This window comes from Sorex fumeus, unplaced genomic scaffold (genome assembly GCF_029834395.1).
Source record: "Sorex fumeus unplaced genomic scaffold, SorFum_2.1 ptg000008l, whole genome shotgun sequence".
NCBI classification, from domain to species: Eukaryota; Metazoa; Chordata; class Mammalia; order Eulipotyphla; family Soricidae; genus Sorex; species Sorex fumeus.
Window position 1 is genome coordinate 56404655 of NW_026606065.1, and position 576716 is coordinate 56981370.

Here is a 576716-nt window from a genome sequence, read left to right on the forward strand (position 1 = left end):
ATCCCATGTGGTTCTTAGAGTACTGCCAGGAGCAGCCTTTGAGTATAGTGCTAAGAATAAGCTCTAGTACAGGTAGGTGTCCAGTCAACCCCCTGCCCCCCAAATTAAATATACTAATAATATTTATAATGACAATAACAACCCAGAAGTGTAAACTATTAAATGTCTATCAAAAGCAAAGTTTTATTGAATCAATTTTAATATGTCTGACTGATGAAATACATTAAAGCTATTAACAAATAACAGTGATTCATGTGCAAGAGTTATTCAAGTCATTTATCCAAAACTTATTTATTGAGTTGTATTGTCTATAATGCACTATTAAGTGGAGGCTTAGAACAGGGTACATCAAATGACCTCATGTGAAAATTGAGGATATATATATACATATGTATGTATATATATATATGAATGTATCAGACATTGTGCTCCATGAATTTTTTTATTTAATCATCCAGACATCCTTATCATTATCCCCACTTTACAGATGAGATAGCTGAGGTTTGAATATATTAAGTAATTATAATTAGTTCAGCGTTAATTAACTTGTCCCATGGGGAACAAAGCCAGAAATTAAGCTCAGACACTGTAACCACAGAATGGGAAATTATAATAATTTAGCCTAAAGTCAGTGATAACCTGTACTATTTTTAGGTGTTTAAAGAACATATTACAGACATTAATTTGGATTTTTGATCTTCTGGTAAAATTCTTTATATATCATTTGGAAAATCTGACTTTGCTGTCTTTAGTTTTTATTGAAGTGGCATTGTTTTATAACATGTTTTTTCTGTTAATATAGGCATATTTTTTAGTATTTTCTAATTAGTAATTTTAAAGAAAGTATAAAATTCTAGATTTAAGAATAGCAAATTTCAGATAAGTTTACTCACATCTAGTCTATAAGATCATTTGCTCAAAAAAATGCTAGTAAATATAACACTTGCATCACAAAACTAAATAGTTTTCAAGTAAAGAAAACTCTTAACATAACTATCAAGTGCTTTTTATAAACTATTGCAGTAAAGTATCTTCATGCTTTGATTTTTGAAGTCTAAATTATTTAAAAGAAATATTTTTTAAAATTCTCATTAAAAACACATCAAATTATATTTCAAATCATTTACTTGTGGTTATTTTATAAAACAAATAATTGTGACCTGTCTCGCCCGCATGGCAAAGCCTGGCCAGCTACCTGTGACGTATTTGATATGCCAAACACAGTAACAAGTCTCACAATGTTACTGGGCCCGCTAGAGCAAATGGATGAACAACAGGAGGACAGTGACAGTGACAATGATATAGTTACACTGGAATCAAATGTTTATTTTTCAAAGATCAAACGATGTATAATCTTAGCACATGGATATTTCTTATCAACAAATTGCCAGAGTGACAACTTACTTAGACATAGGAAAGAAGTTTTCCTTTCAAAAAAAAAAGGCAGCATATATTCTTATTTTTTTTCTTTTTGGGTCAGATCTGGCGGTGCACAGGGTTTACTTCTGGCTTTGCACTCAGAAATTACTCCTGGCAGTGCTCAGGGGACCATATGGGATGCTGAGAATCAAACCGGGTTTGCCCTGTGCGAGGCAAAAGTCCTACCCGCTGTATTATTGCTCCAGACACACATATTTGTTTCTTTTTAAATTTTTATTAGTGAGACATGAGGTACAGTTGTAGACTTACAAATTTTTGTGCTTGGGTTTCAATTATGCAACGATCAAATACCCATCCCTCCACCAGTGCCCATTTCCCACCACCATGGATCCCAGTATCCCTCCCACAACCATCCCCCCCATCCCACCCCGCCTCTGTGTCAGGGCATTCCCTTTTGTTCTCTCTCTCCTTTTGGGTATTGACACACACATTTTCTTAAGGCAAGTAGTAGCCCTGCTTTTACAAACATATTCTCTCTGCAAGCTAGGGTGCTTTTATTAGAGCAACTTTGATGTCCTAATTTGTCCCCAGTCTGTGTATTTCTAACTTATATTGAACAAGAGCTTTATTCCTAGAACTGTGGTTACTACAACATGGGATCCAAAATGATAGAAAGCTGCTTTTATCATTTTTTATATATTCTTAAATGTATTAGCATCTAATGTGCAGTATGAACCAATTTTTTTAAGTATGTAAGGAGAGAGGCAAAGTAAGACATGTACTCAAGAGAAAACATGGGCTTCCAAAGTGGAGAGAGCCAAGACACATCCCAGTGTTCAAGTGTAAAAATACACACATCAAGAAGGGAAATGCGGCAGTACCTCCTGGAGCACCCTTCCTCAGCAGCTACGCATGTGCTCCCAGTAAAGCATGGGTACAGGCAGCACACGCAAGCCAGAACGGAACACTTTAATTAATTTTCTTTCTATTTCTACATAGCTCTGAAGAATTTTTCTTAAATTGTATTTACTTCCAGCCTTTGATTTAAAATAAATAAATAAAAATAAAATCTTTTCACTCATCATATCCACTCACCATAAATGTTGTGATATCCAATCAAATATGCCATAAGTTTTATAACACAAATATTTTCATTCTTGAGACTTTTTCCTCCTGAAGTAGAACGGAGTCCATTCAGGTAATATCTCAGGTAAGCTTTCAGCAGAAAAAAATTATTCTCTGCCCACCCTTCTTGTTCTTCTTAACCTGCAACAACTTAATCCTTGCCGTGAGTGATTACTCAATAATTATTTTGTGGGAGGCTGAAAAGATTGCCTGAGGCCCCTCCGCCTGCAAGTCTGGCCCTGATGCTAACCTGGGCTGTGAGGTGAAGGAGGAGATGAGCTGAAGCAGCTCTGGGTGACTCAGGAGTTTAGCTGGCTGAAGGTGTCAGATGTGTGAAACTGTATTTAAAGGTAAGTGTTGGGAAGAGGCATTTCTGAAACAATTAGTAGCGTGTGAAAAATACACCCATCCTTTTTAGCAAGCTGAAGATGAAAGGTGGCTCCCTGGTAGTGAAGAATGACTTAGCTTTCAGGATGGTTCTCAGACACAGATCCAATACCACTTTGTGTCTTGCCTGGGTTATACTCAACATCAGTTGTCTTCTGATTGGCCAACGTTTTTACTGATCAGAAACTTGAAGACATGTAGTTTCTTTGTCAATTGCATCACATCTAATGGAATGCATAAAAGGGACATGAGAAATCCTGTTGTTTTCAAAAACAGGAAGTCCAGAAAGTAAAGCCAATCAAGTTTTAAAAAGAAGTGTACAGCTACACACATATAAACTGGAAGTGTGTTCAGTTAAAACAAAATAGTTCTCAACTCTAATCCTAGGTTACTTTTTAAGTGTGGTACTACATTAATAATTTTGACAAGCAATCCAATAAGATTGCAGCATCAGAAGCCGGGGGCAAAACATAAATCTTACTAAAATGTAATAATATTCTTTTGGATCTAGATTACTTGATGGAGGACATTATCAACAACTGTCTGGTGGTGTAATTTTAGGAAATGGCTTTGTGCAAGAGGATGACTAAAAGACATGAGAAGAGTAAGGAAACTACAGAAAAGTATTAAAAAATAGACCTATTTCATTAAGGTCAGAAGATGGAGAAGATGAATAATGTGATAGTTAATATTTTATAACATAGATTTTAAAATTTCAAATAAAAGTGAATTTCTTTGACCAGAGAAATAGTACAGGAGTAAAGGGCCCTGTGTAGCATGTAATTAACCCCCCACACCACTGCATGTGACCCTATTCCCATCACCACCACCAAATATAGTGATGGCGGCATATAGTAGGGCCACTGCAGTGATACTCAGGGTTCACTCTCTTGACTCTGTATTCACACCTGGTTGGGATCAGGGGACCACATGTGGGATTGAAATCAGGTTAGTGATGTGCAAGACAAGTATCCTACTCTCTGTACTATCACTCAGATCCCCCAGAAAAAGTAAATTTTAGTAGCTTTGGAATATTCCTTCTGATTAAAAGTAAAGCAAATATAAGTAACTTTTCCCCCATCTGTACTTAACTTCTAGACTTGAATAAGTAGATGCTCTAGAATCAAACTTAGTATTATTTTTTAAAAGAGTCTAACTTAACATTAAGAAACCCCAGACTCTGTAATTAACAATCATAAACCATTAGCTTAACTAGTTCTGAATTGGTTTATAGAATTTGAATATCTATAATACTGTCTATACACTTCCGGTACTATAAATTTAGTCTGGAACATAATTGCCTAGCACCCTAAAATTCTATTTCTGTACTTAATTACACATATGGGTTACTTTTTATGGTGTAATTGAACAAAGTAAGCATTGCCATATTAGGAGAGGACATTATATTCCTAAGGATTTTCTACAACTGATGTGAAAATGACACTTCATAAATTTGAAAAGTAAAAAAAAAAATCATCCGGGAAAGGTTTGGAATTAAAAGTTAACTAGAAAACCAAAATAGATAAAAAAATAAAGAAAGTTACATCTTGAAATCTCAAGGATTTTTCCCCTCGTGAAAGTTTCTCTTTGTTTCAAGCTTTCAGCATCATCAACAAGAATAAAGAATAAATACAACATTTCCAATTTTATCTACAACATCCAAATTCAAATGAACTTCAATCCGAATTAAATTTCTCTAATGTAAAACCCTACAAAGCAATTGAACAAGTATGGAAAGTAAAATAGTGATATGGCATAATTATGAAAACTTAGAGTAGAGTTGTGGCAAGTACAAATTGATTATAGCCTTTAATCTTATTTGTTGTGACATTTTAGGAACAAAGATTTAGAAATGAATGTCAGTGACATGTTCACATTATCCTATTCCTGTGGTCCTATTTTTGTTAGTTTCACTGGGGATTTGCGTATATTCTTAAATTTATCTTACAGCTCATTGACAATTTTGAAACAACTCTCTGGGAACTCCACCTGCTTAGAATGAATGCAAAGTAATGAAAGAGGAATGTACAGAGAGGGAATTTTGTTAGCTGAGAACTGCCACCAACTTAGAAAATAGCCTGGGGCCAGTCACAACCTCAATGTGTCAAGTCTCTCACTAGAGGAATGGGGAGAATGATATTTATCTCTATCTGGTTGAAGTGTTAGAAGAATTAATTAATGTTTAGAAAGGGCTTTGAGATCCTTGGATGAAAGGCACTTAGCTAGTGCAAAGTATTATTATGATGACTTTAATAGTTTTTATTACCAAGATATTAAATGTTTGATAGTCCCCTGCCCTGCAAAATGCTAGTCCGAGTGGGTAATACAGATTGCATATCCAATATGTAAAAAGATATAACTTTGATGATTTTTTCCATTTGATTTACTGTATAAAGGTAGACAGGATCAGCCATTCTTTCTCAATTTCTATTCTTCCTTGCTAAATTTCAGTTTTTGTTCTTGAATTCTAGTAATGAAATTCTAAGAAGTAAGAGGTATCAAATAATGTTTTTATCTTGAAGAACATAGTGTTGCAGTCCACAGGTAATAAAACAGTGTGTATCCTCTGATTCAGTTAAGCCTGAAAGAAACATATTTTTTTTGTTTGGACGTCTACACTGGTTTGGAGGATTTAGTGGTCTGTATTCTCTGTATATCTTCACAATCTTAGCTTTTAATCAGAACTCTGAATGACTTGAAAGAGAGAAAGTAAGGTATATGTAATGGAGCACCAGATTGGGAGTTGAACACTATGGGATTAAACTGAAAATCATTATCACTATCACTATCACTATCACCCCATTGTTCATTGGTTTGCTCGAGCGGGCACCAGTAACATCTCCATCCATCCTTATCACTTACTAGTGTAGCCCAATGGCATATTGGGGGCTCTTTCAGGGTTAGGGGAATGAGGACCATCATTGTTACTGTTTTTGGCATATAGAGTACACCACAGATAGCTTGCCAGGAGATATGGAGAATATGAGAATAAGAATTTTAAATCTTCCTTTTTTCAAATAGAGATCAATTTATATAAATTAATGGAAATTAATCCAAAACTTTCTTCTAGGTTTTATTTGTTTGATTTTTGGGCTACACCAGTGTGCTCAGGGTTTACTCTTTCTGGGTTCTGGGCTCAGGGATCACTCCTGGCAGATTCTGGTGTTCATATATGATGTGGAGTATGACCACATATAACCCTGGTTGGCTGTATACAGAAATAACCATGTAAGTCTGACCCCTGACTTATAGGTGTTTTTTTCTTTAATTCAGTAATGAGGAAAGGAGAGAATATAAAGAAATAAAAAGTTAGTGGTTCCAATATAAAATATTTTCCACTTAAAATGAAAAATTAAATAAAGTATTCTCGTTTCAAATCATATAAATTTATTGGTCCTGTTATTGTCAAGTTTATCATGGGCTTATATAAACACAGAGGATGAGAAATACATGTCTAAAGAATATTTATAAGCCAAATTCTGGTTTCAATTTTGTGCTTTGTGAATATGGGTTTGAATAAAAAATTATTTCCTCTAATCTAATGTTTCATCTGTGTACCACAAACAAAATGTAGTTACAAAGCATCTTAGAAATAAAAGGACTGATATTGAATCCCAATTAATAATCATTTTAACATATTTGAAATAGTGAGAAAAAATCATCCCTTACAAGTTAAAAGTCTATTCTAAAGGTAGAAAATTGAGATATTTGTCACAAACAAAACCAGTAATAGAAAAAATATTTCAGGAGATATCAGTAGTTTATTTAGAACAAAAAAGAGAACTTGAGCTCAATATCTGTTGCATCAGGAGAATTTGTGTCAAGAATTGTACATGTTAGTTTCATCTCATTACAGTGTTTCACTGAATAATCATTGCTACCACAGAATCATGTACCCTACTTTTAAGTATTACTGGCACACTTTTTACAGCTTCACATAATGATCACACCCCACTTTTTTGCAGAAAAATAATAGTATAAAAACAGCAATTATTATGCAGTGAAATGTATATTTTGGAAAAATGATAGAGATTATAATGTTTGTTCTTGCTGTGTCCTTAACTGTCATCAGTTTACAGAGTACTTTATTTCATTTATTTTTGAACTGAAGCAGTTTTACTCAAAAATTTTTTGCTTAGAAATTTGCTTAGAGAAAGAGTGAGAGGAATGTCTGTTCAAGAGAACATTGTCTTCTTCAGGGGACTAAAAATCTGAGAGGACATATCTCAAATAGAGATATGGGCCAATCCACAGCATGCTGATTGAGCCTCTCGGGCTTTTACAAAATAGAAATTTAGAGTAGATCCTATTCCAAACTACCTGGGCTTGGAGTTCTCGGCTAACTGAAAAGTTCATCTGGGTGTTGTAACAGGGATCAACAGTACTCCTGATGATCCTTTCATAAGCTTCACCTTTAGAGTCCCCTGAAGCTTCTTTTCTAAGGGGTCCACTCTGAGTGTGGCCTCAGTTTCTGCATCAGTGCCAAGGCTTATTTTGCATCTCAAAGATATTTGGCCTTCATGCCTTTGGGCACTTCAGGGCTAGTCAATTTCTTCTTAGTTTGTCCTTTCTCCTTGCAAGGGAAATTATTTCACTTCCAAGGAGCCCCTATCTGTTTATCTGCAACATACTTCCTCTAGAGATTTTAATTTCTTGAATATTTGTGGGGGGTGTAAGTAAAGGTCTGTCTTCTTTGGTTACCTCTTTTTTTTAAAGGGCCTGGACCTGCCAACATATAAGGGAGTAAAATCTCATTCTAACTTACTATTAATGGGGCCCTGGCAATGGTTTATTGAGTTTCAATGTTGTCCACGTTAAAAAGAGATATCAGATTAGATGGTAGTAAAATATACCTAAATATAGCTCATATTCATATCATTGTATTTATTTACATTTTTTTCTCCTACAGAGACTCTCCCTGGCCCAGGGAGGGTAGAATATTTAAAAAAAAAAAATAGAGGGCTTAAAAGAAGAAAATAAGTATCTAGCTTGCTCACACGCCAGCAGATGCCTGGTCATGGAAACTGTGAAAAGATGTACTCAGCTGCTTTTTTCCCACTAAAGACTATCAATTTCTTGGGACCACAGACATCATAATATAAGGACTCAAACCATGCAGTCCACCTGCTTAGCTCCCAGCACCCTATATGATCTCCAGACACCACCAAGTGACATGTGAGCACAGAGCCAGACATAAGCCCTGAGCACTGCTGGATGTGAAATAGTAATCAATAAACAAACAACAAACAAAACATAAAAGCCATCAATTTTTTTTGAAAATGAGAAAGAAAAAAATTTAGAAATGAAAGCAGAACTTTCTTCCATAGCGTTAAGAAAATGAAATGAAATATTTCAAAAACACTTAGTATGGTGTCCTGGCTGGCTATATTATACTTCATCAAATCTAACATATTATTATGGTATAAAAATTGAATATAAAGAAATGGGGACTTCTGTGTCAGATGTACATTCCACTAAGCCCACCTATATAAATAATGTGCAACTCCAGGAAGCAATATAATCTCTATCACAGAATTTCTAATCTAATCTGGAGTTATCTGGTAGTGCTTTTACGGGAATACCCACATTAAATAAGTAGATGATTGTTCCCACATACAGGTAATCCATTGCTCCTCCTCCAACCACTATCCCTTCCACTCTCCCTCACCACACACCCAAGGAGATCTACTGATGACTAAATTGTCTATAGTGTTTTAAATTCTGGAGAGTTATCTAACAACTTGGTCAGCCAAGCAGTATTCAGAGACCTGGGGGTTGTTCTTATAGAAATTCAGCATATAGGTGAGAGTTCAATGTCAGGGGCCTGGTATAGATGCTTCTTAGACTCTGTGGTAGAAGGGACCACCACATTCACCTGACAGTGTAGGGTTGGGGCTATGGAGGGCCCTCCGGAACTACTATCTGTGATGCTCAGGGCCCCTGTGGTATTAGGGATCCATTTAAAGTAGAGTATGTGCTTTGCTGTCTCACAGTTCTATCTAGCTTGTTTTTTGTTTGGGATGGAGAACACTCAGCAAAGCTCATGGAATATTTCTGGTTCTATACTCAGGAGTGATCTTTGGTGGTACTGGGCAACCATATGTGGGTGTGTATGGTTGCAAGGCAAGCATCCAACCCTGTACTAGCTCTTGAACTCCCTAGAATTTTTTTAATTAATGTAATGTGTTGGGCGCACAGCGGTAGGGTGTTTGCCTTGCATGCAGCCAACATGGCCGACCCGAGTTCGATTCCTCCGCCCCTCTCGGAGAGCCCGGCAAGCTACCGAGAGGATCTCACCCGCACGGCAGAGCCTGGCAAGCTCCCCGTGACGTATTCGATATGCCAAACACAGTAACAACAAAGTCTCTAATGGAGACGTTACTGGGCCTGCTGGAGCAAATCGATGAACAACGGGAGGACAGTGACAGTGACAGTGAATGTCATGTGTTGTTATACAAGTTGGACAGTGACATTAATTTTGTATGCTGATAAAAGAGAATATTTTTTAATGAGATCATCATGTCCTAATCTATGTAAATTTTGCTCCTTAAATTCTCACCATGCTTCAATTCATCCAGCCACTCACCCTGCACAGACTTGCACTGTTATAAAAAAAAAAAAGAAAGAAAAAGAAAACATTTAAAATAGAATTTGTGTATCAAATGTAGAGTCATTGTGGTCAAATATATATATATCAAAGTTTATTATTTAAGCCTTTGTTTAATGTACACAGTAGTAAGAATAAATACATTCTCGATATTCTGCAACAATTTACATTGTCTATTTTAGAACATTTTTATCTTCCAAATAAAAACTCCCTAATCTTTCTTCTTTCTTTTAACTTCTTTCTTATAAACACTATCAAACAGTATCAAAAGTTTTACTCGATTTCCAAATTTGTATTTTCTAGGTCTCGTGTAAGTAGAATCATACAATTTGTCATTGGACCAATGTTATCATCAAGATTTTTATTTCTTTAAATAAAATCGTAGAGTTTAATAATCCTGACTAAATAAAGTCTAGATACAATTCACCTTGACTCTTGAATTTCCTTGAAGACACCTTTAGTATAAAATCAAAAAGAATTTTTTTCTCATCCTGATATACATTAAAATGAATAAAATATTGGACTTCTAAATACATTATTAGTAATGTGATACATTATAGTAATTTGCATATCAAAAACTGATACTAGACTTCTACTCATAAACACCTTGAAAGATAAATTATCCTAGATTGCTCTGGGGTTATTGTTGGGTTTCTTCAAAAGATGTGTTTTTAAAGCCATAAAGTTGTATTTAGCCATTACTCTTTTTGACCACCTATCAATCCCCCCAAAATGTTCTTTAAATGACTTGACCAACTTTTGCAAAGTGTGGATTGACCCTGGCTCTGTTCTTAATTATTCTAAGTTACTATTAAATATTTCTCGTGGTTTCATATTCTTTGCTGGTTTGATTTTCATGTTGCTGTGTTGGGAATTTTTATTTATTTATTTATATTTTGCTGTCAGGATCAAGAACGCATAAAAATCCAGGTAAGTTTATTCCCTCAAATCTTTCCTTCCAACCTATCTGCAGAATACTCACCAGCAGGATACGGTACCACCTTCTCTCATTGCAACCTGCCAAGAAATTAAGACTTAAGCTTCTGTATCAGCATTCCTGACGAAAATGTCATGATTCTCTATTTACCTAAAGTTGATAGCTATCACCCCTGATGCAGGACAGTGATCCAGGAAATGAAAGGATATGGTGAATGCCCCAAGGCATGTAGAAATGACTTGCTAGAGAGCAAAGCAGTCCCAAAAGTGGTCCCCAAAGTACCTTAGTATACCCGAGTCCATTCTATGAAGTAGGCCATGGTAAAGGAGAAGTAATTCAAGATAAAGTTTATATTTACATCCTGTGAATAAAATGTGGGCATACTTTCAAATTAAAAAAAAATTGAATTGGGAGATTTGAAACAATACAGTTCTGATGTAGCTAGTTATCGATGACTGAAATACCCAGAAAACCACAAAAACTCTTAGATTTTGAATTTCAAAAGTTTGAAAAATAAAATGTGTGAAGAAAGAATGCAGTACAAAATGTACTAAATGACTCCCCTCCATTTGTGCCATTGTTAGAGAGTTAGAAGATAAGCTGCCTGAGAAAGTAGTTTGCATCTACAAAGAAACATCATATGGGGCTGGAGTGATAATACAGTGGACAGGGTGTTTGCCTTGCTTATGGCTGACAGGGATTTCCAGCATCCCACATGGTCCCCTGAGCACTGCCAGGAGTAATTCCTGAGTGCAAAGCCAAGAGTAACCCCTGTGCATCACCGGGTGTGACCCAAAAAGCAAGAACAAAAACTTCATATTTTCCAATTAGTGATTTCAATTTCTATTTGTAGCATGGAAATATTTTCTTCTAATAAAGTGAAATAAGGAAAAATGACATACAAACCAAAGGAAGTTACTCCAGATAAACCGAAATAAAACATCCTGAATAATTTCCTATACATTCTTCTAGCAATTACATAATTTTTTTTGCTTAGTTTTACAATTTAAAAGGTAGAACACATAAGTGGAAGTCAAAAGACTGGCAAAAATCTGGATTTTTGAAATTCAAAAATTTTTCAAATTTTGAGTGTTTCTTTCATTTCAAATTTTGAGTGTTTCTTTGGAAGTCTCACTTAATTTAGAATTTTCTTTCCCAATTCCAAAAAAAACAGGCCTTTAGATTGACACAGAAATTAATTTTAATAGGCTAAACTAAGTGAAAAGAACTTTTGTGAGAGAAGAATGGTGATAAAACCTAATTTAACCTGTGGCACTCAAATAACAAGATCAATTTTAATTTCAAATTTTAGAAGCTTGGTGCTCTCTCCTTCTTTTTCTTCCCTTTCGTTCTTCTGGACCAAGGGCAAAGGTGAGAAATAAGAAGTTAGGGAATCAGGAAAACAATAGCATATTTGGAATATCAAGGAGGTATCTGACACCAGTGGGATCAAGAATTCTTATTTTTTAATTTTTATAATATTTTTTGTTGTTGTTATATTTATTGAATCACTGTGGGAAAAGTTACAAAGATTTCAGGTTTAAGTCTCCATCATACAATGATTAAACTCCTTTCCCTTCGCCAGTACTTATTTTCTACCACCAAGAACCCCAATATGCCCCCCACCCCTCCCAATGCCTGTGAGGAAGATGATTTCTACTCAACTCTCTCTCTCTACTTTAATTACATTCAATATTTCGACAAAAGATACACCATTATTGTTGAGAGTTTCCACCCAACAACCCGAACTGCTGAAAAAGCATTGTGAAATAATTTGTTTTCTATAGCTGGTTATGAGAACCAAATGATGTCACAATAGTGGCCGCACGATTTTGGATTTTTGATATTTTACTAATTAAGTCTGGAGGGATTTCTGCCAAGAGGCACATATTTACAAGATTGGTTTCTGTATCTCTGGAGCCATAGCCGTGCCGGAGAGCCGCTCGTGGGGTGGGGGGGGGCAACTCGTGACCTCGGTAGGGCGTGAAGGATGGACCGGTACTGTCCCCCTTCCTATGTGGCTGCAGTTGCCCCGTCACTGCCGGCTCATACCTGGCTTTCCAATAAGCTCTGAGGCGGCAGCCACCTTGCTGCCGGGGGTGGGGAGGCGGGGAAGGCGAGAGGGAGAGACACCCTTTCCCTCCCGGGGAGGCATGGCACTGTAGTTTAACACATAGTCCATTCACTTTTCTGCTGCAAGCTGCCGGGCTCTGGTTTAAGTCCTTGTGCCTCTGGAGCCATGGCCGTGCCAGAGAGCCGCTTGTGGGCGGTAACTGGGATTAAGAATTCTTGAGGGGACAGGAAGGTGGTTCAGGGTCGGGGGCTTGCTCATAGGTATGATACCCCTGGGCTCAATCATTACACAGGAAAAAAAAATAAAAAGAAATAATTTAGTGAGACCTACAGGGGTGGTGGTTGTGTGGAGGGATAAGTTAAGCAGTAAACTGAGGCAACAGTAGCAGAAACATAGGACCGCTGTTTAACTATCTAAGGAGACAGCAGAAAAAACAAAGCCAAGGCAGTAAGTTTGGAATGGAAGACTCTTGGACAAAGGGTAAATACATTGAAGATTTATTACTACGGAAAGCGGGAGGATTTTAAATATTAGAAAGAACTGGATGGCATTATTGGTTTAGAATTGGCAATATGCAAACTGACAGAATTGGTGGATGATAGATAAATATATAGATAGAAATGCAATATAGAAACATTCATCTTGTGACACAAAAATAATTTAATGTATTTATTTATAAATATGTATATAAACTCATGCATTTCCTACTTTGTTTACTGAAAGAGGTTTCACAAATGACCATAATTGGCAACAAACACATTGAGAATCCAGATCTTGGTTTCTATAAATAATCTTCCACAAATAACTAAATCCAGGGCTGCAGCATGAAATTCACAGATACATCTGGATCTGTTGCCAAAATTGAAGAAATTCCCAAAGAACGATAGTAGTACATCAAAATGATATAAGCCAAGCTGTGGTAGGCACCAAGTGGTCAGACATGGGCCGATTTTAATGTGAAAATAAAGAATAGTAAATGAATTTAAATAATTAAAAGAATATAATATAGCTAATTTGGGAAATAGGAAAACTGTCTTCTTACAATCAAATGAAAAATCTGAAGGAATAGGAAATAAATGAGTATGGTTTGATAGCTCAGTCATTGGTTCATTTAATCAATGGGAATTAAAATGCAAAGGAAAATAATATGAAATCAAGAGGGTGATGCAAATAAATCACAAAGTAAGATTATATATACAAATGCATTACTGATTACAATACATGTAAGTGGACTAAATGATCCATTTGAAAAATAAAGAGTATACAAATGATTTATATAAATACGGTCCCTCAGAATAGATTAAACATAAACATAAGCATAAACTTATTGGAGTTTTTCACTTATATCAGATAACTAAACAAGTCAAAATCAGGGGGAAAATGAGTATGTGGTTACCTGAGGCTGTCTGGATGTTATGAATGGGGAAATTTTATTTACAGCCACAGCATTTTAGTTTTGCAAATGAAAAATTTCAAGAAATCTGTTAGATAGCCACGTGTGTAAACTTAACATTAGTGTACTACACACTCCAAAATGGTTCAGGTGATAAAGCTAATTTTACACTGTGCTTCCATAATTGAAAAATATAGAAAAATCTACAACATGAACATAAATAAGTATATAAAATTCAGTTTCATGTATTTACAATGACGGTCTAAAGTGCAAGGTTAATGAAAATAAAGTTATATCAAGCGTTATAACAGACTAGTACTGAACAAATTAAAAGTCAGATGTGTTTATAATAAAACATACAGTGACAAAGTAGATTGAAAACCCCTAGGGAAAATAATAGTATTTAAAAATCACAAATATTTCAATTCAGATAAAGAATTCTGATTTAGTATCACTTAACAGAACCTCAAATTGGTTAATGCAAGAGTTGACAGAACTGTACTATTTATTATGTAAACCATTCTATTCTATTATGTAAACTAGACTAGCCCAAATACACAAAGTTTTTTTTTTTTTTTTGAGGGCAGTGCTCAGAGACTACTCCAGCTTGGTATCGGTCATGCAGCCCAGACCTCCTGCATGCAAAGTATGAACTACATCAATTAAGATATCTCACTAGCCCCATATTCTGGGAGATTTTAGCATCTTAGTCATGGTAGAGCATGTAATAAAAAATTCAGTAAGAATATTTCAGTAAGAAAACTTGAACCACAAAAGTTAAAATATTAAAAAAGTACATAGAGTATAGAAACAAATTACACTCCAAATTGTGAAGAATACTTTTTTAAGCACACACAAACTATTTAAAAACACTAATTAAAGTGGTAATATACAGATCACCACTCCAGGGATTTCTTAACCTTGGCACTATTGACATTTTGGTCCGGATAATTCTGTATTATCTGGCCATCTTGTGCATTGTGGGATAGTTTATTAGCATTCCTAGTCTCTACCTGAAGGTGAAAAGTTACCACTGAAGAGTTTCAACTATATTATACTGATGATAGTGCAGTCCTGTTCCCTTGAGGACCTGGGATTAATGTGGGCGTATGAAGTATAAAGCCTGGAAAGGCAGTCAGTCAGAAGATACTAGCAACACATCATACACACACACATATATACACACACACACACACAAAACCCCACAAACTGAAGACCTGATGATCTTAAATTTCCTGTGTCTATTGGGAATATGGAGCTAGTACATGAAGAGTAGGGAAAGTAATTGAGAAAGTTTTATAATTATTACTTAGGAGAAGGAAAGGTGGAACTCACCCAGGACACTTAAAACTATACTCTCCTCCACTGACATAGTCGATCTTATTTCATTTGGGGAGTGGGTTGGGGGTGGGAGCTTGCTTTCTCTCCAAAACGTGCTCAGGAGACCAGGGGCCATTCTCAGCATCTGGCCAGTGGGGGCAGATGGTTCAAAGCTAGGATCTGAGAATGTGGTGCTGCTTTCATCCCTTTAGTGCCCATCTCTATCAGAGACACCAGCGCTGGTGTTTGGGGGCTCTCAGGGATATGTCTGACTGTTCATGGAGACAAAGGTCAAGCAAATGCATAGCATGAAATGTGTGCTATCTCCTCAAATCTAGATTTTTGTTGTTGTTGTTGGTTAGTTTTGGCTTTTGGGTCACACCAAACAGCTCAAGATTTAACCATGGCTGTGCACTTAGGGATCACTCCTGTTGGGGCCCAGGGGACCATGGGCAGTGTCAGGGATTTAACCTGGGAGGGCACCTTGTATGGGCAGGCTCTCTACCCACTGTACTGTCTCTCTGGACCCAATCATATGTTTTAATGATTAAATAAGGGACTTTAACTGCCTAACACTCCTCAACCTTTCATCTGGAGAAAATTCTCCCCCTTTTCTAGAAAATCTCTCAGTCCTTGATAATGAGCAAAACCTGCAAGTTTTTCCGATCTTAAGTTCTCCAGCTTCATTTCTTCCAGTGATTGATCTGTGAATGGATATATCACAATCTGAACTGATCCCCAGTCCCAAATATTTATTAGCATGTTTAGCATTAGTCACTGTATTCAGTAATTTATACCAAATTATCGTCACAACAATGCAATGAAGTCAGTACAATTATTATCTTCCCTTTTCAGGTGAGGATGCTGAGGCACTGACCACAGAACTGGGGTTGCCAGTGGCTAGTGGGTGGGGAGCAGGTTGAAAAGCTTCAATATACTGGCAACATTGTATTTACCTATAAAATATATAAATGTTTGCACTCAGTAACCAGCATTATTTCAATACAAATTCAGTAATTGTTGAAGAACAGGGATATAGATTAGTCCTAGACCTTACACAGTGAAAGTTTTGAACTTCAGGTTTAAATCCCATGTAACTTTAATCACTGCCTAATGGTCTTGCAAGTCTCTTCACTCATGTCTCTGCATCTATCCCAAGTTGACACAGTCCTATCCATCCATACCCCCTCATGGGTTTCTAAACTTGGATATCAAAAAAGCTAATCTCAGTGCATTTTTGGTGATGAAGTTAGAATAACAGCATGGCTGTTTCTTACCATTACAAATCTAGCTGCTGGGCAGAAGCCAGACAGAGAAACTGAGGAAGACAGGCTGAGCCAAAAAAAAAAAATGTGTCTTCAAAGATCAGAGATGGTATGAAGAAATGTCTGAATCTCTGACTGCGGTCATCGCCGAGACTAACTGGAGCCCTCATCTCCTATTAATGTGATGATGTGAGTTTATTCAACCTCTTTCTGGATAAACTAGCTTAAATTTAAAGCTCTCGCCATGAAGAGTCATGAGTAATTAAGGATACTAATCTGCATAGCTGTGGGAGAGTCTTTAGCAATGCTCAGTCACCCAGAGGGAGAGCAGATTGCTGTGTTAATCCAGGCTAGGGATTCACCAGGCAGTGGAGTTAGGGAGGCTGGGGCACATATATGTTCAGTATGTGAAAGATAGGTGGGAAAGGAAGTGAGATTAGATGGGGGTATAAATAGTAGAAAGGAAAGTAGGCCCAGGAGAGCAGATTGGCAAGTCATTTAACATCTCAAGCCTCGGTTTTCTTAATTTTGTTTTAGGGTAATAATAATTGCCTTGCTCGTGTATTACGAGGATTAAATGAGATAATCTATATAAAAGTATTAAACACAGAGCCTGGAATATAATGATTTCTCCGTAAATGCTGCTTCTGCACTTGGAGTATATACCATAGGAAAGGGATTTTTTAAGCTGATACTGCAGGTCAAATGTGTTCTGGAGGTGAAAGGCACCAGATATTCCCTTATCTTATGCTCCAAGTCCACGTATTCGTCCCCAAACTTGCAGTACAGGTGATGCTAGATTCATTAACCTACATTTCATAGAGGCAAAATCATAGGATGAATAATGTAAACAGATGACTCCAGTAATGAAAGTCTAAGTGACATACAGAGTCAATAAAAAACTAAAATTAAATGCGAAACACTGCTAAGCATTTAAACTTCAGGTTTTTCTTTGCAATCAAAATGCTTAATTATTAAAATATTAATATGCATCTAATTGCATCATCACTGAGGAAATCTCTCTGCCTGCATCAAATGTGATTTCAGCTTGTACGCTTACAATGAGTGATGAAGAAACTTCCAGATGGAGAGGTTTAATTTGTGAGAATTTCCCTAGTCTATTCACATTGGCTTTGACTTCCATTTTAAATTACAGAGAGAATTCCCAAAATTTCAAATAGCCCCATGAGAGCCGGTGAAATAGCTAATCTCCTTCTATGAGCATGCTAACAAAAGCAATTTCTTACCGAACTATATGCTACCCAGTGGGACTGATAATGAATCTGCATTATGGTAACCTTTATAAGAAGGGAAGATAAGAAGACCTTTTGGGGACGTGTATTTATTAGGTGGTGAATGTGTTTTTCTGCCTGTGGATTCTTCTGTTTAGATCCACTTTTCACTCGTCTGCCAAGACCCTCTGTCTTTCTGCTTTCAGCAACTCTTCTGGATTTACAATACTCATCCTATTACATCCCACAATGTCAGTAAATGACAAAACCAATGTGCTCTTCAGCTTTCTCAGTGTTCAGTTGCTTTCATTTTCAAAACGAAATACTTGATTTATCTGCTGTTTGTGAGCTTTTGGCTAATTTTACTGTTGGACTTATCAGGAGTTAAAAACTTGTGCTATTGTGAAGTATTGTGCTGTTTGTTTATAAATAGGAAAGGGGGATGGGGGGTGGGAAACGGTGTGTTTGTCACTAAAATACAAAGCAGCAGCATTTACTGGGAGTCTCCTACAGAGGGCACCTTCACCTTATTGGAAACCCAAGTGAAAGAGAAACTCGGTGGTTACCAGAAATAACTAAATCTTAAATCAGAAGGTCTCGCTTGCTTTTACTAATCAGTTTTACTAATCAGTTTTCATCTCTGTGCTATCTTTGCTAACTTATCTTTAATGGAGAAGAACTGGCACCCTTTGTATAATCATTCATAGATACAGGCCAGTAACACTACCTTATTATTATGTTCAGCTTGCTTGTGGGTGAGCTGGAGACAGCTGTTCATATTACCTAAGAGGCAACAGATCAATGAAAGGAAGGGACGGACAAGTTTTGAGCTGCCTTTTTGCAACAATGTCCTTTATACAACAGAGGATATTTTTAAAGCATTGTATCAGAAAACAAAGGGTGATAATAAAGTTAAATGTTTACAAAACAAACCTTACAGACTTATTATGATTAGTAAGTTCTTTTAGACTAAATTTACTAAAATGGAAACAAAAAATAAATATTTTCTGGGCACCACAAATGCTGGGAGTTATAGACTATAAACTTAAAGAAACTAATTGCTATTTAGAATATTCTGAAGCTAGATAGACATGTGTGAGATATGCGTGTGCACAAAGCAATTCCTCCCTTTCTGTGTAGCTAAACTATAAAAAGATACTTCACTTACAGTATTGAAATAAGATATTACAAACTTGTAAAAATCAAGTACATTGTCATAGAAAATGCTTTTTAAAATTTTCCAGCATAAATACAATGCACAGCTAGAGAACCTCAAAAACAAAACTACTTAGGGTTGATTTATATGTCTTATGTTTTGTGAACATGTAATAACAATATATATACACATATATATATATATATATATAAATCCAATATTGTAGACAATGTTTTGAACATTTGGCTTTGCTGACTCCCGAATGGGAGGTATCTTTAGGCATTCAACAAGTCATAGATTTATTAGGACATATCGCCTGTAAAAATTTATCAAGAAACTGATGATGATAAATTCTAGACATTAGGCTCAAGGCAATTTAGAAGAGACAAGTTTACCTCCTTACATTAGCATATTAAAACTTCATTGCTGGATGTGGAATCAAAAACTATTATATTTACAATGAAGTTTATCAATTATAGATCAATTGTGCATTATCAATTCTGTATTTTTATAGTCTGTGCTGAATATATAATATAGGCATATGGCATTTTTGCCTTTGTTTGACTACAGACTATAATTAAGTGTAAATGTAATTCAGCTATTAAAATTAGTTTGATCTCATGTCATTCCTAATCCTTTAGTAATCTTTAGACCTTTAGTCATGGTCTAAAAATCCCTATTTGAGCAAAAATGTTCAAACTATTGGAAGTTTTCATTCTTTCTTAGATGCAACTATTATCAATTTGTCAATCAAATCACTTACACAGAAAACAACAAAGGACTGCCTGATAAGCAAATACATAAATATATCCACCAGTTATTAATGTGTTCCCAAATCAGTTGAATTTGTTTCTGTGCAGGGAAGAGTCTGGTTCTGCCAAACTGACTGCCATATCCTGGAAATGCCTAGAGGAAGGCCCTAACCCACCTGCCCAGGCTTTCCCGCCTCACTGTTGACATTTCCTGGTGTTCAGTGGTTTCTCCCACTCTGTTGCATTCCAGAGCTCAAGGCGCTTCTTTGAAGCTACAGGGCCATTCAAGCCTTCTCTACTTTGCAGCTTCACTCTAAAGGGAGAGTAAATGAAAACGCCATGCAGTTTAGACCATTTAAATGGGGCAGCAGGAGGGCATGCTATTGCTCTGTTGGGAACAGCTGTGAGTGATCCTTGAATTATCTCTTGGAGAATAAGTGGAGAGTGCACCCTTTCTTGGAATCAGGACTAAAAAAAGAGGGAAAAAGAGGTTGATTAGTGTCCACTATGGGAAAGCAAAAGACGACTTAAAAGACTACAGGAGAGTAATGTGTTTATGCAATCAACTACTAATTTAGTGCATCATTTTGCACAAAAGAAACACAGGTGATTCTCACTGGTGGATGCTGCCACTTTCAAAACAAAGGACACCAGGAATAGTCAAGTACTCAGAGGATTTTACAGTTTCACTGACTTTCTACTATAACATACTGATTAAGTATGGCTCCTGTTCTCAAACACAGAAATAACAAGGTTTCCCCCAACTATTTTTCAGGGTTCTCCATCCTCATCATCATGCTTTGTAGCACGAGAGCACATAGCTCTAAGCACATATGAAGGAATACTAGTAGCTCTACTAGAATATATTGAAATTTACAGTACAGTGGTAGAAACAGAACACAAATCTAGATCCAACAATGCCAACTAATCCTTTCAAGTTCTCATATATAAAATTAACAGAAACTACTTCAATGCTTCTCAAAAAGGTCTTCTTTGAAGGCATTTGGAGAGAAAAAAAGTTCGGTAATGACTTGGAGTTAATGCCTGATTTAAACCTCAATAAGCTGTGAGCACAACATGAAGTTTTTATGTTTTGCTAATCGTCAGTTTCCTTTTGTCCAGCAGGAAGGCCAATGTAATAGATTGGGTGTCAGAGGCTGCCTGGTTCCTGAGAATGCTTCCGGGTTCCAAGGGAAACATGTAAGAGCTGTTGTAATGTCTGGCATGATCATTAGGTGGGAGAAATGGCTGGAGAGCCCAGCAGTAGAAGATCTTCCAGGATCCCCTAATACAAACAGTTTGTGATGCTCATATTCAACTGAGATGATGTATTTGAAAGCCTGACAGTGGTAGGGCGTTCGCCTTACAAGCGGCCAACATGGCCGACCCGAGTTCGATTCCTCCGCCCCTCTCAGAGAGCCCGGCAAGCTACCTAGAGTATGTCGCCCGCAGGGCAGGGCCTGGCAAGCTGCCCGTGACGTATTCGATATGCCAAATACAGTAACAACAACGTCTCCAATGGAGATGTTACTGGGCCCGCTCGAGCAAATCGACGATCAACGGGAGGGCCTTTGCCTTTGCCTTTGAGCAGGATGCAAACTTTCCTTTTGCTTCTTCCCTATATCCTCAGCGTTGTGACATAATCATTACAGAAAATTAACTATATTTTGTGTAAGAAAATTGTTATGCATGTCAGACTAAAGTAAAATAAAGCCTTGTTGTTGTGTTGGGGTTCAGAACCATACTTAGTGGCAACTCCTGGCTCTGCACTCAAGGATCATTCCTAGTGATTCTTGAGGAACCACATGAGTGCCCAAGATTAGACTGTGGGAGCATATACACAACGCAAGTATCTAAACTGTTTTCTTACCTCTCTGGCTTGAAAATAAAAACTTAAAAAATGATAATGCCTTGTAAAAATTAAAATTTGCGAATTGTGGTGCATACTTATATGTGGCTCATTCCTATCTGGAAGGTAGAATTTCATCACACACCTACCTGTTCTCATCCTACATAGCAGTGCTTTAGAGCATATTCTCCCATCTTCTGTTCTGGATGAAGACTTCCCAGTGGCACTGTGAAAGGCTAAAAAATTAAGATTCTTTCTTTTGCAGCCTTTGTTGTAGGTCGAAGTCTCTTCTTTGTGTTTCTTTAAAATGTATTAGCATCTCTGGATTTTTGATTGTGTATTTTCTAATCTAGTATATTAGAACAGAAATGAGTCTGGCTAAAATCTTGTTACTTTTAAATATGCTAGTCTGAATAAAATATGATTTGGGCAATGTGCTGTTTACACAGTTTGAGGATAAGGAAATGGAAGCATAATAGATAAGTTTTAATTACTCTGCTGACATTTATTGAGCACTGAGCCTGTGTTATGCATTATATCGGATATCCAACAGAAATAGAAACAACTTGGAACCACCTGAAGAGAATCATATCAACAAGTATAAAAGCATAAGAGAAATTGCCTAACTTATGCAAAAACATGCTGAAAGTTATTATGACACATAAAGATTCCTCGATGCCCTGGATCTTGAATTAATCAGTAAATAAGAAACTTTGACTTGTTTAGGAAATAGTCCATTCCATTAGTTCTTTCCTAAAAACACAAGTAAGGATGTGCTGGCCACTTAAATGAACACATGTCAAAAGCCAAAAATGACTTTCAATGTACCAGGAAAACATGTACCTGAGGATGGCAGTGGTCTGACATCTTCCCTGTTGCAGGGATAATCAGATCCTATTCTTTATGTTCAATTAAAGTAGTGAGCCCTCTGAAGAATACTTAGAAAGTGGTTTCTTATAGAACACTCTGACGTCATCCATAGTCCCCTGGAATCTAGAGGAATGAGAATAATCAATTTAAGTGAAAAAAAAAAGTCACAACTTACTTAGATCTAAGCATAGACAATATCTTTGAAGGTTGTAAGACTATTTGTACTGACAATTTTTTAAAAGTTGATATTCAGGTTAAAATGGGCTGATTGCATACTAAGTCAATGGTGTTCATTCTTTTCCATTCCACTGCCTGTTGTTGTTGCTGAGTTTTCATGCATCTTTGTTTCAAGATTTAACCTTTTGCTAAGGCACAGGACTTGAGATCATCACAACAAACACCTCCTCCTAAAACTCATACTTCAGGGCCTGTTAAATCAAAAGAAAAATTCTTTCTCTCCTCCCCAGTCCCACGGCCCTCAGGATTTTAAATGGTAATGACCAGTTCATTTGAGAAAATGGCATTTTAGTGCTTCCCTTCACAAGCTCTTAAGGCTGATAAGGTGTCTCCTTCCCACTGATGTGCACCTCCTTTTGTTTTCTGGCATTACTGGAACTGACCTGGCATGGATCACTGGGTGAGCAGGCAATCTTAAACACTTCTCATATAAATTACTGGTTCCTTTCCAAGTGCAATTGCTCACAGGGTAATACACCATTTTACAACTCTGATAGCAAAGTCTCTTCATTCTACTGGGTTCCACACCTCCCCAGGAAATGAACAGACAAAAAGACTGATGGAGATGTGAACCTCAGAAATGTACAATCTGGTTTACCAGGAGTACGTAGAGAGGGGGCAATTTGGGACCCTTCAGTTCTCCGATTTCTTTCTTTTATTCCTCTCAAATCTCTTCCTGCCTTAAAGGTCATCAACAACAACAACAACAAAAAGAAACAAAAGCAAAAAAAAAGTCAAAATATCACAATTCACACATGAGAACCTTAAAAAAAAAGTGCAAAGTAATAATAAATATGGACATTTACGAAAGCTGTGTGCTTTGTCAAAAACCAAAATAATGCACTTTTATCATTTACTTTTAGGTCTAGAAATGACACATATTCCTTCCACGCAAATAAGATAACACTGATTGAGTGTGCCATGATTCACTGGATGCTAATGATGGCCACATTTTCCAAACCAGTCTTTTTTTCCCATGAACTCTAACCACAAGGTGTGTTTTTCCTGACAGTTGACTCGGATCAGAGCCTGCAGTATTGTATTTCAGGTTGTGGCTCTGTAAAACCCTGTAACTTTCTTTGAAGTTAAACAGTGTCAATCTGTTTCCATGTCTGAATAACTCTTAGAGGAGTCTGCCTGACCCAAGTCAACTCATTGAAACATACTATTTCCCCATAATTGATGTTCTAAATGAAAGTCCTTTCATAATAAAATGTGCTGGAAAACAAAACAGCATTGCATCCGGCACAAGTTGCATCATAATTAAATTTTATTTTATCCCATCGAGGCATGCTAAATGTTGAGCAAAATATAATTTTAAGTAATTTGTTTGTATTCTTATCTGTAGGAGTTGGAAATTAACAGCGTTGCTAGTTTGCGTTTACTGTTAAGCCTGGAGAGCAGAGAGATTGCTTTGCAAACATTACAGTTATTATGTCTGCAGTTGGTACTCTTTGTATAAATTATTGATCAGCCAGCTTATTTTTCTTTCTGCTTAATGGATATTATAGCATAGCCGTTTACAACGCTATAGTTAAGGTTGTGTCAGCACTTCCATTATAATAAACCCTCTGTTACAGGGGGTTTATAACTTGTTGTAAAAATTTGCTCTGGGCAGAAACTTGACATACAAGATCTCAGACTAGAAGGTGGCAATTGTTATTCTTTCCACTTTTAAAAAATTTCTTTGTTCTGAAGGGCAGTAAATACATAAAGTTTATTCTTTTCTAACAATCTTGAAAATTTCTGACTTCAAACAGAAGCATCTTAAGAGGCTATTTGCTAGACAATGACTTCTAATTTGTTCAAGCATAGACCAAAAAAAAAAAAAAGACTAAGATGCTAACTTAAAATAACAACACAAAAGCATAGTCAGTCATCAGAAACTTCTATAATCATGTTTAATACATTATTGACGCTACAAAATTATACAATGATGTTTTAATATTAAACATGCATTTACATTACATAAGCCCCCTTTCCCTACCCCCATTCCTACTGTGCATCCTTCAAGCAATTCATGTCTTAACACTTATCTTCCTTAGAGGAAAATGACTTTTTGGTTATTTAAAGAGAAAGGAGTATGACAATTAGACAATGCCACATATGAAAAGGTATAATTAGGGGTACAATGTTTACTAGAAAATGAAGGATTTAAATATCTGCCCGAATATTTGACCTTACTTTATTCAATTCAGTCTGATTCGTCTCAAGTTGGCTGGATTCAACACATAAAGGAAAATCATCTTAATTTATATTATTATGACTTTCTTTAAAAATCCAGTTCCAAACTGGTCCTCTATTTTTATCAAATATTTAGCAGTTCAATTATTGATACTAATCCACAGATGGAATTAAGACACTCACATTGGAAGTAAGTAGTGATGAGCAAGTATAACTAAATTATCACGGAGAATTGACTGCTTGTCATGGAAATGAAGCAGCTTGGAGTCAGAAAAACAATTCCATGATTTTCTTCCTTTGTAAGTGTTCTTTCCTTTGCCTCTCCGCTCTCCACTCTGACATGCATTCAGAGCTTTTTAAAAAATATGCCCCATAGCCAGCAAAGTATTTTCTGCCACCCATCACCTTCATTTGTAACCTAGAGAAAGGAAAGTGAGGGTAGAAGGTGAAAGAGAAGAATGGTGTGCCAAATCATGCCATTTGGCTCTGAGATCTACATAAAGGTAAACACGAATAGTTAATTACTTTAAGCATTCAGCAAACATGGATGGGGTCCATTTCCATGCTGTAAAACAATGCAGTTATGTCTGTTTTAACCACTTCTTTGTCAAGAATGGAAGTTTCTAAGATAAAGTTTGAGGGCTTCAGGTTGGAGCGCCCTCACCTTTATTTCCCCATCTTCCTTCCCTGGGGTAATTTATCACTCACCGGGCTCCGTGCACCTGATTAGAGAATGTATACAGGAGATAAGGTATTATTTCTTGTTCTTCGGGAGAGGCAGGGGATTGGAAAAGAGAGGGAGTCTGTGGAAATGAATGTCACCTAGAGTCCAAAGTGGGAAACCAAAGTGGGGAGGGCTGGGATGGAGAGTGAAAAAGTACAGAAGACTTTGCTTAAGGCAGCAGCAGAGGTTTGTCTGAGGAGCTGACTGGGAGGCAGTGTGTCTGAGTTAAAAAGGCTTGAGAGAGTTACTTGGCATAATTTCTCCATCTTCAATGATTTACTACTGAAGTGCAAACATCAATTTTGGACTCTCCTGAGAAACATTTAACAAAGTCAGTGAACTACTGGTACCCTGATCCCTTTTTAGATTTGCCAAACTTGGATAGCTCTTTAATAAACCTATGCCTGAAGTTTATCTCACCCTTCTTCCTATTTTTTTTATCCTGTTAAGGAAACACGCTAGTAAATATGCAGTTGTAAAAATGATCTTCCTCTTTACTTCTCCGTTGTGATCTATCTTAGAATTGTTCAGAAGTGCACTCTATTGTTGAAGCTATTTGTGCCGGGTGTGCTAATGCACTCTTTGATTGAGTGAATTAGCAGTCATAACAATCTGGCAGTCTGGCCATAGAAGTGTGCTCAAATTGATTTGTGTTATGGCTGGACTGGAAAATCTAGTGTTAGTTGTTTTTTGCCCTGGGGCATTGTTTGTACCAAACTCCACTTTTCATTTAATTTTCCAATACATTTTGAAAGATTGAAATGCTTGTGATCAACATTTGATCCACTTGCATTATTTAAAAAAAAATTCTGAAAGTAATTTCAGATTCCAAAAAACCTTGCTTTCAATTAGAGTAAACATAATTAGAGTGACGTCGTGCTCGGAATGGTAAATCTCCCTTTGAATCTATTAAGCATGTTATCTCCTTGTACTGTCACTGAAGGGAATTCGGTGTATATTTAAAGTATACATCTGTATTTTCCTGTGCATGGTCCTAACAGAACTGGGGTGAGGGTGGGGTGTTAAAACACAAAAAGTACAATAAAGCCCTTCTTGTTGTTTTTTTTCTGTAAATGCTCAAATTGTTTCTATTTCATTTGGTGGTGGTATAAGAAAAGGATGCTCCACTCTTTAAGAAATTTTTGAGAAATTCAAGATGCATATTCAGATAAAATTGCCTTTAAGTTCCTCAATCATTAGAGTTTTTATCCTATGTGAAATATGTATTTTCAATCTGTTCTTTCAAACAACTATATCAATTGCCATATTGAGAATATGTAGATTTAAAGACATGACTTATGCGTGCCCTGTCAATATTTGTATCTTTCTTACAATCTTCTGCTTTGCAGTCATTTACCAGAATTATAATGCAGCATGAATAAACCTAAAAAATGACTATTGATTACAGAGAAAGCTTTGTGAAATCATTTAGTCAGTTTCCCCACTTGAGAAATCAGTAAATAAAATAGGTCAATAGATAAGGATAAATGGATGTAATACGGGGTGGTATACCTCCCTAGGTTACAAAAAAGGGTAAAAAAATAAATTCCAACAGAATTCATGTTTTTATGCTCATAAAATAAAGCAATACTTACCAAATCCCACTTTTATATAGATTTATTCTTCCTTTTGAAAAGACAGGTTTAGAAACATATTTTTAAGTTTTCCTGTTGCAAGAGCAGCATTTCCTTGTCACTGCCCCTTTTAACCAAATAAGATGCCCTCATCAGCGGGGCTAAAGTGCCTGTTGTCATCCAGGTACTCACCCGGACTTTCGCTGCAACAGCTACTCTGTATTTCCTACTATCTCCTGCAACCTTCCAGCGCTACTCTTGACTGCATTTCATACTGCACTGAACTCTATCCTGTGCCGATTTTTTTAAAGTAATAAATGGTGAGACCTGAGACCACTCTATTAGTTCTCATGCATTGGGATATCTTTGGGGACAAGGAGGAGGAGGAGGGGGAGGAGGAGGAGGAAGAGGAGGAGGAGGAGGAGGAGGGGAAGGAGGGTGATAGAGGAGGGAGATAGAGGAGGGAGATAGAGGAGGGGCCAGGAGGGGGCAGAGGGAGGTATGAAAATACCTTCCCTGAACTGGTACAAGCACAGCTTCAAAAGATATCCTAGGAAAGAAATTAAAGACTTCTTAATTAGTGCAGCAATTAAGCTTTCTTGGTAGCATTTTAATCAGCACAGGCCCTATCAAAGGACAAACAGAACGATTTGCAGGTCTTTGAATTTTAAACAGTCTTATTGATTTCTGCACAATACATCTTCACAAAACACAGGGAGAATTTTCTAATATCAGTTACAGTACTTTGAGTTTTGCTTATGCAAATTGAGTGCAGGTTGGAGGAGATGAGATGGCGAGAGGACCCGAAACAACCAGAGATGTAAAACAATAAACAAACAAGACAAAAGCTTTGAAAGCTGCTGATGCAATGGGAAGAGACTTTGAAATCTCCCCAAAGTTGATTTATCTGTTGTTAAATACTGTTTGCCTTGATCATTGTTAACATTTCTTTAAAAAAAATTCTGAATTTTTGGAAGCTTCTCTTTCTATTTTGATTTGCCACAGGCTTCTAATCCTATTGTTTCATCTGAAGTCTAAGTGAGAGTTCTCAGAAACTAGAGTCCTTAAGTAGAGGGGAGGAAAGAATCGGAAGCTCCCATTTGGGGGGGGGTGGGGGTGGGTATGCCCCAAATCCTGCCTCTGAATGGAACTTGTGCTGGGAGGCACAGGGGGCTTGCTTCCAAGCAGGGTGGGCTTATGGCTTCGTCAACTATCATTACTTCCTGTCTGTGGCTTCCGAATGTGGCTGGCACTGGGTAAATGACAGTTTAAAGAAATGCGAGAAATGGGAAGTATAGGGGTAAGGGCAGATTTATAGAATTTTACCTGACTTTAACCATTTGTAGGCCTAGGTTTTAGAATGAAGAAACTAGAGTTTTAAAACTATATAGGACTTGGTGAAAGTTGTGCAGGCAGTTGCAAAATTTAAAAAAAGCTTTCTGGAGTTAGAGGTTCTCTGATATTCACCAACATAGAATTTGGAATTTTCAAAAGAGGCAATATTTTTCAGAATATATGAAAACCCTTAATGAAGTGTGAAGATGAATGTAATGTGTATTGAATCTGCATGTCTAATTGGAGGCAGATATGGGGAGTGAAATGAGTATTAATTATTACGGAACATATTTAAAAATTACATTGGCTAACTAGGCCAAACAATTATGCAAACTTTTAGCTGTCTTAGGCTAGGTTTGTCTACTTTGTGGCAACAATCTGGACTTTAGTATTCTTATTAGTCAGGAAAGTCTCCTGATAAAACTCCTTTGCCCCCCCCCCCAAAGTTTGCCATAAAATTAGACAGATAAGTCAGGAGAGTCATCTTTCTCAGTAGGATATTACCTTTGCCTTCTGACACTACATTTTAACAAATTTAAAAAAATAGTAAAGGGCAAACTGACAATAACTTTAATGCCCTAATGGCTGAAATTTCATCATGTAATTTCCTAACAGAGAGCCTGGTGCTACTGATATTTGGTTTTTTAAAGCTGTCCAATTCTCAAGCATTGTTTCATATCTTGTGAAGGTAATGAACATGTACAGACAGGTTTAAAGCCTAATTATTTAAGATTCCTCGAGATAGATGCTGAGAACAGACCTGACCTACGATCAAATTCTGTTACTAAAAAAAAAAAATCATTGAATACATACCTCCATGCAACAAGTTAGAAAAAAAGGGGAAAAGGAGAGAGGAAGTTGAGGAGGAAGAGAATCAGTCTGAACTCAACCTAATGTTGTTTGTAAGCATAAGCCATCTTTTCTGTATTTACAAGTCGACTAGTGGGGCTTTGTTTTTGTTCTTCTTATTTACAGAACACATTTCCTTGCCGAACTGAAAAGAACTTTCCCAAAATATGCTGATACTTTGCAAATACGAAAAAGGAAAGTGTGTCAATCCCACAACATTAGCCACTAGTCTTGAGCCTCAAAGGGCCTGAGGATGGCTGGTTACTGTGTCAGACAGGTGAATTAATTACGGAGTTTTCTGTAAGAAAAATCAGCGCGTTGTTTCCCACTTTCTGCATCTTCAAGGGCGCCTGATCTAATTCTCTAGGTGGAAGAGTTATTTCTGATTTCCACAGCAAGATCCACATCATGGCTAGCATTTATTCCTTTCCACAATCTTTCTATCAGGAAATAGGGACTTGAATACAGAACAACCCAATTTCCTAAAGCGACTTCAGACCTGACTGCAACCCCCCCACCCCCCCACCCCCCCTAGCCCCTGGGCTTCAACAGTTTGGGAATCTTCCCTATCTTTATGCAAGTCAAGAATGTCTCAGAGACACTAAAACCCATCGGATGCATAAAACATCCTCTTCTTCGATTACGTGTGAATTCCCCCTCACCCCTCATACTTTCTTAATCATCACGAAGTGAAGGGGTCATATTTTCATTCCTATCTCGCAGTTAAAAGCAAAAAGAAAACAAACAACTCCCCCCCCCCCCCAAAAAAAAAAAAACCAAAAAAAAAAAAAAAAACCACCCGGAACGAGCCAGAGATCCATCCCAAAGCCAGGAAGGAGAGCGCTTGGAGCGCTCCGGATCCTCTGCAAGTGAGCAGGCGATCGCTTTGAAGGTTTCAGGGGCAAAAATCACAAGTCGTCGCGGACAAAACGCGATGGGAAACCTGCGATCTAACGGTGGGAAGGAGAAAAGAAGTCGATGAGCTCCCTCTGGGCTCCCGATCGCCACTTCTGTGCCCCTGGCTTTTGCTCTCGGTCCCTCCCATAGGTTTTCCTTTTCTTCTTCTTCTTCTTCTTCTTTCCCCTCTCCTCCCCCTTCCCTTCTTGCCCTCCTCCCCAACCCCCGCCTCCCACCCATCCTCGCTTACTCGCTTTCCCTCTGCGTGTCTCGCGCGCGCTCTCCCTCTCTCCTCCCGGAGTCTCTGCTCCGAGTTCCTGGTTGGATAATTTGGGTTAATACTAGTGAGTGAGTTTTTTTTTTTTTTTTTTTTTTTTTTTTTTTTTTTTTGCGGCTTCAAAGGGTATTTCAAGTTTCCGGAGCTCCTCCCCTCGGCACCGTGTGACAACAACAACGCGTCCAGCCGGCAGCCTGCACTTTCCAGCTCCTTCTCCCTCCGTAGCTCCCCTCCCACCCTCCGATCAATGTCCTTGCCCGCGAGCGCCCGGGTCCTTCCAGCCTCCTCCGTCTCACCTCGTCCTTAACTTTGTGCTAGCGCGGGACCGGCGCCGCGGACCCTCCCCGCCGCCGCGCCCCCCACCCCACCCCTCCTCCTCCTCCTCCTCCTCCTCCTCCTCCTCCTCCTCCTCCTCCTCTTCCTCCTCCCCCCCAAACCAGCCCCCGATCCCAGCCCCCGGAGAGGACTCGCATTGCCACTTGCGGGACACTTTTGCGCGCTCCTCTCCGGGAGCGCCTCTCGCGCCCGCCCCGCCTGCGCTCGCGGCTTCTCCTTCCTTCCTTCCTTCCACCTCCTCTTTCTCTCCCTCCTTCTTTTTTTTCCCCTCGCCCCCTGCTCCCTTCTCTCCTTTCGGGTTCTCTGCGAGAGTTGCGACTGTGCTGCTGGCCGCCCCCAACCCCCAACCGCCCCTCCCCGAGCTTCCTTCTCCCCCCCCTCCCCCAGATTTCCCCCCTTCCCCTCCCGGGAGTGCGGAGTAACTTTTTCTCCCCCCCCCCCAGCTCCTCTTCTCTCTCTCTCTCTCTCTCTCTCTCTCTCTCTCTCCCTCTTTTCTCCCCCCTTCTATGTGACCATGGCAGTGCCGGCGGCTTTGATCCCTCCGACCCAGCTGGTCCCCCCGCAGCCCCCGATCTCCACGTCCGCCGCCTCCTCGGGCACCACCACCTCCACCTCGTCGGCCACCTCGTCTCCGGCTCCGTCCGTCGGGCCCCCCGCGGCGTCCTCCGGGCCCCCGACTCTGTTCCGGCCCGAGCCCATCGCGGCGGCGGCGGCGGCGGCGACAGTCACCTCGAGCGGCGGCAACGGAGGCGGCGGCGGCAGCGCGGGCAACGGAGGAGGCGGCGGCGGCGGCGGCGGCGGCGGCGGCGGCGGCGGCGGCGGCGGCGGCAGCAGCATCAGCAGCAGCAGCAGCAGCAACTGCAACCCCAGCCTGGCGACCTCGAGCAGCGGCGGCGGCGGCAGCATTAACGCAGGCGGCGGCGCCTCCAGCACCCCTCTCAACGCCAGCACCGGCGGCAGCAGCAGCAGTTGCAGCAGCAGCAGCAGCAGTAGCAGCAGCAGCAGTAGCAGCAGCAGCAGCAGCAGCAGCAGCAGCGGCAGCGGCAGCGGCAGCAGCTGCGGCGGCCCCCTCCCCGGGAAACCCGTGTACTCGACCCCGTCCCCAGTGGAAAACACCCCCCAGAATAATGAGTGCAAAATGGTGGATCTGAGGGGGGCCAAAGTGGCCTCCTTCACCGTGGAGGGCTGCGAGCTCATCTGCCTGCCCCAGGCGTTCGACCTGTTTCTCAAGCACTTGGTGGGGGGCTTGCACACGGTCTACACCAAGCTGAAGCGGCTGGAGATCACGCCGGTGGTGTGCAACGTGGAGCAGGTTCGCATCCTGAGGGGACTGGGCGCCATCCAGCCCGGGGTGAACCGCTGCAAACTCATCTCCAGGAAGGACTTCGAGACCCTCTACAATGACTGCACCAACGCCAGGTAAAAGCGATGGGGGGCCGCCCGCGGGCCCGCCCGGACCCTCCCCCTGCCGCCCGCGCTCCCTTCCCCGCGCCCGCGAGCCGCGCGCCCCAGCCCGTGCCGGGTCCTTCCTCCTCCCTGTACTCGGGGCTCGCCCGCCGCTCCGGACCCGCTGCCAAGTTGGCACCTCACCCTCCCCGAGAGCTCGCTCTGCCCGCCCGTTCCGCCTCTGGCCCTCCTGGGCGCCCGAGCTCCGCTACTGAGGGTGTGGGGAAGGGGAGGGTGGGGGTGGCACCCCCAAGCCTCGGGGCGGAGTGGGGTGAGAAGGGAAGAGGAAGGCTCCTTTCCTAGGTGCCACAACCGATACCCCCTACCCCTCCCCGCCCTCCCCCCCATCCATCCTGGTCCGCGATGGGCATCTGGGGACCCCCCCCTTGGCAGGTTGGCCAGTGCGCTGTGCACACTCCCTGGGATCCCGTGGCCCCGCCAGTCGCGGGGGGCAGGGGCCGGTCTGGTCCGTGGCGCCTGAGCTGCGTCCTGTCCTGGGATTGGGGTTGGGGTGGGGGCTTGGAGTGGTTGTAACTCGGCAGTGCCCAGTTGGGGAGGAGAAAGAGGCTTTCGGGGTGCGGGGGACCCGCGAGGTAGGTTAGGAAGTGGTCACTTGGAGGGTGGAAAGGGAACCCCCCCCTTCTTGACCGAGCCCCACCCCCCCCCGGGGGTTGGGTAGCGAGTCGAGCTCAAAAGCCCCTCGGGTAAGCCTGCCAAGGGGAGGGGTCTATGTGTGCGCGTGTCCGTGTGCGCGTGTGCGTGTGCAAAGGAGATAAAGGGGTTTGGTGGTCCCCGGGCAGAAGCGGGGCAAAGCAGGTTTCCTGCTTCATCCAGGAGGTGAAAGGGGCCCGGGACTGTCCTAGAGAGGTGGGGAGGAAAAATCACAAAGCTTCCCCATCCTTCGCGCCCACTCTCTCCAAACTGTCCCTTCCCGCCCCCCCCCCCCCCCCGCACCCTCCGCACCCTTTCGGTTAGTAACTCATGCAGTGAGCAGGTGCAGAATTTGCACTGGAGCCCTCTGCGGACCTCAATACCTTGTGCCACGGTCTCCCCAGCCCGCAAAGCCCGCGAATCCCCGAGGCCAGGGGACCCGGTACCAGGCTAAGTGCAGTTTTATGCTAATGAACGCTCCCCCGCACCCCTTCGGGGGTGGGTTTCGCCCGGAGAATTTACCTAGAGGGGGGCGGGAGTGGGGTGATTTGTCAGTTTCGGGGTAAAAATGATCCTTGCACCCGCTTTCTCAGTTCCTCCTTGTTCCCACCGTTAGCTGCCGAGGGAAAAGTTCCGAGAGACGCCGGATGAAAGCTAGTAGAGAAAAGTTGGAGATGAGAAGCGAGCGCGTGGGAACTGCGCGCAACATTTGCGCGGAGACTGCATGCAGTTCCTTGCAAATAAGTTTGAAGATCGGGGAAGGGACGAAGTTCTTAGCTCCTTTACTGTGTGTGTGTGTGTGTGTGTGTGTACCCCTAGGAGTAGAGCAAGGGAACCTGAGGTGGGAAGGAAACTGGGGTAGTCATTTCCCGCCCCCCCCCCCCCCAGGAACCCCAGGTAAAATGAGGCCAAAAGGAAACCCAGGTAAAACGCCCAGAGGGTTTTCTTCCTTGGCAGTAGACTCCCCTTTCCGCTCACTCCCGCGGGATGTCTGTAAGAAGAGCCTGGAACTCCAACAAAGCAAATGCCCTCTCCTCATCTAATCAGCAGCTCTTCTCTGTATCTGCTTGCCATTGCCATTCTTTGCTTGGGGCAGGAGTGTATGACGATTTTTCAAACCTTCATTTCTACCATTTGGGTTTGGGGTGGGGGTGCAGAGCACGTGCGCTCCTGGGTTTGTGCACGCGCACGCGCGTGCCAAGGCATAGGGACAGGTGGCAGTAAGATTGAGGTGCACCCTTCATCAAGAAATATCATTTATAGAGATAATTGGCATTCTCCGACATCCAGAAAGAAAACAATTCTCAAAGACCCAGTGTTAAAACTATTCAAAGGAGGGCAGAAATCTGTTACCAAGAATGCGAGTTGAAATTGGAAGCCAGTTTAGATATGGTGGTTACAAAATTGTCAGCTGTCCAGTAAATTGCTGAAATTCTACTGTTTGATTTCCTCAAGCAAGAAGACCACTCTGGTCTTGAATCGTCTTTGTGCATTTCTTACAGTACACACCATGCTAGTTAATTAGTGGCCACTTCCAACGTACAGAATAAAGAGAAAGATTGCTAGAGAAAACGTCTTTCAATGACAGCGATGTCATAATCAATCTAAAACAAAAACAGGTACTTACATACTTGACTTCCAACCCCCCCATCCCACCCCCGCGAAATTTTTGAGTACATTTTGTAATTGAAATCCTCAGCATCTGGTTGGAGAATGGTATTAAAAGTTATTCATTAAGAAGTATTTTTAAAGATAGTTGCGTTTTCTGAGGTTACCAATAGTTCTGGATGAAACTTTCAGAGCCAAGATAAGTTAAGCTAATTAGAACTGCTTAGTCTCCAACAATAGTATTGCTGTGTATTTCAGTCGCCCTGTCTTCATAGTTTGTTGCAATTAAATGTGTTGTTTTAAAATCTTATTTCAGATCATTTAAAAGTTAAATATGGTAAGTTGTTGACTTATTATTGTATTTTGGTATTTTATCAGCAATAAGTCTTGATCAAACAAATGCATGCAAAATGCTACAGTCATCAGCCTTAAAAGATATGTAGATGCGGACATCTGTACCTAGGCTTTCGGAAATCTGATAGTGAGAAACAGAGCACAAGCAATTGAATGCTCATAAAGATATGCTGCTTGCTTTGTAATGCATTGCTTTTGCAATTGATAATTAAAAGTGCTGTGGTCTTTTTTCTTAACTTTGAAAGTAATACTTAAAATCTTTTGAACTGAAATCATTTTTCCCCATTCAAATCCAGTATGCATTTGCTTTTTCATTCATCTAGATATGTTGATTTCTTTCACACATGTCCTCAGTCAGTTAACAGATTAAAGCAGCATTCTATCTGAAGGATAAGAGAAATTATGCATAAAAGAACATAATATAAACTGATAGAATGGGCAAGAAACATTCCATCTTAGTACTATCAGTTTCTTTTTCACAACATGTATCTAATTATGTTTATTAATAGTATTTAGATACCAGAGAATGAGAGGTAGCAACTGATGTGTAAGAAAAGAAAGTTCATAAACTTGTTCAGAGTGGTTTAGTAAGTTAGCAACAAAGTTAAAATGGATTTAATTTGCTTGAGGCTATTGCATCAGTATGGTATCTTTTGAAAACAAGAATAAATGTTGAAGCCATCTGTCATTACCACAATGAGATGAAAAAGACTATCACCTGCTTGATAGTAAAGCTAAAAGAAAGGGTCTCAAAACATGAAAGAAAACATAAGCAAATATATTTAAAGGCTGGCAAAGGAAAAAAAAGTCTGACCTTGATCAGTTTCCTCCAATTATTATTTTAAAACTAAACATTAGTTGCATGAACTTGGCTGTTGCCAACAGAGGTCACTTAATTAACTGGTAACCATTAAACAACAGCAACAAAAAGAAAAGTAATTAAGTACATGGTCAAGTCTGTTTGTATGGTCAGTGTCTTGTTTGTAGAATTGGGTTAGGATTCAAATTCCATGAATTCAACTTATAAAGTTTTCCTGTTATTTTGTTATCGTCTTTGTATTCATCTTTGAATGTTGCAGGGAGATTTTTGTCTCAGGTGCTTTGAAACCTGATTGTGATTTGGATCCCATGTAGCCTTTGATTTATGGAGTTTTTAAAACTTGAATAGATTCCTTAGTTTCTTCAGACATTTTATATGCATATTCACAAGCAGTTTTCTTTTATCTTAGAAGTCAGTATTATCCATGGACAATAACTTGAAAGACTTTTTCAAGTCTTCTTTGCGCAGTAATAATACGTAAAGGCCCTTTTAGTATACAAAGTGTAGTATTTTCTAATTCTTGCCTCGATTTTTTTTGACAAGGACTTTTTAATAGAGATGGCAAACATAACAGTGTGTATTTATTTAAACTTTTACCCTATTTTATGCTTTCCTGTGGCACTGACTTATGCATTTATGCATCGCTATAGGAAGTTTCAACACAAATAGAGATTCACTTCTAACAGACAATTATGATACTTGGCACAGAGAAACTTAAAAAATTACTTCAAATGAAGATAAAGTATGCTTTTGAAGTTTTTGTCTTACAGTCAATTAATGACTCCCATAAAGCCTAATATGTCATTTTAAGACATTTCAAAAAGAGTATGGCATAATTAGAAAGACTAAGGCCTAAAATATGAAAGGTTACTTGAATCTGCAAAATATATCTGTGTGCCTTAAAAATGTTAGTAAGTTATATTTAATTAACATATAGCAAAATATAAGAATGTTCTAAACTAGAATTGACTTTGAGCAATCAATCTATATTGAAAAATATTAACTTTTGCCTTATTTGCATAATATCTTACAAACCTGCTGTTTTTCTTGGCATTAATATCCAATAATAGCATAGTTGATTACTGCAAAATATACACATAGTTATGAACATGATTTCCTTTCAATACTTCAAGGATTGTTAATGTTGAGATTTAATTTTATTTGTTCATGTGATATTTTACTTTGTGAAGCTTCAGATATTACGTAGAATGAACTCTGAGCAGGCTAGTAAATTTTATAGTTCCCATAGCTAAAGCTTTTATGTTTACTCCAGAATTTTAAAATCGTCATGTTAGTTCAGATCTTCTCATCTTTTTTTGTCTGATCTACTACAATACACAGAAGTTGCATGAAAATCGCTGAGACCACTATTAGCCTCTCTCTTTTTGCCTTACTACCTCCCCCAACCTTCTGAGATGTGACACCCAATATTGATTAAAGTCTTGGCTGGATTTGAGCATAAATCACTCTTCTCTTTGGTGATTTACTATGTGTGATTCACCAGCATACAAAAACATAATATGCTTTATTGTTTCTCATTTGATGTTTTGTTTTTGGAATGTAAGTAGCATTTGTAAATTAGCTTAATGTGCAACCAAGTAGTTGTTGTTTTAGGAACAATTTGTGCTTTGACTATCAATTAGCATTATTTTATCTTTCTGAGTTATTTTACTAAATTGTTTCATACAATTACCTTTGTTAATCAAGCAAAATAATCATTTAAATTGCATTGTATTAGCAACATAGAACAGATGTATTACATAATATAATAAGGAGTGAAACTCACACAGGTTATTAACTGACTTTCTTTGAATCTTTATTTGAAGAAATTCATTTGGACTATGCTTTCTTAGTTGGTATAGATGAGTCTTAACGATTTTAGTAAATATTTTGCTTTTAAGGTTTTGTTACTAGGTTCTTTTAAGAAGTTAACTTTGCCTGAATTTCATCTTTCATCTTTCAGGAATTTCGTTTTCATATTGGTCACTAGTCACCTCAAAAAGTCATCTCAAATCATAAACCCTTAACAAGACAAAAACCATAAACAGTTGATATTTATTGCTTGAGCATTTACATATGTAATTAAGATAAAGCTTTATAATTTAATGTTTGAATTGTTGTAAGAATAGATTAATCTTAACATGTGGTAGCATGTGCCACTGCTGAGTTATTGCACTGTGATTGGTCAGTTATTTATGTCTACATATATGACTATGTGTATATATGTACATTCTCTTACCTAAATGCTAATGTGAAAATTCTAGCTAGAAATACATTAACATAATTTATATTTAGATTTTCAGGCTTAGAATTGCATTAACAAACCTTTTCTATTCCATTTACATTCAGTAATTTATTTTTTATTGAGGAAAATCCTAAATAAAAAAAATCCTCTTTTCTGCATAGGTAATATATCTCAGACATGTCAGAGATTTTGTGAGCCTACATCATGGTCAAATTCCTTTACTCTCCTCAGTTTCTCAGAAATACTTCTAGTCAAAAGTAATGTTTTTTCCACGTTTCTGTTCTTAAAAGTGCAGAACTTGCTTTTTTAATATATGTTACTGTACATAAATTGTGTCATTTGAAAGTATAGTTTGCTAAAAGCTCTCTTTGGAAAATAAGAACAACACCAAGGATAGTATATTTATATTTGATTTAGTAATCAGTTATTATCAAATTTTCAATTTGATGCACCTGTTTACTTTAAGAAGGCTTCTGTTAATACTTTGAGCACATCTATTACAGGTTGATTAATTTTATATTTAAATGTGCAAATGAGTCTGTTCGGAATTTCAATCCACTATAGTCAAATAGTCAATCAATCAACAGAAGCTCATTGTTTATTGATGGAATTAAAGTTTGATGAATGTAATAGCAGATAAATATCTAATTTGCTTCCACAAATATGTGTATATATATGTATGTATATATCAACACACATGCATATGTAGACATGTTTGAATGTAGTCATATATAAAAAGTGGAAACAAGTCAGTTCATAATTCAACATTAAGGAACATGATTACATGGTTTATGTGTATGTGTCTGTGTGGATGTGTTCTAAATTTCTTTTCCTTTATAAATGGATTCTAATTCAGTCCTTAAAAATTTCTTTTGTAAATTTTTCTAACCTGGAAGTTGAACAACAAATGACAATTTTGTTCGAGGTGTGGCCCTGTTGCTCTGATTAAAATTAGTTAAAAATTGTCCCAGGATATAAACTTGGGATTTTGAGTCCTTTTAAATATATTTTACTTGAATGAAAGTTGTCAAAGACAACTTATTAAACTGGAAAACTCATAATTTAATAGTTCTTAGATGTATATTGAAGTGTCTAAAACTAAGAAACCAGCTGCATTAAGAAGAGTTTGAGTGAATACTGACTTTAAAAATAAGATATTAACTGAAGGATCTAAAACATATAAAGATAAATGCATATATGGACTACATCGTATATTATAGCAGAAAGTCAAAATTATTTAATATGATTTGAAGAACATAAATGCCATGTATTTATGCCCTGCAGTGGGTTTGAAGGTAGTATACATGAATGACCAACATAGGATATACTTTTCAAGAATAATTTTTGCAAAGCAAATATTTCAATAGTAACAACATATTGCTCACTTTGTTTAGTAATATTGAAGAAATATTTTTCATTGTTAATGAGTCATGTTGCTGTGTAACTTTGAATTAAATTTTCTTCAATAACAAAATGTATCAGGAAAAAAGAGTGATAGTTGCAAAGCAATTACTTTATGAAAGCACAAAGAAACATTTGCAATAAAAACTTGCTAATTCAATTTAAGGGGTTCTGGTCACTCTTAAGTAAAGGTAATCAAAATTAATCTCTAGGGTGTTTATTGCAATATTTGTTATAATCACATTTTAAGTAGATAAAGCATTTTAATTCTTAACTGTTTCCTAAAATTTATTAATGATAGTAAATTGATTCTGTCATTAATAATCTTTAAAAATGCTTTATGTATGAACAAAGCAAAGCATTCAAAGAAAACCATATGACAGATCTTTGAATTCATCATAGCAACTAATGCTGCTGAAATACATCAGCGGCATTAGTTCCTATTATTTTGTATTTAAAGTACCTTAGTTTTTATAATGTTATTATTAAAAATGTTGCTCATGTCTTGGGTTGGGCAGTTTCTAGTTTAATAGTGTGTTTGAATTTTAAATTAAAAGTTGGATCACTTCCAGTTGTCCTTTCAGTCATATCATTTTTACTAGGATTTATGTTCCGGTGTGTGCAACAAGTGTAAAATTTTTATTAGTATTTTAGAGATAGGTGGTGGTGAATATTCTTGTTTATATTAATCTTCACCTATCTCTTCTTTATCTATTTCTGCTCCAATATTTACAACATATTTTTAGAAAAAACTTCTACATATCTCTATGTGTGAATTTTACGCGGCTTGCAAGACAAGCAGCCTAAGGAGAAACAACTTGTCAGTAAAATTGGCTTTACATTTGCCTTAGAAAATTATTGAAACATAAAATCACATGTATAAAACAGATCACACTGAGTGCAAAGAGAAAGTATATTCATGGAACTGGAGAGGTAGTTCAGGGGTTAGAGCATTCACTCGAATGCAGTTTATTCAGTTTCCATTACCTGGCACCCCATGTGGTTCCTGAAAGCCCCACCAAAAGTGATCCTTGAATGCATTTCCAAAAGTAAGTGCAGAGCACTGCTGAGTGTGGCCGAAAAACCAAAAATAAGAGTATATTTAAAATTAGTTTTAGAGTACAAGAAGTTACTTAGACTTAATAATTTAAAGTATAATGTTATTGTATGTGTATTAGGACAGTTCCTAAAGACTTATCCTAATTTTCCTAGACCTTAATTTCTATGATACGTAAAGTATACTTTTTAAATTTATAAAAACATGACAATTATTATATTGTAAAATAGATATCAAGCTTATTAGGTAATAGAATCAATACATGACTGAATAGCATTTACTGTGTTTGATGTCATTGCTCCATTTCTTTGTTGGGTTATCTCAGTACTTCTTGCTCTTTAGAGCAAGTACATTCTTTAAAATAAGTGGATAAATGATAGGAAAACAATTTCATAACCTGAAAAAAGTTATTGCTCTTCTAAAAGCTTTACCATCAATGAAATAGGTTAGGAATGAGGTCAATGGGTTAATCTGCAGGTCTACATAAGAAGATGTGTATTACCATTTTTTGCAGTGGACTGTAATTGTCTTTGAAAACACCTGGTAGAGTTCCAGTTAAATTGAAATCAATTACTTTTTCAATCATTCCATGGCATTTGTCAAGTCATTACATCATTGGAAAAACTGCAAGTGTAAGCATGCATGCATTTTTTTCAAAATAAGGGGCTTAAAGCTCAAATTTTAAAGTTTTGCCTCATTTTAAGATTATGTAATATAAGAGAATAATTGTACAGAAAAAAATGTATAGTTTCATATGGTCCAAAGTTCATCTCTGTATTTAATGATATAATTTAAAAGAAACATTGAATATTATGATATGAATCATCTGGCAATTCACTGATATTGAGAGGGAAAAGTATAAAAAAGTGAAATGGTTTCAAATATTTTATTACTTGTGAGCTATGACATCTATATTCCTGCCACTAAGAAATCTCTGACAAGTGCATAGCATAATAAAAACTAAGTGAGGTTTGATTTTCACTACTTTTCCTTCACACCATTGACAGTACATGCAGATTTGAACTTGTAGCCAGGAATAGTGCTTCCATGCTTCAAATTGCCAAAAGACCTCCAGGGATAGAAACTTGACCTGCTTTTATGAAACCATAGAATTACATTTATACAAGTTACCCCATGGGAAAGGAATGAACTGATCCCAATTCAAACCTTAATATTGGAGCCTTCTGGGTCAAATTTGATTTTTCTTTCTGTTAACACCTGTTTGGATACCAAATTTAGTAACTAGATATTCTTAAGAAATCACAAAAATATTATTCATGAATGATATTTCACAGTTAGGTCAACATCTTGTCACTATTCAAGTTTTTATATTTCATTAAGATGTTACTTTAAAAAATAAATATACCTTTCAATTCACATCCTAGATTTAAAGTATCTAAATATGATTTCGTTAATGTTCGATGAACAAGAAGACACTTTTTTATTTCAAAAATTAATTTTTGTACACTAAAGAGTCAAAACATGTAAGGAAGAAACTTTCATTAAGAAAGGTATTCAATGTAATGACACCTAGAATAAGGATTTTTATATGCATGTGCTTAATTCTTTCTGACACAAATTTTAGATGGTTACATTTCTTCCTATATTTTTAGTTGGATGAACTGCAAGTTTTTCCAGAAAGCTGATTTTCCCACTGGTAGTAACAAATGAAGAAGGTCACTGATAAATTGGATAGATGAAAGCTACTATTAATTTTAGTTGGATTCACCCAGATTGTCATATGGACTATGTGTAAATTTGAAAACTGAAGTTAATCCCATATTCAAAATAAAGAGAAATTTACTTACATACAAGTCTCACAATGGAGCCGTTACTGGGCCCACTCGAGCAAATAGATGAACGACGGGAGGACAGTGCTACAGTGCTGCTAATTTGATTAATTTCTGGGATATCAACACTTGATATATTTATACAGATGTATAACTTATATAGTAAGTTAGGATTATTATATCTCTGCTTTTTACTGAAAGACTTCCAGGAGATTCTAGAACCTAATTCAATTCTATGACTCTTAGTCTTATATATGTGAGTAAAATAACACGTACATATGAACATGTACATAAACACAAATCCCCCACAAACAGATCTGCTGTTACATTAAACACTTTATATATGTCATGACTGAGATTTGGAATTGAAATCAAAGACTTCCTTTCCCAATTAAAATCAGAAAGAAAGAATGTTATAGGCTTAACCATCTATTTTTATCATCAAATATTGATTGAAAGACTTTTGGATTCTTTATTATTTCCCTGCTGAACCAAACATACAAGTCCTTGATAAGAATGACTATAGTTGGGCTATAATGGAGGGTTATTGGCCCTTTGTGGTAGGCATGATGTGATAACATATCCCTAAAACACGTTAACCTTATTCTCTTATTAACTATCACCTCAATAAATTAATAATTAAGAAAATGATTCCTATTGTAAACTTGTACTTGACAGTGGGGAAAACATTGAAATTTTCAATGGAATGCGTACCATAATTATCATCATGAAGTATTATTTAGCGTTTGGAACCTATGCTGTTTTTTCTTTTTTCATTGGCTCTTGTGTTGTTAAATCTTACTTTTAATATATGATGTCACTTTTTCTGTTTGATTTGGAACATCATTTGAATGAAGCTGAAAAATGAAATATGTTATGTGGATGTTTCATAATATTACCACGATGTCATGTGTAGAAAATATCAATATTTGATCAGGTATTTTATTTATTTTGAAAGTTTGCTCCAACTACTTGCATACTGATTTTACTGTCTATGATTGTTTTGAAAAGCAAAGAAGCAGATCATATGATTTGGTCACATTATGCTGTTCTTACAAATAATTCAGTTTAGGAAAGCAGCCCATTCTGAGTTTTGTAAGGATGATAATGTGAAGTTTATATGACCCTTTCTGTCTTCCAGTGGCACATGGCTGCGCTTTTTTTCAAAAATGATTGATGGTATACCCATGAACTGGGGAGAAAATTCCATTTTAAAATCTTTCTATATAAAATGCATAAAAGGAGAGCAGAAAATTATATATTTTAGGTAATTATCTATTAATTACTTTTATTATTGCACCCATCTGCACATATCTAATATAGGAAGCCCTTAGATACCACACTAAATTAATTTTTAAATACATTTATCTCACAGTGATCCTCTGTTTTTGTAGAACTATAGTTAAATTGTGATGAAATATAAACAATGTCATGAAACTTACCTATAAACCTCTAGATCAAAACATAATAAACTAGGTCTCTGAGCTGCTGACATTTTGATTTGATCCCCCAATTTCAACAGTGTGAAATTTAATTTTTTTTTATCAAGATATTTTATTCCAACTTTAGGAAATAAAAAGGTATATTTTATAGGAGTAAACTTCTTTGCTCTTTTTTGGGGGAGAGGGTTAAATAAGGGCCCATGACAGGGAAGCTGTTTGTTTTTCACAAAAGTTGTTTGTGATTTCAGGTACTCTTGGGAAATCTCTTGATCAGATTCACATCTGTTCCTGTCAAAGTGGGTGCTAAGATACCGGTCACCCAGCAACCATGTCCAAGAGGGAATTGGGCCGATAATAACTTCAAAAAGGAATGACAGATGCTAGATTAGGATGAAAGACAAAACGCATGAAAAATGAGCTTGTTAGAATCAAAAATTTGTTCAAGCACCTTTATGCAAATTAAATGAATATTGAATATTTGCATGCAGTAATTTCTACTTTTTCATTTGATTGAAATGAAAAGAATAGTGCATTTAAACTCACAAATGTGACTTCTTTCTTTTGTGCTAATCAACATACAAAGCAGAATCTCTTTTTAAAAAATTAGATTAGCCACCTGGGTTCTTATATCGCCACTAAGTATGTTACAATGATTTTCTTTTGCTGTAACAATGGCATTCTTAGGGATGCCTTGGTTTATCTTTTTCTTCATAATCAACAGCCTCATGTGAATAAAGACATTTTAGATGCATATAAATGCAGTTCTTGAGAAAGCATTTCAAAAGTAACCTTATCCCGTTGTCCTTGAAATTGGTTAATGTACATTAATAAAAGATCACGCAAGATGAGTTCACACCAAAAGCACAGGCTTCTCATTGACTGGTTAAATAATAATGCATTAAAATAAAGCATGGTGGTATGCTCAAAATAAAGAGTAGACGGAAATATCTCTTCAAAAGTTAAGTTTCCTTTTGAAACCCTGCTAGTTTTCTATTGAATTGTTCACATACTAATCAGAATTTAGAAAGGTCTGATAAAATGTAGTGATTGAGAGGGTTTGAATCCTGGTTTAGCAATGTCTAATGTGGTCACGTAGAGAAATTGATTTTCTTCAGAAATTAATTAATTTTTCATATCGCCCTAAGCTGCAGTTAAAAAGAGTGCATACTTGTCTGTTTTTTCCAGAAATATTGCCTAATCATATTAATACCATTGCCCCAAGGATGAAAAGATAATTGTACAAATGCATTTGGAAATATGTATCACTGAGTATTTATGATTAAATTATGCAAATGACCCTGCTCTCATCCTTTCCAGACCCAGATTGTCTAATTAGGATTGATATGCTGAATAGATGTTCCAGAATTTGAATACAAGCATGTCCAAAGAGCAGAAAATTGGAAATGACAAGGCTGAAATCCAAAGAAAAGTGTCTTTCGTTTCTATACTTTGTTAATGTGCTGTTAGCAGTTGGATGTTTTCCTCCCTTTGGCTATTTTGGGACTCATATGCCCTTATTAGAAACAAGTACGCAAAATGAATTGAACTTTAGCAAAAAGCATTTCACTTGTATTTTGTGCATATTGAAAAATAATAATCCCCTGCTCATTCAAAGAGACCATCACTGTCAAGTTGCTTCAAACAATGTAAACTTTCTCCTTAATTGAGTGACTTCCAGCAGTCAAACTCCCTGAGTTACCATCATAGCTCTATTTCCAGGCGGGCACTCCAAACTTTAATACCACTACAGTATTTTCTAAGATAAGTTTTCTCGAATGGAGGGTTCACTTAATTATTTACTCATTCATTTATCTAGCTACCTCTCCCTTCATCCTTGGAGGAAACTGTTTGAGCAGTGGTTCTGTTGGGGAGGAGGCAAGAGCACTTTGTTACCGTGTTTGAATTTGAGGTCCTCAGCAGGCTTTGTCCCTCATTGATTACACTCATTCATCTTCGATGGAGGGGTGGTAGTGAGGAGCTCGGAAGGGACTGAACTGTCAGGACTCCAGCCTTTGTGAAGCAGCGGGTAGTCACTGCCTCTGAACTCGCCTGGCTCCTGCTTTCCATCTGCAGGATGATGGATTGCTATGTTTAATACATTTCAGCTTTTGTCTGTCATAGTGTGGACAGACAGTACTATCAGTGATTTCAACAGTGATTAGGGAACCGTTTCAAACTACTCCTATTGGCCAGACAGCTTCCAGGAATGTCTGAGGAAACGTGCTCATTGGCACTCTCACCATGTCAACGTCTAATTTAACCAGGCGGAGACTATACACTCACTGTTTAACCATGGCCGAAGCCCACTGAGGATTTTACTAGCTTGTGTATCTACTCTCTAGAGCAATGTTACAGGATGCCAAACGATAAGATCATTTCGGGTCTTAAGCTGAAATACTCATCCTGAGGGCTTCTAAGTTAGCATTCACTGTCTACTGTAAAAGGAACAACATGCACTTGATGTGAAAGACTGTATTCCATAAACTGTGACGTCAGTTGTTGCCACACTCATCAGTGTCCGATCAGTTTAGCTATATAGGGCAGATAGGATGTGAGGACACTGTTAAAGCAGTAAGACATGACATGGCATGTGCTGTGCTAGGATTTTCTGCACTGTGGATGCATTGTGGTTCACAAGTCCAAAAGAGTGAATGATTCCAACGACCAGAAACCACATATACCCGCTCACTATTCTCCCTGGAGTGTCTTATTCTATTTATAAAACTGGTGTTAATAAATACTTTTAATTATAGGAAAAGAAATATTCTTTTAAGCCACTAATGGCGTAAGTTTAATTTGGAGAATAGGATTTATTTAAATAAATGGATTTTATCAACTATTATCAAGCATCAAGTGTGATGTAAATTATACACAAATTTTAAAGTTTTAACTCTTTTTTATTTTATTTATTTTGGTTTTATTGCTTGTTTGATTTTGGAGACCCTATCATTGGTGCTTACAGGGAGTACTCCCGGCTCTGTGCTTATGGGTTATTCCTGGTGGTGCTCAAGAGACCAGATCTGGTTTGGCCACATGCAATGCAATGCAAGTGTCTTATACTCCAGTACTATTGTACTATATATTTATACCCCAAGATTTAAAAATCTCTTAACACAGTCGTTTAAAGTCAAGCCAAATTTATAAAGTAAAAATATGTATCCAGAGAAGCTACTTTGCTTTCTATTAATCTCATATATAGGGAAGATTAAATAAAAAGTTGAAATGATTAAGACCAGAGGTCAGTTAGAATATTTTTCCTTAGCGAAGTGGTCTTCTCTTTACAAGTATTTTATCTGCTATCTTCAGTTATGGTTTCTAATCTTAAATACGTGGTAACAAATACCCTAATGCAAACATCAAAATAGAAGTACACATATACATACACAAACCATATTTCATTTGAACCAGTTCAATACTTGCATTTTGACGTTTCAGATTCAATGATGAGGATGGGTGAGCTGAACTCTTAAGAGACTTATCCAGACATTAACACATTTTGTAGGTTATCTTTTTCCTTATTTTATTCCAAGATGTGTCTAAATTGGAACAGTTCAGGTTGAAAAATGATACAATCATCAAATATAATTTAAAAGAGTAATTTTTCAGAGTAAATTAAAAGTATAGTTTGCACTACCCTCCTTACAGAAATTATATATCTTGACTTAAGTAAATCTAGATTTTAAAAAAAATAGAGGTATTCACAATTTAAACAGCACCTGTGTAGTGAAATAATTTTATATTACTTAACATCTTTGTATCATGTAGTCATTTTAATGTGCGGTTGTTAAGTTTTTAGTTTTAGTGTATTGTACCTTCATTCCTTGTCTTCATAGTGCTGGTGGGGTGTGTGCAGCAAAGTGGAAGAGTGTTTATTCAATGATAAGGTATTGGGCACAGATGTTGTGGGTCACATTTTATTAAATTATTAATATATCAGGGCCTTCCGTTCAGTCCAGGGGTAATTTATTGTTGAACTTACTTAAATTATTGTTCCTGACTTTGTATCATCAGCAACAGATTGAATGGAAGGGAGAGACTGACTTGAATATTCTCTTAAAGTCGAGTAGATGCACGGATTGACCATACTTTACTCGCTGTGTTCTTTCCCTTACCTATTTGCTAATATATTTAAAGACCATAAGAGACCTTAAAGGAAGTAAAGAATTACTATGTAGTATGAAAGTACTGTATGAAATGTGAAATATCCTCACATTCTCCCAATTCTAAAGAGATCGGATACATGTTTGGAAATTCAAATTTTTTTTTTTGCTTGTTTTGGGGGATCACACCCAGCGATGCTCAGGGATTACTTCTGGCTCTGCACTCAGAAATTACTCCTGGCGGTGCTGGGAGACCATATAGGATGCCGGGGATTAAACCCTGGCTGGTCTGGTGCAAGGCAAACGTCCTACCCACTGTACAATCGCTCCAGCTCCTGGAAATTCAAATCTTTATCTTGCCCATTGGTGAACTTGTTTTGAACTCTACAAAACGGAATCTTATGCAAATTTTGGAGAGTGAACCTCTATATGTATTTCATATGTATATAATACACTGATGTTTCTTCTACACATTGTTGATCTTAGTTTTATTTAAACACCATAATAAAGTAATACACGTTATTTTTCTTCCTGATTACATAAAGAAAATAATAGATGCTTGAAACGAAATGAATGAGTGTCTTATAAAGCTAGATGAGTGAGTTTGTTGTCTGGAAAGGTTTCAAAGTGGGAAATATTAGACTCCCTTTGAATCTACCCCATTCATCTCAAGCACATTGAATGTCCTAGCTCCTCCCGCATGCCTGCACAGCGGCTCTGTTCTTCCTGTCCAGCTATTTACTATTTGGTAAAGCCGTAGATTGGGGGAAGATAAGTAGTCAGAGCAGCAGGTTCAACTTCTCATTTCTTAGTAGCTTCCTATAATGATTCCACCTCTAATGAGGTGAATTACTACTGCATGAAAAAGGAGAAAAAGGGGTTTTGGCCATCTTAGCTAATAAATCACATTGACTGCATGGCTGATCAGATCAATTGTGCATAAATCAGTGCCTTAAAGATTCTTAAACTGAGATTCTATCAAAGACCAATTGATTCAAAGGCTTGTGTCAAGGCATGGTCTCTTGCCCATAGGAAACTGAACAGAAGTCCATAGTATTGAGACTGTTAATATGCTGTCAAAATGTTGAGATGAATGTTATTCAACTCAGAGACACACATGTGGTAAAGCATCTGTAACTGTGTTAAATTGATTAAACGTATTTTGTTATAATATTTTTATCTTTTTCAGTTTACTTTTATTTGTTAGACTAGCAGGAAAATTTACTTCTCCTGATATGAAATTACATTGTTTAGAAGACTTAATGGCTAGGATAATTTTGGGGAATTGTTTATCACAAAAAAATATTGCTATCTCAAGATATACATATTTGGGGCATAGTACAGGAGCTTAGGTTCTTGTTTTGCACGCAGCTGACCCCTCTTCTGATGTGTGGCACCATATGGTCCTCCTAGCATATCTAGGAGTGATCCTTGAGTGCAGAGCCAGGAGTCAACTCTGAGCATTGTCAGGTGTGTTCCCCCAAAACAAACAAAATCAAAAACAAAGAAAAAGGAAATGAAAGAAAAAAATAAAGTTTTCTTAATATCCAAGAAAATATTTTATTCATAGATATTCATAGATATAGATTTTAGATTTTTCTAAACTTTGGGCAACTTGGAGTCTTGAGAACAGGAAATTTGATTTCAGATTCTGATTTTATCAATTGCCAGTTTAGATATGGTGAGCTAATCAGTTGGAGCCTTCATATTATCCATTGTAAAATGGCCATAGTGAAACTAACTTTTCAGTTGATTTCAGGGGTAGATTGTGAAGAGAGTGATGTGGTAATTGCTGTTTGAGAGTACTTAAGGAATGGTATGGTGCATTTTTAGAGGTGTTATCTATTTAGATTTCCCAATTTCTTTTTAAAATTGAGATACCATCTACATATTATATTGTGCAAGTTTAAGGGATACAATTATAAACTTCAAAGCTGCTAATAGACTAAATCTTAAATGTTCTCGCCCAATTATGTTTGAAAACTCCTTTTATCAGAACAGCTTAGAAAATTATGAAGATAAATCCATTTTTGACTAAGTATATTTTTCATCATTCTTGGGAAATGAAATTATTATTAAAATTTGTGAATTTTGAAATATTGCCGACTAGAATTTCAAAATGATTTTTATATTTTAAAACACGTAAGATGATCATTTAGTGAGAATGTATAATCATGTAAGTGAAGAACTGGGATCAGAAAATAGCAAGCAGAACAAAAAGCCAATAAAAAGATTCTAAAGGAGAACTAATTTGGATTTGTTATGGAAGGTCAGCCTTGTTGGTGAGTTTTGAGAAAATAGGAGTGTGTAACTAGGTGTGACATGGGAGGGAGGTAGAAGTAGTCTTTTGTTGTTGTTTTGTTTTTTGCCACATTCAGCCATGCTCAGGGATTACTCCAGGATTTGCTATCAGAAAATATCTGATCGTACACAGGGGACTTATATGGGATACCGGGGGTTGAACATGGGTTGGTCAAGTGCAAGGCAGGTGCTCTACTAATCGTACTTAAGTAGAAGTAGATTCTGACGATCTTATTATCATAAAATCTTACTATATTTTACATCTATTAAAATAAAAGATACAAAAAGGTAAAGAATCTGAAGTCATTGGAGTGTACAGAAATGAGGTAGATTTTGGAAGGATATCCACTTCCAAGTAAGTGGTAAAATGGTGACTTTTCTGTTACACAGTATTAGAGCTAGTTTGCTGGGTACAGATTTCTTGGTTGAAGGATTTTTCTATTCACCACATTGTATGCCTTATACTCACTCCCTTTTGGCTTGGAGAGTTTCTGTGGAGAAATCTGCTAGACTTTTTTGGGAGGGATTCCTTAATATGTGACTTGTTTTTTTTCTGTTGCTCCTTTTTGAATTTTCTCTTTGTCCTTGACTTTTGTTGTTTTAATTATAAAATGTGTCCTGGTGTATGTATGCTGGGTTATATACTTGGGAATCTTTGCACTTCATGAATCTGTGTATTTAGCTCCTTTCTCAATGTGAGGAAAGTACTAAGCAGTTATTACTTTAAAGATTAATTCTGCTCCTTATTACCTCTCTCTTCTGGAATCATTATGATGTGAATATTGTTCTTCATGATGCTTTTAAAGTGTCTTATACTGACTCTGTTGTTTTTAATTTTCGTCTCTTCGTTGCCCTCCCCTTTCTTCTACTTCCCCTTCTCCACATACTTCTTTAATGTTTCTACTCTTTTTGGATGATTTCCATTACTTTCCAGGCTCAATACATTAATTTGGAGCTTCGTCTAAAAATTGTTGCAGTTTTAAGTTCATCTACCCAATTTTTTTTGACCCACACCGGGCTGTCCTCAAAGGATATATCCAGTTCAGCTTAGTGCCCTCGGATAATGTATGTTAGTATGGGGAAGATTAAAGCTGGGTCTTTTTCCTGCATGCAAAGAATGCAGTTAGCTCCTTGAGCTATTTCTCTGGCCTCATAGCTACTGTGCCCTTTAACTATATTATTTACACTTCTACTTTTAATAAACTTACTTTTACAAATTTTCTGTTCTGTAGAAATATTCTTATATTTATTTTTATCATTTCAGCGAACTTCATAAGAACGCTGCTTCAAGTCTTCAGTTAGCTTGCAAAGATCTGTTGTTACAGCAGTTCTTTGCAGGCTGTTGTTTCGATTCATCAATGAGGTGATATCTTCTGCCTCCTGATTATATATAATGTTTTATAAAGACCTGGGTGGGGTACTAGAGGTTTGCATTTGAGCAGGTGGGCAGATGACAGAGGTTTGGGTTCAGAAGCACCCAACAACTAATCAAATAGGTTTGGGCAGTGACTGGGGTCAGCCGTAGTTACACGAACCTGAACAGTGGCTGTGAAACCCACATTGTAGTTGATCTAAGAGGAGGCTGGGTCTCTAGTCCCGCCTGGTGACTGTGTTCATTCTGAGATAACAGGAAAGAGAATCTGTCTAGTCATGTGCCTGTAAGGGATTACTGCAAACTTTAGGGTCCTATACTAACTGCATGGGCTTTGGGATGCCCAGTAGGTACTTCCTCCCTGGAGGGGTGCAGGTTGCCTTTCAGCAGCCAGCTGTACATTGACTGGGAAAGGAACTGTTCGTTTAACCATAAGCATTCTTGATCATCATTTCCCATCCTCCAGCCAGCTTAGCTATTTATCAGGGGCCTTGGGGTGTGTGTGTGTGTGTGGTTGGTTGGGTGGGTGAGTGTTCTCCCTTGGGATTTGCCCCCATGGTCTGTTCCTGTGCAAACTTCCACAGTTTGGTGTCCATCAGGTTTGCCAGCAGCTAGGCTGCTGGAGGTGAGAAAATGGTATTGCCAGCAAATGTACAAATGTAACCCATGTTTATGCCCTATAGTTTTTTTTTTTACCAACATTTCATTGTTATAGCATAGGATCATAGGAACTGTAGCACTGTCCTCCTGTTGTTCATCAATTTGCTCGAGCGGGCCCAGTAACATCCCCATTTTGAGACTTGTTGTTACTGTGTTCGGCATATTGAATACATCACAGGTAGCTTGCCAGGCTTTGCTCTGCACGCGAGATACTCTCGGTAGCTTGCCGGGCTCTCCAAGAGGGACAGAAGAATCGAACCTTGTCCGACTGGGCCGGCTGCATGCAAGGCAAATACCCTACCACTGTGCTATCGCTATCATAGGAACTACCCTGTAATATTTAGCATCCCCTCCCCTTTTTTGTTTTTGTTTTTGGGTCACACCTGGCAGTGCTCAGCGAGGACTCCTGCCTTTGCATTCAGATCACAATCTAGGAGGTGCCAGGGTTGAAATCCAAGTAGGAGCGTAATACAAGTGCCCTAACCACTTGTATTATGGCTCTAGTCCCAAAATCCAGCATTTTAGACATCACTCTTCCTTTTCTTTTTTTTTTTTGGAAGGGGGCACACCTGATACTGCCCATGGTGTAGTCATCACTCTCAATCATCACTCCTGGGGAGCTCAGGGACCATCTGGGTACAAGAGACTGAACGGGGTCGGCCTTGCGCAAGGCAAATGCCTTACCCCCTGTACTATTGCTCCATCTTCCCCGTCTGCCATTTAAAAATCTTGGCCAGGATATCCCTCTGGTTTCAGTTTTTCTGACATTGTCCCTTTGTCTCCTACGAAAGCTTTGTTCTGAGTCAGTTTCTTTGTAGATTACTGCAAGATTAGGTGTAGATTTACTGTGATCATGGAAGTAGGCAAATACAACTTCTAACTATTTGGTCATCTTGCCCCACAATCTCAGTCATTTTATAATATATTCATTAAAATCTTACTGGAATTAACTTTCAGAAGAAGTCTGCAGAAGATGAATGAATAAAGGTTGCATCTTTGAATAGTAATAGCAGACAGAATGCAAAGGAAATAATGCTTTATTTTAGAGACAATTACATTCAACATCTATAGCAAATGCAGCAAAATATTCTAGGAAAGCTTGAGATTCAGTAGAAGTTTACATCATGTTTATAGAATCATTGATCTTTTAAATAGACTAGAGCATTTTCATTATGTTTAAGTCTCTAGGGTTTCTTAAGCTAAATATATGGTTTATTATTATTCTCCACCATGCATCACAAAATTTTCTCAAATGATTATTTTTTGTAGTTTCCTCTATTGAAAATAAATTAGGATAGTCATTCAAGCTTCTTAACATAAAATTTGATGTCTGCCAAATATTTTGTGAAGTCATCAATATAGTATAATGTTCCCTTGTTCAGAATACTATTGTTCTGCCTTTGTCTGTAGATTTATGACAATGTCTTGACATTTTTGTAAATTATGCAACACGCATTGTTTCTCCCTTGTTATATTGTGAAATTTAGTAGGTTGTTGAAATTGGATCTGATTGATTTTCTTCTTGGCATTTGTCTACAGAAAAACCTCATGTCTGAAATACACCAGAGGAGGGCAAATCCAGGTGGATTTCTCTTGCTGCTTTCTTCCTTTGTGTATCTAAAGTTTTGATTTATTTGTGATCTACTGTTAACATTTTTAAATGTAACTATAGGGAAGCTTACTGATATAAGAAGGCCAGGTTATTTCTTGAGTTTATCAATTTTAAAATGTGAATAAATAAAATTTCGGGTGACTAATAATAAACCCCCTGAGATTATTAGCAATGAATATTCTCTTATATCTGATTTTATTAAAAAAACTCTCATTCTTTCTGGTACATTGTCAACATGTATTGAAAGTATAGCAACATGTATTGAAAGTATAACTGAATTTTGTACAGAAAATTTTATTGCATGTTACTGAATGATATGAATGGTTTTTTCTTTTTTGTTTTTGGATCAAACCCAGCAATACTTAGAGGTCACTCTTGGCTTTAGACTGAGGAATCACTGCTGTCAGTGCTTGAGGGCCCATATGGAATGATGGGGATTGAACTCCGGGATAGTGGCCTTTACTCTGTATTATTGCTCCAGCCCCAGAATGATATTATCTTTATAATAGTTTTTACTTGAGCATTTTAATTATGACCAAGAAATTAAAGCATAGGTACAACATTCTTTTAGATCTTTACATAGAATCAAAAACAAGATGATAGTATTTTCAGCATCATTTCTTCTGTATGATGTTTCTTCAATTCTCGAATATTCTATAATCTTGCATCTTAAGATGCACCTGTGAATCTGTTTCTATTCATATAATTTGACAGATTTAATATTTTATTTCAATTATTATCAGTTAAGGTTTTTATATCAGATTAATTAGGAATTTATTGAGAGCCTGAACATTTGAGTTGAGTTCCAAACCATAATACATTGATGATTTAAAAGAAGATTAATGATAGTGAAATAATTGAAATAATGCTTTAAGTGAATATTATTTGCTGGAGGTTAATGTTTAGTTGTTTAAATGTAAATAGCTTATTTTTTTAAAGTTTGAAAAAATTTCATTCAGGAACATGCTTAGGATTTGAACGACATTTTCTCTGTGGGTAAATCTGACAGGAAGCAGTGACTGCAACAAAACTGTCTCGTTTTTCAACTAGCAAGCAGGAAACTTTGGGGTGGTCAGTTTCTCTTCACCTGTTCTTTTGAGTAAGCTTGATCATTCCATCTCAGTGACCCACCTGCATGTTTTCCTCCATCCAGGTAGTTTGCCATTCTTTTGATGTCCTTAGATCCTTTTTTTTTTTTTTGGTTTTAAATTAGTATTTTCATAGAAGAAAAAAGTGCTTTGATATTCGGGCATCCTCACATGCCATGTGAAGAGCTTGTTCTTTATCAGATTGGCACATTTCTGTGATGTGCAAGTTCCTTGGTGTGGTAAGGACACCACTTTTTCATTTTTATTTATTCACTTTTTTTTCTTAGTGTGGGAAATATGCTTGTAACCAGGCAATTATCATGTGTGGGCAAAGCAGTGGTGCCCTGTCTTTTTTCATTTTTTTATTTTTATTTTTTCTTATTTTTTATTAGTGAATCAGCGTGAGGTACAATTACGAACTTAAGAACTTTCATGTTTGCATTACAGTCATACAATGTTCGTTTACCCATGCCTCCACCAGCAGCGGTGCTCTTGTTCCAAGGGATTTATAGTTAGGGGATTAATTGCAGATTTAAATATATTGAGATTTTTCTGTTAAAGTTGGGTGTTTGACCAAGAACTTGTGCAAATGCTGCATTATATAAATCAAGAATAATAGAGCATATCTTCTTATGAATTAAGGAAAATAATATAGTGTTTTATTGTTATAATATATACTGATGATTGCTGTATCTATAATGATAGTTTGTTGAATTGAAACATAGGTTAACATGTAGGATGTATTCTGATATTTATGAAGTTTTATGCTGATTCATGTTTCATCTGACTGGTAGACTAATTACAGTGGTTTATTAATTTACTCCTCCTAATCCTATGTTTATTGCCTCTTCAGGATGATTTGAACTATTTATAAATATATTTCATTTAAAATAGCAGCATTAAGTGAAATAAGGCAGGTTATTGGAAAAATTTAATAGGTTTGTCTTAAAATTATTATTTTAAACCTACCAGAATTATACGGTTTTACAGTTTGTTCGCTTGTTCTCTTGGAACTCTAAAACCTTCTCTTAGCATTTTTCAGTACTAGGATACAGGAGAGGGACTCTTCTATGGAAGAACAGGTTTTCACTGTGCCATTTTCACATCTCTAGAGACCTCTGTACTGAAGCTTGAACTTTGCACGTTTTCTTCTTCAGAATTTGATTATTTGCATTTATGACTTTTTTAGGGCAATAGTCAAACTACTTTGCAAATGGCATGCTTATTTAAATGTTTGTAAGAAACAAATGTCCCAGGTGCGTGCAGTGAAAAAAGCTGTCAGATCTGTCATAATCAATATGTTTTTAAATTACTTTAGCTAAGAGCATGGTCCTTGCACTTTTTCTTTGGGTCAATATATTATATTTTAATTAAAAACTATTTTTATTGATGGACCATAGTTTTCAGTGTTGTTTAAATGCAAGGAAAATAACGTCACAGTTCTGTAAATGTAAATGGTACACTGAACTCACCTCTAGTTCTAGAGATCATTATTCCCCATTCAATGAATACCATTGAATGAATCAATGAGATCAGTGAAAAGGTTCTTGGTATATAGTTTAGCTACTTAAGCTGTGGGATATGCGGTGGTGTAATTAAAAATGGGAACTCATGAACAATTAAAAATATTGCAAAATAAAGTTCTTTATAATTTATTTTCCATAAACATTTGATTTTCTATACCTACTTTGTCTATCAATATGCCTAAAGTCATTATCAAATTCTCTGGTAGAAGAGCTGCACGTAGAAAATTTTTATTTTCTTTTTTTTTCTAGTTGATCTTACAGTTGCACGTAGAAAATTTTAAGAAATCCTGATTTGTGGTATATTTAAAATTATCATTTTTTTTTCAGTTTTGAACCATCTCCAGCAAAACTCAAAGCATATTTCTGGTTCTGCACTCAGGGATCGCTCTTGAAAGTGCACAGGGGACTATATGGGATGCCAGGAATTGAACCTGGGACATCTGCATGCGAGGCAAGCATGCTGTATTATCATTCAGGCCCTTTGGAATGATCTTTTATCTTGATATTCTTGTTCATTAAACAAGGAAACTCCTGAAAAAAATGGATTTTTTTTTAAGAAATGGACTTTTTTTTTAAGGTGGCAAACTTGGAGTTAGTGTTGTTTTTCAAAATTTAGGTTTTAGTTAAGTTAGTGTTGTTTTTCAAAATTTAGTGGAAACTTAGAAGCATACTGATGATACTTTTAACTTTCAGATCAAAAGAAGCAGGGACATTTTTAGAAGCATAGTAATTTTGATATAAATGATAATATAATTCTCATCCACATTGTGAGCTGTTACTGAGAATTAGGATTCCCTGAAAATGAGCTTTGTCGCACCTGAGCAGTCCCCTTGTTATATGATGTTCAAATGAAACACCCAGAAGTCTTTGACAGAATAGACAGAAACCTTTAGATTGAGAAGTCATTTGCTAGCCTGTTATTAACCTTGCTGAGTAGATGTAGGAAAAAAAATAATTTAAGACTTAACTTTGAATTATAGGTGAATAATGAAGCCTTTGCTGTCTTTATTTTCATCCCCATAAAAATTCCTCCTAGTCCTTCATTGTTTGCATTCTTATTTCTAACTCTCCTTTTCATGTTTTCCTCTACTCCTTTTTGTACTCAGCTCAAGGTGTCCTTATGAAACTTATAGGATTAGGATTTTCCTAATTCTGTTATCAGTATAATTTTTGTACACTATTAATTTGTCAACACTAACCTGAGTATGTTTCTCATCTCACTTAATGTTCATTACACCTTCATTTAGCAAGGGAGAACACTGAGTTACAGTAAGTTAAATAAGTTGCCCAGTAGACAGTGGATGTTAAGTGAGGACTTGAGCTCAGGGACTCTAATTCTAGATCTGCACATTTAACTGCTGCAAGGTGCTCCTACCCCAATGAGAGTTACATAAGTCAATTCAAGCTTTGCCATTTTTTCCCCTGCCTTCAATCAGGGAGCCTAACACCTAACAAACAAGACAAGGAAATAAGGAAAGGAGAGCAAAAACTAAAAGTTAAATGCCATTGCAGTCACTAAATACATAAAGGTTGATAGGAATCCAATATATGTTCTTTCTCATTTTTCTTCTCCTTGTTTTCCAAATCATACTTCAGAAACTAGATTCAAGAATGAGTATTTTCAGTTGCTAAGTGGAAAATCATGGTGTCCAGCTTCCTGGTAGCAGTTGTGCTGTGACCTTGGAGGGCTTATAGATTGGTTTGCCCATCCCAGTTAGTCCGTCCTACTCAGTAGCAATACTTATTTTCTTCAGAAACAGAAGCATTTAAGTAAAACAGCCACCATCAAGAACAGACTCCAAACTGGCAGCTGTAACTAAATTTAATTTTCACCTACGTTTCACAGTTTACTCATGGTGAGAAGTGTTTCTGTTCATCATCTTTACACTGGACTCAAACATAAGCAGATCCTGTTACTGATAAAGGGCTTAAACTTTTGGGGGTTTTGCTGAAGATAAAATGGATTTGCTTCCTCATTAGAAAATCAGGTTATTTTTAAAGTTCTATTTTGAGTGGCTGTACCATACATATAAATATTTATGTTAATGCAACTAGAAATCCTGGGAGGGAAAAACTGCAGCCTAAAAGACAAGCTAGAAGATAGATAATTAGGGTTGTTAAAGGTTTTTAATTTTTTTTTTAGTTAAACTTTTGTGATTTAGGGGACCTGAGAGATAGTACAGAGATTAATATGCTTGCTTTCCATGTAGACAGCCCCGTTTGATCCTGCAAATGGTTCCCCTCCCCCTCCCATGCACCCCCACACCCCCTTCTCCTTTTCCCCCACTGGCTGGTATGACTTCTTAAGTACAGAGCCAGGAGTGAGCTCTGAACACTGAGGACAGCTGGGTGTGACTCCCCCACACCCTCCCCAATATACTTTGAAAAATATTACGACTATCAAGAAAATAAGAGTCCTCCTTAAGAAAATTTATTCATAAAAGGGTCTAGAAGATGATATAAAAATACTTCCTTAGATAGTAAAATAATTGTTTCACTGTACTTTTATCGGTAAATTTTCTGTGTGTTCTTCCTTAGTTCTACATGCACTTCGGGTTTTTTAAAACAAAAGCAATGGAAAAATTTTTGTCTGAGTTCATGGATCATATTTCTATTGAAATCCAAGCTTATATATGTGAATATAAAGAGAATTATAATCAAGTTTATCTGCTTGACATTGATACGAACTTTAGGTTCTCACTGAGTTCTTTTTGCATGTTTTATTGTCTTCGCTATTTTAATTTTATCACTTCATTCATTTTGCATTTTTCATTTGTATAAACAAAGGTATATCAACTTTATTGAATTTAAGGTATCTGAAATTAGAAGATAGAACAGGCACCAATACACAAACATCTAGAATTATTCTTCTTAATGCTTAATATTTCGTTCTAGGCATTGTAGTTAGGCCTGACTAGAGATTAGGCTTTAGTCAATAGAGATTTGTCTATTGGGAGCCGAGAATGGGCTGAAATAAATGAAGTGTGCTGACAAACTTAGGAAAGGACTTTTGTGGTATGGATAGGGGATTTTAATATTACTTAGAATGAAGTATCACTGGGAGATAATTTTTCTTATTGCCTGACTTCTAATAACTAACTTTGTGTGTGTGTGTGTGTGTGTGTGTGTGTGTGTGTGTGTGTGTGTATGTGTTATTCAGGTAAAATCCGCAACACCTGAATCTGGGATTCAAGAGAATAATTAGAACAGAAGACAGATGTGGTTTTGAACTTCTACAGAAATTTAGAGATTGATATTAGGATCTGTGCATGTGTTCACAAAATTATAAATGGAAGATTGGATATATTTTAGTATATTTCCTTAAAAAAACTACTGTTTTTCAAATAACTTTGTAAAGTTACACATCACCTTTTACAAGAAAAAAGATTCTTATTGCCAGCGGTCAAATATTATCTTTCCATTATGAATTATTCAAAGTTAAATGGAAGTCAAAGATAGAGACTTGCAGAGAACAGATCTTTCTAAGCTGCTGAATCATGATTGCAACTCTAAGAAATACCGTTATTGTGTTTGAGTCTAAGCTTGTGATAATAACTAGTGTCAAAAGATGAGAACATTCGGTACCGGAATTTGAAAAATACCATTGATTAAAAATGAAAGCTCTGTTCAAAGAGTTCACCTTAAACTCTCAGCTGACCTTTCCTTGGAAAGCTGCTGCAAGCCACATTGGTAGGTAGACGCCATGACAGCCGAAGCACATTCAGATTCAATTTACAGAGGGAGTTTATGGACTGACCCAAGATGACTTAAATCCAACATTAGAAAGTAGGATAAGAGTTAGGATCATGCTTTAAAATCAGCTTTAACAATTAGGGAGAGAATGTGACTATGATGATACTCTTTTAAAAGTGAAAACGTAAGACTGGTTGCAAGTGAATTTTTACATCAACTAAAACTGCTTTAAAATTACCTTTCAACTCAACATTCTCATATCAGATACTTACTAGGCTTGCTAGATTTTGATGAAATGGTTCTTTCAGGGAATTGATAACAGAATTTGATTTTGTTGTATCTCTTTTGGGAGGATCATTTTGTTTAATAGTAGCTACATAATCTAATTTAGGATTTGTATAAACTAAAGGTGACTTTTGTCAATAACTTTGGAGTTTTTAATCGCTGTCACTGTCACTGTCCTCCCGTTGTTCATCTATTTGCTCGAGTGGGCCCAGTAACATTATGAGACTTGTTACTATGTTTGGCATATAAAATATGTCATGGGTAGCTTGCCAGGTTTTGCCATGCAGGCGAGATACTCTCGGTAGCTTGCCAGGCTCTTCAAGAGGGGCCGAGGAATCGAACCTGGGTCAGCCAGGTGGGCTGCATGCAAGGCAAACACCCTACCCTCTGTGCCATGAAATATTTTTATTAAAATGGAGAGCATGGCAATGATGAAAACAATGTAGGGGGTTAGTACAGTTACATGAATGAGGAAAATTCACCCTGCTTTCTACTTTTTATTGTTCCTCCATTTGTGTGACTCTAGCACTGCCCACAAAAATGCAAAGTTCTACTTGCAGGGTTCAAAACATATACCATTCCTTTTTATTATTTTGTTTTGTTTTGTTTTTGGGTCACACCCGGTGATGCACAGGGGTTACTCCTGGCTCATCCACTCAGGAATTACTCCTGGTGGTGCTTGGGGAATCAAATGGGATGCTGGGTATCGAACCCAAGTCAGCTGCGTGCAAGGTAAACGCCTTACCCGCAGTGCTATTGCTCCAGTCCCACCATTCCTTTTTAAACAATTTTTTCTGCCCAGAGTAAGGTTTACCAGTTTATATATAGTGTTGAGTTAATCTTTGTGATATCTAATACTAATTATGCATTGATACACATTATGATAACATTTTAAAATTCAACTTTTGATTTTTTTTAAATTAGTACTTTCGAGACTTTTCAAATTGATATACTTAATGTATCTTACCATCATTCCTGTTCTCTAATAAGGTTATAAGTTATAAGATTGAAGAGGAATAGAACTGGTGTTGGTGTTTGTGTGTGTGTGTGTGTGTGTGTGTGTGTGTGTGTGTGTTTAGTTCATTTTAAGGTTTACTAGTGTTTTACATCTATAAACTTAGATTGTAGGGAGTTGAGTTAACTGACAATATGAATGATCCCTATTTTTATTCTCACCATTTAACAATAATAGAATGTTAAGTGATTTTTGAAATGCTATTTTACAGCTTAACAAGTAACACCTTTCTGAATGTATATATAAAAGTTCTGTCTTTACTCCAGAAACTGGTGAAATCTAATAGCTGTTTCATAGTAGGTCTATCCAAAGATATTCATATAAATATTTATATTTATATTTATATTTAATTTGTAGGTATATTTGTAATTAAATGTACAAAATCACTAAAAGAATAGATAATTAATTTATAATAATTTCTAAAGGATGAAGCTTACATATTACTTTATATCTACCAATAGGTAATGATACGTGTTTATTTTGTTCTTACTATTTTCCCATTATGTTATTCTTCTATTATTGCTCTAACATATATAAAAATAATGAGTATGTATATATGAAGTGACAAAAATAGCTTAACTATCCTACTTATATTGATATACACTTATAATAACAGCTCATTTTCTAGTTCCTTTGAATATACTAATAAATAAAATATGAAAATATCTGCCTTCAGGGATGTACATTTTAATAGTTGAATATGAAAAAATGGCTGATAAATAAGTATGATAAATGAGCAAATTGCATATTTTCCAGGCTATAACCAGCCAAAACATACATTAGGGAGAGGAATGTTTAGCGTATGGGTAAAGGTACAATTGAAATTTTATTTATTGAGTTTTTTGTTGTTTGTATGCTTATTTTTGGGCCACAGTTTGGGTTTCGTTGTTCTTTTTGGGCCACACCTGGGCAATTGAAAATTTAAATAAAGTGTCAGAAAAGGAGTTGAAGTGACAATACAAAGGTTAGTGCTGTTGTCTTATACACGTCGACCCTATTTCAATCTCTGGCACCATAGATTATCTCCTGAGCACCATCAGGAGTCATCTTTGAGCATAGAGCCAGCAATTATCCCTAAGAACCATAAGTGGTGTCACAGCCCTGTCCCTCACTCCCACAAAAGGTGATTAGGATAGGAATCATTGAGAAAGTGCCATCCGAGTTAATACGAAGAAGTTGTGACGAACTCATATTTTACATTTTGGGCCTTACTAGTGTCCTGCTGGCTCAGGGCTTATTCCAGTCTGCCCAGTTCAGTGCTTGAGCTCAAGGCTGAGATGAAGCTTAACCTCCACAGTAGGAATCAACAGAGCCCCTCTTGTGTGCTTGGGAACTCAGAGACATTTTTTTGTTGTTCTTTGGGTTACATCTACTTGTGCTCAAGGCGTCCACCTGGCTTTGCATGCAGAGATCATTCTTAGAGGAACTTGGACCATATGTGTTGCTGGGGATCAAAGATGGGTAGACAAGTGCTTTCCCTGTAGTACTATATTTTTGGCTTTATTACAACAATTTTTATGTAACAGTTTAAGTCTGTTTTGCAAAACTACCAATTGAGCTTTTTATAATATCAGAATATTATATGATTTTTGTTTTTGTTTCCCCCCCTTTTTTGGGAGGGGGTCACATATGTGGTGCTCAGGGGTTACACTGGGTATGCACTCAGGAATCACTTCTGGTGGTGCTCTGGTAACCATATGGGATGCCAGGGTTAAGTCTTTGCATGCAGGGCAAGAGACTTAACCAATGTACTATCTCTCCAGGTTCTAGTGGAATTTTTAAAAGGATTGCTTTGATCAGAAAGACTAAATGTGTGATTTGATTTACCTTGGATATATCTATTTTTATTAGGCAATAACTAATCAAGGCAAGGCAGTAGATTCACCAAGATCCCAAGCTGAATACCTAGGATAAACAGTGTTTTCATGGATTCTGTCTTTGTTTGAAATTTCATAGAAATACTTTGCTTTTTCAAGGTAGTAAATGAACTATGGTGAAGAATTAAAAATGACCTGAATACAACAAGGAATTTCCAGGTCTAAATTATTTTAAAAGGCTCTACATTATTGTTTGTAGAATGTCACAGAGACTATTTTAACAAAATGAACTTTTTTATTTTGAAATTTTATTTGTGTTAGTAGGACAACCAGGACATTTTTAGGGCAACTAGGAAACCTTAAGAGTTGACAGAGGCATTATTAATAATCATGTCAGGCCGAAGCTAGGACCATCCCAGGCAAATAGGATGTAGGATCATGGAGCAATAGGGCGATGAATTGCACCATTGCTTAAAGGTTCTAGCAAGTAACTAAGGGATGAGCAGTTTTTAAAAATTATGAGATAATTGTTACCTCAGGGATAATTTGAGTAGACAAAACAAAATTACCTTACTTGGAAGTTGGCCAAGAGAGCAAAGTTCTTGTATTTTATTTTTATTTTAATAAGGGTTATAGAATTTTTCCATGCATGCCACTGGTTACAAAATTGATTAAAAACTCATTTTCATTTGGGCTTTTTTCTAAGTCATCTTTCCAGTAGACCTTCAAGGCTTTTTGTTCCATTTCTTATATTTATATACATCTCTGTAAACATCAAGGCCTTCATCTGCCTTGGCAAGCTCTAGGTGTCTCATTCACAAAGTGTACCGGCTGGTTTATTTTCAAATAGACTGGTAGTTACTGTTTTCAAATAGCTTCCTTTGGTCTGTTTTGATCTTTCAGTGACCAAAGTTTGCCACAATCTTCACCAGCAGGATTGTTGGGAGAAAATGGGGCTTATGGAGAAAAGGGGAAAACTTGGGCTGGTCTGCATTTTCTGTCTCTTCATGCTCTGTCTGACTAGAAAATTCTTGGGCTGAGGTTCAGCTTTAAATTCCTCAATCATCCACGGACGAAAAAAAAAACCGAAACACCAAATGAAAACCAAAAAACAAACCAACAACCACTGAAAGAAAGAAGAGAGAGAAAAAGAAAAGGAGGCAAAAACAAGGATACAAAACAGTGCTGGCATTTCAGAATGCTCAGAAATGTTTCTGAAGAGCTTCCAGGTCAGCTACTTCTCTGATTCTCTGTAACAAACTAAAAGTCTATGCATTATTTTTGTAATCCCAAATCCCAAACTCTCTTAGTTGAGTTACAGTTTGTGAAATGGCAAAACGCAAACTCACTTTAATTATGCCTCAGAAAAATCCTTCGTCATTGAAATACTTAATGGCTTCTCCTTTCATAAAGTTAGAGAATGAATGGGTCAGAGGGAGGCTGTATAATGTGCTAACAGAGGCATGAAAAAGCTTGTGGAATTATTTGCTGAATTCTTCAAGTTCTGACTTCATTCCTGGGACTACTTTCTGTTATAGGTAATGCTTCCAGAAATGATGTCCCATTATAGTGTTTTTAGAGATGCTCTTGGGCCTAATAGCTCTAGATAGTGGAGATTAGGTGGATGTTCAGGGTCCTGGAGGCTGGTTTACTTTACTCGCTCGTTATATGGGAACCTTACATCATCCATTTTGCCTCTAATCATGCTTTCCATTTCTGGAGTGTGCTTCACTCATAACCTCAGTTTGATATTATAACACTTGCTGTATCAGCACCCGTTCTCTTTCCAGTGCTCAGTTTTAAACAGCCTCATTATGAAAAATATGGTACTTAGAAACATGGCATGAATGTGTATTACTTCAGCACAAGATAAAGAGATTATTGAGAAATGCACTGACTGCTGAACTAACTTTATCCTAAGGGGCATTTCACTATGTTAATTGATTTTTTTCTGTCCATTTTATTAAAAGAGTCCTTGGAGAAGATAAATGTTAGATTACCTCCACAAGCAAAGGAAGACTTATTTGTTATGACTGCCAATGTGTTCATATTTTCATAAAGTTAAACATTTCCTCATCATTTCAAGAAAGCTTATGATGATGAATTAAAAGATGAGAGGGACAGGAGATAGTACAGGGGTAAGGTGCTTATCTTGCATGCAGTCAACTCCACTTTGATCAGTGGCACAGCATTTGCCAGGAGCGATCCCTGAGCACAGAGCCAGAAGTAACCTCTGAGCGCCAAACCAAAAACTGGAAAAAAAAAAAAGAGAGAGAGAACTAGTTAGTTCTAATTCTAGCTAGGATCTACCGAATTTTAGATACCCTATGCTGCTTGAGAAAATGAACAAATTTTATATCAATGTGCTACTTTTAATAACAATAGGGATTCAAATTTTATATCATATAATTACTATGAAAATATTTTACTTGAGTTTCTTAAAACCTGCATAGTTGAAATTTCATGAGACCATTAAAGCGCTTCAGAATGAGTCTCCTACTTTTAGAACTACTTACTGATGTTTAGATGTCCAAATAGTCTTGTAAATTTTAAAGACTCACAGACTTATGACGTCCTCAGTCTTTGTTCCCAAATCCCAAAGTAGGGTCAGTTCTGGGTTTTGATGTTCATAGATGTGCAGATACAGATAATCTCAAATAGCATCCCCGCTCCCTAGATTATCTTAAGACAAAATAGGATTATAATGATTTATTTGTAGATTATTTTCTATTCTATGAACCTTACTTCTACTATCTAGTATAAAAGTGGTTTAGATTAATATTGTTTAAGGAAATCTCCCAATAAAGTTCAGTTAACTAATTTACTTCACATCTATAGGAGGTAAGCCTAGTGAGGGAGGTGAAATAAAATGCATTTGCGTTTGGGACCTTCAGCCTCTCAAATTGCACGGCTCTGCTTGAGAATATGACCCATAAACAGTGTGCCACAGAGGTCTCAGCCCAGTCTTCAGTTTCTGCTTCTCAATCTTCAAGACCAAATACAAGTCGATCCAGTGTTGGGATTCTTAGTCATCAATGTTAGATCTTCCCTACAAAATAGTTTCATTTCCTGTATTCTTGTAAACTTTCTTTTCAAAGGGAGGCGTGTTATTTAAAGGATGGGCTACTTCTCATATATACTGCCTCTTCCCCAAAGAAAACAAAACAGAAAAACAGAGATTAATCAGGATTCTTTTACTTAGATTGCATTTTCTCCCAGAAAAAGTAAAAAAAAACAAAACAAAACAAAACAAAAAAACAAAACCAAAGCCAGTGCATCAACATTTATCACTTCATGTTTTTGAATACAGATATTGCAGCTTAAAAACAAACCAGTGCAATGTTAGCATTATATTTATCTTAACCAAGTGCAACTAAAATAAAAATAAACAAAATGGAGAGCAAGTGAATTCAATTGAACCTAACAAACTGGATACCCTGACTTCTCTAATACTGTAATGCTTTAAATAGTGGAAACTGCCTTGATTTGTAAGTTGAATAGTTTAAGATATATTATTTGAAGAAATTGTTTTTCTATCATAAATGTACCTAGTTCTTTAACGAGGGTCTCCTTAAATTTTAATTATTTACTACTTGGCAAAATTGGACATTGTTTTAATAATTTATTGTAGCTTTTTGACAAGAAAGGTTGTCACAGCTGCTTTTATCTAAAATTACTATTAAACCTTTTCTTTAATTTTTTTATTTCCCACACTACAGCAAAACACACTTTTTAAAATAGTGTTTATGTAAACAAACCTCAGGCACTTGAGTTAACGCTCACTTTTGACAATATCTGAAAACCTTCGAATTGAATTATTTTGCTATTGGGGAGAATGTTGCTCTCATTCTGAAAATGAATTGTTGTCTTATTGTCTGTATTCAATAGCAATGGGATCCATTTAGAAAAATAAATATTCTCTTTTTTCGTCACTAAGAAATCCACTTCATTTATTCCTATTTAGTTGTCTTCTTTTTGTCAGGATTTAGACTAATGAGAAAATCTCAGAAAGATTCTTGACGGTCTAAACACCAAGCACACAAATGCTTCTCAATAGAAATAACACAAGAAATGCGTTCAAAGACAATACATAGCCTGAGAAATTCTTGAGTGCTGACAGGTCTCCAACCGTGTTGTCACAGCAGGAAGACATCAGTTGAAGAAACAGATAGTGACCTCAAAAAAAGTCTGGTCAGCAGTGTGGACAGGGTTTCACAAGATTATAAATCACCCCAGGGTCGCTCTGTTCCCACCATAAAGAGAGCATGGCCGTTTTATTGTAATCTAATAAGAGATGGGAGCAAAGGACAGCTCCAGTGTGTGTTTGCAAAAAAAAATTCTTGATTACAGTTTCAAAACTATACAGTTTCCCTGCTATTGAAGTGCAGATTATAGGGGTTAAGGCCATGTTAGGATTGGATTACCTTTTATAGCTGTGTGTTATCCTCTGTTTCATGAATCAGAAAGTACTTAAATTAAACTGAACATTTGGGAGTAATCCCAGTATGTAGCATGGTGGCAGAAAATTAATCATGATTTTGTGATAGATTATTAAGCCTTTTACTTGAAGGGAGCCTTTCACAGAATCAGAAAAGTAACTCCCTGGTGGGAATATATATTAATATGGTGGGGGGGGGGGCTTTATATAGAGCAAGTTATGCTAGGATTGATTTCAAAGAAGGAATGATTTAATCAAAGAAAACATATCTATATAAAACTGCATGTGGCAAAATTTACAGCCTCTTATGCTGTGTATTCTTGCCAAACTTGTAATTTTTGTTTTAGCCTATGTTTATATACTATTTCAAAACAACTAGGTAGTAAACAGGTATTTTCAGTGGCCTTTTTTGACATAAGAAAAGGGAATCATTTAATGAACAACATTTTTAGAATCAGAAAATTTCCCTAATGATCTTCAGGATCACCATTCTGAAATCAAATGCTAACTTCGATGACATTTTACAATGATAGATGTTACTTCTTCTGCCCAGCACCCCTTCATGTAACGGTGAAAAGAAGGTTTTAACTTTATTCAGTCATTTTATCACTTGCACTTAAGCTTCCTCAGCACCATTTGATCTATATACATTTCTGGGACTATAATCAGGTGTCCTACCATTTAAATGGATTTTATTCCCTAACTTATCGCCCTTGCTTTGTCAGTTTGTTCCTCTGGAACCATGCTGACATCTAGAGATAAGTCCTATCGGTCCGAGGCTATTGACTGAATTTTGATTGTGAAGAAGCCATCACTTAGAGTAGAGAAAAACAGAGGGAGGTGTTATTGCTAAGGAGATATTTTATATTCTACTTCCGAAACCCCAAAGTAAATAAGATGGAGTTTGCAGCTCTACATTTTTTATCAGGCAAAAGAGGGACTTTGCAGGCAGTTTTTGCTGTCTGTTTCCTTGTCCATTTTGGAGTTACAGACCCTGAGGTTTTTACTCGCATTTACTTTCTCGAGCAAAGATGAATGGGAAAGGGAATACTGACTCTCGAAGGATATTAGACTGGTCGGTTAAACATAGTGGGTCTTTAATTCATCTCCGTTTATTTTCCACTTGTCAATTTCCCTTTGTTTCTTCCTCATTTATATATGCTTAAGTAGGTGAGAAGGCAGATTTCAACTGTATCTCTCTGTCTTTTAATTTCTTCAGTGCTGCTAAAAGTGCAACTTTATGAACTGGAAACTGGAAGTGGTGAAAAGGCAGTCATATTCTATTTCGATTTTGGATTTATAAAACACTACTTTTGTTAGTTTCATAGCCTTCATTGACTTAGAGAATAAAAGCTCTGATTTTCATTGTAAATTTAATGCAAGCTGAAAATGACCAGGATAGTACTTGCCTTGATTGTATTCTAGCTTTTCGCTGTCTCTCATTGACTATTATAAGACTTTTGCATATATAAATAAGTTGGTTTTGATCTCAGTTTCTTAGACCTTTTTGGAATCTGAAAATGTAGGTGATCTTCTTAGTCTTACTTTCTCAACAGTGTTGGTAGACTAAAATATAAATAAATATATCAGCTTAAAATACCTGGAAATTTTAGGAGAGTAAGCTATTTTGATTTTGTATAAGCAGAGGACATAATCATCAATCATTTATAGCAGAGATACTCCACAATTTCTACACTTCCCCTAGGTAAAGCTTGCAAATTAATTCACAGCAACCGTCATCTAATACTGAAATTTCTCATGCAACTAAGACTTGCCTACAGACATCTGTTTTACATATGTATTTTTCTTGGTTATCTTTATTATTAGATGGTCTCAAATAGAAAGTACATAAGTGCAAATGCCAACATGTATTTTTGTTAGTGGCACTGAATAGACTGGTTAAGGTAGAAAAACAAATGTACTTACTTTGATTTATCACTTGTGACATTAGCATGTACCATACTGCTCTCTGGGAGACAAAATGGTTGCACCTGAGGACAGTGATATAAACACTACTTTGATTATTTGAAACAAACCATTAGGCTTTGATGAAAGAACTATTACCATGGCGGATCCTGTACAGGGAAATAGTGCTTGGATATAATGGATGAGCAGTCTGCAATTACTTGTTTAGAATTTAAAGAAGTCAAGCTTACTTTTGAAGGAGGAAATAGATATATAAACCAAATTGAATTTTATTTGCATTTATAGTGTGGAATGTTTACTGTTAGTACATACTTTGTTGTAGTGACTTTCTTACTAGATGAAATCAAATTTATTCAAATGAGATAAAGTTTTTCTCATGTCAAATTTTTTTCAAATTAAGACTAAAATCTTTCTATTACATCTTTCAGAAAGAATTTCCAAAGCAGAATTTCACTAATTTTCTAGAGGCTCCTGGAGAAGAATTGGTGTTTTGTTTTCTATGCTCATACACAAACATACACACACAAGTATGCCCCATGCCACAAAGCAACATTTGTTTTACATGATTTGCTTATTTCATGTGCTTTGTTATCGGAGAGTTTTCTTGATTAAACAGTATAGGAAACTATGCCCCCCAATACTAAAAGTAGTTGACTGCGTATAGATTTACTGAAGCAGAGCTGAAGTATTGAGCTGAAGTATTTAAGTTACTGAGAACAACTCTTCTATTAGTAACCTTCTATTAGTACCTGACTGTGAAATGAGTGTCTGGTTAGACAGTGTTGCTTTGAATCGTGAACAAAACTCCCTGGTTTTCAAGGGACAGGAATTAAATAAACTCATGTGAGAGAGACACACACAGAATGAAGAGGCCAGAGGGATTTTAGATATTACAGTCTGTCAGCACTAATAGCTTCTGAGTAATCACTGTAATGCTGAGGGTAGGGGACAGACAGGTCAGCCGAAAGGAGTAAAAGTCCCCACATTGTAGAAGTCAGGCAAGAAGTGAAGGAGACTGGGAATCTTAGGAATGAACCATTGTAAGACAGGGCCTGGCAATGGGAAAGGAAGCACAAAACTGCAGGAGGACCACACTGTGAAGAAAAATAAACCTTTCTTCCAGCTTACCATGAGCCAAGCCTACAGATCCTAAACTGTCTCTGTGAATGATGACATGTCTTACTTTCTTTGCTGTGTGTCCTATGAAAATGGTGTGCACAGTCTCCTTAGGCTAATGTTGTATGGTCGGACGAAAGCATTGGTGCTCAGTACTTTGGTTGTAGTTTAAAAGTATCAAAATTTTTTTTTTATTTTTTTTCCCTTTATTTTATTTTATTTTTTTTAAAGTTGTAGATTTACAATATTTTGTGCTTTGGTTTCAATTATACAATGATCAGATACCCATCCCTCCACCAGTGCCCATTTTCCACCACCATAGATAATATCCCTCCCACCCCCATCCCCCCATCCCCCCTGTCTCTGTGGCAGGGCAATCCCCTGTGTTCTCTCTCTCCTTTTGGGTGTTGTGGTCTGCAAAAGAGGCATTGAGTGGCAAACATGTTCAGTCCATAGTCTACTTTCGACATGCATCTCCCCTCCTGGGAGGATCCTCCAAACATCCTTTATTTGGTGCTCCCTTCTCTATCTGAACTGCCCTTTCCTCTAGGATACCTGGCTGGCCTCTAAATTATGGAGTAATCCTCCTGGTGCTGATCTCAGCTATTCTTGGGTATTAATCTCATACTTTGTTACTTTATATCCCCCAGATGAATGCAATCTTTCTATGTCTATCCCTCTCTTTCTGACTCATTTCGCTTAGCATGAAAAGTATCAAAATTTTTAAGAAAATGGTGCTTCACTTCATTTGGGAGTAAATGAATTCACATTTGGGGGTAGATGGCATAGGTACAGTTGGCTTATACTGTAGGTTACACCACTGAGGTTGAAGAACTTGCCTAAGGTCAAGAGCAGCAAGCCTGGGGGTAGGTGGGGGGAGAAAGAGAGAGAGAGACAGACAGACAGACAGACAGACACAGAGAGAGACAGAGTGCCCAGATCATATCTCTCAGCCCAGTACCTTTCTGTTACTCTGTAATGCCATTCTTCACTTTTGAGAGACTGTGCTTTTGCCATTCAAGTTGTTGCCATTCAAGGCTCAAGTTGTTCATCAAAATGTTTACCATAAGAAGCCAGTACAATGTTTTTTTCGTGTGTAATTTTATTTTCAGTATCTTTCTACCTCCTGATGTCTAAGTTTTGTTTATAGAGGAGAGGGTGGAGGGCACCTATTTTGTGACACGAGAAAAAACCAATTTGTATTGACTTTATTGACATAACACCTGACTTTCCATATCAATATTGCAGAACCTCCTTATTCAGTCAGTCAGAATCTCTCAGAAAGATTATACATTCACAAATAAACTGAGGCAATGACTAAATCATTTTATGAAGTTAATGATGCTGTTCTTTGTAACTGGCCACAGCACAGTGCAAATGCTCTAAACGCCAGTTGCTAGTTTGCAAAAACAGGAGCAGAAACAATTTCTTTGAAGAAGGAATTGCTGTTTAATTTATGCCTTAAAATCAGGGAAGTTGGGAGCCCTAATCAGCTATATATTTATGACTCTCCCCCATTCTTTTCCTCTGCTTCCACTGGCATGCACAGTCTGAAGTTTTATGATCAGTGACATAAATTAAATTGTAAATGTTAAAAGGGCACTGTCCCATTGAAGGTGAATCCAATGTTTTTACAAACTTAATAAGGAGCGTTCTATCAATGACCTTATTCTTCTAGAGTACATTGACAACCCTTTGATGTAGTCATCACTGCTTTGCTCTGTTTCATTCTCTGAGCTTGCTAGTGCTTCTGTTATTATGGAATCATTACCTGGTTGAATGAATGTTTTCTCAAGTTTGGAACTTTGTGCACAACCAAGGCTGCCTTACCAATTAGGTTGTACATTTGTTTTGTTTTTAGCCAGCTTGGCATTGAAGAGTGTATTCTCCAAATTAGTAAAGCCCATGTTGTAATGATTAGTTTTAGTTTCCTGCAGCCAATGTGTAAGGAGGAGATCAAGTTTAGGAAGTGGTAGGGCAGTGGGTTCCTGATCCACCTTTACCCGAATCCTTGAGAACATGAATAGAGCATAGACTTCTTAGATATTTGTAAGTTGAAACTTTCCAAGCTATGATCACAGATAAAATTGGATTTAGGCTAAAAAGATTTGGAATATAATGGTATTCTGATGGTATTTTTCCTTCTTGATTTTATTTTAAATCAAAGATCTTTACAATTTAGATGATAAGAGTTAGCCTAACATATTGAAATCTATTATACGATGGTGGTACTATACTACTGGACGTTCTGAATCATAGTCCTATTGGGATTTGAATGTCTTATGGGACTTGTGGAGCACGGAACTTCAGTTCAAAGTTGCTCATGCTTCTTTACCCCAACCCATAGTTAATTATAGTCCCGGTGATCTACCTTAGATAACTCAACCTGTGAGTACCTTCTTGCAGACACTCTTTTAGATTGCTGGAGATAAGCCGGCAAATATGACACTAGTTGAGTCTGGAGAGAGTACTGGGCAGATGCAGTGCTGCATGTGGCTAATGCGAATTCAGTCCTACCACCATTTATGGCTCTGCAAGCATTGCCAATATTGAACTGAGCACACAAACAGGAGTAATTCCTGATTACTGTTGGATGTGGCTCCCAAGCCAAACTAACAAACGCTAAGATACTAGTTTTTGCCCTTAAAATCTACCATGGAATAAAGATAATATAAACATGTTGGTAAAATAAATGTGTAAGCATACATATTAGGCAAAATTTTATACAAGAAAACATATTTTACCTTAAAAATTAGCATATTTATTTAGGTATAATTAATATTTGAAGAGCTATACATCTAATAGATGATTTGGCCTAATTTTCTTTTTTCTTTTTTTCTTTTATTTTCATTAATGAAACACCATGAGGTGCAGTTGTAGACTTACAAATTTTTGTGTTTGGGTTTCAGTTATACAATGATCCAGTATCCATCCCTCCACCAGTCCCCAATCACCATCATTTACATTTTTTTTAAAATTTTTGTTAGTGAAACACCATGAGGTACAGTTGTAGATTTACAAATTTTTGTGCTTGGGTTTCAATTGTACAATGATCAAACTCCCATCCCTCCACCAGTGCCCATTTTCCATCACTACGGGTCCCAGTATCCCTCCCATCCCCCAACCCCCCATCCCACCCTGCCTCTGTGGCAGGGTATTCCCTTTTGTTCTCTCTCTCTCCTTGGCCTAATTTTCAATTATGAAAATTATTCTAAAGAGATGTTGGACAACATAGTGCCTGTAATTGATAATACTCTGTTGTGCATTTTAAATTTGTTCAGATTAGAGTTTATGCTAGTGACCCAAACATTTTTTATCTTCATGCTCACAAAACCACTGGATGTCGTGGTAGCAGGTGAAAAGTGCTGAAAGAAATCTCAGAGGGAAGCCATAGACAAGTGCAGGGACAGGGACAAAGGCAGGTTATGATACTGGATGGGATTTTAACTAAATCAAGTGTTCAAGGAGTAGTAAGAAAAGGGGCCAGGGGCCAGACAGACAGTAAAGGAGATAAGGCACTTACATGTATGCAGCCCATCCTGGTTTTATCTCAGGCACTACATGAATTTTACCAAGCATCGCCAGGGGTCACTCTTCAGCACAGAGCTAGGAAAAAATCATGGTTCACCAATGAGTATGGCCGCAATTTCCTCCCTTCCAGGCCACAATTTCCTCCCTTTTATCTTTTATAAAAATAAAGAAAAATAAAAACAAACTAGGGGAAAACACACAGGAATTTGGGATGCAAAAGGGCGGCCTTGCAGAAATAGTTTGTATAGACTGCCAATTTCCAAAATAGTCTGAGGTGGAGTTGAACGAGTGGAGGGAGCAACATTTATCAGTGTTGGAAAAGTTTCAGATTAAAGAAAGTACCTTTCTTTTTTTTTTTTTTTTCCTGGATGCTTTGTTTTTTGAAGGTGGGAGGGCCTGATTCTATCCCAGGTGCCCTGTGTTTCTCCAAACACCAAGCACGGTAACCTCTGGGCCAAACTGGGTGTGGCACCAACAAGAAGAGGGAATGCTTATCTATAAAAAGTAACAAGCCATCAACAATCATGCTAAAGAATGGAAAAGAAGTTGACAAATATGATATGCACTGAGAGATGTATATCATAGGCAACCTTATTTTACTGCTTTAAGAATGTTTAGTCAAAGTAGTAGTTCCGTATTTCCATGCAGTTTACTTTCTTGTTTTTAAGATGCAGAATTCAGGATCTAGATTGATATGCCAAAGGCAGTGGACTGAGGGTGTTAATTCTTTTCAATACTTGAGTTTTACATGTGCTTGGATACAGCTGTTTATGCTGTTGCCAGATGTCAGGCTGGGGGCTTAGAAAGCTTTTTCATATATCAGCTATATCCCAAAGGTAAATCATTATAGAGGATAATAATATTTTGAAAAACAAGAGCAAGTTTTTATTTTAGGTGTCAATTAAAAATATATTGGATAAATATATGTCCACATAAAACTTCGACATGAATTCTCATAGTATCTTTATTCACACAACAGCCCCAACAGGGAAGCAACCCAAATGACTACCAAATGATTAATATATAAGTGTAATTAAGTACATCCTACAAATAATATTATTTAGTATTAGATAAACAGAATACAAATACATTTTTACAACATGCATGAGCCTTAAAAATGTTGTGAAGCTCTTAAGCAAAAAAAAAGTTTTTTAATTGAAAATACTTTTTAGATGTTAATTTATCTATTTTGATAAGATCTCAATATTAATACATTATTATGTCACTTGCCTCCCTAAACAATCAGTGATGCATTTTTCATTTCTTTTCCCTAGGAGAGTCACCTTAATTTAAAGATTGATATTTCAAACATTCATTGGATTGGATAGTATGCTTTCATTCAATTACTGAAAGCATTTTGAAGCAACAGTACAACTCAAAATTCCATTTTACAAGGGTAAAATAATGGTTATTTCATCCTTAATTTTATAAATGAACAGATTACGTTTTAACAAAGCTACTAATTTATTGAATTTATAGTAATAAAAAAAAGAGCACAGGCATTTTAGTGCATATTCCCCCATTGTGTAAACTGCTCCCTGGGATTTAGAATGGAATTGTATTAACTCTTTTGATGAAGGTGTAATTGAAATAATACCTTGGTGATTTAGAAAGAGTGATCCTCTAAAGTTTCTGAAGGAAACCAACTGGAGAATTGTGCTTTAACCAAAAGCGGAATGCTAGTTGCTTGCTAAGAAAAGTGTAAATAAAATTAAGCCTGCAATGCTGGAGAGAAAGAGTAGCAGAAGTGCTTGTCTTGCACGGGGCTGACTGACACTGGATCCCTAGCACTTCACTTGGTCCCCAGAGGACTCTAAGAGTGATCCCTAAATACAGAGCCAGGAGTAAGCCTTGAGCACATCCAGGTGTGACCCCCAAAGAGAACAAAACAAACAAAAACATCATCTTGCAAGTCTTATGTTATCCAACTATTGCTTCCCATCTCTGTTTTCTTCTTTACCTGTTAGCCCCTCACGTCCACCCATGCATTCACTTATCCCTTATCCATTATGAACATATTCACTAAGTTGCTACCCCATGATGGGTATGCATTGTTCCCGTTGTGTTTCACTTTACTTACTGTGTTTATGTTGATTACGTAACATTCAGCTGCTGGCAGTTCTGTATATGAGCATCGAAGTCCTCTTAATTTAAGTATGTCAACTAGTCAGAGGAAATGGTTTGCAAGGTTTTACCCCTTTATTTTCTGAGTAATTATTTGATGTTAGATAAACGTTTCTGAGTCTGAGTTGATTTATTGTTAATAACTAAATAACAATAATATAACAATTAAGCAATAAAATTAATAAAACACCATAGTTATTGTATAGATTAATGTCAGGACCTTACATCTTGGCCCACTGTAGAGAATAAATCATGTAGTTATATAATTTCTGTACACATAACAGTGGGTAATAAAATTTTACAAAAGTTATACATTGCATTCTAAGACTAACCTTTAGAACCGTATATTTCCAGTTACTATTTTTATCTAAAAAAATGTAATCTTAATATTAATTTTATCACATGGCATACACAAACCAAATGAGTCATCCTGTGTGCAGATAAATCAATACCATCTCTTTGATATAAAAAGAAATAATGGAATTTGCACTGCATAGTTTTGCAAATTTTTCTTAACGTTTGATATATACAATCAGTATTATTTTTGAATTGAGAAATACATGTCTATAATCATCACTTTTTTGTTAATGTGGGTCGCATAGGCCTTTAGATGAATACCTTTGAAAATTGTCATCAAGTCTTCATCTGTTGATCATTTTGAAAACTTTTATATGATTTCCAGTGGCTATCTTATTTCTATGTAGTCTTAGAGAGCATTTTGTTTGTTCCAAGTTTTATGAGAACTTGACTGCATTGCCCTTTCAAAGAATCAATCTACATATAACTTTCAGGTTTAATTGCCTTCCCCTATCTCTAATTTAATGCCACCTTTAGCTATCTGTGATATAATACAATAAAGGATTTTCTCAGCTGTTTCATATTTTTGATACAGTCTTAACATTGAGGAGTATTTCATTATGTGGTGATTTTGATTATAATACCAGAAATAAAAGAAAATGTATTTCTCAGTGCATCAGTGAAAAAGTTTAAATAAGTTAATCACATGTCTTTATGAGGTCTTTCATTTCATAGCTCAATAGCTCTCTAAAGTTTCATTGTAATTTTTTAGTATCATTACGTGCATGCATCTAGAAACAGGAGGCTTAGCTAAGTGATGAGACCCTCTTAATTTCTGGTTTGCACACACTGGTCCTTTCCTTTGTCTGAAGAAGCAGAATAACTGCTGGATATTTTCAAAAATGGAAATGTGGGATAGAATTTTTTACTGTATTATCTTTAGAGATTGAGAAAGGGACATGTTAAGCAAGTGATGCTTTTGTTTATTACGCCTGTATGTGGAATAGGGGAAATACTACTTCTTTGAATATTTCCTTTTTCTTTTTTGTAAGTAAATTCAGTGATACTGAACATTTAGAAACTATGAAATAAGCCCCATTTCCTCCATTGAGAAGGTGTTATGTTGTCAAAAATTGCTCCCCAAGTGTTATATTTCTGTATATTTTAATAATTATAAATATTTACGTGCAGCTATTTATACATTATTGAGTTTTGTTTTATACGCATAATATATTATTCTAAAGTCATAACTTTCGTCTGTTTTAGAAAACTATCCAAACTATTAATAAAAACAACGTAGTTTATTTTTCACTTTTCTTTTTCTCTTATCCTCTCTTTCATTCCTTTGAAATCACACAAGAATTTAGTATACTATGAGCCGTTATTTCAACATGGAGACTTAAAAAATACATTACATCTTAGCCTCCCTCTTAAATTGTGGCTTCTAAATTGACAGGTTCATTTCAAATTCAGTTTTGATTGAGCATATGCCACTTTTTTACTGCTTTACATAACTAAAATAGAGCTGTCTTTAGAAATACTTGTATTAAGAAAATGAACCCTCATCAAGGAAAGTTTTCTTCAGCAAATGTCTTTCCACATTCATTGTCATTTTTTGGAACCATACAGTATGATATACTAGAAATATACACAAATGTTCAGGGTACGCAGAAAGAGTACATGGATAAGGTATTTTGCCTTGTACTCTGCCCTCCCAGATTTGGTCTCTGCCACCGCTGTGGTCCTCTGAGCCCTGCTAAGAGTGATCCTTGAGCACAGAGCCAGGAGTAATTCCTGAGCACCTCAATGCTATTTTGAGCATTTCTGTGGCTTCAAAATAGTAAAAACCAAGTGTACTTACCCACTTTTCTTTTCTTTTTTTCTTTTTTTTTTTTACTTTTTGGGTCACACCCGGAGATGCATAGGGGTTACTCCTGGATCATGCATTCAGGAATTACTCCTGGCGGTTCTTGGAGGACCATATGGGATGCTGGTAATTGAACCCGAGTCGGCCACAAGCAAGGCAAACACCCTACCCGCTGTACTATCACTTCAGCCCCACACCCACTTTACTTTAAGAAATTCACTGAAAGGAACTAAAAAAAAAGCAACACTAATTTATTTTACTTTTCTCTTTCAAAGGTAGTTTTATAAACAATGGTCATATAATGTTCTGAAGGATAGAATATTGCTCTTTACATATTTATACTGTTTAATATAAATATAGTGAACGTTTTATTTCTGTTCCATTTACAGTATATTAGTTTAATATAGAATTACTTACTAAATGACACTAAAAGAATTCTAAGCTCTTTTGGATTGTATATCATTTAGTGAATTTGTGTGAATCTGTGTAATTTCATTGGCTTTTATTTTGAGAGTGAGAAAAAAAGAATTAGATGATATTTCACCTAACGTGTACCAAAAGAGAGATTTATTATGGCAAAGTGGCTGACGATCTCTTAAATGCTTTAGTTCAAAGGTAGTAGCTGGATAAAGAAGCAAAAAAAAAAATTTGCACCATTTCAAACTAGAGTTTTCAGTTTGATCATTAAGGGTTAACATCTAAAATTCAAATGAAATACCATCATTTATACCCTTTTCAACCTTATGAGCATATCAAGTAGAAACTGAAGGCTGTGCAAATAAACCATATCGCAACATAATTTAGGAAAAACATAAAGTATTAATGGCTATTTGATAGGTAAAATCTCAGAATACGTAAGTTGAGAAGGGGCCTCAGAATCATCCCTACTCAACTTGTCTCAGTTTACAGATGAGGGACCTGAGGCAAACATAGGCTTCATAACACAAAAGGCAAGAGAAATTATATCTCAGTTGAAAATTGTCAATAGAAATAGAAGACAGCAGTAATGGATGGGGGAGCGATAAATACATTTGTAAACATTGCCACACGCGTTTCTTTTTTTAATAGGAGAATTCCATGAGGATAAGGTACTAAATAGAAAGGAATTATTTCTTTGGTACTCTTTAGAAAATTTAAAAATGGATCGCAATTAGGAACAGACAAAGATCAGAGGAAGAAAAGCATAATTGTAGGTGAGCTTATACTCTGCCATGGAAGATTTGAGAGTTGAAAGATTGACTTGAAATTACACTCTGATGCCTTCAAAGGCCTCTTTGCAGACAGTAGCCGATCAGTATTGGATACACCATCTTCTTTTCAAGTAGTTTCTGACCATTTTCTTTGTTCTCTGTCTCACACAAACGGGCACAAGAATTTGAGATGATACACATGGAGTTGTTCAAATTTTAGAGCAAAGAGAATTAGGTAAGTTCCTTGAGTATTGTTTTATCTTTTGAATGACATCACATTTTAACATCTCCATTCCTCATGGTTTAAAATACAATAGTGTCCCTCTTTCAGAATTAAGGGAGAAAACAAGATCATGGCTCTAAAGTATTTTTCTGGGCCTCCCTTTGTCTGGAGTTATGGTTGCCTGCTTGGTTGGTTGGTTCTCATTTAACTTGTATTCTTGTTAAGATGCAGGACACCAGTTTCTCTTTCATTGTTTAACTGAAGCTAAAATATTTCACAAGTACATCTTAATATTATGATAGGTGCTTAATGGGGATCAAGTAGTAGACAGTTTCCTGAAATGAATTTATTATTGATTTATTTGTCTACCTCCCTCCCTTGACCCCCCACCCCCTCCATGGAGAATACTGGCCCCACAAAAGCCACTGGCCCTTTCGAGGATAACCTTTGCCTCGACCCTCACATGGAGATGCTCCAGCTTGATCACTGCCTTGAAAGGTAACTACAACAAAAGAAATCAGTACACAAGGGTGCTCTTCAAAATCACCCCTTAAATAAAAAATAAAGGAAACTAATCAGCGAAATCAGAGGATCCCGCAGTGTGGCTCACCAAGGGTCTAGCTCCTGCTGCCTTGCTGAGGTTCTCGATTTATGGAGCCCAGGGCTTTGCTCTACCCACTTAAAAATAAAGCCCTGGTGCTTCTTTCTCTTCTTCAGATGCTGAGAAGCAGATGTCATTGGAAAGGTATTGTTTCTCTAGTGGTTAAAAGTGAAACTCCTGAGGGTTCCAGGGTAGAAATCTCAGAAGCTTAGTCAAATGGGCTGAGGAATCTGAAATTGCAGCACAGGGAAAAACCCTTTTGTCTCATGATAAAGGCTCCAGTTTTCTTGCTCCAGCTAAAGGAGAATAAAGCTGATGTTCCGCAAAAGTTGTACGCCCTCGTACTAGCTTACTGGCTAGTTCCCTCTTCCAGCCCAGCTGAGATGAATTTTTCATATTAGTACTGAAAAAAATAGGATAGTTTTAAAATTTTCTAATAACCTATTAAATCCTCCTATAAGCACTATAGTTACATATAATATAATAATTTACATATGTAGGGAAAAGTCATTTGTGATTATATAGCCAAGAATGACACATTTTACTAAGTCATTGAATAGAGTAAGTAAATTTTCAAATTCTGGTAAAATATAAAAAATAGTATAACTAATGCTGTCAGTGAAAATCAATGAAAATAAGTCAAATAGCATATGAAAGGCTAAGACTGGGTAGTTTACATTTAGAAACTGGAGAAGGTGGTGAATGCTTTTGAATGCGGTGGCCTCTCTAGATAGTTGAATTTGTGATCTATAGGATACACCTTTTGTTCACATATTATCTTTTCCAAAGGAGATCATGGTTTCATCCAGCTATGTCTTCAGGAACAAAGAGATCTGTCTCCTTAGAAGTATAACTATCAGCCATCAGGACCCTTTTGGTCTCTATTATCATCTAGAACTCTGGAATTAATTAGACTAGGTTAAACTTTTGTTTTGTGAGAGGGTGATGAGATTATTAAGAGCTAAACAGGAAAGATCTCTCTCCACACTTGATTGTCTCTTTGGTTATTTCATTTGAATATATCTGCTAGCTACATGTAGAATAACCTTTATTTATTTATTTATTAATGTAATTCAATGTTTTATTTTACTCTTATTTGTCTATTGTGAATCTTTTTTTTAATTAGGGAAAACCATGAGGTACAGCTGTAGACTTACAAACTTTTGTGCTTGAATTTCAGTTATACAGTGATCGAGTACCCATCCCTCCACCAGTTCCCATTCTCCACCACCAATGATCCCAGTAGCCCTTCCCCCCCCACCCCATCTCCTCCCATCCCACTCTGCCTCTGTGGCACAGCATTCCCTTTTGCTCTCTCTTTCCTTTAGGGTGTTGTGGTTTGCAGTAGAGGTATTGAGTGGCCCTCGTGTTCGGTCTGTAGTCTACGTAGAATAATCTTTAAAGGACAATTGATAGTTTCATCCTTTCATTATAGACTCCTATTAGGAAAATGTTGTACAAAAGAATATTTCTCATGGTCCTTTTCTTTTAGAGTATGAGTTTAAAGTATATGGTGCTCTAATACCTGTATTGGATTTGCATTTTCAAAATACATGTATTGTAATTTGACATATACTATCTCTGTTTTTTTAATCCATGGCTTAATGCATTAGTCCTAAATAAAATCATTAAGAGAATATAATTATATGAAACTTAAACATTTAAACTTCAGGACCTGGGATGATGGCACAAAGGGCTGGTGTGCATGATTTGCATGGCTGTGTCTTGAGTTTCATCTTGCATTGCAGGTCTTCCTCGCATAGCCAGAAGCCATGCCTGGGCAATCAACTGGGGTAGCTCTCAAGCTCCATTGGGTTTAGCCCCAGAATAAAACAAAAATTAAAATTTAAAAAAACCTCAAATGCATTTCTTAGCATTAAAATAGTATACAAGTGTCCTGACATGATGAGAATCTTCTAAACAAAGCTTCAGCTAGACACTGTGGCATCCTGGGGAAACATTGCGTAAAGAATAACATATCTTTGATATGTCTTTTCTCATTTGAAGAAAAGTGTGCCTCTCCTTGGCTGGGTAATAAGGTAAGGGGTTGATGACAGGGTCAGGGACATCAGATACCTAATGGAAGGCCCTGATGGTTCTATAATAGTGTTGTAGATTGGTTGTTTTTTTTTAGATTTCATTTTTATTTTTAATAAAATAGTGATCCAGGGTTACTCCTGCTCTGTACTCAGGGATAACTTCTGACTTAGTTACGGGGATCACATGGGGTGGTAATGAAGAATCTTGTTGGTGACAGTAAAGGCAAGTGCCCCATTGACTTGCACTATTACTTGGATGATATTGCACTTTCTTACATAGACACTTCTTTACTTTTTATATTCTGTGATTATATAGTATTATTTGTTAGGTATCAGTTAAATTGAGCCATTTCTGATCCATTCTAATTAATATTATCCATTTATCCACACTCAGGAATCTCCTTTTATGAAATATTCTATTGCTGTGTTTGTAGCCCTTAAACATCTTGTAAATTACATTTTTCTTAGTTTTTATTTTTCTCATAAGTTTTCTTTTGAACAATCACTATTTTTTTCCACTAGTAGTGTATGGTGCTTATTCTTTGAAGAGAACAAATGAATGTCTATCACGAATGATGAAACAGAACCTTTACATGCTCTAAATTGCTCTAAGTCTATGAAGAATAGAGTATGAGAATTCATATTCTTTCTGATAGATGGAAAAAGTAATACAAAGAGAGAATCAGTTCCTAATGCCTTATATTTTGGGTACCTAATACCCGTGGAAAAGACTCTCAACTCTCGTTTGTCAAACCCAGGCCAGGATCACATAAAATAAAAGGAGAGAGGTTCCACAACAGTCTCTTAAGTTCTATTCTGGATATTTTCCATGTGCCTCCAGAGCATTGTAACATTTTTTTCTCACTTGGCTCAACACTTTTGGAACCAGATTTTTATGGACTGTCTAATTGACCTCCCTTATCCTCTGATTTTGGTATATGCCAGCATAAAGTACCAACTGGAGATCACCAGCAGAGAGTGATAAAAGGTAAAAGGTAAAGGCCCTCCCGTTGATCGTCGATTTGCTCGAGCGGGCCCAGTAACGTCTCCATTGGAGACTTTGTTGTTACTGTGTCTGGCATATCGAATACTCTCGGTAGCTTGCCGGGCTCTCCGAACAGAGAGTGATATCAAAGTTTTATTTCCATATCTCATTTCGACTGCCTTAATAAGGAATAGCTTCATCTCTCCTCCAAAATACACAGTAATTACAGGGTTATCTGTTTTTACATCTGGAGCTACTCTTGATTTTGCAGTAACCAATCCTACTTCTTGTCCTTGTAGTTAGATATGCTTGCTGGTCTTTTGGATGCCATACTGTATACTTTGTATACTTCTATTCTAATAATGCTTTTGAAAATTAATCATCTTTTTAATTATAGTATTTAAGTATGTCACATTGTATTTTATAATCCTCTCAGATACATGCTCCTTCCCTAAAGTCTCATAATTGAAGGAGAGAATTTAGGAAACTAAAATGAGAATCAAAATTGAAGATAGACTTTCAGAACATGGGTTACATAAAAACTATGGATTTTGTATGAGTTATAAGTAGATTTCTTTTTTGTGAAAACTGCGTTGACCTCTAATAAACAAAATCATTTACCTTTTGGACTATTTTTGATGGCTAAGTAAATATATCACACATGGAAATGTGTTAGTAAATACTAGTTAATATATATGCTTGCTCTGGAGGACAAACTAAGGCATTAGACAAGTATAGATGGAATGACTAAATAGAAAGTAATATCACTTAGAAGAGTCAAAAAATGGTGGAGTTCGATGAAAATTAATGCCCCAGGGATGATGACTGATAAAGATAATAATATCCTGAAGTGATCTTATACCATTACAACCAAAGTAAATTCCATCTCCTTACTGGAACTTTCAGCTAGCACATTTAAATAAAAATTCTCCATTATTTTCTCTGACTTATAATTTAGTGTCCATACTATCTTTTTCTCTGATGTCATATTTACTGAGCTAATGTTTTTTTCATTATTTGAACCCCCATCTAAAGAATTTCTAGTACTTAGAGTGGTCTTCGGCTGGAGCTATAGCACAGCAGGTAGGGCGTTTGCCTTGCACGTGGCCTACCTGGCCGACCCAGGTTCTATTCCTCCACCCCTCTCAGAGAGCCTGGCCAGCTACTGAGAGTATCTCACCCGCACGGTAGAGCCTGGCAAGCTACCCGTGGCATATTCGATATGCCAAACACAATAACAATTGCCACAATGGAGACATTACTGGGCGCACTAGAGCAAACTGATGAACAACAGGAGGACAGTGACAGTGACAGAGTGGTCTTCACCAGAAAGTGTAGTGAAAGGACATCATATCCAATAGCTCTCTATTAAACCACTCCCCAACTTTTTTTTTTGTTGATGCCCCAGTTTATTTGTTTACAGGGATCTTTTGTCCAAACTTTTTTACTTGAAGGCAGGACTTTCTTGGAAAAATTTCAGCACTGTTCAATAGAAATACAAAGTGAACCACAAAAGCAATTTAAAATTTCTGAAGTGATAAATTAAAAAAAAGGCCCTCCCGTTGATCGTCGATTTGCTCGAGCGGGCCCAGTAACATCTCCATTGGAGACTTTGTTGTTACTGTGTCTGGCATATCGAATACTCTCGGTAGCTTGCCGGGCTCTCCGAGAGGGGCGGAGGAATCGAACTCGGGTCGGCCATGTTGGCCGCTTGTAAGGCGAACGCCCTACCCGCTATGCGATAAATTAAAAAGATGAATAAAATTAATTTTGTTTTGATGAATACTTAATTTTGTCAAGCTATTTAAATATTTCCATAGGATAGCCTATCTATGGGCTGGAGCAATAGCACAGTGGGTAGGACATTTGCCTTACATGTGACCAACCCCAGTTCAATTCTTCCATTCCTCTCGGAGAGCCCGGCAAGCTACGAGAGTATCCCACCCGCACGGCAGAGCCTGGCAGGCTTCCTGTAGCATATTCAATATGCCAAAAACAGTAACAAGTATCACAATGGAGATGTTACCGGTGCCCACTGGAGCAAATTGATGAACAATGGGAGGACAGTGCTACAGTGCTACCCATAATATTATTTCAACATAGATTCAACAAACCAAGCTATATATATTTTTTCAGTTTTGGTTAGGTTTTTGGGAGTTGGGCCAAACTTGGTTGTGCTCAAGGCTATCCCCTGGCTCTGTGCTCAGGTATCACTGCTGACTGGGCTCAGGGACCAGATGTATTTCTGAGAGTAGTGTCCAGGCTAGCCACATGGTGGAAAAACTCCCTACTCAGTGTAATATCTCTCTGGCTCTATTTTCCATTTTTTTAAAAAGAAAAATATTTTAAATGCGTCATTTCTTTTATATTTAGAGCACATTTTGGTTCAGATTGGCCACATTTCAAGTGTTCAGAAGTGACTGATGTCACTGGTGGTTGCTGCATTGTTTGGTGCATATGTAGTCCTCTGATGTGTTGCTGATGTCACTAACACTTAAGGAATGCTTGGCATTTTAGGAAATCAATAAATATTCAGTAAACGGTTCACCAACTGATAGAATTACAGGGCTTTTAGACCTTTCAGTCTGTTGGAGCATAATAGTGGAAAAGTGATCCAGTGCAGGAAGTGGCACTCAACTTATAATATTGTTTTCCAATATAGAGTCTGTTCATAACTCCATGAATTGGACAGTTCCACCACAAGGTCTGACTGTATAGAGAGTGAAAGATTGGATTGACTAACCCTTCATGTCCTTTCTAGCACTAGTATGAGTTATTTCCTTCTTTCCTAATTTACTCTTTTGTATATTATAAAGTTTCATTTTTGCCCAATAAGTACAATAAGAACACAAATGGGTCTGAGGGTCAGATGCCACTGAATCTTGTAAGAGTATTAGTTATTTCTTTCACTTTAGACTCATATGGGCTGGAGTGATGGCACAGCAGATAGGGTGTTTGCCTTGCATGCGGCCAATCCAGGTTCGATTCCTCTGTCCCTCTCAGAGAGCCCGGCAAGCTACGAGGGTATCCTGCCCACACGGCAGAGTTTGGCAAGCTCCCCGTGACGTATCTGATATGCCAAAAACAGTAACAACAAGTTTCACAATGCAGACATTACTGGTGCCCGCTCCAGCAAATCGATGAACAACGAGAGGACAGTGCAGTACAGTGCAGTGCAGACTCATGTAGTGTAATTTACAAAGGAATTTGCAGTTGTTTTCATGTTGGTAGTACATTATTAACTTATTAATGTAGTTATGTTTTATTGGTTTTATTGATATATTTTCCTCCTGACTTAGCAAGCATTACAATACTTTTTAAACTTAAAACTTTTTGGTTAAATACTTTATTTTAAAACTTGATAATATGTTAATCTTTCTTATGTTGACATAGCCTATAATTCAGTGTTATGCAATTTAGTATGCAGTATTGTAAGTGTAATGTGAAAATTGCTTTTATCATTTGTTGAGTTTTATTCACTTGAGAATATTTCAACATGTTTCTTAAAAGGACTTTAAAAATCACTCAAATTAGTGTTCTACAAGACTGTTTTTCAAAAAAAAATCATTCAACTATTTATACCTTTTCCAATTATTTTTAATTCTAATATGCCGAGTTGTCTTAGTTTTTATAAATGGCAAATAAATGATATTGCCACCTTGTTTGAAAATGTGTTATCTCACAGACTGTGTCTATATGTGAGAAAAAATATTTTACCAGTTCACTAAGTTAAGAAACAGTGTTATTTTAGGCTGTGTTAATACTGAATAACATTGTGCATTGAAGCCTGGCTCTCACTCAGCTACTTTTTTTTTTTATATCCACATGAATACTTTCAAACCCATACTTAGAAAATAGTCTATGGTCGTTTTTACTTGGACAGTCTTGCTCCAAGGAATATTTGGACATTAGCATAAAGGTTGCACATGTTATACAAAGTGTAATTAAAGAAGCTTTGATCCCCAAATGTCAACTAGCTTGCTAAGTGTCATAACAAAGTGTCAAGCATCTGGTATACAGTTAATTTGTAGTCATTAACTCCATATTGTTGATGTGACAGTTTGTTAGCAAAGCAAGCTTGACAGTTGCATTTTGTTCGTGATTGACACCTACAGACCTCCCTACCCGTTTAGTTTACATTCCTGTTGAGGTTTCTTCAGGTTGCATTTTTACTGCTTAATTTCCCCCAACTTATTAGCTGAAGGGCTGGTAAACTTTTAAGAACATATGCTGAGTTAATACAGAATTTCAAATTTCTTCTTTGAAGTGTTCCATATTTTAATGCTGTTTGAAATAAAGAAATACTTGGTGATCTTTATTCTAAATCTAAAGATTTGTCCAAGTAATGTGACAACTTGAGCATTATACTGATGCATGATTATCATAAATAACATATTATAATATGACAATTGCTATGGCAATTAATCTAGTCAGCTCTAATTTCTTGTGCAATTCCATTAATATTTTCACATTTGAAAGGCTCAGGAAAAAGATAACTGGATACTTCATCATATTCTTAATTACATTGATTTAATCTAAGTAGTCCATTACAATCTAATTTCAGTCCTTTAATGTTTTAAAATTTTACTTGTATTGAATTACATGCAACTTGTTTGTTGCCAGATTTTTACCTTTGTTAAAATTCCACTCAGAAATATTCTATCATATACCTTGATTTTTACTGTCATACATCCTCTCATACTACTGGTCTTGTGTTCATATGTGCAGGATATTTCTTTAGTGCCTAATCTGTGGGAATGGTCAAACATCTTTAAAAAATGTAATATATGGTTTGTGAATTTGTGTAAACCATATCCATTGATTTAATCTTTTTGGGTTGGCTTGGTTATGTAGCTAACCTAGGCCAAATGTATAATTTATAAACTTGCACAAGGTTATGGCAAAAAATAGGTTTTTTTAGTAAAGGTAGCTTTCTACTGCTGACTTGTACAAATTAACTTTCTAGACAAGTACATAGGAATTGACTGTTGGAAACTTGTTAGGTTCATATTTAGTTTATTAGCTTATGTTCTGCTGGAAGATAAGGCCACACTCAGTTTATTTGTTGACAGGTTCATAAGTCATTTATCTTATGAACAAGTGCTTCAAGTACAAATTCAAGACTTCATTTTGACTGTTGCTTCCCATATGACATGTAAGGTAAAGGTAAAGGCCCTCCCGTTGATCGTCGATTTGCTCGAGCGGGCCCAGTAACGTCTCCATTGGAGACTTTGTTGTTACTGTGTCTGGCATATCGAATACTCTCGGTAGCTTGCCGGGCTCTCCGAGAGGGGCGGAGGAATCGAACTCGGGTCGGCCATGTTGGCCGCTTGTAAGGCGAACGCCCTACCCGCTGTGCTATGACATGTAAATATATTATCATTTACATAGCCTTCATTATTTCTGGTCTGTAAAATCAAGACATAAGTTCATTTCCTAAACCTCTTCTAATTCCCCAAATTGTAATCTTGCTTGATAGTTTACAGTGTGATTAGGAAATGACTGTCCATTTCAAAATTAATTTGCTTCATAGAAATGATATTTTAGGGCAGGTTTAACCACTGAATCCCTGAGGATATTCCCCAGGGAACACAGGTGAAAATTGCTTGGGGGGGGGGCACAGCATGAGACTAGTAAAGACCAACAGGTAGGATGGAGAGCCACAAGAAGGAAGCAAAGTTGGAAGGAAATCAAGTTGAAAAGATTGAAGAATACTGATTTAGAGTATACCATTGATTAACTTGCCTGAATATTTTGTTAGTATCATGCTTCTATCCATAGAATGACTTTGATGACGACTTCATATTACAGTTTTGCTCTTAAACCTATTTCACATTATGGCTACTTTCCTTCTCCAGTTGTATTATCTTTAAGTGGGAGAAAAAGTGAATACTTCCATAGAATAAAGGAAAAAGTCTCAGTTATGGCAAGATGAGAAGTCTGTACAAGGATATGAGAACATGGGCCAGGATGTTAGAATTATGGGACTGCAGCTTGAATATGAACATTATGGTATGTTGTACTTGTTCTGATCTAGAACTAAGGCCTTAGTTATGGAAATTAACATATAGTGTCCTCTGTTTCTTGTTTTTCTAAATGTAGAATGCCTACCTTGACACTTCTGTGACATTAAATGACATAATGATGTTGGCTATATCATCAAATACTTGCTAGGTACTCAATAAATGATTATTAACTTATGTGAGAGCAAAACAACCTCTATTATTTAGGATTGACAAGCATGTAATAGCTGAGTTCAATGCCCAGAATATAGGTGTTCAGGAAGTATTTTAGTACATGGAGATTGTTATGTTTGCTTGAAAATTCTAAATAATTTAAGGAATTAGGTATATCAGGCAATTCTATTCTAGTAGAAGAAGTTTGACTCTAAGTAGTATATGAAAGTGCACGTTGAGAATTAACATTGAGGTGATGTAAATTCCTCAGTTATAAATTTGATCATGATGGTGCGAAGATATATCTTTCTCTTTTGTTGTCTATAATTTTAGTTTCTTTCTTTCTTCTTTCTTCTTTCTTTCTTTCTTTCTTTCTTTCTTTCTTTCTTCTTTCTTTCTTCTAACTTTCCTTCTTTCTTTCTTTTCCTTTTTTTTTTGCTTTTTTGGTCATAACACCTGGCAATGCTCAGGGGTTACTCCTGGCTCTGTAGTCAGGAATCACTCCTTGGTGCTGCTTGGAAGGGACCAGATGAGATGCTGAGGATTGAACCCAGGTCAGCTCCATTCAAGGAAAACACCCCCCATTGTACTACTATTCTGGCCCCAGACTTCTTGTGAAGAGAAATTTCAAATTAAATATAGCATATATGTCAATAGTTACTATACAATAATATATAAAATGCAACTTGACGGGCATGAGTCAACTGGAAAATGACTACAGGGAACTCTTACCTCATTCATTTTAACTTATGTACATCATGATGCCTTCTTGATATCCCCTAACCACTATTGACCTGTACTCTACTCTAATAACAGTACATTATTTTGGAATGTATATATCTTGTTCAAACTAATCAAAGTAAATGGATACTATTATTTTAGTAATAGAAGTTGATCAAAAAAATTTGCAGAATAATTCCCTTGGCTTGGATTTGGGGGGAGGGTGAACCACTATACCTAGTAGTTCTCAGGGATTACTCATGGTTCTGTGCTCACGTTTCAATCCTGGTGTTGGTTAAGGAATCTTCTGGGGTGCCGGGCATGAACTCAGGTCATCTGGGTGCAAGGTAAATGCTTTACACACTATTTAATAGCTTCAGCCCTTATCCAAGGGTTTTTAAGATTCAAAATAATGTGGCTCCAGGTAGTGCTCAAAGTGCTGGCTCACATACTTTGCATTTATGAGATCCCACTTTATAATACCTGGAATAACATGATTCCTGGAGTACTTCCTAGGTGGCCTTGGTCACCTCCAAAACCACTGGATCCAATTAGTGTTGCACAGCTAGACTTGAGCATCGGAAACTTAGGAAACTAGTTTAAAGTATCACTGAGTTTCCCCTAAACGTGCCTTGAGTCCCTAGTCCTCAAAATAAAACCCACAGATAGAAAATGAAGCATCTGAATTACTGTGCTGATATTGGTATAAGAGAGGCATATATGGATTAAGGATCATGGCCAAGAATCAGCATTCCAGAGAATAAATGTGTGAGGCTCAATGAGTTAGCTCAAAGAACTGAAATACATGTTGCTGTGTACGAACCTCTAGTTGAATCCCTGGAACTGTAGGGTCCCATCAGCACCTCCGAGTGTGACACTCTGAAGGGAATAAAAAGAAAAACCAGGATTTTTTATTATCTAGTAATAAATTCCCAGTTTTATGCCCAGTATTTAAATATATACTCCTTCAGTCGATTCTTCTGTGAAATCTACAAGTATATTGATGATAACAATTCATAATTAAAATATATGGAAGGCCACTATGACCCTTAAAATTATTCCTGGAGAGACAATTATTGGCCAATTTATTTGTGATTATGTTTTTGAAGAGAATTAAATACACACACAAAAATATGTGTAAATTATTAGAGATTTAAGAAGAGAGGAAAAGCTGTTAGTTTTCATTACCTTAAAAGCTACTAATTATCAAAGTGTAACAGGTGAATAGTTCAAAAACCTTTGAAAAAGTTCTAGTTTCCAAAAATATTTCTGAGAGTCAGGGAATTATCACTAATCTTGTTACGTCAAGAAGTCAGGTAAAATAGTGCAGGAATAGTATAGGAGAATATCCCCTGACTGATGAGTTCCACATCAGGTATATTTCATAATGTTTCTCTCCCAACAGTTTGTGGGTCTATGGAGTTTAGTCAGAACCTCTAAAAGATATCAGAAGTTCGACAATAGATTGAATAAGATAGCTCTGTGAGAATTTTATTTTCTATTAGCCTATATGTTTGGATGGAAAAATTAGATGAGTCCTAACTAGTCTTTTGAAGTGATTTTAAGAAAATTTTAAGAAAATTTTATTTTATTATATATAATTTATAACAGACACATACAGATTTTTAATAATTAATGTCTTTGGCATGACATCAGTTATTCATTTGATAATTTCAGATATAACTTTAAATAATTTTACAGCTATTTAAACTATTCTATGATAATTTTGCCCAGATCTTGTGGGGACTGTAGCATCAGTCCTGAATGAAACATTTTGGGCAGGAGTGATAGTGCAGCAAGGAAAGCACTTGCTTTGCTTGTGACCCACCTAGTTTGATCCGTGACACTCCACATATCCTAAATACCATTAGAAGTGATCTCAGAGCAAAAAACCATAAGTAAGCCCTGAGCACCACAGAGAGTAGCTCTAATACCAAATAAAATCAAACTGAAAAAAAAAAAACAAACCGAACACAAAGCAAAATATTGTGTCAGTGGTGGTGGTGGTGGGCACATTGAATGAGTGATCAAACCAAAAGGGCATTTGGTTTGATCACTCATTTGATCATTCACCACATGCCAAATCACGCATCTAGCTGTTTGTACTTTCTCCCAACTCCATACATACAAATTTTAGTATATTATAGAGGTGCAAAATTAATGAATCAGCAACTTCTAAATTTGCTAAATGTAATAGAATTGTTTAAATAGGACTAATAGTGAGTATAGATTTCCATAGGTATTCCTGCTTATTGATTTGTATGCAGAATATAAATAATTGGAATATTCTTGTCTGTATAGAGGAATATCAGTTATTATGGAAGGGAGGATTGCCTTCTGTTATTTCTAGGAAACCAGTATTTCTAAAATATGCACAGGATACTCTTGAAAGATATTCTGATTCAGTAGAATATTTCCCTATATTGTTTTTCCTACTTAGCTGGGAGTTTGGTAATCTATACTAATGAGTAACAGGGCCATTGTAGATTATGGTATTTGGGGAATTAGCAACTAAGCAAAACACACAAATTAAAGAATCAAGGGCATCATAAAATGTACTGCATCATAAAATTTACTTGTTCATTTATTTTGACAAGTATAGTTTAATTTAAATTATTTATAGTACTTGGTACTCCACAAGTAACCAAGACAGCAAATTTTCTTTAAAATAATGAAGTTGAAGCTATATGAGCTTTTGGTTATGATTGTGCTAAAAGATTAGAACAATAAATTTATCTTTTTAATACCATTTCAACAGGTGCATTCATAATATTTTTCTCTTCTTAGAAGAAAAAAGTCACCTGAGTGCACTGTATATCTTTTTAAAGCATCTATAACACAGTTAAATTAGTGATTTCTTTGAGAATTTTCTTTCATAAACAACCAATATAGATAAAATTCCTCACAAATCAGGTGATTTGCTGTATGTTTCTAGTATTCCACCTAATTGCCTTGTTCCCATTTAAGTTTTCACCTTGTTGGTTATATATGACATAAATATTCCTTTGTATGGACCTTCCTTTTGTTGAAAGATGTAGTGACATAGAGAGGACATTGAATTGGGCAATAGATGAACCTGAATTAAAATCATTCATGCCAATGTTACATTTTCTCTTATCTAAAGTGCATTACTTTAAAATAATAATGGTGTTTTTGTGAATGTTAAGCAGCATAGCCAAAGTATTTAATGCAGTCCTTGAGACTTAACCTCTGTAAAACTGTGAAATCAGAAAATTTGGTCATAACTGGTTGGCCTTTCCTTTCAATACCTGTTATTTTTCTTCAGTAATGGTGGTTGTTCTCTATTCCACAACTTTGAACTCAGATACACACACACACACACACACACACACACACACACACACACATACACACACTATTCTCTAACATGGTTTTGAATTGTAGAAAAGTCTAAACTTCACTATTACTTCCTTCTCTGCGGATTCAGTTTTTCATGAGCTGGACCTTTAAAAAGTGGGTGAGGAAACCTGTCTTTCTTCATCATAAGATCCTTTTATTTGGGTTTTGCATATTAATTAACTATAATATGCCTTATAACTTCTCTTTTTGCTGCTATATGTCCCATTAGTTTCAATAAAAATAATAGCATTTGAGCAGATGTTTTATTCCAAAGATTTTAACTAAATTGCCATATAGAAAGTAATATACATTTGTTTATAAAGTCTAATAAATGTATATATCTACATGTTTTTCAATAATAGTACTCATTTTGCCCTTATATCGTTTTCTCCAGAACTTGATTAGAAATTTTTTTCTTTACTCAGAGATTTTTTTATTAATTAATGGTACGATTTGCAATTTAATTTTAAATGCATGTATGTTATGTAGTATTAAAATTTTCTATAAGCTTTAATATAAAATAATATTTTCATATATTTAAGGCACATCTTTACCAGATATTTGATTGTCAGATACTTATTACTAACATCTAAATGATGAAATTTCATAAAAGTGCCATTGTTACCTGTGATGTTCCTCTTTTATGGAAACATTTAAAGCATGTAAATGGTCTGTGCTCTAAACTACCCTTCAGAACTAAGAATATGTTAAGAAACCTAATTTGTATGCATCAGCTTTCATTCCTGTGTTTGTGCTGGCTTTAAGTAGCAGCACAGCTTTTAATTGTGAAGTTTTAAGTTCTGCAATTAAAATTTACCCTTTTTACTAAGAGGGTTGAGTGATAGTTTTTGATTTACTTCAGACAGTTTAGACAAATTATATTTAAAAGAGCATAAAGATGCACGGAGCATTTCCAGATTCAGAGAAGGTCAAAGTGTCTTAGTCACATTTTTTTTAAAGTTTTACCTTGAATAACTAATGATTCTTCATACTGTATTGACTAAACCTCTTAAGACTCACAAGCAGGATGTCAGACGGCTCCAAAACATCAGCTCCTTTGAAATCAGTGACCAAATGACCTTGACAGAATAGAGAACATGATATTTTATATCTCTGTGTGTTCTATTAGAATCACCTCTATGAAGGATGCAGAAACAGATTACATTAGCGTCTCCAAAGATGCTTATATTTCTCTTTTGATTACTTTTGTGTTTATAAAAATAATGAAAGTTCTTTGCAAATACTAGAAAATTTGTTTAGAGCTTTGACGACAGGAAAAGTAGACTAGTAATTCTGCAGACAGATGTTTAACTTTATCATGGGAAATGATACAATGGATAATTCTGGTCAATAATGAAAATTGCAGTTAAGGAAACAGGTTTGTGGAATAATAACCACAAAAATACCTCTGGGGGAAGTTTTAGAAGCACCTCACTAACAAGGGATTACAAATATGATATACCATTTAAGATAAATTTTGAAAAATGGGAGATGTCTGAGTATAGTGAGAAAAGCATTTTTAAAGATGCAGAAATATAAGTGAAAGCAATTTTGAAGTGTTGGTCATAGGTGATACAGTAGGGCCTTTTGTTTAAGGTTGGAGGTGACATCAGATATAGTAATTGTCAGATTGTAAAGGACCTATATGTCAGATATCAGGCAAGTGATTTATGTGATCTAAATTGTAATTTGATACAAATAAAGTTTTCAGGTAAATTAACTAACACTAGGACAATCATTTAAAGAAATAGTAGTGATCATTGGACGTAGAAATTTTTACTTTTTGGGTCTAATTTACTCAGGCAGTGGGAATTGAGATATAGAAACTTCATAAAATAAGAATATTTGAAATTTGGTCTTAGATATGTAACAAAATTATTTAAAAGCAATAAAATGTGAATATGGATTAATTTTTTGTGAATATTTTTAATTTGTTGTATCAGTTAATTTTTTAGAACTTCATGACCAAACGTTGATATTAGCATTCATGTGATGTAGTGACCAAAAGATTATTTGATTCATATTTCCTAAAATATTTACAGGCAACTAGGATATTATCTCAAGATAAAAAGTTAAATTGGTATTTGGCTTGAAAACAAAATATAAATTTACTCTGACCACACACTTGTTTTCTCCGTGAATTTTGTAAAGATTTATGAAGTAGCCCAAATTGTTAATGGCAAATAACAGCTGCTATTTTTACATATTCAGGAATTTTTTTTTCTCTTTTGCAATCTGTGATAAATACTGGCAGAGCATTATAAAATGACAGGGGTGCTGAAAGTGCGAATGAATTGGCAAACATGAGGTTCCACTATTTATTTTAGTCTCACTGAAGTTACAGTTCTGAACTATAAATATGTTAGCAAAAAAATTTTATTGGCATGTTTTTTTGTGTTGTTTTTGGATAGAGACCTACCATTTTAATTGATAATTGTTAAGTTTGCTAAAATACTAAATGTGTCATATGGATACTGTTTTAACTTGTTTATTCTATTCTGTAAAAGCTGGGATTGCCTTCGGCAAAACTGCAAAATGCCAGAAGTTTTACTATTGTGCCTTTCTGCAGCTCTTCCCTGGAACTCAGCTCTTCCCTGGAACTTGCATGATGCTACTATCTACTTCCTTTGGTCTTGGGTACCCATTCTGGTGTTCGACCCGTATTTCCTATGTTACAGTGTAAACTTGGGTTTGAGATTTCCAGATTCATTGTCAATTGTTGAAAGGAATTGACTATTGTGGTATATAAATGAAATATTGTGGTATATAAAAGAAAAGACCGTTACATTTCTAAGAGTTTTTATCTTTTTTGCATCTGACTCAGACAAATTAGTCTTCCTCTTCTTCTTCTTCTTCTTCTTCTTCTTCTTCTTCTTCTTCTTCTTCTTCTTCTTCTTCTTCTTCTTCTTCTTCTTCTTCTTCTTCTTCTTCTTCTTCTTCTTCTTCTTCTTCTTCTTCTTCTTCTTCTTCTTCTTCTTCTTCTTCTTCTTCTTCTTCTTCTTCTTCTTCTTCTTCTTCTTCTTCTTCTTCTTCTTCTTCTTCTTCTTCTTCTTCTTCTTCTTCTTCCACATCTGGTGATGCTTAAGTATTACACCTGGTTCTGCATTCAGGAATTATTTCTGGCAGTACTTGGGAGACCACATGGGATTTCATTCCTGTGTTTCATTCAGGGATTTATCCCAGGTTTACTTCATGCAAGGCAAATGCACTGCCCGCTGTATATTCACTCCAGCCCCCAGACAAACTAGTCTCTTCATAATGATTTTTATACCAAATATAGGAAGATGTGAATACAAATATAGGTTAGTAAGGAAAATATTTGAGAAAAGAAATCAAGAATAGTTGACAATATTGTGAGATAATAGCCAACTTAAAAAAATTCGATGAGTGGTCTCTTCAAAACATCTAAACTTTTTAGGTTTAAATAGATGTATTTTGATTACAATGACATTAAAAAGTACTGATGCGTGGTAGGTAATGCCTACACTTTTATACTTAAGTTTCTGTACCAATCAGGTAATTACAAATGGCTGACAGCTTATAAGGCAAAAATGTTAAAAACTAGAATTTTTGCTAGTTAAAAATAATGGAAAAAATTAAATTGTCGGACAATATTCTCTTACCTTGTAGGTGAATTGTGTGACAAGTGAGTTTTATTATCCCAGTGTGTAACATCAATGCCACAGATCAAAGGGAAACTTTATAATTCTATGCTGTGGTTCTAAAATGTCTCATCAAAACTACTAAGTCTGAGCAAAATACTCTTGACCTTTATAGCTAAACACCTGGTCAATTTTAAATAATCTAGGATGACATTTCTTGAAATGGCCTCAAAATTCTAATAAATGAAAGGATTGAAAATTATATCTCTTTTAAAATGTGTCCTTGATCATCTTTTGATGGAAAGACCCACAAGAAAAGAATATAAAAGTTGCAAAGTATTAAAATGACTTTTATTATAGCATTTCTTTTCCAGAGCTAATATAAGAATTGTGTGCTTTGTATCACTATAAAAAGAAACAAAATCTCTCATGAAAAATTTGTAAAAATATTCATCTTCTTAAAAAATTAAGCATATTCCTAAGACTATAATATTATACCAGACTATTCAGTATACTACAATTCTGTATTTCTGACATTTACAAGGACGATAGACAAAGCAGAAATAAAATGTTATGTGTTTTCCTCAAAAAACAAACCACAGCTGGTGGATTTAATTTTATTCCTACCAGCCGTGACAGCAGCCTTTTTAAATATTGAAAGTGTGAATTAAAGCTTCTGCAAGACAGTTGCCATATAAATTTTCTTAGCCACTATTAATTATATATGAAGTATCAGAAAATTGTCCTGGCCTCATTGGAGGGGTTTCTAATATAATGGTGAAGAAAAATGTTCACCATTGTTTGGTTACCAGAGCCTCCAAGAAGATAGTTGAGTATATGTGACAACCAGTTTGTTCTCCAAAACATAAAAACAAAAAAAAACATAGCTTCCACATTATTTCCATGTTTCCTATGTTTGAGGCACTTTGGTAGTGATTTTATACAAATTTGACTGGGATCGTAATGAACTCCACGATGGTAATGCCCTGTAGAACTTTCAGGTGAGTGCACCATTCTGTGTTCACACTGTATAGTTCAGTGGCCATTCACCACTCATGCTGTTGAGCACTTTAAAGTATCTATCATTGAAAAATGATAGGATTGAAAATTGAAAGGATTGAAAGGATTGAAGGCAAATATCATTGAAAAATCAGTTACTTGAATTTATACAATGTTAATTAAATTTAGAGAGACACATGCAGCTAGGGACTACTGAATTTTACATTGGAGGCGGGGTGAAAGATCCTTGTTTGAATGAAGAAGAGGGGATTTTGAAATCATTAACATTTTAGGCAAGCTTTGGATAGTCACATGAGAGTTGGAACTGTTCGACTTGGTCTTCCCACAGGAGGGAACTTTGTGAGTGCTCTCAGGGCATAGAGAGTTGAAGACATTTCAGGTAGTTAGTGAGTGATAAAGTTTACTTGGACAGTCAAGAAAGAGAACCTTTAATATTTACTAGTGTCAACATTAAATTTAGGAGCCTTAACAGAAAGACGAGTCTTATCATTTTGACAGAAGTCAGTCTGAAGATGTGTGGAGGACAAATTGAAAACTCTGAAGTAACCCACTGAAACATATGTGCCCACAATTAGAGTCGAATTGGTGATTTAAAATTAGAAAGGTGATTGATAGGCATTTTTTTGGTGCGTTTGCCTCCATTAGCTTGTAGGAGCATACTTTTAAAATGATTATTTTAGTATGTATTTATTTATTTGGAGCGATAGCACAGCGGGTAAGGCGTTCGCCTTCAACGTGGCTGACATGGCTGACCTGGGTTTGATTTCTTCACCCCTCTCGGAGAGCCCGGCAAGCTACTGAGAAAATCGCACTCACACGGCAAAGCCTGGCAAGCTACCCGTGACATATTCAATATGCCAAAAACAGTAACAACATGTCTCACAATTTGTTGGAGACATTACTGGTGCCCACTCTAGCAAAGTGATGAACAACGCGAGGACAGTGCTACAGTGCTACAGTTTATTTATTTATTTTGGGCAGGGGTAACTGAGATCTTCAGGAGACCCAGAGTATCTCTCGCCAATCTCACTTAGCCAATCGTGACTGCTGTTTCCCTTAGCCAGTCATGACTGCTGTTCAGTGCATGGGCCTAATGAGGTGAAGCTGGCCTTGTGGTACCACGGATTTCATAGGACATCCCGGAGAGGTAGGGGCTTGCAGAACCACAGCCAGAGTGCTGAGGACCTCCAGGGGTGCAGCCTGTGATACTCAGAGTATTAGAGACAGGGGACATGCTGTCTGCTCTCCTGTCTTCTAACCCGAAGTCCCATATTATTGTGTATATTTATTTTGTTTTAGTTTTGATTTTTTTTGTGTGTGCCACACATGGAAGTGGTACGCGAAGATATACACTTAGCTCTGTGCCCAGGGATAACTCCCAGTAGGTGGAGGTCACCATATACAGTGCCAGGCATTGGACCTGGATCAGTGGCATGCAAAACAAGTGCCTTTACACCTGTACTGTTTCTCTGGCCCTAAATATATATTTTCCCTTTTGTTAACTTCTATACTTATTATTACTTTTATTGAAACACCATAAATTACAAAGCTATTGATATTTTTGTTTTAGACATACTATGTTCCAGCACCAATCTCCTCACCAATTTCACTGTCCCTGAACCAGTGTCCCTAGGTTTCCTCTCGACTCAAGTACTATTTTTACTTTATTTTATTTTTAATTTTTATTAGTGAAACACCAAGGGGTACAGTTGTAGACTTACAATTTTTTGTGCATGGGTTTCAGTTATACAATGATTGAGTATTATCCATCCACTAGTGCCCATTCTCCACTTCCAATGATCCCAGTATCCCTCCCACCCGCTCATCACCCATCCTATCCCGCCTCTGTGGCAGGGCATTCCCCTTTGTTCTCTCTCTCATTTTGGGAGCTGTGGTTTGCAAAAGAGGCATTGAGTGGCAATCATGTTCAGTCTATATTCTACTTTCAGTATGCATCTCCCATCCTGGGAGGATCCTCCTAACACTCTTTATTTGGTGCTCCCTTCTCTATCAGAGCTGCCTTTTCCCCTAGCATGTGTGGCTGGCCTCCAAGACATGAAGGGAACCTCCTGGTACTTATCTCAGCTATTCTTGGGTGTTAGTCTCCTATTTTGTTACTTTATGTTCCCCAGATGAATGCAGTTTTTCTATGTCTGTACCTCTCTTTCTGATTCATTTCACTTAGCATGATACTTTCCATATAGTATCACTTGTACGTAAATTTCATGACTTCATCTTTTCTAACAGCTGCATAGTACTCCATTATGTAGATGTACCAAAGTTTCTTTAACCAGTCATCTGTTCTCGGACACTCAGGTTTTTTCCAGATTTTGGCTATTGTAAATAGTGTAGCAATGAACCTAGAAGGGCAGATGTCATTTCAACTGTGCTTTTTGGTCTCTCCGGGATATATTCCCAGGAGTGGTATCGCTGGGTCAAAAGGGAGCTCAATTTCTGATTTTTTGAGAATCGTCCATACTGTTTTCCAAAAGGGCTGAACCAGTCTGCATTCCCACCAGCAGTGAAGAAGAGTCTCTTTCTTGCCACATCCACGCCAACACCGCTTGCTTTTGCTCTTTTGGATGTGGGCCAGTATCTGTGGTGTGAGATGATATCTCATTGTTGATTTGATCTGTATCTCCCTGGTGATTAATAATGTAGAATATTTTCTCATGTGCCTTTTTGCCATTCAGATTTCTTCTTTGAGAAAGTTTCTGTTCATTTCATCGCCCCGTTTTTTGATGGGGTTGGATTTTTTTTCTTGTGGAGTTCAACCAGTCCTTTGTATATCCGTATATCCTTGATATCAACCCCCTGTCAGTTGGGTATTGGGCAAATATCCTTTCCCATACTGTAGACTCTCTTTGTACTTTGGTCACTGTTTCTTTTGAGGTGAAGACGCTTCTTCTTTTAAGATAATTCCATTTGTCTATCTGTTTTCACTGCTTGGCCAGTGGCATGTCATCTTTGAAGATGACGTTAGCTTCAGTGTCGTGGAGGGTTTTGCCAACCTTATCTTCAATGTACTTTATGGATTCCGGTCTGATGTTGAGGTCTTTAATCCATTTTGATCTTACTTTTGTATATGGTGTTAGGTAGAGATCTGAGCCCATTTTTTGCATGTAGTTGTCCAGTTTTGTCAGCACAATTTGTTAAAGAGGTTTTCCTTGCTCCACTTTACATTCCCTGCTCCCTTATCAAAGATTAGATTATCATATGTTTGGGGGGGGGATGTCAGTATATTCAACCCTGTTCCATTCGTCTGCTGCTCTCCCTTTGTTCCAGTACCATGCTGTTTTAATTATTACTGCTTTGTAGTAGAGTTTGAAGTTAGAGGTTGATTCCTCCCATTTTCTTTTTCCCAAGAAATTGCTTTAGTTTTTCGTGGTTGATTATTGTTCCATATGAATTTCAGGAGTGTTTGCTCCATTTCTTTGAAGAATGTCATGGGTATCCTTATAGGGATCACTTTGAATTTGTACAATGCTTTGGGGAGTATTGCCATTTTGGCAATGTTAATCTCCTGATCCATGAGCAGGGGACATCTTTCCATTTCCTTGTGTCCTCTTTTATTTCCTAAAGTAGTGTTTTGTAGTTTTCTTTGTACAGGTCTTTTTCTTCCTTAGTTAAGCTGAGTCCTAGGTACTTGATTTTCTGGGGTACAATTGTGAATGGGATTGTATTTTTCATGTCACTTTCTTCTCTCTCATTATTTGCGTATAAGAAAGCTTTTAGGTATTGATTTTATAGCCTGCAACTTTACTATGCAAGTCTATTGTTTCTAGGATTTTCTTGATAGAGGTTTTAGGGTTCTCTATGTATAGTATCATATCCTCTGTAAATAGTGAGGGCTTGGTTTCTTCTTTTTGTACTTGAATGCCCTTAATAATTTTTTCTTGCCTAACTGCTATTTTAAGTACTTCCAGTACTATATTGAACAGCAGTGGAGAGAGTGGGCATCCTTTCCTTGTCTCTGATCTCAGAGGGAAGGCTCTCAGTTTTTCCCCATTGAGGATGATGCTTGCCATAGGCTTGTGGTAGATAGCTTTAACTATATTGAGGAAAGTCCCCTCTATCCCCATTTTGGCTAGGGTTTTCATCATTAATGGTGCTGGATGTTGTCAAATGTTTTCTCTGCATCTGTTGATCTGATCATATGGTTTTTATCTTTTCTTTTGTTACATATTGTTTTTAAAGTCAGTCAATTGTTCCAGCACATGCTGTACTCATCTCAGTGTAGCATCTAGGTTTTATTTCCCTTTTAATAGAAATTTGTTTTAAATACACAGTAGGTGGCACAACAGTTAAAATTACAAAATATCTTATGAATTCAGCAGAATTCAGGGCTCTAAGGTTGGAATTAAAAGTTCATTTAATTTTGAGTGACGCTTTTCACTATTAGATTTAATAGTGGTGGATGTATGGGAAGAATAAAAAGGAAATGCAAACTTACTTTTCTTTTAATGCTCATTTGAGTTTGATTCTATCCTTTTAAATGGTTAAAAAACTTTGAAAGTTTCTCGAGCATATTATTATCACGTGTTTTTGATTCTCTTTCTCTAAGTGGCCTTTTGAGTAAGAATTTTCAAATAATGTAGGTTCACATTTCAAAATATAAGGGTAAGAAGTATGTCGAAGAAAATACTATATATCTAGTCTTTTTTTGTATTTGCAAAGGTATGGATTTACAATCATGGAATAGTGCAAAAACTTTGTTATATACAAATTGGCATACTTGACATATTTGAGGTTCTGATTTGTAAATATAAGTTCAAATGTTCAAATGAATAAATTAAAACTAATTTCTTGGTAGCTGTCTTATTTAAAAACATAAAATTTACATGACCACTTGTACTTGATGATTGTATCAAACTGTTGGAAGGATATTTGTTAAGATTCTTGAGTAATGAAAATTGCTAAACAGGATGTTAAAGCATTACTATGAATCTTACAAGTACCCAGCAAAACAGTACCGTATACTTGTTCCACTTTAACTTTTAACTTGTTCAAGAGACTTTCTGATCTTGAACTGTTTTTTTCTCCATAAATACTTCTATGTATGTGCCTGTGTTTAGGGGTATTTTTAAGTTAATATGCAAGAACTTACCATTGACTGCTCATACAATGAAGTTTTACCTCTGAATTATCACAGTCATTTATAAATGAATTAAAAAAATCTATTTTTCATTACCTGTATAAATGTTAGAGGCAGAAAAACTTTGTTTTTGCCAACTGTTTGCTTAAACATACAATTACTACAACTCTCAATATTTTAAAAACATTTTGCTTTCTGTATTCCCTGTCTTGTTATTATATGTATGAGTTCTATATATAAGAAAATTCTTGGCATACCTATAACGACTGCAGCAGTTTTAGTTTCATGAGTATGTCATACTCTGAAAACAATGATAGATTTCATTTCTGATCTTTATTATATTTACAAACAGCAATTTTTTAGTGATCAGGTATTTTTTTAATTTTAATTTAAACATACCTCTCACTAAAAATTTTATATATTCACTACTTTGTATTTATGTAAAGTATAAAATATTTATCCTAGAAACAGCGAAGATTCACACTTACGTCCATCATTTTCTGGTCTTCTGTTTTTGTAGCTCAAATCTTCGAACTGTTTTTTTTCTTTATCTTTTCTTAAGTAACTTTATTTCACCAGAACAGACTGAATATGTCTTATTTATAATTCCACGTAAATTAATAATGAGTCAAACAATTATTGAACATATACTAGAGAAGAATTCATTGAATGAATTCACAAATCCAGTTGGCCATTGCTGCAACTCAGATGCTGATAGCTCTTTTTCTCAAAAGTTATTTTTCTCCTTATGTGCATAGACTAAATTTAAGTCAATCCTTGAATATAAGAAAAATAAAGATGGTGAATATTTGTTAAAAAAGCAGACAATCTTAAAGGATTAAAATGCTTTAATCAGACAGAAAAAAAAAAGGCTTTGGCCACTTGATTAGGGCTGATTTCCACCATCTGCTTATACTTACCGAGGATCTAGCCCTGACTGAACACTAATTTGTGCACTTCCTAGAAATTGAAATCTCTCAGCAAGCAAATTAACAAGAGCAGGGATTCAGCAATAATGGAGCGCCTCGGCTTTTGTTTCCCTCTGACAGATGGACAGGGTGTGCTCAAATTGAATTCAGCTTTAATTGCATTGTGCCATTTAAAATTTTATCTGCTCCACAGATTTTGTTTACAGGTTTCAGGATTCCAAACCTTTGGAAGTTTTTTTTTTCTTTTTCTTTTCCAGTACTGTGCGAGATAAAGAACATTGTAATTCTGTGTGACTGGGAGGTGTTCATTACAACTCCTTGCCCTGAAGGGTGGCACGTTAAGAAAAGAAATTTTTCCCCCTTTTAATCTGGGGCAAATGAAAAACAATTCAAACTTTGCATAAGTTCAAATATTGGCAGCTCATAAATAAAAGCAGTCAGAGTTACTCAGTATTTCGTATCTAAGTAGAAAAGTAATTTGCCTTGCTTCAATTAGAGCAGTTCAAACTTTGCCTAAGAGTCTGTTACTCGGAAGGCACACTCCTGAATTCTAGAAATAAACTTTTTTTGGGGTAAATGAATCATGATACTGTAAAATTACTTTTAGTTTCTGCTTGATTGACAGTCTTCAGATAGGACTGACTTATATGAACTGTTCTTTCTGAGCAGAGGTATAAAATACTAAATCATTTAGGCATGTCCTAAACATTCCTGTGAATCTAAGGCTGAAGATGCATTTGTTACAAAATTGCTTGTCAATCTACAAGCATTTCCTCATAAATCTATGGCTTAGTAGGTACTAAACTCTGACATTTCTGGTGGCAAACAGAGATCCTGAAAGCTTGAATATACCATCATAAGATTTGATTTGCACCCTATTTGTGTGAAGATTGAAGACTTTCAGCTATTGAGCACCTTGCCAGGAATGACCCCATTTGCTTTACATAAGGCAGATAGTTCAGACTGAGAAAGGTGGGAAAGGGAGGAGAAAGAGGTTATAAGACTCTGAAATCTAGAAAATACTATTTTGTGCTTATCCCTAGAGATAGGTCTAAAATGTGCACTGAAAAGCTTCTTAGTTCATCTACCACAAGCACATAGTTATTTTTTTTTACTAACTCTAATTTTTATTTCACCATTTCCTTCTACTTAAGAAAGATTTGTAAGTAGAAGATTAGCAATGCACAAGCTCCTTGCATGTGATACCTGTACATTTGTTTATTATTGCAGAGATCTCCTTTTAAAAGGTCTTTCTTAAATTATTAATAATAATTGAAATGATCCAAGAGCATTATCTGATGACTTTAAATCAGCTGTTAAGCCCTTTTAAAATGCCATATAGGTTTTTGGATAAAACAGAGTTATTTAAAAAAAACAGGTTTGCATTTTATCAGAACATATTTAAAATGTTTTTTCAGAGGTTTCAGCTTAAATGAGATTTCCAAACTCTCATTAAGTCATCAAATGTGGGTGTTGCAGAGAATGTCTTAGTTTTCTAAAGTATAGAAAAACCACGTCTGAGTTTTCTTTAGGCTTGCTGTGACTTTATAGACAGTGAGGAGAAAGGTGTCTCTTGTGAAAGAATCAACGTTATCAGTACTAAACAGTTTACAAATCAAGAAGGGACTCCATTTAAAAATGTTAGCTTTTAGTTTATGTACAACAGGACTTTGTTGCACTAACAGAGAAAGTTGATCTATAAACTGTCTTGTTTTTTCTTACGTTCTGCATGTTGGTTTTCAAATTATATTCCTTTTAAAATTATTTTGAGCACTCTGGTTAAGCCGATTTACATTTCCTAGTTTTTTATACCATATTGTTTCCTTGCTACCATTTGAAGCATCTGTACTTTATTTTCATTTTTTCTTAGATATTACTCATAAAGGGTTGAATTTGTATAAAAATCATAGCATGTGAGACCTAAATGGAGTCTTGGTGATAATCGAGTCTAATTCATTCATTTTACACCAAGACCCAAAGTGTTAAAACAACTCATTCAGAGCTATACTGTGAATTTCTGGAAAGGTTAGCATCGATACTCAGGACTCATAAGACCCCTACCAGTAAAATTTCTGGAAATATCTAAGAGTTCATGATGCTGACCCCTATTACTAATAAATAGTAGTAGCATTTTAGTCACCTTCTTGATAGTGATTCACTATTAATCAAAGAGAAACACATTCATACAGAACACTAATAGAAAAACATACGTATAGTATATGCCTGCCTATAAAGCACGTGCACAGTCCATTCTTATTCTATCAGTAAACATAGAAATAGTGGTTTCACATTGCTGTTCTTTTTCATACTGGATGCAGTTGTAACACATGCCCATATTTTTCTTTTTGGCTCTTTTAATATTCTGTACCTAGAATACAAACATGTATATACAGATTCATACGCTTCAAGTTTTTGGCAGTTTTGAAATCCACATGGCCAGATTTAAAGCCATTTTTCACTTAATTGGGAATTCCATCATAGAGGTGCCAATCAGAGTGCTGAATAAACCTCGTGTTCCATTCTTGCCAACACGGTGTTTGAAAGCTGGTATGTGATATCTGTCTCCAGTTTATAGTCTGGTACAATAATGTCATTGCCCCATGTGGCAAATGGTGTAAGCTATTGTAAAACTGTTTGTCTATGTGATTAAGACATTGCTGCAGTGTGCAGCACCAGCCAATTACTTTTTTAATTTAATTATAGCAGAAAAAAAGAGAATAGCATAATAGAAATTCTTGTCATAGGGAATATGTAAAATGTAAATTGAAGAGCCATGAAAATTTCATGCATTGGCAGCCTGATTTGCTTTTATTTTCAACTTGTTATAGAGACTGCGTTTATTCAATGCCATAAAATAAGACATAGCAGCATTTAGTAATTACTTAGTTCTACATCAAAATAATTATATACAGTATGCACTTGTGATCCCTTCTGCTATATATGAATGTAAAAATAAACACTTCAGGGCCTGTATCCGTTTTTACTTTTAGACAGTGTAAATAAAGCTGAATCTTCAACTTTCAAATTAAAACTGATAACCTTGGGCATTCAAGGCTTTTATAAAGGAAGGGGGAAAACTTTAGCTTGCCTCAAAACAGGTTGTGTCTCTGGAATGCTTCTGGGACTAAAGAGATCAATTAAGTGTGTATAAACAAACAGTTGGAAAAAAGCTACTAAAACAACAGAGGAGAGAGCTCTCTATTGGGCTCCAGGGGCCTGGGGGAGCGAAGTTTCATTAACTGGATCTGAAGTCCTATGGCCTTCTATAAACAGGCATTAATTAAAGAATGTAAAAAATAAAGTTTCAGACCTTGCAATATGTTAATGATCATATGATTCAGGGCCCGGGAAGGAGAAGAGCAGCAGAGGTCATAAAATAAGCATGAAGCATTTAATATGAGTGCTTGGCAGGGATTTCTGCAAATTAGTTGGTTATTTGCTGGTCCAAAGCAAATTAAGGTGATTTTGCTTCACTTGCTAATTTTTTATGTGCATGCTTGGCAAAATGTTTTTCACAAATGGATGAAGGTTATTGTTAATGGCATAATGAGAAATATTAACATATTTAAATAAACCTGCAAATTCTGACACACAACATAAGCATGCCATTTTTATTTAATACAGAGAGTGAAATTCTATTAGGTGCTGAAGATGATTCCAGATGAATTTATTGAATATACACAGGTCAAAGTGTTTAACATTGTGAATGCACCTTAAGAACTTTTTTAATTGTTTACATACGTGTTTTTGAAAAAAAATGTATAGTCAAGAAATGTGGATACAGGTAGATCCTTTTAAATCAACTTTCATAGGTCATGTGCTTGGAAGGAGTAAATGAAACAGATAAAAGTCTTAACTCTAAGTAAGACTCTAAATGTTTGTATCTTCATAACTGTGGATTTAGTAATAGTCTGCTTTTTTCTATTTCTCTTAACCTATTTTTATTTTAATTTTTGATTGAGATTAATTCTTCTGTGCTCACGTCTACTTTTGTTTAGTTTGCCTATATGGCTTCAGTTTGAGAAGTCAGTGGAGTTTAAAAATCGGATCAACTTCCCTGAAAAACTCTTTCAAAATTACAGTGAAACTGTGCAGTCACTTTAATTGCCATGAAGTTTCACAGAAGTACTGAATTTGGCAACCAGAGCCTTATATAGAACAAGGGGCTGGGGTAGGATGGTACTATTGACATTGTTCTGTTGCAGCAATTTTAGATGGACAAATTGCAGTTGAGAAATTTCATGACTCGGTAAAATGAGCAATGATGACATCTGTGGATGCGGGTCTGTTCATATCTTTGCAGAGCCTTTAGGGAAATAAATATCTCAGAACATTCGGTGAAGTGAAGCTCACTCAATAAATCAACCTGACACAATAACACTTCTGGCACATGAGCCTTACTTCTCCCCAGCAACACCTACCCCTCTGTGTTCCTGTGCTACCAAATGGTGTCTCCCCATAGGCTTTTAAATCAAATCACAGCGCACAAATACAGTGAGGATTTATTGGGAATTGGTTTTGTTCGGCAAAAACATTACTTATTAGATGAACTAAAATGATAATAAATTTTGACCCTTTAAGGACTGAGCCAATTCAGACGATGTGCTTGTTTGGTGGAAGACATCTAGAATCATTTTGAGTATCATCACACTATGAAGGTTTTATTGGGATTTGATTCCTAGTTTTTAGCTTATTTTTTTCTTTTCATGTGACACTGATCTCTCAAAATATTATAGCATTGTCCAAATCCTTCTGGGTAATGTTGGGCTGTTTATTAGTAATATTAAGATAGAAAACAAAAATGAAGTGTGCCCATGCACATGTGTACATGTATGTGTGTGAGATACAGCAGCTTAGCATGAACAGAGATAAGTATTTGATGCTTCGGTAATGGCAATAGACAACTTAGTCTTCCAACTATAACAGGTAGAGTGAAAATATCTGAGATAAAGACAATATGTGAAGAGATATTATTACTATCCACTATTTTAAAACAATATATGTGAAAAGGTTGTATTGGATCAGATGTATTTGAATTTTCTGTATTTGAACAAAAATTTTTATATTTGTTTTAGTGGGGAGAGTAATAGGTAATTTCTATTTTCATTATAAGCATTTTCCTTGACATAATAGTTAACAAGGGCAGATCAATAGTCCAATAATATGTCATCCCAGCAAAAGAGAAGAAACCACTTTCATCACCATAAATATTCCAGATCTCCTTGGGAAAATAAATATTTTGCACAGGGCAAAGTTGAGTAGCAAGTATTCTAATTGATATGTTTCCATGAACTGTCCAGCTTATAATTTAGTATAATATAATACTTCTCCTCTATACAAACTGATATGTCTCTAAGTGATTTTCATCTTTATGTGATATTCTAATTTATCATTGTTCTTATAATAACTTTGAAATGCAATATTTCCTGTGTGTTTACCTGGTAAGTGAGTCATTTTTTTACAATAAATATGCCTTAGGAGATGTTGGAAATCTTTCTGGAAGGAATGTTTATAACCTTAAATCATTAGCTTAAACATGTTACGGCATTTCCAGTGGGAATTACTGATACTGAAAATTTGGTAGTTGTTCAAAAGATTTGTCATCTGCCAAATATGTAATAGTAGTATGATATACTATGTTTTTGAAAAGGAAATCCAAGTAAACAATTATTTTTACAATACTCATAGATAATTTTATCTTTGATTAGTTTTCATATTTAAGAAATAATTCTATTATTTTATCAAACTGAAGATATAATTTCCTATTGTTACTTTTCTGTATTCTGATGCATAAAGATAAGCAGAATTATTTGAATTTCTTTACATGAATAAAATAATCATAACTTTAAAAAAGTGAAGTGGCTTTGAAGTCACAAAATTAGAGGTTGATATTATAAAATATTAAAAGGTAAATGAAATTTTCTGAATCATCTTCTCCAATAACATATTATTCCTGAAGACGAGTTTCTTACTCCTGTCTTTAAATACCTGAGAAAAGAAAGCTTTATTTAGCTGCTTACTTCTCATAACATCTTTTAAAAATAGTTCTTAATGTTTATCCAAATATCTTCTTGTTGTAAATTATTTATTCTAATACTTTCACCATGCTAATATAAATCTACTACATACCAATTTTAAGATGCATTACTTCTTTTTTTAAGTGTATTAGTTCTTTAATTCGATCTACCAGTCCTATTAGAAAGATACTATCATCTTCACATCAGAATAGAAAAATTGAAGTTTCAAGAGTTGAAATAACCATATAAAAGTTGTGAAGTCATTGAAGGCAATATATGTTTGCCTAATATCAAAGTATGATTTGTTTTGGTTTTGTGTTTTCTTAGCAGTGAATGCTCTGGATCATTTCTTAAAGTGTTAGACATCAGGTTAAGTTCATGGAAAGGTGCTTGGTATGGTTTCTTTCCTCCATTTACAGGAATCTGACTCATTCAGTAATTTCATTTTAAAAGGAGTTTGTTATGAAATTACAGACAAAGAGTTATTAGCTCTACCTTTGAGAGATGGGAGTCCTTAGAAAGTGGTTGGGATTTGAACTGTGCGTGTTTTTATGTATAAGAAATGGTCAGAGAAGAACAGGGAGTGAAGAAAATAAACATGGTTGAATGTGGGGATATCAAAAATTCTTGGGGAATATATGGATTTGATGGCAACAATTTAAGAATGTGATTTCTACACTAAGCATATGAATTAACTTCTTACAGAATTCTTTAGGTACTTGTGGACCATAAGTGTCACATCTCTTGTATAAAAATCTCCATGTCTCTATATTCTGATGATTTTTCTTGGCAAATGGTGAGACCAATCTAGATATGTGCTTCTAAATATGAATAAACTGTTTAGGAAATAGTGACATTATGATATTATCTCTTTTATGCTCCTTTATATTACTAAGTTAAATATAAAAAAATTATAACTGGGAATTCAAACATGTTTTGATTTCATTAAATGCTTGTTCATGGTTATGATTTGAAAATGCCATATTTTATGTACCTTATTGCTAGTAATTTTGAAATATAGTTCATATTCCTTAGAGAAAAACACATAACAGAATCTGATTCCCATTTAAAGGAGGTCAAATAAGCCAGAGAGATAGAACAGGAATTGTGACTCTTGTTTTGCATGAGGTACACCTCAGTTCCATTACCCAGTACAATGCATGGTGTCCGGAGCACCATCAAATATCACCCCTGAGCACAAGTTGAAAAATAGCTCCGAAGTACCACCAAGTGAGGCCCAAATCCCCTAACTTCAAGAAAATAAATAAATAAATAAGAAAAATGTAGCAATTGACAAAATTAAGAACAGATAAAATAATTTTTAAGATAAAATAAAATTATTTGTGGGGTTTTTTTGGGGGGGTAAGTTTTTCTTAGTATAAATAATGGGAAATTAAATTTGGTACTTGTATGTCAACTTAATATTTTAATAATGATAGCATAAAATATGCCTAAATTTACATTTATATATTAAAAGTAATTGCTCATTACATATTTATTTTGTTTACTAGGAGTGGGGAGTGTGCTTGTGGAGGCCAGTTTTCTGAATCTCTGATATAACCAGGCATTTCATTTTCTGACCTCAGCTGAGTGGACAAAGAAAGGTCTTGAGCTATCTGCATTGCTATTCTGCCTTTGCCATTGATTAATGCTGGGAATTAGGAAGGTTTCCTAATATTTTTTAAATTTTTTTAAAAATTTAATATTAAAATAAAGGTTAATAGGGGGTAGAGTAATAATTCAAAGGTAGGATATTTGCCTTGCATGCCCCCAGCCTGGGTTTGATCCCCGGCATTCCACAGGGTTCTCCAAGCACCACCAAGAGAAATTACTGAGCACAGAGTCAGAAGTGAGCCCCGAGCATTGCTGGATTTGACCCCAAACAACAGGGGCAGCAATAACAACAACAAAAGTAAAGGATAATAACTGTACCAATCACAATTTATGGTGAAGACTAAATTGTGGTTTATATGCTATATGGACTCTGCATTTAGCACAGTGCTTCAGGGTAAATTTAAAGCCATTAAAAAATCATAATTTGTGTAAATAAATAGATTTTAAGCCTAAAACAGTGATTCAGGTTCCAACCCCACCCTCCTACTTATTAGTTTGTGCACTTGGTGTGACCTTGGTCAAATTACTTAAACTTTCAATCTCAACTTTTCTCACTTAAGAGATCTCATGGGATTGAGAAGTAAATGAAAGAGATACTCAGATCATTAATTTGCTTCTCTTTTGCCTTTTAGTCAAGAGCAAGGGATCAGGTTTGGGTAGGTTTCTGAGATGGGAAGTCTCTTGTTCCTCCCAAGTATCTTGGGACACAAATTTAATTTAGTCTCCCTCTCATTTGCAAGATTTTGCAGCATCTTCTATTCCCTTTTTTCTTGAATATTAAAGATTTTGTTAACCAGGTTTTGTGTTAAAATGATAGTTTACTTCGTTGCTCAATGGAGGTTCTAATGTCTTATAAAAATAAAATCCAGATAAAGATAATCGAGAATTTTAGACAATTGAAAAAAAACTACTAATTTAGTCCTCTCTTTCTGTGTATACATAATATATATATTTATGTATGTTTATATATTTATTGCTAAGAGTTCACTTCCTCCCACTTACTCCTCTTAAATAGGGAGCTGGTATATTTTTGTTTATTTTCTTAATTTTTTGTGCCAGGGTTCCTATACAGAGCTTTACATATGTAAGCTGCTTGCTCTAGCACTGAGCTGTCTTAGGCCCTAGTTTAATTCTTTATTCTACGTTTTTTGCTTGACTATAACACCTTGAAAAAGTTTAAGTGTGTTTTCTTAAGCACAACGTCATGTTATTTTCAGTGTTAAAATATTTTTATTAAAATATTTAACATTTTTTTAATTGATGGTGATTACCACAAGTTGTGCTCTAAGAGAAGGACCTTTAGAATAATGCTGGCAGGATTCGTATTTTGTAGCTTTCAGATCATTCTATTTTGTTCTGCTTACTTTTTCTCTTTTATTCTGTTATCCCTACTTTTGTCTAAAATTAAGGGAAATTTTTAAACTTTGAAGCAACTTATATTAATGTGCCCTCCTAGCTGAATAGAGCATGTCGAAGTTGAGAAGTATGAATGTAGCATGTCAAAAATACGAGGGCTATGTGAAGTACATTTATAGACACCTACCACTAGAAATATATGCATTATTATAGTGGAATGCTCATTTATTTCTGTTTAGTAGAAGGTAAATTGAGATGAATGTGTTTTTTTAGTAAAAACATAAGGCATGTCTTAATTCTCAATTTAATATCTCAATTTAAAATTTGTAGGGGTGAGATGCAGAAGAACATATTTTGCTTGTGGAAGCCCTCATTGCAGTCTTTAGCACTGCATGGTCATCTTAATACCATTGAGTTAGTGCCCCAAACAAAACAAATTATATGCAGTAAAGGTAAAGGTAAAGGTAAAGGTCCTCCCGTTGATCGTCGATTTGCTCGAGCGGGCCCAGTAACGTCTCCATTGGAGACTTTGTTGTTACTGTGTCTGGCATATCGAATACTCTCGGTAGCTTGCTGGGCTCTCCGAGAGGGGCGGAGGAATCGAACTCGGGTCGGCCATGTTGGCCGCTTGTAAGGCGAACGCCCTACCCGCTGTGCGATATGCAGCGGGTAATATCCATAATATACTTTAGTTAACAAGTATTGTAATTTTATCATATTTCAAATTTTATTCTCTCACTGTAATCTTTTAGGGGATTAAAAAAATTAGTCACCACTTTTAGAATGAATAAGAACAATTATCAATACATTTCCTCCTGTCTATACGAGGTGTTTATGTATGTGCATATATGTATGTATACATGTGTATATGTCTGTCAAATATTTTAGAACCTACAGTTCTTTCCTTTAGTTACTGTTTTTGTTTTTGGCTGTACTGAGAGTTTACTCCTAGCTCTGTGCTAAAGGATCACTCCTGGTGGGTTCAGAGATGATATCAGATATTGGGGATCAAATCTGGGTCAGCTGCATACAAGGCAAGCATCTTACCTGAAATTCCTTTGATCCCAGAGATTACATTTCTTTTCAATTCAAAATAATCCTTGTTCTGTTTTTTTTTACTTTATTATTTCTATGTACTTCAAAGTTTGGAAAGCAGAACTGAATATAATATGTCACTAAGAGAAATTTACTGGGCATAGAATCTGTAGTAATTGCATTGTGCTGGACTGTATATAAAATACACAGAAATATTAAAGTGGTTCTGATAGTTTAATATCATAATGACATCAAGATATACAGGATAAGAAGATAGGCATAACTTCAATTAAAAGAGAAAATATACAAGAGGAGTTACAAAGACAGACGTAGCCATATGCCGAGTAAGTGGTCTAGTTAAAGAGTATTGCAGAATGGAGGGAAGGGTGAGCTCACCATGGGGTGAAGTAATTTTGGAAAAAGCTGATGCTAGTTAGAATTAAATTTATAATCCCTAGTTAGATTTAATTTTTATAATTGAATTTGTTGTTGAATAGGTGAAAGAAGTTAATTCTCTAGGAATGTTCTGTTTTACTCTTTAGTTGGAAACACTAGTTTTGATAAAACTTTATAGTTCAGTAAACTAGTCATAAATACATTTATGCTTCAATACATATGGAGGGTCAGGATTTTTCAAGAGTAGTTGCATGTTTTTATTGTATAAAAAATGCAAGAATTCAGTATTTGTATAGAGCAATGCTATGCCCTTATTTAATGTAAACCACTATAGCTGTCCAGAATATCAAGTGAGCCAGATTAGGACAGATGCTTGTGCATGGTATGCTTCTCTGTTATAAGCTTTAAGTCAGCCCTGAAGAATAAGGTAGAACAAGGTAGAACACCCAAAGAAGATCACATGCTTGGACTAATTTTGACTTAGTAGATTTGAACATGCATCTATGCTATGTTGGAAAGGTCTGGAATTCATTGCCTTTGTCTATTTCTGGGCCAAAAAAAGGGTCATTTGAAGATTTAACAATATGAGTTTTGTTTGGCAGATTTCATGTTCATATGCTGTTGATGTGGATCATTTAGCCTATACTTCAATTACCAGAGGCTCTATGAACTGTTTTGTAAATTTAGGGAGTTTCTTTGATCCAGCCGTAGAATAAAACAAAAACACCTAACTAGCAACCAAATAGTCTTTCATCTTCCCTTCAAAGTAAGAAATAAAAATAATCATTGCAAAATAATGCTTTCTTATTTCTTAGATTTTGATATTCCTGGTCACTAGAAAGTTACTAATATGAGTTTTATTTTCAAAGTTAATACTTGTAGAACTTTCATTTAAGATATTATGATAAAATACTTTTAAATTTACACCTCTTTCTAATTTTGTTTTAATACTTTTATTGTATAACATTCAGGTTTTACTTTAATTTTGCATACTGCATAATAAGTAACAAGATTTTCCTCAAATACAGTATAATAATAAATCAGGTATATTAAATATGTACACCATGCATTCTACAAAATGTCGACAAGAGAACTTGTAAACTAAGTCAAAATAAGAGTTATGGTCCTCTTTTATTCTTTAAGCTTCAAAAATCATAACTCCTCATCCAAAAATGTTACATTATAATTGACCCCAGTGGTTTTATGGACATTTTCAGAATTATCAGTCAAAGACTTCAATGCATGAACCAGATCTGTTCAGTGAAATAATTAAAAATCCTATATATACACATATATAGATACACAGATATGCATATATCTATATATACATCTATAATATATAGGTGTGTGTATATATATATATATATATATGTATCTATACCTATATAGGTTTTACTAGAACATTCATTTGTTTTTCCTTTGCAGTGTAAGGAAAAAAGTCTGTTTCAAATCCTATTTGTCCCTTATCTCTGTTTGTTCAGTTGTTTTTAATATCACATACTGAAAGAATTTCAATAGCAGTTTCACCATGAAGTCATTTGTTATCCTTCAGCAGGCTTTTGCCTACTGAATTGTAAAGCAGTTCTGACTATTTGCATCCTCCAGATGGAGCGGCATATAAACACTCCCAGATATTTCTGGTAAGTATGAAAAAATATCTTATTTGTCCTTTCTGTGAATAAATAAGAGAATGTCAAATTTTATAGACTAATAAATTTGTATGCTGGCAGTGATATTGAATCTCTCATGGCCTGCAATGTCACAGACCCTGAGGAACATGTTTTTTTTTCTTTCAAATGAATACTAAGTCAAATAGAAGCTCAATAAAAAGCTGGGATTGGTTGCATTGTTAATGTCTGCCCAATATTCTAATTCAGTTGCAATTGGTCAAGAGGAAATGCAATTTACGTTTCCCAGACTTATTGTACGACAAGCAGTCACACAAACATGCTTCTTTCTATATGTCAGAGTTAATTGCGTGGTGGGTTAAAGTACTTGGTGGTCAGAGAGATAGTACATTGGCCAGGCACTTACTTGTGTATAGCTGACTCTGGTGGGTCCCTGGTTCTGGATGTATCTTGAGGACAGTCAGGAGTGATTCCTGTGCATCGAGTCAGGAATAAGCCCTGAGCACAACTGACTGTGGGCCCTAAGCGAAAACAACAACCACATACAACAGAATTTAGACATGTTTGTGTACATATATATATACATATATATATATATACTGACTTATATTCATCATGTGTTTGACTCAGAACCTAGAACTTTACATGGGATAAGTGGAATGACATCAAGCATGCAAATTTTTATGCATTTTTCCAATTTAGGATTAAATCGATTTATTTTATTTAAATTAATATGCATAATGTAAGGTGTCTAATCTTCATATTCAGCTAAATAATGAACCTCTGCAGTATCAGCAGTGATTGACAGTTTAATACTGCTTATGCACTTGACTGTTTACACATTACACCTCTGAGTTTCTTTTGAAATTAAATGCGCTGTGCTCAAAACAGAATTGCATCATATATTTTACAAAGTAAATAGTTATCTTTTACAAAGTAAGAAATTGAATAATTTTCTAGATAAATATGTATATGGAAATTTAACTTTTCATATTTTACCCATGGGAAAAGGGGAAGATTTTCAAAGTGAATACGGCCTGATTATTTTCTGAAGTATAGTTTCCTGAAGAAATAATTTTAAGAATACATACTTCTTTATTTTTTTCTAATAGAGCAATTTAAGAAAAGTTAGTATATTTTTAACACCAATTTAATCTCTAGAGAATAAATTTTCTTAAATGAGTTTTAGGTGAATGGAAGTAAATCTTGAAAGCAAACATTTAAAATCAACTTCAATAATGCTGAAGAATGAATGCTTATAAGGGTTTCTTCTTTTTAAGTTATTACATGCCATTATTTTTTTCTAATTATGTAAAAAATAGAATTCTCATTGGTTAATATTACTACCAGTTATCCAAATATGACCTTGATTTCTTCAAAAGTGACCTTTATGATATTCAAACTAACATTAACTGTTTTATCAACTTACATGGAAGTACAAGATAAGGATTGTTTAGGTGTTTGTGTATGAGTATGTGGTAAAGTATGTTATGACAGAAAGGACTTTAATCTTGTATTTAATTTTTAACTTAAAGTTACCATTTTGATAGTAAGTACTTTAGTTTATTTTGATGTGTGTAAATGCATATACATATATGCATTTAAACACAAAATATTCACACATAATGCCTCAGGTATTAATAGGAGTAGGTAGGAGAATATTCTGTATGGACTATAGCATAAAACTGGGAAAGAACATTAAACACTATTTTGTGCTATTTATTGAGGAATATTATGTATTGATTTTCAAGTTAATTCTCAGAAAAGTTAAAATAATACAGTCTTGATTAGGTTTATATTTATGTAATCTAAGTTCTGTTCTCTTCTACACATTCATTTTATGAATTGTTTTGGAAAGTTTGAGTGGCTTAACATTCAACCTTTACCAAATCATACATCCATAAACTACACAAACAAATGGATATCTATAAAGTAGATTGATATATAATATATGTGTGTACTATATAGCCCAACTTATATAAATACTAATTTAACTAAGTTCACAACATCATGATATCACTGTCTTTCAAAATATAGTTCACAATATCTTATTTGAAGCTCCTTTCAGATATTAACTCTTGCAAAGATTTATCTTTTGTTTATTGACAAGGGCTTCCCAGATTTCCGTTCCTTTTGTTCAACTGTTGTAAATTTGGCATTAAAGGATGATATTTGATCCTAGTTTCCTTTATAGAGTTGTACCAAAGTCAATGAGAATTTCACACAAAGATAATGGATGAACTATGACCCTAGACTAGTTTAAAACTGTGTAACATACTCTCAAGACTTAGAGTTTAGTTAGACATTTGTGCTGCATTTAACATTGCAGAAGAGTTTTTAGCTGTTGGCTTGACGTGAAGAAGGACTGCTGCTTCTATGACTGATTACTATCCTCAGGAGAAACAGAAGTAGAGAGACACACACCATCTTCAATTCATAAAGGCTTTACATAGTTTGTGGTGCTGATTTGAAAAGGCTTACAATCTTAATGGTTCCCTTTATCACTTGCCATTAGTAGGCTTCAAAAACCAAAGATCCTGGCGTGAAAGAGGAAGAATATGTATAGCTTTAGACATAGACATGATTATTAAAAAAATAAAATAAAATTGCTTTTTTTGAAAATTTCACATGGATAAGTCACTTGTGGATCGTCTCTCTAGTTAAAGTAACACAACTAGGCTTTATTTGCCAGCTGTACTTAAAGACCTTGGTTTTATGTTTTGAAAAATGTCATCTATTCCTTCAATCACTTGTAAGTCCCCTGTAATCTCTTTTTAATGTAAGCACACTGGAGCTTTCCCTTTTGTTTGCTGCCCTTGCATTATTTACTTTGATCTGCTGTGAGAAAATCTGAAAGTGTGTTGTCCTAAATGCTAGCATCTCACCAACAAGATTTGAGGCCTTATAGTCTGCACTGAAGAAAAAGGCTCTTGTGTGAAGATGCAGGTTTTGTTTAGTTCTCTCTCCCTGGTGGGAGCCTTAATTGCATTTTCTCTCTCTCACAGTGGCTGGCTAAGGAGTGCCAGCCTTCCCTGCTGATGCTGAAGTTTTCAAGCTCTATTACTCTGTGACGGAGAAAATTCCTTGGTCCAAGAAGAAAAGGGTCAGATTAAAAAAAAGTGTTTAAATAAGTATTGTCAATTTACCATGCACAATAAACAGAAGAAGAAACAATAGAAAAGCTGAATGTTTTCCCCCTGAAATTGTAGAAACACTATTTAACTCAGTTTATAAAATATCAAAGTCTAAATATCAGATAGAAGCACAGGCCCCAGGACAAGGAAATCTCTCTCCCTCTCACTCTCTCTCTCACTCTCTCTCTCCAGCTATCTATTATCTATCTATCTATCTATCTATCTATCTATCTATCTATCTATCTATCTATCTAAATATATATTTAAAGGACTATTTCTGGAATTATTATGGATTGTTATCATATATGCCACATTAAGCTAAGTTATATAGATGACATTTTATTAGCCTTTTCAGATCTGTTTTGACTTTGAAGGCATATAAAAATATGATTGAATCATTAGATCTGAAAAATATATCCAAATTTTCTTCTCATTTCTCAAAATACAGTTTCTCTCAACTGTGGCTATCATTCCTATATATCCTTCTACTTTGTGTATTTTTCATTTGGTTAAGATACAGCATTAGCTCATTTTATAAAATATAAAAGTCTATATATCAGAAAAAAGGACAGGTTTTTACTTAACACCTACTTAACATTTTAAAATTCAGAATATCTTACATCTGGAAACTATATTGGCCTTAGTTCACAATTAATAGTGGTTAGTTTTTGAGACATAAGTTATTTCTTATGTATATATACATAACATAATTGTTTTTAAACAGAGTCATTTTATTATAACTTAAATGGATTACTTAGATATACATTTTATTTTGCCAGGACTTATTTTATCCCTTTAGTTGATTCTAAATCTAGGTGCATTTAGCTTTTTTTACTTCTTAACTTTTTCACTTATATGTAACATTGGTTTTCTTTCCTTCTTTCTTGCCTCCTGTAATCTCCTTTTTTTTCTCACTTTCTCTGTTCCAAATTATCATGCACTATTGCCAGCCACACATGCTACTCCCTGAATGGCTTCAGGATGCAAGTGAACGGAGAGAGGATCATCTTGTTTAGGGAAAGCAGAGATTTTTTTTTGATGGATAGTGAATAGAGGAAACATTTCATAGCTGGAAATAGCAAAGGTTGGTTGGATCAGAAGACAACAGGAAAGAAAATAGATATCTGGACACTGACTTCTGAATAGAAGAAGAAAGATTCTTAGAGGAGAATATGTAGATCACTTTCTAGAGGTTGGATTATGGATTTTAACTCTGACCATGTCCTCCCATTAGTAATCACTGGGCCTTTCAGGCTTTGTGCAATGAGCTGAGGCTAGTCAACAGAGTTCTTTTCAGCTATATTGAAAAGCAGTGATCCAACACATGAAGTGGAAACATCTCCTTGATACAAGAGTACACATGGTTTTAAGAACACATTAACATTATAAGACAGGTATGATTTTCATTAAAAAATGGCATCAAAAATTCTATGTCTACCTTTATTATATTCAAACTGGTTAGCAATGTAAAGATAACTTTCTAAAAATAGTTGAAATGCACAGTGCACATTTGATCAGTGGATACTTTGGAGGCTTGGTTTCAAGAAAGTGATGTTTTAAAATGTTTATTCTAGCCACACTTGAAAGATAACCCGATTTTGTTTCCATTAAATAATTCCTAGCAGAGGACACAAAGTACATATATTCATGATATTGTTCTTAATTAGTGAATAATAAGATAAAATTGAAGTGAGTGACAAAGATATAGCAGAATTTCTTATAATTTTAGTAGTGTATATATTTTAAGTTTGAAATTTCAAGAGCTAGTTGAACTCCTTAATTTAGTGTTTCAGTACTCACTATTTTAGAACTGCCAAAATTGAAAATAAAGAATGAATTCCAGTTTAGATAATTCAGATGACTATTATCATATTTTATTTTTTATCCCATTATATGACTTTATCGATTCTTAGATTTTCTCCTTTTACTATTTATCATTATACAACTTATTTATCTCAGAAGGATAAGCTTGTCAATTAGTGGATAGATAATTTTGAAAACAGAACAGATCAAGATAATACTGCAAGTTACTGTCCTATTTATCTACACCTTATATTATTTTAAAAACTTTTTATGGAGAAGGCTAGAAGCTTGGTTGTTTTTTTTTTTAAATAGGTCAAGAAATAGATCAAAAAATCTGCAGGGGATTTATCTCTATTTCTAAGACTTCATAATGACAAAACTTTCCTTGGCTAATGAGCATGTCTAGGTGAATTCAAAAATATAGAGAAAAGAGTAGAGGACTTCAGTGGACTTCTAAGAGAATTAGTTTAATTGCACTTATTGTAGTCAAAAGATTGGAATAGTTAAGTGAAGAAAAAGATAACAGACCCCACTTTGTTAACCTGCATATGCTAAATTCTCTTATACAAATGGATGTAAATCCCATAAATATAATAGGAAACAATTTTGCATACCAGTTATGAACAAAATTAATGAAATCCTCAGCCCTTTAACCTTAAATTTTCATATTTTTTCTTGCAAATAAAATTTAATTGCACTTTTGTTTTTGTGCTATGATATTAAATATGTATACACTTATTGAAATCATGTTTATTGAACACCTATTTGGAATATATATTGTATTAACTACAAATCTAGTAGTTAGAAATTTCTTAAATACGCAAGACTGAAAGTGCAGATATGCTGTTATGCATCATTATTTATCAGATTATTGTCATTATAATTCTACTGTTTTTCTAAGGCATATGCCAACTTCAAAATTCCAATTTGCTATATTATTGTTTTTAATTGTTTGCTTTCAAATGAATTCTGATTTTTTGGGTTTTATTACTGTCAATTAGGTACTCTGTTCTTTATCTTTATGGTAAGATACAATCTCATGTTCATCAGTAGAAATAGTGATATGACTTTGTTTCTATTTTATGCTTCACAAAAAGAAAAGTAATCTTAAATATTTCCATAGTTATATTTTGCATCTCTTCTTTATATTTTCTTCCACTTGTTCTTTTAATGTTAATTCCCATGAAGAGTTCTTGGTGAAACCTACCCTGTCCAATTACTCTGAACAAGATTTCAGAGCATCTATGAAAACATTTAACTTTCAGTTACTCTTCTTACAGTTTTTAATATAACCGTTCATTCTCCTCTGCTCTTTCTGTTTCTTTATTATCATCACTGTGTTCTAACAGCACAGCATAATATTTGATACAGAACAGCTCATCAGATATTTTTTGCATCACTTATATCCTCAAATAATAACTTTGTAGTTTCTTTATTCTGCCTTTTGTTACCACTGTCTGTTCCTTAAGAAAATAGCACAGCGGTAGGGCGTTTGCCTTGCACTCAGACAACATGGTCGACCCGAGTTCGATTCCTCCGCCCCTCTTGGAGAGCCCGGCAAGCTACCGAGAGTATCTCGCCCGTACGGCAGAGCCTGGCAAGCTACCCATGACGTATTTGACATGCCAAACACAGTAACAACAAAGTCTCCAATGGAGACAGTACTGGGCCCGCTCGAGCAAATCGATGATCAACGGGAGGTCAGTGACAGTGACATATATAATGCATGATCTCTTTTCCTTCTTAAGGGAAATTTCAGATCTTATTTTTAAGTCCTAGTTAGGAAATTAAGATTTCAAATGAAGATTTCAACTTTCAGTGATTAAAGGTAACTTGCATTATTTTCCTGTGGTCTTTTTTTTGTCTTTGTATTTTCATGAAAGCATTGCTGAGAATCAAATTTAGGTATCATCTATGCTTGGATTAAAGATATAAGAATTTTTTCACTCTCAGATAATACATATATAGATACACATATATAGATACTTATTTTAAGCTAGTTATATTTCAAACAGAAAATTTTAATACATACATTAGTCTTTAGTTTCCTAAACATGAGAAACTAAACTATTTTAACTAGGCACTTTGGTTTAGAACTTGCCGTAATCTGCACTATCAGATCAAAGGCATACAGGCATATCTATAAGACAACCCTTCACTCAGTGATTTTAATGGGATGTAGTATATATGCTAGTAATTTTAATACAAAGCAATATTTACTTAATAGTACCAATATTATAAGTAATTCAGCACTGACTCAGAAGGATGAGGAAAAGAACTCTATATTATCTCTCCTCTCCTCTTCTCTCTTCTCTCTCTCTCTCTCTCTTTCTCTCTCTCTCTCCCTCTCTCTCTCTCTCCTGATTTTGTGCCACACTGGGAAGTACTCAGGGATTATTTCTGGCTCTGTGCTTATTCCAGGCAGGGTTAGGGATAGCACACGTAGTGCTAGGTATTAAATCTGGACTGTCCACTTGGAAATGCAACATGTGCTATTGCTCCGACTTCAAGAACTTTAGTTTTCTAATAAAATGACGTGTAAGATGCTTTGTTGGGGATTGGAGAAAGAGTCACAAGCCATGTCCTTTTAGTCTGAAGTTTAAGAATCTGATAATGATGTAAAAATTTAGACTTTGGGGATTTGTTTACTTGAATAATAAAAGTCTGATTGAGAAAATGGTGCATAACCTTATATAATGCATAGCTAATTAAGCATTTTGTAGAGGGTGCAATTTCATGTCGATTTCCATTTAAATATCATAGACAAAGATTCATAAGCTTTTTGTCTTAACTATGAAAAAATAAGAATTATTATAGTAAATTCTAGTGCCAACTTTATATTTTATAGATGTACTTTGCTCAGTTCACAGAGGTTTTTTTTTTAGCTGTGTGAAATAGTTATCATATTTTAAATGGGAATTTATAAAAAAATCATGAGTTGTGAGCCTCCCTAAATACCCAAGATTGCTGATTGTTGGTTCTACCTTTCTGTAGGAACTTTGTACGAGTTCACAGTAATTCACATAGGTTTGGTTATTATCTGGCTCATTCTTGAATCATTGACATTTTCATATTTAGACCATAACAAACAGAAGGTTATGATCAGAGTTTCAGACTTAACCATATAAACATCCTGGATATAATAATTATAATAAACTGTTGGATCTATATTCACTGATAACTATTGAGGACAATTCCATGAAATGTTTTTAATAAGTATTGCCGTATTATTAATAATTTTCACACTATTAAGTTGAAGATTAATCAGATTTTGATAAATCTTTCTACATAAATAATATTTATATATGTAGTTTTTATATAGTTTGTTTTGGAGGGGTTGGGCAATGCTCAGCTATGTTCAAGGCATACTCCTGACTCTTTGTTCAGGGCCTCTTTCCTCCTTGTCTTCGAGAGATAGTGTATGTGGTTCTGTAGATTGAACTAGAGTTGTTCTTGTGTGACTAAATAGCCTTTTCCTGTAATAACTCTTTATCTCTTACATATTTTTTTTTGGCTACATCTTATTCATTGCTTCGGAGACTAGACAGTGCCAGGGATTGACCCCAGGATTCCCAATACTTTATACCAGATCCCTGGAACAATTGTTAATATATTTTTTAATGTTTAATTACTCAGTGGTGAGTACAAGAAATCTAAACAAAAGGAGGGCAAATAATTATTTGACATGGGGCTAGAGTGATAGAATGGCGGGTAGGGTATTTGCCTTGTACACGGCTGACCCAGGGTCAATTCCCAGTATCCTTATGGTCCCCTGAGCACCTGCAGGAATAATTCCTTAGTGCATGAGCCAGGAGTAACTCCTGTGCAATGCCGGGTGTTACCCAAAAAGAAAAAAAAAAGAATTATTTGACTTTTATTATAATATGTTTTTCATTTTATGGGGCTGGAGTGATAGCACAGCGGTAGGGCGTTTGCCTTGCACGCAGCCAACATGGCTGACCCGAGTTCGATTCCTCCGCCCCTCTCGGAGAGCCCGGCAAGCTACCGAGAGGATCTCGCCCGCACAGCAGAGCCTGGCAAGGTCCCCGTGACGTATTCGATATGCCAGACACAGTAACAACAAAGTCTCCAATAGAGACGTTACTGGGCCTGCTCGAGAGCCTTTACCTTTTCATTTTATAGAAGAATTAGTAGAACTAATAAAAGGAAATTATGACCTTTAGAACACTAGCCATATCTTAATGTTGATAATTATATCACAGCGGGTAGGGCGTCTGCCTTGCACGCAGCCAACATGGTCGACCCGAGTTCGATTCCTCCGCCCCTCTCGGAGAGCCCGGCAAGCTACCGAGAGTATTCGATATGCCAGACACAGTAACAACTTTATTATTTATTTTTAATAAATTTTATTATTTAGCTACATTTTATATTACTTAGATAATGTATTTATTCTAAGAATTGAAATACTTTTGAAGCCTTTGAAATATAAATTACACCAGTGTAAGAACTTCTTTAAATATATTTTATCTCTTGGTGTCATATATGCCAATGGTATTGCCACAAAAACTGCTGTGCAGAGTTGTTACCAATTCGGCCACCTTAATTTGCAGAATTTCTGTTCCCTCAACTTGCCAAGCTCTTCTTAACTATCTTAGTAAATTTGGCAACTTTCATCTGGAAGTTTCCCTCTTCATCTCCTTTCTTAGCTAATTCCTATTCATAAATCTGTTTAGCTACATCATCCGTGTATCTTTTCCTCACCCCTCCGTCAGATGGTTATTGATAGAATAGATAATATCTTATGGTTTACAAAGCAGTTTAATATAACATCTTATTAGGACCTAACTTTTCTCATTCATATGTTCAAATTCATTCATAAAACATTTTTGAAGCACCCCCTCAATCCCAGGCACTGAAGTGGAGAAAGATTTCCAAAAATGCAAAAAGGACTGTGTTCTTTGAATACACACCGTTCAGTAGTAGGTAGAAATTACTATTTGAGTTCAAATATCAAAATTTGTACAAGTGGAAATACAAAAGAAGTACTTGCATTTGAAAAAACATTACTAGAGAAGAGAAAAATAAAGATAGGGTAAAAAGGTTTTGTTTGGTTTTAAGACCTCATAGGGGTTATCTGGAAATAGTGGGGAAAGACGTGAGAGGAAAACAGCTACTATCTTGACTCAATTTCAAATATTTATAAAATGGACTTGACAGATATAGGCAATTCTGGGAGGATATTACTCATAATATATATGTGATTTTTATATAAATCTGTAAGGATAACCTTGCAGTTTGCTTTGATTTAATTAAATATGGAATTTTTTTATCATGACATGAATAAATGTTATTATAAAGAGAACATGCCGTGCTTGCTTCAGCAGCACATATACTAAAGTTGGAACGATACAGAGTAGATTAGCATGGCCCCTGCACAAATTCGTGAAGTGTTCCATATTTTTATCATGTTGAGTAAAGTGAGTCAGAGAGAGAGACATACATAGAAAGATTGCACTCATTTGTGAAATGGAAGGTAACAGAATGGGAGACTAACACCGAAAAACAGTAGAGATATGTACCAGGAGGATTAATACACAGCCTAAAAGCCGGCCTCATATGCTGGGGGAAAAGGCAGCTCAGATAGAGAAGGGACCATCAAGTAAAGGATGCTAGGAGTGCCCACTCGGGACGGGAGATGCGGGCTAAACGTGGACTATGGACTGAATATGATAACCACTTAATATCTCATTGCAAACTACAACACCCCAAAGGAGAGAGAGTCCAAAAGGGAATGCCCTGCCACAGAGGTGGGGTGGGGTGGGGGGATTGAATAGGGGTGGTGGGCGGGATACTGAGATCATCGGTGGTGGGGAACGGGCACTGGTGGAGGGATGGGTACTTGATCATTGTGTTACTGGAATGCAAGCACGAAAGTTTGTACCTTATGGTGTTTCACTAATAAAAAAATATTAAAAGAAAGAGAACATGTCTTTTGATATCTAGAATTTTTACTAACACGTACAGCTTAAAAGTATTTTGGGAATCAGGGAGTTAGTACAATACTGAAATGTGTGTATTGCTTGCAGTTGGCCATGATTTGATCTTTAGTTCCACTGATGGGTCTCTGAACACCACCACTGGTGACTCCAGAGCGTGGAGTTGGGAATAAGTGCCAAGCACCTTCAGGGGAGACCCAAATTATTATAATATTCCAAAAATTATATTGGAAGCATTTGTTCAACATTATAGAGCTTATCTTGTGGGATGCTAATTAAAGAACAGGAGAGCACACCGTTGGGCACTGAAGGGAAACATGGAAACTTAAGGAACTTGAGTTTAATCCTTCAGCTTTTCTGGGCTGGAGAGATAACAGATGTAGGGATCTTGATTTGCATGTGGCTGATCTCGGTTCAATCCCTGGCCCCCATATGGCCACTTGACTGACACTAGGAATGATCCCTGAGTGAAGAGTAAAGATGAAGTGCTGCTTTGGTAAGTAAAGCAGAGTACTGCTGCTGCTGGGCCCCAAAATAGCACACGCACAGACATAGACACACAGACACAGAGATACACGCACACACATACACACACACTTGCATATCTATGTATCTTTCTTTCTCCTTTAGCATTTATCCTGGATAAGAAATACGAATAAAGCATTTATGTTTAAGTTATTAGTTATATTTCAGCTATATAAAAATGAAAACAAAAAATTTCGAAAATTTAATTATAAAATTAATGGAGCCTTTCATACTACTACTCTGAATATTCTATTTGAATATGTGTTCTTACTGTTAACTGAGATAATTAACTGATTATAAGTTCTAATTTAATTATAAAACTTATTTTATAATTTGCTAATCAAATAATTTGTATTTCCTGAATACCAATGTTGAATATTATGGGAATATTGTAAACAAATATCAAAGTTTTAAGTGACTGACTAATTTAAATGACATGTAAGCCAGTCTTTGTTTAGGAAAAATAAAATTTAGTAAAACGAAAATTTAGTAAAAAGAAAATTAAGAAAATCAGTAACCAGATCTCACAAATTTAGATTTCTTCAGTTTGAAATTGCCACATATATATAGAGATGTCATTTTATTGTTTAATTATATATACATCCACATTGACCCTGAAAAATCTGTTATTTGGCATCACACCTTTCCCCCCCATCTTTTATAGAGGCCACATCCCAGAAGTCTAGAGGATGCTTGGCTATCCAGGCAATTCTTAGGGGTCAGTAGGACCACAGCAGGCATTTTTTAGTAGGACCATATTACGGTAACAAGTTTCAGTTTCCAAAACTTTCACATATTACACATATATTTGATATCATCCGAGCTATCTTCCAGCCTAGTATGTTCTTTGTTCATACAATGTGGTTTCTGCAAATAGGAGATGCGATTAAATTTGATTAGCACCTAAACGTACCATAAACATTTTGAGCATTGTGTCCATTTAACTTTCCAATAACCTTGTAACATTGATACCATTATTCCCTTTACACCAATGAGGAAAAGCATTGTTTTATAGAAGCTTGGTGGAGACAGGCTAGAATCCCTGAATGTCTGACTCATAAGTTTGTCCCCTTTTCTCTGTGTTCAACCTTGTCCCACGTGATGGTAGAAGTGCTGTGTGAGTTTTTCTTTACTGTATTTGAGAAAATGTACCTGGAAATAGCTGCATGGTGAGGGGGGTGTGATGGTGAAATACGCTTGTTATAGGAGCTGTGAAAGGCATAGTAGTTGGTATTAACAAAAATAATGAGAAGGGCAGGGAACCTTTGAGGATGCTTATCAGACGTTTGCTCTGTAGATCAAAGAGCTTCTGAAATATCTGAGAAAGAGTGAAGTGGGAATAAATGAAGAAAGAACAAGTTTTCTATAGATCATGTCAAGATGAGAATTGTTTAGTGCAACTGAATAAGGACCATAAGACATACCGGTGAGTGGCAGAGTAAAAGCAACAGTAGGGTTTATTGGGAGTTAGTACAGATGTCAATTTTGCATTCTGAGTACATAGAGTCCAAAGATACTTTTAAATTATTACTCAGTAGTACAATGCACTGATAATAAGAAAGTGCTCTCAAAAATTTAAGAACTTTTCAAGAGAGTTTCACGTAGCTTTATGAATTTTTAATGAAAGCTAAAGATCTGGAACTCTTGAAATCCAAAAACTGATACTTTCCTTGCTCTCTTTATTGTAACATCACTCAAATTTGTAACCTTGAACTAACATTAACACATCTAAGTTTTATAGATTTTGTGTTTATAAATATTACATTAAAATGGCTTCTAAATTTATACTACTACTTCATTTGCTTAATTTTTCATAGTGTATTTTCCAGGGGTTGGAGCAATTGTACAGTGGGTAGGAAATTTGACTTGTATGAGGCTGACCTAAGTTTGATTCCTTGCACCCTATCAGGTCTCCTGAGATGCCAGAAACGGTCCCTGAGTGAAGAGCAGATTCAGTCATGAGCACACACCAGCGCATATGATTCAAAAACAGACAAACAAAAAATGTTTATTTTTTATATTAATAGACCGAATTATATGATGGTGACTCCTATCTGTAATCTGTCTGTGATGAAATCTGAAAACCAAAAGTGCATCTAAATATATCTTAAAAACAGAAGGAAAAGGTGGTCTGATGATAATGTGGCCAATCCTTATTGTGAAATTTACTATATACTGTTTTCTTATAGATTGTGCCCATTAAAAAATATTCTGCTAAAGTTTGTAGTGCAATAGTGACTTTGAGAAATACACAGGAAGGAAATGTTTGGTCAAATTACTGCTTAATTATTCCAAAGCGAGAGTGACTGGCTTTGTTTTGCCCTCCTTTACTGAATAACTTCTGATGCAATCAAACTGAAAACTCAGGAAATTAACTTTTATGGAAATTGAGTCATGCATTAAATGCATTTCCAATTCTGATACTGTTTATTAGTAACCAGTAAAACTGAACTGAGTTGTGTTATGAATTGAAGGATCAGGACTTCAAATAATCATTTCTGTTTCCTTCATTATCCTAACACATGGCTGGCCAAAGTCTCTAGGAATGTTCTGGTATTTTTTTTTGTTATTAGAGAATGCAATTTTTCTGTTAATCTGAAATTAGTCTTTTAGTTATGGTTATTTTAAACAATGTCTTAAATTGAATTCTTTCTACATAGCTTTATATTTTCCCTTTTTTAAGTGGCCTTCATATAACCATAATAATACAGAGAGAAATTTGCTACAATAATATTTAGTTTTGACCTCACATTTTATGACTATACCAGTTATAAATAATTTGAAAAGACTTTACTGTGTTGTAGTCAGTATATGTGTTTTTTTAGCATATATGTTCATATGTAAATATATATGTATGTTTTCTGTTTCTCTCTATCCAAAGACTTAAGCACTGCCAAGATATTAAAGTACTCCTTAAAATTGTTGTAGAGGTGCCCTGAGCAATATAGCCCCAAGTCTCAAACTTAGGAAGCATGTGTTATACTCTGAGCTACATTTGTGGTCCCTTACTAATTTTAATGTTTTTTTTTGTGAGACAGTAGAAAATAAAGAGCACATACCATTATATTTTCAAAATTCATATTCTCATTATCTAAGTTGCCTAAATGACCATAGTCCTATAATCAGTATAATTCTCTTTATTTCTTTCAGTTTTTCAGTTTGGAATAGAATATTTGCAGCATCTTTCATACATCATTTTTGATGAAATGTTGACATAGATTTCACATTTTTTTTTTGGCCTAGTAATATGTGGCTAGAGATCTGGGGATATTGGACACTGGTTTCTCTAACTGTAGCCCAATTTTAGCAAATCAGAGACTCAGTTTCATAGACAGAGTAACTTAATTTGTGCTTGACAGCTGTTGTGCTTAGCATGTTTTGTAAAAAGTTCCATCTGTTGAAATGCAGTGTCTTTCAAGTACATTTGAGAACATATATCTAAAAATTTTGTTCTAAAATGAAAAGATTATATCTAAATTCAAGAGGAAACTGACTGGAGTTTGAGGAACCAGTGAAAAGTTAATCGGTTTTAAAACCTCACTTTCTTCATCCTTCTTGAGACATGACATCAGAACTAAATGAATCAATATATATGGTTTCTGCCATGTAATACATATGAGAGATGATTGCTCCTTTCGCCACCCCACTCCGAGTACCCCTCCTGCCATTTTCCATAGAAGTGGGCTGGTAGCACATCACTTTCATGCTGAAGCCTGTAGGGTGTCTTACAAAACTTGTCAGCTTATCCCCAAAGCACTTTTTTGAGACTCTTTATATATTGATGGGCTGGAGCGATAGCACAGTTGTAAGGCATTTGCCTTGCACATAGCCAGCTTGGCTGACCTGAGTTCAATTCCTCCAGCCCTCTTGGAGGCAAGCTACCGAGAGTATCTCACCTGCAGGGCAAAGCCTAGCAAGCTACCCGTGTCATATTCAATATGCCAAACACAGTATCAACAAGTGTCACAATGGAGACGTTACTGGGCCCGCTCGAGCAAATAGATGAGCAACAGGAGGACAGTGCTACAGTTTATATTGATAATATAATCTCTTCATTCTAAGAAGTAGACGTTTTCTGGATTATTGTGTGATGCTTAAAATATGGGAATGATATTAATAATATAGCTGCTAGCTTAGAAGACAATTTCTTGATTCTTGGGGGTAATCAGTTGATTTTTTTAATGGAAGAATATAAACGATCAGAGATAAAGAAATGGGTAAGGCACAAGTATTGCCCTTTGCAGATACCTGGCATTATGATGATCTCTGAACACTTCTAGAGGTCATCTCTGAGCACAGAGCCAGACAAAAGCCTCTACTTCTTCACCCTCTCCCCTCGTTCTCTACCCCAAAATAGAATTGAAGTGGTAGACGTAATATATGAATTATACAATTTGTGGTTGAAGAACGTTATCATTCCACTCATTACATGAACAATTCTCACTGATTAGCAGGAACAAAATTCAGTTTGTTTCTGGGTAATGTTTACCTACTGGATGCTATTTTTTTTATATTTGTCTACAAAAACATTTGATGTTAGAACAGCTTATTCTTGTTGTGGGGTCATTTCTTTCTCTCTCAGTATATATCATATATATTTTTTTCTCTCGTTTAGGACAGATAATAAAGTGTCAGACTGCACCATCACTCTGTTTAAAGGAAATAAACTTAAAGGCTTAGAGATAAATGTGCAGTTTGTGAACAATTGCAAAACAACAAAATAAATGGAGATTATTTGTATGCCATTTCCATTGGTTTACTCCAAAGATATAGTCTCAATGATAATAAAGTAATAAAAGATTGTTTTCACAGCTGTTTGTCTTTGATTACATATTTCTTTGAAGTACTGTAATAAGACAGACTTTGAACCTGGAAAGAGATCAAATAATGAATTGTTCTGCTTTGTGAAGCTTAAGAAGGGATTTTATTGTCGAAACATATAGTGCGACATATTTTTTTCTTCTAACAGTTAAATAATGGTTAGAAGTACTATGAGATCATTACAGATGGACTAGATTAAAGGGCTTGAGGCCAAATGTGAGTGATCATAACCAAAAAATTGGTGCTTTGGTTTAAAAAGTCAGATTTTTAATTACTAAACACTTTATTGGCTTACTTTTAAGTAAAATAATATAAAAATTCTGGAATGTATTTTCATAATTACACTACTTGTAACTGAAGATGGTATAAAACTTAAACGCCCAAATCCCAAGGGACTTACGCAAATTTGTCTACTTCAGGTTTATTCAGGTTACATTAAGGAGATTCTCTGAACTATACTAAATGTCATTAGAGAAAAAAGATATTAGTAAATGTCATATTTTATCTCCTATATAAAATAATTTATACAATGTAGCAAAAATAACAGATTTTCAGATGTGACATTAATATAGCTATAAATATTTTATTTTCTAAAAATTAGTTCATGTAGGTTAATCAGGAGACATATGGTAGGTATTATCAAATGATAAAAATAAGTACAATTTTTGTAGCTTTTGTTTTGGTTGAGTTAAGATGCATCTGCTATTTCAAAAGCATCAAATAGTAATAATATTCTAAAGCATCAAAATGTAATGGAGTATTTAAATGTCGTATATTTTATTTTAAAAGTTATTTTGAAACAATAGCCTGCTTTTGGTAAATATTTGGAAGTTCCTGTTTTAGAGAAAGAATAACATTCATATGCACATTTGGGATTTCATTTACTCTGTTCACTAATTTTTTTCCCAAATAGTTTTTGTTGTATCTAGAAGAAAGTTTTTTCTTTGTTTAAGATCTAAACCTTTCAAATGATAATTTTCATGGAAATACCAGACAAAGGAATATTGTAACTTTAAAGATTTTTATGATGAAGGTGTGTTTAAAAGATGTCACTTTGATATTTTTACATTATGTCCTACATTTGTCAGCTAAAACCAGGATATTGCCTCAATGAGAAAAAGCATGTTCTGCACTTGTCAAAAGGCAGTAAGTAATGATTAAAATAGCAGTGTGAAACGCTAGGAGATTAAAGTGATGCTAATGATAAGTGAGAGAAGAAAAGGGCAAGCTATATTTTAATCCCTGAGAGAATGGTTAATGACTTCTATTGCCTGAGATTAAACTAAACCTGTCTCATCAGCTTTTTCTGCCTGGTGAAAAAAAGCTCTCTGCACTTTAATTTATTAAAGTCTTTTAAGGAAGCACATTGATCTACAGAGGTTAAACTTTTAAAAATTGCGCAAAATACACACAAATGCCTTAACAAAAGTGTGATTTTGTTGCTTTCAGGCATGCTTAAAGATTTATAAAGAATTCACTGTCTATGCTGTAGTGTGTTTAATTAAGGAATATTAATTACTTAAACTAGAAGGTTTGTTCCTTTATAAAGCCAGAATATATTCGTATTACCATGTAGGCAAGGGGCAAGTATACTACAGAGGATATCAGTCTACATGAAGAGATTAAATTACAGTGGTAATTACTGCATGTTTTGTTCAGAATAATACATACACTGTTCTGAAAAATGAAATCTGCTAAAATATACATTTGAAAACTATAGTAAGATAGTATCTTTAAATGGATCTATTTGTTAACTCTAGTTAGGATGTTTTTTTGAATTTAAGTATCTTTGATGATTTAGCTTCTCTTCCAATATTGGCATATTGTAAAAATATTCTATTCCATCTTCTATCATGGCAATGGTGTCCATCCTTTTTCAGGTTACAGTTACTTTTAGGCAACTAATGATACCCAACTAAATGTTTATCTTATGGGACAAGGTAAAGTCTCAGAGTGTAGCAATAGGAAGTTGTAGAATTGCAACATTTTGTCTAAATCTTTCTTACACATTTATCAGCCACATGCTTAATATTTAATAACACTCTATTATAATTTTCTTAGATTATTGGACAGAAACAGAATACTTCCTATCACATCAGTTAATAATAGTTTTCTGATTCAGTGTTACAAAGTGAAATTTGTACTAATTTCTAGAATGAGATATTTTAGTCTTCCATTAATTCTGTTACTATGATTCATATATTATTGCTTTGCTACAAAAGTTGTTAAAGAGGCACTTAAATTGAGTTTCTTGTTTGCATTAAACTACTCAGATGAGAGTTTTAGCTAGAACATTTCATGGCTTGGTATTTTTTAAAATAAATTTATCATTTGCTCCTTCTTACAAAGGTTTTTTATTGTTTTTGTTTAGTTTTATTTGTTTTGTTTAATTTTGTAGTTTTGCTTTTGTTTTGAATGTTCATTTTATTCTCATTAACAATACTTCCCAACTTTCAAAGTATATTTCTTTCTTCCCAAATTAACCAAAAATTGTGAGATCTTTTCTCAAATTTTATTATCTAAACTAACTTTTAAGCTTCATTTTATATGTAACTTTTTAGGCGAGGGAGTTTAAATGCAATACATTCTTTGATGTTAATGAAACACCAATTTTTCTGAAGGCCATGTAACCCTAATGAGCAGCTTCTTATAAAAGAACATTTAATCAAGGTTTATTTTTAACTTGTTTAAACAGATCTAATAGTTTGTGCTGATTTCATTTCAGTATAATAATTGCTAGCAATCCTATTAGTAAGTTCTGGTACAGGGAAGTTAACACAAATTCCAATCTAATGAGAATGGTGTTATAGTAAAAATCATGCACTCAGGAAGGATCTGTATTTTATTGTACAGAAGCACCTGGCCATCCTGTCTTCATGAAATATTTGGCCCTGAATTTCTCATATTACATGAATTTTATGAGTTTTATTTAATACCGATTGATAATAACATTATAAGGGGAGAAAGTGACAATAGCTACTTGAGGGAAGACATTGAAATAAAACAAAGAACAAGGATCATCAAACATTTTAGTATAGTTTATTTCCTTATTACGAACCCTATTATGCAACGTAGTTATAATTGATACCTATGATACATGTAAAATTGATGTACCTTCTTTCTTGAACTTCAGGATGGAGAAAATGAAATGTTACTAGATTATAGAAAATATAAATTATATAATTAGTGGAATTAGTAGATGATTTTACTTGTAGAATATATTGGTAGAATAATAACAAAAGAGTTTAAGAACCAGGTGTTTTAAGAAAGTATTAACTTACTATTAAACTTGGCTTAAAACAACATGATAATTTATGTTGTAAATTAATACATAGATTACTTTGTATTAAAAAAATGAAAACACAAAAAGTCAGAAATAAAACTTTTAGTTGTGAAAATGTAAGAAGGTAAGGATTTGAGGCCTAGTAATGAAAGTGAGAATCTGCCAAGTTCAGGTTATAATCTTTTAAACTTTTTATTACATAATATGACACAGTGACATTTAAAATATGGAGAAATTGAAGATAAATAATATGGAGTGAATGGCAGAATTGATTTAAAATTTTAAAGCTGTACTAAAAGTATTCTAATGCACTGAAGGGCATTTGTAAGTTATACATTGTTTATAGGTTTCTGATTAGAATCCCAAAGTATAATGTATTATAGCTTGCCTGTCCTATGATAGGGAAAGAATATTGTCTGTAGAAAATAGTGTATAATAAAATTTAGCCTCTTTTTCAAGTAAATCATCTGCTTTTTTGTGAAAGGTCTTTATATATAAGATCATGTCACACATTATTCATTTTAATCAATAACTGTTATATTTGGCCTGTCTGGAAAATTTCTTTCTGACGATTATCACTCATTGCTCCAGAGAAGCTAAAATTAAAGTAATCCAGTTTTTATAACTGTAATGTAAGAGCTAATTTTTCCACAGGAGTCCTAAAATCTTGGGATGTTGATGATTTGGTTATTTAAGATCTCTTATACTATATCTGATAAGAGAATTTGCAGTTTTCAGTCTATTTTTCAGTGGAGTAACTTGCACAAAACATACATTAAAATTAGCTAGGGTGCTTGGTAACACGGTGGATTTATTTCTTTTTTCCTAGATATACTAAGTTTCAAAATCTGGAGTTAGAACTGAGAAATTCAGTTGTCAAACTGAATTGCTGTCTGTTACATATAGAGATTGAGAACCGAACTGTTGTTTTAGAGAAAATTCTTGTACCATTCTCAAAATAAATGGTACCCATATTGAGCACTGTACAGCTAGTAAAAATGAGTCAAAAAGTTTTAAGATATTCTGTGTAGACTATATTAACTTTTAAGGCAGTAAAATTTAGAAAGATGTGTGACTTTAAATGTGATATATATATACAGCACATTGCTGTCAAATTTAGGACATTTTTACAGATGAATTATATCATTTGGCTCAAGTCCCTATTCTATCTTAACTCAAACAAACTCACACTATTTGCGCTGAATGCTTATACACATTGCATTCTGAATACTAAGTTGGAATGTATTTGCAAATCTGAAAGAACCTCAATGTTTAATGCACAGGTCTCCATAGAAACTAATTAACTTTTATTTCTTTGTCAAGCTAAAGTGTTCTAATATAAAGGAAAATTGTGGCAAAGGAATTATAGTATCAAAACTAAGAGGGAAAGCACCTAGATTGAGCAAGTGTGCAGTCGAACTTTGTGGTGGCAAATAACTCAACGGTTAACTTTTTAATTCCACTAATTATGATGTAAAAACCTGTCCAGAGAGAGTCCACATTTTCCTTGAGCTGTTTGAGCAATTTAAACGGAATTTGACAAACAGTGGAAGTAGTATAACATCTATCAAACAATGCCAGGAAAGGTTTTCGCTTAAAGATTATTCCATATTTTACTCCAGCTGCTTAATTTTGTTCTAAAATTACCTGTCTTTTTTTTAAATTAGGAAAAAATGGCTTCTTTACAGCTTACTCATTGTACTAAGAAAAAAAAAAAGCCTACCCTAAATCTGTTCTCATAACAAGTTTCAGAGTGAATTGACTAGTAGCATTGAAGTTTTGGTGAGGACAAATTTTATGTTTGTTAGGATTCTTCCCAATCAGATCATCAAAATTTCTTAACTGTTTTCATCTTATAAGAAGGCACACTGAGAAGAAAGAAAAGTGCATTTAAAAAAACTTCATCCTGACATATCTCGAAGTTTTATTCTTCAAGGATATTCTCCCTGACCTGGTCATTAGAGAAAAATACATCCTTTCTGTGACTTAACACTTATTTTAAAACGACAGGATAGAAAAGAGCAATCTATGTCACCTTTGTTTTGATTATGGCATGTCTTATTTCAAGGAGAGTGATGATGTGGGTATGCCTATGATTAAGAATATTAAAAGAGGTCCAGTATTATTATCGAGCCATTAGGGTTTAGGAGGCAATAATGAGGCTTCTATTATTGAAGTGATTTTAATGACAATATATTTAAATTCCAGAATTCTAATTATATGACAGCTCATAACAGTAACAGCGATAGTAGGAATTTCAAGAATCAGACACATAAAATTAAACTATTACTGAAAATACTAGATTTTGTAAATAAGACTCAATGAAAAAATCACTTGCTGCTTGAAACAGTCTTCATTTTAAGAAAGCATATTCTTATCTTCTTAAAACTTATACAGAAGAAAAAGTGTTAAAGGGCTAGAAAAATATTATTTCATCATTCCTGTTCCATTAGAATTCACTTGGGTGGCTGAGAAAATGGTTTATGGATTAGAGAGAGAAGAACAAGCTAAAACATTTCATACCTTCATCTCTGATAAATTCCCCAAACTCATTCTTTGCATCTGAGCCATAAATAACAACCATGCTTTTTTGCTAAAAAGAGCTTTTTTTCCTATACCAGGTCTTTTGTCTTGGAGATGAATGCTATAATAAATTTGAAGTCTTAGGGGGGGCATTGTTTGAACTATAACATTATGGTTTACAACTGTTGCTTCTATTATGAGGAGGATAAAAAGCCACTATGAAGCTTGATCTCTGTCATAGAAATGGATTAATATTTCAGACTTCAATGTGGGTCAAGTGTATGATTCTCCCCAAAGCAATTCACCATGATTAATTTTTATTATGTGGGCATTCAGATTCTCTTTATGTTCTTATGTATTTTATCCCCCACCCAAACACCCCTCGCAATACTATAACTTAGTTTTTTTCCACATACAAAAGAAATACACAATTTTAAGCTTTTCATTAGAGTTTTAATAAAGTCGTATTAAAATAAGTTTCTAAAATTTCTTTTATTCTTAAACTATCATATGAATAAAATTAATAGCAGAAAAAAGTCATTGTGTCAATAATAGTGTTTATGGATAAAACTCGGTTAGCCTGGTATTTTAATTGCTAAATAGTATGCCATTTTAATTTCTTCATGATTAAGCAATTAATCATAGGAAAATGTAGAGTTACCATAAGAAAAATAGGAGTTGCATAAAAATGTAGTATTTAAATCTACTTGATCTGAGGGTAAGATTTTGTTAACTGGAACACAAGATCTCTCCTCTTGACTTTATCTTACTCTATCAGTCAACCTATCATTTTTCATATACATCTGCAAGATAGTAATCACTATAAAACCCCAAGGAAAAAAACTTTTTGTTGCTTATTTGAGAGCTTGTTTTATCATTATTTTCTTTTCTTAGGAGGAAACTGACAATGTGTAAAAGAATTCGTAGATTGACTTGTTTCTGTTCCTACATTTTTTTCTTTCCTAGGTTTAGATAATTTTGGGTCACTTAAAATATTATATTTGGGTATTTACTAATAATTTCTACAAGACATTCATAAAAGCACTTAAGCCTTATTTATGATTTTATTTTAAAAGTTAATGAAGAGGATATATTTTACACTCATTACTATTACCTATTAATTTCAGTGATCTGTGATTTCTACAGGGGAGTTCAAGCATCAGTTGTAGACAGTAACTTGGGAAGAAATAATTGGAGTCACTAAAATAATGGAGAAAAGAGCTTAGTTATATTATGTTTGGTGTAACTCTATATAAGTTTTGCTAGGAAGTGTGGTCTTACATATGACTGTATCTTAGAAAAGTTTAGACTGCTTTAATAGTGAACACTGATGTCAAAAGGCACTGGTCCCCAGGCCAGGACCTACCTACCCCATACAACCACATAAGATTCTCAGGGTGCAGATGAAGCCAGTCCATTGAATTTTCTAATAGAAAATCTTCCTAGGTGGTTGGAAAGTGTGAGGTGTTTTCCAAATTTGAAATCTGCTGAATAAGAAGAGCTAAGGGAAAATAAAGAAGGAGGTGAAGAGAAGAACTATGTGAAAGTAAATTTGGAGAGCATAGGGTAGTGGATATGAGTAAGGATTACAATCCTGGCTCTGTCACTTTAGTTCTGTGATCTTAGACGTTCATTATCTTGGGGAACATTATTTCTAAACTTGAACCTTTTTTGGGGGGGAACACACACATAGATGCTCAGGGGCTCTTCTTGATGGCTCTATCCTCAAAGTATCACATATATTATTGAGGAGCATGCTAGAGTAGTGACCAAAGTAACTGCTTGCAAGGCAAGTGCCTTACTTTTTATACTATCTCTTCAGCCCGTAATTGGAGAGTTAAAACCCACTTCCAAAGGTTCATAGGAATAGTAAATAAGATGGTATGTGAAAGCATGTCACCTATGCTAGGTACATGTAATGAAAAACCATTAATTATAATTGATTTATTATGGGCTGGAGTGATAGATGAAACCAGATCATAAAGGCTCTGACTTACTTTTCTGACTTTTGATTGTATGTATCCTCAATGTAATGAGGAAATATTACCTCTAAGAAATATTTTAAATAGCACATTGTGCAGTTAAATATACATAGCATATAAAATTCTAGTAGTCACGTGAGTACAAATGATGGCAAAAGGTCCAGTTCAGAATCTGTTATTATGATCTATGTGTACAATAATTGGGTCTGAAACTGTAAGATCAGACAAGTAATAGATGCAGTTCTTAAAGAAGTGAAACTAATGAAATTGATACAAATTAGATATTTGTTGTTGAGTGATGATGGAAAGATTAAGTGAAGTCATTTACTTGTGACTTCCAAAACCCTGGCTGATATGACTTAGTTATGTAGCAGAAAAAGAATATTAAAGAGAAACATATTTGGGAACGCTGATATACTTATGAAAATATATTTTTGATGACTTTGGAATAGCCTGGTAGTGGTATATCAAATTAGTTGATCGGGTTGATACCATGGGTAATCATTACTTGAAAAGTGGAAATGGTAATGGGAATTCCTGGATATGATGACTTAGAAAGAGTGAATGGAACTAAGAATAAAACCTTGAGTAGTATTTTCTTTTAAGTATATACAAGATCAGATTCAAGTGAAAAATGAAGTCATGTTTAAAGATGTAAAAAGACAATCAATTACAATATTGTTGCTAAAGTCAAAGGACCAGTATATTTCAATGTGTAAATAGTTGTCAAGATGCCTAAGAAATCAGTCTACAGGGACTGCTAATGGAGATGGAATAGCGTATATTTATTGCTTTGGATATCTTTAAACCTAAAAAGTAAAGAAGTAAAATGAGAGTTGTCATATACTGAGCATATATTTATGGAGGATCTACCATAAATATCTTAGATCAGGCAATTATTAGATGTGAATGAAACCATTCAAAATGATACTCAGGTGAACTCATTCCTCAGGCAAAAACATTGAGACTTATTTGAGAAGGATTTTTTTTAGTCTGATAATTAATACAAGTAGTATAACGTTCAAGATTGTTGTTGTTAGAATAAAAATTAAGATTGGGGGAGAGAGGTAGTATAGCATGTAGGGGAATTTCCTTGCACATGATCATCTGGTTTTGATTATTGGTACCAAATAGTTTCACCTGAGCCTTACCAAGTATGGTCCCTGAGAAGAGCCAGAAGTAAGTGCTGAACACAGCCAGGTGTCACCCCTGACCATACAAAACAAAACAACAACAAAATAAAACACAAAGATTAAGCACACATAAAAGGCAACTGATAATAATAATTATTATTATTTTAATTTTATTTATAGTGGTAATGACATACTTAAATTTTAGTGTTCGTTCCAGAATGATTTGCCTTTATATAATGGTATCTTAGATTGTTTACATAAAGAAGGCATTTAATGGAGGTTTCTTCAATAGAGGTTTGTTAACTGAATGGGAGAGTAAACAGAATATTTTATGATAAAACAAAGAAAGGCATTTTAGTCCTGAATATTATGAAAAAGTTAATTTGCAGTTACAATAAACAAAAAAGCACTGAAGTTTTAAGAGCACATCTACTATTTTATGCTGAGCCGGTACCTTTATAAATGATATTCCTGTTACTTTTATTTTAATCATAGATTGTAAGGTTCACTGTTTTACTATTTGTAAATGTAATCTTCTTTTTGCAAACCTATAATGGTTAAGAATGTAATCTGCAGTTAAGTTTGGAATAAGCTTTCACTGTTTCCAATGGATTGTACTGCCTCCCTCCTCACTGAGGGGAACTGGTGGGCTACTGGGAAGACCCAATAAGGCCGTACTGGTTTCAGCTACAATTTGAGGCTCTTTCTGTTTGTTTAAAGAAAGTAGATTTCCAGAGTGGTAGTGGTGCATGGGGGTGGGGACTTGTTACGCAGATATTTCTTTTCTGAAAGGGACAGTAGGCTAGAGTTTGGGGACCACTGGATTCTATCCAGACTGAAAAACGATCCAACATAGCCTGATTTCTAAAATTCCATGTATTTTTATTTATTTACTCAGAGGGCTCCCAAGAGGTGCTCAGGTGATTCAGAGGCCATTTTTAGAGATTCTCAGGCAACTGTGCTGACAGCTCAATGCCAAGACATGCTTCTGCCCAGTCACTATAGTGCTAGGGATTATTCATTATCTGTGCCTGGATTCAGCACTCTAGTGTTTCACTTCATAATACTGCTTGGGATTGAATTGGGCTGGCTTAAATCCTTCACGACCTCAAAGTCCTTGTCAGTATAAAAGGCCTTTAGTATTTGTGAACAAAAATGGAATTTTGGGCAGGAGAGATGGACCAACGAACATGCTCTTCATGCATGGGTACAGGTTCAATACCAGGACTATATGGTTCCCTGAGACCTGGTAGAAATTGCCTTAGAGCAAAACTACCTGTAGAAAGAACAAATCCACAGGGCAGGAGAGAGAATGCAGGGGTAAGGCTCCTGTCTTGCGCATGTTGATCTCAGTTCAATGGAGTTCACCCTGTGTAATCCCCTGAGCTCTGCCAGGAGTGATCCCTGAGCACAGAGTCAGAAGTTAACCCTGTCTATCACTGACAAAACAAAAAGTGAACCTTAATGACTGAGGATAAAAATATATACTGCTATTGCATTCTAGTAACAGTAAATTTGAAATAAAATTTTTCAGTGTATACGTGTCTTAGCACTTGCACTCCTAGATGATTTTCTCTCGTAATTCTCTTCTTAGTACTCACCATATCTGACATTTTCTTGCTTACTTGACTGTTCAGTTTTCCAGATCTAGTGTAATTACAGGACAGCAAGAACTTGTTGCTGCTCTTTCAATGCAAAGGCCAGATGTTGCATAGGACACAGTCAATGAGTTTGGTCGTTGAATCTATTGCCTTAAATTCTGATTTCAGTGGCTTAGGATAGGAGGGCAGGTGGGATTAAAGTTGATTAAAATTGAACTGAACAGATAGTGCACTTGTAACAACACTTGATTCTAATACCAGGCCTTACCTAGGATCACTTTACCTTTCATGTCATAATTTTCTGTTCTGTGTAACTAATATAATTAACAGGAGAAAGGCCTTTAGGGTTACGGTGATAAAATAAAATGAGTACACGCAAGTGGCCACTTCATTATCAATGTCATTATGCATAGTCAGCACTGTCAGCACTGTCCTCCCATTGTTCATCGATTTGCTCGAGCGGGCACCAGTAACGTCTCCATTGTGAGACTTGTTACTGTTTTTGGCATATCGAATACATCACAGGTAGCTTGCCAGGCTTTGCCCTGCAGGCGAGATACCCTTAGTAGCTTTCCAGGCTCTCCAAGAGGGGCGGAGGAATCGAACCCAGGTTGGCTGCATGAAAGGCACACGCCCTACCCGCTATGCTACAGCTCCGGCCCATTATGCATAGTAGTAACCTAAAATCTTTTATATTTTACATACTTAATAGTATATACATAATCTATTACATCCTCCCTGATTTAGATTTCCTTTGTATATAATGACATATAATAGCACAGGTCTTGGATTCTTACTGTATGCCTCAGGACCACCTGTGACTGCATTCAGAATGCACAGTTGAGGCCAGGATCAAGTGCAGGGTCACAGACCCTGAGTTAAACTTGCAAGCATGGCCTGGCCTGCTGCACATTACCTAATAGAACCTTAGTCACACCCTAAGAACATCTGGGTTCACCCCCGTCCCAACAAATATATGGGAACACCCCTATAGAAATGCAAAATGTCAAGACATTTTAAACCCGCTAAATAAAAATCTCTATTTCAGTGCCCTCCCTTGAGTTTTAAGGGCAGTATTGTTTTTGAAGCTGTATATTTGGGTGGTACATTTAAAAGTGTTATAGGTATTTAAGAATCTCAAAACATAGAAATAAAAAAAGAAAATACAGCTCATTAAGCCAAGATACTTTATCTAGCCTCCTGAAAAAAAACAAACAAGGAAAAATAAGAAAACTAACACAGTAGTAATTATAGAGTTGTTCAAAATAGCATTATTAAATTTAAAGAAAAAAGGAACTTGAATCACCAGTGAGCTGAAATTTTGTGCCATTTTTACAAAATGTGGGACACCTGAGTTAGATCTAAGAGATTCAAAAAATTTTCATAGCTTACACATTGTACTTTCTTTCCTATGGCGTAAATGATCAAAGTGAAATATAATGACTATTATCAGAATATTTAATAAGAGAAATAAAATAATAAAGTAAGAAAAAAAGATTCCTTAAGGGGTTGAAGATTAGGATTAAAATGAGAGAGTAGCATGGAGGTAATTCAACATTTGATTAAGGACTTAATCTACTTATCTGTATTCAATTCAAGCTTTTTAAAATTATTAAACTTTGGTGAAATGTGTGCTATTTTTAGATGTTCCTGCCCCAGAGTGTAAGAGTAGCAGATAAAGGATAAAGGGGCATACAAGATGAAGGGTTTAAGATAATATTGATATGGAGACAATGGATTATGAAACGATCACTTTATATTCTGCAAGTTTCCTGAATTTAAAATGCTACATCAGTAGTCTTTGATAGTTAGGAAAGAATATAAAAGGTAGCATCTAACTTGCCAAGTCTATTGTGTGTGGATGTTTTGGGGAATGAAGATGATAAACTCAGGGAAGAAGCTGAAGGGAAAAATTGAGAGAACTGAAGAGAGAGGGAAAAAGACAAATGGGTTTCTGAGAATTGAACTGTATTTGGAAAGACAAATTGGTCAGTGGCTGGGGGGCGGGGGGGCGTGACGCCCTCCAAACCCCACAGCCTTGAGTTCATAAATATGCCAGTATCCATTTTTTCATTATTAGTAGACAAGGCTATGTCCTTTCCTTTGATGACGGTAACGAGTTCTATGACATTGCCACTTTGAGTTCTTGCTTCATTAGATTGGGTGACTGTTTATTTGAAATTGTAATGAAATATTTACTTTATAGAGCTATAAGGATTAACTGTGATAATTGAGTGAGGCCGATCTGGAGCGTTCAGTGTAATAGGTCCCCCTTGTTTGAATACAGAGCGCAGTGAGAATGAACGAGCAAGTGAGTGTGTTTCTGCCTGTCACTTTCTTTCTGCATGTTGCTTTTTCTTCTGGAGATAAGTGGGCCTAATGCTGAACAAATACTGGAAATCAGAAGCCACTGAGAATCATTCGCCTCTCGCTTTCCCATGGCAGCATGATAGACGCTCAATCAAAGAACCCCCTCCACTCCGCAAAGCAACAATTTTGTCACCACGAGCAAATCCAATTGAAAAGTCCCTTGGACTGAGAGGAGAACTCCAGTTGTCAGAATCAGCAAACAGAATGAAAAGAACTAAGAGGAGTAAATTGGCACCTGGGGCCGCCATGGTAGCCTGTGATAGGCTGTGGCATTGTGTTGGGTAGACATTCAGCCATTTTCAGATATAATGGGAGAAATTAATGCAAATGAGTCAATGGAATGAAATGCATTTTAATGCAGATTTGAGGGACTATCCCGAACTGCTTGATAACAAGTCTCTTTAAGAAAAGGCTTACATTGTGAGGACTCATTTTTTCCCCATTTCTTCTCACTAGTGCTTCATAAGGGCCCTTTGTTCTCTAAGTAAACTCTTTCTAAACTATTGACATTGCTCATTTATGTGAATTTCAGATTTTTTTTCCCTGACAAAGTAGCCTTGGGTGATCTGGGAAAACGTTAATTGCAAGAGGACAAGGAAGCTGGCTGAAACAAGAAATGCAATCATTAAGTGTAATGTTGCAGTTGTCCATGCCTCATTATAACATGCATACAAGGCAATAAAATGCATGTTTCACAAACAAATCTTTTGACAACTATAGTTCAAGAGCCTCCAGCTGTCCTGCTTTTTTACATCTATTTCTCTTGGTTTAGTAATCATTATTGAAGTTTAGCTTTGGATTTCCCAGAACAGTCCTTCATAGATTATGCAAGAAGTAGGGAGATTTTAGAATAAAAAGTGTGTTTGTCTTAAAATTGGAAAATATTTGCTTTCCAGAGTTAACCAGAATTTCTCACTAATGTCTTGTTTTGAAAATGACACTTAATAATAGTGAAGGAGGGGGTGGGAAGAACCAATCCCATACCTACAAAGACCCTCTTTCATATACCAATATTTAAAACATTGAACCCCTTAAGCCCAACTTTCCATGAAGAGAAAGCACTAGTTGAAAAATAAGGCTCCTCTTCTAACTTCAGTTCATTATAGTTTTGCTGGACTATAAATGCCAGATAGATATTTTTTTTGAGGGACAAAAATAGTTAATCAGATGAAAAGGTCATCAAGTGTTAAGTGCAGCTTGAAACTGTTGAACTGTCAGACTACCAGTAAAGCAGCTAGAAAGAGGAGGGAGAGAAAAAAAAAAGGTAACAGATTCAGCATTGTCCAAAAGTTCCAGACCAGTGATTAATGTGTAAGATAATGGACTTGGGAAATGAGTAAACACTCCCCATGCTCCCTGCTTTGTGCTTGAACGACTTGATGACAAGGGCAGAGCAAGGTGAGAATTTAAACAGGACCACAGGAAAAAAAAAAAAAAGACAAAAGACTAGCAACAACATAATGCAAGGGAGGGGTGTTTATTGGTTTGCAGCATGGAAAGGTGCATGCTAACTTTCTCCAAAGCAGGCAGTAACTGTGTACCAAGTTAAAAGTTCAGCATGGATACAACATTAATAGTAGAAAATGCAGAATACCCTGTCATCTTCTAATATTGCAGATAGTAAGCCTTACTTGTTTTTATTTATCTGTGTTTAACTTCAGCAGGCCCATTAAGAATTAAGAACCATAGTCCTGTTCAGATGTACTGTGTTTAGGAAGAGAGGATACTGTCTTTTGATTATATGACACATTTCATGTTATTTCCGGCTATTTCTTAAATAATTATTTGGACTTATTCAGTGGTATTTTTTTCTATAAAAAAATTAAAAGCTCAATACCCTTCTCTGTGTGGCAGGTTGTTTCTCAGAGGTCTATCGGTTGCACTTAAACTTTCTTGATCTCACTGAAAGCCTTTATATGTATATCACATGACTTTTTATTTTTACATTGATGGAAAAAACGCTGTGTTCTGTTTCTTAGTTCTCCCTTCCCGTATTTTCTTAAAGCGTTTATCTGTATCACTGTAGCACGGTCCTCCCGTTGTTCATCGATTTCCTCAAGCGGGCCCAGTAACGTCTCCATTGTGAGACTTGTTACTGTGATTGGCATATCAAATAAGTCACAGGTAGCTTGCCAGGCTTGTTAGGCTGGAGCGATAGCACAGAGGTAAAGTGTTTGCCTTGGCTGCGGCTGGCCTGGCTGAGCCGGGTTTGATTCCTCTGCCCCTCTCAGCCAGGCGAGAAAGCATTTATAGAGATTTTTTTATGATATCTGCTTAAAATGTTAATTTTGTTGGTCATTGACACGAAAATGTAGTTTTGCTTAGGTCCAGTGTCAGTCTATTTCAAATATGCACATCGTATCTCACACATACTGAGCTTTTATTAGTCTCTACAGAAAAACTGGGATTTTCCTTTAAACAGCTCTGGGAAACTGTTACCTAGGACCCTAAGTAGTGAGTGCTTAACAAACTCTGCATTCACCATCAAGAGACAGTGGCTGATCAAAGAACCACGTCTCTTAACTCTTAGTTGATTGTGGTTTTAGTGGTCAGTTGAACAATATTAGTATCATGATCTGGCTTTTGATTCCAATAAGGAGCATTTGAGGATTTCCTCCTATTCGTGAAATAGTGCATCTTACACATATTTCTGTTTTTCTTCCTAGAAACAAATGATTTTTTTCATATTTTAATATTTGTTTTAAATTAAATATTTAACTTAGAACTGCAGATGTTCTCTCTCTAAAAAATGCTTTTGTGATTCAACCCTATAAAGCATATTGATAGAGGAAGTCTGTTGTGATCATCAACTGACTTGTTACCTTCAAGGCCCTTTTAAAAATCACTTTGAGACCCCAGAAATATAGTACAAGGGTTAAAGCACTGGTTTAATCGCCATCATCACTTCTTCTCTAGACCACAGCTGGGAGTGACCCCAGAGCACCACTCGGTGTGGCCCAAATCCCAACTCCTTAGGAAAAGAAATTAACATTTATAGTCTATCTGTGGGTCTGTGTTGTTACACCCATTTCAGTAATTAGGAAAAATGGTCCCTAGAGAGACAGATGTTTTATTTAGGTTGCATACCATGGGTATAACAAAGCCAGAATTTGGCAACTGGTCCATGTTATTTTACTAAAACCCCAAAGAAAATGCTTACAAAAATCAAATTTTTTTCTTATATTGCTCTTGCTCTAGTAAGGCATTTGGACATTAAAGCAGTTTTTTTTTAATTTTCTTTTGATCCAGTCTTGAATTACTATGTATTGATTTAAGTGATATTTTAACATTTAATTGAATGCATGTTTATTATGAGTTACTGAGGCATACTATTAATTATTCAAGCTAAATAAACTATTTTTGCTTTATGTCAATAATGAGCCCTTTCAAAAATCTTCAAACATGTGATACATTTCTAGTGGAACTTTTAATACCTATTTCTCATGTTTTATGCATTGAATTCCACTTAAGTAATCAGACAGTGCTGTATATGAGTTTTATGCTACAATTATGTATAGTCATTATTTCTCCTGATCCTTCAAAATCACTATATCATTCTTAACTGTGGAAAGCAGCCACGCAAACAAATATCACAACTGACATTTCTATGATAACCGGATATTCAGTTCTTCTTAGTTTAAAGCAAACTTTCTAAATATGCCCTGAAAGTTATATCTATATCTATTTCTTTTAAAATAACAGTCACAGGTTTCAGATCTTTACATTGAATGTACCTTGCTTCTGAAGTTCTTCATTTATACTTTCACCCTACAACTTATTTCTTTGTGTTACAATTATATCCTTTTGTATCAAAAGAATATTTTCTCTATCCTGATATTTCTTTTTTTCTTCACTCAAATTCAGGACATAGTGGTTACTCAGCACAATATCTTTTAAAATGAATAATTTTGATTGTTTTTGAAGACAGCCAGCCCTAAATCATAGTCCTTTCTCTATTCAGAGAAAGTTCAGGTTTTTTTTCCTTTTTGGGTCACACCTGGCAATGCTCAGGGGTCACTCCTGGCTCTGCACTCAAGAATCATTCCTGGCAGTGCTCAGGAAACCATATGGGATGCTGGGAATTGAACCAGGGTTGGCCGCATGCAAGGCAAACTCCCTACCCACTGTGCTATCGCTCCAGCCCTGAAAGTTCAGTTTTAAGCGAATGGTAAAAGTAGATGTTCAACTCTGTACTCTGAAGTATTAGGAAATAAAAATGCACCCGTAGGGGCCATGTTAGATTTCTAAAATGCCTAAGATCTCTGTTTAGGTATTTGGGATTATTTATTCTGAACTAATTGAACACGTTAATCTTTTATAGTTTTGTATTGTTTCACTTCATTCTGATTCAACTAACAAATTAGTGGTCTACAGTGAATATTTGATCCCGATTTATTCACTTGTATGATTGTCACTGTCACTGCGCTCCCATGTTCACCGATTTTCTCAAGCAGGCCCAGTAACATCTCCATCTTGAGACTTTGTTGTTACTGAGCTTGGCATATCAAATACATCAAGGAGAGCTTGCCAGGCTTTGCCGAGTGGGCAAGATACTCTCCGTAGCTTGCTGGGCTCTCTGAGAGGGGTGGAGGAATGGAATCCTGCTCGGCCTGGCCGGCTGCGCGCAAGGCAAACGCCCTACCCGCTGTGCTATCGCTTCAGCCCCACTTATATGATACTTAAACATATAGTGTGCTTGTGTTATCTTCCTGATGCTGTAACTCAAATACTTTTGAAATTTCTTTGAAAGGAAGGAAACAAAGGACAGAGTGAACTTGAAACTTGAAGACTGTAAAAAAAAAACAACCAAACTTGTCTTTATTTTTGGACACTGATTTTTTTAATGAAAAAAATTGAATATTTTTGAATTTAGATCTGGGTGTCAACATTATTTCCCCCTTAAATGGCCATATTGGTTGTTAGATGCCGGAATTCTAGTCTCCTCGTCCCAGTTCCTGGAACGTCTCTAAAATACACGTACTGCTTAAAAAATTCTAAAGTTAGTCCTTCCTTAGAGAGTTTCGTAGCTGCTGTCCGGCTACATGATCAAAGTGTGAGCCACTTTCATAACTATATACACTACTAATGCTGGGACTTTGGGCAATCCATGCACACTGTGAAACTGATTTTCCTCCTTCGCATAAGGAGAAAATGAAGAGGCTGTTTAGAGAGTTCAGAGCAACTTTGGTCAGAGCAATAAAATTAACACTCATTTGGTGTGGCCCACTGTTGTAGCAATTTCAAGTTGAAGAAATACAGTTGCTGTGAAATAGCTATTTTAATAGCTTTTCATCAGCTTTGCTATTCTGTTGAGGGGCCTGTGTTTAAGCATCTAACTGTATAACAGCTTTCATGTTTGAAATATCTTTCTATTTTCTCAATTTATGTATGGTGTGTTAATAAATGTCCATAAAATAAACAGATCTTAGTTGTTATGCCATGTTTGATTTATGCCAGCTTTAAAGAAATAAGCTGCATGAACTAGGGAGTTACTAGTGGTAATTCTATTGAACATCCTTATTTAATTTTAGCCAAGTTGAGTGTTTCTAGGCAACATTTCAGTATGTATAATTAACCTGAAGATGATAAAACAAAATTCATAGATCAAGTTAATCATTTTTCTTGCAACTTTTCAGAGATATGGCAGAACACAAATTTCCTTTTTCCCCCTTCTATTGAGTAGAAGTGTATCATATTAAAGGGATGTGAGCAAAGGATAAAATGATATTTAATGAGTGGTTGCATGTTTGTCTTTCTTTTTCATCCCTTTGTTTTTATCTTATTCATAAGACAGCTTCAGTGCAGTGAATTACCAGCTACTGGAGTTTCCCATGTTTTGCTCACTTGCGATGTACTATATATATTTATGAATTTTTCTGGTAATATCCATAAGAGAAGAACAAAAATGGCCTATATTTGTCTTTAATTATGTTTTTGTAATTTTCATGAAATATTTTAGGAAATATGAGACACCCTGGGGTATTTCCAGCAAAAACTTTCCGCTAACATCTTGGCTGGAAACCACTGGCCCAGAGAATGGTTACTAAATTCTGACAGCTGTTGGGTCAGCAGGCTAAGCCATTTAACCTCTATAAACTTCATTTTCCTTATCTGTAAAACAAAACCTTTACTGCTGACCTATTTCATGGTTCAGGTTTGCAGGCCTAGAAAATATTGGGAGTAATCATCCCTTTGCAAAGTATTAACTCCTACATGTCCCAAGATTTTTTCAAGCAAAGTACAGTCAAAGTACAGTGAAGACCCGTGTCAGTGCAGGGATATGGGAGCAAACTAATGCTTCTACTTGCCCAAGAGCTAGGAAGCAGTGTTTAGATTTTCAGAGACATTGAGGATCTCCATGTGAGGTTCTAAGGATGGGCCACCAAGAAAAGAATGGGCATGATTAAAAAGGAGCTTTAAATTGAGCTTGCTGTCAAATTCTTCTTGCTTTCCTATAAAAGGAACATTGATTACATTTTCTTTTCTGTTAAAAAAGCTCAGGTTTGAACTTTGTTTCAACAAGTAGATGTGTATTTTGCTAAAACAGGAAATGGAAAAAATAGAGACTGAGGAAAACAAAAAGTTCTCCAGTAAATAATGAATGGATTAAAGAAGATGCTAAATCAAGTCAGAATTAGGTGACTTCCGAAATATGTTATGGTACCCGCATTTCTTGTGTTTGTGTTCTGAAAAAGTAGGATATTTGAAACAACACGATTAGTTAGTCATTCGTATTTTGACTATTTGTATTTCTTGTACAGTTTTTGAGTGATTTTCATATATACCAATTCTTGTCGGCTTGTCAATCTGTGGGTCTTGCTATATGTGTGTGGGTAGTTGAGTACATTGACTTTGGTTTAAAAACAGAAATATGGAATTATCCAAGAAAGAATTCCTGATCACCAATAACTTAGAATTAATTATGTTTCACTGGCTTCAAATGAGGAAAGTTCTAAAGGTCTCTCCTACCTGTGGAGAGGATAAAGCAGTAGTAAAATATTGAGTACAGTTTCTTTTTAGACTGATGTTATGACAATATCAACCATCAGTGAATGTGTTGTTTTACATTTTTGGATAGTTTTTTTATATCTTTATCTAGATGTAATGACAGAGACATTAAAAATTCTTGCATATTTATTGTTTTGAGATATTATACCTTTCAGCAGATGTTGAAATAAAGATTAGCCCTTTTTTTTGCATGTGGTGGTACAAAAACCTTTTAAGAGATCTATGAATTATTGCTTTGGTTCAGCATGAGTGCAGTAAGAAGAAATGTACCTCATCTGTAATACACTGTGTAGACTAATATCAGCTCCTTTTTTCTTATATTGCAGCGAGATATTGATCTGGTAAAATGGTACCATATTGGAGCTGTCTGTTGTGGTATTCATCATTCTGTCACATCCCGAGTGCCTTGGAGTTATTGGAAAGTGGAATTGAGAGAGTTCTGTCATTTGGTGTGGCAATTCATTCACAGGACAGTCACTGCAATATTTGCAGTGGTCTGCTTATTTTTCTACCTGGGATAGCTGTACCTAGAGTACAAGGTGGCTTTTCTCTTATCCTGTGTATATTATTAATAGATTAATAGATGAGGTTTAACTGCACACTCCTTGGCCTTCCATGGCATTATATGGCTTTTTTCCTTTTTTTTTTTCTTCTGCTCTATATTTTTTAAACATTGCTCACACCTGCTGCCTGTCCATGTACCATACATTGGGTTCATTCCCTTGGGACAAGTCAATCGGAGTCTGGTTTCAAACCTCCTTTGCTTTTATCTGATGTTGTTAAAAAGGTAAAAGATGAACTTTTATATGTGGAAAGCTTTTAGTTTCTTCCCACGCTAAAATATCAGTTACTGTTAAAAGAGCTTTCAAAAATATAAAAAGATAATGTCAATCTCCAGTGACTAGATTAGGCAGACTGAATGAATTATTTTTGTTTTGTATTCTTGCTGGCAACATGATGATCTTAATAGGATGTTATGTCATTGTAGAAAAGCAGGAATAAGAAATTTTATTTGGGGAAATAATTATTACTTACTACGAGGTTTCAATGTAATATGTGTAACATGTTGATCATCTTTAGAAAGATAAGTTCCTGAAACTCCCAGGAACTTAAATTTTACTGTTGTTAAGTTTCTGGGCAAGAAAAGTAATAGAAATGCACTTTTCCAGTTTGTAAGACTTTCAATAAAATTTAAAGCATCATGTAGTGTGAGAGTGGCTAACTCCTTTGATAGACAGATACTAGTGTAGAAAAATATGGCTACCAGTATCCAAGACTGTGGGAAAGAAGGTATATTTTAAAATTGACTATTGAATAAAAACCAAATATGTGAATATATTATGTATTTAACTTAGGGTTGCGCACTATTGTTAATATACATTCGCAGCATGCTTTTTAATAGCTCAAAAGGAGTATTAACAGCCTTTATGAGCTATGACATGAATTTCTATTAAGAGCTCTCCATATGTTTTCTTTGCTATTCATGAAAATGTCCACTTATTAGCCATTGCTTTAGGAAGATTAAAACCTCCCAGAAGATGGCATTTCTGTCACTTGTTCTTCACTTAGCTCATATTTTTATTAATATCTCATAAACATAAGAAAGTTACCAGAAAAAAGTATGAGGTTTTTGAAAATTACTAAAAAGAATAATTTAAATTTGATGATGCATAATGTTATCATTTACTCAAGGTCTCTAAATGTAAGGTAGCAAAGCAGTGCCATGTTCATCTCAACTGCAATAGTTTTGTGTAGAAATATTGATATTTCTCCTAAGAAATATTTTAGCTTAGTTTGCATTATTGTTCAATATGAGACGAAGTGTATCATAACAGGTGGGAAGCAATACTGTTTTATTATTGCTGGCCTATAACCCATTGTTATTAGTTTATACTAGTGTTTATTATTTTACATCCACATTTGCTCCTTTAATTTCTGCATCATTTTAAGGACAGATTTTATTTTATCTGTTCATCTATTCATTTATGTTTTTATATATAATCTATATATAAAATAGCACAGCGGGTAAGGCATTTGCCTTGCATGCGGCCAACATGGCCAACCTGAGTTTGATTGTATCTCACCCACACAGCAAAGCCTGGCAAGCTCCCCGTGATGTATTCGATATGCCAAACACAGTAAAAGTCTCACAGTTTGTTGTGGGATGTTACTGGTGCCCGCTCGAGCAAATCAATGAACAACGGCAGGACAGTGCAGTGCTATAATCTGTATATAAAAACGTACTACCTCTTACAGCAAGGTATACTAAAAGACTTACTTATTTTAAGGGAATCAACATGGTTAGAGATTTACTGTTTGGCTAAGATTATAAGAAACATCATTTAAATAATTTTTTAATCCTGTTGAGGATTGAGATCAACAAGCTCTTCACTTATTAGAAAGGGCAGAATAGTACTGCTTTTGGCAAGGCCGTTATTGTGCTATTGGTATTCACTAGAATGGACAGAAATAGAACATCACTGTCCTCAGTAAACAGTTTCAATTTGATCTGTGTACATGATAAAAATCTTGGCTTCTCAATGCATTTAGGTGCTGTCATAGCTGTTGTTGCCAAATAAGAATGTAGTGTGATGTTATTATAGTAAACAGCACTTAAGCACAGCTGGCAGAATTGATCAGGGCCACATTAGAGTGAACTTCAACAGATGACTGACGCAGCAGAAACAATAACTGAATATGCAAACAGTTCTTGCAGTGAATGCTCTGGGGATCAGGCACCATTATTTTTGACTTTGAACAGGGAAAAGGGGCAGATTTGTAACCTCCTTCCATACAGAAGGGTTCTGGGTATTATGTAAACATCTGACTGCCATTTATAATGGTGGTTAGTTACAATGCAAAACTGTAGCCTCCCCTGACTATTTACATTCCATTAATTATTAAAGGAGAAAAACATAAACATCAGATAACTTTGTTTAATGTTTCACATAGGTGGTTTTTTTTCCTTAGAGCCATCTTTTTTCCTCTTCCCAATTAATGTTAGTCATCAAGAATTTCTGGTTTAACTTACACAGCTTACACAGCAGTGTGTGTTTCATCGATGCCTCCCAACCCTTCCCCTAATTATTACAAGAGCTAATTATGTGCACTACATTTGCTGTTTTCATATTGTAATAATTGAATTCCTAAAAGTAAATAATGTAGAAATATTACATAACATTTATTCATGATATTTCCTTTATCCTTAGTTTTGAGGTTAATTTACATTTTGATAATTACTAAAAATATGAAAAAGCCTTGCAAATAATCCTGAAAACAATTAAGTTAAACAGTACTTTCATTTCCCACTTTAGCATTTAATGATTGAATTCTAAATAAACAATTTGCATTTTAAAGCAAAATTAAACAATTATTGCTATAATGCACTCCAGTTAAGACACATGTTAAATAAAATAGTACATTAAATTGCTATTAAGTGGTCTGTTTCCTTGAAAAGCTAACTTCCCAATTCTTTTTTTGTGTGTGTGAGATCATCAATTTCTTTCATTCCTTTAGTTATGCATGCATTTATTAATCAAACAGGCATAGGTACTGCATTGCTACGATCTGAGGTAGAATTATTCAGCTTAATGATTAGGAAGACAATCAAAGTCAAGTGAGAATTTTAACAAAAAAACATGGTGTTTACTGGCATCCAAAAACAGTGCCAGAAGTCTTGATAGACTAGTAAAGGACGTCTTAGTGGAGATGATGGTAGGAGGCAATTGCTAGGAATAGTGGAGAATGGGGAGAAGAAAGAAAAGAAGGTTGCAGACTGACAAAAAAGCATGAGACAATGCAATAAAAGGAGGTCATGGCATGTCTTCAAATATTTAATTTCATCTTCAGGTTGGCTTTTTTCACTACAGGTGGTGTTCTTTTATCATACTTCTCTACCCCTAACATTATGTGCTACTTTTACTCTGAAAAAGGTATGATCTCAGGTTTAGAAAAAAAAAAAAAGTATACTATAAGATATATAAGCTACATCGTGTGTAAAGCCAAGCACAAAACGCAAATGTGTGACCTTGTCTTAAAGGATTATTAAGAATTCAAGATGGCAGCGGCATAACACTAAGTCAGGTGCCGAAGTCTGAGCCACTGTGGGGAGCCTATCATTTAGAAAGTTCCAGAAATCTCCGCTCTACACTTATTTTTTGTTTTCCCTTTTTTTTTTTTTGAGGGTTTTTTTTTTTCTTTTTTATTAGTGAAACGACATGAGGTACAGTTGTAGATTTACAAATTTTTGTGCTTGGATCTCGGTCATACCCCGATCAAATACCCATCCCTCCACCAGTGCCCATTTTCCACCACCAGGATAATATCCCTCCCCCCCATCCTCCCATCTCCCCATCCCCCCCTGCCACTGTGGCAGGGCATTCCCCCCTGTTCTCTCTCTCCTCCTGGGCGCTGTGATCAGCCAAAGAGGCATTGAGTGGCGAACATGTTCAGTCCAGTCTACTTTCAACCTGCATCTCCCCTCCTGGGAGGATCCTCCAATTTTGTTTTCCCTTTTACCTCAGGATGCTAGGGGGCAATAGAATGGTAATAGTTTTGAGTTATTGCAGGGCTTAGAAATAATATTTATGAACTCCTGAGTCTAGCTGGGTTCAAAGAATCATTTAATGAAATTTGCTTATGGTGTTCCTTTAAGCGTTTATACTATATGTGTACATCATGGTTTAGACCCAGAGAATGACTCCTTAATTGTTACCTGAATAGCCCTTCTTAGGATTTTCTCATCTATAAGAATGGTATTTGAGAAAATTGTTCTAATTAATATTAACTTAGCAAATTATATTTGTTGAGTCCTTAGTCTTTCTGAGATACAAGCTACCAAGAGTATTCGATATGCCAGACACAGTAACAACAAAGTCTCCAATGGAGACGTTACTGGGCCCGCTCGAGCAAATCGATGATCAACGGGAGGGCCATTATTATTATTATTTATTATTACACTAAATGTGGGAATTGAATAAATTTCATTCATTTGATGCATTCACTTGACTTTTATGTGATGCTTCAACATTTTTATCAAATACCCTAATAAAATGTAAAACGTTTTCTTCCATTATACATTAAGTATAAATTAATCATTACATGTTATAAGACAAACTAAAATGTCAGTAATTAACCCAATATGCAGGTTTGAGAACAATTATGGAAAAATAATGCTTAGATATTAAGATATTCTAGTGTGTATAATTTTTTAAATAATCATTTTTTTATGATGGCAGCACTATTATTGTTTCCTACTGGCAGTATATCTACAGTGTGGCCCCCATTCAGACTTTGCTGATCCCCCTACTGTTATTACAAGGTGACCACTTCTAAGTTTTATGCTGTGAGTAAAGTAGATGTGAATTAGTAAAGTCTGATGATGATTGAGGAATTAAACTGTTGACCAGATGTCACCTATGCTATGGAGGTGCTTCAGTATTCACTGTGCTGGTAGAAAGACACGGCTCTTTGAAAATGCGAGAAATAGATTTCCAATTTGTTTTGCATGGGGCAAAGACATCTAGTATTTGCGTGTGATAGATTATAAGGTAGTAGAGGAAATAAAAGTTACTGATCTTTATTTAGTGGTGCTCCCTTATTGATCTCAATGGAAAAGGATATGTCTGGGAGCCAGGAAAATAAGCACCAGGGGTGTCACTTTTATAGGGCAATCAACCCAGCTGGCTGGTATACCCAAGCTTTCCCTTTCTGAAAATAAGGAGCCGAACCTCTATTTCTTATCTGTAAAATGATCCCGGCCATTTATTTATTTATTTATTTATTTTTAATCTCTAATACCTAGTTGCTGCCCACTACTATGATCAATGTTTCACATTACAAATTTCAGTGGATGGACTTGTGGCGAGTATTGTCTCCTGTCCCCCTCCCCCTTTTTTAAGCCAAGCATTGTTACTTGGCTTCATTGTGTTTATTGTTTCCTTCAGTGTGCTATTCCTTCCCACAACATTACTTTATGACTTTTTAAAATTTTAATTATTTGAGTGAGGCAGTGTGACTTTTTAAAGTTATTTATGATTGAGTTTGAGACATACAGTGTTCTAACACCAACTTCTTCAAGAGTGTCTACTTTCCCCAACCTACGATTCATTGCATACAAAGTTGGGCATCAGTCATATGTTTGAACTTGAATTTGGATGGCAATTGTATCTTCGGTTTCATCATTTTCATAATTGAAAGTTGCCAGACTGTCCCTAAAAGATCCCAGAATGACTAGTTTACTTTCCTGTCGGGATCATGCATACACATACTGGGTAAGCTTTTCTGACTCCTGAGGAATGTCAGTTGGCCAGGGTGGTCTCAACATTTTTGCCTGAAATAATTAGGCACTTTTGGTCCTGAGAACATGGCTATAGTTATATACAAGGGCCCATTAGGACATAATTCAATTAGAACCCCCAGGGAAATAATTCTTGGACAGCTAAACTCAAATTTCCTTTCTTCTTCCCATGGACCCAGAGGAGACACTCGTAAGGTATTTGTGGTTCCTGAATTTATCTACAGCAAATACATACTGAAGAAAGTTCTGGAACCCTCTAGTGCATCCCTATATACAGGACAGGCTGAAAATAAGCACTTATTTTTGGCACAAAAGCTTAATTTAATAATTTCTGTTATTAACTCAACACAGTATGCTGACAAAATTGCATAATTTATTTTTAACTCAGTGTTCTAAGTATTCTGATCTATAGGCAATGTTTTTCTATAAAACTAAGCTATTTTTCATACTGAATAAAATGTGTTAGATGCCATATTGCTGCTAATGTACATATAAATGTATTCAAATATAGTAAAGCACAATTTTAAACAGTTACTAACAGATGCACATAGGACATCAAATACATATGTCTTGCTAGATAAATTGAAGCTTTCTCAAACCAAATACATTAAAAATATTTTTTATTAAAAGAACCAATGTTTAGTTTCAAGGGGGATTTTACTGCATTTATTCATGCTGTATCTTAAAATGCTTTTGTTTTGGCTTTGAGACCATTCCAGGTGGTGCCAAGGGGTTACTGATGCTGTGGTGCTTTAGAGCTGCCCCCGTTGGGGAACCAGGAAACTCCAGATCAAATCCAGCACTCCTGCATGTGACACATGCATTTCAGCCATTTGAACAATCTTTTTGTCCCTATATGTGTGCAATATTTAATTTTTTTGTTCCGGCATAGAGGTTTACAGAAATTTTTATAATAGAGTTTTAGGCATAGAACACCTGTCTCAAAAACTTATGTCCACTTCCCTCTATCCCTGTTTCCTTCTACCATTTTACCTTCCTCAATAGGTACAGTTTTAAGTTTGATTCTTGTAGTTTGGGCCCTATGGTTAAAGTATTAATTGCCCTGATAGATATGTATGCTTATATCATACCTCCTACTGGTAAGATTTTGCCAGGGACTTAGATTTCTTATCAAAATTATTGTGCTGTGTGCAATTAATAAATTCATTGTCCAGAAGTAACCCAAATGTCATTAGCATGTATTCTTCAACTCTCAAGGTTTCTTTATCTTATCTTAAAAAAAAATAGTTTCTTCATACCTTTCTCTCCCTACATAGGACTTTTTATTGTATTTAATATGCCAAACACAGTAATAACAAGTCTCAAAATGGAGTTATTACTGGGCCCGCTCGAGCAAATCGATGAACAATGGGAGGACAGTGACAGTGACAGTGATATATTTTACATAACAGTCTCTTGTGAATGAATGAAGCTGCTAAACATGATGTCGCAATTTTAGAGACTTGGCTTTAGTTGTGAATAAGTATGGCAAGCATCCTACTCTCAGTTCTATTTTTCTGGCCCCTGGATTGGGAAGTTTTAAAGCACCACTGTCTTTGTAATCTTGTCTTGGGGCATCACTATACAGACATGTGTGGTTGTTTTATGTTCTTACAGTTGCTTGATGATTGGTTCTCCAGGAAGACTCAGACTGAATTATTTTTAAAGCTGAATGTACTATTTGAATGAAACAGTTTGTTGGTGGAAGCTTAAAATCTTTTTTTAGGGGAAGATTGGTTAGGCTACACACATTGGTATTGAGGGATTACTCCTGGCTCTGTTCCCAAGAGTCACTTTTTTTAATTTTTTTTTTTTTTTGCTTTTTGGGTCACATCCAGTGATGCACAGGGGTTATTCCTGGCTCTGCACTCAGGAGTTACTCCTGGCGGTGGTCAGGGGACCATATGGGATGCTGGGAATCAAACCCGGGTCAGCCGCGTGCCAGGCAAATGCCCTACCCACTGTGCTATCTCTCCATCCCCTCAATAGTCACTCTTAATGGTGCTTAGGGACCATATGCAATGCTGGGTATTGAATTAGGTTTGGCTGCATACAGGAAAGTGGCCTGGCCCCTGTATTATCTGTCCTCCCCAGAAACATGAAATCCTTGGAGTTCCTTCAATCAGCCTTCTCTCCCATCACTTTGATTTATATATCTGTTAGTATTTATATATTGTGGTAGCATAATATGGTTTTGTATATTCACCAAGTAGCAAGAAATTATTATCCCCTTCCCTTTGACACTGTGATGTCACATTTTCTGAATTGCACACTGAAGTTTGTATCACAGTTATCTTCATGAGCTGCCATTACTGCAGAACATTTACTTTTCAAGAAATTTTGTCTGTCAGAGATGTCCTCATAGTAATTTCTAGGAGAAACCAACAAGAATAGAAAAAGTAAGTCGAAGTGGGTAAGTAAGCTGATGAGTTATTTAATAACTAAACGATTTTGGGAAAGAAATGCTGGACAAAAAGGCACCTATTTTGTGAGGAAAAAACATTAAGGGAATCAATCTCTTAAAAGTTCCAATCTCCAGAATGCCAAACGATCTCTAAGTACTGCTAGGAGCAGTTCTTGACTTCAGAGCCTGGAGGAACCCCTCATCATGCTTGGGGGTGACCAAAAGACAAACAAAAATGCTAGTTTCTATATTTTATAAAGATAGATATATATATTTATAACTGTATGAATCTGTTTAAACTGATTTTTAATACAACATAAAATGCAAATTTTGTTTGCCTTACCATTATGTAATGCAACAAGTCTCACAAGGGAGACGTTACTGGGGCCCTCTCGAACAAATTGATGAACAACAATAGGACAATGCTACCATTATGTAGATAAAAATCAGATTAAGAGACGTGATTTGTCTAATGAAATGGACAACTAAAATTAAGCCTCTGTTGCTCACCTTACTACTTTTTTCACACAACCATTTATTTAGTTGCATATATGATTTATGATGGACCTAAGACAAAGTGGTGGAATGTAAAAGAAAAGTTCTGAAATTTAGTGAATTATTCACTTCTTATTTAAAATCAATAAGACTCATTATAGGCACCACTGAGGTACTGGAGCTACTGCATTCCCTTTTCATATATGCAGTTTCATCAATTTAAAACAGTCATGGAAGCACTTTCTTTTGGGCTTGGACACTCGTAAAATTATGTAAGCTTTGATTTATAGTTTTCACAAGGGCTACTAAAATCTGCTCTGACTGGCACCTGTGTGTACAATTGTCTTGAGTGGTAGTCATTAAATATGTGATTGAATATTCTTTGTAGTAGGGTCCTATTATTTGGCCACATGAGTTGAATGGGTTCCTGCTTTCTTGAGTAAACAAGAAATATCTTTTTGTTTTTATTTACATGGCCTATACTATTTTTCTTTAGAACCATGATCTACTCAATAGTTAAACATTGACAAGTAGCTCCCTGTTACATTTTTTTAGTCAAGATGTCACTGGCAGTGTTTTCTCAGTAGCCTTGTTCTTCAGCAAGAACACTTCTGTATAAACACGGGCACTTTAGTAATGGTGTTTGGACCCTCACATTTGTTTGTGGCTTTAGAGAAAGAACTTTGCTTATGCTCCATAAAGATCTTCGGAGATAGAGCATGTAGAGTAAATGGGATAAGAATATATTTGAAGAAGAGAGACTAAGAATGAGAGAAAATTAAAGGCAACTTTGCTTATGTTAGAGTTTTAGACAGTGATGCCTCTTTTTTCATCATTCTTTGGAAAATCCCCTCAGAAAGATGGAAATACTTCCAGCTCATGTTAAGATAAAAAGCACCAAGAAGATAACATTATTGAGACAGTCAACCAAGTTTAAACTAGATTTGTGTTACTAGAGTAAACATAATACCTTTATTATAGTAAAGAGTGGTCTATTAATCATTGTCAGCTTACCTTTTAAATATTTTGTTATTTTTCCCCATGATAGTAAAAGTTTTAAATATAGAATGTCATATTAAAAATAAGTTAATTTTGGGGTTGGAACGATAGCACAGCGGAAAGGGCATTTTCCTTGCACGTGGCAGACCTGGCCGACCCGAGTTCGATTCCTCTGCCCCTCTCGGAGAGCCCGGCAAGCTACCGAGAGTATCTCGCCCACACGGCAGAGCCAGGCAAGCTCCCCATGGCATATTCATTATGCCAAAAACAGTAACAACAAGTCTCATAATGGAGACGCTACTGGTTCCTGCTCGAGCAAATCGATGAACAACAGGATAATAGTGACAGTGACAGTGACAGTGATAGTTATTTGGGAGATACACTTTCTGGTACTTAGGGCTTTCTCCTGGCTGTGCATTCAAGAATCACTGCTGGTGGGCTCGGGGAACCATATGTGGTGTCAGGAATTGAACCTTGATTAGATAAAGCACATTAAATGCCATACTAACTACGCTATAGTTCCTGCACCACAACTAACTTTCTATTCTTTTTAAAGTCATAGATATCAATATTAAAATTTTGTAAAAATCTGTCACTGTCCTCCCGTTGCTCATCGATTTGCTCGAGCTGGCCCAGTAATGTCTCCACTTGTTTCTGTGTTTGGCATATCGAATACGTCACGGGTAGCTTGCCAGGCTTTGCCATGCGGGCAAAATACTCTCAGTAGCTTGCCTGGCTCTCCGAGAAGGGTGGAGGAATCGAACCTGGTACTAATAATCTCACTAGCATTGTATATTGAGAATCTACCACTGCTGTTCTTTTTAGGCTCATTTTGCATCATCATTGGTCATGTGATAATTTGCATCGTCATTGGTCATGTGATAATTTGCATCATCATTGGTCATGTGATAATTTGCATCATTGGTCATGTGATAATTTGCATCATCATTGGTCATGTGAGAAGTTTCATACTTCTCTTACATGTAAAGAAATAGTGTTCTAATGGCTTCCACAGAAAAAAATTATCAATATTGAATGGAATATTTAAATAAATGTTTTACTTTATGTTTTTTAGTGTGAAAAATGATCATACACTATATGGCATTGTCATGTGACCATATGATCAATATTAGGGAGTGTCTAGTAATTTTTCACTTGAAATTATGATATGCTAAAAGTGAATCCTGGGTAATATTAAATATATGTATCTTATCTTACTGTCTTAATCAGTGTCACTTAGCTATTTGAGGGTTGATACACCTATTTGTGTTGTCATAGTGTAAGTACAATATTTCTTTCAAGGACTGTGGATATAAGCAAATCAGTGTTTTAGAGAAATTTTCACTAGGCAGAAGTTTGCTTTTGTTTCTTCACTTTCAAAAAATATTTACATCTTAATGTATCTGATTTTTCATGCAATATATCTATATTATCAATTAGTTTTCAATGTTAACAGAAATGCTAAGTATACATTCTAAGAGGAAATACTTGTCTAAGGAAACATTTTTGAAATAATGTAGTTTTATTTTGATTTACAGTGGATTTTTTTATTAATTTATAAAAGAGTATAGTATCTTGATACATTTTATTTGATGTAGTGGTAAAAAGTGGCTTTAAGAAAATTTGCCAGATGTGTGATTTGGCTGTCTTCATCAGTCTTGAGAAAATAGAGTTGAGCAAAGACTGAATCCAATAGCTGTTGAATTACTTTTGTGTGTGGGATTTTAGTTAATGAGACTATGTCTGGATGCAATTATTTGGAAAGTTCTTGACCTTTTATTTGTACAAGTTGATATAATTATAATTTCATGAGAGACGGGTTTGAAGTTTTTAAACCAATCTTAGTCCTCTGTTTATAATGTGTCTTTTACATCAGAAATCCTGGAAAGTGTTTTCTACCTTTAACTTTATGCTATCTTTAAAAGCACATGAAGTGAATTTCAAAGTATCTTAAAGTCTCATCTCAAATAATTATTCCTGATTAGTTAAAAAGAGAAGCTCTAACAGTATATTTTGATCTTCAGTTAAAATACTTTACTGAAAGAATTAAACTATACCTAATATCTATTATAGGCCAGATAACCAAATAATCATAAAAGGATATCTTTGAAAGCCAGTCCGTATTTGTACGTCTTTATTTTAAAGACTGGTCCAGGGGCTAGGAGATAGTTCAAAGGGCTGGAGAGAATGTTTTCTATGTGAGAACTCCAGATATGATTGACAGCATTACCTGGTCCCCTGTGCAGTCAGGGCTGACCCTTGAACATGAACCATGAACAGCCCCAAGAACCTCTGGGTGTGGCAAAAATAATCAAATAGAAAAATCTTATCCTGTCCATCACAGAGACCACTATCCTCAAATGACTCCTAAGAATTTGAAATAAAGTATAGATGGAGGTATATTGTAAGTTTAATGTATAAACTACTTTAGAGAAAGATAATAAAAGAATAAAAAATAAAATCATTAATTTTCATAGTAATTTCATATTGTGAGAGAATAGCTTGTGTATACTGAGTTAGTAAAATATTATTAATATAATGTCTTTAAATTTTTTATTTAAATTTTTTATTTATTTATATTTGGGGATCCAAGTGGCCATAGGAGGGCTGGAAGCCCTTCCCAGAGATTCTTTGCCAATGGATGCCCAAGGCCACATCTAATATGTTCAGAGGGTCATGTGATGCTGGGCCTCCAAGTGAGTCATTCAAGTAAAGTCCAGTAGTCTCTGTTCCTTCTCTCTAGCTGTCAATGCCTTTCTAAAGATGGTTACTGAAATTGTAAAATGTCATAAGGTCATATTATTTATTTCTATTGTACAATGCAGATACTTTTTATCTTCTTGTACAGTTTATATCACAGGTCATGATTTTACATTTTTCATTGGTGAATTTCTTGTAGTTAATTCACCCTGCTCTTCTGTAGGTAGCATATTCTATTACCTCTTAAATGTTGGCGTTCAAAAACAGTGCACTGAAGTTCTCAGTGTCATGCAGTCAGTAACCTTCTAGTGCCAGAATGCCTCAGTTCTTATCAACTCAATCTTTTTTTGACAACTTTCCTTTTAAAGTTTTCATTCAACACTCTGTCATCTGAACATCTGGAATCCCTTTCTTGAAATTTACCCACTTAATATTATAAGTTTACTTATTGCATTAAGGAACATTCTGTAGTTCTTAAATCAGGTTGTTAAAGACAGGGGTATTGTGGATAAAATCTCCCTTTTCACTCTGCCTCAATACCTGTTCTACATATGACTTTCAAGATGAAGACTCTATCTCTTGTGTGTCATTCTTCCTTGGAGAAACATAACATGGTGTACTAACCCTGTTGAGGAAAATGTATAAAGCCTTGCAAGTAAGTGTGGATAATCAAGAACAACGTTTTGTTATAGTATCAAATAATCAGTGATTGAATTATCTCTGTGGTAGATGATTTTCTAGTGCATGTCTCTCTCTTGATTGGGCACTGGCGTCCAGTTAGTTCATGAGCATTACCTGTAAATGTTTCCACTACCATAATATGTTCAATTATGACCTTTAATTTTTTGTTATTACTTTTTTTATTCAGTCAGATATCAATGTTTTCAGCTACTAATAAAGAGCCTTTTTGTTACTGGGTCCCTATGTATTGTAATCTATTTAGCTTTGTTGATTATAACCTTACTATCTCTACCTAAGATCTCTACCAGCTTCATCATTTCCATTGTATTTTGCCTGTGATATTGCCAATATATCTTAAAATATTGTGGATTTATGGACACGAGTATTTTAAATGATGTCCTTGCCCACAATCTGTCCATTTGTTTGAAAATAGACTAACATTGGCAAAGAAATAAAACAAAAAACAGACTTTTGGAGTTGCTAATTGGTCATGAAAATAAAAATCTGTCTTAAAAATTAGCAATTTTTGTGAATTGTTTGCAGACTCAGATTGGATCCTTCTTGAGTTTAAATGATAACCTTAATTAACATAAACTACTTGCTTACAAATATGCTATATGCTGAGAACTTTATGTGTGGTTGTGTTGGTGCCTGTTCTAGGAAGCTCACCTCTTTGACCTGAGCTTTCCGTACATGTGTTTCAGTTTCACTTTTCTCATTCAGGAGCTCTTTCTTACATGTTTTACTCCAAGAATATTTTCAATACATGTGTAACAAGTCCCTGTTCATCTTTTCTGAACTCCAAAGGATTTTCTTTGTCAACTTTCAAAACATGTTATTCAGCAGATTGTGTGGTGTGATTGTTATTCATAAACCTCCTTTATGTTCTGCTTACTTTCCTAAGAAGTCAGATCCATGTCTGATTAAAATGTGCACTTCTGGGAAGAGTACATATGATGTAATAGTTCATGCATTATAAAAGTTGGTAATAATATATTAAATGAATGAATGTACTCATGTTAAAAAACATGAGGTTATTTATCTAATCCTATTGCTGTCATTAGTTCTGCAATATTTCTAAGCTTTTGAAAAAAGTATTAACATTTTACTCTATAATACTTATTAAATTAAATGAGCACTTTATTTGTGTGAGAATGATCTTCATATTTTATGTTTTCTAACTATCTCTTATTCCTAGAACATATTCTGCTTATTTTTCTGAAATCATAAAGGAACTTCAATGTTTATCTATTTTTCCAATCTATATACATAATTAGGACATTTGCTCAAGTGTCATTATTTTCTTCACGTATTACTTAGGCTTTTTCATTTATTATTCTGTATCAGTAAAATTCCCCAGTGTTCATGGTCTTTTGTGATTTTATTTTTATGCTTAACTGGGGTAAAATTTTCAATAAGTATTCAGTAAAGTTTTTAATAAATTGTATGTGTAATTGGTAAGGGACGTCATCTTTTATTCTTAGCTGAGTAGCAAAGAATGGAGAAACAGTTTTTATTCACCTTTAAGTTTTATTCTTCATAATTGTTCTTTTACCATTGAAACAACCATAGTTATTCACTTGACTAGTTTAAGAATAATGATGCTTTAGGCTGATGTCTAGAAATATATCTAAAAGGGCTGAAGAGATAGTACAGCGAGTGGGGCACTTGTGTTGGATGCAGCCAACCAGGCTTCAATCCCCTTCTTCTTAAACATCCAATATGCTCCCCCCCCAGTACCATCAGGATGAATTTTTGAGAGAAAAGCAAGGAGTTACCCCTGAGCTTTGTTGGGAGTATGGCACAAAACCACTAAATTAAGAAAAAAAACCCTAGAAATACAGCCACACCTCTGCAACGCTCCTGACATTTTCTTTACTCTGTTGACACAACTTAGTGCTTTCTGATGGCTAGGACCACAAAGACAGATTTTTGAAGCATTTTATGTGACCTTTTAATAAAAGGTGAGGTGTAAAATGATCATCAATCATTTACAGTTACTGAAAATGGCACACAGGATGTCTTTATTTTCGTTGACAGCCACAATGTAATTCAAGTAGTTGACATTATTTAAAAAATTCTTGTTATGTTGTGTTATTATCATTCTTTCAGTTGCAGAGCTGGAGAGAGTGCAGGGATTAGGCACTTCTTTTACATTTGGTTGATCCTGGTTTGATTTCTATCATGACAGCTGGTCCCCCATAACCTCCAGAGTGACTCCTTGACATAGAGCGCAGAATAGGCCCTGAGTACTGATGGATGTAGTCTACTACCCTCCTTCAAAAGTTACATTATAATAAAAAGAGTTAAATTTTTGAAGTAGATAATGTAATGGAAATTATAAATAGATGGATTTTCCCTTCCTCCCTCAGAGTCTCAGTTTCTTCTTTAATAAAAGAACAGTCAGACGAAGAACTTTAACTTTTTAAGAACATTGCCCATTTGAGCAACACTTTATGTGGTATTGTGGTGGGGATGAAGGGGCACTACCATCAGTGCTCAGGAGCTAAGTTACTCTTGGTGACTATATGTAGATCTGAGGATTTGAAAAGGGCCTGGCAACAATCATGGCAAACTTACCCCCTTTTATCACCCTGGCCTATTGTAACATTTTTGATACTGGTAAGAAGAGTATATAGTCAAGGGCATGTTATTTAATTTTTTTGGATTTGCGGCCACACCCTACAGAGCTCAGGGCTTATTCATGACTGTGCACTCAGGATTCACTCCCAATGGGTTTGGAGGAAACTTAGGGGTTCCAGGTATCAAACTCAGGCTGTGTGCAAGGCAAGCACCCTACCTGCTATACTGTCTATCCAGTTCACATGAGTATTCCAATTTTTAAAAAATGCATTAACTGTTGTGCTTTAGTTGACTTTCAGAAAGCGTCTTCTGCATTAAGATAATTTATATTACATATTTTTATCTAAGAGAACAATATGAATTATTTTTCATCTCAACTAAACTTTTTCTTTAAGATGTTCATAGTAACACAAGACATCTCAAAAAAAGACAAAACACTGAAGCGACTCATTTACTTTGAAAATATAAGCCACACACCCTTGATACTCTTATTTGGTCATATATTTCATATTTAAATATCTCCTTCTCCATAATTCTGGTGCTAATCAAATAACTTCATGCAGAAAATCATTTTAGTAACCCAGTATGTACTACTCCAGTTTTTAACTTTTCGAAGTAGATCCGAAGAATAATTATTTCAAATAACATTGCCAATTCAAAGTTGACATGGACCTTAATGTTGTATGATACCTTGTGTCCTACTTACTGTACCTGAATGCCATTTTAGTTTAAGATCCCTTGGTCTTTAGTTAGGATTTATTGTGAAAGTGAAATTAGAGAATTGGGTTTCCAGTAGAGAAAATGTTGAAAAATTGTATAGAGGTGGGAAGCATCATTGGAAAAAAGGTAGTAATTGACATAGACGAGGCTAAAATAGGAGTTTGAGATAGAGATTCTAGTTTAGTCAAAGGCATTTGACTGGGAGAAGAGTAGTTGGTAGACTCTGGATAGGTCTACCTGGTAAATGTAATATCTAGGCTTTATGCACCATATGGTCTCTATTGCCGCTATTCAACTTTGCCATTGTAGTGCAAAAGAAGCCCAGACAATATGTAAACAAATGAGCATGGCTATGTTCCAAAAAACACTGCATTTACAAAAATAGGTAGGCAGGATTTGGCCTGCAAACTGTAATTTGCTGACCTCTGCACTAGGGAATAGGAAGCCAATTGATGTCTTTTTAAGCAGAGAGGTAATTAAGCTAAAGGTTGAACTAGGACAGTAAAGGAGATATTGAATGGGAGGGACCAATTAAATAGAATATTTAAAGTAATATGAATAAGATTTTCACAAAATATTTTGCGATATAAGAAAAAAGATTGTTTTCATTTATCGAACCTAACTATAGATGTTGATGCTGATGAAATCAAGATAACTGAAAACTTGCCTGACTAGAATAATAGAGGATACATATTGGGCTCATAGAGGGGAATATAAGATTTCCCACTCAAAGAATTAAAAATGATTTGGTTAGCCAGAGTTGCATGAAATAAGCTGAATATCTTACTGAACTGTAATCTGAATTATTAGTTTGCAGTTCAGGGAGGGCGAGAGTAAAAAGAGATGAGAAAAGAAAAAGAGAGGAAAATACTACAATGATCTCAGAAAAACCGTTAGAATTACAAGGGCTAAACTTAACTTTTCTGGTTGACCTTAATAACTTGTAACAAATGTAAGTTATTTATATGTTTCTTTTTATAGAAAAGAACTATCAGGGAACTCAGGTCTAAATTTCTATAGAGTAGCATTTAATATGGCTGAATAGCTATTGTAATTTTCAACTTTCTTGAATCCAAATAATTTTGATATCAGAATTACTCTAATTCTTGAGTGTTAATTTTACAACTGTGAGACTTAACTAAGATAATTCTGATTAATAAACATATGTATTCTTACCCAATACATAATATGTATATGCATAATGGATTATGGCGGTATTTTTAATTGGAAACATAGTACAAGAGAATAACAGGTCACTTCTCTGCACAGTAGCACTGTCCTCCCATTGTTCATCTATTTGTTCGAGCGGGCACCAGTAATGTCTCACAACAAATTGTGAGACTTGTCATTACTGTTTTTGGCATATCGAATACCTCATGGGTAGCTTGCCAGGTTTTGCCATGCGGGTGAAATACTCTCGGGAACTTGCTGGGCTCTCCGAGAGGGGCGGAGAAATAAAACCCAAATCAATCATGTGCAAGGCAAACGCTTTACCCGCTGAGATATTGCTCCAACCCAGGTCACTTCAAAAATACAATAAAAAATTATAATGAATTCAAGACATTTATTGATCAATATGTTTTTTAACTTTGTATGCATGATCCCTGTGATTATTGCTTGCACGTTTGGTATTATGGAAATTATTTTCCATGTGAATGAGAACATATTTTACATAGTTTTTTTTTATTGCTTCTACATTCTAAACTTTTTTAAAAAAAGAAACATAAATGGTTAAAGTACTGTATTGTTCTTGGAGAACAGGTTTGTACAGAATAGACTAGGCTGGCAGCCTCAAGTTATGACTCTTAACCTTCTTGGAACTTTTCTATCTTTTGGTTGCTTTATTTTTCTTGTCATACAATAAGTAAAGCTCATCAAATTTTATTGTACTGAAAGAAAATAGCTTCTATCTTCTAGATTTCTTTCATTCCAAGATCAGAGCACATTCTATTGCATACCAAATAACACAAAATAATCAAATTAATTTGGTATATTGTTTTTTTGTAGGGGCCGTAATGTTTGTTTAATATGAAACTCAGGATATGTTGCTAAACCAGAAGATTTTTATTTATTTATTTTTTTAATTATTTACTTACTCATTTATTTTTGGTGAAGAAAGAATTTTTATTGAAACTTACTTAGATGTGAGGGAGAAAGGGAGATGGGTGTGTTCAAGAGAGAACATAGGCTTCTTTAGAGTGGAAAAAAGCAATTAAAGAAGGAATCAAGACATGCAAGTGGAATATGTGTTCAAGAGACAAAATGGACTCAAAGAGCATGCTCAACCAGAAGATTTTGAAATAAAATTACTAATTTATGTTTCTGAAATTTAGAAACCTCTCAAGTTTAGTGAGTTTTAAAGCTTAATTGCCAAAAATTTAGTGAGTTCTATCATTTTTGTGTGCAACATAATCATTATTTACTGATTATGATGATAATTATATAATAATAGTAAAATTACTGAAACCTCATCAGCTTACATAAATACACTTTTATGAATGTGGTGTCTATTTTGTTCTCATTTCTTATTGTTAGCATAAATTTATTCGTCCTCAGTAATATGTAAACAATATTAAATGATGCATCCTAATATTATTCTGCTGGCATCAGATTAATTTTAAAATCAGAATAACTTTTATAATATTTCCTATTGATTATCAATTTCAATCACTAGCAATGGAGAATGATCTTCAGAGAAGAGAATGTTTAAGTGAAAGAATCCTTGAAGATTCAAAGTCTTTGCATATTGATACTTTCCTCTCAAAAAATATATATTCTATTTTCTTTAAAAGGAGAAATTTTCTCCTTTTACAGTTACTATTGTGTTTCATTGAAGTAATTGTCTCAAACTTGTATGCATGAAAGGAAATCTTTTAGGAAACATTTTTGTTGTTACTCTCGACATTATAATCTCGCAATATTTTCTGCCATATTGGCATAGAATGTGGGTTTGGTTCAGAAATGCTAGTTCTTGATTGTTAAAACAGAAGTATAGAATTAAAAACATATATATTATGAACAATTTATCTGAATCATATTTGCTTGCTGTGACATGAAGTAATTTGTACACAAACACATCAAATGTATCATGCAAAGTCTTCAATTTCACTGAAGTGCCATAGGTGATTTGGGACTGTCTTTCTTCTTCATGACTCCAAAATTATTTTATGATCTCTTACTTGGTATCCCTTCAGCAACTTGAAATGAATCTTTTCATGGAACTCACTAAAAGAAAATGAATCCTTCCTTCTAATTTTAATTTATTTTCTATTAACTTTTATTTTCTATTAAAGTTTGTAAGGTAGCTAACTATTATACTTAGTTTACATTGTTACAAATCTCAATTATCAGAAAGACTCTGAACAAGTGGTTTGTGGGTTTTTTGTTTGTTTGTTTGTTTGTTTTTGGTGGGTGGGATGGTTTGGGATCATAACCAGATGCTCAGGTGTTACTCCTGGCTCTGCATTCAGAAATTACTGCTGGTGGGCTCAGTGATCATATGAGATGCCAGGGATCCAACCTGGGTTGGTATAATGCAAGGCAAAGACCCTACTAACTGACTTTCACTGTAGTCCCTGAACAGTGGTTTTAAAAGAATAAAATAAACCTTAATGTTACACACTAAAACAATTCTTATATTATACAGTACTTGATAGAATCAAGTAGCTAGCTCATGCTGAGAAACTGAAATGTAGAGAATGTACAAATTATAAGGCAGACAATACACTCAGGAGTGTCTCTGAAAACTGATGAACTATGCAACTTGTATGAATGAAAAACAAGAGTCAGTCTTGTGGTTTTTGAAAATCAGTTTCAGATTTTCAAGTTATTTTATAAATTGAGCATGCTAATGATTGTGTCCTTCTTTTGGTTTATGCAGCTATGTGTTACTCAGTGTTACTCACTTGTAAGAGAGATATTTTTATTGCCACATGTATTTTTCTCTTTTGAATTTGATTTTGTCAAGTGAAATATTTTTGAAATGTTATGCTGGGATACATAGAGTAATTAACTTAATTCTTTAGATTTCTTCCCAGTGATACTAACGTATAGGCACTTTTACCTTATAGTTTAACAATTATCCTGAGATGTTTATATTTTGAGGAATTCTGACTCTTAGGATTTTAAATAGATTTGAACACAATTTGGTTAGGTACTGAACAGTAAGATAAAATCCCATGTGTTAGTAAATAAAATTTTATAAATTATTTTTATACTGGGATGTTTATATACTACATTGTAAGCTAATGCTTTAAGAAAGACATGTATTCCTGCCTTAATTTAATTAGCATGGGATAGTATGTTTTCAAAGCTGTAGTTTTTAGAGAGCTGCTATATTTATATATTTTAATTGCAGAAGTCATAGACATGAGGAGTGTTTTGCATTAAATTCCATACCTGACCACATGCCTGTTGAAAATTTCCAGACTGTGCTCTGGAAGAGACAGTTACTTCCAAGTTGTGCCACTGAAATTAAGATCGACTCCCTAGAGGAGACAAGTGAATTAACACAGTATGCTTTATGCACAATGAAAACAAACTAATCTGAGTTACTACTTTGCTTGTACCTGTAAAAAAGTGCAATAGCATAAACTTATCAAAAGAATTATATTTATCTAACAAAAATTGAATCAGTATTATACTCCTTGGCTTTTTTATATAGTCTTCTAAAGTATTAAGGTGGTCTGAAAAACTGGTGTTTTATTTTAACTACATTCCAGAGCAAGGTTCTCTTGCCTTTTCCCCATTTTCAACATTTTATTAAAGAATAAATAGGATAATCCTTGAGAGAAAAATATTGGCATTATAGATGAACAAACTTGTACCCTATCTCTTTGTATTTTCATTTGTGCATCAAGCACATTTTAATAAAATGAAATAATCAATGCTTTAGAATTAGCAAACAAATAATAATCACTCAGACATGAAGTATTCAAAACTAGAAGATTTTGTGACGAAGACAGGAGAAATAATAGAAATATGCACCAGGGCTGTTGGTGTATCTTGTAGGGACTATCTAGAAAATTAGATTAATCAAGAAGCAGACATTTGGAAGAAAGTTTGTGTGAATGCCTGACAGTCTTGCTCTTTCCCTCATTTCAAATGTTGGCAGGGTAGCAGGCAGCTCCAAGGGAAATGTGCTCCTTTCATACTTGAGTAATTGATGAATTGTATGCAATATGCAAATGAGAATCCATAAATCTTATGAATGACAGCTTAATTTATGTGAGCCTTAATGAATGCAGGATTAGATTTTAATTAAATATCCTCAAAGGCACCCTGAGTAGTAGATTTTTTTAGGCCTTGTTTTTTGAAGACTTGTTTCTCAAGCAATACGTTTTACAAAAGCAGAAAACGAAGCAAAGAACTTAGACTATATTTTAATAATAAGCATTGTTTCATTTTATATGGAAAATGACAGATCAATTGATAATTCCTTAACATAATAAGTGAAGATCTATTTATTTTGTACACATTTCACTAAATTTGATTACTTTTAATTACTGTTGGTCTCTTGTATCATGTTATTTTTAATTACAGAAAAGTTATTAAAACTTTACCAAAATATACACCAGTGCTGAGTCGTTTAATAAAAGATAATATTAGATAGATAAACATTTAAAATAAGCAAATCTAATTTGACTAAAATAAAGTGTTCCTAACTATTTTTTCTCTTTAAAAATTGCCTCTCCAGACAATATCTAATAAGATGATAAATAAATCTATTTCATACATGATATTTAATAAGGACAATTACATAGTAAAATTACGCTGAAGAGATATATACTCCTTTTCAATAACTATCTCTCAATCAACTTTAATACTTTGAACATAAATCCAGATTTTTATTAATACTTTTAAAAAACTATAAAACACCCACTTTTTAAAATTTCCTGACAGAATAATATGCACTTAAAGATTTGTTTTATTTCTTATTTTCAGTTTTAGAACTAAGCATTTAGTTCTTCCATTTTAAGTATTTTCTTGGAAAATACAGTAAGTAAACTGTATTTATTTTTTGATTGTCATCAGTTTTTCTTTTTATGTCACTTTGGGGCTTGCAAGATTGGGCCACACCTGATGGACCTGAGGGTTTAGTCCTGCTTCTGTGCTCAGCAATCACTCTGGCAGTGCTCTGGGGATCATTTGGTGTCGGGGATTCAACCAGTGTTTAGTGTGTACACATCAAGCATCCTACTCACTCTACTATCTCTCTGGCTTCTTTATGGCACTCTAAAACACCTAATATGAAATTATTATTTCAGGGTTTCTCTTAGTCATGTTGTGCCTATATGAATATAGGTGGAAACATATATATAGCACATGCATAACATCATATATGCATAACATATGTGCATATGTATTATCTACTTATATAATATGTGCATATATGTTATCTACTTATATAATATATGTGCATATTTATTTATATATGTATCACTTATATGAAGCAAACTTATGAAGTTCCAAAATTCAGTTTATTAAAGGATTTTTTCTAAAATAAATTAGATCTTGGAATCCAGTGTTCAGCTTTCAGACTATAGTCAGTAGTACAATATTACATGCTTGAAAATTATCAATAAAGGAGTTCGTAGATATAAATGTTTTCAATACACACACGAACACAATCACAAATATGCCTTTGTATTGGGAGGTGTTGGATTTATTAACAAATCCTATTTTGATAATAATTTAATAATATTTATCCATATAAAATCTCAGACTTCTATCACATTTATGCTAGCAGAGCTCAGAAAATGCCATCAACTCACTAAGACTCTGTAGTTGTGCAGGTGGGTGGCTAATGCTTTTAGAAGTCTAGAGTTTTAAACATGGCAGTCAGTGAATGGGACTACAGCAGAGGTTTTGGAGTGGGAGAGATGGAAAGCTCTGGAAATTCCATGTGCGATTTTGGTACAGACTTGCTTTACTGACTAAATAAACTTCAAGAGATTTCTAAATGATTAATCATTCAAATATAAGCCTCTGTATTGTGAAGGAATTATACTTGGATAAATGCAAAGAATAATAGAAATTATTTTGTAGAATAAAGTTTGTCTATATAAAACCAGATGAAAAAGTGCAATTCAGGGCCTTATAAACCGTCTTAACTTTGTACAGGATCAATCTTATATAAATAGCCTTTCCTTAAATATTCATTTCTAATTATTCAGTATTATTTCACTTCGGAGAAACAGTCAATCAAAATATCCTATATTCAAAAAAAATATTCTACATTTTGGTTTTATTTGTAAAGAACGCTGCCATTTAAAACACTGTCATGAAACTGGGATTGTATTTCTATATGCACAAATAATATATTAAAATAGTTCCAAAGAGAACAAATATTTAAAAATATTTTAGAGGTCAGAGGGATAGTTTAATAGTTTAGGTTTTTAGGCTTTGCATGCCAGGGGCCAGGTTTGATCCCTCACACTCCATGGTCCACTGAGCACTGCTATGAACGACTTAGAGCAACATAGATCCTGAATTAACCCCCTAGGAGCACCAGGTGTGTCCCCTAATATTTTTGATGAAATGCCAAGGGTGAACTCACTTTTAATTTGGCATAATGTTTTACGTGTGAAATTTAATGTGTGAATATAGTGTGGCCAGTTTTCACATGCCAGCATTGTATATTTACTTTTTATTTCAGTAAGTCATTTTTACTCGCAATGTGTATATGTTTTATATTTATATTTTGAGCAACAATACTCTGACTGTGTCCTCCTCTTCCTAACAGCAAAAATATTTTATTTCAAAAGTAAAAGTATTATATCTTGGACTCACTGAGCAGGTGGACTGGAATTAGAGCTTTTAAATATGCTAGTTCACAACAATTTTCTCTTTGATCTTTGCTTTTAAAACTGAAATGAAGGTTCTGGAGCCATTGTATGGTGGTTGTGGCACTTGCTGTACTCAGTCCCTGACACCTTAGATGGTCCTATGAGCCTGCCAGGGTCAGGGGGAAGCCTTGAGCACCTCAGGGTGTGGCCCCAAAGAAAAACAAAATCCAGAAACCCAGAAAAATATAAAATAAAACTCAAATGAGTTCATTATTTCATTCCTTTAAATGCGGTATAACTTAAAGCATTTTAAGAAGTGTAACAATGTAGGTGCTTTTGGGTAAACATAATATTTGGAAAGAATTCTTTTATTATGATTTTGATGAGACATTTGATAGAAAAATATTTTCAAGGCTGTTTGTGATATTAATTTCATTTTCAAAGTAGTTATTTACGTAATTTTATTTTGAAGTATTTTTTAGAGGTTCAGTTTGACCATGATTTCTGTGGTGGCAGAATTTGGGCCATATGTAATAAAACTTGGGGAATGTGTGGTGTCTAACAGATCAAACGGGAATTAGCTACATGTGAGGCAAAGTCTTTACCTCTGTGCCTGCCCTTCAGAATACCTTAATTCCAGTCCCTAATTCTGATATTCTGTTTTGTAATTAACACTCTTTATGTATTTATCTCTATAGCATTGGTAATTTACATTATCCCTTGTTTAGTAGTTTTTGCAATTTCAGTTCTAATTGTTGGAGTATCTTTGTAAATCTAGAAATCATAGTGAGTATGAATGACTTTTTTTTTCTTTTTGGGTCACAACTAGCGATGCACAGGGATTACTCCTGGCTCTGCACTCAGGAGTTACTCCTGGCGGTTCTCAGGGGACCATATGGGATGCTGGGAATCGAACCCGGGTCGGCCACGTGCAAGGCAAATGCCCTACCCGCTGCGCTATCTCTCCAGCCCCCTGAATGACTTTTAATGCAACAAAGATTCATTGATGGAAAAAAGTGTTGTATATCATTATTTTAAACTGTCAAATATTTGAAGGTTTGTGTTCCTTAAACGTGATCATCTTCATTGCGGTTTGATGAAAACTTTCTTTTAAAAATTAATATGGCCGTAAATTACAAAGACTTAAGTTGTAGTTTGTTCACATTTTTTCTATGTAAAAATATAGGAATTATGTAGTTTTCTTTTGTTTTTAAGAATAAGAGAACCTTTTCACATTGCTACATAAAATTAATATTTTAATTAACTGAAACATTTAATCTACTCGTGTGTAAAGTAAGAAAAAGCTTTCAGAAAAATGAATTATATAAAAACTGTGCAGCATTTCCAGAATGCTTCCAACTTAATTTGAACAGGTTAAAGAACAGGTTTTATTTAAATTTTGATGATTTCAAGCTTCTGCATTGGCTAATTGGAATAATTTTGGATTTAAATTGGCATATATTTAGTATATTACTTTTAATTACTACAAATGCATTTGTTTACAAAAGTATTTAGTAAAGTTTTGACTAGTTGGGGATCACCAGATTGCATTGATGATATATACATTTTTTATATATTTTGTAAAAAGGTTTTCTAACGTAAAATTACTTTTCATTTAAACTAAAACAGGGTCAAGGCAGTCATAAACTACTTAGATGTGCTCGATTACATAAAACTGTTTTCTGCCTTTATTATGAAAATTAAGTTTGAGATAGTTCCCTTTAGGAATTTATATTTCTGCTTATCTTTGGCTTGAGTGTAACTTGTTTTCATTCTGGGAAGACTTGTTTAATCCAGATGTGTTCCTACCCATAAAAATATCCTAAAAGAAAAGTAAAAACATAAAGGAAAGATAAAATTGACATTTTAACTTTATTCACTTAAAAAAAACTGTGGGAGCATGATTGCAATAGAAACATTTAACTGAAATTGAAGCAATACTTGGAGCAATTAAGCAAGTATTAAATGCAGTTTACTAAATAATCGTTTGTCATTTTAAAAAGAGGAATCAATAATGAAATGCTATTTTCAGTACACATTACAAACAAATTTGGTTATGTGTCAAATGTAATTCAGATAAAAATATCTTGTCAGCATTATTGAAATACTAAGTTTTTTCATTACCTAGACTTTTAAACCTTCTAATACATAACACCAAGTATTTCAGATACTAAATTTATTAAGATATTTTTGTAGTTTTTATTCTTTTTTAGGATAGGAAAACATATAGATCTTCTCTGACGTTGATACTCTTTCTATGCGAAAAGATGAAAACTTCTAACACTTTGCATTTTCCCCAGAATTAAAAATTGGTACTAGGTCACAGATTTTGTTCTAATGATAAATTATTCTAATCCCAGCTTCCATGTGCTGATGAGTATTATGTACCTCATTCCTGATTCAAACCTCAAACTTCATCTTAGTTACTAGAAGAAAACTGAAATAATGTATTTAATCTCCAGTCTATGAAAGTCTCAGAACTTTCAGATTATAGTAATAAGCAAAATCTGTAACCTCCTGGCCGAAAATCTTAAACTTTCATCTTGTAAAATTGAATGATATCATATAACTGGCATTAATTATTTATTAACATATTTGGAAATATTGCTTCCAGGGAGCTGAAATAATGCATGAAAAATGATATACGTCTGATTTAAGATCATTTTAAATTAAGTTTAAATTTATAAATGGGAATATTTCTAAAGTGATGTCAACCCTGCTCAGTCTAATATATTTTTTTCTTTTATCATTATCTGGAAATATACCCTTCTACGTTTTAACCAAATTTTAATTCATTTCTATGAGAAAAACTATTAAGCAATTTCTTTGATGTTCAGTATGATGAAGTCACAAAAGACTGAAGTTGGGAAATCACTGGAATTTCACACATAAGAGACTCCATTTCAAAGTCATTAAAAGGGCATGCCATTATAGGAATCATCTGTTTAAATCTTTTTTTTAAAAAAAACCTACGCATGTATATATTTATATTTAAAGAAGTGAGGGCTATAAATTTGTATGATAAAGAGAAAACAATGAAATATATTGAACTTCTAAAAATTACCCAGTTCTATTACTTGCATATAATAATGAGACTCATTCATAGCAGTTGTCATGTGTTGATTGTATGTTGCAAAAAATATCCATTTTTAGTTTAGGGATTATTTAGAATAATGATTTATTAATTAGAGTAAAATAACTTAAATATATAAGGACATATAATTGCCCAAGAGCATAATTTCTCAATGCATTCTTCTGATAAATATCTGTCTGAAAGATATGCTATTCAAAGAGATTATTAACACACTCAGAAAAGAAAAACAGGTTTTAAATATCTGTGACATTCTTCGCTATATTTTTTATTACACACTTCTGAAGATTTTTTTGAAGTGAATTTTGCATTTGTTCTTCAAAAAATATTTAGGACAGACAAATGTTCTTAGAAATTAAGTTAAGAACAACTACACTACAAATTTGGTGATAGAAAATTAAAATAAGATTTAGTATACTTATATTTGGCTCTTGATATTTTCATTCTTTCAAAATAGTGTTTGGAAATAAAAGAACAAGTTGACCCTTAACTGTAATATAGTTATTAACAGTCTCTAATTCCAAGCTCATTTTAATGTATGCGAAGTCATATAATTATAGAATTTGGAATACCCCTAGCTACTAAATGAGTAAAAGTGACATTTAAGTGTTTAGCCCTTTAATCTAGAGCCCTTAGTAGATGAAAATATGTTCATCTTTTACTTCCCCTAGTGATAATTATAATTGTATTGTTGGATCACATTTCTTGACTCTTGTGTAATTTAGCTCTGTCAGCATTAATCTCTTGGCTGTTCACATCAGTGGAACTAAATGTCTGCTTAATATTATGTAGGTTAGATGGTTGTCATCTTACTTGGGGAAAAACAATGAAAGAATTTACTGTGGAGTTAGGCAAATCTACTATGGGGCACCAGGCCTAACTCTGAACATGTATACTACTGTGAAATTGTTTTTATCACATACATACTTGGAAACTTATTTAACGTTTTTTATGTAGATAATCCATATTGTATTTGTTACCTAAATATTTGTAGTTGATTTTTCTTATGTTTTACAACTAGTATTATTATTATTTCTTATTCACTGTAGATTCATAACAAAAATAGCTGTGATTCATCAAAAGAAATGTTTTTCATTAAGAAAATTTATATTACTTCAGTGTCTGTAAAGTTCCTTTCATCTAGATATCAGAGTAATCTGACAGATATGAAGAAAAATAAATAGACTGCCTTTTTTGCAGGGAAATGAATGTTTTGTTAAAGACATCTTAGAATTGATTAAGTATAAAGAACATAACTGTTCTATTGTATACCATTTTATTATCTTTACGTTGATCTTGATATTTTCCAAGGTAGGAAAGCCTGGACAAAAGAGACCAAATACAGGCATTTGTATAATATACCTTCGATTGCAATGTAATACTTACATCAAGGATTAGTTAACAGGAAAATTACTCAGATTTTATTAAAATACATATAGTGTTCTTTAAGAAATTTGAAAAGTAAAGGTTGTGGAGTTCTTTGAAATTTTAAATGACTGGATTACATTTAATTATATATTGATTTGCTTAGTCAAATACATTTATTAAACATGATTATGAGTTAAGCCTTGAAATAGGGTGGCAAGTTTTGTCTCTTACTTTTAAAAATGAATATATCATCTTTGGAGACTTAAAAAGCTTATGGTGGACTAGAAAAAATGAAAATCTTAATAAGAAAGCATTCAAATAAATATTTTATTGATAGACCTGCTGAAACCCTAACTTGCCACACTGCCAGTGTGTCAGATATGGCTTTCCTTTCTCCTTGCTATACACTGAATTTTGGGCATATCAACTTTCCTTTAATGTTCTGGTCTCTCCAACATTGCTCGAAGTAGGTCTTTTATCTAAACTATGCTTTTGCCTGTGATATTTCCCACTCCTCCCAAATCTCCCATTTCATTGATAGTAGTTTACTAATCGCTACTTCTAGACATATATTTTCTTCCTTTGCCCATAATACATACTGAAACTATGAGTGAACGTCAAAAATAAAGCCAGAAAAAAAGAAGAAAATAGTCAACTTAATTTATATTTTTTTCTTTTTTGGATCACACCCAGCAATGCACAGGGTTTACTCTTGGCTAATGCACTCAGGAATTACTCCTGGCAGTGCTCAGTGGACCATATTGAATGCTGGGAATCAAACCTAGGTTGACCATATGCAAGGAAAACATCCTACCCACTGTGGTGTCGCTTTAGCCCCAATTCATTGAGTTCTTGAGCCAGTCACTTCTTAATCCTCCTTTGATGACAGAAGAGGTAAGAACTCCTTTCATCCTCAAACGGAAAATAGAGATTATAATGACTTGATGCTTATAAAACATGGAAGCGGTGAGACAGTTTGGATTTCTGGGTGAAGCACGTGTAGATTTAGCTTGAATACAGGGGAAATTTTGGATATCTGTTTTATGCATGGAATGGTTAAATAAATTCAGAGGTAGTCAGCTATTGATAAATTGGTGTACGAAATTTGGAAAGGCCCTGGGAGGTACAATAGGAAGACTTAAGAACTTGTGGTTTTCCTTCCACAAGAAATCATATAGTTAAAGTGGACCATTCCACTCTAAGGTTAACCTTTCAAAGGAATCCTTTATTTCTTCTTCTACTTCATTTATTTATTTATTTATTTATTTATTTATTTTTGTTGGTGGTGAGAGGTGGGAAAGGTTTGGTCTGCACCTGGCAATATTTGGGGGATATTCTGTGCTCAGGAGTGACCCCTGGTGGTGTTCAGGGGATCATATTGTAGGGGATTGAAATCAGGTTCCCCACCCCCATACAACTGCAAGCAATGCCAGTACATTACCAACTCCTCTATCTCTTCTGACCCACTTCCTTTTCTTCTTAAGAAAGAGCACTAGGGTCACTGTCACACAGAAGGAGCTTCTTTAAAGTACAAATTATACTTTAATCTTTTAAACCTTGTCAATTAACGTCTTAGAAGAATTAACGTATTTTTGAAAACAAAAAGGAGAAAATGGGTGGAAGGTTGAGTTGATGGGTTTAAATATCAATGGGAAGAGTAAGAGCGTTACTAAGAAAATAAGCTCCACTAAAAGCAGAAATTTCAGTGCTGCTAAATTTTCTGAAGGCTTGCTCTGGCTATTATTCGAAGTCATCTTTTCTGATGATTTTTATTCTAAAAGCAATGGGTAGGGTGGGTAGTACTTTGAAATAGTGACAGGTCAGTTATCAGAATAAAGTAAATAAGTATGTAATTATATATCAAATGAAATATAGAGTGACTATATTTGAATAGTGAATCATCAGAGAATATTGTCATGGTGAGGGGGGTAATAGAATTTCAGATTGAGAAGAGGTATTAACAATGAGCTTAAACCTATGCAGAACACCAGTACCTGTTTTACGGTATTTATTTACATATATACGTATTTATATATATTTTGTGTATATATTTACAGTATGTATGTTGTCCAACATCTGCACAATATCTGAATATCAGGGATATCAGAGGATGATATTCTCGGGTATTTTTGCTTCTAAGTCTTTGCTGATCTTTCCTTATGTTTAAACTAGATATATTTATTATTCTGCATTTATTTGGTGACTCTATACTAAATATTTAACAGTTCCTGTTCTTTTTTTCTCTCAAAACTTTGATTTTCCATGTGAAGTCAGATAATCTCTTTCCTCCTTTTTTTGGTGCTGCAATTTGAAGCCTTAAAATTTACGTTTATTCTTTTCTCATGTATACTAAGATTTTGAACATTAGGACACAGGGTTCACTTGAGGAGCAAATTCAAAATGGCTTTCTGCTCTTTGTCTTTGGTTATCCTGGTTAATTTTATGTTTCTGGATTTATGGAGTTTCTTTTGGCAAATATTTTTAAATAATACTTTAAGATATATGTTTGGCTGAAAGATATATTTGATCTTGATTAGGAATAAGCTTAATGATCATTGTGGATAAGTTTAATTGACAGGCATCAAACAAGGCATATCGAATACTGGCTACATTCGAATTCAAGAATAGGAAGAAAACTGGGTTTCTTACCTTGGACTTTATGTGTCTTTTTTACTAAACATTGTAAAATGCCTCATAAATATTAAGATAAAGAAAACAAATGTTATTTAATGACAAAACGTAGAAAATTAAAAAACAATAAATCTAACAGATGGAATTATACCTGAATATGGTCTAATAGAGGTGAAATATTTATTATACTTGATTCTTATTTTCTTGGAATTTCTTGGAAATCAATGCAAGGCATTAAGCAATAGAATGGATGCAATGGTGTGTATATGTGTGTGTGTGTGTGTGTGTGTGTGTGTGTGTGTATGTGTGTGTGATTACACACTCTAGTTCTTGCAATATGGGAAGACTGTGTTTTCATTTCTGGTCACCACCTTAGCAAACTAATCAATGAGGCATGAACTGCTATCTGCAATGAAAGAAATGAAAAATAAACTGGAGATAATCCCTCAGTTAAAAGGTTATTCTGTGTGATAAAAGCTATTTTGTTAATTTATTTACTTTCTGGTACAGTGAGATAAAGTGAAAGTACAATTAGGGAATTCTTGTTGAAAGGATTTTAAAGGGCAATGATGACTTAATATTTTGTATTATTTGATTGACAATGAGTGTTTTTTAACTTAATTTTTTCTTGCAGCACATAAAATCCTCTCTTGTTTTACTTTATTTTATCATGCATTTTAGATTGTGACATCATTGACACACCATTTATTATTTAAAAATAGTTCCTTAGATCAATCTTTAATATTTTATATTACTCCCTTAATTTCATAAAGGATAATTTTTGAAAAGTGACTCCTGTATTTTAATACTTTCTGGTAATTAAATTTACAATGCATTTTTTGAAAATTAACTATTTGTTCATTAAATAATTCGTTAATTATTTGTTCATTCTTTAGCCGTATCATCTAACAAATATACTTTTAATTTTCAGTAGTTAACATAGTGTTGAAGTCTAGAGAAGTAGAAAAAAAGTAATTGTTACTTCATTTAAATATGCACTTAGCATGAAAAGTATATAAATTATAAGAAGAGTATGATAAATATTGCAGTAATTCACGTTATTATCAAAGTAGATAGGTATTGGTGAGCATATGCACATGAAGAGATTAGCAATCAGTTGATGTGAATTGGCTTATGATTTCTTTCTCACATAACATAAGGAATGGGCAATATTATAGGAGATTAATGTCTGTAAAGTATGGCAAGTATGAAAGCAATTAGATAGTGATTAGACAGTGAAGGTGAGAGTATTTTGAGAAATTCTATTGGAAAGGAATTGAAGCTTCTAGTTTTAAGTTTTGGAAGATTTGCTGAATGTATTGGAGATGCCAAAATGTTCTTTCTAAATGGATTATGTAGGTCACTTTACTTCAGGAACGAAATGGAAAGGACCCAAAATAAGCCAGAATTAATGTGAAAGAAAAGAGTTAAGAAACATCGGTAGTGTCAATAGAAAGCATTCTACCAGTGGTGCCTATTGAGAAATAAAAAAATACAGCAAAAGGGAGGATAGGACTAGAACTATCCCTGGGATCTGACTTTGCGGATTTAATATATATTGTTTATTAATAAATATATGGGGTACAATGAGCTAATGTGAAGCAGATTTAGGGTGATAAGAAGATTACTTTGACACACTGACAAAAATACAGAATTGTTTCTTAATTCTCTCCTAAAATAATGCAATACAACTGCTAAGGAGTCACGTGGAGGGGTGAAAGGTAACCCATGGTCATTGGTGGAGGCATGGGATCACAATGTGGTGAGATTGCAAGTAGGAATATTGTATGCCTGAAACATCATTGTAAATTACTTGGTAAAGCATTGTGACTAAATGAAAATTAAGAGTTAAATTTAATCTAGACATTAATAGATTGGCATCAATTTTATTTATAAACAAATATAGAAATTATTGTGAGGTACTGACTTTTCCATCTGAAGTTTAGAGTTTGTTTTATCTTCTCAGGAAAAAAAAGAAACAAAAGAGAAATTTGATTTCTTTAAAACGCACTAATTATTCCACTAGATGTTAAATTGTCTTTCAACATATAATGTGTTTGTTTATTCCTACCATGATAGACTTCATTTATGTCCTAGTATATGTAAGACTTTAGTAGGTATTAAGGTTCATACCAGTCTAATATATGTCTTAACTCCGTGATATCAGGCAAGGCTTGAGAAAGAACGTAAATCTTATAGAATCAGGATGAGATAATACAGAAATATAAGACATTATATTTTTAGACCAGAAGAATATTCTCAAACATTTTAGAATGTTCTGGGTATCTTTATCCTTTTCTTTCACTGTTCACAGTTTCCTTGCTTCTTAGGATGTTCTTCTTTGAAAATTTTATTTCCTATTTAAAAATGTTGTCTACCGTGGCACCCCTTAAGAATGTTAGAGAAGTAAAAATGTGTCTTCTAAAAGATAAGTGACTTGGTAAGGTCAAACATACAATAGGTGACAGCTACTATATTTTGATCCATGGCCAAGTGATCTATTGTCTCTGTTATTCAGAGGGCACCATGTTATGATGGAATAAGCATAGGCTTTGAAGTCAGAGTTACATGGTTTGACAAAAAAACAGAAATCTTAAGTCATAAAGTTAGATTAGTTATCTCATTTTCTGACCTGGGAGAGAAATTTTAAAAGCTAGCACTGCGGTACTTATTGAATTTAAATGAGATGTGTCACATAGTACATAGTAGGTATTCTGTCTAATTTTCTGTTTTTCATCCATCAAATCAGCCCTTATTTCTTACAGGGAAATCACTGTCAAGACCTTGAATATTAGACCAATGGTTAGACCCATAGATTTTCCCATAAATTTTATTTAATTGTTCTAGTATCTTCATTTCATTCTTTCTTTCTATTTTACAGTACACTTTGAATATTTTTATCTTTCTCATTGATGCCTCTTGGACTTGTTATAAATATTGAAGGCAGGTTTCTGTATAATTTAACTTAGAATTATCCCTGTACTTTAAGTGATGTGATTGATGTTACTAATCGAAAAATATTTTTTTGTACAGACTAATGTTATTGGATCTAGAGAGGTAATGCAGGGATAGGACACTTGCCTTACACACAACCCACCCGGGTTTGATCATGGCATCTTACATGGTATCTGAGTCCCACCGGGAATGATCCCTAAGAAGAGAGCCAGGAGTAATCCCTGAGCACCACTGGGTATGGCCCCCAAATGAAAGCAACAAAAGGAAAATGACAACATGAAAACTTTTAGTTAGATATCCATATACTAAATAAATTGAAATAGACCTTAATTATCCATATTAAATCGGACCATCTCAAAAATATATGTAATGCCATGCAGACATACAAGAAATTAATCTAAAATAATAGTGGACTTGTTTGAATCAGCTATAGTATGGAAATATCATTTCAAAGTTTGAAATCATTTGCAATATCATTTCAAACTTTGCAAAACAGTTACAAAGTTTTGAAAAATTGGGGTTTTTAAAAATTGACATCTTTCGAACAGTTCTTTAAGGTTTTGTTTCTTTAGTTAACATTAAAAAATCCTCTTAGATGGGACACAATATTGATTTTTCTTGTGCTCATTCTCATGCTGTAACACTAGATGTGGTACCTTTTAGTTGTTTTGGGGCAGAAAAGGGTCGACATGCATGGATGCTTAGGACTTATTTCTGGCTCCAGCTCAGGGATTCATTCTACTGGACTTCAGGCAGTACGTGTGGCACTGGGGATCAAAGCTGTTTTGGCTGTGTGCAAGGAAAATACCTTACCTGCTGCATTTGGTTATATATTTGGAGTCTTTGAAATAGTTCCTATGAAACTGTACTGTGAAAAAGTCCAGAGAATATGGTATCCAGGAGGAAATCATATAGGAGAGCTTCTATAAAGCACTGTTGTCTACATCTCAATATAATTAATAGGCTACAATGTAATAGTTATTTAAGAATCTACATGGTCATTTTGGGAAGGCGTGAAAGTGATAGTAGGACACTTTTTTAATTCATTTGTCCTTATTAAAGTTTTGCTGCATTGACATTTGACATTGAAACTTTTATAAATCTAAATTATTTCCACAATACTTGTGGATTCTAGAAATGTTATCTCTTTACTTTTTACTATTTACTGATTATTTGAAAAAAAATTTGTTATGAAATTACAAAGTTTTGAAAACTTGATTTAGGATACATTGTAATACGATTTTTGAATGGAAGAGTTTGAATGGTGCAATAATTCATCCACTTCATTATTTATCACACCATGTCTGCAAGAATAGCAGATAGTATATTAGTGAATTACGTCTTCACGCTTAAAGATGAAAAAATTCGTAAGTAGCATTGCCTTTAAAGTAGTTTACAGCACTTTAGTAAAACAAGGTTGGTAAATGTAAGATAATCTAAAGCTCTAATAATATAAATAATCTTTAATAATGATCTATAAAGGAACCTTTATTTCCTTGTTTCTTATAAACAAGTAATCCAGTAAATAATATATAAAATTGATACAGTTTTAAGGGAACAATGATATATTTCTCCAGCCTACCATTTAGAGTATTTTGTGTGTGTGTTTAGACTATTGAATTAATCTCTGAAACAATAGAAAGACATTCTTTACTAGAAATAGCATGCTTTTGCCTTGGCTCTGTGGCAAAATGACATTAGGGAACATATATGGTTGTTGCTGAACCTGATTGCTTTAGCAGCCCTGGGGTTGATAGTATCAAGTTCCAGCTTGCCCTGCTGGGTCAATGTGGACCCAGGCCTTTAAAGAGAAAAGTTCAGGGAAAGTTCACGTCTATTGTTTTACCATGGTTACAAAACAGAGGGGTAAAAAAAAAAAGGCAAGACGCAATCGTGGGTTTGTGACCTGTTGCTGACTTGAGTTCTTTACTGAGTTATTTTTGCTTTTGTAAGTTAATGTTACCCTACAGAAAAATCTAAACTTCAGTAATCTATAATGAGCACAAGCTAAAGTTAAAATATACTCTTTCATTACCTGTAAGGATTCTTCCAACATACTCAATAATTATTGGTCTTGTTGCATCAAATATTTATATTAGTTCATTTTGTTTTAGAGTGTCTTAAGGTTTTTCCCTAGTAAGAAGTTTAAAAAAAAAGGTAGGCTGATTAAGAAATGAAAGTTTTGTTGATTTGGGAAAGCTAGGAGCGTAACTTACTGAAAATAATTTTAGTATGATTAAATTGATAGAAATAAAGTTATTTTAACTTAAAGAAGGAGATTATATTTATTATTCTGTTCTGGATATAAACTAAAACAACATTTTCTTTAACAAATTTGTGTTTATATAAAATGGTAAGAAGTTGTGATATGAAAGGGTCAGCCTGATCTTAGTTGGAATAACTTCTGAGTGTCTTTGAATATAGGTAAAAATGTGAAAAATGCAGAATATAAGACCATATTTGCAAATTGTGGAATTTTGTTCTAAAAATATTTACCAAGTGTTAGTTCTGAGGAAGGTCAGTGCAACTTAGTTATTGCACGTCCTGGTCCTCTGAGCTTATAAGATCTTATGGTTAATGCAAAACAGTTGAAACAATTAATGTTAAAGTGGTACTTTTAACAATACAAAAACTGTAGAATATGATCTCTGTAACCCAGGGGTAATCACTGCTTGATGATTTGTTAAACTCACTTTTCTCTACATTTTATCTTTAGCATGAGTTATTATTTTTGTTTTTCAAATGGAAGTTTCAAGGAATAAAGTGTTTTAAAAAAACATGACTTATTTAAGAAAATGTACTCAAGCAAATTGAATTAAAATGTACAGCAAATATATAATAGGTGATTCTATAATTATACATTTATGCTGAAAACAATCCCTGCTGAATTTTTGTCACACATACTTCTGTTATTGCCTCAATTATATTATTCAAAAATAATATTTCTGAAAATCTTATAAATTCTTCATATTCTAAGATTGCTCTAAAATGACAAACTTTTATGATATCTTTATGCTACTTATTATCTAACATCTAAGCACTGTAGCACTGTCCTCCCATTTGTTTATCGATTTGCTGGAGCGTGCACCAGTAGAGTCTCACAAACAATTGTGAGACTTCTTGTTACTGTTTTTGGCATATCGAATACGCCACGGGAGCTTTCCAGGTTCTGTCGTGCAGGCGGTATACTCCCAAGCCCTCCAAGAGGGGCAGAGGAATAGAACCCAGGTTGGCTGCATGCAAGGCAAACGCCCTACCCGCTGTGCTATCACTCCAGCCCATTTAATATCTAAAATATTTTAAAAGTAGCCCTGAGCCTCATCAGGAAATTCCCACAAGTATAATCTCTCAGATAAAATAATTTAAAAAGTAAAAGGGAGCACCAAATGGGGGGTATTGGAAGGATCCCCCCAGGATGGGAGAAGCATGCTGAGACTAGACTCTAGACCGAACATGTTGCCATTCGATGCCTCTTTTGCAGGCCACAGCACCCAAAAGGAGAGAGAGGACAAAAGGGAGTGCCATGCCACAGAGGCAGGGTGGGATTGGGGGATAAGGGGGGGTGGAAGGGGTACTGGGATCTGTGGTGGTGGAAAATGGACACTGGTAGAGAGATGGGTACTCAATCATTGTACAACGAAAACCCAAGCACAAAAATTTGTAAGTCTACAACTGTACCTCATGGTGTTTCACTAATAAAAAAAAAGTAATTCTTAATACATTTGCAAATGAAGAGGTTGACCTATGAAACACATTTTTCTAATGGAGACTCTTCTAGTATGTTATGGGTTTGTGGTATCTTTAACATTGTAGATTATTATTTTTGAATAAAAAGACTTCTTGAATAACTAAACCAGAGAGCTAGTAACAAGTAACTTATGACTTAGAAATTCAGAGGTCATCTGGTCCTTCATTTGCTAGCTGATAGTACTTACCTCAAGGATTCAGAATAAATGGCAGCTTCTCATATGCTAAACACCTTGAGGAGAAGAGTCTATGGAGACATTACCTGATAACCTATTTTAACATTTAACTGCTCTAATGAGAGGAAAAAATTTTTTATATCTCATCTACATCCCTCCTGTTGCAGTTTAAGGGCTTATATTCATTTTTAATGTTGTTTTCCTGTTCTTTATTGCTGTGTATTCTGAATTTATTAGTGACTAGAATTTCCCAGAGCATGAACAGTTAGAAATAAATCCCATGCAGTTTCAAGGAACCAGCCTGTATGTAATCTAAATGTATATTGCTTAACTTTAGTGACATTGAAAACATATTTTCTCTCCAAAGTACCATTTTTTATTGATAAAGCATATATTTTTAAGATTTTATCTAGAATAACTGTCCGTGGGAGTTGTTAATCCATTCCTTCTCTAGTAAAATAGAAAGCATTATAATAATATTCTTTATAAATGCTTAATTTTCCTAAAACTTACCCCAAAAGAACACCTTGAAGATTTTTCCAAATTCCAAATTCCTCAAAGACTGTAATATCTAAGTAGAATTGTTTTACAGACATTTGGCTCTATCCATTTATCACTATGTTTTGAATATGGTAACTCATTATTAAGAGGAAAAAGGAAACTTAGAGGTTTTAAGGGACCCCATTATTCTTACAAAAAATAAAAAAAATGATATTTATTTAAAATATGTGTACTTTTTTTTGAGGGGAGAGGGGCTACACCAGTGGGTGCTTTGGGTTCACTTCTGGCTCTGTTTATATTTGGGGGTCGCTGCTGGTGGTGATCAGGGATCAAATGTGGCTCTGGGGATCAAACCCTGGTTGACCACATGCAAGATATGCCCACAGAGTATTGCTCCAGCCACCATCCTTTTAAATAACAATTCTGTTTCTTTCAAGTATTTTAATAATCTAAGACTGTATCTCATCTCAATGTCATCTTTTTTCCTTCTACCAGTTCTTTCCCTCTCATTAAACATATGCACACCAACACAGCTTCATGCTTACACTTCACATTCCGATTCAAGGAAGCTCTACTTCTTTGTCAGTTATCTCGAATCTCTGTCCTGCTATTTTGGTTTTATCCAGTATTTCAGTTTCCAACACATTTCTTTTTGATGCTTGGCAAAGATGACTGAACATTTATATGAGTTTCATAAAGTTCAATGTAAATAAAAAAATTTCATTATCTATGTAGAATTATTTTTAATTCAAGTATTCAAAATCTTTTCAAGGTTCAATTTTTCTTCCTACTTCTCATTACACATATATAAGAACTTAAACTATATTATAGTTTCTGTAGATAGATAATTCATAATCATTTGAAAGATATTCATGTAACTTAAAAACCTGAGATGTTCTGTTTATACAAGGCCAAACTAAATATTTTGGAGGATGAAAAAGTACTAAAACTAGAACACATGTAAATAAAATTTGACTAAGAATATGTTTTTCAAAAAATTTTAAAAGTCTCTAAGAAATTTGAGAAAAATGACTGACAAAATAACAATAACATTAATAATAATAATAATAAAATCAACAATTTAAGAGTTACAGAAAAAAGTCTAATAGAAAGAAATAATTGGGATAGATATTAGCCTTCTTATTTCAACGTCTTGTAAATCCTATTGCAATATGAAAATCACTATGGCTATTTATGTTTTCAATTATTATTTTGTAATTATGCTCACTTAATAATAATATTCTTCATATCATAGCTATGAACATTTTCAAAAAAATGAATATTAGGAAAAACACCATAAAATACAATCTAAATGGCTTTAATTTCCAATGATGTTTTTTTCGTCCACAGTAAAATATGAGATGTTTCTCGTAGATCTGTTATCAGAAAGAGGAGATGAAATGAAAAGTCATTTCCTTAGTTAATAAGATGATATTGTTTTAGATGACTAAGTTGTAAAGTGAAAACATTACTAGATATTATTATTTCTTACTTTCCATTGATTTTGAGGACTATATGTATGTAAGAGTGTACTGTCATACGTTTAAAAAATATTTGTTGCCATGCTATATTCCCCACAAAAGTACAATATGCCTCCACTACTATCCAAGCACTTCCATATTTCCTCCTTCCCTTATCTCTTGGTAACCTCAGTTCTGCAGTCAAAACCCATTTTCATTTGCTTTGGCTTTGTCTGCTCCCTTGCTTTTCTTTACTATGTCAAACTGAGTTTGACAAACTCATACTGCATTTGCCTTTCTCCTAACTGGTTTCGCTGAGTAGAATCTCCTCCAGTTCAATCCATTCTGAGTAGCATTTCATATTTTCTAGTAGCTGGGTACTGTTCACTTGTATATATCTACATTTAATTCTATCTAGCACACTTTCATCCACTTATTTGTCCTTGAACACTTGGGTTATCTCAAATCTTAGCTATTGTAAATAGTACTGAAATGAATGTAATGCTGTGTGTATCTGCAATTTAGTGTTTTTCAATTATTTGTATACATGTCTAGAAGTGATCTTATGGTAGATCTATTTTTAGAATATCTACACAACTTGAGAAACCACATCCGGCTGTGTTCAGCACTACTCCTGCCTCTGTATAGATTACTTCTGTGGGGCTTGAGGGACCAAATGCCGTGTTGGGAATCAAACTCACGGTGTCGAAGTTCAAGTTAAGTGCCTTAACTACTATACTATGTCTCTGGCTCCAGGAGACATGTTTATTCAGAAAGCAGTAGTATTAAAATAAGGTTATAAGGTGGAACAAAATTACTGAACATGATTTGAGAAATCAGTTTTGGCTAGAAAAGCAGTAATTCATATTATAAATAAAAACTAATTTTATTTTTATATCATACCAGCAGTTAAGAGGATGTAAGATTTCCAAGTAGTTCATTGCCTTTTTTGATGAATTTCAGATACTTAAGAGGAGATAGCAAGCAATTTGGTAAATTATGTCTCACTGTTTTGATTATTTCACATCTGAATATTTGCAAATATGCTACCTTGTTGATATTTTAATTAAGATGTTTCAATTTGAAATTACACATTTGTCCTTGTAAAAAGAGCTATTTTTTTTGGTCCAGTAGGTTTCAAACAGTATTAACTTCTTCAGTGCATGTAGAATTAATAAGATGTAACTTGTTTTTTTTTCCAATTTCTATTTCTTATAAAATTTCAATGAAGATTCTTATCAAATAAACTAATAAAATGTCCTACTCAAAAATTCTGAAATTCCACCTGCTTTCATCCTGACATCAGTAATATTTACATTAGAATATATTATAAATATTTTATGACTAGACGTTAGCTGGTTAGGGAACTTTTTTACTGAGAAGATGATGACCAGTAAGTTTTCTGTTGATAAAATAAATCAGGTTATTTATGAAAAAATGATATTAAAAAAGTAGGAAAAAAGAAAGATATAAATTTAAAATTAGTTGTTTAGAAAAGTTGGACAATAGACTCAAGGATAAAGACTGAATTTTACATGAGGAATTTAACTTACATAATTCTTACAAATTATTTACTACTGATTATTTCAATGGAGATTTTATTATGCCATACTGAAGACATTAGACCCGCTAATATACATGGTCACATAAAAGACATTTAATCTGTGGATAAAAATGGTAGGTCCAGATGGCATGCATATCTAGTGATAACAGTAGAAATTACTTTCCCAAGTCTTAACAACTGATGAAATGGAGAAGTAGTAGTTTCTTTAATAGTTAACAAATTACCTATCTACCTATGCATTCATTTATAGGCCTGAGCTATGTGGATTCAATGAAGAATTCAAATGTATAAAAGAGGTTTCGAATAAATTTATTTTTAATGATGCTTAATGATATTTTAATGATGATTTTTAATGTTGTTTAAACTGCTGTGTTCCATACACTGTAGCAACCTCTGTCTATAAACTATACACATATGCTCATTACAAGTATGTTAGTTTCTTCAAATGAACCTCAGTGTGTTAAAAAATGTGGCCAATACAATAGTGCTGTATGACTTTTATTGTGTTAATCTTGAATATTCTCTTAATTCCTAATTTTGCATCATTGGATAAGTTAAGTTATAGGTCAAAATCTCAATAAGGAAAGTCAAGTTCAAGACTTAGGATAATTTTCATTTACAATAATCACTGGATACTTGGTACCTACGTGATAATTTTCAGTCTTATTTTTGTCAAAATTTTCTTTGAATGAAATTGACTGTTCTTTATATATGTTAGCAAAATGTAGGTTAACAATTATCTATTACTATTTTCGAACATAAATGAAATAGGTATTATTTTAATAACGTTATAAATAAAAATTTACATTTTTATTTCATATTCTTGAAAATATTTTAAGAGATATAAAACTATTATATCACTTTTAAAAACAATTACAAGCTATCATTAAGTAGGTTGAAATTGTGTTCTTATTGCTTTCTTCTTAGTACAGTATTTATTTATTTATTTGGATTTTAGCACCTTGAAGGATTGTGTATATCTTCTCTACATATTTGTTAGTTAATCATGAATAAATTGTTAATTAAAGTTAAATCTTTAGTGAAACCAGGTTTAGTGGTTCTTAGATATTTTAATATTTAAGTTCTGTGTAATTGTTGCCATCATTCAAAACTTTCTGCAAACTTCTCTCCACTCCTGTATGAATGTGTTGATGATTATTTGGGAGAAGAAAATTTGTTCTGATTAGGAATCTGCTATATATCCTTTGCAACTCTCTGCACAAGTATTACATTCCCTATTCTATTAAAGACTTCCCCCTCACTTATGGTCACTTCTGAATGCATTTCTCAGCAATTGAGCTATTTCCTATGCATGCTCATATATATGTTAAGATAATACAGGAAATTAATTATGATATATATCAAACATGTTGCCAAGTTCGTAAGTTCTGAGTTTTGTATGTGTCAATTAACAACATCAAAATTGCAGTGACTTAACATTTATATTTACTTAGATCATTTCACTTAAGGATTCTTGTCAGAGAAAAATCTATTGGGCTTCAATTATTTTTGTTGATCTGTGTTTCGTCATGGAAGAGAAAATTAGCTTAGAGAGAGACAGCCATGAAAATGCTTGGCTTTTTTAAAAAAATTTTGTTTAGTATAATGTAGATCATAGCAATTCATGTTTCCTATATCCAAGCTTGAAGTAAATGAAGAGGAAAACTTTCTACATTGAAGCAATTTTTTTTTATATTATCTACAGGAAAGTTTGGCATGTGTTACAAGAGAAAAACTAATTGAAGTCAAGTAATAACATTTATCATCATAGATTTATTAATGCCTACTGTTTAACTACAGCTGACTACCAAAAAAATGAGAAAATTATTCATTTTTATTTGAAAGCATGTTTTTTAAAAGAGAAGATTTTAGAAGCTGGAGAGGTAGTATAAGGGTTAATACACTTACCATGAATGTAGCCAATCTAGATTCAATCCCTGGCACCTGCGAGTTATCCCCTGCGCAACACACAGGGCGGTGGGGTGGGGGTGAATCCTGAGCATAGAGCAAGAGTAGCCCCCCGCCCCTCAGCACTATCATATCTGGATCATTTCCCCGAATCCCCAAGAAATACACAATAGAGAACATTTATAATTTGGCAATTCAGTTGTATCTCCTGTCATCCCATTAATCTTTGATTTGCTCCAGCGGTGCCAGTAACATCTCCATTCATCCCTGTCGTGTGCTAGGGTGGCCCAATGACATCTGCTCGCTCCAGGAACAAGACGAGCCTCAAATCGCTTGTTCAGGCTTTTGACAAAGAAGTCTGATCATGTCATAGGTGGGCATAGGTGACGTCCCGTGGAATCCACTTGGTAACAGCTCTAGTCCAGTGGTCATCTCTAAATCGGTTTACGTGTCTGGCCCATCTGATTTTCGACGCCTCGGCAAACAAGACAGTGTCCCTGATTCTCAATCATTGACAGAGGTTGGAACTCCAGATTCCTTCTCTTAGTGAGTGAAATGTGATATTCCAAGCATAGCTCTTTCAGTTTCTCTTTGGGAGACACGAATAGCGTTCTTGTCCTGTTTTCGTTGGGCCCAGGTCTCTGAGGCATATGTTACAGCAGAAAACTTGGCAATTATTTAATAATATCGTTCAATACATAATAGACAATAATAAATATCTAATAAATAATTATTTTTAAATCTTGATTGTGAAAATTATAAATATATTAGAATATAAGTTCTTAAACATATTTGAAATTCCAGTCAGATATTTTCTAAATTAGTTTCTGGATAAGGATGGTGAGGCTCTTTATTAACTTTCTCATATAATCCCTTGGAATATTATGGTCTAATACTTTCGTGCAAAATTCTTGTAAATTTATTAATTTGACTTTAGAAGGGATCTATTTATTTCTCTCTAATTTTAAAGAAGTAATGTATGATTTAATTCCTTAAAATAAAATTAACTCTCCATTTTGCCACAACATTTATGCTCTTGTCAGAACCACGGTTTCCTAAGAGAATTTGTATGAGTTTTAGGAATGAAAGATGATAAAATATATTTGAATAATTTTAGTTTTTCAGTCAGCATTGTTTCTTTTGTCAATAAATCTCTACAATTATTCTATACTTTTACATGGCAGTATATTTTGCCTCAACATGAAGAAAAAATAAATTTGTAATAATTGCTTTAAGGGGTTTATTTTGAATGGGACTGTTGTAATTCAACAGGTTGAAAAAAAAGTTGTTAATGGCTGCTTGCTAATATTTTGACGGTAGAAGTTTAACTTGGACTAAAATTATTTTTTCACCTTGTTTTGGAGTTCTTTAAGCTAATAAAAGACAAAATTCATCAGTGGCAAACATTTTTAAGACATACTTATTTAAATAATAGTGTGATTCTTATTTTAATTTACTATCATTCAGTGAAATTTTTAAGGAAATGTGCATTTTAAAATACTTAAAGTTGAGAATTTCATGATATTCAAAAGACTTTGCATGTGAATTATTTGAAATACTGCACATTTCTTGTGTTTCATTTTTCTAAATAATGTGCTATAAATAGATTTGGAAGAAAATTTGTTTTGTGTATTTTCATATGCTAAAGATATTGGGCTTTTTTCTAATTATCACTGTTTTATTTTTATCATGCTAGGCATCTAATGCATGACTTCACCTATGTGAGACATTTAGTCTACCTCCAGATGACATACCTGGCCTTAAAATTATTTGTTAAGAAGGTACAGCAGGGTGATTGGACAAAAAGTACAGCAGGTAGGGCATTTACCTGCACATGGCAGAACCTGGTTTGATCCTCAGCACCACTAAGGTCGTCTGAGCACAAACAGGAGTGATTCCTGAGTGCAGAGCTAGATATAAGCATTGAGCACATCCTCCTACTCCCCACCACCCAATGCCAAAGAGAGAGAGAGAGAGAGAGAGAGAGAGAGAGAGAGAGAGAGAGAGAGAGAGAGAATAAGGTAGAGGAGGAAGCTAAATCAGAAGTGAGTAGAAATCATTTAGCCCTAGAGAACATCACTACCTGTGTGTCTGTATAAATACAAATTATTTGAAGATAGCTATGTTTCAATTGGTGCCAAGCCAGAGAAACCAAGGTGTGTTTAGTGTCATTGCACTTAGGTTATCACATAAAAGGTTAAATATTACTGCAAAGTTGTAATAGAAAAATAAACAAGAAGTTTAGGCTCTTGTGTTAAAAATCAATTATGAAGCCAAACAATATGAAAAAGCGTAGAATTAAACAGTCGTACCTCATTATAAAACTTAAACTTTTCTTTTACTGTTGTTTCTTTAAGTAAAACCTTTCTGTTCCCTTTCCTATACTTTACCCAATTTTGAAAATTGAGCTCTTATGAATTTTATATCAATCCTTAAGTAAAATCTTAACTTTTAATTTATTTTTTGTTTCGCTGCTGTAGTGTTTATATTAAATTGCATATCCAAATCCTATTTCCTTAACTTTTTAAATACAAATTTTCTTTAATTTTGTTACTGTTTCTATCACTTACTGCCTTTTGTAGTTGCTTATTTGGTTGCCATCAGAGCTTTGTAATATGATGTTCACTAGCATTTTGGAACAAGGACTTGTCAAATAGAAAACACTTTATATTAGGAGGGGCCCAAAAGAAGGTGGGTAAGAAGCTTGCATTGAATGCACCTGCCTTGATTTTGATCCCAGGAAAACCGTAAGGTCCCAAGCCCTGCCAGGAGTGTTAGAGACAGCCAACTAGCTCCTGAGCACTACTGGGTGTGGCCGATTTCCTAACCTTGAATGTATTTAATAATCCTTATAGATTTACTTTTGTCATTTTTTTACATTTTTTATTTATTTTTTTTACATTTTTAATTTTTATTTTATTTACTTTTTTTTCACTGGTGGTTCTCAGACATTACTCTTGGCTCTGTGCTCAGGGATTACTCCTGAAGATGCTCAGGCAACTCTGTGTGGTGCTGGGATCAAAACTGGGTCAGCGGTGTGCAAGGCAAGTACTTTACCTGTAGTACCATCTCTCAGACCCTCAACCTGAGTTTTTCTTGAAGTTCGAAATGAATTTTCTGTGAAAATTTCATCACCGGATGATACTATAACAAATCCTCAGTTTTTGTTATGTTAAATTAAAATTTAAGTTCTTCTTTGCATATTTAGCACTCTAGTACTGTCTTCACGTTGTTCATCAATTTGCTCGACTGAGCACCGGTAATGTCTCCATCGTGAGAATCGTTGTTACTGTTTTTGGCATATCGAATATGCCACGGAAAGCTTAGCTTGCCAGGTTCTGTCATGCAGGCGGGATTCTCTCGGTAGCTTGCCGGGCTCTACGAGAGGGACAGAGGAATCGCACCCGGGTCAGATGCGTGCAAGGCAAATTCCCTACCTGCTTTAGCCCAAACTCATGAGAACATATGCGTATTGGGGTTAAGCACAATACATAAAGTACTATGATAGCGTACATAATGTTTGATTATATTTTGTTCAAAATCACTAAAAAAATGTAAATGTACCATGGGTGTGTTTGGGTGTCTTTTCCATCTGTGTTTTCAATGTGCATCCTTTTAATGATTGACTAGAATTTCAGTCTAGGGTACACTAATTTATTAATGAAATGACATTTGGGGATTTTATTTCTCCATCTTATTTAACTCTCAATTTAAGGATGAATTTTTATATTTCTCACTATGAAAATGTTGGATTAGAAGTATTATATTTTATAATGTCTACATAAAATTAAATGATCATTGAATTCCTATAAAATATTTATGTAATTTTTCTAATATTGTAGCAATGATTTTTCAGCCCTACCATGGATAAAAATAATGTGCTACTTTTCCTTAATTTTAATTACTAATTTAGTAATCAAATAATAGACTTTATTATTTACAGATTGTTTTTTCTCTTACATATTTCTTTTGAGGTTTTTGGACTACCCTCAATGATGTTCGAGGGTTACTCCTGCTTCTGCACTCAGGAATTACTTCTGGCAGTGCTCGGGTACCATTTGGGGTGATTGGGATGGAATCTGTGTTGACCACATGCAAAGCAAGCACCCTACCTGCTTTATTATTGCACTGGCCCCTTGCTTTAGTATATTTGCCATTTAATGATAGATTGTTTTTTGTTTATGAAGGAAGGATATTATTTATTTTTAACATATAAAGTTCCTCTTTTAGTCATTTGTCTTTCAAAATTAGCATTCTAAAATTATTATTAATTTATATGCAGATAACTTTTATAAATAATTTTTAACCAGTTTCTGGCATTCATGTCATGCTTATAAAGACTTACAATCCTAAAGATAGTTTTCTTTTTGTATTTTAAGAGTTTTAAACATAGCATTACCTAATGTAGTCTTTAAAATGTATACAATGAGAATCAATATCAACTTTCTTAACATCTAGCAGTTATTCTGAATATTTTTGGACAATATAGCTTTGCTGTGGAGTAATATGTGGTAGTTTAGTACTTTTACATATAAACAGGACATTGCGACAAATAATTTGAGTAAAAGTTTAATTGAAAGATGATTTATTTTTGAAATTAGATTTAGTTAGATTAAGTGAAATCATCGGGAATGCATGCATACCTATGAAAGTATTAGTTAAGTTTTCAAATACATGTGTCTAGACTTTCAACGTAAGTTTGAATTTGTATGTATTTGGTCATGGAATACCATGATTGTTGATACAAATCTCCAAGTTTAATCTTAGCTGAAAAATTTATGGAGGATCCCGTTTCAAGGATACTCTCTTTCATATCATATCAAAGAGCTAGATACCACCTAAGTGTTCTGTTAGAGATAACTGAGACCAATGCCAAAAGTGCAATAACTCAGTAACCTCCTACTTTATCATCATTTTAAACTGGCAACATCCAAAATACTCTGACCTCTTAGAGCCCCATATTTTCACATGCTTAAATTTAGCTACTCCGACATGTAGATTTAAATGCCCATAGATCTGCAGTGATAATTCTTTCCTTCCTTTTCTGAAATAAAGAACAATTCATCACATTTTTCCCATTTAGTTGTTATTTATTGAGTCCTTTGTTTCAAACAGATTTCCTATATTTTAGGGACACAGGCGTTAACAAAAGACATTCAAAAACTCTTGCCTGCATGGAGATTATGTGGTCATAGAATTACCAACTAAGTAGTCCATAGCATTTCTAAACAGTGTTTGTAAACAAAGACTATAGATGCATCTGGCTGAGGAAGACCTGTTAGCTAAGTCATATGACATTTTGTCAGGGTGCTCAAAGACACAACACAGAGACTTTTAACTGAAGACCATTCTAGAAAATAGTAGCAAGTGCAAAGTTGAGAAATCAAGAACATTTGATGCTCAAGGTGGAAAATGTATTTCAAAATTGTAGATATATCCAGAATTGTAAAATAAAATGTATTTTTGGAAGTGAATTTTAAGAATCATCTTTATATTTTTTAACTTCTGATATATATTTCCTTAGGATTAAAACATTCATTACAAAATTAGTACACTAATTCAGTATAGACTTTCACTCAGTAAGATCTGAATCTGTTCAACTCAGGTACTCTATCAGAAAACATTGACCTAATCAGATTATTCTTTTTACGAAAACATTTCAGCTATCTGTAAAGTGGTCATATGGAAATGTCTCTCTAATAGCTTTATATACATTAAGTAATAGCATTATGTACAAGTAATGCATGTCAAATTGTTTAGCATACTTACAGACAGTAAATTTATTATTAGAGAGCCTGGCAAGCTACTGACAGTATCTTGCCCGCACATCAAAGCCTGGCAAGCTACCCGTGATGTATTCGATATTCCAAAAACAGTAACAACAAGACTCACAATTTGTTGTGAGGCATTACTGGTGCCCACTCAAGCAAATCCATAAACAATGGGAGGACAGTGCTACAGTACTTCTTAACAATAGCAATGAACTTAATTTTCACTTCTGACTCTTGAAAATCTAGACTGGCTATTATGCTCAATATTATTTTTTATGAAAGAACATTATAATTATATCATTCATTTTTCCTATTGATTCCCTGTACTTGATGCTTAACATTTGTTTTGTTTTTGCAATGTGATCTTTAGTTCTTGAGATCATACACTTGAGTCAGTTAATAGTTGCCTTCTGTTCTGTCAAGTGGGAAGAACATCAGAAGAAGTAGCCTTGGTTATTATCTCAGAGGTCTTCCAATATAGCTTTAACCATAAAACATATAAAAATCACAGAATCTATAAATGTAGCTTTAGAAATCTTGTTCAGAAAAAAAAATTGGCATGAGAGATCAGATATAAAACCACGTTCAGGAGAATCCTTTGAACCAGGGACTAAGGAGAATTTTAAGATCAGAAAATACTTTAGCTTATAAACAGATATAGTAATTGACTGAATTATGAACTTTTTAATTTTAAAAATAAAAATGTACTATTTTTATTGTTCCCTGGTCTTTCCTATAAGGTGAGGCAAAATATTTCATCAAATTTTTTTCCTCTGGATCCAATGAATTAAAGAAAAACTTTTATCATTAGTGAAATGATATTTCAACATAATTATCCATGTTACTAATAGGAATAATGTTTGTATCATACAAGGATATTGAATTAAATGCAATTTATACATAAAGTGTTCAAAATCATCTCTAGCACGTAATAAAATGTGCTAATGCTAAAAATAAGCTATGAATATTTAATCAATATAAATCATATTATTACAGTAATGCATTTCTTGTATTGTAGGTTTTGGTTTAGGAACAAATAAATAAGAGAACATTGAAATTAGCATAATTATTTGAATCTTAAAAACAGCATTTGCCCAATTTTATTAGGTAAAACAGTCCCATGATAAAATCCATGTCTATTCAAGCTTGAAAGGACAATTGCCAGTGTCTTCTCCAACCTTGTTATGCAGGCAATTTATATCATAATTTCTTAAAATATCTAACAGTATTAAAAGGCCATTTATTAATGAAAACACTTTCATGAAGTATTAAATAAAATTTAATTAATATAAATGTTATAGCAATATTTGGTGCTTATGTAACATCCATGTCAGGTAACAAATTAAGCTTGTTATTAAATCTCTGCAGGCTGGAAACAGCATACCTTTTTGTCTGTCTTAATATAATCCTTTCATTAGTTCCTAGGCCTAGAATCCTCCTGTGGTTATGTATATAAAAAAAAGTCAAGAGGTCTCTGAATTCTGGGCTTGGTTTCTCAATCTCTGTGTTTCAAGATTACCTTTCTTGACAGCTCCCCATGTAGATCACACTGGAGGGGAATGGAAACAGCATTTTTAACAAGTTTCTCAAGTAGATTAGTTATGTACATTTTGCCCAGGAGTAACATACGAATAACTTGTCAATGGAGAGTGAAAACAGGCATTTCAGGTTGTGTCAACCACCTTCCTTTCCTTCTGTAATCAAGCAGAGGAAAACACTATTTTCTATTTAATTATATTTCTAATCCACCCTTGAAACTATATATCTCAGCATTAAGAGTATCATATACACATAACTATAGTTTCTGCTTTTAGGATGAATGAATGAGGATGCTTACAGGAAAAATTTCTTGAGTATCCACGTAAATGCAATGCCTTTATCAGAAATTTTTATTCAACTACCTTAGAGCATAAGGACTGCTTCATGCTTACTCTAATTTTTCTTTGCTTATTCTCAGTGATTATTTAAAAATCCTCTTATCAAAGACTATATTCAACAATTGTGATAAACAGATTATAATTACAGGAAATAAAACCTAGTTTTGTTGTCAGTGAATTTTCTTGCTAGAGATATGTAAACCCCTATTAGAGTAAGGTATTGAAAGGGAAATTTGTTATTTACTAGTTAAATTTAGATTTTATAAAACCACAGTATGCTCATTTTTGTTTATTAAAATAAATCATCATAACAAAGATACATTTAAAATAGAAAATGTATCATTTGATGCCTGGCAAAAAAAAATTGCCTACACTTGTCAGACAAATTCCTCAAGGTCATAAATACAGGGACAATATGAATACTGTTGTTATATGTTTTACAAAGTTATTTGAGAATGCTTATGAGCTGGATTGTTTTACACTAACCATTTTAAGGGAAGATGAGCATAGTTTGGGGAGTTTAGGATTTCATTATAGAAGTGTTAGTGTGTCGGGGCAAGAGGGGATTATAATTATGTTTCTTTTGTACCATCTTTTCCCCCATCTTTATTAAGTTATCGTGATTTACAATATAGCCAATGACAGTTTCATACAAATACCATTGTAACATCTCACCACCAGAATGTCTGCTTACCTCCACCAAGTTACCAAAGGACTCACTAGTAGATTCTTCTCTCCTCCCATCCCCTGACCATCCTCCAACCCCCTTCCAGGTACATTTAGTTCTGTTGACCATTCTTTTTAAATTCTATTGCATTGGGTCAGTTGTCTCCCTTATAAGTATCTTAATATTCCACAGATGAGAGAGATCATTCTCTATCTAACCCTTTCATTATGAGTGACTTCAATCAACATGATACCTTCTATTCTATCCATGTAGCAGGAAATTGAATGATTTTATATTTTCTTATAGCTGCATATTATTTCATTGTGTATATATACCACAGTTTCTTAACCCATTCATTTATAGTTGAAAATTTGTGTTGTTTCCAAATCCTGGGGCTGGAGCGATAGCACAGCGGGTAGGGCGTTTGCCTTGCACGCGGCCAACATGGCCTGCCCGAGTTCGATTCCTCCGCCCCTCTCGGAGAGCCCGGCAAGCTACCGAGAGTATTCGATATGCCAGACACAGTAACAACAAAGTCTCCAATGGAGACGTTACTGGGCCCGCTCGAGCAAAATCCAAATCCTAGATATTGTACTGTTTCAGTGAACGTAATTGGACATATATCCTTTTAAGTTAATATTCTTGATGTTTCGTAGCAGATTTAAAAAATTTGTACCTTGTTTTATTCAATGAACTAACTTTTGTTTATTTCTTCATCTTTCCATGGTACCCCTGTGATGATGCTCCTTAAATACTTGTGTGGAAAATTAATTGTAATAATTAAAATGATTCACTGCAATTTTTTAAAAAAATCTATTCTGTAAAATATACTGTGAGCTGGTTTTAAACAGCTATCTTACTGGTATTTCCAGTAAACTTTGTAAGGCTAAGCACAACAGCATTTAATGTTTGTTGTTTCAGTTAGTAAATTCTAGAAGCACATTACGGGTCCTCAGTGCTTAAGTTGTAGACTGTATCACTCGTTCATAATCTGACTCTAGTATATTTGTAGTTCATATTTCATGAGTGAACCCTGAGAGTGCTCAGGAGGACAATCTGCTGTTCCAGGGAATTCAAACCAGAGTAAGTGGGATGCAAGGAAAGTGGCTTGTCCTCTGTAAGTACTCTCCAGCCTCTGCAGAATTTTAACTGTTCTCCAAATCAATGTGCTCTGCTCTATCATCATTTTCTCAGCTTCAATTATTTTTCTCTTATTTTATCTGGGGTATTCAGTAAGCCGTTTAACTATTTTTCATGTCTCAGATTCAATAATCACACTAATAACAAAAGGGTTCTGATAAACATAAAAGATTTATTATAAATACTAAAATTATTTCCAATAGTATTCTTAGCAGTATTCTTAGCACACTTGCAGTTAAACGATGTGATGCAATGGCACCATTTTTAAATATCTACAAATTCAAAATGAAATTCAAGCTTCTGGAAAGAGGGTCTAGTAGCACATCTTACACAGAAGAGTTCATACTGTTTTAAATTTGAAATAATTAGGGTGTATTTAACTGAAGTTAAAGATGACCTGCTATAGTAGTTAAATGATCAACCAAGAAATAATGAATATTTATGAACAAAGTAAAATTAAATAGGGAATGCATTTCTTTTGGTGCAACCCAAAACAAAAGTAATTGCAGAAATCTTATTTAAAATCCAAATGAAAAATATCTGCATTATTCAGATAAAATATATCTTCTTTGTGATTGTACAATAAAGTTTGTATAATTAATTATTTCTATATTAAATGTCTTTGTAGAGTATGTGTTAATACTATGTTTAAAAATTGAAGAATATGTTTTTTGGCATAGACAGGAATTGTAAGAGATCAATAAGATATTAATGTTTCCCTAAACCTCAAGACAGCCATTGTAATTTTGTACTATTTCAGAATCTTCCCTTTAAGAATTTTAGTCAATTTTGAGGATAGCTGTAAAAAATATTGTTCTGTACATAGGTTTGCTTCTTGATTGTAAAACTTGCAAAAGAAAAATAAATTTAGAAGGTTATTAAAAGATTAAATGTATTTATAACTGTAGATAAAATTTTCACTAAATTGATTTTTCTAACATATTCCACTCTGGCAGAAATATTATATATGCATTTTCATATGCAATATGTGTCACAGAAGACAAATACACATTAGATATCATTTATTATTTGTAATTTATAATAACACTGCACTGCACTATGCTGCCCTGTTACTCCCATTGTTCACTGATTTGCTCGAGTGGGAACCGGTAACATTTCACAACAAATTGTGAGGCTTGTTACTGTTTTTGGCATATCGAATAGGCACAAGTAGCTTGCCAGGCCTTGCCATGTGGGCGAGATACTCTCACTAGCTTGCCGGGATCCCCGAGAGGGGTGGGGGGCTCAAACCCGGGTCAGTTGCATGCAAGGCACACAGCCTAGAAATTATGAAGACATCTTATTTGATGAAAGTTAATCTAAAATATAGTCACTAAAATTAAGACTGAGTTTAAAATTTTAAAAATGACTATGACTAACAGATTTCATGAAGTTTAATATTTTAAACTTGGTTTTCAGGTATTGATTCTTAAATAGGGAAAGAATAATTTAAGGTCTAGATTGTCCTAACGATGTTCTTGATGGAATACAGAATATTTTTAGTATTTTATTTTATTATGGTATTAATTATTAATCATTAATATACAAATGCATAGGAGCAGCTCAGTTTTATTCCAGCGTGTTTTAACTATTGCTCTAGGTAATTTTCACTCAGTATTTAGTAGTTCCATCTTCGCAGGACACTTCATATATTTATCCACTGCCCTTTGAAAGAGATTTTACATTAAATAAATTTCTTCTGGTGCTACAGGTCTAGATTTTCTGGGGACTTATAGACAGAAATAGCAATAGTCTTCCAATTAAAGTAGCAAATTTTCATTCTATTTATTTTTTGTTAGTGATGATCAGTTTACCAATATTCACCATGGGTTTTTGAATAGCCATCACCCTTTATTTTTATTTTACTTAAGTAAAAATTCTTTAAGTTGAATGCCGTTCTGCTTCACAAACTTCTTTAGCTTTCCATTTGACTCAGTTTTTTCTCACATTGCTGACTATTCAACTTAAATCCAAAAATGTCACCAAATGGTATGCAGTGATATTTATAGGTAATTGTAACCCAAATCCTTAGGGAATATTACAAATACACTTATGTAAGGGGAAAACCCCCACACTTTCTGATATCCTACATGTGAATTGTCGCTTTTCTAGTCCCTGTAGAGTTGATTGTCATGTGGCAATTGTATTGTGACCTGTGATACAAAGAACATAGTTTATAATACTTAGAGATGAAGAATTTAAATAACTTGAAAATATATTACAGTATTAAGAAAATAGTCCCTTTAGATCAAAATTCCCTAACCAAATTCTCTGGAAATAACTGCATCTAACTGTGTTTAGTGAATTTAACTCGTTCATATTAAATTTTTCCCAGTAGTTATATGTTATATATTTTATGGATGTATTCAATTTATACACTAAAGTGCCTGCTCTTTTATGGAGACGTTACTGGGCCCGCTCGAGCAAATCGACGATCAACGGGAGGGCCTTTACCTTAGACTATTATAACAACGTGATATAGAATTGATGACTTTAACAACAAAAATGTATTTTTTTGATAGTTTGGGAAGGTGAAAGTTTGAGATCGGATAGTTTCTGGGGCGAGTAATCTTCAAGGGTTGGAGATAGCTGTAAGCTGTTTTTAGCTGTGTTCTCGTGTGACTTGGGAACAAATGAGGGTCCTCTCCCCTCCCCTCTATTCCATCTCCCCTCCCCTCCTCTCCTCTTCCCTCCTCTCCTCTCCTCTCCCCTCCCATCCTTTTCTTTTGCACAGGTTCTTAGAGCTTTAGCTTTGTATATTTGTATCTCTTTGTTTCAATTAATGTGGGATTACACATCGCCATCCAGCCGCTGTGATGTGCCAGGGACCCAATCCAGGCTTCTCGCATGCAAAGTATGTGCTCTACCTCTGAGTCACGTTCTGGACCTGGAAAACTCTTTCATCGATGATTTTCTTACTTAATCACTATTTTTTTGGGGGGTCACACCCAGCCATAGTCAGGGGTTACTCCTGGCTCTGGACTCAGGAATCATTCCTGGCAGTGCTCAGGGGACCATGTGGGATGCTGGGAATTGAACCAGAATCCACAGCATGCAAGGCAATCGCCCTACCTGCTGTGCTATTGCTCCAGCCCGTTATATATTTTTTGAGTGACCCATTAAACCCATTTTTTAAAATAAAAAGTTTATTTTTAGCACCATGCAAACTGTTTTTAGTATAACTTAATACATAAACTACACCAATAACCATATCCTCACCTGTGTCCCCTTTCTTCAACTGTTGTCCCTTGGTCTCTTACCCACCCTTCCCAGTTGCCTGGTAAGCTTCCTACTGTGGACAACTTCTCAGTTTCTGCTGCCTTTGTACATTTTTTATTCCTCTAATCTGTTTCTTTCTTCATATCCTGTGTATCAGAGATATGATGAGTATTTTTTATTTAATTTGTCTGAAAAAGTGCCTGAGAACAAACACATACGTAGAGAACGCAGAAATACAAAGAAATGTAAAAATGAGATAGAGCAAATGCCCACACATGTCATCAAGTTAAAACGTAAAGTAACCTACTGAGTAAAAAGCTCCACCTAAAAGGAAAATAATGCTAAACATATAATTCTTGGATTATTTGTGCAGTATGTAAGGCTGGAGCGATAGCACAGTGGTAGGGCGATAGCACAGCGCCTTCCATGCGGCCAACTCAGCCGACCTAGGTTTGATTCTTACGCCCCTCCTGGAGAGCCTGCCAAGCTACCAAGAGTATCTTGCTCGCAATTACCGGTGACATATTCGATATGCCAAAAACAGTATCAACAAGTCTCACAATGGAAACGTTACTGGGCTGGAGCAAATCAATGAACAATGGGAGAACAGTGCTACAGTGCGACATGTAAGGAAAACTGTATTAAGCATAAATCAACCTCTTGTTGAAAAAAAATTATTTTAGGAATTTGTCTTTATTCTTTAATGATCATTTCATTTTTGTTTTTACTCTGGATTATATTAGTAAATCAACTTTCATATTTTATTTATTATTGTTATTTAATTTGGGTTGAGATAGTTTCGGCCCCAAGACCTCTAATCATTTGCTTTACCGGATAAAACTGTGTGGGTGGTCGTGCGAGAGCGCCAGCTATCCTGAAGGGCTGGAGCGATAGCACAGCGGTAGGGCATTTGCCTTGCATGCAGCCAACATGGCCGACCCGAGTTCGATTCCTCCGCCCCTCTCAGAGAGCCGGGCAAGCTACCGAGAGTATCTCGCCTGCACGGCAGAGCCTGGCAAGCTCCCCGTGACATATTCGATATGCCAGACACAGTAACAACAAAGTCTCCAATGGAGACGTTACTGGGCCCGCTCGAGCAAATCGATGATCAACGGGAGGGCCTTTACTTTATATTTAATTTGGGGGGCACACCCAGCAGTTGCTCAGGGTTTACTCCTGGATCACCCCTGGTGATGCTTACCTGGGTGAACATATGGGGAGCCAGGAATCGAACCCGGTTCATCTGTATAAAAGATAATTGCCCTACCACTGTTCAATTCCTCAAGCACTGTACTTCAGCTTTTTAGACACGTTTTGCACTTCTCATAAAGCTAACATATTATATATAACCATACTTTTTATTTAGTATCATCTGTTTAGTACATATTTTAGAAATGAAATGGAAAAAGTCTAAAAGAGTATCTGATTTGTGCTAACTATAGAGATAATCCTTAGTCAACATTCTGGTTTGTTCACAATGAATTCTCTAAAAAAAAAATGATCAGAGCTATTGAAGTGGCAAGCAAATTGATTTCAAAAGTTTGCCTTTATATTTTATCGCGTTTTTGTTTGCTTGCTTGTTTTGTGTTGTCTGGGATTGGTTCCAGGGACTCACACATCTGAGGTAATTGCTTTGCTATTGAACCACATCTTCAGACCAGTGTTGACCTTTAAGCTATATTATGTGCTCAAGATAGAAGAACTAGAACCCCCAAACATAAAAAAGCATGTAACTTTCTATCCAGAAACAATATGTTCTAATAATTAAGTATATTTCTTTCCTACAATTTTTTAAATGGGAGGTTTTCCTCTCCCAAATTTCAAAATATACTCTAAAGCTGGGCTGGAATGATAGCACCACTGGTAGGGCATTTGCCTTGCATGCGGCCGACCCTGTTTCCATTCCTCCATCCATCTCCGAGAGCCCAGGAAGCTACTGAGAGTATTCTGTCCGCATGGCAAAGCCTGGCAAGCTCCCATGCCATATTCAACATGCCAAAACAATAACAACAAGTCTCATTTTGTGTTTCTGGAGCAAGCAGATGCCATTGGGCTACACTAGCATGCGACAGGGGCGAATGGAGACATTACTGGTACCCGCTTGAGCAAATCGATGAACAACGGGACGACAGTGGTACAATGCAGTGCTACAACTTTGTAAAGCCTATTTATTATTTGCTTAATTACTGTTTATCCTACTCTGTCTACATTTGTGGTTCATACCTAGCTTTTTTTTTACTTTACTGAGAAAAAGGCATTTTATTTCATCGACACTAACTCCTTATAATGCATGGTACATGTATATATATATATATATATATATATATATATATATATAATTTTGCCAGCTGTAATTTTCCAGAGATCAGACTGCATTTTTATACACTAGAATAGATAGATAAATTTATATTTTAAGTTTTTACATATACTGACTTGTCTTTGTTAAAGCCATTTACTAGGAAAAGGAATATGATATAAATGTAGAATTCGATCATTTCAGATGGTACATATATTGGAGAGGGCAAGTGAACTCTTGTAGATGAATAGAGTAAGCTGCTTTGCCCCTAAATGCTTGTTTGTTTCCCAGGACTAAAATCGATGCTTACTTGCTGCCATGTATTTTTCTGCAGCAGGGTTATCCCACAGGCTATTTAATTTTATCCTCATCCTCAAAGAAGGGAGTGTGTGTTTGTTCTTGCAACCCTAATGTCTAGCCTATTGCTTGTTGTACAGTAGCTCCTTTCTCTTATATAGAGCAATTAATTGAGTGATTGAATAGAAACCTGTTTTTTCGTAGTTTACTTTTGTTTTCTTTGAGCAACTTGGATTTGGAACCACAATTTCTGCTTGTCTACTTTTCCATTTCCCAATTTATAATCATCAAGATCCCTTTCTGGCTTTCACATGTTTCTCTGTTCTAGCTCTTAGAAAGACTCTTAAACTTAATTTCTAAGACAGAATAAGTAATGAAAAGTTTAGCAGGTGATTTTATCTATGGGGAAGGTTGAAGACTAGGAAATCTGTAATGTACCCTACTTGGAACATTTCATATATCCCTGATAGTTGTTATTCTCTGCGCTTAGCTTCTTACTAATTCATATCACTATTACTCTCTTTTGTTAAATTATTTTTTTATTTCACCCTGAATAAGCACAATCTTGGAATCTGAAGAGTTAGGTAAACATTGTAGAGTTCTAGGAGAATGACTGAAATTAGCATGAGATTTATTTAATGACATAAACGAATGAGAGAAGTTTGTCCTTATCTGTTGGGGAAAAAAATCGCAAACTCCATAGAGGGCGTGCCTGAGTGTGTTGCTAACTAAGTGAAATATTAAGTTGTGGATTTGCAGATGGTCAAAACCTCTGAAGACTACACTGTGGCTTACGTACGTGCAAAATGGACAAAAACAGTTGCCGAACGCATGCTTTTTAATATTTCTCACAAGTTATGTAGACTGACAATTTTTCTTAACTGAACTCTTCTGCTTTGATTGAAAGTAGAAGATTTCATTGCTCTGATCCCTGGAGTAAGACTAGTTGACTGCTCAGTTTATTTGTTTATATTTTTCAGTGCCTAATGAAAAAAAAATAAAACGACTTTAAAGTAAATATTCTTTAATTTCATAGGCGTGTTCATAGGAGTTAGGCCACTTTAATCAAAGACATACATAGTAAATTAGTAGACCCAGTATTTAAAGCTTTCAAGGCAATATAGCCCTTGGTTCTAACCATACAAATACATGTACATTCTACTTAGCCTAAGTTCTATTGAAAGTAATTTCAAAATCCACTTATTTTTCAATTATATTATCTTCTGGAGCATTAGTAGCTGTTAATAACAAATGCTGCCATAGTGGTTATAGTATAAACCTGTCACTAAGAAGACCAAACTCTAGGTCATGGATAAATAGAGGAAGGTCTTGTAATAAATTAATCTTATAAGATATCCTCATCCAAAATGTCTTGTAGAGTCTTGGGAGAGGTTCCCAGTAGTTTGTTCTTATGCACAAGAGTAAGAGGCTTGATTTTCCTTCCAGAAAGGAAAATCTTAGTCTCTGTATAGATAACTTTTACTTAGTCTCTGCATAGATAACTCAAGATAGTGCTCTTCCATATTTGTAAAGTAATCCTCAGTTGGTGTTAATGTCTTTAAGGTGTTACCACCACCTAGTAACATTATAACAATGTATTTGCATTTTAATGGAAGACTTTAAAGCTCTTGTACTAAATAAAAGTAGTAAATCTCTGTTGATATAATTGGAGGCCTGGCCTGAAATAGAATGCACTGGAGGTATGAGAGTTGAGCTAGGTGTCCACTGGGTCTATTCTAATCACAGTATGAAATGAAGTGTTCCCATTTAGTGGCCTGACTTCTGCTTCCAGAGAAAGGAAAGAGAGGGCAGCCTCTTTGGCCTGAGTAATCAAGTAATCTTTAACTGATTCATTTTCTTTGAAGCAAAACAAAATAAAGGAAGGGCCTCGATCTTTCAAACATTAACTTCCTTTCTATCTGTACCCTGCTCCTCCACCCTTCACATACTTTTTCTTTTCTGGCATCTAGTTTGAGATCTTAAAAATGCCTCAGTTTTCTTTCTCTGATTCTAGGGTATACCTGACATTATTTCCACAGTTGAGATGTTAACTTGATGTTACTTTTTTTTCTTTATATTTCCTGGAATTTTGAAGATTACTTGGAATAGATGGACTAGGATATTTGAGTGATTTCAAGGAAACGGCTTAGCATACTTAAGATATATTTGAATGTAAAATGTGAAACAAGACCTTTATATCGTCAACAAAATGACTGTTTTTCACATTTTCTGCCAAATCATCTTGGGGATAAAACAAATAAGAAGATCCCTACATCTTTGCAGAAAGAGCTGTAATAGAGTGGTTCATCATGGGTTATTGTAATGCAAAAAGAAACATTCACTAGACATAGCTAGTAAATAAGGACAATTAAAGTTTAGCCAGGTGAAATGGGAGTGGGCTGCTTGGAGAAATGCTTAAGCAGCAAAGAGGCAGTTTGTGTAACAGTGTCAAAATCGTTCAGAATACTGGCAAGAAATTATGTAGGACTAACAGTAAACCATGATGGAGCAATATAAAGGAGCGACTGGAAAAGTAGGCTGAGGTCAAGTATCAAAAGGGGAATTTTAATGGTGTATTCCAAGAAGAGAGTAGAACTTTATTTCTTTAAGCAGATAAGAAATTTGATCAAATATATTTTTGTTTTAGAAAAACTCTTCAGAGATCAATATAGTGTCTTACAGAGAATAGCAACTAGAGGGTACAAGTCTTGGTAAGTTGTGGAGATAATTGGAAGTACTTGATAGGGGATTATGTAATAAGGGAGGAGTTGATTTGAATGATGAAAGTAGAAATGGAGAAGAGAGGAAAGAAATCATTGGTACCTTCAATGGAAAATATCAAGCACACAAGAGAAGGAACACACACAGCTGAGTCCTAGATTTTGGGCTTAGTCAATTAGGTGATATTTTGCTGAACTACGAAAACTTTTAATGGGAAATATGCTGAGTTCAGGGTTGGATAAGCTGAGTCTTAGATTATTAAAGTATGTCCAAGCAAATATTTCCAGTAGACAGGCATTAATCTGCTTGAATCCCAGGAGAAACTTTTAAGCTATAGATGTATATTTAGCATATAAGTGATGACAATAGAAAAGATCACTCAGGGAGAATGGGAACTAACAAAGGACCATTGATCAATCCTAGACAAGCGACACGATTTAAAGAACCAACCAACTGAGAATGAAAAGAGTAAGAGTAAGAGATAGCTAAAGAGGCTAGAATGACATACTCAGGAGGCACAGCATAAATCTAGTATGTGCAAGGCTTTGAGTTAGATCCCCACCATGAATGATCCCCTTCTCTTCTTTTCTAACATCTATGGATGTGGCCCTGGTATCTCCTCAGCACCAACGTTTGGATTAAATATCATTGACAAATTTCACCAGGAGTCGCCACTGTAAAGTAACACAATAAATAAAAAGTTTCATAAAAGAATTTTTATGAATAAATTTGCCAGGGGCTGGAGCGATAGCACAGCGGGTAGGGTGTTTGCCTTGCAAGCGGCCAATATGGCCAACCCGAGTTCGATTCCTCCGCTCCTCTCAGAGAGCCTGGCAAGCTACCGAGAGTATCTCGCTCGCATGGCAAAGCCTGGCAAGCTACCCGTGACGTATTCGATTTGCCCAACACAGTAACATTTGTCACAGTGGAGATGTTACTGGGCCTGCTCAAGTAAATCAATTAACACTGGGAGGACAGGGACAGTGAAATTTGCCAGGGGCTACTTCCAATAGTATACAGTATATTTTTCATATTCTTTAACAAGATCAGCATTCAATCTTCTTGTCTTGATGCAAGTCTTCCCAGCCTCTGGCTTCAGGTGGTGTCACCTCCTTTCCAATATGTCCATAGATTCCCTTTATTGAAGCAGTTCTGAGCATTCATATGGTTTCATGTTCCACTCCTTTGTTGCTTTTTCCTAATTTTGTCTCATGTCTTTCTTGGCTGTATCTAACTCAGCTTTCAGAGTTCTCTTCTGGTGCTTCTATCACTATTGAGTTTTGTCTTCCTTTTTAAAAGATGTCTATATTGTCACCCGGTCTTCATTTTTCATTTCATTTCATTTCATCATCCTGTTATTCGTAGATTGCCTCGAGCAGGCCCCAGTAACGTCTCTTTCATCCTAGCCCTGAGATTATATTCAAGGCTCTTTAGGAGAATGAGACCCATCATTGTTACTGGTATTTGGCATATTGGGTACGCCATGGGGAGTTTGCCAGACTCTGCCCTGTGGGCAGGCTACATTCGATAGCCTGCAAGTTTGTCCAAAGTAGGAATGAGATAATAAGATATCATAAAAAGATGTCCTGATAAGATGTCGCGCGGCCGTGAATGCGGCCATGCGGTTCCAGGAGCTGGATTTTATAGTCTCTGAGTCTTGGCCGTTGATGGGATTACACGGCGCCAGGGGGCCAGGTGGTGGGTGTGACCCCCGCCTACTGGAATTTGGAGGATCTGGGTGGAGGATGCTCGGTCTTAATTTTGAAAATCTCAGCAGGTTGCAAATCTTCCTTAAAAGGTTTTACCAGTTACTTAGACTCTATATTTACTTCCCTTGGCAAAACGATAAGCTTCTAATGACTATGAACGCATGTGTCCAAATTAACCCTCATAGTATTTGCTTTGAAAAAAGTCAGTGCTTAATAATTATTAATGACCATTTATTAATAATAATTAAGTGACCACATATATTACACATGTTACTTTCACTAAATAGACGTGATATGTAAGACTCTCCTTGTCAGGCACAGGATCTCAGCTGAGCCAACATGAAAATGCAAGCTTATGAAGTATTTAAACGGAGGTTTTGATATATGTTGTGCATGGTGGCTAGAAAAATGATGGGAAAGTATTTTATAAAAGCACATTCATGACAGAGAGACAGAATGTGGGAATGTTAAGTATCTTTGTTTCAAAGATTGTATTATTCTTCATGTTATTCCTATAGATCTTGAGAGATTTTGCCTCTACTTTTGCTTTTATAATTTTAAGTTAATCTTATGAACTACAATGTAAAAGGCAAGCATCACTAAAATACAAAGAATGACATTTTTATTTGTCCTAAAGGCAGATCTAAGCAACTATAATGGGAATTTTGCAATGTTGTTCTACAAAACCCTAAACCTTTCCTTTTTTTTCATTTGTTTGTTTAGTATATTCAGAGTAAAGCAACGTAGTGGGGCTGTTCATTTAAATAGAATAAGGGTTAACTGATAACTTGACTTATCTTTTAAATGACAAAAAATAAAGAAATTGCAAGACCTTTTCACACATTAGATATGTATTGTCATTTATCATCTAGATATCAGGCTAGCGGTGCGAAGTAATAAAACATATCATCGAAAAATGTGCTATAGGTCTGAATCACTCTTTCATTCCACCTCCCAGCTAACTGTAGTATTAAATCAAACAAGCAGAACATTTCCTTAGGCAGCCATTGCCTTTTAATTTCCTGAAGAACCTTAAAATATCATTCATTACAAGTACTACACATATTTGGTTTTTAAAAGTCTCATAAATCAATAGCAGGCTGACTGTAATAATTATTACAAGTTAGTGCATAATTTTCGTGCTGAAGGCTGCATGCAGAACTTTAGCATATGCAAACGAGGCAATTCAAACTGTGTATAGATATTAATATGAAGAAGCAGGTAACGAGGTGCAGGCTATGAATTATGCATCAAGAGTGGCTGATCTTCAATGAGGAAAATGAATTCAGCATGTAATCTAATTAGTGATGGAAGTCTATTACATCTAACTGCAAAAGCAACCGTCCTTGAAACAAATTTATTTACAGTCCATGTTACCACTTGAAACAACTTTGAAATGATGTGTAAGACAACAGCTTAATTGTAAAATTTTTTTTGTTTATTTGTTTCAGTTCTAGACCTGGAAGACCTCCTAAGAGGACTCAAAGTGTCACCTCCCCAGAGAACTCTCATATCATGCCACATTCTGTCCCTGGCCTCATGTCTCCTGGGATAATCCCACCAACAGGTAAGAGTGCTACTTATTTATTCTGAAAATATGAAAAGGAGCCAGTGCCATCGATTTTATGCATGGTTATATTTGCATGGATATTTACACCTATCAGTTGTGTTCTGTGCACACTCAGATGCTACTGACCAGACTTGAAAAAATGTCATGATTATCATTTATTTATTGAAAATAGTAGAAATATAATTAAGCGAAGAGCAAGGATTTGTTTTTATACTCCTCTCAGAAATACCAAACAATAAATCATTATCCTCATTGTTCTCATTAAGGAACCAAACCATAGGGAAAATCAGTGACTTCCTCAGGATCAATCAGGTGGGATAGATAATGGTCTACCAACTAGGATTTTCTCATTCTCTAAAAATACCAAGTAGGTTGAAATAAATCTAAAGAGAGTCAATACAGTCAACATAATTTTTTTCTAACTTTTCTAGAACATATTAATAGTGCTGAACTGGGGGGGCAGGTTGTGATGGTTTATTATTTGGGTTAATACACTAAGTTTGTATACCCTAAGTTTAATACACCAAGTTTGTATTAGTGAGCTAGGTATGTAGCTCATTAGAGCACTTTCCATGCCTATAGAGAGGTACTAGCTTCAATTTATGGTAATATAAAATATGCCATCAAGAAAAGTCTAAAGTCGGTTAATATCGTTTAGAGTTGAAACACCTGTTTTTCGAACAAACAAAACAACCATATAAATCTCAAAAAAGGAAAAGATAAATGTAAACAATCCCAGCTAAGATATTATAATTAATTTTATAATTCATTATTATAACTGGTATTGAATTACTAATATTGAATTACTTCTAAGATTGAAACGAAATATTTCTATGAACACTGACCAGTGCTGCCCTTGTATTCCATTTTAACATGTGAAAAGCATAAAAGACATGAGTTTATCTTTCAACTAGTCAAAATTGGTTCTGTGTAATGATTATTAGTTTTGGAAAATATAAAAATTCGATTATTTTTCATCTATATTCAATAATTTAACATTAAAGTGAGTAACATTTCCTGAGGTTTCTACATTCTCAGAAAAATGATAATTCTTATACTTAAATAATTTTCCTGCCTTTATCATATGGGTAGGTACCTATAGTAAAATAAAAACATATTGAGCTCGCTTATCAAGTTTTTGTTTTTAAGTTTGGCTGCCTGATTGGGCTTTTGTGTAACCTTAGGAGGGGGTGTGGGCAGATGGTGATAATTTCCAAAATTTATGGTTGTCACTGGCTTCCATGACAACCAAAAGTGGAAGTTAATGAAAGAAAGAAGGCTCTTTGTAGAGACTTACAACACAATACCTCCTGTAGTGTTCTCTACATTTATTTGGACTGAGTACATGTCATAAATCATTTTTGATAATAAGTACCAGTTTAGAATAAATTCATCCTAGCAACAGAGTTTCAATCACATCCTACTTTCTGAGAATCATGTACACTTTACAATTAAGAAAAGAGTTATGTAAAAATCCTAAACATTCCCCTCTGTGCCAGGAGTGCAATTTGGATGATGCATTTGCCAACTTCCTCATCTTTAGGGCAGAAATAAAACCACTGATTTTGAAGTGGAATTTTCATATACATATTAAGAAATAACACCGTGAGTTCCAATATGTACAGTTAGCATTAAAAATAGTTATTAGATATCTATCCTTTTCAAATACCCTCATATTCAATGAATGCATGTTTTATAGTTCAGTTTCTTGGAGGTATCTTTTCTCTCATTGTGACCTTATAGGCACATAAATAATCTGCATTCTATACAAAGAAGGCAATTGTATACACATATGAACATACACCCTATGACTGAAGTAAAGAATTTATCATTTTAACATTTTAGTAAACAAGTGTTAGACCAGTGCAATACTAATACAAAATTAATCTCATCTAGGCATGTTTACCTAAAAATATTGTAAGAATGTACTCAATTGAGGATTTGTAACTCAAAACCATGTTTTCAGTGCTTATATTCATTATTTCTTTTTGCTTACTGCTACTCTCTAACCTGCCACCACATCCAAACGACCTCTTTTTGACATAATACCATCTGTAATATTTTAAGCTTATAAAATTTCAAAATCAAAGGAGAAAATTTACGATGTAGAAATATGCCTAGCATGTTGGGAAGTTTATTATAACAAATGCATATTATCTCCTGGGGAAACTCAGAATTAAGGACAACATGAAAATGCACAAGTAAAAGGCCATTAGTAAATCGATCACTTAATATGTTAAATGTAGCAGCCTATTGAATGCCTTATGCAAAGAGTAAGTCTGACATAAACAATTTAGACCTTTTACGTTTGTGTAGTTTGTATACAAATGAATTTTAATGCATTAATTGTAAAGATCGTCTGTGGTGGTTAGTCACTAGGTAGATAAAATGGAACATACGTATATAATGCATATTTCCTTCATATATCTTGAAAAAATGGAGCGTGAAATTATTTTCCTTTGAGCAAGTCTGTCTTGAAATTAGAATTCTCTGTACAACTTATCTAGGATTTTTTTTCCAAGATAAGTTTTTATTTAAAGACGTTTACTTGGAGAGGTGTGAGAATGGGAACCCTATCGCTTTCTGTTGATATTATAACAAATGCCCTCAAACTTGATGACTTAAATAAATGAAAATTTATTCTCAAAGTTTGGGGACGAGTATAAAAAGAGTAACATGAGGTGAAAATCAAGCTGTCAGGTCACAATATTAATTCTTTTTCTCCTTGAACTTTTGGTAACTACTCACCTTCCTCAGTGTGTGGCTGTCTCTAAATTTCTGCACTGGTGTGTGTGTGTGTGTGTGTGTGTGTGTGTGTGTGTGTGTGCGCGCGCGCTTGCGCATGTCTGCACGTGGGCGCACTCATGCACAAAGCATTTCAATGGCAAAGACATATACTATGTCTCTAGGGAAGGTCCTTTCTTGCATGCTGCCAGCAAAGATTTGATCTCTGGCACCACACATGGCCCCTAATGTCTCTGCATCTATGGAGTAGACCCAATAAGCAAAACACCAATAAAATAATAATAGTCATGAATATCTTTATCTGCCTCTCATGTAAGTATACTTAATTGTGTTTTTCGCCCCAACAGATCAATAATGACCATATTTCCGCCATGACGTTTAAAAAACGTAATAATATTCACAAAGAATCTTCCCATATAATAGCTTCCACATTTCTCATTATCACCATACCACTCCCAACAAGCCAGTGGGATTTTGTAAGAAATCCAAGCTTGGGGTTGAAGATATTCATACACATATAGTTGTGGGAGAGATTCTGTTCAATTTGATTCACTATGCTGTCCTATTATGTAGAATATTATCTGGCTCTGAGTAGACATAATAACATAATAATAACATAATAATTTGTTCAATGTATATATCTAATTTAGGTTTAGTAAAGGAATTCTGAGTTAAATAAGTATGCTTCAGAGCTGCAAATTAAAACACTGGTGTTTTACAGATTCTAAAATTGTACTAACATATTTTGCATCCAGGTTTTAAAATTCAATCTAGGGTCAAAAATAAGTGGAGCAAAATTCCTGGTACTAATCTCAGCCATTCCTGGGTGTTAGTCCCATTTTGTTGCTTTATGTTCCCCAGATGAATGCAATTTTTCTGTGTCTATCCCTCTGTTTCTGACTCATTTTGCTTAACATGATACTTTCCATGTAGTACCACTTGTATGTAAATTTCATAACTTCATCTTTTCTAATAGCTACATAGTACTCCACTGTGTAAATGTACCAAAGTTTCTTTAACCAGTCATCTGTTCTCGGGCACTCAGGTTTTTTCCAGATTCTGGCTATTGTAAAGAGTGCGGCAATGAACAAACAATTGCAGATGTCACTTCAACTATACTTTTTTGTCTCTCTGGGATATATTCCCAGGGGTGCTATTGCTGGGTCAAATGGGAGATCGCCATGACTTGGAGGGCAGCCACACGTGCTAGTGGAAAAGGAAGCTCAGATAGAGAAGAGAGCACCAAATAAAGGGTGTTGTGAGGACCTCCCAGGGTAGGAGAAGCATGCTGAAAGTAGACCAAACATGATTGCCACTCAATGCCTCTCTTGCAAAACACAGTACCCAAAAGAAGAGAGAGAGAACAAGGGAGAATGCCCTGCCACAGAGGCAGGGTGGGACGGGGGGATGGGGTGTGGGAGGGATGCTGGGACCCGTGGTGGTGGAGGATGGGCACTGGTAGAGGGATGGGTACTTGATCATTGTATAACTGAAACCCAAGCACAAAAATGTATAAGTCTATAACTGTACCTCGTTGTGTTTCACTAATTAAAAAATAAAATACAAAAAAATAAGAGGAAGGCATTATTTTTTGTCTGCAGGTTGTAATGACTGTGTATAAAGTTATTACAGACTCATTGATTCTTTAATGAAGCAATGTTTGCAAGATGGAAAGGAAAGATAGAATGCTTTAGTCTTTGTTGTTTTGAACACATCCAGCTGTTCTCTGTGTAAATTCTTGGCTCTGTGGTCAGAGGATCATAGATGGCACAAGCATAGATCAGTGAATTCAAAGTTAGTGCCTTACCCACTGTACTATGTTTCTGGCCCTGAATGCTTTAGTACATGCAATTCCTGGATAGACATATCACCATATTTTGCATTATGTAGTATTAAGAATTATATTTCTAATTTTAATTACAGTTGCTTGATATGTAAATCATCTAATACATATGTGGAAATATATACATTTATATTGATTATACTCAAACTCAAGTCAAGTAACAATATATTAAGCCTGTTTCTAATGTGGAGATTCATTTAAACTACTTTTCTTAGATAGTAGAGCAAAGATTTGTTATTTTTTGACTTAATTAAATAACTGCATATTTTTGAGTACTAGAATTCTATACTTCTTTATAAAATAATTATAAATTTTTACTTCCTAATTTATTTCTCTTCTCTAGATTTCTTCAGTAGTCTCATATGACTAAATTGTGCCCCGCTAAAGTTATAATTTATTTATATTACTTCTCAGTAGATTTGCAGTAATGAAGTTACTAATATCCTTGATTGAGTAATTGCTAAGTATTATTTGCTTCATTTTTAGTAATGTGATGCCTCCTTTGACAGAAGAGAAACTTATTTTCAGTAAGAAAAGCAAATCATGTTTTAGGAATCAACTTTTGCTTATTTAGTTGGTGGTGTATAGATTAGATATAATATTGTGGGCTGCCTACCTTTTGGACAATGTTCTAATTCTTTGGTTTATACATTCCATGGCGTTTTCTTTTTTGACTTAGTGATTTTTAAAAAATTTTTCATTAGTGAGACACCATGAGGTACAGTTGTAGACTTACAAATTTTGTGCTTGGGTTTCAATTATACAATGATCAAGTACCCATCCCTCCACCAGTGCCCATTTCCCACCACCACGGATCCCAGTATCCCTCCCACTCCCCATCCCCCCATCCCACCCTGCCTCTGTGGCAGGGCATTCCCTTTTGTTCTCTCTCTCCTATTGGGTGTTGTGGTTTGCAAAAGAGGCATTGAGTGGCAATCATGTTTGGTCTATAGTCTACTTTCAGCAAGCTTCTCCCACCCTGGGAGGATCCTCACAACACCCTTTATTTGGTGCTCTCTTCTCTATCTGAGCTGCCTTTTCCCTTAGCATGCGTAGCTGGCCTCCGAGCCATGGAGCAAAATTCCTGGTACTAATCTCGGCCATTCTTGGGTGTTAGTCTCCTATTTTGTTACTTTATGTTCCCCAGATGAATGCAATCTTTCTGTGTCAATCCCGCTCTTTCTGACTCATTTCACTTAACATGATACTTTCCATGTAGTGAAATTAATATACCAGTATTTGCTATCACTACCCATTTTCATTTTCTAATCAAGAAGAGTCTGAGATGCAAACATTATTCATTCATTCATGGAAAACAACAAACACTGATATGATACATTTTGAAAATCCCTACACATCTTATAAAACAAAAATTGTTCAAGAAATTTTTTAAACAGAATAGCCATCTCAGAGTCCTTGACAAATTTTTCCCTCTTATACTGACTATAATACTTCAAGTCCTCCCCTTACTCATGTTCCAGGTTTGTAATTAAGCATTTAGCCTTACCATGCTCAAGTTTGTTTTATATTTATATTACTTCTCATTTAAGGGGAGGTATGCTTTATCATTTAATCCCCTTTTTAAAGAAGTATAATTACTTATTGAAAATTGTAGAATCAAACATTTTAGAGAAATTGATAAATATCACAAATATAATACTAATAGATATTGATTCTTATGTTCCTAAAGTATCAGTGGCCCTTTTAAGAAGTGTCTTAGCACCAGAAATGAAGTTATTTTGCAAAAAGAAAAGCATGAAAGGATTTCTTTTAGTTGTATTATCTTATTAACCAAATTTGGGATACACTAAAATAAGCCCAGGTTAATAGGTAGGAATATGAAGTTCAGACAATATTACTATATCTTGCATTTCATGCAACATCTGGAATATTGTGCTAAGACATAGCACTATGATTTTTTAGAAGAAAATTGTCAAATTGACAAGAATATCCTAGATGATAGACATTTGTAATCACTGGCAAATTCAAGTCTTAAGTTTATGGATGATTTGAAAGTAGAAGATAGAAAAGAATCTTGTTCTTCTGACACAGAACTCTAACTTATGCATTTGTCAATTATAGAGAGGTCTGAATTGACTTTCATAAGAAGGAAACTTACTCTTAGGAAAATTAAGAATGCAATATATCACTGAAAAAGATTAATTTTTCTTTGGCACAGAGCTGAAAAAGACTGCTAGCATGAAAATCTGCTAACCGTTTTTACTTTTTATATCTATTAAGATTTTTTTGGTGTGAGAGTGGGCCACACTAGGATACTCCTGATTCTGTACTCAAGAGTTACTTTGGTGTTTGGAGGGGACCATATGCAGTGCTGGAGTTCTAAATGGAGTCATTGATTTGCAAGGCAAATGCCTATCTCTTGTACTATCTATTTGGTCCCAGATTTAATTCATTTTTTTGTTTTTTTTTCTTTTGATAAAACCTTTGACATTCTACATGCAAGCATATGCCTTAACTCTGAGCAACATTCCTGACTAAAGGAGTAAAATTTATTAAAATTTTTTTTTCCTGATAGTAATTCTATTTACCTTCCTAATAATGGGAATTTAAAGGAAATATGGTAATATATTTTGAAGATGTGTTGAACTGTCGCCTAAAACATATAGTCATGTAAGCCAATTTTACCTCAGTAAAAAGTTAAGGATACCTTTCAAAGTATTTTTTCAATTGGAAAGATGAGTAAGATCATCCTATCTTTCTCATTGTAAAATATAATTTTATTTTATTTAAACTATTCTTCCAAATTTGAAAGGTAATATATTTTTAAATAGTGTCTATGATTCAGATTTTCATATTTTAATATCATTTCATAATTTTTAGATTTGCTCGAGCGGTCCCAGTAACGTCTCCATTGGAGACTTTGTTGTTACTGTGTCTGGCATATCGAATACTCTCAGTAGCTTGCCGGGCTCTCCGAGAGGGGCGGAGGAATCGAACTCAGGTCGGCCAAGTTGGCCGCGTGTAAGGCGAACGCCCTACCCGCTGTGCTATCCAGACACAGTAACAACAAAATTTTTAGATATTTTTTAAAAATTATTTTTCAGGTAGTAGGAAGATAATACAGGGATGAAGGTATTTGCTTTGCAAAGCAAGTGACCCTGGTTTGATCCTGTGCACCACATATGGTTCCCTAAGCAATGTGAGGGGTCACTCCTGATCACAGAGTCAGGATAGCTCATGAGTACCCAGACCGTGACGCACCTCAAATTATTTTTGAGGTACATACTTCATACTTGTTTGTTGCTATGTTTATAGTAATGGGGTAGTTTACTTGGGGTCAAACTAAGATTATGTTAAACTAAACTCAGAAATCATCTTTGTTTTAATAAATTTTCAAAAGCTCTTTCTTCTTTATTCTCTTTGGCATTCTTCACATTTAACTTTATGAAGAATCCATAGCTGTAGATTCAACAGATAAGAGGACATGATAGTCATTGAGTATAAATGTAAAATTTTTATTACTTAGAGTTGTGGAATTTAAAACTAAGTGTAGGAAAGTTCTATTTTAACCAGTAAACATCATCAGAAGTGACTATAGAAAGATATGAACTCTTTATGTGATGTGTATAAGACCCTGAACTTTACTATAATTACTTTCATTTGACTTTTCAGTTTAAAAAATAAAGCCACTATGATGTGAGTCATTTCCTGAAAGTCATAGAACTCTCCTAACCACAACCACTTTTTAAATGTGCAGTAGCTGTGCCAAACTTTTGATCCTTTATTTTCTTGCCTTGTAAAAATGGATCCTTTCATTCCTATCAAAATTGTTTTTGTCTTAAATTGTTACGATGTCCAGTGACAATTTATAGCATCATTCTGCAACTGACAAATCTAGACAAAGTATTACTTTTGTAGCTGAACAGTCTGATCCAGGTGTTACTGATTGTTTTAGCACCTTTTTAAACTTTCATCAATTTCCATTGGGTTTAAAAAGAAAATAAATGAGTTTTTAAATTGTGTACCTCAAACTTAGAGAGTCTTAGTTTGGCAAACTACTTAAATCATATAAAGTTGTACTACATAAAATGCTATTAGAAGTCAATAGTAACATTTATTTATCAAAAAATAGTACTTTCAGTTTTCAGGACTTAAGGAAAATGAATTCTTTTTATAAATATTTGAGTTAAATAAATTTATGGATATTAAATGCCATACTAATATCATAATTAAAGTTTAAAGTGTCTATAATGCTTTCAGAATGTTTCATACTGCAAATGGTAGTAGATCTTAAAATTGGAGATTGCACTAAATCAGTTACATTTGTAGACTTTTGTATGCTGTTGTGGGAAATTATTTTACCCATATATAATCAATGTATACAGTTTCTCAAGTGATTAAACTTTACCCTATTCAATACATTGAATTTGACTACACAAAAACTTAAAAAAAATTGTGAACCATACCTGCTGGTCTTTATGGCATACTCCTGGTTCTGTGTTCAGGGAATTACTCCTGTTGTGGTTGGAGAACTAAATGGACTTCTGGGGATTGAACCTTAGTCTACTACATGCAAGAACCTTGGTCTACCATTGCACTGTTCCTCCAGCCCATACCAACACTTTTTAACCTCATCAGAAAAAAAAAGAATAATTAATATGAGATTTTTTATCCTGTTTCCTTGTTGATAGGTCTAGAGATACAGAGAGTAGGGTTCATTCTTTTTTTAAATTTTTGATCACATTTATTCTTAATTTCTTCATTTGTAAAACAGACAAAATGTATATAAGGGCTCAATGAGCTAATGTTTCAAAAAATTTTATATCACATTGAATAGCACAATATCTCATTGTTGTTTTGATTTACATCTTCCTGATGATTAGCAATGTGGAGCATTTTTCATGTGCTTTTGGCCATTTGTATTTCTTTTTTGAGCAAGCTTCTGTTAATTTCTTCTCCCTACTTTTTGATGAGGTCTGAGTTTATTCTTGTATAATTCTACAAGTGTCTTGAATATCCTAGATATAAATCCCTTATCAGATGGGTATCGGGTAAATATTCTTTCCCGTTCTGTGGAGTCTCTCTGTATTTTGGTCACTGTTTCTTTTTTTTTAAATTTATTTATTTATTGAATCACTGTGGGAAAAGTTACAAAGCTTTCAGGTTTAGGTCTCGGTCATGCAAATATCAAACACATTTCCCTTTACCAATACTTATTTTTCACCACGAAGGACCCCAATAAACCCCCACCCCCCACCCCTCCCAATGTCTGTGAGGCAGATGAATTCTAGTTAACACTCTATCTACTTTGACTAGATTCATTGTTTCAATAAAAGATGCACCATTATTATTTAGAATTTACACCCCCAAATCAGACATGCTGAAAAAGCATTGTGAAGTGATTTGCTTTCTATAGCTGGGTTCAAGAATTAAATGATGTCCCGTGGCCGTGCGATTTTGGATTTCTGCTATTTTACTTAGTAACCCTGGAAGTATTTCTGCTGAGAGTCAGATAATTAAGAGATTGGTTTCTGTGCTCTGGAGCCATGGCCGTGCAGGAGAGCTGCTCGTGGGGGGCAACTGGTGACCTCAGTAGGGCGTGAAGGACGAGCCGGGAATGCCCCCCTTTCCATGAGGTTTTAGTCGCCCCATCACGACCAGCTCATACCTGGCTTTCCACAAAGTTCCCCAGCGGCTGCCATCTTTCTTTCCAGAGGGAAGAAGGTGGAAGGGACCAACACCCTTTCCCCTCCGGGCAGACATGGTGGCGTGGATTAGTGCATAGTCTGTTCACTTTTCTGCTGCAAGCTGTTGGGACATTCTTTTTAAAGATCTTAAGTTTCATTTTGCATTTTAAGTTGCTTCGATTTCTCATTGACAAGACTGCTATAGATTTATTTTGTCTTTGCTGATTTTAGAATACAATGAGTAGCATTGGAGTAGTTGCTCCTCATTAAAGATACGCATTTTCAAACAAAATGGTGTGGCATGGCTCCTGACTTGCAGATAAAAAGTCTGGCTTTCACTCACTTTCTTCTTCATCACTTGCTTGCTATATTACCTTGAGGAACACAGCCTGGCCTCACTTGTTCATTCATCACAAAATAGGTGAGTACAACTGTACCTCATGGTGTCTCACTAATAAAAATTAAAAAAAAAATAGGTGAGTACAGACACCTAAAACACTAGATAGGAAGTGCCAAGAGACTTGCTCAAAGCTTCCCTTATATGGCTTTCAGTCAGCTCTCAGATTCACATTGTTTTAATAATTTACCAGCTAGTTTTCCACATCAAGCTGTCTTCTCATGTATCGACTTTGTCAAATATAGTCCAAACTCTGTAGGTTCTCCCTCATGTTCTACTTCATAAAACTGTAAAGGAAAAAATGAGGGAAAACAAGACTATGCTTTCCACAGAATTCAATAACAAGATATCACCTGATAATCGGTTTAATATTGTGCTTTTCTTGCCTCTTTTTGCTTTTTCCAGACAGAATATCTGTTATTTGAGCATATCCATTTTGGGAAAGATGGTTATTTTTCCCATATTATCATTTTCCATATCAGCAATGGTGTGATCATTTCCTTTGTTTTTGCCTTCCTTTTATTTCATTTGTTCTTTCAATTGTGGTTTTTGCACACTTGCTCCAGGTCACACATTCTAATTATGATGTTTGTACTTGTAGTTATTAGAGGTTGCAGTGATATAGAAGTGAGGCTTGTTTGTTCTGGCTGAAGGCTCACTGGGGGACACTGTGATGCTCCTTTATGAGCATCACAGCTTCTTGCTAGTAGTTGCACTCCTGACCACAGTGCTAATACTTTTTTTAGTCGCAGTATTTGCAGGGAGTCTCATGGTTTTCTTGAAGTTCTTGCACACACCTGACTCAATAGGCAGGAAATCACATAGTCTATTCTGGTGACCAGGGTGTCAAACAGCAGGGCCTCCAATCTGAGCTCAACACATGGGGGTTAAACCTGGGATTTCACTTGTGGCCTCATATTGCAAAGCATGAGCTCTACCATGTAGCCTTCCTGAATCTCTTTCCTGCATTTTGTAAAAATGGTTTTGTATTTTTTGTTCGTTTGGGTTTTGGGCCACAGGTGGTGGTGTTCTGGGATTTTTCCTCGCTCTGTGCTCAGGGATCACTCTCAAGGGCAGTACAGAACCATATGTGATTTCAAGATTGAACTGGGAGTTGACTGAATGCAAAGCAAACCTCTGAACTCATGTACTTACTCATGCCCTGGCTTCTCAATATTGATATATGTCAAAATTATATCCTTCTGAAACATCTTTTGTTAGTGATACTTTTTTTTATCATGCTATTTAAAATGTTTTGATTTATACTTAATTCACTGAAATATCTCCATTAAAATATTTTCTCTATTACCATTTCTTCATCCTTCAAACATATCCTCCCCATAAATTTTCATTGAGGACATGCAATTATTGTGGAGAAAATATTCTTAAATACATATTTTGTAGTAACCAAAATTTGTTTCCTATTGTATCATGAAGAGGTATTGTAAGAACACAGCATTGAGTATTTAAATATTAAAAAGAATGTTAAAATTATCTCCTCCAAAGGGCTATGAAATGTTAATTGTCAATTTTGTGTCATACTTACAAATGTGATGCCATATCATTTAGTGATGACATAATATTCAACATTAAAGTCAGTCCCTCTAGTAAATTATTACTCTCTTAAAGTCAGATATTCAAGCTTTTCTTTTCACTATGGGAACATCTAGTTCCATACTATTTTCTAAATGTGAAATATAAGTTTCATGATTTTCAAAAGTTGCTCTGAATATCTTTTATGTACCAAAGCATTCAAGGCCCTTTGTATTATCTTTTATCTTACAATGAATGAGAATGAAAATGCAAGTATCTCTAAATTTCAAAAATTGATATCTTAATATTTCAGTATTATAGTATTTTGAAGTTATTGAAGCATCATATCCATCCTATTTTAGCTAACCTTTAAGTTACTTATTAAATAAATTACATTTAAAGGATACCATTCCAATGAGAACCCTTTACCATATGACCTGTCCATATGAGTTGTCTTTTTGATTTATAACAGCAATTGCTTTCTCGGCATGGATTTCATGACATAATAATATTCTATGAATTTTTGAAATTACAGTGAGCTTCACATCAATCATCTATAATAAAGTACTGTATGTATCAAACATAGAGTACTATAGGACCATAGATATTTTAGAAATGTGCATATTTGCCAAATATCATGATTGTTATTTTACTGAAATTAGAGAGTAAATTTTTGATGTTATTCAAATTTATTATAAACATAATCACCTCTTTTAGTGCAGTATCCTGCATTCTCAACAGTAAGCTTCATTTGCCTTTGAACGTGTCAAATGTCCATCCAGATTAATTTTGCTAGACTACTGTTGTTCTTGGACTACATTCAAGGAAATCTATTGTTCCTGGGGTTCCTGGGAATTAATGTCTTAAATTTCGGTATTATAATTAAACACATATGACATGGACAATCATTTTCTATTCATGTTTTTTATCTATAAAATCAGAAATTTAAAAAGTGAGACCTAAGCTATAGACAGAATAACTGTGCTACTGATATTTTCTCAATTTTCTTGTCTAAAAGTATTGAAAATATTTTGAGTTGTAGTCAAGGGATACTCTTTCATAAGCAAATATTTCTTTTCTATATGAAAAACATCCTGCATTGAAAATTTGCTATTATCAGCTACTTTATGCTTTACTTACTCTTTAGTTTTTTTCCTTAAATGACATATTATTTTACGTGATTCTTCATTATTTTGCAACATTTTATGTGATTTATTCATTAATTAATTGTATCTTTGAAAGATTCATGAATTCTTCTAAAATAGTATAAATCTCTTTCAAAATACACATTTATTAAGGATATATTTGAAAACTACGACTATATTAAAAGACAGTTTATTTTTTTGGAAAATATTTTTAAAAGCTTATTCAAAATTATAATCTTAAACCTGCGGCTTAGAAAATCATGTCTTTAGATGTAAAATCATGTACTGTAGATGTAAAAACACAAAGTAATTATTTTTCCAATTGAAATATTTGTATTTGCTTCAAAATTGTAACTTTATTTTATCCAGTTAGCACTTCTTCTCTATTTCAGTCTTCCAGTATTGTCAGATACATTTATTTTTCCTAAAACATTACAGATAAATTTATGTAAAGAATCAATATCTCAATCCATTTTTATCACTTTGTCTTCAGTTGCTTTCATAGCATCTGACTAACACATTGTTAAATTAAAAAAGATTTAATCAATCAATATAATTAATTAGTTAAAATAAGGAATGTGTTACAATAAATTATTGAGTAACTATTACAGGTAGGAAATTTGATAATAGCTGAAGATACAATTTATTTTTCATGTCAAACTGTAGTGAATAAGTTATGTGTTTCCTCTTTATAAACAAATAAACTAAGGCATAAATAATTTTAAAATCTTGCTAATTTGAATAGAAGCACTTACTTGTGCTTGAACTCAGGAATGAATATTTTGACCTCTGTTTTCACCCTACTATCCTTTCTAAGCAATGCATTAACTACTTCAGATGTAATATATATTTTGAGTCAAATTGAAACATCATGAATTAATAAATTCAATTTATTTTTTTGCTCGAGCGGGCCCAGTAACGTCTCCATTGGAGACTTTGTTGTTACTGTGTCTGGCATATCGAATACTCTCGGTAGCTTGCCGGGCTCTCCGAGAGGGGCGGAGGAATCGAACTCGGGTCGGCCATTTTGCTTAAAAAGAGTGTTAGGTTTTACAGGCAAATTCAGAATTTCATCAGAAAGCTTCATCTTAATTTTCACACATTTGGTAGAGAAATCAAATTCTTGTAGGTACACTACAATTCTTTACTAGTTGGAAACTGAATAGTATATAAAAACATTTTGTTTTAGTGAGTTACAGTGTTTATTGTCATAATTTGGAGGTTAATAGAAGAAAAAAATTGATAGAATGAAAGCAGTTAGAAATTTTATTTCAGAATTTACGATAAAGCTTAATTCCTTACACATTTGATTTTGTGACTCAAAATTGACACTTGATTAAGTACCTGTGGGAAGTCTACATAGCCATTTTTTCCACTGTATTTTGCTTGCTAAATTGTGTAATGTTGGTTGACAAGTGCTTAACATTTTAGACTTATTTTTAAACATTGTAAAAATTGAGCACAGCATAGATTTACCTGCAAGTGTTAATCATACTATTATACTCTAAATAATTTAAATAAATATTTCTTTACTTCTGTTAATGTTCATACTGTTGGTCTTTATTTACCTCTTCTTAAAGTGGTACATTTCTATTTGATTACTTTTTTGTGTGAGATTTCTATGTTATTTGGTTGAAACAGTGTAACAGTTGCCAGCCAAATGCCATTTGGTAAGAGACTTTTGGCTACAGAAATTGCAGAAATACTTGGCCTTATACTTTAACAGACATAAAACAGTTGGATATAATTGGTGAAACAGTTAAAGATCTATTCAAATGGTTTCTTCTTAAATTATCATGATATCATTTTGTAAACACATAAAAAACATTCTGGTAATTTAATATGCTACATAATGTGTATTTACCTTCTATTTATACTTTGCTTGCTCATCTATTAATATAGACTAGAATATGCTAGATGTTATTCCTTTACAAATCGTGGAGGGCCAGAGATTTTCAAATATCCTACAATAATAATTATTATTTAAAACAAAATAGTGTGAATTCGTATTTCTATTTTAGTACTTTGCAAATCTCATTATTAAACTTCAGAATCCAGATTTAACATCAATTTTCCTCTTTGCTATGTATCTACTGTAATTGTGAGCGATTGAATTTTTACCATTTTTATTCAGATCTCAATGAAGAAGGAATATAAATAATTTCAAAAATTTATGGCTATTAAGCATTCTAAATTCTACCTTAGTTTTGTTGTTCTGCTTTATCCTCATTACTAAAGGTGAAAAATAGTTCTTTCTGAAAGTCACAGAACTTTAGTCACAATAGGAAAATTAACTTTGTTACTTTTTAAATTTTTCAATGAATCTCAAAATTCAAATAGAAGATTTGAATATTAAGACCTTGGCTTGACTCACCTTTGCTTAATTTTGACAGTTGTCTTAAAGTGAATTTAGTGTTTAATGAAATTTTCTGGACTGATAACTCAAGAGCTGAAGGGAACAATTCTAGTAGTGAGAAAGTAATTTTCTGGCCTAATTACACCTTCGACCTCACTACAAAGTCTGTCAACAAAAGTGCCAGGTTTGATCATGATTTTTTTTGACGTGTTTTCACCAATCTACTTCACACAGGCAACTTTTAACAATAGCTTTTGGTATTTGCAAACTATTTTACATCTGAGAATCAAACCTCAGCATACAGTTGCCAACAAGTGATTTAATTAAACCCCTTTTAGAATTGAGAAATTGTGAGTATTGATAAAATTGGAAATTTGCATGGCTGCATCATTTTAGAAAACTATCAAGTATTAACAAATGACCATAAGTTGAATTTAAATGTTTGACTAATTGAAGCCTCTAGAATCCTGGTTTCTTCTCTACATTCACTCTAAAGGTCTAGCATATCTAATTGGTGAAATTCTGCAAAACTGACCTTTCATTAAGGGATTATGAGTCTTGATTAATCTCACCACTTGATTATATATATATTTAATATAAATATTATATTAACATATAAAAATACATGATATACATAAATACATGTGGCAATTTCTTTAAATTTGTGAGTCTTATAGTTTGTTTAGTTAGTAGTGATTGAATTCTATCTTGAATAACTCTTTGAACTAGGTGGAATTTAACTGCTACTTGGAGATCTCTCTATACTTTATGTAGCCAGGTCATAGGTGCATGTGTTGCCCATGGCACTGAGTACTGTCCCTCAGCACTGCATGGCACTGGTGACCCTAAGTACCACTAATGTTGTTCTGTGACCCCCAGCATTATTGGGCCCAAGCAAAACAATATTTCTGGATCCAAACACTGGACCTTCCAGCTCTGTTCATCAGTATATAGCTAGTAGTAGCCTCTGAGTCCCTGAGTAGCGCTTGGGAGGCCTTCCCCTAGAAATCAAAACAAATCAGAAAAAATAAATAAATAAAAGTGTCATTCATATTTTCATATGAACATAAACTCTGTTCCCCAAACTTGAATTACCTCTCATTTTAGCATAGTTTTCTTCTCCTCTACTTCTCCTTTAGGTTCTTCTTAAATTTAGGAGAATTCAACTAAAACTTGGATTTAGTAACAAAAGATAACTGATATATTTGGATTAATGACTAGTTTTCTGATTTTAATTCCTCTGTCTACTTCAGATCAATAGCACAGCGGTAGGGCATTTGCCTTACAAGTGGCGAACATGGCCAACCCGAGTTCGATTCCTCAGTCCCTCTCGGAGAGCCCGGCAAGCTACCGAGAGTGTCTCGCCCGCACGGCAGAGCCTGGCAAGCTCCCCGTGATGTATTCGATATGCCAAACACAGTAACATCAAGTCTCACGATGGAGACGTTACTAGGCCCACTCGAGCAAATCGATGAACAACGGGAGGACTGTGACTGTGACTGTGACTTCAGATAAGCAAATTTTATTTTAAGATATTTAAAAGTATTTTCTCAGTTTGGGGATACAGACAAACTCAAAACATTAATTTCTAAATGAAATAGGGCTTTTTAGTTTTTAAATACATAATTTAAAACTTAACTGAAACAAGAATGAAACTTGTTACAACAAAATATACTATTAGGTTTTTGAAAAGTCACTTGTGGTATAATAACATTATGCATGGTCATTCACATTCATCTATTCAGCAAATATTTATTGAGTTATGGGAGTTACAGAGATGATTAACATCACCACTTAATGGATAAAATTTAATTGATGATACCTGGTACCAATGACCAGGAGAGCTATAGAAAAGTAATATGAATTTTCAGAAGAAGAAAACAAAGCAAAGAGATGATAATTTTTAAAATGGTGGAAATGGACGCTGCATTAGATAGCTGGCTTGGGTGTGGTTTGGCTCACATCCATTTGTTAAATACATTTATGTCAAAATATATATTTGATAGCAGTCTTTGTGAACAGAAACTCAGTTTTACATTGATTATATCAGAGTGATGTGATTGAAGATGCTAGGAAATTTATAGGCTGTAATTTGACAAGCATTTGATTATAAGCATTGTTATCATTGATTGCGGTATATTAAATTTTATTTATGAAGTCATAGAACATATATTTTAACTCATTTAAGCTGCATGCCATCTCTTTGAGTAGTTATACTGGTTCCCATTTTACAGATGAGTAAATTTTGGCACTGACTTTTGTTTTTAAAATGAGTTCAAGACCTTTAAGATGGCTGTGAGCCTGTTTAGTCAATCACTCTGCAAATGTTTTACAGGCAGCATTGCTCCATTTATGTTTATTGTATTCAGTCATAATTTCTTAAAAATGTGTATTTATGAATTCATTTCACTGTGGCCATTTTAACAATAGAATATGATATTTTTAACTTAAGTACAATTTTTACATCTGTAAATTGTACTATTGCCAGTATGGTGACTCACTCAAGCTCATTTATATTTGATTAATTATGTGGGTGCTAATGAGCTCTACATGTTGTACAGTTTTGGCAGCAGTCTTGCTTGTTAGACCATATCAACAATATTTTGTCCTTTTATGGTTGTTTCGTCTTGAGAGGTCATGATAGAAAACAGTTTGTCCCAATTGGGTAATCAGTACTGGAAGTTATTTTATTAGAAAGGATGAAGGAAATGAGGATATTTAGAGAAGATATGGGTGGAGGGAAGGCATGATTATTGTGTCTAGATATTTTACAAAGGATATAGATTAGTTAATCATTGTTCTGCAAGGTAGGGCTGGAAAAATGCTGTTTGTGAAAGAAGAGTACACAGTGAAGAGAGAAAGTTCTAAATATCAGCTAACTATGAAACTGTGGGCCTACATTACATTGAAACTTCATTTTAAACATCTTGACTATTTTCTCGTGTGCATTGTAAAGAATTTTTTTTCATTTAGGATAACTTACAAGTTTATTATTCTATTATTATTATTTTTTCTAACACCAGTATTACTATTTTAATTACTTTCTAAGATTCAATGTGCTAATGAATAAAGTGTATTTAATTTCAAGATAACATCCTACATAAATTCTTTCTTTTATTTTGTTTTTTGATTTAGGGACCACAGTCAGTGGTGCCCATGTTATATTTCTGCCTTTATGCTCAGGGATCATTCCTGGTGGGCTCTGGGGACCATAAGTGTTTCTGCAATTAAACCTGGGTTACTATGCAAAACAGATGACCCCTGAGCTGTATTATGTCTCTATCCCCTATTTTTTTTATTTGATAGTTCAAGTTCATTTTCCGAGCATATCTAGCCAGTAGCGTGAATATACATTTTAATAGTATAAGGACATAATATATTTGCTTATTTGGATATTTGAAATCTAAAAGGCACATATTTGATTAAAACATATTAGATGTTTTGATCTGGATAATTTTATACAGGATGCCTATTTGTGCAGTACTCATGTTAATCATTCAGTTTGTGCATAAGTAAATGTAACATTCCAAAGCAGATTTTAAATATATATCCTTTTTTTCCTAGCATTTAAATTATTTTTTGACTGCTTCAAGCAATAAAAATATAAAATGTATCTGCGTAAGAAATAAATTTTAAATTAAATAAATTTAAGCTTATGCATTAATAGAAGGTTATTTTAAACAGTTCCAAAAACTTCTGACATTTTTAAAAGTACATTATAATGTCTCACAACAATGATTTGTGGTACACAATTAAATCTCAGCTCACTAATGGGAAAATAGAACCAGTTTTTGCCACTCAAGATAATAACAGCTGGGAAAAAAGGAGAGAGTAAGAATTTGAATCCAGAACTCTGTGCTTCTACTTCTTCCGCTGTATTCTTTTAAGGGACCATTTTGGTTGCATGTCTCAATTATGTTTGTTTACCTTGTTCCTCATGAAAATAGAATGGGTTTCTAATTTATTAATGCTCTGGAGTAAATTGTTAGAAAACACTATCAAATACTTAAACCTAAAATGAAATATGCGTATTTCATAAGCCATATCTGAAATATGGGCATAATATAAGGTCAGAATTTTTGTATATAATTATAACCCTTCTAACATTAAGCAGGTGACTAGACTTAGTATAAGTTAGCGTAAAATAACATGCTTGGAACAACACAATGAATCAAGCAAATTATCAAATGACGAAGCTCATTTTGTGCTCTGGGCAGTGTCGGCTGCCAGCACTTATACATCAAAACTTCACTCAATGTACAATTGATTTTATTTTATTTTGTTTATTTTTAATTCCCTACAGCAAACTCTGTTAGTTTTGTAGAATGCTGTCTGCATCATTAGGTTCCTAAGAAATTATAGTTGTTTCAGTCATGGTTGACCAAGATATTATTCCCTTCTTATAGACCATGGATTATTGGTTCTTGTATTTGTACCACAGTGCTGAAATTGCATAAATTCAATATACAGCACAAATAAATCAGCAGTGACATTAGTATTAGAAATTAATGGAAATATTAGCATCTAAAGAATAATACTTTAAAATCAGGCAGCCAGTGTCATTAAACATATTTTCCAGTTGAAGGAAAGAGGTTCAGATTGAAGTATGAAAGTCCAGTCATAAGGCAAGGAATGAATTCCATTGTAAGATGATACATGTCTTCCTTTCACAGTTGCATTTTATGTTGCTCTAAAACATGTCAAAATAATCCCCAACAGAGGAGCCTAAAAGGAATGTCAGCTCTGTGGTTATGTAAATCGAATTGAGTGCTTTAGAGCAGGTTTAAGATTTTTATAACTCAGAAGTTGTTAACAGCCAGCTGGTTTGTATCTGTTTTTTATGGTTATTCTTGTCATATGCAGCCTCCACAATTTTTAATTATATTTTATGGTATGTGTTTTCCTCCTTTTGAGTCCCTTAGCCACTCTTTGCTTCACACTATTTTTTCCACTGGGAGAGAAGCAAGTACAGCAATGGGACTCCATCATTGAAAATACAGTTATATAATTACTTACCACTAACCGCTCTATAGCGTGAAATTCAAGTAACTTTCCACTGCAAACATAACCTTCTATTAGAGTGCTAGAATTGCTTTAATGAAAAAATATCTGCTTATAAGTTTTTGAGCTGCCCCACCATAGTAAGTATCAAAAAACTTGATTAATAGCACTGCATTCTACTTTTGAAAAAGATAGCACAAATTCTTTTTCCCTCCCTCCCTCCCTCCCTCCCTCCCTCCCTCCCTCCCTCCCTTCCTTCCTTCCTTCCTTCCTTCCTTCCTTCCTTCCTTCCTTCCTTCCTTCCTTCCCTCCCTCCCTCCCTCCCTCCCTCCCTCCCTCCCTCCCTTCCTTCCTTCCTTCCCTCCCTCCCCCCTTTTTTCCTTCCTTCCCTACCTCTCTCCCTCCCTCCCTCCCTCCCTCCCTCCCTCCCTCCCTCCCTTCCTTCCTTCCTCCCTTCCTTCCTTCCTTCCTTCCTTCCTTCCTTCCTTCCTTCCTTCCTTCCTCCCTCCCTCCCTCCCTCCCTCCCTTCCTTCCTTCTGTTTGAATCATACACATCAATTTTCCCTTACAAAAATTACCAGTAACATGATTCTCCTTATTGACCTCCAGTAACAACATCTCAGCTATTTCTAACAAAAAGATCTAGCACTGCAGCATCCTGTTTGAAGACTGTCGGCCAGTTCAGAATTTCAACCACACATCCTAAACTTTTCTAGATCCTCCTCCACATAATCCTAAACCTAGCTTCAGCTCTGACCCTGATTTTACACTCTTTGGGACCACCTTTCATTGGGAATCCACTCATGATTTCTACATGTAAATAAAAGCTGAATTACACCTGGAAAAAATATTTAGGTGCAAGATTTATTTCTAAGTTTATTACAGGGACACTAAATTTTATAATCTTATACTCTAGTTAAAACTATGTCAACATATGTTAACAAACTTTGCCTAGATTTTTCACAACCTAATTAAAATTTTGCACTAATATTGAGACACTTTTTAGAAAGATGAAGAGTCTAACAGAGGCATATTCTTGGAATTTAAAAATAAGTGTCTGAAAAGTCAAGTAGTTGTGTATGTTTGTTTTACTGTGACATATTTAGACATTAACATTAAAACAATATACTCTTCTTTTGGGTATTAGTCTTTTCCAAAAATAATTAGTTTTCCCAATAATACTTATTTATCAAATCACATAGGTTTTGGTTTTTGAATTGTAGTGATGGAATACATTTAAACAATCAAACCAGAATATATGGAGATAATGTTTTGATAAGGTAAAGAATAAAACAGTAAACTTTGATTTGATATATATTGCTTGTGTATTGCTGTTTTGTTATCAAAATCAATTTGATTCTATCATAATAAATGTAAATTTGTTCATAAAGTGCAATGGGAACGAGAACTATATTTTTGTATTACAACATTTGATGGGATTAATGATTATCTCTGCCAAATAATGTTTTCAAAGTTTTGGGACTAGTAATGATTTATAGCATAGGTATATTATTCTACTATTACTGAGTTAAAATATAGAAATGTTTATTTTGTCCCAAAGAGTACAAGAAGTAAGACATTTGCCTTGCATGTTGCATATGAAAGTTTGAAACCTAGCACTGCATATGGTTCCTTGAGCACTTTCAGGAATGGGCCCTAAACACAGAGCCAGAAGAAACTCCGACCACCACCATCCATGGCCCTACTAAAAAATGAAAGTTTATTTTGAGTCAATGAACTCTTCCATTTTATGTTCAAGTATTTAATCACCATCCCCTTGCCCCCAATGCCATTTCTTTGAGACTGGATATCTAAGTGTATTTTAAGTTCATAAGACTTAAGTCTATGAGATACATTGTTTTTCAGTTATTTTCAGACTGAATGCCTAATATAATTTTATATCATGTGCTAGAGGAAAAGAAGGAAAGAGAGAGTGAGGGTCAAATAAGAATCAGCAGAAATCCCAAAGGAAAAAATATAAAGATAGCATTTTTGAAAGCCTGAGATGTACAAAGAATTGGAATAGAAGGTATTTTATAGATCACCTGTCATTCATGTCTCACAAGAATTCTGTGCAGTACATTCAATTAGCCCCATTTTAACATGAAGAATCTAAGTCTCAAGTTAGTTAACTCGCTTTAGAGTCCATAATTAAGAAGTAGTGGAGACAGCATTTGACTTATACATGACTTAAAGTCTCATGTTTTTATGTTGAAGCAAAAATTGACTCTTTAGGTATGTTTAAAGATATGGATATATTATGATTTGGGGAAGGAAACTTAATTTGTCATCATTAATAAATTAGAATATGGTTTATGTAAAGGACCTAACATTATACATTTAAAAACAGTATTTGGAAAGGTTAAGAGAAAGAAGAAATTTTAGAAAGAAGAGAAAAGTCGCCTAGAGAAGAGCCAACAAGATATGTTCAAACTTTTGGTACCTTGAAATCAACAAAAGGTTTAGATTACATTTTTATGAAGAGCCTAAAATCAGTTTAGATAATAACCTTTTTAGTTTGGGGGTCACCCACTAAGAAAGAGAAGTTTCTTCTTGATCTAGTAGGCTGAAGAAAACTTGTGAATGATGATGAAATTAGGAAAATTCGGGCTGAAACAGATACCAATCTATCATCAACAATTTGGGTTGAACAGAAATTTGTTTAGGGAAATTAGTGTGGTAGAATTCATAGAGAAAGGGAATGAAGGGAATGACATAGTTTCGTGAAATCACACTCAAGACTGAAGTAATCTATCATGTGGTCAAAAATAAATATGAAACAGATTGATTTGAATGATAAGAATGAGACAAGAGTTGTTTTCTTTTAAAAATGTCCAGGTCCATTACTTTATGTCCCAAATGGCTTGGTTGAAAAAAAAAGGTTAATGATCAACTTTGAAGTGTGTCATGGAAGTGTCAGATTCATTTTCTTTTTTTATTTTTGTGCTTCATAAAAATCTTCACTCTTCCCCAAATTTTCCTTTAATAACTTTTACTTCTATGACTGATTAATTTAGACAAGAGAGACACTTTATAAAATGTTCTTGGTAGTGTGAATGAAATTCAAATGCTGGAAAATTGCAATAAGTAGAAACGAAATAAAAAAGTATGAAATAACTTTTTTATTTAGGATTAAGTTATGTAGATCTTAAAGGAATATCATTGTTATTTCTAACTTTTGTTTTGATTCCAAAAAAGTTGTGACCAATGTCAAACTGCTACATCTGGTGAAGAGATGGCTGAGGTATATGGTGATTTCTATATTTAAGGGATCAATATTTCATTGAGGGACAAATTTACTTAGAGTAATTGTATCTCTAATAATATAATAACAAAGCAAAACAGTGTGATATATGTGTCATATGAACTGGCCAGGCAATGAGTATACAATTATCACAGCTCTAGCCATCAGGGAAGGCTTGCAGAATGTGAAACAAATTTTATGAGTAATTTCAAAGGAGAAAATAATTGTTGTCTTGCATTTTTACCTTTTCTTTAACCTTGACTAAAAAATGAGCATCACTGATCTCAAACACACATATCACACATATTACATGTCACACACATATCACATACCACAGAAACATCATACAGACACAGACAGTATATAATAAAATAGATTATTCTCAGGAAAAAATAGTTGTTAAAATATTCTTTACAAGAAACAGGTCACCAACTCTTCATCCTTTTTCATTCATTACCAGTCCTTTATGAGATGTTACCATTTCATACCTTTTTAGAATGGTGTTTGTTTTCCTGTTTTATCTGTACACACTATGTAATTGGAATCATTTTGTGACATAATGGCTAGAATATTGACTCAGAAGTCAAAGTGAATTCAGTGTTTGTGAATCTCAACTCATAAAAATTTAAGCTTCCAAACATTTCTACATACTGACAGGACAGGTTACAGTTATATTTGGAGATCAAAAATCAGTTCATTGTGAACCATTAAAAGTACAGGAGTTAACAGTGCAAACTTTGGAAATAAACAAATCCAGTTTGAATTTTCAGCATCATTGGTGAGTTGTATAATTTTTGACAATTACATATTTATGTAATATCTTTACATTTGATTCTTCTCATCCTGAATATTGTGTATGTAATCATATATACAAATATATTATCCATCTTTTAGGTATAGTATGATTACTGAAATAGTACTCAACTATAGTTATGAATACATGATTCCTTCTAAAGGGTTGTTCTTTGGTGTTTTCTGAAAAACCATTGTAATTAATTGATGTTGAAATTAGTTTTATAACAGAAAATAGTGACAAGAATAAATGAAAGTAAATACCTTCGACTTGGGTTTACTTTTCAAGGCAGTAAACCCTCGATATGTATGATAGATAAATAGGAAGTATATATCAAGAGAGAGATATTCACCTAAGTTTTGTTTCACAGCTTTAATGTTCTAATATTTCAAGTGTTTTAGGAAAAGGAGCCTTGATAAGAAAAGGTTTAGAAAGCTATGTCGTTCAAAGTGATGAAATAATGGCAGGTATCAAGTAGTAACCACTCCTGTACACAGATGCCTATGTCACTTAAGTACTGCTGTATCTTCCTTTATTTTATTTTTTGCAAAGTGACCTAGCCATCTGTGATAAGAGAAAATGATAGATTAAAGAGCAATATTGAAACTGAACTTCTTGACATCATACTTCACTCAGATTTAGGTTATTTTTTTTCTGAGACTACTTTTAGTTTTTTGGTAAATGTAGATTGTCTTTAGAATCAGCTGATGTTCATAGATGTTGAAGCATGTGTTGAGTTTTTTTTTCCCTTTTCTTGTAAAGTGTAAGATCTTATATAAGTTTGAATAAAGGGCTGGTTTTATTTGTGCTAGTTTCTTCAGAGGACTTGAACAATGGAAGAAAAATCTGTCATCAAATGAGATGTATTATGCCATTTTGTATCTTCCCCTTGCTCAAATAACAGAAATTTGATACAGTTCAATCAAATATGGATTTTTATTAAGCTAATGAATTTGGTCCTAGGGTTGAAGAGATAGTTTAATGCTCTGAGTGCATATTTTTCTTGCAGGAGAACAAGGTTTAATCATGAGATTTGTCCCCAGAGCACAGCTGGTAGTGACTTAAGCACAGACATAGATATAACCACTAATCACAGATGGTTTTAGTACTTGCCTCCCACCACTACCAAAAAAGAATGTGAACTTAGAAAGTGCAGCATTGTAGAATCTTGTTAATTTGTTGTTGCACTGTAGCACTGTCCTCCTGTTGCTCATCGATTTGTTCAAGCGGGCACCAGTGACGTTTCACAACAAATTGCGAGACTTGTTGTTACTGTTTTGTTGTTACTCTCCAAGACATATTCAATATTGTATATTGAATATGTCTTGGGGAGCTTGCCAGGCGTTACCATGCAGGCGAGATACCCTCAGTAGCTTGCTGGACTCTCCAAGACGGGCAGAGGAATCGAACCCGGGTCGGCCAGGTGGGCCAAGTGCAAGGCAAATGCATTACCCGCTGTTTTATTTCTCCAACTATGTGATCTTAATTTTAGAGGGGGTGGGTTTCTTGTGCAGTGCTCAGGGAGCTCTGGGACAGCATTGACAATGCTCAGTCAACCACCCAGACTACTCAATATATGGCCTCTCACTGCTACATCTAGAATTTTGGGAATCTAACTTGGGGCCTGTCACGCTTTGCACATGACTCTGACTTCTGAGCTAAATCCCTTGCCCCCAAAATATGATCTTTTAGGGAAGGGAGGAAGAATAAGGGGGATGGCATACATAGCAGTGCTCAGAACTTATTCTTGACTCTGTACTCATGGGCCATTTCTGGCTGTGTTTGGGAGACCAAGGCAGTGTCAATGATCAAATGGAGGTTTGGTGACTGCTGGATGGTCTTCCCAGGCTGGTAAGATCTATTTTTAAACCTTACTAATTTAGAAAAAAAACATATATAGGAAGGGGGGTCAATGTTTACTGATGATGGCAAATTGTCAAATAACATTAAGCATTTTAAATCTTTATCTTCATAATTTTAAAACTTGATGCAATTGCATAGTTAAAAGACTATTATTAGCAATTTTTTATAACTTTCACAGGTTTATATCTACATCAGTGCTTCCAAAAGTGGACAATACCACCCCCATGGGAAAGGGGTTGAAATGGTACAGGGAACAATATTAACCTTAGTGTAATAGGGGATGCTTTCTGTTCATTTAAAGAAGAAGGTCTTGAACATTTTTTTTTCTGAAAAGAGTCAAGTTTGGGAACACATTTTTTCAGTCTGAACTACAAAATTCTGTGTTAAACTCATCATTTCATTCAGCTTCTCTACACTTTCTCTTTTCCCCTCTGTTTTTAATTTATTTATTGTGACAAAAAATGTTTGCTTTGTTGGAACCACAAAGAAAATTTAATAATGAATTATTTTCCTTCAATAAATATGCCTTTGAGTACTGCTTTCAAGAAACTTAGAGTAAGGCAGAGCGTTAGTACAGATGGTAAGGTGTTGCCTTGCACGACACTGACCTGGGTTCGACTCCTCCATCCTTCTCGGGAATCCCGGAAAGCTACTGAGAGTATCCTGCCCACACAGCAGAGCCTGGTAAGCTCCTTGTGGCGTGTCCAATAGGCCAAAAACAGTAACAAGAAACCTTATAATGGAGACGTTACTGATGCCTGCTCTAGCAAATCGATGAACAACGGGAGAACAGTGCTACACTGTATTTGGATAAATTGATAAATAATTGTAATATAATTTAACAATAGTTCTAGTCAATATCTTAGTGAGAGGTGAGGTAGAGGAAAACATGATTAAGTTCTTTCTCAATGAATCATTAATTCTTAATTGAAAATTGATATATTAGTTTTTCTAAGTGATACTTCAGCTAGTGTTTGTGTATAGAAGGAACAGAAAGGTTATTTCTGGCAAAGGAAAAGTGTTTATAGAGGATTCGGACACTGAAAGTTGAGGGATCAATCTTTGCAATTTTACATATACTGCGTAGTAATTAGTATAGCTGCAAAGGCAGATGAAGGGTAGGTCATGAAAGCGTTAATACGGCTGTGAATAAGGTCTTGGATCTTGGGCTATGGGCAATGTCAAAAATCCTAATGTAGAGGAATGGAATGACTTTATTTTTTGCTATAGAAAGAAAAACATTCTGAAGTGGGCAGAAGGGAATGAAAGAGGAAGAGAACAACTATTTATCAGAGTACTGACAGAGCTGAAATTCTTCTAGCCTTCAGCCTAGCTTTTTAATCATCTGCATGAAGTAGAAACAGCCGTAGTTCGCTATTTGTGTGGCCTACTTCCTTGCTAGTTTTAAAGTTCAATCAGTGATCTCATATATATTCTTTACAATTGTGTGCATTTATTAGGCACCTATTTCATACGAAACATAAATTGTAATAAAATCTAGCCCAATAAATGCCAATTAAGTAATGACTGAAAACTTCAGGGAAAAACTTAGTAAGAGTTCATTCATTTACTGAATGTTTAGCACATGCCAGAGATAGCTCTAGGAGCTAGTAATAAAATATTGAATACGGCATGTGATTCCTTATGAATATTCATCATCAGTATAACCTTTCTGAACACGTCTGTATATGTGTGTGCACAGTGTGTGTATGTAAGATTCTAGTACAAATACAGATGGGATTTTCATAGAATGCAATTGTAGTATGCAATTCAAAAATTATATTTTTAAAATCAGTACGTTACATTGCTGTCATATCTCAGAACTATAAGAGACATTAATCTATATAGGATTCTTTCATTTACGTTCCAAAAGATGTATTAAAGAATTGACTCAAATCAGTTTAACTTAGACCTTCCCAAACTCTGAAGAATTTAAAATCATGCCAAAAAGACACAGTCTTGCAATTTCTTCACACGGGATACTTCATTTGAAAAGCCTAATTCCTTCACCTAAACTCTTTTGTGATTCCTTTCTAAGTGTCCCCTTGCTTTTGTATCAACTGGACTGTTTTTGGAAACAATCTCTTCCCTTCAGTACAACAAAAGTCTTCATTCTCTAAAGAAATACATACATCAGCAAAGCTTCTGGGTCATCTTTATCTGACTTTTTGAAAGAGTAACACACACTTCTTGCCTCTCTTTTACCACCTCTACCTTTAATTAGTTTTTCTTTAACAGTGTTTTCTCATCTGACCTTCTGTGAAGGATTCCATGTATCTCAAAGAGGTTTCAGATTTGACAGTCTTTTTCCTATGGCCTCTCAGTTTTGGTTCCTGGGGAAGCTTATGAACCTTTTGCAATTACCTAAAGCACATTTCTAAAATCATCTCCTCACTTGCCCTGCCACATACCTTCCACGTGACATTCCAAACATACATGTTCCTCTACTCCAAGCTAAATCTTTTCATTCTATTTGGACCATGTCCAGTGGTGCTCAGAAGCTTCTCTAGCAAAGTATTCAGGAGACTTTGAGGCTTCAGTCATCAAACCTGGGTTCTCTGCACACAAAACACCTGTTGAGTCCTCTCTTCAGACCCTGTCTATTTTAATATTGGAGTCAGTTTATCACATGTTTTTCAATTTGGTTAGCACCAATTATGCTTAATATATTTTTAACTTATGGTCTACTAAAAGATCAAGCTATTTTCTGATGCTATGAAATAACTATAAGAAACACTTATTGAACATATAGTTAACGTGGTATTCATTATGATTCAGGTGTGTAGGAATAAGTACACAGGCATGCATAGGGAAGTGTATCAGTGTTTCTTCTTGTTGCTTTAATATGTCATCACAACTTTAATATTTAAGATTTCAGAGAACATTATTTATTTATTTTAATGTAGGAGTATTGGTATTTATTCAGCCATTGATTAGGCTGATTGAATTGAGCATGAACTACACCTAATGTTTTTTTCTTTTTTATAAATGTATTGAATCACTGTGAGAGCAGTTACATAGCTTTCGGGTTTAAGTCTCAGTCATACAATGAGGAAACACCTGTCCCTTCAACAATGCCTATTTTCCACCACCAAATACCCCAGTATACCCCCATCCCACACTATCCTCCTTCCTGTGGGGTAGATGATTTCTACATTACTCTCTCTCTCTCTACTTTGATTTCATTCAATCTGTCGACACCAGGCCCACCATTATTGTTTGGGATTTTACCCCAACATTCAGATATGCCGAAAAGGCAACCATAGACAATTTGTTTTCTATTGCTGGTTATGAATAACATATGTCACATGGCTGCAGTAGTGGCTGCGCAATTCGGAATTCTGAAATTTTAACAATTAAATATGGAAAGATTTCTGTCAAAACCTGCTGGCTTCTGAGATTTGTTCCTGATCTCGGAATCATGGCCGCTAAGCAGCTTGATCAGGAGCCAGAGAGGCCATTTGTGGGCAGTGAGTCGGGGTCTTTCTGGGGAGGGGATGAAGGGACCTTCTCGACCCCCATCCCGTGAGGCCCCATGTGTCTTGTCACTGTGGGTCTAAACCTAACTATCCAATGGCCTCTAAAGGATGGTGGCACTGAGTTGCCAGGGAGAACAGGCCAAGGCACGAAACCTATTCCCATCTGGGGTGGCCCAGCACCAGTAACCTCTTGCAGGGACCGGACGCATCTCTGTCAAAAGCCTCTGCGTTCCAAGATTTGTTTCTGAGTCTCTGGGATCATGGCCGTTAAGCAGCTTGATCAGGAGTCAGAGAGGCTGTTCATGGGCGGCAACTTGGGGTCTCGTTGGGGAGGGGAGGAAAGGGCTGACTCCACCCCCATCCTGTGAGGCCCCATGTGTCTCATCACTGCGGGCCCAAACCTGACTGTCCAGTGGCCTCTGGAGGATGGCGGTCACTGAGCTTCCAGGGGGGAATAGGTAAAGGGACAGCACCCTTTCCTCCCTGGGGTGGCCTGGCTCCGGTAACCTACTGTGGGAAGCAGACACATTTCTGCCAAAAGCTCCTGGGTTCCAAGATTTGTTTCTGAGTCTCTGGGATCATGGTCATTAAGCAGTTTAGTCAGGAACCAGAGAGGCCATGACTCCAATTATATAGCTGAGCCGGAGGTGGTTTGTGGATGTGTCTCCCACATACCTAACTTTTGGCCGTTTACTTTCTTGACAAACTTGGCCCCAAGTTTTTGGGGTCTGGCCGAAGGCACAGCAGCAATTTTGGGATATCTAGAAGTCTGAAGGCACCATCAACCTGCTGATGCACTCGCCTCACAGGTACAGATTGACCTGCTGGCCGCACCATACCCCCTGGGAGAACAAATTTTAGTATCTTATATTTTGAAGGCTAAAAGTCTGACATGTCGTATGAACTAGTTTTCACAGGATAATTTTCTTTCTTGGGCTGGAGCAATAGCACAGCGGTAGGGCGTTCGCCTTACAAGTGGCCAACATGGCCAACCCGAGTTCGATTCCTCCGCCCCTCTCTGAGAGCCCGGCAAGCTACCGAGAGTATTCGATATGCCAATCACAGTAGCAACAAAGTCTCCAATGGAGATGTTACTGGGCCCGCTCGAGCAATTTTCTTTCTAAAAGCTCTAGCCAACAAGTCTTTAATGATGTCCTTGTATTTCGCACCTTCTACAGCCACCCAAGTTTCCTGACTCACTGACCCTTTCCTCATCATCCCAACAGATACCTCACACTGCTTCTTCCCTCATCATGTTTCGTGTGTCTTCTTTTATTCCTCACGTTGCCTTCTGATACAGATTTCTCTAATTACACTAATATTTAACACTAATATCCTGGGACTGCTTGACTAATTCAGAATAGATCTTCATTCTAAGAACAGTAACATCTTCAAAATCCCAGCTTAGGTGCAAACCTTTAGGCGTGTACCTTTATATAGATTTGGGATAACTTTCTAGGCAGGTAGAGAGGATATTCTGCAACTAAAATATAAGTTTATACCCTCTATCCTTCTTTCTCTTTGATTTGTAGTCTCTCTTCCTTTCCTCTCCCTTCTCTCAAGCCTTTCTTTGCTTTCCTTACCTTTATTAACCTTATGTTTATGTTGATCCCTATTTTTTTTCTAACAATGTATCCATAAACAAGCCCTCATTGTGGTTATACTTTAAATGGTAGGCTTCATGGTCTTCTTATGCTTTTGATTTTTTTAATATTAGATTTTAGTATGTACTTACATTATTTGAATTGAATGTCACATTGAAATAAACCCGAAACTTCCACAAAAAGTAATCTTGTAATCAACTTCTGAAAGTCCAGTAATAGGGTTTTTTATTAAGTCAAGAAATATTTGGATTAATAGCTGTGTTTTCATTACATCTTTCCTCGATTATCTGTATTCCATAGATTGAATATCTTTTATTACAGTAAGAACTAAATTATCATCATGCGTTGAAGAAAAGTATTAAACACATTGTATAACAGACAGTTCATATGATCTAGTAAGATTTTAGTCACAAGAAAAAGTAGTGAGATTGTCAATGGATTTTACTTATTATGAATGACTTTCTAGAGATGGTAAAATTTACCATAAGAATGTCAAATAATTCTACCAAATACAGGGACAAATGGAGACATTACTGGTGTCCGCTCAAGCAAATCGATGAGCAACAGGATGACAAGTGATACAAGTGATAAATTTTAGTTATGTTATTAATAAACATGTGTTTAAAGATAATGCATATTTGTTAACTTTTATCAGAATTCCTTAATAATAAGTAGAATTCAGAAAACCAGTTTAGAGTCCCATACAATTCTAAAGTCACTGATTTCCTATTTTCAAAATTGATTTAATCTTCTGTTATCAAATGGAGATAGTCAGTGGCATTTTTATCTATAAATTTATTTAAACCTGGATAACTTGGCAATTCCTTTGAATGTCATATTAGTTATGTACTTAATGTAAATCTCAGAGTCCATAATTTAATATTTTAACCTCTATTCATTTAATCATATTTATGGATATGAATAATTGAAATCCATGTTAGAAAAGGGAACAAGTTATACTGTTCAGGAAATATACATGTGTCTATTTATGTAGCAGGAAACCACCTTGTGACTTTCACTGCCATATACCAAGTGTTTCATATATACTCTGTTTCTTACAAATACATGTTTTCTTTACAACCAGTCTAGCCACTGGCCATGAAACTAATGTAATGACAGGTCAAACAATGCTGAGTTGAACTTGAAATGTCTTGATTTGTTCTTTATGGAATACAGATAAGGTATATTGTCATTTGGATCTTTTATTTATTGTCCTGTGTTCCTAGATATTTCAAGCTGAATACAGACTAAGTAATAAAAAAACGGCAAATATATTTACACAGATCCACATGTCTTATGGATGGTAATTGTTTTTAAAGCTAAAAATCCTTGGTTTGTCAACAGAAAAATGTTTCTAGCTTAGTTTTGGCCTCTACTCATAATGTGAACCCGGCAGGCTACCAAGAGTATTCCGCCTGCATGGCAGAGCCTGGCAATCCCCTGTGATGTATTCAATACGCCAAAAACTTTAACAACAAGTCTCACAATGGAGACATTGCTGGTGCTCGCTGGAGCAAATCGATGAACAATGGGAGGACAGTGCTATAGTGGAGTGCAGTGATTTTTATTAGCACATTAGTCACGTTTGAATTTTCATCATCATGAAATTATTTCTAAATATAATATCCTTCATTATGAAAAACTGATGCTTTGCCATGTGCAGTTGGAGCCATTATATAATCCACATCATCATTTAATTTTCATAATCTTCAAAATGATATATTTGCACCAGTTCAATTCTTAGGATGGTGGGTTGCATTGCCTGAATTACTTTATATATTGTAAATCCAAGTTGAAGAACATTTTGAATTTGATCTAGAATTTATTGTGCAAATACTTAAAAAGCAAATTTCCTTTGGAGGAACATATTTTACTAAGTTTTTTTTTTATTGTTCCTGATATGCCAAAGTTGAAGGAACAGATTTATAAAAGTGTTGTTGTTATGAGCCTCTCTCTGGTCTTTATTTTGAAAAGCAAATGTTGCAACAGCATTGGTAGATTTAATGTCAACATGAAGAGGAGGTGGAGGGGACTACCTCTTATAATGGGACAATATCAAAACAGGAAGGAAATTCTCATTATAGAATGCGTATATAACAAAATTTCCCATATACCCTTAACCATTAATGTTTTTACCAAATTTTTAACCGAGGAAATATGATGCTCATTATTTTGACTGTTGAAAATCTAACTGAAACTGAGAGTAATTAGTTTTTTAAAACAGATCTTCAACCTACTAATGATAGTGGATTAAGCCTTACTTCTTAAGTATGCAAAGCCTGTATTCTCATTCTCTACCATATTCCTGTCATTGCTCTCAATTTTTGATATTAATAAAAGAATTCATTCTACTGTTTCTTATCGAGAAGAAATTGAAGACAACAACATGGCAACAAAATATATGCTCTTAAAATTATTCTTCAGATTTTTACCCTGTCTTCTTTTTTATCTTCCTTATTTTTCTGTTCTGCAGTTGCTGCTTCAACTGTATTATTTTTATCTATATCCTTAAGAAGACAAATACTTCTAGTTCTGTATCAATGTATTGATGAAAATCATTGCAAGTTTTAGCACTGTCATAGGAAAGGCTTAATTAAAATGTCTATCTGTTGTAGCTCAAAAGTTGTTTGGTTTCATGTTCCTTAACAGGTGTCCTGTAAATATTTGATTGCCAATTTAAGATGAAAATTATATTATTATATAATGTATAGGCACATTTTTATTCATTACTTTGTAGATACTAAAAAATAGAGTTAGGAAAAAAACTCAAAGCAATTTGATACTCTTTCTTGTTTCTGTTCTGGTAACTCAAATATAAAAATAATTGTTTTTATTTTATGAAAACTTGTATAAGAATCAAGATTTTCATTACGGAAAGTAAAATGCTGATTTGAAAAAGAAAACTGATATTATTATACAGATTTAGGTGCTTTTTTTAGCTGTTGAGCAAGCAAGCTTATACCTACTTGATATAAGATTTGCACTACCTTGTAATTGGCTTCTATGTGTGGCTGTAAGTTGTACTCATTAATATTTCCCAATAAATTTGTATTTCACGCCTTATTTGTTGTTATGCTGTAATAATTTAACACTCTATTTATAAGAAAATCAGAGTGTCATTGAGGAATTCCTATTCTTCCTTCAAATATTTGCTTTAAGAACATTCAGCCCCATTTATCTCAGGTGTGAGCTGTAATAGATCCATTCTTTTCTCTTGTGATGGGCCAGGCATTATCCGATGATATTATTATGGCTAATGAATTATGACTTATGAGTCATTAGGATGTAATCTTAGAATGTTTCTTTGGCTAATACAAAGAAACAGAATTGAGTGTTTCTCTTTTTTTGTTGTTGTTGTTTAAATGTATAGAATATTCTCAATTTTCTAGCAGGAAGTTTTTCCCAATATAGTGAGAATAAAAAAAAAAAAAGAAAAGGAGAGAAAAGGAAATAGGCAAAGAATCTGGTCTTAAACATAGTTGATATACTGATGTAAGCAATTTTAGTTGTAATCTCTGAACATCCTTTCAGAAAGACTACCATATTTTTAGCATCATAAACTTAATGATTTTTCTTGTTTGCTCTCTCCTTGCTACCTTGCTTCACTACTCACAGTTTATATTATAATGATAAAACATGTCAAGATTTCACATTTGTTACAGTTTACAGACTTTATCAGTTGACATCCAGCAGTCATTTTATTTGCATGTTTATAAAGTAATTTGGTAGTGTCAAATGAGTCACTTAGTCAAAATAATTTTTATACTTAGTTTTATAAGCGTAATGTCCACATATAAAATCATAACTAGACTATAACCTGAGGTATACTTCATGCTACTTATCTTCTTTCTTTATTCTATTAATCTGCATTTTGCACTATTTTGCGATTCTACTTTTTGTAGCACTGTGTGGCATTTTTTACAAGATGCCTGCATAGTGGTAAAATGTAATGCTGTATTATATTCTTTTTAAACATGCTTATTCATTTATTTATTTTTGGAGAATGAAATTGAGGCCAAGATGAGCGGTCCTTAGGAGGGAGTGTGTGGGAAGGGAATTACAGGATTGTTTCCTTAATTTTTTGTTTGAGTAATCCTTTGTATTGCTCAGGGGAACTCATGGGATGCCATGGTTAGAACCAGGTTTAAACAAGGCATTTCCATGCAAGTGACTTACTTCCTGTATTAACTCTTACCCTTCTTTGCTTTTTGAAATTTATCAGAACAGACAGGTAGATGGAGATATTGCTATTTTTCTTTAGTTTATATAGAGTGCTGTGGTCATGGTCACGGTCCTCCCGTTGTTCATCGATTTGCTCGAGCGGGTCCAGTAATGTCTCCATCGTGAGACTTGTTGTTACTGGGTTTGGCGTATTGAATACATCATGGGTAGCTTGCCAGGCTCTGCTGTGTGGGCGAGATACTCTCGGTAGCTTGCCAGGCTCTCCGAGAGGGGCGGAGGAATCGAACTCGGGTTGGCCATGTTGGCTGCATGCAAGGCAAATGGCCTACCTGCTGTGCTATCACTCGAGCCCACAGAGTGCTATATGTTGTATAAATAAAGGCTAAGGATTTCTTCTTAGTCTAAATATAGTATTTACTAAATGTATGTAGAGTAAATAGATACAATATTTTTAGAGAATTTTGTTTATTAGGAAAAAATGAAGTGTGCCATTTTTATCATCATTATAAGCTGATGTTGAATGAAAAAAATAATAGTTTAAAAATTAAATTATGTACATAAATTCATTTTGAGGTTTATTTTAAACATATTAGAGTTTTCTACATGACAAGACTGGACAAATATCTATATTATATATTATATACATATCTATTTATATTTATTTTTGAACTTCCTCTGAATCAATACTGAAATTTATAAATATTGCCCAGATTTTTTATAATGGACTGAAATTAGGGAAAATGGCTATCCATTAAATACGTAACTATTTTTAGCAATTTCTTAGCAATGATATATATATTTAATTTTCTGTGGATTATCAAAACACTAAACAGAATGTTCTACTAGTTACTTTGTGTGGCAGGGGGAAGAAAAAGATTTTCTTTGCCTTTTGTTTGAAAAAAAATAAAAAAAGCTATTGCAGTAGTTTTGTCTGGTTTTGGTCCTGTTAAAATGGACACAACATATTCTCAGTCTGGAAGGCTTTTCTTGAAGGACTTACACTCAAGAGTGTCTGAGTTTGTTTCCAAACTTGAATTTCTCGAGTTTCAGAGAGACAGACTTCTATTAGGCCACCAAGCTAGCTTAGCAATGTTTAGATATTATTTCAATCAAAGAACTGTGTTCCATTTCTCTGGAATCTATGTCAAGCTGTGGATTAGGTTAAAAAACCAACAAAAGCTCCCTGTGGTTGAAAGATTATAAGTATTTTGCTACATTACTGCATTACAGGCATGAGCACGTTCTTTCAGCATTTTAGAGTTTCACAATGCTACAATTAATTAATTGTGTCTATCTAGCTAAAATGCTAGTCAGAGTTACTGTCTGCACTTTTAATAAATCCTTTGAATTCCCCTTAATCTTTCTTTTTTTCGTTTTCTCTCTGTGTACTGCAGCACAACTTCCCCAAACCCATAAAACTCTGATTAATGGAATGAAGAATTAGATTGAGATACCTGTTTTTGTTTCTCCCCCACGTTTCTCTGACCTTGAGGTTACTTTCCGAATGTACCTCAGCCTTTCTCAAATATGGTAAATGTGAAAATCAAACTTTTCGAGCACATTCATCCTGCTATTACTGAATTACTGATCCACAATTATATAGAATGTGGCATTTACTATACACATGCAAATGCAATTTTTCCTTTAGAGAAAATAATATTTTTTTTTGCCTCCGACTTTGTTTGCGCTTTTAACTGTTTTCCACTCATGTTTCCAGAACTCTATGTAGTCATTGATTCTAGAACTTGCTAATAATAATTGAAAACTTTTAATTTGTGTGATAATAGGGTCAAATTTTGTAAACCTGTGTTTTTATCTTTTATACTCTACACACACAGAATGGTGAATTTTGTTTGTTTGTTTTTCTGTTCATTGTTTGCATCATGAAAGATATATACGATCTGAAGAGAAACCAAGTCTCACAATGGAGACGTTACTGGTGCCCACTTGAGCAAATCGAAAAACAATGGGAGGACCATGCTACAGTGCTATATTTGCATTACAGTCTCCTTAAATTCCCTATATCTCACTTTCTGCTCAGTCTTTCTGGCTCACTCTCAGCAGGCACAGAAAAGAAGCAGAGCTGCTGGCATCAAACTGGCTTCAGCCTGACCCCAGTAGAATTTGTTGCCTCCCAGCTGTGCAGAGTGTATTTCTTAGTAGGGTGCCTGGTATTGCTTTTCACCTGGTGTTGCCCGTGTAAGCAGTTACATGTTCATATTCAAAGGTGGCCAAGATAACCGCTTGGCAACATGTCCCTGGAAGGAAGCACAGTTTACTCCTATTCTTATGCTACCTGATTGGGAGAGGAGTTGGGTACCTTGCTGGGTGAAATCTGGCAGGAGCTGTCTTGTGAAAAGCACAGATCCAGCCCTTTCTCCTTTTCTGTTTGAAAAATACCTCAAGGAAGATTCAGAGGATGGTGCCTTTCATTTCTCAGTTTATGCAAACTCTGTTGGTGACAAGCTGATCTCTTACTTATGCTGTGGAGTGGAAATAAAGGTGTTGAATGGAGACCATGAAAACATTCGTTCTGAGTGCAGTGCCTCCTGAAAAAAAAATGAGTTATTAGTTCAGAAGAATTCAGTCCATTTTCTTTAGAAAAGATTGAATAGGCACTATCCACAAGACATGGTTCTTATCGAATATTCTCCATTAATATTGTTCTTTTCAAAATTGTTGGGAAACATGGAGAAAAATAACTCAAAGAAATTTAAGTTGCATTATAGTAGATGACTTATTTTTACTTTTAGGACTTTTTTACCTTTCGCTTGAACATAAAGTGATTTTTATATTGATATATGTAGATACTGACTTATTTAAAGTATCTTTTCTACACCCCCTCTTTTTTTTCTGGAATTACAGTGAGATGAATTAAAAAAACAATTGACGGTACAGACCTGGTGAAATTAGCAAGCATTACAATTTCAGGGTTAGAGATGTGGAGAAGAGAGAATGTGTTTTTCCTTTTGTAGTTTTACTTTTAGCAGGAGAGATTGTTCTCTGAGATTCACCACCTAAAGAATGCACTTTTTTTATGTTGCTCAGAGCTGACCTCTGCTTTTTGAAAAGTTTATCTGTACTTCTTCATCTGTTTAGAAACATACATTTTTGGTTAAGAGATCGAAGACAATCTTTCTTTGTCTTCTTTCCCCCCTGAGTTAAGGAGGTTGAGATAAAAAAGAATGACTGCTTTAAAAGTCACACATGGCTGTAATTTAAGATTTTTTCCCTCTCATTGTCTGTAACAGTTGAAAGAAACCTTCAATGAAAGTTTATTAACTAGGCCAATGCCTGCGGCAATAAAGGTTCATTTATTACCAGTTTCTTGGCTGTTTTTCTTCTTCTATTTTTCAGTTAAACTCATAGCGTAAGATAATACTTCACAAAATTAAACCTTTGACCTTCTGTAGAGTTAAGTCTCCTTTGATTAGATAAAGTAACAATTTATGGTCCAGCATGAGGTTTCACATGAAATGAATAATGCAATAGACTCCGTGTGGACTGAGGATCTATTGCTTTTGAAAGGATGAATGCTATTTAAAGGGGTGGAGGAAGTTCCCTTAAGTGTGTTGTCTTTATTCAGTATGCTCTTTAGCAATATTTCAGAAGGCTTTACGTACCAGATAAAGTTATGTGTGAGTTTTCTAATTCTTACGAGAAAGATGGTATATAAATACTCTGAAAAGCTTTTGTAACTCTTTGTAAGGACTATCATTTAAGTGATTATCTACATATCTCAGGTATTGCAAAGACCAATATATAATTAAGTAATTGCATGAGAAAAATTATCATTGACTTTACAATTGGAGTTGTATAATGATAGAACATTAGTATGTTATAATTTGTGATAATATTATGTGCCACTAATAACATGGCTTAAGTCAAGATGATACTTAACTTTTAACAAGAAGCAAAGTAACAATAATAAAGCATAATAATATTAATGTTGGTTTCTAATATTTAAGCCAAACCATCACTTAATCACTGGGTAGTGGCTGGGTAGTGGAAGTAGTGTCCAAGCCAAACCATAAAGTTTATTATTTATATAATCATGTAATATTATATCAATATAATATTGATATTATATCAATTATATCAGGTGAATATAATTATATTTCTAATTTTATTTTGCTTTAGCATAGCTATAAATTTTAAAACACCATAAATTATTGCCAAAAGCATGCTTGAATACAAGTTTTCTAAATATATTTTTCAGTTTTCTGTAAGCTCTTCAAAATTGTTTGAGAAAATTGAAAATAACCTATCTAACAGCAAAAATGCTTTATTTGTATTGCCTGATTTCTGCGAAATTAATCTCCTTCTTTCAGACAGAATTGATGCTTATTCTGTTTTTGGTTCCACGGAAGTAAAGAAAAATGTGTACAGAGTAACATTGAAATTTCTCACATCTTTGTTGTGATTAAATAGCTATTTTAATAACTAATTGTCATGCAGAAGTGGAATGCTTACCCGAAGTATTTTAGTTTGGTTCTTTTTCAATTAGCTTAAATTATTTAAGGTGAGAAAATCTACTGCAGAGATTTAGTTTCTTTTAGTAGAATTGCATAGGACAACATAAATTGGGTCAAGAGAAACCATTGGATTAGTAAAACTATAGACTTTGTACTCCTAAGTATAAAGAAATTTAATAAAAATTGAAAATTTGCTCTGATTTACTACTTTTTAACATAAACTAAAATGTTCTTTCAGAATATGTAAAGAAGACATTTTTCTTGTTATGTTATAAATTATGTTTTTAGTTGGATTTATTTTTTACTGCCAAAGTAAGTGAATAATAGAATATTAACCATTGATTATCCTTCCTTGGCATCCATTGCTCTGAGCCTCCATGAGAAGACTTGACTATACTAATCACACCTTAGGAGAGATATTTTTGAACAGAGATACCATTTATTTCTTAAACAATAAGACATAGCAGTGTTTCAGCTCAGACAGTTTAGGTAACTTATCCATTTTAAACTATAATTACTGAAGTAACGATTACAGTTATGAAACATGCCAAATAAAGACTCATCTTTTAAATATTCTGCCTTCTAGAAAGTGATAACTACTTGAGTTGAAGGACTACAACACAAACTCATAATATTTAATACAGGTTTATTCTTACCATAGTGTAACTAAATTGCAACCCCCAAACCACTTTTCTAAGAACTACAGTTTTCAGATTTTTCCTTGTAGTCATATAAGGAAACTTCCACATTGAGACGATTATCGATATTTAATGAGATATTGATAACTTCTCCAACGAGATATATTTAAGAAAAGCCACCTCTATTATTTCTATTTTTCTTGTTTTAACCACATGTTAACAAAGCCCAAAATGCTACCTAATAAAAAAAAACCTAAAAGAATAAGTGAGAGACTTATTGAAGTATCAAAGGATTTAGAAGAGGATTTACATGTTGTTGAGAAAAGTAGGAGAACATTTGGCGGGATTATTCTTATACTAAAATGCCAATGAGCTGACTTTTTTTTCTTTTGTAAGAAATTAAATTTATGATACTATTTCCATTTTTCAGTTATACTGTCTGAACCGTCTCCAATATATTGACAGGTAATCTTTTATAAAGGCAACTTTACAGAATGGTATATACTACCAATTACTCTTAAGTTAGTGAAGAGCCACCTGCCTGGAATCAATAAATTGAGTAATTTGGGGTGATGAGTCATGTAGCTATTAAGACATATTGGGCCCTAGACAAACATGAGGACATCTAATGCTCAGTTTATTGGAGAATAAAATAATGAGAAAGGTGCTTTAAAGAAAATTAGGGTCACACTTTACCTTCTTAAATTTGTTTCTATTTAGAATTTTTCTGTGATTAGAATATGCAAATGTGCCGAGGGAAATAATTTAATTTCCCCATATGCTATATTTAAGTTACTTGTGAGATAGTTCATTACTTATGAGATAGGCTACTACTCTAAATACTCTTTCTCACAAGTAACTGCAACTAATTGATTGTTGTTTTTGAGGCAAATGTATTCTAAATCCTATTAAACTGAATGACAAATGAACATTTAGACCTTGTTTTAAACTAGAGTTAGTTGATACATTGTGCTGACATCTAGTGTCAAAGCTTTTTCTTCCTAAGCAATTCAAAAGCAACTTGGATTTGTATATGTTTTTCTCCCAGTGTTAAAAAAAAAAAGAAGTTGAAAATGTCTTTTTGCTTTACATCTATTGACTGAGTCAAGTTATTATTGATAAACTGGGAATTAGGGAGCGAAATTTATTCTGATCATTATTTAGTGGTGTGACTTTATAGGTACGATTAAACTCATTGTCATATGTTTCATCATCAGTAAAAGAACATTATTCGATCAAGTCATTCTCATCTCCATTTGTGTGTGTGTGCGTGTGCGTGTGCGTGTGCGTGTGTGTGTCTAAAACCAAACAACTGGTTAGAAGTATTTTACTAATTAGGATAATGTTAAATAATGGAATAAAAGTAAAAGTTATAAACTTAAGACCTTGTTGTCCCATGTTCAGTTTTTAATGTTTACCTAATATTTGCCTATTTTAAACATAATTTTTTTACTGCTAACTTTCAGTCTCATTATTTGAGCTAGTGACTAGAAGTTGAGTGTTTGAAAAATATCCATGGAAATTCCTCAGTGATTTACACATGGTTAAATGACATCCCCACAGTCCTCTGGCCCCCCAAATTCACTATTGTTCTTACTTCCTGCATGTGGGGAGATTGTAATTTTAAACTATTCAGGAGAAGAATGCTAAGCTTGATGATTTTTGATTTATGTTATCATCAATATCATAATAAACTCTTACCATACATTTCTCAAAATAGAGGGATATTAAAATATTTTAAAAATCTTATTTAATCAATTGAAAAGCTGAAAACTGCATAAGGAGTGTTTCCATTAATGGCCTCAAAGATCAATTTTCTTTTTCTCCTCAGAATATAAATGTGTTTCAAAGGGCAAGAAAAGTCACTCTAACGGACATTAAGAGACAAATTCATACTCAAAATCTTAATTTCATCATGAGTCACAATTAAGTTCCTATTCTAACTACTTATCATTTACGTTATTTAATCATTTGAAGATGAGGACAGGCATGTTTCAATCACAGTTTCAATTTATTTCAAAAGTGTATAGAAATAAAATAACTGAAAATTAGTTCCAATATTTTAGATAGCTGACATTTAAGTAAGGTTAGGAAATAAATAGTGATAAAAAATTGTAGTGTTTTCAAGTTGTTATATTGAGCTGAGTTCATCTAAGACTTGCAGTGATTTCAATTTAGTTGTAATTCTAATTCATACGGAGCTTACAATGCACCTTCAACAGAGTTTTGCAGTCTATAGGAACTGTCAGAAGTAGAAAGATTACTTCACAGTAATGACTGTTGAATTGAACTATGCTTTTTGATGTTTTACTTTCTAAATTGAATTGTTGGACAAGATTAATTGCACACAGTGAGAGTTTTAAATGAATGACTACGTAAAGCATTACGGTTCTCTATACCACTTGGGGGGAAAAAGCTACAAGGTTTAAATGAATACATGTATTTAATGCAGAAAATGCCTGGGCTAATTTTAAAATTCCTTCACCAACACCCTTTATTGAAAATAGAAACTCACTTTATTCATCAGTCTTGGTTATATTGCTCTAGTTGAAGTAATTTAATATTCTTGCTTTCCACTAATCTTCTAGTTCAACAGAAGTAAACAATAGGTTTCATAAATTAAAAATACACTCTTCTGAACATGCTTATAAGATTAAAAAAAGGCTGTAAACATTTATGACTGAAGCAAACTAGATTGTTCAAATACTGCCATGATGTATCATGTATATCAATATGGCACTGATATCAGTTAGAATGCAAACAAGGTTTTAAATGATGTGCCCCTTCATTTCAGCTGGAGAATCCGCTTCACACCATCTGCCTATCAGATGGTTAGGAACCAGGACTGCGTATTAATGCCACATGTTCGATTTTCCTCCTTCTTGTAATGGTTAGATTCATATTGCTAATAGCTGTGTATGAGCACTGTCGATGAAATTTCTGTGACGGCAGAGTGATGAGATATTTATAAGCCTCCTGTCTCCCTGAATAATCAGTAGGAAGAATGCCAGACATAAATAACTTATCAATTCCAGAATATTAATAATAACTACCATTGGCTATAATCTACCACTATAAGTTTTAAGTGTGTTTTTTTTTTAAATTTGGATAAAGTAACTTAAACATAAAAGTCATGTGGAAGTTTTGAATGCTTGCTCTCTCTTGCATATAACTCAGTTTATTTAATCATTAGATTTTAGAAAATGCATTTTATATGGAATGTGATGTAAAAGTAGACAACATATCAAACATTTGGAAGTCATCTTGATGTCTTTGAAACCAAAGATCAAAGATTGGACCTTTCAAGTTAATGAGCAAACAAACAGATCAGAGAAAGAATTTGACAGCAATATGTCTCTTTTATTGATATTTATAATCTACAGTTGTAATCTACTCTTTATAACTAGGAGTTCTAACATACTTGAAATAAATGGAATGGGGGTACATTTCCTTTTGTTAGAGTTTATTAGGCTTGTATAATGGTATTTGAAGGATTTAAGGGCTGTTTTGATACAAGTTGAAAGCAGACGAAACATGCTATCTTTGCAAAGTAAAATAAGGCCCTTAAGTGGTTATGGTACCTTGTTTTCCTTCCAAATAATAAAGTCATAGATTGGTTTTAAGATATAGAATTGAAACAACAAAAGGTTTTGTATCAGTATAATAGAGAGTAGAGATTTAGTGATTTTTTTAAAAAGTAAATGATCGATATGGATCAGTGAATCAAATAATTAATTAGAAGAATGTTTTTTAGTTCTTCATTTGCCAAAGAACTAAGTTCTCATACACTGATATAGGAACTCTCATATTTGCATTTTCTGAGTAACTGGACAAAGATAAAAGTGAACATAAGACCATAAGACACACTATGAGTTACTTGATAATGGCTTCAACTCATTTCAGGGGTTTATAATGATGTAGATATTTAACCTTTATTCATTCTTACAACACTTGCATAAGGTTTAAATTAATATTCATGATTTTATAAAGAAACAATTTTGAATTTCCATAACTGACGTAACTTACTTCAGAATCCCAGATATAGTTAGTGCAAATTGTATAACCCTTTAGATTGTCTTTTTCAAAAAATAGTAACATTCATACTCTATGATAGTGAGTTTTATAACTAGTAGTTTCATGCTAATCACTTAATTAGAACTTTAAAATATCTTGCAGATAATTAAAAGCTGAAAGTACAGTAAACTATATATATATATATAAGCCAAGGTAAATAATGATTTCTGAGACATATAGAATTTTCTATGAAGGCATAGATGATAATGAAGCCCATAATGAGTTTTTATTATAAATTAAACAATAATTTTACAAGTTATGTTCTGAAATTGATGTAAAAACTCTGTTGATTTTTTTTTGGTATTGTAAATTAAAGAACTTGTCAAGATGAAATAGGGAAGAAATGTAAATATTTTAGATAGTAAAAAACATTAGGGTTTTAACCTAACTTTAAAATATAGTCTCTTTTGGGGACCAGTTGAAGGGCTGGGGGGCTTTATATATGATTTATTATTTTATTCTCCAAAGAAATGGTCCTTCTTAAAACAAAAAATCTCATGCCATTATTTTTTATTAATTTTAATTATACATTAAATAAATAATTTTTAATTGTACACATACATTTTAGTTGTGCACTCTAATTGTTTAAAACATATTGCATTTGACTAAATTCAGTACAGTTTTTTTTTCTTGATCTATAAAATAGTGTAAATATTTTTAGAGTGTAAAAACGTTAGATTACTGACATTCTGGAGTCATATAAGAGATCATTTACTTGTTTATTTATTCTTTCATCATATACATATCTGTAATTTGCTCCCAGTGAGAGAAAGAAACCTGGTATAAACCTTACCAATTAACGTATCAAAAGCAATTACTCAAGCTGTTTAAGAAGCAATTACTGTATATACCAACTAGATTAATATATGTGATTGGTTGCTGAAGTTAAATATGTTTATAACTGCTACATCATGAAATTAGAGACTTGCTGCATTATCTGGCTTGCTTCTTAACTTGTGTTGGCTAAAGTTAGAATAAGAACATTTTTTTATAAAGTCTGATTAGTGCTGAAACAGTAGGATTCAAAATTCTAATTCCTTTGTCCAACCTGATTTTGTGTCTTAACAAATTCTCCTGTTGATTCTTAAGTATACTCCCTTTTGTAAACCACAACAGTGAAGATGTACTTATTTAATGGTTTTATTGTAATATAAGTAGACACTCTTATGTAAAATGCTGTCATTAATTAATCTCACCCTCTTGAATATCAGAATCTACCTGTTGAAAGGTTAAACATCTGAGTACCTCACTCTTTCCCAGAGATAATGTCTGTGAATATGGGAGAGAACCATAACCTGCACTGCATCGGGGTTGATGTAATATTTTTCTTTGAAAAACACAGGATTACCTCGTTGCTCAGGCATAGTTAAAAGCTGTGGATATGTTCAGCATAGGACAGATCAGAGTTGCCTACTAAAGCTTAGAGTAACAAATGTCTCCATTATGTAAAGAGGAAGAACTGTAATGAAGGATAGGGTTAGACAGGTATATAAACAAGGTAGGTCAAACAATTCTTGATTAAATATAAAATTTTCTTAGTTTATCTTTTAAACTACAGTTATTTTGTTAATTTATTACACTTCTTTTTAACCCACATAGAACTTCTTTAGAGGACCCAATGGGAGCACTTTCTAAGGCAAATGTATAGATTGTGAGTAGATTTTAAGATACATTTCTACCAGGAACAGTGAGTAGGAGTCCATTTGACAATTACAGACTTAAAGAGGCCAAAGGAAGGTCAGCAGGAAGTGCAATAAATGCAGAGGGGTGCACCTGTGTGATCTTCTCTTGTCCTAGTCAGATAGAGCCTCAGAGATTCTTTCTTTACATTAAGTCTGTGATTTGCTGTTCCTGGTATATTCAGATTGATTATAGCATACACATCATGGTTCATATTAGTTACCATACAAATTGTCAAAATAATTACCATATTTCTCTTGTGACTTTCCAAGCAACCCAAGAAACACTTTTTCATTCAGTGACAAATGTTGCTAGCATTTGGAAGAAGATAGGGTATCTAGAAAAAGATTGTATTTATTTCCTTTTTAGTGCTGTAATTAAGCTAGAAGAGATAACCCGAAATGTACTTCTGTAGTTGTCACCACTCCACCCCCGCAAAGAAGAGAGTAATCGAGACTTCCAGGGAATGAGTTTCTTTTCCCACGTTGCACTTTATGATAAACTGATGGATAGAAATATAGATTAAAAAAATACAAAGACTGGCTTGTGGAAGCCAGAAAACATAGCAGGTTGGAAAGAGCAATTGTGCATGATTTAAAAGTCCCAGGCTGGTGATTCTGATGCACTGGGAAGGCTGACGAACTCCACAGTACACTTGAGGGCTGGGATTGACTTTTGGTGAGTAGTATGAGGAAAGAGTAGTATGAGGAAGTCCAGTTCCTCTCCAACAGGAATCTTGAACTGCTTATTGAAATATCAGCTATTTGCTAGGAAAGGTCTGGAAACAGCCTGTGACAAAACAAATTTTAAGTTGCTGCATGACACGTACGGAAGCAAGGCAGTTACTTAGGACTGAAAAGAGTTTTCTGAAAAGTGTGAGCAGAGTTTTCTGAAGAGTGTGAGCAACGTGTGAAGTGGCTGGCTTGAAAAAGGCAAGGTTTGGGGTCAGAGAGATAGTACAGAAGGTACAGCGCATGCCTTGAGCACAGCCGACCTGGGTTCCACCCTCTCATCTCATGCAGTTCCTGGAGCCAGCAAGGAGTCATTCCTGCGTGGAGAGCCAGGAGTATCCTCTGAGCACCGCCGGTGTGATCTTCCCCCCAACAAAAAAAGACAGAAGCAGTCTAGTCTTAAAGAGGAAATGGAAGAAAAGTTTGCATGTGTGGAGCAGAGAGCAGAGGTGACACACGTGTTTAGAGGGGAACCGAACAACAAAGCGCTCTAGCATCCATGGGAAACATCACACTAGTTCATAAGAGCAGGCATGGGCTGGCATGATTAGATTTTCAGTCTCACAGGGTAAGGTTGACTGTTGTTTGAATAACAAGGGCTTATATGTGTAGCCTGGGGAGAGGAATGGAAATTCTTCTAAGGCTGTTTCAGAGCAACAGGAAAGAAAAGGTTGGCAATTTACACTAGGGGGAGCCAGTGGGAATAGAGAAAATTGGTTGAATTTGAAAACTTGAAATAAAATTCAGGACCCATCAACTGTTAGGTGAGTGAGTGAGTGGAACAAATATCCGCAACTTTCTTAAATGCCATTATTTTCTTCCAGTTTTTGCTAATCCAGACTAAAATCTGAATGGTAAATATGATCGCATAGTTAAGTTAAAGTGTGTTTTCAAAGGTAATTTTGTATTAAAAGGTAGAAGGAAAAACTCAAGTGTAAAAGTAGAAGAGCACCATAAATAGATCACATGCATAATAAGCTGTAAAATATCATTTTAAAGACAAAGTTTAATACAGCCATCCAAGGATCCTCCTCGCTAAGGGATTGTGGCCAGTTCATAATATATCCTGTATAAATCATACCTAGAGTGAATTTTACTTACAGGACATTAGCATGCAAGACGTGAATTTTGCTAAAGATAAATATGGTATTCTGTATAGGTTATTTTTAAGGCTTATATACTATTCCTTTGTTAAGAGAATAACTCTACAGATGAAGAATACTAAATATTTTATGACTTGTCCCAAGCCACCTCATTTATAACTATGTCTCATTCTACTAAATTTGATTAAAGGATATGCAATAATAGCAATCATATCTGAAGCTGTAGTTTTATCTTATTTGAATACTGTGGAGCAAGATTTACCTGCTATATAAATCAATGATAAAGACCCTAACGTGTCATAAATTGAAGATGAGACAATGAAGTGAATTAGACAGTGAAGGAACAATGAAGTGAAATAGACAATGAAGAGTTAAGACACATATAATATTAACATTTGTGGTAAGGCAAAATCGAGAAAGAGACACTTTCTGGGAAACACAAAGAGAATTTTAAGAGGACAGGAAAGAAAGTGTACTAAAATGTCTTTAAAGGAAATGAGTAACTGGGGAGAAAATTTAGTCAGAAGGAGATGAGAAAGATCAGTTCAAGTTGGAACTTAAAGGGCCACAAATAATAGTCCCAACCTAGTTGAATTATTTGAGTTTAGACAGGTGCTTTTGGGGTGCAGATACCCGTTTTTCCTGTAAACATCCAATCAGAAGATCTCCTTGCCTTGGGATGATGTTAAACCTCCGTAGTCTGATCTGAAGTCTTCCAAACTCTTTTTAAAAATAAAAGAAATTTCTAGTGCAGTTTTCAAATTTTTTTTCTGAGGTTATAAATTATTTGTTGTAGAAACTGGAAGTGATGATTAGTAGGGAGGAATAGGAGAAGAGAGGTGTTCAATTGCTAATCCACCGCTAGCAGTGGAAATAAATCACACAGATAAATTTAAATCTGGCGGAAGCACTGCATTTGGAAACTCTGAAGCAACAGCAGTGGCAAGAATATAGAGATGGCAGTATATCTGCTTGTAGACTGTTAAAATTTTAGAATTAGGAGGAAGCACTTATACATTTTAAATGTGAATATGAAATATTTATGTTTAAAATTTTATAAGTTTTTAAATTTTTATAAAAATATGAAAATAAAAAGTTTTTCTATTTTCTGAAACTTTGAAGATGACAGAAAAAAAGATGAAATGAAGTGACTTGATGAAAAAGCTCACATATCTAAGGGAGATAAACCACTCCTCTGTTTAAAAACAAAACTCTCTTGGTTATATGTAACCTATAACTAAGCCTATAAATAAATCATGACCTTAGTTTTCTGTTCTTCCATAATCTGCTCTCAAACTCTGTTTGTAATCTCATGTTCCCTTTTCCTCCTGTTTTCTGGATGGACAGAGATGAACTGTTCTAGCCAAATATCAGGGGATAGATGTTCTAAATGCCAGTTCAGAGATAGCAAAAGTGGAGTAAAGAAAATGATTCGCGAAATGAGTAGCCGATTATATGAGAAGTGTAGATGTACTCTTAAAGGGTCAGAAACGTGTAATAATTGGTGCTGTGCACATCACAGCTGGATAACACAAAAATGGAAACTTCTGGTGATCCAGTAGATTTACATTTTTAGTGAAAGACTTGGTGAAATAAGCCAAACTATTCAGATATTTACATTCTTTTTAGGGTTTCAAGCAGAAAAGAGCAGGTTCACATAGATTTGTTTGAAAGGTAATTGCAACTTTATTACCTTTGCTGTGCTCTCTGTCTGAATCATGTTTATGATGATATTTAATTTGGGAGTTTAGAGAGTTCTCACTTCATTATATCAAAGTTGTTTCATTGGCTAGTTGGGTATAAATATATGTGAGAGTGTTGTATAAAGAAGCCAGGCACTCTAATATGTTTGTGTATGTATTATATGAAGTACATGGACAATTACAAGAAAAATCAGAATTTGATTTATCTCATTTTTAATTTATTCCTTTAAGGTCTGACAGCAGCAGCTGCAGCAGCTGCGGCTGCTACCAATGCAGCTATTGCTGAAGCAATGAAGGTGAAAAAAATCAAATTAGAAGCTATGAGCAACTATCACGCCAGTAATAACCAACATGGAGCAGATTCTGAAAATGGGGACATGAATTCAAGTGTCGGTAAGTTTTATGTGCACTGAAACTTACTGTGATCATTTTGTTAGCTAATTGCTTCCCTTTACATATTATTGACTGCCCAAAATAAAGAAATTGGTGATTTTTAGTTTGAAAAACTATATATTATTATGTCTCTGACAACATGCATTCTCAATAAATGAAAAGCATCATTACCTTTTTTTTCTATAGAACTGACTTTAGGTTTACAGCTTCTAATTTATTTAAGATTTGTCATAATGTAAATATGTTTTAATAATTAGACTTTTGATGTTTGTTATAGATAACTTGTTAGAAGAATATTTGCACACCAAATCTCATACTTTTTATGTTCTTTAGCATTAATCATTCAGAAATTCGCATGAGTCTCAAAGCATAAACTTAATGCTTTCACATGCTGCCAAGTCTATGAATTATCTGAATTCTTTTGTTTAACTGAGTATTCATTACAATTTTTTCTCATTTAAAAATATGACCTTGATTTGTATTTATTTTTTCCCTAAAGTATAGAAATTAAAAGTAGTAGTCACTATTTAAATAAAAAGGAACAATTTTCTTTTTGGTATTCAGTTGAATAATTTGTTTTGTTAAACATAAATTCAAATGGAGGATTACTTTTCTTATTTATGATGTCTTTAGCCTCAATGTGTTAGAAAAATATGACCTTTTATTGTTCACCACTAAGACATTATTTCCCTTTAAAAATTATACTCAATTATAACTCAACAAGAGAAAGTTGAATATTGCATGATATGTGCAAGATACTGTAATCTAACGCATGTCCATGAATAACATAATAATTCAGGTTAGTTCAATTAGACCTTCTTTTCTATGTAGAATTTTGATATTTTTCTTTTTAAATAATTAGCATAACTATTTTCCTCTAGTTTCTTAGAATATAATTACAGGTATACGAAGGAATACAATGGATTTTATGACTAATCAAGTTCAAGGGGTACCTGGGAAGCAAACCTCTTCATGAACATTTAAGTAGAAAGTAACTTTGAAATATGTGCACAAAACACAGAATTCCTCTTCTGCAAAAGGGCAACTTCAGTGTAAAAAGGGCAGTAATAGAATTTTCCAGGATATATATGCAGGGAAATAGAAAATAATGGCAGAAAAGCGATTTGATTTGTGAGTTAGTTAAAAAGTTGTAGTGGCAATTTTTAGAAGGGTGAAATATTGAGGAACACAGTTCAAACTAAAAGAACTCTTCTCATTTGAGGAGAGATGTAGACTTACTTTGGTCATGAGTTACATAAGCTGATTTAGACTTCTAAATCATAATGTTAACGTGAAATAATTATCATTCTATTTTTTAAAATTGAGAATATTTAAAAAGAGAAGACTTTCATGTTGACCTGTAAAAGAGAGCTAAGTTAAATACTTGTGAAAACAGGCAGCCAGTTACTATAAAATGTAAATTTTCATCCCCAAACTATCTAGATGGTTTTCATATTTTTAAATAGTTGACTTCCAGGTTAGACAATACTTGATAGTTATTTTTAGAAGGAAGGAACTTTCTGTAGTGATTGAATTTACTCATTTTTGTTTGGTAGACGATGAGACTCTGAGTCACTAGGTTTTCCGTTTAAATGACAGCATATTTAAATATGTATCAGTCCCAAATTCCTGAGCAATTGGAACAGAAGCTGGCTATCCAAAATAATCAGCTTAAGATAAATAGAACATGGCTTATCATTTAGCACCAATAAACTTCAATATTTTATATTATACAGTATCTTTTGCTACTGGCCATCTGTAGCTTACCTTGTCTGAGTAGGTTGGCTCCATAATGACTTAAAAAAGAAGCTGCATATTTTTGTATTTGTTGGAAGAAAACTTCCATTAGTTGGAATTTGTGGGTACCAATTGAATGAGAAATAACTTGATTTGAGTTTTCCAAAGATGATCTTAATATTGTGAAATTGTGGGAACATTGGTGACATTGCTTAAGTCATAAAGAACCTTCATGTTTTTGCTATCTTCCTTCAGCTGATTTGGATAAAACATCGTTGATATTTTCATCCTATTCTCACAAGCTGTTTGCCTCTTAAGTATTTGATTTATTGTCCTTCCTTAGTGTTGCCTCTGCCCACTTCTTTATCTAGGGATCAAGGAGAGAGTTTGGGGGAGGGAAGAGGTAAGGTGAAAAGTATACAGGGCAATGGATGGATGGGGTTGAGCTGGCATAGATCAAAGAAATCCTGAATCTAGAAACGCGTTTATGTCCCCTTTGCCCCTATCCTTCTTTCTACAGTCTGAGGACAGTGTCTGTCTCTTGGTAAGTGTTCAAAATTACATCTTCTGTAACTTTGGAAAGTTATATAAACTTTCTGAGCGAGCATTCCACATCTGGAAAAAGGCATAAATAATAGTATGGATAAGAGGGGAGTTTAAGGAGCTCACTTTTGCCCAGTGTTTATTGCTTTATTCATCGCAATATCTGCTTATCACATTGTTTGCTTCTCTGTCAGCTTTGTGGTTCAAGTATTGTTTTTGTTATGATTATTTCTTCAAATTAGAACTCCTAAAAATGACCTTCTTCCTCTTTTTATTTTTCTTTTTTTGAAAAAAATATCACCAACTGCTTTATCCTCTGTTTTCCTGTTTTCTTTACTAGGTTTTATTTGTTAAGCTGCAGGCCTGGGAGGAAATTTGGGTGCAGCTACTACATCATCAGGATTTTGTTTCAAATTTTATTTTAGCTCTTTCTAGGAACATGGCAAGAATAAAAGAATTCCCAGTGTTCCAGGGCATGCAGTTTGTGGGCTGGGTGACTAAGAAAGCAGGCAGTTATCACAGACTGTCCTGAGTGTTAGTTAGTCTGAACTGCTTAAAGGAGTGATATGGAAGCTTGTGAATTCCAGGAGGAATCCTAAGAATCTCAGAGGTCTTTATTTTAGAATATAAACTTGCTGCTCTCATGAATCTATCAGTTGACTCTTTGAAGCATTGATACTCCTTAGAGAGGTGCTACTTAAATGATGTATTATTGCTACTCTGTCTTACCCAAATTCAGTGTCATTTTTAAAAGCCATTCTTTCTTTCTCTTGTGTTTTTCTTCTCTTGTGTTCATCTGAATTATAAATTCTATTAAACCTTTTTTTTTTCTCACAGGAAAACCGCTTTTTTCTACTTTGTATATAAAATAATTCTTCCTGTCCCAGAAAACAGATTTTAGTTTTACTTTTTTGGGTTTGGTTTGATGAGGTAAAGTGATATTTTAGTTCTAGATCACCCCTTTCTGTTTTTTAACATAGAGTATGAAAATTAGTTAGCAATGTTTAGGAAACTGTGGGGCTGATAGATAATTTTTTCATTTCCCAATTTCAAATGGCAACCTTGAGTTCACATCTTTCCACCACAATGATCACTTTAGGAGGAACTAAGGACTTCCTGATAGATCCAAGCGAGTCATCAGCAAGCTGAGTAAAATATATGGCCGTGTCGCCATTCTCCCTCATCCACAATCAATTGGATTCTTTTAGTTTAATATTTACTTGCTAAGATGAGATGCTAGTCTGCATGGTGATAAACAGTCTGCTCCTGGCATCTGAAGGTGACCTGTCAGTTCATATGGACAAATCTCCTGCTTACTGAAATGTACAAAATAAATCATTAAAGCAGGCAGGTGCTCATTCCCAGATTTAAATCACCATAGATTTATGATTTGAATTAATGCTTCATTTGGCCATAGAAATAGATGCTGAGACAAATGATATGCACTGGTTGGGTTTTCCATACTGTAGCCATCCTGATATTGATTACTGAGATGTCTTTGCAATCTCTTGTTTATATCAAGTACTATCTTGTGACAGGTTGGCTGATATGAGCTACATTGCAGATAAGAAGAAAAAATGTCCTGGATTCTTTTTAGTGGCAAAACTATCCACAACATACAGGCAGATAAATTGCCTTTTCTTTGCACTTTTTTTTGCTTTTAAGGACTGATCTACATAACTAGCCTAAAACATGCTTCTTGGAAATTGAGACTGGAATGTTGGAAAGGCAGAATTTTAAACTTGTGGACCCAAGATCAATTCCATAGTGTCTAAAGCTATTTTATCTTCTTAGTTTTTTTTTGCATCATACACTTTTTTAGGATACTAAATTAGCCACAATAGATTTCATCTAAATACAGGAAACTAAATTTTCCTTCTAGTTTTAAATGCTATATAAATATTGACATAGTGAGCATCTCTTAATAGTTTCTATGTTATTTAAATACTTGCTAAATCTAATGTCTTACTCCCCTAACTAATGACAACAAAGGAAACAAGTCTTTAAAGATAAATACATTAAATATTATTCCCAAGTGCCAGACTTTGTGGACTATAATTTATCCAGAGGCAGGAAAAGACTGCATTTTTACTTCTCTTAACATTTTATTTAAGGAAAACACTATGTACACAGTTTAAAGAATACTCAGAGGATTTAAGAGGGACCTTTGCCACTAGCTAATATCTGACTCACAGAACTGGTAAACAGCTATCAACAATAGTAGATTGCTTGCTTAGTAGGAAATGAGTTCATATCTATTCAAAATGTGATCTCAAAACAGATGTCCCAAGAAAATCTCATTGTTTAAACTATAATCATAACCCCCAACTGCTGTTATTTCTTTAAGGAAGTGAAGTAATCTTCAGATTTCAGTATTTCACTTTTTGAACACTATGTGGCATAAGCAAGAGTAGGTTTATACTGTGATCCACGATCCTAACCAAATTTAATTTATCTGGCATGTATGATTCATTTCAGTTACTCAAACTTGCAGTAGTTAGCTTGATGTGAGGGGTTTCAAAAGTGAAGCAAAATCTGGAATTTGAGATGAGAAAGTGTGCACTTTAATAGTCTATCTTACTACTTTGTTTTTATTCAACCAATGAAACAAAACTAATGAAAAAAGAGACTAGAAAAAGGTGATAAAATTGTCTTTCCCAGCTGATCATCCTCTTTGACAATTTTTTAATCATCCTGGCCAAAATGGAATAGCTACACCTACAGGCCTTTCCTTTCTTCCAACTCACATGGATCTGGGTGGAAACATTAATTTTATGATTTCGGAAAACTGTCTTGGAGTCCTTGAGAAATCAAATAAAAGGAAACTGAGAACACAGGCCACCAAGCAGAGCTCTGTAGTTGCACATTGGATTCTCTGCCTTGGCAATGTTAATGAACCTCAAATCCTTCCTATAATTAGATGAGGGAATTGCTTATATTTTCAAACAGATGATGCTGCTATAATGAAACGATTGACAGGGAATTTAAGAGTGTCTACAGTAGTCATTTGGTTTCTGTTATAAAAAAAAAAGTTTAAAAAGAAGATTGGCTTTAGACATAGGTCCTGAGAGAGGTAGTAATTTACATAGCATGCTATGACAGGTGTCTTTGTATAGTAAGGAAATAAAATGGAAGACTTGAGAAATGATGGGCAGGTATAGCAATTTTGGGGGGAGGGGGTGTCCTATGCTTATTCTGCTAAGGTTCTTTAAAAGGGGCCGAGACTCAAGAGATGGATCCGGATTGAGTGCACAGCTGTAACTGCTGATGAGCTAATTGCTCCTTATCTCTCAGCCCCATTCATCTTCATTTTTTACCAATTACTGAGAATTATCTGTGTTCTCAGTTGGATATGAGAGTTAATCCTTTTTGGTTAAGCTGGCAGTACTGTGAGCAGATTCCAAATCGGAGGGTGAAAAAGCCAAAGCAAGCTTGCTCTAAAAATGTCTCCAGTTCAATTACAGTATCACTGATTCATAAGAAATTTGCCATTGTCTAACCGATTAAATGGGGAAAGTTTTTTTTTTTTTTTTTTTTACTTTCTTAATGTTTTGCTGCCTCACAATGATTTTTAAGATCCTTCTTCCTGTCCGATGAGTAAAATTTAACAATACTAACAGCCAGGATCTTGTAAACATGGAAACACACAGTACTACCTTAAAAGGTCAGGAAGATTCTGACACATGAGATGAGAAATATTTTAGAACTGATAGCTGTCAATTTATATATAAACACTTTTAATTGATGCTTTTGCTCTCTGTGGCTTTACATATGGTGAGGGAAGTATGTCTAAACATAAACCTTTACACAAATGTCATTGTAGTGGAATCTTAATGGAAGCACCAAATAAGCAATCCTTAAAATTGTAGCAACTGTCATGGTTTGTATTTCCGTGTGGTGGTGAATAAGCCATATGGTTAACATCATTTCCTGTGCAAAGAGTCTTCATATCTTGATATTTTACATAAACTTTCTTACCTCAACATGAAGAAAAAGGATGCAATTCAATTCAATGCATTTGTAAATACTGAATAAATACAGCAGTCATTCTTCATTAAATGTTTCAAACAAACTACTCTCCTCTTAAAATATTAAAACCAATATATCACAAAACTATCATAAATAATTTTCTAATACCTGAACGTCTTATCATAAGACCAAGATATGTCCTTATAAAATGAATCTATGTGCTGAGATACGGGAGCAGAGAGCAAACTTTTTAACGATATTTTGTTCTTATTGATTAGATAGCTAACAGTTGAACAGCCTTGGTAAGCCTCGACTTTAATTTTTCTTCTTTAAGAAATGACGCCCAATATTGACTTCACTATTTTTTCATTTTGAAACCTCAGTAAAAAAATGGAATACAAGGTAGTGTTGTTACTAGTGATACCTAAAATAAAGTCCAAACTTGACACAGCTTATAAACTCCAAAACAAGACATCAAAAGTATATTAAAATATACCATTTTGGTGCATATGCTGCCCGAGCCCATGTGCTGCTTACGCCCACGTGGCCGAGCACATGTGGTGCCTGAGCACATGTGTTGCCCACATCTCCCCTCTTGAGATGTGTACTTTCGTGCTTTTCTGTCTAATACTAGGATGTGTGTAGGGGCTCTCTCTCTGCCCTTGGAGAAGCCCGTGTTCTCCCTTGACTATGTTACTCTCTCACTCTCTCTCCCTCCACACCTAAAAATCCTCCAAATAAAATCTATTTACTTCAAAAAATATATATATACCATTTTACATATACAACTAATCACATATTGTGAATAAATGTATAAAGTACTTGTTTTAAGTATTAGATAAAAATAACATAACCAATTCTATACTCTTGCATAGCTTATTTATTGCATTAAAGTTTGAAGGTATTTTATCAAGAGTTAAAATAATTATATTTGTGGAAGAATTAGGAATTTTCTTTTAAAACTTTATTAGTGAATTTTTTATACCAGTGAATCTTGTGCTAATCTCTGGTAATTTTAATAAGCCTTTTTTTTCATCATTTTCTAGAAAGTGAAAGATCTTGCTTTGTATTATATTTCATACCATAACTTTAAACTCCATTAGTTATAAAATTAAACATAGAAATATGGCTTGAATGGTAGAACAGCTGGTAGGGTACTTGCCTTGCATGCAGCTGACCTGAGTTCATTCCTGGCACCACAGCTGGTTCCATGTGCTTCACCAGGAGTGATACCTGACAACAGTGTCATGAATAAACCTTGAGCAGAACTGGGTATGCTCCAAAAATGGAAAAGAAAGAAAAAAAGAAACCACATATTAGCTGTTTATCAGGAATGTGCATTTTCATATTAAAAAATACATTTTCACTTCTAAATTTGAAAAAATATTTTATTTATTTATATCTGTTACTAAAATTATGACAATATAGCCAATGATACACTATTTTAATGTAAAAATTGTTTCATATATGTTATATAGATAAGTAGGTTGCAGAGAATTTTTTCACTTTTTTTTAACTTTACTCCTTTTCCACATTTTATATGCTACTTCATTCTAGTAAAGTTATTTCAGTTATATGAATAGCTGGAAATATAATTAGAAATATTAACCTAGAGTTTTTTTTTATTTTTAACATTACTTTTCTAGTAGTAAAAGAATAATGAAATGAACTTAATAGTTAAATGATTAACCATAAATGATAAGAGATATGGAGATCTAATCAATTGAAAACACTTCACATTAGATTCCATCATGTTCCAGGAGTTTAGGTATATAATGGCAGCTTCAGAAACATAATTTTCTCCAAGAAACCAAAAAAACCTGTTTTATGTCAAGTCACACCCACCAGGTATAATGTTTCTATAAACTTAAAAATATATTGAGTAAAGATGTCAGTTTCAAATAACCTTAAACCTTATTCAGGCCTTTTAAAGGTCAGATAACTCTTATTTTATTGAATAAAATGACCCTAAGTTGTTATTTGCTTTGTAGTCTTATGGCTGATAAGACTAAAACAAATCCTCAGTTTTGTTTTCTGAAATTGCCAATGGCTGCTAGTAGAAATATACAAATATCTCTTGTGGTCATATTAAACCTTTGAGCTATTATCAGGATCATTCATGAAGCTCATTATTGTGACTCTGAGTCACAATCGGAACTTGAGTCCAATGCGTGTCACCTGACTTTGTGTTTTACGTTCGGTTGGTTGTGATTCTTCTCCCTAAATTATATACAGATTCCCAAACTTTACAAAGCCAGTCATGACATGTCACATTAAAAGCAAAACAGAATAAATAAATCACAGGTAAATAATAGAGTAGCTTACATACTTATCTAAAATGTCAATTAAGATGAAATAATGTGTTATATATGATCTTGTGGGTTCTTGTCGTCCACCCTCTTACCCAATTTCCCCCTCAAATGGACATGAACCTGTATCATTTGGAAGATAGGAAGGAATGGAGGATTTAAATATGGTTTCCTTTAACAGCAGGTCATAATGAAAACACAGACCCTTACATTCAGTGCTGAGAGAATTACCAGTTTGATAATGATTAGGAATGTTGTTATTAAAACAGTATGTGCAGTTCATTTTCAACAGTTTTGAATTAGAGTCTGCACTAATGAAACGGATACGGTTTCCTTCACAAAGGGCAGATCTGTTAGTTAATATCGCTGCAGCAGTGCCTCACAGACCATGCCTTTAGCTCTATTTGTATTTCACAGCATGATAAGCAAAGAGTGTTGATTTTCAAGGATCCTGCTGATGAAAGGTAATGGCATTATTACATCTTTATCTCAAAAAGCAGAACTGAGTGGTAAATGATTTTTTTTTCTCTGTTGCACAAAAGATTTCTTGGTTAGAAAGCCTTTTTTATTTCTTTACATCGCTTTAGTCTTGGAAATGATATGTTATTATTTAATGTCTGCACAGCAAGCTTGAAAGCACCTAATAGCGAATGGATTGGAAGTGAAGTACCTCCTGCTCACAGATATGGATCTTCTCAGTCACACGCTGTACCAGCTGTCATCCCAGCCATACTGCTGTGATTTAATTAGTCTGTTTATGTCCTTTCTAATAATATTTCCATCTCTATGAAAGGGCAAATGCGACAGGGACTTTTTCCCTTTCTGGGTCTGCAAACTGAAGAATGTGGCCTACATCTGATATATAAGGACACGGGATTGAATCACCATTCTTGTCACTTCAAGCTGTTGATAAATTGTTCAGCCAAGAAGTGTGCTTACTTCCTTGGGGTCATTTGTAGGCTGGTAGCAATAATCTGCATAGGGACAAAGAGAGGACATGTGTGCATATTGTGTGTGAATATGACCACTTACTGATGTGTTTGTGGTGGGGGTGGTGGGGGTATATTTTCAAGTTCAACTAATAAGAAATAACTAAGAACTTTGTATTTGTATCAGTGCTACATGTGTATTTTTTTGGCACATACTTAATATTTCCATTGACTCGGCTCACAAAAACTTGCATTACAGGAGTTCTCAGAAAGCATTTTAGCTTTTCTAAGTGGAAAAAATAAACATATTTTTGAGAAATGTTACCTGTGCTGCATAGATCAGAATCCTGGAGAAAAGTCTGTTTTATGTAAGATGTACATATCATTGGATTGTTTCAGAGACCTAGGAAAAAGGCATTTATCTTCACAAAACACATAATAATTCTTTTTACTTAAACATTTTCTCAGAAAGTGTTTTTAACATGAAAAGAGTGTATAACTCTCGAGACACAGTAGACAGGCACATAGATATATGTAGATATGTAAATTAATAACCAAATATTATAGCAGTTTGACTTGTTAAGCATAATGGGTTGATTAATAGTTTATACTCAGGTCCTTGTCATTTGAGTGATTTAGTCTGCTCCAAAACCCACTGGACTTGGAAAAATTTTTGATTATGTCAAAAGATTCAATGACCCCATAACATTTGATAAGAGAGAGGTCTATATTACAGACTTGGGTAAAAAAAAAATTCAAAATCAATTTGTTTATCTTACAAAGAGTCTGAGACAGTTAATAATTAAACTATTAATTAATTGTACATATTTTAGTCTGTTTTTGAAATTGCTTATTTATTTATCTATTATTTAAGTGATAGCATGTTAGAAGATCTTTTAGATCAAATCTTTGGGGAGGCTATCTTATTTTTGTTTGCAGTTTTCTGATTATTTTTCTCTCTATGCTTTTATTTTCAGATCACTCAGAAATATTTTCGGAGAGGCTTTTGACAAAATAATAGTATATTGATATATAAATTCAATGATTATTTTTTTAAAAATCAAGGTTAAAAATTTGATCATTAAAAAGTTCAATCATTTTATCAAAGTGTCAAATTGTTTTCAATTCATTTCTGTCAGCAGTCTAAGTGTTCTAAAGTTCTCTGGATTAATACAGATAGGCATGTATTTAGTTATTTTCTTATTCTTTTCTGTATTTGATATACACCAAACATTTCCAGAAGAAAGTGTCAGGTTCCATATTTTAATTAAAATTAAAATTAGTATAATTATTGCAATATAGTTCTTATTTCTGTTTGTAAATCATGGCAGTATTTTTTAAACTTTATGATTGCTTTTGTTGTTAATATATGACCTTTCCAATTGAATAACTAGACACATACATATCCATATAATTTCCATTTAAAAATATCTCAATTCTATTACTAATATAAATCAAATGTCCTGGGTATATTAGTTTGCTTCATTATTTTAAATACATAGAAATACCTCTCTGGCTGACTTTTCAAAGAGGTGAAATTTTAGTTTCTCTACATGTGCTCTGTTGCTCAGCCTAGATGTTGATGATTAAGTTATCTTGACATAAACCATTTTGATGCTTTGAAAGAAAATCACCACGAAGCATTTGATGGTATTCTTTATTAATTGGATAAATGAATTGTGAGATGTGTGATTGCATGATGATGCACTCATTTAGTTGTTGCTTTTTGCTTTTACTAATCTCTGTCATATTGGATTTATAAATGGAATGGAGTGACCTTTGAAACTGTGATGGAAATGAAGAGATAAACACAACTTGAAAGGACAAACCAATTAATATCAATGTGTTTGTTACACATACATGTGGAATTTTAATCCTTTACTCTATGCAGTAAATTCGTGATTAATTTGTTGAATGAAGGAGCACTTTTTTTTATAGTTACAGGTTTTTATCTTATATTCCTCCATATGCACACAGCTTGATTTTCCCTCATGAAAATTTGCAGTAACTTTAAAGTTTTGACATGCACCTTTTTGTAAGGAGCTGCTAGATACATACATACATACATACATACATACATATTTGCATATTTGCATACATAGGGTATCAGTCTTCTTCATTAATTTTAAAATAAATAACACTATAACTCTGATTATAGAAAAATTTTGATTCACCCTCTTTTGTAAATTTATACTTTTAATTGATCTTTTGCCACTGCTCATAGAGAACTGTTTAAATGTACCGATTTAAGAATGATAAGTAATACATTTTTATCATAGCGTATTGACCTGTAATGCTAGAAAATAGTTTTCAAAATCAATAATAATATCGAGTATACTTTTAAAATAAATTCTGAATTTAGTTACGTTTACTTCTTCTTACCTCATACTTTCTTTTACTTACTCAATTATTTTACCTCATTTTGCTTATTTATATTGAAAACTAAAAGGTAGTTCTGCTATGGTGTAAATTTTAGAATATTTGTATATTTTATTTCCTCTAATGACTTAATTATGGAATATAAACAATTTAATACACAGGTTTTGAAATATTGCCATTGGTGCACGATCAGAAAAAAAATCATACAAGCTTGACATTTTAAAACACCAGCATTGAAAGACTTTCACTTCTAATTGATTTTTGAAAGAGTTCCCTGGAAAAGTGAGCTCAGAAATGTTTATAACAGACTGGCAACATTCCAGAATGTTTACCACAAAGTATAACTCAGCAATTTCTGAGTTCTCCCATCAACTAAGAAAGATGTATCCCATAATTAGTTTAATCTATGTTAATATGGAACCTCCCTGTAGATATCATATATTTTAAAGTTTACCTTCTCAAAATGACTCAAGAAGTGTCTTCTATCCTTTACTAGTAAGAAGCTTTTAACGCAAAAATTATGGATAGGCAAAGTATATATAATTTTTACATGTTTCTGAAGAAATATGCTTTTGACTCTTTTCCCACTTTTGTAAGTTTTTATTTAGCATCAAAAATTTACAGGTAGAATGAACAAAAATGGTTTCTCAGATTTGTTAATTTCATGGTTTTCTTTTGTAGTAGATGTAAAAGACTTTAGATATAAAAATTATGAGATCCATTCTGTTTCAACAAGCAATAGACTAAAATATAGTAACTTTGACCACATGGAATTACTTTAAAAGACTACTGTTACTATTATGAGGGAAAACAACAAACAAAACATGGACTGGTTTAGTTTTTATCTTTTTTATATTGATTACCTTTGAATATATAGCTCCATAACTGACAGTGTTGCTGAGAACAGCTTCTTACTGCTGATCTAAACATACTTCCTTTGATTGACAAAAGATAAATGTATTCATATTTTAATTCACAAGTAGCACTCTGCTTTCTAATAAAACTGGTTTTGTCCTGTGATACTTCCTTGAAACTAAAGTCCTAGAGCAGTTAGTAACTTTGTAACTACTTTTTGTACTTCTGGAGGATCTTTGTTACTGTGTATTATTTTCTCAGGTATGATTTAGCATGATAATGTGATACTTCAAAGTATGATCATGGCAGAATGAGTCATTTGTTTGTAGACATTTCCTTTCAAGATGAGGCTTGTGACATAATTGTATCTTCTTATTCCCCAAGGAAAGTAGAGTGATTTGTGTTTTGAAATTTCTGTGTTATAGACTCTTGCAGTATAGGCAGTAATACATGTAGTCAATAACTGGGACTTCTGATTAGTTGGATATAAATTACTGAAGTTGAGAAATAAATATGACTAAGCAATAAATAAAAAAAATTGATCAAAACAGGTAAGGAAGTTATTAACTAGGAAATATTGCCTAATTTGTCAAAAAGAATCAATCCATTACCTAATACAACTTACATCTGAAGATAGATTTGCATATAATGGTTGTACTCAGTACTAAGTTCACATCAGTAAATATTTTAATCTCCTTTTTCCTTTTATACACAGATAATATACAATAATATATATACATATTTATGCACATATATATACACTTTAAACATCACTTAGAATACAATGCTTTATTCTCTACTTTAAAACAAAGTAAGACTAACTACCCCTGAACTATCATACAGTTGTTTATAATTTTAATTTTCTTATACACTACACAGTATAATATTTGATCCCCAATTCTAAGATTTTTATGTATCTAATCTTTATACATGTAACTTTCCAATATGTGTATTTTATTTTTGTTAAACTTTAGACTCCCAATTTTGTTAATGCTTTCTAATATTTAATGCTTACTTAGTTTTGCTGTTTTATGGGGAGTGTGGAGGTAGAAAGGAAACATGGCAACATATAAGTAAAATCTGAAAAGCAACAGACATTCTGGTTCAGCAATGAAAACACTGAAAAATTTCTAATTACTGAGGTATTCTTTAGTCCTCATATTTTTATTGTATTAGCCATGTGTACCTTAATTCTTTATCTATATCATAGGAATGATCAGTATTCATATTTCATAAGACTATTTGTACATGTTGTAAGCAATATGCTTCTACTAAATAGAAACTAAAAATAATAAAGCATGTATACTGTCCACATATTCACACACATACACATATACAAGTATCCCTAAAATGTCGAACATTTCTGATATTCCCAACGTATCATAATTATTTGATGTCAAATAAATTATATTATATTCTACACACTTTCAGTGCTTATTACTTTTCAAGGATCTCCACGAGTTGACCTTGATTGAGTATTTATCCAAATGTTTAATTGGTTATTTGATGAAGTCATAGGTAAGAGTTGTTAGGAAATAAGCTATTAGATTCATATTTTATTGTTATGCCTTTAAAAAGTATATGCCGATAAAGGAGGAAAAATTGTCAGTTATTTTTGACACGTTTTCCTTTTCTTTTTAGAAATCAATAATCAGTCTGTAAACTTTTAATTGAAAAGTTTTGTCTCATTTTATGTTATCAGACAAAATACATTCTCCAACTCTAAAAACAGACATTACTTTATTCAGTGCACATAAGACTTCCTTTAATTAGCCCTTAATAAGCTTGGTTTAACTGGGATTTACCGAAGAACAGTGGTCATTAACATTAGCCAGATTAAGACTGTGTTAATTACTATTGATAGATAAAATAACGTGCAAAAATGGTTTAAATTATTCCTGTACTTTTGAATTAGAAAGAAGTTTGATGGTTTTAAATGGTAGCTATATTTTTATTTTTAATTTAAAATTAATATTGACTTCTGTGCATGTAATTATGACAACAGAACTATGATTTCACGCTCAGTTTTATTGCCTTGGGTTTATTAGTAGTAGAGGTAATATTAAGTTATAACTTTGGATAATTTTCTGAGACATATATACGGGAATACTAAAGCTATTTTTATGATTTATGATACTTTATTGTAGATAGAAATGAATAGATATTCTAATTACATTTAACTTAGATGATTAACTTTTAAAACTAAGTTTTTAACAAATTTCATTTTTGTTGGTTATGTGATTGTTAGTTATTTTATTATTTATGGATATCTTTGGCATCTATTTTACTCACTATATAACTTGATAATAACTTAAGCTTCATTTTTTTATTTTCAATATATTGATTCTTGATATTGTATCTAGTCAAAAAATCTAAGGATCCTCTAGTTTTTTATTGATATTGATCCTACAGGATGTATTATATGTTGAAAATAAAATTAAAAAGTGTAGTGGTGAGATTTACAAAAATATTGTATTTTCCTAGTTCTCATTTAACAGAAAAGTACGTGCAAGCCAATAATTTAATTTTATAGTGTTTATATCATAACCTTACTTTAAATTGATTTAGATTACATTCTCCCATTTGAAGATTAATAGCAAAAGTTTTAGTCTATTCTCAGACAAATGTGTTGTAAAGAAATAGAATCTCAGACCACTGTACAGATCTAACATTTGTCAGTCTTCCCTCAAATAAGAAATATTTCTTAAAACCTCAGTTTCAGCCTGAAGAATTTGAAATTGTCCTTGACATATCTTTGGATATGTCTGATACATGTATTTTCATGTGTAATATCTCTTGATTTATGTGTTTTCTGATTCTAGAACTTAGCAAGAATTCAGGTTGTCTTTACTGTAAACATTGCCAAGTGGTAATGCAGGTTGGCTTTTCTACTTGGAGCACTGAAACAGCATCTTCTGGGTTATTCTTCCTATTTGCACCCTTCCCTTTAGGCCTTCAAAGTACTATGCACCAATTGTCTCCTAAGCCACAAAGGTGGCCATCAGGATTGTCACATCTCAACTTCTTATTACTCATTTCTGATCTCTGCTCAGATCTCGTTCCCTAATGCTACATTTTAATTTCTGAACTGTTCTCAACTTTTTCCATGTTATTCCACCGTGTTCTTTCAAAAGCATTTAAAATATTCAAATTGTCTTTATTTTTGAATCTGTTTGCTTCATGAATGATCTCCTCCATGAAACCATCAACATACTAAAGGCTGGGTTAGCTTAGTTAGATTGATTACTATATGTAGTCACTCTATGGTTGTTTAACAGCTATTGCTGAAGAAAAATGGTGGGATTTGGAATATAGAAAGTGATCTAGCATTTGGTATGTGTGTCTCTGAGCTTGAGAATCAGTATGAATAAAATTGGCTCACGGGTATCAATCATCAGATTGTTTAGCATAGAGTCATGCCCTTCCCTTGTACATAGCCAACCCAGGCTCTATCACCAGTATGCCTATGGTCCCAGAGCTCACCCAGAAGTGACCTCTGAGCACAAGATCCAGGAGAAGTCCTGAACACAGGCTGAGTTTGGTTCAGAAATATGTACTTTTAGAACTAAAGGCAGAGGCGATAAATATACAAACCAAATATATATATATATATATATATATATATTTAGTTCACTAAACATACATTCAATATATTAGTGAACTAGTGTGACATTCATTATGGATATACATCAACTCTCTCTCTCTCTCTCTTGTTTTTTTTGGCTACATTCAGCTCCATTTATGGTTTGCTCCTGGCTCTGTGCTCATGGATAAATACTGGTGAGACTCCAAGGGCAGTATGCGATGCAAGGAATTGAACTGGGTTGGCTGCGTGCGAAGCAAGCACCTTACATGCTATACTCTCTTCAATCCTGACTCTCTCTTTACTTATGGAATGCCCCTATGTGCTTACACATATGATTTTGTCTGTCATTTTAGAGAAATGTTTGAGCAGTATTTTGTTTCATTGTCAGAATTCCAGGGTCTGTGCTAAAAAAAGCCGCCCCCTCCCCATTTTCTCATCTACTTTTTCTTTTCATTTAATCTGAGACATAAAATGTTAATATTGTTGGCATTTCCATTTTACAGATGAGTAAATTGAATTTCAGAGGAGATAATTTCTTGCCTGACATTTTGTGACTTTTAAGGTAGTGTTACTGAATGTAGGGTCGACTGTTTAGTCTTATCCTTTAGTGTTTATTCTGGGTTATAAAATATGGTAAAGGTGATTTATTTCAATATTCATTTATAAATTCAGGAAAATAATTTTCAGTTTAATTTTATTAATGTCTATCTTCAATGTCTTGATCACATAATGTAACCTATTTGTGGCTTATTTTACTAATTTTCTTTTTTGTAGGGTTATATTAAGTTTTCAACACCTATCATTCTATGATTATTTAGTGGAATCTGACATAAGTAAATAGAATATTTAAGTCACCTAAATCTATATCCATGATACAGAGTGGGAAGATGAGGTGTTACTAAAGCAGTCTAGGTATAGAATATATTAAAGCACTTATATTTTCATGGTTATAATCAATAAACTATGGTGAATTTGAAAATAAAATTTGAATTACACACACCCTATCAACTTTATCGTTTATCATTTTCACTCTTGCCCTACAAATTGCTCCAAAAATAAAACAAAATATACTTTGTGACTCTATAGCCTTGTTTAATAACTGTTTTTTTTTAAATTCATCCTCATGCAGTTGTCCCCAAGTAATATGTTTTCACTATATTTGAGCTGTTTTACAAGATATGTTCCTTGGATTATACTATAAACTCTTTGTGGCAGGGACCTTGTCTTTTTATATGCTCTATAAAGCACCATGCATACCTAGGGAATTTTATGAATAATAATAAAAAGGAGGCAAGAAAAGCTTTCATCAGCAGTGTTTTATTTTGCATGTGCATTTAGGGATGAATTCATGCTACTGTCCATATTTCTGGGAAAACAGCTGCTTAAATTACAAAAGTTGACTATGAAGAAAGCATGTAATATTAAATCTGAAAATTTACATTGCTGGTATAGGAGAAATAAATGAAGCAATACAATTTGCTTTTTCCTGTCCATTATAAAAATATTGCCAAGTCTGGCATGTGGTTCATAAAATCAAACATTTTCTAACACAGCTGTGCATGAGGAAATGAAATACGGCAGGTATAAGAAACCACCTGTTTGCCAGAACAGGAGTTTCAAAAAAGATAAACAGCAGAATTTTATATGGGTCCCGGTTGAAGGTCTATTCTGCTATTAATACTAAAACCTTAGCACTTGTTCTTCAAACAGTTGTTTTGCATGTGAGTTGAAGATGAATAAGCTCACGGATGATTTACCAATAAACATAACTGTTTTTTTATTTTATTCAATACACAAGATGATATTGAATGCTGTTGTCAAAAATAATTTTGCAGCCAATTATGTTTTAACTTCAAAATTATGACACACTACAAATTCCTGTTTACTCGAAATGCTCTCTACTTTCTCCATTCTCTCTGTTGCAAAACTCTCATGAACTTGACTGTGTTCTCCCTTGATGAAGAGAAAGTCTGAAATATGCCATAAATCATACTGAGCTTCCAGAGAAATTCAAATTGCTGTAAGCACAAGTGCCCAGGGACCGCTTACGCACTGGCTGGGCCATAATGCAATGTTCACTACGAGATCATTGTATCATAATCTCATTTTGACTGTGATATGCTTTGTGTATGGGAAGCCCAAATGTCAGCGGGAGAAAGACATGATAGTGATTGTCAAGCTAGATTGTTTTGCCTGTTTCGTATGTGCTTCAGAAATTATAAACCTGTGGAGTATTTTTCTGACTTTATACTTAAAGATATAATTCATACAGATAAACTTAATAATAAAATGTATAGGGGCAGTTGAAAGGTTTTTAAAACTAATTTTGGTTCTTGTTTACCAAGTTGTTCTCTAGAGAAGTAAATATCTGTCACTGTCACTGTCACCGTCGTCCTGTTGTTCATCGATTTGCTCGAGTGGGCCAAGTAATATGTCCATTGTGAGAATTGTTCTTACTGTGTTTGGCATATCGAATACGTCACTGGTAGCTTGCCAGGCTTTGCCATGCAGGCGAGATACTCTCGGTAGCTTACCAGGCTCTCTAAGAAGGGTGGAGGAATTGAACCCGGGTCGGTTGGTGCGACCGCACATAAGGCAAATGCCCTACTGCTATGCTATTGCTCCATAATTTGTTATTTTTTTAAACTTCAGAGCCCGGCAAGCTACCGAGAGTATTCGATATGCCAGACACAGTAACAACAAAGTCTCCAATGGAGACATTACTGGGCCCGCTCGAGCAAATCGATGATCAACGGGAGGGCATTTATTATTAAGTAATCACCAAGCATAATGATATCAATTAAAGAAATTAACACTACAATGTTTCTAATTATTGAAAAATTCATAGTTGGAAAACATCTAGCAAATTTAAATTATATCCAAATGTCTTTATGCTATAGTCCTATTTTTTACCAATTAATAGGTATATGTGTGTGTCTGTGACACAAATGTCTTGCAATATTCCTTCATCCCAGAATAAGTCAAATTAAGCGAGAATATAAGTTATATTTCTTATTTGGAAAATTAGTCACTGTTTAACTATTCACGGTGATTAAAGTAGGATATTTCAATTGACTTACTTATATTTGAGAAATTGAGAATAATTTTCTTATTGATAACCATATAGTAATAATTGCTACCTGTAAGTTTGATGTCAAAGTGTCATCTGGGGGTCATAGAGGTCTATAATGTCCAACATTCCAAGTGTGCCTCTGACTACTCTGACTACATTGCTTCCTAATTTGTGGCCTTAGCAAAGGCTGTTTTCTGAGTTTCTTCTTTTGTAAGTTGTACAGAATGAAATAATATGGAGTTTCAATAAGTAAAATAAGTTTTAATGTGTTTGAAAGTGTTTTAAAACGAATTTGTAGTATGTAAATGCAGTTCATTATAATAATTCCCATAACTTGAATATAAATATTTAATATCTATCAATAGAACTATTCATGGAAAATATTTTCTTTTGAGTTTATAAAGTTGGTTTTCAAAAACTCAATTAAAATTCAGAACTCACCATATTGAGGAATATCATAAATATATATATTTCCCATACTATAAATGTATTTCTATACTAAGAATATTTCATTATTTTTATTCATGTCCATGTGTATATACAATGATCTAGAAATTATAGTATAGTGTATAATATAAGTTAATTCACATTATTTAATAATGTTCTGTGTATCAGAGTTTTCTTTATAAAAAAAGGAGCAAATGCAACAATTTTCACATCTGAAATTTCTTTTATTTTTATGTGGCTCCTATTCTTTTGAAAATAGTTCACCTGATGAACTTTGAAATTTGTTGTTGTCTCATAGTTCATCAAATTTAACTATTCTCCAGGAGTAAGCAAACTAAAATAAGAATATTGCATATATATGAATATGAATATAAATATTAATTAATACTAATAATAAGTTTGCAATGACTAGAAGTTATTTTGCTTAAGAATAGTTTTGTTCTGGTTGAAATAAAACCGCAATAACCAAACTAATCAGAGATGAAACCTTTTTTAATGTTGATGAACATTCACATTACACCAGACTTTTAAAGATCAACTTGTTTGAGCAGATTTTTAATTTTCATTTTTTGCAAGTAATCCTGATTATTAGAATAAAATAAGTGATTCTCCAATAGTATGAGGTAGTAACTGTGAGTCCTGACTCTCCTATTAAGATCATAGCATGTAACTTGTAATGTTTTATACAAAACAATAATGAGTCTGTACACCTGAAGTTAAAATGGGGCTTTTTAAATATCAAATAGAAGCCATGCAAAGTAAGGATTACATTATCATATTGTGAAAAAGTTATGCAGGTGAACATGTTGTTTCTACAAGTACAAAGTATAGTCTGAATAAATCTATGAATAGCTCTTTTTAAGTGCAATTATTTGCTATAATATGTAATTTTTCCTTCCCCTTATGTTTATTTCAATTTTAATATGAAAGAAATGATCATCCTATTTTCTTTGAAAGTGGTATAAAGGTAAAACCACAAACCTCTTGAAAGAATTTCTTTGTTCCCAATCACATCAGTGTTTTTGGAACAAAATTTTGCCACCTGCCAGAGGCTTTAAAAATTAAATAAAAAGCCTCATTGCTTCAGAATAGTCAAACTAAACTAAAGCTAGGTTACTGTAAAGACCAGTTCATTCTCAACATATATGCACTCCTATGCAGCAGAAGTGATGTATCTTTTAAAATATTTCACTAAAGGATAATGTAAAGTTTAAAATTTAAATTTAGAATGAAAATATTTAAGTCATATATAATAATATTATTCTTTTATTCCTGCTTGGAAATACACGTGAATTTCTGAAATTTAGTGTGTCTCTCACTATGTTAGCATTAAATCTTCCAAAAAAGGAAGAGAGACAAAAAAGGTGAAGTATTTCTAACACTAGTTAAAACAATTCAATGTTGGCATGCTTCATTAACTGTTTGCATACAAGACAAAAGTGCTTTCTGATGAAGTGGAAAACCAACTTGGGAGCAATTTTCCACAACATAAATTCAACACTCATTCTACCTCCTGATACCTTTGTATTCAAACTACTGAGAAGGTTTTTCATATCTGTCATATCAGTAGTCATTTTACTTCTATTTTATCTTCTGTAATCTTTGAAAATATTCTAATTTTAGATTCATTGTTACTGAGATTAGTCTTCTGGTGATCAATCACCAATATTTTTAAAAGCAAATTCATTGCTACCATGTAAGACGTGTGATAAACGGAATATTAGCAATGCACTGCATAAGCAAAGTCTTGGTTACGCTGAATTTTATTCTCACTTTTTTTTCCTGTCTCTTGTCTCCTGATATATATTTGATGATGGTTTTGATGTGTTCGGTATTATTGCAATATTTGTCATCCCATAGGATCCGATTTATTTTGATACCATATGAGTAGTTAGCACTCCTGAAAACAAGCGAAGGAAGTGAGTGTTCAGTTGGAAGAACACCATTATTGATCACCATGTCACAGTAATGCAGCTTCAGTAGTAGGTGTGTCACTTCTGCCAGACAAACACAGACAGCTACAAAGTGCCACCACGCACAATGAAGTTGAAGTCATCTGCAGTCCCTAGAGAGTATGTTATTATTCAGTTTAGTACATTGCATTTTGTCTCCATCAGCAATGTTCAAAATCACTTTCAATTACATAGAGGGAAAACTCGGGAAAAAAAATCTGTCTTCACTTTCTTCACTCTTTGCAAGACTCTTTAGAGTTGACAAACGAAACACAATTTTTTATTTTATTATTAAACTTATATGTCTATGTTTTTTGTAATTTTTAAAGTATCATAAGATATGTTATTTCCAAATGTATTATGAGCCAATTTTTGTAATTATTTATTAAAATCTTTGGAAAGCTACCCTGAAAGGTACACTGTTTATCATAAAAGTAAAAAAAAATTGTAAGTTGACAACATATAAAAGTATTGATTTATCCCACTTAGTATTTTTAACAACTAAATTATTTAAGATGTATTTCTTTAAATGTTTAGCATCCTGTTCATGATAAATAAAGATTAAATCCTTAGAATTGAAAAAGGTTTTTTTTCTTATTTCTGGTTCTTTTGTGATTTCAGAAAGAGAAGTTAGTCAGACTTCAATACTTCTTTTGTATTAAAATCATATCTATTATTTTATCAAAAAATTATGATACTAGATTAAAATGAGTGTGATTCATGTGAAAACTATTAGAGTGGCAAAATATTGGTGATTTGAAAATAAAATGATTTAGTGAGCTAAATATATTGAACATACATACTGTAGATTCTTTTAAAATACAAGCATAGTTATCTATAGATTTTTCTCCAAATGTTTCATGTAAAAAAAATATTTAGAGATCACTTTGCCAAGGGGAGAAAAAAATCAAATAAGATCAAAGGAAGTGTTTCTGTTTATAATTTTGATTAAAATTTCGTAGGTAAAATAGCTTCTTTTAAGCGTCTTTGTTTTGCTTTACTAGCAGGACATGATACTACAGATGATAAGATAGTGTCTTTGATGTAGGAGGAGCTAAATAAGTAAATTGCTCTATTAGCTAAACACACCTGGATTCTCTAAGTTGTGGTATTTACTCTTATAACCTACTTGTTGAATTAAATTGTATTTAAATATAAAGAATTAAGCTGGTGCACAATATTTTTAAATTTTTATTCAGGTTATATCATCTTGATTCATTTCAATTTCTAAAAAGGCTCATGCTATCGATCACTCCTGACCAGCTCTGGAAGCTGTATGTGGTACCCAGGTTGGTTGCATGCAAGGCAAGTTCCCTATCAGCATCTCTCTATCTCAGGCCTTATTCTTTTTAGTGTTCGGATGACAAGTTGGTAGAGTTACTGTGTGCAAATGCAGCTACTTATCCTATTAAATATCAAAAGAATTTCTTCAAAGAGTTCTTATTAAAAAAAATCTTTTCGAGGGACTGGAGCGATAGCACATCAGGTAGGGCATTTGCCTTGCACGCAGCCAACCTGTGTTCGATTCCCAACATCCCACATGGTCCCCTGAGCACTGCCAGGAGTGAAATCTGAGTGCAGAGCCAGGAGTAACCCCTGTACATCGCTGGGTGTGACCCCAAAAGCAAAAATCTTTTTGATTGTTTAGTTCATTTTTCACACAATAATTTGATGCTATTATAGCAGTGAGTAATTTTAGAATAACTACATGCTTATGTTTTAAAAACTTTTGAAATATAAGAAAAATTAAAAATTTAATCATAAAACTTGAATAATTACCAAAACTTTAAAAATTCCATGACAGAGTTTTATATAACCTTTTACTTTCAGTGAAATCTTTTAGTATTAAATTTTGTAAGCAGGATTTTAAAAAATCTAAAAATTACATCAAATAATTTTGTGACCGTATCATATTCAGTTCTTTATAATCTTTCATGAAAACTTAAGCTCAGGGAGACTAATTTGATATCTCCAGCCTTGACCACTGATTGAAATATAAGCATTCTTTTGTTACTCTCATATTTTTTTATTGGGGTCAGGGGTAAAGGGAAGTTTGTGCCACACACATTGCTGATCAGGACTTGCTCCTGGTGTGAGTTCAGGAATCACTCCTGAAGTGCTTTGGGGACCATATGCAGTGCCAGGAATCCAACAGAGGGGGCTTTGTTTTAGAAAAGTGAGTTAACCCTTTTGTTATCTCTCCAGTCACACTCCAATATTCTTTTAAAAAAGCCATTGAGATGCCGGAGTGATAATACAGTGGGTAGGGTGTCTTCTTTACACACAGCTATCCTGTTTCCATCTTCAGCATCAGTAAACCCTGAGCTCAGCCCAATATGGCCTGACTCTTCCTCGGCCCCCAAAATACAAGTAAATCTCCATTTTATGGGTTGTAGTGATAGCACAGCGGCTAGGGCATTTGCCTTGCACGTGGCCGACCCGGTCGATCTGAGTTCGATTCCTCCGCCCCTCTCAGAGAGCCCAGCAAGCTACCAAGAGTATCTTGCCTGTATGGCAAAGCCTGCCAAGCTACCAGTGATGTATTCAATATGCCAAACACAATAACAAGTCTCGCAATGTTCCTGGGCCCACTCGAGCAAATCGAAGAACAACGGGAGGGCAGTGACAGTGACTTCAAATAAAAGAGCAACTTTAAAATATGTAATGTAAATTGTTTTGTTATTTTGACCATAATCTATATCAATTATATACCCAGAACTATATAAATGTGTAAGGTAAAAGGTAAAGGCCCTCCCGTTGATCGTCGATTTGCTCGAGCGGGCCCAGTAACGTCTCCATTGGAGACTTTGTTGTTACTGTGTCTGGCATATCCAATACTCCCGGTAGCTTGCTGGGCTCTCCGAGAGGGGCGGAGGAATCGAACTCGGGTCGGCCATGTTGGCCGCGTGTAAGGCGAACGCCCTACCTGCTGTGCTATCGCTAAAATTCATTTTTAATTATGTAATTAGGGCGCTGAGAAATAGTACAACAGGTTGGCCCTCTCTTGTAACTGATCTGGATTCAATATCTAGCATCACTTATGGTCCCCCGAGCACCTCCAGGGGTGATCCCTGAGCACAGAGCCAGGAGTAAGCGCTGAGCACGGCTGGCTGTGGCTCAAAAACAAACCAAAAATTTTAAATAACTAAAGTTTACATTCAGGGTTAATACAGTGTTTTCAGGGCTGGACAGATGGTGTACAGGGTAGGGCATTTGCTTTCCATCCATCCAACCCCGCTTCAATCCTGGACATACTCTGTGGTCCCCTGACTACTGCCAGGAGTGATTCTTCAGAGTAGAACCAGGAGTCAGCCCTGAGCATGGCTGGAAATCCCGCACAAACAAGCAAACAAACAAACAAAAAGAATGTTTGCAACATGCAAATGTGAATTTCTTCCCAACAGGTAACTTGTATTAAATGTAAGGGCATTTAATGCATTTTAAATTTGGTTATTTGGTTTTATTTTATTTTATTTTATTGTTGGGTTTCAGCCAATGTTCCAACACCTGTCTCTTCACCAGTGTACTTTTCCCGCTACCAATACCCCCAGTTTTCCTCTTTCTACCCCTTACAGCCCAGTCACTTTCTATGACAGGTACTTTTCTTCTCTCTCTGACTCTCTGTCTGTCTGAAACTCTTTCTATACCTGTCACTGTCTCGTCTCTGTCTCTCTCTTTCTCTGTCTCTGTCTCTTTCTTGCTCTCTTTCTCTTTCCTTTTGGGTATTATGGTTTGCAATACAGGTACCAAAAGGTTATCATGTATATACCTTTATCTACTTTCAGTTCTCAATTTTTTTTCCCGAGAGATTTGGTTATTTATATTAAACTCTTTCCTATGAGACTTTGCCTATAACAAAGAGTACAAATAATGAACTTCCTAATATAATTGAATTCTTCAGCTAAACTCTCACAGCTTTGAAGAGAAGTGCCCTGTTTTCCAAAAATTAACATTGAAAGTGGTGTATAACCTAACCACTCAATGCACACATTTAACACTCTCTGGGTGGGAGGTTTAGTGGCTGAGCCCACTAAGTTTTAACTCTCAGAAAGGGCTTTTTACCCCCTGGTGTAGACATAGTCCTTAGAGTGGAAAGTGTGCCCTTAAAAGTGTGCTTTCTTACAGTGGCTCCAAAGGATTGTGGTTTTAATTGCTTTTAGTCACTACACAGTGTGAGAAGTATTTTGATATTTTCCTGCAGTAATTTATTATTTGTGTATAGTTCACAGTAGGAAGAAATTAGTTTCTTTGGGTCAAGTATTTCAGATTTAAAGTCATTATTTCAAAATTTATTTTATTATAAAGAAAACATTTATTGCACTGTGATAGTTATAATCATTTATCTGTCCACATATTTCTATAACAAACATGAAATGGAGTCATAGTTGAAAATATATTAAGTAAAATAATTGTATCTGAACGTTTATCAGTTCAATACCTAATTAACTGGATTAATAGAGTAACTGTAAATGAGAAAAAAGGAACAAATAAATCATATTTTACAGAGATTCTTCAAAATATTCAAACAGCTTCTGTTGGCCTCATGGAAACATATTCTCAATGAAAATGTTTTGTGTTGTATTATTAACTCACAGCATATGATCTTCATTTCTGCCTCTCTAGATTTCTCCCCCCCTGGGATAGAAACAATGTGGACTCACACATTTATTATATTAATTAGAAATCACTACCTAATATAATTATTCTGGCAAGCACATGGTGAGTACTGAAAATATTATTGACAGAATTTCTCCATTTAACTCTGGTGTTAAAAAGATTTGCATGTCTAAAACTGCCTTGATTAGATATTGTTTTTGACGACTCTGCTCAGTGTTTTACTCTATGCACATTAAGAAAGAGGACTTTTAGCGTGTCTGAAGTAACATCTGCTCTGTCTTTTTGTTGCTGGGTTCATGGTATAATTAGCTCTGTATTTCACCAAATACAATTTTACTCCCATGGTGGACAAAGCAGCATGAAGAAAACATAAATAATTGCAGATTAGAGAAACAGAAGGCAAAGTGGGTGTAGATGGCCTTGATAAAAAAAAAAGGTTAAGGAGAATAGAAGGTCAACTCATTATTTAAAAAAAAGGTGGAGTCAGTTAAAATTAGATAGGGTCTTTGTAATTAAAGAAAATGCACTTTTTTTTCCTTTTAAGGGTAATTCTTATTTGGACAAATAGATTAGTGACTAGCAATGATGTTGTTTCCGGTTTATTTGGTAAACATTAAAGACATAGCATGCTTGGATATTTAATTATTAGAAGAAATGTGGAAAAGATACAGATTTTTGTGTTCTATTTCCCAAAGTGTAAGTTACTTAAAAAAGCAGTAGTACCTCTTTTACAGAATTGCTTTAACTTACACTTTCCCAAAGTGCCATTTTCTCAGGTTTTTTTTAGTATACCCTTGTTATTCTTATTTCACTGTACTTCCAAACAATCATTAGTCAATACATTTGCTTGTATTTGTAGTTCTGATTCTTTCACATTATAGCACTATAGCACTGTCCTCAAGTTGTTCATTGATTTGCAGGAGCGGGCACCAGTAATGTCTCACAACAAATTGTGAGACTTGTTACTGGTTTTTTTTTTTTTTTTGCATATTGAATATGCCACGGGTAGCTTGCCAGGGTTTGCTGTGTGGGCGCGATATTCTCGGTAGCTTGCTGGGCTCTCCAAGAGGGGCAGAGGAATTGAACCTGGGTTGGCTGTGAGCAAGGCAAATGTCCTACCCACTGTGCTATTGCTCCAGCTCCCCTCACTGTCACTGTCACTGTCCTCCCATTGTTCATAGATTTGCTAAAGTGGTCCCAGTAATATCTCCATTGTGAAACTTGTTGTCACTGTGTTTGGCATATCGAATATGTCACAGGTAGCTTGCCAGACTTCGCGGTGTGGGTGAGATACTCTTGGTAGCTTGCTGGGCTCTCCAAGAGGGGTGGAGGAATTGAACCAAGGTCGGTTGGGTCGGCCGCGTGCAAGACAAATGCCCTACCACTGTCCTATCACTCCAGTCCCCTTTACGTTATGTTTATATTAAATTTTGAACTCATATCTATACCCTCTACATTATATTTATATTAAATTTGAACTCATACCTATACTAAATAGCTGATAAATTATGTATTTTACTTAGTATTACATGAGTTATGTAAAATAATATTAGCTCATATGTACAAATTATTTAATAGTCCAAATGTTGAAATAGTACATTTTTGTAATTGAAAGCATAACTTACTAGTGACTCATTTCAAATATACTAGAAAATTACTTTCTTAGGCTGAAATAAAACAGTTCTCATTTTTTACTTTTCAACTGCAAAATATGTATTGTTTTGGTGCTATAATAGAATATCACTTCGGCATGTTATTTTAACATAAAAAGTCCTCAGAAATCTTTAAAACAAAGTAATGTTGTATTTTTATTTTACTTGTACATAGAAAAATGATGAATGGAATGAAATCCTGATTTTGAAATGTTTACCCAATTGAGTGAAGTGGGTAATATATTAAACATATTTTTGTTCCATTCTGTATCTGAACTATAAAACATCTTGGGAACTCAAATAATCTCAAGACCTATGTAAAGTGCAATCTACAGAGTAAGGCAAATTTAATCAAAATTACTGTAGGGAATAGAGAGAGTACCAATATCGTTAGTAGGATGCTTGACTTCCTTTTTTTAAATTTTATTGAATCACCATGAGATAGTTACAAGCTTTCATGTTTGGGTTACAATCACACAATAATCAAACACCCATCCCTCCACCAGTGCACATTCCCCACCACCAATATCCCTGGTATACCCCCCTTTTCCACCCTCCCCTGCCTCTATGGCAGACATGATTCCCCATAATCTCTTTCTACTTTTGGGCATTATGGTTTGCAATATAGACCTTGAGAGGTTATCATGTTTGTTCCTTTATTTACTTTCTGCACACATCCCCCATCCCAAACGATTCCTTCAGTCATCTTTTTCTTAGTGATCCCTTCTCTATTCCAGCTGCCTTCTACCCTTTTCTCATGATGCAGGCTTCCAGCTATGTATCAATCTATCTGTCTTGTGTATCTACTATCCTTAGGTGTCAGCCTCACGTTACATTGTTTTATACTCCACAAATGAGTACAGTCCTTCTATGTCTGTCTCTCTTTCTGACTCATTTCACTTAGCATGATACTCTCCATGTCTATCCATTTATAAGCAAAGTTCATGACTTCATCTCTCCTGACAGCAGTATAGATCCAACACCCGTTTATGATGAAAACTCTCAGCAAAATATGCATTGAAAAACTTTCCTCAGTATAGTCAAAGCCATCGACCACAAGCCCATGGCAAGTATCATTCTTAATAGAGAAAAACTAAAAGCCTTCCCTCTTAGATCGGGCACAAGACAAGGTTGCCCACTTTCGCCAGTCCTATTCAATATAGTACTGGAAGTCCTGACTATTTCAGTTATGCAAGAGAAAGGTATCAAGGGAGTACAGAAAAGAAAGGAAGAGGTTAAACTATAACTATTTGCAGATGATATGATACTATACTTAGAAAATCCTAAAGATTCTACAGGGAGCTCCTAGAAACAATAGGTCGGTTTACTAAAGTGGCAGTCTGCAAAATCAACACCCAAAAGTCCATGACTTTCTTATATACAAATAACAAAGAGAAGAAATAGACATTAAAAAGACAACCCCATTCACAATAGTACCTCAGAAAATCAAGTACCTCAGAATCAGCCTAACCAAAGAGGTGAAGGACCTATACAAGGAAAATTACAAAACACCACTTCAAGAACTAAAAGAGGAAATGGAGACACATTCCCTGCTCATGGATAGGGAGGATTAACATTATCAAAATGGCAATATCATCCAAAGAACTATACAAATTCAATGCGGTCTTACCCTATTAGGATACCCATGACATTTTTAAAGAAATAGACAAAACATTCCTGAAATTTATATGGAACAATAACCCCCCACGAATAGCTAAAACAATCCTTGGGAAAAAGAAGATGGGTGGCATCACTCTTCCCAATTTCAAACTGTACTACAAAGCAGTAGTAATTAAGATAGCATGGTACGGAGCTAGAAACAGACCTGCAGACCAATGGAGTAGAGGTGCTTGCCTTACATTCGTTTGACCCAGCTTCAATCCCAGACACCCCACATGGTCCTGAGCCTGCCAGAGTGATCTCTGAGAGAACCAAGAATAAGCTTTGAGCACAGTTGGATGTCTCCCCAAAACAAACAGAGAAACGAACTTACTGTGTAATACTATGATGAAGTACAGTTAAAAGGATAATTATCATTACAACATAAATAACTCAAACTAATATTCACACCTTGCATTTTCAGTAGGGCGTTTGCCTTGCAAGCCACTGGCCCGGCTGGGCCGGGTTCAATTTCTCCACCCCTCTCAGAGAGACCAGCAAGCTACTGAGAGTATCTTGCCCGCACGGCAAAGCCTGGCAAGCTACCCGTGACGTATTCGTTATGCCAAACACAGTAACAAGTCTCACAATGAATGCTGACATTACTGGGCCTGCTCGAGCAAATTGATGAACCTGTTGAAAAAGTAAGCCAAAATTCATATGTTCTAAAATAATATGATTTTTGCATATCAGGCTCAAATATATTACTCACTCTGATATTGCCTTGGATATTTTGCATTTCTCATGGACTCTTTGTTCAGACAAGTAAAAATAGTTATACTTTAGGAGAAGGGCATATGTTTTTAAAAATTTCCAAAAGAAGGATAGCAGAAAATAAGTTATTTGTATATTAATTCTCTGAGATGTTTTCATTTAGTAAAGTGTAAATTAAGTACTTCTGTGATACATATTCCTTTTTCATTAACTCTGTACTTGACAAGATCATAAAATTTGGAATACAATATGCTTAATATGCTAGGTTATTCCAATATAAAGTTTTGAAAACTACTAAGCTCTAGTTAATAGAGTTTCTCTCTACTTGTTTACTCAGTATAAGCTTAAAAACTTCACCAAGCACATACTTGTTGTACAAATTCACCTGTGAGGAAGTTTGTTACAGAACATTTCTTATGCCAGTTATATATACTTTTGATTCATTAATTTGAGGTTCCTTCATATATTTTAAGAAGATTGTAATAGATCCTTGATTTTCATTTTTCCTTTTTTCACCTTACTTTCTGTATAAGATGATTTCCTGGGAGCTTATTTTTTTTCTTTTTAATTATTAGTGCTGATGAATCAAATACTGTGCAGATGCTTTATTAAATTAAACATATCACCTATGGAAAACATTTGGCTTGTATAATGTTAACAAGTGGAAAAACGTTTCCAACAAATTGTTTCTGGTAAATATTTCTTGCATAAATATTGCAGTGTTTTGGAGAAAAGGGCCAGTACTCTGAAAGTTATTTTGTGTTTACCAAGCTAGTATGATTCACCAAGCTAGTATGATTTGAATTCACTATGTTTCAATTTAAGATCTAACATCAGTAGCTTATTCATTGGTCATGAAAATCAAGCACATCAGACTCTTGTAGTTATTTCAGACTTGGTTGGAAATATATATAGAACAGTAATTTCTTTTTCTGTTAGTTTCAAACAGAAGATCAAAATAGTGATATATTATCATATGAGTATTTAAGTCTATTCCATTTTTTGTTTATGGTTGGCAGTGCATATGACTGGTGGGTCTTGGAGCAAGGTAGAGAGCACAACATTCAAATAAAACCTGGGTGAGCTACATACATGACAAGTTCAGTACCCATTGTATTCTCTCTCCTCCCCTGAGCCATATCCCTTCCTTAAATGAAGGACCATGATTTGGTACTAAGAAGAGTATAATAAAGACAGTTGCATTTGTGTGCATTAAGAAGTAATTTTAAGGGCTAGAGGGATAGTACAATTAATAGGGCACTTACCTTACACGTGTTAGACTTTGACTCAATCTCCAACACCCAGATGGTCCCTCAAACCTGCCAAAGGTGAACCCTGAGCACAGAGCCAGGAGTAACCCCTGAGCACCTCCAAGTGTGGCCTGAAAACAAAAACAAACAAAAAGAAGTAATCTTAAAAGGTGTTTTATTATACACAGAATTTTCACATCAAAATAACTTGTATGGAATTGACAACAGTGCCGTTGACCGCTCGTAAGTTAATAAAACCATGAATTCAAAATAAAGTAAACGTAAAACTATGGAGGTCTATCATTCTGGGTGATTGATGCCAATTTATTTTATTTGCACCCAAGTTACCCACATGTGCATGAATAGATGTATTTCCATTTCTTTTCCTCTCTATCATTTCATATTCAAATTGTAACTGACTCTGAAGTCAGTTTAAAGTCTCTGAAGATGGCATATTAGTATATGGGATACAAAATTGTATGAACTGCTTTAGTTCAGAACTGCTTTAGTTCAGAGGAGGAGGGGAAATGTCATTTTTCCACACCTGAAAGCCCAGGAACTCTTTAATAGAATTTTTCCTATTCAGGTTGTATAGTTCATAAATCCCTTTAATGCCAGAATTACATTGCATTTAATGAAATTTTCCTCCTAATTCATTTGATTTAGCTGCTTGCTTGCCTCTAATTTGTGGTTCAGAGAATTTCAGCAATTTTGTCTGAAGGGTGATATTAGATTGTTTTGATTGTGAATAACACCATTCTCTCATCCCGTTAAAACTCGTTTTCTGAAATGAATGCTCATATGACTGTTTATAACTTCAGCTTGTAACTTGGAATTTTGGTATCATCAGATTTTAACTTATTTTTCTTTGAATTTTACCAGCGGAGTTTTTGTGAGTCAGGAAAGTGATCTGGTTTGAGGTGTATCCTGATATAAACAAGAAACTTACTCAAATAGAAGATGAACATGTTTAAAGAATGAAAATGTACCCTGATTTGAGAATGAAACATTTGTTAGACTAATGTGAGATAAATTTTAATAAGATGATTTTTCTTTACAAACGTGGAAAATTAGCCATTTTCTGGAGCTCAGGAGTGTCGTTCCCACATAATTTTCACTGCTGCTGAGGGAGATTTCTCTGCTGAGTTGGAAGTAGAAGTATGAAAATAGGTTTTCTATTTTAAATATGTGATAAATGATAGTTCTAGTTGAAACAGGGCTGAAATACAGTTTTTCAAATAAATAACTGTTTCAGTAGGCCTTTGAGGACTAGCAACTCAATCATAACCCAATTGAACATGACTTTTGGGGAAAATTTATGGTGCAAAACATTTGCACATAAAAGTTGTTTATATATGCACTTATATATAGCCTCAAAACAAGTCTATTTATAGAATTCATAGCAAATATTAGTAAATTGTAAACAGTGAAATTCACCAAACTATTTATATCTTGTCTCCATTTTTAGGGCTTCCTTCTTTTTTAGTGGCTATAGTAAAATAAAACAAAATTACCACTGGTTTGCCTTGCACATGGCCAACCCTGGTTCGATTCCTCCACCCCCCTCAGAGAGCCCGGCAAGCTACAGAGAGTTTCCTCCCACACGGCAAAGCCTGGCTAGCTACCCGTGATGTATCCGATATGCCAAAAACAGCAACAACAAGTCTCACAATTTGTTGTGAGACATTACTGGTGCCCGCTTGAGCAAAACGATGAACAACGGGAGGACAGTGCTACAGTGCTACATATTTATTGGTGATACTTAGCTAATTGCATCTCTGTCCTCTTTGAACAAAACAATTTTGTCAATAATAGTGACTATGAGCATTTATTATGGATGGAAGGGAATGCATTTGTACTTAAGGAGTGTTACACCAGTTAGCTATGTAAGAAGGACACAGGGACAATGAAATATATCACCTGTTTAAAGAGAGAACTAAGACAACAGACAAAGCAAAATTCCTCAAAATTCCACTTTTTTTGGTTTGTGTTTCTCTTGGGGGCCATGATAGGCAATGCTCAGGGATTCTGGCCCTGTGATTAGGAATCACTCCTGGGAAGCTTCCATGTAACACTTGTGGTGTTGGGGGGTTGAAACGGGGTGAGTGGTGTGCAAGCAGGCACCTCATCTGCTGACCTATCTCTATGGCTCTAAAATCATCCACTATTTTGACCGAGCTGGGATTTGAATTCTGATTGGAAGACATAGTTTGCAAATCCAGTTCCAGAGAAATGGGTGAAAATTTGGCAGTGAAATCATAATGAAGGAAGTGAAAAAAAAAATGGATGGAGGAATTTTCCAATAATGTTTATTCTTCATAGGGAAGGAAAAAATAAAATTTCATTTTTTAAATCTTTGAGCCACATAGTAGGTATTTGTGACATAATTGCACAAACACATTAAATTTTAGTTTATTAGATTCTGTTAGAATTTCCGTTCTTATAATACAGCAAACCCGGCACCTTACCATACTAATTCTAGAAGAGACCCAATAGATAATTGGTTTAGTTTTTGAATCTTGTTTGGTCTTTTAGAATACTGGATAGCAAAAATAAAAATAAAATAGTCACATCCTATAAGCTTGATGTAAACATCTTAGGATTTTTGCATTCTTAGGGGTAATCTTCTTTTTTGGAAGTATGTAGATGTTGGGCAGGAGAGATAATCCAGTGGATATGGTAACTGCTTGCACATCTCCAACCTGGTTTCAGTTCTATTCTCAGGCACCCTATATGGTTCCCAAGACTAAAGAGCCTGTGTGGAAAGTGAGGAGTTAGCACTGACCACAGTCGGATGCCCCCCCACACACTGAGAGAGAGAGGAGAGAGAGAGAGGAGTGAAGGAGAGAGGAGAGAGAGAGGAGAGAGACAGAGAAAAGGGAGAGAGGGGAGAGAGACAGAGAAAAGGGAGAGAGGGGAGAGAGACAGAGAAAGGAGGGAGAGAGGAGAGAGACAGAGAGAGACAGAAGAAGGAATTAAGGAAATTGCTTGTCATAGAGACAGGCTGGAAGGTGGGAGGAAAACGTGAAATTAATTGGTGGTGGGTACATTGGTAAAAAGATGGGTGTTGGAACATTGTATGGTTGAAATCTGGTCATTAACAACTCTGCAAACCTGTATCTTACAGTGATTGAGTTAGAAAAAAAAGAGAAGAAAAAAAGATAATTTCAATTTTTTTAAAATAGGAATCCACAGATAATGTCCTCTTACTCCTTACACATTCCACTTTCTTTTAAAGACTTTTCCCAACATTTTACTACGTTAACACAAAACTCTCTATCCTGTCTACTGACTTTATGTTCTCTTAGGTATCACAATAATGTGCTGTGATTTATTTAGCATAATAGCATTAGAATATCCGTCTCTTGGGGACTGAGATTTTGTCGCCTCATTTTCTTATTGTTAGTTACAGGGCTTAAAATAGTACCTGCCACCACTATTTACTGAACAAATTAATAGGGATAAATGATTTGGAAGCAAAAGAATTATTAAAATAATATTTGTGACAATTTAAATACCTGTGATGATTTCCAATAATCTTCCATGTAAGCAATAACTTTTCTATGAGACCAAAGTTGAAAGGAAAAAGTCATTAAAATTTTTCTGCTGAAAAGGGGATGAAATAGTTAAAACATTTATTTTCTAAATGTGACATGCTCTAAGAGCTACACATCACTTCAGCTCATGTTTACATATTATGATACTATAACTGCTTAAAATGTAGGGATTTTTAATTGAATTTTATGGCTGGTCTACATTGTTGATAGTAATTTTTATGTTATAGCTTATGAGTTTAGTCATAGAAGGATACAGAGAAATTTCCATTGATGTAATAAAATATCTATAAAAGCAAAATGGTGTTTCCTTAGTAGGTAGTTATGTTATATATCTCTAAATATCTGAGAATTCAGTTATCAGAAAATGCATTGAGAAATGAATATTTGGTTAAATTAAATAACTTTCTTTAAATTAGTAAGAACCAATAATATATTCCTAGATATTTTATATAAACTAATAATTAGCTTGCTTTAAACTACCACAGCAATATATTTAAAAGCAAGAGCCTAAGATTTTCTTCAAATTTATTAATATATAATCAATAATATTATTCAATATATTATTTAAAATATATTGAATATGCATGTTTCGTCAGTTTTGTTTGCTGTAGCAAGATTATGAAAAACTATACTTATATTTATACATATTTTAGTCGAAAGTGCTTCAATTTGTTAAGGAAAGTTAAAATGAGATCTTCCTCTTAAGTTTTAAAGTATGAAATACAACATTCTTAATAATAGTTTCATTGTTATACTGAAGATTCCCTAGTGCATTTTCATTTTTCTTGGCTGAACTTTTTTACCTATTAATCATAAATCCTTATTTCCACCTCACCTATTTAAGTGCTATTAGGTAGTCAGGGAAATGTGTATAAGTCAAATTTATGTTATTATCTTTTACTCACTTTTTCAAATGGAAAATCTAGATTTTTTTAATGGTAGGTATGTTATCAAGCCATTATTATATTGAGTTGTTAAAATATGAAATATTCATTTTTCTTATGACCATTTTTAATTGTATGTTTAAAATGCATATGCATTAATCAGATTTAGCCATTTCTTTATACTAATAGTTATTCAAGGTTATTATCTTACTGCATTATTGGAAACTGTAATAAAAGTAGAATATTTCAATACAGTTAGAATCTTTTCAACTTTAGATTATGAATTCTCTTAACTAAAAGCATAATCTAGCTATTTTGCTATATATTTACTTCTTAGCACATTCTTGAATATTTAAAAGAGATAACATTCATTTGACATTTTGAAGTCTAAAAATTAAAATTCTTGCTTACTTTAAGTACATCTGGGAACCTAGAAAAGAAATTTTGATAGAAAAAAAAATTCCACTGGGAATAATATCGATTACTGGGAATGTGTGGCTTTCATTTACCAACTAAATCATATTAGCCAAGTCATCTAGGAAATGGATTGGTATCTTTCTTTTTTAATCACTGATGAAAGAAATATGCAGCTTAAATCAATTGTTTATAAAAGCTTTCAGATTTTTAAATATTACAAAATAAAAGCAGGCTGGTTTGTAGAACTTAGATAATCAAGGACAGTATTTCCTGAATATAATAGTTTATCAGATGTACATGATGCATAGACATAAGATACATTGGTCGTAACATTTACACCATCTTCAATAAATGGATCTCTTTCCACTTTATTAACAGAAAAAATTTTAAAAAATAGGACCTGCGGGGGAGTGCTCAAATGGTTGTTTTGTTCAAAGCCCTGAGTACTTTCCTGACCCACCTGATCACCAACACAGAAACTTCAGACCTATGCCCCCTAGCAGAGCTCTGGAAGCTGCATGTGGCCTTTATCTGGAAGAGCAAAACAAACAACAAAGTAACCAAAAACCCCTTCTGTGTACTTTTCATTGTATTATCTTAATTAGCAGATTTAGTCTATGTGTTATGTTTAGAAACTGTTAACTTATCTATGGTGGCATACAATGGTGTATCACTATTGCATGTTGTCTTTGTTTCAAAAAATCTGAATTCTGAGTCCATTCCTTACAAATTCTGTTTGTTTGAGCATCACTCCTGTATGATTGCAGGGTTTATTCCTGGCTCTGTGCTCATGGATTGATTATTCCTAGAGGTACTGGAAGACTCTTTGAGGTACTGAAATGGAACTTATATTAGTTCCATGCAAGGCAAGCACATTATTGGTTGAAAATATCTCCCTGCCCTGCTTGTTAGAATTTTATTTGTTGATTAAACCTCCGGGTGTATAAGACTAACATCCTTACTGGGCAAGACTAGGTCACACAGAGAGTAAGTAGGAAATATGTTTATGGATATTAAAGAGCCTCTTCCAGTGAAATTTTATTTTTCCTATTGAAAATAAAATAGTCCAGTTGTAATTGTGTTTTTAAAAATTTTGAGTTTCAAATTATATGTTCTTTATATTGAATGTTTACAGATCTGTAAAACTTCTACATCTTTGGAACTCAATTATTCTCAAGTCTAATATTTCTTAAGGATCGGCATAATTACCTTTGTACAATTTTAAAACTTCAAATTGACATGGAAAATTTGCCCCTATATTTAGGCACTTCTTGTTCCTTCTCTTTCTCTTTTTTACATAATTACATACCAGTTATTTTGTATTTAGTCATTTTCTAGTCTGTGTAATAACTCGATGCTTTTCCTGGTTGCTAGTCTATTTTCCACCAGAGACTGGGGCTCACACAGCATCTTTAACATCCTGACCTATCTCATTTCTATCTAACCATCAACATCAAGATCTTAACCTTGTCTTTATTACTTAATAATAATAATAATAATTTATCTTGCTCTTCATCACCTCATTCCGTATGCTGTATAGTTTTTATACATCATATCACTTTACTCTCAGAATATACATTCCAGACTTCCACAAAATGAATGTCTGAAGTGGACCCCAAAGTCTATATATGTACAGATACTTCTAATTTTTACCAACTTCAATGCTTTTACAGCCTCCTAAAAAAGTTGTTTGTGTTATCTTTTGTAAAAAGTCAAAAGTTTTGAGGGATGAAGGTGACATAGGAAATAAAATGCTTGCTTTGCATGTGGCATTCCCAGTTTAATTCCCAGCATCTCACGTGTTTCCCTGAACACTACATAATTAAGTTATCACAAAGCATAGCAGTAGCTCCTGACTGTTCTTGGGGATAGCCCCGGACTTCTCAAATTAAAAAGTAGCATTGTTGTCAGGAAATGATGAGTTTTTTTCTATTAAACTTCAGTGTACACTTTCCAATCTTATCTGAAACTGCACTAGGATAATTTTACTTACTCAATTACTACATAATTCATATGTCCTAAAATATTATGAAATATAGATTAATTGTTGAAGTATAGTCCCAGAATCCATTGTAAGGTTACCCTAAAAACACTTTTAAGCATCAAAGACACCAACGTGTTTTATATAGTAGTACTAAAACTTCAGTAATTTAAAAAAAAATTCATGCTCTTAGAATTATATGCTTGGAGTTTTTAAGAGCTTGCATGATTTGTAAGGTCACAACATACTTGTGTGCAGAAACAGATATAAAAATCTGAATAACTTTTCTTAAGTTAGATATTACATATTGGAAAATAATGTATCTGGAAAATATACATATTTCTATTTTAAACATTTTTATAGTCTGTGATGCAGTAAATGCAGTTATTTTTAATTAAATATATTTTTAGTTTTATTTTTTTGATGTGATACATTGTGATAGATTTAACACATGTAAAGAGATGCTGAAATTAAAATATATGAGAAAAACTGACATATCAGCTATGCATAATAAACAAAGCGACTCACTTTTAGAATCTACGTTATGAAAACTTTTATAATACTGTATTTTACCTTAGGTTTTTCTAAGAAATGCCCTAAGTGAGTGATAATGAGACAGATTGAAGTAGCTTCAACTGAGAAACTTGGACATTTTTAAAATCATGATGCAATATGAAAGTTTCAAGAAGGTTGATAGAAAAAAGATACCAAAAGTTACTTTAAAAAATCTATTAATTTTAAAATAACAATTAAATAACTCTTCATCTTTTATGGTCCTCAGGATAAAACATAAACCATGTATCATATCTTTGCAATTTTCCTCCGAGTCTTACTCATTAAATTAACATCGCAGGAGAACACTCTCTGTATAGGATGGTGTAGTTCAAGATCATTTCCCAGTGAATATGAAAGCCAACTAAAATCAAGCTTCTAACAGTTGCTAATCTGCCTTTCCATTTGTCATTTTTGTCATTTTTGCTGGAGTAGGGTAACATTTGCTCGAGCGGGCCCAGTAACGTCTCCATTGGAGACTTTGTTGTTACTGTGTTTGGCATATCGAGTACGTCACGGGGAGCTTGCCAGGCTCTGCTGTGCAGGCGAGATACTCTCGGTAGCTTGCCGGGCTCTCCGAGAGGGGCGGAGGAATCGAACTCGGGTCGGCCATGTTGGCTGCGTGCAAGGCAAATGCCCTACCACTGTGCTATTGCATTTACTTTACAATCACTATTTCAGATTTTCTGTAAGTTGAGCATTTTTTCACAGCTGAAGAAAGGACATTGAGAGAAGAAAACCTTTTGGAAAAAAGTGACTATGGAAAAATATTATATTAGCCTTAATTTTTAAATATGTATCATATGACAACTAAATTCCAAGCCTTTTGGGCCATGTTAGGCAGCCTTTTTGTTTGTTTGTTTCATTAATTCTACTTAGGTGAAACTGAGAAATTCCATTTAATAAGCACACATTATTCATAGAGCACAAATGCACAATTTTCTTCTTCATTAAGATATCTATTCTTTAAAATTATTTTAAAACAGTATTTTTGTGTTTTTTATGCTAAAATTAAGAAAAAACAGTTTTTTATGTATATTGAGGATCAGGGACTTTGACATTTATTGATATTTAAGATTGTGTGTATGTCTGTTCATAACAGTTTTTTTTATAACATGAGAGGTATATACTTTATACCATACTGTGTGACTTATGAACCCAAGAATACTTTATGTTTTTAATCTGAAGAACAGCCATAATGTGTTCTATATCAATTTGCACCTCTTTAGATTTCCACAGAGGACATTTCTAGAATTTATGTGTAGCATAAACACTTCTTTTAGTTAATTGTAGAAGTTTAACTCTGACTATATTTACAGCCCCGTAGGTATAGTTGAAAATTTACATATTAAACAGAGTTGCTCTCTGGCATGGTTTAAGAAAATGATCTGTGTTCTTAATTACACCTTCAGCATAAATGTGTGAATGTCATTTACTGTAATGAAAACAGGAAATGATGATGAAGATAATGATAATGATAATATAAAACATTAATTATGTTAGATGATTTTGCTCTTTTTCAGTATTTTCCTATTTTTAATAAGCCCACGGGCTGAAGTTTGTTTTAATATGATGAAAATGATATAGCTATGTTTAGTTTAATATTGGTTTTATGTAATTACTAGATGAATCAAAACTTTAGTATCAATTAATTTAAAGCTAAATTTCTAAACTAAACTTACTTGATAAATAAATGGTTAAAAACTAAACTTGTGGTAAATGTTACCATTTTTACTCTTTCCTTTAATAACTGACTTTATTATTAGAGTCAAAAACACTGACTTATAGAGAACCAAATGAGTACATAATTTGACTTAGTGAGTTGAGTGTGTTGTTCATTTCCTATGTAGATATGCATATATATATATTTATTTTTAAGAAGCTATCAGAAGCTAAAAAGTATTTTTGAGAATTAAAGCTATAAAATGATATTTTAAAACAGTGCCCATTAATATTTGTCCTTTTCCTTAAGCAGTTTTGGAGCTACTTAAAGCATAGTACAAAATTAGAGTTGACAATTGCAAATATAAACCAACCAACACAGTAATAAAATCAATACTTACATTTCCCTTGAGGGCACTATTTACTGTTTGCTGCACCATTTCCTTAATGGAATGGCAGTTATGTTTGCAGAAACCTTGTAACTACCATTTTTATGTTTTAACTAAAAGCAGCTTTCTTGAAGAAGTATTATAAAGAAATTCTTGAGCTACTGTAAAAATTGTCATAACCATTTCATAGTTAATATGAATGTGGAGAAAACAACCACCCTTCTTAATTTTTTCCCCGTTAGATGCTATATCTTTACCCATAGGGTGTTAGTTTTTCAAATAATAGCAATATATTTTATGTGTTCATTATGATGAATATTGACTTAATATTTAAACATCTCACTAAACTTAAAACAACTTGTTCAGCCTATATGAGCACATATAGTTACAAAGGCACATTTTATCCTGGGTTGATTCTGACAGGGTTCTTAAAGATCATAAAAGAAACAAGGGGAATAAGGAAAATTAGTTTATTTTACACCTAGGCATTAAAATTACTTTCAATATATACTTGATAAAATGATTTTCTAATTTATTTCAGTTGGTTTTGTATTTCAGACATGATTACACTAGAATTTCCATTTTTTTATATTCCACTATGAAGAAAGTACTTCTGAATTTAAATAAACTTAGTCCCATGTCTATTTCTTTCTTACTGCACTTTTTATTGCATTTAGAATGATCTCATATTAATACAAGGTATATAATGTTAATTCTTTATAGATATTTACATGTTGCTAGGATTTCATCAAATTTGAAATCTAATTTATCTCCACATGTAACTATGGCTTCTGGTTTTGTCTTATAGATAGTAAAAAATAAATAAGAGTCATTCAAAATAAGAGCCCTCTTGACATCCCGGGAGTACCTGTTTGTGGTCAAATTTTCTTATTTTAAAAAATAATAATTGTACAGTCAAAGAGAAGTTGCATGAACAGAATTCTTGGCCCTTTTTTCGAGAACATCTTTTGAAACAGGATATTGAAACTAAAGTATACTGGCCAACTCAGGTCTTTTTTACATGATGATGCCAGCAACTATGTTGTGTGATAAAGTGTCAATATTTTCATGACAAAGAACAATTCATACCCACATCTTTAATAAATGACTGAGAAAAATTTCTTTACTAGATTCATGAATTCCCATCAAAACCTTTGTATCATCTTTCGAACTGTAAATATTGAGAGTAAGATCAAAATGAAAGTGGCGTTGCATCAGAATTAATCGCTGAAGTTATTACTTAGGGTGTCACATGCATCTCTCATCCAGGCTTTCACACAAAGCTTTGAAGAGCCCTACAGGACCAACCAAATATAATTGATACAGAATCACTGCTATACAACAGCCGCAGTAACAAGGTGCTGCAGCTTTTACTTTAATCTATCTTTCTTTCTGAGAGTTTATTATGTTTTTGAATTTATTCTTTTGTAGATCTGTGAGCTATCTTTTTTATGGAAATTAATCTTTTTAGAAGATTTGTGTCTCTTTTTCAAACACTAATACATTCATTCAAGTATCCTATTATTCAAATCCAGCTGGCTTTTATCTGGTGATATTTACTTCAAAAAGCCAAGTTAAATGGTATCATAGATTAATTCTCAGGGCACAGGGAAGCTCTTTTTAGAGAAAAACATGATTTGGTAATTACTTGAAATATCATAATAAAAATCACAGAAAATGTCAAAAATGTATTGTATAATCTGTCATAATAGGGAACTTCAAAAAGTTGTTTCATTGAAAATGTGCTATTCTGAGTCCACCGTAAGTTTTCATTTCATTCTAACATGATATAACTTGAAGTTTGCTTTGGGTTCTATTAAACTCTATTATGAATTTTAGGTTTACGCTGTTTGTTCACACAAAGCAGTGAAACTTCAAAAGGGACATTATCCACAGCTATCTCTTACATAAATCAAACTGGAAATAAGACACATTTTACAATTCAATTTAAGATCCCACTGAGACAATAATGTTGCAAGCTGTGCATTTTGCAATGTAATATAGTAATGTCTAGTTTGCATTTTTGAAAAACCAAATTAATCACACTTTATTGAATACGGTGGAGCAAACCTAAAATTCATCTATTATTAAAAACTTGTGCAACAAACACAAACTATATTTTATACATAAAGGACAAACTCATTTATTCATTAGGATAAAACACTTGGAGTTTGCATTTTGTAACTATGAAAGAAATGACATTTGCTATGGGGGCTGTTTTGAATTTTTAAAAGCACGCTATGCATACTAAGCTGCTTGAAAATTATTTTAGCATGGTAAATTGTACCAGGCTTTGAAGAATTCAGATAAATCAAAATTAAACTTGAAAATTTCAGGGTTACAATGCAAAACTATGCAAAATAAAACATCGAAATGCATGTTGTACATTATTGACATTGTGTGAAAATAAAACATTGTCTTATTTAACATAAGCTATCAACTTATAATAAAGTAATAATTTATATTAATAAAAGTAACACCTTCTTTTTTCAGATTCAAAGCATATGTTTTATGATTTTATCCGAATATGAAAAATAAATACTTGTTCTCTGTATATGTTTAGACATACAATTCTAATGGGATATTATACAGTTGGAAATTAAAACTGTCGTAACATCATTTGGAAATTATCTACATGATTTGTTGTATGTGTTTTTACTATTAGTGGTTAGTCTTGAGGAGTTCTTCTGAATGTGAGAACTTGAGTAAAGATGAAAATAAAAAAATAGTAAGGAAATTAGCTACAATTGGAATGTTTATTTTACTGGTACATATTTTTCAGTGTCAGAATTGTAAAATTATTTTTAGTCTTCTGATACATACCGTATTTTGCATGATAATAGGTTTTTCAGTTTGCTTAGAGAACAGTAATATGTACTCTACAGAATAGAAATTTTAAACCCACTTGTAGATTTTTCAATATTCAATAAAATATTAAAGTCAAACTTGCCACACTTCATAACCTTGTTATTAAATCCCAAATGTATCTGAAATAGTTCATTTTTACCTTTTCTTATTACATCACTCACGAGTCTATCATCACATCCCTGAGCTCTGCATTTAATGAGCATTCTTTTCATTTCTGGTGAGGGTTCCACATTGATGACTTATAATCATTGTAAGCTGTTGCCCTCTATCAAGAAAGAATAAGTTATAACTCTTTATGTGAAGACTTTTAAACCAAAATACACATAGCTTTCCCTTTACACAGAAGACACTTTGGTGCTTATGTAAAATTAAACTAATTAAGAAATCAGTAGATTCAGATATAGCGTAGGTAAAGCACACTGCTTGTCCTCATCCAACATAACTATTTTGTCATGTCTGGGTATGGAAAGCAATTTGTTCTTCAATCACCATCTTAGAAAACTAGTGATAGAGAACACAAGGTACCCCCTCCTTTGCTTTATCAATTTTCTATGGCATGAAATATGAGAATCAGGATTCCTGCATTGGTCATATCAATGCCAATGTGGTAGATGACAGAATTTGGGATGATTATTCCCCATGATGAGTTCCTTCTCTTCCTCTGACTATCTGATACATCACTTTAATCATATCTCTCTCCTGCCTAAGATGATGACCAAACTCATCATCCTGACATCTAAGAACTTTCATAATCCGCTCCTAGATCACCTAATTCTTTCTGACTTCAGAGACTTCCTAATATGTACTTTCTCCTCCAGTCAATCAAGCTACCTACCTGTCATCCCCTTCTACCATGTGTGTTTGTCTTTGCCTCATTGCAGAGTTCAGACAGTTGTCTCATTTGGGTATGCTCTCCTGTGAAATGGAAAGTATTTAGAACCAAGGGTCAGGTAAATATATGTGCTCCAAGACAAGCACTTAATCTGAATAATTATAGAACCATGTCATATGCTATGTCACTTATTTATTTTATTATTTTATACCCACTATCCAAATAGAGTATGAAACATATAGTACTATTTTTCTGACTTGTTCACTGCTATCAGTATTTATGACAATGCTTGGTATATAAGGTGTTCGTTATACATTAAAAATGGATAATATCTTTCTGAATTTTGTACTGTACCATTCTAAAACTAATATGCATATTAATGTACAAATTAATCATGAGGTTGGTAGTCTAATTTAAAAGTAATCTGTTGAGAGGTACACTATAGCATTCTAAGCATCTTAGAGTTGCTTTATGCAATTATATATCAACATAAAATAATGTGATATTTGATATCAAGATGACTGAATATGTCTTAATAGTCTTAGCTTCATTTTTATCTCTTTAAGTATACAATATTATTTAGCTTTTAGAAAAATAAGAGCATAAATTCATCAAAGATAGAATTAAGTGTAACATGTTAATTTTAGTATATGCATAGCAGTGCAGTTTTCAAATTCTGTTTTATAATCACTAGATATGTCACCTTGTAAAATTAAATCTTTTGCTATTAAACAATAACTCTGTATATTAATGGAATTTATAAAATAAACAATATAAAAATATATGAAAGCATCCCCCTAAAAAGTCTATACACTAATCTTTAAACAATTGTTATATTTGTCTCTCTTACCAGTATTATGATTCAAAGTGGAAATAGTTAAAATACATAGTGTTTCAAAATGTGCTCCAAATCTTCAATTTTTTTGAAGAGAAGCCATATTTTACAGAATTCAAAAAATTATCCAAAAGAAAGCACAGGTTTTGTAGAGATGATAATAATTAATAAAAATTTTTGACATTTAAACTTTGTTTAATATACTGTTCACTCACATATTAGTCCATGTTCATCTGAATGAGAGCATCTATGTACATTTGACAGTGATCCTATCTTTTCTGTTAATGTCATGAGACTATGAGGAGGGACAGACAGAAAGTAGAGATGTGCACGTAATTAAGAATCCCTACCTATTAGGCAATCATTACCTATTTTTTGAGAAAATATGTGTATTTTTTGTCATTGACACTGGAGGAAATAGGGCTGGAGCGATAGTGCAGCAGATAGGGCGTTTGCCTTGCATGTGGCCGTCCCGGATTCTATTCCTCTATCCCTCTCGGAGATGCCGGTAAACTACTGAGAGTATCCTGCCTCCACAGCAGAGTCTGGCAGGCTCCCCGTTGTGTATTCCATATGCCAAAAACATTAACAACAAATCTCAAAATGGAGACGTTACTGGTGCCCAGCCGAGCAAATCGATGAACAATGGGCGGACAGTGCTACAGTGCTACTGGAGGAAATGTTGGAGAAAGAATAATGAAATATGGCAGATTTCGCTAATATTAATATCATCTTGATTTTTTTCATGAACATAACTTGTGTTTCGTACTTGGTTATATTCTCCATTATTTCTTCACTGGTCACATTGTGGTTATGAGAATCAAACTATATAGTTTTAAACTAAACTAAGACAGATTCTTAGATGTCACTCTATACTGAACTAAAGTGTTGTTATTGTCGGAAATCAGTAATCTTTAGTAACATTTTCTAGCCATTTTCTTATTCTAATTCATATTATTTTGCACGTCAAAAATTTTAATATTTATTCTTGAGTTAAAAACGAGTACTTATATTTAATCCAAAATTGGAGTTAAAATGAAGGAACAAAATTATCCAAATTTCTGATAATCTCACTAACTATATTTTTCATGTTATTGTTCATTTGACCTAGAAAATCTCCTCCCTCCCTCTGACCATGAAATACTGATGAAAAGCTTTTAAAATATTATGTCTTCACTACGTATAATAAAAAATGATGGAAAGAATGATTTGGCTTCATATAAGCAGTAGCTTTCAACAGGCCTGCCATTTGCATGTAATCCACCACTGTAATATAATATTTTCAATAGTCCTTTAGATGGGTTTAGTTCTTTTTGATATGCGGTTCCTTGATTTTAAGCCCTTTGCTCTATAATGTTCTTTAGGAGGAAATTTTATATACTATATAAGCAACATTTTTTTTCTATTTTTTTCTTTTATTGAATCACAGTGATACACAGTTATAAAACTTTCATGTTTGAGTTTCAGTCATACAATCTTCATGTTGGACTAATGACACCTTAGCACCGTAGCACTGTCTTCTCATTGTTCATTGATTTGCTCGAGTGGGCCCAGTAACATCTTCATTGTGAGACTTATTGTTACTGTGTTTGGCATATCGAATATGTCAGGGGAAGCTTGCCAGGCTTTGCCGTGCAGGTGAAATACTTTCGGTAGCTCGCTGGGCTCTCCAGAGGGGCCGAGGAATCCAACTCGGGTAGCCGGGTCCGCCGTGTGCAGGGCGAATTTCCTACCTGCTGTGCTATTGCTCCAGTCCAATGACACCTTATCAAAGTATACTAACTTGTATCCTTTTTGCTTTGCCTGGTAATTATACCTATTTTTACAGCAATTAGGAGTATTATTATAACTTTAAAACTAATAATTATATTCCAAATTTGGGTAGACATTTTTCGAGGCATGTTTTTGATTTATTAAAAACAATATTTTTAACCCAGAAAAATAGAGAAGCAATAACTATAAATGCATTGACATACCTTTGTGCTAAGAATTTATTGAAGACATAATATACTAATGTTGGCTTATTTCTAATTCCTTGGTCTTGAAATAATCATTTTTTAAAAATAATCATGTTTATTGGGGTTAATTATGTGCAGGTACAGGTAGACATGTTGTGGATGTATCTTTATAAGCTTTAAAACTTAAGTTGTCATGGCTTAATCTCCTACCTACAAACAACGGGGAAAATTTGAACATTTTCAAATGTTTCTCTCTGAGCATCACACAAAGAAAGTTGAGTCTGCTGTCAAATTCATTTTAATTTTTCCCCAAACATCTCATATTCAACAAGTGCAAAATTGGGTGGACTTTTATTCATCATTAACCCTGACCTTTCTCATAATGTTGGTTAAAATCTTGAAGTGTGAATTCTAATTTAAGGACTTAAGTCCCAAAGTTCTGGGTTTAATTAAGCTAGTCTTTATAACACTAATGTGGGTTTACTTCAGATCTTTCATAAATTCACTAAGATTGTTTATATAAAAGCTTACCATAATTCCTGACAGTTGAAAGTAGAAGAAACATATTAGAAATCCTGCTACCATTATTGTTTAACAATACTATCAAGCCCCAGTGATTAATCAAGTAATTCCAGTCATTTTCCATACTATACTTATAGTTTCCATTAATAATAAAATCATTCTCAAGTTTCATGATTACAAAAATTGCCATCATCTTTCTTTCTAAAATATCAAACATATTCCCATCTTTTTCTTCTCTATTTTTAATACCAATTAAAAAATAAAATCTGTATTTGTGTGATATGTAAAAAACTCTCTCCCGCAGTATAAACTGCTCAAAGATAAAGGGCATGTATTTTATTACTTTTGGATATCACAAAGAAGTTTGCACCTGTGAATAGAGAAATTGTTGCGGGATTGTAGCTCTTCAATAAGAATGGACTGATGATGTGTCCTATTTTGTTAAATGCTAGTGATACAACAAGAAAAAGAGAGACAGTTCTGGCAATGCAGAGCTTACCTTAATGCAAAAAAGGTTGTGATTTTTCTCCCCCTGAATACAAATGGAAACAATTGATATACTCTATGTAGGAAAATTATAGTGTAAGAATTGTACTTAAAAGTAATGATGGGTCTTGAATCTGAGTATAGCAGCAGCTAAAGAAGCAGATTGAAGATAGATTACACAGATAAAATCAAGAGGGCATGAAAAGAAACTGAATATTGGTGGCACATAGTGAGGAAAAAAGAGATGTTAAGGATGATTCCTAGGGCCAAAAAATATCTCAGTGTGCTGTCGTGCAAGCTTTGCATGCAGGTGTCCTGGGCTCAGTCCTCTGTGTTGAAACATCTACTGAACATTGCAGAAGGTTTCCCCAAATAGTTTTTTGTTTTGTTTTGTTTTGTTTATTTATACAAGTAGCTGGTGGTGTTGTTCTTTTGACACTAACAAGATCTGCTGAGAAGATAATTTAATACCTATATTCATATATATAAAAAGTATGCGGATGTTTCCTACATGAGCATGTTACCATCATTATGAGTGTTTTATGATTTTCAGTAGTAATTTTGGTTCAGGTGGAGATTTTTCATGTCTATACGAACAAAAATTATTGCATATAATATTGTAAATTAAAAATTATTCATATGAGCATGGATAAATATTAACAAATATTAAACGTAAATATAAACTGCTAATATTATGTATCTCAACTTTGATTACTAACAATACTGAAAATGTTTTAATGAAAACTTATTTTATGTAATTGTGAACCTAATGGGAAAATTCAGTATCCTTAGAGAGGAGGGTTTCTAGTTCATTTATTTGCCTAATGGAAAAATAATTTGATGAGTTAAAGTGGGAAAAGGTAGAAATTCATTGACATTGGCAATGAGAAAGGTTAATAGATGCAGTTAAGAACAGAAAATGAGGAGACCTGAGAGGTAGTACAGCAGGTAAGGTACTTGCCTTGCAAGCAGCCAACCCGGGTTCAATTTATAGCATCCCGCAAGGCTTCCCAAGCAACACCAGGAGTGATTCTGAGTGCAGAGCCAGGAGTAAACCCTAAGCATCACCTATGTGACCCCCAAGAGTAAAATAAACAAACAGATGAGACTCATGTGATAGAGAAGAGTCTTGGATGTGAGTTCCTTGATTCAATCTCCACAATCAACCTGGCGGCCCCCAGGCATCAACACCTTTAGCAACTCTGCTCAAAGCCCCATAAGTAGAGTACCCACACCCCATGGCTTTATCTAGTAAAGCCATCAATACAATATAAAAGAAGGATGCATCTAAACTATGCCAAATTGACTGTTTGAAAGAATTTTATGAATGATTTAGATTAGAAAGTTTAAATATGTTGCAAGTATTATTATTTCTTTCCTCTTTGTTACCCATAATAAAATTCTACTTTAGCCCAGGAAATTAGCCAGTATAGCCACTTACTAAAAGCATTTGGCTCTAACTTTCACTAATTTTGATATGCATATGAACAATGCACCGAAGTATGTAGTCAATAAAAGCTGTCTACTATTTTTTTCTTTCTTGTTTTTTAACTACTTAGTCTGAATTTGTGTTTGTTCTGATTGGGGGGATATGTTTTATGCTATAAAGCTGGTTAACACTGAGAACATGGTGCTAATAAGTCCAAAGAAAACAACAGCATCAAAAAAAAGTGTTGTGTGATATAATTATCTGTCTTCTCCACACATAGCATTCAACCTTTTATCTTAATAGTAATGATCTTTAAATTTTCTTCTATTTTTAGTTGCATCAAACTTTCTGGAATTTGTTAAGGAATAGGGAGATTAAATATAGTATTTTGTTCTTTAGGTAATAATTCATTCTAACAATTTCCTGACTTTAAAATTAGCTATTGTTTATCTTAACTTTTCCCCAAGATTCCTCAAAATGCCTCTGGATAATTAATACTAGTAATGCCACACTTTTCATTACTTTTATTCACCAGAACCTCCATTCAAATTTTATAATTCTTTATTATTCTTTTTTGCTCAAAAGTCAGTCATTTGCTAAGGTAAAAAATAATGAAACAAATATTTTTAAATAAATAATTCTATTTTCAATACTTAGTCAATCTGTGAATCATGTTAACTTATGCTATTTTCAACAATATTCTGAAATTTGTAAGGCAATAGAAATATGCGATTATGATAATAATTTTTACCACTATAGTTTTGAGAAGTCCAAGAACACTGATATCAACAAAATCTTATTTTCACTTTTACATATTAAAAGAAATATACAAAACTATCTATCGTTAAAGAAAATGTTCCAGGTAATGTGAAACTCTTTGCATAGCAACAGTTTTGAATTCCATTTTTTCGATGCTCAGACACACAGAAGTTTATATAGATAATTAAGCATATATGCCAGGAAAGTAACATATTTTCCTAAACGACTCATATTTATTTATAGAAGTATAGCATAAATTTATTACTATTATTTTTCTCTATAAAAATTAATTGATGTCAGAATAAAATCTAAGCATGATTATTTATATGACAGCTAACTATTTCTATTTTTCCCCAGCAGTTTCAAGTCAAGCATGATATATTAAAATATGAATTTTACATTTTTGAAATGACCCACTCTCTTGGCTTGATTTTGTAATACCAATTAGAAATTATTTGTGGTTTTCTCCTTGCTAAAATACTGTACTTAAACTAGAACATTTTTAATTGTGCCCCTAATTAATTGTATTCCTAAAAGATTGCTTCTTCCTCATTTTAAAATCAGGCAATTTGAAAATGTTGAAGGAAAGTACCAGAAGATTTCATTGTTTAAATATGCTAAACTAGACCAACTGATCGTTACCCAGAAGATTTAGAGATCACATTGCAGTAACCCATGAGAGGACTGTTTCTCCTATTTCTGTACAATTCTAGTGTCAGTACTAACGTTCTATAACACCTATTTTTTTTTCTGAGGTTGAAGTAAATCTCCCATTGTATTCTAATGTAGTCTCACCTACTTCTAAATTACCAGCTAAACATCTGTAGCTCCTGTGTTCAGTATTTGCTTTTACTTAGTAGTCTTGTTTCCATTGCTTAGATGGAATTGACATCCTTCTAAGTGGTCTCCAATGGTATGGAGTAAATGCCTGGTCTTGCCATCATTTTTATTGTAAACAAATCTTGACAATGTCAGGTTCCCGTCACAGTCTATCAGTGTCACTCACTAAGCAGTGGTGTGACCGTTAGTTCCTTTGAGATTTGCCTCCTTTATCAGGGTCAGCCGGTGGGAAAAATCTGAACAAATAGTTACATGACACCTATGTACAAAGGATAAGAATATGTATATGAACTTTTACTATTGTAATACTTAGTAGAAAGTATTTCTGTTACAGATCACTCCTTTGTTTGTTTATTTTACATGCTTTATATCTAATTCATTAAAAATATACTGGGTTCTTATTATTGAGAGTCTATGTTTGGGACACAATATACATATAATTTGACGGATAAAATGTAATTGTTGCCACTCATCCAAATACTGAAATTTTTTCTCTGGTTGATCTCTCCAAATAAATTGGCACACACTTGCAGATATATATAATCATTATGGACATGCCTTATTCTGAAGTGGCTTGTTTTCAATCCCCATTCACGCTATAGTGTAGAAAGATGTTATAAATAATTCAAAAATCACTTACAGTTGACTTGGTAACATATTATATATTTTTCATTAAACTTATTTGAGAATTTTTTGCTCTACTTATTACCCAAATTAGATAGCATCATGAGTATTTAATAAATGGTGATTGGTGGAGATGACTAGGAGCATTTTACAAGGTGAGAAAATCCTACCTAGAGTTTTGAACCTATATGGGAAACTCACATATGAATGATTGATATTTACCTTTACACAGAGCACCAATAACCTGTGGTGCAAAGAAGATTTGACAATAATCAGTACACAGAAAATTTCATCAGAATTTCACTTTAATACTTTATACTTTGATAATATGAACATAGTAATAAGTGTTTCTCTTTTGAGAATGAAATTTATATATTTTTGAAAAAATTAGCATTTATTGCTTAATAATCTGTATTCAAATAAGAGAAAAGTTCATTTAAATAAAAATAAAGGTAAACAACTGTAAATGGAACTGAAACTGAATCCAGAGTAATCTGGATGTATGTATTTTTCATGTATTTTTCTCTAGTCCATATATTAGTGAATTATATTGTAATATGCAGTACACTTTGGAAATATGTATGTTTTTATTGTATATTCAGTGAAACAGAATAGACAATATCATTTAGAGACTTTATATGAATTTTCTATGTCAAAATAACATTTATTCTATTCTCTATATTCAAATAGGCCACGATTAATACTTTGATTTTTGTTTGAACTGGCATCATTGAAAAGTAAATACATAATGGCAAAACTTTTACGTGCTTTAGTAAAGACACTGTCAAGAGAAAATGCTTAATTTTTTAGTTCTCACTGGATAATCACTTCATATTATATGATTAATTTTTTTACTTATAATTTTTGCATATCTGACTAGAATATAGGTATAAATGCCAATATAAGTCAAGACTAGAAAAATCAGGTATATAAGTTCAAGACTGTGAAGTGAAAATTTTTATCACAGTATAGGAACATGCTGGAGAAGTTTCTTTTATGTGAGTCATTTCTGTATAAAGCTATAAACTTTTTTTTTTAAGTCGAGAGCTGTCATGGCTTCTTGTAAAATCATAAAGATAATAAAGATATCCATTTTAATTGATTCTTTTCATTGTTTAATAAAATTGCTTTGTTTGATTGCTGAAGAATTTGAATTGAGTTTTCATTACCCACTTCTGAACAATTTACTCTAAGATCCAGACAATATTGAGCTAATGAGTTTGAATTTATATTAAACCTTAACTGTCTTCATGAAGTAAATGGAAAAAAAATCATGGCAGTAACTAAGTATTCTTCATTAAAAACTATGTCTTAGAGATTTTACAATGGGGCTTTTAATGGAGCTAAAGCTTTTAAATTGGAGTTTTACCAACTTTGCTATTTCTAAGCATATTATATGAAAATATGGTTTCCTTTCCTTTTCCTTTTAAAAGAAACTAAAGCTTATAGCTGGCAGAGATAGTACAGCTTTCTTCAAGTGTTTAGCCTACATATTCAACAGATTTAGTTACGAGATGAATTTAAGTCAAATTATTTTAATTTGGGGACATGTCTAAATTAAAATGGTTTATAACTCTTTCTAAGTATTATCCTATTAATGCGTTTCTAGAGCTATTTGAATCTAAGAAGTGAATTTCAATATTAAAATACAAGCCTTTGTACTGTTTTGACTTTGGCAGGGCACTGATATTGTCACAGTCATAAATTTATGCTTCTCTGAAACTGAAGACAGGTGATATATTTATTGACATTCATATTTTATTCACTGGTTTGATATTATTATCTTTTAAAAAGTGATCTTTTGGATTTGGATTGTGCATACCACGAGTACTAAGTTGGGCATTTAATGAATTCATGGTTCTTTTTTTTTTTTTTGCTGTGAAAATAAATAGGGAGTTTAACTTGAAAGTGTTGACTAGAATGTGACTTAATACACAGTAACTTTGCATTTTGTAATTATCAGTGTGCTTCAGTTCCAAAAAGTAATTAATTCTCCAGGTAGAGAAAGAGCACATTTTATACTAAATTGGTTAGTCAACTAGGATTAGACTCCACAAATAGACTCAATGTTGGAGAAATATTATTTTTCATACAACGTGAGAACCTTTCTAAGAAACAAAAGCAGAAAAGGAATATGGTTTCAGGGAGATATACTTGAACTTACTTCCCAAGAAATTACGTAGCCTCCAAATGTGATATGCTTTTTAAATCTTCATTTCAAATAGGCATCAGAAGATTTGGAAAAATATTGTATCCAATAATTCATATTCATTCCCCACAGGCAGCAGTGATGGTTCTTGGGATAAGGAAACACTGTACTCTTACCCACCCCAGGGATCTCAGGCTTCTGTTACTCACCCCCGCATGTCTGCAGCGCATAGTCATCCACTTAGTCATCCTCTCCACCATCTTCAGCAGAGTCACCTTCTGCCAAATGGTACGATGGCATTTTTCAGCACTAAAGTGATAGTTTGAGAGAAAAAGTAAATAAATTGTCTAATTCTTGGATAGTAAACTCTAGGAGAGATATACTACATTTATATGTAGATGATGGATTGTGATAAGTTAAAGAAAACCCTAGTACTTTAAACCAGTTAGCCTGATAAGTACAGTACGATAGTAATTGACCATTTATATTACTCACATGGAGTGGTAATGTGGTAAATAGCATCAAATGAATTAGCTTTTAGCCTAATTTCCCTGAGTGGTGAGTGGGTTTTGTCGCATATGTAGAGGAGATTTGTGTGTCTTTTGACTGTCACTATTAAGACCTTTTTGAATGCTTCAATTTTCAATGATTTATGTAATCATCTTAATATTAAGATATAGTATGCTTTATAGTTTTGTATGACCAGAGAAATGATTTTTTTTTGTAGGACTGGAACTTCCTTTTATGATGATGCCCCACCCTCTAATTCCTGTCAGCCTACCTCCAGCATCTGTTACCATGGCAATGAGCCAGATGAACCATCTCAGCACGATTGCAAATATGGCGGCAGCAGCACAAGTGCAGAGTCCCCCATCTAGAGTTGAGACATCTGTTATTAAGGTAATTGCTTTCTTGCACAATTGGTTTTTTGTGGAACAGAAACTTCATCCACCATAGTCTCAATCAGTTTCTCTTGTTTCACAAGTAATTCTACTTTCCAACTATAAGTTATGAGAAAAATCACATTCAGTAACTTGAATCAGAACTATAATATTTTGGCCAGCAAGGTTAATTTGAAGTTCTCTGTTGAGGTATGTCTTGTTTATTTTCAGTGAACCAGAGGGTTAAAATTTATATTTTCCAACTACTATGTTATTGGGAAGTGTAGTTAAGTTTGTATTATTCTAAAGCACATCCAAAATAATTGGTAATGGCATGTGAATTAAAAAAACTGAATTAAAGAACGGAACTGATATTTCTGAAATATGCTATACATTTGAATCCAGAGAGATAGTATAAGGGTTAAGGAACTTGCCTTGTGTACTGGCTAACCTGATTCAAATTTATGCCACCAAATATGTCCCGTGACAACTGCCAGGGGTCAATTTGAGCACAGAACTAGAAATAGTTTTTGCGTGCCACCAGATGCGGCCCAATTTCATCCCCTTCTCCCAGAAGTATTCAAAGTTTGATGCTGGAGAGAGAGTACAGCAGGTAAGGCACTTGCCTTGCATGTGGCTGAGTTGGGTTTGATCCTTAGCATCCATATGGTCCCCTGAGCCCTGCCAGGAGTGATCTCTGAGTGCAGTGCCAGGACTAAGCCCTGAACACAGCCAGATGTGGTCCCCAAACAAAAACTAACAACAACAAGAAAGGTACTGTAAATTTGAATTCTGAAAGATAAGATAGCCAAGATAAGATGGCATATCACTGATATTGTCAAGTCATTAATTTATGTTTCTCTGAAAAGGAAAACACTAATATGTTTATTGGCATTCATATTTCATTCACAGGCTTGATATTATTATATTTTCTAATGTGACCTTTTGGACTGTGCAAACTATGAGGACTAAGTGTGGCATTTAATGAATTCATGTGAAAGTAAATTTGGGCGTGCACAAATATCACATATACATTGTGTATGCACACTTTTTCTCTGGTGTACATGGAACTTTGTTCTTTTATATATGGTTAGGTATTAAAATGTTTTTATGTACTTATAAACAGATATAGATTCTTTATAATTTTATTCAAAATTTCAATCAGAATAAGTGAATGTATTTTTAAAATATTAATTTTAATTATGTGAAAATGCTTTATGCTATTTAGTTGTATTTGACATAATCATAACATTGATTTTGTTAATGCTATATACTTAATACTGGGGGATCTTCCATATCATTTCTTTAATAAACTATTTACAACTCTTGAATTGCACTGTAGAAATGCAGAATAGTAGAGAAGTTTTGGAAGACAGTTTATTGGTTTGTAACTAAGCTTTATAATAAATGCTACATGAGCATTTTTTCATCTATTTAATTGATATTTATTCTAGGGAATTTAAAAGTTAAATCTCCCCCAAAACTTGAACATAGACATAATTCTCAAAATTTGCAAGCAACCAAGATGTACTTGATTAGGTGAATGGGTTAAAAGAATGACTTATCCACCTATTGTAATTTTGTTAAATTGCATGCGGCCGACCTAGGTTCTGTTCCTCCGTCCCTCTCAGAGAGACCAGCAATCTACCAAGAGTATCCTGCCCACACAGCAGAGCCTCGCAAGCTCCCTGTGGCGTATTTGGTATGCCAAAAACAGTAACAACAAGTCTCACAATGAAGACGTTACTGGTACCCACTTGAGCAAATCGATGAACACTGGGAGGACAGTGCTATAATGCTACAGATATTGTTAAGTGAAGCCTGGGGTACCTCCTGGCGAGCCACTCTTCCATAACAGTTACTTACAAAAGATAATGAAATACAATTTATTGCTCACATGTTTGAAAGAAAGTATACCACACATCTTCATGGGTTACTTAGCAAGGTCAAAGTTAGAGAGCAGGGAGAGTGTGCTGGAGAAGTGGTTTGTTTGTTGGTCGGTTTCTTTGTTTTTAGTGTTTATAATTGTAGTACTTTTGTTTACTAGATTAAGGCTCAAATTCAAAAAAAAAAAACCAAATCAGGGTTTGAGTCAATCCTCTAGGTTGTTTGCTTGCTTGTTTTTGTTTCTTTTTTAAGGAGAGACTGTGAATCAAAGTTGTTGGTAAAGTGGTTTCAGAAACTTACATTTATTAGACTTTTTTGCTATTGCAGAGTATGTATTATTTGCCAAGTTTAGTATCAGTTCTAAAATCCCTTTAAGCTATTTGTTCAAACAAAACAGATGCACAGGCAGCATGGAATAGCTTAACTAAACTTTTGATGCCATACGTTGGAATAATACTCAGAGTTAAAAATAAATGTCGGGTGGGACTGGAGTGATAGTTAAGCAGGTAGGGCACTTGAGTTGGATGCAGCTGACCCAGATTCAGTCTCAAGCACCAATGGAGTTTCATGAGTGTTGTCAGAAGTGAACACTGAAAATGCTTCACATTGTGATCACAAGTCCGAACACTCTGGAAAAGACAAATCTCTGCAGGTTCTTTAAAAATTAGTGGTTGATGAAGAGGGGGCTGAGGGATTATTATTGGGATAGTAAAAATATTTGTATGGCACTATGTTCAAGGGTACATTCCTTTGTACAAATTCAAAATCCAACCTGTAAATACTTGCATAGGATGTTGGATAAAATTCCATTAAGTTTTGTTTGTTTGTATATTTGTTTGTTTTACTAATAATGGTTCTTTTGAACTGAGTCTGGAACTTAGCACTGTCCCCAGGCAATAATTTCTGAAGTATCCTTAGCAGAGATGGAAAAAACTCACAAAAGATCCAGGTTACTAAAAATCTTTGCTTGAGAGAATGTCATCGATAGTGAAAGAGTGGAAAAAAATCTTTTTTTTAAATTTGAACAACTTTCAGAAGTTTCCTTTTTACCAGATGATTTATCAATCAAGGTATCACTATATAATTCATTTTATGATTATTTTGGGGACATGCTTATTCTGAGCATTCAGTATTCTAAATACCACATTTATTGGAGTGACCTGTGGGAAGACTTGAATTAGGAAAATAAAGAACCCTAACCATTTCCATCACTGAATTGGGAAGTATGATTTAAAAACTTTATAATATAAAGTACTATATATTATTTACAGATGTGTTTATCCTCACATTTTATATTTAATATATTAAAGTGGTTACAGAGCATTATTTTCATAATACTAATTATATGATTTTCCACTTCAATACTGAGTTTTTGAATTTTTTTATTTTTATAGGATTTAGCTTTATAAGCAAAGTAAAATTGTGACAGAAGAGTTTATTTTAGCAATTCAAAATAATAATGAATGACTTTAGTAAGACATAAATATTTTGAGGTTGATATGACAACTTAAATACTCTTGAATTCAGAAGACTCTCGTTAAATCACAAGAAAATTTTCTTCATATTTTATTTTTATTACAAATATTTTAAATAATATTGCTGTAATATAAATTGGAATATTTAGATAACGATGTTTACATTAATGAATAATTTATTATCAAAATTTAGGTTAGTAGGAAGATGAAAATGAGTTTCTTTGGGAAACTGTATTTAGAAAAGGAATATAATAATTATGAAGTCAGCTGCATTCTTGTGATTTTCTCTCCTCTTCCCTCTTACCCTCTACTCTCTTTTCCTCTCCTCCCTTCCCATCCCCTTCCCTCTCCTACCTTTCTCTTATTATTTTCTTTAAAATAATGCGGCCACATTCAGCTTTTGATCAGGCTTACTCCTGGGCTGAGAGATCACTCAGGGATCGATTCATACAGGGTGAGAGGGATCAAACACAGATTGGCCGTGGGCAATGGAAGCATATTATCCATTATACTAAGTCACTAGCCCTCCTGTGATTTCTTAAACCAAGGTTATGTATGAATAGAAAGGATGTTGAAAGAAAGGAAAAACGGCACTGCAGTAATAGTACAGCAGGTAGGGCATTTACCTTGCATGCGGGTGATCCCGGTTTGATTCCCAGCATCCCAGATGATACCCTGAGCATCGCCAGGAGTAATTCCTCAGTGCAGTGCAGAGCCAGAAGTAACCTCTGTGCATCGCTCAGTGTGATCAAAAAGAAAAAAAAAAGAAAATATCCGAAAGAGAAATCAGAATATGACATGAACTATATAGAAAATATGTCAATAACTACTAGTAATAGTGAAATTCTATTTCATAACAGATAGCATCTAAAATGGTATTAAACTATAGCACTGTAGCATGTAGTACTGTCCTCCCATTCTTCATCGATTTGCTCGAGCGAGCACCAAAAACATCTCCACTGTGAGATTTATTGTTACTGTTTTGGGCATATCGAATACACCACGGGTAGCTTGCCAGGCTCTGCCCTGAGGGTAGGATACTCTTGGTAGCTTGCCCAGATCTCTGAGAGAGGTGGAGGACTTGAACCGGGATAGGCATATTAAATAATTCTTTGTTGTAGAGTAAATGGTGACTATGTCAATAACGGAAGCCAGTTATGTGGAGGGTCATTCTGTTGTTATCCCTTCCCTCTGACTTATGTCCCTCAGCATGATACCCTCCAACCCATCTACATAGCAGCAATTGCATTTAATCTTTTCTTATAGCAAAGTAATGTTCCGTTTTGTATATATACCATGGTGTATTTATCAGTGTGTCCTCGGACAAATTCTGGATCCTAACATAAAATTAAATTAATTTTAAAAAGAGTGGAAGAGAAATAAAACGTGTATTTTTCAAGCCATTAATTTTAATTGGCAATGTCAAAGTGAAGTACATCTGATCAATGCGGTACTTATGGAAAGACTGTTTGCATATGGCTACTGTTTACCATTGAACCAGTCTTTATATATAGCTTAAATTTGATGTTGACTGGTAAAGACTATAGAAAGTATACTTTCAAGAAAAACACAAATATTTAAGTGTATTGCATGTTGGCATCTTAAGGAATCACCATACCATTTTTTTAAAAGAATGCCCCAATTTACATTTAAATGCAACAAATTACAACTTATTAAATGCTAATTGACAAATGACTAGACAAAAAGTTTGTGGTATGTATAATAAAGGAACTGTCAATCTGACAATATAGCACTGTAGCACTGTCCTCCAGTTGTTCATCCATTTGCTCAAGTAACCAGTAACGTCTCTATTGTGATACTTGTTGTTACTGTGTTTGGCATATCAAATACGCCACGGGGAGCTTGCCATGCTCTGCCACGTGGGCGGGATACTCTCAGTAGCTTGCTGGGCTCTCTGAGAGGGATAGAGGAATCGAACCTGGGTTGGCCACGTGCAAGGCAAATGCCCTACCCGCTGTGCTATCACTCTAGCCCAATATAAAAAAGATGAAAATGTGTCTTCAGGGATAAAATGGATATAAGTACAGGCAATTAGGCTAAGCCAAATCAGGATAGAAGTCAAAAAACCAAAAAAAACAAACAAACAAACAAACAACTACCCAACATTTTCACTTATAATGTGAAAAAAAAGACTAAAACAACTACCAGTAAAAGTTGTGAGAGTCATCAGAGTGACTGAGGAAGAGGTGTATATGAAACATTTCAATGGTGAATAACATCAGAAAATAGATGAGAACCATAGAGGTATTACAGGAGTTAAGACACCTGCCTTGTAGGTGGCCGACCCTGGCTTGATTTCCATCACTGCATATGGTGTCATGAACATCATCAGGAGTGATCACATGTTACAGAGTCATGACCAAGCCTTAAGTATCACAGAATGTGGTCCAAAAACAAACTTAAAATAAAAAAACCTCTGAGATTTCATTGTAGATGCAGAGACTTACATACATATAGAGGTGAGAACCTATACCATGGTATTTAATAATGTGGAAAACCAATTATTTGTTAAATAAAAATTATTTAGACTCATTTTACATCTTAAAAGTTGCCTATATCTCAATATAAAATATATTTTCCTGGACCTCTTCCTATCAGAAAAGCCCATGTTATCTCTTGAACATGTAATTCCCTCTCTCCCTCTTCATTTTCTTCTATATTAAACTTTTAACATAAAAAATATAGTTTAGATAATGATTAAATTAGATAATGATATAATTTTACTTTTTGTTGCTTCAAGACATTCCTATAAACTTAATAAAAATGAAACTAAAGATACAGTGAGTTGGGATAAGGAAATAGAATTGCTACAAAATTTCAAATATTATGGAAAACAAGCTATGAAAATATTATGGAAATCAATGTATATAAATATATTTTAGTTGATTTTATGGTACAAGCCATGCTTACTAAACCCATATATACTATTATATGTTCATTAAACTTCATTTGGGGAGATATTTTATTAGTCCCAAACAAATTGCTGACTCTGATATCACCTTAACATGTATGTTCCCCAAATGGGTCATTATAACTGTGTCTACAAATCTATTTCCTTGGGAAAATTATAAGTATGAAGGAAAATTAAAATGAAATGTTGAAATAAAAGTCTATTTTCCTGCAGTTGAAGGACTTATACTCAAACAGAAGAAAATAGTCCTTAAAGGAAAAGTAAGAAATTGAACTACTTCTCATCTGCTGGGATGTTCCATTTGCATTAAGAGTAATGACACAAACAAAATTCATACTCAACCTGAATGAGAATGGCAGTAAGAATGTGTGTGTAAGACAAAGAAAAACAAAACTGTATCTCTGATAGTATTAATTTTGCAAATCAGTATTTCTGCCCTGTTTCTGTAATGAAATTCCAATGAATTTCTCCTTAAAATTTATTTTAAAAAAGTATATGTCTACAAGCTGAAGAACAATCTGTAGTTCTGGAGTGAAAACCACCCCATTGCCAAATTTTACCTGGACTTATGAGGTCAAATATTTTGCCTTATTTTCTTAAGTGGTTATGGAAAAAATAAAAGTTTTTTTAATTACATCTTCAAATGGAGTGCAATTTTTATTTTCATGCTTACAATGTTTCTTTTTTCTAGACTGTTCAATTTCCATAATACTATGGCTATTTTGGGAAGACTTGAATAAAATACTAGTAAGATCTTAATTTAAACATATGAATTCTAGACTGGGAAAAATTGAGGCAGCTTAGAGTAAATGTCAAGCTCCACAGAGTCATAGAATTTAGTGTAGAAAAGAAAATATTAACTAAAAAATAATGAATTATGTGAATAACATAATGGTAATTTGGCTCCTCAATTTTTATTTTCTAGAAATATTTTAGTAAAATGACTTTGTTATACAAAGGGACATTATTTAGACAACAGTTCTACTTTGACACATTAATAGCTGGGTGGGATGCTATATATATATATATATATATATATATATATATATATATATATAGCTTTCCCTATGGTAAAAAATAATTTCTATACTGCATTCTCAATTTAATTTATTTAGAGTTTTGGAAATTCCATTTTTTATCAAATGTAAGTGTTGACATTATTTATTAATCAGATTAAAATTTTGATCCTAATAGTTTCTGCTAAAACATTAATCGATAGCACGGTGTGTAGGGCGTTTGCCTTGCACGCAGCCAACATGGCCGACCCGAGTTCGATTCCTCCGCCCCTCTCGGAGAGCCCGGCAAGCTACCGAGAGTATCTCGCCCGCACGGCAGAGCCTGGCAAGGTCCTCGTGACGTATTTGATATGCCAGACACAGTAACAACAAAGTCTCCAATGGAGACGTTACTGGGCCCGCTCGAGCAAATTGATGAACAACAGGAGGGCAGTGACAGTGACAGTTGAAAACATTAATATATTTTCTGGGCATATACTTATTACTTATTCACATTAGTTGTAAAGTTTCCTTATTCTAATTCTGATGCTCTCATTCGTCTGCCCATACATCACAAAGTTTTTCGACTACTCTATGTTTGTTTGGTTACCATCTGTTTGTTTCAAAATCACCATCCATTTTCTCCATCTTCTCTCCCAAACAATAATTATGCAGTGATAAGTGAAGGGATACAGGAACTAACATAAGCCTCAAGAGTACAGTATTTTATAAATGCACTCATAATCAGGCTGGAGTGATAGCACAGAGGGTAAAACATTTGCTTTGCATGCGGCCGATCCAGGTTCGATTCCTCCACCCCTCTCAGAGAGCCCGGCAAGCTTCAGAGAGCATCACGCCCACTTGGCAAAGCCTGGCAAACTCCCCGTGGTGTATTCATTTTTCCAAAAACAGTAACAAGTCTCACAATGGAGACCTTACTGGTGCCCGCTCGAGCAAACAATAGTAGGACAGTGCTATAGTGCTACTTATAATCAATTTTTTAAAGTTAAATATGGTAGTTGATAAATTTCATGTGTTTTGACATGAAATTCTAAACCAATCCTTTCCCATCTTTTACTTGATTTAGAATTACTTGCTCTTATTCTTAATGTTATTTTTGAGTTTTTGATTTAAGTTTTGAGATACTTCTGAGCTTAACTCTCCAGATTATTATTAGAAATGTATGCCATATTGCTATCATACTCAAATTTTAAAAGATTGTATTACTTGTTTTCTCTTAAATTATCGAGGAGAGTAGAATAAACAATATAAATCAAGAGATCAATTCCCCTTGTCATTTAAAAAAAACTAAGACTAAAATGTTACTAATTGATTCTCATTGTGATTCATTTATCAAGTAACCTCAAGTTCCCCTGAAGCAATCAATATTTTTCACACTTTTTATTTAATAACTGCAATGATATAATTATTTAAAAATAGTTTCTTGATTAAATAAAAAATAAAAGTGCACATAAAGAAATTGTTTTTGGTTTAAAACTTCTTGGGATTGTATTTAACTCTAAAAGCTCTTTGTCACATGACCTAGGGAAATAAGATTTCCATATTATTTTCTTTTATATTTCATTTATCTTCAGGATCTGCATATGTTTGTTTTTGAGAAGTTTTTAGCAATGTAAAGTTATTTTACATTGATGCATAAACAGTATTCCTCTCATGTCACAATACAGAGTTTTTGAGAACTGGGATTACGATACATTTGTTATTTTATCTGCTGAACTCTTTGTGTTTGTGAAGTGTGCTGTTTTTTATATATTTGTGTGTGTGTGTGTGTGTGTGTGTGTGTTTGCGCCTGGGCGTGATAGAGAAGGGAGAAATAGAAACAGGAAAAAATTAAGGTAATTTTTGATATATTAATTTATAGAACTAAGTATTTTTAAATTTCATATAAATTTTTCATCTCTCCTGTTTACTTCAAAGCAGGTTGTTAAAAACTGTATTAGTGGGGCTGAGACAATAGCGCACTAGATGAGGTCCTTGCCTTGCTTGCTGTTGACCACAATTTAGTCCCCTGTACCATATATGTACACTTTGAGCACCACCAGGTATAATCCCTGAACACAGAGCCCTGAGCACAGCTATAAATGACTCCCAGACATAATAAAACAGATACGTATGTATCTACATAACTATTATTTTACTATAGTGACGTTTGAATGTTTAAAGTTTATAAAAACTGAAAATAATGACCCAATTTCAAAGTAGATTAAAATTAAGTATAATGTGATACCACATAGCTCATGATTATTTTTATGCATAGAACAATATAGGCTAGAGCCATAGCACAACTGGTAGTGTGTTTGGCTTACACGTGGCCCACTAAGGATGATTTTTCTGCCGCTCTTGGAGAGCCCGGCAGGCTACTGAGAGTATCCTGCCCATACAACAGAGCCTGGCAAAATTCCCGTGGCATATTTGATATGCCAAAAACAGTAAGGACAAGTCTCACAATGGAGACGTTACTGGTGCCCACTCGAGCAAATCGATCAACAACAGGAGGACAGTGCTACAGAACAATATATTTTGGTAGGTAACTATAAACACACCTGGATTTATGCATCCTGTTCTGATACATATGTATTTTTACATAAATACTACATTTTGGATTATTTTATTTGATTTTGAAAAAACAATTGTAGTACTAATGCTTACCTGGTACTGCTTAACTGAGAGAAGGATAAAAAGAAATCATTAAAACATCATCAGCACTAAGTATAGATGAACAAATTGAAATAACTCACATATGTTTAATCAATAAGTTTACAATAAAGCTAAAATCAAGTGCATTAGTTACTCTTTGAAATTCTAGGATATTAATACTTTTTTTTTCACTCTTTGGGGCACATCCGGCAATGCTCAGGGGTTTGTCCTGGCTCTGCACGCAGGAATTACCTCTGGCGGTGCTCAGGGGACCATATGGGATGCTGGGAATCGAACCTCTGTCAGCTCCGTGCAAGGCAAATGCTCTACCCACCGTGCTATTGCCCCAGCTCCCAAGGACGTTAATACTTTCAAAGAATAAATACATATTTAAATAAAGGACGAATAAAGGAGTAGAATCTAACTTTTCCATGCTTTTTACATACAAACTGTCCCTTAGGATAAACAAATCATTCACAAGGGAAGTTTCTGGTCATAACAGATTAGTGAACAATACATGACGCATTTGGAATATTACCAAATTACAAATCCCAACGAATTTATAAATCCAATATGATCGTCAGAATTGACTGGTGTCATAACAGGCAACCAAACAAAAGTAGTTTCTGATAGAATCATGCTACATACCTCTGTGATAGTTTAATCCCCAATCAAGTGTATCAAGAAAATAAATCTATTTTTTATTATGTTTTTCAAATGTTTATTTTTTTTTTAATTTTTATTAGGGAATCACCATGAGGTACACTTGTAGACATACAAATTTTTGTCCTTGGGTTTCAGTTATACGATGATTGAGTACCCATCCCTCCACTAGAAAATACATCTAACCATGCAGAATATTCAAGAAACAGAGAAACATAAATAAATTAGGGGCTGGTGTGATAGCACAGCGGGTAGGGCATTTGCGTTGCATGTGGCCAACCCGGGTTCATTTCCCAGCATTCCACATTGTCCTCGGCTTACCACCAGGAGTAATTCCTGAGTGCAAAGCAAGGAGTAACCCCCGAGCATCGCTAGATGTGATCCAAAAAAGCAAATATAAAACAAAATAAAACCATAAATAGATTAGATTCATCAAATGAATGAAAATGAATGTTTCATGTTCATGATGACTTCTCCTAAGAACATAAAAATTGTCTTACTAGAAAAAAATTTGACTGTAAATATGTTTATACGTAGTTAATTATGCCAGTGAATGTTAGAATTTTCCAAGCCAGAAATAATCTTTTTTCTTTTTTTTCTTCATTTTACCTTATTAGACTATAAAATATAAGTTCTGTAGTTTAATAAACTCTTTATTATTGTCCAAGTATGAATTATTAATTTAGTCTATATTTTGTTTTTCAATACAAGTGTAGACTTTTATAGTACTTCATTGTCATCTGAAAAGTCAAAAAACTGCCTGAATTTTCATATGGAAAAATGTAATAACCTAAGCCCAAAATACTTTCAGAGTAACAGTAGGAAAGAGGCCAGGAACCAGGAAGAGTGTGGGAGCACATTTATTGGATGTGCAAGGCCCTGAGTTCAGTCATCAATAAAGCATAGACACTTCAGTCCTCCAATAATAAAAAAATGAACCTGTTTTATGGTTATACTCATGGATCACGCCAGTTTCACACTAAGCAGAATTGAACATTCTTGACGGAGAGGTGTACGCCTGGCTATCCTTAGGGCATACTTCTAACTCTACTCTCAGGGATCACTCCTGAAGGGAAAAGGAGGACCACCTGAGGTGTCTGGATTTGAAGTCTGGCAGGTTAACTACAGGGCAAGTGCCCTACATGCTTCATTATCTCTCAGGCCCCAAACACTTCTTGAGTATCATCATCAAAATGAATTAAAGCCTCAATTTATAGTGTGAGTTACAGAATATCTTAGAATTAGTGGTTGAGTGATATTCTTCCAGATACTAGTATGCTAATATGATGTATTCATTATTCCAGAAGTACTTTTTCAGAATGCAGAACCCCTGTTCTGTTATTTTGCATGCTCTCACTATTTTTTTAAAATAAGGTGATATGAATGATACATGCATGTGTATGTATACACATATATTTACATATACATCCATTTACTTATTTACAAATAAAGAACTTATATCACTGCATGTTGCCCATTTGACATTCAGTGAGCATACTTGAAGTGAATGTGTACCAATCTGAATTGGCTAAAAACTCGGGAATTTGGATTATTTTAAATATTATTCAACTTCATCGATTCCTAAGTTAAAAGGTATATAATGATAACATTTATTGTTAGAAATATGTTGTCCCCACTTAATATATTCAGTAAAGGTGTCTCTGATAAACAGATGACAATGAATATAATTAAAAGGGGAGCAACATAAATTAAAGCTAAATGAAATAATCCTTTAGAGAAATGGATTGTGTTTATTTAGATGCACTGTTAGAATATATTTCAAGTTGATACAATGTAATGCATTTTGTAATGGAGAGGATGAAGCTGAGATAATGCAATTTTTAAATGTTTGATTAATCATATGTGTATAATGCTATATGTTTTATGCTGTTTAGTTCACAGTTTTAGAATACATTGTATTAAATTCTGCTTTTGATTTTGAATTACCTAAAAACCAATACTTCTTGTTCTACCCTGAGGCAGCTTTTCCTATATTGTTTCTGTTGCCATTAGTTTATTAGTATGGCATTTTTTCCCTTCTGTGAGAGAGTATTCCTCTTAAATTTTCATTTATTATTGTGTCTTGGTTTATAAAGATGGAGCATTGCAAAAGACTGTATTTTATTGATTGGTGGCGTTATGATGAGGGACTGAGAAGCAGTGTGTTGAAGTATTAAATTAAATATTCTTCCTCTTTGCCCTACTTCAGACCCAACTTGAGGTTAAATGGTATTACACAAATGAAATGATAAATCCAGTTTACATAGTTTCCCTATAGACATTGAACTGCTTCTTTCTTATTATGTCTGAATAAAACTCATTATCTATTTTGTTTCAGTAATAATTATGAGATTCTCTCCCAAGCAATTCTTTACTGTCTCCATTATTCTACATCATATAACATACTCTAGAAAGGCAAGCATATAAATATGATAAAGGAATTAAGCTGTTGAAATAAATTAATTTATTATGCAACAGTGTATTCAAATCTTACTTGCTCAATGGATTTTACTTTAATGAAATTCTTCAAAGAACAATACATCATGTTCCAAAGATTGAAATTATACATTAAATGAAATGACTGAATATGTTGTCTCAATTTATAGAAAGTTTCAGTGGAATACTTAAGCTTTTTAAATAATAGAAATTTACATAAATTAAAATATTCTCTTTAAATGAGTTAAGTATTATCTTATAGTCTTTATTCTTAGAAAGCTGTAATTAAGCAAAAATAAACTAAAGCAAAATTAACTGCTGAAAGTTTATTATGTATTATACACATTAAATATGACTTTAAAATGTATTTTTCATTAAGACTTTTAATCATGTAGCTTTGATTTATTTTCCTATGCATCCTTAGAGTATTTGTATGTACAGATGAGTAAGCACTGTGTGAATGAAAAGAATCATCAAGAAAAAATGTATATCTAATACATTTTTTGTTTTTATGTTTATTATTTGGAGGAAGGGGCTATACCAGCAGATATCAAGGGCTGCTCCTGACTCAGTGCTGACAAAACCATGTTGTGGGAAGATTGAATTTAGTCTTCTTGGTTGCATAGTATGAACTCTAGCTTACTGAACTCTTTAGACCCAAATAATTGTTACTTGATAGCTAAGACTTAGTTGTAATTCTTTTTGTTTGTGTGTTTGTTTTAGTGCTACACCTGGTAGCACTCAGGGCTTACTCCTGGTTCTTAGCTCAGGGATCACTCCTGGCAGCGATGAGTGTTCTGGGGACCATATATATTGCCAAGTCACCAAGTGCAACACAAAGCTCACTACCCACTTTGCTGTCACTTTTACAGCCTAATTGTTGGAGTTCTGTAATTGACTAAGTATTTTGTGACATATATGTCAGAAATAAATCAGTTTCTCACCCTTTCCATTAGCACCACTGAGAAGTTTTTGTTTGTTTGATTGCTTGTTTTGGGTTTGGGGACCACTCCTCGTGGTAGTAGGGATTGTGACTGGCAGTATTCAGTGCTAACTCCTGGATCTGTGCTCAAGCATCACTTCTGGCAATCCTTGGCATGATACCATATATGGTGCTAGATATCAACCTCCCACCCCTCTGGGTCTTCTGAGCAAGGCAAATGCCTTTCTTGCTGTACTATCTGTCCAGTCCACAAAGAAATCTATTGTAAAACAGGTGCTATATATGTATAGAATTATTTCAGAGAAATGGATTTGAGATACTACTGTATCATTGTTCAACAAAGCATAAGCTTGTGCACACATGATGATTTGCATAATTATTAAGAGAAAAATTAAAATGAATTGATAAGTACGTATGGATGAGTTGGAAGTTCAAAAACAATAAAATAGTTCAGAAAATTATTAATTTAAAATTAAGAAAAAAATTTTGTTGTTTTTTGGCTGAAACCTGATGGTGTTTGGGGACAGTTATACTCTTAACTCTGGGCTTAGGAACTATTCCTGGCATTGATCAAGGTATCATGTGGTTACATAGTATGAACATTAAATTTAAGTCTCCAATATGCAATGTGTATGCTCTAACTTGTTGAGCTTTCGTTACGCACTCTATAAAAATTTATTTTACAAACTAAAGGTAATGTTCTTTTTCAGCTATGTTCTTTGTAGTCTAAACAGTTGCTCATATTAGGAATTAGCTCAAATCTTAGCAAAATTTACATGTGTATATCAAAATTTGAATTCATCAAGTTTTGAATCTTTATAATTTATCTAGTTATATGTATAATTTAGATAACATAGATTACAAATATATTTACATGGGTTCTAAAATATCTCTGCTAGATCATTTTTTTAAGATCCATACTCCGTGAATTCTAGAATACACCGAAAGACATAGAAAACTCATATTTTAATGCTAATCGCAAAAGGACATTATTCTTTGATTTGTATCAAAAAGGCTTGATAAGAGTTTTCCCCATTTTAAAATATTAAACATTGTATATTTATAAGATAATATATATTCTGGGATAAAAATAAACAGATCCCAGCTGTTTTATCAATTATAATTAGAGAATAAGAACCAATGTTTGGGGTCCAGATGTACATTTTTAATCATATATGCTTTTGTTTCAAAAATTGAGGGATTTTGTTTACAATGTAGACTATATGGTTTATATGACATGGAAGCATAGTATCTTTGATTTATTTAGTTTGGAAAAATAACAGTTTTTTATTCATTTTTATTTTGAGAAAAAATTCTAAAATACTTCAGTCTGTAAATTTTAAAAAATGTATACCTTCTTTCTTTGACATTCTTTACTATAACAAATGAATGATATACCATAAACTTCCCTAATTATATTATTATGAAAGTTACTATTGGAAATATAAGTGCTTTCTGTGCATTTTTCTTCCCACCCATCTCACTTTCTCATCTATACACTTGCTATCTCTTAATAGAAACCCCACATATCTTTGATTTGAAAATATAATGTGTGTTGTTTTCATTGCTTACATTAACAGAAGTTTTTGCTATTTTCAAAGAAGAAACTTAATTCTTACCCTCTGACAAAGGGCTAGAATAAATCTGTTAATGCATTGCTCCTTTGGGATGTTTTAATATCCCGTCATAGAAATTAATCACACCTTTAGACCATACATCGTGCTCCTTACATTCAGGAAGTTGTTACTACAACAAGATCCTACTAGGTATTCTAATATTTTTTTTAAATTTATGTAACCACCATCCTTTCCTTTGTCACATGTGGTTTTGCTGCTTTCTGTGAGTGGCAAGGGCCCTGAGATGCAACAATACTAGGGTGTTTCTGATTATTGGGGCTACTCCATTGGTGTAAGGGGTTTCCCACACTTCACTCAGCGATGCTGATTCATGGGACCTCCGAGTCTGTACCTGCGACATTGTGGGTAGGAGAGATGGTGAGCCATGTACTGTTGAGGTTTTAAGTTGTTGGAAATTGTCCCTCTAATAATAAACCCCAAAGTGAAGATAGTCCCCTGGGCAAACCAGCACAGGCCTTAGGATAGTAATGGGCAGTAAAATGCACCCAGGAAAGAATAGGCTAGATTAGAGGGCGAGTAAAACTTGTCCCAGGAGAAAATAGAATAAAAGAATTTATGGTCTTCAAGGATGGAGAAGGAAACATAGGCTAAAGATAAATAGGAAACTGCCTCAAAGTTCTCTATAATTTTAGTCTGCCTGCTGATTGGCTATGTATATTATCTCATCCTCTCCTTATATGTACCCGTTGCATTTTGATGTGCTTTCTAACTGTTTTTAATGTCTTTGTCAATTTAAAAATAACTCGCAGGTTAGGAATCACAGAGGCTGTGATAAATGGCCAGCCTGTGAATTCACTTATGGCTACTCAGAACACCCTAAAGTTTGGACAGGTGTGTGTGTGTGTGTGTGTGTGTGTGTGTGTGTGTGTGTGTGTGTGTTCATGTATGTGTTCATCTAATTCTCTAATTCTCTTGACCAGTCATATTGGCTGAGGTGTAGAAACAATTGGGCAGGATATTCAGGACAGAAATGGGGTCTGCCTCATGTAAGGCATACACCTTAACTCATGTAATCTCCCAGCCCTATGTCTCAACGTTTTAAGAAGAATATATCTTATTTTCTAGAATATATATTGGGAGATGGCTTTGAGAAGCAACTTAACCATTTTTATTAGTTTTCACTTTATATTTCTTGCCCATCAAAAATGTAGCTTTCACATATCTAAGTGAAGATGTTTATTGGACATAAGTGAAATTCAGAAATTAAGAGCATATGAGATGAAGGATGTTCACTCTTGGATGCACTTTAAGATCATCTAGATAACATTAAACCTATTGAGGTTTGAGCCTTATTTAATCTGAAGAGTGTTTGTTTTCTAGGTATGCTAGAAATAAATACCACAAACTTAAATATTTGGATTATTGGATATTATATTATTGGATATTATTATTTTGGATTAAAATAATATAAATGTGAAATGTGTTCTCTTTCTGGAATCTGGTATCAATGAGGCCAGCTTTCTGTTGAGATTCCAGGTAGATTCCTCCCTTGTCTCTTGGTAGTTTTGGGGCGATGACTACAAAGGCTTAGCATTCCTTGGCTTTCGATTGCAGGTGCATAAATCTGGGTCTCTGATTTCACCTTTTTTTTATTAGTGAAACATCATGAGGTACAGTTATAGACTTACAAATTTTTGTGCTTGGGTTTCAGTTATACAATAATCGAATACCCATCCCTCCACCAGTGCCCATTCTCCACTACCACTGATCGCAGTATCCATCCCACCCCCGACCCCCCATCCAAACCTGCCTCTGTGGCAGGGCATTCCCTTTTGTTCTCTCTCTCCTTTTGGGTGCCGGGGTTTGCAAAAGAGGCATTGAGTGACTATCATATTTGGTCTATAGTCTACTTTCAGCATGCTTCTCCTATCCTGGGAGGATCCTCCCAATGCCCTTTATTTGGTGTTCCCTTCTCTATCTGAGCTTCCTTTACCCCTCGCACGTGTGGCTGACCTCCAAGTCATGGACCAAAATTCCTGGTACTAATCTCAGCCACTCCTGGGTGTTAGTCTCCCATTTTGTTACTTTATGTTCCCCAGATGAATGCAATCTTTCTGCGTCTATCCCATCCTTTCTGACTCATTTCGCTTAACATGATACTTGATTTCACCTTTTATATGACATTTTTTTCTCACTTCTTAACGTGTCATTTTATAAGAACTCCATTTGTGTTGGAGTAAGAACCAAACTTACTACATTTTTTAAAAGAAAATCTCATGTAGCCAATAAGACCTATAAAGATTTTATTTGCAAATAAAATTACATTCAGTGGTAACAGGAGTTAGGATTTCTGTATATCTTTTGGGGAAAGACATAATTTAACCCACATTATTTAGCAAACAAGAATTTCTGGGAGCTAGGCATATTTAAGACATCTTTGGTAACTCTAATGGAAAATGGATTTGAGGGTTATCACTAGGTTAATCACTAGGTTAATGGAATCTCAGAGACCAAAAACTAGGAATGCTTTCATTTTTACTTGGAGAAAGCCTTTGACTCTTTGTCTTTGTTTTTTATATTATATTATCCATTTGTAGTTTGAGAACACTAACCAATTTTGTCTTAGACCTTTGAATTTTCATCTAAGTATTTAAATGCTTTTTATTTTAATAGTCTCATCTTTGCATCCAAATATGGAATGATTTACATCTTATTTACTGTGTAAATAGAGAAGTATATTTCTATAATTCCAAATATTTCTAAATTATTTAAAAGGCAGTTTTGAAGCTCTGGAAGTGATGACACTTTTAATGTTCAAATATCTTGTTAATCATACTTGGAGGAGAAACAGTACAGGAATAAGACACTTGCCATGCTCAAGGTTGACCCTGGTTCATTATTCCCTGGGTACCCCAGATGGTTCCCCAGATGGTTCCCTGAATACCAACAGGAGTGAGTTCTTAGCATAGAGCTAGGAGTAAGCACACCTGAGCACAGCCAGGTGTGTTCCCCCAAACCAAAACAACAAAAAAATCAAACCAAAAAACCTAGGTTATTATTTCATAATTTGTATTTCCATTTACAATAGCTCATTGGAAATAGTTGTGCAGCATATATTTAGATTAGTGGAGAAGGTGCAGAGTTTACAGAAGATAAGGGGTGGGACTTGGGTGTTAATAGAAACTCTAAGGAAACATGATACTGAGTTTTAAAAGTAGTCAACTAAAATATATTTGATACAATTTTTTCTAACATGTGATTGAGTTGGAGCTAAGAGTAGTTGGTAGTCTGAAAATTATCAGAAACAAAGTAAATTATTCCAATGTTAACTAACAATCCATTCCCATAATGTCTTAAAATGTAACCATTCAAGTATGTCCAGAGCAACGGCATGATAAAATAACTGTTAACAAGTCCTCTCTTGTTATTATTATGGTCTGTCACATTGATAATTTCTGTGCTAAATGATCCTTAGATACTTGCAGAAACAGTAGAATGTATTTAAGAAGTTCTGCAAATTGATAATTGTCTAGAATTGAAACCTGCTTTATTGTAGTGATTCATTGTTGTCTATTGGGTTCTACACTGCTTGTACCTTTGACCACCTCTGTATCCATTTGAAAAAGGGACCAACATTTGCCGTTAAGACACTGATGTTTAGCTATAGAACCAGTTTGCTGACCAGTCTTGACTATGGTTTTGAATAAAGTAGAAGGAATTTTCTTGATTAAGAAATACCAGCATTGTTCCATATAAATTTCAAGAGTGTCACTCAATGCCTCTTTTGCAGACCACAACACCCAAAAGGAGAGAGAGAACACAGGGGATTGCCCTGCCACAGAGACAGGGGGGATGGGGGGATGGGGGTGGGAGGGATATTATCCATGGTGGTGGAAGATGGGCACTGGTGGAGGGATGGGTATCTGATCATTGTATGATTGAAACCAAAGCACAAAAAATTGTAAATCTACAAATTTAAAAAAAAAATAAAATAAAATAAAGGGAAAAAAAAAAAAGAAATACCAGCATTCACTAAGTGAAAGTCCCACATGCTTACCTCTTTTCTCCCCCACCTCCACTTCCTGTTGTGCTGTAGGAGCGCGTCCCAGACAGCCCCTCTCCTGCCCCCTCTTTGGAGGAGGGCCGAAGGCCTGGCAGCCACCCATCATCCCATCGCAGCAGCAGTGTGTCCAGCTCCCCGGCGCGAACCGAGAGCTCTTCTGACAGAATCCGTAGGTCTCATACTTTTACTTGTCACCATTTTCAACTTTATTAGGTGCAGCTGGCTTTTCCAATCAAAATGCCCTCATTCCAAATAGATCTCAGATGCATCATGTTCTGAAGCTCTGTAGCAATAGCCATCTCTCAAAATTATGTTTCCCAGTTTGCAATATCATGAGGTATGATGCTACATTAACAGACACTGATATAAACTCCATCTCTTTGATGCTCACATAAAGATTTCAGCTATGAAACAGAGAAAGCAAGTAACCTTCTAGATTAGTTTCTGAAGTAAACACTTCCAAATCTCCAATATGCACTGTCTGTTATTTATGGACTCTTCAACTTAATTGCTTCAATCCCAGTCCTGTCATTCTTTAAATTCATTAATTTTGAAATTAATCCCTATATTGAAGAAACTTAGAGATATCATTCAAAATATTGACTTACAAAATATTTCATAACCAATCAGATGATCAATTGATTGAAGCATTTAAAATGTGCTAGATTTTAGGCCTTTAATTGGTCGTAGTCAATAATGTGTAGTATCATCATAAAGCATTATGAAACTGTGAAAGATAGGGTATATTTTCATTATTGTATTTTCAGATATTTATCCTTGTTCGTTTACCAAGAAAATTATAACTAAAATTAAAGTACCCTTTGATTACCCGTTTATTTTCTGTTTATTCTTGAATATAGTAATTTTTACAATAAAAATCAACTTATTAACAGTGACTAAATTGATTAAACCAATATTAATTATAGTATAATCCTTACATAGTTAAAACTATTTGGGTTGTTTTATTCTGATACTGCTTTAGTAATAGGAAAATACTTTCAGGAAACTGTCTTTACAAATTATAAATGGATATTTAGATAGAAGTGCCTAATATGCAAAGCATTGAGATGACTAACTTAAATATTAGGTCAATTTATATAGAATAAAATATTTGAGTCATTAATATTAAAAATTACATTGGCTAACAGAATTCTAAGTAAAGCACTTGAGTTGGTCTGCAACATGTATTTCTGAGCTTTGTTTATTCATAGAGCAGATGTATTCATTGATAAATGCTCCAAAGTCCAAAGTCAGTATTTCCTCAGTATAGTCAAATACAAATCCCAGTGCTCAAAATATTGTTCAATTATGATACTGTGTCTTTTTTTGTGTTGTGCCGAAATTAGAAATACATATTCAATTATAAATACTTGATTTCATGTCTATTAATTTTTTAGAGAATTATTTAAAATGTACTATCAAAAGGAGGAAAGATTGTTTTTATCATAATAATTAAATTGCAATAATATACAAAGATTATACTATTTGAAAAAAATTTATTTCATTTATTAAGTTAACAGTTATGTTCTTTTATTCTTGATAAACAAAACGCAGAAAGTTTTATATGGTTGGGTAATAATTGTTCAAACTAAATTATATGTCTGTGAACATGCATGATAAATTTGTACACACATCTGTACATATATTAAATATGCATGCATTCTTATTTTAACATACTAATATAAAATAATGCTAGGCTAAATAATGCAAAGAATTCTTTCAGAAATAATGCAAAGAACTCTTGCATGTTTGTTATTCAAATTTACTCAAAAACAGTATAATGCCACTTGCAACCCCTTATTATGGCTTCTTTACAAATGCCTTGATTTTTTTAAAAAAAGAAATTCCTCTTAGATGCCTATGGAACAAATAACCAAAATCAAAAAATTAAAGTTATTTCAGTATTATTTTCTAAGCTGAATGTCATATTCAATTTGCATGATTTCCTTGGCCATATTTTTCCCTTTGGAGGATTTCTACTTATAAAAGTAAAGTAAAAGTAAAGGCCCTCCCGTTCATCATCGATTTGCTCGAGCGGGCCCAGTAACGTCTCCATTGGAGACTTTGTTGTTACTGTCTCTGGCATATCGAGTACGTCACGGGGAGCTTTCCAGGCTCTGCTGTGCGGGCGAGATACTCTCCGTAGCTTGCCGGGCTCTCCAAGTGGGTGGAGGAATTGAACTCGGGTTGGCCATGTTGGCTGCCTGCAAGGCAAAGGCCCTACCGCTGTGCTATCGCTCCAGCCCATATTTTTAATATAATGATTTTTTTTCCTGGCATAAAAGCCAATCTAGACACTATACCACAATAGTTTTATTCCTTTGGTTTTTATCTAGAATAGTTTAGCAGCCTTTGTCTTTTAGTACCGTGACATTTTTTGGCAATTTCTGACCATTTATTTTACAGTGTTTCTCAGAGACTACAGGACTACCCTGCAGGACCAACTTCTTTCTGGTGTGACCCCATGTCCTGAGCACTTGGGAGCTGGTCCTATAAACACCCTTGCACCACTCCTTCATAAAAATTTATTGGATAGTTGTGAAAAATCCTAACTTACTCAATCATCTACTTAATCATTTTCATTGTGATGAGTTATATTCAGCAGTTCAACAAATCAATTTATACTTTTTAGTCATATTACCCAATTCTGGGTCTTAATACAGCACTTTAATTTTCATTTTTAGCATTTTTTTACAGAAGTACTTTAATACCAAAGAAACTTTGTGTTTTGTCATCCAGAGTAAAATATTGAAACACTTAGTTCAGTGACTATACTTGTTCCAAAGTGTTTGCCTCCTAATGCTTCTAGAATCTAATTTATTGTGTTCTAAATGAATAGTGTTATAGAACATTGTAATATTAACATTGTGGTTTTTATCTTATAAAAAAGGTTTTATTATATAAAAAGAATGTGGTAAACTAAACAAAAGTTCAGATACTTCCCTGGTAGTGATTGAAGTGGTATAGATATTCAAAATGTTCCAAGCAATTGTAAAAAAAAAAAAAGAAAAGAAAAAGAAGTATAACTTATGTAAAATTAAGTAAGACAAACTCGTTTCCTTTTCAATAGTTTTTCTGCGTATCCACAAGAATTTTCATAGTCATAATTTTTCATAGAATTCCTAGACATAGATGATAATTTTAAAGTTAGAGTACACTCTATTTTTTAGTTGAAAGAATATATTTTTGAGCGTTTTGCATTACGGTGTTTTGTCTTTGATTTTTTTTCCGGAATTCTCAGCTGTCCATCAGAATGGGTTGTCCATGAACCAGATGCTGATGGGCTTGTCACCAAACATACTTCCTGGTCCAAAAGAAGGAGACTTGGCTGGTCATGACATGGGTCATGAGTCAAAAAGGATGCATATTGAGAAAGGTAATATGAAATAATAGTGTCGCCTGTTTCTCCTGCTATACGCATAAACAAGATTTTAATCACAAACTAACCTTTTTACATCACATAAAGAAGCCATATAAACATTTAAAAGCAGACAATCTAAACATTAAGCCTTTCCATCAAAGAAGAAAGCTGTAAATGAAGACCTGATGCTTTTCTCTCATATAACAGGTATGTGATAATTTACTTTCGATGTATTGTCAAACGGGAATAGTTACAATTGTACTTGAAGTTCTGTTCATTGTCTTCTATGTGTTTTCAGTCAGCTGTCATTTTACTTAGAGCAAAAAATATAAAATTGTTATTGTGACAATTATTCGATTTGATTTATTTGGTGGGGTGGTCTACACCCAGCTCTGCTCAGTGGCTTCCCTGCTCTGTACTCAGGAATTAATTCTGCTGGACTCAGGATTACCATGTGTAGTGCTAGGTGTTGAATCAGGGTTTGCTGCTTGCAAGAATGCAAGGCAAAACCTTCATTCCTGTGCTATCACTCTGACACTATGACTATTTTTTTGATTAATAGTCACTTATTGCAGTACTCAGGAAATAGAATTGACTTTCACCAACCAGTATGTACTGTTTAAAAATCATATGTAACAATGAATAAAACCCAGATTGTCCAAGGATGCAAAATTTTCCTATTTTTATTTGCACTAGCTTATAATTTTCATAAAAATAATTTTAGTTCAGGCCCTATATCATAATGTAGTTTCAAGATTGATTAAACTATTATTTTATTTTATGTGTACTAGTATTATGTGCCAAATGAAAAATTTTGAACAATGATTAAAAGAATTGATTCACCTCTTTTTCATTATTTTCCATTTTTATTAAGTAATATTATTCAACTTTTTGACATGAACACCAAATAAAAATATAATGTAAAGTATTATTTCTTTGGAAAATAGGAGTATGCTGAAAAACAAACAACTGTCAAAATAAAAACATTAAAATAATCAAACAGAAAGAATAGGTTAAAGTAAAGCACCTTTGTCTTGTTCTGAAAAAATTTCTTCACAAGTAGTCATAATGCATCAGAATACTTATTTTCCCTTTCAACAATTAGTCGAGTCCTTTGGGAGTTAGAGAAACAGTATTTCAACAAATTAGATTATCAGTGTTATGGAATAACAATGACAAAATTATTGTTTCTTCTAGACACTAACATGTCAGAACCTGGGCATAAATGAGAGATAACTTGAAGTAGCTATAAGTATTTTTTTAAAATTTGGTACCAAGTTTTGCCACATGCTTGATTGTAGAATATTGATGGGTCAATTTATCTCTAAATATGTAATTGTAGTTCCATGCACTCTTCATCACTGAATTCAAATAATTTATATTATATTCTATGAGTTTCATCATCATCATCCTGTTATTCGTCGATTGCCTCGAGCAGGCCCCAGTAATGTCTCCTTCATCCTAGCCCTGAGATTATATTCAAGGCTCTTTAGGAGAATGAGACCCATCATTGTTACTGGTATTTGGCATATTTGGTACGCCACGGGGAGTTTGCCAGACTCTGCCCTGTGGGCAGGCTACATTCGATAGCCTGCAAGTTTGTCCAAAGTAGGAATGAGATAATAAGATGTCATAAAAGATGTACTGATAAGATGTCGCGCGGCTTGGAGGTCTCGTCCCCGGAACCCGCGTGGCTTTGTCCCTCTGCCAGTACCTTCATGTGTGCGGAGAGTGGTCTCAGCATGGTGGTGGCTGGTCCTGGAGGTCTTCGGCTGCCGGAGCCCTGGTCGGGGCGGGGAGGAAAGCTCAACCCGCTCCCCTCCAATGGACCCCAGCGAGGAACAGCCAGGCGCGGGGGCAGACTGCACTGTTCTCGTCCGGGAGCTGAAATTTGTAGTCTCTGAGTCTTGGCCGTTGATGGGATTACACGGCACCAGGGGGCCAGGTGGTGGGTGTGACCCCCGCCTACTGGAATTTGGAGGATCTGGGTGGAGGATGCTCGACTCCAATCCGAGTAGGCTGGGAGATCTCGGCCCAGGCAATCTATGAAGGTTCTTACTTATACCTTTAATATTTAATCAATAACTTATTTGTGGACTAATGAAAACTAGCAAAGTGATAATATGATAAAACCATATGATGTTTAATTTTAAGTATTCTTATTTAAATATCTAAACTGTAAATTAAGCAGCCTTCATCAAGTTCTGTCATGCAATGGTAGAATTTGTGTGTATATATATATATATATATATATATATATATATATATATGTATTTGGTAACTTCTACGCAATGTTCTCACAACATTACATAGATAATGTTCCTTACACAACAAAAAGTTAGTGTAATTTTTTTACCTAGATCTTTGTAATACACATAAATATTGTCAGTAAAGTTTTAGTCATATAATCTAGAGAATATTCAGTGAAAAAAATGGTAATCTTAAGAATTTTCATGTATTTCTCTCAGAGAACCCTGGTAAAAAGCTGGGATTGAAATATTGAAATATAGATGTAGCAAAGAATATACCATGAAAGGCTTAACTAATAATTGCAATAATCAATCTTTCTGGAAATTTTCTCTTGGGGGTGGTTTCTCAAACATTACTCAGAAATCCAGCACCTCCTTATAGATTCTTAGCCAGCAGGGTCCCCACAGTGTGGTGCTGGTCCTGTACTGTGTCTCTGGGGATTATCTGAGCCACTCCATTAGTGTTCAAACCACTCCATCAATGCTCACTCTATATCACAGACATACCTGAGTATACCTGGGGTACTCTAGAGCCCCACCAGTCCATCAGACTGCACCTGCAAATCTCAAAGGAACTTGTAATACTGAGGATTGAATGGGGATCAGTTGCATGCAATGCACACACCTTAACCTCTATGCTGCCATTCTGGAATTTAGGGTTTTTTTGGGAGGAGAGGTGCACACCCAGCTGCGTTGAGAGGTACTACCTGGCTCTGCACTCAGCAATCCCTTTTGTGAGTGCCTAAATCTGCCCTATGCAAGGCAATTGGCCTACCTTCTATACTATCACTACAGCCCCCTTTCTGGAACTATAATGAAAATCTTTATGTAATCTGATGCTTTAAATTGAGTTGCCCTATAATTTTGATAAATATTTTGTCTCTTCATGTATCCTGAGTTCTATTTTCATGCAGATTATCAATTATTCAGTGATTCTGTTACCATTGTCACTTTGATACCATGGATCCTTTATTGAATTTAAAACTGGATTTCTCTAACGACACCACTTCTCTTCCTTTTATGTCTCTGCCCTCAAAACTCTTTATATGGGTTATTATTTCTTCATTAATCTGCTTCCAGGTCTACATTGTACTCCTCTTAAATCATTTATGTGTAATATTTACTTTAAACAATCTATGAAATCATAGTGATCTAGACTTAATTAGAAGAGTTCTAAAAGAGAGTGAAGGCAAGTTTAAACAACTATGAAAATTCTCTGTAAGGATAATAGGAAAACAAAAAGTTGGAATTACATATGCAGTAGAAAGTGAACTCATATAAAATAGTAGAACATTCTGATCACAAGTACACAAATCAACGTTGGTATCCGTAATCTTACTTTGTAAAAGTTTTCAAAATAGTTCTGCTGTCAGAATAAAGACCTTGACCATATCCCACCAGTGTTTCAATATTTTAGTCTGTATTATAAAAGGGAAATTACTTCATTTTGATATTCTGACAGAATGTGAAACTACCAATGAACTTCTGGGTTTGTAATTGTGAACGACCTTGTAACTATGTATCTCACAATGATTTAATTTTAAAAAAAGAAAAAATATCAACATACAAAATGATTATAATACTCTCTAAAGCATGAGGAGAAGCGTTTGTAAGATTGTGAACTTTCTCAAAGATCTGTGCTGAGAAAAACTGGCATGATATATGACTTTTACAAAAGCAATTTTATATCTTTTAACTTTTCCAAACGTTCCAAATTCTCCAGAGGTTTGAGGATTTAAAAAATTTTCATGATAACCTCTTAGTCTAAATTTAGTGGAATGGATAGAAATAGTTGCCATTTGAATTATATAAATAGTTTTACTGATTTATTTTTCCACAATCCCTATTTATCCCTCACATAGTTGTTTATTGATACTAATTTACAGTGTTATTCTCTAAAAATAGTTTGGCGGTTGTTGTTTTTTTTCTTAAATTGCCACTAGCTTAAAAATATTTGACCATGCTTCTCTTATACTGCATGTAGCTTTATTTGCACAATTATTAATATTGTAGAATCATTTGACTTTTAATTGATCAAATATTATATGTATGTTGCAGTTAAGCTAAACACTAGCTTTTTTCCAATAAGTAAGAAAAGAATCGAAGCATTTATAATTGGAATTAGTTACCAAATTCTCATTTTTCTCTACATCAGTCCAGTTCAGTATTAAAATGAAGTATACCAAAATGTTATATTCACCGAGTAAATATTTCCTGAATGCCAGCTATGTGAAAGAGTACATCTAAAATGCAAAGGAGCATTTCTCTCTCCTGTACCCACCCAGACTCCTTGTATATAATGGTTGACGGATAGTACTCAGCCATCTGCTTAACCACAGTTAGCATATTTACCTAAAAGATTCTGCATTCGGTCTCAGAATTTGAAGACAGAGCCCTAAAGACAATGAAATAGCACCAACTGACTTTGTTTGGATTTCTCTTATTAATTTATATTTTATTTTTAGCTCCCAATCTTGTCTACCACTTTTCCTAAAAAGGATTTTATTGAAAGACTATGGGTCATTTTTTTAAATTCTACTTTTAATTCAATAGTTTGATTTCCCCGCCCCTCTTGGAGAGCCCAGCAAGCTACTGAGATTGTCTCGCCAGCACGGCAGAGCCTGGCAAGCTCCCCGTGACGTATTCGATATGCCAAACACAGTAACAACAAGTCTCATGATGGAGATGTTACTGGACCCGCTCGAGCAAATCGATGAACAACGGGAGCACAGTGACAGTGACAATATTTATTAGTGAAACATCATGAGGTACAGTTGTAGACTTACAAATTTGGGTCATTTTTCTCAAATTTATCAAAATAATTTTTGAAATACATTTATTCTGCACACTACTTATTGAAAACTTCACTCAAATTATGTTGAGTTTTCAAAAATGATTTTTAATTTTATATTGACAGTACCCAAATTAGTGTTTATTTAATAATCAATCAAACTAATGAATAAATGTTACTCAGACACATCACAAATAGAAACCTCTCATCCCAAAATTCTTCCACACACACTTGCTGTGTCTCCATTGTCTTTTTGGTCTGTATGTTTTGGATTTGGACACTGGTTCTCAAGGGCTTCTACTGGCTCTGTGCTTGTGAGTTGCTTTTGGTGTTGCTTAAGGAACCATTTTGTGCTGAGGAGCTATACTTATATATATTCCTTAGAAATCATTAGTCCTAGCAAATTAGTGAATGGATATATGTCTTTATTTCAAAATGTAAAGCTTGGCTGGAGTGGTAATACAGCGGGAATGGCTGCTGCCTTGCATGCAGCTCACCTGGATTTATTCCCAAGCATCCCATGTGGCACCCTAAGCCCACCAGGAATGATTCCTTGAGTACAGATCAAGAGTAAGCTCTGAGCACCATGGGGTGTGCCCCCCTGTGACAAAAATAAAACAAAACAAAAATATATTATTGTGAATCAGTGACTTACAACAGTTTTTGCTGCAATCATTGATTTACTTCTTGATCTCCAAGTCATTTTGATTAATGCTTGACCTTATATAGGTAAGTTGAGACCAGAATACTTTAGAGAATATTTTGATTACAAATGACTAAATTGTAATTGTCACAGTTTAGGAAGAAAAGCATATTAAAATAGCTGTTTTAATCAATTGTTTTCAGTATTGTAATTGCGCACCTTCATTGTTTAAATTTTCCATAATTATAAAAGTTCCAATTTCTTTTAATATAAATTATTGATTCTCAACTTGCTCAGGTAGTATGCAAAGAAACACATGGGTTGTGCTTTGTAAAACATAGGCACTGTCATATTTTAGATAAGAATGGGATTTAATAAAATGAAGTTCTCAAGAGATGTCCTTTTTAAGGCACAAAATACCCCTTTTTTGACCACTTCTTTCTAACACATGCAAAGAAGTACTTAGCATATATAACTTGGGTGGATGGACCTCCCCAAGTAGGACTTAGAAGAACCAATACCACTCCTGCCTATAGGTAGCCAGAGGGACACATTGGTTCAATGTGAGGTCCCAAGAAGAAGAATCTGCCTGGGCTTTGTAGTGTTAGAGACCAGCTAGGCCACATCCAACAGTGTTGGGTGGCTCAAGGGCACTGCCGGCTATGTATGCTCAGGGGGCCCAGTAGTGAAGAGATGCTACTCAGCAGAACATGCAAAGCAGGCTTCCCACACCTCTTTGCTCTCTCCCCAGTCCTTACTAAATTTTTCCCTAAAATAACATTTACATTACCCAGGAATTATCACATAATTAAGATGAAATTTATTTTAAAATTTATTGCTGTAGAAGACCACAGTTGTTTCACTGAGATTTCTCTAGCCAAGTAGGAATTTTGTTATTAAAATGTTGAGTCCTGGGGAGAGAAGGTGCCCTGCAGCAGAAGAATGGATAATGAAAGTATTGTATCTATACACAATGGAGTACTATACAGCTGTAAGAAATAATGAAATCATACAGTTTCTGCAACTTGGATAGAACTGGAGGGTATTTTGTCAAATGAAGTGAACTGGAAAAAGAAAGACAAATGCTGATTTCATTTACCTATGGTTTATAGAAGAATAACAGAATATGGTAATACATGATCTCAAAGACACAATGCCCAGACCATTCTTGACCCTTGAACAAATAAATGAGGAAAGGGTAGGGAAAAAAAAATGAGAGTACAATAAGAAAAATGGGATGGAAGGTATCATGGGTAAGACTCAAGGGCCTTGAACATGGAGTGTAGAAATGGGGTATATAGAGATATCTAAACTATAAAACAAGCAATGCTAGAACAAATTCCAAACTAAAAAAATAAAATAAAAAATTTGTATTTCAAAGGAGGCAGAATGGAGTGTAGAAAGGAAACTGAGGACATTGGTGGAGGGAAAATGATACTGGTGATGGGATTAGCACTGAAATGCTGTATGTCTAAAATACAGCTTAAATGATGGTGCCCTATTATATTGTAAAAAATAAATATAGGGAGTTGGAGTGATAGTACAGCAGGTAGGGTGTTTTCCTTGCATGTGGCCGACCCAAGTTCAATTCCCAGCATGCCATATCATCTCCTGAGAACTGCCAGGAGGAATTCCTGAGTGAAGAGCCAGGAGTAACCCCTGTGCATTGCCATGTGTGGCCCAAAAAGGAAAAAAAAAATTAAAAATAGTCAAATACATTTTCTGATATTTTCTATAAACTACATGTCAAAAAGTTGTGAGGTTTTTACTTGTTTTCTTTTATTTTTGTTTTCTGGGCCACAGTTTTTGGTGCTCATGGCTTCCTCCTGGCTTTGTGCTTCAATCTCATTTGCACCTAAGAAACCAAGGGGTTCCAGGGACCCATTTCATGCAAGACAAATGCCTTAACACTACAGCTGTCTCTCTGTCTACTTTGCCAAAGAGTTTGGGGAGTATTTAGTCTTAACTACATCATAAATAAAAGTATATAGTTATAGGTTTATTATGTTTAGACAAAACACAGTTGTAATGGAAAAGTCATAGTATATGATAAACTATCCTACTTATTCCCCTTGACTTTTGATAGGCATGAAATAACTCACTTTTCCTACAGGCTAAGAAATTTTCTTACACAGCCATGCCAGTGGCTAATGTTTTTATAGTATTGAATGTGAGAAAGCACATATTACTAATAGATTAACATATTAGTTCCAGAAATAAACTTGCTTGAAGTAATGATTTGATTATGAATGATTATAAGTGCCTTGTTTTATTTCCTTCATTTAAGATGTTTATTGGCTTAGTGAATTGAAAAATGGAGATATTCATTTTTTTTTAAATTCTGTAAGTTATTTGAATGTTGCCTAAACCCTGAACTTACGTTTTTGCTAGTTTGGGATTAAATATTATTGGCATGACTTAGAGAGGATTTCTTCATTGTCTATCTGTTTGAGATGAACTCCCATTTGAGACTTTATAAGAAATATTAACTTACTAGCTAAAAGTTTTCAGTGAAGCTTAAAATGTTTATCTGCACAATTTTATTTTTTAAATAAACAGAATATAATTTTTCTTAAAGAGCTACAAGTATTTTTCTTTGCTCATCAAATATACTAGAAAATGCACAGAAAAGTGACATTAAGGTTCAATGTCTCAGAAATCTTTCTTAATAATTTTATTATTATAGCAACATATAAATATTACTTTCATACATATATTTCTCATGATGTTTCTATATATAAAATGCTTTTATATGATTCAACTTAGTCTGAGATATAAATCATCATCCATTTTAAACAAAATTTAAAAGGGAGTTATTTTAAAATCTATTTTCAAAATCATAGTCTGCTTTTCCTGAAATTTAAAAATATTCTTTACTTGCATGTGTGTGCACATGTTCAAAAGCCCCCCAACTTTACCTTACTTTGATAGATGATGGCATGATCTTACTTAGAATGCATGTTATGGGTTAAGAAGCAGAGTAATAGCTCCTTGTCTCCTGTGCTCGAAGCAGTTTGAATTCCTCCATCAATTTGATGGAATGATTTAACACATTCATTCAGCCTTGTTTACACGACATGTAAGAGGATAGCAAAACAGGTAAATTTTAAGTATACTAGTACTAATTTGAAGCCCATATATACAAGAAATTAAGTTGGTATGAAACTATTGACTATTATCTTTAAATGCATAATAACATTATAGCATATCAACATAGTAAAAAAGAATATATTGCCCACTATTTCTGAAAAAAAATGGTGCAATATTTTGCTTAAATATTCTAGTTTAAAGCTGTTCTTTTTGACAAGCAATTTCTAGAAGTTTATGTGATAACTTTTGGGTTTAACAAGTTGTTTTGTTCCTCTAGATGCTGTATTTGAACTTTCTTTTAAATTTTATATTACCATTGTTGCTAGTATCTCATGCTACAGTTTTAGAATATTAAACATGTACAATTGTTTTAACTACTGTGAAATTGACAGATGAAGCTGAAAACCAAAAGCACCTTTCATGGGATTTTAAACACTATTTTCCTCCATATGCCATCCCAATTATTATTTAGATATTACATTCCTAATTTACTGTTAAGGTTGATTAGAATTCAAGCCTCTCAAAAGCATGCACCAAAGGTCTTGGGCTGTGGAAAACATTTTTATAAAATAATCCATTAATGCAGAGGAGTGCAACTAAATTAGTTAGCAATTTGCTGAGCATGAATTAATGAACAGAGCTTCTTCCAGCTCCCAGAGTTGTAATTTTCATAATAACCTCAGACCTTTATTTGGCAGGTTGTTTAGTTTTTTCGTTTGAAGGTTTTCATTAGTCTAATGAGGACTGTGCAAGGGCGAGCAGTCAGCACAATTTACATGGGGAAGCTATCATAATAAATGAAGCAATTTGAATAACACGCAAGGGTTTATGCAACAAGATAAGAAGAGATTGTAGAGCGAGATTTAGAGGTAACCAATACATTAGACCAACTAATAACTGAAGTAATCCCAATAAAAGGCTTAAGTGAAAGGAATGAAATTAATGATATATACAAAGTTGTAATGATATGATACATGATTCATTAGATTAATAAAATAAGTATTCAATTGTTTTTAGTGCTTTTCATCTAAGCTTTGTTTGTATCAGGCATTTTAATTAGGATTGTTCACTGGATCACTTTGCTTAGTTAACTTTTAGACTATAGCTGAGGTTTTTAATGGTATTTTCTATTTCTTATTTAATCTTTATTGCCTTGATAGTTCATTGAATTAATTATATGCAGTATATTTTGTATGAAGATGCTTTTTAAAAGTAATTGCATATTGTATACCTAAGTGGTGATTAAACTTTAAAAATAAATATGCACTCTTTCTAAATGTTTAAAAACTGATTTTGCTTCTATTTCAGTTGATAAAGTACCTAGATAAGTAGTTGATACAGGTTGTAATGTCATACAGTACAATTTCATAACAAAATTATAATAAAAGTATTTTATCGCTTAATTCTATGATTAAGAAGAGCCACTTACAGTCTGGAGAGAGCTCAACTGGCTGCATGCATGCTTTGCTTGTGCAAGGCCTGAGTTTGATCCCCAGCACAAAATGCTTTCCTTTCCACTACTGGAAGTCATCCCTAAGCACCAAGTCAGGTGTGGCCCCAAAGCAACGAAAACAAAACAAAAACCCCAAAACGTTGAGTCACATTTAAGATAGATTATTTTTTAAAAAATCAATATTTATGTCCAATTATATTTCATGTGTCCTAATGATTATTAAATTTATCTTTCAAAAAAGTTTATTTATACTACCATGACAGTTGCACTTTTCTATAAGTAAGTCAGTCTGAATATCCAGTAAAATGGGACCAGAGTAATGGTACAATGGGTAGTACACTCGCCTTGCACACAGCAAACCGATATTCAACCTCTGGCACCTCAAATGGTCTCCAAGCCTGCTAGGAGTGATCCATGAACTCAGAGCCAGTAGTAACTGATGAGCATTGCTGGTGTAGCCCCCAAGTTAAAAAGAATTGTGAGATTAGTTAAGAATTTAGGAAAATCATTGCTAGTAATGTAAATTGTAGATAGTACTTTCATGCTTTTTTTTTTTTTTTGGCTTTTTGGCAATGCATAAGGGTTACTCCTGGCTCTGCATTCAGGAATTACCCCTAGTGGTGCTCAGGGGATCATATGGGATGCTGGGAATCAAACCTGGGTCAGCTGAGTGCAAGGCAAATGCCCTATCTGCTTATTATTGCAGCCCCAACTTTCATGCTCTTTTTGGAGGCAGGTAGTTGGACAGAGAGCCTGGTGGCAAGGGGGGAAATCCCAGACAGTGCACAGAAGGTCTAAAGGCCCCTTCCAGCAATTCTGGGCAAACTAAGCTGATAGTTCCAAGCTAAGGTCCAAGGATGGAGTGCTGTTTTAGCCTCAGGGCGAGGAATTATTGGCCATTGGAGCTTGGCAACCTCCAGGACTGCACTCGGCAATTCTCACAGGACCAAGGAGGTCACAGATCCAATCTGATTGAACTTAACTTCGGCTCTGTTTCTCTGGTCCCCAGTTTCATCTGTGACATATGGGACCAAATTACTTACGTGACTGTAGAGATAAGAGCAACAGAGTGAAATATAAGGTTTGCAGTCCTGAAGCTCGGGATCAGTCCTCACAACTGCATGGTGCCCTGGGCACTGCTGAGATTGACTTCTGTGTATTAAGGTGAAGTAGACTGAGGACTGACAGCAATAAAGGAGAGGAGAGGATGAAGAGGAAAGAAGAGGGGAGGGGAGGGGAAGGGAGGGGAGGAAAGTCAAGGGGTGGTGCCAAGGATTCAACCTGGGCTTCTTATATGCAAACCACATGCTTCCGTCCGATTAGCTATTTCTGAACCCATTGCCACAAATTTATATAACAGAATCATGCTTTAGATAGATTCACATAGAATTTGTTTCTCTTATTGTTTAATGAAGAAAACAATGGGCAGCCATTTTTTTTAAACTGCTAAAGGTCAAGATACATTTTTAAACAATAATGGCTAAATTATTCAAACTTGTAGCTGTTTATTTATAGTTTATAATTTGTAAGAGGATAAAATTAAATTATTTTGTGTGCTTCATTTTGTTACTGCATTTTTAATTAAAATTTCCAGAAAAGCAAATCAATCATTCCTTCCTTTACTCCCTTTTTTTCTGCTTTCTTCTCTTCCTGATTTCTGCATTAAAATTAAATGAATACATTTAAATATAACCTTATACTGATATTTTTGTATACTATGAAATTGATTAAGTATTGAACATTTTGAAGTTTTTAGTGAATCATCATAAATATCAGAATATTTGAGTTACACTATAATTGACTTAGTTATGGTGATTATTCACTATTTCCTCTTCCATAATGACAAATATGAAGGCTATTGTGCAAAAGGTTGAGTTTACAAAATGATTTCTTAATTATCAAAGAAAACAATTACCACTGAGACCATGCTACTATAGTGGTAAAGACTATAGATTGTGAGTTAATCATTATTGTATTTAAGTCTGGTCAAAGGTTAATTTGGTAAAATATACAACATTGTTAACCTTCAGTTTCCTCATCTTTAGAAATTGGGAAAAATACCATATAAAATGAAGTTTGTAAGAGGAAAATACTTTTTCATTGCTTAATATATTGTCTTTATGTTAGGGTCTCAGAAGAATTAGTAGGTGTAGGGTTTTATTACTGTGATTCTAGGGCAAGTTGGAGAGGATGAAGAAGTTGATAGAAGTTGTACTGTTACATTCTTGTACTCTCAGCTTATCTTCATGCTGGGGATCAAATGGACTCTGTATGATGCAAGATTGAGATCTTAAAACATGCTGTTCTTAGCCTGAGAGGAGAGTTTTTACTTATGAATCCAACCAGTCATATTATGATATGATTATTTTGGTATTTTTCTTCTATTTCAATTTTGGGGTTTGGGATCATGCCCAACAGTGCTCAGAGAGTATTTCTAGCCATATGCTCATGATTGTGGTACCGGGGGCCCATAGGCAGTTCTGGGTATTGAAAGGGATAAACAGCAAGTGTCTTAATCCTTGTACTGTTTCTACATTACCAATAACAACACTGTAATAAAGTGTCCATTAATAGAAAAGAAAACATGTTTTCTTTAGTTTTTGATCATTCAATCAGTAAACACGTGAAGGAGGTGGGTTTTAAATAGGTACATATCTTAGAAAAGATGAAGTCATGAAATTTACATACAAGTGGTACAATATGGAAAGTATCATGCTAAGCGAAATGAGTCAGAAAGAGAGGGATAGACATAGAAAGATTGCATTCATCTGGGGGATATAAAGTAACAAAGTATGAGATTAATACCCAAGAATAGCTGAGATCAGCACCAGGAGGATTACTCCATAACTTAGAGGCCAGCCGGGTATCCTAGAGGAAAGGGCTATTCAGATAGAGAAGGGAGCACCAAATAAAGGATGTCTGGAGGATCCTCCCAGGAGGGGAGATGCATGTCGAAAGTAGACTATGGACTGAACATGTTTGCCACTCAATGCCTCTTTTGCAGACCACAACACCCGAAAGGAGAGAGAGAACACAGGGGATTGCCCTGCCACAGAGACGGGGGGATGGGGGGATGGGGGTGGGAGGGATATTATCCATGGTGGTGGAAAATGGGCACTGGTGGAGGGATGGGTATCTGATCATTGTATAATTGAAACCAAAGCACAAAAAATTGTAAATCTACAACTTTAAAAAAAATAAAATAAAATAAAGGGGGGGGAAAAAAAAAGAACTGTTTACTATTCTTGTATTTCTGCTCATGATATATGTAATATACCATTAATTAAATTTTAATAACTAAAATAAAAAAATAAATAAATAAATAAATAAATAGGTACATAAAGCCTTATGCTGCATTTTTTCACACTAACAATTTTTTCTTTTTATAAAGTGATTTTACTAAATTGATTTGGACACTGTAGGTCATATAATATTCTCCAAAGATGACTATGGGCTTTAAAACTAGTCATACTAGTTTTTTTTTTAAATAAGTGGATAGTGAGGGACACACCTACATATTAAAGTTATTTAAAAAATAACATCCTTGCATGGTTCTGTTGTAAAATCAATTTAGAAATGGTGACTTGTCTCATGGTTTTGTATTCCGTTTTCACTTTATTGGACATGATGAATCCACAGGAAGATTTCCGTTTTGCCTCCCTTACGTCTATGCATTACAAGTTGTGGTACTCTTGCAAATTGACCGAGATTTGTCTTATGCAGTCCTAGACAAGATGTAGCCATTAACTTTTTGGTACCATTGTGACAATTATTGAAGAAAGATATATATGTATGCATATATATGTGTATAATATCAACCAGTGCTGTCGCCATGTTATCTACAAAAAGAGTAAGGATATAGCATTTTGGGAACTTCTTAGCAGATAAAATCTGTTCCGATTATAGTTGAGGATGAAATGTCTCTGAGTTTGTTTCCATCTGTAGACAGTGTGAGACTAGACATGGCACATCAGAAATTAAGTATTGCTTTCAAGGGGACTCCCCTGTATTGCGGTAATATTAATATAACACTTTACAAATTTTAATATGCATTATATTTTCACATCTCTATATGTTATACAGTGATTACTTTCCAGAACTATAGAGTTTACCCATTTTACCCATGTTAATTGTCTGACTTTCTCCTTTAATTCTGGCAATCATTTATTGTATTCTAATGATCTGAATTTGGTTTTGTTTTATTTTTTTTCTCTTCCACATACTAGTGAAATAATATGATTAATATTATATTTGCCTTTCTCCATCTGACCTACTGCTTTTAATATCCTTCCCTTAAAGTCCTTCCCTTAAAGGGTGAACATTTTAAATTTATTTTTATTTAAGGGGGGAGGAGGATATGTAGGGTTCTTATCAGTGTTCTTTCATATTATTGTAGCTGAAAGAAAATCTGCATTAAGATAAGTGTACATCATTTCTCAGACTTTTGGCTCAGACAAGTGAAGATAGGTGGGCAATGTCAAGGAAATTTTCCCCCCTTTACATATAAATGTTTATGTCAGATACTTTACTAATCACTTAGAAAATCCTTTGATACTGTTATTTTTCAAGGATATTAGTTCCTTTGGTCTACTACGAAATATGAAAAGAGGTGCCAGAGTGATGGCAAAATGTGTACAGAGTTTGCCTTGCACGAAGATGACCTGGGTTCAGTCATCATACCACATATGGCCTCCAAGCTCCCTGCCAGGAGTAATCCCTGAGTGCAGAGCTAGGAGTAAGCCATGAGCACTGTATGGTATGGTCCCCCAAACAACCAAAACAAAAAGAACCAAAAAATATCCCAAAGTTGTTCAAGGTTAAGTCTCTATGCTTTGAAATGAAACTACAATAGTCAATGGATTTTTGTATTTTTTCTCTAAATTGCCATCTTTTTTATGTAATCTTTAATCTTTAATTTTTTGTTTTGATCATGTATGCATTTTGACGTTTTGCCTCATATTATACTTACTAAGGCATAATTAGATGAAAATTTAACATTGTATTAAAAAGCATATGAAAAACTACAAAAGGGGAATGACTGCACATCCCATGGTGTTCTCAAATACTGTTCAGAAGCAAAAGGTAAAAACACTTTTTTTTCTTTTATTACTTTTTAATTTCTAATACTGAATCGCAGTCCTTCAGTTCCCTTTATAATAACAGTCCATGGTATGTTAAACCTAAATGAAATATTCACATTTATGCAGCAAGTGAATGGAGAGAACAGTCTACTCTGATTATATACAAGAGACAGCCTCTTTCATATTGGTAATTCCTATTCTCTAAGGGACTCCAGTCATATGTTTTACATACATGTTTCATTCTGCAAAAAAAGCCTTGTTGTTTTAAAGCCTTTATATCATTAAATAATTTCAAATAATTAGAATGACTGAAGTTTTAATTCTGTCAAAACACTCACTTATTATAAAACTGATTACAACTTTGGTTTCAAATATTCAAAATGTTAGAAAACGACGAGCTATGTTTGTATAAATGGTAAAGTGAGAAAAACAGAAGTCAGTGCACAGTTTGTAATTTTATTTTGCAGTAAAACGTGTCTTCTTTCAACATCATATATGAAGTACTCTATGAATTGGCCTTGTGCTCTAAGAGTCAGGTCAGTTGTTGGAAATAAAATAAACCTACTCTCATTGGCTTAGCTCAGCCGACAAACATTTATTTACTAGGGAATAATTTTAAAAAGGAAATTCAGACATGACAGACTTTATTAATAGTAAATAGAGAAGTAAAGGCACATTTTCGCTTTGTACTGATTACTTATGTAGAGTAAATTAAAGCCCCTACTAAATGAATAAATCTAACAGCTTGCATGAAGTTAACTTAGATAATTAAAAAACAGGTTATTTTTTTTGCTATATAAGAGATTCGTCTTGGTAAAATAATACTTTCTGTGTACTTATGTACAACTTTGATTTTTACTGTGAAGAAATAAGAAATTGGACAACATTTAGTGATTTTAATATTCCAAGCATTTTTCAAGGACATCAGTTGAAATATACTTCATAACTTAAAGAATACTTTTATAAAGTGAAAAATGATGAAGATGGAGGAGACATCAGGGAAGCTAGAGGAGTGACAAAAAAATGGTGAGTAAAGAAGAGAAAGAGAATGAGAAAGAGAACACATATCAAAGAGATGAGAGAACACAGCTTCTCCAGTGAGGGAACATGTGAATCTACATCTAGATAGAAATGTAGGAGATTTGAATATGGAGATTGAGCCAGAACGTGAAAGAGAGGAATTGCAATTCTAAGGATGAGATTTAGGTGACTGTAAGATGGTAAATGTACCCTAACTACCTGTAAAATTCATAGAACTTTGTAGTATTACATATCCCTCCCATATTTATATATCATTTTTATATTATATCAGAATTTGTGGTGTTGATGTACAAGTTCCTGCTCTTTCCCATCACGAAAGTGTACAGTATACTATTCCAGTGTGATATCACCTCAATTCCTCTTTATTTTCCCCATTCCCTGATACCCGCATCCTTAGTAATCTCATTATTGTGATACCAGAGTGAGGGTTCATCATCATTTGATTGCAGTTATTCATTCTTAAAGACCATTGGGTTAACATAACTTAAAATAAAATGCAAATATCACAAGCTATTTGTTGTATTTTAGATAACCATAAACTCAACTCTTAACATATATATAAATATTCGTAGAATTTTAAGCACAATTAGCAAAGTGGTTTTAGAGTAGACAACAAAATAGAGCAACAAAAATTTATATATTTTATATTGTAATATTTTATAAATGCTGTACATGAACTACTATATGGAAAATATGACATATATAAATGTAATATGTATAGAAACAGCGAGTGCAGTATGTGTATTATATGGATAATTTAATTTTAATTTTGAGTAGGCAAGTATGTGATTGTTTCTTTTAACTGATTTCCTTTGCCTTTTATCTTTCTAATGAGATACCATATAGATTATTTGCATATTAAGTTTTAAGGTGAGCAGTGTCAGTGTTTTAAATATCATGAATTGTATGAGAAATTAAATCAGGCAGAAAATAAAATTTAGAAGCTAGTAGAAAGGCATTTAGCAAATCATAGAAATACTTCATTAGTATCATAAGAAAGCAGTATTTCTTGAAATTTGTTGGCTACTAGTTTCAATCCTTTCTAAATTAAAACATCTATGAAATTATTTGATATTAGTGCTTCTAATCAATGCCAGTAAAGTTTATTTTCCACAATATTTTCATCCCAATTTGTGAGCTTGACTTACAAAAATATTTCTGGAGAATAAAATAATTCATGATTATAGATAATGTGTCTTTCCTACTTTGTTGGAAGTGCTGTGAAAAGTAGTAAATGTTTTAATAGGACTAAGTAAGGGACATGCCATTTTTATAAGAAATATATTAATAAAAGCTTTTTGAACAGGTAACCAGTAATGAGTATTTTTTACGTGTTGGTGATGTAAATCAGTAACTTAATTTTTCAATTTTAGCTTTGTGATTATTTTGAAAATTCATTGGTAAATTTGCCATGTATATATTTCCTATTGATCAGATATACTAAATTTTGTGCGTAGAGCAAAGCAAAATAAATTATACAAGCTATTATGGCTATGTAAGATTTTAAAATCATTACTACTATATCATAAGTATTATGATGTTATATAGAAAGAACCATAAAGTACAAGGTTTTTGAAACATAGTATGAGTTTCATTTATTAGTGATAGTTATGATGATATATGTATCTATGATAACCCACATATAATATCTGTTCTAAGAATGACATGACCAAAGGCATTTGTAATTATATTTACTTCTGAAAGATTATGGTTTATAGTTAAAACAAAAGAGGCATCCTGTCATTTTCTAAACCCGTTAAATGTGACAGAATCTATTTTTCTGCCAACTTGTGAGGACCAGGCAGAGAGCAAATTTGCTGTGGTCAGCTAAGTGTAACCACTGAGCAGGAAAGTGAATTTAATAATGCATTATTGTTCTTCACTGAAGGTGAACTGTTACAGTGCCTTTGTTACAGCTTAGGTTTCCAGATGCTGTGTAGATTACCTGATTAAAATCTCTAATGCGTGATAAAGTGCGCCAGGTATACTTTTATATTAACATAAATGCATCCATTGTAGGGCCATAATACTGAGTCTAATAGGAAATATTGTTCAATAACATTTCATTGTAAGTTCATATTATAAATTAGTATTTGATAAAGAATATATAATGAGTGACATTAAAGTGTAAATTTATAAGCCATTGCTATACCATGGTAAATTATTCTTAAAATAAATTTTAATGTTCTTGCTTATTACGAATATAACTGTTTAAATAATATTTAATTTATTTATTTTTAAATGAAATAACAAGAAGAGGTTCTATAAAGTAGGTTCACCTTTTCCTAACTCTGCTCTTAGTTTAAGTTCTTCTCCCATTCTAACTTTATGTGATTACTTCCCTTATAAATACATTAATAAACTATGAATTTCATAAAATTTTGCTCATGGACTGAAGAGAGTGCAGTTGAGTAGAGCTGAATTTTAAATTTTAATTCTTTTACCAAAATTTAATTAATCAAAAACCAAAATTAAATGCGGGCAATTAATACCATAAGGGAATTAGAAGGAAATAACTTGGAAAATTTAAATACTTACAAATTTGTGTAGATAACTTACATCATCGTAAATTATTTCAATAGAGGTTTCTATCATTAATATTTTCAGACAGTTTATTAAAATTATTGATAGGTTTTAGGATTGATAATCAAACAATTGATTTTTTAGAGATGTTTCTCAGACTTGTGCCCTATTCTGGTTTGTCTTTTTGTTTTGTCTTTGTTTTTTTGACCTATTCCTCTTGGTGCTCAGGATTTATCCCTGGCTCTGTGCTCTGGGACCATGCATTTTGGTACTCAGGTGACCATATGCTGCTCCAGGGATCAAAGCAGGGTCAGATCAATGTAAGGCCTGTAATGGTTTAAGCATTCCTTGTCTCTAGAAGGAAATATTTTTTGCAACTGGATATTTCACACAACTGAATCTCAAGTGTCACTGCTGAAGTTTAAAGTAAACAAGTAGAGAATCTTTCTATATATCAGTAGGATCGGTAAATGAATTTAGGACGAGAGAATATTCAAGGTCAAGAGACAGTAGAAAACCCAGTTTACCCTACAAAATGTAATCATAATAATAGCCACACCCAGAGTAGAAATATATTTATAGGATAATGAATGTGAAAAGTATTTCCATTTTTTTCTTAACAAATAAATAGGAATGTGTAAATATAGCTTGGCAGTAATAATTTCAATTATACCTGTCCTTGAAATACAGATATTGAACATATAATTATATCTAATAGATTAAAATTATTGAAAATTAACTGTGTAATACTGAGGCAAGAGAAATGAATTATGTGATGGTTTACATAAACATCTGATTACTGAATATAATTTAAACTCTTTAATGACTCTGCTGACAGTGTTAAAACAGATTTGGGGTCTGGGCTGGACCACAACTCTCAGTTAACAGGGATTAGTCCCGGGCCTATGCTCAGGGGTTATTACTGACATTGCTGAAGGACCCTATAGAATGCTGGGGACCAAACTGGGGTTCACCTCATACAGCACAAACACCTTTATCCCTGTACTTTCTGTCCCATCCTAGGACCTCATTTTTATTATTTTTTAAATTAGCATAACATTACAAGACTGCAAATGTTTTAATAATTTAACGCTTCTCAAAACTTCTGTTTTCACACCCCTCTTTCACCATTTAGTAAACCCTCTCTACCTTTCTAATCTCTCACCATTTCGCTGTTGGTAACCTCAGTTCTATTGTCAATGCCTCCTTTTAAAGGACAGAAATAATTAAACCTACTTTAATTCAGAAGATACATATTCCACTGAATAAAAATCTTAAAAAAAAGATAGTAAAATAGGTCTCTATAAGTCATTTATATGCCAGAAATTTGAAACTTTTAATGTTTTTTCTACCCGAAGACCTTAAGAAATCCTTTAGGTACATATTCTGGGGAAATTGGAAATTTGTGTGAAGATTTGAATATTCAGAATTGATGTCATTAAAAGTTGGGTTTCCATAATTTCTAGTATTGATAAACTCTGTCACATAATCCCAGACCTCCAGGATTCTTGTTCAAGGGTAATCTAGGAACCCATTTCTGTCTGGGAGTTTCAGGGCCCTCTTTAATCGCTGTAGAGTTAACAGGCTAGTCTTAAAGCCTTATAGAATTTCACAGTTCTTATTTTATAAATCAGGAGTTTAAATCCTAACACGGCAGAGCCTGGCAAGCTCCCCGTGCTGTATTCGATATGCCAAACACAGTAACAACAAAAGTCTCCAATGGAGACGTTACTGGACCCGCTCAAGCAAATCGATGAACAACGGGAGGGCCTTTACCTTTTACCTTTAAATCCTAATACGCTGAGAAATGCTAAAAATGTTGAGAAAAGCATTCCTTTTTTTTTTAAAAAAAAGAGGAAATTGATATTTATTTATTTTTGTTTTTCTGGAAGAGGGGAATGGGCCACACCATAAAGACTCATGGGCCACTGCCAGTTGTATGCTTAAGCGTCGCCTAAGTGGTGCTAAGGAGAGTAGCATATCTAAGGTTCTGAAGCAAGATGAGCCGAACATGGAATATGGAAGCAGGAACATAAAGATTAGGCAGACGACCTGATAAATCAGGGAGGTTGGGAGGGATTTGATCACGGAGAAGTATTTGTACTCTGTGATAAGAAGTTAGTATTTTATGAGAATCCATTAAGGATTTTAACCAGGGGAATGATAGGATTCTAATTGGCTTTTGTGTTCCAAATGTATAATGGGGTGAGGAGCTAAAATTGAAGAAACTAGTTAAGTGGCTATTAAAGAGCTTGTGCTAGAAATGATGGTGACTCTGACTAGAGTTGGCAATTAAAGAGGCATGGCTATTTTGGAGTGGTGTTAAGTGGATTTGCTAATGGAGAAAAGGTGAAAGAAAGGAGAAATCCATAATCTTTTACATTGAGGTAGCAGAGATTTCTGAAATACTTCCTGGTTACCATTTTCTTTCCTTCTTTTTTTTTCTTTTTGGGTCACACCCAGCCATCCACAGGGAATACTCCTGGCTTGTGCACTCCTGGCGATGCTCGGGGGAACATATGGGATTCAGGGAATCGAACCCGTGTTAGGGGCGTGCACGGCAACTACCCTACCCGCTGTGCTGTTCCATCCCTCGCTGCTTACCATTTTCAATCCACCATGCCCTTAGTATTCACAAAAAATACAAAGTTCTTTTTTTTTTAATAAATGCATGGTGTATGCATAAGATGATTTAAAAAATAAGGTCACTGTCACTGTCACTGTCCTCCCGTTGTTCATCGATTTGAACAAGTGAGCCCAGTAACATTGTGAGACTTATTACTGCGTTTGGCATATCGAGTAAGTCACTGGTAGCTTGCCAGGCTTTGCCGTGGGGGCAAGATACTCTCTGTAGCTTGCTGGGCTCGACAAGAGGGGCGGGAGGAGGAATCGAACTCGGGTGCACCCTGTCGGCCTCATGCAAGGCAACAATGAAAGGAACACATTTGTATTCATAGTCATTTGGCAAAAGACATAATCAAGAAATAGCAAAATGCAATTGCTTCTGGAAAAGAGCCTTCCTTACTTTATTGTAGCCTCTTTTCTAAAATGGGAAATTTTAAAAAACAAATTTTTGTGCTACACCAGGCTGTGCTCAGGGCTTTGCAATTAGAAATTACTCCTAGAGGTGCTCTGGGAACTATTCGGGGCGGTAGGAATCAAACTGTCAGCCTCATGCCAGGAAAACTTGCTTGCTGTATGGTCTCTCCAGCTCCCCCAGTGCAGGACTTACTAAACTTTTTCAACACCAAGACCCTTGACTCCTTTCAACCAAGGAAATGCACCCCAGTGAGCACTTCCAGAATCACCTAAGACTCACAATACAGTGATTCTGAAGTATTTTACTTCTTGTGTATGCAGAAATATTTTAATGTGGCCAAATGTTTTGCATCCCACACTTAGAATTACATGGACCTTGCCTCACAGTTTAAGAGTCTGGATCCTAGAGCACAGTACTTGCAGGTCAGCACTCTTCCAAAAATTTACCTTAAGGTCTAGGGATTTGGAAGGAGAGAATATGCAAGGAAATTGTACCGAGGAAAATTATATGAATCAAAGGAATAATACTTAATCAGAGTAGCTCTATCTAGAACCTAGATCATTAGGAATTAAACTGTAGTTTGGAGATTTTATTATTAAATATATTTAGAAGTATTGATCATTGCATATATATGTAGACATAATTATGTATCTATATTTAAAACGTTTAAAACGTTTTTGTTACTAAATGCACTCATTTTTTAAAAATGTTTTTCAACTAGATTCCAAATTGTACCATTCTTCTTACAAAGAATAATAAGTTTAGTAAAATCAATATTTGTTAAATTTTTACTAGAATAGAATTTCGGAGGATCAAATCAATAAATTCCTCTAATCACTTACTCTTAAAAGGAGAATAGATAAACCTTTCTTCAGATAAAACAAATATAGGCATTAGTGATTCAAAGAAATAACAATGACTCAACATCAAAGCACTCACTTAAGGGTAAATTGCGAAGGAATTTAGCATTATCTATAAAATAACTCAAACTTACTAGGAAACTTTCTATTTTTTATGGGAGGCTACAACCGGCAATGCACAGGGGTAACTTCTGGTTTATGCACTCAGTAATTATTCCTGGCGGTGCTCAGGGAACCGCAAGGGATCCTGGGAATTGAACCCGGGTCGGCCGCTTATAAGCCTATCTCTTCAGCCCCACTACGAAACTTTCTGTATCACTTGTGCTGTTTTTCACTGTTTCATGTTCAAGCCTGGATAAACTATGATCTAACCTCGGTTTTCACTTCTCTTGAATTAATATAACTTTCCAAAAATTAATAAAGTAAATCATTGTGTGATTCTTTAGCATACAACTTTTTGGATGCTTTCATTTTTATAAAGATAAAATTATTTGCTTCCCCATTATTTATAGGTATAAAAAGTGTCCTTAAAATTCCTAAAAGACAACTTTTACCAAATTTAACAGTATAGTGCATCATACCTGTACTTCACCACATAATTGAGATCTGCTTTTCAATAGTGTCACATTAAAAGAAAAAACAGAAATCTTTATATGATGGTCGTACCTCACTTGTATTTGGCATAAACTATGAAATGATTATGTAATGAAATGCTTTTTATTTTTATCACTGTTTTGAAAAAATACTAAAATGTTGATTATGGTAAGCCTGATGCTCCAAGTAGGATTTCTCCATAACACATAATTAATAAAATTTGATAAGCATCTTATATCTTAACTACAGAAGCTTAAAAAATAGAGATGTTCAAGTTTAATGGCGTACAAGATGTAAATAGATCAAAGGTAATTCTTGAAATGACTTTATAATTTGTTTTTACTTATCTCTTTTAGAAGAAGTGAAATAGTCTAAAATGCACCTACTTGACTAATATAAGCTACCAGAAGCATTGTTTATAATGAAGAAGTCAATTAGCCATACCATAGACATTAACACAATTAAGACATATGTGATTATAGTGGATCTTCTTATAGAAGACTGTAAACTTCCACATTTTAATTATATAAGTAGCATCAAAATTATATAATGCTTTTATATTTTCACGGTATCATATAATGATAAACCTATATATTTTATAATTGTAAATGTACTTCATCTGAGTCATCCTCTGCTTCTTTGTAAAGTTTGCTTCCCTAATCTAAGATTTAGAATATATTCTATTACAATATGCTAGTGTGCATTTTAAAAAATGTCTTGTTTTCTCATTGCTGTTGTTTTGGTTTTTTTGAACACCCTGTGATACTCAGGGGCTACTCCTGGATCTGTGCTCAGAGGTCATTCTTGTTGCTTAGGGGATGATAAAAGGTGCCAGGGATCAACATACTGGAGTCACATGTTCACTAGGCAACTTCTGCATTTCTCTACCCATCATTTCTTTTTCTTCCACATCTCTGTAATTCCTGACTTTTGGAACATCAAAATATCATTTACAAAAAAATAATGTTGAAAAACTTAAAAGACCTAATGTTGATAATTAGATCTTAGAAGCAAACACTAATTTTTAAGAGATCCTAGTTATTTGATATTGATGTTTACATTTCCCTTTAATATATGTGCCCCATATTTCACATCCCTTTTTTCTGTCAAGAAAAGAAATGATAATGAAAGGGCAAATCAACATCAAAAATGTTTCCTTGCATCAAGGGAACATTTTGAAAGACTTTTTGTTGTTTTATCAGTTGTTCATTTTCTCCTGTCAGATGTTAAAATCTTTTACTACCCTTTTATATTGCACAGAAATGCTTGTCTACTGATACTGTCTTTTTGGAACGACGGTATGAAGAAGTCAAAATTTCATTTTGTAAAGACAGTTATCATGAAGAGTGCCACCAGCCTAGGTTATTGGTCCGTATTTAGCATACCTAAAGATAAGATGTCTAATTTCCTGACCAAGCTTCTAGTGTGTTTATGTGAGACCCTGCCTCACTGGAGGTGGGGTAGAGTAAAATAGAGAAGAGGTTCCTTTTGAAATGCCAGTAAGAAATAATATAGGTGTATTCTTTTCCTAAATATTGTTTAATTCTGGCTAGCAGTATATATATAGATATGTGCAGATATATCTATATACATATATTCATATATTTTAATGTATATTTCTAGTAGAAAAAAGACCTAGTAAGTACTGTTCAGGGATAATTTTATAGTACTTAATAGAGAGAGAGAAAATGTCAGACTTCTTATATAAAACTCTGAGAAGTGTCGGAGTCATAAAAACTTTTAATGAGATTTTTAAATGACATGTTATTATTAAATATAGGATTTAAATAACTGGTCAAAATGGTATACTGATTTTAATGTAATGAATTAAAACACTGAGAAAAGTAAAAAAAGGATGGCCAGTTTTGGAACTTTTATCTTAACACTTTTAACATATTTTTCTTCCTTTTTCATGTTTTTTGATATTAGAAATAAAAGGAATTTCATATGAGATTTGTTTAACTCCTTGGAAAAGTTGATCACCAAATGGATTAATAATGGAAATAAGCAAAAATATTGTACTGACTGCCTATAATGGAAAGTGTAGAAAAAAGTCCACAAATTTTTTTTTTTGAAAGTAGTATGAAAGTTTTGAAAGTAATATTCCTTGACTTTCAGTTTCCAAATTATTCTCAGAGATTCCAGAGGTTCTATAAACACCTCTGGATGGTTCATCCCAGAGGTGCTTGTGGAACCCAGTGGTGCTAGGGATTAGCCCAGGCCTTCCACATGCAAACCCAAAACCGTCTCATTGTGCTATCTTTCAGCCTTTTTATATTTTTTAATATTTCAAGAGCTATTGGACTCAGTCTTCATTTATAGTTCACTGTTTTAAAAACATGGATGATTTTATTATGCATATTATTATTTTATTTGTTAACAGTTTTACTTATTTCATCTCATATGAGATGGTAGAATTTCGTAATTCATTCTTAGATGACATTGTGCAATTTTATAACGTGGAAGTTAATTTTTTTAAATTTATACCTAGAACTTTATTATAAATCATATTAACAGTGTAATGGGGATTTAGTTATATTCTGAAATAACATGAGCAAACCCAATAAGTTGAATTTATGTACACATAATAATTATAACAATATGATATAAAATTCACATAAAAACTGAATAATTCCTCCTAGTAAGGTAGATAATGTTACCTTTTTGGAGAGATGGCAAGTTTGGGTCTCACTGAGTCGTTCTTAGAGTCTACTTTGGGCTTTGTGTTTAGAGATGTGATTCCAGGATTGAGATGGGGCAGCCATAAGGCAAGAACCTTTCCCATCCTTGCCCCTCATGTTATCTTGGCTCATACATGTCACTTTTTTGACAGCTGAGGTATTGGTGAGTTGAATGAATGCCTCAGGTTGATACAACTATCCTGCAAGGAAATTGGAACTAGAAGAAGATATTCTGGTTTTTTTAAACCAGCTTTTTCTTCAGCAATCATGCCTTAAAGAAAAGATTTATGATAAGGTTGTTTACATTAATAGGTAATTCGAACAGGTAAATAGGTAATTGTATTGATTTGAATTTGAAATTTCAATCTCATCATTTGAATCTATTCAATGGATTTTTTATGCTTAGAATATTTCCTGGCATAATCATTGAATTATTTTAATGAACTTGTATGCATTCTTATGTCTAAATAAATTCTGTCAGAACTGTTATTAGAAAACAAACCAGCAAATTTATTTCTGTACTTAATCTCCTTTAAAACTTTAATTGAAAATATTAATTACTTATTTTCATGGAAATTTATCAGTTTGCAATTTATAATTTCTAAATTCATAAAGAATGGCAAACCACATTTACACTGCTATATTTGAACCATATTTTCATAAAATCCTTATGTATTATCTTGAATTAAGATACTTTTATCATTTTTATTAATAACTCATTTTTCAAGGCATTTGTTTTAGTTTTCTCTACCTTCTTCATTTAGAAAAATAAGGAAAGCCAATGTTTCATTTGAAATGAAAAAAATTGTTTCAAATCATTGGCAAAACTTAATGACTTCTGACTGCTGAGATATGTTAATTTAGGCCAGACCAAATGTTCCTCAGCTGCAAATATTTGGTGTTGTTCACTGGGAACTGGCAAGATTTATGAGGGCCCAGTGGCAAAGAATCTGTGCTCACATGCCTCACATAGTAATTGTTTCCTGTATTCAATGATGAAGAACTGTTAGGCAGGAAAATCTCAACTTTTCAGGGGCTTGTCACTTAGACTCATTTATGTGGGTATTCCACCTCTGATTCACCGTGGCATCTTTGTACTATCTAACTTACCAAGTCATTTTATATTTATATTTATATTACTGTTACAGTGCTGAGAATATGTTGGAGTTACCTTTTGTTGTGCACAACAATAAAAATCAACAAATTAATTTTAGTCATTTGTAATTATTATATTTAATGGCAGTTAAAATGTTCCTGTATCAGTTTATGTGGTACAAATTTAAGCACACTGCCACTTTTAATCTTTTTCTACAAATCAGTTGATTGATGCCATCTCTAATAAGCAGTTTTGAATCTTTCGAATCTTGTTTTGAATCTTCTTTTAAAATAAGTAGTTATTTTATGAAGATTCATATTAAATAAATTTTACCAACATACAGATGGAAACTCTCATCTTCCAAAACAGGTAACAGTATTAGATATGTGTTCTTATATTCATAGCTATTAGTTATGTAGTGTTAACATATGGAAAAGTTCTTATTATGTCATAAATTTATGTGTGTTAATCTAATACCAGATAAAATTAAGTCAGATGTTAAGATTTTTGTGGAATAATTGAGCCTTAAGCAGATTCCAAAACCAGAAGCAATAACTAACCACAGAATACTAGACTAAGAAGGCAAAATTCTGATTCCAAGTTTTAAGTGTCTGACAAGACTTGCCAGCTAATAACTGTAATATTCATACCCTCTATTCACATAAAAATACTTAATTTATAGCATTCATTGTAATATACATTATGCACAATTGCATGTTCATCCAAGAATAATGCTTTCTTCAAAATGGTCATATTTAAAACATCTACTTTAATATTTATGTGTTGCTTATTATGTGCCAGTCGTTTGTTGAAGTTTAATGAAATGCATTAATTTGCTTAATTCTACAATGACTTTTAGACAATCGTTGCTTTTATTTGTCCCATTTTACAGATCAAAAGCCAAGGGTGCAGAAACTATGTGGAGTCAATATATATGAGCTTATTTTGAACCAGATATTAAACCTAATTTAGGTTATCTGGGAAATGGTGATATGAAGTAAGAAATTGTATAAGAAATGGTGATACAAATAAGAAATGATGACAGTGGCTTTTCCCCCATAGAGAAGTCCATGACCTCTCTTGAACACCTATTGCTCTCATTCTCTCCTCTCACATCTCTCTAAATGGATGAAAACTATTTTACTAGACACACACATACACACACACACACACACACACGCACGCAAATGACAGAAAAGACCTCATATGTATATTCAAATGCTTTATCACATACTCTGAAATATTAGCAACTTAAGGTCTGATTGAAAAATATATAATATTTGAAAGGGCCTGAATATGTATGCAGATTTCTTATGTTTTAACCTGTAATAGCGCACAACATGCTATTTATTGTGGAGGGTCAGCCTCTGCATTGTTTCATATTGAACTCCTTAATTATGTACCTCTATATGATAAAAGGGAAAGTGCTGACAGAAAGCAGAAGACAAATCTAAATTCTTTTCTTGCAATAAATGTGACACAGATTGTATAAAGCAATATTTTTGCCCTTGAAATGTTTAGAAGTATTGACATTCTGTCCACTAAGTTGTCAACTTGTCTTTAAGATTAGAACTTCTAAGTTCTTAGCATTTAACAGACTGACATTGATCTCTTGGCTCTTCAAACTTGTATACCTCCAGCAAGCTGGACTTGATTTTGAAGAAAGCAATAAAATGTTATCCTTGATCATGATATCTCATACTTTCCATCTATTTCCTAGGATTTTTGCTTTGAATTCCTATCCCTTTAAGTATGATTCCAAATAGATTATCCATTTTAAACTTTTTTGCTATCCTTAATACATCTTAGATATTAAGAGAAAAGTAAGTTGTCAGAAGATACAAATCCCAGAGCATAACAAAGTTACTTCTTAGTTTTGGTCTAACATATTCAGAAACAATTTAAATAAAGATGTTTGTGATGTTTAGTATGCTTTTTATTTTTTCCAGTATACCTAAGGTATTACTCATGTCTTCAGTAACTTTGATGTGGTTATAAAAATATTTATGTTAAAATAAGTGCTTTCCTTTATTCTTAAATTGTCAGTTAAAAATATAGCATTTTAAATACTATTTATTAATTTTCACAGTAAGCGAATTTTTCCAAACATGTTTTAAATTGATTAAAGAATCACAAGAAATGGTAGTGAGTTTTTTTTTTTGTATTTGCTTTTTTGTTATTTTTTTATTTCTTTGACTCTCCACCCACAGGCTCTGAGCAATGCAGTAAATAGTCCATTTTTGTTAATGAAGCTTCCCTCATACAGCTGGGATTGTTTAATATTTTACGAGTGTTACTTTGTTTTGCTCTCAACGATCTCAGGCAGTTAAGGATTTATGAATCGTGTTTTTCTCAGCCCATCTGCGGTTTCCTATCTTCCCTGGCCTTGAGAATATGTTTAAATTTATTAAAGCGAAGCAAAGGCTCATTATTTCAAAGGAGAGCCAAAGTGACACAGTGAATTGGTTATTAATGGAAAGGCACTGCCATAGGGCGATTGAAATTTAATGATATCCTACAAGAAAAAAATGAGGGTGTCACTTTCCAAAAAGTCATGCTAAATGCCAGCCTTTTTAAGGTCCTGCCGCTAATTTTATGCCTGCGCACAGTAATGTTTTCAAAAGCGTTTAGGAAACACGGACCAGTGACTGTACTGATTATCCTTTTCACCTTCGCGCCTGTTCCAAATGGGTTTGTGCAGTGAGCGATTTAATCTCTAAATATAGGGAACGTTAAAAAAAAATAACATTGCTGTTTTTCACAAGCTAAGGGCCTTTTGCAATCCTCCAGAGATGGACTTGCAAATATGCTATCTCCATATGCTCTCAGTAAGCTCTCAAACTGGCGGATCACCAAAATAAGAAAAAAATTCAATCCCTCGATTTTTATTTCTGTCATTCAAAAGATGTTTTAATGTCATAGTCTATAAACTGTATTTATTAATATTCAGATAACATTCCATTTGCGCTTCCAACTGAGACTTGGGTAGTTTTAAGTTTTCCTTATTTGACTTCGGTTCCTTGTAGAATCACAGCGTCAAAACACAAAAATACCACTTTTTTTTCTCGCCCCATTTAATGCAAACTAGAAACACCTATCTGTTAGCTGAACACTTTGTTGATATACTGAACTATTCTTTTAGGGTTACTGACACAGTTATTTCCTGTACTAATTGAACTAACTATAGATTATTTTTAAGCTTATTCCAAATTCCTCTAAAAAGAAACTTATTGACATGATACTAACCAATCCCATGTCAGGACATTAAATCTTATTCCAAATGTATTCCTGAAAGCATGGTCTTCCTTTTATTGTTATTGCTGATTTAAGTTATTCTGCTTGTGTAGCAGTTGCTTTCCTAATATTTTTACCTTTGTCTCTTTCAAATATGTTATTGAGTACTTGAAAGGGGTTAACTTGTGTATATTCTAGAATATGAGCTCTTCAATTTAGAACTCTGTTCCAATGGACTTCAGATTTGCATTCTAAGCAATACATTAATTACTGGAAATATACATGAACAGTTTTAATGCAGCTGGAATGATGGGTCCAAGTTGTATACTACTTTCCTTACTTCTGCTGAATATGAACTAAAATGTGAGTGGTACATTTGACAGGTACTACAGTAACATGTAATTTTCTCATATTGCATATAGTAATATTAAATTGTCTACTAGTGGAAAACACACTTTTTGGAGGCAGAATTTACGGGTTCTCCCTCCAGTTTTATGACAAAATGTTATTCAAGATTTCCTGGAATTAATTTTTAAAAACTAAATTTGCACTCATTTCAAAATTGTCAACGAGGCTTTGTAACTTGTGATTACATATCGAGAAACTTTTCATTTGTTCTGGTTCAGAGTGTGAATCTAAATAGATGAGAAAATCTTTAAATGTGAGAGATACTGATGTGTCACTTGCTAGAAAAATCACTAGGAAGAGGGTACCAAAGATTCACAATTTCAGTTTCTCTGTATCTTTTAACGGTAAGCTTATCATTCTATAATCTTCCTAACAAAGACATAAACACTTCAGCTACATATATTTTGATTGTTTCACGACAGTTTACTGGAGGCTGAGCAACGACAGATTTCTTCATTGTCTTTTTGCCAAAATTTGTCCTTTAAGTCATTTTTGTTGACTGCCCCTTTTAGCAGCTCACCTCACAATGAGAGAGAAGACAATTAATGGGAGGGTGATTTATCACTGCCAAAAACTGTCAAGGACTTCAGTTGTAGCTGGAGAAAAAGCAATTTCACATTATGGCATTTCATTCTGAATACATTGTATTTACAGCTCACAGTTTTATTTTCAGAGTCTATTATCAGGTGAAACAGTTGCATCTGAAATGTTGTTTGTGACATAGGTGACCTGTTAGGATTTGATAAGTATTTACGCCAGAGCACAAGGGGCTCACACATCTGCTGTTGGCAGAAGCAATGGAAAAAAATAACCTGGAAATGAGGCGTTTGATTTTTCTGGTTCCTACACTCGAGCATCTGTTGCTATAATTAAGTGGCATTCAGTAATTGCAGAGCAATGGTGAAATAAACATATGCATTCTTGCCAGCTTTTAGGATTTGGTGTCCTTACAGTAGGGGAGACGAGCAAAGTGACTTCAATAAGAACAAAGGATTTTTTTAGCAAAGTTTAACAATTAACTTTTTGGGAGAAGGCAGAAACTGGCTTTCATGTCAGAAAACAATTTCATTCAGAAGAGAACCTATATGTAGTTTTTTAGAAGGGATACTCCATAAGATTTAGCCTTTAGAATGAACTTTTCATCTGTAAGAATGTCAAAATGGGTTAAACACCATTTCTGAGTAAGTTAGAACAAAAGGAATAAATGAATAATAAAAATATGGTTATTAATAGTCTTTATAGCACTGTGCCATGATAAAGATATTACAATGAAATGTTTCATACTAAAGAGTTGACTTATTTATATGTGGGGTTATAAGAGAAAAACTTTTTTATTTTTTTCTTTTGATTTTTAAAAGCAGTAAGATGGGTTATTTGGGGCTAAAGACAGACAGCAAATGATTTTCAAGGGGTGGTCTGGAGTGAGCAACTGGAAGGGCTAAAGCAGAGGATTAAACACTTTTTTTGAATTACAATCTACAAGTCTCACCTCTCTAGGTGCTTCTAGATGTGAATTTCAATGTGGAGATAACAGTTTGGAAAAACTCCCAGGTATCTCCCAGGATGTTCTCAATCCCACTTACTTTGTTGAGAATATGTGCCCATGAAGCAAATAGTCGTTTATAATAGAACATCTGGAAGGTGCTCTGTTTATTAAATTGCTTTGACCAACATGTTTTCTGTTCCACTTGTGAACAGAAGAAGAAACAGCCAGTTTCTTCCAGAGTAGAACAATTTGAATCTAGTTGAATAAGGTGATTGTTATGTTAAAATGTGGTAGTTTGCAGTTTCCTGAAAACGTCACTTGACAGGTTCCACTGTGCCATAAATACCTAAAAAGCAGTGACTTTTTGAAATGAGGAAAAAGGCAAACTTCATGTTCCCTTAAAATTGAAATTTTAGTCTGAGCTTTTGAAGAGTTAAAAAGATTTCACATTAGTGGTAAGAACTGTATAGTGGCTCCTAGACTAGGTGAGAATCTTCTGTGGGCCATTTGTGAGGTAACAGCAGGTCAGGTGACCTGTAGAAGTTGAGTACTTACTTGTGTAATTTGGCATTTTTATCTGATACTTTGGCATTAGGTGATTATTTGACTTTCTAGGTGAAGAAAAGACATGAGGAGTCAACCATGAAGAGATGAAAATGATGGATTATGGTTTTAGAATGTCAACAAATGTTGTGTGTCTGCTTGGAAGAGAGCATATATGAACAGTACTTGCTTATAAAAGATTGAAAGATCATCATTTCGTTGTGTTTTTTAAGAGGTGCTCTAAAGTATGTTTCAAATTACTTTTGATGTTTTAATTCTCATTAAATTTATATTGGGTGATAATGAGATTTTTTTAAAGCTGCAATTACGATATATTCATCCACATTCTATCATATCCATTATATATTTCAACTATATTCACAGGCATATGCACGTAATATAAAAAAATCATAGCCTTTTTATAGATGGTTTTTAAAAACAAGAACTTTGACCTCTTTTTCCTTGCAAATATTTACTATTGACATTAAACCTATACATAGCACACACTATATACTGTTTCTGTCTTAAATACTAGAGGTTCAATAATAACTCTTTTTCTTTTTGTTTTGTTGTGGGGGCCACCCCAGGGTGAGTGGTTCTTACTCCTAGCTCTTTGCTCAGAAATCACTCCCAGCAGGCTCAGGAGTGAGCTCATGGGGTGTCGGGGATCAAAACCCAGTCAGCTGTGTGCAAGGCAAGTGCCTTACTTTCTATACTATCTACCTGACACCTAATAGCCGTCTTTTGAAGAGATATTCATTGATATTACTATCTACATATCACAAATGAGGAGAAAGGATACTATGGCAGAATTCAAGCTTATGTTTTTACAAGGTAAAAGGATCTGAAAAATGACTCCCAGCATGTTGACTCCAGCTCTTACCCATCGTGCCAGTCATTTAATGTAATGGCTGAAACAGGGAAGAGTCTTGAATCCATAGAAATAACATAGCTGAAATGACCACATACTTATGAGAATGAAGTATCATATGTGCATAGATGCCTATGTATATTTATACATATGACTACAAATAATATTTTGACTTTATTTCTACTTGCTAATTTACCATATTACCTAATGACCTCAGTATTTGAATACAGGAATAAACACTGTATTAATATTGATTTCAAATTGTCCTTCCTTCTTTTTCATGTATATCTGTAAATTCATATTCTTCCTGATATCAGGGGCACATTCTATTGTTAGTTCAATTTCCTTTGAAGTCTGACCGTGTCCTCTGGATGAACTATCCTGATTTATATATAATTGTTTAACATAGTTATTCTCTGTCTATAGTCCAGTCTTTACTTTCTACATGTTATCTATTTTTGTTATAATTTGTTCCCACTATTTTTTCATGGATTCCTGGGATGCTATTGACTTGACCTTTTGAACTTACTATGATTATGCATTTAACTTTTCCTTAAAATATTTATGTAACTTACCCTAAATTCTTGTTCAAATTTTCCAAATGACATCTTGATCTATGTTACCATCTTGGTGGTCTGTAATAATTGTCATGAACAATTTTATAAAAAACCCAGAGATTGATTTGTTCCTCCCATGAGATAGCAATGTAGTATCAGGGCATGGCATTATCTCACTTATACTTACTATAATCTTCTGAAGTTGATTTCATTTTATATCCATTCCAATAGTAGATATTGACATTAGAGTGAACTAATACATTGCATGAGATTGGGAGCCTGAAAATGAAATGATCAGGAAGAAACCTAAGTTTGCTTTCTTACTTTGTATCTTTCCTCTCTAAATTGCCCTATAGCATGCTAGCCTTCCTAATTGCTTAAATTAATCTTTGTAATGTATATACAAAAAAGTAAATGATGATCTTGTAGTGGCCAGGTAAATTTTATTATTTGTAGTTACATGAATTCAGTTTAAATTTTATATATGTATGTATACACACATTCAAGTGCTGTGTTTTTTAAGAACTAAGTATTTGGACAATAATTTATCTGAAATATTATGGATAAAATATTGCTTAGTCCTCAAATGTTTTGCTTATCAATTTGATATCATTGGTGTTTCTTTAATGAAGAATTTAAAATATGTTTCTTTGTACTTACATAATTTGATAAAATTAATAAAATATTAAAATGCGAATATAAATAATATTTGCCTAATGAAAATGCTATGGATAACAGAGATAACTGTTGAAAGCATGAACTCTAGACTCAGAGAAATTTAGTCAACTGCCAAATCATTCATGGTGAACATGCTAATAAATTATGGTGGCTGCCTAACTATATTAATCCTCCATTTTAAATATGAAAAATTGGAATACCTTTTTTAGAAGAAAAAAAGAATTGAATGATGTTTAAACACATCAGGATAATTGTTGCTCCTGTTATGTGTTGTTATCATCATTAATCTCTAAAACAGGCATTCACACATTCTTAAACTATTATGTTCCCAAAATTCATCTGTGAGTTGCTTGAAGTTGAAAACAATGCTTTCCCCCCATTGTCCATATTATGAATATAGAGTAATGCTAGTGATAAAAATATTATCAGCTCATTGCTACTCTATAAATTTGCTATGGGTAAAATAGGCTCTCTGGAAAAACTAGAGCTCAACATTTGAGAAAATTTCAATAAAAAATGCTACTATTATTTTTATATAAAAATAAGATTAGCAAACCTTTTCTGTAAAAAAAAAACTGGATAGTAACTATTATATACTTTTATGACCATAGGGTCTCTATTATAAACACTCAATTCTGCTAATATTTTGTGAAAGCAGCCATAAAAGAAAACCAGTTATTCTTTTCTAATAAAAATTTATGGACACTGAAATTTTAATTTAATATAACTTTCAGGTGTCACAAAATTGTATTCTTACCTTATTTGTTCCATCATTTCAAAATGAAAAAAATGAAAATCATTCTTTGTTCTTAGTCTCTATGAATCAATAGTTACCAAATTTGCACTATGATGCATACTTTTCCTACCTTTCATCTAAAATATTGATTTGTCTTTTTGAACTTTTTAACTCAAGTTGTTATTACCCGTCCTTGGTGATCTTTGTCTCTTAGAAATCTAAAATTTTTGTTATTGACAATTGATTGGTTTTTTGAAAAGTTCACCAAAAAATGTGAATGAGAACATAATTTTGATAATGTGGAACTTTAATACAAAATCTGGTTATAACACCTCCCTTATAATTTAACCAGTGCTCTGTTTGGGTATAAACCCGGGAATCACTATAACTTCAGACTTCTTATTTAACTAGTAGAGGAAATTGGGAAGCATCCCTGCAAAAAAAATAAATAAAATGTTATTTTAAATTCTTGGGCTGGAGCAATAGCACAGCAGTAGGGCGTTTGCCTTGCACGCAGCCAACATGGCCGACCAGAGTTCGATTCCTCCGCTCCTCTCGGAGAGCCCGGAAAGCTACTGAGAATATCTCACCCGCAGGGCAGAGCCTGCTAAGCTCCCCATGACGTATTCAATATGCCAAACATAGTAACAATTGTCACAATGGTGACGTTACTGGGCCCACTCGAGCAAATCGATGAACAACTGGAGAACAGTGACAGTGATTTTAAATTCTCATAGATTAGGGTGCACTGTAGATCTATAGATCTTTAGATCCCTTACATGTGTATGGGCCAAAGTCGAATGTCAATGTGTGGTGATTTGTTTCCCAGAACCTCACTCCTTGATTTTCAGACATCACCCTCAATTTCTGTTTCCTAGTAGCTTTTACTTTGTGCACAGCCGTATCTAGACTTTCTACCTCATCTCTGAAGGATGCCTGTTCTATTGGATTAGGGTTTCACGGTGGTCCCCCACCTATTTAAAAAAAATTTGCTTTTTGGGATCACACCTGGCAATGCTCAGGGGTTACTCCTGTCTCATGCACTCAGGAATTGCTCCTGGCAGTGCTCTGGGGACCATATATAATGCTGGGAATCGAACCTTGGGTCAGCTGTGTGCAAGGCAAATGCCCTAACCATTTGATAACATTTACAACCATTTGATAACAGTGTTCTCCACTCCCTTGTGGTGGCCTCTTTTAACTTTACAGACCTTCGTAAAAGCACTGTCTCCCAGAACAGTAATATCCGACATTAGGGTTTCAACATTGGAATTTGGGGGAAACAAAATTCAGTCTATCTGTGTCATATTAATGAGTAATTTGTCCATAAACCAATCTAGGTGACCTAACCTTGGATATAAGGCAAAGTTTAATTGAATGGGATAGGGAATATTGTTAGTAGAAAGTTGCATTTAATAATAGTTTTGCTGTTTGAGATTTCAAAAACTGGGTTTTTTTAATCAGAGATTATTCTAAATGAAATTACTTATGCTGAATGTTTTTCTATACTGTTTCTTTTAATTTGGTATAGGATAATAAACTCTGTCATGGAGTAAAATTAATTGGCTTTATAGATTGATTTTTGACCTACACATAAGGTTAAAACAGCAAAAGCTTTTAACTCCAGAAATAATGAGTAGTGCTTCAGGACTTCTGGCTGTGTTTATACAGAAAACTTTTGCCAAGGTATACAGCATTATTTTCCCTAATGCCCTTTTCTACTTATTACTTTTCCTCATTGAAGATCAGATTATTTAGTCCATCAATGTTTGTTTGCTATCATATAACCTTTTTGTTTGCCTGGAGTTGATTAAGTCTTGTGTCAAATTCTATTCATTCTATTGCTTTTGGTGCAGTAAAACAGATTGCTTTGGGAATTTGAATAGTGTTATTTTGATAATATACAAGAATTTTTAATTCTGACTATTCTTTGTAACTCTTCCACTGTTCTCTAAATCTCCTGTGGATTTGTATTTATATGTTTCAAAATGTTTCTGTTTTATCAACAAGTTTGTGTTGAATTCATATATGTTTATGTTTTAGAATGACATGTAATATAAGAATCTAGTCTTGAAATTTAGGAGTTCTATAAAAAGATAGACAGACAGGTGTTTAATGGACTCACATTCATAATCAGAACTCTGTTGACAATCATTACTTGAAAAATCAGTTAGATAGTTAATTTGTAAATTCTCTTAAGCCAAAAAGTGGCAGTTGAGTTAATTTTGTCAATAGCATGTGGATTCAGGTTATTGGATGTAGTTGCTAAGAACCTAGTGGAGGCCATAGAAATAATTTTAATTGAGATTTTTACAACCATTTGATAACAGTGTTTTGATCACTGTAGTTAGGGCAGGATTCCAACAGTAGCCATAAAATCTGTGACTAATCCACTGAGTCATCCAGTCCCTGTCATATATTGTTTAATGGTCCATGTTGCCAGGAATTATTATTGCTTTCTAGTGATAATTTTTAAAGAGAGAAACTTAGTGGACAAAAAAGATGACAATAAGTTGAAAACTTATGTTTGTAAAATGGTTAATAAAACATCTCTTTTCTGTGTATCTGATATTTACTCATTTACTTTTGATTGTTCAGACTCTTAAATCATGTATATATAAATATATCTGCATATAGATATATGAAGCTGATGAATATTCTAACTTTCCTTGGTTAATGTTTGCAGGGCACTTACAGATGCTAGAATAATCTCTAATGTTTTTGCTCAATCTGCTCTGGAGATGGATGAAATAAATAGTTTAAACTAATTAATGTAACACCAGCTGTTACAAGTGCTTGGCAGACGTGTGTGCGTTTTGATGGGCAGGGAGCGGCTGTTGTACTTGACTTTATTTTAGTACAATGTTGATCACAGTGTAAGCTGGAATAAATGACAAGCCAAAATAAGGAGCAGAGACTGAATTCCTTGCAGTACACAATAAATCCCATCTTTTCTAGAATATATATAATATATACTGCTAAGAGATAGAGAGATAGTTGTGCTGGACTTCGTCAAAGTAATAAGGCTTTTGACAGCTCCTAGATTAAACATCCTTGATAGTTATATGCTGCAGACAAAAGCTGCTAAAAGACAGGTATATGATCTTGGACATCATTTTGGTTCCTTCAAAGTACCTATTAGAATTAGAATTGTGTGTGTGCAGTATCGGCTTGATGTTTGATATCATCTTTCTAATAATTAAATGACTTTAGAAAACCAAAATAAAAGAAATTTTAGTATTTGAACAAGTTGAAAAATTATTGAGGTTAAGGTTATGTTAGCTAGTGAAAAAGTGGTATTGGGTTTTGTTGTTTTCAGGGTTTGTGATTATGAAAATATGTATAGATTTTTGTATGTCTATATATGTTTAATATTCTTGAAGTTTCTCCTCCAGCAGCCTTTGTGCTATTTGCATCTGGTTCTTGCCTGTGCAATTCAGGGAATTGAAGTAATCTACTGAAGGAAGTTTTTTGTGTGATCCTTCTTTGGAGAAAAATGTTTTTGCTCATATTCTTAGTGTTTCCACCAGACACAGGAAGTTTAAATAGTTCCTAACTTCTATTTTAAAGTTGGAGGGGGGAATCACTGTCCTCTGGCAGAGAAACAGTGGTTGTTATCTCAGTATGTGCCAACATTAAGATAACAGTGTCATTGTGCAGATTGTTGCCCTGTGAATTTGTCTAATAAGTTATTACAACGTGTGCTGAGCAGATGGCAAGTGTGCTCCTGAAAGAATTGATGGATGGGATATGATGTCATCAATGGGATGACAAGGTTCACAAGGTACTTGACCTCCAAGAATAAGTCCTAACTGGTTAGAATTCTAAATGGTGAACTTTGGTGACACTAGCTAAATGGGAAATATGTGCAATTTGTATTTCTTTATGGTAGTGTTTACCCCCTTCACTGAACTCCACATAATGGGATTTTGTCCCTGAAGACTCAGAGATATTGTTGGAGGGTTGCACCTTGTAACCTTCTGAGGATTTCAAATACAAATCCACACATCTAAACTTTAACAAAATCACAGTGAATGTTATTTATGAAGTCGAGTTCAGAGCTTTCCCTTTTTTATATGTATATATGCAGAAAGAACTTAGTTAAGACATCCCATTAATTTTAACATGTTATCACAAAATAGCAAAGTGCTGACTTTGAGAAAATATTCAGTGCATAAAATTAAACTTTTATATTTTCATTAAAATGTTTCTATATATACAAGCCTAAAAGAAGCTGTCAGAGAGCCTGATGTTGTCTTTATATTTTAATTATGACTTTACTTGCACTTACAGGTGACAGACCTAAACACATTAACATTTTTATTTCAATATTATCATTTTAAAATTTCAAATGACTCTAGAAACTATTTTGTTTGATCACCTATTTGATATGATCTTGGAATTTACATTGGCCTGGAAAATGAATTCTTGACAGATTTTAACAGATTTGATTACAGTTAGGAGAACTGAGAGGAAATGTGGGCAAAACAGGATAATAGTATACAGGCATTTTGTGAAATCACAGGATAAATATTCCCAACTATATGTATTTGTTTTGTGGATAAGGTTTACTGATTCAGACTCTGAAAAATACATAGATGCATTTAGGAATGGACCAAGCATTAAGCCATGAATTCTTCTTAATATTGTGTCATCAGGTTTTTTACATAAGCTGAAGAGAATCCTAAAGTCTAACAAAAATACATTTTCATAAGTATGGTGGGATGCAGTACTTTTTTGTTCATCTTGAACAACTGTATTCAGGTTTCTAATAGTTAAGATGTTCTTTTAAAAAGGTGTAAGTATTATTTTATTCAAGAAGAATAAAGAAATGTAAACATATAACTTGGAGTAATATCAAAGGGATGCGCAAATGGATATATACTTTTTCATGCATTCTGAAGAAGCAGAAGTTGGGAGTGATAATTGGAATAAAATACATATTATATCTATATTATTGACCTGTGTGCTTTAGAAAATTAAGATGATATTGATAACTCAAAAGTTAGCAGTATTGAGGTCAGAGTAATAGTGCAGTGGGTAGCGTGCTTGCCTTGCATGTAGTAGACCCAAGAACAATCTTCAATATCCCATAAGGTTCTACACGTACTACCAGGAATAATTCATGAGTGCAGAACCAGGAGTAGCCATTTGTGGCTGAAAAAAAAAAACAATAAAAAAATTGGCAGTTGTAAAAATAGCAATTTTGTCAGCTGAATGAATTTTCAGTAAGATAAATTAATGAATAAAATTAATTCATTTCTTATCTTATGTGAATTATAATGTAAGTAACAGATATAAAAATGTAGTACTTTTTTCTATACTCATAGAAATGATAGCTCTAAATAAAGTGGTGTTTCTTAATTATTTTAATTTGACAGCAAAACTTTAAAGTTATAAAATGTTATAGCAATGAATTAATTTTAGAGCAATTACTATGGTAATATAGATTATAATTTAGATTCAGTCTTATCTCTTTGGATATATCTAAGCCTATATGTTTGAACTGTTTCAAAACTTTATAAGCTTATACTATCATGTGTTAATATTGCCTAGATGATTAGCATAATTAAACAGCATTCTGTCAATGTATATCAAGTCATCACAAGAGCTTATGAAATTATTTGATAAATTATTCAAATGGATTGCTATTTTTAATATAAATTAAATAACGGAGCCCATATCTCATACCACATTGACACTAAGTATTGATTATATGGCTAAACCATTTTCAGGGGCTGACTTTACTTAATCTGATCTATTTTTCTGTCTGAGGCAAATAAAATATTAATATAAGGTAAATGAGTGCTCAGTGTACTGCCATATGGCCCCTGTAGAGGACAGAGGAGCCTGGGCAGCCTATGGACTTGCCATATGGGCTAAAGGGAGAAGGTAAGTATTACAGAGAGAACAAATCTACCATATGGACTGGGCGGACCACTTGCGACTCTAAATACACCCTTGTACTGGGACATTTTCACAAAAGAATAAAACACACATAAATAATACATTCTATAAAAACCCTTGAAAATGGATCAATTGTTTAGATTTAATATGATGCTTTCAAGCAATGTCCAGAGCATATAAATAATCATGGTTTACTTTGAAATGGCAGAGAGGATCATCAATCATTTACCCCTGACATTTTTACATTGCATTTAACATCTGTTCCATAATAGCATGATACAGTAATATACTTAACATCATATTACACACTGAACCTAAACAAATAAATATAGCACTAAATTAGGATTTCTGAAAGTTTGCCTTGCTTCTACTAATAATCTTGCTAATACTGAATTATCTACCCTTTCCATCACTTGAATTTTTTTTTTATTATACAGAGCAGATGAAATTAAGTAAATGGCAAAAGTAATTTTCTTGCTACAATCAAACCTCATTAATTTGGTTTTTGCTAATATGGAAATTATGATAATTCAGTTTGTGCTTGATAAAGTTTACCTTTGTACTAGATATAAAGAAAAGATTTGCTAAGCCAATTATTAGTATAAACAAGATTACAATGAGCATGTTTAACCCACTTAAGAGAGCATACTTTTAAAGGATTTTAGCACATTAATTGAATGCAAATATGTACTGCTAATAACAAATGAGTCCAATTTAGTCTTTGAAACAGGTCTTGTAGTACCTGAATTTGTTAGCAGATGGTTCCAATTACTGTACTTCTAAGTCTCTGAATACTTTGCAGTATTATGTACTTCTATTGGATTTAAGCTTAAGTATTTGTACAATTGACTATCATTTTCCAAAGCATATATGCCTTTTTAAAAAAAGTATAAAAACTATAATCTTATAAATAATACTTTTCTAGCTTTACTCAAAGAAATAATAATTCTTTATGAGTTTTTGGTTTGTTTTAATGCGTTTTTATGATAGAACAACACGAGACACATAAGAACCCACTTAGATACGTGACAATTTGGCAAATGTGGATACATTTCAAATTATAATTTAAGTTATATGCAATTTTTATGACCATTTTACAGTGAAAAACGTCAACATTTATTCATAAAAAATTTTTATAGGTTTCAGCTCTAATAACACTAAATTGAGTTTTTCCACTCTTTGGGATCCTAAGAACATTTGTCAGAGACGAAAATTTTCCAACTCTTTGGATTAATTGGTCCACTAGACTCAATTAATATTTTTTCCTACCAATTTTAATGATCTTTACTGATTTCTAATCATTGGCATTTGATTTTTCCTGTACTTCTTAATATTGTTATTGCTTCTTAGTGTTCTTCCTACTTTAGTGGAAAAACAGAACTTTTCCTAGCTCTTTAACTTCGTTCCCTTCTACATAATTCATGCTTGTGAATTCATGAGATAAACAGAAGGGAAAATTGTAATTTCCAAATTCAAATTATCTGTAGGCATGGGAACAAGATGCAGCACGGTAAACAATAATAAGATTGCCAAGGCAAATGAGGAGCAAGAAAGTTCCAACAGGTTATAGGTTAGCAAATAACTCTAATCATGTAAGCTGAAATGAAGCTCCTCCATATCCACTCTTGCCAAAAATAAACAACAAAAACAAACCAAAACAAGCTGATAGTTTCAGTATGTAATGAGAGTCACCTGATTATAAGAAATTATAATTTAATTTTGGACTTCTAAAACAGAAATTGTGACATGGAGATATAAAAATTATAATCCAAGGGAAACATAAATGTTCATTCAACACGGAACCAAGGAACATATTTTTGTATAGAATCAGTACCAGGTAAAAGTCAGGAATAAATTCTCTGCTGAAATAATTTTTAGATGCATGACAAGAGACCAGAGCAGATCAGTATAAACAAGTTAACAATAAGGTTTTGTTTGTTTAATATTCTAGCTTAATATGCCTTATATTTTTTTCTTCTGATATGAAAGGTTGGTTGAGTTTCAACTTATTGGAGATTATATCGCTAGTTAGGGGCTAAATGGCAGATGGATGAAGGAGGACAGAAAGTAAGGCATACATTTTATTCCAAATCAAAATATGTAAGAAATTAATATGATCTGTTCAATTTATTGTTAAAATTTTTGTTTATTTTTATATTTTTATGTTTTCATATATAAACAATAAAGAATTCTTGGCTTTGATCACAAAGCAAATCTTTATTTCAATGAAACTCATTCAATTTGCTTAATGTTATACATTTTTCTATCTCATGAACTTTCAACCTAAGTTTTTCACTTGATTTCTTTATTTTCAACATTCCAGAATTTGCACCAATTAGTGTGAATTTCTTGCCAGTATTCCAATAACTAAAATGCTTAAATATCAAGTCCTTAAATTATAGATTTTTAATAGGCTGCCATTACTATATCTGTGTTCTCTAAATACTCATGCACTTATTGTCTACTTTTGATTTTTTTAAAATACCTACTGAGGCATGAATTTAGAGTTGGTACTGAATGTTTCTCATTATTCCTTGTTACAAAACTTAGTGGGACTTAGAACAGATAAAGCAGTTTAATAGGAAAAAGCTATACAGATGAAATACAGTAAAAGTGATCTAAAATTCAGGTTCTTTATTTGACTATCTCTAGCATTGGAAAAATTATTCAGTGTACTTAAGATTCAGATTATTTGTGGTGGGAAAAGGAGCGTATAAATAAAATACAGCGTAGTTGTATAATGAACTTTCAAACTGGCTTATATGAATCAACTTTGAGAAGTATAAATATAGAATTTGTGTTAGAAAATACTTTAATTAACATATCCTATATACTTAATGTATTTTCCCAATATGTTAAATGTTAATTCTTGTTACACATATTATATATTTATATAATATATAAACATATTCCTATATGTTATCTTAAGTTTTATAAACTACAATGAAATATTGCTAATTATTTTAGTTGACTCTAAGAAGAAAGAATTGGAACAGGACTGAGATTAATATGATGATAGAGGAGCAGCTGTAGAATTGGGTAATTAAGTGTTCGTTTTGGGGGGATATGAATTTCAATTTTTCTATTAGATGTCCCACTGGAGATGTTAGTCCAGCACTGAGGGCAGTTCAGGCAAAAGGTCTGAGTAAAAGATATAAATTTTGGAACCATCAGCATATAGATGGTATTTAAAGGCATAGGTCTGAATGAGATCATGAGGAAATGAGTATAGGAAAGAGAAAAGGTCAGAAGGTACTTTGCAATATTTTTAACCTCAAAAGATGAAATAAAAAGAGCAGCAACTAAGGAAACTAAGAAGAAGCATCATTGAGGGTTAGGGGTAAGAAGATAAAGGGGTGTCCTGAAACCCAAGTGAAAAGGGACTTATTCCCCATAGAGAGAGAGCGGGAGAGAGAATGAGGTTTGAAAACCATCAAGCTTTCAGTGACTGCTGAAAAATCAGTTATAGGTAGGTCTAGAATGGCAACTGTATTTGAGAATATAAACATTATGATTAATTTTTTTGTTGTTTTGGTTTGGTGTCTATAATCAGCTGTATTGGGGCTTACCACCAGTTCTGTGCTCCTGGATCACTTTTGGTGAAGTTTGAGGGACCTTATATGGTGCTGGGGATAATAGCTGAGTCACTGAGTAGAAGACGAACACCTTATTTGCTGTACTATCTCAACCAGACACAACATAGTTAATTTTTATATAACAGTTGCTTGTTTATTTTTATTGTTGTAGGTTTTTGTTTGGGGGCCACACCCAGTGGTACTCAGGACTTAATCCTTTTGCTGCACTCAGGAATAGTCTTGTTGGTATTCATGGAACCATATGGGGCGCCATGGATTGCTCCTGGGTTAGCTGCAAAGAAGGGAAGTGCTCTACCCTCTGTACTATTGCTTCAACCCTAAAAGTAGTCTATTAAGGAAGTTACAAATAAAAATTTAGAGGGGGATCATGATAATGAGTGGGGTAAAGGTGAGTTTAAAGTATAAAAACTTTTGAAAAAGGATGTGGAAAACATGGATATTGATTGTAGGGAAAAGTGATATCAAGGTAGACTTTTTTTAAATTAGGATTTGTCAAAATGGCAAGATTAAATTAAAATTTTCATATAAATAGGATAAAAACCAGGATAGTAGAAAAAGTAATATACTATTTATTATTTCTTTCAAAAACTGGAGGCAATAAAGAGGGTGACTTACACATTATCCCTGTTATATTTTGGAAAAGCTGTATCAAGAATCCAGAATGAAAAGATTAAAGCAAATCTAAGCCAAGTGTTTCCCCCACGCCAAATTTGAAACACCTTATTTAAATGCAAATTTAGTCAAGTTATCAAATAACACCTTCAGGGTCAGGTGAATGAGACCAGTTGTAGTTACTGGTTTTGGCATATCGAATACACAGCGGATAGCTTGCCAGGCTCTTCCGTGCGGGCGGAATACTCTCGGTAGCTTGCCAGTCTTTCCGAGAGGGATAGAGACTTTTGGGGTGACCTCTAATCACCCTTGTAGGTGTTACCATATTTGAACCCTATCAAATATGGTACGACAATTCCAGAAGATGGGTATTTAGTGTCTTATGATGTGTCGCGCCAGGCGGCCGCGCGGGTCCGGAAAGCGTCCTGGAGTGTGGCAACGGCTGGGTAGTGGAAGTAGTGTCGAGAGTGGAAGTCTGCCAGTGGGGTATTTATCTGGGTAGGGTGGGTCTCCTGTGCACAATTTGATCCCTGGGTGGTTGATGGAAGCAGACAGGGCAGGGTAGGGTGGGGCTCCTGATTAGAATCCCTTTGTCACCTGTGGTGGTGGGAGCAAGCAGAGAAGCTCTGTCCCTGGGTCCGCCGAGCCTGGAGTCCAAGGTCTCAGAGAGTTCCACTTATCTTGTTCTGTGGGTCTTCAGTTGTGCGTGGGTCTCGGCCGGAGCTGCCGCGCGGGTCCGGAAAGCGTCCTGGAGTGTGGCGACGGCTGGGTAGTGGAAGTAGTGTCGAGAGTGGAAATCTGCCAGTGGGGTATTTATCTGGGTAGGGTGGGTCTCCTGTGCACAATTCGATCCCTGGGTGGTTGATGGAAGCAGACAGGGCAGGGTAGGGTGGGGCTCCTGATTAGAATCCCTTTGTCACCTGTGGTGGTGGGAGCAAGCAGAGAAGCTCTGTCCCTGGGTCCGCCGAGCCTGGAGTCCAAGGTCTCAGAGAGTTCCGCTTATCTTGTTCTGTGGGTCTTCAGTTGTGCGTGGGTCTCGGCCGGAGCTGCCGCGCGGGTCCGGAAAGCGTCCTGGAGTGTGGCAACGGCTGGGTAGTGGAAGTAGTGTCCACTTAAGTGATTAAGTGATCAAATAACACATTATTAGCACACAATGAGCAAATCAGGTAATCAGTTATATATATATTCATATATATATTCATATATATGTGTGTATTTCTATATATTCAAAATAATGGATAGAGGCACATTTCACAAAGTGGAAAAAAAAATCAACAACTAGATAATGAATGACTGAGAGGAAATGATAAAATCTTTATAAAAGAATTTCAATCAGGTCATTATTGGGATGGGAGAGCCAGGTGTCAAAACCCCCATCTTACATATGTAAGACATGTGCTTTAAACACACATCTGTGGCCCATATAAAGTTTTAAAATACATGGTGCAATCACTAGAACTAACGTGGTCTTTCCCGGCAACTTTTCTTTCAATGTATAGTCATTTCTTTTTCTTTTTTCTTTCTTTCTTTTTATAATGTAGAAAAAAAACCACAACTGTTGATACAGTTCTGGAATTGAAATTGATTAGATACCAAAGTTTCAGCACATTGGTTAAGGTCTGGTCCCTGTAAGTTATTCCTGCTGACAAAAGGTTGCAAACCTTGTTTATGCAAGAAATTAAAATCTAAGACTAGGTGTCAATGTGGCAGTGGTTTACTGGGTTTAAAAATTGTCAGTATGAAAGGCAAATCAGATAGATTAGACAACAGTTTTCAAAAATATTAGGCCCTGGAGGAGAAAAGTGTTTCCTTACCCAAGGAAGGGTATGGTATATAAGGAAACAAGAACATCATGACCATGGCATAAGTTTTGTTCCTTTCTTTTGTTTGCTGATGAGTCTGCTTAAAAGAAATTGTTAAGTTTCTGCTTTAAGCTGACTGCCTGTAGATATACTCTGAAGCTTAACTGATATATAAATTAGTATTTAGTGTTGAGTTTTCTAAAAGAGAAGTTTAAGATCCTCAATGGGTTCACAGTAATAGTTTAATTCACTTTGACAGAGTCTGGTCACTGGACAGTTTAGATGGAGCTGTTTTTATCCCAGAGAGGGAACCCAAATGGCATTTCTGTTGTTTTACAGCAGTGGGGATGCATGCAATACTAGCTTTTCTATTTGGATAGTGCCTGATCTAACAGTTTGGGTAGTACCTGACATACCAGATCCACAAAGGGGATCCGGTTTTCCAGGTTTTTAGTAAGACCCATTTTCTTTTTTTTTTCCTTTTTGGGTCACACCTGGCAATGGACAGGAGTTACTCCTGGCTCTACACTTAGGAATTACTCCTGGCAGTGCTCAGGGGACCATATGGGATGCTGGGAATCAAACCCGGGTCGGCCGCATGCAAGGCAAACACCCTACCTTCTACGCTATTGCTCCACCCCCCAAGACCCAAATCTTAATTGTGAGCTCCATATGGATGATGGAGGAAAATATATTAACATCAAGAGAACTAGATTCGATTCAGTTATTTCCAAAACTTATTTCTCTACCCTTCTCCATAGCCATAATTTTTTCGTCCATAAGCCTGCCTGTACCCTGATTATTCTTCATACTGAATTTGAATTTATCTTCCACCTGAAGTTCAAAAATGAACAGAATTTACTGTTCACTCATAATATGTTTAGAAAGACTAACTTATAATTTAGCTGGATTGTCAAATAAACCACTTAGAAACATTTTTAAAAATTATATTCTGTATTTAATCTGGTTTCCTGAAAATTTTCTTATGAAACATTTGGTTAAATTGAACAGCTGTTGAAATGATTTCTTTAGTGAAGGAAATAACAATTTCTTGAAGAATATCATGACATTTAGAAATCATCACTGTGCTATTCCCTATGAAAATCTCTGTAGAGAATTTGCTAGAAAAAAAGTTAGGGAGAGTTATTAGAATAGATTTCAAAGGAAATCTCAGTGTATTTGTGATGATTCTCAGATGAAAGTAAGTATCTTACATATAAATTATTTTCTGTAATTACTGTCACAGATCAAGAAAAAAGGAGCATATCAGAATTTTAAGAATGAAGTATGTATTTTAGAAATGTATATATGTATTGTAATATTCCAGTATGTATTCTAATATTTTACTGATATTTCTTTGAATGTTCTTATGCAAAATTAAGTCAATGACAGTTTGAGTTTTTCATATTTATGAAAAGACTAATATTTATCAAAATATTAAAAGGTAAAGATAAAGGCCCTCCCATTGATCGTCGATTTGCTCGAGCGGGCCCAGTAACGTCTCCATTGGAGACTTTGTTGTTACTGTGTCTGGCATATCGAATACTCTCGGTAGCTTGCCGGGCTCTCTGAGAGGGGCGGAGGAATCGAACTCGGGTCGGCCATGTTGGCCGCTTGTAAGGTGAACGCCCTACCCGCTGTGCTATCGCTCCAGATTATGAAAAATTTTTCATATTCATCAAAAGATTAAAGTGGAACCTACATATTGGTTTACTTATAAACTTTGTAATGAAGTATACACTTCATTAAAAATGTATTTTTATCTTAATTAAATCATTTAAGAATTGTTTTTCTAATAGCATTTATGGAGCAATAGCACAGCGTAAGTGTGTTTGCCTTGCATACAGCTGGCCCGGCCAACCCAGGTTCGATTCCTCCGCCCTTCTCAAAGAGCCCAGCAAGCTACCAAGAGTATCTCGCCTGCATGGCAAAGCCTGGCAAGCTCCCTGTGACATATTCATATGCCAAACACAGTAACAACAAGTCTCACAATGGAGACGTTACTGGGCCCACTCGAGCAATATTGGTGAACAATGGGAGGACAGTGCTACAGAATCTTGAAAAAAATATGGGCTAAAATAGAAAGTAATAAATATTCCAGTTTCTACCTGGTCTTTTCATTTTTGTGAAATCTTACTCTATTCGGAGCAAGCATAAATAGACAATACCTTTCTTAAAATTCTTCGTGATGGTTTTCAAAATAATATGAATAACATAAATTATTATTATATTTATATAAAGGACTATGCATAGATACAGACCTATAAAAACCTATATATATATGTATATGCTTGTGTTTATACACATATGCGTAGACATACATTCATATATACATAGTATAAGTTTATTTTCTTTTTCTTTTGCCTTTATTTGGTTTGGGGGCTATATTCATTTGTGCTCAGGGCTTACTGGCTTTGCACTAAGGGATTACTCCTGGCAGAGCTTGGGGAACTATATATATGGAATGCTGGGGATTACACCTGGGTAGACCATGTGCAAGGCAAGTGACATACCCACTGTACTAGCATTCCAGCTGAAATTTTAAAAGAAAATTTAATTATTTCGTTAAATACTGGATCTGAAAAGGTTATTATATAGCCAGTATTTGGAATAATATATTTATCTAATTTTTCTTAATGTACTATTAAGAAGATAACTAAAAAATGTGCACATACATTTGAGATTTAGGAGTGAAGTAAAACTGAACACACTGAAAGGAAGTAAAATAATTATATGTTGCATTTACAAGTACTTTATAAAAACTTTATCTATATACTCAATACATTTCTTGAGAGCTCAATAAATGTAATGTATCGTTGGAAGAATAGTTGCAAAATTGTCATCAAACCAGATCCTTTGTTTTCTGTTTTAAAAAATTTTTGTATTTATTTTTTTGTTAGGAGTGCTCAAAGGACTTAGGGACCACTCCCAGCCTTGCTTGGTCCAACCCTGTGGACCAGCTGGTACAGAACTCAGGCTTTTTTTTTTTTTACCAGTTTCCTTTCTTTACTAGTTTCCCTTTTTTTTTACTAATTTCTTTCTTTATTAGTTTCTATACTGTTGCTCTCTGCATTCTCATTGGCTTTCATCCACGTCAACCTCCATTAATACCTACAACACCTGTAATCTTTAGCACTCAGATTTTTCATGTAAGATATATCTTCTAACATGAATGCATATATTCTTTATGGCTTTATAATGTTTTCCTCAAAATAAATCTGAAAAATTATTAGAAATATTAAATGTAAAGCAGAAGCAACTAGAAGTTCTCCAGTGAAAAAAATAACTTTTTATTTGTAGTTTTAAATTTTACTTTTTTAAATTAATCTGATTTTCAACTTAAAATTTAAAATGGGTAATAAAATTTAGGCAAGATTTTATAGTTTTACATTTATAATATATTTTATCTAACAGATTAATTGGTTTTTAATATAATACATTACAAAGCTAGTAACAGTTTTATAAATTAGACAATGTCATTTTTTTATTCGCTGTAAAGAACTAGTGGTTATAAATTAGAAATTTTTTTTTTTTACTTATATATAGTGAAGGTCCAGAATTTGCACAATGTTTTTATGCTCTGAGAGTTGTGAAACAGCAGCTGCGCTGTTCAGGAATCCCCTTCTCACCAAAGAATGCTGACAATGACATAAACATACTCTCTAAACTTTTTATATTTCCCTAAAACCTAGAAATCAGTGCTTTCCTTTGCATTTTTATGTGACTACGTTAGAAAGTAAGTATAGTTTTAAAGAAGTCATAAAATCTCAATAGGTATAAGGGATATAAGGTCAATTAGCTTAACCTCCTATCAATTTCTAGCAAACAACTTATATAATCTTTTTTTTAACTTTTTTAATGAATTACTGAGATAGACCCTTAAAAAGCTGTTCATGATTGGATTTCGGTCAGATATAGAATGACTGCATTTATTTGTGGTCTATAAAATATATACATATATATGTATATATAGTAGAATACTAATATTCGTGTCCAAGGAAAACAGGGGTTAACAGGGGTTAGGAGGACTGGTCAATGGTTGTAACTAACAATAATTGTGTGGGAGTTTGTGGGTTGTGGGTAGGTAAGATAGAGAAGAGACCAGAATGACGATAGTAGCTGGGAATGATCAGGCTAGGTTAAAAGTAGGTAAAGGGATATTCTTGATAACTTTTAGTATCAGTGTTGCAAATCACAATGCCAAAAAGGAGAGGAGGGAGGGAGGGAGGAAAAGAGAGAGAGAGAGAGGGAGAGAGAGAGAGAGAGAGAGAGAGAGAGAGAGAGAGAGAGAGAGAGAGAGAGAAAGGGAAAGAGTTGGGGAAGGAAGAAGCAAGGAAAGAAGGAGAGAGAGGCAGTGGTGGGGGTGATGAGAAGGAACCCGGGGACAATGGTGTTGGGATGTAGACTGGTGGAGTGATGGGTGTTGGAATATTGTATGATATTCTTAACAGGATTCTTACTTCTCTTTGAATTGAAGTTTTCTAGTAAGGAAAATCTCATTGCCCAAAGCAGCCAATAACACTGGTAACTAGGTGGTCCAATCTAACTCTTTTCTTCACATGCACACTCGTCTTTTTTCCACACTGAGTAGTCACAAGCATATTTAATTAGTCTTAATTGAGACAAAAATTCAGAATTTAAATATTATGAAGCGAGTTTTATGTGCTGGATTCACATTCCAAAGTGACAGCCCAAACTGAAGAAATTTTTAATATTACATTTCACTTATTGATAACAGTTTAATGTAAATACAAATTAAAACAACTATATTTTATCTTCATTAACTGGTTTGTGAAACAAGTTATATATTCAACCAATCAATAATGAAACTGTGCTAAGCACAAGCAGAACAGTTACAAAGGTGAACAAGATGGACAGCGTTCTTTTCCTTGCTATTTTTCATTATTTAAAATGAGGAAAGACATCTGGAAAGAGATTGATTATAATGGACAATTGATTTTTTTCATTGGAAATACTGGCTATAAGATTGCATCAGTAATTAATTCTCATGAGCTAGGGGCTGGGTGCGAATACACTAATTCAAGTTAATAAATCAAAAGTTATGAAATTATTAGGTATCACCACAGGGGTCTTTTCTTGTTCATATGCTTTGTTCGTGGTCTCAAGAGTTTTTGGAGATGGGAGCAAAGGAATAGGCCTGTTGAACACCCCTGTGTTTTGAAAGCAGTATTTATACTTAGTGAATTACCAGATGTATGTAAATTAAACTATACTGGTGAGCTATGTGAAACTCTAGTAAGGGTTCTTTCACCCCAGAGAGTTAAATCTTGTCAGGACAGAGTAGTAGTAACGCAGAATTATGGAAATTCCTCATATGAGGGTGGAACATATTGAGGAAATCAAGGAAAAATGTAGGGCCTGATGCTCTGAAATTTGACTTGAAAGCTTTAGAGAGTTTGTGTGTGTGTGTGTGTGTGTGTGTGTGTGTGTGTGTGTGTGTGTGTGTGTGTGTGTGTGATGCTGAGTCAACTGCTTGGGCTCACACATGCAAGACATGTACTCTACCACCAAGCTGAGTTCCTCTTATTAAAGTTTTTATGGTGGAAACTGAGGCTAGCCAATTTCTAAGACAACAGGAAAAGGACATTTAGGAGTGCCTTAATAAGAATGAGTGCAGAAGAAAATTTGGTGATTTATCTAGGGTTTACTTTTAGCTGATAAACTCATAGAACTTTGACCTATTCCTCCTGAATTAAATCCGACACAGCGGGTAGGGCATTTGCCTTGCCTGCAGCCAACCTGGGCAAACTCAGGTTCAATTCCTCCGCCCCTCTCAGAGAGCTCGACAAGCTACCGAGTATCGGGCCTGCCCGGCAAAGCCTGGCAAGCTACCTGTGACGTATTCGATATGCCAAAAACAGTAACAAGTCTCACAATGGAGACGTTGCAGGTGCCCACTTGAGCAAATCGATGAACAGTGGGAGGACAGTGCTACAGGTTTTAGAAATTTAACTAGACTTTGCTTTGTAAACCCCACACAATACATATGTTAATGCAAAATTGGTATTTTCATGGAAAACATTTTTAAAAGTACAGTCTAAACCTTGCTAATATTCTTGACTTTTGCTAAAGGTGTGGAGTAGGGACATTTTCTCGAGGGTCTGTGAGGCTGGTCAATGCTAAGATTCATATTAATTTCCTCCTATACTGATGGTTAGAGTTCTCTGGATCTTTGTGGGTTAAATTTGGAAATTTGCTTCTAGAATAGATAGTTTTGTTTCAAAAAATAAATAATTATAATTATGATAGTAACAGTCAATTTAAAGAATCTTGGCTGCTTAGGAAGATGTTGAGTGAATTTTAAAAAAAAAATAGGTCAAGGATTAAATAAGAATGAAGGTAAAATACAATTTCTTGTTTTCTTTCTACTATGGAGATCAAAAACTAAAATTCTTTTTTTGGAATTTTCTACATGAGTAGACCCACATATTCACTACACCATTAAAAAATTCTTATAAATAGATAAGTTTACTTTTTACTGTGGAGTAAGGCTACTGGATTTACATAAAGCTACCCTTCCTTACTTGCCAAATTACCTTTACTTGTGTATAAATGATGCTAAAAATATAAGCAATCTAACACAATAATGTGAGGGTTAAATGAGTTAATGCATACAAAGTGCTTAGAACATTGATTTGCACTCATAGGAAGTACTCAATATATACTAGTGATTTCAAGATAATGATGATGGTCATTATCTTACCTGTGGCTCTGAAACTTTTTGAAAAAGAAAATGAGCTAATAGGATCTTACAGAGTGCCATTATTTCCACATAAAACACTTTTTTATTTTGGAAAGTGTCAAACAAGCATAAAATTAGAAAAGGGCAATGGCTCTACCTAGGTTACACATCATTTAGCTTTAACAACAATATAAAGCTGAGAATTTTTATGTTACCCAACCCAGTTCTACCTTTTTCCGGAAAATTTAAAGCCAATATCAAGCATATTTCACTCAAACTATAAATATATTGTATATAATTATTTTAAGATTATTTTCTCTTAGAGATAAGATGCTTTTTCTATAAGCATCAAAACGATCCCTTTCTCATTTTCAAAAATAACAGTTCATGAAACGTCATCAATTATTTATATGTATATATACATATATATGCATTTGCATAACTTTAGGTCATGCAAAATTTTTGTCTGTATTTCTCTAAATCGGTGTACTATTTTTTATGTGAAATAGTGAGAATTTGCAGTCTTGGTCATGTAGAATGTTAAATCAGTAAATTTGAACATTTTTAGTTGTCCTTTGCTGTTGTTGCAAGAGTCACACCCACAATTGCACAACAGCATGTGAGAGCAGGTATTGAACTCCAGACTTCATACATGTAAATGATTTTCTCTACTACTGATCCACATTATCACCCTGCTGGGCTTCATTATCCAGACAAGTGCAATAGTTCTAAAAAATAATGTTCAAAGAAAGCACATACTCTTTACAATTCCATTGTCACTTTCTGCTTAAAAATTAAATGCCAGCCGCTATTTTAATAATTCACAACTATTAGGGATATTTTGTATGGAGGGAGGATGGATTTGAGACTTGTTCTGTTTCATTCACTTTGCCTAAGAATAATTTTTAGATTTTTTAAATGAATTAGAATTGTGTAGTAAGCAGCATGTCAAACTCTGGAACCCTGTAAGATTGTCCAGTGTTCTCCTTCTTTGCTCTTTATTTTAAAACTAATATTAATTCTGAAAAAGGCTTTAATTTATGTCTCCATCTCTCCCCCAATCCCCCCAAAGTTTCAAAGCACATTTCAGAAACTCATTTTTGGCAGATGTAAATTTAAGTAAATTGGCCAAGGTCACAGCACAATAAGGGCAGAGTTATCAAGGGAATGCAGTTTCCTGCTTTTTCTGCCATCCATGAAATTAGAGTAACTCCACCCCTTAAAACGAAAGAGGCTATTTTTTCCCCCCCTGAAATTATAAACCACGATTTGGAGATGTTTTCTACCATTAACTCCAGCTCTTAAAAGTGGACTTTTAAGACTATGAAATGTGCCTATGTGCATTCTTTCAACTACTTTTACAACATATATTACTGCCTATACAATTTGTTTTTAAAGGAGAGTGCAGTTATTTTATTTTTGAGCTGAACCATCAGATTTTGTTTTTATGCAGTATGACATGATGAAGAAGCTATCTGTAGAACAGAACTAGTTCACTCACTTTCTACAGCCAAGCACAGACTGTAAAGTAGATTATTAAAGTACACAAAAATAGAAAATTAGATCAGAAGTGATATTTTACTGAGGTCTTCTTTGGACCTTATAAAATGAGAAAGAACTAACCTTGTTCTATTTCTGAATCCTGAAAAAAGCCTCATAGCTGGCATATCACCTTTAATTAGGTTTCTGCTTTTGGGAAGCATTTTACCAGCCCCCTTTCATTTATTTTTAATGATGTTATCACTAACAGGCAAACAGTCCCTTAATAAAACAAAAACAGTTTCTATATAAAGCCTGGTGTACATGTCCTGAGTCAGTCATCTAAAAACAAATGTTATGATGGTTTCCGTTGTGCTCTTAGAACCCTTAATGGCTCTACTGTGCAGATATGCAAAACATCAACCTAAGAAATACAACTGTGTCTGTTGTGCAGTTTTCAATAAATGCTTTCTCATATTCACATGCAGTATCAGCAGTAAGGTTAAACCTACAGGGTCATGGAAAAGACCAAAAGGTCAATTAAGTAGATCTTTATTTTTGCTTAAGCAATGCCAGCTCTTTCATACACACTTGTGTCTTTAAGGAACCAACAACACAAAAATATTTAAAAGTGAAATCTGTGTGTGTATGTGTGTATGATTTTTTTTAAATGTGAAAAGAAAAAAATACATTTTTACAAGTATCTGAATATTTTAGTTCTATCCTTTCAACTGTGGTGAGTTTGCTGTAAAGTTTGAAAATATTCCTATGTAATTTGACTTGGACTTCCATCCATGCGTTGACTTTTTTTTTCATATATAAATTCAGAATAACTGGAAATCACAGAATTCTTTGAGAATTATTATAGAAAATAGTTTTTGCCCTTAAAAGTATACCCACCACCTCCAGCACCACTCCTGCCAGATGTCCTTGCTTTCCTTGAGCTATTATAACTTCGCAGTTTGACTGTGACCCTTTGACAACGTCCTTTTTAATTCTTTCCCGATATTCAATGCCTATTTCTAACACACCTTGAGGTGAGTTTTTAAAAGTTTTCCTCTCCATATGACTCTCAAATTATATCACCTAAATATAGTCTTTGTTTTTTTTTCCAAAATAATCACTGAATTCCATTTGATTCCATTTTTGGCACATAAACTTATTTATATTATACAGTATTGTAAATAATCTTCCTAGAAATCCCACCTACCCCAAGATAATGTCTATGAAATTCAATTGTAGTCAATATAGAGGGGATATCCAATAGATAATATCTTTAGTTATATCTGCTTGGATGTGGTGAACAGTGACTATCCTTTTTATTTCTGCATTATCTTAAAATTTTCAGCTTTTATTCATCTCAATTTCAAATACTTTTTTTCAGACAGCAATTGGTACTCTATTTTAGGAACTGAGGGACACCATATTCTATTTTGCCTCTTAAGAAATAGTCTGTCATTTTCACTAATTTCAAAGGAGAGCTATTCTAAAGCTAAGAATTACTGATAAAGACAAAATGTGGTTATACATAATAAATACTTTAAATGATAAGTTAGATAGGACTGTAGGTTTGGAATATTTTTAACATATGTGCAAGCTTCATTCCAAAATTATTTTTACAGTGATCCTTCATCCCTAATTGAATCTTTTCTTTCATCTACTCAACTTGAAATGCAGAATTCATTCGTAATTCATAAAAATGTTTTTCTTCCCATTTTGATTGCATCAAAAATTTCTAGGAATTTAACTTTATATATAATTTTATAAACTCAGCATCTATATTATTCCACTGGAATAGAGTACAAGTAATGTATAGTTATAGATGAGTGATTATAAGAATGAAATTAGGGGTCAGAACAATAGTACAATGGGTAGGGTGCTTGCCTTTCATGTGGCCACATTAATTTTATCCCCAGAGCCCCATATGGTTCCTCAAACACAATCAAGAGTGATCTTTGAGTGTAGAGTCATGAATAAATTCTGAACATGGGCTGTGGCCCCAAAACAAAAAAATATTGAAACATATCTAGATATAAGATACAATCACTTAGTTCAGTTATAACCTTGATCCTGATTCATTTCTGCTGTAGGCACTGCTTCAAAACTAGTTCAAGTGTATTCAAGGAGGTTCTTAACTGCTTTTATACTGCTTACAGTTTATTCTCCAAAATGTGTTTTGTTTTCCTTTTGGTTTGTCACCATACCCACTTCATCTAAATCCTGATACTCGAAAATAAATTCATACACGTCTTCATATCCTTTTTCTCTTTCTCAAGTTCTTTCTATCATAGTTAATTTTAAATATTCACAGAGATAACTCAGTTTGTATAAGGCAACTGTGATAATATATAGAATTAATTTTACTGCCAACATGATACTTCATCATCACAAGCCTCATTAGAGAGAAATAATATAGAAACCACAGACTTAAAGGATAGAAACAAATTTTTCCATGGTACATTGATGCCAGTATTACAGGAGGAAATTTGTAAATCGTCTACTTATTTGTTACTCATTCACAGTTTATATTTATACAAAACAACCAAACATTTGTATATATAGATATATAAAATGTAGCTCCATTTAAATTTTTAACCCTTGAATTTATGTTTATTTTTTAAAAAAGCAAATGAGTCCTTATAACAGATAGGTACACTGCTCTATTTGTTAATACTCGGTAGATTCATGACTTGAATGCATAGTTTTGTGAATCTATCTTGGTTTGCCTTTTATTTTGCCATAGATTTATCACTTTAAGGTAACAGAATTTTACAAAACTTTTATAGAGTGGAGGAATGGAGCACTAGTAAGGCAAGTAGGGCACTTTTCTGGCATTCGTTTTTCCAGAGTTCAATCTCCAGAACCACGTAGGAGCCCTGCCAGGAATGATTCCTGGGTGCAGAGCCAGGTGTATGTTCTGAGCAACACCAAGTGTGTTGCCCCCATAAAAATCCCACAACAAATCCAACTTTATAGAATAGCTTTATATCTATTATTTGAAAAGTAATATTGAATTTAAATGTAGGAACTAAGCTTTATTTCAGGATACTCTTATATTTGAAATAGAAATTGAAATATGGTCATAGAATTCAATCAAATAATGCTTTTGTTGATTTTGGTTGTCCATACCTTGCCTTGCCTACGGTTTACTCCTGGCTCTATGTTCAGCAGTAACTCCTGGCGGTACTCAGAGTACCATATGGATTGATGGGAAACAAACCTGAGTCAGCCAGGTGCACGGCACGCTCCCTAACTGCTGTACTATTGCTTCAGTCCTATCCGAGAAACTTTTCATGTGATATTTTCAAATGTATAATTTTGTGAGATGAAAACAAATCATTGCATAGTAATTGTCTGATTTAAGATAACAGTATAGGATCAGTTTCTTCAACTCTTGTCATTTTCACTTGCTAAATTCAGGTCAGTGTGTCTAGAGTAGGGATGACCCAGAGTTGAGGTTGAATTGAAACTAATTTAATGACTATGTTTTATGTCAGATATGAATTTCAGTATTTTAATTGCTTATAATGTTAGGTAGCAGTGGAATAATGTAGATGATGGGTTTAAAATCTTCCTAAAATTAGTCAAAATAGCAGGCTTTGGTTTCATATTTTTAGTTTTATCTCAGATTTTAAAGTTCAATATTCTGGGATTGGAGCCATCGCACAGGGGGTAGGGTGTTTGCCTTACACGTGGCTGACCCAGGTTTGATTCCCAGCATCCCATATGGTCCCCTGAGCACCACCAGGAGTAATTCCTGAGTGCAGAGCTAGGAGTAACCCCTGTGCATTACTGGGCGTGACCCAAAAAGCAAAAATAACAACAACAATAAAAAACAAAAAGTTCTATATTCTCCAGAATTTGTCAACACTTTTATTCACTTCAAAAAACATAGTCTGTTAACATCAGATCAGTTGTAACTGTTAAATATGAATATTTTCCATTTTAAAAATGATACTCTACTGCACATAAAGATTAAGAAGAATAAATATGAATCACCCAGAAATATATGGTTTTATAAAAGTGAGTACTTTTATATTTGAAATTAATGATGTAATAGAAGACATTAGAAACACACAGTGTGAAAGATAATATATAATTCAAATCCACAGGGATTAGTTATGAAAATCACATCTGAGTTAGATTTTATTAACAGGAAAGAAACATCTTAAATGTAGAACCCTATTATTTTTATAAACAACATTGTTCCTTAGGATATCCTGTTAAATTGTTATGTGTGATTAGATTGGAGAGGGAAAAACGTTTGTCCTACAGAAGCATCAATCTCCCTAAAAGTCATTTATTGATAAGTGACTTAAAAGATGAGTAATATTGTGAGATAAACTGATGAAAGAATAAATATCATTCTTGTACTGATTTTGGGGCTGGAGTGATAGCACAGTGGGTAAGGCATTTGTCTGGCATGCGGCCGACATGGCTGACCAGGGTTTGATTCCTCCGCCCCTCTCAGAGAGCCCGGCAAGCTACCGAGAGTATCTCGCCTGCACAGCAAAGCCTGACAAGCTCCCTGTGACGTATTCAATATGCCAAAAACAGTAACAACAAGTCTCACAATATGTTGCGAGACGTTACTGGTGCACGCTCCAGCAAATCGATGAACAATGGGAGAACAGTGCAGTGCAGTATTGATTTAGAATATTTAAGAAATTTTTTCTTTCCATTTCTAATTTTTTCTTTATGTTGCCTATTATTGTTATTGATGTTGGTAATGCATTTATATTTGCTAGAATGCTAGAATGTTCATATTTGTTATATAATTGTAAATATAAAAAACTTTTTTCTGGCCAAAAATTGAGATAATTTCCCACACTGTGATGTGTGTCATTCTGTTTTACTTTTGAAAGCTACTATGTTTCAGGTATATCAATTAAAGTACAGTAATACTTTAAAATTAATAATACTCTTTCTTAGGAATTTTAAAATCACTTTTTTCCTTTTTTTCTTTGGTGGGGGTACAAGTCATATCTGTCAATGTATAGCATTAAGGTCTACACAATCTGTGTTGGTATGTCAATCCCAGAAGTGCTCAGGGCATCATGTGATATTGTGTATTAAACCCAGGACTCCGAAATGCAAAGTGTGTGCTCAGCCTATTAAGATCTCTGTCTCTCTGTCTCTCTGTCTCTCTGTCTCTGTCTCTGTGTCTCTCTCTCTCTCTCTCTCTCTCTCTCTCTCTCTCTCTTTCTCTCACTCTCTCTCTCATAAGAACATTTTTAGGAACTAGCAAAAGTACTAGTTTTCTGGAAATATGATGTGTTTAAAACATACTACCCTCCAAAATAAACTTTGGAAAATGCTTATTTTCTTTTCAAGGATTTTCAAACTATTGTATTGAATTTACCTTCTCAGATGTTGGGATAGCTGATCTTTAGAGACGGTTGCAATATTTTCTAGCTAATGGATTCACTGGGCAGGTAGAAATTACTTTCAAGGGAGAATCTACTTTTAAGACAATTCACAAGTTTCTGTCTGCTCAGTCTCTTGCTGTGTATACCCTGCCGTGGACTGTCGTGGCAGTTCATTTCCCCTAGAACAAGAAATAAGAGACAGTGAGGATCTGGTGGTGCTCTACTCTCAGTGATCACTCCTCAAGGACCATATGGGATGCCCGAGATCAAACCTGGGCTGTCTTCATCCAAAGTTGTTCTATTGCTTCAATCCTAAGAAAAACTTTAAAGAAGCAATACATCATGTTGTAATCTATTTGCTAGATCTAACTCAGAATTAAGAAATGGTTCTAGATAGAATGTAAATTACAATGGGAAGAATAATTGGAACCATCATTTATAGGCAGGACATAGCTATAACTTGCTCAGAAAATATTGCTTAATTTGTATAAAGGGAAATTAAAAAATACATATTTTTTTATTTTGGAAACATGAACTCGAGTAAATCAATAGTCTCTTATGTAGGTAGTGTCTACTGATTTTATACTGTGAGTATGGCAGACTGTTTTTATATTCAAAACTATGCAGGGAAGTTCTTAGGGTTAGAAAGAATTATCTCAAACAGGACAAAAGTTAGAGAAATAATTAATGGAAAAGCAATTGTGGAAAATGAACACAACTGGTGAGTGTGAAAAAAAAATTGAGTTTTGTTTCCTTAGGTTTGTATGAGTAAGCTCTATATTGATGACCCAAAAATCAAAACAGGTTTTCATACTTCTGAAGATCAGGAGACTCAGATCAAAGTGTCAACTGGGATGAATTACTTACAAGATGCTATAAAGGAGAACCAAATTTCTACCTTTCTAAGTCTTATGACACTCAGCTTTCCTTGACCATGTCCACAAAACATACATCTCTGCCTCTGCTTCACATCACCTCTTCCTCTGCTCTTCTGTATCTCTAAAATACCTCTCATAGGAATATTTTGTCCTTTGATTTAGAACCCATCCTCAGTAAAGGTTATCTTATTTTAGAATCATTCTTCATATCTCTGAAACTCCTTTTTCAATTAAGATAATATTACTACTTCCTGGGGATTAGGTGTGGATATATGAATGAAGTAGAAGTGTAGGCTACAGCCATCCTATCATAGAGACAAAAATTCTTTGTAGTATTATCACAATTTACAATGCCTATTTTTTTTTTTTGCTTTTTGCGTCACACACGGCATTACACAGGGGTTACTCCTGGTTTTGCACTCAGGAATTACTTCTGGTGTTGCTCAGGCGACCATATGGGATGCTGGGAATAGAACCTGGGTTGCCACATGCTAGGCAAATGCCCTACCTGCTGTGCTTTCACTCCAGCCCCTCAATGCCTTAAATTTGACTAGAAGTGAAATATCAAAGGAAAAATACTATGTTGTCTAGTGCTATATTAATCCAAATATTTTTTGCATTTCATAGCAAACTTTCCTCTAATGATTATATATATGTATATATATATATACACATATAAATATATACATATACACACAAATTTATCAAATTGGAATTAGGTGTTTTGTGAATCTGTGTTTCATCATCATTCACTGTTTGAAGTCAGTGGAGATTATGTCATGTCAAAACTCTCTTCCACATTGTCTGGTCTCACAAACTTTTGCTTTAATCTCCTTAGAACAGTTAGGATATCAAAGGTCACTTTTATTTCAAAAGGAAGAGTCATGTTCCCAATTTTATTGTCTTTGTAGGAAGATTAAATGAGACTGTCTATGATGTCAATTGCCACAAGATGATAACTTTTTCTCAAATAGTACGGTTTTGAAACCCAAACAGGTATTTTGGTTGTCTTTTTTGTTTGATCTTGATTAGTTTATATTTTTTTTTCTCAAAAATGTGTTATTGGTCTTAAGATTTATTTTAAAAACCTTATTAGGTAGTCATTTTGCCCAAAATTTGAGTGTTTCTTATCAATGTGTTTGGTTAACATGGCCTTATACAGTATCAGTATCTCCATTAAAATGATAAATGAATGGATAAATTCAATCTAGTAAATCTATAATAAAAGACAATCTAGTCATACCTGAATTCATGAGGATTAAGTGGAACATTCAATTAAAGCAAATTTAGGATGGGGAAAAATATCATGGCATGTATATAACAGTACACTGATTTGTACATATACATGGGTAAGTTCATCCTATAGTGCTATAGTGGGGAATATTGAATATCCAACGGAATAATCATGTAAGTCAGTGTTTTACTAATGATAGTAATTATGCATTAAATTTTTGTATCAGTCACTCTAATATAGGAGAATACTCTATACTCTGGGTACTTCCAATTTTGATTTTCATTCTATCTACAGTGCCTCACACATTGTTTAAGTAAATATTTACCACATACCTGCATGTATCTTGAATGGCTTTTGGAATTAATTCACTCAACATCCAAGCACAATAAAGCATAAATATCCTGAAGTTAAATCAAATAGTTCTAGTAATGATGGAACATATAATCAGATGTGTGTATACATAAATATGATTTTTTTTCTTAGACAGTCTTTAAGAATTGTAGAGTCCTAAAGTCTAAAGCTGAAAAAAACGTGAGTGTCCATCTGGCTATATTAATTTTTTCAGGACACATGCGGCTATTATCCACCTGATCTGTTATGCCACATCTTCTTTAGCATGTGACAGCTAAGGTGATGCTGATCAAAAATATTGCAGTCACTCTTAATTTCACATACACAGAGATGTTTAACAAGTGACTTTTCAGAGCCATTATGAGAAAACACTAGCAGCCTTGGACAGGAGGAATAATATATGAGAACTAGGTAAATAGTATCCAAGTTCACCTTGATCATATTACCCATACAGTAGCCCCATCCTATATTGTAGTATTTTTGAAGAAGAAACCGAAAGAAACTTCTGATGATGACAATTCTGATTTAAATCAAAAGACACAATGAGTTCAACTTTAGTTTACTGTTTAATATGAAGAAAACAATTTTTCAAGGCCAAAAGAATTTAGTTGAACAAGTCCACTTTTTTCCCCTTGCACCCGCTTTGCTAAGATCCTTTGTCAGTAAGTTAACATAAGAAGGAGTTAAAGGAGAAACTACCTAGGAATGAGTGTGAGAGAAAAATGGTAAGTAGAAATTCTTGAATCCATTACTTCCCTCCCTAACTTAGCTTTCCTCTTGGTTTATTACCCAGAAATGTGGAAAGATGAGGGAGATGAGTTTAGCTTGTTCTGACATTACTTGGAGACTGAGGAGTGTTGTGACTTCCTTAATATTTCTACCCCAGAAAGGGAATTGAAACATGAGTTGTGTGGTTAGGTCTTGTAATGAAAAATAAAGGAATGATAGAGAACAGTAGAATCATATTATAAGCGTAATGGCAAGTGTGCTGAAGTTTTTAGCCACTTGCAAAATTGAGAGATACTATCAGAACTGTGCAAATACATTGCTCTGACTAATTTTCGAAGGTAAAATATGAAAATATTTATAAAACTGAGGATCCTGCTATGAATAAAATGTATTTTCTGATATAATAAGATAAAATGAACTATAACTTGGATCTATTTAAATGAATATATAAAGATGTTTAAATAATAAAGAACTGAACAAAAATATTATAACAGTGAAATCATCTATAATTCCTGGATTGGAATTAGAGTCATTTAAAATATTGAAGAATATTTAATAAACAAAGTAAAAACTACTTTATCTCAGAATATTTTATATGTGATTCACTTATCTAATATGTTGTGGATATTATATTTTATTGCCCTTTTTTTAGACTACACTTTACAATAAAAGGCTACTGTTTAATATGAAGAAAACAAGTTTTCAAGACCAAGAGAATTTGATCCTTTTTAAATAATATTCAATTTCAAACAATAATTTTAAAAGAATGTATTTTAATCCAGTTGTGCTTTTCAGTTGTAAAAACGATGTTAACTGTGTATTCTTTTGTAGATTCCTTAAGAACTTAGTTGAACAATTCATTGATATAAAGGAAGAGTTAATTGGGAAAGAAGCATACTAATATACAAAGCATTTCTCTTACATGAAGCTCTAGAAATATTCTATTGTCAATCCAAACAGAACAAACTAAAATGAGATAATTGGGAAGGTGCCCATAAAGTCAGTCTGAATATATTATCACAACTATATATGAGATAATATTTGTTTTAAAAAGATTCTATGGCACTGTAAACTCAGTCTCATTAGAGACTGCATTTAAAAGGCTTATAAAGTTACTCATTAATGTTATCTTGTTGTATCTCCACAGCTTTTTCATTAAAGAAAATTCAGCAGAAAGCATTTTCTCCTGATAGCGGGAACCAATTTGCAATAAATGTTCTGGAAACCACTAGGGAAGCCATTACTGAGGTCTAATAAAAACAGACAAGCGTAACTTGTTCTATATTTTTGTTTCAATCACATACAGATGAGACCCCGCTTTCCACACCAACCGCAAGAGACAGCCTTGACAAACTTTCTCTAACTGGGCATGGACAACCACTACCTCCGGGCTTTCCATCTCCTTTTCTGTTTCCTGATGGATTGTCTTCTATAGAGACCCTTCTGACTAACATACAGGTATGCACTTTTGCATTCTAAAGGAAAGGAACAGGGACGATCCCATTGTAATACTCCCCAAATTTATATTGTTATAACCTAATCTATTCATGAGACTAACTAAACCATGTTATTAAACTTTCTCAAGCCCTTAAAGATCTTAAATCCACTGCATTAATCAAATTGCTTTGGAAATGCTCAAATTATGCATATTAAGCCAAAATAAAAACTTAAGTGAAAATGACATGGGCATTTAAAAAATCATTCTGCCTAAATGTACTACTTACTCTCTACTAATGGAGAAATCTAATGTTTAGGTTTGTCTGATTTACGAAATGATGGCTCACCAGTTTTAATAAATATTTAGTTATTTTTAAACTGCTGCCTTCCAACAAGGAAATGGTATGTTTGGCAATTTAAAATATGTCTAATATAAAAGAATCCCCCCCTCCAAATTCTTTCTTTCATAAGTAAGTTTGTTTCAGTTAATAAGGTTTCTTCAAAGAATAGACTTCAAAAAGCCATACAAACTTTCCACGGATTTCCTATGTAGTCCCCAGGATGTATACTTCACGTACAGTACATTATGAATCAAAAATACTTACAGTTAACAATAACAGAGAGCATGGAGCCAAAATAATAAGAGTGTTTGGAATAAAAGAAAGCAGAATTTTCTTGCCCACACATGAAGTGATCATGTGGAACACAGATGGTGACTGCCATTTCCTTCTCCATATTTGGAGTTGTTAGTAGCATAACTATGTTTATATATACCAAACTGGCATTCTTTTTCTTTTTTTCAGTTTACACTCTAGCACCCTGCTCTTAGTGATATTTTTCTGTACACATTTTGTAGCACATTAAACTTTTTCCCAGGAGAAATGTAATTAACTTTATTTACCTCTTCAAGGATGTAACAGAAGGCCTTCCATGTAACAATCTTCTTATCTATGAATATGGTATTAGAGTATCCAGAACTGTGTTCAACTTTATGGTTTCATAGCTCAGTAACTGGAATAAATTATCATTTTAACCCAACCTGAATCAAATCCACATAGTTTGATCACATTTTAAAATAAACACAGACCTTTTTCTTTACATTTCACACACAATTATTTTCAGTAACTCTGTGTTTTTCATGAGTCTCTTTTATGTTCAGTTAAATTCTTGTGAACATAGCCATTTCAAAATATTCTGAAAATTAAAGAAATAATTCCATATGAAGCAATGAAGAATTTAAGAGTATACTTAGTATTCTTTTTCTACTTGTATGCGTTTTGCTAACTAAAACATCTTTAACTCGAAAAATGGTGATACGACTTCAATTTCAGCAAAATAAGGACTCCAGACTTTTATTCACAGAATTCTACTTACACATCCCAAGAAGGACTTTACACACAGACTCTTATAATGATAAAGGTGAACACCACATCTTTGTGTTAAATGGACATACATTTGGGGTGTTTATCCAACTAGTGATACCCATATTTATGATATTATCTGCATCATCTCAAACTGAAAAATAGAAGTATTTTTTAAATCCTGTGTAAAATGTATAGTTGAATCAAAATTATTTTACTGATACTATCACTAGATTTAAATATGCACACTCACTCCTTTCCTTCCCTCTTTCCTTTCTTCCTCCCTCAAATCTTTCTTTTTCTCTTTTTCTTTCTTTTTGTCTTTCTTTGTTTTCTCTCTCCCTCTCTCTCTCTTTTCTTTCTCTCTTTCTCTGTCTCTCTCTGCCTCTCTCTCTCTCTCTCTCTCTCTCTCTCTCTCTCTCTCTCTCTCTTATTTTGGATCACACCCAGAACTGTATAGGGACATTTTCTGACTTTATACTCAGTAGTGAACCTTGGGAGCGCTCATAGGACCATATGTGGTGCTGAATATTAGAACCAGGGACTGCATCAAAAAAGGCAAATACCTTTCCTTCTGTACACTATCTGTGCCCCTCTAACTCTCATTTTTTAATGAGGACATAGTTTTGAAAGAGTTGATGATAGGACAATAGTCAAGACAAACTAACTTTTTCTGGTTCCAAATCATAGGGATATGGTTCCAGTAAAGTTAGAACACCTTCAATAAGAGCACTCTATTACAAATAAACCATGGTTTTCCACTTCCACCTTACATTATGCGCATATTCATATGGGTTTGGGTATTATATTTTTTAATTTGTGTCTATTTATATAAAATAAAATATGTACACATAGATTAAATTAAAATTGAAGTTTTACTGAGGTCCATGCAGAGTTATACACAGATATAATAAGTAGCAATACATACAAATGCTGGATTTATGGTAACAATGATTTCACACAACTTTACATAAGGTAATACATTCTAGTTATTTTTTTATTGTAACACTTATTGAGTTATATTAATATCCATGGAAAGGCATAGAATATTTGAAGATGTTATGACTAGAATATTGAAAACACAGCATGAATATCTTTGTTGCCTAAATTTTAACTTGGGCAATTACAGCCTCCCTGGATTCATTTTCTTTGTACTTTCAGTGATATATAATTGTGTTCTCTGATTTATAATTCAAATAACAGCATATATTTTTGTGTGATAAATTTAAAACTATCTGCTTTGGAGAGGTTTTTTCTATATGGCATTGAAAAGAAGTGAAGTGAAAATGTTTTAATTTTTTTCAAACCATATAATTCTGTCTGAAATTAAACTTTATCCCTGTGTGTCATTTTAATCAAACCCAAGGCAATGGAAAATATATAATGCAGTTAGTCTACATTTTTCTTAGAATTAATGATCCCCAAACTCACCAAAATTACTTACTTGTAGTATTAGTTCTACTACTCAATAATTGAGTTTTATGATATTCCATAATTTGATAATTCTCAATTTAAGTTTTGTAATTGTTACTATAGATGTTCCTTCCATGACATTAACAAAAGTGAATTTTTCTAAGTGTTGCCTTTTGTGCTTTCAAAGAAAACCTATAGGAAAATATTACCTGCTTCTATTTAAAAATATAGATATGGGGACTTGAAAATTTTGGTTATATACTCATAGAGAAGTTATATACTCAGATTTCTTCTAATAGAGTATTTTTGAAATTAAGAATTATGATAAGAGTAATTTTCTTTTAGTGATATAAATACATTCCAAATTTTGATTTTTTAGAATTTTTAAGATAATATTTTAAAAGGAATTTTGTTTGTATTAATATTTGCAATGATTCATTATGACTTGCTCATTCAAACACATCCCTGGAGAACTCTCTGTGATATTATAGTGAGGAATCTAAAATTTGAGAATCAGTTAACTGATGTGATAACTTTATACTTTGACTTTCATTTAAACATACTCAAAGAAGAATTTCAATTACTAGTCTCATTATAAATTTTCATATTTTTAATGATAACTAGAACTTTTTGCATATAATATTGGTTTCAAACACTTTACATTATTTATCTTACTACAAAATTACTTAAAACGACTTAATATAAAGATAGTAAAGAGGTTTGGTACAAAGACATTCAGCTTTTAATATTTCAGAACTGTGCAATAATAATTTTGTATAGTTTAGAATAAATTCATATTTTATTTTAAGACACCTTTAATTATATGGGCTGGAGTGATAGCACAGCAATAGGGCGTTTGCCTTACAAGCGGCGACCCTAGTTCGATTCCTCCGCCCCTCTCAGAGAACCCGGCAAGCTATTGAGAGTATTTCACCTGCATTGCAGAGCCTGGCAAACTACCCGTGACGTATTCGATATGCCAAACACAGTAACAACAAGTCTCATGATGGAGACGTTACTGGGCCCGCTTGAGCAAATCGATGAACAACGGGAGGACTGTGACTGACTGACTGTGACTGAAAATGATCAAGAGAATATAAATCAATGATCAATTAACACATTGCCTTCAAAATATGGATAGGCTTGAGTTCCTATTATTCATTGTTTGGGGGAGTGGTTACACGTGATGCTTGGGGTCTACTCCTGGCTCAGTAATTGGGTTCAGTTCCAGGAGTTCTCAGGGAACAGTGTGGTACCAAGAAAATGTCCTGGGGTTCCAGCATGCAGAGCAGATGAACTATTCTGTTCTTATTACTACTTTTCATGAGATCATTAAACAATTATATAAGTAGGCATTCTAAATAGTTCTTAATTTGATGAGTAAAATACCTCTTTAAAATATTTACATCACATATGATGGCAATAATAAAATTATTAATATATTTATTAATATATCAAACATATTTCATATTTTGTCAGTGATTACAAAATCTGAAACTCTAATATTCATTGATTAATTTTAGTGTGGCAGTGTAAGGGAAAAAATACGTGTCTCCTCACAACATTCTTTGTTTCTAACACTTCTTATCACCAAATGACATATAGTTTTTCCATACTGAGTATTTCTGTGGTGCCAACTGCATGTCTGACAATTTAATGCCATTCTCAGTTTATCTTCTTTGAGATAGCATGAGATGTAATTACTTGAGTTCATCCTATAAAGTTGCCCCACTTCTGCAGATGTCAGTCAAGGGTTCAGTTGTGATCTGAGATCTGGACTTTATGATCTATGATCTATGATCACAAAGTTGTAATCTTTTGATCAGGGTTTCTGAGAGATTTCTCTTTTTGATAAAATTGGTTTTCTAGAGTAGGTCATGCATCTTAGAAGGAATTTTTGCTTACTATCATCCCAATTATTATAGAGGAATCAAACTCAGAACAGCCAGAGATGAATAGGACAATGTGCGTGGGGAACAGCTTAACGCTTCCACCACTGACATATTAACCAATCCAGAAGCACTCATCCTTCGGAGTTTTTGTGGAAGTTTCATTATATAGACTTGATGGATTAATTCACTGCTGATGATTAATTCGCCTTCTGGCTCTTGTGTCTTGTATGGAGATCAGAAGAGTGGGGCTAAAAGTTCCAACCTTTTAATCATGTTTTGCTCCCCTATAGAAAGTTCATTCATTGCAAAATCATATTTCAAAAATGAAATCACATCATTTCCAAAATCATATTTCTTATGTGACTATGGCGACACATTAACCATTTGAATGAGTTCATATATGGTAGTTGAGTCTAGATTTAAACACAAGCTCTCTGATTACCAAAACAATGTTATCATATTACAATTTATAAAAATCACAAAATTGTAAGCAATTTTGGCCGAGTCCATCATTGGTCAACTTTGGATAACATTAACCTATATATATTTTTTCTATAAGAGTTCCTTATTTAAAGTGACACTTTTCTCTTCAATCTAGGAAACAAATATTTTAAATATACTGTTAAAAATATGCATTACCTGGGGAATTCTGGTATTGGCTCATTCAAATGGCCCACTTGGCAGCTTGAACAGGTTATCCTCCTCAATTTGTTTTAAAATATGTAAAATATCTTAAGTAGAATTAATGAGTACTAAGGTTCTCTACAAGTAGGACATTTTATTGTCATTAGGCACTGCATATTATTTAGCCAAATTTTTGTCACATGAGCTTTGGTGACTTTTAAGTAATCTTATTTTTCTGATTCTAAAATAATTTTGTAGGAAATACATACATGTCCCAAAACAATAAACATTTCCTCTAGAATATAACTGATTAAAAAACTTTTCTTTCAGACAGAACTATTTTAATTCCTCTTACATAAACATACATATATAATATATATGTGTGTGTGTGTATTTCTGTGTGTGTTTGTGTTTGTGTATAAATATATTTTCTTGGTTATAGAAATAGTGGAAGCATTGCTAGATACATTATAGTGCCATTTGAAAAGATACATGTATAGAGAGACTAATTTTCTGAAAAAATGATTAAACAACTTAATTTTGAAAGTAGTATGACAACCATCATGACTGACTTATGGAGAAAATTCTCAGTTATGGTCCCCAAGTATTGCTGTGCCATAAGGAAGCTTAAAATGTGTCTCATTAGAATTGTCATCATTCATCTTCAACATCATAAGTACTGGCCTCCTCCTTGGATAAAAAAATTCATGTTTTAAATCTTTTGTCTTTTAGTGTAAGTCACATTGTCATCACAAAATTTTGCTCTGTACAGCCTGCCCATGTGAGAACTAGCATTTACTGAAACCCTTAATACATTCTACAGCTGGAAAATTTAGAGAAGTTACACAATTCTGAAGGCACTACACCATAGATGGTTAAAATGGTGTCCCAATGATTTGTAGATATTGTGAGAATTCCTTGTTATTGCTTTTCCCAGCTCCCTGCTGTATTGAAATTTAATCTGTTTTCTGTATTTTGTGCAGCAGAGCTGTCACGGTCAATAACATATTTTTGCATATGCATCAGATTGACTCTAGTGCAGTTTTTGTTCACACTGGACTCCTACTGATCTGTACTGATTTAAAGTCTAAAAAAATGAAACTTAATTTTATATTGCTTATAAGTAGTCCCGAGAGAGTATTAGATCCTAAAAGCTAATATTTTTCAGACATAATCAGCAGGAAAAGGTAATGTATTGCGATTAGCAGTATTAGCAGAAACTATAACAAAAGGATGCAGTAAACATTAGTGCTCTTAGCAGCTTCATACTTTCTAAAAAATATTATTATAAAATTGCACAAATTAGAGTTGTAGTTTAACATTATTCAACATGTTTATTCATAATGATTGTTTCATATTTAAAGAACACCAAAATACTGTGTTTTGTCAGCCAAGGATAATAATAGTTTAATAGTAATTTATTTTAAACAGCTACTGATAATACAACCAATCAACACATTAAGTGGTGCCAACATTGGCATCTTGCTAAATAATCTCTAGGCATTGCACAGAGAGTACATCTTTCAAAGATAAGTCAACAAGAGCAATCAGAGCAGAAAATTAGAATTTGGTATCTTAGAATTAAAATACAGCTAAACTAAAGTTTTAATTGGGGTGATCTAAAAGGGCACTTGATGTAATGATCTCTTTCATTTGTTACTAATTGTTTGTTCCTGATGAAGAAGAAACATACACAGGAATGTTGCTGAATTGAGTTAAGATGGCAGTTTCCTTAGCAGCTATGTTTTATTATTAAAAAACAAAAAAAGTGGGGAGGGACAAACTATCCTTAAGAAATCTTCCAGTTTGTCATTATGGGGGAAGTTCAGAGTCAGGTATAACAAATATGAAAGAATTAATACGTGTTTGAAAGGAGAATACATGTCGCTTATGATAATGTTATCTTTGTGGATTGAACTCAGAGAACATCATCAGTGGACTGATAAGTCAAGCTGGAGTTGAACTTATTATTTAAGTTCATCTAGTTTGCTTATCTAGTCTCATATGGAGGGGTTACATCTACAAATACATCTACAAAAGACACAGCCTCCATTTCATTTTTATCTTTCCACTGAAATGTTATCATATGTACAGATTGTAGCACTGTAGCACTGTCCTCCCGTTGTTCATCGATTTGCTCGAGCAGACCCAGTAACGTCTCCACTGTGAAACTTGTTGTTACTGTGTTTGGCATATTGAATACGTCACGGGTAGCTTGCCAGGCTTTGCCGTGCGGGCGAGACACTCTCAGTAGCTTGCCGGGCTCTCTGAGAGTGGCGGAGGAATTGAACCCGGGTCAGCCCAGTTGGCCGCGTGCAAGGCAAACGCCCTACCACTGTGCTATCACTCCAGACTAAGGCAAATTATTTTCTACTTCAGGATACTGTTTTGAATAGCTCAGTTAATAAGGATAGAAATTATACTCCAACAAAAAACACATGCTAAATCAAGTTATATGTATATAGATGTAAATTGTATAATCAGCTGCATTACATAAATAAATACACTCTGCTTTTACCAAGTGCTCTAGAATTATGTATTATGCTGTCAAACTCTTTCTTTGAAGTTCTATTATGTCACTTTAAATATGCCTTTTAAAAATAATGCAATATAATGCCAGCATGGGTTAGTTCTCATTTATACATATATGTATGTATGAAAGTATTATGATTTCTGGGGGGCCTTGGGGACATAGTACAAAATAAAAATAAAAAGACCCCTCTATCTCAGAATGTTGTTATTTTAGTAGAAGCACACTATTAACAGCAATAAAATAATAAATGTTGTCGTACAATCAAATAGTATTCATATTTTTAGAAAAAACAGCGAAGTTGTTTTGGAGAGCTATTTTAGATAAAAGGATAAGAGATTTTGCTTAATTGAGCGATAGTAAAATGAAGTAAAACCCTGAACTGTAGGAAAATCATGAGGAAAAGCATTCAAAAGGGAAGAGAAAGAGAAAAGCTTCTGGTGTCAAAAGTAATTGGTGTCTTGAGGAATAAAAGAGGAAAATTGTGCCTGGTATAAGTTAAGTAAGGATTCGTAGAGAAAAGACTTCAGAAGATAGGGGAAGGAGTACGACAAAGGTCATGTGCAGTTGCATAGACCATAATCGATCACTACTTATGGAAGGGTTTCCTCTACTTCTTATTTTTATACTTTATGCATAGCATTGAGCTAGATATTCTTAGTAGCTGTCACTGAAGCTGTTTATAATATTCATATATGTTTTTCTTAAATTATTTGATTTAGAGTTCTTATGTGCTAAATCCTATTGAGTGAGTGTACAGCTAGAGTGAAAAAAATTGATAAGTAGATTTTTTTTTGAAAAGTGATTTGAAATAATGAATTTAAATGTGTTTTTTACCAAAACACCACAATTCTGAATGTGTTTTTTGTACAGGGGCTTTTGAAAGTTGCCATAGATAATGCCAGAGCTCAAGAAAAACAGGTTCAACTGGAGAAAACAGAGCTAAAGATGGATTTTTTAAGGGAAAGAGAACTAAGGGAAACACTCGAGAAACAGTTGGCTATGGAACAAAAGAACAGAGGTATTTTTATGCTTCCAAATAAATGTAATGCTTTAAATAAATTACTTGATGTAAAACTGGTGATTTACTGTGAAACTGTAGCTTTTTAAAAATTAATATTCTTGGCTAAATTCTTTAGCAAATTCAAATTTTTGGTTTTTGTTGAGTTATCAATTTCTAAAATGCATGATTTCTCTTATGTTCATACTTCAGGGAGTTTATATATTAATTATTATGTCATTAATCAGATATTTTATTTACTTACAGAGTTTAACAAATACATAATTTCAAAACAAAAATTAGCTCTTATGAGATGACAACCACAAAGAAGAGCTTTATACTCATTCACAGTTTCCTTTGCAAAACTCAAGTGTTAGTGATAAAGCTAAAACAAAATAATTAAATTTGGGGGGTTAGAGATAATTGATCCTGATTTTAACCTTGGTACCCCAAATAGTTCCCCAAGCTCACCATGTGTGATCTATAAAAAACTTATTTAGTAAGTATCAATTGAAAATGTAGACTGATAATATCCAAATAGATGACTAAAGTTGAGTATTTAATTTTCTTTTTTCATGTCTCATCATGTCCACCAGGATCAAATATACATTTATAATGTTAATCAATAGGAATTTTATTAACAAAATAATTATAAGTCAGTGAATTACTTCTTGTAACTTACTTGATATTGTAGTTACAGAAGTTCATTTATGTCTGTGCATTTATTTTATAATAACCTTCAAGAAGACTTTTATTTCATTCAGTTGCCTCTTTGTCTCAGCTGTAAATTCTCCTTAAGTGTTACAGAGTAGGAGATTTTTTCCTCATTTTAAGCATCTGTTTGGCATGACCATTTAAAAGTCATTGTTTCTCTTTTGCTTTTAAAACTGGTAGATATTTTCATTTGTTTCCATGAAGCAACAGTTAATGGTTTCCTGGAATGATATTGATTTGGGAAACTGTTACCCTAGGTATATAGCACAATTATCAATAATGTGTTTTCACATAGATTTAGTCACATAGATTTAAGTACTAAAACAATTAGAACAGAATGTACATTGATAACAGGATGTATTCTAAACATGAAATTTGGTCAAATGGAAACATTTTCCATGAAAGAGCCATGTTTGATTTTATTTTTACTTTTTTCAAATTAGACCTAGATGCAGACTATGAATTCCAAAAATAATCTTTTGGTTACATGAATAACTTCATAATGTTATTGGTCAAACCTGTCCATGGATTTGTATTGTTTTATTCTTTGTAGCCACTAGAGGGCAAAACATTTCATAGATCACACCATGAGCCTCTGATTTATTTAATTGTAAACAGTAAGTAAAGGGGACAGCTATCAATAATGATCTATTATGAATGTATCTGTTGAAACAGTGTCTTACCCTAAAAAGAACACATGGCAATTCCATTTGCTTCAGTCACATAAGAGAAAACAATGAGACATCAATGCAAGGCACTGGGTATTGAGTTTTTAGTGCCATAGGAGTGTACAATTCAAATAAATAATTCAGAAATTGGTTCTTCTTTAAAAGGCTTATAAACAATCATGTCTGAAAAGGTAAATAGGAGCCCAGTCACTTTGTTAAAGGTGAACATATGGCTGCTACGCCACTGAAGGAAACTGGCATTTATTTTGAATCAGTTTTAATTGTCTTTCTAAGACTGGCTAAGGTGGATTTTGCTTTAAGAAAAAAGTTTCTATAAGTATATAGAATGGGCAACAATAGACTCAACAACTTAAACATATTAGTAATGTCAAAGTGTAAAAGTGGACTATATGAAAATTACGACTGAAACTAAAATTATTATTTCAGCTATTATTGCCTTTATATTTATATTGAATAGAAGTTTTGCTCTTTAATTTGTAGTTAAAATCAAGTAGTAAAGTTGGAATTATTACTCTACATAAATCACTTTTCCAGGATTTCCTCATTATGATTCTGCCACATTCACGATTGAAATGTATATAAGTCATCAGAAATCAGATTTAAAACACACATATACATGCTTGACTGTTTCCATATGCTAATTGCTTACCTTGTGTATCCTGTGGAAGTTAAAACAATTGTCACAGCAGAAGTTTAGTTAATATAAATTTTGTGAAGAAAATTCACTCATTATTTACTATGTGTTATACACATCATTAAATTATTCCATGTAAGCAAATATATATCAACTATTTGCATGATCTATTTTTTTACAATTAGCAACTAATGTTAGCAGTAGCACATTGACTGTGAATTTTTATACTCACCAGATTCCTACAGTAAAAGTATATTATTTCAAAATATATGAGAATAAATACAAACTTTAACTGTAGAAAGTATTAAGGTGTCTGAGCAAAAGACAATAAATAGATCAAATATTTGCAAACTATGTGTTTACTCCTACATGATATTTTTGAATTTTTCAACATTTCAGAAAAGAATTATTAAAAAACCTAACTGGTTAAACATTGTTTTGCAAAATGTTTATAGGGGAAAATGCTCTATTTGCTACTCAGAGTGATTCATAAGACATAGGAGGCATTCGTACAATGGTTTGCATAATGCAAATTCATGTGTGCTTTTTCAATTCAAGGGCAAATGCTAAGCATCAAAATTCATTTACTCAGGCTTCCTTTATCAGTGAATATAAATATTTACTAAAATTAATTTCTCAATAAACATGTGTCTACATTTTGACAATTAAAAAAATCCTTATGTTCTTCAGGACTAAATAAAAATTGTCTTCTTTGGACATTTTACTGAGATTTATTTCAGATAAAAGTGGTTATTTTTACATTCCTCTGCAAAGGTAAATGTGTCTGGCAGGAAGAAAAAAAGATATTTCATAAAGGAAAAACAAAAACAGAACATGAGCCATTTTTAAGTTTGATAGGTGCAAACATTTCTTGACAGAAATATACTCTCTTCTAGCCATAGTTCAGAAGAGACTAAAGAAAGAGAAGAAGGCAAAAAGAAAATTGCAGGAAGCACTGGAATTTGAGACAAAACGACGTGAGCAAGCAGAACAAACCTTAAAACAAGCAGCTTCAACAGAGAGTCTCAGGGTCTTAAATGGTAAGCGTGTACATCTGATTCAGAGCTGGCTTATGTTCAGTTTTCATACCCAGAAGACAGCTTTGTGGTTTCATGCTTTTGTATACCTTGTGATTAAGTTGTACTTGTAGCTTGAAGCATGAGAGGGAGACTAATTCCTTGTGTTGGGTGATATACTATATTTCATAGATGCTTTCTTCGTTTTGTTACTTACTCCTGTCTCTGGCACCTGCCTTGGCTTCTCTAACCAAACATGTCTAATGATCTATAATACGTAATTGATCTGATAACTTCCCAACCACAATCCCTTTTAATAAAAAAAACGACATTTCCTTTTTTATCTGTTCAGATATTTCGATGACTTTCAGTTACTGTTTTTGTTCAACCTTTGCAAGTTGACAAAGATTTATGCAATCTTAATTCAACACCCAAGTAACAGGTTGCTCTTGTTTTTTAAAGGACAATAGGAATCAAATGAAATATGTGTCACTCTTACCTTTCTGTGCTTTTAGACTCTCTGACCCCAGAGATAGAAGCTGACCGCAGTGGCGGCAGAACAGATGCTGAAAGGACAATACAAGGTAGGAATTTGCAAAAGGCTATAAATCTAGATCTTGCTATATGAGTTTTTCCTCAGCTTTAGCCTGCTATTCAAGCATGTAGCCTACCATCTGGGCCACATCAAAACAAGTTCAAACAAGGTCAAGTTCATCTTGCTTGTTTATATGAGTGAATTCATTTTGTGCTGATAGATTTTCTTTAAATTAACAGGTCATTTCTGTTTATACAATGCAATTAAAAAGGAATAATTAATTTTAAACAATGTATGATTTAATCTTGGGCACAGTAAATGTGTTTTATTGAATTCCTGAAGCCCAATCTAATGCAGGAAAGGTTTATAAAATATAGCCTATAGAATTAAAATCCTGTGTTAATCAAATACGTGGTTTTTAAAATGAAAAAAAGTCCTTTATTTTCTGTTTTTGTGAAATAGCATGGTACGTACAAAAAATAGGCTAGTTCAGTGATAATAAAAAGTAAGATTATTTTAGTCCTATGTGAATTTTCTAAATGTTCTGTATGTTATTCTATACATTTTAATAACACAAATATGCTGAGTAAAAGCATATATAGAATACTAAAGGGAGTTGTACTAAACACTCAGAAGAGCTAAATATGTTTTCTGCCAAGACCACACTATTAGAAAGGAAGAAAGTCTGAATGTAACATAGTCTAACATCAATTCTAAACAGTAAACTCAATCTAGCAGCATGAATACTAAGCAGAAAAAAAGGGGTATTTGTTTTCTATTTTAAATGAAGATGTTTCTTCAGAGTAAAGTCAGACACGATTACTGCCCAATTAATCTGCCCAATTCCTTTTATTTTTGCATTGAACCTCAATCATTGTTGGTATATTGTTTGACATTAGTTCTGTTACTTAATAAACTATTATAATTTTGTTCTTAAATTAGTGTAAAGGAAATATACTTTTGTAAAGTTATATGTACAATAAGTACAAGAAACTAGACTTCTTGAGACTACTAAATTAATATTTTAGATCATATACTTGGGTTGTTTGCTATTACAAGGTATCCTGCCAATGTTCACTAATCATTCATAGAGAAAGGAATTCATTTTAGGAACATTATATGAACTTCAATAAAAGTACATGTTAATGCATAATGTTAAAAATTTTAAGATATTTGTTGCATCTTTCTCTTAAGAAAGTACATCCATGTTAGCAAATTGCTGATTTCATAATTAGTCTTCTCAATAAGATCATTGTAAATATCAACCCTGTTTTGTGTGCACAGGGACTAATCATGCATTGATTTAGCTAATGCCCAAAATGAGCCAAGAAAGTACATGAGTATCCATTTAGATATATAAATTGTCTGATATCCACAGGATCGTAAAGTTTGTCAGCACTCCGTGTATGAAATGCTATAAATTATTATTGCATAATAGGACAATTTTGTAAATTTCAGATTGTTCAATGATGAAACATTTTAATTTCATTTTACATATATATATTTTCCCACTGTCTTGAAAATGTGACCATCAGTAAAACTGTAGTTACTAAAATTTGAATCTGTAAAGATTTATTCATATTCAAATATACACTATAACATGGATAATTTCTTGCTTTATACATTTCAAATGATGATAGTTCTATGTTTCTTTTGTGATTTGCCTATTCTAAAGTATATTCTTTTTTTCTATCCAAAATTCTATAGCTACATTACAAAGAAAATTCATCCAAACAGTTTTGTAATTCAGGAAGTAAAACAGTTCAACAATTATACATATTAACTGAAAAGTCAAAAAATCACTGTGGTGTTACTTAAGCTTTGATTTAATTTTGTATAAAATATTTTCACTTTTCTTACTATTTAGTATATTAAAAAGATATGATGCAGGATCAGAGAGATGGTACAGCCGGTAGAGTGTTTGCTTTGCACACAGCCCACCTTGGTTTGATCCCGAGCATCCCATATGGTCCCCTGAACACTGCCAGAAATAAGTCCTGAGTACAGAGCCAAGAATAAACCCTGAGTATCACTGGGTGTGACCAAAAATCAATCAATCAATCAATCAATCAATCAATATATGACCGTTAGGACCAGGGTGATAGTACAGCACATAAGGCTCTTGCACTGCATACAGCCAACCTAGGTTTGATCCCCAGCATCCCAAATAGTTGCCCAAACCTACCAGGATTTATTCCTGAATGCAGAGAGGAATAAACCCTGAGCATTTCCAGGTGTGACCCCCCAAAATAAAAACAAACAAAAAATAAAAAAGATACATTCCACTAGTTTAATAAGAATAATCAGATAATTATATATTTCGAGACTTGCATCTGAACTTAATGATTTTATTATACTGTTTACAGTATGCAGTTTTTATTTAATACAGCACTTCAGCTGTACTTGAATTTACTTAATAACATTACTTTTTTCTCAGATGTAAATTTCTTTTTTAAATGCTACACTGTGTTTTTGTGTAGTTGCCAAATGTTGATTGCCCAACAGTTAAACAACCTGACATTTACAAGAAGAACAGTCATCTTTTGAAACTCATATCCCACTAGATTAGTTCAGGTAGCCTTAAAACCCTAAACTAAATTAATACATCAGTATTCTAATATAATTTTAAAAATTAACAAAGGAAAGCAGACTGCATGTAGTTTTAGTCTGCATGTATGCACTAGAAAGGAAAAAGCAAAGAAGATAGAACCACAACTCATTACCCATTTCTGAAATGGTCTATGGCATGCATTTGGGGAGCTATGAGCATCACCCACTGCTTCATAATTCAAGAATGACATAAACACAGTCTCTTGCTGCCTTCGCTTGCTCTCTCAATGTTCCCAAGCCCAGGTGTTATGATACTCTTTGTATTCTTCCTGACTCCCACTCCAACCATAACTGAAATTATTCTCTGTTCCAAAATAAACTTAAGTTAATTAGGAAACCCACATTTTGTTCTGCTTGTCATATGTTTACTTGTAATGTTTTGACAATAAATAAATTCCAGGTTTGGGCCAATACTTCCAAAACCTAGCAATTGGGCATTGCAACACTTCTCAAGTTCAAGTAATTATCCATCAACTATCACCCCCAAATAAGGACCTCAGATTAGACTAATGTATTATTTTTATTTACAACAGCTTCTATAAATATATAAAATAGAGGAAGATAGGTAGTAACAGGAAATAAATTTAAAAAATCTTACTGAAAATATTCCTGGATTACAAAAGAGGTAATTTATGATTATTTTTTTCCTCAGAATAAGAAAATCATAAAGTAGTTTAGAAAAACATTTAAATGATTGAACTTTCTTAATATGAAAGGTAAATCAGCACATTGTACACTTGTATACAGGGTTAATCTTTCATTGCTTATATTTCTAATAATTAACTAAAAATTCATACTTGGCATGAATATGTTCTGAATAAATAAGAAAAGATTTTAAAACAGCAACGTGTAGGACTATATTTTGTGGCAGTTAACTCTCATACATGAATCTTAGAGATCATTATGACATTCGTTTCAAGAGCTTGAAAATGTTATCTATTTAGATTTGCATTAGGTCACTTGATGTTTTAGAACAGATGATCACTCCTTGACCTGTGTTTTTTGACCAGTAAATAACCTCCAAAACTCATTCTCCCCTCACATGTGTACTGTACATGCTTATACTGTATGTGGTCAAGTTTATAATGATATCTTTCTTCAGCTAAGTTATATAGTCTTTTGTATATACTCTCTCTAGAGAGTGCCATCACTTAAATGGCTTACTTATCATATTCCAACAATTAAAAGAGTTTTCTCTATCTCATGCAGACATCTCTTAAAAGCCCCAGACAACATTCAGTTTTCATTTGGCTGTCTCATGGGAACCTTAAGGTCCACTGCACAAAATTGAAAGGATCCTCTTCTTTTTTTTTCCTTTTTTTGCAAAACCGCCTTACTCTCAGCTTCTTTTTTGATGGTCTCCTTTATCTGTTCTGTTCAATATTCTTTCCAATACATTCTGAGGAAAAAGTAGAGCATGCATTTCCCTCCTTTACCCCTCCATGTCGCCGCACTAATTCCCTTCTCATGCTCAGTGATTCTGTCATACTGAATTTTTTCCCTAAACCAAAGTCACACATCTTCGTCCAACTATTAGGTACATGTTTCCTTCATAACATCTTTTCTTACCCATCCTTCCAGGTCTATTCAGAAGTTATTACACCACAAAAGCTTCCTAACATTACACATGGTTTTGAAACATCTCTCTGCCTCTTTCATTTTTTTTTTTTTACTTTTCTGCGTTACACCCAGAGATGCTCAGGGGTTACTCCTGGTTCTGCACTCAGGAATTACTTCTGGCGGTGCTTGGAGAACCATATAGGAAGCCAAGGATTGAACCCATTTCAGCTGTGTGCAAGGCAAACACCCTACCTTCTGTACTACTGCTTTGCCCGCCCCCCCCCCCCACACACACACACATACACACGCACATACTCCAAGTCTTAAGGCTCCTTTCAGGGGTCATTAGCACAGAGGATGGGGACTTATAAGCAGTACCCAAGGGAGCACTGGGCCTAACAACTTTTTCCCTCTTCATAGTAATCTTCTGTGTATGTGTCATAATTTGCTTGATGTCTTTTTCTCTTCCAGAGAGTATCCAAGCAAAACCATAAAACTTTCCTATTCTGTTCATAGCTATGCCCCATATCCTTGACCTGTACATGCACACGGATGTGTCAGAGGTTCATATCAAACTTAGTTTGTCATGCTTGGCAAATCATGGTATTCACAACGCAGTCTAAAGGAATATTACTACCATTGATGAACTAACATGTTAATCTAGGGGCTGGAACAATCATACAGGATGAAGGGGCATACCTTGCTGTGGCAGGCCCCAGTTTGATCCTTAGCGCAACTTTGTCCCCAAAGCATTATTAGCTGTGCTCTGGTGGCTCTCAAGCACCTCCAGGTGACCCCCAGGTAATTCCTAGCACCACATGTAGTCTTGAAATGAACTGCTGGCCCAGTTGGCTAAGAACCCTGGGATTGGCTATCAGCCCTCTTGAAAACCACTAGGGAGGTCCCTACCCCCACTCTCGCCTCCCCCACCACATACTCAAACATAAAAGTTTGAATTTTGAATGTTCAGTTGAACCCAATTTTCCATTTTAAGTTTATATTTAACTTAACGTGCCAATGTCACATTTACTAAATATCACTTTATTCTTTGGTGGCGTACACAACAAATTCATGAATTTCCCATTATAATTTATTCAGTTCACTATATATTATTTGATTAATGTATAGATATGATCTGTATAGGAAATGTGTATTAGTGCTTTTCTGTGAGTTTGAAAAAATTAAATTGTTGAAACTTCAATTGAAAAATTAATTCTTAACATCAGTGAGAATGTGGACCACAGTTCCTCTGATATCTTAGATTATCTGTAAATTATACTAGTAAAATTGTGACTTCCCTTTTGTATTTTCTTCCAATAGCCATAATCAAAACTCCTTGACTTTTTTCACCCTTTTTATTTTCACTGATCTTAGATAGTAAGAAATGAAATATTCTCAAAAAATAGAAAAGGTAGAGGACTTCCTTTCACATTAACAATCTATTTTCTTCCTTTTAAAAATACCAACTTTATGCTTATTACATAGCTTAATACATAGTTACAGGTACCAGCTAAGTTTAAAAAAAATATTTATCCAGGGGCCAGGGTGATACATTACAGTGGGTGAGGCGCTTGCCTTGCACAAGTCTGATTCGGGTTCAATACACGGCATTCCATGTGGTCGCCTGAGCTGCCAGCTATGATTCCTGAGTTTAGAGTAACCCCTGAGCACAATTGAGTATGACCAACAAACTCCACACACACACACACACACACACACACACACACACACACACACCACATAAAAAATAATTGCCATTTATTCAACATTTGTTGAACAGTGATGATATACCAAGCACAGAGTTAAGTGGTTACTGTTGCTGCTTAGTACATATATAAACTTAAAAAAAATTTAATGCCCTCATTTTTAAAAAGAAACCTAGACATGGAAGTGTGTGAAGTTTTGTATGTCAAACGTTGGGTTAATAAGAGTTGGAATAGAATTTATTTAGTTCAGCAGCTTTTCACATCCCCTATTTCTTTCTTCCTGATTTCTTTTAGAAGAATCCTAAATAAGCCTTCCCCTCTTTTAAATATGATTAATAATTTAAAGCTCCTCAGAACTCACGTATATTTTTCTTGCACTGTAAGACAATTAGATATACATTTTTATCAAGAGTTTTATAAACTTAAGCTTTATCACAAACATTGAATTTTCATTTGACGCATACCTTTTCATTTATTTAAAGTTTGGGGCCAGAAATATAGGATAGCATGTTGGGAGTTTGTCTTGCATATACAGCCAACTTAAATTTGATACTTAGCATGGAGCCCCGAGTTTGGCCAGGAGTAATCCTTAATCACTGCAGTTGTAGATGTGTTCCCCAAACCAAAAATTAAAAATGAATAAAATAAAAAGAAAATTTGGTATATTATATAGTCACTGTCACTGTCCTCCCGGTTTTCATCGATTTGCTCGAGTGGGCCCAGTAACGTCTCCATTGTGAGACTTGTTGTTACTGTGTTTGGAGTATTGAATACGTCACGGGTAGCTTGCCAGGCTTTGGTGTGCAGGCAAGATACTCTTGGTAGCTTTACGGACTTCCCGAGAGGGGCGGAGGAATCGAACCCGGCTCAGCAGGCTGGCTGCATGCAAAGCAAACACCCTACCGCTGTGCTATCGCTCCAGTATTATATAATAAGGGGAATTATTTGCTTGTTACAACTGTAGCACTGTAGCACTGCACTGTCCTCCCATTGTTCATTAATTTGCCTGAGTGGGCACCAGCAACGTCTCCATCGTGAGACTTGTTGTTACTGTTTTTTGGCATATTGAATATGCCACAGGGAGCTTGCCAGGCTCTGCCATGCAGGCAGTATACTCTCGATAGCTGGCCGGGCTCTCCGAGGGAGACGGAGGACTTGAACTTGGGTCAGCTGTGTGCAAGGCAAAAGCCCTACCCATTGTGCTATCGCTCCAGCCCATCTTGTTACAACAATGAGGTGAATTGTGAGCTGATGTGTTGTGCCTTTCCTGTGTAGTCTAACAGAAGAAGAGAATGAAGTCACAGACTGACTAATATTCTCAGATTATGTTACAAGCTGGAAGGGTTGCCGACATTTGAATTGAGATGTAAGATTGCAATGTCTTCATTCTCTCCTCAGCTCTTTACAGTCTGAAATATTTTGTCCTTGTTTTAGGTTAACTACTTGTAGCCCTATCACTCATTTCACATTTTACAATTCACTGTTAATGACTTAGAAAAATTCAAAGCAGTACGCTAACAGTTATTAGGAAATGAAATAAAATTGGGGGAAAAAAAGATTTCCTTGAGAGTTTTAATTTTTTAATAAGTCATTAGCCTATGACATACAAATGCAGAAACATCAAACTGCATGAAGAAAATACAGTAACAGTGAAGGGCATCAGAAATAGCTATATTGAGCGAAAAAGTATCTGCAGTCCTATTTATCTTGTAAAAGAATTAGATGAATTAGAAATGAGTTCTAAAATCCACATTTTGATTTGATGCAGATCACATGACATCCTCTTTTGTTTCTTTTGCAATATTGACTTGAACAGAAATGCTCAATGGTTATCACAGGAGTTTGATATTATCATCATCCTTGGGTTAATCTTCCTTAAACTTAGCACATTTAAGTGTTATGAAAGTATTTTTTAAGTTTGGGTCCATATTGTTTACATATTTAAATTTGTAATACTTAAAAAGGTACTCATTTGATATGAGAAGAGGCTCTTTATTTTTTTTTTAATTTTATTATTATTATTTTTTGCTTTTTGGGTCACACCTGGCAATACACAAGGGTTATTCCTGGTTTTGCACTCAAGAATTACTCCTGGCGGTGCTCAGAGGACCATATGGGATTCTGGGAGTCGCACCCGGCTTGGCCGCGTGCAAGGCAAACGGCTCAACCCACTGTCTATCACTCCAGCCCCGAGAAGAGGCTCTTTAAAAATCTTTACAGAACCTTTATTAGTGATACTAAAAATTATATTTAGAGCCAAATTTCTGCTAATTTATTTTTCATCTTTTGTAGATAATTAACTAGAGAGGGTTGCTATAAAGATTCAAAAGAAGTTGATCTGAGATTAGAGTTAGCACGTAGTGGAAGATAGTTTGCACAAAGTTAAATTTTAACTGTTAATATTGAATTTTATTATTATCATGTTATATTTACCATTGTACCCAGCAATAGGCAAACAGTAAGTCTATTACAACTCTAATATACAGTCACTTCTAATATATCATCCTTTCTTTGGGCTTGGTATGTGGTAAATTGTTCTTTATATATAATATTGACTTTGTTTCATAGTAAAATACTTGCATAAATTAAAAAATAAAAATTATTTAATTTTTTATATTTGAAAATATTTCATAAAACAAATCAAAAAAATGAAGTCAGGTTAAAACTGCTTTCTAGCATATCCCCACTGCTTTCTGACTACTTCTAAACATATAATTGGCAAAAGAATTACCTCAATTTTTCTTGATCTTAAAATATAAATACTAAAATTATTTTACTATGAACAAAACAAAGCTATTATATATTTACTTCGAGTTCCTTGGCACTGTTTTCTTGTGTTTGGCAGCATTTCAATGCAGCCAATCAATTTAAGACAGCATTGATTAAGTTGAACAAAAGATGATATTGATTGCAGACAGTAACCAATAAACAGACTATTGTTCCATAGTTATCATAGGTCATTGTTAGCTACTCATGTAGCTAGATGATCAACATTACTATTAAACAGAAAATCCCAAAAAGACTCATGAATTTGCTTTATAAAATGTTTTCTTATAATTTAGGTGTAAATATCCTTATTATTTTAATAAATGTAAATAAAGTAAATATTAAATTTTCTCATATAGATACTTCAGATGCTAAAACATCAACTTTTTTGATATGAATTTTTATGTAATATAATATAATTATATTTGAAAATTATATACATAGTGAAGAGATTGATATTAAATTGTTTAAAATACTACTATGTATCATTAAATTGCACCAATAAATTACATAAAAACCATACACAATATAGTATTTCATTTAGATAATTTTTCAAGTTACTGATTCAAATGAAAAAAGCATGCATCATTTTTTTCTGAGGCTTGTTTTTTTTTTGAGTTGTAGCATGTCATGGGAATTTTGTGATGTGATTTTAATTCTTAATCTATTGCCCAAATATTAGCAAAGTAAATTAACATGAAGTAAATAACATCACTTTTCATAATAAAAGTAATATAATAAGAGAGGAACTAAAAGTGTAGGGATCTAGACAACATTAGAGATAATGAACTGTATATGAAGCTTTAGAGAAAAGCAATGGTGTGAATAAATTTGTATTAAATATTGAAATAGGGAGATTAAATTAAAAATTGAATTAAATTGACTTATTTATGAGCATGTTTGTGGCTTGAATTGAATACTGCCTGTAGAACATAGCACTGTCTGTCGCACTGTCCTCCCGTTGTTCATCAATTTGCTCAAGCAGGCACCAGTAACGTCTCCATTGTGAGACTTGTTGTTACTGTTTTTGGCACATTGAATACCCCATGGGGAGCTTGCCAGGCTCTGCTGTGCGGGCGGGATATTCTTGGTAACTTGCCTGGCTCTCTGAGAGGGGCAGAGGAATTGAACCCGGGTCGGCTAAGTGCAAGGCAAACGCCCTACCTACTGTGTTATAATAATAAATGAACTTTTGTAAAGATACTAACAAGAGAACCTAAAAATCAATGCTGCATTCATTTTAATTTAACATCATAATTAGTGATGTGGAAGAGTGGTTAAACAGGCTACGTCAATGAAATTTACAAATAGTTCTGAATAAGGTATAACATAGATCTGTATAGACAGTATTATATGCTAAAGGAGTAGAGGATATTCAGAAATTTCAGAATGAGTGAAATAAGATTCCTTTGCAAAAAGTAAATATAACTTTAGAGTTCGTTTTTACGATCCATCCAAAAAGCTCAGCATCTATCATTAGCAATGTACGTTCAGTCACAACTTTTTAGGGTGACTGGCTAAGGAATTGGGAAGAGTTAAACAACAGGTAAGAAAATGAGCCTCCGTCATTTTTATGATATATATATGCTATGTGTGACTTTTTATTATTTTACTAGACTAGTTATCAAGTTGGTATATTATTATTGCCAAGTAAGCCATTTCTTATTTTAATACAGTATATTGTCTTCATATTTAAAAATTGCTTAAAATTTATTTTTACTTTGGGTTTTTAAACTTTCATTATCAAGTGAAAATTTTACGACCATTTTATCCAATTAACTTTCTCACTGAAGATCTTACTAGTAGAAAATGTGTATATGCCTTCTAAAGATGAAGAAGACTGCCATTTAGCAATATACACTAGTAGTACATATTCACCAGCTACACTTCTGTTCTGTATCCATCCTTAGTACAGATTTCTGCCATCTAAAAGAACTTTTAATCAGTATGGAAAAAGGTTTCTTTAAGATGGTGTGCAGATACAAGATTTTTTATTTTCTGAGTAATGTTATATATATTTATAAGTTATAAAATTTATTCAAAAATATTCAACATGCATAAAAAATATCACTTATTTCACATATCAACTAATTACAGCAGGAATCGTATGAGCAAAATAATAAAAACTGATATATAAGCACATGGTAATGAAAAGTGTGCCATCAATTGTGAGGGCAGGTATACAACATTCAAGATGTGTAACACTTTTTCCTGTAAATTCTCTTCAGAAAAAATAAAATATCATTATTTGGACTATAAATGTAAAAATGCTTATGATGCATTATACCCCACCTCCCCTGGTTAGACACAGAATGTAGACATGCCACAATAATGTTTTTTATTTCGACTGTTCGAACCATATTAATGAGAACATCATTTTGGAGAACTAATTATTTCTATTTGTCTTATGTCACACTTTCTAATTCCCCTATATTAGCACAGCCAAAGCAAATTAATTGCTTTTCCAGCAGTTGAACCTTGTCCAAGAATGAGCTCACATTCCCTTCCAGTTTCCCTGTTTCTGGGAGTGCATTGTGTCAGAAATTTCTCCTGATACTAAACATAGTCTGGAGAATATCTTTGCAGATTTCTGTGCGCTCACTTGATGAAATTTATAAGTTTAAGTGACCCGCCAGGAAAGATAAAGTTCTTAGCTGCAAGATTATACATCAAAATAGTTAAAGTGAAATTAAAATTAAATGAATGAATCTCACTGAAGCAAAAAAAGCAGTAATTAATGGTTCCCTTAATTGTCTTCATAAAATATTTGCATGGGTCTAATTTGCATAATTTGCATGTATTAATTAATCTTTCAAAGGAATTTTGTGCTGAGAGAAGCCAAAAAATCTCTTTGTTTTATTTAACATCTAATGAAATATTTATCTTCTTTAATGAACTTCTCATCTTCATTAAAATAAAAATTGCACAAGTTTGTATGTTTTAAATGTTTTTATAATTGAAGTATTCAAAAAATCTCTTTAGACTTACAACAGCTGAAAAACAAACACATTATTTAGCATTCAGTATCATTTTAAAAACAGTTATATTTTAAAACAGAAAGTCCCATTTCACTTCTTCAAAGGTATCAAAGCAGTTAGTAAACAAATAAATGAATATAGTCATTTAGTTTTAAAAGTAAGATTTACAAAGGCCTGATTATTTCTTTCTATGGTTATGTTATTTTTATGGCTGAAATAGTGAGCAACTAGAGGGTATGGATGAGAAAAATCAGTATGTTTAATTGTTTGGGAAATGGTTCATTGGTTGAAAATTTTTAGCTGGTTCAAAGAAAATTAGTCCATTAAAATCCATTTGCTATTATTAACAACTGCTAGATTGACTGACAATATTTCCTGGCAGAAGCTATATAGTTCCAACTTGGTTCTAAATCTGCCTGCTGGAAAATTGCAGCAGGGGTTTCTCTTCTCACAGACGAAGAGATCATAGTGAAAATCAAAAGACGTGCCTTGGAAAGGAAAAAATCAAAATTTTATCAAGTGCCAAGTAGCACTGGGTAAGGGTGTGGGGAGAGCCCCAGGAAATTAAGAAAAATGAAAAAAAGGGACATTGCTGATTTTTAATGATATTCATCTATTTTTATGCAGCTACTACTTGGGGTGTATTACAAAGGAGACCATCAGATGACATTGGTTAAACAGTTAAAGTTTGCACAGCTTTTCCACATATTTTATATTTGTTGATCTCACCATTATATGCCCATTTTGTGTTTGGGAAACTGAGTCCTGTGACTATACATTCAGGAATCCTTTGTGACAGCATATGACTTTGACCTTTTTATTTCGTTATAGTTTATAAAATGGCTATCAGTGGCTAAATTCTAACCCGGCTAATGAGAGATATAAAAGCACACTTATAAGGATTGAAATTCAAAACGCAAATGTACAGTTTGTTCCATAGACAGCTTAGTAATGTGATAGAATCAATTAAATTGACTTTGGTTTCCTGTAGGATTAATTCTCAGGGAAACTAAAAAGCATTTTCATTAGGCAACGTATTATTTCCTGGCTCTGTAACCACTCCTATAATTGACAATCTCATGAACTTTTCTCTGATAATAAAAAAGTGATTATCTTACTAATATAATTATTAATAACTTAAAAGTAAATGCCAATCCAGATATTCCCTAGCATTAGCATTGATTATTTAAATAATAATTATTTCTGATGGGTTAACATTAACAGTTTAGTACTAAAAGCAGGGATAGATTGAAAAACATACTCTAGTGTCAGTACTATGATTCAAAAGTTGTCACCCTGGTAATGTAATGTAATGTAAACTACTGAGATCCTCTCTAGTACAGTTATATTTGTACTGTCTTAAATATAAAGCCATCTACTCTTTATGAGTTTATACATGGCTACAGACTAAAGTAGGTCCATAGTCCATTGCAGATATGGATCGTGGATGTCAGGGTTAAAATCTTTAATTGCTGATTATGTATCCTTTTAACAGCATATAAATTAAATGATGATTTGGGATGTTTTTTTGTAAAAACCGAAAGTAATCAAAATATATACCTCACAGAGTTATTTAAATTAATATATAAAGAACTTATAAATTTGAAATAAAGAAACATTTTTGTTATATATTAAAATGAAAATTATAGATTTTCAGTGGCATCAAAGAAATTCATGTTGGAGTACAAATTTCAATATTTATGTAAATTTAAACAAATTTAAATTTAATAAGCTTAATAAGATTTATTTGCAGTCCCATATTGTATATAATTATTTCTCCCTCCAACGTAAGTAAAAAGGTAAAGGTAAAGGCCCTCCCGTTGATCGTCGATTTGCTCGAGCGGGCCCAGTAACGTCTCCATTGGAGACTTTGTTGTTACTGTGTTTGGCATATCAAATACTCTCGGTAGCTTGCCGGGCTCTCCGAGAGGGGTGGAGGAATCGAACTCGGGTCGGCCATGTTGGCCGCGTGTAAGGCGAACGCCCTACCCGCTGTGCTATCGCTCCAGCCCAACGTAAGTAAAATATAAGTTTTTTAATTCATTTAAGATGGAGTATTTAGAGCTTTCAGTTTTTTATATTTTGACAAATTTCTTTCACTATGGTTTGTTATCATATATTTTAGAGTAACTGCAGATTCTTTCATAACCATACTCTACAAACAATAACTCTACAGAAATGTTCCTTTTAAGCTTACTAATTGTACCTGTAAAAGAATGAATGATGGCTACAGATTATTGGAACTGACTCTCATTCCTTATTTATTTATCTCTGGTACAAAGCACTGGATAAGTAGATTTTAGAAAATAAATGATCTCCATACATATACAGGTAGAATGTACTTTTGATTCCATACTTTTATGCTTTTATGTTTGTCTTGGGAATATCACATTTACTGATGAAGAACAAATTATTTGATTCCCATGATAAAATTTAATTAGCAGTTAATTTCAATTTATAAATATGCTACATCTTTTAATATAACCTAAAAATCTATCCTGCATTGCTTTTTCTAGTCTTTTGAGTTGTTTCAAAAGTTTCTCTAGAAAAGTTATCTAAATCATCACAATATAGAAGTAAAATATGTCACACAGTAATGTTTCCAGCTAAATTCTTGCAAACTAGGAAACTAAATAAGTATATTTACTCCACATCTGAACAAAATCATCTGTTTTTAGTGTTTTACCTTGTCACTCCACTAAGTTTTATTCAGATGTAGTGATCCATAGGTTTCTTGTTTCATCATAACTGCTCAGTATTCTGTTGTCTATAAGAAATATGTCTTTACATATAATCTATATAACATATATTATAATATATAATAAATTTATATATAATTCATATGTCCTTTCAAATTAAAGTTTTTTTGTTTCGTGGGATTGATGCCCAGGAACAGAATTGCTGGATTATATTGAAGTAGTTTACCGGTAATTTTTATGTCAACACAATAACCAAGTCAGAAATAACAATAAAGTAACTGGTAAAGTCAACTCTACAAATATTTTAGAATGAATTCAGTAACTTTTCTTAGTAGCTTTGAATTTAGCTTGTTTGAGATACTATTTTGAGACCCAGGACTTCCTTTAATTTTTTGTAATTTAAGGGTTGAGAGATGTTTCAACCTGATCTGGGTTTGAATTCTGGCAACACAGAGTTCCTCAGACACTGGTAAGAACAGCTCTGAAACCAACACATCCCTTTATTGTCAGCAATAACCCTGAAAAGACCCCTGATGCTGCCCGGGTGAGCAGGGTAATCTCTGACAACACGGCCTGAGCAGCACTGTATCCCCAGGACTTTGTATTGAACTGTTGGCTGCTTGACAAAAATCACCCGTGGGGCCCACAAGCCTCCAGAAAATCACTTAGAACTCTGAAACCCCACACCCAAATTATGTAATTTATATTGATCCCATTAAGTTATACACTTATGTTATGTTCATAATTATTATGAAGTATTAAAAGTCTAACTTTTAATTATGAAATTCTACTTAGATTTTTTAAATGACAAGGATGAAAAGTATAGAGAGAAATTACAGGAAGTCCTTTAACGGGACTCTTAAATTAGATAAAATCTCAGAGCTTTTTGCTTTTCTAAGCTACAGAACTAATCCTGATTAATGTAGTCATAAGTCAATGAATAAGTGAAATGCATGTGGTGTATTTTAAAATAAGCAAAACAGTTATGTCTTAGCACTCATATGCTTATATTATATTGAGTCTTGCTATATAATTTTATTAAATTTTAAGTATCAGAATTAAAATATGACTCTAAACAGGACATTTCCCTCAACAGATTATTCCATTATTCTAAATGTGGTTTTGAGTCTTTTTACATTGAAATTGTAAAACATGGGCAAATGTCAACTAGTAACTTACTGCTCCTTGTTATATCCAGTAATATGGCAAATAATGATAGGTGACCCACTGAATTGATTTGGATCTAAACTAGACAAAAATCTTTACTGCATCTCAAAGACGTACTTGTCAACCAGAAATCCAAGAATTGGTTTTGGTCATCAGCACTTTGGAGCATCCTAACAGACTACCTAATGAACAGAGGTGTAGATTATCAAAGGTATAGGTACTAAAGGATATGAGCTATCATCTCACGAACAGAGCAAATCATAATTAGTAAATATTTGGGACTCTTTTTTATTTCATATAGTCTTTTAATTTTTTTTTAAATTTTTATTAGTGAGACACCATGAGGTACAGTTGTAGACTTACTTATTTTGTCCTTGGTTTTCATTATACAATGATCAAATACCCATCCTTCCACCAGTGCCCATTTCAAACCACCACGGATCCCAGTATCCCTCCCACCCCCCATCCTTCCCATCCCACCCTACCTCTGTGGCAGGGCATTCTCCTCTGTTCTCTCGAATGGCTAAAAGGCACATGAGAAAATGCTCCACATCATTAATCATCAGGGAGATGCAGATCAAAACCACAATGAGATATCATTTCACACCACAGAGACTGGCCCACATCCACAAGAACAAAAGCAAACCGGTGTTAGCGCAGATGTGGTGAGAAAGGGACCCTCCTTCACTGCTGATGGGAATGCCGACTGTTTAAGCCCTTTTGGAAAACAGTATGGACGATTCTCAAAAAATTAGAAATTGAGCTCCCATTTGACCCAGCAATACCACTCCTGGGAATATATCCCAGAGAAGCAAAAAAGTATAGTCGAAGTGACATCTGCACTTGTTTGTTCATTGGAATTCTTTATACTTAATTTTACCATCCTTTCATCTCATGGTTGTATATCCATGCTTTAATAACCTCAGGTGACTACTTCCAAAACTAATAATTTTTCTCTTCATAGAGAGAATATTTTATTATATGTAAATGTATAAAATGATCTGAATATTTAGGTTATTTATATATATACATCTTAGAGTGTCAGTTAATTAATAAGAATTTAATTAATAATAATTTATTCCCTAAATTAACATTTAAACACGTAGTTACTGGATAATTCCCCACTTTGATTTTAAATGTGGTTGGTATATTTCGAGTAGTAGTTCAATGTATGAATCACTTCATCTGTGATAAAATTAAGACAGTTATTTACTGAAACCCAAAAATTCCAGCAAAAAGGGTGTGAATTTTCACAACTCAGTAGGTTTCTTTGCATGTTATTTTTATAATATAAATTAAATTCAAAAACAATTTAAATCATTTTCTTGATGTTAAAAATTATATTTCAACAGAGTTAAAAATTTGTCATTATTTTAAAATGTTATTGATTTTATCTTAACACTTATAAATGAAATATTGGCAAAATAATTAATGTTATTTTATTGATAAAATATATTCATAAAATTTTAGGAATATTTAATATATGATTTCAGACTTAAGATTTAAAATTCATGTCATTCATCATTCTTACTATTGTCAGCATTTAAAATTTTTGAAAAAGCAAGTTAATAATTGTAAGAAATGTATGAATATAACACATAAAACTAGACATTATTATTTTTTGTAGCTTAATTTTATTTTGTTTTGTTTTGTGGCCACACTCAGCACTTCCAGGTTTACTCCTGGCTCTGCATTCAGGGATGACTCCTAGTGGGACTAAGGAAACCATATAAGGAGCTGGAATAGAACCCAGGTTGAATAACCCAGGCGCTTTCCCTGACCACTGTACTATCTTTTCAGTACTCCTGTGTGATTAATTTTAATATTAGTTTCTTTTATTGCCAAGATCTCTCTGACCACTATAACTATATAAAGTTTTCACTGCAGTGTACTATGAAAAGAATAAAGATGGAGAGGCTTTGCCAAATATATAGACGACCAACAGGGTTCTCTTCTGAGAAATATCTCATTAAAAGTTTTGGAAAACAAAGATTTTTAAATTATCCTACATGAAATATAAATATTATTTTTAAATATGTTATTGAATTTTAAATTTTCACATGTAGCTGGTACTTTAAACTAAAACGTTCTATAGTAAAAGTAAATAATATCGGGGCTGGAACAATAGTATAGCGGGTAGGGCATTTGCCTTGCACGTGGCCAACCCGGGTTCTATTCCCAGCATCCCATAGGGTACCCCAAGCACCACCGGGAGTAGCTCCTGAGAGCAGAGCCAGGAGTAACCCCTGACTTTGCGGGTGTGCCCCAAAAAGCAATACATAAATAAATTTAAAAATAAATGATATAGAGATAATATATATAACTAAAATGTCACTGTCACTGTCATTGTCCTCCCGTTGTTTATCGATTTGCTCGAGTGGGCCCAGTAACGTGTTCGTTGTGACAATTGTTACTGTGTTTGGCATATAGAATACGTCATGGGTAGCTTGACAGGCTTTGCCATGCCGGCGAGATATCTCGGTAACTTACCACAGGCTTTCTGAGAGGGGAAGAGGAATCAAACTCGGGTTGGCCATGTTGTCCACTTGCAAGGCATATGCCCTACCTACTGTGCTGTCACTCCAGCGCAACTAAAATGTAAACAAGCATTATGCAAACAAAAATAAAATTGCTCTATCAAATTAAAAGTGAAATATGTCATAGAATAAACTTTTGGGAACACTGTCTATTGTACCTAATTCTTGGTTAATTTATTGTAACCCACCCACTTTAACAATTGCTTATACACACAAGAACTGTTACCAGGAGGCAAAAAAAGGGATATGACATTTTTTCTAAACAAGTGATCATCTAGTGGAGTATAGAGATAGATAAAAGGTTCTCATAAAATACATATTTAATCAGTTCTTGTTGATAAAGGTTTGGGTGTAGAGATGTTGATGCGGTAGAACAAGAATTTCTGAGCATCATGGGCATAGCCTGGAGACCCCCAAGCATTATAGGCTATGACTCTGGACCAAATATTAGAGGACGCAAGCATCATAGCATCATCTAGGCCTGATAAATCAACTGCCGTTATAGCTGACCAAATATTGCTGGAAGTGTTCTCCACCAACCACTACAGAAACTCAACCCCTGTGAACTAATCAGGAGCACTAATTAGGAGACAAAAAAAAGTTGAGTGTGGTAGTAACTATGAAACAAATGTCATTTAAATATATTAATTATATATTATACTTTGGTATACGAAGAACATCTTAGGTACTCGTGGGTTATGGTGCTGTGCCGTACCTGGTGTTGTTCAGGGGCTATTCTTAGCTCTGTGCTGGGGAGTCAATCATATTTTGATGCTTTTGTACTAGAACAGCTCTTTGTTTTGTTGTTTGTAAGACCTCATTAACATACTATGGGAACATATACTCAAAAGCCAAAATAATTTATTATATGCTTAATTATAAAATGATTTTTCTTAAAATTTCTAAAAGTTCTATAATTGTCCTTACTAAAATATACTCTTATCTGCTGCATATTTCCATAGTACAAACTAAGCAATTAATTGTGTGATTGGTGGCAATTTATTTATTTAAGCTTAAATATGTAAATCTAAATCTTCTACTGGGCCACAGAATTGACATATTGTTATGCCTTCTAGAAACACATAAGAAATTACATTAGGTTTGTACCTGAGTATACATTGAGCATATTACTAATTAATATTTATTAAAATACATATGTGTTAGTCCTGGTTTCATACCTGCAGTCACTATACCAAATAGTGAATTCAGTAAAGTACATCGATTAGGTCATGCTTAGTGATAAGAAGTAACAATAAAGAAATATAGCATGCAATGAATTTAGAAGTTAGGTAATGAGAATTCTGTTGTTCAAGGAATAGATTAGGAAGGTGCTTTCTAAATACTAGGGAAAAATGAAATTGCAGGACTTAAGAAAGGAAAATATTGGTTGGTCTTTCAAAGTAGTTAATACAGGAAAAAAATCCAATCTAGATTAAAAGATAATTTTGGCTGGCCACTGTGGTGTCTGGATGTGACACGAGGCAATTAGAACTTGGAGTATGCGCCTGGATACAGAGCTGGAATTTGAATTTAGGTGCTATGAATGTGAAGTCCGGAAAAAATAAATATTTGAAACAGTGTTTTAAAAGTTTTATGTAGAAAACATACAGGTCTCTTTGCATAATCTTGATATTGTCATTATTCTGAAAAGTCTAAAGTGACAAGCTACTTCATTCCACTCCATGAAATGATTTTTATATGAGTAACAAATGCAACATTTAGAAGCAAAGTATGTACAAATGGCTATGAGTTCATATATTTTTGTTAGATTTTACATTATCCTTCCTTGTTATGAATGACTTGATTTTTTTTTAAATAGAGAAAACATAATGCAGAGTTTCTTTTAAGGCAGTTATAAAGGATGGATTACTTAGACACTGAGTTTTGTCCATTAATGTTAGTATAATAAAAGTAGGATCCCAAAATTTACAGTGTTAGATTATATACATAAAATTAGAATACAGAATGCTAAAATACATAGTAGTATACTAGATAATTCATATTTTGACTTATTTATTTTACATCTTTGTTGATTCGGCAGAATTTGCTCATGACAAACTGTCAGTTCAACTCTTGCATTAAGAGACATGTATTTTTCATGATATTGTTTCATATGGCAATATGTTGGATACCAGTCCTTTCAAGTAATCAAACTGCATTGAATAGAGTCATAAACAAAAATGCACCAATAATTTACTCACATTGTTAGCTTTTCCCTCTGATACTGTGATGTTCTTTGCAATAATTTTACTGTAGAATACAATCTTATTTTGATGGAAGTGAAGTAATTTTTTTATATAGTCAGTAAAGAAAAATTGTTTGTGTAAAAGTTTTGTGAGTTATCAAAAGTATATTTTGCACCAAAATAGTTCTATAACATATTTTAAGCTTTGGAAGTATTATTTTCAAATACATAAAGCATTTGATTATTCAGTAATCAAGTGTCTTCTTAATTGTAGCATTTAAATATTTCTCAATGGAACCCTTGAATAGTAAAGAACTAGACCTGAGAAAGTTGTGAACTCTTTATACAGTTATCCCCATGATACTAGTAAGAAAATGGAAAATAGGCAAGTTAAGGCACTGAGACATACAACTTTATATTTTTGGTATGCCAGTAAATTTACACCAATGGAGATGGAATTTAAGCCTGTCTAGTTGAAATGAATCAGGAATATGAAGATAAATTAGGCATTCTTAGTTCATCAATTTGGTATGATACAATTGTAATGTAAAGAAACGCAAAAAGAGGAGTATATTGTTCCTGTAGTTGGGAGGGGGGGCTTTTTTATAAAGTTATTTTAGCATAAGCCTAAATAATTTTCTTTAATTTACATGTGTCTTGAAGCTTAACCTTAATTCAGTATATAATAATCTACATATTGACATAAATTAATTTTATTCATGTCACAATTTTTACTGATAGGAAAATAACGCAATACTGGCAGTAACCATGGCCACAAGCAATTAATTTTAATGGAAATGGTGGCCTGTGTTATCATGACCCAGGGCAGAATTTCATAGTGGGCAGGAAATACACATATATCAGCACTATCGTCTTTTTAACAAATATAAGCATATTTATTGTGATACCATTTGAATGCTGATTTTTAGAGTTTTTGCATTTTTGAAATAAAATAATTTGGCAGTCTCTTGGAATTTATTGTTTGTTGAGAACAAACTGGGATCCATAATAAATGAAAAATTTTAAGTCTAGTATACTCAATATATATACTCAATATACTCAATATTCTTAATATTTTCTATGTCTAAAGACAGAGACAATTTATAAAATGCAAAGTGATTGTTAGCATTTCATATTTTTTGACATAGCACATTTTGTCATTTTTTCACTGCTTTCCATTTTAAAGCCATTTTGTGTCTTACATTTGTTATTGTCTGTGGCTATTTTGATGTTTTCGTGATCCATTTGCAGAGAATTATGTCTGCTTCCTTGGAAAGCATGCAGTGCAATAAGGAACAGTTTCTGATATTGTGAGATCTCAGATTTAACCAAAATTGAATTTTGTCAGTCACCATTGCTAAACGAAAGGTTGCAATGAGCAATAAAAAAAAAAAAAAACCTGTCCAGTTTCTGGTTCAATCTAATATTTTTTGTATTTTATTTTTCCTTCTGTGTGTGTGGATGTGTTGAAAATAGAATCAAGCATCTCCAACATAAAGTAAAATTTTCATGCACCCCCCCATATCTGTATTGATACTTTATCTAGGAATAACTAAAATAATTTCCATTCATTTTTGTAGTTCTTTAGGTGCTAGTAACTTCATTATTATGTTACTATGTTTTTAATTGTTATTTATACCACATTTATAAAGTGATCTTATAAAATTACTACATGCCGAAATTTTTAATATTGGCCACTGTTGCCAATTAAGGACCAGAGAGAATAGAGTGAGGAAAGCATCCTCTTTACTTCCATGCATCTGGTCCAGGTTCAATCCCAGCACCTCATAGCGGGACCTCTTAGCCTACTAAGGAATGATTCTGAACACAGAGCCCTGATAAAGCCCTTAGCACAGCTGGGTGTGACCTCTCGTCCCAAAATTGTCAATTATAGTTTTCATATATGGAGATAATCAATGTCCTACGTAATACCTATTTTTCATCCCAAGTAGAATTACACTAGTAGAAGCAGTTCAAGAAATCTCTTATTAGTGTAAAATTTGTATACATATACATGTTTAGAGGGGCCAGAAAGATAGGACTGGAGGGAAGATGCTTCCCTTGCATGTGGCAGACCCACTTTCTTTCCTGTTGCTGCATATTGTCTCTCAAGCAATACCGGGGTTTATTCCTGAGCACAGAACCAGGAGAATGCACTGAGCACTACTAAATGTGGTCTAAAATCCTCTCCAAATTTGTGGGGGGAGAGAAGGGAGAAATATTAAGAAAGAAATGCTGTATTAGGAAACATACAGTTTTGTTTTACTGTATGTATTTTCTCTGAAATACAGTCCATTTTATAAAACTCAATTGCATTTCACTTAGAGTTCTTCATATTACCCAAAGTTAAGAATCTTTCCTGTGTGTTCAGTAATACAAACTGAGGTATACTGACAGAAGAACTAAAATACTGCCCCGGAATGACATTCGACAATTTTATTAGTTAACTTATAAAGAAAACCTTTTCTCCACATAGCGTTAGTTTTTAAAATCTTTATATTTACTGAAAAATGTGAGGTATTTCACTGAATTTTCAGTTGGTAAATTTAGCCCTTGACCAGCATTTTTATTTCAGCATTATATAAATATGCTAAAGTTCCAGAGATTCAGAACTTTATTCACTACAATTATTTCCCTAAACAAATATAACTTTATTAAAATTACTGAATTAGTCATGCTATAGAAAATAGAAAAAAAGAAGAGAGCGCTCAACTCTTTAAAGATGATGATTTTTTCCTCCAAACTTAAAAGAAAATAACTAGGCTCTGACAAGAGCTGCCCTTCTAATTGCCACCTTTGGTTTTTACCCAGAAATAACACACAAATTTATTCTGAAAACTCAATTTATTCACAGAGGATTTAGCTTGTTTCTTGTAGAGATGCAAATATAAATGCTTGGTTTGAAAGGATACAGATGCTTGATTTGTAAGAGTCTTGTTTTCCTTCTGTACAGAATTTTATTTTCTCAAACAAGGCCTCACTTTTCTTCAGTGCTGTTTTAATTAAGCAAAGTAGATCATTTGTCCATTCACCACTCAGGCTCTTATACGCCATCAGTTGATTATTTCTTGTACATTCTCTTTCTTAGTCCTCTCTCCTCCCAGAAATGCACTGAAGAAAGTAGAAAGCCTTGAGTTTCCATTGTGTTTTACCTTGCTGAAGTTGGGAGGTCTCACCTTCCAATCAGGACAAGGTAACCTAAGTGCAAAGTACCTAATTCTCACTTGCTGGTACATTAACCACTCTGATGGGTTCTCGCTTCTTACTAATGAGTGCTTAATTAGAACAAACACTCAAAAATACTTTACCAAAATGTCCTACAAGCAATATAATTTTTCTTATTCACAGAACAAAGCAAAACTTTTAAAGAATTGGGGGATCTGTTTTTAGTTTTTGATAAACTTCTAAAAATACTTTTTTCCCAAACACAGGTAAAGGAAATAGTAAGTTTGTATACCCCCCCAAAAAGCAAATACATATTAGCAAACTCAGTTCAAATAGATAATATTGTTAACCTGATTTTGTAAGGATTACAACTGCTTATGAAATTCACCATTGAAAAATAATAGATCTATTGACCAGAATCTATTTTATGTTTGTATCCTCAGCCCAACTTCGTGAATCTGAACCTGGTTTTTTCTAATAACTATTAAATTCACTATACATGTTTTCACCGTCTAAAACATGAGTGGAACTTTGCAAAAAAATTTGTGATTAACTAGAAAGCATATTTATCATGAGGATACTTCCCATATACTCAGGGAAAGGTTATCCATCTTCAATATGTTTTTAGTACATGTATAATACTGGTGATGTATTGAATTTTCATTTCATGGGTCAGATCAATTGTACAGAAGGAAGGATGCTTTTCTACAACACAGCCAACCCAGGTTCAAGCCCTCTAACCCCAATTGTTCTAACACGAGTCCTTCCATGAGTGTTCCCAGAGGGTAGAACCCAGACTGAGCACTGCCAAAAGTGGAACTGCTGGAAAAATCATTTCCATTCTTTATTTTTTTCTTAGAACAGCAGGTAGGGCATTTGCCTTGCACACGGCTGACCCGGGTTCGATTCCTCTGTCCCTCTCAGAGACTCCGGCAAGCTACAGGGCCTAATAAGTGTTAGTACCTACTGTACTATCACTCTGACCCCAAACATTTGTTTTTTGTTTTTAAGATAAGAGACAAAATAGTTCAACTGAGGTGAAGAGATAGTATAGTGGGTTAAGTGATGGCCTTGCGCATACTTGACCTCAATTCAACCCCAACACTGCATATAGTCCCCTGAACACAGCCCAAAGAAATTTCTTAGTAGAGAGGCAAGAATAAGCCCTGACTACATTCAGTTGTGGTCAAATAGCAAATACTACTACTACTACTACTACTACTACTACTACTATTATTACTATTAATAATAGTTTGAGTTGGCACCACAAAAGTAGCACTGCAGCACTATCCTCCAGTTGTTCATCAATTTGCTCAAGTGGGCACCAGTAACGTCTCCACTGTGAGACTTGTTGTTACTGTTTTTGGCATATCAAATACGTCATGGGGAGCTTGCCAGGCTCTGCTGTGCGGGCGAGTTACCGTGAGTAACTTGCCTGGCTCTCAAAGAGGGGCGGCGGGATTGAACACAGGTCGCCATGTGCAAGGCAAACACCCTATGCGCTGTGCTATTGCTCCAGCCCATTTCAGAGAATATGCGCTAAAATTAAGGCTGTTCCTCATACAGAAGTACTGCATATAAATTGGCTGAGTAAATAGTTCATTGACACAATATTTTGATATGTTATTGAAATCCTAATTTATTAGCAAACCTAATCATGTCCTTGCTAGTACTTATAAAATTTTTATAGCATTACTGAACCCTTATTAGATTCACATATTATGTATAGTTCTCATTATTTTTGTTTAGTTTTGAGTGAGCTGCACTTGGCTGTGCTCAATGCTTACTCCCGGCTCTGCATTCAGAGATCACTTCTGCCAGGCTCAGGGATCAGATGCAGTGACTTATCAAATCTGGGTACACTTCATGCAAGGCGAGCATTTTATCTGTCTGGGAATATTTTATCTCTGTCTTCTCAATTTTTCTTTAGTGTCTTAAATCTGAAGTGCTACCTTGACCTATTAAAAATATTGTAAAAGCTGATATTTTTGACGAATATAGTACATTAAAACCTTTCTCATTTTGTACTGACATTTCCTTATGATTAGGTACCGAATGCGTATTTTAATTTTGTATATAAGCAAGTAAAATTCTGTTCTCAATGTAACATCCAGAGGCACATAAGGTCCATTTGCCCTTTATTTTGTGATATTTATTTTGATAATATCTTCCATTATAGACACTTATTAAGTACCAGATTTCAGGCAATATTCATGGTGCTATAAATAAATACACCAAGTACAGGACAATGATATTTTCTCCTAATGACATTATAGCCAGACCTTACTCGGTTTCTCTTTGATAGTTAAGCTGTACAATGTGAACACCATCCTAGCGACTTGGAAGAGGCATGGATATAGATCCTATAATAATTAGTTATAATGACATTTAGGTTATTGTAATACTCTGTGGATCCAAAACCCTTTATCCTGAGTATATTCTGAGCATTTGTAACTAAAACATTCACCGGAGGAATAATTTCTTAACACTAGGCTTAAAATTGACTGGTGCCTGCTACTTAGAAACACAATAGATAGTTGATGATGGTCATAACTTTGTTTTGCTTGTGTTTTTGAGAATATTTAGTTTTTAAATGCAAGCATTCATAGAGCCAGAGGGTCTTTTCTTTTAATATCTGGTAGAAAAATTCTTATGAACAGAAAACATCAACATCATAGTTGAACCTAAACTTCAGAAAAAGAACCTCTCCTATACGGTGCTGACAGCAAGAATTCCATTTCTCAGAGGAACTGAGATACTCTCAGGCTGCTCTAGTCATTTGGAGATGTATTTTACCTGGAGCTGTAGTTGACTGAATAATTCCAAGTCACCAACAATTAACCACAGCCATCTGTGCTCATTGCTTTTCTTCACTTTTTTTTTCCTTTTTTTGTCACACCCAGCAATGCTCAGGGGTTACTCCTGGCTCTACACTCAGGAATTATTCCTGGTGGTGCTTGGGGGACCATATGGGCTGCCGGGGATCGAACCCAGGTTGTCTGAGAGCAAGGCAAATGCCCTGTCCGATGTACTATCACTCCAGCCCCTTTTACACACTTGAATTCAATTTTATTACTGGTTTGTATGCTTAGTTTTCCACTTAGAACAAAATTGTGCTTAGGCCAGCTTGCCCAATAATGGTCCTTTTGTAATACCACTAAATCTAAAATCTAGTTTCACTTCAGGTTGGCAAATTGTTGATATGGTGTCTTTCCTGGTTTCTTGTACTTAACTCAAATTTGATGTAAAGGTCTAGGTTTCACTTTAATGGGCTTTGAAAAACATGTATATGTCCTTCGCAGAACTTGTTTTTCTAGCCAGTACATCTCATTCACTATATTTTTTTTTGTAGAGAGCTGACAACTACATAAAGGTATCTATTATAATTCTTTTGACTTTTAGTATTAACCGTAGTTAATAGTTTTACTCTATACTGACCTTGTAATCAAATGTATCTTCTACTCTTAGTTCAAATGAATGGATCTTGTTCTTTAGTTTTTAGCCCATACTACTTTTACTAGTATATTTTACTGTATAAATACCATATCTATGTTGTGTTCTTTAACAGAGTCTGTGTCCATTACTGAATAGTCCAGGTGTTCATGCGTAAAATATTTAAAAGAATGTGAAATTTGGCCTATTTTCTCTTTAACACAACTCAGGGCATTTCAGATTCTGCAGTTATAGCTGTAAGTTACATCAAAGTCAAATTTGTTGCAACACTTTTATTTTTACTTTTTAATTATATCTGAAAGAACTGAATATATCTTCTATAAAACACATGTCTGATTATAATATAATATAAAGACATATCTGATTAGAATATAATATTAAATAGAACTTTAGGAAATGACTTATTATTTGCATTTCATGAACTGGAAAGATATTTACTTAGTATCCTCTTGTAAAAGGTCTAGTGCTCAACATCAATCTCTCTTAAAATATTTCTTATGTTAAATGTAGACTTTGTGTCTCTGCTTCTTTGCTTAGTAGAAGCAGAATGTTCTTACTCTAAATATAAAATTATAAAAAAAGCAAGAAAAAATATTTTCTTTAATTATCTTCTTCCTTTGGGGGTTTTAGAAGAGGGGTTATGACTTGACAAAGATCCTTCCCATCTGTTCCTGTTTGTTTGCTTTTATTTTGACTTCCTTTAGTTGACTTATCAAATATCACATGAATCATTAACATTTGTTTTCATCACTTGTTTTAGTTTTCCTTACTTCTCATGATTAATACATTATGTTAGAATAGTCCAGGTTAACTATATTTCATATTAATATTATTTCAGTAAATAGCAAAATTCTTAGATACATAATCTTATACATTTGTTCTCTATAACATTAATACTATCTGCAGTTACACAATTTAATAAATGAAATTCACAATTTTTGATTCCTAATATCAGGATAAAATTTTGTACAAACATATGGCTCTTTCAAAAGCTACTTCTTAACAGAAAATACAATTTATTAATCTTTTTTTAAAGTTATGTAAGAGATCTTGTGAGTTCCGACTGATGAGTTCTTTAAAGTACAGAATTTACCTACAATATCTACCACTCATTTTCTTCCTTTTGAAAGAATTTCTTTCTTATAGTGAAAAAATGAATTCCTACCCAATTGAGAAATTGATATTGTTTCAATTTGTATGCCACATATTAATATAAAAACTTATTAAATCTTATTAATAATAGGGGTTATTATTAAAAGTCATTTGATGTTTAAAATAAATGATCAATTTAGTCAATACTCTAGTTTTCTATATGAAATACAAGCAAAATTTATATATACACATACTATATTTAACATAGTATATTGAATATTATTAGAAATTTCATTTTTTAGGATATTTTAGTTATCTTTATTTTATTTTGATTTTTATTAGTGAAACACCATGAGGTACAGTTGTAGACTTACTTACAAATTTTTGTGCTTGGGTTTCAGTTATACAATGATCGAGTACCCATCCCTCCACCAGTGCCCATTCTCCACCACCACTGATCCCAGTATCCCTTCCACCCCCCATCCCCGCATCCCACCCTGCCTCTGTGGCGGGGCATTCCCTTTTGTTCTCTCTCTCCTTTTGGATGCTGTGGTTTGCATATAGTAAAAACTAAAAACAAGTAAAGCAAAACAGTAAATTAATGTAACATAAAAGTGGTGCAGGAAATTTTGTGCTAGTTTGTCAATTTTTCTCCTTAAGCAAAACAAAAATGATTCTTTAAAAATGTAAACGGTATCAGTCTTTTTTGATATTATAAAAACAGACCCATTTATACAAAGAATTTCAAATATTTTCCTTAAGTCATCATCTGTAGGTCTAAATCTGCATAATAACAATAAACAGCATATAAAAACTCACACCTGCTATAAACTATTCAACAATCTCAATGCTTCCTTATATGCCAAATTATAGCTGTAAGCATCAAATTCCAATGAACTTTGGAACTATTAGCAACTTGTAATTTAAATAGTTTTACTCAATCCCTACTCCCAAATGCTTTTAATTAGAAAAGACTTTTTTAATTAAGTACTCCCATGCACAAAGTGGATGATTTCCCTATCATATCAACCTCCCATACAAAAGCAAATAATTATTATGTAAAGATAGATATTTTCACTGAAACAAATGGCAAGAATCCTTGTTCTTATCTCAAGTTGTTCAGTTGAAGATCTCCACATATCAAAGTTCCTGCTTGAGGGAAGATAGCAAAGAACTTTTCGACAAGGCAGCAGAATTTGTATTTCATGCCGTGATAGCCCATTTATTCATCAGTGATATTATAGAATGGATATACAATTGGGAGTCATAAAAACACCAACTATCATTTCAACTACAGTTACTATCTTTCCGGGGGAAAATACAATATACTTAACTGTTTGAGCTTTAATAAATATCTTAATTTTCAAATGCACATAATAGCTATTTCTTGCTGAGTTGAGTTCTTAGGACTTTAGATTTAAATACGGTGAACATCTTTGAACATAAAAAGTGATTAGAAAATATGAACTATACTGATAATAGTTATTGACCTTTATTTCCAGTTTATATAATCTTAAGTAAAAGATCGATTCATTTGAATTATTGGTAATTATCATTTAGTGAACTTTGCAGCATGAACAAACAGGAAGGGTATTTTTATATAACCAATACATCATTGGTTATTAGTTGAGATAATATAGGTAATGTGTATGATTTTCTATTTAGGTGGTAAGTGTGATGCTCAAAGAGAAACCCTTAAAACAAATGTCCTCTGATTTTCAGAGGCAACAACATGCAATTGAGTAATCAAGTTTTAGCCCTGAAAATACTTAAGTGATCTCCATCTTTTAGTTAGATTTTTCTTGATCTCTATGGCCCTGTGCTTTCATTTTTTGTTTGAGTCATAGAGTATTTAAAACATTATTAAAATAATATAAAATTGAGGGCAGGGGCCTGAGCGATAGGACAGTGGGTAAAGTATTTGCCTTGCATTCGGCTGACCCTGGTACGATCCCAGCACCCCATATGGACCTTCAAGCTCGCCAGGAGTGACCCTTGACTGCAGCGTCAGAAATCTGCCTTGAATTCTCCTAAGTGTACTACCTCCCCCCAAAAAATAGAGTGCCGTATGATCTATGGTTTTCTATATTCTTTCCAGCATGCTTGTCACTCAACTTTTCACCTAGGAGGTTTATTATAACAAGTCTCCAAGAACATTTTGTAGTGTAGCTAACAACCAACATCACATCTTTAGAACAGTATAAAACTGGGTTAAACTATTTTTCCAACAAACTGGATTTTACACAAATATGTTTCTACAAAAAAGACAAAATCATAAGGTCACATTTCTTTGAAAGTTAAGCTTTTTAAACTAGAAGAGGACTGGAGTGACAGTTCAGGGAATAGGGCATTAGCCTTATTGTACATGTACATGTACGTGTGACCAACCCAGGTTTGATCCCCAGCATCCCATATGTTCCCCAGGGCACCGCCAGGAGTAATTTCTGAGTGCAGAGTCAGGATAACCCTCAACATTGCCGGGTATGACCCAAAAGCTAAACGGGGAGACGGAATAACCCTATCCAGCTTTTTCTATTCTTGAATATTTCTGCTTTTATTTAATTTTAAAGTAATCTGATATTTAAGTATTATTCAGTCAAGGAAATATCTTAACCTATACAAACTGATGTCTCGTTTATACGTTGAATCTTTCATTTGTGAAAGATTTGTATACAGGACAATTAATTAAATTTAATAACTATATTAAAGTGGAATTATTTATAATTTAAGTATGTGGAATATATGGACTGATAACATCTATAAACATTTGTGTGAGTTATATTAAATCAGTATCTTATTCATTAGTTCATTAATTCATACATTAGAACATTTATTGAACATACTACCTGCTCTGTGATATATCGCAAAGGTAAATGTCCATGACATCTTGTAGGTATTAGTCAAAGATAAAAAATCTCATAGGAATATTAAATATGGGGATGTAAATGTTTCCTGAAAGTAAAAGTTTATTTTTTGGTGTTTTGCAAGTTATTGTATCCACTTTAATTAAGTTAAAAATTTAGTTACTTAATGTTGATAGTAATAATTTCAAATACTTAGACTGTTAACTATTTTTCAATTTGACTGAAGCTTATTTCTCATCCTTCTTATTTTAGTTTATGAGGTGAATTTACTATTCCTGATCTGTTTTTTTTTCTTACTGAGTCACTTTAAGATACTCAGTTACAAAACTGGTCATGTTCACCATTTCACTCATATATTGTTTCAACACCCATCCCTCCACCAGTGTACATTTCCACCACCAATGTCCCTAATTTTGATCAGCCACCCCTACCCCTAAATTGCCTCTATGGCATGCACTTTTTCTTTTTCTTTCTCCTCCTCCTCCTCCTCCTCCTCCTCCTCCTCCTCTTCCTCCTCCTCCTCCTCCTCCTCCTCCTCCTCCTCCTCCTCCTCCTCCTCCTCCTCCTCCTCCTCCTCCTCCTCTTTCTCCTCCTCCTCTTCCTTCTCCTCCTCTTCCTCCTCCTCCTTCTTACTCTCTCTCTCCCTCTCTCTCTCTTTTTCTCTTTTTGGACATGACAATTTGCAATATAGAAACTGAGAATCATTTCATGCTAAATGTATGTAAGGAAACACATATGATATTCCTGATTCTTTACAGGGACAGTTCTTGACTGTGTGCTCAGAAGTGACCCCTAGTGATATATATGTGCTACATGATTTGAACTGGGGTAGCCATGTGCAAGGAAAATTTCTTCCTCTTGTACAATCTTTCTGGCCCCTTGTTATTTTAATTTCTGAGGTTAGCAGACATTTATCTATATACATTGCAGTGTATGTGTGTGTGCTTAACATTTGGACACTTTTTTTTGTTCTGTTTTCCTTCTACTCTTGGTGCTGAAGCTTAAAGTTTAGGCACATTTTTACTAATATATTCACACTTTTACTTAAACTGTAAAGTGGGTAGTTTAGGGGGCATTAAAAATATTAATCGGTTGAATTTGCTTTATTTATGTTCTAGGCTTTTAATTTTCTATGTCTTCAACTTCCTTTGAATCGGTCCAGTATTAATTTAATATTTCTTTTTCATATAACTGTGTTTTCCACTGGTAAGAACTGGAGTATAGTTTCCATTTTAATATTTAATTGTTTGTCTAAACTCACTTTTGGGGGAAAGGCTATAGCTCATTGATAGTGATGAAATAACCTAGATGACTTTCATATAAATAGCAACAAATGTGCACAATAGTTACATTACATGGTATATTTAACAACACTGCTAAAGAGTAAGATGGGAGCTAAGTCTTTCATGATGGAGATACACCTGAATGCGTTCAGAGAAAATTTGGTTTTGCAAGCTTGAGGGAAGTAATTGTCATTCAACAGAAATCAACTAGCTTTGCATATCAGTAAGACACACACACATATACTCATCTATTCCCTGAATGTTCTCAGACTGATATCAAAATAGCAAATATATATTTATGAGAAGTAGAAATGAGGTATTCATTTTGATCACATAAACTGAACGTAATTATGAAATTAACTTTGATACTGTATGAAGAACGGTAACTTTTTAAACAAAGATAAAATAAAGTGCACAAGTTTCATATCCAGTTCTGCGGTTTTTGTATTAAATAATTATGTCTCCTGTTATTAATAAGTAATGTTTGTTATTTGTTTTTAGATGGAAGACTGTATTTGAAAACTACTGTCATGTACTGAATTTTTCCTGTCGAAGAAGTTCATGTTATAATAAAGAATTTTGCAGTTAGACATTCGCCATTGGAAGTTTGGTGAAAAATAAAGTCCTTTGAAGGGAACTTCCTCAATTTTGTGTATTGATGTTCTTTAAAAGTTTAAGTATTCAACTACAACAAAAGTTTCCTCCATTGATTTTTCACCTGTGGTTCATGACAGAGACTTGAGAATGTTTGTAAATGTACAAGTATCAAACTTCTTACAGCTAATAACTGCAACTTTGCTGCTGGACCCTTGTATACGGAGTAAATAGCAGGTCTGGATGAGACCTAGCTTTGTTTTTTCTAATGGAATGAACCATTTTCCTCTTCTGAAAATTCTGTACCTGAGCACATCAATAGACTCTTGTTGCAGTGGTCACACAAATTTACAGAATTATATCCTCCAGAAACCAGCAAGAACAGTTGGAAATAAACTTTCGTGGGAGGGGGGAGGGGCATAAAGGATTCCTTTAAAAATCTGAAAATAAAGAATACGGCTCTGTTACATTCAATTTTAAACTCACTCCCTACTTGTGGGTTTTCTCCTGAAGAGTTTTTTCACATGCTTTCCAAAAGACCAACAAATGGATGTGGAGAATAACACAGTGAAATATCATTTTACAGATCTGAAAAGAAGCATTACGTATAAGTCAGACAGTTTCACTGATGGTCTCTTTTCTTAAAAAAAAGAAAACTCAAGAGTAACACATTTTCATTCCAAACCGGTAGTGATATATAGAATTTAAAATAATAATGATGCTTCTTATTCAAATTGTTGGTCACCTGTACAGTATATAAACATAAACATACAAGGAAGGTATTATGTATGCAGTAGTATAATAGAGTTTAGGAAAATGAAAACTTTAGAAATACGTTTTGTCACCCTGTTGGTCAGAAAGACACCTTTCTGGTTTTAACGCATGCAGGCATGTAAATATTTGTCTGGAGTCACAGTATTAATGAATGAGATCATAAGCATCTGGTGACATCAGAACTCTGTCTCAGTCACTTTTGTTTGTATATTGAACTCTTTAGTGCCCCAAACAGCACTATTGAGAATGGATTGTGGCTGAACAGTAAAATCAAAACACCAGAAATATTTTTATATGTTAATGTCATATTATGTTAATGTTGCTGAAAGACAAAAACCTAACAAACCCTTGATGTGTCAGTCCAATACCATGTAGCACTGAATGATAAAGTTAAAATGTATTGTGCTCCCCATCCTAGTCAGAGGGAAGGGTGGCTACTTGTTATTTTCACTGTCTATTTGGAAGTTACAGTATGTGTTTTCACTTTTGTGCAGATAACTGGAAGTAAACTGCAAACAGTGCTTATTACATGCTGAAGTTACCTTCTCTGTGGTTTCACCTGTATATGATGTTACACCTTTAAAGACTGATATTATGAATCAGTACAGTTGCTGTACATTTTATGATTTTGCTGTCATCTTAAAATTTTATGATATTTATTACCATTAATAGCAAAATCTAAAATGACCAAGAATATTTGCTATTTGCTTAAAAATGTTTAAAGATAGTTCTAATTGGGTATTAATTATTTGGTCAAGAAAAAATAACATTATAGATACTCTGGCACTAAGCTTCTATAGTTTTTAGGTCTTCCTTGCAATACTGGAACATATCTCTTTTGTGTAGCTTGCTATTAATCATCTAAGTCCATTTTTAATACATAAAAGTTATATATACAATTCCTATTTTAGCTTGCTTAAAGGGAGCGATATTTTTATTTAATGTATTGTTAGTAAGTGCTTATAGAAACCTGGTTTTCAAAGCATAATTCTTCCATAACCATTTTTCATTATTTGCGTACAGCACATTTTATTCCTAAGTATATGTATTTTTTCTTTTTTCCCCTATATGCAGTCTTTAAAGGATTACAACACTTACAATTGGAAGAACTTGTGGCAAGCTTTTGAATCACGCATTTTTTGAAAGATTTTTTAAAAAGCCTCCAACTTACATATGTAGTAGAATCTGCCGTTGCTCTGCTCCTTGCATAGAGTCACCTGTTAGATAGATTAAATAGTTTTAAAATACACATTTTCAAGACCTTTGAGAATGCTTTAGAGTTTGTTTCAATAAAAATAAATGAAATTTTAGCAAGGATTCAAGTAAAAAAGCTATCAGCTAAACATCAAGAGAATCTTACTAACATGTTGTAAATATTATGATTCATAAAATGTTATTTTAAGTCTGTAACTTAAAGTTTTCCCCATTTTTTTAGTTATACTGGTTGGTTTGTAATTTGTTTTTTTTTTGGTATAAACAAGTAAAATTGTGCTCATTTTATGGTTTCCATACTTTTGTAATTCTGAAAATATTAATGTCTAGTTGTTCTATATTATAACCACATTTGTGCTCTATGCAAGCCCTTGGAACAGAACATACTCATCTTCATGTAGGACCTATGAAAATTGTCTATTTTTATCTATATATTTAAAGTTTTCTAAAAATGATAAAAGGTTATTACGAATTTTGTTGTACAAAATCTGTACAAAAATCTGTTTTTACATCATAATGCAAGAATTGGAAATTTTTCTATGGTAGCCTAGTTCTTTGAGCCTGGTTTCAATGTGAGAACCACGTTTACTGTTATTGTATTTAATTTTCTTTTTCTTTTCAACAATCTCCTAATAAAACTGTCTGAAATCTCCCTGTGACTTTATTTACAGTCTTCTTTATTAAATTTTGTGAAATGCACAGCATTGAAGGAATATTTACTTTCTAATGGGAGGCATCTAAAAACAACATAAGTCAGCTCTTTGCAATGCGAGGGGAACAATGCTCAATGATTTTATTTAACATGCAACTGCTTCTATCTCTAATATGAATTACTGTGGTGAAAAACATCATAAAAGCACACTCTGTAGTTATTGTTTAACAAGCAGATTTTCCATATTTTGTTTCTTGCCAGCTAAGCAAACTGCCCACATATACATGATTTATTTATGTACATTTCTCAGTTTATGAAGCTGTTATTTGTACCTTTTTCCTTTATATTCTTATATTCCCATGATTCTTATTTCAAAGAGCTTTGTGCTGAATAATGTAAAGTAGACATGTTGATGGAACAAAATATATTATTTCCATATCTATAAGACTGTAGATTTGTTACTCGCAGTGTTTAGCTCTTGATCTCTCATTGGGAAAAAAGCTACCTTTAGACACCTTGAAATCCCAATATATTTTAATATATAAATATTTTATCAATCCAAAATGCAGCATTTGAGGAAATACTGGTTCGCAGTTTCTGTGAATATTCTCAATATTCCCAAGAGAATGTAAAATGGAATTTCCTTCCCAAAATATTCCAATAGGTTAATAAATTAGGAAGTTTTTCTTAATAAAATCTTAAATACTGATGTTATCATTACAGACACATTTTTTTCTTATGTCTTCTTATGCTTTTTTTCCAGTAGCACTTTTACTAGAATGTGATACAGTCTGAATGTTTGTGGAATTTGATGATAATCTTTTTCAAGTGCTTTTTATCGGGACTAGCAGATTTGTAATCTGAAAAGCTATTACTAGGGGACAGTTAATTATAAATAAAAGTTATATGGATTGCATTTTCAAAATATGAGAAGCAAAGATGTAACAGAATTAAAACATTATTGTAAATGGCATTGTATAAATATCATTTTTCTCATGTGTAGGCTTGGTGCTAACATTTATCTTAAGTATGTACAACTGCTATAAAAATCTGAACTGATCCCCATTTTATTCATTTCAGCGGATTCATTAATAAAGCCTCTATTCTGCACAAAGCTGTGCTAGACTTGTAATGAATGGACTTAAGAACACGGTTGTTCCAGAGAAGCTTATAATTTTGATAGAAAATCTTACTCAAAAGTCGTGAGCACCTTTTACTGTAGGTAATATACAACTGACATTTTATATGCTTACCTTCTAGCTGGAGCGATAGCACAGCGGGTAGGGCGTTCGCCTTACAAGCGGCCAACATGGCCGACCCGAGTTCGATTCCTCCGCCCCTCTCGGAGAGCCCGGAAAGCTACCGAGAGTATTCGATATGCCAAACACAGTAACAACAAAGTCTCCAATGGAGACGTTACTGGGCCCACTCGAGTAAATTGACGATCAACGGGAGGGCCTTTACCTTTACCTTTTACCTTCTAGATAACAATATTGGATGTTTTGGAAATTGGATGATTGTGTTGAGACAGAAAGGGCATGCACACACCTTTTCTAGATAAAATATGGTACTGTTCTTTTTATGTTGCTTGTTCATTTATATCTATCTAATTGTTCTTACCAGAGACCCCACTTTTATTTTAAGATAGATAACCCATTTACTCACACAAAATATTTGTGCTTGGCAAACACATTCTTAAATCGTTCACATTATTGGTGCACAATATTCAATTCATATCACAACTTTTGTGCATCTAGGGTGCTTAATAACCAGACATAGAGGACAAATGCCAAATAAGTACACTGGGAAATGAATGACTTCCATACTAGAGTGGATACATTGATAGCTTTGTGAACTGCAGATTTTAAGTTAAATTATTGAGTTTTCAGGATGCCTGGGGTCAGGTATAACAAGAACAAACTCTAACAAGCCGAAAGAGCAAAAAGGGATTAGTTATAAAGACAGAGGAGTACCCAGGGGACTTCAATTCAGCATTGCCACCAACTTTATGGGCCTGAGTTCCACCTTTACTTCTCTGCTCTCATTGTTGTGATACCTGCTTTTGTCCACTGCTTGATTTTTGCCGCTGTTCAGTTGCACAGCCCACAGAAATGAACCAATCATTTTCTCTCTCATCCTAAATTAGATTCCTTGAATGTTCTGATTGCCTCAAGTCAAAACACAAACCAGTAGGGCAGCTTGGAAGTTTCTTTGATGCAGCGGAGAATGTCAGAAAAATACCGTGACCAATTAAAAATGAATCTCGGGTTAGAGCTAGAGCACTAGAATAGTTTTCAAGTTCACCAGGGTGATTCTAATAAGCTATTAAGCTTGTAGACCACTGTCTGAGAGGGTGAAAGTATCACCTGGCAAATTACAAAGGATGACTTCCGTGGGGCATGAGGTAATATGGTTGGGGAAGGCACTGTGAACTCTGGACAAAGTCAATTTATAAAAACTTTTAAATTATATAAAACCTGGATACAAATACACACACACACTCATTCTTTCGGTCTGTCTTTTTTCTCTGTCTCTGTCTCTCTGTCTCTCACTCTCTCTCTCTCTCTCTCTCTCTCTCTCTCTCTCTCTCTCTCTCAATCTGACAAGCACTGCTCAGTGGTTCTAGGGCCCACTAAACAAGGGTAGAAGCATATATGTCTTGTAAGTGGTGGACCCATTTTGATCCCTGAGCCACATGGTGATCCAAGCTTGATTGATTGACAGTGGAATCCCTGTGCATCAGTATCTGGTGGCTCAAGTAATTCTCAGCAGAGGTATGTGAGCAGCAGAACCATATCCTCAGGCCCTCGGGTCTTTGCAACATCACAACATCAGACCCCTGCATGGAATCAACAAATCTGGGCCCCTCCAAATAATAAATATATAACATCTTTGCCTTAATTGTGGTTTAAGTACAGTTTTTGCAGTCATCCCACTTAAATTCAATAGAAGTTGAGTACATTTTGAGTGAGATTTAATCTGATCCCAGAATCATTGAGCAAGGCGGAGACATTTCAATTATTATTGAGGATTTCTTCCCCTGAATGTCGTCAGTACAAATATGTTTGTCAGTCCCACACCTTTGGAGAAGACCCTGAGGTTCTTATGCCTTCCCTCTGGACTAAGGACCATTCTAAGTCCTGCTGTTTGGACAGTGTCCAGGTTTGTGAGAGTAAAAAATTGCAATACAGTGTAATGGGATTCTCAAATTAGGGAGAGAAAATGTCTAAGACAAATTTATTTGCTCTAAATGTGCCATGTCTTCTGTGAAAGGAGATGATGTTTCTGTGTGCCTGACAGTGCAATCTCACTCAACCAATTGGTTTAGTGAACGGTGCCTGATCAAATTCCCCAGATAGCCAAGCCCTTAGCTCAAGGCCAGGAGACATGCCCTCTCTGTTTTCTATGGGCAGCCTCATCTGACTACTGTCTTTTTCCTCTCCACTGACCTAGAGGACATTCTTGCATTCAAAGAAGCCCTAACTTCACCCAGAAAGCCATAAATGATAACCGACAATGTCTGCCCCTACTAAACCCCAAGCTTTCTCTAATGAGCAAAGCTGTCCTCTAAAACAAACACAGCCTTGCACATTATTACTGCCTCGTAGGGAGGCAGTCGTGCCATTATTCAAACAGAATGTTGAGTGTTCATACTTGATGAGTCTGCTAATGTATCAGCTTTATTAAATCACACGAGAACACAGTAAACACCACGAATGATCTGGCCTCCAGCCTGGGAGACTTAGTAAATCAGTGTTTGGATCATAGGACTCTATTGGGGGGTGGGGGGGAAGTCACTATTTGGAGGATCACTGTCTTCATCTGTCTTTTCTCTTGCATGCACTTACAACCTTGCTATGATTCTGCCCTCAGTGAAGTCAGCTGGGGGAGCCATATCCATGTATGAATGCTAGAGTGGGTGTAAAGGATGAGTGAATGTGAGATAGTTAAAGTCAGACAAATTGTGAGCATGTGGCCACAACTTAACCTGAGAACTATATCTTGGTATTTACTCCCTGTCCTCCCTTCTATTTTTACACCATTTGCCCTTTTACATTATTTAAAGGTTTTAATGGGTAGATGAGAGTAGCACATCCAAGGACCACCCCAGGCAAATCTGAGTATAAGTTCCCTAATTTATTAATACCTCTACTTACCAATCTGGAGTGTGTCATCTCTTTCTTTGGTCTCTCTTTGCCCCTGGTAGTGAATGAAGACCAATCACAGTTTATGGTAGCCTTAAACTGTGCTTATTTTACTCTTTCTTTAAAAAGATGTAGTTTTGCTTATTATATGACTTTAAGTACCCAGTGATCTTTTTTAAGGAATACCTGTGTTACATTTATTGGCTTCTTGCACTCATTTCTAAAAAGGATAGCTTAAAATACTACTCTTTGTAGGCAAATTGACTTTCATCTCTGGAAGTTTTTTAACAATTTATTTAGGTTTGATGCTTTATAGTTGGAATATAGTGTATTAACATGGTCTTGTTTTTTTATTTGTTATGTCTGGGAATTACAGGACTTCCAAAATAGTCTGATGTTTTTCTTTTATTTAGAAAAATTTAGGCCATTATCACTTCAAACAATGTCTCTATTTTTATTTTATTTTATTTTTAGACTTTCTGGAATCCTAATTTTGTACTAAATCCAACATTTATCTTTAAATTCCAGGACTCTTAACCTTTATTCATATATACCATTTCTTTAGCTTCTGCTTCATTCCACGCAATTTATTCAAACATATTTTCCAAGCTACAAAATATATCTTAGAAACTTGTTCTGTAGTTTGTGATAAACACTCCAGAGTTATTGAATCCAGCTATATGTAACTTTACACTGTTTTTAAAAAGACATTTTTAGGAGGTACCTTAGCTTTAATATGCATTACCTTGAAAGTAACAGATATGTTAGTGAAGGAAATGAAAAGATAATACATTTTTACAGTATTATTTCTTCTATTGCCTTTGAACTATGTGTGTTGGGGGCTGGGTGGGGGACTTAGGGCTTGTGGGAAAAACTTTTTGTAGTGCTCTGGAAGACTGGTATCCCTCAAGCTGAGCATGCTCTTCAGTCCTTGAGGGTCATCTCCCTGGCCCTTTTACTTTAGGTTTGAGTTTCTTACCTTCTAGCTTCTCAGAGGAACTATGAGACCACTGATAGGAAATCTAAAATTGTACCTAATGTATTAATATTTTACTTATATGTGTTGTGACATCATTTTAATTTAGTTCAAAATCAAACATTTCAGGTATCATTCCTTTTTCCTTTTGACCTAGGTGCAATGGATATTTTTTGCTATATGATTTTCATATATTTGAAGATTTTTTCATAGATTTTTTTCTATTAGTGATTTCTAATCTAATTTTGGTGCTAACAGAAAACATACTTTGTCTTCCCTCCACCAGTGCCTAGGACCCCTCTCCCCATTTCTCCACACTCACCCCATTAGTATCACTATCATATTTCTCTTCCCGTAATGTCACTATTGTCCGATTTCTGTATTTTTAATTATTTTTTATTGGAAAAAAGATTCGTTGCTTCTAGAAATAATGTTTTATCTTGAAAGTGGGTTTTAAACAATTAACGTGTTTAAAGTTGTTGTGAATTTGAATTTGAATTTTAACTTTTGTTTTTCTATTTTGGGGTCAGGTATTGAACCAGGGGCCTAAAACACTCAAACAGGTGAGCACAGCACTCTACCTTTTTTTTTTTTTTGAGGGTGGCCACCCTTGTTGGTGCATGGGGCTTACTCTTGATCTATGCTCAGGGATAACTACTGGGACCTCAGGTGATAATATAGAGTTCCCGGGATCAGATCTAAGTTCTGCACAGGCAAAACAAGTACCCTCACCACTGGACTATCTCTCTAGCCCATGTGCTCTACTTTTGAGCAGGAGTTTTCTTTTTAAAAAGTCAAACTGATCATTCTATGCCTTTAAAGCACATATGTTTTGTGTGTATATTGATATGACTACTCTTTGTTACTCATGTATTAATGTTATGTCTTTTTAAGTGTTAGTTTTATATCTTGTGTTACCATTATTACATTATAATCTGCTTTTGCAAGTTTTTTTTATACCTCATGCTATTTGTTTTAGTTTACTAATGTCTAATTTAAAGTGGCTATATCATTTTATATAAATATAGAAATGGTACAGAAGTGTTCTTTCATTTCTTATCGATCTTTATGCTTTTGTAGCCATGTTTTATTGATACTCTTATGAATCATGAATTATAAACCTATAGCTATTATTGCTGCTACAGAATTAAGCTATAATTTAAAGTAATGTAGATTTTGGGAAGTGTCCTTATATTTATTCTGAGTTAACTGATCAGGACTCAGATGAAATCTCAAAATAATTTCTCATTAGATGTACTCATTTATCTCTGTGCAGCATTTTCTTTGCCAGTGTTCTGTGCTCAGAACTGAAGCTGTCTTATTCTGCCTTGTCCAATATGAGTTTTATATTATCAGTCAGAAAATTCTCAGTCTTTGCGCTTTCTTTATCCTGGTACTGCAGTTAGAATTTTCTTCCTATGTTTTCAGTCTTATCCATCCAAAGATGTCTCATTTATTTTCTATAATTCAGAGGTTACTGTCTTGTATTGCCACATGTCTATTATCTTTAAAAAACTCGGTTCATTCACTTGCCTTTTTATTTATTACTTTAATATGGAAGGATAAATACATTACCTATTATTCCATAATAGTTAGAAGCTAAGATTTTTAGGAAAGATCAACTTAGATAGTTACATGGTGAGATAAAGTACCAAGAAATATTTAAGTCATCACATTTTCAGCTCTATTACCAGGATAGACTCTAATAACCCAGTCTCTTCATTTTTCCACTTTATCGAGTTTCTTTCTTTTATATCCTTCATTATTCCCAAGATTAAACATGTGAAAAATTTTTAAAAAATAAATCTGACCTTATTTTGCTCATTTACATCTACCCTGTTCATCTGATTCTAGTTATTTTAGATATGTTTACTACCTTGGAATTTCTGCCCTCCAAAAATATACTAGAATAATCTTATGCCTTTCAGTGTATTAAACTCTTCCTTCTTTATTCTGTATCTGTCCTTTTACCTCTTTTTTATTCCAATTATATATCAAGTCAGGTGCCCACTTATCAGGAAGCATTGCTTGATGATAATTTCTGTTCAATTAACTCTACAAAGCCCACAACCCTTGCTTGAATGTATGATAACATCTGGAAAAGGTTTTGAATGCATTTTTTAAAATATTCTTTCACTTTTTTTATTTGGGTATCATCCTTAAAGTGTAAAAAATAATCTGTTTTTCTCCCCATCTTTGTTAATCTGTGCTTTAAAACTATATCACTTAAATTATAGGAGAATTATGGGGAAGGGATTTTGGTGACTTGAAATGAGAGAAAAATAAGAGAGGCTGAAGTGTAGGAGCAATGTTGAGAATTGAAAAGACTGGGAGAGGAGGTTTTTTGGTATGTTTGTATCATAATTAAATACAGTTTAAGGGCTCTATTTTTTGTCTATAGAAATGTTAATGTTCTAGTGAAACTATGTGCATAAACTTGTCTATATTTGCTACTAAATAAGCTAAGCTTCATTATAGTTAGATATACCTTAAAAATAAAATTTAAGGGGCTATGGTGCCGCCAGCACATCAGTCTGTACCTGTGAGGCGAGTGCAGCAGCAGCCTGATGGCACCTTCAGACTTCCAGATACCCCAAAATTGCTGTTGTGCCTTTGTCCAGACCACAAAAACTTGGGGCAAAGTTTACCAAGAAAGTAAACGGTCAAAAGTTAGGTATGTGGGAAACACACCCACAAACCACCTCCGGCCCAGCTATATAATTGGAGTCATGGCCTCTCTGGTTCCTGATCGAACTGCTTAATGACCATGATCCCAGAGACTCAGAAACAAATCTCGAAACCCAGTGGCTTTTGGCAGAAATGTGTCCAGTCCCTGCCCAGTCCCTGCAGTAGGTGCTGGGCCAACCCAGATGGGAATAGATTTCATGCCTTGGCCTGTCCCCCCTGGTGGCCCAGTGGCCGCTATCTTTCAGAGGCCACTGGACAGTCAGGTTTGGATCCACAGTGACGAAACATGCAGGGCCTCATGAGATGGGGGTGGAGCCAGTCCTGTCCTCCCCATCCCAACGAGACTCCAAGTCATCGCCCACAAATGGCCTCTCTGGCTCCTGATCAAGCTGCTCAATGGCCATGATCCCAGAGGCTCAGGAGCAAATCTCTAAACCCAGTGGCTTTTGGCAGAAATCCCTCCTGATTTAAGTGTTGAAATTTTGGAATTTCAAAATCACATGGCCCTACTACAGCCACACGACATATGCTATTCAGAATCAGCAATAGAAAACAAATTGTCTACTGTTGTCTTTTCAGCAGATCTGAGTGTTGGGGTAAAATCTCAAATAATAATGGTGGGTCTTGTGTCAAAATATTGAATGTGATCAAAGTAGAAAGAGAGTTATGTGAAAATCATCAGCCCCAAAGGTAGAGGGAAGGTGTGGGATGGGGATATACTGGGGTTTTTGGTGGTGGAGAATGGGCACTGGTGAAGGTACGGTTGTTTCATTGTATGATCGAGACAGACCTGAACGAAAGCTTTGTAACTGCTCTCATAGTGATTCAATAAATAAAATTATAAAAAATAATAGCACAGCGGGTAGGGCGTTCGCCTTACACGCGGCCAACATGGCCGACCCGAGTTCGATTCCTCCGCCCCTCTCGGAGAGCCCGGCAAGCTACCGAGAGTATTCGATATGCCAGACACAGTAACAAGGAAGTCTCCAGTGGAGACGTTACTGGGCCCGCTCGAGCAAAAAAGTAAGGTGGAATTCATGCACAATTCAATCATTTAATCAGTGGCTGAATAAATAGCAGTACTACTACATAAAAAATAAATAAATTTTGACATATGTCAATGTTCCTATGCATATTTGAAAATTAATCAAGTAGAGGTACTAGTAGTTTTAAATATGTGTATCCTTAGTCTCTACAGTAAAATGTTACATGAATATCATCAGCCATTACACCTGAAATCACACTGATAGTGAATTCCTAAAAAGAATCATAGCATTTACTAAAAAACTGTACGTTAAAAGCATTGACTTGCATCAATCTGGATGGAAACTGTCCCAGATATATTGGCAGAATACACAAACTAAATTCATAATTTACTTTACAGGATTCTTAATTCAAATCGGATTGATTTATTTTAGCTGTACCGATCTATATTTTGACCAATGAATAGATATATTTATAGATGAGTCTACAATAGATACATTATATTTTTGGCTTTAGAACAAAGTAAAATCAATACTAGGAAACATACCTATTAAAAGTGCATTTGCTATTGTTCAGTTGTTATATTAAGTACTGATTTCATGTATGCTTCTTTTTACTTTTGTGCTCAGGAAAGTCAGAACAACTGTGGAACTTTCCCCATGAACTCTAAAATGATAACTGTTCTTAATATATGTGAAATTTAAGGCTTGATAAATTCTTTAATGAGTTCATTGTTAGTCATAGTTGGTAGAATATAGATGGATTTAAATTTTGAAGTCTTGACAATGTGACATTTATTATGAAACAAGAACTGATTGCACAGCTTAATTTTAGTCAATTTTATCACTAACTTATAAGGGGAATTTGGGTACAACAACAAACATATTAGGAAGAAAAGGAAACATTTCCATTGGAAACCATTATATAAACTAGATATATTTCAGCAAATAATTTAAGTTTTCTGTGAGGAAGTCAGTTAAGCTCCTAACCAAAGTGATCAAAATTTCTATTTGAATAAGCTTTTTTAACTGTAAACTTTAACATTAAATTTTGTTGCCATATGTTTTCGTGATGTTTTGTTTTGAAAAATAAGAAATACTCTTAAATTACTTCAGTTAGTTTAAATTTCATTGGAAGCTACTTGGGAGGAAATGGGTGCTGAGACATAGATAAATGAGTAAATGTTGGAATGGAAGCTTTTAATATAGAAGTGGAAGAGAATGAAAAAATCAATACTGGGTGAGTAAGATGGTGAGGTTTGTGCTGCGAATAAAAAGGACTTAGCAAAGGAGATCCAAGACAGTTCTGCATAGTTGGGTTCTACATAGCCCAATATAAAGGCAAAAGAGCTGACTTTATGCCTTACGCAGAATGGTCATTAGATGTGAGTTGCCTGCAGCAAGGGGATATGATGGTGGGTGAGTTTGTATTCAGCTAAGGGCAATGTTGTAGAGGTACACAGATGAGAGTGTGCACAGCAGATCAACTCAGCAGATGCAAGAAAGTCCTGAATTTACAAAAAAAATGTTCTTGTATAGTTCAATACTGGAAATTAGAACATGGCTCAGGGAGTAATAACGCTGTTTCAATATGTATTACTAGGTTTTACTATGAAATATTTAGTGTTGTTCACTCTTCATCTTTTAATTTCTCTTTGTAGTATTTTACTTGTGATCTTTTTTTTATTGGGGGAAAAACTACTATTAATAATTATTTTTATCTTTTTTATAGATTTTATTTTCATAAAAGTAGTTCATACTAGTCCTTCACAGTAATTATTTTATCTTTTAAATCAATAATTATTTTACCTTTCAAAGATTCAGAAATACCACATCACTTATTTTTAATAATTTCTCTACTTCTGTTTTGCTCTATTATCTGCTTCTTGACTCACATACAAATTCTCTAGAATAAAAATATTATTAGCCCGCACGGCAGAGCCTGGCAAGCTACCCGTGATGTATTCAAATATGCCTAACACAGTAACAACAAAGTCTCCAATGGAGACGTTACTGGGCCCGCTCAAGCAAATCAATGAACAGTGGGAGGACAGTGACAAGTGACAGTGACATTGTGTTCATTATTATTGTGTTCATTACTCACTGTTTAAGTCTGTCTGTATCTCTCTATTTCCCTCTTTTCTTTTTGTTAATGGAACTATACCTTTCATTTATTAGAGATTACTTCTGGCTTTGTGCTTATGGCTCACTTCTGGTGGTATTCAGGCAGTTATATACAGGACTGGGGATAGAACTGGAATAGGCACGTGCAAGGAAAGTACCTTAAATCATATGCTTTCTTTCTAGCTCCTTAAGTATGTCTCTTGCACAAAAGCATTGTGCATGGACTCATTGAGGGTCAGTCTATGTAAATAGATAACTTTTAGTGCATGAGTAGCCAAATTAGTGATGTAATAGGTCCTATGCCATAAATAACTTAGAAGAAAGGTGAAATAATTCACTGAAAACTTTAAATGATACAAATAATAAGATAAATGGAAGCATATTCCTTATCCATATTTTGAAAAATCATACTGTTAAAATGACCATCTGACCCAAAACAGTTTACAGAATGAATGCAATACATATACTAGCTTCCATGGAACTTGGACTAGAACTACAGTACAGTGGATAGAGCACCTATCTCGCATAAAGCTTACCTGGATTGATTTCTGAAACCTCCTATGACCCCCTGAACCCTACTAAGAGTGATTCCTGAGTGCAGAGTCAGGGGTAAGCCCTCAGAAGTGCCAAGTATGCTCTGCTCTCTCAACAAAATAAAGTTCTTATGGAATCCTTCAAAGAAAGAAAGCAAAATCTTGAAAAATTGTATATAGAATCATATAAATCTCAGAATAGACAAAACAATCCTGAAGAAAATAGGAGAGAAAAAAATATTAACTGACATTAAAAAAACTAAACAAATCAAGAGTAGTAAAACTGCATGATACTAGGAAAAATTTAGAATCATAGATTGGAAGAATAAAGTTAAGAACAAAGAAAAAACTTTTGAAAATATGTTTTTATATATAATATATATATATATATATATATATATAGAACAGATAATCTGGGGCTATGATGGGAAGCAAGGAGAGTCTCTACAACAAATGATGCTAGGAAGTCTAATAAGGAAAAGAAAAAAAAGGGACCCCTATCTCACACCATACACAAAAAAGGTTAATTCAAAATTAATTTTGAGAGAACAAAAGGGAATACCCTGCCACAGAGTCGGGGTGGGATGGGGGGGATGGGTATGGGAGGGATACTGGGATCCATGGTGGTGGAAAATGGGCACTGGTGGAGGGATGGGTATTTGATCATTGTATAATCGAAACCCAAGCACAAAAATTTGTAAATCTACAACTGTACCTCATGGTGTTTCACTAACAAATATTAAAAAAAATTAATTTAAGATCTCACTATATGACCTGTATCTGTTAACTGTATCAATAAAAACATACAACTTTCCAAAATAGTGACCTCAGAGAGATTTCAGTGAGATGGAGCTTCTAGCAAAGAAAATAAAATAGATATAAACAAATGGTAAGGTAAAAAGGTAAAGGCCCTCCCGTTGATCGTCGATTTGCTCAAGTGGGCCCAGTAACTCTCCATTGGAGACTTTGTTGTTACTGTGTCTGGCATATCGAATACTCTCGGTAGCTTGCCGGGCTCTCCGAGAGGGGCGGAGGAATCGAACTCGGGTCGGCCATGTTGGCTGCTTGTAAGGCAAACGCCCTACCCGAAATGGGGTTACATTAAAATTTTAAAGCTTTTGCATAATGAAAGAAATGATGTCCCAAATAAAAAAGTATCATTGTCATCCCGTTGTTCATTGATTCCTCGAGCAAGCACTAGTAATGTCTCCATTTGTCCTAGCCCTGAGATTTTAGCAAGTGTCACATTGGAAGCTCTTTCAGGGTCAGGGAAATGAGACCCGTCATTGTTATTTGGTTTTGGCATATCAAATACACCACGAGGAGTTTGCAAGGCTCTGCTATATGGGCAAGATACTCTCAGTAGCCTCCCGGGTTCTCGAGAGTGAGAACTAGACAATAAGAAGAGCAAATGTGGCTATGTACTTCCGGGAACTTGGTTTTATAGTCTCTGGGTTTTGACCATCGATAGGATTACACGGCTCCAGGGGCAGTTGGTGGGTGTAACGCCTAGCTACTGGAGGGGATCTGGTGGAGGAGGCCCAGTCCCTTTCCGCACAGGCTTGGAGATCTCAGCCCCAAATCCCACACACCTGGATTCCCCTGCTTCATGCGTGAGGCTCGTCCAAAGCTGTGGCTACCTCCGTACCTGACTGTCCTCACCAAGGCCCCTTGGAGGGGGGCGGGTTGAGTTTCCCTCTTTGCCCCGAGCAGAGCCCCAGCAGCTGAAGACTCTAGAACCAGCCACAGCCATGCTTAAGACCAAACTAAAAAGACAACCTATTAAATGGGATAAAATATTCACCTGTCACATATCAGACAAAGCCTAATCTCTAAGACATATAAAACACTCACAAGGCTCAATAACATTAAAACAAAAAACCCCTTCAAGAATAGTGAAAGGACCTGCAGAAAAGATATACAGCAGGCCAACGGATATATGACAAACCTCTTCATTACTAATTATCAAAAAATGAAAATCATATTTACGATGATAGAAATCTCACTTCAGTAAGAATGGTCTACCTTAAAAAACCTGTAAGCAATAATAATAACAAGGATGATATTATGACTATAATAACAATAAAGGTAAAAGTTAAAGGCCCTCCCGTTGATCATCGATTTGCTCGAGCGGGCCCAGTAACGTCTCCATTGGACCAAGGATTATATTATTATTATGCACTGTACCACTGTTCTCCCGTTATTCATCAATTTGCTTGAGCGGGCCCAGTAACATCTCCATTGTGAGATTTTGTTGCTACTGTGTTTGGCACATTGAATATGTCACGGGTAGCTTGCCAGGCCTTGCTGTGCGAGCAAGGTGCTCTTGGTAGCTTGCAGGACTCTCCAAGAGGGGCAGAGGAATCGAACTCGGGTGGACCAGGCCAGCCATGTGCAAGGCAAATGCCCTACTGCTGTGCTATCGCTCCAGCCCTCGCTTCAGCAGCATGCATACTAAAAATTATTATTATAAAATTATAATAAAAAAACAATAAAAATTTATTCTCAATCTCTATTTATGGGATTGCTTGCTGGTCCAATCCTTATAGAATTCCTCATAAAACTAAGAGTAGAACATTTTTAGGTCCAAGACATTTACCTCCTAGACATCTCCCCAAAAAGACTAACACCTCAATGCATGAGGACGTATTAACACCTATGTTCATTGCAGCATTGTTCATAAGAGACAAGTGCCCAACTACAGATGAATGAGTAATGAAAATGTGGTATATACATATAATGGAAAACTACTCACCTTTGATAAAGGTGAAATCATGCAGTTCATTGCAACCTCAACACAGTTAGAATGTATCATGCTAAGTGAAGTGAGTCAGAAGAACAAAGACAATTATCAAATAACTTTACTTATATTAAAAGTTTAAGGAAACACATCAAGGGATTAGACTGGTTCCAATGGAGTCATTCCCTGTGATGCTGCCAACAGAATCGTGAACTGTGGTGGCAAAGACCAGAAGGAACAAGGGAATCAGCCCAGTGACGGAATATTCCTTACACTCTGGTACTAGAGCTTGTGAGGTAACACTGCAAGTCTAAAGCCATGATACAGCAATTTTTATGATCCATATTGCCTTATAAAAGGGATAAATTATTTAAAAAATATATAAAATTTCCCTATTAACCAAGGGGCATGGGACGTCTGGGGAAAAAATAATTATGGTTTTCTTGATAAGAAACAATCTAATGTTGACACATTCTGCAAGGAATCATGAGAATATGGCCTTGGGAAAGTTGCCTGAATTGCTAGTCTATGTGAGCAATCTTGGTTATAAACTCATCCTGGTGATCCCTTCACTGATTCAATCCCTAAAAGACTTTACACAGTTGAAGTTGTCGATATTCACTATCCAATTAAAATCCTAGGTAAATATTTTTTTAAAAATATTCCTGGGGTAACAATAAATATTCTATATCTATTCAATTGCCGATAACAGAGTCATTCTGGCTAATTTCAGAAGAAAAAAAATTAAAAGTCAAAATGTCAAAATTATTCAATTGTTAAAAGGGTTGAGCACAGGGTTTCAGCTTTAACTTCCAGGAATAAATCTCAAAGTAATACCAAAGAATGAAAAGAATGAGTTCATCAAGGGAGTTTTATGTCTGCTGTGATGATGAAATTAGAGAATTTGTCAGTCAACAACACATTAAATATTCCCACAGTAGATCACACACACACATGCAACACACACACACACACACACACACACACACACACACACGCTCCTCATAAAGGAAGTACAAGTGTCTCTTTTAGAGTTGTCTCAGGAAAATCTGACCATACCCATTACCTTACCTATAGCACAAAGAAGAGAAGTGGCAGTATCAGTCCCTTCTTAGAACACTCATGGCTCATGGGACATCTGCTTGCAGATCAGCAATTATAATAGATTATAATAGAACTGTGTTCTATTATATAATATCTAAAGTCACTGTCTGAATTTTGGTTTGGTTTTGCAAGTTATTTGAAGACTCTATACAGATGTAACTATAGTAATAAGTATTGGAATTTATGAACATCTGACTTTATATATCAAAACTTTAATGGATAATATTGTCAGCTATATTAATTCTGTAGATTTATTACAGAATACAATGATTTTTAATATGATCCCAAAGTTATATCAAGTGGAATTTATTTCATTGCCTTGTTTTTCAACTTGTTTCTTTATATATATATATATATATTATATATATATATATAAAATGTAGGAGTACTGCTATTTATTTAGTCATTGATTAAGCTGATTGAATTGGGTATGAACTCCACATTACTATTTTTTATTCATAATGTTAATTTTATTTTATTATTATTTCCCCCTTTTTATTGATTCACCATGAGGTACAGTTACAAAACTTTCATGTTTGAGCTTCTGTCTTACAATCATCAAACACCCATCCCTTCACCAGGGCACATTTTTCCACCACCAAAATTCCCAGATTCCCCCACCCACCTACCCACCCACCCTGTTACAACTCTTCCCCTGCTTGTGTGGCAGACAAATTCCCCCATACTCTCTTTCTACTTTGTTTACATTCAATATTTCCACATAAGTCCTAGCACCACTCAAAACTGCTGAAAAGGCATTGCTAGATGATTTGTTTTGTATTGCTTGTTATGGATAGAATATAGTGTCCAGGGAATTCTGTGTCATTTCATTCTGGGAGCTTTAGTTTATTGTCTCTGGGTCTTGGCCGTTGATGAGATTACTTTGTGCTGGGTGAAGTTTGTGGGTGTGATTGCCAAGTCCCTGGAAAACTGGGGACTTTGGGTGAGGAGGCCCAGTCCCAATCCCAGCAGGCTTGGAGATCTCAGTCACAGGTTCCTGAATACCTGGGTTTTCCTGCCAGTCCACTCTCTGGTGAGATTCATCCCCTCTTGGGTGAGGTTCATCTGAGCCTGTGGAGAATGGCCTTGAGTTTGGTGGTGGTTGTGTTCTGGAGGTTTTCGGCTGCCAGGGTTCTGTTTGGGGCGGGAAGGGAAACTCAACCCTCCCCCACTCTGAGGTGTCCCAATAAAGACAGCCTGGGTCAGGGCATTCTGTGGCACTCTGTTACAGGAGCTTTAGTTTATAATCTCTTGGCTTGGGTCTTGGCTGTTGATGCGATTACATGGTGTGCTGGGGGAGGCGGGAAGTTTATGGATGTGCCTGCCAAGCTACTGGGAAACTGGGGACCTGGGGGGAAGAGGCCCAGTCGGAATCCAATAGGTCTTGGAGGTCTCAGTCACTTGTTTCTGCTTACCTCCACACTATCGGCCCTGTTTTTATTTTTTTTATCTCTTTCGAGATTTATGGGTCTCTGAAATAAGGCAAATCAATGAGCTTATATGTGCAACTAAAGATTTTTATAAGTCCAAGTCAGAGAGATAGTAAAGGAGACATATACATAGTACAAATAGTACAGGGGTAAGACACTGTTTTTGCATGCAGCCAACTCTGGTTTAATCCCAAATGTTTCATTTAATTTCCTGAGCAACAAGGGTTAACCCTGAACACAGAGTCAAGAGTGCTCTGAGCACAGTTCAATGTGGGGCCAAAAAAATTAAAAAATAGTATTTTTACAAATATTAAGCCTTGGATAATTCTTTAGAAATTTTGTATGCAGACATGAATAGTGAAAAAAGACTTAAGAAGCATTTGATTTCAAGATATGTAAAGGTAAGGTAAAAGGTAAAGGCCCTCCTGTTGATCGTCGATTTGCTCAAGCGGGCCCAGTAACGTCTCCATTGGAGACTTTGTTGTTACTGTGTCTGGCATATCGAATACTCTCGGTAGCTTGCCGGGCTCTCCGAGAGGGGCGGAGGAATCGAACTCGGGTCGGCCATGTTGGCCGCTTGTAAGGCGAACGCCCTACCCGCTGTGCTGGGCTGGAGAGATAGCACAGCAGGTAGGGCCTCTGCCTTGCACGCAGCCAACATGGCCGACCCGAGTTCGATTCCTCCGCCCCTCTCGGAGAGCCTGGCAAGCTACCGAGAGTATTCGATATGCCAGACACAGTAACAACAAAGTCTCCAATGGAGACGTTACTGGGCCCGCTCGAGCAAATCGATGATCAACCGGAGGGCCTTTCAAGATATGTAACACAAAAAAAAACCCACAGTAGTATGTGAAATTAATCAGAACAACTATATAAAGTTGTGGAAGAATAAAATCAAATAGTCCAAAATAAAAGTACAGATTAAATATAATCTTTATAAAATCCCAACTTTCTTCTCAGAAATAGAAAAGAAGTTCATTATCTGTTTTTGGAAGTTCAGAACTATCAGTTCACAAGTAATTCTGATAAATAGAAGAAAAGGAAGTAACATGCTTCCTGGCTTCAAACTAGACTTAAATCAGTATGTTAAAGCATAATGGCATTAATTAAAACAGACAAATATTTATTAAACACCTTGAAGAGATATTTCTTTAAGAAATGTTATATCATCATTTGTATTATAAAATTAAGTCATGGCATCATCAATAACCTGTGGAAAACATATTATCATACCTGTAATATATACAAAGATATAAAGTAATTATTAAGATGTAAAGGCAACTTTTCTGAATTTAAGCTTCTGAAACCTGAAAGACCAAGTAATAAAATTCAGTTTGTCTTACTCTATGTTCCCCCAAAAATGTTTCCATTATAGCTTGTTGTGCATCATATATCTATATGTTTATATGTATAAATAACTCATACACTGATGTGAAATATAGGCTGCTTAGAAAAATATTAATCAAATAGGACTATTTAGATCAATGTTTCACAAACTTTAATATTATCTTAATGTATGAGCAAGTCCATCAGACCCCATAGCTATTTTAAACTATTTAATATAAAGTTACTTCAAATATTAAAATATGAAACGAACTATATTTTATTTATAAGCACGGAGAGCAAACAGATTTTATATTAAATGAAACAAGCATTCAATCCAATAAACCTGAAGTTAAAGTTATAATTGATCATATAGTAATGAAAAGAAATAATTCTTTACACAATGAAAATGGTTACGACTTGTTCTCTGATTTATTCAATTTTCCATATTGCAAGTTGATTTATTTTAAAAAGTTCCCAATATTAGTCACTATTTAAGTACTATGAAATCTGTTGCAGAATGTCCTCATGCCATCTGAACTTCATTTAGTCAAAAGCATAGTTTACCAATGCATCATTTATTTAGTCTTTCTTTAAATCTTTTTCACTAATGTAAACTAACATAAAAAGAGGTTAGATTAGCACAAAACCAAAATGCCAACCCAGACATGAAATATATTAACATTAGTTTATAAGGTGTTTTTTGAATCACATAAGCTAAAATATACAAACAATACATTTTATTATGTCCTGTATTTATTTTCTTCATAAATAATTTGGGGCCTAACTAGAAATCTTTCTTCTTTGCCTCAGTTACCTTATCTTTAAATTTTGAATAAAAACAATGGTTAGTTCATGTAATTCTCTGAGTATTGGAAACTAGAAGTCAATGTTATTTTTTTTAATTCAGAAAAAAGCTTTTCATACTTAATTGTCAATATAAAGATTACTCTTATTCTTAACATTTGAAATGTTAAATTGAACACAAGCTTTTAAAATTAGGATAAAATACGAACAAATCACACAAAATATTCCAGTAGTACCATGGATTTATAGAAGTTTTCTTCAGCAAACTTGGGTCAGATTTTTCTAACACAGATATTATAGAGATATATTCAAATGATATTGCACAGTTTTTTGACAAAATAATTGCATAATTGTTTTCTGGCTAATTGATATTTTACAAAAAAAAAGACCTCCAAATATATGCATATTTAAAGATAAAATTTCTTCCATTTCTTTTTAAATCTATCAAATTCTGACTGCTTAAATATTCTAAACATTTAATTAAAAGTGATGTGACACTGAATTATTTTATGTGAGGGGATTTCGATTATGAATTTGTATTTCCATTCCACTTGCTTTTCCTTTATGTATAAGTCAATATATTTTGATGTTATCACATCAAACTGATTACTTTAAATAGCTTCAAATATTTTACAATTTCTATTTATTTGGATCCTGTCCAAAGAAAACTAATGTTAAATTATTCAAGCCATTCTCTGTTTTTTTTTTTTTTCTCGAATTGTATTTACTGTGATTCTCAAGGCTGAAGAAATTAGATGCATGATTACATGGGAAAGCAGATGTTATGCTGACCCCAGTTGGGACAGCCCACAGTCATTTGTGCTTCTCTTGTGAGCTTGAACCTATTGAGGCTGCATTTCCTCATGCCACTAACAATGTCTTTTTCCCCTCTGAGGCAAAAGTTGTTTGCTACATGAAACTCTGGACAAACGAGAGTCAGTTTTAAAATGGATAATTGAGGATAAGCAAGAAACTTTCATCTGGCTCAGTGATTTAGATGTGAAGATATTAGTTATTCAGATATTACTGTACTAGTTTACATGTATTTTCATTAATAAGATTTTTTAAAAAGATGTTATAGCTTTCTAAGGTATCCATGTTCATTTATTAAAAGCTACAATTCTCAGATTCACCTAGATAAAATGATTAACATGTGACTATATTCTGTCAATTGTTAATGTATGCTTTTCTCCTTTATGGTGAGTTAGTGGTAAAGAAATAGTAAGTTGACATAGAGAATTAAAATTAATTATTAAAAAGTCCCTACAAAAACCATCTGACCTATTATTAGCTAGTCTGTTATCATTTAATTTTAAAATCAGTGCATGGCACATTTTACTTTTTCTTCAAGAAAAGAAAACATGAATTATACTCCCACCACATTTTTTGTAGAACTACTATGTTACATGAAGTATTTATGTATTCCTTGCATGTCTTTTCAACAAGATCGCTTATAGCTTTGAGAATCAATTTTCCTGGCAATAGCATGACTTGCTTACATACAAAACTACATAAATTTTTTCCTCATCTTTCTGGGCTGTGTTCTAACTAATTAGTTCTACTGAATCCTGAACACTTTTTAAATGATGCATATCATTGAGAAGAACAATACAAGACTCCATAATGTACAGCAAGTTCAGCTAACTAAGTGACAGTCTGGTGATCAAATTATGACTTTCTACCTGAAATTTCTGCCAGTGGTTTAATAGTTGAGCTGTCCAAAACCACCACCACCAAATGAAGTACAACAATAATAATAATGTCATCAATTACAAAAAAGATCTCGAATTGAATAAAAATAATAATGGAAATTTCATAATATTTGATTTCTATTGGATTTGTTTCTGATCTCCATAACACAGATGCTACTGATCACAATGCAATTGTCAGGAAAGAAAATCGGTCAGTCAGCTTCTATGAGCAGATTAGCATAAGGGAAATATACACTTGTGAACACAGACAAAACCTAGCTTTGCAGAACACAATGAATGTGATTGGCATAAATGTTTGACCCCTCGTTTAAGGGGGGATTCTTGTGGTTCCATTCTTTCTTTAGAGTCATGGTTTGAAATGAAAGCAGAATGCTGCCATTCTAACCCTTTCGGTTTCTCTTCTCTCCTCTATTAGTTAGCTTATAAAGCTTTTACTGCTAGCCCTAAGATCCTAGTTGTGTGATAAAAGAGCAAATGTTGCCATTGGAAACTTTAGTTTGGCTCATTTACTGTCCTGGAAACAACAACAAAAAGAAGCAAAAGAGAAATGTACTTTGTAAGTGCTTTAAAGAATAAGCAAAATGAAGAAAAGCAACTTCACAAAGAGAATTTGTGAATCAAATATCTTTCTTCGACACAACCCAGCATTTCCCCCATCAATATAAAAAGTATACTGAGACAAAATTTCATCAAATTTTACTTGAAAAATCATATCATATATATATATATGTTTTTTTGGTGTGGAGAGTAAATTCACTTTAATCACATGATGTGGCATCTTGAACAAAGTTTTAATTAACCTGGTTCAAACAATGAAAGTCAAAACTTGTGTTTTTCTGTAAATTACCTGCTAAAATTTGGGTGATAAAATTAATAACTCAGATCTGTTGACTACTTACTTTATATTAGCCCTTTTTAGTATGATTTATAAGTATAACTCATTTAATCCTCATTATATAGATGAAATCTTGACAGACAATAAATTATGTATCCAATTCAGATTGGCATTTAAAGTAGAGTCTGGGCTTCAAGATCTATTTTCCTATAATTATAAGTCACACCAATATAAACTATCTAAATTCGATACCATATAGGACTATGAAAGTAGGTTTCAATTGTGAATTTTTGACTGATATGCTATCTCTGAATGAATCAGCTCGTTATGCTGGGGTTCTTCTTTTCATCTGTCTACTAAAATTATAATTATCAGATTATGGATAAGATCCGATTTTATATTATATTTGATTTAATTATAGACAATTTAAGTACAGTTTATACTTATACACATGTAATAAATTATATATACTTAATTCCTTCTATGTATATATATGTATATAATTAATTCTGATCTCCATTTATCTATTCTATTGCACAGAATTCCTTAAAACAATAAAAGAGCTATAACTGAAAATCCCTGGACAACTGAAATATTCACTCTGCTTTCTGTTTTAAAAAAATCAACAAATCATCATACACAGTAGGAACAAAAAAATCTCATCCAAGAATTCAAGGTACTTCAGAAATATCACCGAAGAATGTTCACATCTCATGAAACTCTATCAAATATATTCAGTCGATTAAAATAAGAGAAGTCTGAATTCTCAGCAAAAGGGATCATAAAGTTCACAAGGAAAGGGAGTGCTAGAGTACCAGAGGAAAAGAGCTATTGAAGATTCTGACAGCGATCAATTCCAGGATCCCAAAATCATTTTTTGTCTTCAAGGGCTATTCTTCTTCCCTAACCAGTTATTTCTTTAATAGACACTAACATCATAGTAAAATACATTGTATTAAAAGATTGTTAGACACACGCATTCTTTTAGTTTTGCTTTTGCAGTTTAAATAATAATTTCAATAACATTAGCTTTACCAATTTTGATGAACAAAGTGATTTCATCTTCATCTTTGGATATCACTGGTTCTCCACATCCCCCTCCTCTCTTCTCATCTCTCCCCTCTGCTGATAATCTGCTGTAAACAAAGGCCCAAGTTTGTGTTCATTCAATAGTGTCTATAACTTTGTTTTGTTTCTCTATCTACCACAGATGAATAAAATTATCTGGAACTTTTTTGTCTGATTTATTTTATTTAACATAATTGACTCTATTTCCACCCAATTTGCCACAAACTCTAAGATTTCATTTTTTTACTACCACTTGGTATAATCCTATTGTGTACAAAGAATCAATAATTTCTTTAGTCAACAATCTGTGCTTGGTCATTTGTGTCATTTCCATATCCTGGCTATACTACTTAGCACTTCAGTGAAGATAGGTGTGCATGTATCTTTCATCAGTGTTTCATGTTCTTGGGATAGAAGCTGAGACGTGGAACTGCTAGATCATGTGGAAGCTTTATTCCTAGTTGAATTCATTTGTTAACATTTTTAATTTTTTATTTGTTTTTTGGTCACTGACAGTGACACTAAATGTGATGCTTACTCCTGGCTCTGCACTCAAGGATCACTCTTAGCAGGGTTCAGGTGACCACAAGGGGAACCAGGGATTGACCCTGTGCTTCATGCAAGGCCAAGAGCCCAGTTCACTGTACAATCTCTCTCTCCAGTTCACTGTACAATCTCTCTCTCTGCCCTTGCTATTTCTATTTTTAAAAATAGTTACCATACGTTTTCTATAGAGGTTGAACCAAACCACATAGACCACAAACAGTGAAAGAGATTTCTTTTTTTTTTTCCCACACTCTTGGCAACACTGATTGCTACCAGTCTTTTTAATATAGGGCATTCTTACTGTTATATGATTATATCTCTTTGTAGTTTGACTTGCATTTCCATGATTACTGTCACTGTCCTCCCATTGTTCATCAATTTGCTCGAGTGGGCCCAGTAACATTGTGAGACTTGTTGTTACTGTATTTGGCATATCGAATATGTCACGGGTATCTTGCCAGGCTTGCCGTGTGGGCGAGATACTCTCAGTAGCTTGCTGGGCTCTCTGAGAGGGGCAGAGGAATCGAATCCTGTTGGCTGCGTGCAAGGCTAACGCACTACCTGCTGTGCTATCGCTCCAGCCCATATATGGGATTAACCATGATAATTATCAACTTTTATTACTTTCTAAAATACTCTTCAACAATATGAAATATTTGCTCTAATGAATGATATTCATACTTTCTTTTCCTTTCCCTTATTCCTGATGTGCTACAAATGTACATAAACTTTTCCTGTTTAAATCCTTGAGTTGCCTACCCTTCCTGGCCTCAGTTAAGTCAAGATTTTACATGAAATCTTTATCATAACAATGAGAAATTTTATGGAATTAAGATCTTAACCAATCTCCAGTTATATCACTATATTTTTTGTGTTCTCAAATGGAAAGTAAAATCTTTGAAAACAAAACTTTTTTGTTTGTTTTAGTTTTGTTAAAAATCACGGTATTATCAGACAAACAAACGCAGTGACTACTTTGCCAGTTGAGAGTTCCAACAGTGCTGTGGAGGGAAACAACAACATAGCATGAACCAATACTAAAATCTGCTTTGTATTATATTTGGGGATAACAAGAAATGTACTCAGGTCCCATGTGATAAATGTTATAAATATCCTTAAGCAGAACATGAAAACATATCAAGCTTGAATGGTGAGTTATGCATTTGGAGGTCAACCTTATCTTATCTTCATTAAATGCCTTACAATGAATTTAGGTTTTTTTCACATTTTTTGGAATGTACCATTACAGCATATTTTTAAATGTTCATTCAATAAGTCATTGAAGTTACTTCCTTGAAACTATAAATAATAACCTAGATGCAGTATTGTATTCTATTAGGCAGAATTAACCAACTCGAATGCAATTTTAACATATACCATAAAAAACAATGAAACAAAACTGTATATTTTAAATAATTTATTTATTCTTAGTTCAAAGTAATTTTCATAAAAATCCTTTTACTTTAAATTTTTGCAGAAGTTGTTGAAATTAGAAAGTGTTTGGCCAACACAAACTGCCCTCTGGAAAATAGGAATATTGGTGTCAAGGGACACTTTAAGAGCTTTTATTCCTGCATTTGTGCTGCTGTGTGTGAAGTTATTCTATTTAAAGGCTTGTTTTTATTCCTCACCTTTCCTTTTCTGTACCAAGTGTAAAAATCCTCATCTCCTTTTAATCTTCCTTGTACTTCACTTGATTGTATAGTGTGATCTCTATGGACTTTTATTGAGAAACTAATTCATAAGACTTTATTTTCCCAATTTTATTTTGTTTTAAAAATAGATTAAAAGGAACCTACCTAATAAGTAAAGAAGAACTAAAAACACCAATTACTTAACTCCTTTTTGTGGTCAGAGAATTCTCAGTTTGTGAATTTTATTTTCTAGAGAATCTATTAATAATTCCCATTTCTCTTTCAAAGTATCTGGGTTTAACTGATAACTTATTATGCCTAGTTTCCTCACAGAGCAAACAGCTGCTTTATTTGTATTTTTTGCAACTAATTATCCAGAGATCTATCTCAAAGGAACACAAATACAGAGAGCAGAAGGGAAAGAGAGCCAGTTCATTTTAAAATATTTGAAAAGTAAAGTTCTTACTTTTTTATTTATTTTTGTATAGCACTTTTTAAATGGAAGTTTTAAAAATAAAACTTTTAAGGGAGAATATGTCACTTTCCACTGAATTCTAGTTATGAGAATAGATATTGACACACTATTTATTATAAATCTTAAATTTATGTGTGATGCTCTTGAATTAAGAGAATGTCTGGACATATGGAGTTCTAAACCACATAAATATGTGTTATGTAATATATTACACTAGTTAGCTGAAGAAATACAAGCTACTTACACATAAAACAATCTATAATACTAAGACAATATTGGCTGGAGGGATAGGACAGCCGTAGGCTGTTTGTCGGCTGACCCGAGTTCGATTCCTCCGCCCCTCTTGGAGAGCCTGGCAAGCTACCGAGAGTATATCGCCCACAGGGCAAAGCCTGGCAAGCTACTTGTGGCGTGCCCGATATGCCAAACACAGTAACAACAAGTCTCATGATGGAGACGTTACTGGGCCCACTGGAGAAAATCGATGAACAACAGGAGGACCATGACCGTGACCAAGATAATATCTACTAAATTAATTTTATTAATTAAATCACGGTCATGGTCAAGGTCCTCCCATTGTTCATCGATTTTCTCCAGTGGGCCCAGTAACGTCTCCATCATGAGACTTGTTGTTACTGTGTTTGGCATATCGGATACGCCAGGAGTAGCTTGCCAGGCTTTGCCCTGTGGGCGAGATACTCTCAGTAGCTTGCCGGGCTCTCCGAGAGGGGTGGAGGAATCGAACTTGGGTCGGCCATGTTGGCTGCTTGCAAGGCAAATGCCCTACCCTCGTTGCTATCACTCCGGCCCATTAGTTAAATATGTACAGTAAAATCAGAAATTCTAGCACCATTGTAAACATGTGATTGTGATTGAAACTAAAAATTAATGAAAAATAATCCAGGCCATCAAGTCTGCCGGAGGGGAAAGGGTGTTGCCCCATTCGCCCTCTCCTCTCTGGAAAGAAAGATGGTGGCCACATGGGAGCCTTGTGGACAGCAGGTATGAGCCAGGAGTGTGGGGGCAACTAAAACCTCATGGGAAGGGGGGCGTTTCGGTCCGCCCTTCACGCCCTACCGAGGTCACCAGTTGTCCCCCACGAGCGGCTCTCCAGCATGGCCACGACTCCAGAACACAGAAACCAATTTCTTAACTATCTGACTTTCGGTAGAAATACTTCCAGGGTCAATAGGTAAAATAACAGAAATCCAAAACCAACATTTAATTCTTGAACCCAGCTGTAAAAAGCAAATCACTTCACAATGCTTTCTCAGCATGTCTGATTTTGGGGGGGGTAAACTCTAAATAATAGTGGTGAATCTTTTATTGAAACAATGAATCTAATCAAAGCAGATAGAGTGTTAATTAGAATTTAACTGCCTCACAGGGACGGGGAGGGGTGGGGGGTGGGGTTTTATTGGGGTTCTTCATGGTAAAAAATAAGTATTGGTAAAGGGAAATGTGTTTGTATTTGCATGACTGAGACCTAAACCTGAAAGCTTTGTAGCCTTTCTCACAGTGATTCAATAAATAAAAAATAAATAAATAAATAAATAAAAATAAAAATTAATGAAAAATAGAAAAGAAACTTTAGTAGATATAAAAATACAAAATGCTTTCATATTCACTATTACACATAGTTATAACCCTAAGAGAAGGCATAGACAAGACTCCTCTGCTATCTAAAAATAGAACTGATATGATATATCTAACTGATATAACCTGGAAAATTGATTTTTGAATCTGGCCATACCAAAATTTTTTTCTCTATGTATTAGTGATTATAGTTCTATAATGGGCTGGAGTGATAGCACAGTGGGTGGGGCATTTACCTTGCACGCGGCCCACGCGGCTGACCCGAGTTCAATTTCTCCACCCCTCTCAGAAAGTCCTGCAAGCTACAGAGAGTATCTTTCCCGCACGGCAAAGCCTGGCAAGCTACTCGTGATGTATTCAATATGCCAAACACAGTAACAACAAGTCTCACGATGGAGACATTACTGGGTCCGCTCAAACAAATTGATGAACAATGGGTGGACAGTGACAGTTCAGTTCTATAATGCACTTCAAATTATAAAATTATATCAAATAGGAATTTTCTTTATTCTGATTGTGGGAAAAAGACTGTAAAATCAAATAGCAATGCTAAAAATATTGCACTTAGTATACATGACTATATTTTTTACTGCAAATTCATGTACCTTTGAGCCTAAATGCCTTAGAATTTTATAACGAAGTTTAATTTGTATGAAGGTAAACTCAGTTTGAATAGACTGAATTTGAACCTAAGGAATTCACACAAAGAAAATATCAGGTAATTTAAGTGAGGAAATGGATTGAGTTGAATATTTTTCATTTTCCCACTATACCTAAAATTTTGTATTTCAAAATTGTGTTAATTCCAATATAGATGGTAACCATTCAGCATCTGTATTGCAATTAATAATGCCTAAAATGAGAGAGTGAAAGAGAGAGAGAAGAGAGATGCCTCATAGAGGCTAGGCTAGGGTGGGGGGTGGCTTGAAAGGGTGAGAGGAAAACTGGAGACACTGATGTTTAGAAATTGCACTGGTAGAGAAACAGGTATTGGAAACTTGTATGGCTGAAGCGCAATCATGAATGTAATGCTCTATCTCATGGTGATCCAATAAAAAAAAGTATTCAATCATGTTGCTTAGCAAATAATTTTTTTGATGCAGATTATTCACTTTTTAATGTATGCTTAAACTAATTTTCTTATTGTTTTTTAACTATGGACAATTTCCTGACCTAGATTTATAGAACTTTTCACCCAAGATGTTCAATGATTACTTATCCAAGTAAATAGGTGATAATATGCTTTGGGATTGTAAAATGATCGCTAGTAAGGCATATAGTCAAGTAGTTCATCATTATGCATATAATTCACTAGTTTCAATTATCCATGCCACTGATTTGCTACTTTAGCATGACTAATAAAAAGTTATTATTATTATTGTTTCTTATTTTTCTATATTGAATTACAACTATGAACAATTCACAAAGAAAATGAACGATTCATACCATCTCTAATTATTCCTGTCATTGATTTATTTGAAGCTGATGGCACAGAATTACCACACTTTGGTTAATGTTTTTTCTTTGAAATTAAATATGCGTGGTACTTTTTCAGCTCGAAATGCACCTCTTACACGTCATTGATATTTTTAATCTTGTTAAAAGAACCATCTTCTGTGGATAATCATTTTTGATTCATGTTTGGAATCTGTTGCAGACACTGTTCATTGGCTACCAAAAAGCAATTTCCACCCCTCATTTTCTGCTTACAGAAACTGTATTTAATTACACAGTGAGAAAGAATTCCTTAGTCCTAAGGAAGAAAAGATTCATACCCAGAGAAACATCTTACTTCCAGAGAACATTTTTTCCCTCTGTTCTGAGAATCCCATATTTGTTTGCCAAACATTAGTCCAGAAGCAGAAATGTGACAATTTAGGAGAAATCTATATAATCTATATATTGATCAATAATATAGGAGTAATTTCTGACTTCTCATTTGAAATGAAACAAATATACTTCAAAAGTACATATCTTACCTCATATGTTGTTACCTTTTATTTGAGGCTAGAGGTATTAGCCATATCATCTATAGGGTAAAAAAAAATGATAGGTTAGAAATATAGCACAGGAAGGTGGTAGAACAGGGAAAGAGATAAAATGAATTCTGGGCCTGGATAATATCGAGTTGCTGAAATACACCAGAACAGTTAATGTTTGTGCTATAATTCCTTATATTTTGAGCTCATTTGCTCTTATTATTGTTGTTGCTATCATTTGATACTACAAATGTTTATAAATACATAAAACACTTTTCTTATTAAATCTAGAAATTTCTATTGAAAAAAATGTCTCTTCCTATCATTTATGTTTGTCTTTTATATTTTGCTTGTAGGATAATCATGTTAAGATGTTTTCATTTCAAACGAGAATCTTTTATGTTAGATTTTATCAAAGTTCTGAAACAAATCTTACCCATAAATTTATAAAGTACAAAATTTAATAGAGTATTCAAGTAAGTGAATGTTGAATACAGATTCCAAAGTAAACAATGTTTCCTGATTCTATCAGTCAAACTTTTTGAGCTGCTTTTCTGAGAATGAATTTTTTCAGTATGCAAGATTTGTGTATTAAGCATATTAGGAAAGATTGGGGGGGTATTCATTTATTTATTTATTTATTTATTTTTAATTAGTTCTTCACTCAGCTGTACTTCTATCTCTTCAGCCCATAAATTAGTGAATTTTATGAGGAATTTATTTCCTTGTCATAAAACTGTAATTAATATATCACTATAGATAAATATAAAAAGTAATATGAAAATATGCTTCACTCAGTGTCTTGTATTGTCACTCAAAAATATGTAAATCAACTAAGCTTGAATTACAGTTTTCTAGGGAAGGGCTTCGCAGGGTCATAGGAATTGAGTAACTTACCAGAGATTCCACATAGTTTATAAATCCAGAAGAAACATTAAGTCATATGTCTGTGAAAATTAGGATTCTATTGTTTTCATCATATCCTGTTGCTTCATATATGTATTTTTAGTAAGATGACTCATTTATCTTATATTTCTGATAGCATTTTCCTTTCCTGGCATCTTCTTTTCATCCTGATTCTTCCCACATGGAGGTGAAAAATATGATGTTGTATCACTTCTCTGAGTTATGAGTGCAAAAGATAGAAAATCATAAACATTTTGAGATTTCCAGAGCATGATTCTGTATGGTCATTTGCACTGCTAATCTGCTAAAATGATAATTTATTGGACATGTAAAACAATGTTTATTATTTGTCAGTTACACTGGAATCCTGAAGTTATGTCCTTGTTTCTCTTAATTACTTTTCCAAAATTTTTAATGTGTAGTAGTTCAAGGAATAATTTTCATGTTAATGATAGTTCCTTCTGAAAAGGGTTAGAAAATGAAAAGCACAGCGATAGTTTCCCCTTTTGCACCCAAATTTTTTCTTTTACATCTGGTGCCTTGTGAAACCAGTGGGAAGCAGTGAATGAATCATTGTTGCACCATCATTAACATAATGCCCATGTGTAGATTTATCAGCAGACTTTCAGTTTGATAAACTGTTGGCATGTAAATATTTCCTTGAAGAAATTCCAGTCCAGCTGCTTTTGTTTACAAATCTATCAATGTTTAAAACCATTGAATGTATTTTGCCTGTTTCTGAATTATAATTACATGTCTAATTGTGAATTAATTATAAAAGAGAAAGACAAAACTGCACAATAAATATTTCCCCACTTCTGGGTTCCTGCCAGGTTTCCACAGCATCGTGAAATGTAAGATTTTGTTCTCACATGCCATAACTTTATCTTCTCTTAATTTACATATTTAGACAGAATGCATTTGAAAACTTGTTTAAAAAAATGTATATTACCTTGTTTTACTTTGTTCTCTATCCTGCTTTATAGTGTCAAGGTTTTAATATTAGATATCATAGGCTAGTTACTCTAACATCTAAATATACCTGAATATTGACTATTTACCATTCTGGCTGGAACGATAGCACAGTCATAGGACATTTGCCTTGCATGCAGAGCCGGGTTCAATTCCTCTGCCCCTTTCCGAGAGCCCGGCAAGCTATCAAGAGTATCTTGCCCACACAGCAAAACCTGGCAAGCTACCCATGACATATTCAATATGCCAAATGCAATAACAACAAGTCTCAAAATGAAGATGTTACTGGGCCTGCTAGAGCAAATCAATGAACAATGGGAAGACAGTGCTAATATTTTTTATTACAGGCAATCGATGTGATTGTGCAATTTTTTTTTCACTTCAGGAACTTCAGTCACCAAATATGTAAATTCACAAATGAATATAAATGGTGACAAGACAGCAGACCTTGTTGTTCTTCTGTGAGGTCACTTGCAGTACAATTATAGTGATGGCGAGAGATAGTCTATATAGTTCACACCAACTAAAAAGACAGCTCATAATTCATCTGCTTGAATACAATGCATGAGGCACCCTTTGCTATCTGGTGGGTGTGTGTGTGTGAGAGAGAGAGAGAGAGAGAGAGAGAGAAAGAGAGAGACAGAGACAGAGACATAGAGAAGAGAGAAAGTAGGGGGGGGAGCCAGGGAATGGAGAGGGAGAGGGTGAGGAAGAGGAAAAGAGAAAGGGAGGCAGAGAGGTAGAGAAAGAGGTAGGGAGAGGCAGGGGGAGGGGTTGGACAGCGCAGGTGGAGGAATACTGGGGACATTGATGGTGGAAAATTTACACTGGTAGAAAGATGGGTGTTCGATCATTGTATATATGAGTTAAACTCAAACATGAAAGCTTTGTAACTATAGCTCATGGTGATTCAATAAAAAAAGTGGGGAGTTAAGAGGTAGGGAGTCTGGGACAAATACAGGTACAGAGAGATACAGAGGAAGTACTCTAACCAGGAAATTAGAGCAAATGAATTCTACATCGCAATGTTCTTGGCTCTGTCCTTAAGTACTTCGAAAAGGAGCATGAAAGGCTAAAGAAGGCAGCTATATGTGAGGCCATAGGTGGAACAAACCTCTCTGAAATATAGACTTCCAATTTATTCTTTTTTTTTCCCTTTATTTTATTTTATTTTTTTTTTACAGTTGTAGATTTACAATTTTTTGTGCTTTGGTTTCAATTATACAATGATCAGATACCCATCCCTCCACCAGTGCCCATTTTCCACCACCATGGATAATATCCCTCCACCCCCATCCCCCCATCCCCCCTGTCTCTGTGGCAGGGCAATCCCCTGTGTTCTCTCTCTCCTTTTGGGTGTTGTGGTCTGCAAAAGAGGCATTGAGTGGCAAACATGTTCAGTCCATAGTCTACTTTCGACATGCATCTCCCCTCCTGGGAGGATCCTCCAAACACCCTTTATTTGGTGCTCCCTTCTCTATCTGAACTGCCCTTTCCTCTAGGATACCCGGCTGGCCTCTAAGTTATGGAGTAATCCTCCTGGTGCTGATCTCAGCTATTCTTGGGTATTAATCTCATACTTTGTTACTTTATATCCCCCAGATGAATGCAATCTTTCTATGTGTATCCCGCTCTTTCTGACTCATTTCGCTTAGCATGATACTTTCCATGTTGTACCACTTGTATGTAAATTTCATGACGTCATCTTTTCTAAGAGCTACATAGTACTCCATTGTGTAGATGTACCAAAGTTTCTTTAACCAGTCATCTGTTCTTGGGCATTCAGGTTTCTTCCAGTTTCTGGCTATTGTAAAGAGTGCTGCAATGAACAAACAAGTGCAGATGTCACTTCGACTATACATTTTTGCCTCTCTGGGATATATTCCCAGGAGTGGTATTGCTGGGTCAAATGGGAGCTCAATTTCTAATTTTTTGAGAATCGTCCATACTGTTTTCCAGAAGGGCTGAATCAGTGGACATTCCCACCAACAGTGAAGGAGTGTCCCTTTCTCTCCACATCCGCGCCAGCATCGGTTGCTTTTGTTCTTTTGAATGTGGGCCAGTCTCTGCAGGAAAAAGATATTAAGGGCATTCAGGTGGGAAAGGAAGAAATCAAGCTCTCACTATTCGCAGATGATATGATACTCTTCTTAGAGAACCCAATAACTTCCACCAAAAAATTCCTAGAAACAATAGACTCATATAGTAAAGTTGCAGGTTATAAAATCAATACCCAAAAGTCCATGGCTTTCCTATATGTAAACAGTGAGAGAGAAGAAAGCAACATGAAAAAAACAATCCCATTCACAATTGTGCCCCAGAAAATCAAGTACCTAGGAATCAGCTTAACTAAGGAAGTAAAGGACCTGTACAAAGAAAACTACAAAACGCTACTTCAGGAAATAAAAGAGGACATGAGGAAATGGAAAGATATCCCCTGCTCATGGGTCGGGAGACTTAACATTGTCAAAATGGCAATACTACCGAAAGCATTGTATAAATTCAATGCAATCCCTATAAGGATACCCATGACATTCTTCAAAGAAATGGAGCAAACACTCCTGAAATTTATATGGAACAAGAAGCCCCCACGAATAGCTAAAGCAATTCTTGGGAAAAAGAAAATGGGAGGAATCAACCTCCCGAACTTCAAACTGTACTACAAAGCAGTAATAATTAAAACAGCATGGTACTGGAACAAAGGCAGAACTGCAGACCAATGAAACAGGGTTGAATACACTGACATCTCCCCTCAATCATATGCTCATCTAATCTTTGATAAAGGTGCAAGTAATGTGAAGAGGAGTAAGGAAAGCCTCTTTAATAAATTGTGTTGGCATCACTGGACGGCTACATGCAAAAAAATAGGCTCAGAACTCTGCCTAACACCATGTACAAAAGTAAGATCAAAATAGATTAAAGACCTCAACATCAGACCAGAAACCATAAGGTACATTGAATATAAAGTTGGCAAAACCCTCCATGACATTGAAGCTAATGGTATCTTCAAAGATGCCATGCCACTGGCCGAGCAAGTGAAAACAGAGATAGATAAATGGGGCTATCTTAAACTAAGAAGCTTCTGCACCTCCAAAGAAACAGTGACCAAAATACAAAGACAGTCTACAGAATGGGAAAGGATATTCACCGAATACACATCTGACAAGGGGTTGATATCCAGGATATACAAAATACTGGTTAAACTCCACAAGAAGAAAACATCCAACTCCATCCAAAAATGGGGCAATGAAATAAACAGAAACTTTCTCAAAGAAGAAATCCGAATGGCAAAAAAGCACATGAGAAAATGCTCTACATCATTAATCATCAGGGAGATGCAGATCACACCACAATGAGACTTCCAATTTATTCTTAATCAAAAAGTTCCTGTGTCTAGTTCACAGGGTATTTACTGAGCATATAAATCATCTGCAGAAACTTCCACAAAAAATCTTCAGTTCTAAAGTGCAACATGGCTAGGCTCGAAGAGCAACCCACTAACGTAATGAACTTGAGCTAAAGATGCAAGGATTTTACACATGTAAAAGGTTTTTACTTATTTATTTTGCCAGGAGTGGAGGTGGGAGGACATTGTGAAGCTGACAATGATCTGAAGCCTTTCTCTCCCTCCACTTTGGCTATTAATCTGTTAGGTGTTGATGCAGGCCTCTTCCTGGGCAGCTTTTAATAACAATGACAACCACATCAACAACAGCAAAATTAATAGCAAAATCATAGCCTGGATTGTTTGACAATTTGCTAAATGCTTTTAGGGGCTGCGAGGTATTACAGCAATTAGACCACATGCCCCACATGCATTTAACTGCAGTTCATGATTCCTAGCACCATTTGGTCCCTTAAGCATTGCCAGGTGCAGCTCTGGAGGACTGAGAGCAAGGAAGATGAAGCTCTGGTGGCCCTAGCATTAAATCCTTGGAGTTTTTCCCTGAGCGCCACTCAGGAGGGGAAGAAAGGCAGGCAGGCAGGCAGGCAGGCAGGCAGGAAGGAAGGAAGGAAGGAAGGAAGGAAGGAAGGAAGGAAGGAAGGAAGGAAGGAAGGGAGAGAGGAAGGGAGGGAGGGAGGGAGGGAGGGAGGAAGGGAGGAAGGGAGGGAGGGAGAGATCTTTGAAGTATCTTCTTTGGTAGTCTTTAAATGCCCCTGAGGTATTTAAATTTGAAGGAAAGAAAATAAACTATCATTTTTTTAAGGCAAGTAAACTGAAGTGTCCAAGTAGTGACACAGGAAATCCACCTGTTTTTCTTTTACCTTTTACTTTTTACTTTTCTTTTAGTCTGGTTTTTCTTTTACTTTTAAATCTCTGTGTTTAAATATATCTAGAGATTCTCTGATTTGCCTCTTCAAAGTATGCTTCTGTAGTTTTTACAAAATAAGTAGACATTTAATAGTAGATGAGGGCAAGTTTGGTACCTAAGAAGCAGTAGTTTATTAAACATACAAATTAGTTTCAGTAGTCTTGGGTCTCCAGTTACTCAAGACTTAGGGAGTATAATTAACTTTCAAAGGATTTTGATGAGTTTTCCTTAATAATGAAAAGTAGAACCATTCAAAGGAAAGAATTACTTTATTCTTTCTGCTTCTGAAACTTGAGCCTAATTTTTTTTTGCTTTTTGGGTCACACCCAGCGATGCACAGGGGTTACTCCTGGCTCTGCACTCAGGAGTTACTCCTGGCGGTGCTCAGGGGACCATATGGAATGCTGGGAGTAGAACCCGGGTCGGCCGCTTGCAAGGCAAACGCCATACCCGCTGTGCTATCTCTCTAGCCCCCAACTTGAGCCTAAATTTAAGGGAGAAGAAAGTTCCCAAAAACCAACATATTACCTCAGGTATCTGTGAAATATTCTTGTTAACTCCATGCAGATAGGAAGTCTATCATGCAATTCATATAGAAGTGTCTTACACGTTTTTAACAGATGATAACTAGTATTTATTCTTTTACTGGATGTTCTTATTTGCTACCAAATATTCTTTCTTAACTTTATCTCACTACACAGCAATTGGATTTTTTTGAGGGGATCCGGTAAGCTACACCCAACTGTGCTCAGGGACTGTTCCTGGTTCTGTGCCCAGGAGTGACACTTATTGATAATCAGGGCCCCAGAGATTCAAACCACATCCATGGCATTCTGTACACTTATCTTTTGTAAACAATTTCTAGTCCCATGCTTTTTAAAATTTTGGATTTTTAAGAAAAAACAAAAAATTAATGTCCAAAATAGATAAAAATATAAAGTGAGAGTCAGCCCTTCCGTTTGGTCTAATTTCATCATCATCTTATTATATGGTATTATCATATATCATAGGACATAATTATCTAATATAAAAGAATAAATTTAATTAGGAATACAGTAGACTATTTGCTTGAATAAAGAGGTGGAAATATTCAACTTAATGTGATTAAATTAAAAAATTAATTTGTTAGACTCATCCAGGTACCCACACGGCAGCAGGGCCCCTTCCCGAGGCTGTGCATCTAACTAGATCCCTGGAACACCTGGAAATTAAACAGCTGGAAATTAAACAGCTCACTCTTGGACAACGAGCGGCTTAGAAAGGAAATCAAAGAGAAAATCAAAAGATTCCTGGAAACTGGTGAAAATGAGGACAAGAGTTACCAAAACTTATGGGACACAGCAAAAGCTGTGTTAAGAGGAAAGTTCATAGCTCTACAAGCATTCCTCAGGAAGGAGGAGCGAGCCCACATAAGTAACCTAACCTCAAAGCTTAAGAGCTTGGAGAATGACCAACAAAAGGAGCACAATTCGAACAGGAGGGAGGAAATAATAAAACTCAGAGCAGAGATTAACAAGATGAAAACCCAAAAAACAATGCAAAATATCAATGAAACCAAGAGCTGGTTCTTTAAGAAAATAAACAAGATTGATAAGCTTCTAGCAAGACTCACAAGGAAAGGGAGAGAGAAAACCCTAATAAACTGAATCAGAAATGAAAAGGGGGTCTGTAGGATAACACTATTTTGTCCTTCCTGCATAGCCTCAGGTAATTTAGGTTTATTGGGTTGCTCCCATCACAGTGCTCCCATTCATCTGTTTATTTGTAACTTTCTCTGTGCTCTGTTGACTTGTAAATATTTTTTATCTCTTTTTCCAAAGTTCTTTGCATAGTTTATTCAGAGCAATCTCCTTTTTGTATGGACACAAGAAGACATGCTTTTGTAATGTGACTCTCAGTAATATTTCCCTCCTGGGCATCTGTTCTCTTACCTAAGCCTCAGCTGCCTTTACTTGCTAGCGCCCCCAAAAGCAGGATCACGACGAGGGACTGGATGGAACCAGGGCAAGCCATAAACTATGTGCTACCCTGGCATCGAGATGGGCCTGGCCAAAGGGCCATAATGCTTAACTTTAAATTAAGAGCTTGGTCATGGACAAATGCTGTCATGATCCAAAAAGTAATAGCTAGATTTGGACCTTGCTAGGGTTAGGAATGATTAATCTGGCCTTTTTGCTGTAGTCTGAGTCTGTGGCAAGATGTTCCTGATCTCTTACAGTGTCCATACAAAAATAGCTAGTATTGATATGTTGATAATTATTGGACTGAGGAAAGGAGAAAAACACCTTAGGAGGTATTTTGCCCTTGGCTTTGGAATACCTATTAGGTGGGCCATCAGGAAGGGCTTTCTTATGTTGATTTGGCTACCTGACTGGGTGCAGTGTCAGCCAGACTGCAGAGGAGTTGGATAGGCAAGACAGCTGGGTAGGAGAGAGCGCAGGACAGCAAGATGCCTGCGGAGAAGCTAGCAAGGGGGATTGCATGCTTGAGAGAAGCTGGGCACTCCATAACATAAATTTCTTCTATGGGATAAACTTCCTTGTAATAAACTGCTAGTAAGATCAACAAGCCTGGCCCTTGTCTCTTCTTAGTCTGCCTTTGGCCAACAGCCTCCCCAATCCAGGCCACACACAGTGGCTCAAGAGCACCGAACGCAGGCATTGAGACAGAGCCATCCAGAGATCCTGCGAACACACAATCTTCAGTGTCATGGTTTTTTACAGGGGTCATTACAGCAGAAACTACAGAAATTCAAAGGATCCTCAGGGAGTACTTTGAGAAGCTTTATGCCACACCACATGAAAACCTCGAGGAAATAGATAAATTCCTAGATTCCTATAGCCTCCCAAGGCTGAACCAAGAAGACCTGGAATACTGAACCATCAAGGAAATTGAAACGGTAATAAAAAGTCTCCCCAAGCACAAAAGTCCTGGCCCAGATCGATTCACTAGTGAATTCTTCCAAATCTTTAAAGATACTTACTCTCAATCCTCTTTAAGCTTTTCCACGAAATTAAAGTATCAAAAACACTTCTCAACAGTTTCTATGAAGCAAATATCACCCTGATACCAAAAGCAGACAGAGATACCACAAAGAAAGAGAATTACAGGCCGATATCCCTGATGAACACAGATGCAAAGATCCTCAACAAACTATTAGCAAATAGAATCCAATGACTTATCAAAAAGATCATACACCATGACCAAGTAGGATTCATCCCAGAGATGCAAAAATGGTGTAACATTTGGAAATCGATTAACAATTTATCATTTCAACAAAAGAAAAGATAAAAACCATATGATCATATCAGTAGACACAGAGAAAGCATTTGAGAAGATCCATCATCTATTTATGATGAAAACTCTTGGCAAAATAGGCATTGAAGGAACTTTCCTCAACATATTCAAAGCCATCTACCGCAAGCCCACAGCAAGTATCATTCTCAATGTGGAAAAAGAAAAAGACTTCCCTCTAAGATTGGGCACAAGACAAGATTACCAACTTTCACCACTCCTATTCAATATAGTACTAAAAGTCCTAGCCATTACAGTTAGGCAAGAGAAATGTATCAAGAGAATATAAATAGGAAAGGAAGAGGTCAAACTATCACTATTTGCAGACAATATGATCCTATACTTAGAAAACCCTAAAGATTCTACAAAAAAGCTCCTAGAAACAATAGGTGAGTTTAGTAAATTGGCAGGATACAAAATCAACACCCAAAAGTCCATGGCTTTCTTATATACAAATAACAAAAGAGAAGAAATAGACATTAAAAAAACAATCTCGTTCACAATAGTACCTCAGAAAATCAAATACCTCAGAATCAGCTTAACCAAAGAGGTGAAGGACCTATACAAGGAAAATTACAAGTCACTACTTCAAAAAATAAAAGAGGACACTAGGAAATGGAGACACAACCCCTGCTCATGGATAGGGAGGATTAGCATTATCAAAATGGCAATACTCTCCAAAGAACTATACAAATTCAATGCAGTCCCTATCAGGATACCCATGAAATTTTTCAAAGAAATTGGCAAAACACTCCTGAAATTTGTATGAAACAACAAATCCCCACAAGTAGTTAAAACAATCCTTGGGAAAAATAAGAAGGGTGGCATCACCCTTTCCAACTTCAAATTGTACTACAAAGCAGTAGTAATTAAGACAGCATGGTACTGGGCTAGAAACAGACTTGCAGACCAATGGAACAGAGTCAAATATTCTGTCACAGACCCCCAAATATTTGACCACTTAATCTTTGACAAAGGAGCAAGAAATGTGAAGTGGAACAAGAAAAGCCTCTTCAACAAGTGGTGCTGGGGTTGCCCCCCATGAGCAGCTCTCTGGCACGGCTATGGCTCCAAAGGCAGAAGGACTTAATGCAGAGCCTGGCAGCTTGTGGCAGAAAAGTGAATGGACTATGTGTTAAACTACAGCACCATGCCTCTCCGGAAGGGAAAGGGTGACTCTCCCTCCCACACCCCGCCCCCCCCCCCCCCCCCCGGCTGCAAGGTGGCCACCGCCTCAAAGCTTATTGTAAAGCCAGATATGAGCTGGCAATGACGGGGCAACTGCAGCCTTATGGGAAGGGGGCACGGTACTGGCTCATCCTTCATGCCCTACCGAGGTCACCCCCATGAGTGGCTCTTCAGCACGGCCATGGCTCCAGAGGCACAGAAACCAATCTCGTAATTATCTGGCTCTTGGTAGAAATGCCTCCAGACTTAAAAAGGTAAAGGTAAAGGCCCTCCCGTTGATCGTCGATTTGCTCTAGCGGGCCCAGTAATGTCTCCATTGGAGACTTTGTTGTTACTGTGTCTGGCATATCGAATACTCTCGGTAGCTTGCCGGGCTCTCCGAGAGGGGCGGAGGAATTGAACTCGGGTCGGCCATGTTGGCTGCGTGTAAGGCAAACGCCCTACCTGCTGTGCTATTGCCTCCAGACTTAATCAGTAAAATATCAGAAATCCAAAATCTATGATTCTCATAACCAGCTATAGAAAACAAATTATTTCACAATGCCTTTTCAGCAGTTCTGATTGTTGGGTGGAAACTCTAAACAATAATGGTGCATCTTTTTTCGAAATAATGAATGTAATCAAAGTAGAGAGTTAAGTAGAAATCATCTGCCTCACAGGCTTTGGGAGGGGTGGGAGTGGGCATATTTTGGGGTTCTTGGTGGTGAATAATAAGTACTGGGAAGGAAAAGGTGTTTGATCATTGTTTGACCGAGACTTAAACCTGAAGGTTTTGTAACTTTTCCCACAGTGATTCAATAAATAAATCTAACAAAAAAAGTCAGATCAAAGTGGATTAAAGCCCTCAATATCAGACATGAATCCATAAGGTACATAGAGGAAAATGTAGGCAGAACTCTCCACGACATTGAAGCTAAAAACATCCTTAAGGATGAAATAGCACTGACCATGCAAGTGGAAGCAAATAAACAAATGGGACTAAATCAAACTAAGAAGCTTCTGCACTTCAAAAGAAACAGTGACCAAAATACAGAAAGAGCCCACAGAATGGGAAAGACTAATTACCCAATACACATCTGATAAGGGATTAATATCCAGGATATACAAGACACTAGAGAATTGTACAAGAAAACAATCTCTAACCCCACCAAAAAATGGGGAGAAGAAATGAACAGAAGTTTCCTCAAAAAGTAAATACAAATGGCCAAAAGGCATATGAAAACATGCTCCACATCGCTAGCCACCAGGAAGATGCAATGCAAAACAACAATGAGATATCATCTCACACCACAGAGACTGGCACACATTCAAAAGCACAAAAGCAACCAATGCTGGTGTGGATGTGGGGGGAAAGGGACACTCTTTCACTGTTGGTGGGAATTCCCACTTGTCCAGCCTTTCTGGAAAACAATATGGACAGTCCTTCAAAAACTAGAAATTGAGCTTCCATATGACCCTGCAATATCACTTCTGGAAATATATTCTGAGGATGCAAAAAGCACGGTAGAAATGATATCTGTAGCTATATGTTCACTTCAGCACTGTTTACAATAGCCAAAATCTGGAAACAACTCAAGCGCCCTAGAACTAATGACTGGTTAAAGAAACTTTGGTATGTCTACACAGTGGAATACTATGCAGCTATCAGGAGAGATGAAGTCATAAATTTGCTTATAAATGCATGGAGAGTACCATGCTAAGTGAAATGAGTCAGAAAGAGAGGGACAGACTTATTTGTGGAGTATAAAACAACTTAACATGAGGCTGACACCTAAGGATAATAGATACACAGGACAGATAGGTTGCTCCATAGCTGGAAGCCTGCCTCATGAGCAAAGGGGAGAAGGCAGCTGGAATAGAGGAGGGATCACTTAGAAAAAGATGGCTGGAGGAATCGGTCAGTATGGGAGATTGTGCAGAAAGTAGATAAAGGGTAATCACTTAATCACTTAACTTCCCGTTAGTCGTCGATTTGCTCATGCAGGTGTCAGCACGCCATTTGTCCCTGTCGCGTGCTAGTGTAGCCCAATGGCATCTGTTCGCTCCGGGAATATGAAGGGCCTCAAACCGATCGATCGTTCATGATCTGGACAAAGAATTCTGACCATCTGGTAGGTGGGCGGTCACACAGTCTTTTGACATCCCGTGGAATCCAGTCAGTAACAGCTCTAGTCCAGCGGTCGTCTTTAAATCTCATTACGTGACCAGCCCATCTGATTTTTGACACCTTGGCAAATGAGACAGCATCCTTGATTCTTGATTGTCTACGGATGTCTGAACTCCGGATTCTTTCTCTCATTTGAGTGAAACGTGATAATCCAAGCATAGCTCTTTCTATTCTTCTTTGGGAGACCTGAATAGCGTTCTCACCCTGTTTGAATAGGGCCCAGGTTTCTGAGGCATATGTTAATGCAGGAAGAACAGTGGAATCAAAGAGATATGCCCGGAGCCGGAGGTTCTTCGTCCTCTCAGCTATTTCTTCGATGTTCTTGAAGGCATTCCAAGCCGCTCTCTTCCTCCTGCGCAGCTCAGGTGCCAGGTCATTTGTCATGTTGACCTCTCGACCTAGGTACACATAGCTGTTGCATTCAGAGATGGTCGTTCCATTGAGAGCGAATGGGGAGTCAGAAACGAGGCTGTTTCTCATAAACATTGTCTTCGTAAGATTCAGCTGTAGTCCTACCTTTCCACACTCATGGTCAAAGTCGGCCAGCATTTGTGCCGCTTGACTGATGTTTGCTGTTATTAAAACAATGTCATCAGCAAAGCGGAGGTGCTGTAATTGCCGACCATCTATCTTCACTCCCATTCCTTCCCATTCCAGTCATCGCATGATGTTCTCAAGGGTGTCACTGAAGAGTTTCGGTGAAATGGTATCACCCTGCTGCACCCCTCTCTTGACATCAACGATCACTTCTTTGTAGAATGGTGAGATCCTGGTAGTGAATCCGCAATACAGCTCACGGAGGATCCTGATGTATTGGGCTTGAATGCCCTGATTGAGTACTGATGGCAGGTTCTTCAGGTGTTCAGGTCTGACCTTGTCTGGGCCGGGTTCTGTTTGTTTCTTTACCGACGAAATGGCGTGTCGGATTTCGGAAGGGAGAACGTTGGGAACGACATATCCATCCTGTGGAATTTGGTATGTCGGCAAGTCGACATGGCTATCAAAGAGATTTGAGTAGAAGTCATGGATAATCTTCTCCATTGCCGTTCTGGAGGATGTGATGGATCCATCAGGACGTCGGAGGGCAGTCATCTTGGTCTTATAGTTGGCAAAGGACAGGCGGGCGTTACGAATACTGTTCCCAGCTTCTGCCACATCTACCAGTACTTCTGCTCTTCTCTCTTTGAGGTCTTCCTTGATCGCATCTCTGCACTGCTTTGCAAGCTTGGACGTTAGCTTGTGGTTGCCTGAGGCATGTACCAAACCACGCTGGTGAATTAGCTCAAGAGTTTTCAAAGACAGGCGTTTTTTTGTGGCTATCTCTCTCTCTTGGCATTCCTCGAACAGTCATGGAGGTGCTGAACCAGTTGATCGTATTCCTCGTCAATGTTGTCAACAATGGCATCTTCCCATGTTGCCGCAATCGTGCCAAAGAGTTCCCAGTTGGTGGTTGTTCTGAGTTCTCTTTTTGAACTTTGCAGCCCTTTCTCCCCGCTCTGTGAAGTAGAATTTTGCACGAAGGAGACGGTGGTCCAATCCCGTTCGAAATTTTGGAACAACAGCGACATCGGTCAGGCAAAACCGTCAATTGAATATGATGTGGTCTATTTCGTTGTGGAATCGTCCACCGGGAGTCTCCCATGTCCAACGTTTAGATTCTGCCTTCTGGAACTTTGAGTTATCATGAATGGTCTTGGTCGACATGATGAACTCAGACAGTCTCTCACCCTGTTCGTTCCATTCTAGGCCATGGGTCCCAATGTGAAGTTCTTCAGCTCATCTTCTCAGTCCTATCTTGGCATTAAAATCACCCACAATGATCTTGTAGAAGGTATGGTCTTCTTTATAGAATTTCTCTAGCTCCATGTAGAACTTCTCGATTTCTCTTTCATCATAATGAGATGTTGGTGCGTAGACAACGAAGATAGAAACTGCAGGCAGAGAGCCACATCTATTCAAATGTAAACGTCCGATTCGGGTTGTTAGGCATTCGAATGAATCAATGCTCTTGGCCAAGTTTGTGTTGACAAGGACACCGACGCCTCCAACACCTCTTTTATCGCATGTTCCGAGGAACAATTCTTCTCCAGTGTCAAAAACGGCATGGTGAGATTCGTGCCTTCTTGTCTCGGTCAGACCAATGATGTCGTACTTGATCATTCGCGCTTGTACCATCAGGTCCTCCACGGATGCATCTGATGCTAGCGTCCGTGCATTGAAAGTACAGACGATCATTTTTGTCTTCCTTTGCTGTGGCAGTCTCGTTCAGCCTTGAGATTTTGTTGGCCTCTCCTTTCTCAGGAGATAAAGGGTAAAACATTAAAAAATGACCTCTCAGGGTCTGTATTGCAAACCATAATGCCCAAAAGTAGAGAGAGATTATGTGGAATCATGTCTGCCATGGAGGCAGGGGGAGGGTGGGAAAGGGGGTATTCTGGGAATATTGGTGGTGGGTAATATGCACTGATGGAGGGATGGGTGTTTGTTCATTGTGTGTTTGTAACGTAAATGTGAAAGCTTGTAACTATCTCACAGTGATTCAATAAAATTAAAAAAATAAAGAAACAACACAGCCTTCACTAATAAGATTGTGACTTTGCTGTCAAGTATAGAATCCTCCCTTCAAGTAAAAACTTTGTGTTCATTTTGTATGGCTTGTCTGAAAACTTCTGTAAATCTTATTTTTTAGTAAAGTATTTTTTGATATTCTAAAAATATTAATTTGTGGGATATGCTGTATTCAAGTTATTGATTTAGATAAAGATATAGGCAGGAAGAGTTTCTGCAATTTGTCAAAGACTATCCATGGTGTGATACCAGGCTGATTTCAAAGCTGATGTTTTTCTTCTGTATTAGACTGTAGGTCAGAAAAATGAATTTTTGTATAAATATTGACAAAGAGGAAGGTGGAATTGAGTTGAAACCTTTTGGAAGCTGAACAAAAGGTGATGTTAGCATAGATAACAATTCCACAGTTTTTTAAGGCTAAACCATATTAAAAAGTGTCTTTCTTTTCTCTTCTTTGATGTTTATTTTTAAAACCACACCCAGTGGTGCTTCGGACCTACTCCCAGAAAAGTATTTAGAGCCCAGATCAGTGCTTGGGGCCTTGATCCCTGTGGTACGTGGGGAATCCGGCAATTAAAAATGCTTTCTTAATGCATATTATCAAACAGGCACTGTATCAATATTAGTAATGATGGGAGACTTTATCTGTTGGAAGGTTTATTTTGTTCTAAACAGAACATCTGATAAATTCTTGACTTAGTAAATATTTCATTAAGAAAAATGTTGAGAAATCAATATGGGAAATTGCAACTTTGGAAAGTATTATGATGAGTAAAGAAAATTGGGACTGGAAATAAAAAGGTCCTTGGGAATAAATAAGCATGTCATTTTGTAGTGTATTCAAATCAAAGAAATAAAGACTAGAATTTTTGATTCCAGACACGTGATCAGGACTGTATGAAATTTATTTTAGAATATTTAAAGGAAGCTATTATATGGCCAAATTGTTGCATTGAAAAAACAAATGGTTTAAGAAATATAGTAATTATATAAAAACACCTTACATTATTATTCTTAATTTTTGAATTTAAAAGTTACATTACACTTTAAATGCAAATGATACTTCATATGTACATTTCCTATACTGTATATAGTGTCTACTCTTAAGGTATGTCATCTATATATTGCTAGAAAGCAAATGTAAACAAGGAAATACATGTAGCATCTCTATATTATCATATATTCTGACAAATAATGGATTTGATAGTACATGAAATATGCATTATCAGATAGATATCTGAAAGTAGATATTAGTTCAAAATTCTCTCTTTGAAGAATAACTAAAGCAATATTAGTGATGTAGAGGCTTTCTTTGACCTTTGACTTCATGGGAACTGGCTTTCTGATCAACCTGGCTGTGTGAATTCATAGAGTGCTGCTCACTGGCTCAATGCTTTTTTCTCATAGCTGCCTGCGGTGGAGTGGGCGGGATGAGTTCCTCTTTGTACATGAAGTGTATGTTTTTCTTTCACTGAGTGATTGTGTGTGTATTTATAGTCACAGTTCTTTGATCTGCTTTTAATCTTTCCAACTATCTGATATAAGATTTTCATTTAAATAATGTCCCTCCAAATGCTCTTTACCTTCTACATAGATTCTGAATAATATTTTTATAGCTGTGAATAAAAATAGTTCCTCTTTGCCATTTGTGTATTCTTTCGATTTTTCAACACTTTCTGTAGCTCTTTCGATTTTTCAACACTTCTGTAGCTCTTCAAGGTTTATTATTGCCCTTCTCATGGAGACCAGAAGTCAAAGCAAATTATGCTCTGTATATTCCTTCAAAGTGATTTGGTCAGTTTTTTTAAATGATAAATTCATTCCTTATTAATAACTCTCTCCACTTTTCTCTCAGCTAGTTACTATCTGTAATTTTAAAGAGAGAGAAAGTATGCTCACTCATAATTTCACCTGCTTTTAAAAGCTTCAATGTCTTAGCAGTTACATATAACGTTGTATAACTTCGTAGCAGTTACATATAGCCAAGCTTAGTTCTGGTCCATGGGATATGGGCAGAAGAGTTTTGTGATACTTCCTGACCAAAACCAGTGCATGGGTTTCCAGAAGTCTGCTTTTCAATGAGAACAAACACAGTGATCACATTTGAGAATGGTAACAGCAAGATTAATATGTTTTGAACCACTGAATTTCCACATACTGGATGGTTGCCCTCAAATGAAAATGGAAAACTGTAACCTTTGAGTCAAATTCAGCACAATTTCTCTTTCATTTTTTTCAACTTTTGTTTTTTAGATACAGTCTCATTTATTTCCCTATTATTCATAACTTAAAGTTGAGTAGTTGCTACCGGAATTGGTGAGTCAAAGCCAAAAATCTGATTTTATTAAAATATTTGCCAATGTTTGATTAAGTATCAATAAATAGATTGTGAAAGTTATGATACTTTAACACCAAATAAAAATATAATTTATGTCATAAAATATTTATAAAACATTACATTAGCATAAATGGCATAAAATTGCATGTAAAACAAAAGATGTGTCCCAAAGTATATGATAGACTTATAAATGAAAAAATTGTTTTATTTTTGTATGTAAAACTTTTTGTTTTTATTTTTTTGCACAATTTTTTCACTTTTTTGTTATCTTTATAATTAGATATTTATTTTATTTATGTTTCATGTTATAACCTTTTAGGTACAACATACAAGTTATCTCTTTAGAAAGGTGGAAACATTATATATCAAGAAATAAATATGTATATATTTTTAAATAATTGTCTTAGAGTTTTGTTGTCTGTAAAGTGATGAGACTATCCTCTGCGTATATTCACCGCTTTCCCTCAAACTGTCAGCTCAGTTTTTTTTTTTTTAATGAATTTTAGCCTACACCTGGCAGTTCTCAGAGCTTAATTTTGGCTTTGTGCTTAGAGATCATTCCTGGGTGTGCTGGAAACACCATATGTAGTTCAGGGGGTCAGACCTTCGTTGGCCACATGAAGGCAAAAGCCCTATCTGCTATGCTGTAGCTCTAACCTCAGGCTGTTTTGAATAGAGTAATTGATATTACAACTGAAAGATTTTTGATTTAAGTCAAAGACAGAAAAATCCACACAAAATAGAATTAATGAAGAAGACTAATAAGTCTTTCTTTTGGGCTATGATTAAAGCTTACAAATATCATGAGTAGCACAAAACTGTAGTTGGTTTTCTTATAAATTCTTTCCCCTTCCCTTGTTTAATTGCTTTTCAGTTTTCTTAACTGTAACACTGTAGCACTGTTTTTCCATTGTTCATCTATTTGCTTGGGCGGGCACCAGTAACGTCTCCATTGTGAGTTACTGTTTTTGGCATTTTGAATACGCCACAGGGAGTTTTGCCAGGCTCTGCCGTGCAGGTGTGATATTCTCAGTAGCTTGCAGGGTTCTTGGAGAGGGATGGAGGAATCAAACCTGGGTCAGCTGCGTGCAAGGCAATCGGTCTACCCGTTTTCTTAACTAAGACAGTTTAATTTAGAGATTTGGAGGAAAAAAAGAGAGATAATAGCATAATTGAGAAAACACAGACATCTCCAAAAGGGAGAGATCCAAGAGTACATATCTAAAGAGGAAATGGGGACCAGGACCCGCCTCACCCAGAATGGGGAAGACTCTCCTCTTGCCTTTTTAGATTTTGTTTCTAATAGACTTTATTTTCAGTTTTACTTGATTATCTTCATGAAAAATTTTAGTAACATTTTTAATACGATGGGATGGAGTGACAGCATAGTGGTAGGGTATTTGCCTTGTGCACAGCCAACCCAGCCCAGCCAGGTTTGATTCCTCCTCCCCTCTCAGAGAGCCGAGCAACCTATCGAGAGTATCTCGCCCACACGCAAAGCCTGACAAGCAACTCCTGACATGTTCAATATGCCAAACACAGTAACAACAAGTCTCAAAAATGGAGACATTACTGGGCCTGCTCGAGCAAATTGATGAACAACGGGAAGACAGTGTTTTAAATAAGATGAGTTTTTGGAAAATTTATATTGTTTTGATTTTGGTACAGCAAGAGAGAGGCAATTATTTTTCTGAAATAAAGTGAAATTCTATTGGTCTTTTAAAGTCAAGACTGGGGAATCAAGTTTCAGGTTAAAGTGGCTAAAACAATTGAAAAAATATATAGAAAATATGTAAGTATGTCTTTTGTTGGTCAAGACTTCTGATTCTGAATGACCTCCACAGATAGATTTTACTGTTTGCCAAAATAAAAACTAAAGTATAAGTGATTAGTAAAGTAAGTTTATTATTGATTAACTCTATTGTTCATGCACTGCCTTGAAAATATTTAGTTACATTATTCATCTACTTTGCACATAATCAGTGTGTGAATTATGTGACTGTGAGAGGCCAACCATTGGTGGGAATGATGCTTTCAGTGAATAGAATTCTCTGTTGCAGTTTATCTTTCAAGCACATTATCAAAAGTGAAGCAAGACTTCTAATTCTACGAACATTTAGTATAACTTTTGGGACCTACTGCTACAGCTGATTTTTTTCCTCTAGGGAAATAAGGCAATGACTAATTTTCAGAAGTCATATACTTTCTTCAATGAAGCAGATTTCAGATTGTGTTTGTGTAATGGAAGATAAATGATATAACATGCCACAGAACTTACCTTCCTGGTAGCCACTACAATACCTGAGAATATTGGAGTGGTGGGAAATATTATTGTGCAAAATAATGTCAGAAAAGGAAGCAACATGATGGAAAAACTGGACTTGTTGATGCCCCAAAATTTTAGGTTCATGCGTCTAAGAATAGAAACCAATTTTACTTGTTTATTTTTACTTCCGTTGTATAAAGAACATAGTTGTTTAGATTTTATTTTCTTAGCCAACACAAAACAAACCAATATACTTTAAAATTTTAAAAAAGCCTATATTGCTGAGTTTACTAACTTAATGAAACAAAATAGTAAAAAAAATTCCACTAATTCAATTAAATAAATGTTTAATTAGTAAAACTCCACTAATATCAATAAACTGCTTGTCTGAACTGACTTAGTTTAATAGTAGAAGGAACAACTCAGTTTAATACTAGCTTCATGAGGATTATTATGCAACCTTATATTGTGTATGAATGTTGCTTTCTCTATTTTCTATGACTGCATTAATCTCCAACTTAGAAAAATCTTTTTTTGTATGTTGGGTATCCCAAATATGCTCAGAAAATGTGGGTCTCTACCTGGGATTTTCAGACAAGTGGGTGTAAGTTCCATGCACAGGTCTTAAGATGAGATGTTGTGTTTTTGCCTGTAGGGCCAGGGGTATCAGGCCACCCCATGTAGTGATAAAGGCTTCCAGGGCCCCAGTCAGTGTTTCTCTGGGGTCCCTATCTCTTGCCCCTCCCCCAGTTTCCAAAACACTAGACCTACCTACATAAGGCGTGTAGCATTTGAAATGATCATTTGGTAAAAGTAAAGTTGGACAAGTTAATCACCTTATCAGAATGCAATGCCCCATTATTCTAAAAATACCTTCAAAAGTCTCAGTATCCATCAAGGCTCTTTTTGTATTCAGAAAACTGCCTCTGCCTTTGCCCTGCTTTTTAGTAGTACCACTCAGCTCAAGTCTCAACATTTATCCTTACAAGGCTTCCAGTTCTACAATCATGCCAGTTTCTTCATTTAAGGGTGTTAGGATATACAGTTTCCTCCTACATCTGTCAACTAGCCTACGTAACTCCCTGCATCTTTGAGTTCCTCATTTTAACGAATTTACAGAAACCTTTCTAACTTCTTAAAGTAGGACAGATCTTGTTATATGTTTGCATATTGACCTATATTTCTTTTTTGGAAAGAGTGATCACATTTGAAATGACTTGTCCAATTGTTTCATCTTGCTTTTAAGATCTATGCTGATGGCATCTGTATTTTTTTTTTCACTCAATCCCCAGTGTCTATGACTCTATAGGAAGGTATGCAGCACATAGTTATTGATCAACTCTCTCAAGGAAATTGCACACTGATTTAAGAGAGATAGGAAGATCTGTGGCTTAATAATTTATTTGATTATTGAAATACTTTGTTTAATATTTATAGCAAAGATACTTGATTCCAAGATGTTTCATTTTCTTTTAAAGAAATAGTTTCATAATCAAGAAATAGTGGCATGTTTTCCTTGGTTCTATGTAAATAAAAGCAATTCTATTTATTTGCACCTGAACTTAATCAGTTTTTCATTAACCAAGCTAACGTATACTGATCACCAACTGCAAAAAGTTGCAGGCTTAGCTAAACATTCTTAGGAATTAGGAGATCTTTTAAAGAACTCATATAGAGTAAAAAGGATGATCCAATAGCAAGTAATTACTGCATGATTTTGTAATTGTATAATAGATGCACATTTCAGCATTATATGGAAGTTCTTTAATATCCATTACTTTAGCATTATGAAGCCACAGTCTCCCAGGTTATTTTTGTATATATTGTAGTGATAAGATGAGAAAATTACTGGAAAAAAAATTGATAAAAGATATCCTGAGATTAATAACACTGTAGCCTAGTTTGATTTTCACATACTAGTTCATCAAACTCACATCATGCTTAGCAACTGTCCTTATTATTTAGTTTTCTTTCCTCCCCCCTGAGTATGAGGAATTTTATTCCTTACTTTATTATCTATCTGATATCATATATATTGTGTTTCTGAAGCTAGCAAATTATATCAATATGTATTATATCATATATTGTGTTTCTGATGCTAGCAAATCATCAGAGAACTGTGCTAATTATATCATAGTTTTGTCAAACAACACACAACATATTGTTTATTTTCCTAAAAAATAAAAAGGTAACATTAATACATTAATATGTTTTATTAAAGATTCAAATGATTTTGATAAGATTTAAGGAAATGCATTTTTCTGATATCAGTAATCTCTGCTTTATTTACTGATAGAACTTTTTATGATGGGTTTCCATGATTTTAACCAAACCTAACATTTTACTAGCTTTTTTGTCTATAACTAAACATTGAGTTGACATCTTCATTGAGTTGTTCATAATAATACCTGGATGTTCACTTTGGGAATTATAGCTAATTTAGAACACATTAGCATGTACACATAATTTACATTGTTCAGTTAAATGAGAATAAGTCTGCAATGAATCATCTGTTCTTCAATACAAATTATCCAGATTTGTTTGCTCTTGTCAGGGCTGTGCAAAACTGCTTTATTTTGCTTTGCCTAGGTAAATGTTAACAAAAAGTCGATTGTAACTGCTTTTATGCCATCATTTTCTTCATATTTATGTAGATGCATAAATTTGTATGTACATTTCACAAACATATAACTGTGATTATATATCTGTGTGTTTAAAAATGAGAGTACTCAAGGCAAGTGTTTTTTGTATTCTGTTTGTATACTTATAAGTTTATTGAAAGTTACTGATAAAATAATACATGTCAGTTCTGGGCCAAATGGTGAGTATTTGGGTTAATGCACTTGCCTTTCATGGGGCAGTACCATGTTCAACCCATACCACAATATACATCCCCAGAGACCATGAGGAATTTTCCCATCAGCACAGCGCCATAGTGATTCCTTAGTACAGGCAGATATGGCCGTAAGGCAACCATACAAACAAAAATATCTGTCAATTTGTGCTTTGATTTTACCACTATGCAGTCATAATCTTAAAGGCAAGTGCAATAATGATTATAATACTTTATCAAGGTATTCTTATTAATTCATATTTCCCTGTTATGGAAAATATTTTTGAATGCTAATTTGAATTACATTTATGTTATAAGATTTTAGGTAGAATTTATTCATTTTTCAAAATAACATTTTAAAGAATGGGTGTTGGAACATTATATGACTGAGCTCCAATTGTGGGTAACTTTGTAATTGTGTAACTCACTGTGATCCAATTAAAAATAAATTAAAAATTAAAATAAACAAATTTTATTCTTTTATATTATATTTATGAAATAGTCACTTACTATATAATTATTATATTTCACCACATGTCAAAATTTGCAAATCAGTGATGAACAGGAGAATGTGGACTCCATTTAACGTTCTTTTTTTCTTTTTTTTTAATTTTTTATTTTGCATTTTGGGTTACACCTGGTGATGCACAGGGGTTATTCCTGGCTCTGCACTCAGGAGTTACTCCTGGCGGTGCTCACAGGACCATATGGAATACTGGGAATCGAACCTCGGTCGGGCAAGTGCAAAGCAAAAGCCTTACCCACTGTGCTCTCGCTCCAGCTCCTCCATTTAACTTTCTAATGTGAAGATACACCTGTATTTAGGAACTTTAAATATTACTCTTGTTGTTTGAGAGCAGACATGAAGAGAACACATATGAAAACAGTAGGTCAGCTTAGAAGTTGACACAATAAATCTGGGAAATGATGGATGATAGCAATTTAAAGGGACTATCAATGAAACAATGTAGAGACAATATAAGGTAAGGTAAAGGTAAGGTAAAGGCCCTCCCGTTGATCGTCGATTTGCTCGAGCGGGCCCAGTAACGTCTCCATTGGAGACTTTGTCGTTACTGTGTCTGGCATATCGAATACTCTCGGTAGCTTGCTGGGCTCTCCAAGAGGGGCGGAGGAATCGAACTCGGGTCGGCCATGTTGGTCGCTTGTAAGGCGAACGCCCTACCCGCTGGATAAGTTAAAGTGATGGAATTTTTCAGAAGATGCTAATATATTATAAACAGGTAAATAAAATGAAAGAGTCAAGAGTGAATTTTGAGTTTCATGAGAAATTTCGTACTTGGTGAAGGTGATACTCCTTTATCGAGAGGCAGAGATTATTTTATCCTCAGGAATTTGGGGATGAATTTGAAAGCTCTTGAGAAAATGATTTTACTGCAATCACGAAATCAATTATATAACTTAAAACCTTTCAAATTTTGAGACTGTTTTAATCAACTAAATTTGTCGAACCAGATAGAACAGAAAAGGATGGTGATGGATTAGAAGAGAACAGAAAATAGAGAAACACCCATTACTTGAAGAGTAAATAGCACAACAGTAAGGATATAAATTAACATTTGTTATTATTTCCATTGTTTACCAACTTGTTAGGTACTTTAAGATTTTCTGAATCCCTTTAATTTCCTCATTTCTCATTTCCCCTTATTATACATCATGTTGAGTTATAGACTTAGACCACTATATAAAATTTTTTAAAACCCAATTTTGCATGATTTGGTGTTATTTTGAAATCTTGGAATGCACAGAAGTATATAATATAAATAAATTAGTATCCAGGAAACAAAAAAAATTTAAACCATATCAAGTAGATAAGTTCTACTTTCAGATATAATCCTGATAGCTTTATATTTTTTATATATAACAAATAACAATATCACTGCCTTTCATGCCTAAAACTACTTAATAGTAAAATCTATGTCATTCTAAAACTGATTACTAAGTGTTTTAAAATACATAATAGGGGGTTGGAGAGATAGCACAGCGGGTAGGGCGTTTGCCCTTCACGCTGCCGACCAGGGTTCGATTCCCAGCATCCCATATGGTCCCCTGAGCACTGCCAGGAGTAACTCCTGAGTGCAGAGCCAGGAGTAATCCCTGTGCATTGCTGGGTGTCACCCCCCAAAAAATAAATAAATAAAATAAAATAAATAATAGTTACTCAGAAATTATTTTAGCTGATATGACATCAAATTTATTATGAAACATTTGTTATTTATTGTTAATTAAAATGTTAGGGACAATTTTGCAACCTCTATATACCTTTCTTTTTTTCTGAAAGTAACATTTTCACATAAAAATAAGTGTAAAACACAGTTTTTGTTGGTTCTTTTTTGTTTTTGTTCCTTTTTTCTCCAGCTCTTCCCCTTTCCTAAAGTTCCTCCCCTCCTCCGTCCAACTCCTCCCCTCCACTCTCCAGCTCCTCCCCTTCCCCTTTAGTTCCTCCCCTTTTCCATCCAGATCCTCCCTTCTGCCTCCAACTCCTTTCCGTCCTCCCTCCAACTCCTCCTCTTACCTCTCCAACTCCTCCCTTTCTACCTCTAGCTCCTCCCTTCTCCCTAAAGTCCCCATCTTCCTCACTCCAGCTCCTTCTCTCTGCCCTACTGCCCTATGTATGTATCCACCTATCCTTCCTCAGCCCCTCCCTTTCTTTCTTTAGCCCAGCTCCCCCCTCCAAACTCTCTCCTCTTCCTTTCCCCTCCTCCCTCAAGTTTCTTGTTTTTTTTTTTTATTTCTTAACAAGATTTATTTATATTGTTGCAAGTTACCGGGTTTTAAAATTTTCAATGATGCTTAATTTTGGAAAAAATGGTATTGCATTAGAATTTGTTTATTTTTAATTTATTTGGGGGCATTTGAATTTGAGTTCTACATTATTTTGAATTATTTTGAGTTATTTTGGTTTTTTTTGTGGATATTTGTAATGTTTTCCATAATGAATTATATATCTGTAGACATGTAGAATAGTAAGTCCCTTAATGAAGAAAATACTTTCTTAAGATGTCACATTTTAGGATTTCATCACTGTATCACTGTCACTGTCCTCCTGTTGTTCATCAATTTTGCACGAGCGGGCCCAGTAACATTGTGAGACTTGTTACTGTGTTTGGCATATTGAATAGGTCATGGGTAGCTTACCAAGCTTTGCTGTGGTGGCAAGATACTCTCTGTAGCTTGCCAGGCTCTCCGAGAGGGCCAGAGGAATCGAACTCGGGTTGGCCATGTTGGCTGCATGCAAGGCAAACGATCTACCTGCTGTGCTATTGCTCCAGCCCAATCACTGTATACATTTCAGAAAATACACTTATGCGGGCTGGCGAGATAGCATAGCAGGTAGAATTTTGATTCAAACCAGGGTTTGATTCTTCTGTCCCTTTCGGAGAGTGCGGCAAGCTACCATGAGTATCCAGCAGGCAGGGCAGAGCCTGGCAAGCTCCGTGTGGCATATTTGATATGCCAAAAACAGCAACAAGTCTCACAATGGAGACATTACTGATGCCCACTCAATCAAATCGATAAACAACAGGAGGATAGTGCTACAGTGCTACAGTGCTAGAGTGCTGCATACTTATGCGAACTTAAATTGAACCACATACTACACAACAAGTCTCACAATGGAGATGTTACTGGGTCCACTCAAACAAATCAATGAACAGAGGGAGCACAGTGCTACAGTGCTACAGTGCTACTACACAATTAGATTCTATATGGGGATCATCATCGAGAGGTATACCATTTTGTTAGTCATGATAACATATTTATTTTTCTTATTGCATACCACAAATGGTACTATGAATCTTTGGTTAAATATACATACTACTTTATAAATTTTTACCAAACAATATTCCATCTGGGAATAGTGACCTATATTTCCATCAGTGAGTGATGGAAGAATGATCAACTAGCTCTATAACATTGATCTTTTATTTTAGGAAAATGGTTTGCCGCCCCTTTTCCAGAAAATTCTCTCTTCCAAAGTCGTAAAATTATCTAAAATAGCTTTCCAGAGGTCTTAGTGTTTTATCTTTCACATGCATGTACTCAATAACCAACCAAGAATCTATTTTTGCATTTGTTAAAGTGATAGATCAGATTCAGATTTTTCCCCTTGAGAATATGCAATTGGGTTAGCAATTTACATAGAAAAGATAAGATTCCCTTCATTGTTTTACCATAATTCACTGAAACATGTTTATCTTCTTTGATTAATTGGTTTGTCTGTGCTTAAGCCAAAATCAGAGAGCAATGTTTCTCTGACAAATTTAGATATACTTTAATCATGAATTTTTTCTATATTGTACTGCAATATTATTGTTTTTATATTGATTTATATATTTAATAGCATAATTAATAATATACCTTTATATATTTTGTGATTGTTTTGTGAACACAACTCTAGACCATTTCATTTTATTATTTTTAATCTTATTAATTTAAATCTAAAGTTTTATCCATAAAGCTTAGATACCATACATTAAAAAGTGCTATTTTCTGTGATTGTGAATAACCAGTTATTTATTTTCTATTATTTTACCTCAACATTTTTACAACTGTGTATTTAAAGTGTATCTAAGATAACCACATTTTAAAAATCACATCATATATTATAATTACATATTTTAATTTCTATACCCAAAGCACTACATTCAAAAAACCATAACCATATTATCTAATTATGATATTTAAATACTTAAACTAGAAACTTAATAACATGCATTTGGGAAATATAATGTAAGGATTCAATAAAAATGCAATTCCAGTATATTTTTATTTAACTATTGTATCTACTTTATTTCTCTTTGCTTGAGATACAAATGATAGGAACAGAGATATTGTACCTTGCATGCAGGAAAATCCTATTTCAATTCCCGGGCCTCTATATAGTAACTGAATCACACAGTTTATGGCCCAAACATCCCCCCCAATGCAATTTAAACTAATTAGAATTACACAATTTTATCTATATGTAATGTCAGAGAAAAAGTACAGTATAAAAGTCTCTTGAGATTGATATACTTAGTATTTTTTCTATTTCACAGAAATGTTTTTACTACAGTGCTTTGCAGGTGTCTGGCCGTATGTGGGTCTCTGGGACTACATATGGCGTCCATAATCAGAGATAACTACATATGGTCTCAGAACCACCCGGTCAGCGAAGCCCACCCTCCCAAACAAGAAAATGAAATGCATGCATTAGCATTCCATTAAATGTATGCACATATACATTCTAAAATGTATGGTTATAATTATAGCTACATATTTTATATTAACATTCTAATATATTTTAAATTTACGTATGTACTTTAGTACTCTAGCACTGTCTTCCTGTTGTTCATCAATTTGCTCGAGCAGGCACCAGTATTGTCTCACAACAAATTGTGAGACTTGTTGTTACTGTTTTTGGCATATCAAATACGTCACAGGTAGCTTGCCAGGCTTTGCCATGTGGGCAGGATACTCTTGGTAATTTGCTGGGCTCTCCAAGACGGGCAGAGGAATCGAACCCAGGTCGGCCGTATGCAAGGCAAATGCCTTACCCACTGAGCTATTGCTCCAGACAAGTTAAATATACTTTAGATGACAATTTATTGTCTATATTATATATGTTCATATATTTTAATGAATATATCACTTGTTTTTCTTTATTGTTCTTTATTTTTATTTAATATTAGCTTTTTTCTTCTTGGTAAAGAACTTTGTTAATGCATTTTGTAGTGTAGTTTAAAGCTGATGATTTTTTCTTAATTTTTCTTAAGAATTTATTTTGGAAAATTTTTTTTCACTGATTCTAATGTTTGATTTAAAGTATTTTAATTTTAATTTTACACATTGCAATTGTCATTCTAGTGTTTTATTTTGGTGGATATTTTCAGTGCTTTACACTTATTACTATGTTACCATGATGCTGGGATTTATAGCTCTTTTTGAATCTGTAGCTTTATATCTCTTAATAGTTCTCAAATATCACTTATCTTCTTTGCAAATATTTAATTACATATTACCTATCTCTTATACAATTACATTTGACCCTTTTACCGTGTTCCAGATATCCAGATATTACATTATGTTCTCTGACTTTTATATTTTTTAGTTCTCATGGCAGTGCTCTTTTTTAAATTCTTATATACTAAGGTAGACTGACACATCCTAGCTATACAGATTAACTCTCATACCCAGTTATCAAGTGTCATTATTTCAGTAATATAAGAAATCAAAAAAACTAAAATGAAACTGAAAGAGTTTAGAATAACTTTATCAGATGCAAATATTTGCAAATATTTTCTCTCATTCAATGGTCTTTTTCTCTTAGCTTGCATTTTTTGTTTTGCCACGCAAAAATTTTCTAATTTGCTGTAGTTGTGTTTGTGTATTTTTTAATTGTAGTTCTAAAGAGAACTAGAACTAAAAGTAAAGACCTTTGTGGTTAACTCATTGAAGACAACTCTGAGACCTATTTCCTGAGAGTTCTGCCTATATTTCCTCCACCTCCCTCCCTCCCTCTTTCCCTTCCTCCCTCCCTCTCTTCCTTCCTTCCTTCCTTCCTTCCTTCCTTCCTTCCTTCCTTCCTTCCTTCCCTCCTTTGTCTCTTTCTTTCTATCTCTCTTTTGCTCTCTCACTCTCTCTTTCTTTCTTTTGCTCTCTCACTCTCTCTTTCTCTCTCTTGTTCTTTCTTTCTTTCTTTCTTTCTTTCTTTCTTTCTTTCTTTCTTTTCTTTCTTTCCTCCTTTCTGCCTTTTTTATTTCTTTTATTTCTTTCTTGTTTTGGGGCCAAATCCAGCCGTACTCAGGGTTTACATCTGGCTGTGCACATAGGGATCAATTTGTCAAGACTCAGACAGGACACCATATACGGTGCTGGGGATCAAACCAAGTCTCCACATGCAAGTGTCCACTCCATTCTCCTATATATCCAATCTAATATTTTCATCAATGCATTTTATGGATTCTGCTTTAAACTGGAGGTCTTTAATTGATGCTAATTAAACTTTCATATGTAGTGTGAGATACAGTTCTAATTTCTTTTTTTTCACATGCAACTATCTAGTTTTCCCAGCCACATTTATTGAAGAGATTTTCCTTGCTCCACTTTATATACTTAGCTTCTTTGTCCTAGATTAATTGCCCATAAATCTGAGGGCTTATGTCAGAACTGTCAATTCTGTTCCATTTCTTTGAGTGTCTATCTTTATTTCAGTTCCATACAGTTCTGACACTCTACAAAATGGAAAAAAAAATATTCGCACACAATACATCAGATGAAGGGCTATAATCCAAGATTTATAAAGCATTCACAAACTCAATAAAAAAATACAAAATAATCTAATCCAAAAAATGGGGAGAAAAGATGAGATGAATAGAAACTTCTCCAATGAAGACATATGGGTGGTTAATAGGCATATGAAAAAGATCTCATCATCATTTTATTATATGGGGATTGCATATAAAACAATGAAATAACATCTTATACCAGTTAGAATAGCGCATGTCAAAAGTGTTGATAAAACTAGTGTTGGTGAGAATGTGGTGAGAAAGGAACCCTCATGTGCTATGGATGGGAATGTCATCTGTGGGAAGCAATAAGGAGACTTCTCAAAAAGTAAGACTAAAATTCCTATATTATCAGTAATACTATTTCCTGGTATCTATATCTAAAACATGAAAGAATTAAATTGATACTTGCATTAAAATGTAAAAGCATTATTAGAATATGTGCATAATTACTTCATCAAGAAATTGTGATATATATATATAAAATGTTTCCCAATATTTTTGTGTACCAGTGAGGGTTTTGATGGTTGTGAATTTGGTACTTCTTCTTGAGTAAAGTGGGCATACTGGTTTGGTGTTAGAAAATAATATATATATATATGAAACTTGCATAACATTAGCAGTATGGTAAATTACAGTACATTAATAAAAATGAAGGAAACTAAAGAAAAGAGGAAATCATGTAATTTTCTTTTATAGGGATGTAACTAGAAGATATTATACTGAATGAAGTGCACAAGAAAAGAAAATATACAGAGGAATCTTGTATGTATTATGAATATATAGAAACAGTACAATATTAGGAAATGTTCCAAGAAAATTAAAAAAATAGCCAGAAATAGCCAAAGGTTAATACACCTTGAGAGTCACTCTACAGAAATGAGTTGGCCAAGCATCTAGGAGGAGAACAGCAAAGGGACAATGAGACATTAGTAGGAGAATGTTGACATTCTGGTGGTGACTGAGATGTTGAAATATTATATGTCTAAAACTCTATTAGTAATAATATTATAAATCTCAATGTCTAAACGGTAATTTAAAAATAAATTTAGAACTCCAGTAAAGGTCTCTATTTGTGCTGTCTCCCTTCCTCAGACATTTCCTTATGCCTTAGATTAGATTGTCTAAGTGAGAGATAATATGCTATGCATTTGTTCTTGTAAATACATTACTTCCTGTTAAGTAACTTTATTTAAAATTTAAAGATGGTTATACGGAGGTATGGTGCCGCCAGCAGGTCAATCTGAACCTGTGAGGCAAGTGCATTGGTAGCCTGATGGTGCCTTTAGACTTCCATATACCCCAAAATTGCTGCTGTGCCTTTGGCCAGACCCCAAAAACTTGGGGAAAAGTTTGCCAAGAAAGTAAACAGCCAAAAGATAGGTATGTGGGAGACACATCCACAAACCAACTCCAGCTCAGCTATATAATTGTAGGCAAGGCCTCTCTGGTTCCTGATCGAACTGCTTAACAGCCATGATCTCAGAGACTCAGAAACAAATCTCAGAACCCAGCAGCTTTTGGCAGAGATATGTCCGGTCCCTGCAATGGTTTACCAGCGCCAGACCACCCCAGGTGGGAAAGGGTCCTGTCCCTCTGCCTGCTTTCCCTTGGAGGCTTGGTTGCCGCCATCCTCCAGTGGCTATTGGACAGTCAGGTTTGGGCCCGCAGTGACGAGACACAGGGGGCCTCACGGGATGAAGGTAGAGGAGGCCCTTTCCTCCCCGTCCCAACAAGACCCTGAGTCACTGCCCACGAATGGCCTTTCTGGCTCCTGATCAAGCTGCTTGATGGCCATAATTCCAGAGACTAAGAAACAAATCTCAAAACCCAGCGGCTTTTGGCAGAAATGCGTCCGGACCCTGCAGTAAGTTACTGTTGCTGGGCCACCCCAGGGGAAACGGGTACTGGTCTCCTACTGCTCCCCCTTGACAGCTTCGTGTCCACCATCCTCCAGAGGCCATTGGACAGTCAGGTTTGGGCCCGCAGTGACAAGACACCCAGTGCCTCATGAGATGGGGGTGGAGCCAGCCCTTTCCTCCCCGACCAAACAAGACGCTGAGTTGCCACCCACGAACGGCCTCTCTGACTCCTGTTCAAGCTGGTTAATGGCCATGATCCAAGAGACTCAGGAACAAATCTTGGAACCCAGAAGGTTTTGGCAGAAATCCCTCCAGATTTAATTGCTAAAATTTCAGAATTCCAAAATCATATGGCAGCGTGACATCAAATGTTATTCATAACCGCAATAGAAAACAAATTGTCTACTGTTGCCTTTTTGACAGATCTGAGTGTTGGGTAAATCCCAAATAATAATGGTGAATCTGGTGCCAAAATATTGAATGTAATCAAAGTAGGGAGAGAGTAATGTGGAAACCATCTGCCCCACAGGTGGGGGGGGGGGGAGTGTGGGATGGGGGATATACTGGGGTTTTTGGTTGGGAAAAATGGGCACTGTTGAAGGGTTGGGTGTTTTTTTGTATGACCGAGACTTAAACCCGAAAACTTTGTAACTACTCTCATGGTGATTCAATAAATAAAATTATAAAAAAGGAAAAACAAAGGTAAGTTGGAGTTCATGCCGAATTCAATCAGCTTAACCCTTGGCCGAATAAATAACAATTTTTCTACATTAAGAAAATAAAGATGGTTATCTGAATGCCCAAGATCAGATGACTAGTTAAAGAAACTTTGGTACATCTACACAATGGAGTACTATGTAGCTGTTAGAAAAGATGAAGTCATGAAATTTACATACAAGTGGTACAATATGGAAAGTATCATGCTAAGCGAAATGAGTCAGAAAGAGAGGGATAGACATAGAAAGATTGCATTCATCTGGGGGATATAAAGTAACAAAGTATGAGATTAATACCCAAGAATAGCTGAGATCAGCACCAGGAGGATTACTCCATAACTTAGAGGCCAGCCGGGTATCCTAGAGGAAAGGGCAGTTCAGATAGAGAAGGGAACACCAAATAAAGGGTGTTTGGAGGATCCTCCCAGGAGGGGAGATGCATGTCGAAAGTAGACTATGGGATGAACATGTTTGCCACTCAATGCCTCTTTTGCAGACCACAACACCCAAAAGGAGAGAGAGAACACAGGGGATTGCCCTGCCACAGAGACAGGGGAGGATGGGGGGATGGGGGTGGGGGGATATTATCCATGGTGGTGGAAAATGGGCACTGGTGGAGGGATGGGTATCTGATCATAGTATAATCGAAACCCAAGCACAAAATATTGTAAATCTACAACTGTAAAAAAAAAATAAAGATGGTTATAATATTAATATTGTTTTTATACTTGGCATTATTGTTTTGAAATCATTCTCTTTATTCCATCCAATACATTACTTAAATTACAACTAATATCTATCTTTATTATGTTTTTTTCTATTAATATTATGCCTATAAATCTATCATCACATTCTTTTCATGGCTTTTTAAAGGTTGATCAATATTTCTTTGCTTTCTTCAATACAAATGTAGTCAAGCAAACTGTTTCTGAAACTGTGGTCAGCTTAATTTACCACAATCGATTTACAAACAGCCAGAATCTAGAAATTATCAGAATATGGAACTAACGTAAGATATTTTTTAAATCCCAATATATCAATATGACTGAATATTTCAAGAACACTACTTCTCTGTAAGGAACATATAAACTGTGGTTAAGAATATATATAGTAAAGCCATTAATACATTCTAAAATACTATTTTGGAAAGAAATCCATATTATTTATAATATTATTGGATAAAAAACTTAGAAGTGGGCTGGAGAGAAATATACAGCAGGTGTTATAATTACCTTGCATATGGTCGAGAAGATTAGATCTTCAGCACTACATATGAACCTGAGTCCCACTAGAAGTGATTCCTGAGTTAAGAACCAAGGAGTATGATCTGTGCTCCTCCCTCCAACAAAGCAAAATGAAATATTTGATGCTAATCTAACACACAGAGAGACTATATATATATGTATATATATATATATATATATATATATATATTACATCAGTTACCAAAAACCAAAAAGGACCTCAAAATGTTACTTTTGAATGATGTTTTGAAACTTTAAAAAACACAATAGTTAAACTGTAAGGTGTGCCTGTCAAGGAGACAAATATGGAGGAGGGGTGAACCTGAGTCATTCGTGGAGAGTGGAACAATGGTTGTGGTACGGGAGCCGGGAATGCAGTATGGCTAAGAACCTATTGTGAACAACCTTGAAGATCACGATGTATGTTTAAGTAGAAAAAACAAAATAAGAAATATTTTAAATTGATAATTGTTAAGTAAAAAAAAATTCTCACACAGAAAAATCTTTCAAACAGAACCTAAAGAGAAAGATGCAAAAGATAGTTCAGCAAAGAAAAGGAATTGTGTTTAAGAAAGGGGGTCAGAAACTTATTGAAAGGGGACAGTAAAACTTAAACATGTACTTTTTTTTGCTTTTTGGGTCACACCTGGCAATTCTTAGGGATCACTGCTGGCTCTGCTCTCAGGAACTACCCCCTGGCGGTGCTCAGGGGGCCATATGGGATGCTGAGAATCGAACCTGTGTTAGCCACGTGCAAGGCAAATACCCTTACCTTTTGTATGATCTCTTCAGACCCTTAAACATGTACTTTTTCTATTTAATTATAATTTATTATAATTTCATTATTTATGTAAGTCAAAAAATGTTTTTCATGGGTAACATAAATATTACACTTGGGTAACCCAGGTTCAATTCCTGGTGCCACATATGATCCATTAATAGTGACTCCTGAGCACAGAGCTAGAAATAAGTTATAAGAAGAGACAACTGTGACTCCGCAAATGAATTATGTGTATATATTTCATTATTTTTCCTAGTAATAAAGTCACAGACTCCATTTTTTGAATGTAGAATACACAGTGTTTTAACAGCTCCTTTTTATTCTTTTATGTTTTAAAATTGAATCATCGTGGATCACAAAGTTACAAAGATATTTATGATTGAGATTCAGGCATATAGTTTTCCAATACCACTCACACCAATTGTCCCTAGTTTCCCTGCCACCCCACAGCCTGCCTCGGTGGCATGCACTCCCCCCACGACCACTGTCCTAGTCAAACTCCCATTCTGAAACACACACCATTTTTTCCAATATTTAACCTAGTTTTCTCTTCACTCTACCTCATCTTCATCAAAAAGTTATGAAGTCTCCCATACATCCCTCAAGAAATTTTAGTTGTGTCTGGAGTGATAGTACAGCGTGGACTACACATGCCTTACACATGGAAGACCCAAGTGTAATCCCTGTCACCTCATGATGTTTCTGAACCTTGCCAGGTATGATATCAGAGCACAGGGCCAAGAATAAGCCCTGGGCACTGATAATGGATCAAAACCTAAATATTAATAACAACAACAACAATAATAATATAATAAATAAAGTTGGGCGAGATTGTTGTCATGGGGTTTTGTACCATCTTTTTGTAGAAGTTTGTTGTGTTTGTGGGGTTTGTCTTGTCTTACATTAACCCCATCAGTCCTTCTTTTAAAGTTGATTTTGAGTCTTTGAATGTCCTGAACTGTTGCTTATCTATCTAGTTGTGTATTGTTCCTTCAAGTCTGAATGAGAGTCTAGCCAGGTAAAGTATTCTGATGAGATGTTCATTTCCTCAAATATTTTTCACTATCCCACCTCCATCTTTGGGTATGAAGGGTTTCATCTGATAAGTGTGCTATAATTCTAAGGGAAGCTCTTTTGTATGTAACTCCCTTCTTTGATGTTGCTGCTGGCAGTACTGTGACTCTATGTATGGTATTAGTCACTCTGATTAGGATATATCTTAGAATACTTTATTGGGGTCTTTCTTAGTTGGTACTCTTCAGGCTTCTTGGATCTGGATGCCTGCATTCTCCAGTTCTGGAAACGTTTCAACAGGTTTTTTCCTGTTTTTTTTTTTTTTTTTATGTAGGAGTACTGCTATTTATTCAGCCACTGATTAGGCTGATTGAATTGTGCATGAACTCCACCTTACTTTTTTCCCCATTTTTATAATTTTAATTATTGAATCACTGTGAGAGCAGTTACAAAGCTTCCGGATTTAAGTCTAAGTCATACAATGAAACACCCTTACCTTCACCAGTGCCCATTATCCACCACCAAAATCCCCAGTATACCCCCATCCCACACCCTCCCCCTACCTGTGGGACAGATGATTTCCAAATTACTCTCTCTATACTTTGATTACATTCAACATTTTGACACCACACCCACCATTATCATTTGGGATTTTACCGCAACACTCAGTTCTGCCGAAAAGTAGACAATTTGTTTTCTAGTGAGTAATGGCTCACTGCTGGTTATGAATAGCATATGATGTCTGTGTAGCTGCAGTAGTGGCTGTGTGATTTTGAAATTCTGAAATTTTAACAATTAAAACTGGAGGGATTTCTTGCCAAAACCTCCTGGGTTCTGAGATTAGTTCCTGACTCTGTGGGATCATGGCCATTAAGCATCTTGATCAGGAGCCAAAGAGGCCGTTCGTGGGCAGTGACTTGCTGTTTCATTGGGATGGGGAGAAAAGGGCCGGCTCCACACCCATCCTGTGAGGCCCCATGTGTCTCATCATTGCGGGCCCAAACCTGACTGTCCAGTGGCGTCTGGATGATGGCGGCCACTGAGCCACCATGGGGGAGAAGGCGGAGGGACAGCACCATTTCCCCCCTGGAGTGGCCGGATGACAATACCCTACTGCGTGGTCCAGACACATTTCTGCCAAAAGCTGCTGGGTTTTGAGTTTTGTTTCTAAGTCTCTGGGATCATGGCCATTAAGCAGCTTGATCAGGAGCCAGAGAGGCCCTTCATGGGTGGCAACTCTGGGTCTTGTTGGCACGGGGAGGAAAGGGCCGGCTCCACTCTCATCCAATGAGGCCCTGATGTCTCATCACTGTGGGCCCAAACCTGATTGTCCAGTGGCCTCTGGAGGGTGACGGCCACTAGGCCTCCAGGGGGAACAGGCCAAGGCATGAAACCTATTTCCACCTGGGGTGGCCCAGTACCGGTAACCTACTACAGGGACCGGATGCATTTCTGCCAAAAGCCGTTGGGTTTTGAGATTTGTTTCTTAGTCTCTGGGATTGTCAACAGTTTTTTTCTTTTTTTAAATAGCACTCAGATAACCTGAATGAGCTCGTTGGACACTGTGTAAGAGATTTCAAAGAAAACAAAGGAATCAGCAAATATTTATTATGTTCACATTTAATGAATTAGTGATCTAACATTTGATTTTATGTTGTACCTAATTATGTGTCATTCCAAATGTATAAACAAGAACTAAAGCACTAGAATGTTGCAAAATGGACTCAAGTGACTTTATCACTGAAAATCATACACTATCACATACTTTAAAGGCATTAACATCTAAGTAATATTATTATAATATCTAATAATGCATGTAGTCAAAGAACCTTTACATATTAAAGTCCTATATTAACTTTTTTAGCTATAATAAACTGTAGCACTGTCCTCCCATTGTTCATCGATTTGCTCGATTGAGCACCAGTAACATCTCCATTGTGAGACTTGTTACAGTTTTTGGCATATTGAATATGTCACAAGTAGCTTGCCAAAATTTGCCAGGCAGGCGGGATACTTTTGGTAGCTTGTTGGGCTCTCCGAGAGGGGTGGAGGAATCAAACCTGGGTTGGCAGTGTGCAAGGCAAATGCCTTATCCGCTATGCTGTCCCTCTGCCCCATAATAAATAGTGAAACCAAATTAAATAAAAGAGAGTTTATTGTAATATTTGACTACTTTCTCATTAGATTTTGTTTTTCAGGACCTCAGCTACTCTAGGGAATGGGCAGACATTGCTTCTGTAGCGGGCAACCCGTATAGAAAACGAGCTTCCATATAGTGGCACGTAACATTTTCCTATTGACTTTTTACAATTCCTACTTATATTTGCAAAACACTTTATTTCATCCTACTTCAAAGTTAGTGCATACCTAGAAAACTGGGGAAGCAAAATTCATAAAGAACTATTTTTCTCTGTATTAATATCATAAACTGATTTTTAACTCAGAGAAATTCATAATAGACTTTCTTCCTATTCAATATAGGCATCAATGGAATGAAGAGATAGCATTATTCCCAGAGGAGGTATAGAGAGAAACTGAAATTTTATATTTGCAATACACTTTAGATTATAGTTAACACATTTATATAGGGAGTGGTGTACACATAAATGTTGTGAACTGAAAAAAATTAGCGCTTTCTAAGGACAATTAATTATATTCAGTTTGACAAGTATTTTAGGGTAAATCAACATATTCCAGGTAGAGCTAAATAACTCATAATAAATAGTTTTGAAATTAGTATAATTCTTAAGTGTACTAGTACTGCACTGTAGCACTGTCCTCCCATTACTGGTGCTCAAGCGGGCACCAGTAATGTCTCACAACAAATTGTGAGGCTTGTTACTGTTTTTGGCATATCGGTACGTCACGGGTAGCTTGTCAGACTTTGCCTTGAGGGTGAGATACTGTCGGTAGCTTGCCGGGCTCTCCTAGAGGGGCAGAGGAATCTAACCTGGGTCAGCTGCATGAAAGGCAAATACCCTAACTGCTGTGATATTGCTCCAGCCCTTAAATGTACTAATTTCGAATAATTTTTAATTTTGTTACTCTTGGCAGATATTATTTGTTTTATATTACTACTCTTTTCTATGAATTTTCACTTCCAAATTATGACATGATAAACTAGGTGGTCACATTTGTCCAATAAATTTGCTAAAGACCTCTATTCATAAAATATTTTTGAACCTAGAATAATTTTTAGATGTACAAACTATGAACAATTTTCAATATTCTCACTTTTGGTAGGTCTCATTTATTTTATGATATTTCTTTTTTCTATGAATTTATACTTTCAATCGATGACATGACAAACTAGGTGGTTGCTTTTTTTCCAGACATTTAACTAAAACCTTGTTAGACACATGATATATTTCAAAGGTATGGAAATTACCATGAAGTCACACATAAGTGAAAGAAACTTTTGCCAATGAGGTTGTATTTCAATATTTCTGTTACTTTGAATAAACCATTATAATTTTTTATAAAAACATATAAAACTTGGCGTTACATTTATCTATAAGTATACTAAAGTTACACATTAAACTGCACAAGAAATCTTTTTGTATTATCGACTTGTGGAAAGTGTTTTCTTCAACTTGTATGGAATTTATCTCTAACTTCTCTATCAATTTATTATTTCTTTACAGTCTCCTTGGCTGTTGCCTTTTGGTTTGCTTTATTTTATAAGTTACTAAAACTGGGAATTATCTATGAGTATCAAGTTCATTTTTTTAAATATGAAATACTACCCAGTGTTTGTAAAAATGTGCTACTCTGAAAGGTTACATTTACTATGAATCAATTCTATTATCCTGAAAAGTGCTCTCAAGAACCACAGCAAAGGTGTCCATTTCTTGGCTAACCCTATTTATAATCTATTGAGCTTTATGAAGGTGTATGTTAGCATTTTCATCACATATGAGAAAAGTATACCCATCGCTTCTACAAATAGTTTTTGTTCCTGGGTCTGTTCTCTTAGGTCTCCCATTATGCATATATTATTGAAATACACTTAATGTCCCAACTCTTCCTCTTTTCATAATCCTTTTTTTTCTCATGTGGTTCCTAAAACTGGGATATAATTAAAATGTCCAATTTCATCTACTAAAATTGCATATTGCTTACTCTGAGAAACAGTCTATAAATACGAAGTAGAGCAAATCTTTAAAGGATGAAACTTTCTTTTCTTGGTCAAGCACCAACAACATGCACAAATCTTAAATAAAAACAGAGAAGAGTACTGCTGTGTTTAGCTTCATTAATGATGCAGACTCACTTTTGTGTGGTGTGTATCATTGCTTGCTTCTTATCAATTTGAATGTCCATCAAAGCCTTGCCCTTCAAGAGAGAATCAGGTTTGGGTCGTCAGCCAAATAAGTATTTGATTTATAAGCTGTTTTCTGTGTGACCTTTAGTACTTCTTGAGAACTCAGGCCCCAGTTATGTGGACTTGTAGTTTCAGAACTCTAACCAGTGATGGGGTGTTTTTCAGGCTCAATTGTTCCTCTCATCAGTGGGGCTACCCCCTGACTGCGCATGGAATCCTGAGCATAGAACTCTGGGGCTCCTGCATGCCTAGTTTAATGCTCAGCCCCTTTAAACTATCTCCCTGGCATCTCTGGCTTTTTTCTGTAAGGTTATAAAGTCAAATATGATTTCTTTCCTCGAAGACTCCATGAAATTATATGTAGTTGCTCCATTGGCACGAGGGTATGCTTTTAGCAACGAGTATTGTAAGGTTAGTGCAGCACCATGAAGGGTGGATATAAAGACAAGTTTATGCTGAGGACTGAAGGAATAGTGCCTCATTCCAGGCTTGGTTTACCCATGAAAAGTTGATAATAATGACCTGTTTTTAAATCCCCTTGTTCTTTTTTACCACTACAATCAAACATTTTCTTTAGCTCCTGTAAGTGATCCCAATTTAGATTTGTATACATTTTTTTTACTTCCAGAATTTCTTTTAGTTTCGTTACTATCATTTTATTGGTTTATTAATGTTATCTATTTTGTGAGACATTGCTCTGATATTTTGTTTTACTTTCTAAGCTATGATTCTCTACAACAGTTTTTATTTTATTATTATTTTTTTTGGTGCTTAGAGGACCATATGGGATGCTAGGGATCAAACCGAGATCAGGGGTATAGTAATAGGTATTACATTGAATTTGTAGAGTGCTTTGGGAAGCATTGCCATTTTGACAATGTTAATTCTTCCCATCCATGAACAGGGAATATTTTTCCATTTCCTCGTGTCTTCTTTTATTTCCTGAAGTAGCATTTTGTGGTTTTCTTTGTACAGGTCCTTTACTTCCTTAGTTAAGTTGATTCCTAGGTACTTGATTTTCTGGGGCACAATTGTGAATGGGATTGTTTTCATGTCATTTTCTTCTCTTTCACTATTTGTGTATAGGAAAGCCATGGACTTTGAGGTATTGATTTTATAGCCTGCAACTTTACTATACAAGTTTATTGTTTCTAGGAGTTTCTTGGTAGAGGTTTTAGTGTTCTCTAAGTATAGTATCATATCATCTGTGAATAGTGAGTTTTATTTCTTCCTTTCCTACCTGGATGCCCTTAATATCTTTTTCTTGCCTAATCACTAATGCAAGTACTTCCAGTACTATATTGAACAGTAGTGGAGAGAGTGGGCATCCTTTTCTCGTTCCTGATCTTAGGGGGACGGCTCTCAGCTTTTCCCCATTGAGGATGTTGCTTGATGTAGGCTTGTGGTAGATGGCAAGAAGCCAGACGAGTTCGAGGAGCTCCTGGAGTTGGAGATGAACTTGAACCTGAAGGTGCAGCTGAGGAAGATAAATATCATGGCAGCCAAGGAAATTGAAGTTGGTGGTCGACAAAAAGCTATTATAATCTTCGTTCCTGTTCCTCAACTGAAGTCCTTCCAGAAAATCCAAGTCCAGCTAGTACGGGAACTGGAGAAAAAGTTCAGTGGGAAGCACGTCGTCTTTATTGCTCAGAGGAGAATTTTGCCTAAGCCAACTCAAAAAAGCTACACAAAAAAAACGTCCTAGAAGCCTCACCTCGACAACTGTGCATGATGCAATCCTGGAGGACTTGGTCTTCCCTAGTGAAATTGTGGGCAAGAGAATCGCGTGAAACTGGATGGCAGCCAGCTTATAAAGGTTCATTTGGATAAAGCACAGCAGAACAATGTGGGACATAAGGTTGAAACCTTTTCTGGTGTCTATAAGAAGCTCACAGGCAACGATGTTAATTTTGAATTCCCAGAGTTTCAGTTGCAAACGTAAATGACTAAATAAATATCATTCACAGTAAAAAAAAAAAAACAGATCAGGCCCATGCAAAACAAACACCCTCCTGCAGGACTATCCTACTTGCCCTTTCTTACACACATTATAAATGGTTAAAATCCTTATTTCATAACCCCAATATCTGGATGTCAGTTATATTATCTTAGCATGACCCATACTTTATTACTTTTTGTGTACATAGTTTTTTAATTGTATTTTTCTCATGATGTGGTTATGTAGCAAGTGTACACTCTACTACATATTATATATACATATTACTTTATGTATATATATTTATAGTTGCTCTTGTTTAATTTATTCCTGTAGTTCTTTTCTTGGACTACTTTTTATTAACTTTTTTATTAGTGAAACACCATGAGGTACAGTTATAGAGTTACAAATTTTTGTGCTTGGGTTTCAGTTATACAATGATCAAGAACCCATCCCTCCACCAGTGCCCATCCTCCACCACCATGGTTCCCAGCATCCCCCCCACCCCACACCCCCCCATCCCACCCTGCCTCTGTGGCAGGGTATTCCCCCTTGTTCTCTCTCTCTTCTTTTGGGTACTGTGTTTTGCAAGAGAGGCATTGAGTGGCAATCATGTTTGGTCTATAGACTACTTTTAGCATGCTTCTCCCACCCTGGGAGGGTGCTCACAACACGCTTCATTTGGTGCTCTCTTCTCTATCTGAGCTTCCTTTTCACCTAGCAAAGGTGGCTGGCCTTCAAGTCAGGGAGCAAAATTCCTGGTACTAATCTCAGCCATTCCTGGGTGTTAGTCTCCCTTTATGTTGCTTTATGTTCCCCAGATGAATGCAATCTTTCTGTGTCTATCCCGCTCTTTCTGACTCATTTCGCTTAACATGATACTTTTCATGTAGTACCACTTGTATGTAAATTTCATGACTTCGTCTTTTCTAACAGCTACATAGTACTCCATTGTGTAAATGTACCAAAGTTTCTTTAACCAGTCATCTGTTCTCGGGCACTCAGGTTTTTTCCAGATTCTGGCTATTGTAAAGAGTGCTGCACTGAACAAACAATTGCAGATGTCACTTCGACTATACCTTTTTGCCTCTCTGGGATATATTCCCAGGAGTGCTATAGCTGGGTCAAATGGGAGATCAAATTCTAATTTTTTGAGAATCGTCCATACTGTTTTCCAAAAGGGTTGGATCAGCCGACATTCCCACCAGCAGTGAAGGAGGGTCCCTTTCTCGCCACATCCGCGCCAGCATTGGTTGCTTTTGTTCCTGGGGATGTGTGCCAGTCTCTGTGGTGTGAAATGATATCTCATTGTGGTTTTGATATGCATCTTCCTGATAATTAGTGATGTAGAGCATTTTCTCATTTGCCTTTTTGCCATTCGGATTTCTTCTTTGCGAAAGTTTCTGTTCATTTCCTCACCCCATTTTTTGATGGGGTTGAGTGATTTCTCCTTGTGGAGTTCAACCAGTAACTTGTATATCCTTGATATCAACCCCTTGTCAGATGTGTATTTGGTGAATATCCTTTCCCATTCTGTAGGCTGTCTTTGTATTTTGGTCACTGTTTCTTTTGAGGTGCAGAAACTTCTTAGTTTAAGATAGTCCCATTTGTCTATCTCTGTTTTCACTTGCTCTGCCAGTGGTGTGACATCTTTGAAGATCTCATTAGCTTCAATATCATGGAGATTTTTTCCTGACTTTATCTTCAATAAACATTATGGATTCCGGTCTGATGTTGAGGTCATAAATCCATTTCTATCTTACTTTTGTGCATGGTGTTAGGCAGAGATCTGAGCCCACTTTTTTGCATGTAGCCGTCCAGTTTTGCCAGCACAGTTTATTAAAGAGGCTTTCCCTGCTCCATTTCACTTTTCTTGTCCCCTTATCAAAGATTAGATGATTATATGTTTTGGAGGAAATGTCAGTATATTCAACTCTGTTCCATTGGTCTGCAGCTCTGCCTTTGTTCCAGTACCACGCTGTTTTAATTATTACTGCCTTGTAGGAGAGTTTGAAGTTAGGGAGGTTGATTCCTCCCATTTTCTTTTTCCCAAGAATTGCTTTAGCTATTCGTGAGGGCTTATTGTTCCATATAAATTGCAGGAGTGTTTGCTCCATTTCTTTGAAGAATATCTTGAACTACTTTTTAAAAATCTATGTTCTTTGTTATTTCTGGATTCTGTAGTCATTATTTGATTATCTTAGGATTCAATTTAGACACACACTTTCATAAATGTTCTAAACCAATTTGTTCTCTGTACTTTTTATAGGGACTACATACTGAAAGTGAAAATTGTTCTCAGGTAGTTTATAAAAGTCAAAACTATTCTCAGGTAATTTGTAACTCACACTCAGCCTTCCCTTCCAGCTGTCACACAGCCTCAAATCAGTCTGATATGAAAACGCTAGGCTTACTTAAATCTTTCCTGTGCCCAGATTCCTGCAAGGGCAATGCTTTGTAGATATCCAGGAAATTTAAGACTTTTCTAAAGTTATCCTTAGACGTCTTGTTTCTCTAATTTTGCTGGTTAAAAATCATTTAAAATTTTTGTCTTCGCCCCACTGATGTAATGCACAAGAAATCAGCAATACTTCATAATAAGCATAAAAAAACTTACTTGTTAATACTTTCTTCACTGAGTGATCATTGAGTCAGATCAAACATCATTCGGGCTCTGTTAATGGAATATTTAATAACTTCAGGTAAAACAGTAACAGTTTTCTGGGCATATGTTTCTGAGGAGTGTCCCAAACCTGTTCTCCCTCCATTAACTGCTAGGATGCTATTTCTCATAGCAATTGTCCAGCGCTGTTGGTTTTCAAGGCTACAGTCGTTCTAAGGAAAGAAACTAGGCAAATAAGGCATTTAAAGACATAAGTTGAGTCAACCATTTCCCTTGAATAAGCACTCAAAATGCTATTCTAAGTTGTTGGTTAATTTCCTGAGTTAAAAAAAAATATTTCTATAGCTTTTTTTTGGGCAACATAGTTTTAATTGGATGATAGATTTTTGGAACCATATTGTGCTATTATGGAAGGTCTCCTCTCTAATGTTTGCAGATTTAAAAATATATGTAAATTATTCTAAATTCATTCATCAAATATATAGCTTATATATACATATATCAATATATTTATCAATATATTTATATCTATTTATTCAGTGCTTAGATCCTACAGCTGGCAGTTTAATCTCAGAGGAGATTAAATTTTTGAAAGAGATATTTTCAGCAAAAATTTTTAAGTTTCTCTTGTTCGGCCAGTGGCGTGACATCTTTGAAGATACCACTAACTTCAATATCGTGGAGAGTTTTGCCAACTTTGTCTTCAATAAACATTATGGATTCCAATCTGAATATTCACCAAATACACATCCGACAAGGGGTTGATATCAAGGATATACAAAGTACTGGTTAAACTACACAAGAAGAAATCACCCAACCCCATCAAAAAATGGGGTGAGGAAATGAACAGAAACTTTCGCAAAGAAGAAATCCGAATGGCAAAAAGGCAAATGAGAAAATGCTCTACATCACTAATCATCAGAGAGATGCAGATCAAAACAACAATGAGATATCATTTTACACCACAGAGACTGGCCCACATCCACAAGAACAAAAGCAACAGGTGCTGGCGTGGATGTGGCGAGAAAGGGACCCTCCTTCACTGCTGGTGGGAATGCCGGCTGGTCCAACCCTTTTGGAAAACAGTATGGATGATTCTCAAAAAATTAGAATTTGATCTCCCATTTGACCCAGCTATAGCACTCCTGGGAATATATCCCAGAGAGGCAAAAAGGTATAGTCGAAGTGACATCTGCAATTGTTTGTTCATTGCAGCACTGTTTACAAAAGCCAGAATCTGGAAAAAACCTGAGTGCCCGAGAACAGATGACTGGTTAAAGAAACTTTGGTACATTTACACAATGGAGTACTATGTAGCTGTTAGAAAAGATGAAGTTATGAAATTTACATACAAGTGGTACTACATGGAAAGTATCATGTTAAGTGAAATGAGTCAGAAAGAGAGGGATAGACACAGAAAGATTGCATTCATCTGGGGAACATAAAGCAACAAAATGGGAGACTAACACCCAGGAATGGCTCAGATTAGTACCAGGAATTTTGCTCCATGACTTGAAGGCCAGCCACCTTTGCTAGGTGAAAAGGAAGCTCAGATAGAGAAGAGAGCACCAAATAAAGGGTGTTGTGAAGACCCTCCCAGGGTGGGAGAGACATGCTAAAAGTAGTCGATAGACCAAACATGATTGCCACTCAATGCCTCTCTGGCAAAACATAGTACCCAAAAGAAGAGAGAGAGAACAAGGGGGAATGCCCTGCCACAGCGGCAGGGTGGGACGGGGGGTGGGGATGGGGGGTGGGAGGGATGCTAGGACCCGTGGTGGGGGAGGATGGGCACTGGTGGAGGGATGGGTACTTGATCATTGTATAACTGAAACCCAAGCACAAAAATTTATAAGTCTATAAATGTACCTCATGGTGTTTCACTAATAAAAAAAATGATTAAATAAAAAAAATTTAAGTTTATCTAATTCTTAATGATCTATTTAAATTTAAAATAATATATAGCTAAATACTATGAAAATTAAGTCATGCATACTCTGTTAGCATTGACCTACTTTGATGTCAGAAAAAACAATAAATAAATAAATAAATAAGAGAAGCAAAAGGTACAATTTGTAATTAAGCTAGTTAATACAAATGAAGAAACACAAAGTTTTACAGTTGATCATAATTTTCATATGTCTTAAAATATAATTCAATTGTTCAATTTTTTTTTTGCCTTTTGGGTCATACCTGGAGATGTACAGGGGTGACTCCTGGCTTATACTCTCAGGAATTACTTCTGAGGGTGCTCAGAGGACCATGTGGGATGCTGGGAATTGAACTCAGATTGGCTGCCTGCAACGCAAACGCCCTACCCACTGTGCTACTGCTTAATGTTTTTATTATGGTATTATTTTCATTATTTTATAGTGAAATCACTATAGTTTTTTTTTTACTATTAAATAACTTTACTTTCAAAGAAAAAAATATGTATATACATACATATGTGTGTATATACATATAGCACTGTCCTCCCATTGTTCATAGATTTGCTCGAGTAGGTACCAGTAATGTCTCCATTGTGAGACATTACTATTTTTGGCATATCAATTATGCCACGGTTAGCTTGCCAGGCTTTGCCACGAGGGCAAGACACTCTCCGTAGCTTGCCGGACTCTCTGAGAGGGGTGGAGGAATTGAAATGGTGTCAGCTCGAATTGGCTGCTTGCAAGAGTACCTTATTGGCTGTGCTGTTGCTCCAGCCTATATATATGTGTGTGTGTGTGTGTGTGTGTGTGTGTGTGTGTGTGTGTGTGTGTATGTGTATATATATATATGTATATATATATATATACATATATATATATCACTGCATCACGGTCCTCCCGTTGTTCATCGATTTTCTTGAGCGGGCCCAGTAACGTCTCTATCATGAGACTTTGTTGTTACTGTGTTTGGCATATTGAATACGTCATGGGTAGTTTGCCAGGATTTGCCATGAGGGTGAGATACTCTCGGTAGCTTGCTGGGCTCTTCGAGAGGTGCAGAGGAATCAAACTCGGGTTGGCCATGCTGGATGCATGCAAGGCAAGTGCCCTACCAGCTGTGCTATCGCTCCAGCTGATACACACGCACACACACACACACACACACATACACACACACACATATATATTTTAGAAAAGGATATTAAGGTCATACTTGTTGGTTCTTAGGGGAATGTAGTGATTCTATGTTCAATAGTGACCCTGGCCATATTCAAGACATATGCTGTATATGAATCAAGCCAGAGCTGAACTAAAGGTGTGAATTGCAAGGCAAGTATTTTACCTCTTATACTTTCTGATCCTTCAGTGTTTTTTATTGAGGAAAAATTGTAAGAAAATTTGATTTGAGAAAAGTATGGTCCCAAAAATCTATTTAATAATATTTCCCCAAATTGGGAAATAGAATTCTGAAGATCTTAAAAATTACAAAGTCCATGTTTTTGATTTATAAAACCTCTTCAAGTGCTATTAGTACTTCATCCCTCAATTGAAATATACATATAAAGAAAGAGAAAATATATTTTCTTTAGATATCTATTTAGATAAATAAAACAAAATACATAATATTAAAATCTGTAGTGTGAAAACAAATGAAAGACTATACTTACTATAAAAGCATATTATCTTACTATACTTACTATAAAAGCTATAGCACTCCTGGGAATATATCCCAGAGAGGCAAAAAGGTATAGTCGAAGTGACATCTGCAATTGTTTGTTCATTGCAGCACTCTTTACAATAGCCAGAATCTGGAAAAAACCGGAGTGCCCAAGAACAGATGACTGGTTAAAGAAACTTTGGTACATTTACACAATGGAGTACTATGTAGCTGTTAGAAAAGATGAAGTTATGAAATTTACATACAAGTGGTACTACATGGAAAGTATCATGTTAAGCGAAATGAGTCAGAAAGAGCGGGATAGACACAGAAAGATTGCATTCATCTGGGGAACATAAAGCAACAAAAAGGGAGAGTGACACACAGGAATGGCTGAGATTAGTACCAGGAATTTTGCTCCATGAATGGAAGGCCAGCCACAGGCTCTAGGTGAAAAGGAAGCTCAGATAGAGAAGAGAGTACCAAATGAAGGGTGTTGTGAGGGCCCTCCCAGGGTGGGAGAAGCATGCTAAAAGTAGTCGATAGACCAAACATGATTGCCACTCAAAGCCTCTCTTGCAAAACACAGTACCCAAAAGAAGAGAGAGAGAACAAGGGGGAATACCCTGCCACAGAGGCAGGATGGGACGGGGGGGGGGGGGGGGATGAGGGTGGGGGGGATGCTGGGACCCATTGGGATGGATGACGGGCACTGGTGGAGGTATGGGGACTTGATCATTGTATAACTGAAACCCAAGCACAAAATTTGTAAGCCTATAACTGTACCTCATGGTTTTTCACTAATAAAAAAAAGAAAAAAAAAAAAGCATATTATCAAATAACTTGCTTGAAAATACTTTCACAGGACATTGGATATATCAGAGAACAGTGGGTAAAAATTTGCTTCATTGGATATTCATTGGTCATAGGGCTTTGGTATTAATAACTGTTTATTACACATAGCGTAAAGTGCATGGAGGAGCAGGTTCACGGATGCTCATGCTCTAAATATGTAGTCCTGCTCGTATCCAAAGAGTTCACTGGAGGGTACTTCACCTCTAAAGCCTGTTTGACCACATTTTCAGAGCTTCCTGACATAAAAGACTCAGAAATAAAAGATAATATACTAAGTATTTCTCCCTATTCCCTCAGACTCCATTATAATCACCATCTGAGGAAACACACCTCATTACAAAACCAAATTGCTTGCCTCCCAAGAGCTACTTTTTAGTCTGGGTGGATTTTACTTATCCTCCAAACAACCAAAAATAATCAAGATGATTGTCTTAGTTTGACAATGTCTGATGGCTTCTGCATAATAAAGTCAGAAAGGTTTTCTTTTCTTTGTTTTTTAAAGAAAATTTCTTCTGATAAATGAAGACTGTGTATAATTGAAGCATATTAAAAGTAATGTTATTAATTCATGTCATATGAATACTTATAAACAGTTGTATTGAAAAAGCAGAGCTTCAAATTATCTGAATTTTAAGATCTTAATCACATCACTAATAAATTAGTGAGGCATCTACTCATATTATTCTTACCTTATTCATTCTATCTTTTGCCCTTGAAATGTTTTCCCTTGGTGTGTTTGTCTAAAATTCAATAGCACAACCATTAATAAAATCTTTTATAAAAAATTTGTAAGGAAATAGAATAAAATGGGATTTGTTTTTTCTTGTTAAAAATATCTAAGTATTTTTAAGTTGCAAGAATTTCTTGCAACTTATTAATTGACTGATGTCAAAAATGTTAATTTCTAATTTCATTTTTCTTATTCTTGGGGCTGAGCTCTCAGAAATATCTCTAGTGTTAATGTTATTGAATATTTAAGTTATATTAATTTCTGTAGAAATAAATCTAATATGCTTTAAACCTGATGATAGATCCAAGCACTATGTGGTCCCTTGAGTACTGCCACATGTGACCAGGGTAACCCTTCAAGTCCCATATTGTTAGAAATCTCCACCTTCACCCACCCGACCATCACCAAAGCATCATTTATGTGACAATATTTAAAAATAAATATATATCCCTCTTTCATAATCCTAGAAAATATGAGAATTTTAAATAATCTGGTGCTTACTTTTTGAAATTTGGAAAATTTTACTGATTCACCAATTTGATTCAGAACACTTGCTGCAGTGTTTTGTTTACTGTTTCATTTTCAACACATGATTGGTTGACTCAGATTTTTTATTAATATTTCAGTACTGAACTGTTGTTTTTATCTAAAAATGCATAAATTTTCTATAATCAAATCTGATGTCATCAATATGCTTGTTGTGTTCACCAATTACAATCCTTTGTAGTTCTATGCTATCTGTAAACATTTCTCCTCTTTCAGATGAGTAGATACTTCCCCAAAGAAGATATACAAATGGTCAATAAACATATGAAAAATAATTTATTACAATTTATGGTTGTGGTAGTGCACATCAAAACAATAGTGATATGTGAAGATCTCTAAATAAAAGAGGAAAGGAACTCCAATACACACCAATGGTACTACTTCTTGACATCTACCTCCAAAATGCAAACTTAATTTGAAAAAATACATGCTCATCTCTGTTCATTGTGGCACTTAGCATAATAGTTAAAATATGGAAACAACACAAATGCCCAACTATGTTTGAATGGATCAATAAATTGTGGAATATATACTTAATGGAATACTGTGTAGCTTTAAGAAAGAGAAAAATTATACAATTTATCATGGCATAAATGGAACTAGAAGATATCATGCTGAATGAAGTCAATCAGAAGATACAGGTATAGAATGATGTCCTTCTTAGGTGGGATTTGAAGGGGGGCGTTTCGGCCTGTCCTTCACGCCCTACCGAGGTAACCAGTTGCCCCCCACGAGTGGCTCTCCGGCACGGCCACGACTTCAGAGCACAGAAACCAATCTCTTAATTATCTGACTTTTAGCAGAAATACTTCCAGGGTTAATAAGTAAAATAGCAGAAATCCAAAACAACATTTAATTCTTGAACCCAGCTTTAGAAAGCAAATCATTTCACAACGCTTTTTCAGCATGTCTGATTGGGGCGGGGGGTAAACTCTAAATAATAATGGTGCAACTTTTATCAAAACAATGAATCTAGTCAAAGTAGATAGAACTTATCTACTTTGATAAGTTAACTAGAACTCATCTGACTCACAGGAATTGGGAGGGGTGAGAGGTGGGGTTCTATTGGGGTTCGTGGTAAAAAATAAGTATTGGTACAGGGAAATGTGATTGATATTTGCATGACTGAGACCTAAACCTGAAAGCTTTGTAACTTTTCCCACAGTGATTCAATAAATAAATAAATAATTAAAAAAAAAAAAGATACACAGTAAAGAAACAACAAAATCACCAAAGGCAACAGAGTTGAAGTGTCAAGTTGGTCCACAGAACCATGGTGCTGGGATGTGGGAATTGCAGGGAATGAACCTTTGGTATCTTGGTGGAGGGAAGTGTGTACCCTGGTAATGTATATGCACTGCACTGTCCTCCCGTTGTTCATCGATTTGCTCGAGCAGGCCCAGTAACGTCTCCACTGTGAGACTTGTTACTGTGTTTGGCATATGGAGTACGTTACAGGGAACTTGGCAGGCTTTGCCTTGGGCCAGATACTCTTGGTATCTTGCCGGGCTCTCCCAGATGGGCAGAGGAATCGATATATTGAAATTATCTACATGCAAAACTATCAATAATAAAACCATAAATAACAGTACCTCAATAAAGGTAATTTATTTTTTAAATTTATCTTTCCATTTTGATTCTGTATTTTAACTTTTTTTTTGTCCCTTCTTTAAAGTCTAACCAGAAGTGTGTACACTCCAGGCAGCAAGGAAAAGTCCCAGTGGCTCTCCCTCTTGATGGCTGCGTTTGGTGGACTTGGGCCATTTCCCCAGCTGGGGTAGCCTGTGTCATGGCGCACATGAAGGAGAAAAGCCAGGGCCAGACTTTTTGGTGATCAGTTGCATTTTATTCCTTTCTCCCCATTCACCTGTGGCAGTCTCACTAAGCCCCTCATTCCCGTCTCCTCCTGTATCTCCTGCTCAACTCTCCATGCTCCATCTCGCAGCCTGGGCTCTCTCTCTCCACGTGCCTGCTCCTGCATTCTTCTCCTACATTCTTCTCCCTCTATTCCCCTTGCTAGTCTCTAGGTGCGGTGCTGCATCTTGCCGCCTTGGTCTCTCCTCTGTCTCCAACTCCCCAGCATTAGGCATAGCCACATGCCCAGGCAGCAAAATCAACATAAGAAAGCCCTTCTTCTGCTCAAGGGCAAAATATTACTCAGGTTGTTTTTCTACTTTCCTTAGTCCAATAACTTAATTAACATCTTAATTCTACTTCTTAATATAATTATTTTGTACTGACACAGTAAGAAATACATTGAGGCTTGTAGGGCGACTCCTTGGGAACATCTTGCTGCAGACTCAGACTACAATTCTCAGGCCGGATTAATCATTCCTAACCCTGGCAGGGTTAGAATCTAGTTATTACTTTTTGGATCATGACAGAATTTGTCCATGACCAAGCTCTTAACTTATAGTAAGCATTATAGCGCTTTGGCCAGGCCCATTTCGATGCCAGGGTAGCTCATTGCTCAAGGCTTGCCCTGGGTCCATTCAGTTCCTAGTCGAGACCCTGCTTTTGGAGTGCAAGGAAGTAAGAGCAACCAAGGCTTAAGGTCCAGCGAACAGATGTCCAGGAGGAAAATATCATTCAGAGTCAATTAACTCTCAAGTTATGAAAACATAGCATTAATTGTCTTTTGTGTCCATATGAAAAGGACATCGCTCTATATTTACTATGCAAAGGACTTAAGAAGAGGAAAGCAACATTTACAAGTTAACAGAGCACTAAGAAAGAGATTACAAATAATCGCAGAGGAAGGGAACATTGTGATGGGAGAAACCCAATAAACCCAAGCTAGCTCCCTGTGGCAAGGCGGAAAGGACAAACCAATTAGGATAACACAAAAGTTTTGTCATTTTATTTATTGTTTTGGAAAAACGGCAGTTAATTTTATTGCTCCTTTCTCATTTAAAATAATCTTTGTGCATCTAGGAGAAATTCAAATTTGCCGATATATAAAACTCATTTTATGGATTTTTTATTTGGGGACTAGTGTTTAGTACTTCATAAAAGTCTCCAACTATGAGTAAAATTTTACTTTACAAACGGATTTTCTAATTTACTAATGGAATGGATTTTCTTTATCATAATTTATTTCTAATTAGGGAATCAAGTTTCTACTAGTCTCCTGAAACTTTGTGTGAGATACTACCTTTTCCTTATTAAATATTTCTATACAATTCTATTTCTCTCCTCGGTTATTTAAACTATTTATCTCTAAACTTCTATGTTTAGAGGTATTTTTCATCGAAAAATATTAACAATCAATAATTGCCAGTAAAATATTTTTATATTATAGTAGAATTTAGAGTTTTTAAACAAAGTTGCTCTTCTATATTTTTCTAGACATTTTATTTTGTTACACGGATTTAAAGTTATTTGAGGAATTTTTCTAAACTTTTTTTAATTCCTTGCTGTGAAGGTGCTTTCTGAAGATAGGTTACATTAGCATCAACTAAGAGATTTTAGAAATACTTCTCCAAAAGCCTCAAACTAGACCTACTTAATAAAGTTTTGGTTGGGGGCAACCAGTATATTGAAGTTCTAATTCTCTGTATGTTAGGATGTGATAAGGTCATAGATAAGGACCTTAAAGTGGTAATTAAGGCTAAATGAGATCATGTGGTTGACTCTAGATGAATAGAACTGGTGTCCATAGAAGAGAGAGTCACTGCGGATGTATGAGCATTGAGAAGAGGCCATTTGAGGACACAGATATAAAGTAGCTATATAGACTAAGCAAAGGTGAGAGACCTCAGAAGAGATCTAAACTTCCAGTATCTTGACCTTGAACATTACTACATAGAACTGTGAAAAGAGTCATTTCTTTTGTTTATGCCATCTTGCTCTATATATAGGCTTTGTGGAGTGGTCCCAGTCTCGATGTTACTACCTCAGTGTTTTCAGTAAGTGAAACTGAGTTGGACTTTCTAACTTAAAGTAAGTGTAATAAAAATATAGTGTGTTTGTTGCATTGCTAAATTTAGTAACTCAAATTAAGTCATATTTTCTAACACCCTAGTTCAGTTCATAAAGGATAATAAATCTGATTGTGATACATAATGACTTGCTGAGTGATGCATCTTTGTTTATATTAGTCTAAAGATCTTGAATAAGCTTTTATGCTATATTACAGTATCATTCAAGGGTTATCATATAACTCAGATCGTGAGAATATGTGTATGTGCTTCACATATGCTTTTTGAAGGTTTTAGACTCTTTTGTAAGTGGAATAAAAGCAATTTCCCTTAAACATCCTCTTCTCATGTATGCCTATTCCTATTTGTGTATCAATTCCCCAACTATAAACAACACAATGGGATGGTCCATTTAATGCCCTACGTTGCTGCATCACTATCACTCAAAATTCATATTTATTTTAGGGCTTACTACTTCTATGTTTTTATTTATTTATTTTAAAATTTTAGACACTGTGACTTAACCGCACAATCCACTATAGTTTCCACTTCCTTCCACCACTGTCATCCCAGTTCCACACCTCATGGTCCTACCTGCATTGTGGTAAGATCAGTTCATCGGAACAGTTCTCAGGTTTCTTAGGGAATCTTTCTATAGCCCATCACTGAGAAAGATCATTCTTTATCTGCCCCTCTTCTGGTTAACTTCAATCAGAATGATACTCTTCAGATTCATACCTTTGGTTCTGTATATTCAAAGACTATATAGAAATATATATGTATATACCAGTATAACATCATAAAGTATTTTTTGTTTTTTTTTGGGGGGTCACACCCAGCGATGCTCAGATGTTACTCCTGGATTTGCACTCAGTAATTAGTCCTGGAGGTGCTTGGGGAAACTTGGTGCTTTACTTGGTCCTGGTGTCTAGTGCTTTTTTGTCCATTATAGAGTTCAGTTTACTCATATATGTAGAGTATTTATGTAACACTATTTTTCTATATTCTCTGTACTCTCTTTGTCTTCTTTTTCTTTATGGTAATTTTATCTAAAGTTGGTACTGAAAACTTTTCTTGTGTGTTTTTGATAGATTTTTGTCTCTCAAGAAGTGGTCTGTATTATTTACCTTATAAGAATTATTGATACAGACTTATTCATTATATTCCTTTATTTCTATAATGTCCATAGGATTTGTATTCTTTATGTTAGTAATTTCAATCTATCCTCTCTCTTTCCTCTCTCTGGTATTCTCACTATAGATATTTCAATTTTATTGAACTTTTTAGTGAACTAGTTTTAACTTTGTTGAATTTTTTCTATTGATTTCCTGTTTCTGATTTTATTGGTCTCTGATGTGTTTTATTTCTTTTCCTCTATAATTCAGGAAGGGGAAGAAGAGGGAGAAGGAGAAGGAGAAGAAATGAACAAATCCTTCAGGCATAAAAATCAGTAAAAATATGGCATGTACTTGGCATTGGATATAATTGGATCTATTGATACTTTAGTGTAACAGCAGAGTACACATTCTTCATGAACTTACATTAAAAAACCACAAAGATATATTCCATGATATTCAGAGTTATAAAGAGCATTTTATCAAATTTATAAAATAGAAATTATACAATGTCTGATCTCAGTTCACAATAAATTAGAAAATAACACAAAGATATGTGAAATATTAAACATATGTAAGTAAAATATTAAATAAGTATCTATCAACTAAGTTGTTTAAATTAATTAAATATTTGATGACTTAGAAATATATATTTTCATAATTAAATAAATTAATCATGTTTAAACAACAATATTGGTGAGATTGCTTAGGAGTGAGATACTGCAGACACTCAGAAGTCAGAGATTAGCTTTTGTTCAGGTTTTCTCAGTTTCTTCCGCTTTCAATTCTTTCATTGGCTTCTGCTCAGCATTTTCTGATACAGTAAACTGTGATTATCTATTCTTGTCAATCTCTAATTTTGGAGACTGTGTTTTGTTCTGTGTCTTCTCATCTTTAACATGTCTTAAAAATATTGATTTTTCAATTTATTTAGCTTTTTTACTTGTGATAATGGAGTGATGGGATTTAAGCTCTTCTTTTTTCTTTACCTACTAAAATAGAAATCAAGAACCATTATGATAGAAAATTTAACCTCGGAGCAATAGCACAGCAGCAGGGCGTTTGCTTTGCACGTAGCCAGCCCAGCTGAGCTGGGTTCGAATCCTCTGCCCCTCTTGGAGAGGCTGGCAAGCTACCGAGAGTATCTCTCAGGCACAGCTAAGCCTGGCAAGCTCCTCGCGACATATTTAATATGCCAAACACAGTAACAACAAGTCTCATGATGGAGACGTTACTGGGCCCACTCGAGCAAATCTATGAATAACGGGAGGACCATGACAGTGACTAGGGTGATATATTTGATTTGAACACACATGGATATTTTCATATATGACAAGCACTTTTCTGAGAGTTTTAAATCTTCATGTTACTCAAAGAGAAAGTATATTGTTATAGATTTCTATTACATAAATAAGAACTTGGGTTAAGAAAATTTACCAGCTACAGTCCAATAACTGATGAAAGTGGAATTTTAAAAATTATTTTATATTTGTATTATTGAGGTTTCGTGAGATTCCTGAATCTTGCAAAGACAATGTTCATGAATAATGGACTAGTTCCTGATATTCCATTTGCTTTCAAGGGAGCAAACATCTCTGAATGCAACAGTTATGTATACCTAGGTCGAGAACTCATAATGAGGAATGCACCTGAGTTGTGCAAGAGGAAGTGAGCAACTTGGAATGCCTTCAGTAGTAATGAAGAAATAGCTAAGAGGACGAAGAACCCCCAGCTCCGGGCACATCTCTTCAACTCCACCATTCTTCCTGCTCTAACATACACCTCAGAGACCTGGACCCTATGAAAACAGAATGAGAACGCTATTCGGATCTCCCAAAGAGGAATCAAAGAGCTATGCTTGGAGTATCATGTTTCACTCAAGTGAGAGAAGGAATCCGGAGTTCTGAACTCTGTTGACAATGAAGAATTAGGGATACCTACTCATTTGCCAAAACATCGAAAATCAGATGGGCTGGACACGTAATGGGATTTGGAGATGACCAGTGGACTAGAGATGTTACCGACTGGATTCCATGGGACCTGAAAAGTACGCTTGGCTGCCCTCCTACAAGATGATCAGACTTCTTTGTCAAGACCCTGAACGAAAGGTTTGAGGCTCTTCGTGTTTCTAAAGCAAGCAGATGCCACTGGGCTACAGCAGCACGGGATGAATGAAGACGTTCCTGGCACCTGCTCAAGCAAATCAGTGAGTAACGGGATGTCAAGTGATCAAGTGATTATTGAGGTTTATTGATTTACAGTATATCACTGTTAATGTCATAGGTTTACAATGTCACTGCACCACACTGTCTATTAGAATGGCAATATGATTTCTTAATCCATGTGCCACTGTTCTTTATATATATATATATATACACACACACACACATACATACATATATATATATAACAACTATTTACTCTTTCCCTTCTTTTCTTTGTGTATCAGTCTAAATCCAATAAGGATACACTTTCTTATATAAGGTCCTTCAGGAGAGATTATCTAATCTGTCTCTAGCTAGAGCAGAATCATATTTACATTAACTGATCATAATGTTTGTCTTCTCAGATTAGATGACTATAAAGATGAAAATGTTGCAAAAATCCATTCATAGAGGGATATTCCAAGAGATCCTTTGTAAAGACTCATTTTTCTTACTATGTATTATTCTACCTGAATTTTGTGTCTGAATTTCTACAGACATTTTGTCATATAAGACGGTCAAGTTGATATGCCATAATTGATAAAGCGTATTATCAAAAGATGGAATAACCTAACTGCCAAATTGATCTAATCCTGGATCCAGCTTTATAATTGTTTATATATGACACATTTTCACTTTCTAGTTTTTGCAGAAAATGTGAAAAACACTTAGATAAGCTGTCTATAACTGTTAAGCATGTCAAATGTAAAGTTGTTATCAAGTACCTGAAACATTTCAAGCATAAAATTATGATATATTATTACAATAACAATTTTTGAAATGATAACATTCTCCACAATTTTTTATCTGATTTGTATGACAATAAAATTCTTATAAGGGAAATTTACATAGGAATAAAATTAGTTCCAGTTACTATAGCTCACTTGGTTTAATAACATTCACAGTCTGTGTAATCCTAAGAGAAATACGTTATAATTTGACGTATTTTAATTAAATTTCTTTAGAAATAACTTCAAATTTTATATTGTTTTTTCATTCTAGTGACATTGTTGATTTGCCAATACACAATATACAATCGCAGAATGGAAATTTGCATATTAATCTTGAGTGACATTTATTTGCCAAAATTTAGTTTTCAATCAATAGATATTGACTGCTGCATATGAAGTCAATATTCTGTTATCTATATACTTATTTAAACTTATTATTTCAGATATAATGTTTTGGAAGTTTCCTATAAATGTACCAATGTAATATGCTGCAATTTAGTGTGTGACATTGATATGTACTAGTAAGTATAAAACTAAAATGCCACTTCCAAGATAGCAATCAGTTGCTCTGCTTCCTTTTCAAACAAGGTTTTAAAAATGCACTTTACCCAGACTCGTTCATTTAATTTTTAAATTTTTTTAAGTCATAGACCCAATGATTTCCTCTGATAGCCTTTCATCATTTTATCCTCAATAATGACTCTTTGGGGAGCAATACTACGGGGAATGAGATTGATCACCCATCACTGCTTCTGATGTGCTGTTTAACCAAGCTGGTGAACCATAGACTGTCATCATAGAGGGTATCAAATCAACAGTGTGTGCCATGCAGCCTACTCTCCTGTGCACCTAACAATAATGAGAATTCTTTTAGTTCATTAGACAGCCCAAGGAACTGCTGAATAATTTCAGGACAAAAATGTTTTGGATAATTCCCAGTGATCTATGTTACCAAAAGTGTTTAAAAACTATGTGCAAACTCTTGATTTTTCTGTTTTAAATCTTACATATTTAAAAGGAAGTTTTGTGCATACATTAGACAAAGAAAAGTGTTTTAAATTTGAACCTAAATGAATGATGGTATTTCTGAGTTTTAACATTTCAAGTAACCATGACTTCTTTACCAATATTTTCTCCAAATTTCACAATTTATTGAATAAATTTGTATCCTTTATTAAAACATTATTCTTTACTTCATGTTATATCCTTTCCCACTTAGGATTTGAGGAAAATTTTAGAAATAAAGATACATAAAACATTGTCTTCTTAATTGTCTAATGTATTAAATTTTGTTGCACATTGAGACTGATAGATTTTTAGAGAGAGCGTCATATTTGTTATTTATGTCTTGCTTTGTTTAATAATTACATTTTGATTATGTGCTAGTGTATTATCTTGGGTTTCTTAGTATATTTTATGTATATAAGATAAAAGTAAATTTTTCAAGTGTTTTAAGATTAAAGTTAATATTATTTTATGATAAGACTATTTGTAAAATTGATCATTCCCTTTTACACACCACTTTCTATATTCTTGCTTTCTCCAAATATACATTGAAGTTTATATATAAAACATTGAAAAGACATATTGAGCAGCTTAACACACCTTTTTCATACCAGAGACTTGTTGTACCCAAATATTTTTGTCAAAACAAATGACATATTTATGTAGCGATATTTCCAAAAGACATTACCAAATGTAATTCTCAACTGTGTTACTTATTTTGAAATTTCTTATAACATTGAAAATTCATGTAATAAATCAGTTACTAGATTTTAAAAATGGAATGTATGTAGAGGAATATTTTTCTGAACATTTATTTTAACAAACTAAATTGATAATTTTTTACAATTTGAAATAAAAGATGCATTCTTTATAAAAATTTTTAATCTTAAGGCAAGATGGCAATTCTCAATGTCACAATTGACTGATTTTAAAAAAAGTATCTGCCTCTTCTCCCATTCTAAAATTTAACATTATCCCTTTATTGTCAAAGAATTTTATTCTTTCCAACTGCTGTGAAATAAATTGCCTTAAATATAATAATAATTTTATTGGAAAATTTGCTGCAGATTTTTTTGTATACCATTTTTGCAAATAAATAAGGACTATATCAGATAACATTGTCAGTCTATTTTCAAGAATTTTACTCCTCACATCTTTATAAAAGTAAAAAGTAATGTAAATAAAAATATAGGGTAACTATAACTTAATTTATAGAAAACTACTTATTTGAGCTTTTATACTTGATTAGTTTCCTTAGACATAGATGTTAGTGCTTTTGAAGTCACTGCAGGCAGGACTCCACTAAACCTTATAGTCTTTTAACTTTATATGTGCATTATGTGAAGTAGCTTAATGAAGAAGGAGGGAATATAAGAAAGAATAATATGCACTTTAATAAATCATATATCCTTGTGCTATTTAAATGTTTCTTCAAGGTTGATTGAAACTTTAACCTCAGTCTCAATAAAAAAGAAAAGCTTCAAATTTGCCAGACCTTGAATTTTTACAACACTATGTTGAATTATGCAGTGATCAGTCAATTATTCATCTCCCTCAGCCTGAGATAGCTGTGCTTTGAAAAGCATGCAAAAATGGGGCTACAGAATGTGATGCTGTGTCAACACATTTCACTCAGGATTGCTTACAAGACAAATTTTTGTTTCAACATTGATTCTAGTTTTCTTGATGTTTGCTTCTAATAAGGTACCTGTTACAAATCAATTTCAGTTTGCATGCTTTAGTTTCTGATTCAGGATGATACACTGCCAAAATGACATTACTGCTTTTTACATAGATTTCTATACTCATATGAGAAATAGAGTTCTTTCATATTTCAAGGTAATCTTAATATAGAACTACAAAACAAACCTACCTTTTTGCTAATGGAATAAGCAAGAATGGATGAATTGGTTGTAAATGTCACAATAAGTTTATCAAAGAGTTGTAAATATTGAAAGTTTAACTCTTAAGAGTTATAACTTTTAAAATTATATTTCAATAACAAAACAAGTAGAAAAATGTATGCATGCATAATTTATATTTATAAAACAAGTACATTGTTTCTGAAATATAGTAAAGTAAATGTAGAGTACAGATGAAAGTTTTGTGCTTTAGAATTTTGACCCTACTTTAAATCATAAGTTTTGTGATTTACCTCCTCCAAATTGTGGATAAGTAGCTATGTATATATAATTGGTGGTCTATAGTCTACTTTCAGCCTGCATCTCCCATTCTGAGCAGGCCCTCCTAGCACCCTTTACTTGGTGGTCCTTTCTCTATTTGAGCGGCCTTTTCCCCCAGCATGGGAGGCCAGCTTCTAATCTGTGGAGTAAACTTCCTGGTACATATCTCTACTGTTCTTAGGTGTTAGTCTCCCATTCTGTGACTTTATATTCCATGAATGAGTGCAATCTTTCCACTACATCTATATTCAAAATTGAGGGGGATTCTAGAGATATTTGAGGTCTATAAGAAACTTTCTGATTTTACTAGATTCGAGAATCTACCCTAATTGCTCTAAAAGAATTAGCAACAATACTGTGTCCAAAGTGATAGAATATTCATATTTAATTGTAGGTTGGTGTTTGAAACTGGAAGGGAAGTTGGAGTCTTGTGTTAGTAATTTTCTCTGATTATCTATGTTTGAGTTTCCTAACATTTTCCATGAACGCAGTTGTGTTTCTGCTTTCATAAGTTATTTCCAGTACTACTAGAACATTCATAGACCTAACATAAGTTATATAATTCAAAACTCAGTTAATTACATATTAAAAAGAAATATGCCCAAATTGAGTAATGATATCACCTTTGCACTTTCAAGAAAGCTGGTCAAATAAAGTTGAAAATCTGGAACCTCTTCAATTCCAGTTCTCTATGTACATTATCAAATCTTTGCAAAGTTAATTTATTTTTAAATGTCTAATGCAAAATGTTTTTATTTATACTTCAAAATAATATACAAATTAGTGAAAATTTAAACAGACGATAGAGAACTAAAATACTAAATTGACACCCTTAATAGACAAACCCTTTTACATCTAAAGACAACAAATACTCAACATGTATGATAATTCCTTGCTAAATGTTTTCAAATGAAATAGACAATTTATAATTTGCACAAAATTTATAAGACCAAATTTATTCCACATTCCACATATATAGTATGTTTAGGGGAAAATACAACAAACTGAAATGATGCTATTTTACTCTAAGAAATATCAGCTTTTATGCATCATTGACTACAAAGGTGTAATTCTCTCTTGTTAGAAATACTGAGTAAAAATCAGTGGAGCAGGGGTTAATGAATCTAGAAACAAATGAATCAGGGCTTATGCACCATTAATCTCAAAAACTACCTATGCCATTTATTTAAATAACATCTCAGAATATTTTAATCTGGGAAACCTTAATAATAACTGACCTCGTTCCCTCTCAAGTTTGCCTGTGTTTTCCAAAATTCATGGAAAAAAATCTGTTCAAATTCACCCTATTATCTTTTAGATAGATAGATGTACGTGTATAATATATGATATATAATAATTATGTAGTGTTTGCTTAAGTGGTGCTTGAGGTTAATATAGAAGGAAAATAGTCCATGTTTGCACTGTCTAGGAATTAATCAAAAAAATTAATATGCTTAAAAAGCACAATAAAATACTATTAAATACACATACAATTTGAGAGTAAAAGGATGTGAGTTTCTGTCTAGACTCAGTTCCTTCCAAATAAATTTTAATTTTTTAATCCCAGAAAACAAGAAACATCCATGTTAGCATCATAGAGTTATCCTGGGATGGTTTAAAGTACAGATTACAGAATAATTCTTATAATTTTAATATAATAAATATCCAAATATGATAATTACTAACGGTGAATTCTTTAAAAGAGATAAAAATTTTTTTTCTAGAAACATTTTGTTTTCTTTTTAATTGAATCACTGTGACATAGGCCCTTATAAAGCTTTACATGATTAGGTTTCATTCATATTGTGTTCCAACACCCATTCTTCCACCAGTGTACATTTCCCATCACCAGTGTCCCCAGGTTCCCTCCCATCATCCCCCATTCCCCTGAAATGATTCCCCACCCTGTCTCTATGGCAGACACTTTTCTTCTCTCTCTCTCTCTCTCTCTCTCTCTCTCTCTCTCTCTCTCTCTCTCTCTCCCCCTTCCCTCTCTCTTTCTCTCTCTCCAGTATGACATATGACAAAAATAGCTAGGAATGATCACGTTGGACAAGAATTGGGTGTTAGAATTAGAAAAGTAGGTAAAAGGATATTCCTGATAATCTTTCAGCATCTGTATTGAAAACTACAATGCCCAATTGGGGGAAAGGGAGAGAGAGAGAGAGAAGAGAGAGAGAGAGAGAGAGAGAGAGAGAGAGAGAGAGAGAGAGAGAGAGAGAGAGAGAGAACCTGAAACAGATTTATCTACAAACCCAGTATGTTCTTTTCTTTCCTACTTTTCTTGTTTTTGTTTGTTTGTTTATTTTGGGCCCACTTGGCAGTGCTGAGGTCTTGCTCCTGGATCTGCTCTCAGGGACCACTTCTGAAGGGGTACAGAGAATGTAGGAGATGCTGAAGATTGACCCAGTCTGCCAAATGCAAGCAAGCGCCCTGCTAGCTATACAATCTCTTCAGCTATTCTTCCACTCCCTCACCCCACCCCCAGGATGTTTCTGGTATACCTTTATTTTGCCCAGCCGAAACGTTATTTGACATTTAACATCTACCCTCTATGCCATTTCTTTTTCACCTTCTCTTTTGATTTTATTTCTATCAACGTATTTATTTATGTATTTATCTTTCTATCATAAATATACATGCACATGTTTGCATCAGTTACCCTCTTTTTAACTTTGAAAAGTTAATTTATCCTATATTTTGTTAAAATGTTGCCAACATCAAATACATTTATAGATATGTCCAAATATTACTGATAAAATAATCCTTTGTGACGATTAAATCTGAATTCCCAATCTTGGGGCAAAGGAATGATTAGAATAAAAATTTAAAGATGTGCTTTCCAAGATGATGCTGATGCATTAAAAGTCAGTGTAGTAGAGTATCTGATGTGCCTTTTATGTGGTTCTGATATATGAAGCCCAGCAAATATCCAGTCAGGGACAAGAGTTAAACTTACGCAATCCATTACAAGGAATAGTTTTATATCTACATTTATTTATTAATGCCTCACCTTTTTCTTAAAAATGAATCAATCTAGTTTTTAAAAGATAGGTACTGTGACATGATAAAATAGATTAAATTAAGCAGAGATAGAGACAGAGTAACAGTACAGGTAAGAAATTAAGATGAATTTGGGATGAGGTTTTGTATAAAATATTCAGTGTATAAAGACTTATGTGCTTGCTAAATACGGACTACAAATTTTACTCTATACTTTGTCCAGATAAAGTGAAGAAAGAAAAATGAGGATCTTAAGTATTTACATAGTCTGTTAGTAAATAAACTATATATAAGGAAAAATTGTTCTTCTATTTGATAAATTGTTTTTCTGTTAGATAAATGAGATAAATTAGCTATTCACTTAGCTAATATTAAGTAAAAATAATAATATTTTAGTATTTGGCGGTACTAATGAAGTAGAAAACTTCTAGAAAAGCAGAAAGCTTTAGACTTTTATGAATAGTATCAAGTTTCTTAATACAGATCAGTCTGAAATCAAGGTTCTTAATACAGATCAATCTGAAATCTAAATTCAACTTTAGCATGACACATAAAACCATTATATTCTAACAGGAGGACATTTCCAAGCATTGTTTTGTAAATTTTTAAGTTAATGTCAAATATCTTAAAATAACATTTTTTTTCTTGGAAAACATTTTAGCCTTGAAATGAATTACTACCTTTCTTCTAATCATCCCAGAGGCAATAACATGGTTGCTAAAAGGGTTTCTTATACTAAAGCTGGTGCAAGTGATGAGGCCATTATAATTTAGGGTGTGTTTCATCCTTTTGTAAGTGGTAATTCCCTGTGAGATGACTATAATATATACACTATCCTGTGATGCAGTCTACAATAATACAGCATTGTATGTCTGTAGTCCTCAGAATGACAATCCGGGCCAAGCAACTTAGGACTATCAATTTGATTTACACATAAGGGCTGATGCAAACCAAGGCACATGAACATCATGAAATCCATTTAGTCCTACATACAGTGATGGAGGTTTAGAAAATAGTCATTTTCTTTCCATTTTTTCTTCTGTTCAATTTTGGTTGAGTGCCATATAATGTACTAAAATAAACTGTCAACATGCTCAGCTGTTGCTCATTGGCAAAATTTTCTGCTTCAGTTTGGATGGTTGACAAAGTGTCTATGGCATCAGCGCAGAATCTTTATGTATAAAATTAGATGTATATCATACGATAGTGCTGCTTTGCTGATCACAATACTATACATACATACTTATACACCTATGAATTTATTTAAGTTCAATTCAAAAGATATTTATAGGGTATTTTACGCACAAGTACTATGCTGAGTGCTAGTGATATGAAAATAAATAATACATGGTCCCTGCTTTTGGAAAATCACTCTGTGTATAGTATGTAATATAGGTGTAAAATGCATTTTAATAATATACTGTGAAAAATATACTGTGGAAAGTCAGAAGAAAGAGTAGAGGGAAACATTTAATTTGTACTAAAGTTATGACAGAGGAAGCATTTAGTTTAAGTTTTATGAAAGGGGGAGATTTTCCCCCCTATATTAGAAGTGGGGGTAGGGGGGATGTTTCATACTCAGAAATTTAAAAAAATTTCAAAAATTAAAAAAAATATGTTTCACATATCAGCAGGGCATCCAGGGCATGGAGTTTAATGTATGAAGAAAACATGAGTTAAAGGGTACAATGCATGCAAGACGAAATTGTGTCCATCTTAGGAATGGACAATAGGGTACACACTGTGAATGTATCATGCCATGCTCAGGAACTGGAGTCTTATTTTGTGGTAAGTGGCCAGCCAAGGGTGGTTTTAATGTAGAGAAGTAGCAGAATCATTTTTTAAAAGATAATCATCATGTTGAAGGGATTAGAGAGGGACTCTGACAGGAGACTGCTGCAATAATTTGAAAGAATGATGAGGACAGACTGGGAATACGGCCATGACAGGGAAGATAAGAATAGAAATCAGACCTGAGAGACATTTTTAAGAAAAACGCAAAAAGATTGGTGAGTAATTCAGTGAGTCAGAGTTATCACGATCCAAGAGAGAATCAAAGCTTCCATCTTGGAGGACTATCAGACTGAATACTAATCCACTGGGCTAAGAGAGAAGACACCAGGCAGAGTATGCTTTGAAAATGTTACTGTTTTGCTCATGCTCAGTTGAAGAAGGCACATGAAAGAAATGCATGTGTGTAGGTTAACCAAGAATGTCGAAGTATCACTGGTTCTCAGGAAGAGAAGTGGGGCTAGGAATAAAGATTTTAATTTCATATACATGTAGAAAGCAGTTAAGATCACTGGTGAAGGTAAAAACCCCATGTCAGGTACACTTTTTATGCATTCTCAGATGCTCTGATTTTTATGTCATTTTTAGCTTACCATCATTTTCACCCAAGCCACTATTTTCTGTGCACACAGTTTACTGTTGAACTCTGCCCATCCTGAATAGGCGCTGCATCTCTTGTTCACACCTTTTAGCTTTTTCCATTTGCTTAAGACAACCTTTTTGACACTGTGCTGTGAGATATGGCAGTAATCATCTTAGCATTCTTACACGGACAAACTGAAAGTCGGTGAGACTTAATGCAGTATGGGTTGTAATTATGACCAATGTAGGTCAGAGTTAGCAGATAAATTATTTTTCTTTCTCCTCAAACTGAACTTCCATTAGTTCATAGAGAATCTCACAGGTGATCCAATGTAATCCATCTATCAATTAGGTTCAGTAATAACACATGCCTTTAGCTTAGTAACGACCTTATTATCCTACTTCTTTTGTCTTTTTCTCCTCTGTTTACTTCCTTCTTCCATCTGAGTCCATGTCCTAATATAATTAGTATTACGTACGACATTTTCCAAGGGCATATTCTTTGAAAATAAACTGATTATCTGACATGGGGAAAATTATTATTTCTGGAAAAAATGGGAGAGATTACTGAGTGAATTGTATAACTCAATAAATGTATTCCTCACTAATTATTCAGTGAATAGTATAACTAATTGTTGATGATGTAAAGAATTAGTAATTTAGGGCCAAAAAGAAAGTACATCTGGTAGAGTGTTTCCCTTCCGTGTGTCAATCCAGGTTTGATCCCTAGCATTACATACGGCTCCCTGAGTCCCTGAGAGTGATCCCTGAGGACAGAATGAGGAGAAATTCCTGAGAACAGCTGGGTATGGCTCTCAAAGAACACAGAAAGAGTTTTTACAGAAATTGATGAAGAAATAAAAAATTGCCAAAGTATATAGGAAAAGCAGGTATCAAGAGCACCTAAGGCAGAGGCTTCTCTATGAAGAGACCATGATTTTGATGAACAAAACACAGCTTTGACTCCAGAGTCTCAAATAAGTCTAGATGTGAAAAGTTTTCCAGAAGTGTACCCTCTACGGTATTCACATAAAGTTGTCTTACCAGAGGCACTTCAATGCAAAAACACTCAAGAGAATTGCTGGCAGGAGTTACTGATTTGTGGGTGCTACTGATTCGCCATGCATCATAAGAATAGGAGCAGCACTGAGATTAAAGATGTCCATGCTGTGCCAGCTTGGTTGGATACGAGAACAGTTGAATATACTGTAGAAATCAGATCATGAAGTACTAGAGTTACAGTAGATAGCCCAGTAAGCACTGGACTCAGGAAGAAAATAAACTTATCTTATGACATATCAGTCCTATATTCACTAAGCTTAACATGAGACCAACTAGAAAAGAAAAAAAAAAACATTCAAAGGTTGGAATTCATTTCCACTGAGCTAAAGAAAACCTAGAAAGAAATCCAAAATTTGACACCTGGCACACAAACTACAACCACTTGTTGCAAGAATATTGTAGCAATCTAAGGTAACAAATACTGTGGTGGTTAGATCCTAACATTTGTAACAGCAGTAGAGAATGATCAGTACATATGAAGAAGAGGTGGAACAAAGATACATGTATAAAGGGGTGTTAGGAATGACGAAAAGATCATAGTTGTAAAAACATAGGAAGATATTTTGTTTACTTAGGAAAGATGGGAGCTGAGCAGTGCACAAAGATGTTTGATTTTGTAAATGGGTTACTTGTCTGTGATATCAATGAGAAGATATTTTAGGAAGACTGAATAAAATGGAATAATGAACAAGTGCGTATTGGAGTAAAAATACTCAAGATCTGAGGGTAACTGAAAACAACTAGAAAGAGCAACCATATGAACAAGAGAACATATTAACTGTTTTTATATCATTACTATTATTTATTAAATAAAACATATTTATGAAGGCCGAAGAAAGATATGAAAAGATCAAAGTTGGAGGAATTATAACCTCATATAGAGACAAAGACAAAGACATGGGAAGAATAAGATATCCCTTTCATCTGAGAAAATATGATTATACAATTCAATGAAGAAAGGGCCTCCGGGAATAGCTTGGAGCTATAGTTAAGACACCAGAGATATGAGTTTTTTTTCCTACCTAGTAATGGACTGTTGAGTTTAGACAACTCACAAAGTTACCGTTTATCAATTTTGTTATATTTGTGCTATAAATCAAATTCTATTGAGGATTCCATTTTAGAACTAAGATTCCATGAAAGTGTTAGGCTATCTCTCTTATAGTTGTAAATTAAGATGTAGAAATGATAATCGCATGCCTAAGGTTATCCAGAAAGTCAGTAATAAATTTGAGATGCACACAAGTATAAAGCATTTAGAAATAGGCAAGATATACAAAAGATTTCGTGCAAAGTCAACTTTATAAGAACAGTCTAAGTCAACTCGTGGAATGTTATAAGAGCAGTTCACCCATCATATCAAAATACCAAAAATGTAACATCAGTGATATGTGGGACAACATGACAGCCCATTTAGTAAATATTACCAATGTGGTGTGAATAAAATCTTAAAAAGGCATATTATAGAAATCAAACCACCATAATGCCCAAAAAGAAAGAGAGAGAGAGAGAGAGAGAGAGAGATAGAGAGAGAGAGAGAGAGAGAGAGTGAAGAGGGAGAGAGTGGAGAGAGAGAGAGAAAGAAAGAGAGAGAGAGAGAGAGAGAGAGAGAGAGAGAGAGAGAGAGAGAGAAAGCATCTGCCACGGGGGGCAGGAAAGAAACTGGGGACATTGATTGTAGGAAATGTACACTGGTGAAGGGACAGGTGTTGGGACATTATATGACTGAAACTCAATCATAAACAACTTCATAACTGTATCACCATGTGAATCGATAAAAAATGACTTAAACCAATGATAAAAAGGGGAAAGAGAGAAATAAAGATTAACAAACATTCCTTTCATGCAGCTTAACTTGGCTTAACACCAATATCACTTTGTCCCTGGGGCATCTCTGGGTGTAGTCCTAGAGAACTCAGATCATCATTGAATGTGACCTCCAGAGTTGCCTGTGCACCAGAAGCATTGGTTGGCCGTTAAAGTAAAAAAAAAAAAAAGCCCCTTGGATCTGCTGAACACCACTTTAAGTCATCACCCAAAAGACTAAGAAATAAAAACAAAAATGATGTACAGGTATCTGTGGAAACTTTAACTCTCAAAAAAATGATAATATCACTAGTTTTGAATTAATAGTAATCCAAAGGAACTCCAGGGAAATCTCCTCTCTCAGTCTCTGCTTATGATAGATTCTGAAATATTTCGCTTCCCAGACTTTATTGGAAAAACTTTCAGATACTGTTAACAAACCTCAGGAACAGTACAGAGAGTAAAGCACGTTCCTTGCACTGGGACAATCCAGGTTCAATTCTGGCATTCCATAAAGTCTCCCAAGCTTAAAAGAGATTCTTGAACACTGCTGGGTGAGACCGCAAAACAAAAGTAGATTATGATTCCATATATATAGCCTTGGGTTGGGATCTAGAAGTCTGACATTCTGCAATCTCAGTCAACAATTCACTGGCTAAACTTTGTGAATGGTCAATATGAAACATATGAAAATAATTACAAAATCTGACAAATAAAATTGAAACAAAGATTATTGCTAAATTGTAGAATCGTATCAGTGGCTTAAAAATAATTTGTGTAGCTTTTATTTCACTCTTATTTTTAAATTCTTTCAGAAATCCCCTTTAAGAACTCTAACTTATTTTTTAACATATTTGTAAATATTAGTGAAGGTGTCTCATAATTTTTACTGCAAACCAACTGATACAATGTGTGTATGTGAGTGTGTGTGTTATGTGAGTTGATTTTAATTAAAAACAGATCCCCAGAGACTGTTTTTGACTGGAGACAACTAAAAAGAAAGAAGCAAAATGCCTTAAATATCACACAGAAAAAAATAAAAATATTAAATTGGAATAAATTCTGTATATTAGCAAATTATATTAATGACAGTCTAATATAAAATTAGGCCATTTATGCGAAATGTTAGTAGAAGAGCAGGAGTGAGGAAAATAATAGGACCAAGTTTATGAATTTTAAAAGTGCAAAAAACTTAAAACTGATAAGTTTAGTTTTATTAACACCAATTTAGTGTACCCTGGGCTGGAGCGATAGCACAGCGGGTAGGGCGTTTGCCTTACAAGCGGCCAACATGGCCGACCGGAGTTCGATACCTCCGCCCCTCTCGGAGAGCCCGGCAAGCTACCGAGAGTATTCGATATTCCAGACACAGTAACAACAAAGTCTCCAATGGAGATGTTACTGGGCCCGCTCGAGCAAATTGACGATCAACGGGAGGGCCTTTAGTTTAGTTAGTTAGTGTACCCTACTATTGACCTACTAAACCAGCTATTTTAGTGGGGACAAGAAGAATGTGCATTTTAAACACATTATTGGCAATTATTTTGTTTGCTAAGCCTCATGAGCAATTTACAATTCTAATCTTCCAGAATTGGTCCAGTTCTATCACTCATGCAAGGTAGTGAGGTAGAGTTGGTAGTTACAGAATGACTCTCAAGTCATGGCCAGGTTCTACATGCTGCAAAATGTGCATCATCTGCCATGGCCAGTGGTATGTCCATCTTCCTCACTCACTTTATTCTATAGCAGTATCACGAACTCTGGGCTCAAGATTTTAACTTGCCAGGATCTATTTGATATTTTGTTAACTTATGTAAAAAGTTGCCTGAAATTGTATAGGAAGGCAAAATCTGCTTTAGAATATAACACTGAAGCTCTAAAATATACTTCTAAGCTATTCTGTATTGCAAGAAGCCTACACATTGAAAAGAAATGTCAGGTTTGCCAAAGTTGAATCTCAATCAATCACAAGTCGAATGCTTAACACTGCTGATATGTCAGTCATTTTCCAGAATGGTGTGCCATTCATACTGTTAAATGAACATTTTCATTTCCCTGAGGAGTGATCTACTGTCCATCCTTATAATATGGACCATTGTTCCCAGGCTATTTACATCAGCTCTGTTCCTTACAATGAACCTACTTCATTGGTTCACATACATTGAGGGTGCTTTTAAATAAAATAAAAAAGAACAAATCAACATACTGCTTGTGTTAATCAGAGAGATAATGTGACAAAAGAAGATGCATCAGAATATAAGAGGGATATTATGGACATCAACTTTATAATGAATCGTATACATTTAAACAGTCTTATTTGGAAAAGATCCATGTTGACTATATGCATCAAAAGGGTGATTTAAAGGAGTTTTTATTGTACATTATTATTAAGTGACTAGAAGCATGAAACAGTAGTCTCAATTGTGTAATGAAGTTTGTCTTCAATGTAGATCTTTTAATGCGTCCTTTGGAAATATGCTTATATAAATTTTTATAAACTTTAATGGATGCATTTGGAGTTTTTTTCCTTTTCAAATAAAAGATATTGAGCAATCTTCCTTTTCATGCAATAAATATCTGAAATAAGTAACAAATCTATAAATATGAAAACTAGAATGAATTTCACCCACTCGTTTTCTTTTATTGATGAGAAGAAAGCAGTATCATAGCAAAATAATAAATGAAATGACTTGATGAATATCCTGAAGTAAGAATTCCAACCTCCCCTCTTGCCCCCCCCCCACACACACACAGTCGGTAAACAAAACAGTTTGCACACAAATTGAATCATTCCTCATAAGATTCTTAGAAATTGTCTCATTTTATTTTTCCTTTCGGAAATTCCCAAGTATCGTTCCACTGAATGAAGCAAAAGCAAGTAAGGATTTCTGTGCATTTATAGTAACACCAAGAGCAGACATGCACGCAAGTGGACTAGAGTGAAAGCTTTAACAAATCCTCATTATTCAGGTAGTTAAAGAGCAAGCTAAATAGCAACACCAACATGCTGTAAATCCTCCAGGCTGACAGAGAAGTGGTTATGACAGCTTTCACATTATCTTATTGCAGAATCGAGGCAGTAGTCACAGCTGGCTCATATGTCAAAATGTGTCAGGACTTAAATGGTAAAACAGGAGTGCAACAGCAATTGGCTTTTCAATCAATAACACAATCAATATATTTCACAGATATTTTCCCATATCTAAATTACTCTGCAGAGATGAGGGAGCCTGACTGAGTGTTTATAAATCAATAAAACACACAGCTAAAGGACATCTGCTCCTGTTCTTTTACTTCAAGGTGCTGTTTGCCTTTTCTTTTCACTCTCTTCTTATTTAAGAATGTACTTTTGAGGACAAACAGCCCTCTTGAGCACACAAATCAGCTTACTGCTGCATTTTGTGCACATGATGTTTTTAAATAATTTTGTGCTTGAGCATTCAACTAAGTGGAAGGACAGCTTTTCTTAGCTCAGAATGCTTTGACTGTTAGAATTAATAAAGCAGCTTTCAAATTTCAAGTAATATATGCTACATAAACTTCAAATAAATAATATCAAAGTACAGCATCCAGCCTTGCGAGTTGAAATAATAACCCAGGGCATTATTATTTTCTCTCTCTCTCTTGCAACAATATCCTTGCTGAAAATTATATATTGTATTTGTGCAGATATGTCACAAATGAGAAAAATGCTGTCCTCTACAAATCTATCTCGTTCACAGAAGGAGATGATGGGGAAAAAAAAAGATCTACAATTTAATGCAAACTCTAATACTGACATATAATTTTATTTCCATCCTGTATATCAAAATGAGGTGAAGTATGAAGCATGGTTTAACAAAAGCTGCAGTATTCTGAGTTAAAACTGCCATACTCTATCAATATCCTTTTTAACACAAGTAATATTATGTTTCACACTGTCAGTACTTCTTTAAAAATAGAAGGCCATATTGTGTTACAAGTAGAATGAAAATTAAAGGCATCAATCCATATACTTTTTCTAAACTTATACTGCTAAAGGAAATATTTTCCAAGTTGTTACACTAAACAAAGGCAAGTGTTTGCTATGTGAATTTGGGTAATGGCTAGAAAATAAAAATTCCAAAATGGGAAGTTTTTCCTTAATCAATTAAATTTTATTTCACCACTGCTTTATTTCCTTAAACTTTATAACTAAGGTTATTTGCTTGTCCCAGTGACTAGAGTGACTGTTTTCACTTCTGTTGGCTGTGCTTTGCAAATACAGATGTAGCACTGTAGCACTGTCATCCCATTGTTCATCTATTTGCTCGAGCGGGCACCAGTAACGTCTCCACTGTGAGACTTGTTACCGTTTTTGGCATATCGAATACGTCATGGGGAGCTTGCCGGGCTTTGCTATGCAGGCGGGATTCTCTTGATAGCTTGCCGGGCTCTCCAAAAGGGGCGGAGGAATAGAACCGGGGTTTGCCCAGGTCGCCTGCAAGCAAGGCAAGCGCCCTACCCACTGTGCTATCGCTTTAGCCCAAATATATATGTATATATATATATGTATGTAGATATGCATATATATGCATGTTTATATACATATATGTATGTATATATATGTGTATGTTTGTATACTTGTGTGTGCATGTACTAGTGGATGTGTGTGTATAATATATAGTTTCATTTGCTCTGTTCATATTATCTCTGACAAGCATACACTTTTTACATGTAGTTGGTTAACGAGAATATAATTTCTTTGGCAGGTACCACCCTTTGTATGAATCATCTTTTTGCATCCTTATACCTTATACCTTACAGGATTGAGATCCTCCTGTATATTAAATCCACTTCTGAAATAGCCTTGCCATCACCACCAGGATTCCATGTTTTTCTTAAAGCTAATGACTTTGTTTTCAAATTGTGAACCTATTTAATATGTCTGACTTTGTTGCAATGTTTATTTGAAATGAAACATTTTTGTGAAGATTAGGTAGGTATTCAATCTCCAACGAGAATTAGATGATTTTCTAAATTTATACATCATGTTATTCATAACTCTATTTATATTTAAGTGCTGAAGTTTTAATATAACTATTGCTTGAATAATGGATATCGCATTACGAAACTCTTCAATGTTTTTAGACTTGCCATCATCATTTTATATTTCATAGCTCTGAATAAATATTAAATAGTTTTTATTTATATCTATTAAAGGTGTACTGTGTTGGGGTTATTTAAAATCATCTATAGAAAACAGTACAAAAGAACTTCGTGTTTCTAGAAAAAAACTAACCCCTTTATCTTCATTTTAATAACAAATATTGATCAGTAGTCTCCTTTATGACAGATACAAGAATATACCATTCAAAAATTAAAAAATTTTGTCTTCATTTTGCTTATATTTTTAATAAAAATATTTTGTATTAAAACTATAATAGATACTGTGTTTAATAATATTTCTAAACCTTTAAGAGAGTTTCTGAGCCCTGCATAACATATAGTAATAGTTTTCTAATGACAATATTCTGTGTGTCGTTTGGTACATTCTTAGATTAAAAGAAATATTTTTCAGATTAAATTGGCATTCTATGTTTCATCTTGAAAAACTAATATAAATGCAATTTAATAAATTAACTCTAATAGTCATCACACATTGGGCTGCTCCATTTCAGCAAGAAAATTTTTTAATTACTTTATCATTTGCCTTAGAAGATGTCTCTGCTTTTTTCCACTGGAGAAATATTTTTCTCTCATTACGGTTTCCTTTCAAGAGAGGCTGGCATACCTCTCTGATAATGCCATGAACAAATTTTTTAATGACCCTTCTTAACTTTCCAAAAAATCTGGCATATTTCTTTCTATATTAAAATCTTATGCCTTTATTACAATGGAAAATAGCTTCTTTATTTAAATATGGAAGTGACAAAAGATTCAAGATACACAACCAATTATTGATACTAATAGTTTAAAAGCTACCATTGTACTTCTTAAAAGGAAGCCCTTAGGCTTTATGTCTGTCTGATTGTGATCCTTATCTGATATTTCAAACATCTTTAGACTGTATTAAAGATCTTGATCACTTGATTTCCCCCTGTTACTCATTGATTTGCTCCAGCAGGCACCAGTAACGTCTCCATTCATCCATGTCACACGTGCTAGTGCAGCCCAATGGCATCTGCTCGCTCCAAGAACACGAAGAGCCTCAAAGTGATTGTTCAGGGTCTTGACGAACAAGTCTGAACATCTTGTAGGTCGGTGGCCATGTGATCTTTTGACATCCCGTGGAATCCAGTTGGTAATGGCTCTAGTCCTGTGGTTGTCTCCAAATCGCATTACATGTCCAGCGCATCTGATTTTTGATGCCTTGGCAAATGAGACAGCATCCCTGATCTTTGATCGTAGACGGAGGTCAGAACTCTGGATTCTTTCTCTTACATGAGTGAAGCATGGTCTTTTGATTCCTCTTTGGGAGACCCGAATAGTGTTCTCATCCTATTTTCGTAGGGCCCAGGTCTCTAAGGTGTATGTTAATGCAGAAAGAATGGTGGAGTCAAAGAGATGTGCCCCGAACTGGAGTTTCTTCTTCCTCTTAGCTATTTCTTTGACACACTTTTAAAAAAATTTTTATTATTTATTTATTTTTATTTATTTATTGAATAACTGTGGGAAAATTTACAAAGCTTTCAGGTTTAAGTCTTTAAGTCCCGGTCATGCAATGATCAAACACCTTTCCCTTCATCAGTACTTATTTTTCACCACCAAGAACCCTAATATGCCCTCCCTCCCACCCCTCCCAATTCCTGTGAGGAAGATGAATTCTATTTAACCCTATCTATTTTGATTACGTTCATTATTTCAACAAAAGATGCACCATTATTGTTTAGAGTTTACACCAAGCAATCAGAACTGCTGAAAAGACATTGTGAAATAATCTGTTTTCTACAGCTGGTTATGAGAACCATATGATGTCACATGGCCGCCATTGCAGCTGTGTGATTTTGGTTTTCTGATATTTTACTTATTAAGTCTGGAGGGATTTCTGCCAAGAGCCAGATAATTATGAGATTGGTTTCTGTGGCTCTGGAGGCATGGCCGTGCCAGACAGCCGCTCGTAGGGGGCAACTCGTGGCCTTGGTAGGTTGTGAAGGACGAGCCTAGAATGCCCCCTTTACCATGAGGTTGCAGTTGCTCCGTCACAGCGGGATCATATCTGGCTTTCCAAAAAGCTCCGAGCTGGCTGCCATCTTGCTACCCAAGGGGAAAAAGGCAAAAGAAAGCAATATCCCTTCCCTCCTTGGGAGTCATGGTACCGTGTTCTTTGATACTCTTGAAGGCGTTCCAAGCTACTCTCTTCCTCCTGCACTACTCAGGTGCTAGGTCATTTGTCATGTTTACTTCTCAACCTAGGTACACATAACTGTTGCATTCTAAGATGTTCGTTCGATTGAGAGTGAATGGAATGTCAGGAATGAGTACATTTCTCATAAACATTGTCTTAGTGAGATTTAACTGTAGTCCAACCTTTCCACGCTCATGGTCAAAGTCAGCCAGCATTTGTGCGACTTGGCTAATGTTTGGTGTGATTAGAATGATGTCATCAGTGATGTGGAGGTGGTGTAGCTGCTGACTATCTATCTTCACTCCCATTCCTTCCCATTCCAGTTATTGCATAAAGTTCTTGAGGGTGGCACTGAAGAGTTTCGGTGAAATGGTATCACCCTGCTGAACCCCTCCCTTGACGTGGATGATCACTTCCTTGTAGAATGGTGAGATCCTGGTAGTGAATATAGCTCATGGAGGATACTGATGTATTGAGTTTGAACACCCTGTTTGGCTAAGGCTTCAATTACCACTTTAGTCTCAACAGAATCAAAGGCCTTTTTTAGATCAATGAACACTAGTCAGAGCAACATCTTGCATTCCGGAGAAACCTCAATGTGCGTGGTTACCATGTGGATATGGTCGATCGTGCTGAATCCTTTTCAGAACCCAGCTTGCTCGCATGGTTGTCCTTCATCTAAGTGTTCTGCTACTCCTATTCAGGATGACTTGAGTAAACAGCTTGTAGATGATGGACAACAGGCAGATAGGGCAATACTTGCCAATGTCGTGGATGTCTCCTCTCTTGTACAGTAGAACAGTCCTGCTAGTTTTCCACTGGAAAGGAACCTTGCACTCAGACAGGTAGTGTGTGAAGAGCCGAGCTAGTGTATTGTTGAGTACTGATGGCAAATTATTCAGTTATTCAGGTCTGACCTTGTCTGGGCCAGGTGCTGTTTGCTTCTTTACTGACAAAATGCTCTGCCAGATTCTGGAAGGGAGAATGTTGGGAACAACATATCCATCGTGCGGAATTTGGTATGTGGGCAGCTGGCCATGACTATTGAAGAGATCTGAGTAGAAATAATGGATAAACTTCTCCATTGACCTTCTGGAAGATGTGATAAATCCATCAGGACATCGGAGGCCAGTATTCTTGGTCTTGTAGTTGGCGAAGAACAGGCAGGTGTTGTGAATGCTTTTCCCGGTTTCTGCTACATTGGCCAGCACTGCTGCTCTTCTCTCTTTGAGGTCTTCTTTTATGGCTTCTCTGCACTGCTCTGTGAACTTGGATGTTGACTTGTGGTTGCGTTAGGCTTGCACCAAGCCACATTGAAGAATGAGCTTGAGAGTTTTCGAAGACAGGAATCTTTTTGTGGCTTTTTCTCTCTCAGCGTTCCTTACACAATCATGGAACTGCTGAACCAATTGATCGTATTCTTTGTCAATGTTGTCAATGATGGCATCTTCCCATGTTGCCAAAATAATGACAAACAGCTCCCAGTTGGTGGTTGTTCTGGGAATACTCTTCATAAATTTTGCAGCCCTTTTTCCCCACTCTGTAAAGTAGAATTTTGCGTGAAGGATATGGTGGTCCTATCCCATTTGGAATTTTGGGACCACAGTGACATTGGTCAGACAAAATCTTGGATTGAATATGATGTGGTCAATTTCGTTGTGGAACTGTCCACCCGGAGACTCCCATGTCCAACATTTAGATTCAGCCTTCTGGAACTGTGAGTTACGATGGATGGTCTTGGTCGACATGGTAAACTCAGACATTCTCTCACCCTATTCGTTCCATTCTAGGCCATGGGTCCCCATGTGGCGTTCTTCGGCTGATCTTCTTGGTCTTATCTTGGCATTAAAATCACCAACAATGATCTTGTAGACGGTGTGGTTTTTATAGAACTTCTCTAGCTCCATGTAGAACTTCTCAATTTCTTCATCGTAATTGGATGTTGATGCGTAGACAACAAAGATAGAAACTGCCAGCAGTGAGCCACATCTCTTCAAGTGTAATCATCCAATTCGGGTTGTTAGGCATTCGAATTAATCAATGCTCATGGCCAAGTTTGTGTTGACAAGGACACTGACACCTCTACCGCCTCCTTTGTTGCATGTTCCAAGGAAACAGTTCTTCTCCAGTGTCGAAAATGGCGTGATGTGACTGATGCCTTCTCATCTCAGTCAGACCAATGATGTTATACTTGATCTTTTGCGTTCACACCATCAGGTCCTTGATGGATGCATCTGATGCCAGCATACGTGCGTTGAAAGTAGACAGTCATTTTAGTTCTTCTTCATTTTGGCAGCCTAGTTTGGCCCTGAGATTTTATCAGCCTCTCCTCCTTATCTTTCTTAACACTGCCATAATGGGGGCTCTTTCAGGGTTAAAGAACAGGTTTTGCTTTTTCTACTTTTCTGTAGCACTATAGTCCTGCTGTTCATCTACTTGATCAAGCGGGCACCATTAATGTCTCCATTGTAGCACTTGTTGTTAATGTTTTTGGCATTTTGATAGGCCACAGGAAGCTTGCCGGGTTCTTCGAGAGGAACAGAGGAACAGAATCCGGGTCGGCTGCATGCAAGCAAACACCATACCTGCTGTGCTATCGCTCTAGCCCTACTTTCTGTAGAAAGACAAAAGAATTTTCCCATAAACTAGTGTTCAGCTGTATGAATATATAAAGGTAAAGGTAAAGGTAAAGGCCCCCCCGTTGTTCATCGATTTGCTCGAGTAGGCCCAGTAACGTCTTCATTGGAGACTTTGTTGTTACTGTGTTTGGCATATCAAATACAGCACAGGGAGCTTGCCAGGCTCTGCTGTGCGGGCGAGATACTCTCAGTAGCTTGCCGGGCTCTCCTATATTTATGAATATATAAGATTCTTATATATGAATATATAAGAAGAATTAATTTATTAGTTATTCTGTTTTGTTTTGTTTTGTTTTGTTTTGGGACCACACCCAGAGATGCTCAGGGGCTACTCCTGGCTCTATATTCAGTAATTACTTTTGTGGTGCTCAGGAAACTATATGGCATGCTAGGGATCAAACCGGTTTCTGCCACATGCAAAGTCAGGGTTCTCCCTGCCTTTAGCTCTGGCCCCTACAAGATGGATTTATTTCAAATTTGTTTTACACAAAAAAAGTAGCAAAACTATGCTGAATATTGTTGTTTTTAATTCCTGAATCCATTAAAACAGTAAATGTGTTTCTGAACATGCACTTCTAAAAGAGACATGATAAGCAATTTATATAAATTTATTTTACAGTAAAATTTTAAAAAAATTGTTGTCAAAATGTCAGAGTGGAGTAGGGTTCACTCCCATAAATTGTTTGCCAAGGATGCTGGTGGTTTGATGTAAGAGCCTTGTGTAAACACACAAAAAATAAAAAGGCCGGTGGTCAGGCCGTTTCCCCACTCCAGGGAGGTCGATAGCGATGGTCAGGCGAAGGAAAGAAACGGGGGCCAGGGTGGTTGGTCTTAGCAGCAGTTTATTACATGGAAGAGATGTATGTCATGGAGGCCTCAGGAGTCCTCAAGCACATGCACCTTTGTTCTCTCAGCTTCTGTCCTCAGCCCTGTCTCCCCAGGTTCTCTGATGCACATGTCCCCCCAGAGAGCCGTGAAATCTCCCTTATATAGATCATACCTCTAAAGGGCGCAATATAGTGATGTCATCAAAAGGAGTTACAGAAAGAACATTGAGGCAAAACATACATTGTTTCTTTAGATCTGCAGGTCAGTAATCCTGGCCTCACCTTTTTACAAATTACAAGCACTTAGATTAGCACAACAAAGACCAGTCTGCTAGAGTTTGGAATCTACATCTCCAAAATCAGCCAGCCTAGAGCCAGGCATCTACATCCCAAAGATCAGGCCTGATTTAGCACCTGGGATTTGCATACCTAAGGCCAGCTAGGTTCCTGTGAGATAAGAGAAACTGCCTCAATATACTGAAATCATTTACTGAAGGCAGTTTGAAGGGGAGAAATTTCAGTCTCATCCAAGCTAGTCAGGACACAAAGGAAAACTGCTTCTAGGGCAGATTCTCATTTAGCAGATCAACTCACACTAGAACAGATTTCCCTGGATGTGTTTCTCCTCTCCTTGTCCGACCAACATATAAGCATACATTATATAAATCATTTTGTATGGACAGAGTAAGAAATACTTTGAGCATATAGAATTGCTCTCCCAGGGCCATCTCAATCTCAGACTGCAGTGCTCAGGCCAGGTAGCTTTCCTATTCCTAGCAGCAGGGTCCTAATCTCATCGTTACTTTTGGATCATGACAGCATTTGCCTATGATCAACCTCTTAACTTATAGTTAAGAATCGTGGCACCTGTACCTCATGGTGTTTCACTAATAAAAAAGTTTAAAAAAAAAGAATCGTGGCACCTTGGCCTGGCTCATCTCGATGCCAGGGTAGCACATAACTTACCTGCTTGCCCTAGTTCCATCCAGTCCTACGTTGGGACCCTGCCCTTGGGGTGCTAGGAAGTGAGGGCAACTGAGGCTTAAGTTGAGAAGGCAGATGCCCAGGAGTGAATAATATTCAAAGCCAATCAACTCCTAAGTTATAAAGCATATAATTAATTGTCTTCCTGTATCTATACAAAAAGGACATTGCATTAAAGTAAACTGCTCAAAAGACATAAGGAGAGGAGAAAGGCGATATTAACTTACAGTACTGCTTCAGTGTCTAAGCAGGATGAGACCTTACAAATTGGTTGGGGAAGAGAGCATAGAAGTGGTTACAGATAGACAAAGTAATGGGAGTGACTCGGAAGCACTGTGATGGGTGCAACCTGATAAACCTAAGCTTCGTGTACTCCAACAAGCCTGAAGATCATAGTGTTGCTTGGCTACTGCACTGCCGGAGAACAATAACAGGACCATCATGGTGATGCCTAGGAGGTTGTATAGTCCTGAGGATCCATAAGATCAGGCACATAAATGATGTATACCTTCTGTACTCTTACCCTGAAATGTCAGAATTTTTAAAAAATATATGCATGTTAAATATGTATATATGCATATGTGCCATATCTAATGAATATGGTTAAGAATATTTTAAAATTTAAAAAACATTCTGCCAAGTTGTATACTGATTTACTCAAGTTTAACTAACACAGAATGCCTACAATAAAATCTATAATAAATAAACCTGCAATAAGAGTTTATTACATAGCTGGCACTTTCTATATCCAATTCAGATACTCTTATAGAATATTTTTAACATATAGAGAATTCTATTACATATATATATATTTATACACATGCATCATGTATATAATGAAACCAGAAAGTAGTATTGAGAATCTGTGCTTATGAATAAGGGCCATAAAAATGGGGTAGAGTCATTAATCAAAATATAAGAAGAAACATATTGATACATATCATAAATTTGTTTTTATAGTCTAAAAAAGTTTTTATAGTCTTACAAAAAGTAGAAGTATTTGGATTCAAAAGTGAAAATCACTTCACTTCACTTAATCACTTAATCCCCGTTATTCATTGATTTATTCGAGCGGGTGCCAGTAACGTCTCCATTCATCCCGGTTGCGTGCTAGCGTAGACCAATGGTATCTGTTCGTTCTAGGAACATGCAGAGCCTCAAACCGATCATTTAGGGTCTTGACGAAGAAGTCTGACCATCTTGTAGGTGGGCGTCCACGTGATCTTTTGATGTCCCGTGGAATCCAATCAGTAATGGCTCTAGTCCAGCGGTTGTCTGTAAACCTCATTACGTGTCCAGCCCATCTGATTTTTGATGTCTTGGCAAATGAGACAGCGTCCCTGATTCTTGAGCGTTGACGAAGATCAGAACTCCGGATTCTATCTCTCATTTAAGTGAATCGTGATATTCCAAGCATAGCTCTTTGGATTCCTCTTTGAGAGACCCGAATAGCGTTCTCATCCTGTTTTCGTAGGGTCCAGGTCTCTGAGGCATATGTTAATGCAGGAAGAATAGTGGAATCAAAGAGATGTGCTCATAGCTGGAGGTTCTTTGTCCTTTTAGTTATTTCTTCAATGCTCTTGAAGGCATTCCAAGCCGCTCTCTTCCTCCTGCGCAACTCAGGTGTCAGGTTATTCATCATGTTGATTTCTCGACCTAGGTATATGTAACTGTTGCATTCGGAGATGGTGGTTCCGTTGAGAGCGAATGGAGCATCAGGAACAAGGCTGTTTCTCATAAACATTGTCTTCTTAAGATTCAGCTGGAGTCCGACCTTTCCACATTCACGGTCAAAGTCGTTCAGCATTTGTGCCGCTTGGCTGATGTTTGGTGTTATTACAACAATGTCATCAGCAAAGAGGAGGTGGTGTAGTTGCCGACCATCTATCTTCACTCCCATGTTTTCCCATTCTAGTCGTCGCATGATGTTCTCGAGGGTGGCACTGAAGAGTTTTGGTGAAATGGTATCACCCTGCCAAACCCCTCTCTTGATATGGATGATTACTTCTTTGTAGAATGGTGAGATCTTGGTAGTGAATCCGCAATAGAGCTCATGAAGGATCCTGATGTATTGAGTTTGTACGCCCTGATTGGCTAGGGCTTCCGTGACCGCTTCCATCTCAACAGAATCAAAGGCCTTCTTTAAATCAATGAACGTTAGACAGAGCGGCATCTTGAACTCCCGAAATACCTCAATGAGCTTGGTTATTGTGTGGATATGGTCGATGGTACTGAATCCTTTTCGGAATCCAGCTTGTTCACATGGTTGTCCTTCATCTAGTGTTCTGCTAATCCTATTCAGGATGACTTGAGTGAATAGTTTGTAGATGACAGACAATAGGCAGATTGGGCGATAGTTGCCAATGTCGTGGATGTCTCCTTTCTTGTATAGTAGTACAGTCCTGCTGGTTTTCCATTGGGATGGAACCTTGCATTCAGACAGGTAGCGTGTGAAGAGTCGAGTCAATGTATTGATGAGTACTGATGGTAAGTTCTTCAGGTGTTCAGGTCTGATCTTGTCTGGGCCAGGTGCTCTTTGTTTCTTTACCGATGAGATGGCATGTTGCATTTCGGAAGGGAGAACATTGGGAACGACATATCCATCATGTGGTATGTGGTATGTGGGCAAGTGGATGTGGCTATTAAAGAGATCTGAATAGAAGTCATGAATAATCTTCTCCATTGCCCTTCTGGAAGATGTGATAGATCCATTCTGATGTCGGAGGGCAGTCATCTTGGTCTCGTAGTTGGTGAAGGACAGGCAGGAATTATGAATGCTTTTCCTGGCTTCTGCCATATCTACGAGCACTGCTACTCTCCTGTCTTTGAGGTCATCCTTGATCGCTTTTCTGCACTGTTTTGCCAGCTCGGACGTTCGCTTGCAGTTGCCTGAGGCATGTGCCAAGCCACGTTGGCGAATAAGTTCAAGAGTGTTCGAAGAAAGACGGTTTTTTGTGGTTATCTCTCTCTTGGCATTCCTTGCACAATCATGGAGGTGCTGAATCATTCGATCGTATTCCTCATCAATGTTGTCAACGACGGCATCTTCCCATGTTGCCGCAACAGAGTCAAAGAGCTCCCAGTTGGTGGTTGTTCTGGGAGTCCTCTTCTTAAACCCTGCAATAATAATAAAAGTGAAAATAATAGGGGAATATTCTCCATAAGTACTCATCTGGAACCCATTCACATATAATATTTAACAATTATTTTAAAATATTACTATAAATAAAATGCCCCCCAAATTTCAAATTATCAGCCTCCAAATTCAATCACCTTTTAAAATCACGGGGCCAAAAATTTATATCTTGATAGTTAATAGGTTGAATGTAGGGTACATAATAAGTTAATCCAGAATAGAAATTTATATCTTCTGATCAACTGTGGACAACTTAGGAAAACACTAGCTTTGAATTTATTTTGAAGCAGACAATTTGGGATAGTTCTTGAACATATTCACATATCAGAAGATTTATGTCAATTTTTTAAAAAATACTGACGACTCAATTTAGTATCTCATTATCAGAAATTTCAATACAAAGTGAAAGAGTTCAGAGGGCTCAAAAATATTAATTGATAATAATAAAGAAGAAAGGTGATTGACTAAGAGGAGATTCAATTTGATTCAAAGGCAATGAACACATGAAAGTTTTAAGTAGCAACAAAGGAGGATTGTTTTGTTGACAGTCATGCAAATAAGCATTGACCCATATGCTCTGTGCCTAAATATAAATTTTTGTACTTTGTTCACGTTTCCTGTCAGCATAGATTTTATAACAAGTTAGATTTTGTTGTAACTCAGAAACTTGTTGCAAGAATCTTGTCTTCTTTTAACCATCTGATTATAAGAATGTTGAAAGAGTATGGTTGAATGGAAAGCTGCAGCTTTGGCATTAGTAAGTTAATTTGGGTCAATGAACATTTCTGCAACCAAATGTAACTTTCATGGTCTAATAATTCTTGAAAAACTCTGCAAAGCTTGTTTAACATTCTTCCTGTACACACTTGAAAACATATACTTTTAAATGTACTTAAATATGTAACATATTAAATATACAAGTATCAGAGACACTATGTGTTAACCATGCAGATTAAAATTCTGTTGGGATAAATTGATGACTTAGATTTATAAGAAATAAATATCAGAGTTCCTTTGAAGATATACTTTGCATTTTCTTCTATATCAACTTCTCCCCAAGGAATGTAATCTGAATTGGAAAGGCTTACCATCTTTAATAAACTCTAACCTATTACTTTAAAATTATATATTTCTATACAGAGTACTTTAATATTTTATTTTCTATGATTAAATCATAATGATTTCCCAACTTGTTTATGAGATTTACGTTGCTGACATTATAGAACTGAACATCATAGTCATCAGATATAAAGTTTAATGCTTTAATAATTGTACATTTTATTTGTACATTTTACTTGCAGTAATATATTATTTGCTAAAAAATTGCTGAAGTTATTTTGCGCAGTTCTCTTCTACATGTGTGAGTGTCCACTAGAATATATAACTCATTAAAATTGCTAAATTTATGCAGATTTTCTACTTCACTGGAACTAATAAAATATTTTAATGTGAACCTGATATCATTCACTAAAGCAATTATTGTGTTCTTATATTTATAAAAAATTTTGTTTATTGCATGTTTTTAGTCTAACATCAATACTATATAGCTCTTATAGGAGCTTTAACATATTTTCTATAAATGAAGTACTAATTGTCAAGTACTAATTAATCAAATTACATCATTTTCTTAAAGGCATTATCATACTTTGTCATATATCAACTATACTAAAGAAGACACACCTAAGGCACATATAAACACGAAATATAAATATTAAATATACAAGTATAATTGAATATATGTTTTTATAGGTGGATATTATATTTCTTTCTACTTTTTTCTTATTTTATAAGTACCTTTTACATTATTAGAGATTTAAAATTGCTTGGATAGATATTATTAATGTTATTTCTAAATCTCCTTCCTAACTTTTCCACTTTCTTTTTGCCCTTTTTCTTCTGCTTTGTTCTCTCATTATCCTTGCCTTCATACTTCCTCCTACCATTCCTTCCTCAAAATTACTGTGGCTATTATTGGAAATCTATTCATAATATGAAACCTGAACTCAGCTTGAATTGATAAGATCTTGTTGGAATTTTGTTTGCATTCAGTTGGCAATCTGCGGTGGGTGGTGTTGTGATATAATAGCCGTATATCTTAAAGAGCAGTGTAAGTGTATCACTGAGACACCAATGAGACAGATTTAATAAAACCTTCAAAAACAGCCACCTCCAAAAATATAACTATGTTGAACAATTTAAGTTAAGAATATAAATTAACAAATTATTTTATAACTTTCAGAGAGCCCAGCAAGCTACCGAGAATATTCGATATGCCAGACACAGTAACAACAAAGTCTCCAATGCTGATGTTACTGGGCCCGCTCGAGCAAATCGACGATCAACGGGAGGGCCTTTACCTTTACCTTTACCTTATTTTATAACTTTATGCTTCACAGTTTATTAAATATTTTGTGATCAGTCTTGTATCATTTTTCCTATCCTTTTACAGACATTTAACTTTGGGTTTTATGATCTTTATTACTACCAATATGTGTATATATCAAATAGCAATATATCTGTATACTTATAGTCACATTCAGTTTGCTCCATTGCATATTTTCTAATTTTCTAAGCCACCTCTATTATGTTTTTTTCTAAAACATGTGTTTAATTCTATACATTTATTTATTTAATTGCTAACTTAGCTCACAGGATTTTTCTTACTTGAAATAATCTCAATACCATTATCCTTTAAATATATGATTATAATTTCTTTGTGCATAATTTGAGTAGATAAAATTTCCAATTAATGAAAATTTGCAATTACTCTTTTTGAGATGGGTGGAACTAAGATCACTAAAAATAAAGATCTGAGAATATTCCCAGAGTGCATGCACACACACATACACGCACACACACACACATACACACACACACACACAAACACACACAAAACCTATAGAATCTTGTTTTCGGCCTCATTGAGAAAATCCTCTAGAGAGCCCATGAACTTTATCTGGGAAATTCACTTCTGTGGAACATGGAGCTGTAGCTGATATAACAGCTAAATTGTGGAACCTCAGGGAAATGTTAGTTGTGAAGTAGGGATTGAAAATTAGTATTTTCACTGAAAAAGGATATTAATGAGCTGAGAATCAGCACCTTGCCTTAAACTCGCACTCTGGTAAAAAAAAAAAAAAAACATGAGCAAGAGACTAAGATATAAAGCCAAATAGATATTCTCAGACCTCAGCAGCC

The 576716-nt window shown here is 34.6% G+C and overlaps 1 protein-coding gene and 2 pseudogenes across 3 annotated transcripts; all 3 read left to right on the forward strand.

Moving 5' to 3' along the window:
* Window positions 1-31274: 31274 nt before the first annotated feature.
* DACH1 (dachshund family transcription factor 1) lies at window positions 31275-458194 on the forward strand. Of its 3 annotated transcripts, XM_056109866.1 has the most exons (13): window positions 31275-32179; window positions 217685-217800; window positions 268272-268433; window positions 322981-323136; window positions 323576-323748; window positions 343392-343527; window positions 346600-346734; window positions 412341-412492; window positions 421165-421312; window positions 424225-424368; window positions 424860-424928; window positions 451605-451625; window positions 457446-458194. In XM_056109866.1, exons 1-12 carry the CDS (start codon window positions 31275-31277, stop codon window positions 451610-451612), a joined length of 2304 nt encoding a protein of 767 aa, XP_055965841.1. In that variant the 3' UTR covers window positions 451613-451625; window positions 457446-458194. The 3 variants fall into 3 exon arrangements, with proteins under 3 accessions (XP_055965841.1, XP_055965840.1, XP_055965842.1); XM_056109865.1 differs by lacking the exon at window positions 451605-451625; XM_056109867.1 differs by lacking the exons at window positions 322981-323136; window positions 451605-451625.
* LOC130019481 (uncharacterized) lies at window positions 126595-126688 on the forward strand (annotated as a pseudogene).
* A 64981-nt stretch (window positions 458195-523175) lies between the features above and the next one.
* Window positions 523176-530927, forward strand: LOC130019364 (40S ribosomal protein S7-like; annotated as a pseudogene).
* The last annotated feature ends 45789 nt before the right edge of the window (window positions 530928-576716 follow it).

What these genes read in the sequence shown, in the direction of transcription:
- DACH1 (XM_056109865.1), top strand. Translation starts at nt 31,275, where the DNA reads ATGGCAGTGCCGGCGGCTTTGATCCCTCCGACCCAGCTGGTCCCCCCG. An exon ending in AATGACTGCACCAACGCCAG is followed by an intron (nt 32,180 to 217,684) that starts GTAAAAGCGATG and finishes TATTTGTTTCAG; the next exon opens with TTCTAGACCTGGAAGACCTC. An exon ending in GAGCTCTTCTGACAGAATCC is followed by an intron (nt 343,528 to 346,599) that starts GTAGGTCTCATA and finishes CGGAATTCTCAG; the next exon opens with CTGTCCATCAGAATGGGTTG.